Source organism: Martes martes (genome assembly GCF_963455335.1).
Source record: "Martes martes genome assembly, chromosome: 2".
NCBI classification, from domain to species: domain Eukaryota; kingdom Metazoa; phylum Chordata; class Mammalia; order Carnivora; family Mustelidae; genus Martes; species Martes martes.
The window spans coordinates 20133406-20710121 of NC_137889.1; the positions used below are offsets into that span (position 1 = coordinate 20133406).

General features: G+C 34.8%; 1 protein-coding gene and 1 pseudogene across 3 annotated transcripts; one reads left to right on the top strand and one right to left on the bottom strand.

Moving 5' to 3' along the window:
* Positions 1–18933: 18933 nt before the first annotated feature.
* Positions 18934–483501, bottom strand: SGCZ (sarcoglycan zeta; the record flags this gene model as incomplete). 2 transcript variants are annotated; one of them, XM_080797026.1, is made up of 7 exons in its annotated part: positions 18934–19128; positions 33196–33319; positions 44924–44996; positions 82590–82712; positions 141466–141553; positions 228449–228550; positions 483307–483501. In XM_080797026.1, the coding sequence occupies 7 exons, from the start codon at positions 483499–483501 to the stop codon at positions 18934–18936; spliced, it is 900 nt and encodes a 299-aa protein (XP_080653152.1). The 2 variants fall into 2 exon arrangements, with proteins under 2 accessions (XP_080653152.1, XP_080653153.1); XM_080797027.1 differs by lacking the exon at positions 82590–82712.
* On the top strand, positions 204474–205416 carry LOC308338661 (large ribosomal subunit protein uL10-like; annotated as a pseudogene). Its single transcript has one exon. The product of its transcript is annotated as a large ribosomal subunit protein uL10-like (transcript).
* Positions 483502–576716: the final 93215 nt, after the last annotated feature.

Consider the following 576716-nt stretch of genomic DNA (forward strand, 5'->3'; position numbering starts at 1 on the left):
TCTTGACACTTTCTCACACCTGACCAGAAGGATATCCCATGTGTACGTTTCACATAATGCAGGAAACGGGCCCTAATATTCTCATCAAGCCCATCTGAATGAGGTTTTGTCTCATAATTGGTCATAACCATGAGAAAGGCAACATTCTTTCACATAAACATAGAGACACTAAAACTGAAGACTTTTTACACTAGGACTTCAGGCAAATGTCATTCTGAATGTTAATGAATTGGAACTTGGGGAAAAAAGGCAAAACAAAACTCTAATTTTACATGAGACAAGAAAATTTGATCACTTAAGAAAATAAGTCTCCATTGTACTGGAAAACACAAAAACTTGTGTCTTAGTGGGGTAATGAACACACTGCAATGTGTGGCAAATATGAAGGGGGATTTCAGTTATGAAACATTCAAACTGTTTAAAAGCTCATATATTTGGAGTAGTTTGCAGTAATGTCTGTGTTTTATTTATTTTAACATTTCTTTCTCTTGCTGGAATTTCAACAATTCTTGGATACATTTATCACATCTTATTGACATCAACTTTTTTAAAAAAAAAGTCAGAAAAAAAAAATCTCAGTTGTGCCTCATGGGACAAGTCAAACTGCAAGCTCACATGTGTGTGAGCTGTCCGACTGACACCACATGTGTTGGTGAGAGAGTTCACTAACATTTGGATCCTGGAGGCAGTTAGGATGGAGTAAATGAAATATATTTTCAAGTTTCTTGCAGATATCCTTTGTTTTCCCCCAAATTAGGATTGCCTCTTTTTAAAAATTTTGCTCTTTTGTATTCTGAATTTTTCACTTATCTGTTGATTTCTTAGAACTGATTTAGTGCTTTTTAGAACAGATTTAGTGTAGTATTTCCCAAAACACTACAATAAAAGTGAGTTTCTTGGGATCCAACATTGCGCTCTATTTCCATCATGAAGCACCGTGTCTTTTTCATGAACCGGTGGTTTATAACTTACTGCAATTAGTTTTTATTAATGCTTCATTATTTAAATTGTATTATTTATGATGTATTTATTAATTATCTAATTGTCACTCATGAATTATAGTATTATGTTATATTTATATAATCAGCAGTAAAATTATTTAGGATTATCATCATTTTAAAATATTTTAGATTTTGGGTAGATCTCTTTCAGTGAATTCTAACGACCAAAATTTAAGTAAATGTAAGAGAAAAATTCACTATACAATTATTTTTCAGAATTCTTGGTCTCTTAAATATTACTAAAAATAGAGGATACTGATTGGGTTGAACCACTGAGGAACAGCTGTACACATGAGGTTAGGTTATTGATAAAGGGCTACATAGTATTAAGGTAAAAGAGAAGCAAACTGCTGGGTTGTCTTTGTGGGTGTTGGTGCTTGAACCCAGGGTTACAGCCAGAAATACGTGCTGGTTGAGAATTTGTAAACATGGAACAACGTGATCAGTGCAGGGACTCCTGGTTATCTGGGCATAGGTGAATACAAAGGACGAGTCCATTGGGGCAGAATGCAGAAAAGGAATGCAACAAATCACTTTGTTTGTTTGTTTGTTTTTAAAGATTTTGAGAGAGAGAGAGAGAGAGAGAGAGAGCACAAGCAGGCAGAGTGGCAGGCAGAGGCAGAGAGAGAAGCAGGCTCCCCGCTGAGCAAGGAGCCCGATGCGGGACTCGATCCCCGGACTCTGGGGTCATGGCCTGAGCCGAAAGCAGCGGCTTAACCCACTGAGCCACCCAGGCGTCCCACAAATCACTTTTAATAAATGGATTTTCTGCAGTCCAGTGATTATTGAGTCTGTCAGAATATTGTAGGTCGAGGTTTTCCAGGCATTCAGCTACCATTGAAACCATCACAAAACACTGAGAAGACACTTAGCAGAAAAGATTGGGGAGAGGATTGAGAGAGCTCTAGAAAAAAGAAAATATTAATATCTGTATAAAAAGGGCATTTTTTTGAAGTCTCCAATGGGACACTGTTGTATATCTGTAAGTTGAAGTAAGTTGTACTAGAAGATTCTCTATTACAGTTTTTTGTTTTTTTGTTTTTTGTTTTTTTTTACAGAGTGAAGTCACTTTTGCTTATTTTTGAACTCTATTGCAAACATTTTTAACAACAGATCCAATCTTTGGCGTTTGTCTATTAAATATTCCCTGCAGTAATAGATTATCCGGCCCTAACTGTTTTGAAGGACTTTGATGTCTCTAACTTTAAATCAGTCCATAATATATTTCTAATCTGGTACTATTTGTAATACAGATTTTTTTTTTTTTTAATTTATTTGACAGAGATCACAAGTGGGCAGAGAGACAGGCAGAGAGAGAGAGGAGGAAGCAGGCTCCCTGCTGAGGAGAGAGCCCGATGCGGGACTCGATCCCAGCACCCTGGCATCATGACCTGAGCGGAAGGCAGAGGTTTAACCCACTGAGCCACCCAGGCGCCCCACTGAGCCACCCAGGCGCCCTGTAATACAGATTTTTAAAATTCTTTCTCATATATTGTTTTTTCTGTTTTCCTACCAATATATATGCTAATATGTTCATATATATTGACAATATGTCTTAGCTCTATCTTGTATTGATTTTTCCTCCTTTTTAAATGTGATTTGAGGATGTATATATTTATAACAGTTTACAATTACAAAAATGAGGAATGATAAAGTTATTTAATATGTACACTTTATGACTATGCTGGGCTTTTCAAAGTTTTGTAAATCTTGCTTTTCTTTCTACATCTTTTGTTTGAAGCAACACTTCTTGGATGTTATAATAATACTGTAAGTTAATTCTTTTAAAAAAATATTAGAAAGCTTTTCTAAAATAAAACTGGTATCTTTTTGCAAGGGCAACAGGCATTCCAATTCATTAGGTATAATCTAGAGGTAATAAATTATGTTATTAACCCTTACAAACAATGAAAAAAGAAAACGCAGAGATTTGAATCCATGAAAAACAGATTATGTAACTACTGATTTTCCTTCTCTTCAAAGTTGGGTTCATTCTTCATTTACCTTTTAAGAAGAGAATGTTTTTATCAAAGACTCTGCATTTTTATTCTCATAAATTTTTAACAAAAGCATTTGAAAATCTAAATTTGAAACGAGTGAAATTCAAGGTACTTTGGGAAAAATTAGTTTTTAAAATAGACTATAAGAAAGCATTATGGGGGCGCCTGGGTGGCTCAGTGGGTTAAAGCCTCTGCCTTCGGCTCAGGTCGTGACCCCAGCGGCCTGGGATCAAGCCCCGCATCAGGCTCTCTGCTCCGTGGGGAGCCTGCTTCCTCCTCTCTCTCTGTCTGCCTCTCTGCCTACTTGTGATCTCTGTCTGTCAAATAAATAAATAAATAATCTTAAAAAAAAAAAAAGCATTATGAAATAACGGCTTTATAGCATTGCTAGTTACGTATGTTAATACTAAATATAAAAATGTCACACTTCTCCCCATTCTCCATTGCAATAGCCTCAGCCCACATGCGATCTGAACTCTTGTAAAAGGAAACATGATGATCCAGGCCTAAAACAATTTTTATGTAATACAATTTTATTTACTTGTCACCAAAACCATGTGTGTCAGATATTTATAGGCGGACTTAGAAGCATTAGCAGTTATCAATAAACAGTAAAGTGAGGGAATCAGAATTCATATTGATAGGGTAAATACAACAAATGGGAAATTCTTGGGGTAAATTAAAAAGGTTTTATTTAAAAATATTGTTATCTGAGTATGCTGTGGACAGGTGGCTGGAGAGCATTTCTTTATATAATAACTTGGGTAATTTATGTGGGTGAAATCTCAATTCACAGTTTAGCACACTGCTGAAAAACCTAGGGCAGCATTTCCAAAGATATGATAGGATATTCTTCACTAAAAATGTTTCTTGGGGCTCGGTGGGTTAGGCATCTGCCTTCAGCTCAGGTCAGGATCCCAGGGTCCCAGCCCCACATGGTCCTAGCCCCACGTTTTTGGGCTCCCTTCTCCCTCTCTCCTGTTCCTCCTGCTTGTGCCCTCTTTCTGTCAAATAAATAAATAAAATCTTGAAAAAAAAGTTTCTCCGCTTAAGTAACTGGGAGGCATTGCAAAATCTATCTCAATATTGAAGTTACTCAATTTGTAGTAAAGTCTTTAAAAAAGTAAAAAAAAATGGTATGACTTTACTTGACTATTCTTTCTTGTGGTTTTGATGTTCAGTTTTGTTTTGTCCATGTGACTTTGTTGTTTTACACTCTTGGTTAAATTTTGTGGAACTAGTGATTAATGAAACATAAATTTGAAAGCACTAACTCAGTGTTAGATGTCTGCATTAAGAGACCTATTTCCTATTTCCATAGGGTGGTTCTTTACAGAAAAATTAATTGAAGAAAGAGCATTATTTGTAGAACACCCTCACAAAAAATAAAAGGCATATTATCATAGAAGAAATAAAGAATCAGTTTGTCTTTTGAGTAACTATTTCAATCTAGCATTCACTTTGTTAGGTGTTTCAGTGTTTTATAATATCATTTATTTACCACTCTTTTCCAAAAGAATTTTCTTCTTCCTAAAATAAATGATGTTATTATGATGGCAAAGCCTTCCATCTAATAGGAGAGAAAAAGTTATCACATTTACTATCATTTGCATTAAATATTTTTATTTGTATCTACTTTTAAAAATTCAGTGTAACAGACATGTAAAGTTTATGATATATTGCATGTATATAATATATTTTAATCTCAATAAATTTATAAAAGGATATAACATACTATTTAGAAACTTTGTTAAAATATATATATTTTATTATAACAATAATTTGACTAAAGGGATACTTTAAAATTAAAATATCCAAGAGTGTATTTTGGGAAGATAGGTTTCTATATCTTAAAGTTATATAGGGATATTAGCTAAACCGGTCGAAATTATATTGTCTCAAAGTGAAGTTATGTGGTCAAAATTCATTTTTTCCTTCTTATCCAAAATATATGGCAATTATTTTTTCTTTAAGCATAACATTTTCAGTCTTTAAAAAAGTGTAAAATGTACTCCATATAAGTATATTAAAAATTCATCATGCCTAAAAAGTATGTAAGATTTTAAAACAGGAGGTAAAAAAATAAATAAAACCTAACCAAGAAATAAATGATGTGATTCCAGCACACTCTTTAGACACCGTATTTTTCTGCAAACTGGTAATCATGAAAAAATACGGACTTCCATTGATCTTTGTGAACAGTGACATACTGCTCCTAAATTGCCCAAAGGGTGTGTGTGTTAGATTACATAAGTTTGGGGTAAATGCAATTACATTCTGAAGAGTTTCCTATACATCTTGAATAATTACAAGGTCATTTCTGAGAAAAGCCTAATATTTGGGCTCATTCAAGTGGTCCAATTTTCAACTAAAATAGAGCATGTCCTTATTAGTGTAAGATGCTCCCAATGGACTTTTCTATAGTTAAACAATTACTAAAGGAATTCTACTTAAAATTCATCCCAGTAACCCTTTTTATGTTAGGAAAATCCAGTCTTTGTTTTGGAAAGCATCTCATTTTGTTGCAGGTGTTCCTCTCTGCAAACAGTAAATTTGGGTGTTTAGGTTAAGGCCATTTTGTTGAATTTCGTGGGTAAAGAAAAGTGTCCCAATTATACCTTAATCTATTTGATAAATGTATTTGCAGAAAAGTGCAGAGAATTAAATGAAAACTCATAGGTGCCGGATTATTATTAGCTTAAATACATCTTCAGATTCAGAAATGCCAACCTAGTCAAACAGTGAATAATTAATACCTTAAGCCATGTACTTTTCCTTCTGTTTATTGATTTTTGAGATGATTCTTCTTTTCTGAGGTCATGTAAAACCAGACTAATCCAGACACCATGGACTGAGAAGCTAAGCCTCCAGAAATTGCATCACTTGAAGGATATTATGTAACTTTTATTTTCTCACTACATTATTCAGTTTGTTGAAGTCATCATGGAAGGGATCATATTTGGAAATAATGGCTTTGAATGTAATACAAATGATGCATTTTTTCCCCAAATGATGCATTTTAATGTGAATTGCCTTTAATTTTTGATTACTTTTTGGTTATTAATTTCCCTTTAATTTTCAAGATATAACACAGTTCTTATCATTCACTCATCTTTTTGAACAGTGATTATATTTTATGGACAATGACTGATGACTTCTTAGGTAAGTAGACATTTGAATTCCCTTTGACTATCCATTTGCACACCATCACAGAACTTAGAGGCATGGTAGGACAGAAGCTAAAACCATTTCCTGATAGTTCATATCAAGTTGTTGCTGTTACACAGAATGGATTAAATATATTTCCCCACCAGAACAGAACAGTTTAACATGTTGTTGCAAATAAAATGAGGATTTTCTTTGACCTTTTCAGTGCATCTTAAATTTGAATATATGTGGCTAAACTAGATCAAAAGAACTATACATTTCAGACAAAGTAGCCATCATGTTTAAATAGTGCTCAAACTTATCTCATATGTAATCGTTTAAAGTTTATTCCAAAAACTTTTATGCAAGGAAAAATTTGAACAGTGTTTACATTTATCATGTTACCACATTAACTCAATTAGATCAATCTTACTTCAGCTCTTAGGACTATGGAAAGTAAGAGTACAATCATATATATTCATTTGCTAAATGTGGATTAAGATATTGATTTTAAATAACACAAAACAAAAACAGAAAGATAAAGTTGAGGCTGAATAAAGTCAATTAGATTTATTTCACTTCCTGATCTTCAGTAGGATAAATGATCTTCCAACCTTCATGATCATAATCTGAACGTGGACAGGTGATTATTCTGGGACTTTTTTTTTTTTTTTTTTTTAGATTTCATTTATTTATTTATTAGATAGAGGGAGAGAGAGATTGAGAGAGAGTGAGAGAGCATTCAGAAGTGGGGGAAGGAACAGAGGATGAGGGAGAGGGACAAGTAGGCTGGGCCCTGAGCACAGAGCCAAGGCAGGGCTGGATCCCACAACCCTCCCCTCCCCTGCCCCATCACAACCTGAGCAGAAACCAAGAGTCAGACACCCAGTGGACTGAGCCATGAGACACCCATCCACAACTATCCTGGGCCACTATTAACAAAAACATTTTACTTAAAACAGATTATGAAATAACACTTAAGTACTACTTTAAGAAATATGTAACTTTACAAGTCTATAAGATATTTGAATTTATTTGGTTATACCCATTTTGGGAGTGGTGAAAATATGGTAGGTCAATTTTTTTTTTTTTTTAAAGCAGTGTGGGGAAGCTGATGGATCAGTCAGAGTCTCCAAATCTATTTTTAGTATCACCACTGATAAGTTTAGTTCCAACCTGAACTGATTTATCTTTAAAAAAAAAAAGAAAGTTATTATAATGCAAATGATAGTGTTACCTCTAAGTTGCTAATATTAGATACTAGTCCTCCGATTCAATTGTTTTTAAGTGTTCTAATTAACAAGTATTTATCACCAGGAATTTTTTTTTGTTTTTTTTTTTAATATTTTGTTTTCATTCTAGATAGCTAAATAAAGTGTTTTCGCATTTTCTGGTGTACAATGTAGTAGCTCCATACATCACCCGGAGCTCATCAGAACAGGTGCACTGTTTAATTCCTATCCCCTATTTAAGCCTTCCCCAAACTCATCCTCCCTCAGGGAACCATCAGTTTCTTCTCTAGCCTTGAGTCCATTTCTTGATTTGTCTCTTTCCCTCTCTACATTGTTAATTCATGATTGATTAAATTCCTGGTGGAGAGGTGAATTATGATCATCCCAAAGGGTCTTCTCATTGCTGATATTTTTTTATTAACATATAGTGTATTATTTGTTTCAGGGGTACGGGTCTGTGATTCATCAGTCTTACACAATTCACACCATTTTCTTATGGTAACTATGCTTAGATAACTATGCAACATAACAAGCCATATTCAAGGAAATGACTTGGTCTCTATATCTTTAAAAAAATACTCTTTAAAAAATCATAAAATCTAAAGTTTCTGAATTGGAAAATTATCTGACTCAAACTTCCCTATATTATTTGTTAAAAATTTTGGAAGTTGAATATTAGAACTTCCAAATAGTATACTGTTTTTAGGTCAGTCATTATGGTTGCGATAAAGATATATGGAATTACAGTCTGGGGACACTCTAACAATAATAATCTTCAGATGCCCAAGTTAAAGGAATAATTTACCCAAACCTTTCTCACTATATGATTACTTTCCCTTGGGCAAATGACCAAGGTGTAGTTTTGTAATTTAGTGTTTTCCATAATAAATGTTTCTCAAATACTTTCAGGGCAATTCAAGACACTAAGATATAATCTATTACTCAATCATTAAAATTGGAAGGAGAGTAAGAATCTTTTCACCTGACTCAACAGATTCATCCCAGAGACAAAATTGCTATAGCTTGAGATACAGTTTGCGATAATACTCGTCAACTTTACAGCTTATTCTAACAGACACGTGAAGAGGAAACAACGAATAAGTCATTTGATGTAACATGAGCAACATTGAGGCTTCGAGCATTTTGTAAGGGTCAGAATCCAGAGTAAATATGTCCTCCCGGTAGAAGGTGATTACACTATGAATTAATAATCTTGTGGTTTTTTTTTTTTCAGGACCTTTATTTTTCATCATTAGAATAGCATTCTGAGATTTATTTTTTGAAAGGGGGGGTATTCCAAGTAAAAGAACTTTATGTTGATAAACTGGGTAACGTATCATACTCACACCCAAAGAAGCATAATTTTCCACATGCAGCCAGGACATGAAATCAACAGGAATCATGGTCTGTGTTAAAAGAGAGTGTGTCTGAGGCCAAAACATGGAATCTCACACACAATTATGACTGAAGCTGGGATATCAGCTAATGACCTTGAATTCAAGGATAGACTTAAAAATTGCAGTAAATGTTTATTCTTAATTTATACCCAGTTACAGCATTATTTATGTTATTGAAATCTGAATGCAAACTTCCTAGTTACTTCTGTTAGGACTATTTTCCTAATGGACACCAGGTATCCAGGTGGTTGGATCTACCACAGATCACCAGATACTGTGAATAAAGGAAAACTTTGTGACACGTAATGATCAGGTTCTTCTGTTTCTTCAAGTGCCAAATGAGATTATGCCGAATGAGATTCACTGTGCCACTACCTCTTTGCTTATTTTCTTCATAGAACCTTTCATATTATGATGTTATGGTGTTTATTTATTTTTACATTATCTGTGGTCTGCATTTCCTTGGCAATCCAGAAGCTCCGCGAGAGTTGGGACTTTTTTATTTTAATTTATTTATTTGAGAGAGTGAGAAAGAGAGCACACAATCAGGGAGAAGGGCAGAGAGAGGGGGCGCCTGATGTGGGGCTCTATCCCGGGACCCAGGGGTCATGACCTGAGTTGAAGGCAGACACCCAAATGACTGAGATACCCAGGGACCCCAGGACCTTTTCTCTCTCTGCTTGGTTGGCCACTGTTTGTTTACCAATGCCTAGACTAGTAAAATAGTGCCTGACATATCCAAGTACCTGTTACCATTTATTAAATAAATGAACAAATGAATGCATTAAAATCAAATAAACATAAAAAATGTAATAGTTGATTGACTTCTCTGGAATACAGCTTTCTTGTCTATAAAACTGGAATTTAATTTAATCCAAAAGAGTTGAGATCCTAATTAAAGTAACAGGAATTAAGTGTCTTAATTCAGTACAAATAACTATATATACTTAACCCATGTTAGTTAATTTACTTCTATCTTTGAGCCGTAGACTATGATGTAAAATTGTTTTCCAGAGCCCACATAATTTACAGATAACTCCTTTGTGGACTTTGGATTACCGAATGGACCATAACTCATCAAATGCTTGACAATTTACCACTTCTTTTCCTTAATCCTTTGATTCCGGCACACTGCTTTATATGTTATTACTTTCACATTAGGGTAAAAGTAAATCTGAATTAAACTTTTAAATTTTTAAAATTAAACCTTTAAAAATTATACAGTATATTAAGGTGACATTGTTGCATTTAAAAACTGTCTGTATTTAACATCTTTATTTTACAGTTTAGGCAACCGAAGTCTAGTGTTGAGTTGGTAGAACTTGAACATTGTTTTGCTGCTAAGATGCGCAGACATACTGCAATAAAACAGTCACTCCAGAACCCCTGACATAATAAATGATCATGCCACTCTTCCTGGAGAGCGTGAACCTTATTCTAGAATCTTTTTCAATACAATGCCCCATCTTGATAGCCCTTTTCAGCTGGGCAGAGTTGGCATGCAAGGTGAAATCCATGTGTAATCACAAATGAAGTTTAAACCTCTTACTTAGATTAGATTTAGGCAGATTACTGAATGACATTCAAAGCAACATAGGGATTAGAATCTGATTTTTTTGCTTCTACTTTAGCGATGCCCCTTTTTAAAAATCAAATCCATTTATTTATAAGGACTGTTTTGCTTCAAGATGGATAGTGGATCATAGCAAAAATAAGAAATTTGTAGATGTCAAAAGATGAAATGTAAAAGGAAACTTATAATTCTTTTAATATTTCTTTGAAATTTCATTTATTATTTAATGAATTTTAAATTTTTTATATTATAGTGTTCTGCTTTGAAGCTGTAACTTATTAAATTTATTTTTTCTGGGCTTTTAGACTACCTTTAAACAGTGACTTCATATAATGTGCTATACATTAAAAATATATTGCAATGCCTTGAAATCAGCTATAAATTCAAGATGATCTGTGAAGTCTAATTGGTAGTGAGATTGACCCAAGGACAGAAATTATTATATCTTTCTAGAATTTTGGGTATGTCCTTTTTTGGCTTTGTATTTCCTTAATTAATCTTGAGAACAATTGGTAACTTTCTTCATGATGTCTGAAAGCCCTTAGTTGTGGCGTCCAATGAATTCAGAATCTTCCAACAAGTTGTAAACATTAGGAAAATACTGAGTTCACCATATTTTTAAAATTTAAGTGGTAAGGGATTTTAACAAGACTTTTCATCTATAATACTTTCCAAACTGTTTCTTTCCTTCCTTATAAGCTAAACTCATTTATACACATTTATACATTTATACACTTATACATTTATACACACTGCTATATAAACACATAAATTGCATAAGAAAAAATGTATATATTCTCAAAAATATCTGGCAAGTTCTCACATGCTTTGGATCTATTCTATTTACATTTGACATCTTACACATTTGGGGTAATTTTTATACATTTGGGGTAATTTATGCATATTTTAATGAATAATGAATCAATTAAAATTCTCATGCTTTGCAACACTCCAAGGGATCCTACAACATCTTATCTTCTATAATTACTAATAGTTAATAGAGGACAATTTTTCATACGAAATTATTCTTTTAGGCATTGTGTTCTCTGTTTTGATCCATGAGTAAATACATAGACAATAACATTCTTCAGAGTTAACATAGGAAATGTTTATATATTATAAAGTGGTATACTTTTTTCTAATGACAGTCTAATGAGTTCCCTTTAAATCTTGACTTTTAGGAAACTTAAATATACACTTAATATTCAACATATTAACTGGTTTTGTTTAAGTGATTAACCTTTTGTTCCTCTTTTCTTCCTATGGTTTTCCTTCAATTTCATTCTTTTTCTGTTTTAAGGGTTTATTTGTAAGAAATCTGATATGCTTTATGATAACAAGTGATATTTAAAAATAAGTGATTACTACCTGGAAAACCTGATTAGATCAGCTACAATACAATATTTAATTGTAACATGACATTCTTTTTGTGCCAAACCGATGTATTTATCCTGTCCTTCGCAATTTATATACACCACCAGAAAAAAGAGTGGATTGGGCTAATTCTGAGAAAAACTTTAGTATATATTTGTAAGGTAAAATTAAATCTTTTATGATGTAGTCTTTCTCCTTTCCCAGTCTCAATGGTATTTCTTTCAGTGAAAAAAAAAAATCAGGGGTTGCAATTTATATTTTCAATAATTTCAAGTTATTCCCTTTTTGAGTTAGAATACTTTTTAATTGGCAGAACATAGTTAATTTTTAAAATCACTAGTGAATAGCATAATAGCAAGATTTGTTATTACCATATATCCCACTTTCATAGCAAGTAATATTTCTTATTGAAAGGGAAAGAAAAATGTAAAACTGTGCCTCCCTTCTAAAATTTGTCACATGACACAGAAAGTTACAGCAACTTTCAGTTTGGGCAGTGCTATTCTCTATAGCCGTTCCTTTAATGTTAACCCATTGGGAAATGCTAACATAATATTGTCCTGGATATCTCTGGTTTAATACCCATGCCCAACCTGCACTCTAGTACCCCCACTTAATAAGAAAAAAGAGTGCCCCAAACCAGGCAGTGCTATGGTTCGTAAATGTTCTGAGGATATGCTGGAAACAGGTATGGAAGGGTCTGGTTGCTTATTAGAACCATCCCAAATTTTGTTGAGATTCAGTGAAGTCGTAGAATATACAGGATTCCCCAAAGTAAAAGCATTCATTTATTGTCTATTGATAATTAACATTTAGAAAGCTTTTGTGAAGAGTGTAAATGATTGTGTGTATTTTCTTTTCCTTTTTCCTAATGCGTGGACCAGTCTGTAGAAATATGTGGGCAACAAAGAAAATGGCAATAATAACCAAAACAACAACAACAAACACAAAACTTCCAAATGATACTGTTGCTTTTTTGGAACCTATGAGAAATTAAGTCACTCTCAAAGCATGCAGGGAACTGGACTGGGAATTATTTCTCTAAAAGGTAATCAAATCCAGGTTACTCTTTTGAACTAGTTGGTTCTTGATGTTTTGAGTGTGACAAGGAAACGAAGAAATACATCAAATATGTAAATGTCAATTAGTGTGCAACTGCATGTGTATGTGTACTTATGTGTGATGATATATGTCTGCATAGGGATGTATATTTGAGCAAATAACAATTCATTTACTCTAACCCCCAGAATCAAATCATAGAGTTTGCAGAATGGGTAAACTCTCAGCTAAAAATCTGGCAAAATTGTAGTGACCAAGACTTTTAAGTCAATTCGATTTCTTTAGTTTCATTGGTCCTATGTTTAAGAAGAACAATATGCTCAATTTTTCATAAGGGAAGCATCTTTATCAAGTATAAATATACAGATTAAGCTAAAATTTGAAAAGCATAGATCATACTAGAATTGATATTTAAAACATACTCAAAAAAAGGTCTCTAAATCACTATAATACTCATATCCCTCCTCTTCAAACTATTTTCTCAATTAAACAAATGATAGCATATAAGTTTTGATCCTCTTTGTTTTGACTATCACGTTTAATCATGGTTACACAGTAGCACCAAAATTAGGACAAAATACAAGAATTACAGGAGAGATCTTAAATTATATGAGCTCATGGCATGCTTCAAAGGTCTCATTTTTTAAGGAAAACAAAGTTTCCAACTGCCAAACTGGTGCATTTTCTCCCAAAAGAAATTGAACGCAATCCACCCCAATCTAAACAAAAGATACAATAGACTGATTTTGAATAGATATGTTATCTACAGTTTATGGGACAGGTAGTCCATTTAAATAGAAAAAGATTGATTTTACATAAAGCAAGATAGAGTACAAAAGCACAGCTTTTGTATTTTGGTAATATTGCAATTTTACAAACATATTGCATAGTATATGTAAGAAAATAGTTCCATTTTTCCATATATCTATATATACAAGAAAACATTTACATGAAAATTACAAAAACAAAATAAATGAGTAGTGGACCTGGTTTAAAGAATTGTATAAATAACAAGACACTCAGACTTGAAATTACGTATCTCCATCGTTAGTGAATGTCCTTGCACATCTTCAACCCTGTTTGGCTTTTATTTATAACTATTCAGACAAATGAGGTATTAAGACCGCAAAAACAAAGGATCACAGTTCATTATACCTCATTTCATTTCATGTTGTTCATTGACTTTCTCCAAAAGCGGAACCGCTTCAATCAACACTTAAAAAATAGCCCTCTGGTTCTAAAAGTATTTCAAATTAATTATATTCTCCAAAGAATTTTTACCAAGCAACAAAAGTTTAAACTCAGCTGAGTCAATCCATCCTGGACCCATTTTAGGATACAGTCTTTATATACTGGTCTTATGAATATCAAGGAGTTTACTATGCATGTATAAAAAGTAAGTGGACAATGCTAACAAAATTTTCCTTCTAAAACCAAAACATTAGTTAATGATCTATAGCTCAGAATCCTGCCAGGAGGATGTTTACTACCTCATGTTATAACTATAAGCCCTCCTATTCATTTAAATTGATTAGTAGAAGCAATAGTGTTGTAGAGTTAAATACAATAGAAATTCCAGTCTTTGGTCTTTGACATTTAAATAACTAATGAACTGCAGTATAAAACAATATGAATAACAGTGTTCAATGAGGTCATTCATTAGTTTATAATTGTTTTAAATAAAAATATAACATTTTACTTTGTGATGATATTTTGTAATATTCACTGCTATAATATACACTACTACAGAGAGAAAATAATTTCTCCAAGTATCTTTAAATACGGTCACATGAGCAATGATAATTAGACCAAAGCTACTGGAAGAATAAGGTTATAAGGCCTTACCCATGTGAAACTCAAACATGAATTTGGCTTTGATGGTAGTATAGAAAATTTGGCCATTAAATATCTTCAACTATTTTAATAATTTAATATTATGATACTGACACTATCTGTTATAAAATATAGCACTTAAATGCATTAAACACTCTCCAGCCTTCTACCAATTGCTGCCTCATATGGAGATAGCATGTTTGCAATGACACAACGCATTTGGAGTTTTCTTGTATCAAATACCAGTTTAATAAAATGAGGCACTGTCCAACTGAGAAGTTCAGATGGTAGACGATGCAGGAAGTTTGAATGGCATAGCATCTTATAAAAAGTCAGCAACTGAACTTTGTGATCAAATTACCTTTTCTTCAGAAGACCAGAGCTTTTTAGTTTGATGGGGATAAGTAGTAACAGAATCATCAACAGAGTATTAATATTTGGTAAATATCTCTATTAATTTCCTAAATAGTTCTTTTCAATAAGACCCAGATATATCCTTTTCTTTTTAAAATGTCAACCGTATTCCTGAAGCCTGTCAATGACATATTATTTATGAAAGGGACATCAATGTTCACATAGTAAGAACAAGAAAGAATATAGAAAAACGGAGTAAGGAGCAGGATGCCAGAAAGATTTGCATTTCAACATTCCAACAAGAAACAGGTTAAGGTATAGAAGGAGATCAGTAATGCTAATTCAGACTAAGCTACTGAACTCGATCGAGTACTGAGTCTCTTCTTAAGTGAAATCAGTGAAATTTTAGAGATGAAAGTAACCAAAGGAAACTTCTAGTTTGCTGTACCCCTCTGGCAGGTAAGTAAACTGTGGTCAAGATAAGGAAGTACATTTCTTAAGGTCACATGAGTCGGTAGGCTCACAACTAGAAATGAAACTCCAGGATACATTTTCAGAGATTTGCGGTACTGAAATCTAAGATTTCCTGATTAATATCAAATCTGAAGTATAAAATTATCTTGAAAGCTTCAATAAATATTTAATTATGTAATAAATTCGAAAGCTTGTGGTTCCTAATACAATAAGAAAAAAAATAGGACCAAGAAATACAGGGTAGAAATTTTGGAGATGTTGAGTGAAAAACGACAGGAAATTTGGAAGTATTTTTTGGGGGAGTGTCTCACTTAAATATTCTAAAAGAATAAGGGATAATGTGTCTTCTTTACTTCTCTCCTTTAACCCCCCAGAAACAGAACTCAAATACTTTTTTTTTTTTTCCATCCCCAGCTAAAAATGTAAATGCTAGGAATATGGTCAATCCCTCTCCTTCCTTTTGTCCCTTCTGCCTGTGGGTTTGCTTGACTTTCTCCCTTCTTCCTTTCCTGTCTTCTCCAGCTGAACTCAATACAAAGTTTAAGGTCCATGTATTACACCCAAAAGGAATTTTTTTTTTTAAGTTCAATTAGGAAAGATGAAATTTGCATCTGCGTAAACTGCACACTATTTCTATAGGTTGTAACAGAAAAATACTATTGGAGGAACAGACGATGAATCTGTTTCACAGTCTACAGTTAAGGGACCTCTGTAGGAGGAGAGAAGGAAACCTTTGTTCATGAGGAAATGAAGAACTTTTAGGAGCAATCTTCCGTGCCTTCAACAGAAGCTCCAACTCTGAGGTTGAGTCTGTATCTAGATTCTAAGGAATTTAAAATAGCCAGCCTAGTCATTTCAACCAACTGCCCAGTGCTGGATAGCAGAGCCACCTGTATCACTATTTCTACTAAATCAAAGATATTTTTACATCATTTAGACATAGTCTAAATCTCTTAACATATATTTCTTTCAAATTGTGTCTGTAACATTTCAGAACATATTTGAACTTGAAATTGACAGCCCCTCACCAGAATTGGATTTCATGGCGTTTGTCTCCTCACTCTCTCTCTTGACTTTTCTCCTCTTACGACATAGGATTTAAAATTTAGTGGACCCTTCCACCACCTAGAATATTTGCTCTTGGAATTAGAACATGTTAGAGCTCTCAAGAGACCAATAGACTCGATACTTTTGTTGTATAGTGGAGTAAACTGGGAGTCTGGAGATATTCCCAGACTGCCTAGACCAGCTCACTGATTAGAAGACAGAGCTGAGATTAGAAAGGGTGCTAATTACTAATCAAAAGAATTGTTTCCATTTGACTAAAAAAAACCCTTTCTAATTGTTTTAATTTAGGGATGTTTAGAACTTGAATATGTCTCAAATTAATACACAGTGTTTTCCTAAAAGGTCCATAACAGTGATTAGCACCCATAATTTCTCAAAATTTCTTGTGTTATACTTTGTGTACTTTGCTAAACCAATGTGAGAATTTCTTATATTAAATTTATCTTATATTAAATTTCTTATATTTCTTATATTAAATTCTATTTAAGTTCCAACTTAAATAAATTGAACACTTGCATTATGATAGGAGGTTTTAAGCAACTGCATATCTCAATTCTTACTCCAATAGTTATTTAAGTTTTCTATGATAACCCGCAAACACAAGTCAAGTTCTATTTTAAAAGTGATAAAACTGCACTAGCTTTCAGACTTTTTGGTGGGTACAGAATGTGTTTTAGTAAAATGGAGCTTTTCCAAGCATTCAATATGTTAGGTTATCTAAACAAGATAATTCTGGCCAAATGGTACACTTTGTTCCTTGCATTATCTAATTTTCCTACTTTCGACAAGTTACTCCACCAAGTTCCCATCTCCCACTTTGCTCTATGCTACAGAGGCCTGAATTTCAAAGGTTCTATGTTCATGGGCCCCCAAAATGAAGCTTCCATATAACTGCAATAATGGGTATAGGGGAAAGTAAGTGACTGGCAGGCGAAAATTAAGGACTTACCTTAGAGGAATCAAGTCATCTTCCCATAATAGGAAATATTTAATTCAATTTTACATTCTTGGATTCTCTAAATTTCAAGAATTCAAGGTAAGGAGTGTTGTTGTGATAAACAAATCTACATTATTCTGGAGTTACTAGGGCTAATTTACAAAAAATAAGCAGTGGAGAATGGAAGGAGCTATGATTTCTGATGCCAGGGTAGCTGGGTAGCTTAACAGTCTAACCAAGGTAGCTAAGTATTAAGAGCTGAAAGGAAATAGGACCTAATTCCTGAAAATAGGAATCTAATGGAGCAAACACATAGTCAATATTTGTTAACATTTATATTTTTTACTGTGTAAGCAGGGATTTGTAATTTACTTTCTACCATCCTTAAATCTTGACCTCCGATTAAAAAATACATAGATATAATTCTGAAGATTATATTCCAATGGAAAGTGAATCCATTCTCGGCAAAATGCATCACATTAGTAATTTATTTATTTCGTGGATATGTTTGAATTTTAGCAGTCAGAGTCAAATATAAAGTGAATGGAGCCAACAGAAAGTTGTACTATGAGAACCTCATGGAAAGGATAGCATGTGAATTAAAAAAAACAAAACAAAACAAAAAAACAACTATGGATTCCACACCATCGGTATGCCTCTCTTAATCCTATCTTATATTGCAATAAATTAGATGTTTCGTTAAAAGCAAATACGTCACATGCAAAAGCCAAGTAAATACTATATAAGGCCATTCAGATCTGACAAATGACAGGATAATGGTGTTCTGTTAATTCTGTAAAGATTATATTGCTGAGTGCTTTCAAAATTACCTAATGTACAAAATTCTAGACTTAGTAGACAAAGAGTAACAACACACTGAATTCAAAGAAACAAACAAAACTCAGGGTGGAATTCTGTCTTGTTTTGTTTCGTTTTGTTAAAAATCATGTATTGAATTTAATTTTTAGCAAAGCAAGCATCATTTAATGCTTGAAAAATTTAAAATTCGGGGATAAAAGTTTACATCCAAAAAAAACGATTGGAAAATTGTGCTTTCAGGCTGTAGAATTAGTTTTCTGACAGGGTCAACTATCTCATCTTGCCATTGGATACTGGGAATTTCATCTATGTAATTAATGTATGTATATGCAGTTCATCTCCGGGTCCTGCAAAAATCTAAAACTGTGTGCTTCACTTCATGTAGCAAAGGCACCTATGTTTTTCTCCCTTTTGAGCAAAAGTTATGATCCAGTTTTCCCACTGAAGACGATTTTTCCACTGTCCGGTCCCCCACACTCTCTGCCTCGAGCAGTACAAGGAAATCACGAGAGAAGGTGGCAGCGAACCCCTGCTTGCATTGGAAGAAGTTGCTCTGTGGACCATTTGAAGAAGCTCTGGACTGATCACAAGGGAAACCGAGCGGAACTGTGAAGCAGACGGACAGGAACAAAAGGCTATTCTGGTGTGAGGAGAAATCAGTCACTTCAGCTCCACAAGCAGATGTTGCTACTGGACTGACAAGTAGAGCCTACTCCGGCTGGAGAAAGGTAAAGTTTGCCGTTGGGGCAGACGCACAGTTCGTACACGGTCTGCCGGGAATTTGAGGAGCTGGGCGAGGAGGAGGACGAAGAGCCCGTCGGTAGATTCCCCAGCCGGATTTTTTCTGCATTCAAAAATATCTAGGAGGGGAGAAGAAAGTGCACTTTAATTCATTTTAGCATTCGACATTCCTCGGAGCCTTACAACATGCTCTAATAAGAAAGACTAAACAACAAACAATTCTACTGGTTTAGCGGCCATGCTTTGTTGAACAAACAAAATTACATTCCTACGGTACAGCCCCAAGGCTTGGCAGCTATCCTCTCCTTTGAGACATGGTGCATTCGGACAGAAAGCCCTCGATCTGAAAAGCAATACTGCACGATCTGCTTAAGGGGCCAACACACTTTATTCCAACAGCACAGAAGATTAATGAGTTTGACGGAGTCTTTCCGTTTAACTTCTTAATCATGCCTCGTCTAAAGAAGATACAAAGAAATCAGGGTGCTCATGGACAGGCCATTACTGAAGGGATGGACAGCTTCTTAAAAAAAGTTACTCAGTGGTCTAATTTTTAAAAAGTCATAAAATCACCTTGACAGTTTAAAGGATAAGCCACGTAGATAATTTGCTTCATTAACAATTATTAGATATAATCAGGTTTGAAGTCTCCATGAAACGTATTACTTGTATGCTACACTTACTTTGCTAGATTTTTGAATGTGCAAAATGATTTCACTTATTCCATACATGGACTTAACACTTTTAGGGACGGTGTTCATAAGGTTTTGACACGCAAGAGAAAAGTTTCAAAGAAAACTGAAATCATGAATCTGAATGAACAAAGAAACAACTTTCTCTAGGTATTTCTTCATTCTATTGTTACGTAGCTAATTACTGCTTAACTCGACAGGAGAATCCGAGATTATTCCATTTTTTCTACGTATTTGCCCTCATCCCAGTCCTATTCCTTTCTCACTGGGACTCCTACCATAGCCCCCTGCCTGGTCTGCCAGCTGTCCGTTTTGTTCTCTTACAGCCGGTTTTGTATACTGCTTAGTGAACTTCTAAGAAACAGAAATCAGATCAGATCATCCCAGGGCTCAAAATTTCCTAACAGCCTCTCACTACACTTTGCATGAATCTGGACTCCCTCCCGTGGCCCACCAGCCCTCCATGATCTGGCCTCTGTAACATAATTTCCTGGGATTCTTCTCCTTGCTCTAGCTCTTGCATTTTCTCAAACATATCAAAGGAACTCTGGCTTCTGGGCTTCTTTACGCCCTATTTCTTTAGCCTGAAATAGCTTTTCTCCAGATATTTACAAGTGTAAATGTTTCTCCAAACATTTACAATGTTTTCTCCAGATATTTACAAGTTTTCTCCAGACATTTACAAGTTTTCTCTAGATACAGACACAGGTTATTCACTGAGTAGCTAGAAACCATGGGAGGGATGGAGATTTCTTCTTTTTGCCTTTTATATTTGTTATTTTTTAAAAGCAAACTTCTTTATTCTTTTGAAATTTTTGAAACACAGGAATCTTTTGAATGCTGCAAATAAGATAGAAATATAATGCATATGCCATAGACATGTATATTTTAGATTTAGATGTTTCAGATCCCTGCTAAAAGGTCACCTTCTAAAAAAAGTTTTTCTTAACCACTCTATGGGAAGAGCACTAATCCATTAATTGCTCTTTGACAGCTTTACTTTTCTCTATAGTACCAACCCCTTCCTAACATTGTATTAAGTATGTATTCCTTCATTTATTATTTGTTTCTCTCCCTTGCAAGTAAGATCTACAGCTGTCTGGTTCAGAGCAGTGCATAAAATTGTAGGAGTGCATGTTGCGTAAAACAATGTTCTTCCGACACGGACAGGTCTCTCCCCTGTCGGGCACAAAGGTCCCCCTCCAGGAGAGACTAGTTCATCCACTTCACCCTCCATGACTTTTCCCTGATGCTCCAAGATGGAGAGACTCTTATTGGTTTGCCCATAGAAACTTATGAATCCCTAATTTTGCTCATCATTTGATGTCATTTTAGTCCTATTTGTATCTTCCTTTCTCTAGTAAATTAGATCTTCCTCGAAGGTGGAATCATACCTGAAATTCTTTTCATAACTTTGCAGTGTTTAACCCTGCACATACACCTTCCTCATAATGTATATGGTTGTTGAATACATGATTATAAAGTAAACGGATGCTTGAATTTACCAACAATATTCAAAGTTAAGAAACTGTGATTAAAATTTTTGTTTGCAGGTGTCAGATGTTGAAATTTGTCACGCTGTAGTTCCTTCTGGGTTAAGTGATGGGAAAGCAAAGAGAAAGTGTTTCTCTTATTTTTTTTAAAGGAGATTTATTTTTTCTCGAATAGGGAAATTGAAAGTTCACAAAACTAAGCAAAAGGACAGGACATATTTTGGGGTACCGAGGCTGGGCATCATTTCTCCTGGCTCTGTCTCCTTGTTGAGGGACGTCAGGGAGGATAACACCAACCATTACACTCTGGGCTGTCACTTATTCATAGGAACAGGGGGATGAATAACTTCTCTACTGGTTGAGTTTAAGAGAGGCACTCTCGGGGCACCTGGGTGGCTCAGTCAGTTAAACATCTGCCTTTGGTTTTTGTTATGATCCCAGGGTCTTGGTATCCAGCCCTGCATCGGGGCAGGCTCCCAGCTGAGCAGGGAACCTGCTTCTCCGTCTCCCCCGCCCCTTCTCATATTCTCTCTTACTATCTCTCAAGTAAAAGGATAAAATCTTTAAAAAAAAGGAAAGAAAGAAAGAAAGAAAGAAAGAAAAAGAACTTTCACAGCTTACCCAGTGTCCCTTACTTTTGATTTGTTTTGTTTTTCTAGATTTTATTTAAGAGAGAGAGGCACAGAGAACACATGCAGGGGGGAGGGGCCGAAGCAGAGGGGCAAGCAGACCCCCTGCTAAGCAGGGTTCTCTGGGCTGGGTGTCACCCCAGGACAGGGAGAGGATGACGAGAACCAAAGTCAGAGGCTTTACCGACACCCAGGTGCCCCCCCACCTCCCAACACACACCTTTTTAGGAGCTAGCATGCTTGCAGAGAACAGGAACCCCAGACCTCATAAATGCCCAAAACACTACCGGGCAAGCTCTGGGACAGCGGGCGTTAGGTCTGCATGTTCGGAGATGCGATCACGCTGCAGAAATGTAGGAGCTGGTGTTTCGTCCAAGAAACCTCGAGACATACATGATAAAGAGTGCAAATGGAAAGTGGCGAGGAGGCTCACCGTGGGGTGAATCCAGTGAGTGTTGGCTACTGGGGATGGTTCTTACTAGTCCCCACAGCAAGAACTGTTACTGGTCAGCCCTGGTGCTTTGGTGCGGCTTGCTGACACAGTGCCACCACACTGGCTTTTACAGCGACACAACTGGTCCTCTCTCCCTGCCAGTCGCTCTCCTGAAGAGCGGTGGAGAGGGGCAGGTTTTCACAGGTCGGGCAAGCAGGTGGCCACTGGCCTCGTCAACAGAGTGATCCCTGAAGGACCTGGGCCTTACGTGAAGCAGGTGTGTGGCCGCAACAGTGCCTTCCAGCTCTGCTATCCATTGGGGGCTACTCCCCACAGCACGCACCTGTGCGACAGTAATTCCCTAAGCTTCCCGGATCCATGCCATACCCTCAGCCTTAGAAAAGAAGTATGTTTTATTAATAGATACCTTTAAATGTTTTTTTTTTAATATTTTCTTGGCTTGAGATAGAAAAAGAAATCATGAGGTAAGAAGAAGTGTTGCATTTTGATTCTTTCCAACCCGGCTTTGCCAGGTTTCTGCAGCCTAGACATGCGACAGTCAGGGACCCTGGGGACAAGCCCCTGTGCACTTGGAAAACTGCCTGCTGCCTGCTGGCCATCATGGCTTTCCTGGCGGAGCAAAGCACCAGCTAAGAAGCAAGCCCAGTCCAGGACAAACAAGCCTTCAACAAATCAGACCCCAGTACCGCACTTTCACCGCCTTTTTCCCCTCATGAGAATACTAAAAACCATGCCCAGGGGTGGAGAGTTAGCCAAGCAGCAGGGTCTGTGAGCACTCAGGTGCTAATGACCCCCCACCTCTCCCTGCCTACAGGGCACCCTTTTCCCACTGAAGTTCCTTTAAAAAATATTCCACCTGACCTCTCCTTGGGGAGCAGGCCTGAGCGTTCTTTCCTTTGTGCTGCCCCCCGCCCCCATGCTGGGGCATGAGTCCCAAGAAAGCTTTGCCTGTACTTTTCCTTTTGGGGTCTAATCTCATCTCTACCACTGCGGGGTTGAAGGACCGGAGTCTGGTAACATTTGCTGACCATGAACAGACAGGACCCAGCAGAACTGGGGCTGCCAGACTCAGACCTCTACCTGTCACTGAGGGGGTGGCCCAGACTGTTGTTCTAGAGTCACGGGGCCTGGGGGCTCCAGCCTTCCTTTTGTCCTTACTGACCATCCCGTTCCTCAAGCAACTGTCTTTTCCCATTCCTTCTCTTTCTCAGGATTTTCTTTTCTGTCTTATGTTAGTGCTCTTTGTTTGGTCCCCTTGTCTTCTTCCTTGAACCAAAGGGCGACATCTCAGTGTGCTGACTGCACCAGAGCTCCCCCCTCGGAGGGGGGCAGGGCCCGGCAGATCCTGCAGGTGGGGGCTGAAGCCACCCGTGGGATTTGGCAGAGTTTGAGTCTCCCACTGGAGCAGGCGCTGGTCTTTGCTTTGGGCACCTATGGCAAAAGGGACTCCAATTTAGGTCCCTTACAATGACTTTGGGAGGTTCTAGCCAGGACTGACCAACCTGGTAAGAGGCTAGAGTCCCTCTTTGGAGGGGTTAGAGTCTGTGTTTGGGCTTATTTTACTTTGTTCTCTCGCTTTTCTCACCACCTTTCTTCTCCGACTCCCGCCCAAAGTCCCTGTTCTGTAACCTTTTTTGGAAACCTCTTTACTTGTGTTTTCTGTGTACTCATCTGTGGGGAGAATTGTGGACTTCAATCTGCTTCACTTGAAATTAACTAAAAAGGAATATTCCAAACAAAGAGTAAAGCCTCCCCGAGAGCCCATGAGACCAAAGCCACGCAGGCTCACACATACTAGAAGCTCAAGTAAGGCCCACAACTGTCTGAAGTGTCCTTTGTCTCATGATCTGTAATTTTTTCTGTTAATCCTGCAACAAACATTCCTTCCCTGCAAGCACTCTCTTCTTTGTGAGGACACAGTATCCTGGATAGCTGTCCTCACTTGAGCTGGAATAAATGATTTTCCTTCCTTTTTTTTTTTAAAGAGTTTATCTATTTATTTGACAGAGAGAGAGAGAGAGAGAGAGAGAACACAAGCAGGAGAAGCAGCAGAGGGAGAGGGAGAGGGAGAAGCAGACTCCCCACTGAACAGGGCGTCCAACATGGAGCTCAATTCCAGGACCCTGGGATCATGACTTGAGCCCAAAGCAGATATTTAACTGACTGAGCCGCTGAAGTACCCCTTTCCTTTTTAAGTTTTTTTTTTTTTTTTCTTTTAAAAGAGTTCGTTGCATTTGCGTCAACCTTTCTTGGTCGATGGTTGGTTGACAGGATGTCGGAGCAGCAGGGCTGAGAACCTCTGGGGGTTCTCAAGAACTTGGAGCTCAGGACCAACACCCACCCTCTCCGACCCTCTGACATCCCAGAACCTCACGGATGTGTCGAAGAGAACTCCTGATCGGCAAACCCCCTCAATTTGAGTTGATGGCCCTGCTTTTAATGGGGCTGTTGGGGATTACTGTTAATGTTGTTTAGGTGGAAAACATTTAAGGATAACCTGAGTCTCAGCGGCCCAGATGGGGCTCTTTTGGCATGTCTAAATTAGTTTTCTTGCACAGAGAATTAGAAAAAGCTGGCTGTAACACACAACAGCCCGAAACTATGAAGCTGTTTGGTGCAATCAGTGAGGCCCCCAACTTTGGGGAGGAAGGAATGCTCACAGAGCTACTCTGGGCCTCCTCCGGTTTATTTGTTGCTGCCGCTTTGGCTGTCTTTGCATAAAACTAGCATATTCTAATTGGAAAATAATTAATTGACCCACAAATTATGAGGCTATCTTGCAATTAGATTTGTTTTCATGAAAGAGGGGGTCCTTAGAAATCGGATTTTTAATGCTTCCTCCACTAATGTTACTGAGACAAAGGCTAGATTTTGTTTGCATCTTGTTTGTGTGTCTATGTGTCCATATGTGTGATAAATGTGAGGTGTTTTCTCTACGCCCGGATGATAATTGCTAAAATTCATTTGTTAAGGAGCTCTACATAATTGGTTTAAAGGCAAGCACTTGTAAATCCTGGGCATTTTCAAACTCAGAAAAAGAAAAACTAACCCAACTGGTTTTCAAGTTCACGTGATGTAGGACGACGTTCCTTATATCCAGGCCTTTATCTTACTCCGTAACAAAGATGCTTCACCGGAAAGGGCCCAACTGATGGTCCAGAGAAATAAAGAGGAACAGAAATCTCAGACACCTGACTCCCTTCCAAATCATCAGAATAATGAGAAAAAGGAGAAGAAAGATAGGCTGCCACTGGAAAACCTAAATCCAGCTCCCCAGGAACAAACACCGGAACTGATGCCTGACCAACCCCCTGCTCCCCTACCTCCTTCAGGGGTTGAAGGGCAACTGGAGAAAAAAAAAAAAAAAAACAGTCTTGCAGGTGGGGAGAGACAAGAGACTGAGATGGAGGAATAATGGTCCAAACTTCAAAATCTGTCTCTGGTCTTGCTGGTGGATCCCCTGCCGGTGGATCCCCACCGGCTCCTGCTCCTAGCACCCTTGCTCTCTGGGAGCAAAGAGTGCCTCGCTGTTGGGTGACTTCTTCCTGGAAGGACCAGAGCACTCCCAAGTAGGCAGGAAGGAGCCCAAGACCTCCTGGACTAAACCACCCACTTCAGATTTCCTGGCAAGAGCACCAAGTGAGTGTGACAGCGGGGATCAAAGGGATTGATCATTTAGTGGACACAGGTGCAGCAGATTTGCTATTAAAGCTAATTCAAGGTTGCCTAACTACAACAGACTTGTCTTGTGGAGTTATCAACAGCTTTCATGCTACCTGAATTTATTAAATTCATATGGTATCTGTTGCAGTTTGTCAGCAAAAAAGGACTTAAAGTAATGTTTAAGTTTGTCTCATGAAGTTTTCATGGGTAATTGTTAAGAACAAGTAAATGAAAAGGTTGACAGCTTACAGAATCTTCGGTAATGTAAAACTTGAAAGCTTTGCTAGGTTAAATAATATATTGGGCTAAGTTCTTTGGATATCTGAGTCTTTTCCAAATAAGGCAAAATACTAAAACATCAATTATTTAAAGATAGATTTATCTGCTTTTGGCTTATTACAGAAAAACTAAAGATAAATTCGGTCTTTTAGTAAACAAGTTTTATGCGATATTGAAAGATTGTACTATAACAAAAAAGCACACGTTTTTTAAAAATTATGAAGGTATTCGTAAATTTCCAATTTAAAGAATTCTGGTGTAACAGTTCACAGTTGCTTACTACTTGGTTTTATTAGAAACTGAATTATTCTAATTTAAAGTTCTAATACATGTAATTGAGACTGCCAAAAATAGGAAAACCAGTCCGTATGTAAAAAACGTAGAAAATATGTTTGAAAAGGTGTAAGGAATGAAAATATATTTTTTTGAGGGAAGAAAGTAATTTTTTCCTAAGATGACATTAGTTATTTAGAGAGAGAAGGCCTAGGACAAAATCTGAATGAAAAAGAAAGTTGTAAAGGTTTATAGGGAATCTTTGGAAAAGAATTTTATATGTGGTCAGGACTAAGATTAGAATAGATGCGTTTTATAAGTACACTGGTATACAAATAAAACTTGTTTTTTTCTGTTAAAGAGACAAGATTTTTTTGCATTGTTGGTCTGCTCTTGATAAGAAATTACAAAGTTTTTTTTCCTTTATTTTCCCAGAAAAACAAGGTTTCTGAATGTGTTTTTATCAGATCTTTGATCACTTAAGAAAACAAAATCTCAGTATTAAAGGAGCTAAGTTTTGCTAACTACTGTATAATCCTATGTATTTGCCTCTGGAATCTTTTCCACCTTAGTTAAATAATTAAATATGAAGATCTATAATAATCTATGATTGTATTGAGGCACGTGCTTTAGAAGTTTCTGAGGTTTTTAACAAACTTCCCCCAAATTAAAATTCTAAGCAAAGTCTTTTGGACCCATTGGACTTATTTGGTACGTTAGGTGACAAGGTAAGGATTATCAAATAAATGATAATAAACTTTCTTAGGTTATACTGTGGGTCAATGCTGTAACTGTTCTATAAATTATATGAAATCCCTAAACTTTTAATATGTCCTGGTAAAAGGTCACCACTTGACATTCCAATTATTAAAGTGTGTGTCAGAAATAACTGGATTTCCTTGCCAACTACATGATAATGAATTCTGATCAGATCTTTAACCATGTCTGTTTTTGAGTCTTTTGTCATTTACAGTTATTGTTCTGATGCTCTTGCAAAATGCGTTTCAACCTCAAAGAGATTCATGATAAGAACTTCTGACAAGTACAGGTTTTTGATACCCTTAACATCATGAAACCAAACTGGGTAAGAATTTCTGGAACTGCTGGAAAAAAATTATTAATGTGGAACTAAATAAATTGAAAAAGATGATTATAGTTTATACGACTCTTTCTGAAACAATGTTGGTCCTCTAATGTTGCTCTTCCAGATTTAAGGAAATGTGTTACCTTATGATATCTGCGACTTATAGAAATTTGATAAAATATTACTTTCTGAACAATTTGAGGCATTTGTTTTCTCCCCTCCTGAAGCCTTCAGAATTCAGAAACTCTCAGTGAGCATTCTTTCATGGTAATTGTAATTATTTATATAAGTTCAGTAAGAATCTGTTCTCCTTGTAACAGGACACCATTGGAAATGTTGGTTATATTACCAAGGCTTAGACCAGAATGTCATATTTGAGAGAGACATGCATAGACTCAGGCATGACTAGATAACTTCAAGGAACTAAGTTTGACTTTATGGACCAAAAGAGCCCCTTTGAATTGTTGGCCTGGTACCTTGCTTATAGAGTTCCCAGTTGAGTAAAGGGGGTCACTTCTTGGGGTGTAGGAACCTAAGGATCTGTTGGAAAACTTAAGAAAAATTCACCCAAATCTACAGGTATTGCAGGCAAATCTAATGACAAGTATCTGGCTTGGCTTCTGGCCTCGAGAGGCTATTAAAAGTTCAATCTAAAATCCCTTACAAAAGTCACAGCAATGCAGATTTAAGAGAACTTATGTGGTCAATCGATATTCTTGTTGTACTTATGTAAATAATTAGGTGAAGTTTGTTAAAATTAGACTTATTTTACAAATAAATTTGTCTTCATCTGGCTATGTTTGATGAAAATGAGGGTAATTTTAGAGAGAAAATTGTGTTTCAATAACATGCCCTTTGTGCATTAGGTTCTAGTTCTGATTAATTATCTTTTAAGTCCTTGTCATTTGCCTATAAGACTAGGCTGGATCCTGAATTCTTCTGGTTTCCTCAAATATCTGGCTAAGTCTCTCCAAACTAGGGCTTTCATTTTTTTTTTTTTTTTAAAGATCACAAGTAGGCAGAGAGGTAGGCAGAGAGAGAGGAGGAAGCAGGCTCCCCGCTGAGCAGAGAACCCGATGCGGGGCTCGATCCCAGGACCCTGAGACCACGACCTGAGCCGAAGGCAGAGGCCTTAACCCAGTGAGCCACCCAGGCGCCCCCAAACTAGGGCTTTCAATCTTCTTGCATTTTCTTGTCTTGGGCTCATTAAGGAGTAAAACTGTCCTTTTTCCTGAAGCCCTGCAGAGAGGACCAGAGTTAGAAAACTTGAAGTAAATTCCAGAGGAATTGTCATGGTAGCTCATGCACAGACAATTCTCATGTCTGTTGCTCTAGGGGCTCCTCAGAAGATCACGGGAGATTTTGAACTACAAATCAGAGAAATCTGTCAGATCACTGCTGCCTGCCCCTGCTCTGAGAGTCCTCTGAGGCTTGACATCTAGAAATCTTCTCCCTGGCAGCAGTCAGGACTCGACACTGGGTTTATAATTTGCTCCAACCATCAACCTGTGTTTCCTTTTGTTTTCACAGAAATACCTCTTATTAACTACCTGACTCCTTGCTGAACACGGAAGAGCCTATGCTGTTATTAACAAAACCCATCCTGCCTATATAAATAACAAGAAACATTGAAGTAAATACAAAAAGGGCTTATGAGGGGCGCCTGGGTGGCTCAGTGGGTTAAAGCCTCTGCCTTCAGCTCAGGTCATGGTCCCAGGGTCCTGGGATTGAGCCCCGCATCAGGCTCTCTGCTCAGTGGGGAGCCTGCTTCCCCCTCTCTCTCTGCCTGCCTCTCTGCCTACTTGTGATCTCTGTCAAATGAATAAATAAAATCTTAAAAAAAAAAAAAAAAGGCTTATGAGCAGGCATCTTGGCTGCACCAGTACAACCAAGGGACAGATCCTAACTATATCTGGTCAGTAATCAAAAGTGCCCTCCCCAATCCCTCTTGTTTGTTTTGTTGTTGTTGTTTGTTTCTGTTTTTTCTTCTGTTTTTTTTTTTTTTCCCCCCTTTCCTGGAATGATTGGTGGCTATTATTTTTGGTCCCCATCTGTTAACCTGTTAGTAAAGTTTGTGTCTTCCAAGTTCCAACAATTCCAAGTCAAGCTAATGGTGGAACGAGGATTCCAACCTCTGTCACTACAGGAAGACCTGAGGCCCTCTGAGTTCATGGAACAGTCAGTGTGAGATTTTCCCACCTCCGGGGGAGGAGAGGGGCAGTGCCCCCACTCAGCAGGAAGCAGTTTCAGAAGAAGAGACCTGTAGCCCCTTCTGTTTAAGAATAAGGAGGATGAAACCTCTCAGGGGGGAAATGAGACAGGGACCTTGGAACAGGCCTCTGTGCACCTGGAAAACTCCTTGCTGCCTGCTGGCTCTCATTACTCCTCTCGCAGACCTCACAGTGACTGTGAGCACTTTCCTTGCACAGCAGAGCACCAGCTAAAGAGCAAGCCCAGTCTGCACCAGGACGGACCCTAGCACTGTACCTTCACGGACTTTTTCCCTCGTTAGAATACTGAAAACCATGCCCAGGGGTGGAGAGTTAGCCAAGCAGCAGGGCCTGTGAGCACTCAGGTGCTAATGAACCCCCCCACCTCTCCCTGCCTACAGGGCATCCTTTTCCCACTGAAATTCCTTTAAAAAATATTCCATCTGACCTCTCCCCAGAGAGCAGGCCTAAGGGTTCTTTTCTTCATGCTTCTCACCCACTCATCCCTGGTGCTGGGGCATGAGCCCCAAGAGAGCCTTGCCTGTGCTTCTACATTTGGGGTCTAGTCTTTACCACTGCTGGGTCTAAGGACCTGAGTCTGGTAACTGACAGGCTTGCTCATATCACTTTCTGTTCTGCTAAGACAGTTACTGTGATACTGTTCAAGTTCGTAATTCTAAAAGTGATATTTCTATTCTATATTGCCCTATAAACCATAGAATCCTTTTGTTCTGAAACTCTTCCTGGTACTCCAATTCCCACGCCTGAGCGTTTAAGTCACGGCCCACGGTCTTCTCTGCACCAAGAATTCATTTATCCCTTTCTCATCCTTTGAAATCAGGCCTTTCACTGTGAGAGCCAATCTCAGTTGATTTGCAAAATAAAAAATTGTTTTCCTCTTTCTCTGTGATCTTGTAACATATATGTTATTGCATTATTCCTCCTCGCATGCGCTATTGTAACACTTTTCTTTTTTCAAAGTGTTCCGCCTATATGATGACTTGGGTTATTTTCAGAGCCGAGTTTGAAATTCCTTGCTACACTATGTCTGAAATGACGAAGTGTGCAATTTCATTCTTTGGCATTTTGTTTGTTACTTTGTTACCTCAAAACCATGTTTGTTCTGATACTAACTACTTTAAAAACAGCCTAAGGGAGGGACTTTACATCTTTCTATTTTGTTTAGTAAACGATCAGTCTGGCTTTTCTGTGACATAGTCAGTGAAGCAGAGAGAAAGATTTCATATCATTTCACACTTTTTCCTAGGAAAATTACATGTTATTTTACTCTGATATAAAGTGCTGTGCTTTTCTGTGTCTTTATGTTATTAATATAAAAAAATGGCCACAGCTGAAAATCTCGGGCTATGATTTATTTATAGCATAATATTCAATTCACAATTAAATGCTAACCTGTAATTGAATCCAAGGATTCATTCTGCTGATACACTGAATAAAAGATCGTAAGTAAAGTGGTACATAAATAGGAACAGAACAGAGATTAATAACCACCAATATTTATTATGGGATGATTCATTATGAATAATTAGAATGAAATGATTAGCATGATAAAAGCAACTCCTTAAAAAGGATGCAAGATATTTAAGAAAGATTTCCATCTTGCTGTGGTAGAGAAAGTATTGTGTTCTGTAATTGCAGCAGAAAGAAAGCTTGAAAGGTAATACGGACATATTTTTAAAATATTATGAAGTGTATTTCTAGATCATTTAAGTTGTAATATCCATTAAGATGCTAATATGGTCCTGCCAGTAAGTTTGTTTATAAAAAAGGAAGTAAAATATACAATTAAAATTCATCTTGAATCAACAACTGAAATAATGGCATAAAGGTAAGAAAGAAATGTTCTCCTTCGATTCTATTGATTTCTGAAGACGTATAAAATGCTCATCTTTACATCTGAAGACGTATAAAATGCTCCAGAGCATATTTCTCAAGTTATTCTTCCATTCTTTTTCTTCTCAACTTGACCTTTATAAGCTCATAATAAAATAAGCATGAGAAGGAAGAAAATACTAAGGGACTTAATTGGTAGAAACAGCAATACAACAGAGTTAGACTTTCAAGGGCTTTGGGAACTGTAGCAAAAATATACACAATATATACTTTGAATAAAGATTTGAAATAATTAAAATAGAATTAAAAAGAAGCAAGCAAAAGAGCGACCACCAAGATGTCCAGGCAGATTTAAAAAATTACAAATGAGAATCCTAAAAATGAACAACATAACTATTAAAATTATTTTATTTTTTGGAGATTTTATGTATTTGAGAGGAGAGAAAGAGAGAGCATGAGTGAGGGTGGGGTGGTGGGCAGAGGGAGAGGGACAAGGAGACTCCTTGCTGAGCAAGGAGTCCAACATGGGGCTCGATCCCAGGACCCTGGGACCATGACCCGAGCCAAAGGCAGAGAGAGGCTTTAACTGACTCAGCGATTCAGGCACCCCTAATTATTAAAAGCTCAATAGAGGCATTTAAATAAATGATTAGATACTGAAAAGGAACCTGGGCATATAGATCTGAATAACAACAGAGTAAGGCACAGGGAGACAGAGAAATAGAAACTCGGAAGGAGAGGCTAAGATACCTGGAGGGTAAGGGAATGGAAGAAACGCTATGTGTTTCTTCAGAGTTTCAAAAAAGGGCCATAGAGGAAAGGGGGAGCGGTAATAGGAGAAGACCCAACGTGGAGAAATTTCCAGAACTGACAAAAAATGTCATTCTGCTGGCATAACAATCACAATGTATATAACAAGGTACATGAAATGAATGTGTGTCTATAGCATTCCAGTGCCAGACTGACAGACGGAAGACAAAGGGTTCTTTACAGCAGACAGTGAGGTAAAGGGAATGATCTTCAAGAGAATGACAACAGACTGACAGGAGATTCTTGGAGGAAATAAAGTAACATGGGAGAAAAATGTTAGCATGTATTTATCTCCTTATCTAGGGAATAACAATTGGGCTAAATAGTAAAATAGCTTTTGTTTCATTTTTCTTTCAGAAGAAATATAGGAACCATTTTTACAGAAATAAACACCCAAAGTACTTTTTGGAAGACCAAAAAAAAAGCATAGAAAAAAGAAAAACAAAGACTGCCTTCATTCTCAGTATTATCTTGATATTCATTATGTTTATCTACCAATTCTGAAACTACTGGAATTTAGATGCCCCACTTATAATTGACTCATGAATGGTTATCTTTCCATAGAAAATAAACGGTGCTTTGTTTTAAGAAAATAATACCAGATTTACCAAATTTTGTGTTCAGGAAGTATTACAGTTCCATCGTTGTTTAAGCTCTCAGCAATCAGTCACCTACAGTAATACGCATGTACTCTGAGAAGCACCGCTCAGCAGTAAAGGGCTGGTCTCTGCCCCTGGGAACTCACCTCCCCTTCTGTAGACTGCAAATGCAGCTCCTTCCTGCAGGTGGCCTTGAAGTCTCCTGCAGCAGCGCTCACCTGGACCCCTCGTGGGGCTTCCATTATCAAGGACCTGGTGGGTGATTCAAGCCTAAGAGCAAAACAAAAGACTCCTTCATAGTAAAAAGAAAAACAAATTATGATGGACTAAAAGATAATAACATTAGTAACCAAAACAAATGGACAGGTAGAACAGGTAGGCATCAATAAAAATCCTTGCCGTTTCAAAAGAAGCCAAAATGAGTTTTAGAATCATTTTTGATCGGCTTATCTATTTTTTGGCTCTTTATGAAACTCTTCATTTGCTAGCATCAATTATTTATTCTCATTTGTTTAATGATTTAATAAGAGTTTCTTATGCTGTTTCCTTTCACAATGCACAAGAAAAGTAGGTCGTGATAAGCTTACTTGTTTAAATGTTTTATAAATTTCCAAAATTAATGATGGAGTTTTAATAAATACAACTTAGCATGTAACTATCCCTCAATAAAGAGTCTTGCAAAGAAGAGAGAGGTTTAATGAAAATCATTAATATTGTGAACTTCCAAGGGTTTCAGTCAAAATTTCATAGACCTGAAAATTTTCAAACTACTCATTATACTTTGAAAAATTAATTAAAATGCAGAAATAAGCCATTTCCTACATCAACTGACTTCTACTGGCCCAGGAAAAGGTCCACAGAACGAATGGCATTAGCCTGAGAGAGAACAAGTAAATGAGGGGTGATACATCAGCTCAAGTATGATTAAAGATTGATTGCATAAATTACGAGGAGAAAAAAAACCCACCACAGCTGTTTTAGAGAGTTGTGCCTGCAAACAAGCTAGTTGGGAGGCAGTTTCAAAACTAGAGAAAAGGGCAAAAGAATACAGAATATGGAAGCTAGAACACGGCGGTAAAAAGCACAAGTGTGAGCAGAGGAACCAACCCCAGGTCGGTCTTTTTGGATAAACGCTCTGTTCTGAGGCACTGACTGTGCGTGGTTCCTTTGCCCACACAACTTTAGGACAAGAGTTCCCTCAGGCTCATATCCACCATCATCCAGAGCAACTGGTTTCCTCTGAGACAACAGGTCTAGAGTTATTTTGCAGGGAAAACCACATCAAATAGTTTGAACTCCGAAGATCAGCTCTCTCTCAGTAGGGAAGTTGAACTTAAAGACTTTAAAGCAATATTGAAGGAGTAGAGCTAGCATTTAGAAGAAGTAAATTCGACATTTTCAATGTTTTTTTCACTCACCAAAGCAACTTTGAAACTTTCACCTCTATGGGCCTTTTGGACATCTTTATAAAATCCCTGGAGGGGTCAGATTTTGAATATATATATATATATATATACATTTTTTTAAAGAAATGTTTGTATTTCTTTCAGAAAAAAATCATGTTTTCACACATTTAAAAACTTGAAAATAAGATAATTATATTTTTTCACTCATAATTCTCACACTTTGCACACAGAATCTACATTTCTGTTAAACTGTATATTTTATAATTGATTTCTCCTAATACATCTCCCAATAGAGACCATCTTGAGTAGTATATCTGTGACCACTACTATTGTCATTGGTTAATTATCTATAACATTAAATGTAATTATATAAGTTTGGATATGAGGAACCATTCAAACGTAAGTCAGATAGGTACTTAATTAAAATGAATTAATATTCTAAAACAGATTATGAATGTGACACTCAAGCAAACACAACTCAGTGAACTTACAAGTGGGAGAAAAAGCATGCTTACTTTATCAAATAATTGATATGGTTTAGTCTGTTTCCAAGGATAGGGGTTGAGGTTCTTACTCATATATTTGATAGTAAGATATCCATATTAAATGTGCTCATGTTTTTGAATCATACTTCTACTGTGTTTGATATTTGGTACTAGAGTGTTAAAATACGTTAAGTCTTTCTGGGCTTTTGAGTTTTTCCATTCTTGTCTTTATTAATTATTTAATCAGAAAATGCTTATTATATTCATCTTCATTTTAGACCTCAAGTCTCCATTGCCAGCATAGCCACAGAGGATAGTACTTTGCTAACACCGACTCAGAGGATCTCTATTCAAAGAGGCAGTAAAGACAGATATGAGAGATGGGTTCAACAATGTTAGCCAGCAGCAATGTAACTCAAGAGCAACAGCTCTAAATTGAAAATTATAATGTTTGCTTATGAGGTCATAAGATATGTCTTAGGAGAATTAAGAGAGAGAAATACGTGCTGGGGTAGTATTTTGAGATACTGATGGAATTTCCTTCCCTGTCCCATTTCCTTGAAGTTCTGCCATTCACTAAATAGTATCTTTTGCCCCCAAACAGCAGATGATGGAGTAAAGAAGTTGATAACTCTTCTCAGTTTCCTAATCTAATAGACATTTTGAGCTGAAAAAAACCTTGCCATTTAGTGTGTTGAAAATGATTCAGCACATGAAAAAAAATCGGAAGGAAACCAAATTCAGTGAGAGCTTATTGTGTACTTTGACCTGTTGGAGAACTGTTTTCTTGATTCAGAGGATATAGATTTGGATGGGAAATCAACAGAATTGGTTTCAAATTGTTCTCTGTGTTCTGCTACCTGAGGTCAAATCCTATGATGCAGGGCCTTTATTCTTTAGATGTTAGAAGTCTGAGAAGAGCACTGATATCTCAGGGTGACTGAGGGCAAGAGACCAAAGATGGTGGTGGTGACCTGCAGTGAAGAAGAATAAGGGGAGAGAAAAATGAGAACCTCTTGGCAAATTCCAGGTTGGGTCCTGAGGCTCTCAATGACCAAATGTCATCCCAAAATCTCTGGCACAGTGAAAACCCCTTGGTACAGTGACAGAACCCCAGGGACAAAAAAGAGAACTGAATAGACTGAGACTCAATTCCTGATATCAGTGCACTGGGGGCCAAATGTGTATATGTGTGTGTGTGTGTGTGTGTGTGTGTGTGTGTGTGTGTATGTATATACACACATACTTAATAATTTATATAATTTCTATGTATGTAAAACTGATGAAGGAATACATAAAAACATTCGAAAAGTTGTAGCAATTTTATAGTATTGCTAAATCCTTCAAGTTATGAAGCGATTAAGACTTTGAATTAAACAGGTTTCAACTGTATGCTTTGTTAATCTTGATAAAACTAGTGTGGTAATCATTAAGATATAATACAAACCTTATTTCCACAACTATATGGTCAATTAATTTTCAACAAAGCGGGAAAGACTATTCAATGGGGGAAAAGACAGTCTCTTCAATTCATTTGTATGGATTATTTCATAATCATCCCACCAATACTGAGAAATGCGTACTCCAACCGTATTTTACTTAGGAAGTAGCTGAATCTTAGTGTGGTTGGGTCCATAATTAGGATTAGGTAGCTGATGCAAAGATCTCAGAATATCCAAAACTGCCTTGAAAAAGAACAATAATGTTATACTATATGTTGGCTAACTGAACATAACATACATACATACACACATACATAGGCATTTCAGGCATTCAAAAAAAAAACAACTTTGAAGTATTTTAAGCGTTTCAAGAAAAGCTATAATAAGGAAGACAGTTGCTGGCCTGGCACAAGAACAATGAATAGATCAATGGAATAACATAGAGACTCTAGAAATAGACTTTAACAAGTACGGTCATCTGATTTTTGACAAAGGCAGTAAACTGATCCAATGAGAAAAAGCAAAGTATTTTCAACAGTGCTGGAATCTCTGTTTGGACAGAATGATGAACTTCAATCTATACCATCCACTGCTATTAAAAATAAAAGCTAAAACATAAGGCTTTTTTTTTTAAATCATTTTTTTAAGGGTTTACTTATTTTAGAGAGAGAGAAAAAGAGAGTGCACATGCAAGTGTAGGGAAGGGCAGAAGGAGAGAATCCTCAAGCAGGCTCCCTGCTGAGCTGGGCGTCCATCCCAGGCTCCATCCCAGGACGCTGAGATCAGGACCTGAGCCCAAACCCAGAGTCAGATGATTAGGCGGGCATCCTCTTAAGCCACCTGGGTGTCTCTAAAAGATAAAGCTTCTCAAGGAAAATATTTTGGTGACTTGGGAGCAGATAAAACTTTCTTAAGCCACAAAAAGGAATAACAAGTAAATATTTTAAAACATAAATAAAATGTCTTCAAGATGAAAAGCTACTTCTCAAAATCCGTCAATAAAACGAATATACCATAGACTGGGAGACCATATCCACAAAATACAGATGTTACAAAGGACTGGTGCCAGGGTATATAAATAATCCTCCAGTTCAAAGATAAAAATGCAAAAAACGGAATTAAAATATGGACAAAACATCTGAACAAGCACTTCACTAACCAACATGGATGGTTGTTCCATATACACATGAAAAAGTTACTAATGTCACTACTCGTCAAGTAATGGCAAATCAAAGACAACGAGTACCACTAAACACCCACCAGAATGGCTCGACCAAATAAGAATGCTAATGCTGAATATTGGGGAACACGTGCAGCTACTGAAATTCTCATTCATTTTTAGCAGAAAATGATGTAATTACTTTGAAAAGCTCTAACATTTTCATATAAAAATTAATATATGCCCGCTATGTCCCAAGTGTCTATCAATTATGAAAACACATAAGTAAAATATTGTGTGTTCATATAATGGAATAGTAAGCAGCAATAAAGCAGAAAGAACTACTGATACAGACAACACAGAGGGCTCTCAAAAACATGTGGAGTCAAAGAAATCTTGCAACGAAGAGTACATAGTGTAAATTAATTTGTATTTAGTCCTAAATCGATCTAATCTAATCCAGGGTGAAAAAGGTGAGAGAAAATATTGCTTCTGGTGGGTAGTGGTGGGCATTTCCTGGGAGGGGCATAAGGGAACTCTCTAAGTGATGATAATGAGGTTTTTTTTTTTTTTTTTTTAGGATTTTATTTACTTATTTATTTATTTGAGAGAGAGAGAGAGAGAGAGAGAGAGAGAGAAATGGGGAAGAGCAGAGGGAGAGGGACAAACAGACCCTACACTAAGCGCAGAGCCTGACACGGGCTGAAGTGAAATCAAGAATCAGATATTTGACCAACTGAGCCACCCAGGCGCCCGGTGATAATGTTTTATATTGTGATAGGAATTTGGGTTACACAGGTATACGCATTTGTCAAAACTTGGGAAATGCACACGTAATTTTTGTGACTGTCACTGCATAATTATTTTACAGTAAAAGAAAAGAAACTAAGTTTTCTTGAATAGTAGTTAATGATATGCATGCCAAAGTGAATAGGCAAAGTGTACAGATTTATACAATGTATGTGCAAATGCAAAAAATATAAGATATGCTGGCAGATGGCTAGTGGAATGTGTACATGTATGATTGAAGACATACAGAAGAATGATAATGGAGGACTCTAGCTGGGGGTACAAACGTGGTCACTATAAGATGCTTTCAACATTGAGTACACTTGAGAATTTTCATAATAAGATGATGGGAAAGAAGATGTGGTCTCAGATCTTAAAGGAACATCCCTTTAGTTCATTTTTGGTTAAAGTTTCTAAAACATTATACTACGGAGATCCAAATAGGAAAACTGTTAACTGATGCTAATGTTTGACTGTCATTGACTATTAAAATTCAATGAAGAAGTCTAATGACATGCAGGGATGCTTTTAAGATGTATTTAATTCCCGTTGCTAAATTGCCATATTAATATAAATGCTATATCACTCAATGTCTGCATTTTACAGTTATTTCAGGGAGAGGGATATCTAAAAAGAGCATCTGATATTATTTACTTTACTTAAAAATTCAAAAATTTGAGATAAGTTTACTTGGATAAAAGTAAACTCATATCTATTTCCAAATCATGAAAATTCCAATAAACATATGTAATAAAATCCCAACAAAAATCTCAATAGAGTCTCTTGAAGCTTAAAACATTATGTTTAACTATTTTGGAAAAAAGGTACAGGGGTGCCTGGGTGGCGCAGTGGGTTAACTGTCTGCCTTTGGCTCCAGTTGTGATCTGGTGGTGCTGGGATCAATTCTTGAATCAGGCTGCTTGCCTCCCTCTCTCTGTGCCTCTTTCTCTGTCTCTCATGAATAAATAAAATCTTAAAAAAAAGGACGTGTGACACTTAATAGATTTTTTTAAAGATTTTATTTATTTATTTGACAGAGAGAGAGAAATCACAAGTAGGCAGAGACAGGCAGAGAGAGGGAGAAGCAGGCTCCCCGCCGAGCAGAGAGCCCGATGTGGGGCTCGATCCTGGGACCCCAGGATCACGACCTGAGCCGAAGGCAGAGGCTTTAACCCACTGAGCCACTCAGGCGCCCCAACACTTAATAGATTTTTAAAATGAAGCTGAAGTGGGAGATTTTCCTTTTAAAATTAGAACTAAATATTGAAATTACTTTAATTAAAAATGAGATTGGAATTAAAATTATAAATTTGTCAATGGAACACAATATAATCTAAAACAGATCAAAAATATTTGTGAGAGATTAGTTTGTGAGAAATGTAGCAATCATTTTGGGTTGAAAATAGTAGGTTATTTAATCAATAATGCTTAATAAATTGAATCCCCACACTAAAGACACTAACATTAGATACTTAATATACTTTCAAGAATAATTTCCAGTTTTAACTATTCAAAATATAAAATCTAATAAATCACAGACTGTAATTTTCAATGGAAAATTAGAAGGAAATTCAGAACATATTTCCGATTTTACTTATACAAAACATAAAACTAAAGAAATAAATTACCTAGTGTACAAAATAAATGACAGAAAATTAGAAGAACATACAGGAAATATCCAAATACAAAAAAAAAGGAAAAAAAAAAAGAAAAAGAAAACCTTTGAAACAAGATGGAAAGCCCCAAAATCATAAAGAAAAAGAATTGATAAACTTTACTACCTAAGTCTTAGGTTGTATTGGTTTCCTCTAGATACTCTGGACTTGCCAAATAAGCCTAGAATCCCTACAGAAGTCCTGGACTTAGACATCCTGGAGCTTGAACATTCTTGAATACACTGGAACTCAAATTAGACTAAACCTGTATTCCCTTCTAGAAGTATGTAATAAGCAGACTCTTGGCAACATAGGATCAACACTTAAATGACACCCTGTTTCTCTCCTATATAGAAATTTTCAAGGCCCCCCCCGCCCTCCGCCCAGGAAGATTTATAACATAGTAGAGGTTTTTACTTAAATTCATTTTATTACAAAACATTCTCTAAAAGGGCCTGTTGAAAAATGAAACCCATGTTTATTTGCAAAGCTTGTGAATTCCTATGTGATTAGTCACTGGAATTAACAAAGTACAACTGTGTTCATTTCGAAAGCATTATAACCATCATAGCAACGGATTTCAGATTAATTCTTATAGTGGGTACCACGAGATTCTAGCAGAGAAAAGGAGTAATGTTGAATTCCAGTCACCCTATCACCTGTTTTTTTTCCCCAAGAAATTCAGTTTTCACTGTGTTTACACACCAAAGATGTAATAAGATTTTGGGTTTGTTTTTTTTTTTTTTCATTTTTCTGTTTTTTTTTTTTTTTTTTTTTTTTTGCAGAACGTGAACTTTTATTTATCGTTTAAACAAGATTTTATTTTTAAGGTGTTATGCGAACCTCAGTTTGAAAATGAGTGCCCTAAGTCTCTAGAAAAATTCTCAACATTCTGAGAAAGGAATTCAGGCTCCTTTTTTTTTTTTTTAATTTTTTAATATACATATAATGTGTTTTTATCCCCAGGGGTACAGGTCTGTGACTCGCCAGGTTTACATATTTCACAGCACTCATCATAGCACATACCCTCCCCAATGTCCATATCCCCACCATCCTCTCCCGTCCCCACTCCCCCCAGCAACCCTCAGTCTGTTTTTTGAGATTGAGTCTTTTATGGTTTGTCTCCCTCCCGATCCCATCTTCTTTCATTTTTTCTTCTTTTCCTACCCCCCAAACCCCCCATGATGCATCTCCACTTCCTCATATCAGGGAGATCATATGATAGTTGTCTTTCTCCGAGTGACTTACTTCGCTAAGCATAATACCCTCTAGTTCCAGACTCCTTTTAAAGTAATTTGTGAGACACAATGACTAACTACATAGAGACTTAACAGGAACTTAAGCACCATGTATCCCACTCTTTATAAAATACTTAACATGGTGTCAGGCATGTAGTGGGCACTCATGAATTATTTTTGATTTCAATTATGGAATGAATGAAAAATTGAAGAGAAAAATGTTTTAGGGGAAAAAAATGCAAGCTGTGTCCTGAATATACAAGCAATTTTAATGTCTTAGCACTTTGGGCTGAGGTGAGTTTTCTTCAGCTACAAATCACATTGTTTCTGTTGCTTCAATTTTTACCACTTTCGGCACACTTGCACTTTCCTTTATGGTCTCTTCCTTCAAATTATATCAAACAAATTTCTAGATCAGTTGTTGCTCTGTGTTGCTAAGATTACACACTAAGACAACCTTCCCATAATGATCGCTTGCTTTTAACTCTAAATAAATATATAAATACATACAGAGCATGAAAGAATAGAAGGGGAGAAAAGAGAGGCAGAGAAAAAGGGAAAAGGAGAGAGGGGTGGGGGGAGGGGAAGGGAGAGGAGCAGGATACTATTTCATTATCTTTTTTCCAGCAAATTTATCTTAGCCTATCATTGACCAAACATCTCAGCCCCAAATCCTTACTACCTTATACATGGCGGCTTTTCCTTTAACACAGCCATGATGTAAATAAGAGCTATGTGTTTTCAGAGATTAATTTGGAACCTGTAAAATTTAACATTTCAGTTTAAAATTATATTCATATAAGAATGAACATGATGAAGAGATGCCAGTTACATCATTAAATATTAATTCATTTTACTGAAATGAATCCGAGTCTGGATTCTTTTCTTTTCTTTCTTTCTTTCTTCTTTTTTTTTTCTTTTTTCCCCTCTTGGAACAGTTAATGAAACACAGATCCAAACACTTTGGGCAACATACAACAGGCTTCATCACTCCTCACCAGAGAGTGGAGAAACTCTTTTGAACTGTAATAATTTAGTTATACATTAATTTAAGAAATAAGAAAGGAAAACATCCATACTTGGGCTATTCTTGACACATACACTATTATGTCCTTACTATTCTACATATTTTTTTCACCTTTTTAACACATAGGGCCCTCCTAAAAGGCAATGTCATTCTATATAAGACAACATAGAAAACCTACGAGTATAATGCACATGGAAACTAGCAGAGAATCTGGCACACATGAATCACCCATCAAACATTGGTTGAATAAATAAACTGTAGAAATCAACTTCATGTCCACACCAAAATACTACCTATACCCTTTAATAAACCTTTTGAAATGTACCTGTCTAAAGTCTTTTATTCTGAACAAAAACAAAATTAAAAACAACACGGCTACTTACTGCCCAAATTACCATTTGATTTACCTGGCCAACCAATCTCACCTTGTTGATTAGAATTAGGTGTCGACTAAGAGTACTTCTTACTGCCTTGAAAGAAAATTGTCAGCAGGACTTGTAAAGATCTTCTCAGACACTCTGCTTTTAATCTTCATGTACACAAATGAATAATTGAACACCCCCATCATTACTGTGCTTTGCTTCTGTTTCAGTTTTCAAATTTAGATCAGTAACACTCATCTTGGGGGTTGCTAATTTGCTTTTAGCACTAGCAGATAAGCTTAGCTTAGTGCAATATTTAAATAATTGATGGATAATTAGAAAATAAAAACCAGAAACACTATATGCTAATTATAATTTAATTCACATTCACACTTATGAATTTGGAGACATGTCAGCAAGGTAATTAAAAGAGCAGTTCTTATTTCTCTTTTGGCATAGATTTTCATAATGAAAATCATACAATGAGTATATAGTCATTGAAACGTTAGAAGTAAAATGAGGTTTCTTTTAGAACGGCATAATTTAAATAATTTTTTATTGAATGAATCACTAAACTCTGGCACCTGTACTAAAACACAGTTCAAAAACAATTGGAGTTAATGTTGGCCACATGGGTCTTAAAATTAAGACACAGTAACTCGGACATTTCTTATATTACATGCACTCAACATCCTCGCTATTGAGTTTTGCTATTTCAGCAATTCAAATGAACAAATATTTATCAGACACAATTATAAGTGAGCTACATGTTGACTGCTATAGCACTAAAGACAGACAAGGAAGGATGCAGATCCTGGTCTAATGGAACATACAACCTTGCTAGATGGGGAGGGATAAGATAAATAATTACATAAAAATGTCGAATTCCTAACTGAAAAAAGATCCGTAAGTTAAAACTATAACACACCGTGAGAGGCTGTTTATACATACTCGTCTACCCTCCTAAATCCTTTGGGTTTTGGCATTGAGTAAAAAATTATTTTTGTCTAATAAAAAATGCCTTGATCACAGGAAGATGGCTACCTTTTTCTGTTATTATTAACCAGCCTGTTTGCATCTGGAATGCTGAGATACTGAGAAACTGAGTTCCTTAGGAAATTTTATCATAGAACTATAGAGGTCTGAAAAAGGTACTGTTGCGAAAGTATGGGATTTTTTTTCTTTGCATTTAAAATTTTTTACTTTATTTTTCTATTTTCATTTGAACATTTTTTTTGCACTTATCCAAATGGGAAGGGCTGAACCAGATCTTTATGAAATAATTTGTGTTTTTCTTAATATTTGTATTGTGTTTTCCAAGACAAAGAAGACTGTCTCCCAGGTTGATATTTTGATTCAGCTTTAAAAATGACTTTTAATATATGATTTTTAAAAAATTATCATTATTGTTGTCTTCTTTAATCCCATAGAAATGTATTATGGAATGTAATTTACCTACCAGAAAGTAATTAGATAAAACATCTTTTTTATTGACATATAAAGTTCTATTAGTTTTAGGTACACTACATAATAATTTGATGTACGGATACATTGTGAAATGATTACCACATTATAAAATATCTCTGATCCCAATAAATAACTTATTTATTGAGTTAAGAACATCCATTGAAAAAAGAGAACATCCATTGATCCGTTACTAGATTTTAGTATTTCAACTTTTATTAACAGTTGGCTGTGATGATCCTGGGAAGAATCCCTATAAAGTTGTCTTACACTTTTTTGGGTAGTGAGGGCTGTTACATACAACTGTGCCTCTTACAAACAGTACAGCATCAGGAAGCCCCCTATTCCATTGGCAACATTAGATTGAGGAGTCCATTATAGGATATTTAAGCTCTGCCTTTTTCTGATTACTATTTACATTGCTTTGTATTTCCCTCAACCCAACACCCCTTGACCATTTATTGGTTTTTCCCTACTCTCTGCCTCCTCATTCTTTCTGCTTATGTGTGTCATGTGTTTCATTGTCTATGTCAGACTTTCCAGAATCCTGATTTTTATCAAGCCTCCTCTAAACTTCCTCAACAACTGCCTTTTCCACACTCTTCCTGTCTGACATATTTATTTTGATATTTTTTGTATGTTTGTTAGGGGCAAAAATACATATAAATTTAGAATAATAACTCACATTTTCTTGTCCTCAATCAAATACTTGATATTTACCATGTAGCTAGGGAACATCAACTTTTTATGTAAGTATATAGTACATTTTCAATTTTACTTCTTTGTGTATCAAGGGCAAGTCAACAGTGATGGGAAGTCTGACAGAGCTGGAGGAGGCAGAACTTACCTGAGGTCTTGGGAAGGTTCTGCTCTGATGTGAGGTGTTTCAACAGAGTGCCCGAATACTGCTCCTTCAGTGCCTGGACAGAACAGGAATCCAGTAGTCAGTGGACAAAGCAAGTGGACAGACACATTAGTTTTCATTTCTATCTTTATACATCAAATACATCAAAATGGCACAGCTGTAAACAGGAGTACAGACAATGAAAGAGAAAAATTAGGAAAAATGTTCAAGGTGGTAAAAGACCAAGAAGGGTAAATCTCAACGTCCCTCTGAGACCACTTTTGAGATGACGCTATTTAGCAAAATTCAGATTCACTGAGGATTTTCACTCTCTGATCAAAGAGCAAAGACCATCTCCTCCTTTCTTGTTTCCCAGGTACAAGAATTGGAGGGAGGGATAGGTCATAATACTTGGTTCTATCTTTCTACAAATGGCAGAGCATGAGTGAAAATGTGGTGTGAGCTCTCTTGTAATGTATCATTAATTCTTTAAAGACATAGGGGGCATTTTGCAATTTCTTTACACGTAACACCCACCTTTGATTAGAGAGATTATCCATGGCACCTTACTTTGACCTCGCTGGAACTAAGGCTCTCTCTAAAGCCACGAACTGCTCAAAATAAATTCATTACAGTTGATTTCATGTGGCGGTCATACTTACCCAAAGAGGTCACGTACTCTAACACTCTCCAGGCAGTTGAATTATATTCTATCTACACTTTCATGTACTGACTCTATGTGATTTTCCAGATTCCCAGAGCCTTTCCATAATTTGACTGCGCTAAATAGAATGACTTTGCTTTTAAAAAATGCAAAAAAAATTTAAAGATGATGACAAAATCTTTCTTTTCTTTTGTAATTCCATATAAATGTTTTAGATCATTCCCTTTGGAATAACTTTATTTTCTTTGGGCTTAATCTTGATCAAACATTTTGGTTTAGGGATGTCATGTCAGCTCCATCAATGGACTCTACACCAGCTTATTAATACAAATTATATAAAATAATGCAAGTAATACAAACAATGCAAATAAAAATATAAATTTTAAACCTATAAGATAAAGTTGCTGATGCTTACTGTGAAGAATAATGGGAAATATATTGATTCAATAAGCAATAAAGACATTTTCACTAGAAAATCCGAGCTAACACTTAAATTCCTGAAAAATATGTTGTTTTTATAAGAAAATAAATACTAAAATCACAAGATGATTCCTCCACATCAAACAGCAATGCAGACCTTGATCTTGAATCAGAGAGGAAGAGATTTTTTTCAAGGACTGTAACATGGTTTCATCTATCTTCTGGTTCTAACGGTAAATTTATAAGGTTCTGCAGCAGTAAATTCCTAAGATTATAGACTTCAGTTTATAAGCTAAAAGCTATTGGGATTTGTTGACCTCTCACTGGGTTATAGTAGTTGTTGATGTTTTGTTTTGTTTTGTTTTGTTTTCTACAGAGACTCTGTAGGGCCTATAATATATAGACAGACTATCGGCACAATTAATTCTTTATGGAGTTTGCTCTTTTGATATTTTGTAAGATATTTTATTTCTGTGAGTGGAAAATTCTTAGAGATAGTTCTTTGAAAATAAAGGAACAGTTTTAGAAAAGCCCTCATTTTGTGATTGAGATGGGAGTGGCATTTGAGACAACATTGCAAGGTATAAATTTTCATCTCTCAAGGAGAGACTCCTTTAGCATTTTAAAAGAAGATACAACTTCTAGAAAGAAAAGTTATCCATGTGCAAAGTTTAAAATTTAATTTCCACTATTCTGTGACTTTGAAAACTTCCCAGACAAGAAGACAAAAATATAAAGAGTAGTCGCAGTATTTATTTTCAAACATGGAATGGCACACATAGTACCTCTGCACAGAATATATCAGTGATGCTCTCAAAGTTTTAATTTTCCAATAAGGATTAAAAACTGATAGAGGTCTTAAATCTAAGTATCAGTTTAGAGGATGTTTGATGACTTAAAAAAAACAAAAAACAATTCTTGAAATAATGTGTAATCATATCTCCTAAGGGGCTAACTTGAAAACTGAATAAAATAACATAAATAATTAACTAACTATAAACCTCCAGATAATTAGAAAATGACTCTCATTCTCTCCATTATTGTCCTAGAAGGAGCCAAAGGGGTAACAATTAATAAGCAATAATGATAATCTTAAAAGGAAATCAGTGAGGGAAAATAAAAGCCATTTGAAGCAGGCACATACTCTCAAAGTATAAAAAATCAAAATTAAAATATGTATTTCCTTTGAATTGGGAACTTTAATAAATGTCAGATGAGTTGCAAGATTTAGCAATTAAAAACACAGGACACCAAATTATCTTCGAATTTCAGGTAAACATGAAAAAATTTTTCAATGTAAGTATGCAATATTTTCAGAGGATATACTTATAATAAAAATGTATGGTGTTTATCTGAAATTCAAAAATGAATCACTATTTCACATCTTAAGCTATAAAACCACAGGAACTGAAAAGGAAGAGGGACAGAAAAAGGACATGAAGTTACACAACACAGTTACATACATACATACATATATATCTATATCTATATATATTTAAACCTGCTGATTAGATAAACATTTCTTATTTATTGTTGTTTTATGGGGTCATTCATAAGGATACAAAATTCAATTCTGTTTGTATAGGTGCTGAAGGGTATTTCAGATAATTTGAGGTGACATTCTTTTAAAGACTTTAGGAAAAGAGACTGTTGACTATTGCAATGATCAGGAAAGATGAGACAAGCAAACTTTAGGGTCAGAAAAGACTAGATGTCATTCATATGATAATATCTGGCAGCAAAACACAATAAGAAGGATGGCATATTCTGCTTTGCTAGAGAGGAGAAAGTATATATGGACTGTGATATTATGCACTTTGAAGTTAGCAAACATTAGGAGACAACCCTAGATATAAATAAAGATAGAAATGCCAACCTTACAGGTTGGGTCGGGGTTTTCTTTAATAGGATATAAATGTGCCTGGTTCAATGTAGGAATTCGGTGGTCCTTAATTCCCTCTTTCTGACACTTTTCCTTATGAAAATCACCACAGAAGAGGTACACATTGTGTTTGCAGAATTAAGGACCCAACACGGGTTCACTCATTAACACGTGAAATCTCTGTTCCCAAAATGTCAGCTTCAAGTAACATGGTCTCATGCTGAATTCTGAAATCTGAAATTTAGACACTGTTAAGGGATTCTTAAATGCTGGATAGCAAGTGCATTTTATTAATCAAGACTCTATTCAGTAATCAAGGAATTCCCTAATACAGGTGCACAGGAACCAAAGAAGATGAAATGATGCCCAAATAAGCTCTAAGAAGTTTCTTCCAAATAAAAAATAATGTCCAGCATGATCTTGCTTTTAATTGAACATTATCCTGGTTTTTTAAATTTTTTTTCAGTGTTCCAAGATTCATTGTTTATGCACCACACCGAGTGCTCCATGCAATACATGCCCTCCTTAGTACCCATCACCAGGCTCACCCAATGCCCCACCCTCCTCCCCTCCAAAACCCTCAGTTTGTTTCTCAGTGTTCACAGTCTCTCATGGTTTGTCTCCCCCTCCAATGTTTAAAAAATTGTAGAAACATTAAAATAAAAATGCATAGTAGACCCTGTACTAACTACAATGGATGGTTATGATTTTCTGTGTTTTATACTTATTAGCTCTCTACACAGGGTAACCTGGGAATTCATCATCATCATCCAATTGGAGTAGGTGAAACAGTCATTAACTCCAACAGGGTTTTAGATTCCTTTTAAAGTTGAAGGAAAAGTTAAGCAAAGAGTAGTATAGGACACCATTCCTTAGAATATTTCTCTTCTTTTTTTTTTTTTTTTTTAAAGACTTTATTTATTTTAGCGGTAGAGAGAAACAGAGAGAGCACAAGGAGGGGAAGTGGGGGAGAGGGAGAAGCAGACCCCCCACTGAGCATGGAGCCTGACCTGGGGCTCCATCCAGGGACTCTGAGATCATGACCTGAGCCGAAACCAAAGAGTCAGACACTTAACCAACTGAGGCACCCAGGTGCTCCAGAATATTTCTCTTCTTATTGAGAAGCCTCAGTCATTAAGTTTATAAGAATTCCAAACTAGCATTTAGTTCAAAGAACTCAGGTGGGAGGAATCAGAGTCATGATAGCAGCACTACCTCCAATATCCAGTCCGTGGGACTGTTAGGACACTTAAATCTTCAAATATTTAATAAACTTGAGACAGCACTTCAAATTCCTCCACTGGAATACGGCTGAAGTCCTGGGTGAATTCATCTAGGTCTCAGAGGCAAAAATATTCCTTTTTATTTATTATCTTCAAGTTTGATCCTGTGCTATCGGACGTATACAATTTGTTTACTTAATTACATTGAAAGACTCTTTACAAATTATAAAATCTTTTTTTTTTTTTAGTTGTATTTGAGATCAGGGCTTTTTTTCACTCTGTAGTGCCATTTTCTAGCCCTTTACGTAGTGTAAGATAGCCGTTCGTTAATATGTCTCTCTGCAGTTGTAGGAAGTGACATGAAGAACACAGCAGCACATGCAGGCCCAGGAGAGACTGGGCTTCCCCGGGGTCTCCGTATCAGCAGGTCCAAGGGGCTTCGGAGAGATGGCTAAGGCCTGGCATGCAATGTCTGCTGTTCTGGAGAGTCAGAAGAAGAAAGAGAAAAGCCAGACGGAAAGAGAACAAAGGAATCAGGAAAGGATGGGACCCTCACACCATGGGAAGGAGGCTAGAGAGAAACAGAAATATTTAAATTCCATTTTTTAGGTCATTTGTCCTGATGTTTGCCAAATGGAATCTCCTGCTGGCTTCAGTTTTTCTTTTTTTTTTTTTTTTTTTTTTTTTTTAAAGATTTTATTTATTTATTTGACAGACAGAGATCACAAGTAGACAGAGAGGCAGGCGGAGAGAGAGGGAAGCAGGCTCCCTGCCGAGCAGAGAGCCCGATGCGGGACTCGATCCCAGGACCCTGAGATCATGACCTGAGCCGAAGGCAGCGGCTTAACCCACTGAGCCACCCAGGCGCCCTGGCTTCAGTTTTTCAATGAAATCTACCATGATCGTTCATATGTTTTGAGGTTTTTATTTAGTAGTAGTATTACGTTGGAGGGGACCAAGAAGGGAATGAGTTTTACACGCAAATCTTTATAGGACAGAAGAGATAACGTGAAAGGAAATCAAGGCCATGAGACCAAGGAGCTTAAGAGAACATAACCCTCCTTGCCCTCTGCCCACAATTCATAGGAATCCCAAGCTGAATTTTAAATTTCTACACGGAAAAAGTCTAGGGCTAATTCATTTACTTCCTAAGCGCCAGAAAGTTCCAATGTATTCATTATTTTCAAATTTAAACCTATGCCATGATTACTTCAATCTTTGGAAGGCTTCACACCTTTTCTTGTTCCTTTATTTGCATCCCTTTCCCTCCCAATCTAAACTGGTAAAGGCAAAGATTAGACGGGGAACAGTTTCATTCTATTCCCAGATCTGCCTCTAATTCATTTTTTGATCTTTCATAAGTATTTAAAGCCCTCTGGTTGCCATTTGCAAAATGAGGCCCTCAGGGGCACCTGGGTGGCTCAGTCAGGTAAGTGCTGACTCTTGATTTCAGCTCAGGTCCTGAATTTGAAACTGTGGACTCCAGCCCTGTGTCAGGCTCCCTGCTCAGTGGAGTCTGCTCTTCCTCCCCATGTCCCGCTCTTTCTCCCCTTGTGCTCACTCTCACTCTCTCTCTAATCAACAAATCTTTTAAAAAAATTAGGCGCTAAATAACATGATCTCTAAGGTACCTTCAGTTTCTAACAGCCAAAGTGATAGGATTTTTTTCTCCAAACATGTCAAAATGTGTTTACTATACTTCTTCTCATTTCTCCTTAAATAGAAGTGGAAACGAGTTTGTCCCAGAAATCAAAAGAAAAAGATACTTTGGAGAAAGAATGGAGTAATCATATTGGCAAAAGTAAGATAGGAACTGTCATTTTTTCCACTCCATTAGAAAGAGTTCCTATGAATCCCGCAAGCGCATCATTACCCTTAAAAAAATGTCAACACATTTCAACATACATCCCCCACTTGTGTTATTTTAATAATCTAAATGGTGTTCCTGCTGCCAGCTAACTCCACAACACACAACCTATATATGTCTAGCTTAAACTTACCAAACCTCCTGATATCTCTCCTCTACAAGGAGCTATATAATTTTCTTAGATACTGCTTCTGCCCCTCAAGCAAGACTTCGTAACCTGGGCCCATCTACTGCCCCGACTTCTTTTCTTCTACTCATCTATGAAGTCTCATTTCTACTTTTCCCAGCTCTTAAGGTAAATGTAATCTGTTCATCCTCTGAATATATTTAGTGTTTATTACCTGTCATGCTCATTTAGAACCTATCATATCTATCTTAAAATTTTACATTTTAAATTACATGTATCAATCCACATTTAGAGTAAAAAAAAAAAAATCAAAGACATGCTGCTCATAACCCACTGGATTCTTATGCACAACATGGTGTCTTACATTATGTGAGATAATTAAAAATATTGATTCTTATCAACATTGATGAGGATCAATATTTCAAGGACCTTCCCTTGAAAGTTTTTTTCTCCTGTTTGTAATGCCAGTTTGATGAGTGGTACGGTCATGTCCTAAACACTTAAAAAAACAAAACAAAACCAGATTTTATTTATTTATTTGTCAGAGAGAGAGAGAGAGAGAGAGAGAGAGAGAGAGCATGAGTGGGGAGAGGGGCAGAGGGAGAAGCAGGTTCGGTGCTGAGCAAAGCACGCTACATGGAACTCAATTCCAGGATCCTGGGGTCACGACCTGAGCCAAAGGAGATGTTTAACCAACTAAGCTACCCAGGTGCCCCCTAAACACTTAATTCAGAAACTGGGAAGTATACTGAGGTGTCCTTTCTTGTTCAATTTCCTTATGAGCTTACTTCTTTTCACAACTTCAATATTACTTTTACTTTCTCTCAATTATTGCTCCATACCACTGCCAAAGAACTCTCTATTTTGAAACAAAGATGAGGGACATCTGGTGGCTCAGTAAGTTAAGTGTCTGTCTTTGGCTCAGATCATGTTCTTGGGGTCCTGGGACTGAGCCCCAAGTCAGGCTCCCTGCTTAGTGGGGAGTCTGCTTCTCCCCCTCCCTCTGCTGCACCCCCCAACTCATTATCTCTTTCTCCCTCTTTCTTTCTTGCTCTCTCAAATAAATAAATAAAAATCTTTAAAACAAACAAAAACAAAAATAAAGACAGTTGACTGTGTAATTCTCACTTAAAATGCTTCCAGAATCCAATCATTTAAAGTCAAGTCCAAATGCCTTAGTAGAATTTACCTCTTAGCAGTGCTATGCACTTTACACTTCAGGGACAATAAAACTCTTGACAATTTTGTAATGTTTATGAACTGTCATGAATACTACTTCTTCCCAACATACTCCCTGTCCTTCTCCCCTTTGATGGTAATATCTACAAATTCTTTAGGAGCTGATTCTAGATTATTTTCTCTGTGAAACAAACATTATCTGTGTTATTTCTGCCCTTCCTCTCTCTGCTCAGACTCTGGTATACTGATATATATATATATATATATATATATATATATATATAAAAATAAATATATATATATGTAAAAAAAATATATATATATACACACACACATACATACACACATATATTTACAAATATATATAATACAAATATATATATTATATATATACATATATTTACAAATATTTATATTTATTTACTGGTATAGTGTTTATAACATTGCTGAGCAATTTGCTTTGAACTCTTACCCAATAACTTATGAGTTCCTTGAACTCAAGGACTTTGTCTTAATTAATTTTGTACACTTAGCACTGATCTTAGATTCTGATATATAGTTGAGGTCAGTAAATGAAAGAAAGAATGGGAAGGAAAGAATGAAAGCATGAATACATTAAAAATTATCCTATTTATAATTTCTGTGTAAAACATGGGAACTTCCTGTTTCTTAACATATTTCTGTTTAATACTTCAATACAAATTGGCTTATAAATATCCTGAGGTGATGATCTGAAGTTATTGAAACTTACTACGAGCCTAGCCAATGTTAATTATTCTAGTGTAACAGGGAAACAATATTGTTAAATTGTCTTTCTGACGGAAACAAAAAAAAACACCATGTTATTCATTTGAGATGGGAGAATAAGCTGCCAAGATTTCTGAAGATATATTATTTCAAAATCTGTTTTTACTTGTCAGTCAGCATTTTTTATAATTTAAAAAATGTCTCAAGGCATTTACTCCCAGATGCCAAATCATGTTCTCTCTTCCATTTCTGAAGGTTTTCAAAAGATAAAAAGAGATAATGGAAAAAATACTTAATCAGACAGAAAAATCTATTAGAATAAAACTATTTTCTTCAAGATGAAGTATATTTCAAAAATATTTGATTTGTCACTAATAAAAAAAGACTTAGCTATGTCAGGACTAGAAATAATGCAGACAACCTTCTTGTTCATATTTTATAATGTTCAAATCGTTTGTATTTTACTAGCATTTATTTCTCTGATTATTTAGGGGAGAATACCTCTTTATTTGTTAATTCTTTCTATTGCTTTCAAGAAGCAAAAATAATTGAAATTTTAAAGCATGTGTGAAGAAAACAGAAGGGAGAAGAAAATAAATTATGTGCATATCCAATGAATAAGTAGTCTGATGAAAATTACATCTAGGAAAAAGATACAGAAATAAGACCTCTTTCAAATTCCCACCTCCAAAAAATTTTTTAGAATAGTTAAGGAGAGCTTCCCTCATTCACTCTGCGGATATACATATCCAGGAAATAATAAGTAATTCTAAGGTCTATAATTGCTGAGGTTGTCATTTTGCCCTTTATTTACATATGCTAAGGGAATGAGAAGCAACACATACTTAAGGCTTTTAGAAAATCCTAAATGAAAAGATGTCACCAAGAACATATCTTTAGTAAACATAACAGTCATAAGATTCTATTGTTATGGATTTACTAAAAGACGGGAAGGTCTGAATTGATTTGTCACTACATTATAAACATTCTAACAGAAATTAAAATGTAAAACTATGAAATAACTTGATAAGAAGTGTACTATCTATATTGCTTTTGTTATTTTTTTGGTAAAACAATTCATAAGAGATGAGTTCATAGAAAGATTTAGAAAATTAATAAAACCAGATCTCTAGGTGAATTATCTTTTTACCACATTTAAATATTTTGGGGAAGCTTTGAAATACTTCCTCTAGTAGTGTATTTTGTTTTGAGGTTTGGTCATTTTACCTAACATGCAGATGGTATATCTAATACCAGTTTTGCTTCTTTAAGGTCTTGTTCATTCTTACGCATGCGTTGTTTTCTGCGTAACCCTCTCCTTTAGAAACTCAATCGTCACTCAATCCATATGCAACTTAAGCTTTTGCGATCCTTGTGGAAATTCACTTATCTAAAAAATCTACTGTCAGTTGCAAGACAACCTCAGCCTGCTTTGGGGAAGGGAAGTGAATACGTTAATTCTGCTTTTTTGGTCATATTTTATTCCTCAGTTTCTTCACCCCTATTTGGATTCCTCTCTGAAGAGAAGATGAGCTTTCTGCTGCTGTGAGTCATAGGCAGGAAGACTGTGCTTCCTACTGGCACACTGTGCTGATCATTACCTAGGGGAATACACAAGGACAGGGCCTTTTATCATTTACTTTTTAAATTTTCTCCCCCTAAGGTTTCTGATACAATGACATCGAATGGATACATTTCCATTGCTTGTTAAGGAAAATAAAAATCGGTAGGGAAGTTGTCCAAAACAGATAGTACATGATTGCCTTCAGTGGCTTCAGATGTTACATTGTTTATGCATTTACTTGAACTTTCTACTCTCTTTTTTCATTTTGGAAAAACACCCACAACCTTGTATATTCAAAAGGTGACAATTCTGTAGATAGCTTTATGACTCAACGACATGGTTAATCTGTACAAACTGACATGGGAACAAAGAAGCTAGGACTTATAACATGATACCACGTTCAACACAAGTTAGACTTTCCTTCTAATCTCAAGATATCTAAATGACTGGGGTGCCTGGCTGGCTGAGCTGGTCAGGTCAGGATCTCAGGATCCTAGGATCTAGCCCTATCTCACTGCTGCTCCCGGATGGCAGGGAGTCTGCTTCTCCCTCTATCCCTCCCCAAGCTCATGCTCTCTCTTGCCCTCTCCCCAATAAATAAAATATTTTTTAAAAAAGATATCTAAGTGACTCTATAATGTCATAGTTTTACTTATGATTTTCGGAGCATCTCCACTGATGTGGACACAGTCAGAATTTGAAATGTTTGTTTAGGCAACTTGCCTTGATATTTATGTTTTCACTCAATGAGCAATAACTGCGTTTTCTAAAAATTCAGGTGAAAAATGCAAGTCTCAAAAGCCTATCCTGTAATAACAGGATACGTATGTAATAACATACACAGAGCCCAAATGGGAAACAGCTAGGTACACAGACATCAGAAAGCAGTGGTTAATGCCAAAATAAATTTCCTTCATCCTTTTATTTGTATGAGATTTTTTTTGTTTTGTTTTGTTTTCCAGATTGCTTCTGTGAACTTTATGTTGTCACTTGCCATGTAATTCATTGTGTGCCAATAGGGAAACAAAAAGAGCTCCTCTTATTTGGGTTTGTTTTTTACCCACAATGACGATTGGTAGCATTAGTTTTAATTAAGGTAAAGAAGAGCAGGTTTTTCCCAGAACCCCATTTTCCTCTACAACAGTATCTTCACCAGGAACACTCATCATATTCCCAGCTGGCATTGCCATGAATGCCTCTGAGTGATCTTTAGAGCAATTCCAAGCCAGAGTAAATCATTAGAGTTTTAGGCAAATCATAACCAGTCTGAGCATCTGAAGTTTGTAGGCAAGTCCAGGGATCTTTAAAATCCTTGAGCTATTATGCCATCTGAATTTTATGTGCATGGTTCGTGTGCCACACCAAGTAGCTTTAAAGATGGTCTTCCTCTGAGCTCCAAAATAACGCCAGAGGTTAGCACTAGATCTTTTTATATAAATGGGTCTGTGCTAGTAAACTGCAGGGGGCATTGTACAACAGGATCATCTAGATTCGTGATTTCATATATATAAATATTTATTTATACATAAAAATATACACTTATGTTTATAGTATATAACATAACAATATATACATATTTATATATATAAATATACACACATAAATATACACACACATATATATTAAAGATATGTTTATTTATTTTAGAGAAAGAATAGGTGTAAGAGTTGAGGGAGGGGCAGAAGGAGAGAGATTGGGAGAATTCTCAAGCAGACTCCTGACTGAGCTCAGAGCCAGACACTGGGCTTGATCTGAGGAACCTGAGATCATGACCTGAGCAGGAATCAGGGGTCTGCTGCTTTGCTGTCTGAATCACCCAGGTGCCCCCGTGATTTTACATTTCTGGAATCCTCTGATATGTTCACCAAATATCTCACCATAGACCTCTCAGGCAGAGATAAAATACTTTCCATATAAATTTTTTTTTAATTTTTTATTTATTTTCAGCGTAACAGTATTCATTGTTTTTTCACCACACCCAGTGCTCCATGCAATCTGTGCCCTCCCTAATACCCACCACCTGGTTCCCCACCCTCCCACCCCGCCCCTTCAAAACCCTCAGGTTGTTTTTCAGAGTCCATAGTCTCTCATGGTTCACCTCCCCTTCCAATTTCCCTCAACTCCCTTCTCCTCTCCATCTACCCTTGTCCTCTATATTATTTGTTATGCTCCACCAATAAGTGAAACCATATGATACTTGACTTTCTCTGTTTGACTTATTTCACTCAGCATAATCTCTTCCAGTCCTGTCCATGTTGCTACAAAAGTTGGGTATTCGTCCTTTCTGATGGAGGCATAATACTCCATAGTGTATATGGACCACATCTTCCTTATCCATTCATCCGTTGAAGGGCATCTTGGTTCTTTCCACAGTTTGGCGACCGTGGCCATTGCTGCTATAAACATTGGGGTACAGATGGCCCTTCTTTTCACTACATCTGTATCTTTGGGGTAAATACCCAGCAGTGCAATTGCAGGGTCATAGGGAAGATCTATTTTTAATTTCCTGAGGAATCTCCACACTGTTCTCCAAAGTGGCTGCACCAGTTTGCATTCCCACCAACAGTGTAAGAGGGTTCCCCTTTCTCCACATCCTCTCCAACACACGTTGTTTCCTGTCTTGCTAATTTTGGCCATTCTAACTGGTGTAAGGTGGTATCTCAATGTGGTTTTGATTTGAATCTCCCTGATGGCTAGTGATGATGAACATTTTTTCATGTGTCTGGTAGCCATTTGTATGTCTTCATTGGAGAAGTGTCTGTTCATATCTTCTGCCCATTTTTTAATATGATTATCTGTTTTGTGTGTGTTGAGTTTGAGGAGTTCTTTATAGATCCTGGATATCAACCTTTTATCTGTACTGTCATTTGCAAATATCTTCTCCCATTCCGTGGGTTGCCTCTTTGTTTTGATGACTGTTTCTTTTGCTGTGCAGAAGCTTTTTATCTTGATGAAGTCCCAGAAGTTCATCTTTGCCTTTATTTCCTTCGCCTTTGGAGACATATCTTGAAAGAAGTTGCTATGGCTGATATCAAAGAGGTTACTCCCTATGTTCTCCTCGAGGATTCTGATGGATTCCTGTCTCACGTTGAGGTCTTTTATCCATTTCGAGTTTATCTTTGTGTACGGTGTAAGAGAATGGTCAAGTTTCATTCTTCTACATATAGCTGTCCAGTTTTCCCAGCACCATTTATTGAAGAGACTGTCTTTTTTCCACTGGATATTTTTTCCTGTTTTGTCAAAGATTATTTGACCATAGAGTTGAGGGTCCATATCTGGGCTCTCTACTCTGTTCCACTGGTCCATGTGTCTGTTTTTATGCCAGTACCATGCTGTCTTGGTGATCACAGCTTTGTAGTAAAGCTTGAAATCAGGTAACGTGATGCCACCAGTTTTATTTTTGTTTTTCAACATTTCCTTAGCAATTCGGGATCTCTTCTGATTCCATACAAATTTTAGTATTATTTGCTCCAGCTCTTTGAAAAATACTGGTGGAATTTTGATTGGAATGGCATTAAAAGTATAGATTGCTCTGGGCAGTATAGACATTTTAACGATGTTTATTCTTCCAATCCAAGAGCATGGAATGGTCTTCCATCTTTTTGTGTCTTCTTCAATTTCTTTTAGGAGTGTTCTGTAGTTCCTCGAGTACAGATCTTTAACCTCTTTGGTTAGGTTTATTCCGAGGTATCTTATGGTTTTTGGTGCTATAGTAAATGGAATCGATTCTCTAATTTGCCTTTCTGTATTTTCATTGTTAGTGTATAAGAAAGCCACTGATTTCTGGACATTGACTTTGTATCCTGCTACATTACTGAATTGCTGTATGAGTTCTAGTAGTTTGAAGGTGGAGTCTTTCGGGTTTTCCATATAAAGAATCATGTCATCTGCGAAGAGAGAGAGTTTGACTTCTTCCTTGCCAATTTGGATACCTTTTATTTCTCTTTGTTGTCTGATTGCTGTTGCTAGGACTTCTAATACTATGTTGAACAAGAGTGGTGAGAGTGGGCATCCTTGTCGTGTTCCTGATCTCAATGGGAAGGCTGCAAGCTTTTTCCCATTGAGGATGATATTTGCTGTGGGTTTTTCATAGATAGATTTGATGAAGTTCAGGAATGTTCCCTCTATCCCTATACTTTGAAGCGTTTTAATCAGGAACGGATGCTGGATTTTGTCAAAAGCTTTTTCTGCATCAATGGAGAGGATCATGTGGTTCTTCTCTCTTCTCTTATTGATTTGTTCTATCACATTGATTGATTTGCGAATGTTGAACCATCCTTGTAACCCAGGGATGAATCCTACCTGGTCATGGTGGATAATCTTTTTAATGTGCTGTTGGATCCTGTTTGCTAGGATCTTGTTGAGAATCTTAGCATCCATATTCATCAGTGATATCGGTCTGAAATTCTCCTTTTTGGTAGGGTCTTTGCCTGGTTTGGGGATCAGGGTGATGGTGGCTTCATAAAAAGAGTCTGGAAGTTTTCCTTCTGCTTCAATTTTTTGAAACAGCTTCAGGAGAATAGGTATTATTTCTTCTTTGAAAGTTTGATAGAATTCCCCAGGGAATCCGTCAGGTCCTGGGCTCTTGTTTTTTGGGAGGTTTTTGATCACTGCTTCAATCTCGTTACTAGATATCGGTCTATTCAGGTTGTCAATTTCTTCCTGGTTCAATTTTGGGAGTTTATAGTTTTCCAGGAATGCATCCATTTCATCTAGGTTGCTTAGCTTATTGGCATATAACTGTTGATAATAGCTTCTGATGATTGTTTCTACTTCCTTGGTGTTAGTTGTGATCTCTCCCTTTTCATTCATAATTTTATTAATTTGGGCTTTCTCTCTTTTCTTTTGGATTAGTGTGGCCAATGGTTTATCGATCTTATTGATTCTTTCAAAAAACCAGCTTCTAGTTTCGTTGATACGTTCTACTGTATCTCTGGTTTCTACCTCGTTGATCTCTGCTCTAATCTTGATTATTTCCCTTCTTACGTGTGGAGTTGGTTTGATTTGTTGTTGATTCTCCAGTTCTTTAAGGTGTAGAGACAGCTGGTGTATTCTGGATTTTTCAATTTTTTTGAGGGAGGCTTGGATGGCTATGAATTTCCCCCTTAGGACCGCCTTTGCTGTATCCCATAGGTTTTGGAGTGAAGTGTCTTCGTTCTCATTGGTTTCCATAAATTGTTTAAGTTCTTCTTTGATCTCCTGGTTGATCCAAGCATTCTTAAGCAAGGTGGTCTTTAGCTTCCAGGTATTTGAGTTCCTTCTGAACTTTTCCTTGTGATTGAGCTCCAGTTTCAAAGCATTGTGATCTGAGAATATGCAGGGAATCATCTCAGTCTTTTGGTATCGGTTGAGCCCTGATCTGTGACCCAGTATGTGGTCTATTCTGGAGAAGGTTCCATGTGCACTTGAGAAGAATGAGTATTCTGTTGTTTTAGGGTGGAATGTTCTGTATATATCTATGAGGTCCATCTGGTCCAATGTGTCATTCAATGCTCTTATTTCTTTATTGATTTTCTGCTTCGATGATCTGTCTATTTCTGAGAGAGGCGTGTTAAGATCTCCTACTATTAATGTATTCATATCAATATGACTCTTTATCTTGATTAATAGTTTTCTTACGTAATTGGCTGCTCCCATATTGGGGGCATAGATATTTACAATTGTTAGATCATCTTGGTGGATAGTCCCTTTAATCCATATAAATTTTTCATTGTTTTCTGGAAAGCGTAAGCTGTGACACAAATGTGTTTGTGTGTGTATGTGTGTGTGAATGTAGAGTATAGTACTGAGGAGTACCAGACCCAAACATTTTAGTTTATGAGTGCTGACAATATTCTCCAAATAAAATTCCAACCTAATAGAAACTTTTTCAGGGAACTGGAAGAGAGAAAACATGATGCCTTAATATATGAAGGGTATTTTCAATACCAAACCCAGGCAAGAACTATACAAGACAGAAAATTTAAAGGTTCATATTTGTTCATGGGTATAGATACAAAGATCCTAAAGAAAATATGCTGAAACCAACAGTAAAGTATTTACTATAGGAATATAATTTTTAACAGCAGAAAATTAATAAAATTCTCCAAAGTAATTTATTGCTGGAGAACATTATATGATCATATCAAAAGATTGAGACCTACCACTCAAACAGTTCAACATTTTTCCATGATTCACAACCACAATAACAATTACCACCTTTTGGGAAAATAGGAATGGAGGTGAACTTTCTCCCACAGGTTCAAGTCATCTACAACAAAACTACAAAACTTACAGCAACCTCAAACTTACTGGTGACACATTAAAACATTTCACTTAAGAGCAGCTGCCATACGAAGGTGTGATGTGGTTTTACTTTTTGTCTAGAATCACCACTTGGATTCAACTCTCCACTATAGTTCTTGTACTACTGCTTGGAAGGAAGGGAAGGAAAATGCAGATACACGAGAAGCATATTGTTTGGGGAAAAAGTAACAAAATTCTCATGCTTCATATACAATATGGTTTCCACACAGAAAACCTAAAAGAACATATGGATGATTTAATAAAATTTATAAGAGGTTATTTTGACTTAAAGTTTAATAAAAGTTCTGGAAACCTTTTATAGAATGAATTATTAAATTTAATCAAAAGAGATAAAAGCAATTTTAAATACAAGAACATAACGTGATCATAAACAAGAAGATATAAACCTAAAGTTGTTAATTTCCCCCAAAACCTTGAATTGATTTAGTGCAATCTCAGATCATCAATGATATATCCATGGAATTTGACAAGCTGATTCTAAATCTATCTAGAATATTGGGCCAAGAATAATAAAGCAATTCTGAACCCCTCCCCAATTCAAGTAGGCAGATTTTCCCTACCAGATTATAAGATATATATAAAGTTCTAGTTACTAAGTCAGTGTGGCTGTGGTAGAGAGAGAGAGAGAAATAGTGGAATAAAGAAGGCCACAGAAATAGACCAGTGCACTGACATCTGTATGGAAAGTTGATTTATGACAGTCACTACTAAATGTGAGTGGGGAAACAAGTGCCTAGTCAATAAATGATGCTAGGATAATTGTTTATACATATGGGAAGATCAAATCATATTTATCACTATCTGCAAAAATAAATTTCAGCAGGATTAAAAATGGGATGGGTAAAGTTATAAAGTGTGTAGAAGACAATACGGGACAATATCTTTTTGACTTCAGATTAGAGAAGGATTTCTCTTATAGTAAAGGAAAAAATGATAAAACTGATACACTGAAATTAAGAATTTCTGCTGAACAAAGGGCACATAAGAAATTGAACCAAGGCAAACCTTGACCTTGGAGAAAATATCTGTAGCACATATAATTGACAAAGACCAATTTCCAAATATATAAAGAACTCTAAAAAGTAATTGAGAAAAGTGAAACTCCCAGAAAATGACTAAGAATTTGGAGAGATACTTCACAAAAAAAGGATCATTAAAATTCAATAACCATCTAAAAAATAGTTCAGCTCATTTGTAATCAAATGAAACATATTAAAACTGCATTGTGTTACCAAGTTAAACTCTCTAGTCTTGCAGAAACTTTAAAGTCAAAAATATATTTCTTATGGGAAGGTATGGATACATTCTTAAGACGGAAAAGATATAGGGGCACCTGGGTGGCTCAGTGGGTTAAAGCCTCTGCCTTGGACTCAGGTCATGATCCCAGGGTCCTGGGATCGAGGGCTCAGGTCATGATCCCAGGGTCCTGGGATGGAGCCCCACATCGGGCAGCAGGAAGCCTGCTTCCTCCTCTCTCTCTGCCTGCCTCTCTGCCTACTTGTGATGTCTCTCTGTCAAATAAATAAATAAAATCTTTAAAAAAAAAGAGAGAAAAGATATAAAGCTTTAAGAAAACAATAAATTTGACTATATTAATATAAAATTTTTCTTAACAATAAAAGGACCCTTAAGCAAAGTTAGATACAAAAATGCATCATCAACAGCAAATATAACTGATACACAATTACCATCCAAAAAATATAAGGAACTCCTACAGATCAATAAGAAAATGACAACTCATTCCAAAAGAAAAAAAAATACTAATGAGTAATTCACAAAAAGAGAAACCTGAGCATTCAGTACACTGGGGAAAAATGCTCCATGTCAGTACTAATCAGGACATTATAAATGAAAACAATAAAAGATGTAATTTTCTTTGAATCTTTTCTAGTGACCAGGATACTACAAAAGTCAGCCTGTCATGTTGGTTTCTATCATCTTCATGGCTGAAACAAAGCTTTACTTATTATTTTCCACTTTAGGGTCACAGCAAATGGATGCCATTATGTGGCTGGTTTGGAAAGTGACTGAAGTATTTGTGGAATTTATAGGAAGTGCATTTTTCACTGAAAATAAAACCTTTTCCGGAGGTTTTTTTTGTGGGGTATTTTTTTTTTTTTTTAGATAGCTGTTTTGAAATAATATCTTAACTAAATTTCTATGCTTGTTTCAAAGTAAAATTTTTTTTTTCTTAAAGTCCTTCATGAAATAAAATAGAAATCAGGCTCAAAGTTAGATGATTCAAAGTCTGCTATTTAAATGATTGTGTGCCTATATTTATTTTGTCAGTTCACTACAGGAAGTATCAGAAAATATATAGTTTTTCAGTAGGGTGACATTGGAGGGGACACGCAATACCACAGAAAATAGCTCATTGTGTTGTCTCAGTAGGTCTCCTGAGCAGTGTGGCATTTAGCTACTTAAAATCTTAATTTTCAAAAAAAAACTTAATTTTCTTATCCATAAAACAAAACAAAACAAAGTGGTCCATCCTCACCTCCTCAGAGGACTGGGTGAGAATATTTTTTTTAAAAGATTATTATGGGGCGCCTGTCTGGCTCAGTCTGTGGAGCCTGTGACTATTGATCTGGGGTTGTGAGTTCGAGCCCCATGCTGGGTATGGAGATTGTTTAAAAATAAAATTTTTTAAAAATTAAATAAAAAATAAAAAGATTATTATCTGTATTATATCTGTATCATTTATATCTGTTTCTATATCTATGTATACTACATCACTGCCTAGCATTATCAGTTATGTGTAAAGTCAGTTTAGAAGACTTAGTTATTGGAGCATCTGGGGGGCTCATTCAGTTAAGCATCTGACTCTTGATCTCGGGTCTTGATATCAGGGTTATGAGTTCAAGCCTGGCATTGGGCTTCATTCTGGGGCATGAAGCCTGCTTTTAAAGAAAAAAAAAAAAAGACGTAGTAATCTTTTTTTTTTTTTTTTTTTTAAGACGTAGTAATCTATGGTGGCTCAGGAATATCAGAATTTTCATTCACTGATGATGAGAGGGCAAATAATGAATACCTTCCAGAGTCCTTATACTTTGAACAAACAATTCAATTTCAAGGAATTTATCCTGAAGAGATATCTTTATATACAAAGATATAGCTATAAGGAATTGAATGATAGCCTTGTTTAGGTTCATTGGCTATAATCCAAATGTCTAAAAACAGGGAATTAATTAATACACTCTTGTGGTTCAATAAAATGGAATAGTTTTAGCCATTTAAAATATAGAATGCCATTGAATGGTGGTGGGTATTGTGGAGGGCACGTATTGCATGGACCACTGGGTGTGATGCATAAACGATGAATTTTGGAACACTGAAAAAAAATTAAATTAAATTAAATTTTAAAAAGAATGCCATTGAATGAAATGAATTAAAAATGAATATTAGGTTTCCATAAAGTATGAATAAATATCTATGTTTTTAAAGGACCTCAAAAAAATCTTCACTGGTCAACATTCATCATTTGGCAGCTTTTTTCATTTCCCTTCTCCTGGTATTTAGGTCCTTTTCTTCTCCTTCATCCAATTAGAAACTCAAACCTATTGCTTAATTTGCAGAGAAATCTGGGAAACATTATTTCCTCTTAAATCTTTCTACTTTAACACATAAAAACAGCTTTCAATTTTCCTTTTTATATATAATTCTTCTTAAAAGGTAGAAGTGTCTTAATTAGATGTCACCTTAAATAAAAGTATTTAAGTAAATGTCTAAAGATAAATCACTATCTTGAGAGGCTGTGAGATTTCTGTCAAGTGCTGAAAGAGAGAATGACCACATTACAAAGACATAACAGAGAAAATTTAAACTTAGTGGGAGATTTGGAATAATCAAAATTTTAGATAATTTTTAAGGCTGAGATTTCATATTTATTTCACCTATCATGCAATAAAGGATGGATAAGTAAAAAGACTGGCTGCTGAAAGCTTATTCTGATCTAAAGTCCAAATCAACCAGGGTAATTATCAATGATTACCAAAAAATCACTCATTTCATTTCTCAGTCAGAAACTTAAAAGAGGCCATGCAATGAAACAAATTCTTCACCAATTCTGTATGGGTTTTGTATCTGTATGGGGGGAGAAGGACTGAGACTGAGAAAATTGCAGATAAATAAGAAACTGATCCTATAAATGAATTATTATACTTGATTTAGAGAGATCTGCAACATTTATATTGTGATTAAGTTATCCTAAAACATCTTCCTTCCCAGTTTTGCAGGCATGTCATATGAGATTAAGAATTCATGTCTGGAACCATGATCAAAACCTATGTTTTTTATTTTCTGAATGAATTAGGCCAATTTCCTTGGCTCATATCTGATTTCAGCCAACAGATGTGGAGGACAGTTCGAGAGCACCTCAGACTCATATTCACTGCACATCACTTCAAGAACGTGCCGAGGATCTCCCTGCTTCTCGGAGCCACAGAGAGCAGGCTTAGCACAAGCAGCGCCCAGGGATCACCCCAAATGCCTTGCCAGGGAGTCAGTACCTCTAAGGCTACTTTCCGACCGATGGGGGAAAACATGAATAAAGGCACCAGCCGTGGCTTTCAGTTGGACAATTATGAGAGGCATTTTAGAAATTCTTTTTCAGTTTGGCCATATTTTAAAGAGGATAATACTTGGTCCTAATTTCAAATCATTTGTATAGTGTTCTCTCCTACATAATATTACTGATCCTTAGATTAACCTTGTGACAAGATCAGGAACTAACAAGATGAAGACACTGATTACACTACTTCTTCTCTTTCTTCTTCTTTCATATTCCTCCTCTTCCTCCTTCTCCTCCTCTACCACCACCGACTACTACTGTTGATGCTGCTACTAGTGACACTGACGATGGTGCAAAATATACAATGCATACTCAAACTACTTCAGTCATGTGCTAAGCTCAGAACAAATTCCAAGGCAAATAATGTAATTCTTACAGTAGAACTCTGAGAGAAATGTAAAAAAAAAAAAAAATCTCCATTTTATGGTTGAAGAATTGAAGCACAGAGAGTCTAAATAACTTGCATAAGTTAAGGCATAAGCATTTAGATGATCCAGGGTTAGGAAAAGCGCAAACCAATTATTACCTGAGCATGGAGAATTTCAGTCCTAGTTCGGTTTTTTTTGTCTTACCAATTCCGAATTTGAGAAAGAAGGGAAACTATACCTATTGCTTGCTTCTATCTTCCAGGAACTGTCAGTTTGGTGACTAAAAGTATAATTTGGTGAAATAGATCCATTATCAATTAGTGGGTTGCAGAATAATCCTTTCCCCTCACCAAAGATCCATGTCCCAATCCGGATATCTGTGAGTGAAAATGTTACCTTAAAAGCGAAGAGGAATTCATATGACAAATTGGAATTGTCATTGCTAATCCAGGAGTCAAGGAATGCCAAGGACCTCTAGCAACTGGAAACTGCCACCCCCCCCCACAAACAACTTTTTCTCCCAGAAAGTAGCGCAGCCCAGCAAACACCTTGATGTTAGTCCACTGATAACCATTTCAAACTTCCAACCTCCAAAACATTAGATAATAAATTTGTATTGTCTTAAACCACTCAGTTTTGGTAACTGACATTGTAGCAATGGGAAATTAACCCAATCAGTTAGTAATTGGCAAAAGTAGGCAACCCATTCAAGCTGATAATGTCTTTTTCCTTTCTCCTTCCCTCTTTCCCACTTTCTCTCCCTACCTTCATTGGGAAATGAAAGACTGTCCCAATGATCATTCATGTGAACATGAAAATTTTATCCACTTACACAAAACACACCTACACAAATCTCCAAAGGTGAAATTAAGAATAAAATTTACCTTGACACACTCCAGCAAGTACCTTTTAAAGACAAAGGTCAGCATGATTGATGAATATACAGTTGACTTAAAACTAAAATTAGTTCCTTTGCAAATTGCAATAGACTTTTAGAATTTCTGACCAAGATTACATCCGTGTTTTCCCACAGTGACTATAACATCAATCATTTACCTCAATCTTCCTTTGACATTGTTTGGCATATCTTAAACTTTCAATTTAGATAGCTACATGAAGATAGAGAGGTTAGTCCTAGAGCTCTCTAAAATTTAGTTGAGAAAGGCAGATATATAGTATCCAAATGTGCTCATTCCTCTTCACCTTTAACTTTTCCCAGCCTACTAAATAAATCTGCTTGAAATAATGACCTACCTACTAAATAAATCAGATCTGAGAAGCTCTCCTTCTTGTTACAGAAATTCTTATTCAGGATCTAAATGGATTATATATATACATGCACATATTGACACAGATAAAATGAAGTAGAAATGTGACTGGGCTAATAGTGAGGAGACAGATCTGCTTTCTGTTCTGCCATTGATAGCGTGTGTATTTTTTTTCTTTAAATTTTATTTATTGATTAGACAGACAGATATCACAAATGGGCAGAGAGGCAGGCAGAGAGAGAGGAAGGGAAGCAGGCTCCCTGCCGAGCAGAGAACCAGACGTGGGACTCGATCCCAGGACCCTGGAATCATGACCCGAGCCGAAGGCAGAGGCTTTAACCCACTGAGCCACCCAGGCGCCCCGATAGCGTGTGTATTTTGTGTAAATCACTTAACCTGAAGCTCAGTTTGTGGAATAAAGATAATGATAAACACCTCCTTAAATACTGAGGAGTAAATGAATTACTGCAAATGACTATATTTTGTCAATAACAAAAATTATGACAGAATGTTATTAATTTCATTATTTTGATTAGCTGCAGCTTATTGGTTCTAAAACTTACCATGTAATACATTTCTTATATTTATTTTTTGTTTTACTTTTATCTCATATTGTTTTCACTTAAATACCCTGAGGGCCCTATTAAATTACTTCTATTACATTGGATTGAATATTATCCAGTATGCCATGACGTACTCAACATTATCTTGTATATAATTATGTACATGAGAGAGACAAATGATAAACAACAGAATTTAGAAGGTCTTTACAATAAGTGCTACCAGAGGAAGAGTGTCATTTCATTAACACATAATATAAGGTAACACTTTTATGTCTTTTATAATAACAACAATAATTTCTTACATTTATTGACCACTTAGTATGTGTCAGACATCATGTTTTACAGGGATCAACTCATATTAATTCAGTGAAAATACAATGAGATGTTATTATTTATTATCTTCATATTTTATAGATGAGGAACTGGTCACTTCGAAACCTATTAACTAAATTGCCCATGATCACTCTTCTACAAAGCAGTAGAGTTATAACGCCAGAGGCAAAGTTCTTAATTGCAACACCTTGAGTCCCTCCAGTAATTTCTGCTCAGCGTATTCCTCTCTGAACTCTATTCCTCCTTTCCCATCTGACCTTTCAAAACAGCTACATTGTCCTGGAACTGAACATACTTGGATTCAGTGACAGGTTATCATTGTCCAGAACTTATTTTGTTGAGTAAATCCTTGAAGCTAGTTTTTCTAGTGGGCCAAAGTTAAAAATTTCTCTCAGAGTTTCTACTGTAATGGGAACTCAAAAATAATTGCCCATCAAATAATTGGTCATTATTTTTCAAATTGGGGATAGAATCTACAATAATGAAAGAGTCTTGGGATAGTATTTACTTTTTTGGCTTAGAACTCCATTTTGTACATTTCCCACTATTTTCTCTATTAGTTTAAAATAGTTTTGGCTAATGATATATATATATTTTTTAATTTAAAGAATGCCACTATTTATCATGACCTCTGGAAGGTACAACCATTCTGATCACTTTGGGGTAATGATTAGTGTTATTTCTCATTAGAATTTTTACTTGATTCATGAGCAATATAAGAACCACAGACTTCTTATGTTTATTGGAATGTTCATAACGTTTGGGGGTTTTCAATATGCTTATCCAATCAGAAGACACATGATCTGAGTAATGTTCAAATTATTTACAAGGAAATAATTTCTATGTCCTTTAATCTTTGAATAGACTGACCAGGCCTCATAAGATCTGAGCATGTTCTTATTTTTTCAGAGTATTTGTTTGAGAAACATCTCTTTTTTCCATTGCATTAGTTTTATTCAGATAATACAGGAATATGTAGCTCCTACAATGTCAAGAAAAATTAAAAAAGGCATACAGATTTAAAAGCAAGAAATAAGTAGAACTGTCTCTATTTGTGTGTAGCATGATTATCTATATAGAAAAGCCCCACAACAGCAAAAACTTCCTATAACTACGAAATGAGTTCAGTAAAATCACATAATGCAAATATATAAATACATGAAAAAATCAAATTTTATGTATTAATAATATACATATAAAAACAAAAATTAATACACTATGCCAATTATAATTACTTCAAAAAATTAAAAAGTTAACAAAACATGCATCAGATGTGTATACTGAAAATGACAAAATGTTCATGAAAGATATCAGTGAAAACCTATGTAAATGGGGAGACATAACATTTTCATCGGCTGGAAGACTTGACATAGTAGAGATTTTAATTCTCCTAAAATTTATGTGCAGCTTGAAAGCAATTCCTATCAAGATTTAACCAAGTACTTTTTTTAATAAATAGAAGTACATAATCTGAAATTTTTATATATATATGTATATATGCATATATACATGTATGCACACACATATACATATATGTATTTATACATATATGCACACATACATATATACATGCATATATGTACATATATGTATATATGTACATACATGTATATATGTGTATATATGTGTATATATGCATATATGTGTGTGTGTATATGTGTGTGTGTGTGTGTGTGTGTGTGTGTATATATGAAGGGACAGGCCATAAAATAACAAAAGCAATCTTGAAAATAAAGTTTGGAAAACTCTATCTGGTATTAAGGCTTATTTTATAGTTGTAGTAATCAAGATACTGTTATGTTGTCAGAAGGATAAACCCAATCTGTGTAATGAAACAGGGAATTTAGAAGTAGATCATGCCTAACTGATTTTTGACAAAGATGCAAAAGGAATTCAAAGGAGAAAGAAAATGCACTGGAGCAATTGAATGTTAATAGGTAAAACAATCAAAAAACAAAAACCCCAAACAAAAAACATTGACCTAAAATTCACATCATATCTAAAAATTAATTCAAAATGTATAACAGACTTAAATGTAAAACATAAAACTATAAAACTTTTTGGAAAAAAATCAAACCATATCTTTGGTATGTAGGATTAGGCAAACCATTCTTAGATTCAATACCAATAGTATGATCTATGAAAGGAAAGAAATTGATGGTACCTCATCAAAATTAAAATTTTGTTTCACTGAAGACCCAGTTAAAAGAATGAAAACAGAAGATACAGAGATGGAGAAAACAGTTGAAAATCATATGCTTAACAAGACTAGTAAATAGAATATGTAAAGACACTCAAAACAAAAGTAAAAATATACAGACAATCCAACTAGTAAATGGGCAGCAGATTATATACAGACATTTTACTGAAATGGATGTATGGATGGAAAATAAACACATAAAGAGATGTTCAACATCGTTGGGCCTAAGATAAATGCAAACTGAAATCACAGTGAAATATTACACAGTTATCACCACGTGGTTGCACACTTTTTAGATAAATTAATGACAACATTAAAGTTGGAGAAGATACAAAGAAACTCACACATTGCTGGAAATAATCTAAAATGTTATAGCCACTCTGTAAAACAATTGGGTAGTTTCTTATAAAACAACACACAGATCTACCATATCACTGAGTAATTACAGTCTTGGCCATTTATACCAGATAAATGAAACTTATGTTTACCAAAAATCCTAAATACACATGGTCATAGTGGCTTCATTGCTAGTAGCCAAAACCTAAACAATCCAGATGTTTTTCATTGAGTGAATAAATAAACTGTGGTACGGTCATACTATGGAATTACTACTCAGTCATGAAAAACTATTGCTATAGACAAGAATTCAAATGAAACTCCAGGGAATTACGCTGAGCATAAGATAAATAAATAATTCCAAATTGTCACTACCAAATGAAATATATATATATATATATATATATATATATATATATAATGTTTTTACATGAGAAAATCACAGAATCAGAGGACAGATAAGTGAAAATCAGGGGTTAAGGTAGGTGTGGTTTCAAAAGGGCAGCAAGGCACCCTGTAGAACTGTTTTGTGTCTTGACTGTATCAACATCAGTATCCTGGTTGTGATACTACACTATAGTTTTGTAAGCTGTTACCACTATGAGGAACTGTGTAAATGTCACATGGAATCTCTCTGTATCATTTCCTACAACAGCATGTGAATTATAATTATTTAAAATAGAAGTTTATAGTTAGCACTCTCCCCTAAAGTCAGAATTTGGGGCTTCAACCTGAGGACTTACTTGCATCCATAAGCCTATCTCAAACGTCTTCCTTAGGATAGTTCGACCTTGTCAAAAAGTGATCTGCAGCCTACCCCCAAGCATGAGTGGGATGGTAAAAGGAATTGGAGCTGCCTAATCTAATCAGAGAAATCAGAGCTGAGACTCTAGTTCATTGATGATATGATGTATCCCAGAGTAAGGGTGACCAGAGTTTTGACACTACTGTCAAGAAAGAACAAAAGGAGAAATGAAATGGATTCAAACTGCAGGATCCCTTTTCAATCAACAACACAGGCCTGTGTTTCATTTACTTAACAGGGACTGAAATCTTCATTATTTGCAACCCAGCTACTGTAACACCCTACCAAGACAACTGATATTCAAGAGGAACAGACTAAGGGACCACATAGACATTTTTATGTTAGATTCTCTGAGATCTACCATTGTATCAAAGCCAAATTATCAGAAAGCTACAAAACAATGCTATGTAATTATATTTCCCTACCTAAATATCTTCAAAGAATTGAAATTGAATATTTTAACTTGATTTTTTTTTAATTTAAGAAAATAATTAACCATGGTCCTATGGACTAAAATTTATCCCCTCAAGATTCATATGTGGAAGTCCTAACCTCTAATGTGATGGTATTTGGAGATAGGGACTTTCAGAGATAATTAGGTTTAGTAGATTTCTGAGGGTGGGGCCCTCAAGATGGTATTAGTGCCCTTAAAAAGAGAGTAAGGGACATGTGACAACACAGTGAGGAGGCAGCTGTCTGCAAGCCAGGAAGAATGCTCTCACTAGAACCCATCCATGCTGCCGTCTTGATCTTGGATTTCTAGCCTCCAGAACACTAAGAAAACACATTTCTATTGTTTAAGCCATCCAGTCTATGAAATTTTGTTATATCAGCCTGAGCTCACCAAGACACATGTAGAGAATATCTTCCTATACTCTGAAAAATGTTATCTGCGGTTGACTTTGTTGTTCTATTTTATTTTATTTTAATTTTATTATTTAATTTTATTTTTTGGTTAAAACAATTTTAAGACTAAAGAAAAGTCTTGAGTATAATTAAAAACATTTTTAAAAAAATATCCTTTGCCCAGGGCCCCCTTTCAAATTCTGCTAAATGTGATTGGCTTTAAAATACCACTGAAAATTCTTTAACACTCCTTTCATAAAACAGTGGAGGCTGTTTTAGAAAATTTCTAGATTTTCTCTGAAACTCTCATTCTGAGAGCTTACCCTTCAATCGCAGGCACTATGAAGTGAGGAAACAGAGGCACATGAAGGAACCCCATAGAGATGTTCTGGCAGGCAGCCCTTTCTAATGTCTCTGATGACAGCTATTACCAACTTCCAGGCATGTGGGGGGAGCAGACCCTCAGATGATACAGCCCCCAGAGTTTGAGTTGCTTCAACTGTAGCCAAGAGAAGAAGACACCAGCTGTCTCCACTGAGCCCTGCCAAAGTTGAAGGGTTTGAGTTAAGTAAGTGCTATCATTGTTTCAAAGCCATTGAGCTGAGGGGTAGTGTGTTACATGAAATTAGGCACCAGAACACCATTTGTCCCAATAAAGTTCCTTGTTGACAAAGGGATATGATCTAGAAACACATGGTACACCCAGTTGGCAAGTATCTCAGTTCCTGCAAGAGTTCCTCAATATTTTATGGCCTTAATATTTTGTAGAATGCCTCACAATTTGAGTTGGTAATACATATCCTTATGACTGTTCTCAGGTTATGCAATTTTGTTTGAGGTAATACAGGTGTGACCCTCGGTTCTTGCTGTGTCTCGCAGGTGTGGCATGGCATCGATTTGTACCATGACTGGGGATGCTTCTGAGTAACGTGGTGACAGCCAGAGCTTCACTGGAAAGTTGCTTTCTCACTTTTAAAATTAGTATTTTTGTTTTCAATATGTATTGAGGCTCTCTAAACCTCAAGCCTTATCTCACTTTCTCTCACTAATTTTACCATCCAGTGATATTTTCCTCTTAAATAATGATTACTTCGCTGATTGTCAAATGGGACCTTTCTAATCCCATAATTGCTTTACATTTTCAATTCACATCCCACTGTAAGGGAGAGATTATCTTTTTCTTATTTATTTACTTACATCAATATGGATTCATAGATTTCTATTCAAGAAGTCAAATTTCTTATTTTCATTATATGTATTGATGCTCAATGTGCCTTTAGGAACCTCTTCAAACTGGCTCCTGTGTTTTTGACATGTTTCCATCCTTAACTGAGTATTTCTTTACTTCCTCGTATAAGAAAGGCACTTTCTCGTTTTATTTTTTTCTTGCTCCAGCTTCAGTATCATGCATTTTTTTCCTCAAAAAGTCCTTAATTCTTTTTATTGGAGAATGATATTCTGAAATAAAATCTGAGAACTAGTTGTGTTCAGTGCTCCTAGAATCACTAATCCACAGCCATTCCTATACATAGGGTTAGGAAATGGATAGCTATATATTTAGCAAGCACATTTTTTAAAAGATTTTATTTATTTATTTGACAGAGATCACAAGTAGACAGAGAGAGGCAGGCAGAGAGAAAGAGGGGAAAGCAGGCTCCCTGCTGAGCAGAGAGCCTGACGTGGGACTCGATCCCAGGACCCTGGGATCATGACCTGAGCCGGAGGCAGAGGCTTTAACCCACTGAGCCACCCAGGCGCCCCTGCAGCAAGCACATATTGACACATGTTCGAATCTGTAGTTATTTCTCTATCTACTCTTAGGAACTGAAAAGCATGAGTTCACACCAGTACTTCCAGTCCAACAACACAGGATTAATTCTAGCTTTTCTCCTTTCCATATCTCTGCTACCCTTCTCAACGAGTGAGAAACTTATCTCCTCTAAATAAAAGGGTATCAGTATATTTAATGATTTGTCCAATCTCCTACCTGTATCCCATCTTAAAACCTGAAGGACCGCTATACCTCCCCGATGCCCTCCTCACGTGTGCTCTTGACCCTGCCATGCTTCCTTCCCAAGCTACACAGACACCATTCTTGGATTACCTCAAATGTCACTGACCTATTTTTCACCCTCCACATGCTGGCTCCTGCTGTACTGGTCTGTCTTTGCCCTTGGCCGCCCACCTTCTAGGAAGAAAGGAAGGAAGGAAGTTAGGAAAGAAAAAAGGAAGTTAGGAAGGAAGGAGGGTGGAAGGATGGCAGAAAAGAAGTATCTGTTCATCTGCTATCAGCCTCTCGGGTTACTTTTCTACAACGATAACTTTAGGCCTTTAACTGATTAAACAAATAGTTTAGACTCATTTCTACCCCTAATTCATGCAACACAAGTGTTTATTTTTTAACTTGGTTTCACCCCAGATTTTGTCCCCATCCAGCTCAGCAATATTGCCTCAGTCTCCAGATTCACCTCACCCATTAATGATCTGGACTTGATATTTGGGATTTCCTTGGTACTTCCAGTTGGAATTTCTCCATTGATTTTGACTTCACTCTTTTCACACAGCTCTATACATTCTGAGTTGCCTAAACAGAAAAATTTCCCACTATAATAACTCTGTGGAACTCAATCCTTGACTTCAAGCATTCTCAGTTGCAGACAGACGGAAAACTGAATGAGTTGACTGATCTAACTAGAGTGTGTATGTTGGAAAGAAATAAGAAAAATGTCATATTAAAATTTTTAAGAATCTTGATAATGGAAGTGAGGTTTCAGTTTAATAAAGTTGACAACAGGGAGTGAAGATATGGTCTTGATTTACTGAATGACATGATAGTAATGACTTTCAGAAAGTAGATATGTCAGAATTAAATGCCTGAAAGTCTTCTGCGATAGGTAAAATAGATAAAGGCAATTGCTGCATTGAAACAGGGCAAATTTAAGAGCCATTTTGAAGGGTGATACTGTCTAATGGATAATATATTAAAACTATGCATTTTTTTCTTTCTTTCCCTTTGAAGTTACATATTATAACTCTATATTACTACATCACTTCCTGTGGCAGAAATGGTTTTCTCGGTCAATCCATTCTTCCTTTATCAATAGAAATTTCCACCCAAAATTTTAAAAGAACATAGCCCAGTTAGAGCTTACATTTCTTTGCTACCCTTGCAGTCACATATAAGCATATGACTAAATTTTGGCTGATATAATATATAAGTGATGAGTGCTATTTCCAGGTTGGGATATTGTAAGAGGAGTCTTTTCATTCTGCTTCCTATTTTTCTCACTTCTGGAATGCAGAGATGATGGTATGTGACAGCCTCAGATTTATGGACAAGGGCAATATCATGCACTAGAGGCATACAGAGGTGTAGTTTCTAAGGAACATGTATCACTGGATGCCTCATAGAGCCTGTCTATGTCTGCATGGTTAAATGAGAGAGATGAACATTTTGAGAATACGACTAGTATTATCCATCCGTTATGAAAATACAACTAGTATTATCCATCTTCTTCTATCCTTTTTTCTATATTCTCTCGCAAAGTCTTCAAATATCTCCAAATATCCAGTGAAGTATACAGTTCTCCAGGTCTAATATTGAATAAGATTTTCACTTCACGTATTTTCACCTCTCTTGTTTTTTTTTTCATCCATTGTCTGATGTCTTTTATTTTTTTAAGTATTTAAAAAATATTAAGCAAATTAGAACAGTAATGATGTTTAAAAATTATTACATGGTGGCATTTATTAAATACCAGATTTGTACCAGGACTGGGCCTAAGTGATTTTCATATATATCTTTTACCTTCACCAAAAATCCTGGGTGGTAGGTGATTCTTATAATGCTCCTTTGAAGGAGAAGAAAAAAAGAAAAGTGGTTTCAACATTTATAATTCATATCTGTGTGTGGAGACTGTCATAACCCAATTCTTCTGCATTCAGACATCAAGACCAGTCATGGTTTGCAGCCTGTGCTTTTAAACTGTCTAGTTTCCTTTAATGTACAACTACCTGCTTGTTTACAAATAATATTTTTGTGTGTATTTTGTATAGTATTATTATTATTTTCGCCAAATGCACTTTTGCAATTTGGGTGGGTACAGTATACTTCAGGTTGCACTCAGGCTATCCGTTTGTTGTAAACCTCTCCAGTCAGCTGGTAGAAAATCTCCTGTGTTCTATGTGGTCAGTCTCCTGTGACTGTAAAATGTGCTCCTTGGTAGTACTCCCAGCTGTAGATCTACCAGCCTGAAAGCTTGCTCAAATCTGGGCAATAAAGCAATAAAATATCTGCAGTCTTATTTTCTCTAAGACATTCCCTCTGGATGTCATAATTGCTGTATATTGTACAAATATTTATACTTATGCAGCTGTATAACACTGAAATGAAAATTCAGCATAGAAAGAAAAAAAAAAAGGCTTAAAGAGATTCAGTCATTTGCATAGTATGGCAGGCAGAATAATGAGGCCCCCTACCAATATTGTTCTCATCCTAAACCCCGCAGACTGTGAATATGTTACATGACAAGAGGGATTTTACAGATGTAATTAGGGTTACTAATCAGTGACCTTAAAATAGGGAGATTATCCTGGATTATCCAGGTATCTGGGTAATGTAATAGGCAATGTAATCATATGAGCTATTAAAAGCAGATAATCTTTCTCCAGCTGTAGGCAGAAAAGGAAATTAGAGAGATACAACAGGAGGGAAAGTTAGAGGGATCTGAATCATGAGAGGAACTCACCCAGTGTTCTTGGAAGCAGGACACATGGAAAGCATGAGAAGGAATATGGGTCACCTTTAGGAGTAAATATCAGCTCCTGATTGACAGCCAGCAAAGAAACAATGAAACTGCAAGCAATTCCAGTAGACCATTTTCTATAAGTAACGTATTTTCAGCATGTCATCACAATATATAAGAAACCAGACTATTCGTTTACACAGTGGCGGGATAAATTATACTTTTAAGACATTCTGTGGATTTAAGGCCCGTAAGAAATTTAAACATCAGTGGAAAATTTTAAAACCAACACACACAGATGTTGATTCAAGCCCCCACTCCAACCTTTATAAAGGAGTTCTCTTCTTTTACAACTTCCTTTAGGTTTCTGTTACACAATTATAGGTTCAATAAGTTTTGCTTTAGTTAAAGTAGGAAACATTAAAACGAAAGCTTGGAAAAATACAGTTAAGTCATGGAGAGGACTGTCAGTAAGGTGCTCAGGGCAAATACCTTATTGTTTGAGAATGGCATGTTTCATTATTTATACACTTCAAAACCTGCAATCCTTTGTTACTTGGAGATTTGGCAGGGGAGATAGGTGGTACTAATCCTTAGCATCTCTAAAATCTGTATCATCAGTAATTCTAAAAGGCAACTAGAAAACAGAGTGATTTACCCAAGTCCACAGACTTGAAACGCCACACCTGAGACAATTAAGTGATTGCATATCACTTTTCTCAGCTCTCGGTTTAATCACATTTTTTCCGATGTTATTCAAACCAAGCGGCTCTGTCCTGTGGGCTGTGTGTTACCACATTCTTGGCATTGGACAGCTTGCAGGAACAATGGTCCTAGCTAATAGAAAGCTTGATTCCAAAGCTGACCTCCACACATTTAACAGACAAGAACAAGGACGTAGAAGACTAACTAATAAAAACAAACCAGGAAATATTGATTTCAACCCAGAAGCGTGGTGTTTAATTTAAAAGGCAGCTCTTCAGAAAATCCCTTCTTCCGTTGTCAAACAAGCACTGGAACTTGTCTATCTTTCCCATCATTCAGTTAGAACAGGGACGAGGCAGTGATATAGTCTTGGCTTTCAAGCAAACGTTAGGGCACAGGGTGGACGCAGGGTTGAGATTCACTATTTTTTTCAGATCGCCAGCTTTAATTTCTACTGCCTGAAAAAAAGGAGATATCCTTTCTCCTTATACATTTAGCTATTTTTCCTCTTTTCTCTCATAAACAAAACAGAGAGGTCTACGTCCAACCCATAGCATAAAATTTAACATCAAGGTAGCTTGCATGGCTGAAGTTTTTCACTTTATAAAGTCAAAGGACTTAGACTCCCTCTTTGTTTTCTAAGTTAATATACTACTTGGAATACAAATGAAAGTGCAGACTGCAGTTGATTGATTCTGCCTGAAAGCACTAAATTTAAGAGTCTTCTAAGTGTAAAGGTTTATATCTTTTATTTGTTTACCTGGTCTCAAAAGATAATTGCAGTAAGTGATATCTTAGACCAATATTAGGTCTCAAAAGATAACGGCAGTAAGGAGTATCTTTAACGAATTTTAATGAAAAGAAAGTTCTCAAGTATGCATATGCGAGCTAACGTGTAATGCTCTAATACATTTAGCCATGTACAGAGGATAGGTTAAATGTATTAGGTTAAATGTATAGGTTAAGGTCAAAGAAGTAGCTTCAAATTAAGATTTAAGCAAACAATTACTGAGCAACTCAAGTAATAACAAGAGTAAAAAATGACAAATTTTTGGCACGCGATTGCTTACCATGATGATGGGGTAATGAGGCGTGTTGTGGGTGTTCAGGTAGCCATTTGTGATTTTCCATCTATCCTCCTGCACCTTAGGAGTATGTGAACGTATTGGGTAAATCCCTGCTACTTTTTAAATAGAGTAAATGTAAATATCCTGAGCCTTGCTACAACTATGAATAATTTTAGTCATAAGTGATTTTGCCTCAGGTGTATAGACACATTGTCTAAATAAATTCATCCATTTCTGTCACCTTGGAAGAGAAGTCCATGTACAAAATGACACTGCTTATAAATTATAAAAAGCCAGAAAGAAATCAATTGTAATTCCAATGGCTATTGCTTAAATAGAAAATTTGTGCCACAAATTTAAAATTCTAGAATCAACCTCACACAGATCTCTTGTCACATGTAACTTTGAAGTCTTGTCAGCACAGCTACCTAATTTATATGAAGCACCCTGGAGTCCATGTCTCTTTGTAGTGTTATTTGTCAAATGATTCAAGCGCTGCCTCAAAGTGTATGTGAGTCTCTAATCAATCCCTGGGCCTTTAAATGGTATGCAATGCGACGCACAATTTTTTCCTGTAAGTATGTGAAATTCTAAATTATATTTGCCCTTGCTGTCTTTATTTTTCTTTATTTTGGAAGTATTGCAGGAAGGAAAAAAGCTACTGCACAGTAAATATTCAATATCCTGCTAAGGCAGAAAGGACCTAGCAGGAATTTGAGAGGGTGTGTGTATGCTTGTGTCTATGCGTGTCTGTGGGTAAACGGGCCCTTCTGTGAGAAACAAAATACAACTGGATCCTGGGGGAGTTTTAATCCAATTAAAATACTGCCAACTTAGCATTTCTTTGTTAATACCTGGAGCCTCTTGTACATACACACCAGGTTAGAAATTGGGGTTGCTTGTTACAGACACTCTCATTCCCTCATCTCAAGTGTTACACTTCAAACCCTTACAACAATTTTTGGCTGGATTCTGCCATCATTATATATCTGTGTTATTATTCAGGATCTTCTGAAATTATATTATAATTTATAATTATTTGATTATAATATAATCAAAATTATATTATTATTTTGGATCTTCTGGAAGCATATGGTACTGGCTCCTACTCTAAAATGGATTGATTTTCTGAGATAAAGGACAAAGATCAAAAGTAGTATGAAGAATAAATTCAAAGCTACGTGTATATGTTTGAGACAGAAAGAAATGGAAAAAGAGAACCAGAATGAAACATATGTATCTATCCACCTGCACATCCAGATAAACATACATGCATATACATACACCATGCATATGTCCAATGCACACATTCACATGTACACTGGGGGGAGGGGAGAGACTAAGTTAGCAGAGATGACTGCCTGAAGGCAGTTAACTGAAAAGAAGAACTCAGATTTTTCAGGGAACACTTTATAATTTAATAATTCCCATTAACAAACTAAGGATGGCAACCAGGCTACCAAGAAAAAGAGGAAAATAAAGATGAGTATCCATGTACCTCAAAGAAAAATTTAAAAACTAGTAACTGAATCTAATGTTGTAAAGACAGCATTTCACTGCAACTATTATGAGACAAGTCAACATAAGATCAGAGGAAGTTAAAATTCCATGAGTTCATAAAAACTGTCAAGAGCTCTATAACTTCCTGTCACTTACAAATGCAAAGTACTCAATGGGAATATCCAAATATGGATGAAATAATTTTTAGATAAGATATCTTAAAAGCTATCTTAGGATTAAAGCTGGTAATGAGTAGACACTACCAAGGTGAACGATTGTTAAATATTGAAATCACGTCTGCTTAATCACCCTGAGTGTATTTCTACCTGGGTTCCCTGCTTTCCCATCAACCAACAAATCAAATGTTAGCACCAAGGGCCCTAAAGTCAATGTCCTTTTCTATTTGTCTGTGCTCCGTGCCAACCAAAGCCCTCATGTGTTTTGTTTTGTCCCCTGCCCCCCCAGACTCAGGGCTTAGAAAGGTCAATTTTTGCCCCCCTGTGCGGCTTCCTTTCCTGACCTTTCCAAGGAAACTGAACAAACAAAAGGAGATGAGGCAGTTGGGCAGTCATGGGGGACACTTCAAACACCAACCCAATGGTGCAGGCTCCAGTTACTCCACAGAATATCCCATAAGAGAAAGGAAGCTGTGGGAGTCAGTAGGGATGATGCTAGTGGGTTGTTATCTGGGCCAAAGAGGCCCAGTGAGGATCCCCATTGAACTATGTTTGTTGAGGGGCATCTCCCTCTTGATTTCCACTCAGGTCATGATCTCAGAGTCGTGAGATCAAGCCCTGTGTTAGGCTCTGCCCTGGGTGTGAAGCTTGATAAGATGCTCTCTCTGCCCCTGTCCCCCATGCCTCCCACCCTCTCTCTCTCTATCTCTCTCTCTGAAAAAAAAATTATCTTTGTTGAATTTCAGTACCATTTAGTAGTACAACTTTCTTGAAATACACATAAGTCCTCAAGTCTGGAACATTAACAATATTAATATTATCTTTATTAATAAATATAAAGAGCTGACTATTACAATGTCTTCATTATGTGCTGGAAATATTCTAAACACACACATGTACACATAGGTGTGCACACATACACTGGTATAACTTGAATACTAAAGTTACCATCACCATCTCAATCATTTAGATGAAGGAAAATTGGAGGCATAGGGTTTACTTAAATATTGAATGGTAGAGGCAGGATTCAACTCTAACAGCCTGAGACTATAGGCCAATTTCTACATTACCTATTCTCACATGGCCCACAGGGTTCAGTAGGACTTAAATAGATAGGATAGATATCCCATGAGCCTCTCCTAAACTCAAATTTGGGAAACACTAGGTCAAGCTTATTTCACTTTTTTTTTTTTTTTTTAATGTAGGCCTCTTTGGGTATTTTAAAAATGTTATTGAAATTACATGTATTATGATTGCAAATCAAGTAATTCAAAGAGATTGTGCTTAAAATAGTCTTCATAAAATCTTTCCCCGCTCTCACCCTTGCTTTTAACTTTGATTTCTGCTTTTGTTTTTGCTTCTTAATTTCAGTTGGTGATTGACTTTTTAATAGCTCCAATATTAGAATAATGACTTTAACAACTCCTAAATAATATGTGGATGGCACTATTCCTTTTTAAATTTATTTATATTTTTATTTTTTTAAAGATTTTATTTATTTATTTGAGAGAGAGAGAAAGAGAGCGTGAGCACAAGCATGGGGGAGGAGCAGAGGGGAGGGAGAAGCATACTCCCTACTGAGCAGGGAGCCCGACGTAGGCCAATTCCAAGACCCCAGGATCATACCTGAGCCAAAGCAGATGCTTAACCGACTGAGCCACCCTGTCACCCCAGGATAGCACTCTTTCTTGATATATACACTTTTGAGAATAATTATAAGCCAAAGAAGATAATTGTGTTTACTTATAACTTTCCCCCTACTTCATTCTACAGTTGATACTTACATTTTAGTTCTTCTTTTGCATATCTTCTACTTCTAAATGATACTTCTAAATTTTAATTGTCTATCACCTTGATTTAGCTTTTCTCACGATCTGCACCCCACTTTTTCTTCTGCTCTGCGGACCCACTTTCCTCCTCCTATCCTCCTCCCCCCCCCCCCCCCCCCCCCCGCCTAGGACACACAGCTTTACTTTTATATCATGAAGACAGTGATTATATTGCTTCACAGTGTTTACATTGTCTTCGGCCACCACAACCAGTTGTCTTCTATTTGAAGACTCCTGGGAAATCCAATGGTGTGAGATCATGTTATTACGGGCACTCAACTTTCGGCATTGGGGATCGTACATCTTATAACGTAGTTCTTGTTCAGTTCCATATTCTTTCAAGAAGTAAACAATGTTCCAAGACCTCAAACCACAGTACCTGTAACTTTGAGTTTCTCAGCCCCAATGGTAATCTCATCTTCATCTGCAGAGAACAGCACCCTGCCATCTTCACTCGCTCTCACTTCAAATCTTTTACACTGAGCCTCCACAGCCTCAGCTCCTACGGTCAGAGGAAAGGTTTAAAAATGAAACTGGTAAGCAGGAAACTATCAACATATAGATAGATAGATAGATATAGAGATAGATAAATATATATATTAGAAAAAGGGAGAAACAGATATATTATTTAGTTATTTAATCTCTTCAGTATGTTTTACACCTGAGTTAATATTTTTAAATTGTTATCCTCTCCAGTAGGCTAAGTTGGTACCGTTTGCTGGGCTAGGACAGTCGGGCATACATCTGACCTCTAAATGCTTGACATCATCCTAATAAGGTTTTTATGTTTAGTTAATTTAAAAAAAAAAGCTTTTGCATATACGCAAGGAGAAATGATGTCTGCTTTGTACTTGGTTATTGCCTGAAAACTTAGCTTTATACCTAGTACATGCTAAATGCTCAATAAATACTTGTAGACAGAATGACTCCCATGTTCTTTCTGTAAGCAGACAACAGTCCCCATGCTTGCTACATCACAAGGTACTTGTGAAGCATTACACAGCTGTGAACCTTCAGCTACTCTACATTTCATATGTGCTAATATTGTAATTTGTTCACCCCTGATTATCACTGAATGCGAATGCATTTTACAGTTGATCTTGCAAAAAAATTGTTTTTAGTCCTCCCCAATGTATCTCCTCATCAATAACTTTCTTGATTTATTAAAATACAGTAATCAATAAATATAGTTATACCATGGAATTGGATATCTGTTTCTGATTTTATTGGACAATTTTGCATATTAATCCATCTACAAATCACAAAGGCAGTTCCATATTTGGAAAACATGATTAATTTGTGAGTTTGAAGGGCTTTGACAAGAAAATCAAACTGGTCAGAGGGCGAGGAATTGCTATTTCCATAATAGCAATTTATTTCACTTGGCACAACGCATTTGGCATATGCTACATCTTCCCCTCCTACTGAGATCCGGAGAATCTCTCTTCTGCTATCTACATCAAAAACTCTTATCAGATACAGTCCAGCCCAGCCGGGGACTAGACACATCCCACTTGTGCATACCTCTTTTCATTTACTTTACATATGCTATGAGCTGAATGTTTGTGTCTGCCAAAAACTCCTATGTTGATATCCATGCCCACGTGTGATGGTATTAGGAAAGCTGGTCTTTGGGAGGTGATTAGGTCCTGAGGGTGGAGGCTCACGAATGGAATTAGTGACCTTGTAAGTCTGTCTTTTCCCTCTCCGCAATCTGCCAAGTCAGGACCCAGTGAGAAACCAGGTATGCACAGATGGGGAAGCAGCCTCTCACCAGACGCTGGGTATGTTAGTGCCTTGCGGTTGGGATTTCCAGTATATAAAGCTGTGAGAAATCAATTTCTGCTGTTTAACCCCATCCCCCACTCCCCCAGTTTTTGGTATTTTGTTACAGCAGCCCAAACACACAGAGACAATGTACTATCATTATTCTTTAAATATATGACCGCTAGGAATTCAAAACATAAGATCATCTTTGTATCCCAAAATTTCCTCCAAATTTAAAATTGAGTCTTATTTCTAGGGGTACTTAGGGTAAGAAGTTAGATAGGTGAAGGAATACCAGCCATACGCTTCCTGTCCCTTTCCGTGGCTCTCAACCCCATCTCAGCACTGCTCCCAGTTCTAGCCTATGGGCTTATGTATCTTACATCCCCACACCATCATAGCTTCTGAGGGGCACTTAACAAGAGGAAAGTATTAATTCCAAACTCTGATAATATGTGGGATAATTTCTCTGAAAACAAGATGTATATTTTTCTTATAATATAAGAAACTACATGTTTTCAGGTTCACATAGAAAATTTTAAAACTATGACAATGTTAAGTCAGATAAAACTGATGTTAACCTTGCAGGCTGTCAAGCTCAAAATAGTATGAATAGTACTTTAACGTCTGTTATATTTTTTTAAGCAAAGCACTTTTCTTATGAAATCTAATGACAATATTGGAGAAACCATGGAAGACCTACTGTTCTTGGTGACAGTTATTGCCTTTGATCTGGCAAACATGATTTAAGCAGACTGTATTCACTTGAGTGTGTCATCTGCTAATCATGATCTTACCTTCCTGTATTATGCTTTTAATCTTTAAACCAGAGTAACCCACTGGGTGATGTTCAAAAAACTATGCTTGGGGCTGGTGTGTTGATAAATGTGACTTCTAAGTTTGGAGGCTTCTACGTCTCAATCTTCAAGGCGCTCAGACATACACTAAATCTGAACTCCCTAAAAGATATCCTAGATATTATTCATATAAAACCTTAACTTGTACAGCATGTGGTTATCTTCAAATATACTTACTTATTGGGTAAATTGATCCACAAAATATATCAGTGACTTTAATGACACTGAAGTGCATTAGATCACTATACGTATATAATATTTATAATATATACACACACATGCTATGTATGGTCACAAATTTATAAGACTTCTCGGCAAAACATTTAATCTCATTATATCGAAGATACTTTATTAACATAAACATGCTATACTGTGTGTCACATAAACAAGTAGAAATATAAGCAGAGTACCTGGATATGGCAAAGTCAGTTGAAATCTTAATTCATTAAATTTAAATAAACAAAAGCCAATAAACAAGTAAAATATATGCACACCTGGAATAAAAAAATGCATCTAGGGCATAAATAAATGCATGCAGAAACATTCAATTAAAAATAGATATATAAATTAATACTGCAGACTACACTTTATTCAATGTATTAATAAAATTTCAGAAGGCAAAACTGTAAGCAATTAACAATACGTTGGCCGTAAATATTTTAAATCAGAAAATAATTTTGAATATGTTGTGCTTCTGTACATTGCTTTTCTGCAAATAGCAAATAGTAAATGCACCTAATTAGACACATATTGCATTGTTGTGAATATTTATGTTTAAAGTTAATGCATTAGGCTATATGAAATTGAATTTATTATGTCATAACATATTTCATGTTGTCTTATTCTATTTTTCATGTTCCCAGCTTCACATATTTGCTAGGTGAGGTCAACTCAGGATTCAGTTGATCAGAGGGGCAATAACGCTCAGTTCCATTTTTTCTCAACCAGCAATGCTTACAGAGTTGCAGGAAAGCAATATGCCTGATGACTCTGCATAAGGAGTTCTGATTCCTTTGCAAATAGATCGTGGGAGATAGGGCTATCTGGGCTGTTCTGTATTTTACTAGTCATCTTAAATTTTTAAGATTTTTTTTAAAAGATTTTATTTATTTATTTGAGAGAGAGAGAAAGAGAGAGAGCACAAGCAGAGGGAGGGGTAGAATGAGAGGGAGAAATAGGCTCCCCCTTGACCAGGGACCCTGAAGACACAGAGCTCCTTTCCAGGACCCTGAGATCATGACCTGAGCCAAAGGCAGACGCTTAACTGACTGAGCCACCCAGGCACCCCTTTACAAGTCATCTTAAACACTAACTTGCTAAAATCGCAAGACTAAATGCTTCCTTAAGATCATCTGAGGAAGTTTATGTTAACAGCTTCAAAATCAAACAAAGAGCAGTCAGGGATAAAATAAGTAAAGAGAATTGGCAGGAAAAAGAGAGAAAACGTAAGCCAAAACACAGTTTCCACAAAAGGGTTGAAGTATTCAATATATATCTAAATATTTTCTCTAGTTTGCTTAATGTTCTGTATATATTTCTTAAAAGCAAACAAACAAAGCAACAACAAAGCTAATTTCTTTTCTCCTCCGAGATGGCTCCATTGCCTTTTTGGAACATGCACATTTCTTACAGTCATATTCAGTAGCCAAAGGCATATCTGCTGACAAACAGAGAGGCTCCAGTAATTTATCTGTCTTTGCATTTTCTACATTAAATCAGTCAAATACATGAATTGGAAAATTTTCTCCAATAAAAATCTCTACAGGGGCTCAAACAATATATTTCCATGGGGCCTCTTGGTACTATTTAGTCCTAATTTAAAGAAAACAAGGCAAAGATCAAAATGGATATGTCTAATTATCTCTGGTGTGTTTTCCTCAAGCATATCATGATGGATCTTTCTTCCCATATAACTCTGATTTTACACGTTGTCAATATTTTCAAGGTCTTGGAGAAGAGTATTATTAAAAGATTAGAAATTCCCACAAGAAAAACAAAAACAAGAGTCAATAGAGTCAACTAAATTCAGAGTTCTGAAATTCCTGTTTTAGAATTACCATGGGCCCCCAACAAACAAAAACAAAGAAGCTGAAACAAAACAAAAGAAGCTACTTACATGAAATATAAATATAAATAAGCATTGTACTTTATTTTACACCACTACGTATGTCATTAAAAACTCTCATGTTGAATGTTTTCCCTGAGTGTACTTAGGGAGAGAAGAAGAAGGAGCAGAATGAGGGAAAGGTTACAGGGGCCAGGCTGGGGGGCTTATCTTGGAACAAGAGCTCCTGAGCCTTTCGCAATTGCAATCTACACTGGATCCGGTCAGAGATTAGCAGCACACCCTGTCTCCACAACTTACCCCTCCAACCACAGGAACTGATTTGTGTTTTGGAAGTGGAGGAGTAGCCATTTTTTCTCCAGCAAATAAGGTAGCTCTAGGAACCCTGAGGTTACATTCCCTACCTGGGCCTTCCTACCGTCCTGTGTCTAGACCACTGCCTTGTACACAGTAATTCCTCAATAAAAGTTCATTTTTACAAAACAAATGAGTTAAAGGGGAAGGGAAAAAAAAAAAGAGGGAGGGAGGCAAACTAAGAAACAGACTTTTAACTCCAGAGAACAAACTGATGGTTTCCAGAGGGGATGGGGGATGGGTGAAACAGGTGATGGGGATGAAGGAGGGCACTGGTGATGAGCACCAGGTGTTGTGTGAGGTGTTGAATCAGTATATTGTACACCTGAAACTACTATTACACTGAATGTTAACGACCTGGAATTTCCACCATTTGTACTTTTATGCCTTCTTTATCACTCCCTTGCCCATCTATACCATAGCTATGATCATATACTACTGCTTTCCATCTTCTTTCTAAAAACGATATGAAAATCTTCTACACATACCAATTGTATACATGTTGTTACCCACCACCTGGCTGAAGAAATAGTTATTACCAACACAAGTCTTCAGCATAATCTCATCTTCAGCATAATCACATGCCCCTCATCCTTGGTGAGTTCTAGATGTCAACCTTATCGTGAAATGAATTTTTATCACTTCCATCTTGTAACTTTATTATTTATGGATATACACACACACACATATGTATACAAACACATAACTTTACAGTACTTGCATTTTTCAGTGACTAGGTTTTTTCACACAGTATTAGGTTTGTGAGATTTATCTGTTTTGATACATTGGCTTTCATTTACTCACCTTCATCACTATTGTCTATTACATGGATATACCAGTTAGTGATCCATTTTCTACTGGTAACCTTATAGGTTTCTAGACTGTCAGAGTCAGTAACGATGCTATGAAAGTTTTTCCTACAAGTCTCCTTCTACACTCGAGCAATCCTAGAGCTGATGCTTGGGTGTGAAATGGCTGGATCACAGAGAATGTACTTCAAATTTACTAGATAATAAAAAGCTGCTTTCCAAACTGGTTGTATCCTGCCAATAGAGTATGAGAGTTTTGCAGTTCTACATCCTTGTCAACACTCAGAGTTATTAGACTTTGCAATTTTTGCCAGTCTGAGTTCCTAGAAGGTATGCCACAGTGGTTTCAATTTAGAATTCCTTGACTACCGTTGGAGTAAATATCTTTTTTATGCCACTGCTCCTCAGTCTTCTTTACTGACAGTATATTCCCCACAGTCAGAACATGGGGACATGTAGGCTGACTCTCTGTCTAGAAGTGGTACAGTTCTCATAGGGATATTATTCTCTCCAACCAAAGCAATTAATTCAGACACAAATGTGTGACTCACTCTCCTGATTTTTGCTCTACATTTTGAAAAAGAGGCACGTTTTTCTTTTTGGATCACAGGTGCTCGGTATGATAAAAATTTAAGCTTTTAAGGCTAGCTATCAGCCCACCAGTGAAAAGGGGGGAGAAAAGTAGGAGAATGAGAAGAACATAGAGCCAAACCTGAAACTATTGTTTAAACGGCTCAGTCCATCCCTACGACCCAGCAATTGCACTACTGGATATTTACCCTAAAGATACAAATGTAGTGATCCGAAGGGGCATGTGCACCCAAATGTTTATAGCAGCAATGTCCACAATAGCCAAATGATGGAAAGAACGTAGATGTCCATCAACAGATGAATGGATAAAGAAGATGTGGTATATATACACAATGGAATACTATGCAGCCATCAAAAGAAACGAAATCTTGCCATTTGCGATGACGTGGATGGAACTAGAGGGTATTATGCTGAGCGAAATAAGTCAATCAGAGTAAGACAATTATCATATGATCTCCCTAATATGAGGAAGTTGGGAGGCAAAGTGGTGGGTTTGGAGGGTAGGGAAGGAAAAAATGAAACAAGATGGGATCGGGAGGGAGACAAACCATAACAGACTCTTAATCTTACAAAACAAACTGAGGCTTTCTGGGGGGTGGAGGGTAAGGAGAGGGTGGTTGGGTTATGGACATTGGGGAGGGTATGTGCTATGGTAAGTGCTGTGAAGTGTGTAAACCTGGCAATTCACAGACCTGTACCCCTGGGGCTAATAATACATTATATGTTAATTAAAAAAACAATTCTGGAAATTTTTTACAAAATGGCTCAATCCAGTCAGAGACAAAGTCATGTAGCCCTGGCCTTGCCTAATATATGAGTCAATAAATTACTCATCCACCCCACTGACAGTGAGGAGAACATAATTCTGAATCGAGTTTCTTTTTGCATTGTTTTCACTTTTTCTGTATTTTCTTCTTTGTTTCCATGTATCCTTCTCTCTCTCCCTCTCTATCATGCTTATATTTATTAAACAGAAGTTAGAAAATCTTCCACAAACACTGCACCACCACCACACACACACACATCATTAGAGTATAATTAAAAGGTAAAAAAAAAATATGCTCTAGGACTTTTTGGGGAGGGATGCCATAATATCCTGAGGCAAATTCTCTTATAGCCTTTGCATTGAGCAAACTAAATTTCTACTTAGACAATTTCAAAACTAGCCTTAATGGTATAAATGTTATCTTTTATACTTGTCTTTTTTGGTGATTTATAATCATATAATAATAATGTTAATTAATTAATCATGATCATTACCTGGTATGACTCCCTTGCCAGCCATTTCATAAATTATTACGGTATTTTCTCCTGGTCCTGGCCTCTGTGCATTTTGACAGGATGAGGTAAAATATGTCTTTATTCCACTTTTGTTGGCAATGTTGTCTAAGAGGAGTGAAAGCATACATCTTTGACTTGTTATTTTGTTTAAGGGGACCAGTTGAAGAGCATATGCATAAAATATTCTGTTTTTTGTATACTATGCAAACATAAAATTATGGCATTTCAAAACTGTGGATGGCACAAAGTTGGTGAGTGAGATATTATTCTCTAAAACTTTTTATGTATCAGAGTCATTTGTTCTTTTAATTTATAAAGGAAAAAATAGAAACAAAAAATGCATGTTGCATGCAGTGAAAAAAATACTATCTGATAGAATTACTTATGAGTAGAATCAGTGAATACTTAAGTAATGAGAAGAGACTGCTTACAACTACATTTGTGGTAAGTTGCTTTTATGAGAGAGAAGAAAACAAATTCTTAATGTTCTCTGGTAATCTCTCATTGCTCAATTTTTCAGCAGACATTAGTCATGTCCAAAATGATGCAACATAATTTATGGAAGAACATGAGAGTTGAAAAGCCATTTCTTAATAATATCGAACTAAAATTTTTCCCATTGCAGCCTATTACTTTTTAACATAAGTTTCATAAGAACAACAACTAACTTCTCAGAATTTTTCCCTCTTTCTTGTCAGCTTGTCCTGGACTTCTGCTACATTTTGACACATCTACCAGTATAATTTCATGGAACTCCTTAATCCTTTTAATTTTTTTCTTTCTAAAATGTATTCTCTTTCAAATAACAATTAACATGTGTATCCGTGTTACACATCAACACAAGCATAAAAAAGTGAGTTGGTGCAAACAGTTTTCTAATATATTTTTATGCAATTTCTCCCTAAATTATATGTAATATAACTTGTTTGTGGCAGTTTAATTCTGCAGATGTATTCAGCTAATAATGTAATCTCATGGTACCAATTAAGTATAAATTTCTTGCCAAATTTTGAGATTATTTTTTCTCTGTTTTTAAGAACATCCAACTTTAACAATTAATTTATCACCTAAATATCATAGTGAAAGTCACCATAACAGTATATGTATTTACTTTTCTAATGTAAGAGAATGTACACAGAAACCATTCCAGACAGAGAATTGTATTCTTGAAAATGTCATGAAAAGGTAACCACCTTCTCTACAGAGTAGCATTAGCATATTTATTTATACTACCTGCTAATACTTTAAAAAATATTTTATTTATTCATTTATGAGAGAGAGAGAAAAAAAGAGAACATGAGTGGGGAGAAGGAGCGGAGCCAGAGAGAGAAGCAGACTCTCCACTGAGCAGGAAGCCTAATGCAGGACTAGATCCCAGGACCCTGAGATCATGACCTGAACCAAAATCAGACACATAACCAACGAGCCACCCAGATGCCCCTACCTGCTAACATGTTTTAGTAAGAATATTTGAGGTGTGCTTATTGCTACTTAGTTTTTACATAAAAATTGTTTCATATTCCTCTTAATATTAGGTAGATTGACTCTGAATTTCCTTTAGTGGGAATTTGTTTTTAGTGTTATAAATCAATTACCTGAGCACCACACAAGAATAACTTCAAGATGAACAATTTAAAAAATCTATAAAATGGTTTTTATTATAATCTGATCATTTTTTAAAAATTCTTATTTATTTATTTGACAGATAGAGATCACAAGTAGGGACAGAGAGAGAGGAGGAAGGAGGCTCCCCGTTGAGCAGAGAGCCCGATGTGGGGCTCGATCCCGGGACCCTGAGATCATGACCTGAGCTGAAGGCAGAAGCTTTAACCCACTGAGCCACCCAGGTGCCCAATCTGATCATTTTAAATATTGTTAGGCAACTGTGCATTATTGTTGATTTGTTATAGCTAATGCACATTTTTATGATTACATGGAATTCTTAGAATTGCTTGCATTGAAAAGCATTATTTCTGATTCCCAAAGCAGCATCAGACTTGGGTTTCTGAAAATATGACCAAATGGGGCACTTGGGTTAAAGGTCTTCCATCAGAAAAATCTGGTCTATAATCCCATAAAACAATTCCTCAAATTAGAGTGCCTTAGCCCAGCAAATGCCTGTTTCTTGTTCATGCTTGTTTCCAGCAAGATTCAGCAGGATGCTATAATCACAATAGTCACTCAGGGACCAAGTGACAAAAGCTCCTTCTCAACACTTGCCTTCAAAGCTGTGGCAACAAGAGAAAAGGATCTGGCAAACTTAGAACTGCCATTTAACTTTCACTTAGAAGTAATACATCATTTTATTTTATTGGCCAATGAAGGTGATATCACCAAGTCTGTTCCCAAATAAGTAGGAATTTATAATATTTAATCTGATGTTCGCCTCTAAATACAAAACTGGCAACATCCAATCCCCAGCTTTGCCAAATGCCTGGCTACTAAGCAGGAGCGCCGCTCAGAAGGAAACTTACCATTGTCCCCTCTTCCAGTTGTAGTTCAGAGATTTTACCCAAGAAGAGAAATGGGCTATAGAACAGAGAACTGAAGCTCTTCCCAAGGAAGATTTTATTTGCATAACAGTTGGAGAAAGTTCAAACCTAAGGCTGCACTCAAAAACAATGCAGCTGTGGTGAAAGTAATTAAGAGAAGACCAAAGGCTTTATCAGAGACATAAGCTAAACCATAGTCCTTGAAACAATTTATGCTCCATGACAATATATAAAACAATATGGCAATCAACGAGAAATTAGTATAGCTTATTAGCAGGGTGTGATCAAGGAAAGAGGTCATTGCACTGCTAAGATGACTGTTATCCCTGGTGGCCATGTGCACGCTCAGGGGTACACTCTCTTGGGAACTTCACAAGCTTTAAACTGAGGGGTGGGGTATGGACAGAGAGTAAGAATAGACTTTGATAGAATAATCCAGTCAGTTACTAAAGAAATAAGCAAGCAAATAATGATAACAAGTCCTGAGGGTGATGGTGGAGGACCAATACCCAAACTTGCTACAATATATTACTTATATATAATATATATACTTATTAATACTTGAAAAGTATTACTTATATATAATACTTTCCAATTTTCCACAAAAAAATTATGACATGCAAAGAGAGAGGGAAGTCCGACCCACAGATGATAAATATTAGGCACTAGAAACTGCTCGTGAAAATGATCCCGTCACATTTAACAGACTAGGGTTTCAAATGGCTGCTTAAAGTAGCCAGTATACACACACTAAAAAAACTACAGGAAACTGAACTGTATTTAAAGAATTAAATGAAAGTGTAATAAAATATTTCATCAAATAAAGACTATCAATACAGATAGAGAAGTTGTAAAAGAAGCAAACGAAAATTCTGAAGCTTAGAAGTATAATAACTGAATGAAAAATTCACTCCACAGTAGATCTGAACTAGCAGAAGAAAGAATTAGTAATTTTTTAAAAGATTTTATTTATTCTCTTGACAGACAGAGATCACAAGTAGGCAGAGAGGCAGGCAGAGAGAGAGAGGAGGAAGCAGGCTCCCCGCTGAGCAGAGAGACCAATGCGGGGCTCCATCCCAGGATCCTGGGATCATGACCTGAGCCGAAGGCAGAGGCTTTAACCCACTGAGCCACCCAGGCGCCCAAAGAATTAGCAATTTTAAGGAGAAATAAAACCTATAAAATCTAATAGCAGAGGGGGAAAAGAATGAAGAAAAATGAACAGAGCCTCGAGAGCAACGTGAACATCACTAAACACAGGTACGTGTGTAATAGAAATGCTAGAAACAGATGAATAAGAGAAAAGAACAGAAAACACACCTTAAGAAAAAAATACCTGAAAACTTCCTAAAATGTTTTGAAAAACAATAACCTATACATCCAGGAAGCTTAATGAACTCCAGACAAGATACACAGAAAAAGATCCACATTCAGACACATTGCAGTAGACATGAGGAGAGCCGAAGACAATTAGAAACCTTGAAAACAGCAAGAGAAAAACGGCCCATGAGTTTCAAGGAAGCCCGAAAGGTTACCAACTGCCTTCTCTCAAACAATGGAGAAGCTTTCTTACACTTTTTTCTACTTTGGCTCTTGTTGTCCTGCCTCTCAGTGTCTCCTCCACGTGTAAATCAGAGTCACATCTTCAAAATGAAAATCAGACCATGTGACTCATCTACTCAAATCCCCTCAAGATATTCAGAATGCATCTTATCTTTTCCACTCTCAGGACTTCTAACTCCTGCTTTCTTCATAATGGTCCTTCTGCCATTTCTTAAACACCCTGATTTTGTTAAACACACAGGTTTTTACACTTTTCCTTTCTTCTACCTGCCCTGCTCTATTTGGCCAGACCATGCTGTGTTTTGCTCATAACTGTATTTGGTTTCCTAAGAGTTATTGCCTCAAATAGCTCATCCTTGACCATTCCCTGAAGTGGCACCATTCCTTCTCTTCCTCCTCTGTCTTATCTGCAGAAACTCACCACACCCTTCACATGATTGGAAGCCTTACCCCACCATTTTATCTCAAATAATCTTGTTCCTACCTTCATTTTCTTCCACTTGAACTTAATTTTTCTTCTTAACACTTTTGGTTGCTTGTTTATTTTCTGAAAACCTCACTATAATATAAGCTACCGTGGTTTAAGGATTTATACCTATCTGGTTCACGTCTGAAGCTTTAGTAATTAAGCAGTTTCTCACCTATTAGTGGTGTTCAAGTATTTCTGGCATAGAAATTTGATTATTGATTTAATAACCTTATTTAATTTTCACCTCAATAAACGTTTCAAGAACTAACATCTAGTGTCTTTATCATCTAAATAAATGCCTCATAGTCTGCTTAAATCTATTTTTTTCACGTTATCTCTAATAGTCTAAGATTGCACTTTTGGCTTTTGGCTTCTTTCATGGTCTATTTCAATTCTGTCTTTCCTCCCCTTCTATGTAAACATGGCTATGTGACCTGCCTCACCTAATAATATGAAACTCTTAATATAGATTTATGGTATACATATTGATAGGAGTATATTTCAAGTTCCTTACAAGTATGTGAACATTGATTATGCAGCTACTATATGCTCACATTTGTTTGGAAGCCATCTTGAGTGTGGTTTGATGAAAAACTGCGTACTCTGAAGAAAAAAAAACCTCACAAAAATTAAGCTATAGGCTTCTTCCACAAATAAAAAAGACAATTTCTTGAATTATGAGTTTTCTACTAACTTTAAGAGGCTATAAAAAGAATGCTCTTATTATACCTTTTAAATTGCTCTATTTTCAGAAGGAATGCTCTCATTTTGTTACCTAATGTTTTCAAGTGATTGAATAGTAGATGTGGGGGTTTTGGTACATTTACATAAAATGTAAAATTTTATCCATTAATATAATTACTTTTAACATCTACAAGAAAATGTGCAGTGAGGAGGGGTTTAAAACACAATGAAGAAACAATTCATAAAAGTGTAGACATGGCTCAGGGGCATTCTTAAATCCCCTTTTCACTATACCGTTTTGGTTTTTTTTTTCTTCCAGGTCTCTTTCTGATACAGAAACCCAAAGAAAAGGGTAAAGAAATTAAAAGGATTTCTTTCCATATAGGAATGACAAAAGCTAAGTTAATAAACAAAGATTGAGTCCTTAAATACATAACATTTCAATTAAATATTTCTCTCAGAAATAGCCCCTGTCGAAATACAAATCAAAACCACAATGAGATACCACCTCACACCAGTCAGAATGGCTAAAATGAACAAGTCAAGAAATGACAGATGCTGGCGAGGATGCGGAGAGAGGGGAACCCTCCTACACTGCTGGTGGGAATGCAAGCTGGTGCAACCACTCTGGAAAACAGTGTGGAGGTTCCTCAAAAAACTGAAAATAGAGCTACCCTACGACCCAGCAATTGCACTACTGGGTATATATCCTAAAGATACAAACGTGGTGCTCCGAAGGGGCACGTGCACCCGAATGTTTATAGCAGCAATGTCCACAATAGCCAAACTGTGGAAAGAGCCTAGATGTCCATCAACAGATGAATGGATAAAGAAGACGTGGTATATATACACAATGGAATACTATGCAGCCATCAAAAGACACGAAATCTTGCCATTTGCGACGACGTGGATGGAACTAGAGGGTATCATGCTTAGCGAAATAAGTCAATCGGAGAAAGACAACTATCATATGATCTCTTTGATATGAGGAAGTGGAGATGCAAGGCGGGGGGGTTGGGGGGAGGTAGGAAAAGAAAAAATGAAAAGATGGGATTGGGAGGGAGACAAACCATAAAAGACTCAATCTCAAGAAACAGACTGAGGGTTGCGGGGGGGAGGGGGGACGGGAGAGGGTGGTGGGGGGAAATGGACATTGGGGAGGGTATGGGCTATGATGAGTGCTGTGAAATGTGTAAACCTGACGATTCACAGACCTGTACCCCTGGGGATAAAAATACATTATATGTTTATTAAAATAAAAAAAATTAAAAAAAATCATCTGATCAAAACAAAATTAAATACAGAATATTTTTTAAACCACACACAAAAAAAAAAAGAAAAGAAAAAAAAAAAAAGAAATAGCCCCTGTCAAACCCACTGCTATTTTCTGGTTTATAAAATGCCTAATTAGTTGTTTCAAAAAGGTAACAGGACTTTTAGATAAATAAAATAAATATTTCTCTAAGACCTACTTTTTCCTTACATTCTTCTTCTTCTTCTTTTTTTTTTGTAAGATTTTATTTATTTGACAGAGAAAGAGAGAGGGAGAGGGAGAAGGAGAGGGAGCACAAGAAGGGGGAGCTGTAGAGGGAGAGGGAGAAACACGCTCCCCGCTGAGCAGAGAGCCCAATGTGGGGCTCGATCCCAGGACCCTGGAGATACCCTCCAGGCATCCCTACATTCATTTTTCTAACAACATCATTACTTTCTCTAGTCTCCTGAAGTTTTCCTGATACCCTTAAATTTTCCTGATAGCCTGAATTTTTAAAAGCTATTCAAGAAGAAATGTCAATAGCTAAAATGCCTCTCCCCCAAGCTAATGTTTGTATATATTAGTCATATTGGGGGTCAGGATATGATGAAGTCATTTATTTAATTAAATATTTGAGGAAACTTCTGACAATACTGTGATTCAGTAGACAGCACTTGAATTTGTTAAAGGTAATTTGCAGAATGGATTTCTAAGTTTCTGACTTCCTGATTATCTATTCCTTTTTTGGATGTAAGCATGGCTACGTTATCTTTTCATGGCCCATCTCACCCTTTCAGAATAGGTTTTTAAATCAGTGTGGTTTACAGAGTCATCTAAAGTAACTTCCTACATTGTTACCATCCAGTTGAAACTTCTAATTATTTTCCACACACTGTCCTTTATTATTAATATTTTTTTAAATCCTAAGATTTTTTCTGACTAAAAGCAATGCTTGTCATCAGATTATCCAGCTAAATATGAAAGAAAAAAGTATCATGGTGAAACATGCAGCACACTTCAAATACTAGTCTAATTTTCCCCTCGCCAATATATCTCCACCTGTCTTTCCCCTAGCTATTTGGTGCTCAGAGGCTATAAATAATTTGATGACGATATTAAGTGAAATATAATTATAATACTTGAAATATATCAGCTGGCAATTCTTTTATTATCTATCACTTATTCATTGCAGGTATTAAATGACAAGATCTAAGAGTTGAAAGTATATTTCCAAAAAGCTCCTCCTGGATATTCGTGTATATCAGAATACTAGTTAGGCTGAGTCTCGTTCCAAAATATGTTTGGTATGTGCTCAGTGGTTAGAATGGGCACATGATGGTGTCAGGGATCCAGGGGTCTTCTGCTCTGTGGCTCTGCCACTTTCAAACCACAGCTTCCATCTTGGAGACCAACTCAGGTGCCTGGGTTGCTTTAATGTGTCTCATTCCAGAGAGAGGAAAGACGAAATGGAGGGCAAGCCCATTTCTTTTTCTTTCTTTTCTTTTTTTTTTTTTTAAGATTTTATTTTTATCCCAGTTAGTTAACATACAGTGTTGTATTAGTTTCAGGTGTACACATTTCTTTTAAAAAGACATTATCTGAAAAACAATCTGAGGGTTTTGAAGGGGTGGGGGGTGGGAGGTTGGGGGAGCCAGGTGGTGGGTATTAAGGAGGGCACGTATTGCATGGAGCACTGGGTGTGGTGCAAAAATAATGAATTCTGTTATGCTGAAAAGAAACAAACAAACAAAAAAGACATTATCTGACATCCTACATGTCACCTCCACTTCATCTACTTGGCTAGAACTCAGGGACACCTGGCTGCAACAGACCCCTGTCGCCTTCAGCTGGGTAGTCACATGGGCCACTAACACTTGAGATTGTATTTCTAAAAGAGGAGGGGAAGAATGGTTACAGGGAGGGAGGCATTAATGGTATCTACAGCATCATACAAGTGCTTTTACCCCAGAAATTAAGCTTAATTTTAATTCTTCAGACTTCCAAAAGCCCTAGAATCAACATTTACATATATTTTTCTTATGGTTCTTCATTACTTAATTACAGTCCTGTTATTTTATCCAAAATGATACTTTGCCTATAGATTAAGTAAAGGAAGGCTATCAGAAGCAGAAATCCCTTAGGTTTGAGTCACCCTTTGTATAAACACCTTGTTTTGTTAACACAAAATTTCTATGACCCACAGAAAAATGCCATATAATCAATAAATTGCATACATAAATAAGAGAGTACTTGATAGAAGCATACTGATTTAAGGGGCGCCTGGGTGACTCAGTCGTTAAGCATCTGCCTTCATTAAGTTGTTAAGGGTCCTAGGATCAAGCCCTGCATGGAGCCCCACATAGATCTCAGCATCAGGCTCCCTGCTCGGCAGGAAGCCTGCTTCTCTCTCTCCCACTCCCCCTGCTTGTGTTCCCTCTCTTGCTGTGTCTCTCTGTCAAATAAATAAATAAAATCTTTTAAAAAAGCATACTGATTTAATAAAAATATCTCCTCCAAAAACTCCAGTTGTGTAATGCTTTATTGTAAAGACAGAAAATAAATAATTTTATTATGTTTTTATTTAACAAATTATTATGTTGTCATTTAGTAAATTTTGCATTTAAGGAAAAATAAATGATAATATGGAAAAAATACTATTCTATCTATTGCTTAATGGTCTGCTTGATCATTACCCTAAGTATTATTATCTATTCCCCATTTCGTTCTTAACAATACATAATTTGCATATTGTTTAATACTACCTTTTATAAGTAAATATCTACTATTTCTTTCCATAACATGCGTATTTTGGAAAAGGAATATTACATTGAGATATTAAAATGTTTTATGACCGCCAAGCATTCTTTAATAAAAATAATGAGTAAAATAATTATGAATAAATTGCATATCATGTCTGAGCTTTTATTCCTGAATTCTAGTTAAACCTATGTTTAATACTATTAGCCAAATACATTTCACCCAAATACAAATACATTTCACCCAAATCACTATTTCTTTTCTTCCAAGTGTTCATTTTCACTAATGAGATAAGCATGAAATTAATGTCAGTACATCAGTTTCTCAATATTATTTTCATGTCTTTCCAACATATATTTGGCTATTAAGATATGAACTACTGTAAAAAAGAGCAGTAGGTAGACTTCATGGAGTACACATTTGAATTTAGAATACAATTTTCATTTTTAAAATTAAATTATCAGAGAGAGGAATCTAGAAGTATTTAATAAAATATGAATGAATCAGTGTTGTATTCCATAAGAGACTATACTTCATACTTACTAAAAATTATGTATGATGGGTATGTATGTCTGCATATACTGCAAGGAGTGATAACATCATTTTAATATTGCTACAGTTACATACTTTTTTACATATGTTATTTGTGGTTATATTGGCAGAAGAAATACTGTCTTCAGAGATCTCTCAGTAGGAGACTATGTCTAATGGGCTGTCAGATTCTTTGCTCCTACATTATTGTTCATAAATCACCTTTTCTTTTGACAAGGTAATGCACTTACATAATATAAAAGATAAAAACATAAGTTTTACAGGATGAGTCTCACTTCTACCCCTGCCCTATAAATCCTTTTCTGACATTTCCCTTAACTGGAACAACTTTTGTTGTTACTTGTGAACTTTTTTAATTTTAGCAAATATAAGCACAGATAATTATATCTCCTTTTCTTAAACAAATTGCACACTTTTTATAATCTTTGTCCACTGTTTTTCACATAATAATTGTACTTCACTTCCAAATTACCTTTTGGTTCATGACAATCTAAATAAATGAGAGGATATAATAATGCAGGCACCCAAACTTCTCTAGCTTTTATTTGATTCAACATGTGTTTATTTTATACTTGCTTACAATTATTCTGGTAAGTTGTAACTGCTTGTAGTTTAGTAAGAAAACTCTTATCTGAACAAAATGTTTTATTAATCATTTTGAGGCATACAGGGATGCCATGTTAATTAAATTTTCACTTGACACTAAAACTGGAGGGATAGCTACTTAACAGAATGAGAATTCTAAAGGATCCTGACAGGTTGGCACAAGGGAACAGTAATTTTTAATAAATATGTGGAGAAAGGGGAACCCTCCTACACTGCTGGTGGGAATGCAAGCTGGTGCAGCCCCTCTGCAAACAGTATGGAGGTTCCTCAAAAAGTTGAAAATAGAGCTACCCTACGACCCAAATATTGCACTACTGGTTATTTACCCTAAAGATACAAATGTAGTAATCCGAAGGGGCACGTGCACCCGAATGTTTATAGCAGCAATGTCCACAATAGCCAAACTATGGAACGAACGTAGATGTCCATCAACAGATGAATGGATAAAGATGATGTGGTATATATACACAATGGAATACTATGCAGCCATCAAAAGAAATGAAATCTTACCATTTGTGATGACATGGATGGAACTAGAGGGTATTATGCTAAGTGAAGTAAGTCAATCAGAGAAAGACAATTATCATATGATCTCTCTGATATGAGGAATTTGAGAGGCAGGGTGGGGGGGTGGGTGACAGGGGAAAGGGAGGGAAAAATGAAACAAGATGTGACTGGGGTGAAAGACAAACCATAAGAGACTCTTAATCTCAGGAAACAAACTGAGGGTTGCTAGAAGAGAGGGGGGTAGGAGGAGGGAATGGGGTGGCTAGGTGATGGACATTGGGGAAGTATGTGCTATGGTGAGTGTTGTGAATTGTGTAAGACTGATGATTCACAGACCTGTACTTCTGTAACAAATAATACATTACATGTTAATAAAAATAAATAAATAAAAATAAAAATAATTTTAAAAATTAAAAAAATAGGTACATTTTACATGGGAATAAAGAGACATCCTTTGAAAAACAGAATGTGAAGAGGGAGAATTATCAACATTTGCTGGAGGGAAAAAGTGTTTTGTTTGTTAGACAACTTTGTCAGATGGGTTTAAGTAGTACATATTACCTTAGACTGTATAACTAGAGCTGCAATGCTGATGAGCGAGAAAAATGATCCTGTTAAAATTTAGGATGATTAAACCACATCTATCTGGATTATTGTATGTTATTACAGGCATTTTCTGATGGTCAATTGTTGATGTGAACTAAAAATATGTTGGTGAAGAGATATAAAACTTAGTCAACACAGTGAAATTGGTATCAGAAGTCTAGCGTAATCATAGAATGAAAAAGAGTGTCATATAAGTAGCAGACAGTGAGTGTGTCACATTATTTTGGTCACACTTTACTTGAGTGTTCAGCTAAGTTCTAAGCTCTAAGGTTTATGAAGGATGTTGTAATAGCTTACAATGATATGAAAATAAATAAAATGATAAAAATATATTTCTGCCTCTGACCAAGATGGAATATCTAAGATCAGATTGACTCTCTCATCTGAAATAACAACAAGAAAGACAACGTATATAAAACTATGGTTTTCAAGACACTCAGCATCAGGGAATGAAGAACAGTAATACCTAACAGACAAAAACAAATGAGATGGGATCATACATATTGCAAGCTAGTGCTTTAAGGGAGTTTCCAGTCTGTGATGCGGAGATGGGGAACCCAGGTGGAACCCACATCACTTCCTGAGTTAGGGAGAAGCATCAGAGACTCCGGAGAGAATGACAGGTAGAACCTTCCAGAAAGAGTACCATAGAGAACAGAGATGCATAGAGAAAAGAACTCCAGAGATCTTCAGAGGATCTCCCTCATATAATCAGTAGATTATATATCATTGCAGGTATGTGAGAAAATTATCCTAGGTCAGGTAATGACCTAGGATAGTATCTGGCATTTACACAGGGCTGAGAAGAGTACACAAATACATAACGGGGCTTTGGTAGAGGACTCGGGAAAATCTTGAATCACAATTCATAATACAGAATGATTAGCCACAGACCTAGCAAAGCCACAGATCTGACAAAGAAACTTCAAATACAGGACACTAAAGGGTGAATCCATTTTCAATTACTTGCATCCAATACAAAGTTTGAGATTATTTATAGAAATCAAAAAGTATGAAGCAACAAAAAAAAGTAGAATGTACCATGCCTCACATCAAACATTAAAAGATTATGAGCCATATAAAGGAGCAGAAAAACATGGCCCATGATGAGGATAAGAAGTAATCAGAAGTGACTCAAAATTGATTTAAAAAATGGCAAAATTAGCAGAAATGGGTGATAAAATGATTATTATAACTGTATGCTGTATGCTCAAAAGTTAGAGATATGGACAAAAGACCCAACTCAGACTTCCAGCAATGAAAACTACAATGAAACGAAAAATATATGAAATGGGATTAGCAGTAGGTTAGACACTACAAAAAATATGTATGCAAGTGAATGTGATCCATAATAAAATATAAAGAGAGAATGATTTTTTTTAAATGAAGAGAACATCACTGATGTTTTTTTTTTTTTTTTTTTTTTTTTTTTTTTTTTTAAAGATTTTATTTATTTATTTGACAGACAGATCACAAGTAGGCAGAGAGGCAGGCAGAGAGAGAAGGGAGGAAGCAGGCTCCCTGCTGAGCAGAGAGCCCGATGCGGGGCTCGATCCCAGGACGCTGGGATCATGACCTGAGCCGAAGGCAGCGGCTTTAACCCACTGAGCCACCCAGGCGCCCCGAGAACATCACTGATGTTTTAAACAACTTCACATGGGTTCACATACTTTTCTTGAAGGAGAAGAGAAGGGGACTGAGGATAGACAAAATATTTGAAGAAATAATGGATAAAAAAATCTCTAAATTTAACGAAAACTGAACACACACAACAAATCCTAAACAAAAATACTAAGAAAACTATACCAAATTAAAACATTCAAACTGCTCAAAACAAGTGGTAGAGTACAAATTACAAAAGTGATCACAGAAAAAGGACACTTTTATATACAGAATAATACAGCTAAGGGGAGCAGAAGATTCCTACTAGAAATAATGTAAGGGATAAAATGGGAGAGTGACACCTTTGCAATAACACCCTCCGACACACCAAAGAGGACAACCTAAAATTCTATATTTAGTAAAAATCATTCTTTAAAAGCTTTTATTTATTTCAGAGAGAGAGAGAGAGACAGACAGACAGACGGACAGAAAGCGCGAGAGAGCATGAGCAGTGGGAGGGGCAGAAGGAGAGAGACAAGCAGACACCCTGCTGAGCTGGGAGGCCCTGGCAGGGCTTGATCCAAGGACCCTGAGATCATGACCTGAGCCAAAGTCAGATGCTTAACCAACTGACTCACCCAGGTGCTCCCCTGGTGAAAGTATTTTTCAGAAAAACAGGGGAAAAAGATAATTAGAGTTGCAAAACCTTTAATAGTGTATGACCAGCAATCTGCATTATAGGAAATGTCAGGATGGAATTCTTAGAGAAAAAGGTAAATGGTATCAGATGGAAATATGAATCTATACAGAGGAGGAAATGGTAATGGCAACTATTTAGATAAATATGCTTTTCTTATTAAACTATTTAAAACATAATTAACAATTTGAACAAAAATAATAATGTATTGTGAAATGTGTAAATTGAGTACATAAAATGTATGACTATAGTCCTCTAAACCCTGGGAAGGAGAAATGAATTTATACTCTTCTAAGATCCTATTGAAGTGCTATGGTATCACTTGAAGGCAGACTGTGGTAAGTGAGAGATGTGTATTATAAGCACTAGAGCAACCAGCAAAACAAACAAACAAAAAAAGCCAATAGGGAGAGCAAAGGGCATCATACAAATCTCAAGGAATCCAAGACAAGACAGATTAAGAAACAGAAAGAAAACAAAGAGGACAAGTAGAAAGCAAATACCAAGATGACAAAACTAAAGGTAACCCTACCTAGTGAATGGAAATAATGCAAACATTCCAGTCAAAAGGTAAAGGCTGGCAGATTGGATAAAAAACAAGATCCAGCTCTATGCCACCTACAAGGGCTCTACTCTGAATCAAAAGGCAAAAGTTAAAAGAAATAGAACAGGATATGCTAACTCTAATCCAAAGAAAACAAAAGTGACTATTTTTTTTAAAGGTGTTACTTATTTGAGAGAGAGAGAGGACATGAGTGGGGTTGGGGGGTGGACAGAAGGAGGGGGAGAAGCAGGCTCTCTGCGGAGCAGGGAGCTGGACACGGGTTGGTTATTCCAGGAGCCCTGAACCATGCCTGAGCCAAAGACAGACACTTAACTGACTGAGCTGCCCAGGTGCTCCCAGAAGTGACTATTTCAACATTAGATAAAATCAATTTTAATACATAGCATATGACCAGAGATAAAAAGATCCTTTCATATTGATAAAGAGGTCATAGGTCAGAGGCAGAGGTTTTCTAGGGGACAAAAAACAATCCTAAATGTTTATATATTTAATGAAGAGCTATGGAGGAAATACACAAAGGAAACTTTATAGAACTGAAACAAACTCAAAATCACAGAGATTTTAAGCCCTATTTCGCAAAAATAAATATAACAAGTTAACTAAAAATCAGCAAGTATGTAATAGATTTGAGTAACACAATCAAACTGTACTTGCCATTTATAAAAAAAAGTTACCCAAACAAAACATAATACACTATTTTTTCAAGTGTACATGTAACATTTTCCAAAACAACAAATTTTAGCCCATAAAACAGTCTCAACAAACTAAAAAAAGTTCCAAGTCTTACACATCATATTATTTAAAAATGTTATTATGAAATAAAATTTATGAAGAGAGAGATCTGAAAAATCCCCAAATATTTAGAAACTCAATAATCCACTTCTAATAAATAAATCCACTTCTAATAAAATAATCCACAACAATATCAAAGAAGAAATTAAAATAGAAAGTAAAAAGTATTTTGAAATAAATTAAAATGTAAACAAAATATATATGAGTTGTTTGGATAATACCAATGTTGTGTAAGTTTAACTGTAAACTGATAGCACTAAGCATTCATATCAAAAATGTGGAGGGACGCCTAGGTGGCTCAGTCAGTTAAGCCTCCAGCTTGTGGTTCAGGTCATTATCTCAGGGTCGTGAGTTCAAGCCCCATGTTGGGCTCCACTCTGGACATGGAGCTTACTTAAAAAAAAGTATAAAAACCTAAAATTAATGACCTCAATTCTCACCTCAAAAAACCAGGAAAAGGAGAGCAAATTAAATCCCAGGTAGCAGTAGGGGAAAACAAAGATCAAAGCAGAAATCAGTACACTGGAAAAAGAACAATAGAGGATATTAATGCAACCAAATTCTATGGTTTGAGAAGATAATAAAACTGATACACATCTAGCCAAGAAAAAAGTGAGAAAACACAAATTACCAGTATCAGTATAGTAGTCCTCCTTTTCTGCAGTTTCATCTTTCTGCGGTTTCAACGGTAACCTGATCAACTGTGGTCTGAAAGCAGATGACCCTTCTCCTCTCATATCCTTAGAAGGTCAACAGGGGCCTAACTCAAGTGACAGTGGCCATTGTTATTCATTTCACTTGATCTCATCACGAAGGCATCCTATCATCTCACATCATCACAAGAAGATGGGTGAATGCAATACAGTAAGATATTTTGAGAGAGAGTACATCTACATAACTTTTATTAAAGTATAAATATTATAATTTTTTTATTTTATTATTGGTTGATGTTAATTGCTTACTGTGCCTAAAGTATACATTAAACTTCATTAGAGGTATGTAGGTATAGGAAAAAAAGCAATATATCTAGTATTCAGTACTACCTGCAGTTTCAGGCATCCACTGGGGGTCTTGGAACATAAGGGGGGGCTACTGTAATGAGTAAAGTGACATCACAACATATTCAAAATATATAAAAAATTAATAAATATATATTATAAATCACCTTATGCCTATAAATTTGTAGATGAAATGGCCATATTTCTTGAAAGACACAAATTACCAAAGTTCACTCAAGGAGAAATAGATAAATTGCATGTCCTTATATTTATTAAAGACATTAATTTATGTTTAAAAACTTTTCCTGTAGAATTCTAACAAGTCAATTAGAAGATAAATGACCCAATTTAAACACGGATGACATATATAAATAGACATTTCATACACACACACAAAGAAACAAAGAATGTCTTACAAGTCCATAAAAAAATGCTAAATATTAGTCAGTAAGAAAATGCAAGTTAAAGACACAGGAGATACCACTTCACACCCACTAGAACTACTGTCCCTAAAGAGAGACAATAACAAGTACTGGCAAATTTGTAGAGAGACTCGATATGTAAAATTTTTCAACCACTTTGAAAAACAACTTAGTAGTGTTTTAAAAAAAACATAAATTTGCCACGTGACTCAGCTCTTTCACTCCTAGATATCTACTCAAGAGAAACAAAAACCCAAGTACCCACAAAGATTTGTACACGGATGTTCATAAAGCATTATTCTTATTAGCTCCAAATTGAAAAATGATCCATATATCTATTAACCAGTCAATTAACAAACAAAATGTGGTAAAGTCATATGCAATGGAATATATTCAGAAATAAAAGCGGTAGACTATGGTGATTGCTATGAAGTGTGTAAACCTGGCGATTCACAGACCTGCACCCCTGGAGATATATGTTTATAAAAAATAATAATAATAAATAAAAAATTTTTTTAAAAAAGCAGTAGACTATACTGACATATACCACAATATGGGTGAATCTCAAAAACATTATGCTAAGTGAAAGGAGTCACCTGCTAAGATCAGTTATCTGATTCCTTTCTATTAAATATCCGGAAAAGGCAAATTTATATATAGAGAAAATAAACTACTGGTTATCTAGGGAGGCATATAATAAAGGGAAATGACTACAGATAGGTCACAGGTACATTTCGGAGGTAACAGAAATGATTTAAAATTGGATTATGGTAATGGTTGTACTACTCTGTAACTATACTAAAAAATCATCACAGTATGCATTTAAAATGAATGTATTTAATATTATGTAAATTAAATATAAATAAAGCTGTAAATAAAGTTTGCCTAAAGAAAACTTAAGGTCCAAATGACTTTACTTGCATAATAGTCAATTCTATTACATATTTAGGTAAGAAATAATACCATTTCTAGACTAATTGTTCCTGATAAAAGAAATGGAGGGAACATGGGGTGCCCGGGTGGCTCAGTGGGTTGAGCATCTGACTCTTGGTCAGGTCATGATCATGATCTTAAAGTCATGAGATTGAGCCCCAAGGGGGCTCTGTGCTCAGCAGGGAGTCTGCTTGCCATTCTCTCCCTCTTCTCTGCCCCTCCCTCTGCTCATACACTCTCTTTCTCTTCCTCTCTCTCTCTCAAATAAATAAATCTTAAAAAAAAAAAAAAGAAACAGAGGAAACACTTCTTAACTTAATATTAGTCTGGTATACTCTGATACTAAAGAAAAACTACAGGCTATTATCCCTCCTGAATAAAGAACGCTATAAATCTTCAATATATGATGTAATCATATGTATGAGCAAGTCAAATCAAGCAGTATTTATAGGAAGGATAGTACATCATAACTAATGTTGTTTATCTCAGGATAAATATTTTGAGATCAGTGTTCAGCATTTGAAAAATCAATCAGTGTATTTGACCATACTATGCCAGGACAAATAAGAAAAATCATATGGTCATGTAAGCTATAGAAAAAGCATTTGCAAAATTCAGATTCCATTTGTTATAAAAACTCTTAGTAAACTGTCAATGGAATGTAGCTTCTTTACTGGATGAAGGGTATAAAAATCTTAAAGCTAACAATATATTCAACACCTTAACAAAAGGATGTCCCTTTCCCTTTCACCACTCTTATTGGACATTGTACTGGTCCCTACCAGAACAATAAAAACAAATAAAAAAGAAACATGCAACATACACATTAGAAAGGAAGAAATGAAAGGATTTCTATTTGCATATGGCATGATTCTTTACATAGGAAATCTTAAAAACATTTAAATAAAGCTACTAAAACGAATGTGATTCTAGCAAGTTTGCAGGTCAGCATAAAAAGAACTTATCATACTACTTTACACTAACAATAAATTATCAGAAATTTAAATTAAATGTCTTATTTATAATAGCACCAAAATACATTACTTAATTTTTAAAGATTTCATTATTATTATTATTTATTTAATATACAAATATTTAAAATATTTATTATTATATAATTATAATTATTTCACTATTTTATTATTTAAGATTTCATTATTTTTTTAGATTTCATTTATTTATTTATTTATTTAGGGAGGCAGCATGAGTGGGAGGGGCAGAGAGAGAGAATCTTAGGCAGACTCTCTGAGCAGGGAGCCTGATGCAAGGCTTCATCTGAGAACGCCAGGATTATGACCTGAGCTGAAACCAAGAGTTGGGCGCTTAACTGACTAAGCCACCCAGATGCCCCTTTTACTTACCTTGGTATAAAACTAATTGAACATATGCAAGTTCTGCACCTGGAAAACTTTGAATCACCAAGGAAGTCAACCAAAGACCTAAATAAGCGGTAAGATACACTATATTCATGTTTCAAAAGATTCAATATTATTAACATATTAATTCTCCCAAAGAGAGAATTGGAAATTTTATTCCCAATAAAAATCTCAGAAAGAATATTTGCAGACATTGATAAGTGAATTCAAAATTTTTATGGAAAACCAAATACTCTAAAACAGTCAAAACTATTTTTATGAAGAACAATGTTGGACAACTCACTAATAGAACCAATACAGCTTACTCTGAAGAATCATGTAGATTACTGCAAGAATCATGATGGTGTGGTATTTATAAAAGGATAGAACCACAGATCAGTGGAACAAAATAGAGAGCCCAGGAGTAGATAGCATATATAATAAAATCAGTGATTTTTGGCACAAATTCCAATGCAATCAAAAGAAGGGGAGATACTCTTTTTAACAAATGGTGCTGGGACATTTGGACTTCCATTAAAAGAAAAAAAAACACCTTGGTCTTACCACAAAACATAGATCAAAATTTAGTCAAAACGGATTATAAATAAAGTATAAGCCTTTTGAGGAGAACATAGAAGAAAATCTTTGTGACTTTGACTAAATCAAGGATTTTTTTTTAGGTATGACATTCAAAGTACGGTCCATTTAAAAAAATGGATAAATTCAAGCTCATCAGAATTAAAAACATCTACTCTTTAAAACACACTGTTAAGGAATCAAAAGACAAGCTACAGACTCTAAGAAAATATTTATGAAACAAATATCTGACAAAGAACTTACGTTCAAAATGCATAAAGGACTCTCAAGATTTAATAATTAGAAAAAAACCCACCAATAAAATGTGTAAAACATTAAATAGACACTTCATCAAAGAAGATATGCAAATGGAAAATAAGTGCATGAAAAGAAACTCAATACCATTAGTCATTAGGGAATGCAAATTGAAATCATTCCTCACACATCAGAATGGCTAGAATTCAAAAACAAAACAAGTTCTGGCGGGGATCTGGAGCAAGTGGAAATGGTCATACAGACAGATGGAAATGCAAAATGGTTCTGCCACTTTGGAAAAGTTTGAAATGTTCTTATAAAGTTAATCCTGCACTCACCATATGACACTACAATCTCTCTCCTAGGTATTTACCCACGTCAAATGAAAACTTATGTTCGCATAAAAACCTGTATGTATATATGTGTAGTGGCTTCATATTCACAATCATTTAAAAACCGGAGAAGATCTAAATGACCTCTAACTGCTGCGTGAATAAACACACTGTGGGACATCCATATAATGGAATATTCCTTGACAATGAAAAGGAGTTGTGCACTTTTCAGTTTGATTCCTCTGCCCCAGCCCCAGTTCCTGCAAAAGTTTTAGCTCACAGACAAACTCCGTTAAGTTGTGATTTTCCGTAATTGCTTGTTGGTCTCTGATTTAGGGTGCAGGGATTTGCTCTGTGACTTCTCCTCTCCTACAGATGTAAGAAGAGTTGCTTTTTTCAGTTTGTTCAGCTTTTTGCTTGTCGTTAGAATGCATGGTGACGTCCTAGGCAACTTAAATGTTGACTTGGAAACTGGAAATCCAGGTTTGGTTTCTTTTTTTGTTTTTGCTTTTAAGAATTACAAAATACATTATGTAGCACACTGCCTATGCCAAGTAGATTCTCAATAAGTGGCTGCTATCAATACATATATATTTTTTCTTTTATTACTTTCTGAGATTTCTGTCACACATTTTTACGTTTCTAAATTTGCATAAACTAAGGGATGGTCAGTCCCTTAAAATTTACCAGCTTGCCACTCTAATTAAGAACATTTAAAAGCAATGTCACCCAGCAAATTTTCAGAGTGGAAATCAAGGTTAAGGACCATCTGTTCATAAGTGCATGAGCAGAGATGGGATTGAACAGAACTTTGATAACTAAGCCTATAATTTTTCATAACTACATCATCTCCTTATGCCAGCTAAAGGTTTCCTTTTCATAATTTTATTTAGATGGGTTTCTTATATGTTACTCTTTAAAGATTTTTACAGTGAATAAAACTAGTTTTATACTTAACACTTTCTCAATGCACCAGTTCAAAACTGATGTTTTTGTAATCATCGCAAAACTGATTGTTTTGTAATCATTGCAAATTTCTTAAGTTTTGTTCCAAGTACATTTGTTTTATTTCCTACAATTTACAAATTGTAAATTGTACATTCATTATTTTTTTCATTTATGAAAATTGAAAATACTTGAGAGATTTTTCTGACCAGCTCCTCTATTCAAGAAATGGGTTTATGGAAATAAGGATCTTAAAGCTAGCAGAAGTAGTACTAGTGAGATCTTGTTAAAAGAAATTCTTAGATCTGCTTTTTGAAAAAAAAAAGGGACAATACCTTTTCTAAAAATCAAACTTCGTGTAACACTTATATGGTAATGACCCCAACTGCTACAGAATACTACTACTCCAAAGATACCCTCATCCTAATCGTCAGAAATCAGGCATAATTCTGCTATATGGCAACAATAAATTAAGGTTCCTAATGGAATTAAAATTGCTAATTACCTGACCTTAACATGGGAAGAATATCCTGGATGATCCCAACGTAATCAAAAGGGTCCTTAGACTTTGAAGAGGAAGGCAGAAGACGAGTCAATGCTAAAGTGATATGATATGAGATTCAACAGGCCTTTGCTGGCTTTGAGAATGGAGGGAGTCATAAGTCAAGGTATAAGGGCAAATTTTAGAAAATAGAGAAGGCAGAAAAAGGACTCCCCCCCCAACCCATAGAACCAGCCAACACCTTGATTCCAGACAAACAAACCTCATTTTGGATTTCTCATCCCCAGAACTGATTAATAGTAACTTTGTGTTGATTGAAGACACAAAGTTTGTCATAATTAATTACAACAGCTGTAGATAATCATCAACTCTGGCCAGTATTTTATTCGGTTCCATAAAGGAAAAAAAGTTAACAAAAAAATCAATAGTAGGAGAAGCTCTTAATACCCTACATTGACGAAAGGCAGATCAATGTAATAAGGTTTATTCTAAAGCCATGTTGATGTGAAAATAAATGAAAATACTTGCTTAAGGATTTTTCTACTTCATCTCCTTCCAAGGTATTTTATGAAAGGTTTAAAGACCCCCTGGTAATTCTGTGGCATTAATCTGGCATACAAGTCATAATGAGTTTCTTCTTTGTGTATATATAAATTCATCTCCCTCTTTCCTAAAACTTGAAGTTGTTTAGTGCACTACCCAATGATTTAATGATCTACCCTGACACATTTAAAAAAAGAAGAAAAATGTATTAATCTAAAGTCTTAATATTGTAATGATATATTTATGTTTATCTGCCTTTAAGCTAAAGTTCAATCAGCAAAGATGTATTAAATAGATACTACTCAATCCAAAACTAATTGGTAGATGTTGTAACACCTGAATAGAGTTGAAGACCTTTTCTTACCTAGGTTTATAAATGTTAAAAGTGAACTAGCCACTTATTTTTGTTAACTTAGAAAATTTTTAATCTCTTTATACTTAATCAAATCTATTCCTCTTGATTTCCATACAAATAATTTGTAAGATTCACATGACCTTACACAACTCTCTCCCAGTCACATACATATAAATTCTTATTTTCCCGAGTCAATGTGGTATCATCCTAAATTTTTTTTTTTTGCGTACTTTTTTGGCAGCTATAGTGGGATAATGTGTTTTGATCAGAAAATTAGATACCTAACTTTACAATGTCAAAGCTTGAGTATTTTCGGTGATGGCAGTTGTTACTGTGGGAATGTTCAGATGAAGAGGTACAGAGGTCACTGGAGGTCACTGGATGGGAGCACCAGGAAAACAATGCCAAATGAAACAGTGTTCGTGCCCTTAAAGACCTTATAGCCTAATGAGAGTTATGATAAGGAATCTGGTAATTACAGCAGAATGTAATCAACACTATGAGAGAGTGAATGAGAGTGCATTATTATTGGTGCACACAGCAGGTGCAAGGCGGCAGGTACCACGTGGGAGTAAAATGTAAAGAGTTACCTAGGAAAAGGGTTTGAAGGGGAGTGTTCCAGAAGAAAGAATAAGAGTTGAGAATATATGAAGAACAGAGAAAGTCTGGTGCACTGTGAAAAACTGTAGTCATTCCCATTTTGATGGAGAACGTGATTTAATCTCTGGAACTGGAAATTTGCTTCTGTCCCTCTTTGCCAGACTTCTAGACCTTTGCCACCGCAAGTGCATGGTGTCGAAAGACATAGCATGGAGACAGAGGTAACTGGTTTTTCTTCTTCTTTCTGTCATTTCTGTTACTTGGAGATGATTCTTGCTTTTCAGACTCTTCTCATTTCATCCTGAACAGATAATTTTGGCTCACATCCATGTCTTCACTTTATACCAAATGCCAGTATTTCTCAGACCACAGAATTCTACATCCTATCTACTCCCTTATTTGAAAGCAGACTATTTAAGCCCAGGTCTACCTTGGGTGAATCTGAGCTCTTCCCAAGTCTTGCAAAATCAGTATTGAACTGCTGTGCAGCACTTAAGAATGTGATTTTTTTCCCTACTTGCCTATCAGGGCTCTAAATCAAATAAATCTATTTAAGACATCACATGTATCAGCCTTTAATCAACCATGTACAAAAGTAGTATCCCAGAAATTTTTTTTAAGAGAATCACTCTATTCACAGACTAAAAAATGACACTTGTCAAGGAGTCACTCAAGACATCAATTGAAATAGACACCCCCTCAATATGCTAACTAGTCATTAGATGATGTTCTCAAGGCTTTTTTTCCTTTTCTTTTATATTTTCAAAACTTCGTAAAGCAATGTACCTGGATCATATTTTCCTAGCAACTTGCTAAATGCTTTTTAGAGAGTTAAAATGTAACACTATTCTCTACATGTGGAGGTTATATAAGAAATGTTCGATTAATGTTTCAGTATGCCCCCCCCAAAAAAAATCATGGTTCAAAACATTGTTCCCTATATCATATAATGTTCCTTATGTAAGGATTAACAGTTCAGGGCCTGAGGACAACTTTCTCTCCCCATATGAGGAAATATGATTACTTTTAATCTGACTGAGAGAATTATATAGTTAAATATAAGCATTTTTGTTTGTAGTCTTGTTTTGTTTTTAATCTGAACTGTCAGGTAGCTCAGAACCAATTTTGAGGCTCAGTTGTAGCCATTAGCTTAATATAATTGAGTGGCATAATTATTTTATGTTATTTTAAATTGTGGTTTTTTGAAATCAATTATCCTGTTTAGATGCCTTGGGATAATACAAACTATATCAAATAGCATTTGAAATTAGCAAGATATTTCCACTAAACAGTAAATCAGGCAATCTTTCTCATAATGACTCAACCATAGTCTTCTTGATGTTATATAGCATTAATTTTAGGTTTAGATAGATTAAGAAAAATGACCAGATTCCTTTAACTAAACAAGCTGCACAGTTAAAACCCAGTTCTTCTACCACTAAGTTTATTGTTCTCTCCATTATAGTATTATCTGAATATATATTTCTTTATCATTTAACATAACAAAAATTATCTTTTTATGTACAAATAATCTGTTTATGGTTCTAATTACATAAGGTGACCTTACTAGTAGAAAATATTATACCTTTCTAATGTGGGCTAAGTAATAATGTCTTTATTCCAGTGGTGTACCTAAGCATTAGTTAATCTTTAAGGTTTATAATATGGTATAAGAAAGCTCAGAGATTGCAGTTTATAACCTCAAACCTCATGTTGTAAAGGTAACGATTGTTTCGAGTGATAATCTGTGTCACATAGCCAGCCCCTCATTTAATACCTTCACCTCTTGCTGAATAAAAAATACATAATTAATAATAAATAAGCATTTATATTAGAGTAAAAACACATAAAATCATTCACTTAAAAGTTAAATTAAAATATCAGGAAAACCTAACATGTATAGAAAAAGAATCTAAGGGGTGCCTAGATGGCTCAGTCATTAAGCTTTAAGTGTCTGCCTTTGGCTCAGGTCATGATCCCAGGGTCCTGGTATCGAGCCCCCATCAGTGTCCCTGCTTGTCAGGAAGCCTGCTTCCCCCTTCTTCCTTCCCACTCCCCCTGCTGGCATTCCCTCTCTTGCTGTGTCTCTCTCTGGCAAATAAACAAACAGACAAATAAATAAATAAAATGAAATAAAATAAGAAAGAAAAGAAAAAAAGAAAAAGAAAAAAATCTAAGCTGAAAGTGAAAAGATTTGTGATATGGTGGAAGTTGGCTTTGTTCTTGTTTTATTAGAGAGAGTTTCCTCCCAGGAGATCTGAAAACATGAACTTGAAGCTTATGCTATAACCCATAAGAAGTTGTATCTAAGTTTGTAGTACAACTTTTACCAGGATCCACTCTGCTTATTTTCATATGATATGTTTCACATAAAAAGCTGTTAATTCTGGCTTACTCCCTGTTGTGTTCTACTATAACTGATACAAATTTTATTCCAAATATCTGTTTTTAGGAATGGTAATGCTATTTAATTTCCGTAAACAAATAGTCTTTCTCTAGCCCCATCTCTATCATTTCAGGCAGTTTGGTTGGGTCTACCACCTCCCCCAGGGCTGTGTTGAGTCTGGGGATTCTTAGAGACCACTAGAATAACTGGGGAAAGACTCACTGGTCTTTAGTCCACACCAAAGCAAGCACATTGTCCAGGATGGCACGTGTCATGTAGCCATGTTGGCTGAAGTTCAGTCATTCACATGCCACTTTCTAACATTTCTATGGGGCACAATTTAAATTGAGCAGGCAGTTAAGCACAAGTTGCTTAACTGATTACTTTAATGCTATGTTTTCAAATATCAACAAAAAAACTTCCTGCAATGGACAGAATCACCTTCTAAGGGTGGAGGGTAATGGCAGCTGCTCTAAAAAAATAATTTATAACATATTCTATTTTTCTTTTATGCTTAAGCTGGTAGTCTGGTTTTTGTAAATATATGGCTAAATTAGCTCATTAGTGTTTAACTAGTTGTTTAATTTAAATATAATGATGTTAAATTTTGCTGAGCTAAATTAGAAACAAATCAGTGGTTCTTTAGTTTCTTTAAAATTATTTTGCTACTACAGATTGGCATTAGGATTCATTGCATTCATGTTAGCCTCAGCAATCTTACCGCAAATATAATGTAAGAATTCAGAAATAAATACTCACACACTACCTTTCTTCACTAGAATTTTTTTTGGCTTAAGTTTTTCTAACCCAGTCTAGTCAAGATTGAACTGATTTTCTGCATGGTTTTTATTTTTAATAGTGTTTCTTTTTTCAAATATTACATTAAAGTATCTTGGCTATATTTGAAATATTCGCTTTGATTCTTCTAATTATGTGGTGGCATTTTATTATTAAACAGAAGAGGTACGGTCAACAATATGGAATGCCATAGAAAGAATTAGTTGCTTATGATTAACTATTTCAAGAAGGAAAGTTTGAATTCATTCTTTTTTTTTATTATGTCATGTTAGTCACCATAGAGTACTTCATTAATTCATTCTATCTATGATAACCACCAGCTCCAGATTAAAAAATAAATAAATAAATAAATTCATGGAGGGCAGAGACTAGTTCTCTTTTGACCAAACCCCATACCTCTTGCATAAGAATAAGCACTTGATATGCAACTTCAGGTAGGTTTGATCCTATGGATACTTTGCACGTAAACTGGCTGATGGCTGGGATAAGCAAAGTAGTACATATCCTAGAAAATGTATTTCCCTTAATAAGACAGAAAATGCTGCAGTTCCCTTATACACAGTGGGATGTACTGTTGTTAATACTCCCTTCCTATGAAGAGAAAATGAAACTGATTAAATCCAGTCAACTTTCACTTACTACGGAGGCTTAAATGTCTTATCCCAAGTACTTCTGATAAACCATGTTTAGTTTAACAGAATATACAGAATATAACAGAATATAAGCCCGTTACTGAACTTCATTAAGATGGACATCAGCTATTCATTCAGTCGGCTCTATTGAAAGATTTAGATGATCAAGTACCACGCTGATTTCAATGGAGGACAGGTGATTTAAAGATAACATAATTGTCATGATTAAATAACACCTAAAAAGGTTATTTTAAAACATTAATTTTAAAACAATAATTGCACTGATATTAAGTAAAAATGAAGGACTGTAAGACATTTACAAGGTGGTAATTTAAGACTTTGAATCAAGGTGGAATTACTTTCAATATCCCCAATGGAAAGCTGTCTAAAGCAAGTATGGAGGGATGAATAAACGAAACACAAAACAAAACAAAAAACAAATAAAGCCTGGTGGTGGGTATTATAGAGGGCACGTATTGCATGGAGCACTGGATGTGGTGCATAAACAATGAATTCTGGAACACTGAAAAAAAATTAAATTAAATTAAAAAAACAAAAAGTTAAAGTCAAAATTTCTCTCAGCCACATTAGCAACTTAATAATGTAAATGAACAATAAGATACCATTTCTCTAAGATTGTCAAAATGATGCTTCTTTGTTTTTTGTTTTGTTTTGCTTTTTAAAGATTTTATTTATTTATTTGACAGAGAGACACAGCGAGAGAGGAACACAAGCAGGGGGAATAGGAGAAGAAACAGCAGCTCCCCGCCAAGCAGGGAGCCAGATGCGGGGCTTCATCCGGGGACCCTGGGATCATGACCTGAGCCAAATTCATCCGGGGACCCTGGGATCATGACCTGAGCCAAAGGCAGATGCTTAAGGACTGAGCTACCCAGGTGCCCCTGTTTCTTTGTTTTTAAGAATCAAATTCAGTATTAGCAAGCATACTGGAATCCAAAATTTTTACTCGTTGTTTGTTGGCATGAAGATTGTTATTAGATTTATAAAAGGCAATTAGCAACACTTAATTATATAATAATTTATATTACTAATTGTTTCCTCCATAAAAATATTTTTAAAAATTTGACTTAATAATTAACTGGGAATTTATCCCAAGGAAACGATCTTATATTCACATCAAGTATTATCCAAAGATGTTAATTGTAGCATTTGTTATAATAAGACAGATTAGGTGCAGTATATATCTCATAATATGGGAAGTAGTTAATAATTTCTGGAATAATCAAATAATGGAATATGATTTAAAGTGTTCCATTTTAAATGTTTCCTTTTAAATCATATTTTTGAAGAATATTTAATGACACAGGACATTTTCATAATATATTAAGTGAAAATCCTTGTTAGCAAATGTATGCTTAATACAAACCCATTTTGTTACATATACCTATTTTTATATTTATATAATATATATTTATAAAAAAAGCTAATATGGATATTTACTAATATGTTAGTGGGCAAATGAGAACTAGAATCAGTTATGCCACTATTATATGTTTTGAGTTTATATTTTCATTTAAATATAGCTACATAATTAAGGAAAATATAAATTATTTCATTTATCTTATGAATTATTTATGAGAGAAATAAAGTATTTTTTTCTGAAAAATATATTCATTTCTTTCCTTCTATTTGAGTAACTACGATATCCTCAAACTCACTGTAAAAACTTCACAATGCTCCTGATGTTTGAAATGATTTCTTACTATCAATATGAAGTTTTGAAAACATCATAACTGGTTTCCCAAGCTATCAAGTTCAAGTCTTGGAATAACCCTTATTTGTTTTCTTGTTTGGTTCATTTTTTAAAAAAATATGTAATTTATCCTTTCTTGTTTTTCTCATTTCAATCTATTTTTAAAATATTACTTTGTGGTTACTATGTGCTAGGTAACTGTATTGTAACTGTAAGCATGGGTTATTGAAATAATCATTAGCTGATTTTCCTCTATTCAGTGTTTTTCAATCCAGTTCAACACCATTCCTGATTGCATTTGGAAAGATACACTGGGTTTGAACTAAGAGAAACCCAGCTTAATTATACTATCAACGCAATGCGAAAACATATTTGGGACATTCTTGTTTCCCCAAAGGAGTATGCCAATTATCCACTTATTGTCTCTCAGCTCTAAATTCACTCTTTTTGCCTGTTCTGTGAAAATGGATCTGGACTCTTTGCTGAATTTTCCTTTGCCAGCTGGCATGATGTTATGTTTTGTCAGTAGAGGGTACTAGAGCAACATGGCTGGAGTATGAATTTTGCCTCAGAAGGCAATGTGCTAGCTCTTCATGCTTCTGTGATGTGCAGTCACTGCAGTGTCCAGCTCCTGCAGGAAGGGTGTCTTTTTCATACAAGATTCCCCATACATGCAGTTTCCCCAGCACTGGATTTCTATAGCCCCCAGTTGCCAGAAGCTTCTCTAACACCACCAAAACCCTCCCCAAATAATTTCATAGCAAAGGTCCTCAGATGAGACATCTCCCTGTGGACAGAATTCTCCAGCACCTATTCTAAAGGATACTTCTCCCACAAGATCAAGAGGGAAATGTCCAAAAGTACCACTGAAATGTCACCACAATGACTTCTCTGCCATCCGGTGAACCAAAGGTGTGCCCTCTCCATCAAGTTCTAGGTCTTAGTCCTGGGGTCCAGGAGTGGGAGGTTCTCTTTTGGGTGAGCTAACTCATAGTATAGTGGCGATTCCTTATATTCATTTCTGCATTGTTTAGAGTCTTCCTTACTTTGTAATAGTCAAGTCTCTCAGTCATCCATCTTGCAGCAGAAGGGACCCAAGCTCAGCATCCCCCAGCCCTTTACCCAACAACAAAAGGCAACCCAGAAATGGCATTTCCTGATCTTTCTCCAAGAAGCAGAAGATGGCTCTTCCTTTTCTTGGTAGGACCAGGAGAGACTGTAGGAAAACCCTGAGAAGGAATAGGCAGCTAGAAAACAGGCCAAAGGAACTACTATCTGTCCTGAGTGCCTTATGTGTGTATAATGAGTGACCTGGAAAAAAGTGTTTCTGCCCCCTCAGGTGATACCCGCAGGGATCAAGTAAGAGTTTCCGTGGACCCAAGAGGAAAAAACAAAAGAGCAGTCCAGAAAAACATAGCAAGGACTCAGCAAACCACATCCCTCAAAGTAGATCAGAATTTACACACTAAACCTCAATAGGGCAATTGCTTGTTAAAATAGAAGATTTAAATGGGAGCAAGGATCTCTTAAGATAACATACATAATGGGGCACCTGGGTGGCTCAGTGGGTTAAGCCTCTGCCTTCAGCTCAGGTCATGATCCCAAGGTCCTGGGATCGAGCCCCGCATTGGGCTCTCTGCTCAGCGGGGAGTCTGCTTCCTGCCCCTCACCCCTGCCTGCCTCTCTACCTACTTGCAATCTCTGTCTGTGAAATAAATAAATAAAATCTTAAAAAAAAAAAAAGATAACATACATAATGTCCAGGATGCAACTGCCATCATACCAAGAAGCAGGGAAATCACAACTCAAACAAGAAAAGATAATCAACTGAAGCCAGTAATGAGATGAATTGGATGTCCAAATTAATGGACAAGAATTTTGAAGCCGTCATAATGAAATTATTTCAACAAGGAATGACAAACTCTCTTGAAAAGAATAAAAATAGAAAATGGAAGCAAAGAAACAGAAGCTATCATAAAGAACCGAATGGAAATTATAAAACTAAGAAATATGATAATGAAAATTAAAAAAAAAATTTTGCTGGATGGACTGAGTAGAGTGGAGATGACAGAAGATCTAATCAGTGAACTTCAGGATGGATCAACAAATGCTTAATTAGAATAACAGAAAAGAAATACACCAAAAATGGTAAACAGATTATCAGGGACTGTGGGACAATAATAATAGATCTAACATTTGTATGATCAGAATCCTGGAAGGAAAGGAGAAACAATGAGGGACTAAAAAAGCACTTAAATAAATAATGGATGAAATGCTCCCAAATTTGGGGAAAGAGATAAGCTACAGATTCAAGAAGCTAAAATGGAATAAAAACCAAGAAATATATGTGGCATGTGATAATTAAGTTTTTGAAAACTAAAGATGAAAAAGGCTAGAAAGCAACCAGAGGGAAAGGATGTACTACCTTTAGGAGAACTAATTTTTATGACAGTGATTTCCCTTCCGAAACCATGGAGAACAGAAAGAAGAGGCATGACATTTTCCAAGGGCTGACACCAAGTAACTGTCAACCTCAAATTCTGTACCTGGTGAAGCTATACCTCAGGAGTGAAGGGGAAATAAACATACTCTCAGACAAAACACAAAAACAAGCAAACAAAAGTAACAAAACACAAGAGAATTTGCCACCAGAAGATTAAGCCCTAACAAAAAGTAAAGGAACCTTTTCAAGTATATAGGCTATAATATGGGAAAAAAGCTTGGAACTTCAGAAAAAAAAAAAGAAAAACAACAGAATCGAGTAAATATGTAATGTGAGTACCTGACATGAACCTTTTGATTGGCAAGGTGTCCATTTCACAGACGCATCTCAAATAAACATATGGCCAGCTGCACAACTAGATAAAGAGTCAGGCCATCCTACCCACGAAACCCCCCTTTTAAAAGCCCTGATGACTGACCACTTGAGTGACCCCGCTGCTCCCTTCCCATGACCTCACTGTGTGACCCCGGGTGTGCTATGTACCCTCCAACACTTGTGAGTAATAAACCTTGTGTTTTCAAAGTTTCTAATGGTTGTTGCTGAGGTGCGTTTTGCAATCATAGTAAGAACTGCAAGGGCCACTCCAGCCAAAATATTGGCTTTGATGTGGTGTGGAAATGTCTGTGGGGGCTGCCCTAAGTAGTATAGGCCCAGGTACCTGCCCCCGGGCATTCCTATCTGATAGCATCACTACCAATAGGCTGAGAGACCTAAAACAAAAACCAACGGATTTTCTTCTCTTCACAAGCTTCTTAAATCATATTTGATTGTTGAAATAATTTGATATAGTACTCATTATATGTGAATAAAATACTGAAGATAATTACACTTAAGAAGTAGAGAGGGTAACAAGACCTAAATTCATTAAAAAGTGATCAAGTAACCTGTAAGAGGATAAAAGAGGAGAAAAACAAAAGAAAAAAAAACAGAGGCAACAAGCAGAAAGAAAATAATGAAATGGCAGACTCAAGACCTAACACATCAATAAGTAATTAAATTTGAAATGGTCTAAATACACCAATCAAAAGCCAGAGACTGGTATATCCTTACAATGGCACATTATTCAGCGATAAAAAGAATTCTCAAGCAGTGAAAATACATGACTGAATCTTAAATACTTATTGGTAAGTGAAGAGACTAGTCTAAAAGGGCTATATAATTTGGGACTACCAATTACAATTTCTGGAAAGAAGCAAATCTGTAGACATGTTAAACAGATAAGTGGCTACCAAGAGTCTGATTATGTGTTTGTGGGGAGCATAAAATAGGAAAACTACCTGGGATTTCTTAGGGCTGTGGAAATATTTTGTATGATACTGTAATGGCAAACACAAGAAATTAAGTATTTGTCAAACCCCATGGGACTTTATGATATAAGGAGTAACCTCAACGTATGCAAATTTAAAAAAATTTAGGAGGGGCACCTGGGTGGCTCAGTGGGTTAAAGCCTCTGCCTTCAGCTCAGGTCATGATCTCAGGGTCATGGGATCGAGCCCCGCATCGGGCTCTCTGCTCAGCGGGGAGCTTGCTCTTCTTTCTCTCTCTGCCTGCCTCTCTGCTTACTTGTGATCTCTGTCAAATAAATAAATAAAATCTTAAAAAAAAAATTTAGGAGATCAGGGGATTCTAGGATTGAATACCTAACATGACAAAAGAATCTAAGTGTACTCAAATGTATGGAATAGCCTATGTAAAGGGGATCAGGGGAAAGGTTTGACCCATGTAACTGGAAATGAGTGGAGTCAGTAAGACAAAAGGAAATGGGATCTAACACTGTATATTACTGAAGTGGATAAATTATTTTCCTTTGGGAGCACAGGTTAATAATCTTGAAGCCGCTACACATTCATGTTGGAACTGAACAATTAACAAATGGATGGCAGGAAAAACCAGGTCTCTCATTGTTGGAGTAACAGGTTACAGATTAACAAAAAAAGGAGCCTAAAATAATCCATAAGGGTATAACTAGAGTAGGAGACATCAGAATAAACTCAGTTTTAATTTAATATAAATAAAGATGTTTACATGTAGACATATTTATAGGTGTATATGTATATGGCTTATCTCCAAATATCTCCCTGCTTTGTCAACTGAGAGGGCTTAGAGTCACAACACTCCTGTAGTAATGAGCACACTTAATGCCAAGATCTTGGTTTTTAATACCCTCTGGTATTAGAATAAAAGAACCAGGACTCCTTGGGAAAATGGCTGGTTCTAGGACTAGGGCAGGAAATTACACTAGATGGCCCTGGAGCATCTCATAGTGACCGAAAATATGAAAGTACTCAAACAACCAAACCAACCAAAACAAAACAAAAACACACATGCATACACAAAACAAAATCACAGCTATGGGAGTAGGTCAAAATATATAGGATACTAGAGGCATCTGGGTGGCTTAGCTGGTTGAGTATCAGACTCTTAATCTCAGCTCAGGTCTTGATCTCAGGGTTGTGAGTTCAAGGCCCTCACTGGACTCACACTGGGCATGAGCCTACTTAAAAAAAAAAAAATATATATAGGATATAGGAGCCAACTAAAAGGTATCTCAATGGCCAAAGCTGCAACCACCTGACAAAACAAAAAATAAAACTAAACAACACAAAAAATAATATTGGATCATAATCCAAAGTATAAAAATACACTATTTATCAATATAACTACAAATAAATGATTGAACAAAGGTAAAGGAAAAAGAGTAAATTTATAGTGAGAAAACCTGACGCTACACCAACCAGGTGAGTAAAATTATCATCACCGGTGTTCAGACATGGGGCTTGTACGTGCCTTTGATGTGGTGTGATGATAATGGCACTTCTTTCTCCCCCAAACACATCAGGCCACTATAATCATGAGAGAAACATCAGACAAATCCCAATTGAAGGGCAATCTACAAAATAGCAGAAGAATGCTCCTCAAAATTGTCAAGATCATCAAAAACAAAGTAATCTGAGAGACTGTCTCAACCAAGAGGAACCTACAGAGACATAACTACTAAATGTTATGTGGAACTTCTGATGGAATCCTGCAACAGGAAAAGAACATTATGGACAAAAATCCCTAATGAATTTGAATAAAATATGTTTCTTAGCTAGTAATAATGGTATCTATACTGGTTTATTATTTACAACAAATATACCATAGTATTGTAAAGTGTTAATAATAGGAGAAAGTGGATGTGTCATACACAGGAACTCTCTGTTACTTTTCCCACAATTCTGTAAAATAAAGGACTGTTTTAAAAAATTTAAAAGTGTATTTTAAAAATAGAGATTGGCTGTCTACAAAAAAATAACTTCAAGTGTAATCTCATATACAGATGGGAAATAAAAGTCTGGAAAATATGCATCATGCTAATAAAAATAAAAATAAAAACCAGTATGTCTATATGAGTATCAGATAAGACTTCAGAGTAAAGAATATTACTGGAACAATAAGAGATAAGTCATAGTCCAGAGTGCTAACCATTATACCATGGGGCAGGCACTACATTTCATAATGATAAAAGGAACCCTCCATTATGAAGACATTATGAAGACATTGAGATCAAGCCTGTTTGCACCAAACAACAGATCTTCAAAATACATGAAACAAAAACTGCTAGAGTTGAGGGAAGAAACAGTTAAGTCCACTAATTATAGTTCAGGACTACAACACCATGCTTTCTGCAACTGATAGAACTATAGGGCAGAAAATCTGCAAGATATTGAAAAACTGAAGAACACTATCAAATAGGATCTAATTGGCATATATAGAACACTTCGCCAAGCAAAATTTAAATACATATTATTTTCAAGTGCCCAAGGAACCTCTGCCAGAAGTTTGTGTTCCTTCATCATATCTTGGGTCCTGCAATAAATCTTAATGAATTTAAAGTATTTGTTTATGTATGGAATTTATTTTCAGTTTATAGTGGAATCAAACTAGAAGTCAATAATAGAAAGACAGTAGGAAAAATTTCAAATACTTAAAAATTAACACATTTATCAATTATTTCTGGGTCAAAGAAGTCTCAGAAAATTAAAAATATAGAGAACTGAATGAAAATGAACACAGAATATATTAAAAATAAAAAATAACATCAACACTAAAGCAGGCACGAGAGGAAGCTTATAGTACTATAAACTATGGGAAAATGGAAAGTACTGAAATCATAATCTAAGTTTGAAAAAATGGCCAAATAAATCCAAAACAAGAAGGATGAAATAATGAAGATCACAGAAATCAACACAACTGAAAGCAAGGAAGCAATAGGGGAAATCAGTAAATCCAAAAGCTGCTTCTTTGGAAAGAAAAAAAAAAAGGTAAAAAAGCTAAAAAAAGTAAGCTAAAAAAGGTAAAAAATCTCTCAAAGCTAAAAAAAAAATATATAAGAAAGAGAGAAAGCAAAAATCACCAATATCAGGAATTAAAGAGAAGATATCACTACAGATGTTATAGTCATTGAAATGTTAATAAGATAATACAATGAACAAATCTAAGCTCATAAATTTGAACACTTAGAAAAAAACAAAACAACTTCTCAAAATCCATACACTACCAAAAGTAAAGCAAGATTGAAAAGGCAACCTGGATAGTTCCATAATGCTAAATGAAATTAAAAAGCTCCCCCAAAAGAAATATTCTAGCCTGGATGATTTCTATACAATCTTCAAAAAAAATTTAAAAAGGAGAGAATACTTCCTACCTCATTCTGTTAAGTTAGTATTACCCAATACCAAATCCAGCCAAAGGTAGTGAGAAACAAACAAACAAAAACTCCTACACACAAGCAAACAACAGCAAAATCCCAGAGTGCAATATTTCTTAGGAACTTAGATGCAGATAAACCTCAACAAAATATACAAATAATTGTGCCCCATGACCAAGTGGAATTTCATTCCATTTGTGGAAGGCTATTTCAACTTTTAAAAAACAACGTATGTAATCCAATAACGTAAAGAGAGTAAGTCATAAGATCACGTCAGTAGATGCAGAAAATATATTTGTCAGGGCGCCTGGGTGGCTCAGTGGTTTAAAGCCTCTGCCTTCAGCTCAGTTCATGATCTCAGGGTCCTGGGATCGAGCCCCGCATAGAGCTCTCTGCTGGGCGGCAAGCCTGCTTCCTCCTCTCTCCCTCTCCGCCTGCCTCTCTGCCTACTTGTGATCTCTGTCTGTCAAATAAATAAATAAAATCTTAAAAAAAAAAAAGAAAATATATTTGTCAAAGTCCAACATCCATACATGATAAGAACTCTCAGCAAACCAGAAGTAGAGGGAACTTCTTGAACTTGAAATAAAGCCTATACCTAATATCAGAACAGTGGAAAACTGAATACTTTTGTCCTAAAATCGGTAACAAGGCAAGTATGTTGGCCCTCACCACTCATTCTCTGTAGTTTGAACCACTCTAGTCAGCAAAATATGACAATAGAACAGTAGGGGCTGTAAGAAGTAGCACAAGAGGATTTTGATACAGTGATAGTTATGCAAAATTATGGATGTGGTAAAATTGCATAGACATCTACACACACACACACACACACACACACACACAAATGAGTGCATATAAAACTGGTGAAATCTGAATAAACTCTATGTATTGTACCTATTCCATTTCCCTGGCTTTGATATTATACAATATAATTATATAAGATATATCATTAGGAGGTTAGCGTGAAAGGCATATATAGAACACTATATATACCTATATATGGGATCTCTTTGTACACTTCTATGCAATGTCCTGTGACTCTAATTATCTCAAAATAAGAGTTTAAAAAATCAATGTAATTCACTCACTGGTAGAATAAAGGCAGAATAAGTATCTTCTTTCAATAGATGAGTAAAAAGTATTTCAGAACATTTAAAATCCACTAATTATTCATTTAAAAAAGGTGCAAAGTAGGTAAAGAAGAAAGTTTCCTTAATCTGATTATAAAGAAACAAAGTGGCCATTTCTATCATCTCAAGTTGTGGGAAACAAAAAGGAAAACACATCTGTATAATTTATCTTATGTTGGTGTGGATGTTGTAATGGTTAAGATAATATATTCATTAGCATTTGGCCATGGGCAGGGAGGTCAAGAATCAAGTAGAAGTAAAGAATTCATTTGGTCTGCCTACTGTAGAACAGAAAATTGAATTTCAAGAAGAAGCCCAAGAAGAGGGAGCTCATAAAATAAAGAGGCTGGGACCTTTGAAGGGAAAAAAAGGCAAACAAATGAAAATGCAGTTTTCTTCCCATAAGGTAGTGTGTGTATAAGCAATGTCTTATGTGCATGTGTCATTGTGTGTGTATGGGGGGGGGAGGTGTAAAACCTGGTGTAGAGGATCTGGTCAACTGCTAGCAAAATGGTAGTTCTGAACTGGGATAGAATATGTTGATAGACCATCTATGTATTACTAAATGCTTTCTTTGCACTGATCACATTTAGATGTGATTTTATGATTGATTAACATCTGCAGTTCCTGCTAGGAACAACCATTGTTGTATCTGCTAACCATTGCTTCTCCATTCCTAGCACAGTCCCTGATATACGGTGGCACCCAATTAGTACTTGTTCAATAATAAAACTATTGAACTAATTCACTGGTATAAGAATAATGACAGCAATGGCTAGCACAGAGCGGTTTCTACTTAGTAGGTATCATGTACCATGCTTTACACTGATCGATTTAATGCTTTACATTGATCGATTAAATTCTTAACAACAACTATGTAGTCCCATAGTTAGTTGATCCAGTGTGGATTCCAACCAGGAAGGACTCAAAACCAGAAGAGATTGGAGAAAATGTATGCCAACAACAGGAATCTCAAAGACACTGAAATCCCTAGTGCCAGCTACTGGGAGCCTCCAGAAGTTCAACTGAGACGGTACTTAAGCTGATATATAGAGTACTTCAGTTTTGTTGATGAGAATATTGGCCCTCAGAAGAATTTTAACTTTCTCACATGCCAATCAATAAATCTTTTCTTCTGTAGCTTCTGATGTAGACTCTACTTTGGCAGACCTTCCCGAACACGGTCAGATAGCTCTTCTGATGTATTTTTCCACTGTTCGTTTCAAATTTAAAATAGAATATTTACACCATGATCAGTTCTTGTATAAAGACATAGAGGTTTAACTTTTGCCTCCAAACTGTTGAACAATTATGTTAACTTCATTTATTTAATAAGTAATACCCCTCTCATACCTTCATTGTTTGGAAAGGATTTCTTATACTGAACTACTGTAGATACGTGGTATCTTTCTTGGTTTCATATCCTGTTCTATTGTTGTTGATCTTTCTAATCCCAAACTACTAATTATTATGCTTATAATACTTGATATATTCATACTCAATTCTTTTGGCTTTTCATTTAAATATTTTTTGGAGATATTTCATCAGGTTGTAAAATATCTTTAGAATTTTCATTAGAATTGCCTTACATTTGTAAGTGAACTCTGGGGAGAACTGATAACTTCCATAAATAAAAATGAATATTATAGAGTTCAGATTTTCTTAATGTAGATATTAAATAAGTATCAATGCAAAATAATGCAATTAATAAAAGGCATTGTATTCACTATTTATCTTTATGTTTATATAAAGCATTCACATCAAGCATAGTATATTTTTACCAAAATTAATGAGCTGTTGGAATGTCAGAACACTAAAAGGGAACAAATACAAAACCTTAATGTCCTGTCAGTGACTGGTTAAAGGGCCAGATGCTACGGGTAATTTAATTGTGCTTATCGCCCAGCAGTAATCTCAGGAATGTCATGACACATGGAAGCCGCAGCCTATGGCGATAAATCAAGTGGTAACACTTAATAACCTTAAGATGCTACAATTAAATGTTACCTTGAGTGATCATCCACATTATCCAACGTAAATTAGGGTAATTCTGAATGAAGATTATCTTCTGCCTATTCTCCCATTAAGAAACTACTTCTAGTACCACTAAAAACAATAGAAAACTTCTATCATGTTTAAAACATGCCAGAAACTTGACTAACATAAATTCCATTACCAAAATAACTGTGCAAGGCAAAATATTATCATTATATTCATTTTACAGTCAGGAAACTCAGGCACAGAGAGGTTAACTAACTTGCCCAAATCACACGGCTGGTAAGTGGTAGCAAGCAATTTAAACTCATGTAGTCTGGATCCAGGGCTCATGGTCTTCACTCTGATTCTTTTCTGCTTTCCAGGACCCTTTGAACACATGCTGAGCTCTCAGAAGCAGTTGGGTTCCAGAGATCATCCTCTGAGGATCAGCTGAGGCCTTATTTATAGAACATTCAGAGTCTGCTGCTTCCCCTCCCCAGTTCTGTGTTCCCACCTTCCTCATTCTCTTTCAGGTGTTCTCTCAAAATCCCTCTCCTATATACTTTGCACTGGTCATCGTTGTTTCCAGGAAACCCAAACTAAGACATATGTTAAAAATACACTTTCATCCTCTAGACACACTGCACTTGTTTGTTCCCATTCATCCATTTGTTTCTAATTTATATCAGAAAGCATGCCTTTAATATTATTGTGCCACTCTGAGCTCAAACTTTTAAAGTGACTCTTCATCACAAATAATATCCCAAGATTTTGTATTGACATTGAAAAGGATACAATATGAACCTGGCAAACTTGTCAAGTTTAAACCTAGTTCTTCCATATGCAAATGATTTTTCCTGACAAAGTAGATTATTAATTGTTACTTTAATACATTCATAGATATACCAGGGGATGGAAATACCAAGGACAGAATAGAATCAATGGTAATAGTTTAGTAAGTTTTAGTATTCTTGTCAACAGATAAGACAGTACTAGGGACTGTGGTGGGTATATACCTTGTAGCACATGCAGAGGAAATATCTCCAGCTCCAAAGGCTAGAGATATAGAGGAAGAGTGATTTGGAAAAGTTTTTAAACTTCCTAATTGTGCCTTCCCTGGCTTTGTGCCAAAACTCAGGATCAGTCTGTACTATATGTTATGTAGCTTCATGTTTCTTGAAATATAATTATATGCCAAAGCTCGATTACACTAAAATGGCATTTATTTTGGTTCCTCTGATTATGTTTGCTACACAAAAAGAAAGAAAAAGTATAAATTTAGATCTACTGAGATTCTGACACAGAAAAGGTCTTATAATGTTACCATGAAAATTACAAAATTACCAGTGGAGGGAAGAGACTTGATATAGAGAGGATGGAAGGAGGCCAAAAAGCCCATTTAAGATCACAGTCATCATTAAGTTATTTCTAATGTCATATAATATTCTTTCATTGAAGCACTTATGAGATTCTCTTTCAAAATGATCTATTCTTGTTACTTATACTGTGACCTTACCAACATTTTCCTTAATCCATTAAATATTCTGCATGTAAGGAAAATTCTTTGGTTTATTTTGAAGAGGCACATTTGGTGTTCATTTTCTATGCTCAGCCAATGACCTCATGAACTTCTATTTGACACTAAATCAGCTTTGAAGCATCTCTTCCTTTTATATTCAAAACACATTTTTCCTTCGAAATTACTTACTCTTAAGCACCATAAACTTTATTTAGTGGAGTATGTTTAATTTTCAGAGGTCTCACATTGTTTGCACTCATCTTGTTCCCTTTGTTATCAACATGATTTCAACAAATACCATAGATAATTTCTATTTTCATTGAGCTTTAAGGAGGTTATTCAAAAGCAGAGGTGACCTATTTAGTGTTGCATTCAAAGAACAGTTATGGACTATTTCAAATGATCAGCTTACTATGGATGAGAAAACAGAAACAGGAGCCAATTTTTAAAGGTAAGTTGATCTGTTCCATTAAATTAAAAAAAAATAACTCTACAAATATGCAGGATAGGGTTGAAAGGAAACTTAACTACCACCATCTTTTAAAACTAAAAACTGAGCAGATATATATTATTTGTTAGCCTCTTGAGAGTACCCAGTGGTAAATTTATGTTGAGTTGGAGACCAGTATGGTCTGCAGGTAGATGGCCAAAAAAGTTGGTTAGTTTCTTGGGCTTGAAGAAGAAGACAGGAAATGTTAAAGGGGTAGATTTGGAAGTTAACCACATATGTTCGATATGTTAAAGAAGCATATCATACAACTTAGGTAAAGACTATAGATGACATAAAAACAGATGAAACTAATCTCATTATCATATATATCAATAAGAAGGATTCAGTTATTTCAATAAAATCAGTAAGTATCTTGGCAGCAAATGACCATTTATTATACATTTTCTGATACCTGAAAAAGATATGTAGCTAGACATTTACCAAAGACTTAGCAAAAGTTTCCTCGAGTAACTTAATATCTGTGTGAGCTTATTAACTTTACGGGCATACCGCATTTTGTTGGGTTTCATTTTATTGCATTTTGCAGGTATTGCCTTCTTTACAAATTGAATAACTGTGGCAACCCTGCTTCAGGTGCAAGCCTATCAGCACCATTTTTCAAACAGCATTTACTTACTGTGTGTCTCTGTCACATTTTGATAATTCTCACCATATTTCAAACTTCTCCATTATCATTATATTTGTTATGGTAATCTGTGATCAGGGATCTTTGATGTTACTACTGTAATTGTTTTGGGGTGCCACAAGCCATGCCCATTTCTATGAAGAACTTAATAAATGCATGTGTTCTAACTGGTCCACTGATGGGCCATTCTACCATCTTTCTCCTTCTTCTCAAGCCTCTCTATTCCCTGAGGTAGAACAATATTGAAATTCAGCCAGTTAATAACCTACTGTGGTCTCCAAGTGTTACAAAGAAAAAACCACATGTCTTTCACTTTAAATCAAAACCTTTAATGACGAAGCTTAGTGAGGAAGGCATGTTCAAAGTGGAGAAAGGCTGAAAGCTAGGCCTCTTGCACCAGTTAGCCAAGTTGTGAAGGCAAAGGAAAAGTTCTTGAAGGAAATTAAAAATGCTACTTCAGAGGCTCACAGGTGGCTCAGTTGGTTGAGTGACTGCCTTTGGCTCAGGTCATGATCCTGGAATCCCAGGATTGAGTCCCTCATTGGGCTCCCTGCTCTGCAGGGAGTCTGCTTCTCCCTCTGACACTCCCCACTCTCATGCTCTCTCTCTTACTCATTCTCTCTCCCTCAGATAAACAAATAAAATCTTAAAAAAAAAAAGTGCTACTCCAGTGAACACATGAATGATAAGAAAGCAAAACAGCCTTCTTTCTGATATGGAGAAAGTTTTAGTGGGGTCTGGACAGAAGATCAAATCAGTCACGATATTCCCTTAAGGCAAAAGCTAATCCAGAATGAGGCCCTAACTCTCTTCAGTTCTATGAAGGCCAAGAGATGTGAGGAAGCTGTAGAAGAAAAGTTGGAAGCTAGCAGAGGCTGGTTTATGGGGCTTAAAGAAAAAGGCCATCTCCATAACACAAAAGTACAAGGGAAGCAGCAAGTTAACTAGAAGATCTAACTAAGATAATTTATGAAGGCAGCTATATTCAACAACAGATTTTCGGTATAGAAGAAAGAGCCTTCTATTGGAAGAAGACACCATCTTGGACTTTCATATCTAGATATGAAAGGGAGAAGTCAATACCTGGCTTCAAAGCTTCAAAGGAAAGACTAAATCTATCTCTTGTTGGGGGCTGATGTAGCTGGTGGCTTTAAGTGGAAGCCAATGCTCATTTACCATTCTGAAAATCCTAGGGTTCCTAAGAATTATACTAAATCTATTCTGCCTGTGCTCTATAAAAAGAACAAAGCCTGGGTTTCAGCACATCCGTTTACCACATAGTTTACTGGATACTTTAAGCACACTGTTGAGACCTACCGCTTAGAAACAAAAGATTTCTTTCAAAATAATACTGCTCATTGACAATGCACATCATGACCCAAGACCTGTGACGGGAGATGTACAATGACATTAATGTTGTTTTCATGCCTGCTAACACTACATCCACTCTGCACCTGTGGATCAAGGAGTAATTTCAACTTTAAGTCTCATTATTTAAGAAAGATATTTTGTAAGGCTGTAGCGGCCATACATAGTGATGCTGATGGATCTGGGCCAAGTAAATTGAAAACCTTTCAGAAAGTTTTCACCTATCTAGATGCCATTAAGAGCCTTTGTGATTCATGGGAAGAAGTCCAAATACCAACATTAACAGGGGTTTGGAAATTGATTCCAACCCTTATGGATGACTTTGAGGGTTTCAAGACTTCAGTGGAAAGAAGTAACTGCAGATGTAGTAGAAACAGCAAGGAAACGAGGATTAGAAGTGAAGCCTGAAGATGGGATCAAACTTGAATGGATGAGGAGTTGCTTTTTATGGATGGTTTCTGGAGAGGGAAGGTACATCTGATGAAGAGGCTGTGAAAATTGCTGAAATGACAACAATGGATTTAGACTATTCCATAAACTTGGTTGATAAAACAGGAGCAGGGTTTGTGAAGATTGACTCCAGTTTTGAAAGAAGCTCTACTGTGGGTAAAATGCTATCAAACAGCATCACATGGTACAGAGAAATCCTTCACAAAAGGATGAAACTTCATTGTTGTCTTATTTTAAGAAATTGCCACCTTAACCTTTGGCAATCAGCACACATCATTCAGCAGTCATCAACATCAAGAAAAAACCTTCCATCAGCAAAAAGATTATGACTCACTGAAAGCTCATATGATTAGTATTAGTATTTTTTTATCAATAAAAGACTTTTTTTAAACTAAAGTACTTTTTAAATTAAGGTATGTACACTTTTTTTTAGACATGCTATTGCACACTTAATAAACTACAAAATAAACATAACTTTTATCTGTACTGGGAAACCAGGACACTTGTTTGACTTGCTTTATTGCCATATTCAACTTAACTATAGTAGTCTAGAAACAGACCTGCAATATTTCCAGGTTATGGCTAAATAGGAAATAAGTGAACTTTTTCAGAGTGGCCATATCGTTTTGCGTTCCCAGCAGCAGCAGTGTACGACAATTCTAGTACCTCTACATCCATTCTAGCACTTGGTATTGTCTATACCTTTTATTTTAGTAATTGTAATTATTATGGTTTATGACTTCTCAGAGCTTTTAATGTGAAAATATGTATGATTAATGTCTTAGTAAATAATATTGAAGGCTTTATTCTCCACATATATTTACCCACAATTCTCCAATGTGGCCCAGGTTGTTGATAAATTCACTGATTCATTTTAAAAAGGTTCAAAATGTGTAAGAAATGAGCTTTTGGGTGTGGAGAATAAGGAAATCCAATATTGAGAACTTAGGAAGACAAATTATTCTTTTAGAACCACCTGCCCTATTGACCCTCCCAAAAAACTGACATGACGGGTTATGAGTTACTTTCAGTAATCTTTATAAAATGATAAAGATTGGCAAAAGCAATGTAAGATTAGAAATGAGATTTTTTTCTGAATGTTATGACATGAGAGTACATAGTTTCCAAAAGTTATGAGTTATTAATATGCTCTAATTCTTTAAAGGGAAAGGTATAGAGGATGGAATATTAAAATGCATTAGACTGATGTGTTTGTGAGCATTTAGAAAACAAAGCAGCAGACATGTGATCTCAGAATGGAAGACTTAAAACAAACCATGGCAAAATTAGATCAATACATGAAGGGAATGTATAGAATGAGATATTCGTAATTTCAGGCAAATATATGACAAAATATCTAAAGATAATATCGTGGGAAAACGTTGCAAGTGGACCCAGAGCTGATTATACACTTTAACCAGAGAATGCTGATTAAGGGATTGATAGCAACTTCAAAGTAGTCTTAAGAGATTTTGGTAATACTGTTTCCTCATTATGAGGAGTATGTTGTCAGTAGTCCAATAAATACTTGGAAACAGAAGAACTGCTCTTCATTTCTCCTTCTTCCTCTACTCAATTTTCTATTCCCACCAGGTTTCTTTTTCTGATTATGCATTATCTGACTTGTAATTTCTCCAAAACTACACATAAGATTAGACACTTAATCCAAAGTGAGACAAAAGAAAAAAGCTAATGTAGTTAACAGACCTAGACCATCATAGGTAATGGCCCTCCCTGGTATATCTCCTCTATTCCATGACCAGGCAATTAGCATTGCTCTATAGTTATGGGCTTGACTGAGACCTCATCTAGGGCTCCTGATACTGAAGTAAATGATCTTCTGCATACATATGAACCCCTAAATTTTATTTAGTTTCCTACCACCAGATGTTTTTTGATAATTAGTCCCATAACCTTACATTTGTGAACAGTATGCCCCATTAACCAAATTTCCAAAGATAAGTTTCTTATTAAGACCAACAGAAAACTTCATGTTCAATAAGTCAATTATGTATAAAACTCAAACGCACCTAAAATTCTGAGGTTCCACAAAGGGAGCCTCTTTAAAAACAAAGGTCAGTCCAGTGTATAAATTAAAGAGTCATTGATTTCAGGTAAGTCATATAGCTATAATGCTAATTAAGTGTAAAAAATATGAAGTTAGGGGCGCCTGGGTGGCTCAGTGGGTTAAAGCCTCTGCCTTCAGCTCAGATCATGATCTCAGGGTTCTGGGATCGAGCCCCACATCGGGCTCTCTGCTCAGCAGGGAGCCTGCTTCCTCCTCTCTGTCTCTCTCTCTCTGCCTGCCTCTCTGCCTACTTGTGATCTGTATCTGTCAAATAAATAAATAAAATCTTTAAAAAAAATATGAAGTTAGAAACCACTCTATTCCTATTTTGTTTATCCTAATTTTATTCATCACAAACTCTGTAATATATAATTTTCATTTTATTAAAACCTTAATACTAAAATTTAAACAGTGAGCTAGTCATAGCATATTTTGAATAACTTTATATAATCACAGACTTAATAAAATGGTTATTCATGTTTTTACGGTTTTCCTCTGTGTTATACAGTTAGAAATACTTAATGAGTTCTTGCATTAAACTTACTGAAAAAATCTGTATTATCTCCTTTAATCATCATATAAAGAGATGGGCTGGCTTAGGTAGAGCTAAGATTGAGGAGTATGGCACTTTTAAAATGCCTCAATGGAACCACCATTTCTCACTTTATCCTATTTCCCTCATTCTTAAGTACTTAAGATCAGATGTATTTCTTTGACACCTATAGGCATTATTACCAAAGATCTTAGTTTGAAACATGTATGTTGCCTGGAAGGGGAGAAAGTTCAAGATGTTTTCATATCAATCAAAGCATTAGTATCCACTGATTACTTTAGTGGGTTAGCTACTCATGGTCTTGAGAAGTAGAGGCCAACACCCTGCAGGGATGGTCTTTAGAACCATAACACAGAGCACTCTTAAATGGAGCTGGCCTCATAGAAGTATAACGGTTGATCCCAGACTAGGGCATGGAGTACCTAGAAGAAGGAGGATGGGAGCTAGCAAGGGTTGGAAATGACTAGCTAAACCATCTATTTCAGAATTTGGTCTAGGCTCCAGGAAGCAAAATCCTTAGTATTCTTTGATTCTGCATGTCTTACACTACAAATAAGTTTAATTGAATATTTGAGACAATGCATTTTTCTGTTTTTAAGGCAATAACAAACAGTAACACCACAAAAGTGGTAAACTGATTCAGGATGTTCAGACAATGATATGAAATAATCCTTTGAGGAGTGCCTTTGTGGCTCAGTCCTTTGAGCATCCGATTTTTGATTTCAGCTCAGGTCATGATCTCGCAGTTACAAGACAGAGCCCCACGTTGGGCTCCCCGCTCAGTGGGGAGTCCGATCAAGATTCTCTCCCTCCACCTCTCCTTCTCGCCCCCTATTCTGTCCTAATGTGCTCTCTCTCTCAAATGAATAAATATTTTTAAAAAATGAAATACTCCTATGATGAAACTTTTCAAAACATGCGCACTAAAAGACAAAACATGTGTCTTTTCTTCAGACACTGTAATTCTTATTACACCTGAGTTATACAGATTAAGGGTCCTAATTTTTATGAATGCCAGCCTTCTCCCAATAGCACAGTCATCTACTTCGACGTACTATTTTCTCAAATTGATTAATTAGTATTAGCTTAGTTAATTTAACAATGAGCTCTGAAATATCAACAATGCATTTAATCATTTAAAATGCGTGTGCCATACTCAACCTAAGTGTTTCATTGATCTATTCTCCCAGATTTGCACAGCCTCTTTTACCTAAAATATTCATTCTTATTAAGTTGTCCCAGACTATTACAGCATTCTTTATGTTAAAAAAATTAGTCAATGACAAAAAACATAAATTTGGTACGTGAGAATAATCTGTAACCTTCTACTTTTTATATGTCCTACACCATCTGCAGTCAATTAAGTGATTCCCAGGTGTTCACAGTAATTGCTTTAACGCAAGATTACATGTCACTTTAGGGGTCATTAAATATTTATTACAAAACCCTCATCTACATTTTTCTCCATTTATTTAGGGACAAAACATGCTGATGTTTAGTTTTGACAAAAACAAACTTATTGGACTTGTTGAATTAATTTGTGGATTAAACGTCATAAAATATCTTTTTATAAGCCAAAATTTGGTGAAATAATAAGAATAATGATGCTGAGCTAGTTGTGCTTATTTATATTCCTCATTTTAAGTGAAAAATAATGTACTTATAATTTGTGGCTAAGATGTAAAAAAATCAAATCAGATGTCATTTTACAGGACTAGTGAATAGTGGGGAATTTAATGGGCCATCTCTAAAGGTAAAATAGATTTTACATTCAGGAAACAACTACAGAGATAACCTAGCATAATACTCATTTCATAGATAAGTAAATCCAAGAAGTGTGGCCAATTGTACAGAATTAGTTACATACAGATCTAATGAAAATTATAATAATTAGAGTATACTAAAGTGTTCCAATATATGTGAAGTTTTCCAAGTACTTCACATCTGTTCACTTACTCAAGTCTCACATCTACTGTATGAGAGGGACACTCATGTTATCTGCATGAAAGCCTGGAGTATGGAGAATGCCCTGAGTAACCCGGTCATAGTGCTGGGAAGTGCCAGGTTTGGGATTTAGCTGGTCCCAGAATCCATGCTCTTAACTATTAAAATATAATTCCTTTCTAAAACTACTTTCTTATTAAAGTATGATTTCTAGGTGAATATATTCTTCTAGAACATTTTGATATATAAATCACATGATTATCCTCATAATATCAGTGTTAGTGTAAAATCCACATATTTTGAAAATAATTTTCACTAAGCTTATGTTCTGATGTTGTTTGGTTATCTATAACATTTCTTAATAGTCATAATTCAAAGTGCCTTTCTAGCAAGAATGTTTTGTGACAGGCATTGTGAAATCTTTGGGTATATAGATTAACTTTAATTTGAGGAACATTAGAAAATTCTCATGGCTTAATCAATCTAATAAACACTATTGTAAAATAAATTCTTAATAGTAACATAGTTATTGTTAAAATTATGTGATTAAATTATGTGATTCACTTTAGAGATCATGCGATTTTATTCACTGCTTGCATTACTGAAGATTTATTTTACTGTGATAGGTGACAGCAAATATTTTTAGAAAAGCTTCTAGACTCTAATTACCTTGTAGCATATTGCATTGGATAAAATGCTGATGTCTCAGTCAATCCTTCAGCGTGTAGTCACTGACTCAAAATGTTTATTTAAGTCTTATGCCAGCTTTTTTTCCTAGTACTTTCCTTACACCAATTCTATGGGGTAGCCCATGTGCTCTGTGTGTGTGTGTGTGTGTGTGTGTGTGTGTGTGTGTGTGTGCCTGTCTGCCTGTTTTGGATACCAGAAATATATGGAGGTGGCCAGAGGAGCATCGACACAGTTAACAGTCTTAGGATCTTCAGTTTTTACTAAAGGTTACCAATTTTATCATCAGTTCACTTCACTTCTGAACTGAGGAGACCCAGTCACAAACACTAGCATTTTGGGTTCTCACTTCATCTGACCAATGACAAGCCCAGGTGAAAGTATACATCAGAAGGAATACTTAATAGGAATACCAGCCTAAATTTTTATCCCTGAATTAAACTGAACTGGCAAACATGTTCTGTTCCTTGCTTCACAATTACTTTATCCGTGCACTTTGTGGTCACGCTCTGAACTTTCCTTAAAGCACCAGACCATAGTGTTGGCAGGCTGGTGCTTCTTTGGGTGGAGAGTTGCTAAAAATAGTGTACACTATTTCATCCAGTTTCTATTAAACAACGTGTCCATTTTGTTCAGGGCATGTGAGAGGAAAACTCTGGTTTTCCATAAAAAGTTCAGATGTTTCTCCTTAAACATAGTAGGATCATGTCATTAGTCACATTTCTTTTTACACCTTTACCACCAGGAAGTTCAGTGTGGTTTAATTAATCATTATGTAGGATACAAATAGCTTTCGTATGGATATAGAATGTATTACTTTTTATGTAATTATATATATATGTACATTTTAATTTTTTATCTCTTTATAAACTTGCGGTATTTAAAAAAATGGTTGTTTCATCATATGGACTTTATTATTAGTGTATACTGACTCAAAATCCTGAGAAAACAAATCAAAGAAAAATATTCTCGTTAAAGAATCTTAATGCCAAATTGTTCTCGCCAAGCATATCTTTTCTTATCTTTAAAAAAAAAAACCAAATTTGAGTGTATATAGCTTATTGACAGCCACTACAAAAGGCAGAGAACCAGTAAAGAAGCACGTCTGCCATTCAGTACTCCCACTCCCTGACTGGCTGTCTGGTAAATCCCCTTGGGCAATGAAGGCAAGCCCCTCAGACCTCAGAAGGAGCCAAAAAAGTCAACTCTGTTGCAGAAGCTGCCTCTAATTGTTTTTATTTTATGTGGCGTTTAATCCTCAGAATGTGAATTATGAAAAGCAAACCAGCACTAAGTGATAATATCATTTTGTTGAATTTCTTGCAAATGACACTGTCTTATTACTATATAGTAAAACTTACTTAAGGCATCCATGACTCTCAGCTTTGAAGAAGTAATGAAGAAAGACAGAAAAATGAGAAATTACAGATTGTAATTAAGGTTTCTATGTAATTTGGATATGGATATGTCACTGATTCTTGATAAATGGAATGAATATATCCAAGATGAGTCAATGATTTTGACAATAAAAGTTAGCAGTTCCTGGGAGTGAATTTATTCTCCAAAATTTACTGAGTCATTAAACAAGGAGAATTATGATGATATAGGAGATCTTAGATGTAGCATATGATTGTGACTCTAAGCAGATTTTAAAATATTTAGAACAATGACATTCCAATTATTTAATATCCAATTGCTATTAATGTTTTACTGAGATAATGTTACAGACATGGAATTATAGACCTTCTTATCATGCTTATACTATAGGACCACACAGCAGCTATTTTGGGTTTCCCAAACATGATCACTTGTGACTGAGGGAGACTATCGAAAAAAATATATAAAACAAAACAAGCCCTACCCATTAATATTACTTCCTGTTCAACTTTTCAATTTATCCTCCTTTGATTTTTATCCTCCAGTGTTCAACTGATGATGACTAGTGACCAACTTCTATGATGTGAACATAATGTAAAATAAAACTGAATTATTATAAAGTGCAAACATATTTTTGGAAATACACATATGTTAAAATATAAATTGCATTTTTTGTTTCATTTAAGCAAATAACATATCAATAAGTATTTCATATGCCTACAAAGGAAGTAAACACAATCAAATTAATGTTTATAAATCCCACTTTTCAAATGCTATAGTCTTGTGTAACTTAAAAAGAACTACTAGAAATATACATTTATGTTAAGGTGCTCATTACATTTTTTGTTAAGATAAGGACAACTCATTCCTTGAAAATATAATTTACTACTTATACTTTTTTTTACACACATATATTATCAATATTGGGTAATTTCTCCACAAAAAAGTACAGCATTCTAAAGATATTTTGACAGTTATACACAAATCAAATCTTTTTATTATTTTACATAATTATGACTGACTTCTTATTTGCCTGTTTTCTTATAAAAATTGAGTCAAATAATAATGCCATGTAATACAAATCACTAATTTTTTGACGATATGAGAAAACAATAATATTTTATCATTAGGTTATGTTTATAACTTCTAAAGCCTATAAATCTTAAAATATAAATAATCTCAACACCAGATATAGAAGTAACTGATAAATGTTAAGATTTACTATATTCAACTAATATGCCACTTCTAATTTACATTAGCAGATAATATCTCTTAGGACATTATTTACCTAAAACAAAGGACATGGAGACCACATGCTGTTATATCTCATGTGTTGTATATACACCAGGAAGATATTTGTTAGAAAAATGGTACATTTCATAATTCAAGAGTAATTACAATAAAATATATGTAATTGTCTCATAGTGACACATTGACAAGAATAAGAACTGCCAAATAGAGGAAACTCTAATTAGTTTATGAAAAATCAAATCTTATGCAAGATAGATAGGCCGAAAAAAGATGTCTAATTTTATATTAGAGAAATAACAGACTTTTGCTTTTCCCAATTTAAACAATCACAAATCTTCAAATGGAGTAAGATGGTAAAAGCAATCTTTACACCCAAAGTACTCACCTACTGTCAGCTGTCCAGTTAACTGCCCCATGTGATTTCTTGCATTCACTGTTACATTCCTGTCAGACTGTAAGACCAGTGGACTATCCTGGGAAAGATGTATAAAACAAAGAAATCAAATAAAAATAGAAATAGAGTCAAACTTAATCTCTAAAACTATACTGCATTAGTTTGGGTATTACCAAAATTCTATTCCTTTGTTTTATACTAAGCATTTATTTTAACATCCCAAATATTGACTGGATAATATGAAAAAAATACAGGTATTTCATCATATCTACTTGACAGGATAGGAATGTTTCCACTTTGGTAAATGGACATTAACATTTGACAGAATAATTTCCAACTCTACCAATTGCTGTATGTCCAAGGTGTAGACACTTCCTCCCCTCTCCTTCTCCCAGTGGAATATGTCTACCTATGGAGATGTTTTAAACCCTACCCAAATGAGGAAGTTCCTTTTTAAGTTGAATTTGCAACTTTCAGATACCAGCTGAAGTGTTATCTCATCAAAACTGCCTCCCCTACAAATTCATTCTATCTCCAAACTCCCAGTCTCCATTTATTTTGTTCAAAGTACTCATCACAAGGCAAATTTATTTTGCATATGTATGCATTTACTTGGTTTCATTTGTTTCTGTCACAAAAGGAAATGTCCATGTGACAGGAACCACGACAGTCATGTGTATACAATTATACCCTCACTGTTTAGCATACTGCTTTAAAAAAAAATTTAGTAGGTATTTTTTGAGTGGGTAAATAAATTTTCTTATAAATGATATTAGTTTGTTTGTTTACCTCACATGGGAATGCCCTATAAATCTCAGAATGGTTTATGTAGGGAGGTATATAAAATATAAGAATATGTTTGCCTGGAAATTTTCATTTAGGATATCTAACCTTGGTTAGATGTTTATTTTTATCACTAATTTAGCACTTAACAGTGAAATAATTTATTGAAGGATATTACCTACTGCCTTAGGAAGCTGCATAGTGGGCTTCTGCCACCATGGATCAGACAAGTAATTTATACTGCCTACATTTTCATTTTCATGATCTAAAATATAAGCAGGGTGATCATTTACAAACTGTCCATCCATTCACTCATCAAGTATTTATTGAGAGCTCACTGCGCATGCTGTAACGTTCCAGAGGTTTGGGACATTTCAGTGATTGAAACGGAACAATGCCTGCCCTCATGGAGCTTTTAATCAAGGTAAAAAAATTCTACGAAAATCTCTCCCAATACCATCCTCACGATCCAGGTGATATGTCACTTCTATGTCAATGTAAATACACAAGTGCTTTTACATATAAGCTATAAAAAAAACTCTTTCAAGATTAGGATTTGAGATTTGTGATTTGGAGATACATAAGAAGGGCTTTATAAGCTTTTTCCTAAAGCTGATTTGTACCACTTCTGCCTAGATCCAAAGCACTGGGTAAAGAAGCACACACATACACGCACATACACACATACACTCACACTGTGTGCATGCATGCTTTCTTTTCAAAGTGGGTTTTGCTACTATGTGTAAACTAAGATGTGTTTTTTTAAATTAATTTTCCACATTTTGAAGAATACTTTTACTCTGTAAAGTGAGACTTGGTTGTACAAAGCCACTATAGTTAATTTCATTCTCTTTCTTACCACAACTCATTTCTTTGTGTCACAAATCGGAAGCATTACCTATACAATTTCAAAAAATATACCTAGTCCTCTTTCCATAGGTATTTCTATGCTGCAGTAACCCATCTTTGCAAATATCTAATGTATTTTAAATTTATTCTATCTTTCCTTTGGGGCAATGTGTTACAATTCTGTTTACAGTATAGGTCATGGACTAAGGGCTGCAGGCAATTAGATCCTGTAAAGATACTGCACAAAGAAGAGGGTTCTTAAAAGCAGACAAAGATTCTATTCTAGGATGGTAGAATTAATTACATGTAACTCATGCATTTAAACAGGGGGTTTTGAATCCAATAAAATTAATATGAATGTAAGAAACAGCAAAAGCCTCTAAAGTAACTTGCAGTTCCAAACACTGTAAAAATACACTGGTTGAATTTTAATTCAGACTGCTTTAATATTTTTATGAAATAACATACACAATTAATGTTTAGATTTTTAAAAGTCGATGATAATATTTGCTTTTATTTGCTCTGCTAAACCTAAATTTCTGGGAACTATAGCATAAAAAAGCATAACCATTAATATTGTGTCATTTCAGAACTAGGTAAGTATATTAAAATAATTATAGCCTTACTAAATATTTTAAGATGAGAGAATAGTCCATTATAAAAGGCAATATGAAATTCATCTGACTCAGTAGAGAGATACTTGAGTTAGAAGTGAAAATCTAATCATTATATGTCTTTGTTTACAACACTTCAATCCACTTTTCCCTTACTGTAACTACAGAAATGAGGTTCTCCCCCTGGCATTCGTCCATTTTTTCTCCCATGAGTCCACTAAATTTCCCCTCAGAATTAAATATTTGTATCTAGATTAAGACTTCACCATGATAAAAATAGCCATCTTTTTACTAAAACTCGAAGCACATAGCTTTCAGGGGTAATGAACAATTCTGTATGCTGCATTCACATGGACATTAATGTACTAATACGTTATACTAAATTGTTAAAAAAATAGACAGGTGAGCTGAATCAAAACAAGTAATTATTGGGGTGTCTGCCTGGCTCAGCGGGAAGAGCATGAAACTCTTGCTCTGGGGGCCATGAGTCTGAGCCCCACTTTGGGTGCATACGATTAAACAAATAAAGAAATCAGGACAGTGACATCTCTGGGGCTTAGAACCGTGGCTTATGCATGACATTTTATTTAACACCCACTCAGTACTAATTCAAATATACATATGTGATAAACACATACATGATAAAAATGATAGCAACATCCACAGAAGATAGAATCCTCAGCAATCTGTAAATCTAATACTAACCACTTTTTTTAGGGTAAAAATTAGCACTAAGAACCTACCTCTTTCCAAAAAAAGATTGACATTTAAGAACACTTATATCTCCTTTCTTGTGTTCATCTCTCCAAAGGTTTATGTGTAAGAAAATAATTTCCACTAGGAAATCATCGCTTTCCACTCTCTGCTCTACATTCCTTCCTTACAGTGCTTTGTCTTATATTCCTGTATTCCAAGACTTTGAAGGCTAGTGTCTAATATCAGATATTTAAAAAAAAAAAACCATAGCAGTACTCTCAGAGCTTATTCTTGCTGAAGGATATCAAGGGGAGAAACTTATTTGCTAGTCTTATCTCAAGGAGGAGACATAAGACATAAAAATTTTGTGTGAGAGTAAGTAAGTGGGTGGCATATTATTCTGCACAATATAGTAATATAAATATCTTTTCTTTTTGGAGAAAAAAAAAAACCTTTCATCTTTTGATTCAAATATCTGTTGTTGAAAACCAGGAAATCTCCTGGCAGGTAAATCAGAGTGTTCTGGAGTTGCCTTGCATCTTGGCTATAACTCCAGGAAACCTATCTGCCTTCTTAGCTACTCTTCAGACAAAGCAGGTGGGAGACCCAGTGATACCATTAAGTGGGCCTGAAAGTCCGTTTATGATTCTTCCATGCACACATTTTTAACACCAAGGGCCTGATTGAAACCTTACTAATGGTTTTAGAAAAATTATGCAATATGTCCTTCTTATTTCAATGTTTTTTTCAGAGGCAGTGCAAGTGAATAAGGTTAAAAACAGAAAGATTCCTTTCTTCTCATTTTTATTGTGTCTGCCTTCATTTATCTTGCATATTTACTGATTACCTCCAATGTGTCCACCTGTTTGCTAGTTACTGGATAAAAAACAGAAACAAGGGGGACAAACTTTCTTTTCTTATGGAGTTCATAACCTACCAGATAAAGCTAGACAATTCACCACATAAATAGAAAAATAACAACAACAAAAAGCTCAGAGAACGCTACTAGTAGTAAACTGCTGTCATAGAGACTTTTCTCATAAAGTGTAAGTTATATTGATGAGAAGAAACTGTTTTTGCATGCATTTAGGTGTTGTATGTAAGAGGCACTTCTTCTTTCTTTCACACCTATTAAGTTGTAGAAATAGCAGTCACAGGAGCAGCTAGTGCCTACTGGCACTTATTCATGCCAGACTCTGTTCTAAACACTCTACATGTATGAGCTCATCTTCTCAGTAGCTTAAAATAAAACCACCCATGAAAGAATCAAAAAATAAACTGGTTGCAAGACAGACAGTGCACCCCCTGTTTGAGTTCAAGTAGCGAGTCTGCCAAAAACTTTCTGCTTCACTTGGCAAGTCACTCAACATCTCTGAACCATGACTGCTTCATCTGCAAATGGGGTAATAATACATAATTTGTGGGCTTTTTATGGGGAATTAATGAGATGATATATACAAAATGCTTAGATTAGTAGCTAGCCTTTGCTAAAGGCACTGTTAGTGTTTTGCTTTTATTTATTCCTCACTGTAATTATAGTATTCTACTAATAACAGTGCTTAGCTACTGTCATTTCTATTTTACAAATGAATAAATTTCAGCAAAGAAAGTGTAAGCCACTTGCTTTAAATCACACAAGTAATAAATGACAGAGCAAGTATTGGAACCCAGCAATTTGGGTCTAGAATCTCCCTTGTCTACCACTGTGACATACTGCCTCTCTGGTGGTGATTCAGTTCTAGACTTTCTATGATGTCAGATCAAAATGTGAGAATAAATTTAAAAAATGAAGAAAGTATAATTTAAAATTAAAAGGACAATCTAGGGGCACCTGGATGGCTCAGTGGTTTAAGCCTATGCCACCAGCTCAGGTCATGATCTCAGGGTCTTGGGATCGAGCCCCACATCAGGCTCTCTGCTCAGCGGGGAGCCTGCTTCCCCCTCTCTCTCTGCCTGCTTCTCTGCCTACTTGTGATCTCTCTCTCTCTGTGTCAAATAAATAAATAAAAATCTAAAAAAAAAAAAAGGACAATCTCATATATACACGGTCTTAGAATATAAGACGAGATCCACACTGCCATCACCCACATTTCAGTAAGTCTGGTTCATTTTGTTTCATTTTGTTTTCTCAGGTTCTACAGCAGAAGTATATACTCTTGAACTGCCCTCTGCACCCATATTTTAGAATGTATCACTCAGCATACTTGCTATCCTGAAAGTGAACATAATTAATGATCTGTATTGTTTGGTGTACATGGCATGCATCTGGCATGTCATTTCTTGAATTTATACAAATTGACCTGATTTTTACCAGGTGCAGTTTCTTATCCTCACTGACCAATATTACACAGCCTTGCAATAAACCTACATCACCCCCAAATTCTCTATCTTCCTTCTCAAAATTCAATCGGCTATGTTAGAAGTGTCCCTTAAATATACTCTTTCCTGTGACCGCTCCTGTAACAGACTCGCAACTCACATCACAACAACCACTTTCTCCTTACACTGATTCTTCATATCCAGCGTTACCTAAAACATTTTTTAAAATATTGGCATGCTCGAATTAAAACAGAACAACAACAACAATTTATTGATTCCTCAATCCCAGCTTGGAAAAAAATTCACATTCATAACATGTAAGGTACTTTACAATATGATCCAATCCTGCTTGTGTAGCTCTGCTTCATACCACTTCGCCATACAAGAATGACCCAGATTTCCCTTGTTTCTGAAAATATGCCACTTCTGTGCCTTCTCATCTTCTGTTCCCCCTGCCTGAAATTCTTACCCGCTTCTCCGTAACTGGCAAAATCCTATTTTTCAAGGTTCAGCTCTAAGTTCCATCATTTCTGAAGCGTTTCTGCTCCTCCAGCATTAAAGTTCACCTCCCACTCTCCAGGGCCTCAATCAGTGTTGATGTCTATCACAGTTCTTGTCATGAGATTTTTGCTTTGTTTTGTTTTGATCATTCCTTTATTTATATTCTCCATTAGACTGGGGCTGGTGAAAGCATAGGTGTTGTCATTTTCCTTAGCTCACGCAGCCTTTTGAAAGCAGAGTTTGTGTCATGCTTGGCACCTAGTTCATGTTCAATAAATGTCTGCTGAGTGAATGAATTGAACTGAGCACATTTACAACATAATGCACTCAGGCTACCCTGGGTTTACCCGGACTTGTGTGCAGGCCACACTGAACTTACCAAGTTTTACAACATACATACATACATACATACATTGATTGATTGATTGATTGATTGCCCAGAGCAAGGTTTCTAAAAAGCCATGGAAGTGGAACAAATTGTATCATATTATGTGATTTACAGTCATCATCTCTGCACAAGGCAGACTTCATTCCTTTCACGAAGCATCTGATCCACTTAAGAAGCTGAAAACACTTTACAGACCTGTACTCCTGGGGCTTTTAATATATTATATGTTAATAAAAAATAAAAAAAATATATTTAAAAAAAGCCACACACACAGTAAACACAAAGGAAACTTAACTCAAGAAATATCCTAATTAAAAAAAGTGAAGAAGCTGAAAACACAGATAATATTTTAATTCTTTGGTTAAGAAAACAATTACTTGAAAATTTATTTCCTTCAGAGTGCAAAGCATTTAACTGTTGAAATTTGTATTTTAAAGGTAGAAGAAATACTGATCATGAAAAGGAATCTATCTACAGGTGTTAAAGTGACCTCCTCAAAATCGCAGTGGTCACATTTTAACCTGCACGGGAAGCAGTGAAGGGGAGAGAGCATACATTCACCAGTCAGCTTTTCTGTTTCTATTCGAACACTTTTATTGAGAATTTCTCACTTTCATTAATTTTTGGTTATAAATTATTGAATCACGAAGGTCACACTACCAGGAATATCTTGTGAGGATGATGGCTCTTCTGACTCCTTCCTGTCTCTTTAAAGCTATAAAGTAAACCTACTAGTCTAGACATACTCCTCGTGGGGGTCTCCTGATTCCAACTGCCATCGATGAATGTGTCTTCAGAATAATGCCATAGGGAGCAGTTTTGCACAGAGAGTTTCATTGACAGGGAAGCTTTGGTAATTGGCTGCTTTCTGTTATCATCCAAATTGCTCCTACCCAACCTTTAGCCATGGCGAGGCTTAGAAAATGAATGCTTCTTGAATCAGCATCCTAAAGGAGAAAAGTATTATATCTTCCTAAAGTAATAAAGATCCAGATCAATGAAAGGCCACTGTTGCTTTAACCAGATGACACGGAATTCCCAGAGATGCCTTCTTTCCTCTCAGAGGACACTTGCTGCCCCAGGAAAATAGTTTCCTCTTCCCATCTCTTTCTTCAGTTGCCCCTTTGCTCCTCTGGTTGCCCCTTCAGACTTTCTCCAGGCTGATCTTGCCCTCATGGTAGTTTTGAGGGTGCCAACCCATTCACTCTCTGCCTAACCAGGAGCCTGAATGACGGACACCCCTACTGATGGGGTAAGGGAGGCTGGGTGCCGCCTCCTAGAGTACATACATTGCGCTCACTTTGATGGGCAGAAAGAAACTTCAGAGTGTATGTGAATATCTTCAGTTTAACCAGTTCATATGCCCTAAAAAAATTTCATGGGATTAATTCTTTTAAATCATTCATTTATATGGAGCAAGGAACAATTTAATTCTTCTAGAAATGGAACTATCCAATGGCGAATGGGTAGGTATTTCAGAACAAGCACCGTATAAAGCCTCTCCTACTTCCTCTATAATAAAATGCTACAGGGTATGCCACATGTGTATTTGTATATGAAACAGACTTTATCTTCTATTAATGCAAGTGATGAGGAAAAATAGAGAGTTAAGCAAGGAGCTTAGTCTCAATTAAATTATTTTTCTTTTACCTTGCTTGAAATTGGCACTAGAGAGGGGAGCCTCGGTAGCTCAGTCAGTTAAGCTCCCACTCTTGATTTTGGCTCAGGTCATGATTTTGGGGTTGTGGGATTGAGTCCCATATTGGGCTTTGTGCTTGGCTTGGAGTCTCCTTGGGATCCTCTCTCTCTCTCCCTCTACTCATGCTCTGAAATAAGTAAATAAAATCTTAAAAATATATATATTGGCACTAGAGAAAGGAAAAGAAGTCTCTGGAATCTAAAATTTAAAAATTGCAGCACACTTAACAAAAAATTCACCTTTCTCAGATAAGAGGAATGTAACTTTCCAAGAAATGCCTTTGTTGAGGAAGGCAGTAGGGATTGAGAAGTTAAAAAAATCATTTATTGGATTATTTTCCTTAGAAATATCTTCACTCATATTAGTTATGTTTCTTCTAGTTAAAAACAGCAACAGCAGCAGCAGCAAATCTTTCTCTTAAAATCTAGTTGGCTGATGAAACACTTCAAGTAGCTGAAATATCAGACCAACTTTTTAATTGATGGTGTGTGTGTGTGTGTGCGCGTGTGTGCACATGCGTGCGCATCTATGCTGTTACTGATTTTATGCAGAATCAGAGGGAAATCAGAAATATAATGATTATGACAAACATTTTTCCATAGTGACAAAAGATAGTGGAATGACAAAATAGGTAATAAGAAAAACAAGTGGTTATAAAATCAAGTAAGTGTAGGGTCATAGTACCTGTGATGGTTACTTTCATGTATCAACTTAATGGGGCCCTGGGGCACCCAGATATTTATGTAAACATTGTTCTGGATGTGTCTGTCAGGGTGTTTTTGAATGAGCTTAAAATTAAAGTTGGTAGATTGAATAAAGTAGGTTGCCCTCCCCAGTGTAGGTTCATTTCATCCACCCATCAAAGACTTTAATAGAACCAAAGTGGTGGGTAAGAGAATTTGCTCTCTCTGCCTGAATGTCTGTGAAGTGGGATATCAGCCTTCTGCTTTCTGACTCAAACTCAGACTGGAATATATACCATCAACTATTCTCATTCTCAGATCTTTGGAACACGACTAGAAGTATACCATTGGTTCTCTTGGGTCTCCTGTTGGTTCTGACTGCAGATCCTGGGACTTCTCAGCATCCATAACTGTTTGGGCCAATTCCTTAAAATAAATACATAATTATATATGATATATAATTATGTCATTTTACTACTGTAAATATTTTAGAGGGAGAGATAGAATTTATATATAAGGTTATATTTTTTGTGTAATTTTTGTACTTGAGGCCAACCCACGAGAATCTAATATATTACCCATATTAATTACTAAAGGAACATGGTAAAAGTATGTATATGGATACTAAGCAACAAACTGACCCTATAGATAACATTTATTGTGCTTGTATAATTATCTATGACTTTCTATGCTTTGAAGCATTTTGCTAATTATGGTTATGCCTTTGTTATATTTGATAAGACAACTGCATATATTTATATATATTATCTTCCCTCAAATTGTATAATCATTACTTTGAAAAGCTATAATAATTTTCATCCTTTCTTTGTCAACTAAATAAAAGGGTGGAAAGTATCTCTGGGATTAATTTTTCAAAGGACTACAGCACTTTCAAATTTCTGACTTTTTTTTTTTAATGCTAAGATAATATAAAGAATAATCCTTGGTCTCTTAATAGGAAAATCTAATGATGACAGGTTTGGAGGCTAGAAGAAACATAAAATATTATATTTTTAGCTATATAAAATGGTAACTATAGCATCTGTGGTCAGTGAACATTTAGGAACATTTAGAATATGTCAGACCAATTAGCACATGACATGACTAGAGAAATTGCTCTAACCTGATGCTCAGAAATTTGAAATGCTCATACAAATCACTTGAGGATCTTTCAACATGCAGATCAGAGTGAAGCCTGAGATTCTTCATGCCTAACAAGCTCCCAAGTGATACTATGGTACTGGTCTGCAGATGACTGAACAATATGGGCTCTGTTTCGCTGAGATGTAGGAACAGACAGCTACTTGCTAGAAGCTTCTACATCTGCGGTGTGGCCTGAACCCACAGATCAAGCAGAAAATTACAACTGTCTCAAAAAACTATTTTTAAACTATTCCCCATAGTATGGCAAGCCTACGTTTAACTCATAGATTTATAAATTAAGATGTGTTTGCCCTCTACTTCCCAATGGAAAAGACTGCTCACCAACCCATGACACTTCTTCCTGTGCACATGGCGGTCAGGCTACATTTTCCAGTCTTTCTAGTAGGTGATATGACTGTACAATGAACAATGAAGGAGTTGTCAGAGAAATACAGGCAGAAGTGATGTAAGACATTTGCAGACCTGGACTACAAAAGCCTGCCAGTCACGTGCTAACTTCTCCATGTGACACCCCAGGTGTGGTAGATGACACATGGAGAAAACCTCGGTCCCTAAATGTCTGTGAGGATCTGAATCACAGGTCCTACCAACACCACCAGATTGTGAAGTGACAGATTTTGTACTTGACTTAACCCCTAAGTTACCAGACTTATTTGTTACAGAAATGTGCCTATTCTGATACAATATTCCCTTGGTTCTCTTCTAAAAGGAGGTGACCGTCCCAGTATGTCCACCTAAGTCCTCCTCATCACAGTGCCCTGTACAAGCTCTCCCTGTCTTACATTTTCTCCATATTCCTCCCCTTTAATAATCAGACTGACATTTCTCATGACATGGATATACTTTCAGAACATTATGATGCTACAGATTGACCTGTTAAATAATATTGTCACCGGTGATGATATTTAGCAATGTCTTTTTATTTTACGAGTAATTAATCAACTTAGCTTCATCCAGAGGAGAGATCAACAAACTTTTTCTTAAAGGGGCAGAGAGTAAATACTTTAGACTCTACAGCCCATGCAGTTGCTGTTGCAACTATTCAACTTTGCTTCTGTAGCTCAAAAGTAGCCACAAGCAAGACATGAATGGACATGTCTGTATTGCAGTAAAATCCTATTAAAAAAAAAAAGGGCAGACATTTGCAAGTACCCCTTACTGACTTCTGATCTAGAGAATGAATCTCTGATGAATTTCAGATCTCAAAGTTACAGCAACTATGCACCCAACATTTTTCAAAAATAATGCTAATATCTTAATGATTTTATTTTTGAATGATTTTCAAATAAATATAGTATTAACTTGATATCCATTTTTAAATATAAGAAATCATATAAAATAATTTAATTTTAAGAATACTTTAATTATGATAAATCTAGGTATAAATTTCACTTTATAAAACTCTACTTAGGACACTCCTTAATTCTAGAATCTGATGACTCCTGTCTTTTATCAGTTTTGCAGAAATGGCCACCCATTACTGTTAAATAGTACCTCCACTTCATTCTTTACATCCTTTCCATGCAGAATTTCCCTTAGATATGGAACATATGTTCTTTCATTCTATCTGTACGTCTTAACTCTGTCTCCTATTTCTCATCTCCCTGTCTCTGTGCTGCCTGCTGGCTTAGGGCTTCCTGCCTTGTGTATTTACTCATCCCTTCAGCGGCGTTAGTCATCTGTTAAGCTGAGTTATCAATTCATCGATATATCTTTTATTATGAGATTTGGTTACCTTTTCACATCTGACTGGTCAATTATATTTATGTTATTGTTTTTTATTTGCTCTCTCTCTTTTTTTTTAAAGATTTTATTTATTTGACAGACAGAGATCACAAGTAGGCAGAGAAGCAGGCAGAGAGAGGGAGGAAGGGAAGCAGGCTCCCTGCTGTGCAGAGAGCCTACCTGGAGCTGGATCCCAGGACCCTGGGATCATAACCTGAGCAGAAGCAGAGAGAAGCTTTAACCCACTTAGCACCCAGGTGCCCCTTTTATTCACTCTCTTATTAAAGTTTGTTTCTTAAGCATTATTATATATATCATTTTAATATTCTGTACTGAAAATTCTAATTGCTGAAGTAATTTAGAGGTCTAAGTTAGTGAATCATTGTGTTGAGTTTGTCTTGGTGTGGCCCATTCACGGGTTGTTTCTTTTTATTGTTAGTGGTTTAGCTCATGGTCAACATGTGAGAATTTCTAGGAGCCTGGATTAAGGAAGCATCCTTCTGGAGAAGATCTGTATTTGCTCCTGCTAGGCACTGGAAGACAGTAGTGATCTGGGAAGATATGAATTCAAAAGGCCAGGACACTATTTACAAATTCTCAAAGGACACGGTATTTGTAAACATAATGGCCTGATGTTCTTTATGCTATTTAGCTAGTTATTAATTCCCACAGTTTGAAGTTCTAGGTATTGTTATCATATGGGAAACTCTGATTTCAGTTTTCATATCTTATTTTTAATTAAGTAATTAATTTTTATTATGTTCAGTTAGCCAACATATAGTTCATCATTAGTTTTTGATATAGTATTCAACTATTCATTAGTTGTGTATAACACCCAGTGATGTCCTGCTCCTTTTTAACTCTCTCTCCCGCTCTGTCTTTTTTTTCTTTTTTTGGACTATAGTTTCTCTATTACCTTTTTCAAATGAAAAATTCAATTAATACATCTAGGTCGCCAAGTGGGACTTTATCTCAGAATAGAGAGTCTGCAAATTTACCAGAAGTCAAAGTTCTGATTATATGCCACTTTTACATAAAAAATAAACTTACTATTCAACAATATATAAAACAACTTAAGGTACAGAGATGAGGACTGAGAAAAAAAAGTAAAATAAACTATGTTTATTTTAAGGATAGAACAGTGAGTGACCTGAAGTTAGACAAGTGAGTACCTGGAAATATTAGATACTTCTAAGAAGTATGCATGTGTATATGTGCTCCTGTGTGACGGAAGGATGTTCGCAAATTCAGAGTTTATAAATCATCATATCACAAGGGAAGTCATAAGCAACTATGATACATTACTATATGATAACCAGACCATATACTTGTTCATTTCGGTTACTAGTTAGTCTAATCCTTACAAACAGACTTTAATAATATTTCCTAGAGGGACGCCTGGGTGGCTCAGTTGGTTAAGCAGCTGCCTTCGGCTCAGGTCATGATCCCAGCGTCCTGGGATCGAGTCCCACATCGGGCTCCTTGCTCCGCGGGGAGCCTGCTTCTCCCTCTGCCTCTGCCTACCACTCTGTCTGCCTGTGCTCGCTCGCTCTCTAACAAATAAGTAAATTTAAAAAAAAAATTAAATAATATTTCCTAGAAAGATTGGTGGAATCATATATGAAGAAATGAATCTTTATCTGTGTCTCAAAACTGATCCATTATGCAAGAAGTATTTTTTAAATCATGGAGAAAGAAAACGTTGTTTTGCAGAGTAAGCTATCTATATTAAGCCTGTAGAAACAGCTAAAAACTGTCAAATGTAATAAACTAATCAATTTAGTATTAGTGAATATTGGAATTAAAGGACTTTTTCTATTATAAAACAGAATTTGTGATATGAGAAATCAACGAACTCTCTGGATTTTTGGAAGTCATTTTAATATATAAAAAAGTATTACAGTTTTTCTGACTTGTTCTATTTTCCATAAAAAAATGAAAGACAGGTACCATCTGAAGAGACACACAAAGGAACAAAAAGTAAAATACTTATGTTTTCATTAAGATGCTACTTCTTCCAAATGTTATTAAGTGTGTTATAAACTTAAACCCAATGTTAAATTGGGCACTGAAATTTAAAACCAGAATTAAAGGGCTTTTAAAACCTGAGAAATAAATGCGTCCAGACACATATCTTGTTGCTTGTTTCAACAAGGTTGTTGCTAGAGTTGCCTAGTTGTTGCCTGAATTTTACTTTGACTTTTTTTCTAGCAGTTAAGGCAAAATAAAAATGTTATGTTATAAAACTGTCATTGCCTGATAAAAGCAAGCAGAGAAAGAGAGAGAAATATTTTCCCTTAATATTAGCACTTAATCTCTCTCTAAGAAATTTAAATATGCTCATTTAGAGCATTTGTTTCCAAATTCAGGCAAATCAAATAATGCACTTCGCTGTCTTCCCTGTGGCCTGCCTGACCTAATGCTGTTGGGAGCCAGATGTTGAACACTAAGGAAGAAGCCAGAATTTCTACCTATGTCAAACAATAAGTGAAGCAGTAGAAATGAATGAATGAAGAGTGTTTAAAAAAAAACACACAGATTTTAAAATTGAATCCAGCTGTTAAATTTTGTTTAATCTCCCACTATTGTTATGTCAAAAAATGTATTAATTTGGTACCCATTAAGGATTTATATTAGTAACACATAAGATTAAAAAGATTTTCTGTTTCATCCTCCCTGCCAAACATATTTACAAGTAGAATAAATGTGTATACTTATAATTTTAGAAAGTCAAAGATAAAATTTAATCTTTTTATCTGTAGGAGGAATTTGTAGTGCCTGAAATTCATTATTCTAGATATGAATGACCAACTTAATAAAGCTGTAGAGAGTGTAGGGGACTAATCTATATTAATATCTATTTACATTTTACACTGTAAAATTCTTCATAATTAAGTAACAATGAATTTGCAAGAAGTTAAAAATAACTTCTCATTTTTAAAGTAAAGTACTGAACTAGATTTACAAAACTCATACATTGAGTTCCTGTTATCTCTCCAACTATAGCTGGTTTTGCTCTCTCCTCCAATGGGAATGGAGATGGGGGAGGCATCTAATATGACATTAGAACTACTTCCAAGTAATTCTTGCCTCCTCTTTTTGCCTCCTTTTTGAATCCCACATCATCACACTACATAATCCACAACTCATGCCTTCATCCCTGGAAGTTTCCATTTCTTGGTTCACTCACTGTCATTCTCTCTCCCTTCATTTCAGTCATAATTCTTAGTGATTTCAGTTACTACAGAGATGATCTTCTGATACTCTGAACTATTGGATTCATGCTTTCTTCTCCCTGATCTTGTCATCCATCCTTCCTTAGCCTCTCTCGTGGTCATACTGACTGCCATTACTAACAGCATACTAAGACTAACATAACTAAGACTGTCAGTAATAACAGCAACTCTTCCATTAAGCTCCACTGCAAGTATACCACACCTGTCTTTATTACTTATTCTGTACCTGACACAAGGTTAAAAAAAAATTCTTCTCGATTTAGGTAAATTAAGATTACTACTCAACTGATTAAAAAATTGTATCACAAATTTGCTTTATCATCATCAAAAGAAAAAAAAAGGAATAAATTTATCAGAGATCCTCACCACAATTAAAAATTTTAAAAAGATAATGCAAAACTAAGAAGAATTTGTCAGAAACTTTTAGAAATGTTTTTCGTAATGATTTAGGTAATTTTTCCCCCCAGTGGATATACATCTTTGTGGATAAAGGTAACTTACTGATAGAATGAAAAAGGGTTCAGCATGAGATACACTCTACTTCTGCTGTGTAACGCATGGATTGAGAAACTTGTCCACATACATGGATAGGTAGAAATAAAGTGATTTGGTATACGGATGTTATGTATCTTTTGAAGTCTATCCAAAAATGTCCCATCACACTGATTTATCATCAATATTATAACTGAAAATACTCAGGAACACCTTCAATTTTGCAAAAAAGAACTAATCAAAAACCAACAGACTTGCAAAATATTGTTACCCAGCCATTAGAATTATTAGAGATCCTTCTTTTCAGGGATGGCTTTTAGAAGCTTAAAAGTCTCTACTAAAACTAATTAAATGGTCTTTTATATCATATTCTCCCTCCAAGAGTTCTTTGTGTAACCAGACATTCCTTGGAACATGTTGGTGAAGTTAATAGATGGTTGAGGCATGTGATAAAATAAAATTACCACATGCTACAGTTAAATTTTTACCATAACCCTGGAGTCAAATATTTGCTTTATTCTATTCGTGAAAATGTCTACCATATAACCTAAGAAAGATATGAGAGATACATACAGGAGACATGGATTTTGCCATACAATCATTGGCTATATTAAATAAGGTGCCATAAACGTCTCTTATTGTGACTCTGAGTTTGTATTATCAGGCTTCCCTTTATTTTATTTTTTTTAAAGATTTTATTTATTTATTTGATAGAGATCACAAGTAGGCAGAGAGGCAGGCAGAGAGAGGGTGGTGGGGGGGAAGCAGACTCCCTGCTGAGCAGAGAGCCTATGCAGGGCTCTTCCTCCCTCTTTTCTTCTTTGATTCCATTAAAGTTTTTTAATCCAAAACAATGACCCTTAGAGAAAGATAAAACCCATATTTTCATGCAAGGAAGACCTAGTTTTGCTTTCACTGGATGGCTCTCATCCATCAGATGAGAATCCCTAAGTTTTCACACTGCCATGTTAACCTTACTTTACAGTCTGTTTGTCTTATTTCTCAGTCACAGGAATCCAGCAACAGAGGGCAAATGTGAATTGTCCTTCCAGGCTTACATCAGAAGCTGTGCCATCAAACTGTCTGATATTTACTTCTACTACAATCTTTTTTTTTTTTTCCCAGACTGGTTCCAACTTAGGTTGAATCTAACTTTTTTTTTTTTTTTGAAGATTTTATTTATTTATTTGACACAGAGAGAGATCACAAGTGGGCAGAGAGGCAGGCAGAGAGAGGGGGGAAGCAGGCTCCCCACCGAGTAGAGAGCATGATGCGGGGCTCAATGTGGGGCTTGATCCCAGGAACCTGAGCTCATGACCTGGGGTGAAGGCAGAGGTTTAATCCCTGAGCCACCCAGGCGCCCCCTACTACAATCTTACTGAAAGAAATATTTAGAGAAGATTGTTTGAAAGCTATGATCTGACTACTCTTTTTTATGTGAGGATTTACTTGGACATATATAGAAGATTATTCCTGTGTCAATTCCCTCTCAAACATCAATTGAATGTAACTCCATTTACAAATAGTTCTCACAATTTTTATCAGGGACACAAAATCAAACCATATTAACATATTTCTGTTTTTCCTCAAACTATTTTCACAGCATTTATTTTGCTCCATCATCTTCTTATGAAATTCTACATAACAAATGTATTTGGCCATTTATGCTAAGAACTTTGTTTTCTTTAAATAATAAGCTATGTACTTTTACTTTGGAAATTAGAATCATGTAATCGTGTGGTTTTTTTCCCCTTTTTATTCTTGAAGTCAAAATGGAAGCTGTAAGATAAAAACTGTACAAGGATGGACTTTATCTTTTTCTGCTCTTGCCCTACTTTTAGTCTTAATTTTTCCAGTCCTGCTTTTTTTGGCATTATTGTTTATATGTTGCTACAGTTTTTAATGCACATTTTGTCATTTTCACTACACTTTCTGGAATGAATAAGGCATAAATAGAAAAGTGAAGTAATGCATCATAGTATAAACCATGTTAATATGCATATGCACATATCTAACATGATACAATAAATGCTGAGACCATTTAAATTGATACCAAGCGATGCTGGAAATCTAGATTTAAATAGAGATAGACATAGATAAGGATAAATAGATATATTTACACATTCAAGATCAATAAAAAGATAACTTGATTCAATATCTTTTAAACAATGAAATGGCAGAGGCTTTTGGTGCTGTTTGAAATAAGAACCTTGTAGACATTTTGGTTGAACCTAGGCTTTTATTTTTTTTTATTTCTTTCAAGATTTATTCATTTATTTGAGAGAAAAAGAGAGGGAATGAGAGAGAGAGAGAGAGTGAGCAGGAGTAGGGGAGGGACAGAGAGACAAGGAGAGGGAAAGAAGCAGACTCCCTGCTGAGAGCAGAGCCCCATATGGGGCTTGATTCCATGACCCTAAAATCATGACTTCAGCTGAAACCAAGAGACAGCTACTTGACCTACTGAACCAGCCAGGTGCCCTGAAGCTAGGCTTTTACACTATAAAACATGCAAAGTAGTGAGGTTGTGTTATTCAAAAAAAGTATCATTAGGGCACCCAGGTGGCTTGGTGGTTTAAGCTTCTGCCTTCTGGTCACATCATGATCCCCAGGTCTTGGAATGAAGCCCCACCTCAGGCTCCCTGCTCAGTGGGGAGCCTGTTTCTCCTTCTCCGTTGCCTGCCACTCCCCCTGCTTGTGCTCTCTCTCTTTGCCAAATAAATAAATAAAATCTAAAAAAAAAAAAAAGTACAATTAATTACTAGATCACATTATATTTTTGAAAGGATTACCTTATATCCTGGCAGTGAATATGGATATTAAGCTCTCCTTTCCATATCTTTTTTTTTTTTTTTTAAGATTTTATTTATTTATTTGACAGAGATCACAAGTAGGCAGAGAGACAGGCGGGGGGAGCAGGCTCCCCGCTGAGCAGAGAGCCCGATGCGGGGCTCGATCCCAGGACCCTGCAATCATGACCTGAGCTGAAGGCAGAGGCTTTAACCCACTGAGCCACCCAGGCGCCCTCCTTTCCATATCTTACGATAACTTGAGCAAAATCCCATTTTGTCCACATATGAAGATTATAATGGAAATAATTAAAAAGTAGGCATGTTCTTGTGAAGAAGAAAAGGACATCTTTTCTTTCAATTCAGAGTTTCTCTGGACACCAAAGTTACACGGTTAATAACTAGGCTGGCATATTTCACTACAAATATGGAGCAGTGCATTAGTTCTCTGTAAAGCTGAAATCTTCCACACATCCTGTCTACACCCTAATCTCCTGGGAATCTTCTAATTATGCATTAAAACAAAATCAAAATCATACTGAAAAGATAGTTCAGAACCTCAGACTAACTCTAGAGATCCACTTGACATTCTCAATGAGCCAAGGTTAGTTAACACTAACTTTGTCGATTAACACTAGGTTCACAGGTTAAACAGGTCCAGTAAATTAACAGACAGGATAGAAAGAAATATAAAGCAAGGCTTACTACTTCTGCAAATAAACTAAGTGCTGAGATTATATCAACTAATAAACAGCATTCAAATCATCTGAATACTGTGATAGTGAGTTCTTACAGAGTGCATTCAATATAACATAAAATAATATAAATGTTTCACTGGATCAATGTGATATGCTTGTGATTAGTTTCCCTGCAGGGAAAATAGGCATTAAACTAGTTTCCACATGTTCAGGTAGTTTAGACAAACTTTTGTGATCTTCAAGTGTGAGAATTACGTGCAGCATGCTAGAAATAAATGAGAAATAGGTCAGTTTATAGAAACTATTGCAATGACACGTCTTTGCCTTCTTCATGCTGGCAACCTAATGTCTAAAAATGATTCGACATTCTAAATAATGCAGCATAATGCAAAACCAGAGAGCAGGTTTTTAACCTTACAAAATGTTCAATAAGCAGCCCAACCATCATCATGACATATACTTGGCTGCATCTTTGTGTCTGATTCCAGAGTGTGCTAAAACCCTACCTTCTATACTTTAGTCATTTATGTTATGAAGAGACATTTTGCCTTACACAACCTCCAGTATATGAATTTGAAATACTACATTTTACAAAGCAACTGCAATTTTCAGTTTGTCATGGGTACTTCAATTATACTATATATAATCATATACTGAGTTTATTAAAAATATACATAATAGAAGTAGCCCCACAGAAATGTTTAAGCAAAAGGCAAGCTATATTCCTTTAGAAAACAAAGACACGTTTTTACAAGATGAAATTTCACTAAATTCTTAAGCCACCAGATATCCTGCTCATGTAGAATTGTATTCCCTTGCCTCTAACACATAGCCAACTGAGCTTGTACCTAAAATGAGTAGAATGATACTGAGTAAAATATTTAAAGAAGGTCCTTCTCTAAATAAATAGATTTAATAAATTTTTAAGGCAAATAAATATTTTGATAGTTTATGTTCTTCTTATTAAATAGTGACTTAATATAAGTATTTCTTTGGAAGTTAAGGTCATATAGGTCATGGATAGATAGATTGATAGATATTGATATTAACTGAAGGTCTATAATGAGTTTACTTCCTTAAAAAGTTTTACTGAACATCGGGGTACCTGGGTGGCTCAGGTCATGATCCCAGCGTCCTGGGATCAAGCCCTGCATGGAGCCGCGCATTGGGCTCTCTGCTCAGCGGGGAGCCTGCTTTCCTTCCTCTCTCTCTACCTGCCTCTCTGCCTACGTGTGATCTCTGTCTGTCAAATAAATAAATAAAATCTTTAAAAAAAAAAGTTTTACTGAGCATAAAATTTTATCACCCTCTGTAGAACAATGCAAAGCCAAACTACTCCCTTGGATCAGTGCCAAGTATAAACTGCCTATTTGGACTAACTAGATGGTTTTATAGTTTTTCTTAAATTTACTTGTCAATATATTAACCAAAGTGTAATGCTGATACCAAACCAGCAAAAAGAATGATCAAACCCTTCTCAAGTTGAGTATTCACCCTTGGATAGAGTAACAGTCTCCACAAATTGGTGAATAAATTATTCTGTTCCATGGGGGAGGGGGCAGGGAGATACAGAATATGATAAAAGTCAACAAGAAATACTAAGACTGTCAGAGGGTCAGTTAACCCCCAGAAGGAGAAAGCAAACGTATTATGAAAAAAAAAAATCACTGAATTTTAAGGTAAAAAGATTCCTGAAAGATATGTTATTGTTGAACACATTGAAATTTTTAAAAAGTACATTATTTGTAACCTAGTCCTGCCCTAATCAATGAAAGAAGCACTTAGAGAAAGGGTAGAATACAGTTTTTGAGAGAATTTGATCTGTGACAGCACTAGCCCTTGGATGATCACATGGTTATCAAGTAGAAGTCTAAACTAAATTCCATTATCTCAACTGTGAATTGAATGAAGCTCCATTTTCTTGATAAAATCATTGGTAATTTTTAAATACACGATAACAGGCTAAAAAATGAAAACCTTTTCCTCTTAAATATTAAAGGAGCATTTCCTGAAGAAAAAGAAGATAGACTGATTTGGGAAATGCTCCACATGAAAACATGAATATTTTTTCCTTAAGTTTTGTTTTCATTATTGTGCTTTGTGTCTAATGGAAGTGGTGGTCAATTCCTAAATACTACATAGCAATAATAATAATTATAACAACAACAACAATAATAGCATTTTGGAAATTTCATTAAACCAACTGTAGAATGCAAATGAAAGTGTATAGCTTAGAAGAGAACAATGCAGAAGGGCATGGTACTATGTTTTACACCTTTGAAAAGATTTAAAAATCATTAAGACTACTTCTGTGAAGATTTGTAATTTGAAATGTCTATGGCCTATCTCTGACAATGTTCATCCATAAGAGAAGAAAAGGATTTTTTTATGTCATTGTCCAAGTACTAGGAAGTTAAGATAAGCCTTTCTTCCTTATCTCAAATCATCAAAACTAACCTACTCTTAAAAACTTTAGCCTTGGGGCACCTGGGTGGTGTACTCATTTGAGCTTCCAACTCTTGGTTTCGGCTCACGCCAGGATCTCAGGGTGGTGAGAGCTCCCTCTTCTTCTGCCCCTCCCACTTGTGCTCAATCTCTCTCTAAAAAATAAATAAATAAATCTTTTAAAAACTAAAATAAAAATAAATAAAAACTTTAGTCTTAAATTTAAAGTTTTTTTATATTTAGCATTAAGGAGTCTGATTCCAGTAGCACTTTTATGACGGCTCTCAAAATACCCCAGAAGGGATACACAGCCAATAAGAGTATATCTATCTAAACCCCTGTCTCAGGCTATTTCATCTGACTCCTTTGGGGTACCAACCTTGAATACCTACTATGACTCTGAAAACCAAAGCCAACCACAGTTCTTGGTATCCTCAGTTCTGACATGCCGTTAAATCATTTTGGGTTTATATCACATTTATAGAACACATCAGGTCAACATTTAGTTGATAGAATTTACGGGCCTGTTTCATTTCCTTTCCTTTTTTTTCCCTTAATTTTATTTATTTATTTATTTGTCAGAGAGAGAGAGAGAGAGGGAGTGAGAGTGCACAAGCAGGCAGAGTGGCAGGCAGAGGCAGAGAGAGAAGCAGGCTCCCGGCCGAGGAAGGAACCTGATACAGGACTTGATCTCAGGACCCTGGGATCATGACCTGAGCTGAAGGCAGCAGCTTAACTGACTGAGCCACCCAGGCATCCCTCTCATTTCCTTTCTTAAAGAGGATTAAACAATTATATCTTTCCTAGAGGTGGCTGAAATTCAAGTACCAAAGAGTCCTATTTATTTTTTGGCTAGTCCTAATACTATTTAGTCCTTCTTGGTCTTAAAATTCTTGAAAAGAGCTAAAGAAAATGCCAAAGTCTGAAATACTACCAGTTTTTATAAATTGAACCAAAATATAATGATTGGTTACCAGGAGACAGAGACTATTGCCTTATAATTATAAAAGGCATGGTCCTAGTCTATAAGGGTCTTATATTTTGGTGAGTAGGACATTAATGCAATAGAGTGGAAAAAATACAATGAGTGGAAATGAGTACAATACAATAATGAGTACACTAAAGCGGAAAAAATACAATGTTTTACTAAGTTCAAGGGAAGCAGTAAAGTGACTCACCTAATAATACACAGGGCATGGTTAAAGAAGGTTTTCTTCAAGACACAATGTTTGCACTGAATCCTAAATAATGTGTAGGAGGGAGTCAGGAGAATGTATGGACCCAAGAAGAAATGAAGGACATTTGCAGTAGTGGAAAGAGAACAAGCAAAGCCAGAAGAAGAACAAAATGGAGAACTGAAATACATTAGGTCCACACAATGTATTCCAGAAAAGACTGTGAGATAAAACTAGTGAAGAGTGGGGAAATCATGGGGGAAATGATAGGCCATTCTACTGAGCTTGGATCTTATCCTAAGCAAATATGAGTCACTTAAGGCCCTTCTAGTTATCTATGGTCAAAGCAACTAACAGCAAAATTCATGATGTCAGGAGGAGATGAGTTAAAAATGAAATGAATTATGAGTAAGCCTCAGAAACACAGTTGTGGCATAGACCAGAGATCATGAAAAGAATACTAGGATATCATAGTCACTGAAAGTGGTGTAGGGAAGATAGTGAATGACAGAATATAAAGACCTAGGTTGAGCTTCTTCAGTGACTAACTAAATGACTTTTGTGGAGGGGACTTAGAAAAAAAAATGAAATTGAAGTGAGTTCTGGAAGCTTAAAGGCTTATGGAACATATCATTTTATGTTTTGTTTTAAAATATTTTTGTTTTCTTACTTACTCTGAATTTTATATGGGTGTGTTAGACAATGCCCCCTTAACCTTTCCCATTTTCCAGGTAATTTTGATAATTTTTAGTACATTACAGATCTAAGCAATATCATTCACAGTATGCATACTGGAGTACATGTATCCATCAAGTGACAGTTCCGATTCTAAGTAGTTCTGAGAAGGTATTACATTTCATAAGATGATAAAAGACCTCAAAATGAATATAAGATCAATGAGTAAAAACATGGGAAAAGAACAGTGAACATGAGCACTGTCATATTTTATTCATTCAGTCTGTCTAACAGTGCTACTGCTTGGTATTATAGGAGTTTTGCTGATATTTTGATAGGAAAAGTGATACTGAACTGGAAAAAGATGACTTGATATAGAGAGTTTAAACTCATAAATCATTTCCATTGTGTACTGCTTAGAGTCTGTCCATCATTGAAATCATATAGTGTTATGATGTTGTTATGCATTATATAGTTAATTATTTCCTCAGTGTTTGCTGCTATGACAGATTTTTTTGTTGTCACTGTTTTACTCCTGCTGCTTCAAAGGGGGCCCTGGTGATTAATGAGGAGTGATGGGACTGTAAAGACGGGACATTTGTAAAAGCTCTTCATGGCCTCAGTTTACTCCACTGCAGAGTGAAGAGGTTGGGTTCACTGATCTAAAATATTTCCTTTAATTGTTGCATATATTTAAGAGTTTTCCATGGGTTTTATTATATTATATTATATTTTGTATTTATATTATATTCTCACCTAAAGTGTAGTTTTTCTCTTCTTCATTTTTGTTATACCTGAGGCTAGGAAAATTAAATTTAGTCTATTCAAAAATTGATCAACTCTGCATTTAAAAACATATAACTTTATACATATATGAAATAAAGTTATAGCCTAATTTCCTCTAACTTTTAAGTTTTGAGAAATTACATTTATTGTTCATATTTCAGCAGATTTACTAAAATTACAGTGGTTAATATTTACTATGATACTTTAAAGATTTTTAGGAATAAAATATAATGACAAAAATAAAAATAATAAAAGCACAATATTGGGACTGGTGTAGATAATACATAGAGAAATTGCATATATATATTTCTCTACCGCCTTCCACTCTGTTAGGTACTTTTCTTGCACCTGACTTTCCAGATTTCAAGTTAAAAACATGGCTTTCTTACATGTATTTGCTATAATCCAGCACAAAGTTATTGCATTCACTAAAAATTTGCAGATAGCCTCTCATAATGCATTTTTGACCTAATAATTAAGATTAGGAATAGTATTGGGGTGCCTGGGTGGCTCAGTGGGTTAAAGCTTCTGCCTTCGGCTTGGGTCATGATCCCAGGGTCCTGGGATCGAGCCCCACATGGGGCTCTCTGCTCAGCAGGGAGCCTGCTTCCTCTCCCCACCCCGCCTGTCTCTCTGCCTACTTGTGATCTGTCTGTCAGATAAATAAATAAAATCTTAAAAAAAAAAAAAAAAGATTAGGAATAGTATTTTAACAAGCAGCAGTTATACATCATACTTGCAAAAACTGTAAATTTTATCACTGGCTTCTCAATTACCATAAGATAAATAAAAACGTTTTTCTTTATGGTTCTATATGTGTGTGTGTTTTTTGAAGTGAGGAAGTTGTAGAACAAAGATTATTAAATTAAGACTGTGCACACATTTGCATTTGTTACTCTTGTTCATTTTTTTTTTTTTTTTTAAGATTTATTTCAGAAACACAGAAAGAGAGAATACACTCAAGTGGGGGAAGGGGCGGAGGGAAAGACTCTCACACCCACTCCCGGCTGAGCACGGAGCCCAGCTCAGGCTAGATCTCACTCCTGAGATCACCATCCAAGCTGAAACCAAGAGTCGATGCTTAACTTAGCCACCCAGGTGCCCCTCTTGTTCATTCTTTAATCAGTAGTGACGTAATTAAAAATTCTTACAATAAACATCCTTATTTGAATGCTCGAAGTATATTAAATAATACAATGCAGCATTTAACTATAATCTAATGAGCAGAAGTTAATTATGCACATTATAATATGTCTGTTTATTTCAAATTATTGAGTATATATGTTAAGTATATTTACAGGTTTGCAACTTATACAATGTAAATAGGAAATGAAAAATAAAAGGGTAAAAAAGGTATTAAAACAATAACTGCACATAATTCAACTCTATATCATTAACACAATCCTGAATATTTTGTGTTTGTATATTTTCTATGAATATACAGTCACAGATTATGTGATTTATTTTCATAACGATGGGGTTAATTAATCTACAGTGGAAATCAGTTTAAGATTTTACCATAGCATTATGCTATAAAGACTGTCAAAATTCAATTATTATTTGAGAATACGATTTTAACAGTTCAAAAATATTGCATCGTAATATATTAATTTAATCAATAATTCTACTGTTGTTGGATATTAAAAGGTTTCCACTCTTTGCTATCCAAAGTAATTCTGGTATAAATACTCTTATACTGTAATTATTTTGTAAATCTGTAATTCTTCAAGATAAAGTTCCAGAAATAGAATCATCTTGGCTTCCTTGTCTTCATACTATTTTTGATTATTTCTAAACTAGGTATTCCATTAGAAATATATGCAGACCCCAGAAGATTATCCCGAGCTACTGTGTATTTACAGAGTTCACAAGGTGATTCTGATGTGCCCTCTTTAACATAACTAAACATTCAGTTTCAACTTTCAGATGATCTCCACAACACAGATCGCCTTTGGGTCATTGATCTCTCTGACAGAGAAATTTTTGATGATACTGTAGCAAGTTCTTTAAGTCAAACATCCTGGAGGACAAGGTGTGATGACATTATTCTGTGCACTTCACCATCCCCAGTGCACATACAGATAAGGTCTAATGAGTAGAAGCTTATCTGACTGGAGACACAACACCCCTGCAGCCAGCCAAGGTTTGACGAGGTCAGCAATCTTCAAACATTTTTGCTTAGGTATCCCTTAAGGAAGGATGTCCTTTCTCATACACATTTAGTTGAGATTTAAATATTTAGCTATACCTTAATCAGTCTTCTTTGCTAACAGGAAAATAAAAGTAATAAACATTTTATAAGGTAAAATAAAATGCAGATTGGCTGTAAGTGGAATATTTGATGAGTTTTCATAAAAGTTTTTCATATTTTCAAATAAAGACTAAATCTGGAAAAGATCATGTAAAATTTTGTATGGTTGGTTTTCCCCCCCACCGCCCAAAGTGTTTTGGGAAATGAGATTGTCCTGAGAAATATTCCAGTGACATTTTAGAACCTATATTGCTTCCATTTAAAACCTATATTGCTTCCATTTTTCTGAATCTGGAACTTCCTGATAGGGGCCAAGCTTCAGGCTACACAGAAATAATTATAACAAAAGAAAAGACAGGAATCCAAATAGGTATAAGGTGTCTTGATTAGTTAATTAAAAATGTGTCTCTAAAACAGTATGTCAAGTTATCCCTTTGCTTACTGTCTCAGGAGGGGTTTTTATAACTTCTGGGCATTATGTCAGCTAAGACTGGGTTGTATGAGGTCTGTGCTTTCTTCTGTAAAGTGAAGAAATGGGCTATTGTGAATGAAGGCTTTATAATTTATAAGGTGGTTTCATGAGAAATCATAAGTGGGAGTTAACTATCTAATAACTGAAAATAATTGAATAATTTAATAATTTGGAACTAGATTCCTTAGAAATTTTTCATGTAGCACCAGGATTATCTATACTTTGAAAACTTTCAGGTGAGATGAATTTCATTTGTTACTGACAGATTAATATGAAGTGGTCAACATAAACATTAATACATGATAATGTTCTCTCCATGAAGACATGTAGATAATTCCATTTTCAGCAAGGTCAGAAAAAATACTCTGAGTAGATGCCTCATTTAACCAACATTAAAGATTTAGAAATACGGCTCTATCAGAAGGGTAGTTTGGATCATAATTTTATGTCGGTATCAGAGCAAACCTGAGAGTCACGTCCCTTTTACACCACAGCTTTTTCTCTAACTTCCTACATGATTGTCCAATTTATAAACTGACTCTGCCCAGTTTTCCGCTAAGGATGGAAAAGACAGAGAACCTGCTTATCTGGGTCTGGATCCTCTGACTTGCTCTTTCAAGCCCTAAGTCTCCTTTTTCCCTCCTAGAACCTCAGCTCTCTAAGGGATGATCCTCAGCCACATGTGCTTTAAAGGATTTTTTTTTTTTTTTTTTTTTTTTTACTGCTTAGAAACAAGTGAACAACTGTTGCTACCAGTAGTCTCCCAGTTTTGCATCTCTTTTTGTAAATCTCACACTGAGAAGCCAGTTAAACTTTTCCATTTTCTATTTTTTCAAGTATGGTCTTGACGTAATTCCCATGGGCCAATGGAGGATTTTTCATGTATTGCATACTTCAATTCATGTACCAATGCCTTCAGTGAAACTTTGACAGCTGAATTATGTAAATTCCATTTTAAGTAGAGCAGCCAAATGTCACAGTTTGCCTGAAACAGTCCCAACTTGCACTATTGTTCTGCATAATCACCAGTGTTCTGGTAAAAGTTTAGTAACTGGCTTTCCAAAATTGAAGGCCTTGATTTGGAGCATTTGGTGATTTCTGTGGTGTAAATGATCCTATGTTGGCTGATCTCAAATTAGCAACATGACAGCACTGAACCTGGCATTGTAGTGAATGTACACAACTATTTCCTTTTTTTTTTAAAAGATTTTATTTATTTATTTAACAGAGAGATCACAAGTAGGCAGAGAGGCAGGCAGAGAAGGGGTTGGGGTAGGCTCCCCGCCGAGCAGAGAGCCCGATGCGGGGCTTGATCCCAGGACCCTGGGATCATGACCTGAGCCGAAGGCAGAGGCTTTAACCCACTGAGCCACCCAGGTGCCCCTATTTCCTTTTTTCTTCTAGGTTTAATTGACAAATAAAATTTAATATATTTAAGGCCTACAATGTGATGACTCGATATGCATATACAGAGTGAAATGATTTCCACAATGAAGTTCATTAGCAAATCCATTATCTCACATAGTTACCTTTTTTGTTGATGTTATTGAGAATGCTTAAGATTTACTCCCTTATTGAATTTCAATTATACAACAAAGCATTATCAACTATAGTCACCATGCTCTACACCCTCAGAATTGATTCACCTTGTAATTGAAAGTTTGTAGCCTTTTATTCAACCTTTCCCCATCTACTGGATCCTCCCCCATGCACTGGCAAGCCTCTTCTGTTATGGATTTGACTCTTTCCTTGTTGTTACATCTCTTGTATAAGAGATACCAGGCACTACTTGTCTTTCTCTGTCTGGTTTCTTTTATTGAGCTTAATGACTTCCAGGTTCATCCATATTGCTACAAATGTCAGGAATCCCCTTCTAATTTTTAAGGCTGGATAACATCCAGTATATGCGTCTCTGTGTGTGTGTGTGTACATTTATATACAAACAGGTATATATATATATATATATATATATACGTGTATATATATATACACACACACACACACACACGTTTTTATTCATTCATCTGTTAATGGAGACTCAGGCTGTTTCCTTATCTTGGCTATCAGAATAATGTTGCAGTGAACATGGAGGTGCAAATACCTCTTTGAGCTAGTGATTTCATTTTCTTTCGATACATGTGCAGAAATGGGATTGCTGGATCATATGACCATTCTGTTTTTAATTTTTGAAAAACATCTATACTGTTTTCTATAGTGTCTGTACCAATTTACATTTCTACCAACAGTATATAAGGATTCTCTTTTCTCCACTTCCTCACCACTACTTGTTATCTCTTGTCTTTTTGATGACAGCTATTAAAACATGTGAGGTGACATCTCATTGCAGTTTTGATTTGGATTTTCTTGACCATTAGTAATGTTGGGCATATTTTCAGGTATTTGTTGGTCATTTGTAGGTCTTTAGGAAAATGTCTATTTAGCTCTTTTGCTCATGTTTTAATTGGGCTGGGTATCCTTTTTTTTTTTTTTTTTTCTATTTAGTTGTATGTATTCCTTGTATATTTTGGATATTAATCCCTTATCAGATACGTACTTTGGAAATATTTCCTCCTATTATATAGGTTGCCTTTCCATTTTGTTCATTTTGTTGGTGGTTTTCCTGGCTGTGCAGAAGCTTTACAGTTGGATGAAATTCACTGTTTATTTTTGCTTTTGTTGTCTCTGCTTTTGATGTCAAATCTAAAAATCTTCGCCATGACCCATGTCAAAGAGCTTATTCTCTATATTTTCTTCTTACATTCAAGTCTTTAATCCATTTGGAGTTTATTTTTGCATATAGTATAAAATGGGGTCTAATGTTATTCTTTTGGATGTGGGTAATTAGTTTAATCAATACCATTTATTGAGGAGATTGTCCTTCCTCCATTGCATATTACAGGCTCCTTGTCAAATATTAGTTGATCATATATGCAGGGGTTTATTTCTGGGCTCTCTGTTCTGTTCCATTCATCTGTACGTCTGTTTTTATTCCAATACCATACTATTTTTATTACTAGTGCTTTGCAATATAGTTTGAAATCAGGAAATGTGTTTCCTCCATTTTTGCTCTTCTTGTTCAAGACTGCTTTGGCAATTCAGGGTCTTCTCTGCTTCCGTCTGAATTTTAGGATTGCTTTTTCTGTTTGTGAAAAATTCATGATCATCTCTTGCAAGTCCTTAGGAGTCAGCTCTTGCACACCACTGTAGTAGTGAAACACCCTTTCAAACTTTAAGATGTCCTGGTTTGGAGAATAAATTGTATTTATCCTAATTTTAAGCTGCTGGCTGTTTCTGAGGTTCTAGGAAAGGGCCCTAAATTTATTTCAAAATATTAACTCTGCATCCATATTGGTAAGCAGCTCACTTTAACTTCAGCTTTAGCCTATGTGGGGTAGAAGAAACTGTGGTAAAAATGAAATTTTATATTTGAATAGTTATATCTTGGCTTGTAATAAGATCATAATGTGGAAACTTCTGTTTCAGAAATCACGTGAATTAATTCCTAAATGGAGAGGAAGATGACAATCTATCTTCTTTCTATATCAAATGTATCAGTGTGAATGTCATAAAAATAAGTGAAAGTACTATAAAACTTTCTAATTTTATTTGTGTAATTCATTTAAGTCTTGTAACAAACAGCTTTTTATCGATGGCAATAATTCATGAAAGTCTTTATTTTAAATAGGTACAAAACTATTGATAAATTAGTAATAATTAAAAACAACAGAAAATGTCTCCTCTTTCCTGATACTCTTCTCAGTAGCTTAGTCGGAGGCTCAATGCTTATATTTTATTAAAATGATTATATTGCACCTTGAAAATGACTTAATGTTTCCTTTCTTTATATTCTAGTAAAATGTTTCTAGTTTTACCTCAAGAAGTCTTCTCTCTTACTCTTCCTGAAATCAGGCTCATATGCTATATGTCTTTTCTTTTCTTTTTTTTTTTTTTTAAATTAAATTTTTTATTTATTTTCAGCGTAACAGTATTCATTGTTTTTTCACCACACCCAGTGCTCCATGCAATCTGTGCCCTCCCTAATACCCACCACCTGGTTCCCCCACCCTCCCACCCCACCCCTTCAAAACCCTCAGGTTGTTTTTCTGAGTCCATAGTCTCTCATGGTTCACCTCCCCTTCCAATTTCCCTCAACTCCCTTCTCCTCTCCATCTACCCTTGTCCTCTATATTATTTGTTATGCTCCACCAATAAGTGAAACCATATGATACTTGACTTTCTCTGTCTTTTCTACACAAAGCGCCCTGGCAAGGTCATTCAATGTATAAACTCTCCCAGGGCATTCCAACAAATCAGTGCTCATCAAATCTCCTGGTGAGCTTTCCCAATCCTTGTAAAGACACTTAAATGCAGATTTTATATATATATATATATATATATATATATATATATATATATATATATAAAATCTGCATTTGTGTCTTTTATTTATTTATTTATTTATTTTAGATTTTATTTATTTATTCGAAAGACAGAGATCACAAGTAGGCAGAGGAGGCAGGGAGGGAGCAGAGAGCCAGATATGGGGCTTGATCCCAGGACCCTGAGATCATGACCTGAGCTGAAGGCAGAGGCTTTAACCCAGTGAGCCACCCAGGCGCCCCTCAATATTTTCAATAAAAAGTCTAATTACACTACTATACTAATCCCAATTCTAATGTTTAAAGATTTTGAATATTTAGATATTCTATCTTGCTACAACCAAGAAAATCCAAAGATATGGGATAACATAAAATATAACCTAGCATGGTGTGTTGGGTAAATTATTTCAGTACTTGTCCTTAACAAAGAAAAGAAACACAGGCAATATCAAATGCAACCTGAATACTAAGTCTAAAAACTAATGAGCATTATAATAGCCTCTCAAGGGATGCATAACAAAATATTTTGTTTAAGTATTTTATCTCAGCTCAAAAATGTAGCAACTTTATCACCCTACATCTTAGGAATTTGAGAGTTGTTAAATTCTTCTTGTTGTTTTACAAAATGGGATTATTTCTAGTAAACATACCTGAAATTTCTAACAAGAAAACAGACAGATGGCCTGCTTCTCTCCGGAGGCTCTTTGTTAGAAATGGGCTTCGGGGGATATTTCGTCAGGGTGCCTTTCTTTTATTAAATACCCTCTTAAATATATTCTAATATTTTAATATTAGCTTGTTTTCTTGAGATTTTATTTGCAATAGTTAATATATAATTTTAAGCACACAATTTCTTACACTCCTGCTGTTGTTTTATATTTCAGTAAAGTAAATCTTATTCTAAACATTTGACAGGAAAAAAATATTGAAAATAATAGAAGGAGGCATTCACTATAAATTTCAAGTGAATTCAACACCTGACTGTGTTTCAGCATCCTTGAAGTTGATGATTAATTATGCACAAAAAGGTAACAGTTGGTTTATATAAATATTTCATATTACAAAGTTATGTATGAGCCATTTGTTTGAACTTCTGATGGTCTCTAATGTTTTTTAGAAACACTGATGAGACCAAATACAACTTGGTTTTAGAGTACAGATTTAAGTTATAAAAAATTAGAACTTTTATAACTGTTACTTGTTTTTTCTAGTGTTACCAAGGTTTAATATAGGCTTCTCTTATATTCCAAACATGTTATTATATATGACAACCACCTTCAAAATGCATTCCAAAAACAATTTTAAGTGATGTTCATTTAGAGACACGCTAGACATTTATTTCAACGACCTCAAATATGTCCTTTCTCTATCCTTTAAAAAGCAAGGTCTATGTTCAACATTGGGCTCGAACTTGTGACCCCAAGATTAAAAGTCACATGTTTCACTGACTCAACCAGCCAGGCACTCCTTCTTATCTATTTTTTTTTCCCCACAAAAGTTTATTGTTCATACTTTTGAATTCATACTTCTCAGGCAATCAAATAAGACAGACATTACTATATACACTGCAATGCAGATATAATAATGATAACATTACTCAGAGCATGTGTAAAGTGAGAAAAAAATGTGGCCCCAAATTCATTTGCTCCCCAGACTTTGGTAGACCTCTATCTTTATTTCAGATTTGCCTGTTAGTCAGCATCTTTTAAATAAGTGAAGTGTATCAGAGCAATATTATTCATCTCCTGTGAGAATTTTAGAATTGAATATGAGACATCATAGAAATGGGCTAGTTGGAGTCCTTGATGTATATATGAGAACACAGAGAATATGGGCCAATGTGGCCATATGCCCACAGTTTCATAGGTCAGAGCTAACCCCTAGGGATCCTGACATACGGTCAAATTTCAGTTAGGTAACCAAGGTCAAATTAATTTAAACACCTTTAAACTGTGGGCTTTCTGATCATGATGGACACCAAATGTAAACCCATAGGGTGAAATTAGATGCCAACTTTTTTTCTCCATTGCCTATTCTTTCCACTCTGTATGACAACTTCTCCCCTGTCTTTTGGATGAAATCTAGTTAAAGCCCAGTGAGTTTTCTGTATAGTCTCCGAAAATTAAAAGTCATCCTTGTAATAAAAATGCATTTAGGAGCACCCGGGTGGCTCAGTCGGTTAAGCGTCTGCCTTCAGCTCAGGTCATGATCCCAGGGTCCTGGGATCGAGCCCCACCTCGGGCTCCCTGCTCAGCGGGAAGCCTGCTTCTCCCTCTCCCTCTGCTCTTCCACCTGCTAGTGCTCACTCTTGTTCTCTCTCTCTCTCTCAAATAAATAAATAATATTTTTTAAAAATGCATTTAATCACTATACATTATTCAAAAGCTTCAAACTTCCTTTCTTCTCTCTTATCTGGGGCTTGCTGACTCTAGGTGCCTCCACTCTTAAAGGGGAGATATATTTCCTCTCTCTCTTTGACCGCTCAGCTCTTCTACTCTTCCTTTTCCTCCTCCTCAGTGTCAGAACATGTGCGGAGGTCGGGGGAGAAGAAATAAAAGGAAAGAGAATATTCTTACTTCACTAATACTGCTCTGGGCTGAAGTTAGCACTTTATGCCCATGGCAGGTGCTTAGAGGGAACTCTCTTTTATCTTTTCGAAGCACTTGTTTCCTTGATCCATTGGAGACTTGTCCCAAACGCTGGGATCCCTCTCCCGCAGAACCTTCTATGCAATGGAATGCTTTTCTTCCAGCTAGTAGTTTAAGACTGTTGCCTTAAACCTGGGAATCCTGGAGCCCTCCTCCATACAGGTCACTTTATCCCTACTGATAGTCCACTTAGATGTAAGACAGCCTCAAGCCAGCTGTCACTCACTTAGAACCAACACTGGTTTAGGGGAACATTCAGTATTGTTAGTCTGCCAAATTCTAAGGAGTGAAAGTCATCTCAGTGGGCCAACCTTTCACCTCTTAAATCTGGCCTGAATCAAACATGGTCCACTATGTCTTCCAAGTCCTGGAGAACATGTATCATATCCTCCAGTGGGAACCACTCCCTGTGGTAGAGCTAGACATGCTTCTCCCTTGGGGTACAGCAGAGCACACATACATATAAAGCTCTCTTTTCTTCAACTATGCAAAATTCTGTACCTGTGAATCCTCAGTTTGGTGGGCATTACAAGTAGCATAAATTAATTTCCAAAGCTTCTTTTGCAAGTCCTTCATGGTAGTCTCATACCTTACTTTGTAATGTAGTATGTATTTTCTTGTGTTCACAACTGAAACTGTGATGAAAAATTCCATTTGATCATCTCGTCACAGATTTTTTTTTTTTTTAAGATTTTATTTATTTGTTTGAGAGAGAGACAGTGAGAGAGAGCATGAGCGAGGAGAAGGTGAGAGGGAGAAACAGACTCCCCGTGGAGTTGGGAGCCCGATGCGGGACTCGATCCCAGGACTCTGGGATCATGACCTGAGCCGAAAGCAGTCGCTTAACCACTGAGCCACCCAGGCGCCCTCGTCACAGATTCTTAGAAAGGCATAGCATTCATTTTTAGATTCCTAGTGCTTATCACAGTGATCGAAACATAGCAGGCATTCAATAATTGTGCTTTAATGACTGAAGCAATTGTTAATTTATTTTTTTTTGTTTTTTGTTTTTTGTTAATTGTTAATTTAGATCTCACGCCATGTAGAAACACAAAAAGAAACAGGTGATTCTTGATTTATTTCTCTCCCATGAGTCCAACAACAAATTTCTTACCAAGTCTTAATAATTGTATATCTTTTCTGTCACTTGAATCTTTGCCCCCTCTATACCTATCTATATTCATTGATGTAATTTAGGTGCTCCCCCTCAGGTGGACTGTTCTAAAACACCCACAACTATTTCTCTATACTTTTTTCTCCTTCCATTCAGTATTTCATACTATCTTCAAGGTTATCACTCTAAAACTTTGACTTTGATCATTTCATACAATCCCACCACTCTGCCCTCCATTTTAATCCATTTCTGGTTTCCTCTCATACACTGAATAGAGTCCATATTCACCAGAATGACATGACACAATGATCTTTTGTACTGTGATATCTGCCTAACTCCCCATTACTATATGCATCGTTTTCCAATTTACCTTCTTGAAGTTCAACAGTACTCAACTGCAAAGGGATTGCAGACTGGGCCATGTTCTTCATATTTTTCAACTTCTGCAAACCTGTTTCCTTTTCTTGGAAAACCTTCCACTCTTATATATCTGATGCTCTTCAAGTGCCAGTGCAAATGACATTTTGTAATTCTACTCAGAAACAGTCACCTTCCCATTTCTGCTAATTCCAGACCATATTCTCTTAATGCATATATCACTCTATATCATGTGTTTACATACCTGTTTTTTCAATTTGACTGAAGGGCGATCTACTTATAATCCATCAAAGAATGAATGGTTGCAAAAATCAATGAATTAAAACTTCTTACATTGCTAGTATATTGGTGAGAGGAAAAACACATCATGAGCATAGAATGTGGTGCACAAGTGGGGAGAGCGGGATAGAAGGATTATCTGTGTAAATTATGTAACACTTACTAGCTCCATTTATTTTCAAACAGTTTAATAGTCACTAGAACAGTACAACATTAAGTGGTCTGCTTCCCCCTACTCAGACCTCTGGATATTTTAGTCAAGCTAAGACTACAGTGAGCAAAGTGACCCCAGTAGTAAAAGCACACATAGAAACACTATCTTGAGACAGTGAGTGCATTAAGGATTTCCTGATCAGCTGTTTACAATTATTGGGCAACTCATATCAAGTTGAAAAGATCTTAAGGGAGATTAAAAGATGTGAAATTGTGATAACAGCCTCTCGAAGGATTCTATATTCTCTAGACTGCTATTTTCTAAGCAGCATGCATTTTGCAAGTGAGCTAGATATCTAGAGATATAATCTTTCAGCTATAAAGCTGATTCTCCTAAATAGCAGACCACATCTTTGGGTTACTAACAGTAACAATGCTCCATTAAGGTATCATAATAAAGAAGCCAGTGTTTTCCTATGATTTCACTCTATGTGGGACTTTGTGATGTACTCAAAGTACACAAAAAGCCCCTGAGAAATTTCCTTAGTAATCCACAAGGTAGTTTTAAATTCTCAGCCACAAAAATATGGCAATTGCTATCACAATCTCCTAGAATGCCATTTCTCTCCCCTGATACATTGATGTTTTAAGGAAATGTCCCTAATTCTTAGTCTAGACATTTAATGAGGACATGCCTCTTTATAATGCTCCACTTTTGTTCCTGCTATATAACTTAGTTTTAATTACCTATCTTAGGTTGAATTCCCTAGAAATCAGAGCCTGAAGAAAACCCTTATGTGTTAGCATTTTATATGAAAAAAGTACAATTGGTCCCTGGGGAGTATGAGAAGGGGGATAAAAGCAGTGAGGCAGGAAAGAAGGAAGAGCATACATAATGAGAAGAGTTACCCAGATGGCCATCCGTTGTCAGAGAAGCCTTATGAATGATGACATTTGAGGACAATCATCTGTCAGGGACAATAATTATCTGCTTCCCTACCCTCTATTGATCAAATGATGTACCACAATGTTTCAACTCCCGCACACTCCTGGGTTGTGATGCCAGTTCTCTTTAGGCAGCTATTAAGAAAGCCAGAGCTCCTGTGGAACCTAACTGGTCAAGCTCACAACAATCTTTGGCCAGTCAATGTCAAGTGTGGGGTTTCATGATCTCTTTGCAGCAGCAGCAGCAGCAGCAGCAGCAGCAGCAGCAGCAGCAGCAGAGGCTGAGCTTCATAACTGGAGACCAGTACAAGCAGTTGCTAAAGATCTGTCTAGTCAGAAAGCAAGGCAAAAGCATGGAGCCCAGGTGAAGAATAAACAGAAACCATTAATCTACCTGTATCTCATGCTTTTTCATGACACCAACCTATAAAAGCCAGTCTTGCCTGAGATCAATTTACTACTACTTTAGATGGCTAGTTAAGCTACTATTTCTTTGTTCCTCTTGTTTGTTTGCTTACATCACTTGAGTTGACCAGTCAAGAGTAAGCAGGTGATTAGCTTCCAGTTTTATGAAAAACTCGAGAATGGCTTCAAACAAAGAAATTAACAAAATGAGTCACTGGAGTTGGAGATCATATGCATGGGTGTCATTTCCACATTAGGGCATTGGCCTCCAATTTCCTCTCTGACTCTAGTCAGGGATGGTTGTAAACCATAGACAACTGGGCGGCAGCAATGGAAAAACCGGAGTGGTAGAAGTAGACTATGCTAACCTCGAGAACGACTTCAAAAGGAGACCATGTCTCCAAATGTTCGTTTCATTCATTTGTTACAAGTATCTTTTCAGTCAAAATAACAAGCTGTCTTCCTTTAATGAGAAATAGTTGTGATTAGTCATCATTTGCTTTTGAGAACAGAAGCAGTACTAGTACTGGTAATGAATAACATTGCATTCTAGCAATGTCCAGTGAGGAAGGGCGGTGATGTTGAAGAGATCACATCAGGGATCACTGATGGAAATGAATCTACCTGTTTAGAAATTTGCAGTATTCTGAGGTTTTAATCTGAAGAGGTGCTTGTCTAGCCCACTCACTAAGCAGTAACATAACATGCTCTTCTTTTAGCTTCGGTGTGTCAAACCACAGCTACCCAATTCATGTTTGAAAATGCAAATTCAAGGGCCCGTTTGTAGAGTATACTTTAGAGATAAAAGAAAACAGATGTGGGTATGTTTTAGCTTTTAAAAATGTATCATAGATGAATATTATATTATCCAAACAATTCCGACTATGGCTAATTTTGAGATACATTAGTCTAAAACTTTATGATCCACATCCTCTTTAAATTCTGTCATAAAAATTATGACTACTTAATACACAATGGGAAAAATGGAAAAAATATATATTAAATAATTTGGAGTTCAGGTTTTTTTCTTCATAAAATTTTTAATTTTCCACAGTAAAAATATAATATCTTCATTATGGGAATTTTCAAAAAACAGAGAAAAAGAAATAAATAAATTAGAAGCACCCAAAATCTCTATCTCTGGAAATAATTACTGAATTTTGGATATATAGTTAAATAGGTAGCCAGATAATATAATTTTTTACCCCATATCTCAAATTTTTCTAATTCTTCTATCTTCTTCAATCATTCCTAATAACTTTTAGACTTCCAGGTCTTTTTTCCTTTTGGCTTAGGGGTCAACCAGTTATAGTCCACTTGACAAATCCTGCTTGCTGCTTGTTTTTCAGTCCAAAAATTAAGAATAGTTTTTATTTTTCTATTTTTTAAAGATTTTATTTATTTATTCATGAGAAAGAGAGAGAGAGAGAGAGAGAAAGAGGGAGAGGCAGAAGGAAAAGCAGGCTCCCTGCTGAGCAGGGAGCCCGATGTGGGACTCGATTCCAGTACCCCAGACCATGACCTGGGCTGAAGGAAGACGTTCAACTGACTGAGCCACCCAGATACCCAGGAATAGTTTTTATTTTAAATAGTTGTTGTTGTTGTTTAAATCAAGTAAAAAGTAGTATTTTTTTATAATTGGAAATATATGGAATTCAACCTTATGTCCACAGATGAAGTTTTCTTGGAATACGATTACATTTATTTGATAACTGTGTTAATCACAGTTAGGTTACAAGATTCATAAACCTCTCTTCCTTGTTTCTGGAACCTCTTTCAGGTTGAATTTGAGGAAGAGAATCAGTAGTCCATATTAGTTCACCATTTAATTCAGAACTATACCTCTATTTCTATTTTTTTATTCTTATTTGTTTATGTTGTAAAGAAACTAAAAGTATTCACAAGAGACAAAAACAGTGGGTACTTAAGTTTGTGGAAATGGTATTGAAATAGGTAATATGGATATATACATCCATTATATATACCTCATTGGAATGTATTAGCCATTTTTTTATTTTACTTTATTTTAATTATTTCTTATTATTATGTACCTCTATTTCTAAGTTAAAGAAACTTGGGCAATTATCGGCATTGAAAAATTCCCTGTTTAATTTTTATTATAGAAATTTTAAAACATCACAGCTGCAATAGTGACATTGATGATTATTGTCAAAATATCTTTGGAGTAAAGGTTAAAATAGTAGAGCCACATTGCAAAGGATTTATAGTATTTTAATTGTATGGCTATTAATACTAGACTTTATTTATCTATTTAGAGAGGAAGGGAGAGGAAGAGAGAGAATCTCAGGCAGACTCCATGCAGAGCACAGAGCCTGAACTCAGGCTTTATCTAAAGACCCTGATGAGCTCATGACCTGAGCCAAAAGGAAGAGTCAGACATTTAACTGACTGAGCCACCCAGGCACCCCTAAACTTTACAAAATATTATACAACTTAGGATTCATCTGTATATTGCCTTTTTTCTTACCCACAACTGTAACTATTCAGGTACTCAAAAACTACACTTTACCACAACAATGTACATGCAAATTTTGAATTCTGTATAGGAAATTCTGTACTTTTTTTATTAAATTTTATTTTTTAACCCATGTGTAATAAAGAAAACAACTCTATTGTGGCAGGAGACTGGGTTAGATGACTCATGAATATTGCAGATTTTTCAAAATAAAATTTGAATCTTAATTTTACTTACAACAAAAAAGCAGACATACATGAAGAATCCTTAACTATAGCATATTATAGCACAAGAGTACATACAGCAAAGGTAGCTGTATGTACATATAAATTTATACAGCATATTTATATGCTGTATAAATTTTGGCAAGTCAAGTTACATATATTATTCCACATAGATGATAGATGAAGTTCAATTTTAGCATCTGGAAAGGAAATTCACTCCCTCACTGACATTCACTGTGATATTTAATAACTCTGAAATTCCAGAAAACTCTCTCTTATTTCTAATCTGACTCATGTTGTCATAATCCATTTTTTCTAATTAGGTCCGTAGAGAAACATAAATATCAACTGACTCCCTGCAAAAACTCATTCTTTAACTCAATTTGTTAAAAACATCTTGATCTTGGTCTAAGTGAACTAGGTCTAAATAAAAGGTAATCAGCTTTGGGGCTTTGCTCAATTCCTTTCTATTTTGTCAATGCCTTTTTAAACTGTGGAAGTCAAATGTGGACTTCTGCCTGAATCGTATGACTTGGGATTTTGTTCAAATGGGATTAAATTGGAGTTAAGAACAAATTAATTTAATCTACTAGGCAGAAGACTACACACACAACCTTCCATCATTGTCAATTATAGTAACAAAAAGCTATGGATGATGACGAGGATTGTTCTGTTTTGAATCTGTAAAAATAAATGGTCTGTGTGTTCTGAAACAAAAAAAAGATGGACAATATTGTATTAACAATTATGCTTTCAAAAAAAGGTAAGACTATAAATCCAGCTAATGTAACATATTATAGCAGAGTAGGAGTAGGCCATGGACCGGGAGATCACAGCGAACCCCCAGTTCATACAAAAGAGCATGGGAACACAAGAAGATGATTCTGGAAACAAACCATCTAGTTACTCTTGAAACTAACATCCATCCTGAGTTAGATGAAAGAAATCTATCACCTTGGCCAGTGGCAAGTGTTACGAGAGCAGCAGGGAGGACCAAGCCTGTTTGACCTCAAAGTAAGGTCAAGCCTGTGTAACCTCAAAGTAAGATTTTATTCCTTTAACTGATACTGCTAAATTCTTCTCTTTAAAAGGGAGGAATAGGGGCGCCTGGGTGGCTCAGTGGGTTAAGCCGCTGCCTTCGGCTCAGGTCATGATCTCAGGGTCCTGGGATCGAGCCCTGCATCGGACTCCTTGCTCAGTGGGGAGCCTGCTTCTCTCTCTGCCTCTGCCTGCTTCTCTGCCTGCTTGTGCTCTCTCTCTCTCTGTCAAATAAATAAATAAAAAATCTTAAAAAAAAATTTAAAAAAAATAAAAAAATAAAAAGGAGGAATACTGCTATCACTGAATTTTTAAGAGATGGGATTAAATGCAATTTCATCATTGATATTACACCCATATAAAATATGACTTTAAGAAGAGTATTGCTTTGCAGTCACCTGGGTGGCTCAGTGGGTTAAGCTTCTGCCTTCAGTTCAGGTCATGATCTCAGGGTCCTGGGATCAAGCCCCGCATCGGGCTCTCTGCTCAGTGGGGAGCCTGCTTCCTCCTCTCTTTCTGCCTGCGTCTCTGCCTACTAGTGATCTCTCTCTGCCAAATAAATAAGTAAATAAAATCTTAAAAAAAAAATAAAGAAGTTTTGCTTTGCTTTGACTTCTTATAATACTGTTATTCCTGAGCCCTTAGATCTCAATTCTTTGATGGTATTTTAATGGTACTTAGATTTTCTATATTTTCTTCCTAATTAGAAAAAAACACCATTAATGATAATTATTACTGTTGATTCCTTTGTGGTTAGAAAGAAAGTTCGTGTGAAATTGATTCTGAATATCTTTCCAACCAGGAAATTGTATCTTAAGATTTTGTTGCTATTAATTTGACCTTTCTTCAGTGTTTTTAATTCATGTGTTAGGGCTTTTTTACTAAGCTTTATTAAAGATGATTTACTTGGCCAGTTATCATATATATGGAGACAGGACTGGGAAGATAAGAGACAGAGAAAGTATATAAGAAAAGAGAATGACATCGATTAACATATCAAATAAAACTGGTTCTTATATTTGATAATTGCATCCTTTCTTAAACGAGGTGAATGGTATTCTAGATCAGACAAAGCTTTCTTGTACTACTATGTATATTTTACCACAACTATAAATTTTGAGACTTTACATGATTTTAATTAGTATAATAGGACAAAAGATTTTCCAGTCACATTCTTGGGATGGAGTCCTAGCTCTTTCGAAATGGATGCATTCAAGATAGTAATTTAAGAAAAAAAATAAGTTAGTAATTTAAGATAGAGAAGCCATGAAACTTAGTTTTCTTTTTAGTATAACTGGCATAAGCATATGTATCTTATTAGTTATTACAATTAAATGAGATAGTAAGTTTGTATAATAAGAAAGTATTTCATGAGTTCTTATATCTCAGGCAATATGTCAAAATGCTTTATGCACATTATTTAGAACATCTAATGTGCAATCTATCATTACTAGATCCATTCTCCCCCTCTTTTGAGTTTTCATTTAGCTTTTAATTTTATGCAATATTTTTATCCCCTAAGGTAGATTTTTTTTCTAACTATGGTAGATTCCTAACTTTTTTATATCACAAATCTTTGGGATTAAGATAGAAAGTATTCCTTCATTATCCAAAAAAAATTCAATTAACTTTTTAAAAGTGGGGACACAAATTTATAGAGTATTTAGAGATAATGAAATCTAAACATTAGGTAAATAGAAATAAGAAGAACAGAGTCAACTCTTTAAAATATGCATTTAAAAAAGCATTCTTCTTGAACTAAAAATAATCTGAGAGAGCAACAAGGAATATTTGAGTCAGTCCAGAACACATAGAGGGGATTATGACAGGATACTTTATTATAGCAAAAATACTTTCAAGCAACATATGTATTTATGTTTGGGAATCTTTATACATTAAAAAATTGTCCCTGAATCATAAAATTATTATTTTTTAAAGATTTCACTTATTTATTTGACAGAGAGAGACAGAAAGACAGCAAGAGAGGGAACTCAAGCAGGGGGAGTGGGAGAGGGAGAAGCAGGCTTCCTGCTGAGCAGGGGACCCAGTGCGGGGCTCAATCCCAGGACCCTCGGAATATGACCTGAGCCGAAGGCAGATGCTTATCAACTGAGCCACCCAGGCATCCCCAATAAAATCATGTTTGTATATACTATTCAATGTGCCCTAAAACATACTTATTTCCCTTGTGCTTTGTTCTGTACTTCTGAATGTTATCCATCTCCTCATACAAACATTGATATTGCTAGATGTATTTAGGTTCATCTGTATCAAACCAGTTTTCAAGCTATATTGACTCTGGTTAAAAGGAATAACCTTAGTCTTCTTTGTATTCCTTCCAAACTATCAAAACAAGGAATTCAATAAATGTTGATTGCATAGTGACTATATGAAGGGGCAAGAAAAACTTCCAGATGCCCTGAACATTATTCAGAATATTTGTCTCCCTCTGTACTTTAACTGAATTCTGATTAACCCCTAAGGATACTGATCCCCCTGCATCCCTTTCTAAAAGTGACTAATTCTTAGATACCATTATAGCTCAGTGTCAGAGGTAAGTTATGTACCCTCATTCCAGATTCACAATATTGTTTCTCTTTCTCCTAAAAATCCATATAGTTTTGAAGATCCTGCCTATTTATTACATCCCTTCTTATCATCATTTATGCCATTAACCATCTCTTAGTCCCACTGTGACTTCTAAACACACACACACACACACTCATTACTATTTTGTAAGCCAATCCATTCTTCCTCTGTACTCCTATCTATGATCATTCCTGGTGTTTGCAACACCTAGGGTTTCATTTATTTTATGTCCCCACTTAAAATGATACCTTTCATTAGCTACCATCATCAGGGCTGCACACTAAAATCAGAAAATAGACCACTGTGAGATCATAAATGAAGCCCCCCTATACTCTTTTCCCAGCCACCTATCCTTCTGTCTCATTTACTATAGTGCAATATTCGGTTTTGATTTATCAAGACCTTCCGTCCTCGGAATGACTCATTTCTCCCTATCATTAGTCCTTTCTGACTATGCTTCCTTGCTTTTCAAATCCCACTTCCCTAGTTCATCAATATAGTCACTCTCTTTCAAATACTTTCAACATGCTTCTTCCTCCATGTTTATTGTTGTAGACTGAGAAATGCTAACCTTGAATAAATATCTAGATCATATCTCTCCATGTCTTTTTCATAAAACTGAGAATTGCCGGAAACAATCACACAAACAAGGAGGCGGATCTCACTGTGGGTTCATGATTACGAAACTCAAGTAGAACCTCAGTATTTCCCAGTAATCCTACCAAGTATCCTCAAAAAGCCCTATTTCTCATTCGGTTCAATTAATTTTTAACATTTTTTACTTTTCAGAAACCCCCCCACCCTCTTTCTACCATCTAATTATCTCAGTATATTACAAGTTCTCTTTAAGAGAGTTCAAGAGAAGAGAGTACCTAACTTTTTCTTGTTCTGCAGATAAAGTTTCCCTACTTAGAAAAGTTGCAAGTCACCCTCATGTGCTCTGGGTATTTGCCTTCCAATCTTCTCACTAATCTTTCCATATATAAATAAAAATTACTTTTCCTGAATCACGTGAGAGTAACTTAACATCATATTCCTGAACCTGAAATACTTAAGTGTATATTAAAACAACAACAACATTCTCTTATATAATCATGGTACAATTCTCCAAGTCAGGGTTTTTAACAGTGCTGAGATACAATTATTTAACGCAAGAATCAGCAAACTTTTTTTTTGCAGAGGACCAGATAATTATTTAAGGATTTGTCCTCCACTCTACTGTAGTAGCACACAAGCAGCCATAGGCAATACATAAACCAGTGAGTATGGCTGTGCTCTCCTACAGCTTCATTGATTAAAAAAAAAAAAAAAAAAAAAAAAGGTGCCAGGCCCTGAGTTGAAACACATTTTATATTCCCAAATTTTCAAATAAAAATTTTAACAGAATTCATTCTTGTTTAGGACCTATTTTGTTGCTAGCTTGATTTTTCCTTGTATTTCCCTCAACTTTCATTTTAAATATTTTGAAGTGTTATTAGAGATGTGTAAATTAAGGACTGTTATATTTTCCTCCTTAATTAACCATTTTATCATTATGACATGTCCCTCTTTTTTTCTAGTGATATTCTTATCCTAAAATAGGTTTTAATATAGTTATACTGATCTGCTTTTAATTATTATGTGTATGGCACAGGTTTTTTCCTTGTTTTATTTTCAAATTACCCATGTCACTAGATTTAGAGTGTTTCTCCTGTAAACAGTTGGGTTTCTTTTCATTCTGACAATCTTTGTCTTCCACTGGGAGTTTATTCCATTTAAAATAATAGCAGTATTGACATCTGGATTTAAAGTTATCTCCTTATCATGTGATTTCAATTTATCCCAACTGTAGATTGATCTGGTCAATTTTTGCATGAATTTTATTATTTAAGCCAAACAATGCTTTTTCATAATTTTGAATATCAACATTTTTTCACTCTGGAATGCTTGTTTTATGCCAATTCTCTGTTGAAATTTTTGCATGCATCTTCCCCACTCTTTTTTCATTGATATAAAGCTCATGTATATGTGAATGGCTGTTTACTCCACTGCTGAGAGCATGTGTATGTTTTATCTTACTGTCTGCTTTTCTCTTGATTTTTTGTTACTCCTGCCTCTTTGTTTGTCCAGTAATATTTAATTCTATGCTGTGCATTGTATAAAAGATATGTGAACAGTACCTTCAGCTGGTATCTTTGACCAGGGAAGATTTTCCCTTTTTTATTAGGCAGATAGTTGAGAGACTTAATACACCAATCCTTTAGGAGGTTGACTTGGGTCAAGGCAAGGCTTCAGGCTTATTAAATCTCTATTTTTCCTGATTTATGTTAGTTTCTTAGTAATAATCTTCTTTTTTTTTTTTTTCTGAGAGACTGATTAATCTCTTGTTCTCCCATATAAAATAAGACATTTCATTCTCCCCTTTGCCCTTTGGAGGCTTCTGAGCTTGGCTTTAGTCTTGTACCTTCCAAAATGGAAAATCTGCCAAATGTTTTAAGGAAGGAACAACCTATGTGCTTGATATTGGCTTCCTCCTTCTATAAGGAGGAATTTTGAGAAATTATTGGAGAGTTGCACTCACCCTAATATCTGAGCCTTTACAATCTAATTTTCTAGCTCCAGAAATCTGCAGATGGCCTGTGAGGAGATACAGTCTTGTATCTGGAATATATGTCCAACCAATAGCATCAGACCTGTGAGAATAAAAAACTATCAATGGCTTCTTGTTTTCCAGGTAAAGTCCATCCACGTGGGTAAGCCAAACCCGTAGTTTATACTCAGAAGTTTTCAATACCTCCAAGGAAGAAAAAGGCCTGGGACCATCAGTCTACCTTATAAAGCACCCTTTGCTATATAGTGTTAGTTCATTTGGTCCTTGGTGCTTATAAAGCTCCCCCATGTTTTTAAAGTTTGTTTGGAGCATTTTAAAAAATTGTCCACCTTGTCCTATTTGTAGCAGTAAGAATTTTAGCTGGCTGAGATTTCCTATGCCCTCTTTAAAAGCAGATGTTAAACCTCACCACTTTTTATTATTCAATTACTAAAACAAAGGGATGTTATAAATATATGCTAGAATCTGCCATACAGTTGACTGAGTAACATACAAACTTTGTAGGAGGTAATGAGATCTGAGTTGATAGTAAAGCATGTTCACTGTATTTTAAATAATCATATTCAGTTCTCATACTGTAAAGTTAATGTCAAATTTAAGGGCTGTTTCTCAAGATATTCTAGAGGGCACCTGTTCAAATATATAAATATATAAATATACACATACATATATATGCATATATATATATATGACCATAAGATATATAAAATTCTGTTCATACCACAGACTATATAATATATTGCATGAGTAAAAGAGTTACATTTATAAAACAAAATAAAAAAATACACTTATATATAAAGAGATGCATCCCAATGACAAAATATATGAATAGCAAATGGATAAGACCTGGCTTACCAGTTCATGTGAAAAGATCTAACCATGTAAATTCTTGTGTCCTATTCACCAACAAGTAAATAGGACACAAGGATGTTAACAGCCTTGAAACTAAACTAAAAAAAAATTTTAAAAAACTAAAAAAGAAACGAAAAAAATTATAGCCAGCCATATCAGCAAAAACATATTGTTCAGAGTAAGATACAATGTTCTACCTTGTAGTGGTACTGAAAAATCTGAATTATTGAGTTTAGCTGGGGATTCAATTAGGTTTCTCCCACAGAATGAAGTTAGCCCAGAGGAAAGCAAGCCCAGATAAGTTAAAAACAAACAACTTGACAAAAGGAGAATAAGTTAATGAACTGAGTAAATGTAGCCTAAAATCATCACTAGCAGAATGTTGATGTGATGTGAAATATAAATTAGATCTATTTTGTTCAACTCTTGAGAGAAAAACTCAGTCAAGTAAGTTATATAAAACAGCTACAAATATGGCAAAATTACCCATTTCGAGCTATGGAAGGGGCTGCCTTACAGTAAAGGCAGTGCCATGACAATAGAAACTTAGTGCCCCACCACCTCTCAGAAAGCTTGGACAGGTGATTAAAAGTTATTTAGGTCATATTTCATATATCTACAATATTTATGGAAAACACATGGGCCCACATACAGTGCTTGATATTGGCATTTTTAGAAGAAAAAAAATGATTCTTGCCATTGGGGGAAAAAGCAAAACTAGAGAAATTAATATTTAAGAAAAAAAAGTATAAGAAGCCTTACCATCCCACAGCACAGGAAAGTGGTTTCTATGTCTCTACATTTAACGATTCTAGATCGGTGATTTGTTCATGTAGGAGAAACAAACAGTGCACAGGTTCTCTATCAATACAGATCTATGGGTAAAGATTGGAGAGAGGTTCATGTTGCAACCTTCAGTGGTTTATATAAGGCACAAATAAGAACTCCTACAACTGTTGACAATTTTCTATAAAAAAAAAAAAAAAAAGAGACTGTCTTCTCACAACTGCAGAAGGTCCCTGGACTTATGACTTTTTGGCTTTACAATGGTGGGAAAGAGATAAATATTCAGGAGAAATCACACTTCAAAGTTTGAATTTATATCTTTTCCTGTGCTAATAAAACGTGGTATGATCCTCTCTCATGATGCTGGGAAGTGGCAGTGAGCCACACATCTTGTCAGCTACACTGATATAAGAACAAACAACCTATACGCTTACCAATCGTTATGTACCCATTCAACCATTCTGGTTTTTACTTTTAGTAAAGTACTCAAAACACTACATGAGGTATTCGACGCTTCATTATAAAATAGCCTTCGTTAGATCATTTTACCCAACTGTAGGCTAATTAAGTATACTGAGGATATTTGAAGTAGGCTAGGTTAAGGTATGATGTTCAACAGGTTAGGTGTGTTCAATGCATTTTTGACTCAGGATATTTTCAGTGTACAATGGGTTTATCAGGATATAACTCCATTATAAATTAAAGAACATCTGTAGATTAAAATATTCACTGCAGAAAACAAGTATGATTTTGCTGTTATTTTGGCCAAAATAATTTATTACTATTGCATTTAAAAGGAATATTATCAGGATCAATTATTAGTACAGAAATGATTTATTTATTAGCATTTGAATTTTGGCTTCATGCTAATGAAGTAAATGTATTTTGCTTTTTTCTAAGGAGTCTGTAAATTGGTTTTCTGTGTTAAATCTTACATGTAAGTCTTTAGTTTCCTATAATGAATCCTTCACTTCCCTGCATGGTATTCTCTCTGAAGGATACCAAAGTGCCCTACTAATTCTAAGAAGTTGCCTTATCCCTAGCATATTGTTCTAATCCTATTTCTTCCTACTACCATTTTGCTCATCTGGGAAGAACCTAATTCAAAAACTGCCTCTTTCATAAAGCTTGATCCAACCAGGTTAGTTATATAGGAATTCATCATTCTCTTACCTCCATTTACACTTATATTTAGCAAACCTGTGCAGAATATATTTAAAATGGGATGGAAAACTCAGCTGTGGCAAAAGGGTTTCCTTCTCACAAACCAAGCTCCAAATGATGGACAGACCTTATCTAAAGAATTTGAAGAGAATTATGAAACTTGATTGGATTGATATGTTAGGAATGCTGTATATCTAACATCACAGAAGGTATTACAGAATATTTTTACTTGACACATCATGATCTGTTACTCATACTATTAAAAATTATTTGATCACTTCATTTTTAATGAAAACACTAACATTATGTTATATTTACATTTTTTTGAAGTTTTTATTTAAATTCCAGTTTGTTAACATATCGTGTAATAATAGTTTTAGGTGTACAATATAGAAATTGAACACTTCCATATAATACCCAGTGCTGCTCATAACAAGTGCACTCCTTAATCCCCAACACCTATTTAATCCATCCCCCCACCGCCCTCTCTTCTGGAAACTATCAATTTAGTCTCTATAGTCAAGAGTCTGTTTCTTGGTTTGCTTCTCTCTCCCTTTTTTTTCCCCTTTAATCTGTTGTTTTGTTTCTTAAATTCCACATATAAGTGAAATCATACGGTACTTGTCTTTCTTTGAGTGACTTATTCTGTTTAGAGTAATAGTCTCTTGTAAATGCCAAGATTTCATCTTTTTATGGCTACGTGCGTATATCACTTTTTTTTACATATATATACATACACACACACACACACACACACACACAAACACATATATACATACATATGTGTATATCACTTCTTTTTTATCCATTCATCCATTCATGGGAACTTGGGCAGTTGCCATGATTTTCTCAAGAATGCTTTGGCTGTTCAGGGTTTTTCGTGGTTCCACACAAATTTTAGGATTTGTTGTTCCAGCTTTGTAAAAAATGCTGACGGTATTTTGATAAGATTGGTTGCATTAAATGTGTTGATTACTTTGGGTAGCAGAGACATTTTAACAATATTTATCGTTCCAATCCCTGAGCATGGAATGTTTTTCCATTTCTTCATATCATCTTCATTTTCTCATCAGCATTTTATAGTTTTCAGAGAACAGGTCTTTCACCTCTTTAGTTAGTTTTTTTTTTTTTTTAAGGTATCTTATTGGTTTTGGTGTAATAGTAAATGGGATAAATTTCTTAATTTCTCTTTCTGCTGCTTTCTTCTTCCTCCTCCTCTTCTTCTTCTTCTTCTTGCAAAAGATTTCTTTATGTTGATTTTGTATCTTGCGACTTTACTTAATTTATCAGTTTCATCAGTTTTTTTGGTGAAGTCTTTCAGGTTTTTCTTTCTTCTTCTTCTTCTTTTTTTTTTTTAAGATTTTTTTTTTTTTTTTTTTTTTTTTTACTTATTTGAGAGTCAGAGAAAGAGAAAGTGAGTGCAAGCAGGGGCAGAGGCAGAGGGAGAAGCAGACTCCCCTCTAAGCAGGGAGCCCAGCATGGGTCTTAATCCCAAGACCCTGGGATGGTGATCTGAGCTAAACACAGACTTAACTGACTGAGCCACCCAGGTGCCCCTTTTAGGTTTTCTACACATAGCATCATTCATCTGCAAATAATGAAAGTTTGACTTCTTCCTTGCTGATTTGGATGCCTTTTATTTCTTTTTGTTGTCTGACTGCTGAAGCTAGTATTTCCAATGTTAAATAACAGCAGTGAGAGTAGAGATCCCTGTCTTGTTCCTGACCATAGACGAAAAGCTCTTGGTTTTTCCACATCAAGGATGATATGAGCTGTGGGTGTTTCATAAATGAGCTTCATTATGTTGAGGAATGTTCTCTCTAAACCTACTTTGTAAAGGTTTTTATCACAAACGGATGTTGAACTTTGTCAGATGCTTTTTTGCATCTATTGAAATTATCATATGTTTCTTACCCTTTCTTTTATTAACGTGTTGTACCACACTGATTGATTTGCAAATATCGAACCACCCTTGCAGCCCAGGAATAAATCCCATGTGATCATGGTGAATAATTCTTTTAATATATTGTTGGATTCAGTTTGCTAGTATTTTATTGAGAATTATTGCATCCATGTTCATCAGGGATGCTGGCCTGTATCTTTATTTTAGTGGTGTCTTTGTCTGGTTCTGGAATCAGAGTAATGCTGGCATCATAGAATGACTTTGGAAGTTTTTCTTCCTTTTCTATTTTTTGGAACAGTTTGAGAAGAATGTATTAACTCTTCTTTTTAAAAAAAAGTTTTTATTTATTTATTTGAGAGAGGGGGAGAGAGAGAGAGAAAGAGAGAGCGAGTGCACAAGCAGGGGGAGGGACAGAAGAAGGAGGAGAGGGGCACCTGGGTGGCTCAGTGGGTTGGGCCGCTGCCTTCGGCTCAGGTCATGATCTCGGGGTCCTGGGATCGAGTCCTGCATCGGGCTCTCTGCTCAGCGGGGAGCCTGCTTCCCTCTCTCCCTCTCTCTCTGCCTGCCTCTCTGTCTACTGTGTTAAATAAGTCCTGGGATCGAGTCCTGCATCGGGCTCTCTGCTCAGCGGGGAGCCTGCTTCCCTCTCTCCCTCTCTCTCTGCCTGCCTCTCTGTCTACTGTGTTAAATAAGTCAAAGTCTTTGAAAAAAAAAAAAAAAAGAAGGAGGAGAAGCAGGATTCCCACTGAGCAGGGAGCCCAGTGTGAAGCTCAGTCCCAGGACCCGGGGATCATGACCTGAGCCAAAGGCAGCCACTTAACTGACTGAGCCACTGAGGCTCCCCGGTATTAACTCTTCTTTAAATGTTTGGTAGAATTCACCTGTGAAGCCATCTGGTTCTGGACTTCTGTTTGTTGGGAGTTTTTTGATTATTGATTCAATTCCTTTGCTGGTTATTGGTCTGTTTAAGTTTTCTAATTTTCCTGTTTCAGTTTTGGTAGTTTATATGTTTCCAGGAATTTAACTATTTCTTCCAGATTGCCCGATTTGTTGGTATATAGCTTTTTATAATACTCTCTTACAATTGCTTGTACTTCTGGGGTGTTGGTTGTTATTTCTCCTCTCTCATTTGTAATTTTATTTATTTGGGTCCTGTGTCTTTTCTTTTTGATAAGTCTGGCTAGAGGTTTGTCAATTATTAATTTTTTTAAAGAACTAGCCCCTGGGTTCATTGATCTTTTCTTTCCCCCCTTCCTCTCCTTCAGCTTGCTTTAGGCTTCATTTGCTGGTCTTTTTCTAGCCCCTTTAGGTGTAAGGTTAGGTTGATTTTGATATTTTTCTTGCTTCTTAAGGAAACCCTGTATTGCTATATACTTTCCTCTTAGGATGGCTTTTGCTGCATCCCAAAGATGTTAGACTGTTCTGTTTTCATTTTTATTTGTTTCCATGTATTTTTTTTAAAATTTCTTCTTTTAGTTCCTGGTTGAGCAATTTGTTGTAGCATGTTCTTTAACCTCCACATATTTGTGGTCTTTCCAAATATTCCAATCTTTTAGTGCATGGCATGATTTCAATCTTTTTGTATTTTTTGAGGCCTGATTTGTGAGCTAATATGGGATCTATTCTGGAGAACATCCTTTGTACACTTGAAAAGAATGTGTATTCTGCTGTTTTTGGATGGAATGTTCTGAATATATGTTAAGTCCATCTGGTCCAGTGTGAGATTTAGAGGGAAGATGGCAGCAAAGTTGGAGTACCCTAGACTCATCTCCTCCCACGAAAACAACGATATAACTATTAAATCACCCTAAATACCCCAGAAGTCAACCTGGAAAAGGATGGAATGAACTACACAACTACAGGAAGAAAAGAAGCCACACTGAAAAGGGTAGGAAGTGTGGAGACATGGTTTAGGGGAGAAACAGATCATAAGTGCTGTGGAAGGGAGATGCTGTGGCTACAGAAATGGGTGAGATAATAAAAGGAGTACACAGGGGAACACACAAAGAGAACATCTCCATAAAGCCACTGGCTTGAAAATCGAGAGGAGCTGAATTTCATGAGTTCTTGGAAACAGTGGGGTTTAAAACCTGGAGTTTTAAAGAGAATGGGCTTGGCTGGGGTAGAGCCTAGACACTGCCCTGCTCCTGAAGAGAAGGCAGGCAAACAATCTGGGGACAGATGGTGTAGACATAGTGATATGAAGAATGCCTAGGCACATAGAGAGAAGATTATTCCACTCTTCTTGGAGAGCTTCCCTGAGAGGCAGCATTCATAGAGATGCCTCTCTGGGAACAACAGTGCTAGTTGGTGCCATTTCCTTCCCCATAAACACACGGCAAGAAGCATCAGAGCACAGACACTGGCTGCCTAACTTGCTTATACCAAGCTCGATCCCCTGTGATCTGGCAGGACTTCCCTTTCTAGTCAAGTTTGCCTTGGTCCCAGCAGGGTAGGCCCCTCCCTGCAGAACTCCACTCTCCAACCCCCCAAATCACACCACGTCTCCTGACCAGAAAGTTCTGCAGGGCCTCAGTTCTCCTCAAGTAATATCGGGTCTCATTTCACACGCAGATCAGAGCATACCTATTTAAAACTCTACATTCAGGCCAAGGACCAAACACTGCCCACAGCAGGCCAGGAGTGCCACTGCAGACAACTGGCTTAAAGGACAGAGCAGCCAAAATGCAACAGCAGAGCACACACACTGCACACACCAGAGACACTCCCTGAAGTGTCAGGTCGTGGACACTACATGACCTCTTCTTCAGAAGACTATTACTTTCAGGAACAGGAAACATAACTGGCTTTTCCAATGCACAAAAGAAGACAGAGACTTAGACAAAATGCCAAGACGGAGGAATTTATCCCAAATGAAAGAATAAGATAAGCCACAGTCAGGGATCTAAGTGAAACAGATATAAGTAACATGTCTGATGGAGAATTGAAAGTAACATTCATAAGGATACTCACCAGGCTTGAGAAAAGAACAGAAGATATCAGGGAGACCCTTACCACAGAGATAAACAAGTTAAAAAATATTCAATCAGAGATAAGAATGCAATAAATGAGATTGGGAACAGGCTTGAAGTGAGCAGGCTGGAAGAAGTAGAGGAATGAATCAGTGATACCATAGACAAATAATGGAAAATAGTGAAGCTGAACAAAAGAGAGAAAGAATTAGGGAACAAGAGAATACACTTAGGGAATCAGTGACTCCCTCAAACGTAATAACATTCATACTATGGGCTTCCCAAAAGAGGAGAGAGAAAAGGGGACTGAAAACTTATTAAAAAAAATAATAATAACAGCAGAAAACATCCCTAATCGGGAAAGGAAACAGATATCCAGATCCAAAAGGCACAGAGAACTTCCCACCAAAATCAATAAAAGCAGGCTAACACCAAGACATATTTTAATTAACTTTGCAAAATATACTGATGAAGAAATGATAAAGAAAAAAAATCTTAAAATCAGCAAGCCTAAAGAAATCTTTAACTTATAAAAGAAGACCTATAAGGCTAGCTAGAGATTTCTCAACAGAAACATGGCAAGCCAGAAGAGAGTGGCATGATATACTCAAAGTACTGAATAGGAAAAATCTGCAACCAAGAATACTCTACCCAACAAGGCTATCATTCAGAATAGGAGAGGTAAGACAAACAAAAACTAAAGGAGTTCATGACTAGTAAACCAACCCTGCAAGAAATATTAAAGAGAAAAAAAAAAAGAGAAATATTAAAGGGAACTCTTTGAGTGGAAAGGAAAAATCAGAAGGGACAAAGACAAAAAAAGATGAGAGAACATCTCCAGAAATAATGACAAAAGGAGTACAAAATGGCAGTAAGCACATATCTATTCATAACTACTTTGAATGTAAGTGAACCAAACATTCAAAAGACTCCAATCAGACACACAGGGTATCAGAATGGATTTAAAAAAAAAAAAAAAGCAAGACCCAGCTAGATCTGCCTAAAAAAGACTCATTTTAGACTGAAAGATACCTGCAAACTGAAAGTGGCGGGGTAAGGGGGGGATGGTAGTGGAAAAACCTTTATCACGCAAATCAGCTTTAAAAGAGAGATAGAGTAGCAGTACTTCTATGAGACAAACGACTTTATTCTTTTTTTTTTAAGATTTTATTTATTAATTTGACAGACAGAGATCACAAGTAGGCAGAGAAGCAGGTAGAGAGAGAGGAGGAAGCAGGCTCCCTGCTGAGCAGAGAGCCCAATGCAGGGCTCGATCCCAGGACCCTGGGATCATGGCCTGAGCCGAAGGCAGAGGCTTTACCCCACTGAGCCACCCAGGCACCCCGAGACAAACAACTTTAAAACAAAGACTGTAACAAGGGAAGAAGAAGGGCATGATATCATAATAAAGGGTATAAGGCAACAAGAAGATCTAACCAATTATAAATATTTATGCACCCTACACGGGAGCACCCAAATCTATAAAACAATAACAAACATAAAGGACCTCATTGATAATGATTCAATAATAGTAAGGGACTTAAACATCCCACTTACATCAATGGACAAATCATCTAAACAAAATATAAGCAAGGAAACAATAGCTTTGTATATTTACCTTATTGTATGTTATTTTCAAAATTTGCCTTTAGAATATTATTATTATTCATTCATTGTATTCTTAAGATATATTTCCAGAAATAAATCTGTTACTTATCAGTCTTTGACAATTTTTAAGGATTTTATTTATTTATTTGATAGAGAGCACAAGCAGGAGGGAGAGGGAGAAGCAGACTCCCTTGCTGAGCAGGTAGCCCGATGCAGGGTTCCATCCCAGGACTCTGGGATCATGACCTGAGCCGAAGGCAGATGCTTAATCAACTGAGCCACCCAGGTGCCTCTAAGTCTTTGACAATTTTTAAAATCTATTAAAACATACATAAATTGACCCTAGAAAGACTGAAGCCATTTATATCCCTATTAGCATTCTGTACCTGAATCATAATGACAAAACTCTCAGAAATTTTATTTGAAAAGTTAACAAATTAATGTCATGATCATTAACATGCATATCTTGATTACTAGTGAGTTTAGTTTATTCCTTGTGTGTGCTGGCCCTGTTTTTTATGCATTAATTGTGATCTCCTTGTCAATTTTTTTATTGCACTAATAGAATATTTATGCTTTCTCATAAGTGTAAAAGTATTGTTACATAAGAAGTACATAAACTTTTTTAGTATATAAACTTCTTTAGACAAAAATCATGTAAGCTTTTTCAAAAGTATATAAGAATTTTTAATTGTTGGAAATTATTTTCCGTGTTTGCTAATTGTCTATTTCTTGAATATCATTTAATTTTTTTCAATGTGTATATATCCATATTATATTAAAAAATACTTAAACTGAGAGATAAGGCAAAAATGTAGGCACCAGATCCTTTCAATGTCATATTAGAGTATTAAGTGATAGGCCTAACCCACCATTACTTAATTATCTAGGGGAATGTACTCGGTTTGACTTTACTATTTACTAGTAATTAAGGGCTTAGGCTCTGTGGAGAGACACATTAAATTATAGATCTCTGCCCAGTAGAGTAAAATAGACCAGAAGGTTAGTTTTATTGCTATGTAAGATATTAATGAGTTTGGTCTCTAATGCAGCAAATTTATTTCAATATATCTTTCTTTGCACACTATAAAAATCCTTGTTTTACAAAATACTCTTTGAACTAGCAACGGCATTTAAATGGTCATAGTACTAATGGGATAATATATCTTTGATATGTTTATTTTTATATATTCATGATAGTCATGTTTTTCAGTTTTTGATATTTTGAAAATTTTTTGCAGGTTCTACCAATATTCTCAATTAGACACAGTTGTCAGAGCCCATTAAGCTACATAGACTGAGAGGTATACCTGTCAGGCTATTTAAATTCAAACAGGTCTTCTCTTGGTTTCTGAAGTGATTCCCAAGTAGCCCTACAGCTTTATTTTTGCAGACCCCTCATTTGTAGTGATTAGAATATGGTTTTATAGCTTGAGAATTTGGTGATATTTTTTAAAGGGATAATGGGATTTATTCTCTTTGGAGAGCAATGATGAAAAGTATGGTTTGATATTTTTTGTTTGTTTCCTCCTATTTGTGAGAAAAAAAATTTATATGCCCCTTAGAAAGCAGAGCAACTTTTTGAGATAAGTATTATGGATTTCTGTATATCTATTTACTTTTGACTGATAAATGAGGTTGTCAAAATGAAGCTGCAGGATCTCTCCATGATATATGTGTGAAAATCCTTTTCCTCTCATTATATGAGTGTGAAGTGCTTTCTTACTTCTGCAGTGTATTATTAAATTTTATTATAATCTCAAATTAAAGTAGCTCTGAATTAGTTGCTTTTTTATTGTGGTAAAATACATATAAAATTTACCATTTTAAACACTTTAAATGAACATTTAAGTTCATTTAGCTTATCAACAATGCTGTGAAAACAGCACCCCTATGTAGTTCTGTAACTTCTTCATTAATCCTTCCCACCCAACCCTCCAAAATGATCCTGTATCCTTTAATCAGTCACTCCCCATTTCTTCCTTCCCTAGCCCCTGGTTACCTCTAACCTGCTTTCAAGCCCTATGGATTTGCCTATTTGGAAAATGCCACACAAATGGAGTCATACAATATATGACATTTTGTAGTTTAGCTTCCTTCATTTAGCACACTTTCAAGGTTTATCCATGTTGCAGCATGCAAAGCTATTTCATTCCTTTTTTTAACTGAGTAACATTCCATTGTATGGGTTTACCATATTTTATCCATTCATCCTGTAATGGAGATTGGGTTGTTTCCAACTTTGGTAATTGTCAATAGTGCTAATATTAATCATTCATGTACAAGTTTTTGCTTGAATACCTGTTTTCAATACTTTAGGTATATACCTAGGAATGGAATTATTGGACCATATTCTAATTCTTTTTAACTTCGAGGAACTGCTGCACTGTTTTCCACAGTGATTGTACCATGTTACATTCCTATCAGCAATGTGCTGATTTCTCCACATTTCCACCAACATTTGTCTCTTTGATTATAACCATTCTAGGGCATGTGGAATGGTATCTGACTGTGTATGTATGTGTGAGAGTTTGTTTGTATTTACCTGATGGCTAATGATGTTGAGCATCTTTTCATGTGCTTGCTATTAATTTGTATATCTTCTTTGATATATAGAAAAATGTACATTCAAATTATTTGCTCATTTGGTGGGGTACTGGGGTGGTGCAATTAGGTGTCTGACTCTTGGTTTTGGCTCAGGTCATGATCTCAGGTTGTGAGATGAAATCCCATGTCGGGCTCCATGCTCAGCATAGAGTCTGTTTAAGTTTTTCTCTCCCTCTCCCTCTGTGCCTTCCCTTGTACTCTCTAAAATAAATAAATAAATCTTTCAAATTCTTTGCTCATTTTTTTAATTTGGTTGTTAAATTTTTGTTGTTAAATTGTAGGTATTCTTTATATATTCTGGACACTAAAGACTAAAGCCCTATCAGTTATATGACTTGAAAACATTTTGTCCCGCAATGTAAACTTGGTTTTTGTTTTGTTTTATTTTGCTCTTCCTTTCTTGGTAGTGTCCTTCGATGCACAAACTTTTCAGTATATGTGCTGCCAAAGCAAGCATGATGCACAAACTTTTGAAATTTTGAAGTCTAATTTATCTATTTTTTGTTTTTGTTTTACTTATGGTTTTGATGTCATATCTAAGAAACCCTTACCAAATCCAAGGACATTAAGATTTACCTCTATATTTTCTTCTAATAATTTTATATATTTAGCCCTTATGTCTAGGTTTCTGACTCTTTATGAATTACTTTTGTATATGGTATAGGTAAGGGCCCAACTTCATTTGTTAGCATGTGGATATCTAGTTATCCCAGAACTTTTTGTCAAAAGGCTATTCTTTTTCCATTAAATGGTCTTGGCACTCATGTCAGAAATTAATACATCTCAGATTCATGGGTTTATTTATGGACTTTCAATTCTGTTCCATTGCTCTATATGTCAATTTTTACCTCAGTATCACACTCTTGGTTATATAGCTTCATAGTAAGTCTTGAAATCATAAATTTTAATCATGAACCTTTTTTTCCCCTTTTTCAAGATAGTTTTCACTCTTCTAAGCATTAGTTGGTTTACTAATAAATTAGATTAAAATATCTCTTGGGCACTTGGTGGTTTAGTTGGTTGAGTGTCAGACTTTTCTTTTTTTTTTTTTTTTGAAAAGTGTTATTTATTTATCTGAGAGAGAGACAGAGTGGGAAGGAGAGACAATGAGCTCAGAGTCAGACATGGGGCTTGCTACCATGACCATGAGATCATGAACTGAGCAGTAACCAAAAGTTGGACGCTTAACCAACTGAGCCACCCAGGTGCTCCAAGTGCCCCAAGTGTCAGAGTCTTGGTCTCAGCTCAGGTCGTGATCTCAGGGTTGTGGAATTGAGCCCTGTGGAAGGTTCTGCATTCAGTGAGGACTCTGCTTGAGATTCTCCTTCCCTTTCCCTTACCCCTCCCCTGCTTGGTGCACACAGGCATGCTCTCTCTACTTCTCTCAAAAATAAATAAATAATCTTTAAAAATAATCTCTTAAATTGTAGGATATGAAAAAAATAAACAAAAACCAGTTTTCATCCTGCTTTCAGGACAGCAGTTTTCTATATTCAACATGCCACTAATATATATTTTAACTTTGCCATATGTCCCTTTTTGTGGAGTTACATAATGACTCTTTCTGTGAAAGATTTTCCAATTCTCTCTATATATGAGTTAAGAAAACTCCTCTACATGAGAATTATTTATCACAGATACATTCATGAGAAAGAAAATGAGTCAGTTCTATCTTTCTTGGGCTTTTCCCACATACCAAGAATAGAAACTTTACTGTGTAATCTAGGTCCCCATTTTCTGTGTACAAGCCCCAACTGCTTTAATAACACACTCAGGCAGAAGAAAAGCTTTCCCAGTACTCTGTCCATTATCTTAAGAGAGAATGTATTATTTTTCTGGGCAATTCAAGAGGAAGAAGAGGATTTTTAAGTGGCAGGGCTCAAGGCTTAAAGATAAATTTCTAAATTCCATGTTTTACTTTAAGGAACATCATTAACTAATACATCAATTTGATAAAATTTGTCAAAGATAAAAAAATAAATGGAGAAGATTATGTATTTTTCTTTAATATTTCCACTCAGGAAATGGAAAAATGAACAATTACATATACACAAGTGCCATGGAGATTTGCAGAAACTTACATGGGAGAGACATGATGACACCCACCCAAGTACAGATGAAGAAAGCAGCTAAGGAAGGTCTGCTGAAGGATATACCTCTTAAGCTAATTACTGATATAACAAATAATGATGAATGAGGTGAAATTTAAGAAAGAATTAAAGGGAAGATGAAGTAACACATGCAAACATATTGATTCAAGAGACCATACTAAACCAGGCATCAAGAAACTCAGCATATCCCGAAGACAAGAAACAAGAGCGAGTAAGAAGACATGTTGTTGTTGATGAAAGAGAAGATGGCTTTACAGTGTACTAGCTCCTAAATTATTTTATGCTCATTTTGTTTCTATAGCAATGTGGCATGGTAATTTAGAGTATGTCACTGAAAACTACTAGACCTTTGCTTACCTGGATCAAATTCTAACTCTATTACTTACGTGGTATGTGACTTTAGACAAGTTACTTAATGTTGAGTCTCAATTTGCAAATTACATAAATAGCTTAAAAACACATGTAACATTATGTTATACATAGCATTTCTCAATAAATATTAAGCATAATTATTAGGATATTACTATTGCTATCCAGAATTAGTACACAAAACACACATTTATTAGAGTGTATTAACGTATAATAGAACTTTAAAAGCCTTTTCACGATTCCTTAGGTTTTAGTATATAAAAGAATGATCACCTTCATATGCCTGTATAAAAGTAAACATAATGATTCATCACAGATATATTGACCTATCGAAATTTTCAGGAGTAATCTCAAAAGTATAGACAAAAAAAATATCCTTTTAAGCTTCAATAGATTCTAAAGAAGGACCTTTTTTCATTTTAAGAAAATCAAAAGAATATGGAACAAACCGTGATTTAACTACACATATCTAATGCAAATGAAGGAAATTCCCTGTAGACAATGAATGTGATATATGTAAAATTAATGCATTCGAATTTTAACCCAGATTCTATACTTGCCTCATAAGTTCTATTTTTTCTTATTTTTTGTCTTTTCATCTGTGTCGAAAAATAAAATAGGATTCTATAAAACAGAGTTATTCAGTCTTCACAAAGACAAATCTTTGAAAATAATGAAATGCCTAGTGTCAGAATTAAATATCTCGTGTCTGCTTATGGACAACCAATGATTTCACATTAACATTTTACATTACATAGAAATTTCATCAGTAATTTGCACTTTTAACCCCAAAAGAAGAGTGTCAGTTTGGGCACAAGTATACCAATTATTTCTAAGTAGTAAAGAATGGTTCAATTTTATAAATATAAAATAATATCTTTCAGTAAGTCTCCAATCTATATAAAATATTCAAACTAGGTAATGCAAATTGACTAAGGTCAAGGAACTAATGAAGTTCATAAACCACTGAAAGTATGTTAAAATTATAGAGAATTTATTGATCTGGGATGTAGAAATTTTTCTAAAAGAATTATAATTAAGCATTTTTACTTTCCATGTAACTCTATCACTTGAAATGATTGGAAATAGATACTGAACATTTAATTAAGCCATATTATTAATTAAAATGCTGCACTACCTCATTACTGGCTCACACTGGTACCAGAACACCACAACAAACAAATCTTAGGTGCCTCCTATCAATTTTATAATCACCCTTGGACTTGGTTTACGAGGAGGTCCAAACCTCTCAAGACCTTGGTATATCAGCTTAAAGCTTACGGTATGACATGGAAATTTTTCTCAAGCTTAAGAACAGGAGAAATCACTTAAAATATTTCATTTTAATTTATGTTCTAAATGTTCCTTACAATATTTTACCACATTCATTCTAATAAAAACTCACTAGCATTCACACTAAAATCACTGGGGAAAACACCTTAAATACCTTCTCTGTCCCTCTTTCTGTGCTGTGATTCCCACTGCTCACTGGGAAGCCTGAACCACATCTACTACAGTCACACAAGGTAAGGTCTCAGTTAAGTGTGAAGCGAAGATGTTCATATATGAGACACTACAGCAGTAGCTACTCTTGAATGTCTCTTTACTCTTCTTCTGAGGCTCTAACCCTGAGGCAAGGTTTGTACAGGGTGGGTATCTGACCTTTCTGGACAAAACAAAGCAAAACAAAATATAACTTGAAGACAAGGTTTGATGGACAGCATGTCAAGTTCTAAGTAAGAGAGTTCTCTTCAAGAAAACAAAGAGGACTGAAGAAGTCACAGGTTCTTGACCCATGATAGATAGAGGAGGGAGAGCCTGGAAAGAGGTGTAAAAGCAAAGCCATCTAACTTGTGTGATTTGACAGTCTATCCCCGGGAATGCTCATAGTATGTTTATTCACAAGCAAATTTTGATATATTCTTTCAATGAAATACTACTCGGCAATCAAAGGGACTGAAGTGCTGAGTGATGAAACAATGTGGATAAGTCTTAATACCATTAGGTTGAGAGATGAAAGACAAAACAGTACATACTATGATTCCATTTATATAAAGATGAAGAATAGGCGAAACTAATCTATGGTTTTATATAATGGTAAAACAGTTATTGCTCTGGGTGATGGGGAGGCTTGACTGGAAATGGGCATTGAGGAACTTTCTGGAGAAATAGAAATGCTTCTATCTTGACAGTGGTATGGGTCATAAGAGTGTATGTATTTGAACTACATTTCAGAGCAATGCATTTCACTATACACGTATTATACAAGTATTTGGTTTTTTAAACAGAGAGCAGAGGGAGAGTGGGGGAGGGAATATTAAACAGGCCCTATATTCAGCACAGAGCCCAACAGGGGGCTCCATCTCAGGACCCATCTCAGGACATGATCTGAACTGAAATCAAGAATTAGACTCTTAACTGACTGAACCACCCAGGCACCCAACGTGCATTTTATTTTAGTTTTTAAAAAGTTCTACAGCCAAATACAAAAAAAGAAGGAAGGCAGGGAGGGAACGAAGGAAGGATGGTGCAAGCTTGGACTCTTGGGTTAATATAGTATAATCCATATTCCTAGGTCACTACTTACTGTATGACCTTGGCCAGATTGCTAGAACGAATTTTTTTTATTTTGTTACCTAAATAAAGAGTTTTTCATGGTAATGTAAGATTGTTATGAAGATTAAATAACATGACAAATGTATGCAAAGTCTTTAGCACTGGGCTGCCTCACAGTTAATAACTGCTGGATGGCAGTTATAATGGTGATGGATAGTGAGTACAGTGTAGGAATTATCTGGGGAATATGGCTGAATTTCAACAACTAAAGGGAAAAACTTGAGAAATTATAAACATCTTCTTAAGGTAGATGTGGGATAGTGCATACTACTAAGAGAGGAGTCTACTACCAGGAGTCCTTGTGAGAGTGACATCATGTTTAAACCCTGCATGGCCATCCCTGACATACCACCGTGATGCCCAGGGAAGCCAGGTGACCCAGAAGTCCAACTGCTTCCTTAAGATCATCCACCTCTTGGGTGGTTACCCAAAACTCTTCAGTGTGGGAACAGACAATGTGGGTTCCAAGAAGGTGCAGCAGAGCCACATGTCCCTCTGCAGGAGGCCTGTGGTACTGGTGGGCAAGAACACCATGAAGCATAAGGCCATCCAAGGGCACTGGAGAACATTCTAGCCCTGAAGAAATGGTCCCCTCATATTCAGGGGAGTGTGGGTTTTGTGTTCACCCAGGATGACCTCGCTGAAATCAGGGACATGCTGTTGGCCAGTAAGTATCAGGGGCCACCTGTGCTCGTGCCATGGCCCCATGTGAAGTCCCGGTGCCTGCCCAGAACACTGGTTTGGGTCTGAGAAGACCTCTGTCTTTCAGGCTGCAGGCATCACAATAAAAATCTCCAGGGGCATCACTGAAATCCTGAGTGATGTGCAGCTGATGAAGACAGGAGGTCTTCATTTGCTGGCTAGCAAAGCCATACTGCTGAACGTGCTGATTACTCTTCCCCTTCTCCATCCAGCAGGTGTTTGACAATGGCAGCATCTACAACCCCAAAGTGCTTTGTATCACAGAGGAAACTGCATTCTAGCTTCCTGGACGGTGTCCCCAATGTCGTTAGTGTTATGTCTACAGACTTGTTACCTGACTGTTGTACCAGTACCCCCTTCTATCAGCAATTGATACATGTGGATCTGGTTTTGTCACTAGAGACTGATTATGCCTTCCCACTTGCTGAGAAGATTGAGGCCTTCTCAGCTGGTCCATCTGCCTTTGTGGCTGCTGCCCCTGTGGCCGCCACCATCACTGTCACTCCTGCTGCGGGCGCTGCAGTCCCAGCCAAGTGTGAAGCAAAGGAAGAGTCAGAGCAGTCAGCGGAAGATGTGGGATTTAGTCTCTTTGACTAATCACCGAAAAGCAAGTAACAAAGCTAACTTTATTTGTAAAACAAGTAAATAACGGCTTACTTCTCAAAAAATAAATAAATAAAAGTTCTAAGAAGGAAGGATTCCACTAAAAGAATGTCAGTATGTATTAGTCACTGAGATATTTACTTCTTCAGTACTGTTGCAGAGCCAATTGCCTCAAAAGAAAAAGATTAAGTTAGAAAAAAAGTGAGAGATCCTTTGTGCCTACTATAATTCTAACTACAGAGTAAAGTGAAAAGTGGGGTACTGGACCCCAAAGAAGCATGATCTGCCATAAATGGCAATAGTCTTATCACATCTTTTTAAAAAGATTTTATTTATTTATTTGAGAGAGAGAATCAGTGGGGGGAGGAAGGAGAGAGGGAAAGCGTGAAAGGGACAAGTAGACTCTGCGTTGAGCTCAGAGCCTGATGTGGGCTCAATCTCGTGACGCTGAGATCATGACCTGAGATGAAATCAAGCTGGACACTTAACTGACTGAGCCACCCAGGTGCCCCTCACCACATAAATTTTAAAGGCGGCCAGAACAATGTGGACCTGAGAGACAAAATTCAGGAGTGGAGGTATGTGAAGAAGTGGCCAGTGCCTGACCAGGAAAGATAACAGCCAGCAGGTTCTCTGCCCCATTGCTGAGGAGTGAATAAGTGAATCAACTTAGGATAGTCAAGGAAATCATCATCATCACCACTGATGAGAGGACAAACAGCACCTGAAGGCAAAAGAAGAGCCCCACAAACCCTCTCCCCTCAAGGTGGGGTATGTATGACATTTCTCCAGCACTTGTGACTGCCTTAAGAACAAAGGCAGGGAGAAATAAATGGTCAACTGATAAAGATTACAGTCATGCAGGATATGAGACTCTACTATAGTTTGTAACTGTCTTAATGATTTATAAGAGAAACACAATCGTACTAATAGCCAGGCTTCCAGGAACCTATAGACACAATTTCCTGGAGCCTCAATGTCACTTTCACCTCCACAGGATAGAAAAACCTCTGTCATCAGTGACTCCTTATAATCACAGTGCACCTCTGTCTGCCCATGGGTCTGTGCTATAGTACAAGCACCACTCTGCATTCTAAAACGTCTCAAGAACTCTTTCTTGACCAAGGCGCTCCACATCCCGGCACCATCATCATCATCCATTTATTGATCACTTACTATATGCTCAGATCTTGTGTATAGCTTCTCTAGTCTTACCGCCTTCAAACTATCTTCTTGAGATCTAGCTATAAAATCCTTCGATGTACAATTATTGAAACTGAAAGACTCTGCACATGTATTTCTTTAGAGCTTCTTCCCTTCTGCATGGACCTGACTCCTGATTTCTGAGAGAAGAAAGAAAGAATTGTGGAATTTCGTATTACAATTTCTACCTGCATAAGGATTCAGATCTCACAAAGGTAACTTTTGAAAAGTCTGATAACTCCTTTTCTTGATTTAACTATAAAATATTGCCTATTTACACTCAGATTCACCTTTGTCCTATTTTTATTTTTATATCTTATAGAATACACTACAACAAACTTCATAGGGGCCTTTAACCAAAAGAATAAAATTTAGACTTTTTAAATAGGTTCAGTATGGAATCTAGAGAGAAAGAGATTTCTTAGTGTTTCAACTTTAGTTCCCCTAAAATGAGAATAATTTTATTTAACATAAGTTATTTTTTCACATGCCTCTATCCATTCATTGTAATATCTTTAACCCCAAATGCATTTGACTGAATGTTAGAAAAGTAGTGTACTTTGGGGTGAATAACTTAAAAGTTGTTGGAAAACTCTTGAAACTGATTTTTATATTTATTTAATGATCATGTGATCCTTCACACAAAGTTTTTAAGTTATAACTTTATTTTGTTGTTCATCTTCTCCTTTAGAAAACAGATTTTTAAACTCAAAGCACCAAGTATTTTCAGATGAAAATTATAATTATGTAGCTGTTTGAATGTTTTCAGAATACTCTTTCCAAAGGCTGCCTTTCATTTACAGCTCATTGATGTTTTCTGCCAATTGTTCAGAAATATACGTCAACTTCTTCATAAGCACTAATTAAAAGAAGTCACTAATTTACAAAGGGTGATTTTTCAAACACATGTATACACACACACAAAGCATCAAGAGAGTACAGAAAGTGACATTATGGCTATAAAATGTCTTCTCTTTCTTTAAGAGTACAATTTAAAGGCATACACATCACTATAATTGGACCAAAATGTGAGAAAGAATCTATTACACTATCTTAACAATTATTTTTTAACTTCATAAGTTAAATCCAGCTCTGAAACTTAGAAAGCATTGTATATAATTTCTCCAAAATGAAAAACAAATAACTTATCTTCTAACATGAAATTTAAACACTTCTGTGAATACACTGAGCTGGGTATTTGGAATTTTTCTTGAATTGATTGAATATATAATTTTACAGATCCAGATTAGATTATACTTATAATAGGTACTTAACATTTCTGTTTATCAAACCAGGTATATTTTACCTGCCTGGTACTTTTTTTTCAGAGAAGCTTCTACTATGTACTTTGAAAATTTTTATACTTTATTTGCTTCATAGTTTAATCTTCCTACTTCTTTAACTACTGTTCCATAAGGATGTCTTTCTCCTCTGACAAAAACATCATTCTCAAAGTTCCAACCTATATCAGGTATTTCTGTCTCTCTTCAATTTCATTCAGTTGCCATTCACTTAAAGAGCTTGACCATTTCACTGTGTGCTGGCTTCCTCATCTGTTCTTCCAGCTTTATGTTTGACTGAGTTTCTATCTGCCAAAAGCCTGCTGAATATTTCTGTCAAAATGTCTCTCTGGAAACTCAAGCTATTGCAAACTAATGCTATTTTTGTAACAAGTATTTTCCCCTAATATCCTCCTGCATAAAACCCTACATCACTTAAGTGCTCAAAAAGCATTTAATGGCTCTCTATTTTTCAGTCAGTAAAATCTCAATTTGTGATTCAAGTTCAGAGAGACAATTAACATGACCCCAAACTTTCCAGTTTCAGCCATGTTTGTACTTCTTTCCCTGACCACGTGCTCCAGCTATCCTCTGTCTAGTATGCTCCTTTTGTCTATCACCTTACAACACCTTCATCAGAGGTCATTAGCTGCCCAAGATATAAGGTGGGCATTTTTGTCAGACATGATTTGGGAAATAAAAAGATCTTAAATATAAAATAAATCAAACCTACTTAAAATCTCTAAACATATTGTGGAACCAGTTTCTACAAGGAATAATTTACTGCAATGTATTCTCAAATTATCTGAAAAGCAAAATCATAATAAGAAACATTATATAATGGAAGCTAACACTAGCTAAAACATATGAGACAAATACATAAATACAGAAGATAGAGTTACTTTAAAAACAAAATATAACTTTTCATTTGTCCTATAAAAGTAAATATCAAGATTAGAAATTCTAAATGTAAAGGACATGGATTTATTCAAAAACCAATACTGCGTGCACGCGCGCACGCACACGTGCACACACACACACACACACACAAAACATGAGATGGATGTTCATAGGTTAGAAGTCCTCTTATTTAAATACTTGTACAGAAAACCAAACACTGCTCCAATGAACAATGAGCCAGTTGATTCATAGAAGTGACAAACTAAAATTATGTACTCCAAATGTGTATTTTTGTTACAACTGAATGATTCTAAAAAACTTCTAATGAAGCATAACACATCAACAGTGACATCCTGAAATATCTAAGTCTTCTGGATTGTCAGTGGAAATAATGGATAACCAATTACATTAAGTAGCAAAATATCAATCACTATATTTTGCATTCTAAAAATAAAAAATAAGAATTGGTTTATGTTCATTTCATTATTGACTCAATCTTTTTTTGGAATTACAATAATGCCAGAGACTTTTATTTTTTATTACTAGAATAATAAATGGAGTTACATTATAACTACATAGGTGAGAGGGAAATTATTCCCTTAGCTGACCAAACAGGGAGTTTTTCTAAAATAAATAAAGACATTTTTGTAAGACATCAAAAACCTAATTTCCTAATTTATTCTTAGTATTTCTCTGAAATGCTATAATGAAAATGGTGATGCATACAGTCTTTATAGTTTTTTTTTTTTTTAGTCTACTATATTTTTAATTTGGCTTTGTGTTTGTGAAAAAAATAATAATAAAATCATAAAGTCCCCTATAAATGATATCACAATATCATCTTCCCAAATGAAAATATGAGGGTATTTTTTATCAGAGTAAATCTAAAATGCATATATCTCATAATTATATGGCTCTATGTCCCATTGCTATTGTAAAGCAGTATCCATTTGGGGGATTTATTTAACTTCCAAAAATGTGGCCAAAATGAAACTTGTAAGTTCTATTTCTGTGAAAACTGTCATTGGAATCTTGATAGGAATTACATTGAATCTGTATATTGCTTTGGGTAATATGGAATTTTAACAATATTAATTCTTCCCATCTATGAGCATGAAATATCTTTCTACTTATTTGTGCCTTCTTCAATTTATTTCATCAATGTCTTATAGTTTTCAGTGTATAGGTCTTTCACCTCCTTGGTTAAATTCACTCCTACATATTTTATTCTTTTGGATTTAATTGCAAAGGGGATTTTCTTAATTTCTCTGAAAGTTCATTGTTGCTATATAAAAATGCAACATATTTTGGCATATTGATTTTGTACCCTACAACTTTACTGAATTCATTTATTAGTTCTAACAACTTTTTGGTTGGAGCCTTTAAGGTTTTCTATACAGAAAAACATGTCATTTGCAAGTAGTGATAGTTTTACTTCTTACCAATTTATGAATGTCTTTTATTTCTTTCCCCTGCCTAACTGCTCTGACTGGGACTTTCAATACTATGGTGAAGAAAAGTGGTGAGAATGGGTATCCTTGTCTTGTTCTTCCTATCTGTGTCCATCAGTGATACTGGCCTGCAGTTCTGTGTGTGTGTGTGTGTGTGTGTGTGTGTGTGTGTGTGTGTGTGTTGTCCTTGTCTAGTTTTACTATCAGGGCAATGTTGGCCCATTCCCTCTTCTTCAGTTTTTTGGAAGAGTTTGAGGATGACAGGTATTCAGTCTTCTTCGAATGTTTGGTAGAATTCACCACTGAAGCCGGCTGATCCTGTACTTAGTGTTTGTTGGGAATTTTTTGACTACTGACTTAATCTTCTTACTAGTAATTAGTCTATTCAGATTTTTATTTTCTCATGATTCAGTCTTGGAAGATCATATATTTCTAGGAACTTTTCCACTTCTTCTAGGTTGTCCAATTTGTTGGCATATATTTGTTTAAAGTAGTCCATTATAACCTTTTGTATTTTTTTTTTTGGTTATCAATTGTAACTTCTCTTTAATTTCTAATTTTATTTATATGAGCTTTTTCTCTTTCATTCTTAGTGAGTTTAGTTACAAATTGGTTATTTTCATTAATCTTTTCAAAGAAGCAACTCTTAGTTTCACTGATCTCTTCTATATCTTTTTAGTTTGTTTCATTTATTTTCACCCTGATTTTTATAATTTCCTTCCTTCTATTAATAATTTCAATTATATCTGGAATCTAAAAAAATAAAACAAATGAATAAACAAAACAAAGCAAAACTCACAGATACAGAGAACGGAATTGTGATTGCTAGAGGGCAGGAGGTTTGGAAGGTTGGGCAAAATGGATGAAGGAGATCAGGAGGGACAAACTTCCAGTTATAAAATAAATAAATCCTGGGGATATGTATCATGGGGACTCTTGTCAATAATATTGTATTGCAAATTTGGAAGTGTTAATGAAGTGAAACTTTTTAAAAAATTTTTAGTTTTTTTAGTAACATATAATGTATTATTAGCCCCAGGGGTACAGGTCTGTGAATCGCCAGGTTTACATTTCACAGTTCTCACCATAGTACATACCTTCCCAATGTCCATAATCCAACTACCCTCTCCCTAGTGAAGTGAATCTTAAAAGTCATCATATGAACAAAAATTGTGACTTTGTATGGTGAACAGATGGTGAGTAGACTTAATGTAGTAATCATTTCACAATGTACACAAATGTCAAATCATTATGTTGTAAACCTAAAACTAATATAACATATCTCAATTATACTTCAATAAGAAAGTAAATTGTAGCCATTCAATTATAAGTCTGGAAATAGCACATCTATTTTCACACTAATTATAAATACAATTTGGTTATATTATAGCAGTAAAACATTGCCTGATATAGAAAATAAAAGAGAACCAAGTTTAGAGATTTTTAGCCTTAGTGAAATTATCAATTAATAACAATTAGGAAATATAGACTCTGGTAATTACATCAAAATCTATAATATTCATTTAATCAAATTTGAGGCAAGCAGCACATACAAAGTATTATAGTTAGCTTACATTGCTTTATTATGTAAAGATTCTAGATCAAATAGATTGACATGTATCTTATGTTTGTTAGTGTTTATTTTAATATGATATAAAGATAAGCTATAAACCTTCATAGGACAACCAATATCAACAACTAATCTATTATTACTATCCTAAGAAAAACATAATCACATAAATTCCAACAGAGGGGTACTGGTTAGCATGATAGATGCCATATAAACCATAGTAATGCCACATAAATTATACTTACTGATATGATCACAATATCCAACATTTCTAATATTTATATCTTATTTAAAAACTGCAGGAAAGATTCAATGTTGCCAAACCAAGACTTCTAAAACAGTTTGATGAGCAGGGTTTCCATATCTTCAATGTCATAAATATAAAATAGCAAAAATCAAGGAGTCTTATCTGATTTTAAGTGAAAATATTCATGTTAAGTTTAATTTAAAATGTTACTTTAAAAACAAATGTGTAAGTGTATAACTCAATCTTTCATTGAAATTCTTACTGGCAAACTACAAGATAAAAGAAAGTATTATAAAATTATTAAGACCAGAAATAATGATAGCCTCAGTAGTAGCTTACAGAATGACCACAAATTCTTCCCATGGGTGTATATCTTTTATAAACTGACTTTACTGTTCTACCATCAGGAGACAGAGGCAAATTCTCCACTGAATTTGAGCTCAATCTTGTGACTTGTATAGGCTAATGGGTCATGAACAAACTGACCACAAGCAGAGCCTTGCGATGCACCTGCACAAGGGGCTGACTTCTTTTGCTGCTGCGAACCATTGCATTATCATGTGATCAAGCCAGGACTAATATACAGGATGAAAGACCATATGTAATGTCATCTCAGCCATTATAACCAACTGACAAATACCTGCGAGGACATACTAGATTTTCCATTCCCAGGCCAGTCAGTACAAACCAGAAAAACTGCCTGGATATGCAACAATTTGAGAGGAATAATAAATGCTTATTATTTTAAGGTATTAAGTTTCATGTTAAAGCTTTTTTTTTTTTTAGCAAAGGTTATCTTAATCAGCATTCGTATATTGCTTTTAAGCAATTAAACTATTTTCCTAACTATTATAACAACAAAAAAGTCTATAAAACAACATGATTAAAGCAAACAATTAAGTTAAATGTGACATTATAGTATGACATAAAATTCCTAATTAACCAAAATTAATAGTTTATATACTTCCTTATTAAAACCATATACCTGTCCACAAATTTCATGAATTTTGAGATAACATACAAGGTTAGATGTCTGAATGACTACTGAGCTAATTAAACATTATGTCAAATGTATTGTAAAGCACTTGGAAGTATTAGAATTACTTTCTCTGCAAAGCCTTTTGCTATATTGGATGATTTCCCAAGTTTTCTCTGATAAACTGTGTTATCTGGTATGGCCAGGAGCACTTTGACTCTATTTCCCTCCTTTAGATTTTCATGATCGGAAGAAGAAGCCAAGATGGTGAAACTAGTACGCTGAGTGAAATGCAACATGAAATGCTGATTGCAAATCATAGACAGATGAAGAGGGCAAGAAGGACATCGTGTTACCTCAGGACTGATTTTAAAAAGATCAAAAAGCAATACATGCAGGCATTTGTATAAATTATGTTAAATTTCTCTTTTCCTACTTCAGAATACAGCACGAATAACAGAAATATAATTCACCTCACAAACACTTCCTAGGAAGAAATGCAATGGCAGACAATTACTAATTACACCTAAAATTTGCTGAAGACCACTATTTGCAATAATTTACATCTCAAGAAATAAGAAAGCGAGAATAAAATGAACTTAACTTAAATATTTTATCAGGGGAAAATACTGCTACAATAAATTTTACTTAGCTAATAACTACTGCATAGGTAGGCAATGATGCAGTGACTATAGGGCATACAAGAGCTATGACATTTAATTAACCATGCCTCTTATTGCTTCCTTCCTTATTTCTGAGACATTTAAGTTTCTAAAATAATACTTTTGTGACCTGGTTAAAGACTAGAACCATGTAATTCAGCCTTAGAGTGGTGTCAGGGTCAAAGAAACAGTTCACAGCACAAAGTAAATTTTAACAGTTCAAAACCTTACTTTGCATATCTCAATATCTATGAAAAGAATCTGAATACATAATTATTTTTCTGCCCCATCCATGTTTATAGAATCTGACAAATGCCTCCAGTACTTTCTAGCTTTTCTCTCCCTCTCTCCATTCTTTTTCTCCTTTCCCGAATTATGTAGGTTGACTTAGCCCTTTTTTTTTTTTTTAAGAAAGAAAGACTTTTTTCTCTAGGTTTTTAAGTAAAGAGAAAAGAGAGGAAAATTACAATAACCTCCAGGATCTTGAGGAATAGTGTGAAAACTAGGGCCCTGAAATGAGTACAAGTTTTTGGCCTGTGACATCTGCTTGTTGTAATAATTAAAAAAAAAACTGAAGTGTCTAAACGAAATTTGTATTCTGTTCTCATGTTTCATTTCATTATCTAATATAAATTCTACTAATTGGTGGGCATTTTTCCATCTTTTTTCCTTTTTTAAAAAAATACACAAACATATATTCACATAGAAGAATTTTTCAGTGGTTGTTCTTGAAAGGGAGGGAAAGAAAAATGAGACAGAAATGCAAGAATGACTCAGCAGTATAATGAAATGCTTTTATATCATAGGATGTCTAATACCTATATATAAACAATTTTAAATGAAATTTTAGATATCCTGTAAAATAAAAGCATTTTATCATATTGCATATCAAAATGTAAATACTCCATATCCTTAAAACTTCTGTGAAGTCTTCACAGAATTAAAAAAAAAATCATGTGTGAATATATCTGTTCATTTTAGAGGATTAAGAAAATACGGAAATCCAGGAAATGAAAGAAATCCGTATTTGGGTAAATGTCATAGCAGAAGTAAAATCTTTTATATGATACAGGGGGGAAAACAAACCAAAACGTTCAATAGTGACAGAAAATTGGAGCAAGAGGACCTAAGTTCCCTGGAAATCCATACAACTGTTATAGACATAACTGGATCATTCATAGGCTATAGAATAAGATTTGAAGCTATATATAAAAAATCTTAAAGATTGAACCAAAAACACTGTTGTTACTAACCAAATTTGTAAAGTTGCAGGACCTAACTTTAAGTTTCTAAAACGCAGGATGACCAAGGGCAACGTATAGATTCTTTGTAATAGTAATGTTACATTTAGCATTAATAAATTAATAAAACCAAAATTACACCAAATTAACTTGTTCTTTCTTTCTTAGGATCTTGATAAGTCTTAGTAAGTGTGTGATAAAGATTACTTATTTTGTCACACATGTGCTATTTAAAACAGGTTCTGATTTATAGGAGGCTGCTTTTACTTCAAAAGAGATATCAACTGCTATGGAGATAGAAAATTAACAAGTAGATATTATACTTTAAATCTTTCAATTATTTTATTAATGCAAATCAAAGGAAAATCAGAGAAGGGGGAAGTATCTGAAAAAGCAAAATCGTGACTATAATGAAGTATGAGCTTTTACAGTGATGAGGAAGCATACTATGATGAAACGTGGACAGAAAGGTAGTTACAGTATTTGTAATCGGATTTTATTGTGATAGCTCTCCTGAGTGTACAATGAAAAAGGTATAGGATGACACTAAAAACATTAGTCAAAACCAGTGTTTTTCCAGGTATAATGCAGGAGAATCAGAGATCCAACAGATTCTTCTCATGGATGGGCCAGATCTCCATTTCCATTCACATTATATTGCTTTTACTTTTTGCAAGATCTCACTTGAAAGAACAATCTCATATCTAAAAATCATTTACAAACCATCAATTGAGGAAATATGAATATTTTAATTTGTAATAATTAAGAGTAATGGATTTTAGTAATAAGATACTGAGTATTTCTGTTTAAAAAACATATTTCATCTGTGGTTCAGTGTAATACCTTTTAATAAAATTTTTAACATTCTATGTCTCAGAAATATTAAAAAGAATGATTGTCTACCATATTAAAATACAGCAACCCTAAATAATGGGTAAAAATGAAAAGCTTTTCCAGTTAATGAAAAATCTGCTTATTACTTTCAAAGAAATGTGTTTCATTAACTTGAAATATAGTATACTAAGCAAAAGTAAGATAATATTGCAGTTTAGAGTATCAGTGCCTTAGGGATAAATTCCAAATTTCTTAGCATTCAAAACCTGCATGTATAAAGCCATAAGCTGCATTCCAAATCAGTGTTCCCCTGTTCCTTTATATATTTGTTCTTCAAATGCTTTTTTGCTCACACAACTACTTAAAATATTTTTAAAAACTATATCCCCTCAAATATTTTTAAGCTGATATTTGAAATATTTTTGGCATCTAAAGTTTAATGTTTACAAGGGATAAACTATCTTATACTCTCCATTGTATATGCATTTTTTTTAAGATTTTATTTATTTATTTGACAGAGAGAGAGGTCACAAGTAGGCAGATAGAGACAGAGAGGGGAAGCAGGCTCGCTGCTGAGCAGAGAGCCCGTTGTGGGCCTCGATCCCAGGACCTTGAGATCATGACCTGAGCCGAAGGTAGAGGCTTAGCCCACTGAGCCACCCAGGCACCCTATTGTATATGTATTTTAAATGTATTTTGTGGAATGTTCCAATTTTGTGGAGCTCTACACTGAGCTTATCCAAATGCTAGATCACATCTGCCATCTAACCTAAATCCTCAGTAAAACCAGTCTTACTTTCTATAAAAAAAAAACCATTTGAATGTTTCATTTCAAATATGTATATTAAAATTACCCCAAGATAACTAACTTATTTTTGATTTATAATTCTAAAAGAGAGAGATTTCTGCCATGAGTTTATGGTCTGGAGGAATGGTTAAGCTGCCCTTTCAACAGTCTTAGCCACTGATACTTTCTAATCTCTATTGCTTTTACATTTATTTATTGACTTATCAATTTATTTATCAACTTTTTACTTTTACTTTCTGGGCAGTGTACCCTTAAACTTTTTTTGTTGTTTAACCAACCACTTCTCTCCCACTCTGAACTTCTTATATTCTCAACAATAGTTTTAAAACTGTAAAAAAAAAAAAATGACCAATGACAGCCTTTTACTTCTGTAAAACAAGGAAGAATGGTAGTGGTAGAGAAGCAGGAAAAAGAGAAGGAGCAGCTACAGGGTCCTTCACAGGCAGATCAAATTTAGGAAAGAGTACATTTCAAACTTGAGAGTCTAGAAAGGATAACTCCATGCCTTGTTACCCCCTGGAAAATCTTGGGACACACTTCAGGTGTGCCAGCCTAGATTGGATATGATTCCTCATATCAGACCAAACTGTTCTCTTTAATGTTTCCTAGACATTGTCTTTTATAAATTATTTTCTTGCTCATAAAAATTCTGTATTTTCAAATTCAAACCCCAATCATTGTTTAAAGCCCAGCTGAAATTCTTTCCTATGGAGGTATACCAGCTTGACCTTAGATACTAATCTAGTGTGGAACACCCAATTCAAGTGAAAATGCTGTCATTAGCAATATTTCCAAACTCAGTTCCCAGAGCTGACCTCCAGGACAAAGAACTAGAGAAAAAAAAATTAACGTGTAATCTAATAGAAACAACTTCATCAAGCAACCACATAGTTACAGGAAATATAAGGCAGATAGATCATTTTGTGGCTCAAGTACAGACAGGATCCTAATAAACCCATAAAGCTCTGAAAATGCCAAATTGGTCTGTTCTCTTCAAGTCTTTTTAGAGAATGCAAGCAAGGACTATTTTGCTTCTTTAGAAGTATGAAGTTAATATGGCTACTATTTCTTATGCTATACACGGCAATTCTAGGATCTAAGTCACCACATGTTTCTACTGGTTAAAAACTATGGAAACAAACACAGAATATTAGGGCCAGTAGGGCTGCCTATTCCATTGTCTAACATGACAGAGAAACATCATTCTGCATGGTTTTAATGTATATTTTTAAAATATACTAACCTTCATTCTCTCAGTAAAATAAGCGTTCACTAAGATGTATATATTTTTCTGCATGCGCACATACTAATAAGTTTAAAAATTTCACTGGGCTACTAATCTACCAGACACAGTTGGAGGAGTGGTCAAAACACAGGATTGGTGCTTTCATGGTATTTATACCTTTTGTATTTATTCCTTTGAAATTCAAATAAAGTGTTACATATTCCCCACTGTAGAATCCATTACATCTGTGACACTTGAAAGAAAAGAGAAAATACCTTGCCAAATTGAACATAATATTTGAAGAGCTAATAGCTAGGGCAGCTTTTCAAATCACACACATTAAAAGGCCATTAAATCAATTTGGTGGATTGCAACAAATACGCACACACACACACACACACACACACATATATATATATACACATACGTATATATAGAATATTAATTATTTAATTCAATCAAAGTTAAAATAGAACGACTTCACTAGAATATAGTAGATTAGAAAAAAAGTCAGAGTGTATACCATCCTACAGTGTAAAATTTGTTTCTCACTGTGGCTCATATTAAAAAAAGTTTGAAAAACTCTGAGCTAGAGTACGTGTTGCTAATATTTTCTCTGTGGTCTGCTCCTAGAACTTTGGACATTTTCAGTAAATCCCTTTCCTCATCATGACTAAGATGATCCTATATACCAATTGTGTGCCCACACACTCATGTAGATACAACTTTGGTGGTAGTAAAGAAATCTAGTTGAAGTACAATTTCTTTTAGCTTGTTTATAAGAAATGACACTGATACCTCATCAAAATCCCAGTTGCTAGAAAGTGGCGTTCAATATAACAAGTGTCTATTTTTTTATCTCATGCAAGAAAAATTATTAAAGGGCCTAAGTACCTATTTTAAAACAAATGCTATAGCAAGGATTTTAGAAAACATACTTTATAGGAAGTATGGAATGTTTCACAGATTCAATAATAATAGAATTCTGGAGAAATTCCCTTCACCTTCTTCCCGACAAGACTTGGCTTATTCCACTCATGGATGTAGAGATTTCCCAGTAGTTAAGAGTATGGGTTATAAAAGTCTGACAAACCTGGATTTAATCTTTGTCCCACAACTTTTTGTAATTCTCAGGTAAATTATATAACTGCTTTAAGCCACATGCTTTTTCTCATCTGTAAAATGAATGTAATAATGTCTACTTCATGTGGGTTGCTGTGAGAATTAAATAAGCACGCATACCAGGGCCTTCACATAGCAGTTAGCATTTGGGACGTATTTAACAATTGGTAGCAGGAGCTATTGGAGATGAATGAGTGAGTATTTGATGCTTAATTTTTGGTGTTCCTTCAGGCAGGTAATTCCTAACACTGAACTATGTTGTTATATCAGATTATTGTAAAGCATTAAAAGATGTGTAATATTTACTAGCATATCAATTTTACTCTACGTTTACTATATCCCTGTTCCAGGTTCTTTGCAACAGATTGCCCCCCCCCCACTCCCCACCAAAGAAAATTCTGATTCTGTACATAACAGCAACGTGAGCTAATGGGTGCTTCTCTTTTGTTCTTGGTTTGCTGTGTCATTTTCTCACATATTTTCTTGAAAAGTAGTAAGTGAAGGGCTCTGTGTGTGTGTGTATGTATGTGTCTTGGTAGAGAAGAGAACCATGTAACTTGTTTAATGTTTGTTTATAAAGGTAGCTGGTTAAGTATGAGGTGATGAGAAAATCTTGATTTCTCCACAAGGCTTCAGTGGAGTCTGGGAGACCACACTAGGGAGAGGACAACAATCACCATTCTAGAAAAAAATACACAGTATTTTTTGGAGTCTCTCTGTAGTTTTTGTTGCTGCCATTATTTTTGTTGTTGTTATTTTTGTTGTTTCTAAGTCCAAGGAATATTTCCCTTGATAAGTAATTTCACTTACATTTACATATTCTGCAACTTCAAACTGTCTCCCAGTTTAATGAAAATTTCCTATGGTATTATTTTTTTTCTTGTTCCTAAATACATATGTATATTTCCTTGTTCCTAAAATATATACATATTTTTTCCTATGGTATTATTTTTTCTCTTATTCCTAAATAAGGTCTACTACCTACTATGCTCAAACTGTCTCCATGCCTTCTTCTATGCATCCAGCACAGCATTCTACACACATAAATAGAAATGTGGGTTTCCTGGAGAATGTGTAAAAAAGGATTAATTTGGAGAGTATAATGAATTGTTATAAGCAGTGAATCAACACAGGAAGACTGAGATTCTAGTTACAGTATTAAGATTTATGTTGGATGAATTAAGGCAGCTGGATTGCCATATGCAAATGAAGACAATATCTCCTCATGGATAGCAGTATAGATTAAGTAAGGAAATATGTATAAAAATGGTCTGTAAAGTCCAAAGTTTATTGTTCAGGATTGTTTAATAAAAATTTGCTACCTAAAAAAAAAAATTGCTACCTCATGAACAACAAAAAAAGATCATCCCAGTAATAAAAGGATGCTTAGATGTTTGAATATCTTTTCATGAAATTTCATCAATACATTAAAAAATAAAAGTCATATTAATAGATTAATTAAAATGTGATAAAAAAACCTATTTTTGTGATAAAATAACTATTTTGTTTCTGGGCCAACTGGGTGGTGCAGTCAATTAAGTGTCCAACTCTTGGATTCGGTTCAGGTCATGATCTCAGGGTTGTGAGATCGAGCCCTGCATTGGGCCCTGCATCCAGTGGGCGTCTGCTTGAGATTCTCTCTCACCCCCGCTCTGTCCCTCTGTTAGTGCTTTCTCTCTCTCTAAAGTAATTGAGTAGTTTAAAAAAAATAACTATTTCTGACTAAGGTATAATCAAGCTAATAGTGGAAGGATAAATTTTCAGTTTTCATGTTACTTGCCTATCAGGAATAGTTCTTCACTATATCAACCTAGAAACCCTTTCCTCTTTTTGCTTCCAAGATACCACATTCTTTTGGTTTTCCTCCTACTTCAATATCCTTTCCTTTTTCTGTGTTTGGTTCTTCCACTTCTTCCTAAACTATTCAGTTTTGGATACCCTGGATTCATTCAATAAATTTCCTTAAATTTTCTCTTTACACTCACTTACTGGATATTCTTGTCTAATCTTGTCTGAAATCAGATAGATAAGACAGATACACAGAGAGACAGATAATATCTCTAATTTATATCCCTAGCTTGTACCTCCAACATGAAATGCAGACTTAATGGATCCACTTGTCTAACCTGAAATCCATGTTCTCCTATTGGGCAAATTAACAGTTCCAAAAATGTGCTCACAATCTTTCCCCACTCCCTACTTTCCCCCAACTGGTTAATAGTAAATATACAGAACAAAAAATTATGATATAATATTAGATTATCTCTTATTATGTATTATTTACAGTGTGTCAGCAAATCCTTAAACTCTTTCAAAATATGCTGTCTTTCATAATAATACATATCACATAGTAAGGATGAATGAGCTAAAATATGCAAAGCATTTAATGTAACGTTTGACTTTCCTTAGAAGTTATATTTCTCTTAGTAGGGCAAGACACTATTACTTTAATAATAAAAACATTCAGGTCCACTGTGAACTTTATTTTACATATGATAAAAGTAAGGCACAGAGTGGTTAAATAAGGTAATTAACCACAACTGCTTATTCACAGAGTCAGGATTTGAAACCAGGAATTTGACTCAAGAGCTCTTGTGTAAGCTGAATCTTAGCTGTTATTTATTTTTTTAAAAGATTTTATTTATTTATTTGAGAGACAGAGATCACAAGTAGGCAGAGAGGCAGGCAGAGAGAGAGAGGGGAGGACCCTGCTAAGCAGAGAGCCCGATGCATGGCTCGATCCCACAACCCCGGGATCATGACCTGAGCTGAAGGCAGAGGCTTTAAACCACTGAGCCACCCAGGTGCCCCCTTAGCTGTTATTATTAAAAATCATTATTGGCCACTGAATGATTTTAAATATAATAGAAATAATAGAGATAGTAAAATTTCAGGAAAATGGCCAGAATATACCCACAGCCAAAAAGAACAGCTTTTTTATGTAAGCACAAAGATCAATGAGAAAAGTGCATGGAAAAGCCATTCCTATATGCAATAAGAACCATAACATGATTGACAACAAATCTGTAATGCTTATGTGAAAAAGATTTAAGAAATGTTCCTAAGAAATGCAAAGTAAGTTCTAAAAAAAAAAAAAAATCAAAAGAGAAGCCATGTTCCTAGATAGGATAACTCAAAACTATAAAGATGTCAATTTCTCACAAATTAAATTAACCATAATTAAGTTCTCAAGAGGAATTTTTATGAAACTTGACAGCTGATTATTAAGTTCATTTGGAAGAGAAAATGCACAATAGGCAAAAACTTTTGAAAAAGAGTAATAAAAAAGAACTTGCTCTAACAGTAATAAAAAAAAAAATCCTAAAGTTTGGTTTTAGTCTAAGTATGTCAATAGAACAGAACAGAGACCAGAAATAAGTCCATGTACATTTAAAAATGTGTATGAGAGGGGCACCTGAGTGGCTCGGTTGGTGAAGCGTCTGCCTTCGGCTCAGGTCATGATCCCAGCATCCTGGGATCGAGTCCCACGTCAGGCTCCCTGCTGGGAGTCTGCTTCTCCCTCTGCCTGCCTCTCTCCCCGCTTGTGCTCTCCCTCTCTCTCTCTGTAGTAAATGAATAAATAAAATATATTTTTTTAAAATGTGTATGAGAAAGCCATATTTCAAATCAGTGATAGGACAAATGGACTATTCACATTATAGTATTAGGGACTATTGGCCGAGAAAGAGAAAGAAAGAAAAAAAGAAAGAAAGAAAAGGAAAGAAAAGAAAGGAATGAGGGAAGGAAGGAAGCATTTCACCTAATACTATACATTCAAATAGAAAAGTTTTCAGAAACTTCTTTACTACTTAAAAAATTAAACCACAATTCTTTCTCTTTTTTAAATATTTTATTTATCCATTTGAGAGAGACAGAGCAAGAGAGAGAGCATGAGTAGGAGGGAAGGGCGAAGGGAGACAGAGAAGCAGACTCCCCATTGAGCATGGAGCCTAATATGCGGCTCCATCCCAGAACCCCAAGATCATGACCTGAGCTGAAGGCAGATGCTTAATTGATCTTAACTGCATCCCACAAATATTTCTTTTAAAAAGTATTTGTTTCTTGGAATAGCCAACAATTTCTTGATTTAAGCTTACCCTATAAACTTGAAAAAGTGGGAGCCAAGAAAAGAAAGCGATTACTTCATAGTACCTTTGAACATGTATCCCTACCCTACTTTCATCCATATCGCCAGAAGAAAAGAAGGAGTGTTAATATATTTCAGAGAAGTCTAACCTAAATAAACTTATGTGATAGAGGAAAAGAAGGTGGTAAAGTAGGTGGTACTAAAAAAAAGTCTACCAAGTATAAGTACACCACTGGAAGAATTCTTTAGAGGCAGAAAGGGACACTAAGACCTACAGAATTTAAACAGTCTGCATCTAGTTGGCATGTCATTTAGTAGTATCTCAGAAGGGAAAGCAATCCCCATCTATCCTCCCTTCCCAACAACCATCTCACTGGTGAAACAAAGTAACTAGACAGTAGTTCCCCTACCTCAAATTGTGACTCACTGGAGATCATTCAAACTAGGTTAGGCAAGTGCTTTAAGTTTTAGAATGATTAATTTTTAATTTTAATAAAACCATAGCTCAAAGACAATAAAATACCCTAATACCATTGACAAGGAGACTATGGATGTATGGAAAATTCCAAGAATCAGAACACCCTTATACATAAAATAAAAGCATTAGAGCAAGGGCAAAATTCGTGTGAAGAAAAATAAAGACAGGGAAGAAAAATTGCAGATAATTACTTGCATTCAGAGGAAAAATAAAGAGTTTAAAAATAATTAAAGAAATTATAACTGTGCACAACAAAGATGATCCAACACAAGAATTATTGCTTTCTCTGAAGTGAAGCCCCAAACATATGGAAATGAAAGATATTGAGTGATACACTTGACAACACTTCCTTAAAATAAAATGGCAACAATGTATCTGGCATCAAGGCAGAAAGTTTGTGTCATCAGCAGGAGAAACATATCAGACTGCTTGAAGACTTTTTATGGCAATATTCAGTGGTGGAATTTAAGAGAGCAATTAGTTAATGGGAAAAGAAGGGATGAACCATTAGTAATATTCCCAGAAAAGAATAAAGACAATAGTGAGACACCTTCAGCATGAAATATTTCAAGGATTAACAAACAAAACTAATTAACAATGAAATACAAGTAAGGAGGAAATGATTGGAATAATGAACTCAGTCATGAAGAAGCCACAATAAAAGGAGCTGATGGTTAGTACCACAGTCATCTATCTGTAGAATTAAGACCAAAGTGCCAACACAATTAAAGTTGCAGAACAGAATGTAAATATTATGAACTCTGACAAAGTTAAAATAATATAATTACAAAAAAAAAAAAACTGAAAATGAAGAGGGGTAAGGAGAAATTGGAGAGGAGCTAATCACCTCAGACTGCACTGCAGGGAGTTAATGAACACTGTCTGAAATTAAAACACAGAGCTAATGCATCCAGCTTCTTAATGATATTCATAGTCTTTTATTCTTAACCATAAAGACAAGTTTTTTAAAAAACATTCTTATGATAAAGAAATACTTAAGTTCAGCAGTGTTTTCCCATTTATTTCAGATTTTTCATTTATTAAAGCGTGTGTAGTGTATTAATTAAAAATATCCTGTACATGTCTCTCCATACTTACCCTTTCATTTGTGCAGATGTGTAATTATCTAATTGGAATGATGTTGATCATATGTTAATAGCTTCTTTTCTGAATGTAATAATTTGGGGCATGATTTGTGTTTTTAACTTAAATAAAGACATTATAGTAAAATAATACTTAATTAAACACTTAAAATTTAAACACTTAAACACTGAAATGATAATGATAATAATGATGATAATAAAATGATTACACAAGCTTGCAGATATCTTTGTATGTACTGGTTTGCATGGAGGATATTTGCCAAAGTACATGAGTTGGGTATGTTGTGTATACAGGGAAGAAGTTTGCTATGTTTGTCCGGCCCCATGGCTTTGTGTCTGAACTCTATAAAAAATAATTGAAGACACAAGGCCAAAAACTGGTTGTGCCCAGAACTGAGCATCCCAGCTTTGAAGCCAGGTGAAATGACTGTAACATGAAAGGGAGAACATGGCCCTACTCCCAGCTGTGCTAACACAGGAGTCCCAAGAGCTCAAATTTCACTTTGCTTTGTTGAGGAGGTACAGGAATTGGAACTATCTGGTAGCAGTTCCCTTGCATAATTATCAGATCCTGATGAAGGATGCTGGGATAGGGGTCAACAGTGAGGTGCCACCTTAATTAAGGACATTAGAGCAGAAAAAAATTAACAAGAGAGCTGTTCAGTTAATACCAGATGAGGCTAGGTAAAACAAAAAGTTCTAGAGAACTGCACAATGCAAATTTTGGGGGCAAGAATCAGTGAAATGTAGCTAATTTAACCACCTTAGTTCTCTGGACTCATGAAACCCTGGGGGAAAAAAAAGCCTGATGATTACATGTCCTAATTTCCTGACAGTTCAAAGATTCTGACTTCATGTTAGATCATGTGCATTGAAGACTGATGCAAAATCTTATTATCATTGTTATCATTTATGTAAGGTAGCCCTAAATCCCATATCCTTTGTACTTTTCCTATCTAAAGAAAACTACATATTTAACTTCACTAATATTCAGTAAGTACTTACTCCTTGAAAATAATGTTGCTAATTCTGAACGATACATTGAATTCTTCAGATATTTCAAACATAGAATATAACATTCTCCTGTGTACTGATAATAATGGACCATTTTGAAAAGGTTGATTTTTTTAAAAGCATGGAGAAGAGAATAAACTGTGATGTATAATAATAAACTTCAAATATCTATCTATCTATATATATATATTCAAATATCTGCTGGTTGGGGCAGGGGGACCAGTTAGCTCAGAGTAGAAACAGCACATGGTTTACTAGGTTAGGAAATTAGATGTATGTGTCTGTGGGCAACTGCATTTTTTGATTAATAGAGATTGCTCTGTCTAGTTGTATGAGATTAAATTCCTACATAACCAGGAAGTTACTTTAAATAGTGAAATACTAACAAAATATAAAGAAAGCTACCCACTGGCATTAATTTAGGAAAACACACACACACACACACACACACAAATCAAAATTGCGGGGAAAAAATTCACACAAATTAAAATTATTGTACATAGTAGTAGTATTTTTCTCATCTTAAGTGAATCTTTCTAAGTATCTTTTGAATTGAGTAGATTTCCTTAAGTTAGACCTACTGGAACTTTAATATTTTATCATAAAAATATTTGAATACATGAAAATGGATGTAAATATTGAAATGTATAATGGGTTTTTTAAAAATCTCATTTCTACTACTATTACTGAAATCTTGGTATTCTTCCTTAATCTAAGGATTCAGTGTTTTGATAAGTTTCTTTGAAACTCCCTTTATTCCTAAGAAAACTCAGACTCAGGGAAACTGTGCCTGGCTTTTTGAAACAGTGACTAGGCTTTACGGCAGAGAATGAACAATTGCATACATTCATGGACAAAAGAATCCTAACCCAGGAATTGCTTATAAAAGACACATTTTTCTCTTTGTGTTCATAGTGTGTGTGTAGAGAAATGCCCAAAGTGGAAACGAATCTCTGGTTTTTTCTGTCATACCCAGCCTCCTGTCTGTTGAGGACACAGGGTCCCACCTGCTCTCACTGTGCCAGGCTTTGCTGTCACTGAGAGGCAAAAGATAAGAGAGGAGATGGGAGGCCAAGCAACAGGTCTGGGATGTGAAAGGAGCATAAAGGTTTCAATCAACACAGTGGGTTTTGGAAATGCTTATGAACTTGAGGTTCTGAACTTCCCCAGGGATGAAGGTTAGGGAGCCTGACTGCCACCAGCTCATACTCTTAAGCTAACACATTAGTGGACTCCTTCTTATTTGGTCCACGGGTGGTGTAAACATATATCTCCATTTCCCAGGACAATCCTGGTTTACCACTGTTGTTACACTCTCAAAAATGTCTGGCTGAGAAGATTAAACTCTTCTCTAAGCTGGATTCCCAGGCAGCCACTCCAAATTGATCTAAATGGCTGTGAAGATAAACCCTTGTTGTCCCTGGACTTGTCAGTGGAATGCATTTTCAAAGAAGTTCCTGCCTATGATTATTCTCACCTTCCTGTGTTAAGTAATGTCTTGATTTCCATGCATAAGTTTTCGCTTCCTCAAGTACTCAACAGTTTAATAGTGTCAACCACAAGAAGAAATCAGTAAATATGTGAATGGTGGTGACGTCCAGTCAGGGGGAAGGCACTAGCGTGGGTATGCATGTTAGTCTTTCAGTTTTCATAAAAAGAAAATAAAACAAAAATACAACTTTTTAATTCTAAATTTAATCAGTTTTTATAGTAAGGTCAGGTTTCCATACATGTGTCTATCGTATTATTCATCTCCCCAAAATCCAGCAAGTAATCTTTCAATGTAAAATTCTAGTACCTAGAGTGGTAATCAATATAATGTATTTGTGAAGCTCTGCAGGTTCATATAGAACAAAATCAAATTTAAAGTTAAGGTAATTAACCTAATAAGTTTTATAAAAATAATCCAATCTTTTGTTTTCACTTTGATGTTTAAGGGAAAATGGCTTTGAAACAAATTATTAAACTATGGCTTACTATGAAACCCATTTGCTAATATATTGGTAATATTTAAAAATTAGTCTAGCCTAAAATAGACTTTCATATTTATGAAGTAAGGCTAATAAGCTTTCCACATTTTATATGATAACAAGTTTTCCACTTTTTCTGACTTACTAAATTTCCATGCATACACATATTTGCACAATAGATTTGAAAGATTCTAGTTTTATTTTCATGGACCCAAGAATACTTGCTACTTTTTGAAAAGTAACACCCTGAAGCCAAAATACACAATGGCTAAGCTATAATCTTTTGATTTTTAGCATGCTGCTAAGTGATAAAATACCCACAAGGCACACACGCGCGCGCGCACACACACACACAGACATTTGAAAGGATAGTCTTACTTGTTTTAAATAATGTTCATCCAGAAATAAATGGAATTTCTATACTAAGACTCTTCCTCATCTTTTTTAGAAAATGCATGTTGATTTGAGCTAAAAAGATTTATAATATATTAAAATAAAATAATTTATCCAAGTCAATGTTTCCTGCAAAAATTACTCATGATGTATCAAATGCCCCTTTGGAAATTACTACAACTGTGTATTTTTTACTTCTATTGATAAATAGAGGGGCGAATTTATAGACTAACCAAAGCAACACTGCAATTTAATTCAAAATGGTTCTCTAATTTTGTCAGTTTAAAACTAACCTCCACTGATTTTTCAATTGTTTCACTGTTTTGATTTCTTCAAATCAATCTTTAGCTTAAGGAAACTAAATGCATACTGAAGAGATAAGGGGGTTTTAGCCTCCTATTTCAAGCTAAAACATAACCTCTAAATTATCTTTTACAGTAAGCCAAAGCCAGTATCACATACCTTTCGGGAATGAATTTCTTTCACATACAATGGAAGTAGAAACTCAGATATACCTTCAAGTCGGATTCCCTTCTTGGTGACTCTCAGATTTCCCATACCATCCTACAAGCAATGAAATATAGTTCACTTTTAGGTTAATTAGAGAATGAATAACTGGCCATAATTTTCTTAGGGCTAAACTGAGAAAACAGTAAGCTCAAATCAGTGATGATTTAAGGAAAATGAAAGACTGAATCTACTTCATGAATGACTGCAGCAGTTTGCATGCATATAGAGGGCTCTGTTTAAAGTGAACAGGAAAAAAGGTATATTAAGGACCGGATATCTATTCTTAGCTCTATCAGAGATTAGGATTTATCTATGAAAAAAAATCCTGTACTTTTTTCATGCATCAGTTTAACTATTTTGGGGGTAAAATTATTCTTTCTATCTATTAGAAACAATTTTGCTTGCAGAGAGTATTAACAATATTTTTACATTACAGTTATCACATATTTCTACAGTAGTCAAATAGTCACATTTGCACAATTTCAACAAGTACTTAATAATTGGCTAGTATAAGTAAGCGTGGTGTTCCTGTATTCAAACCATGAGTAATGCTTATATCTTCTCCTTTAGAAAACAACACCCTATAGGGAGGATAAAACAAGTACTTAAATAACATTTATGAGATTGAATAAAATAAATTTTAAAAGAACAGAGTACTAATAGGAATTAAAGAAAGATTTCAAATTTGATAAAAGAGTGAACAATTTCTCATGGAAGAGATTAACTATGAGAATATGGTGTTTCAACAGGAGCTGTCCATAGGAGAAACAGAATGAATGTTCTGTAACAATCAGAAATAGCATGCCATACAATCTTACTAATATATGGACTACTGTGAGAAAAAACAACTGGGAGTATGTTTTGAAGCCAGTGAAAGGAAAGCCATGAATGCAAAGGTAAGGAGTCTGTACTTATACCGAAAGAAGAAGAAACATAAAAATTTCTTGAATAGCCTAATGGCTTGAAATGATCAGAGTTAAGCTTTAAGATTAATCTGGTAGGAGCACTATGTGGGGCTAACTGACATAATATCAGTAAGAAGGCACAACCTGGTAATAACTGTAAGGAGTGTGGTGGTGTAGGGCACCTGGGTGGCTCAGTGGGTTAAGCCTCTGCGTTTGGCTCAGGGCATGATCTCAGGGTCCTGGGATCAAGTCCCACATCCTGCTCTCTGCTCAGCAGGGAGCCTGCTTCCCCACCTCCTCTCTCTCTGCCTGCCTCCCTGACTACTTGTGATCTCTCTCTGTCAAATAAATAAAAATCTTAAAAAAAAAAAAATAAGTGTGGTGGGAGAATAGCCTACAAGACCAGGTGACTAATTTGATCTGGAGATGCTGAAAACAGGGACATTTATGATTAATCCCAGGTTTTGTTACTATGACCCAATTAGGAAATGCAGTGATTTTTTAAAAATTGGAATAATGAAGTTTGTACACTCAATGACAAAATGAGTTTAGCTCTGGACTTCCTAACTTTGAGATATTTCTCCATCAACTAGCACTTACGCAAGAAAGAAGATTGGAGAGGGACAATTGCTTAAGGCATGCTTATATCTACTATAATGGAGGAGCAAGTCCTTCACAGAAAGATATCTATAAAACCACAGAGAAACACGTAGATAATGACCAGAAGCATTTCATACATCCCAGGAGGCTATGATGAGTGCAAGAAGAAAACCAAGAAATTATGATGGCCCCAGACTCTACCACCTGGCTCCACCTTCCTCCCCAAAAGAAAGCCATTGAAGTAATATAACAATGAATAGAACTTTGAGTAAGAATTAAAGGACTTTTAAAAAAAAAAATCACACAAGGAAAATGACTACTCAGAGATATTTTGACATGTAAGGTCTCAATCCTCTAATGGAAGGAAAGAATAATTACTTCTGGTTGAATTAAACTTGGGATGGATAAAGGGATTCATTTCTTGAGACTCAAACTTAGAGTTAACACTGGAAATGTCTGATAGGGAACTGAATAAATTAAAAAAAAATAAAAAGAATTTCAGGCATCACTGAAGACTTACTCTGATGAGAAAATAGGTCTACTTTCACTGGAAGGACACACCCCAGTTTCTCTGAGACAGAGCTGGTTTATACCACTTTTATAATATTCTCTTTCATTTTCAAAGTGAAAAGTGTTTCTGATTTAGACATCAATGACATAGTCACCCATTTGTTGGTCCTAATTAGTATCATATGGCAACATCATACCCATCTAGGAACAGAAGCTGGCAGAATTAACAGGGAGAGACTCAATATTGAGGATTTGCTAAGCAGAAATGGCCGAAGGTGATAAGAATGTGGCATGCCCAAGTAGCAAAAAATGATGCTCCTCAAATGGCTGACCATCATTTTTCTCATTGGGTAGAGACAAGTAAAGCCAGAACACCAATGTTAGACAGCAAAAATAGCGCAGGGTTAGGGAATGACAACTGATCATTGATTAATGATTGAATTCAATATGAGAAATGTTAATAATAGGTTTATCATCAGAAAGTAGAATTTCAGATTTTGAGATGTTAAAGGTAAAAGAAAAATTCCAGACATCATGAAGCCTGAAGAACACCGGAGCAGAAACAGAGTGGAGACCAAACTCCCTGTAATTCAGAAAGAATGTACAAAGTGACACAGGACATTAAAATATTATTTCGTCCCTGAGTGATTTTCTTGACTAAATTTCACACAGTGACTGCCCATATATATTCTCAAATGCCTGCTGGAAGGAAGTGTTCTGAAATGTTCCCCATGAAGTTGCTATGGAAACACCCAAAGCAACTGTTGGTCTAACTGAGAACAATAGAAATAAATTCTATCATAAACATAATTCCCAGTTCAACATTAATCTTAAAAAATGTCTTCATAAGATGGTTAGAAATAAAAGAACTGGATATCCAAAGTTAACTGTGATATTACTTCTGCCATATGCATATCTAATGTTGGAAACTTTTGAATCTTAAACTCAAAGTTTTCCTTTTATATTTTCTATAAAATATATGACTTGGGGCATATAAATCTATTCCATTTAAATTAGAGGAATAGATTTCCCCTGTATAAATACAGGAGGGTTAGGGAAGTATTGTGTTTAGAATCTAACCTCACTGTACCATGACCATTTGTCCCTCCTTTTATTTCTCCTATTTTGAATTAAGAAATGAATATTCAAGTTCTAACATGTTATCTACATGTAGTTATAAAATACACAGAGGTGCATAATATAGTCAATATAATCAATCTGATCCTCATATGCATGTACCAAAACCATTAATAATTTATGAGATAGTAAAATAATCTGGTTTCTCTTCTGCAGGAGCATTTGAAAGTGGTTTTATTCTTACTGTCACTATACTTTCCTGATTCACTATATTCCTGGTCCCTTCAACACCTAAAAAGGAGAAAATAACTTCTGGATTTGCACCTAAGGATGACATTGCCAAAACACCAGAAAGTAAGGAATTTAATATACCTATGGCTCAGGCCTCAACCTTGGCTCTGTCATCTCCATCTTCTGTAGGCTTGAACTTGACTAATTTCTTTGTTTTTATTATTTAATTTAAATATTTTTATCACCTTAAATTTATTCCCAGTAAAAACAGGAAAAAACACAACTTAATGTATTTATTGCAAGGATTGCTCGAGAAGATAATGAGCTCACAATAATACCTTACTTTTGTTGAAGTACTCAATAGCTTTAACCATTATTAATATTTTACTAAAAATAACTTAAATTTTTGTCTCACATTATTATTAAATTCATATTGTTTGTTTTCAGAGAGATTATCTTTGAACTTCAGTAGACCCTACATCAAGCTTTACCATCATTAGAGTTATGATGCAGTTATTCAACACCTAGCAATCTCACAAATCACTTACCTACTCTTGACGATGTAGTGTCATTTTAGAAGGGAATGTGCAGACAGACAGCTTGGATTTGAAGCTTTCTACTCTGTATATCCTAACTGCTATCTTTGTGTTTTTTTCATAAAGTGTATCATATTCTGATTATAATATTAGTTAACTGTGTGGACATTTTTTTCTCTTCTTAAAAAGTAAATGATCTTATTCATGTATGTACTTACTCCTTCTTCTAGCATAGTCTTTCCAAAAGTGGTTTTGTGATATGTAGATACTGAATGCTTGAGTATTCGATTGATCAGTAGAATTTAGATCTTTACATGATAAAAATAAAAGAAAAATCCTTATAAAAATCATATAATCACCAAAATCCATGGAATTTATCTGTAGAAACTGCAAACAGTCTTTATTATAATTGTCATGTACTTGATTTTTTGGACAAGGTGGAAGATGCTTTGTTGAGAAATATTGTTTTTGGAACATATTATGAGAAATAGACATTAAAATAAATAATAGATACAAATGTAAACAAAGAATATTGATAGCCATGTCATTTTAATTTAAAATCCACACCCATAACGTTGCAGTGATCTTACCCTAGTGCACTCTGTCCTTATACAAAGTTCTTTAGGACGCTTAGCTGTCTGGTATTGGGAGAGCTGTTTAGATGGTGGCTACCCTCAGAATTTGAATTAGGCCTTAACAGTCAAATGTAACTTTCAAAGTAATGAACATGTTGACATAGAATTGAGAAAATTTTTAAAAATTGAGGCGACTGTTAAACAATTATAAAATCTGGTGCTTCATTAATTTTTTTGAGAGGGCAGAGGGGCAGAGGAAGAGAGAAAATTTGGTGGGGGGGACAGACGGAAAGGGAGAGATAGAATCTTCAGCAGGCTCCAGGCCCAGGGCATGAGCCTGATGCAGACCCATCCCATAACCCCGAGATCATGACCTGAGCTGAAATCAAGAGTTAGATGTTCAACCAACTGAGCCACCCAGGCACCCCAAGTGCTTGATTAAATATTTTAAAAAGTCTTCAAAAGTTGAAAGGAGCTAGTAGCCAGAAGATAATTAAATATAGATCTTAAATAATTTTTCTGGTTAAAATCAAAGATAAATTTCTTCCAAATTATTAGCATTTATTTTCTTTTTTTCAAAAGAAACTGATTAGAAAGGGAGATAAAAACATCTATTTTTATGGCTTTGATTATCTAATGATATTCATTCTATACTTCAATTTGCATGAGAAAATGACCTTAAAGAGGCTATTTAGAGACAAACTGAAGCCTAGTATGATAAATTATTTGTGAGACCTTGGGGATTAAATATTTTTAATAAGGTAAAGAACCATACAAGGAGATGGTAGTATTAGGTTGTTCAAAAACAATTACAAACCACTTTTAAGTGTCTTTTTGTTATTTATTCTCTTCTATATGCTAAATGAATTTTAAAAATTGTTTAATTCCCAACTCCTAATTAAAGAAGAAATTCTCTTTAAAATATCTAAACAATTTTCTATTTTTTTCTTTTTCATACCTGCTTTAAGCTGATGTTATTTATAATTTATAATGAGCTGTTTTTCCCTAAGCACGAGAAAAAGAACAAACAAAATGTAAGTTGACAGCCTGTTTTATATGTATGTTTTTACTGTGTTGTTTGCTATAAGCCTGTATTTTATTTTCATTTAATTGGCCTGCCTTAGTACTTAGTACTGTCTATTATTAGAAAATAAACTCTAGAGTGATAAGAATTGACAGACCTAGGAATGTGACCTCTAATTCAGCTTATATGGGAATATCTTTAGAAATTGTTGTTAATAACATATCTTTTATCATCTGGAACATTTATTACTTTTGTTTATAGCCAATAGTTTTTCAAAGTTTCATAATTTATATATAACTGTCAGCATTGTGAAAAGGGTTTAATGTATTCATATTTAAATACAACAATAAACATTGCACTTTGTATCTCTTATTTGCATTGGTGTTCTTTTAAATATGTGAATTAATTTTTAAAAACAAAGTAAAATGAAATTCAATTTCTTTTCCAAATTTTACTCTACTGATAACAGAATTCTTTGACAAGCATTTCCTTCTTTTTCTAACAATCTGCATATCAATAACCTCATATAACATATGTAATCCCTTACTAACAAAATTATCAGAATGAAAATAGGCTGAAACAAAACAAAACTAAAACCAAAAATATGTTAATCTGACATGGCAGATATGATCACAACCACCCTGTAAATGGAGAAAAAAATTGGATGAGTTCAATAAATCCAGTAAGACTATATATAAAAGACCAGAAATATTTATATTTATATATATATATGTATTTACATAAAATAATGGGAAATAGATTATAGCTATATTTATATGGAGAACAGATCATAGTAGGAACACTTAGAACACATAGGCATTTTATTTCTAATATCTCTTGAAAAAAATGTTTTCCAATAGAATATCTCTTGGGATCACTATCAAGAAAAGTTACTGATGTGGCTCAATCTAATAATGTTATGTTAATTGTATAAAGCAACTTTAAAAGTGCGTGGAAGCACCAGCATTGCACCACCTTAACTTGAAATTAAGGTTAAGCCCAGAGAATGTGATAAGCAGTTGTGGCAGAAGACAGACACTTGCTAATGAAGAGCGATGTTGGAAAACCCAGCCTGCTACTACAAACAAATCGTTTGTCTCAGTGCTAAATGGAAACAACTAGAAAGAACCTCAGGCATTTGACTTAAGGAAAATAATAAATAATGAATTAGTAATAATGTTATGTTCCCTAAGGATTGTCATCTGTAAATGGGTGACAGAGGAACACCCATATTTTAATCATGGCAACAAGGGCATAAAGCCTACAGTTTCACTGTTAACGTGTCTGTCTTCCCCAAAATATAAATAGAATACTAGGATTGTAATAAACCCAGTGAAAGAGAAAGTTCTGTTTTCAGCTAAATTTAGGAAACCACTAAATGATATATTCCCACTCAGATTCACAATGCATATTAGCATACTAAACACTGAGAAGTCTGAGTTAAAAATAACATATTTTCTATGTTCAGTAGAGAGTTCACTAAATATTGTGTCCAATGGGTCCCCCACTCACTTGCTCAAATGTTGGGATAGGTGGAATAATGTCTCTTTGAACACATTGTGCAAATACTGGTCTATTTTTTTATATTTTATAAACCCTGAAGGAAGTCCTATTAACGAAGTGGTGCATTGGTAAGCATAGAAGTGATTAAAGAGTTAAAAGCTATCACATCTCTGCAAATATTTATTGAGAGCCCATGTAAAGCACCACTAAACTCTGTTTGTAATTTGGCTTCCCAGCTCTTTTCAAACACTAGACAAAATATGCTGAACACTGCTAGGAATCTGGTCTGCTTCACAGATGTAATTTCTTATTGTCTTGTAAGAAATGTGAAAGGGAGGTAATGCTCAGCACAGCTCTTTTTGCAAATATTTTCCAGTTACCATAAGCATAATTTATTTCTTTAAAGAAAGATCACTTTTCACTTTGAACAAAATTACATATTTGGACCTATAAATTGAGAATAAGACCTTAGGGTATGGTAACCCTACCTAGGTAGTCCTCATGGTAAGGTCTTATCTATGAATTCCTTCCAAACTCCCAAGACAATATCTTTAATATCTGCCTTCACTATGGAATTAACTATAATAGCATAGGTCATAGAGCACTTCAGCAAACACTGAGCCAATGGCACATCACAACAACCATGTTCCCATTTCACTGAAAACACCAATGAGAGAGAGAGAGAGATGTTAAGTGCATCTTAAGTTAGCCCAAAGTCTAGTCCTCTTACTTACTTACTTAATTAATTTATTTTAGAGAGACAGTGCGAGAGAGAGAGGGAGAAGGGCCGAGGAAGAGAATTCCAAGCGGACTCTCTATTGAGCGCAGAGTCCTTGCAGGGCTCAATCTCACCACCCATGAGACCATGACCTGAGCAGAAACCAGGAGTCAGGCACTTAATTGACTGAGCCACCCAGGCACCCCTAGTCATCTTACTTTTAATCAATCTAGGCAATAATAGAAATAGAAAATATAAGTTTGTTTGTTTGTTTATTTTAAAGATTTTATTTATTTATTTATTTGACAGAGAGCAAGCGATCACAAGCAGGCAGAGGCAGGCAGAGAGAGGAGGAAGCAGGCTCCCTGCTGAGCTGAGAGCCTGATGCAGGGCTGGATCCCAGGACCCTGAGATCATGACCTGAGCCAAAGGCAGAGGCTTAACCCGCTGAGCCACCCACGCACCCCAGAAAATATAAGTTTAATTTATTTTATTATAAACTCCAATAAGGATGTCCTAATATTTTTCATTATTATTTGAGCTAATTGGCATCTCTCCTTCTTTCTTAAATTGTATATCTTTTTAATTTTTAAAAATTTCCATCTCTGACTTCACTTACTAGCCTGTGTTTCTCTTTTGGCTCAGCCCTGAATCATGGTATTCTGAAAAAAGTTCTGGTACCATGAAAAATTCTGTTTCCAAATAATTATAAAATTTATCTTGAAAATGAAGTATTAGCAACAAATTACTGATATTTGTTCAAGCATGATGAAGACATCTCAAAACAATATTTTTGGTAAATAGAACATCCACCATTTCATATTCCTCCCATGACTTCCTCTGTGATTACTCTCATCCTATAAAACTAAGTTATGTGTGCATGCATGCAGTTACGTGGGCATGTGTGTGTGCATTTAGGAGAGGTTAGTTCACAGGAGGAGTATGAAAAATTAATTTATTAAACTTCAAATTGTATCTATCCTATTATCCTGGAACTGAGGGGATATCAGGTGATCCTCATTAGAGACAGGAAAGAAATCCCATGAAGACACTGATGAGCAAGCTGATATTCTCTGTGGGACCAGAAAGTGGGACCGCTGGTAAGAGTTGTCTGACTTTGGATTGCTTAGCAATAACCCATAGCAGTTGGCAAGCACAACACTGAATTTATAGAGCTATACCATTTGGCCTCTTAAACTAAAGATGTCACTTAGGTTTTTATATCTGAAGATTCTTCTTACCATCAATGAGAAACGCATTTCTCACCCAAGCAGAAATGCAATGGGTCATCTCTCAGCCAAATCTTAAAAGATCCTTTAAGCTTCCTTAAAGGATACTATCTAGGTTTCCACCTATTTTAGTCTCAAGTTTTGAGGATGGATTATTTTTGTTTACAACATGTAGTCCAGCATCACATCTTTTATGTATGTTCTGTTACGAATACTATTAACTATCCATCTGGGAAATATTTACTAAGCTTTTACTCTTCTACATTATATTATACTTTATTATGGTTCCAAGTGGCATCCTTTCCAAGTTTTGTTTGCTATCTGTCACATCACAGACAGACATCATCCTGTAAAGGAATCCTTCCTGTGAGAACTGTGAGAACTGCTTGCTGCAGATAATTCAAGCTAGAGTCGATAACTAAACCCAAACTGTGTCAATCAGATACTTCTGACTAGCATATTTTGAACTCAAAATTAAGAACCACCACCAATTAAACAAAATCTCCGAATGTACAAGTGGGAGTTTACTGTGACCGTACTTTCAGTACACAGAGAAAGGCGGAATATCCCTAAGCTAAGAGAGGCCAAAGAGAATAGAAGTAAATTCTACTTGGCATACATACTTGTTTCTTTTTTCTTTTTCTTTTTTTTTTTTTTTTTTAATTTATTTGACAGACAGAAAGCACAAGTAGGCAGAGAGGCAGGCACTGACAGAGAGGGGGAAGCAGGTTCTCCGCTGAAGCAGAGAGCCTGATGCGGGACTCGATCCCAGGACCCTAGGATCATGACCTGAGCCAAAGGCAGGGGCTTTAACCCACTGAGCCACCCAGGCGCCCCTATATACTTGTTTCTTGTTCCTGAGGCCCACATGTATTAACCATCCTTCTCAGATTGTGTTTTTTTTTTTCCCAATACTTCCTTAAGTGTCATGACCTCACAAATTCTCTCTCCCTCTCCTTCTCTCCTTCCTTCTCCATCTCCCTCTTCCTCTCTCTCTTCCCACTTCTTAAACCAATACTAGTTTTCCAAAAGAACAATTAAATACATTCCAGTAGATTTTCTGCCCTGTATATTCATACTTATTCTTGGTGACCACGTCCACTTCCATGACTAAAATTCTTTTACTTAAGTCAAGCTTCTGTCACTGGAACTTTGTATATTTTTTTTTTCTTCTCTCCATCCCTCTTCCCTCTTCAAATGGTTATCTCTGTCTAAACCTTTGTATAGCAGTTCAGACATACCTTATAGAAGGCATCTTCCCACACAAGCTTGGAACTGTTTCCTTTGTGAATTGTAGCACCAGACATAGTTTCTTCAAGGGCCTTATCAGAGTTTGCAGAAGTTCACATTCTTTCTGTGTTAATATTTAATTACACCTGCCATCAGATTGTAGCCTTATTATAGGCAGGTCCCACATCTTTTTGCTCATCACTGATTCCATGATTTATATTTACAGACAGATATTTATAACTCAAATTTGTCTTTTGAATTCTACACAGAGGTATTTGTCTACTTACTGCCTACTGTTTCCTGGAATATCACAAGTCTCTCAAACAAGCATATCCCAAACAAAAGTGATAATCCCCCAACATGCACTGTTTCTTATGATGTGTTCCTTATCTCAAAGAATTATCATCATCCCTATTTAATAGTAATCTGCATCTCATCCTGGACTCTCTCGTCCTCCTCATAATGGATCAGTGACCAAGCCCTACACACTTGCCTTCACTATAGCATTGCTCTGGCACAAAGTGGGATATATAGGACTACATAAGGACTATACAGATAGTCTTTATAGGAAAGACTGACTGCCCCAATTGCTAGAAGTGAGGAGAGTTAGGTAATCTTTAACTGTAAGATATTTTAGAATTGTGCTAAGCCCCTGAAACCTGTGAGCCTCTTGTAGTAGGCCATTATTCCTGATTTAGGGCTAGAACTTCCCATCTGATTGGCTGGACACATGGAGAAGCTCTTCTCAAATCCACATATGCCCCTCTCAGGATTTTCTTTCACCCACTCTCCTGGCCCCTATCTGTATCCTAGTGTTTACCTGAAACATAAACCAGGTGGGATTTAAAAAGAGGGGTACTGATAAGGAGAAAGAGACTATATTTCAAAAGAGTGACAAGATCCAACCAGCCAGCATGTATCAGCTAGAGGAAGACAATTAGTTTCTAAGTATGTTTTATCATGTGGTCGGAACACAAAGTTCAATTTGGGATACAGAATATTACATCTGGAAAGGCTCCTCAGAGATTATGCAAACTCATTACTAGGATGGCTCCTAGAAGTATGGAAAACGTAATGACCCATGCCAAGTAACCTGCAACCTGGATTTTCAGGGCAGTGAAAGCAGGGACTAAACATCTCAGGGAACTGAATGCTCTGGACTGCATAAATCACATAAGTTCAGAAGACCCATCAAATACCATATATGGGAAAGCCCACAAGATACACCATTTACCAAGGTATAGGGAATCACTGTTGAGAAGGATACAAGATTCACTAAGTTCAGTGCTAGCTCTCCTCTGTAAGTAAGGGCTGATGATAGAAAATACCATTATACAATCACATTCACTGACAGCAATGGAGGTCACAGGGCTCTGAGATAATCAAGGTGAAATGGTAGCCTGAAGCCAGGTTAACACGGTTTTGGTAATGAGGGACTAGGTTGGAGGAGCAACCAGGGTGCAACTCCAGAATGTTATGCGCATGGCCAATAAATTGGGTAGCCAAAGAAGTAAAAATGATGTTCAAGCAGCAAGGGCACTATTCAGTGTGTAGCACCAACACAAATCAAGGATGAATGACTAGCAGGCTGAAGGCAGTTGTCCCAATAAACAGGTCACGATTTCTTACCCAGTTTTGGTCATGAGCCAATTTTTTAACCCAGAATCCACAGACCTCTCTTGCCAAATTTTGATAAATGAACAAATGCAATCACCCTAGTGTAAGACCTCTGAGAAATGAAGACTTCAGTCATTCTACCAGGTAAGCCACCAAGTCCCGCAAAAGTCAGGTCCTAATTCAGGGAAGGGCTTTCCCCACTTCTATGACCATCAACGGCAGAAAACCTTTAGCTGTCAGTCCTGTCATCATGTCTATGATCGACCGATCAGTGTGAAGACTTAAGGGCCCAGCTATCATATCCCCACTCTAGAAAATTCTCAGGATTATTCTAGCTTCAGAGCTCCCTGTGGGGTTACTCAAGGCTGCTATTCTTCTACATCACACTTTGACTTCTCTCGCTGCTCAATCCTGCTCCCTTGATGTAATGTTAACATTTGATTATTGAGAAATCATTTTATCAAAATGCAATAAGTCCATGATACTTTTTAAATTAAAATTAAATTAAAAACTAAGTCTTAGGGCAAGGGCAAGACTGATGCTAAAAATAAAAATGAACTTTAATCTATATTGCAGAAATCAGAACATTAATATTGCTGTCTGTGAAAGACAGTAGGAAAGATATTCATATTGACAACTCAAACATATAATTTTTTTCCTTTAGAGAGTGCTTTATCAATGTACTTTCATCACCAGAAAAGTCTTCTCATCTTTAATGCTTTCACTTCAAGCCTTTCTCTATGGTAATTCAATAATCACAGACTTTCTTAAAATATTTGATTACAAACAATGGAATTTTTGTATAATTACACAGGTCCAGACAAATAATACAAATCTAAGTTAGCTTCTATGTACCTGGAAGCCTGAGAAGGAACATCTCTTCTCTATATGCACATTAATCAAAATTTAGAACTTGTTTTCCAAATTTTAAACATATATACATTTATAAAACTCTTAAGAGTTAAAATATGATGTTGGGTGGAATACTAGTTAAGAAGTTATGGTATGTAGCGATTCTACTAGCAATCTTCTTTCTAGCTTTTAGTATAAAATTCAGAGTTATGGTCAAAGATTTTTGTTTTTCCACACAATGAATCAGTTCCCATATCCTATGAATATGCTGGAGGACAAACTTAGGTAGAGCCTTCGTGTATAAATATGGTCTTTTTTTTTTGGCGGGGGGGAGGGGAATGGTACTTGGATAAAATCTAAGCATCCATCCCTGGAATAGTGGATAAGTAAAATGTACTGCAGGCACACCATGGAGTGTCACGTAATGTGCAGCAAATGACTAGATGTACACTTAGCAACAGTAAAGAATTAAGAAATAGAATAATATTTATATTAATTAAACATGTATGTATAACACAGATGAAATCCATTTGTCAGAACCATAGGAATAAAATGGTCACCATAAAGAACAGAATAATTGACTACAAAAAGAGGGCAAGTGCTTAATGGAAATGGAAATGGAGATATAAATTTAAAAAGTGAGAGAATAAATAAATCAATAAATGATAAATGATAAACAGTTAGCAAGAGAATTTGCATGGACCAATGATGGTAATGTTCCGTAAGCTGATGGGCATGACTATCTCAATCTTCTGCACCTGAATATGAAAACAAAGTAAAACCTGCTACAGAATGGCTAATTCTATCTAACCTCTTTGTTTATCCTCACTGGTATTGTTTTGACTCAATTTTTTTTTCCACTTTTGGCCTATGCTATGATATCAGTTTCCTAAATGTGCCCATTATCATTAAAGTAGCCAGTTAAAATCCTCTTTCAAATTGTTGATGCTCTTATCCTCTTATAAAGTGAAGCTTGTTTTATCAGTGTCCAAGGATAAACTCAACCTGAAAATGCCTTTCATATTCTGAACTATATTCTGGTAAGTTATGATCCAATAACAACAGTTGTATTTTGCAAACATTCCCACAATGTATCTTATTCCTTTTTCTTTGTTTCCATAACAACTGTTCTTTTATTCAAGTATTTATTGCAATGCATTATAATTCATTGTTTACTGGCTCTCTCTCCTGTGGTCTGAGTTTACTGAAAGAACGTATTATGTCTTCTGAGTAGGAAAAAATACTCCTGTGCTTTTCCCTTTACTCTATACTCATAACACTTCTGACACTAGGTGTGTGGATTTTTCAGGCACCAAATGATTCTCTAAGACAGTATATAATTTAAGTCAATGTTGACACTATTTACCTGGACATAAATTCCAGTGAGTCTAGACCCATGGGATTGCCTCCTCCCCAATTTCAGACAACAATTGTGAGTCCGGTTGTTACCTGTGTTTCTCACCAAACTGCTAAATGAAAGGTTACCGTGACCTCCTCAGGTTAGATAATTTGCCAGAGTGGCTCACAGAACTCACAGGAACATTTTGCTTATTAGATTACTGGCTTATTATAAAAAGGATCTAACTCAGGACAGCCAAATGGAAGAGATGCATACAGCCAGGTATGTAGGAAGGGGCACACATCCTCCATACCCTCTGCAGGCACCACTCTTCCAGCACCTCCAAATGTCCATCAATCCAGAGCTCTCTGAATTCTATACTTTGGGGATTTTCATAGAGGCTTTATCATATAAGCATAATCAATTATTAACTCAGAACGATCCTCTCTCCTATTCTCTGGAGAGATGGATGGGGCTGAAAGTTACAAGCTTCTAATCATGGCTTGGTCTTTTTGACAACAAGCCCCCATCCTGAAGCCTCCAGGAGCCCAAGAGTCCCCGCATTAGGACAAAAGACACTTCTATCACTTAGTAAATTCCATGGGGTTAGGAACTTTGTGTCAGGAGCCAGAGTCAAAGACCAAATAGAGCAAAAAATGTTTCTAAAGCTATTTTTTTCAACTTTTTATTTAAATTCCTGTTAGTTAACATATAGTGTAATATTGGTTTCAGGAACAGAATTTAGTGATTCATCACTTACATTTAAAACCCAGTGCTCATCACAAAAAGTAGTCTCTTCAATACTCACCACCCATTTAGCCCATTACCCACCTACCTCCCCTCAAGCAACAGTTTGTTCTCCATACTTAATAGTCTCTTATAGTTTGCCCTTCTCTTTCTATTTATTTCCTCCTTCCCCTATGTTCATCTGTCTTGTTTCCTTTTATTCACTTATTTTTTTAGATGTATTTATTTTAGAGAGAGAGAGAGAGAGAGCATGCGTGAGTGGGGAGTGGTTCAGGGAGAGAAAGATTCTCAAGCAGACTCTCCATTGAGCGCGGAGTCAGACATGGGGCTTAATCTCACAATCTCAGTATCATGACACAAGCTGGAATCGAGTCAGATGTTTAACTGGTAAATAAACTGAGCCACCCAGGCACCCCTGTTTTGTTTCTTAAATTCCACATGAGTGACATCATATTTGTGTTTCTCTGACTGATGTATTTCACATAGCATAATATAATCTAGCTCCATCCACCTCATTGCAAATGGGAAGATTTCATTCTTTTTAATGGCTGAGTAATAGTCCATTGTATATATACCCAACTTCTTTATCCTTTCACCAGTTAATAGATATTTGAGCTCCTTCCATAATTTAGTTTTGCTTATAATGCTGCTATAAACATCGGGGTGCATGTGCCCATTCAAATTAGTATTTTTGTATCTTTTAGGTAAATACCTAGTAGTGCATTTGTTCAGTTATAGGGTAGTTCAATTTTTAACTTATTGAGGAAATTCCATACTGTTTTCCAGAGTGGTTGCACCAGTTTGCATTCCCACCAACAGCGTAAGAGGATTCCCCTTTCTGTTGTTTCCCGTGTTGTTTATTTTAGCCATTCTGAAGGGGTATCTCATTGTAGTTTTGATTTGTACTTCCCTGACAATGAGTGATGTTGAGCATCTTATCATGTTTCTGTTAGCGATCTGGATGTCTTCTGTGGAAAAATGTCTATTCATGTCTTCTGCCCATTTTCTAACTGGATTATTTGTTTTTTGAGCAGTGACTTTCATAAGTTCTTTATATATTTGGGCTACCAACCCTTTGAGATATGTCATTTGCAAATATCTTCTCCCATTCTGTAGGTTTCCTTTTAGTTTTGTTCATTGTTTCCTTTGCTATGCAGAAGCTTTTTATCTTGGTGAAGTTCCAATAGTTCATTTTTGCTTTTGTTTTTCTTGTCTTCAGCAACATATCTAGTAAGTTGCTCCAGGTAAGGTCAAGGAGATTGCTGCCTGTGTTCACCTCTAGGATTTTATGGATTCCTGTCTCACATTTAGGTCTTTCATCCATTTTGAATTTATTTTTGTGAATGGTTTAATGGCCCAGTTTCATTCTTCTATATGTTGCTTTCCAGTTTTCCTAACACCATTTGTTGAAGAGATTGGCTTTTGCATTGGATATTCTTTCCTGGTTTGTCAAAGATAAGTTGACCATATAGTTGTAGGTCCATTTTGGGTTTTCTATTCTGTTCCATTGATCTATGTGTCTGTTTTTGTGCCATATACTGTCTTGATGATTACAGCTTTGTAATATAGCTTGAAGTCCGGAATTGTGATGCTTCCAGCTTTGCTTTTCTTCTTCAAGATATAGCTTTAGCTATTCAGAGTCTTTTCTGGTTCCATACAAATTTTAGGATTGTCTGTTCTAGCTCTGTGAAAAATGCCGGAGGTATTTTGAAAAGGATTGCATTAAATGTATTGATTGCTTTGGATAGCATAACATTTTAACAGTATTTGTTCTTCCAATCCAGGAACATGAAATGTTTCTCCATTTCTTTGTGTCATCTTCAATTTCTCTCATAGTGTTCTATGGCTTTCAGACTACAGACCTTTCATGTCTCTGGTTAGGTTTATTCTAGGCCTCCTATGTTTTGGTGCAGTTGTAAATGGAATTGATTCCTTGATTTCTCTTTCTGTTGCTTCATTATTGGTATATAGAAATGTTGCAGATTTCTGTACATTGATTTTATATCCTACAACATTGCTAAATTTGTCTATCAGTTCTAGCAATTTTTTGGTGGAATCATTTGGGCTTTCTACATAGAGTATCATATTGTCTGCAAATAGTGAAAGTTTGACTTCTTCCTTGCTGATTTGGATGCTTCATATTTCTTCTTGTTTTCTGATTGGTGAGGTTAGGATTTCCAATGTTAAATAACAGCAGTGAGAGTGGATATCCCTGTCTTATTCCTCACCACAGAAGAAAAGCTCTTGTTTTTCCCCATTGAGAATGATATGAGCTATGGTTGTTTTATAAATGGCCTTTATGATATTGTGGTATGTTCCCCCACCCCTACTTTGTTGAGGGTTTTTATCAAGAATGGATGCTGTATTTTGCCAAATGCTTTTCTGAATCTATTGGGAGGATCATATGTCTCTTATCCTTTCTTTTATTAATGTGTTGTATCACATTGATTATTTGTGAATATTGAACCACACCTGCAAGTCAGGAATAAATCCCACTTGATTGTGGTAAATAATTCTTTTAAGGTATGGTTGGATTTGATTTGCTGGTATCCTGTTGAGAATTTTTGCATCCAATGATGGGGTCATTGCCTGGTTTTGGAATCAAGATAATGCTGGCTTCATAGAATGAGTTTGGAAGTTTTCCTTCCATTTCAATTTTTTTGGTACATTTGGGGAAGAATAAGTATTAACTCTTTATTCCTCTGGGAAGCCATCTGGCCTTTTGTTTTTTGGGAGTTTTTAGATTACTGATTCAATTTCTTTGCTAATTATGGATCTGTTTAAATTTTCTATTTCTTCCTGTTTCAGTTTTAGTAATTTATGTTTCCAGGAATTTAAGCATTTCTTCCAGATTATCCAATTTGTTGATATATAATTTTTCATAATATTCTCATAATTTTCCTATGGTATTGGTTCTGATCTTTCTTTTTCCACTTGTGATTTTATTTGTCTGAGTCCTCTCTTTTCTTCTTCATAATCTGCGTAGGGTTTTATCAGTTTTATTTATTTTTTCAAAGAACCAACTCCTAGTTTCATTCATCTATTCTACTGGGGTTTTTTGTATTGTTGTTTCTATATCATTTATTTCTTTTTTAAAAATTTTATTATTAGTATTATGTTCAGTTAATCAACATATAGTACATCATTTATTTCTGCTCCCATATTTATTGTTTCCCTCTTCTGCTGGTTTTAGGCTTTATTTGCTGTTCCTTTTCTGGCTCCTTTGGGTGTAAATTTGGTTGTGTATTTGAGACTTTTCTTACCTCTTGAAATTGGCCTATACTGCTATATACTTCCCTCTTATGCCCACTTTTGCTACATCCCAAAGGTTTTGGACCATCGTATTTTCATTTTCATTTGCTTCCATGTATTTCTTTATTTTTTCCTCAATTTCCTGGTTGACCCATTCATTCTTTAGTAGGATATTTTTAACCTCCATGTACTTGTGGTCTTTCCATTTTTTTTTTCTTATGGTTGACTTCAAGTTTCATAGTGTTGTGGTCAGAAAATATGCATGGTATGCCCTCAATCTTTCTGTATTTGTTGAGGCGTGATTTGTGACCCATTATTTGAGCAATTCTGGAAAATCTTCCATGTGCACTTAAAATATGTGTCCTGTGTTGCTCTCAGATGAAATGCTCTGAATATGTCTGTTAAGTCCATCTGGTCCAGCGTGTCATTCAAACCCATTATTTCCTTGTTGATTTTCTGCTTAGATGATCAGATGTAAATTGCTGTAAGTAGGGTGTTAAAGTCCCCTACTATTATTGTATTATTTTCAGTGAGTTTCTTTATGTTCATTATTGATTCATATATTTGGGTGCTCCTAAGCTGGAAGCATAAATATTCACAATTTTTAGATATTTTTATGAGTGACAGACCCCTTTATTATGATACAGTGCCCTTCTTCATTTCTTGTTACAGTCTTTGGTTTAAAATGTAGTTTGTCCGATGTAAATACAGCTCCTCTGGCTTTCTTTTCTCTTTTCATTTTCTTTTCTTTTCTCTGTCCATTAGCATGATAGATGGTTCTCCATCCCCTCATTTTCTGTCTGTAGGTGGCTTTAGGTATAAAGTTAGTCTCTTGTAGGCAGCATATCAATGTATCTTGGGTTTTATTATTGTTGTTTTGTTTTGTTTGTTTTTATCCATTCTGATATTCTATGTCTTTTGACTGGAGCACTTAATCCACTTACATTCAGAATGATTATTAATAATTCAATGCCCTTGTATTACCCACTAAGTTGTTGTTTCTGGAGATTTTCTCTGTTCCTTTCTAGTGTTTTTCACTGTTGGTCCTTCTTTTCCACTCAAAAAAATCCCCTTTAATATTTTTTGCAGGGCTGCTTTAGTGGTCATGAATTCCTTTAGTTTTTGTCTGGGAAATTCTTTATCTATCCTTCTATTCTGAGTGACAGCCTTGCTGGATAAAGTATTTTTGGCTTCATATTTTTCCCACTCAGCACATTGAATATATCATGCCACCTTCTCCTAGCCTGCTAAATTTCTGTGGATAAGTCTGCTGCTAACCTTATTTGTCTTCCCTTGTAAATTAGAGATTTCTTTTCCCTTGCCACTCTTGGGATTTTTTCCTTATCTTTGTATTGTGCAAATTTCACTGTGATGTGTCTTGGTGTTGATATGCTTTTCTTGATTTTGATGAAAGTTCTCCATGCCTCCTGGATTTGGATGCCTGTTTTCCTCTCCAGATTAGGGAAGTTTTCAGCTATAATTTTCTCAAATAAACCTTCTGCCTCCTTTTCCCTCTCTTCTGCAATTCCTATGATACAGATGTTACTAGACTTTATGGAGTTGCTGAGTTCCCTAAGTCTATACTCATGATCCAATATTTTTCTTTCCTCTTTTTTGCTTCATTATTTTCCATAATTTATCTTCTATATTAGTTATTAATTCCTCTGCATCTCCTATCCTTGTGATCATTACATCTATTCAGTTCCACATCTCAGTTCCACATTTTCTATTTCAGCCTGACTGGTTTTTACATCTTTAACTCTGTGGTAAGGGACTCCCTGGTGTTTTCTATGCTTTTCTCATGTTCAACTTGTATTCCTGATGATTGTTCTTTTAAATTATGAATCAAACATATCACTTATATCTGTTTTGATTGGATCCTTGGTTGTGACTTTTGCTTGTTCTTTTTTTAGGATAAATTCCTCCATCTCGGCATTTTGTCTAGGTCTTTGTCTTCTTCTGTGTTTTAGGAAAGCCTGCTATGTTTCCTGCTCCTCAAAGTAATAGCTACTACTATCATATACTATCCAGGGCCTGGTACTTCAGGAAGTGTTTCTGGTGTGTTCTATGTGTACTCTACTGTTGTCTTTTGGCTGCTCTTAATCTCACATCAGTCCTCTGCAGAATGCCTCCTTGTCTGCAATGGGGAGTGTTTGGACTTTTTCCGAGTGTGGCAAGTTTTAATTAGGTTCACTGTGGTCTGCTTGTTAAAATAAGCCTGATCCTATTTCCATTAGAGCTGAAGCTTTTTAATACTCCATGTGAGCAGACTTGATGTATGTGAGGATGGAGTAGGGGTGGGGGATATGTTCCTGGGAATGGGTCCACTGCTGCTCTGACTTTCAGGCACACTTTCCCTAGTTCAGAAGCATCTGCAGGGTTCAGGGGGTGGGGACTGGTGTAAGCAGCTCAAACCTCCACTATGGGCACTGTACTGCTCACTGAAACCCATCTATGCTGATAGGCAGGCATAAAAATCATGCCAGTCCAGTCTCTCATCCCTGGAGAGGGAAGTCTGGGCCCACTGATGAAGAGGAAGGACTCACAGAAGAGCAAACAATTTCCTCTTGTGTGTTCCAGGTATCCTCCAGATCGCTACCTTCACCTTGTCTGTGTATGAACTATCTGTCCACCTGGCAGCACAGTGCACCTGAGTTTTATCTCAGGAACACCTGCTGAGCTTCAAAACTCTGAACTTTGGGGAACTGGTGCTGTGGGGACCCACCCTTGTCCTCTGGGGGAGGGTCTTCCCACACTGGGGCTGGTGCTGGTTTGTCCCAGAAAGGCATTCACAAAAACAAAGAGGTGCTTGATGTTTAGAATAAAGTGCAGGAAAAAGCTGGGGTCCAGGTGAGCTGTTCTCAGCAGGTGTCTTTGCCCCTATGCTACTGAACAGGGCAGCACAATGGCACCTGCCAGCTCTTTTGTCCCTTGGAAGGCAGTGCCACCTCTCCCAAACACACCCCAAGAATGGTAACTGTCTCTCCCAGTGCAACCCACAGGATCCTCAGACCATGCTGTCTGCTCCCCAGGACCTCTGCCCTCCTGCTTAGGAGTACCACTATGCCCTCCAGGCTCCACCCAACACTGCAAAAATGTCTAAATCCAGTCTTTGAGCTCTGCTGATTGTAAAAAACTCACTATAATCAGCCCCTCTCGTTTTACCAATTAAAGGTTTTGGAGAAGTGTTTTTGTTTTGTTTTGTTTTGTTTTTCTTGTGCAATCCCCTGTGTGCTGCTCTCTGTCTTACTTTCTCTCTCCACCTCTCTCTCCATGGTCAGGATTCCCTTCCTTCCATAGCACCTGTGATACTTTTCTCCCTAAATCACACCTTTGTACCTCCTACATTCCATGATGTGGCCTCTTTCCTCCCTCTAGTTTGTGAAGTATGTTCTCTCAGTCCTCAGATTGATTAGTTGGGTGTTCAGTATGATTTGATATTTATCTATCTGTGTCTGAGGGATAAGACAAACACAGGGCCTCCCTACAAGTCTGCCAACTTAACTGAAAAAATTTTAATGCTCTTGTTACTTAGACAATTATAAGGGTTTTAGGAGCTTTATGCCAGGAACTGAGAACAGAGACCACTATAAACATTTTCTATTATTTCACTTCATTTTTTATCTTAAGAATTTACCACAATGACTTGTATAGACAAACACAAATACTTACAAGTACTTGATAAACATCAACTGAAATTAAAAATGCATTTTTAGAATATCTATGAGTAATTAGAATGCTTATGTCAGAGTAGCTCATAACAGGCTAATGCACTGCCTGAAAATATCTACAAAATGTGTCATAAAATTATGAAGTGCAAAACCACTTGTCTTTGAAAGTAATATATGTTTTATGTTTTTGTTGTGGTGACATATACATAACATAAAATTTACTACTTTAAACATTTTTAAGTATATAGTTCAGTAGTATTAATTTTTATGAAATCATCAATACTATGTCATCAGACATTTTTGTCATTCTGAACTGTACCCATTAAATAATGTCACTAAATAATGACTGCCTAATACCCTATCCCCAAGACACTGGTACCCACTATTCTATTTCTGTCTTTAAATCTGACAACACTAGGTGCCTCAGATAAATGTAATCATACAATATTTCTCTTATGCCTGGCTTGTTTTTGTTTTGTCTTCAAAGTTCATCCAAATCTTAGCATGTGTCAAAATTTCCTTCCTTTTTCAGGCTGAGTAATATTATATTGTATGCATATACCACATTTTATTTATCCACTCATTTGTTGATGGGCACTTGGCATACTTCTACCTTTTGGCAATTATGAATAATGCTGCTATAAACATGGGTGTACAAATATCTTTGGGGGGGCACCTGGGTGGCTCAGTGGGTTAAGCCTCTGCCTTCAGCTCAGGTCATGATCTCAGGGTCCTGGGATCGAGCCCTGCATCGGGCTCTCTGCTCAGCAGGGAGCCTGGTTCCTCCTCTCTCTCTCTCTCTGCCTGCCTCTCTACTTGTGATCTCTGTCTGTCAAATAAATAAATAAAATCTTTAAAAAAAAACAAAAAACAAAAACCAAATATCTTTGGGATATTCCTTTCAATTTTTTGGAGTATATACCCAGAAGTGGAATAGTTAGATCATATAATAATTCCATATTTAATTTTCTGAGTAACCCTATACTATTTTCCATAATGTCTATACCATTTTATATTCCTATTAGCAATGCACAAAGGTTCCAACTTGTCCACATTCTCACCAACACACTTTTCTCCTTATTTTGTTTTGTGTTCTAATATAGCAACTATCCTAAAGGGTGTGAAGAGGAGTAACATATGTTGGAAATAGTTAGACCTTAAGGGCAAGATACTGAAATAATAGATACTCATGGCTCAGTATCCTGTTCAGTTATTTTCCTTCCAAAGCACTTGCCAACCTAAACAGCTCACGACATTCGGCTGAGGTTAACAAGCTAGTAGAGAATAGATAAGTGGTAGAGAAGCAGAGATGCTCTCTGTAATCTCATGGTCCTGGGGAGACAAAAATTAAAATCCAGTCTTGTCAAAGTAGCGAGCACTTGAGGAACTAATATACCACAGAAAAGATAGGTGAAGAAAGGCAGGATTCTATATGGGATTTTCCTCAAGTTATTTACTGGCTATTAAGCTGCTTAGGGCAGGTTAAGAAGCTGAACTAAAAACATTTGAGGATTTCATAAAAACTTTCAATAGTTGTATAATGCTGGAAACAAAAATCAGACTCTAGTACCCACTAAAAAAGTGGGGGTGGGGCCCTGGCAAACACTGGAAGGTTCATTTGGGAACCACTGAGGACCGTACTAGAGAGGGCATAAACCACCCACAGAGGAGACTCAAAACATCTAAATCTTGGCATTGAATCATCTCCTAGTTTGGTTTTATTCAGTAGGGACTTAGGGTAAATCCTCTGTAGACAAAGACAGCATCACCTAAAGTCTCTATAATTTTTCAGACACCAAGTCTAAAATTGACTAAAAATTGCCAATCACACTAAGAATAAGTACCAAAGGGAAACACAAACTAATGCAAACAGACAACAGATGATCCAGCTGCTTGAAAATGCAGATGGATACTCAAAAAATTTTAACCCATATATTCAAGAAAACATACAATTAAACAAAAATAATATCAAGGAACTGAAAACCAAAAAACAAAACAGGATGGAAATTCTAGAACTGAAAAATTCTATAATGGATATTAAGAACTTGATAGATGGGTATGATAGGATATTGGGAACAGCTGCTGAGAAAACTGATGAAGGGAGTAAGAGGTCATTGGTAAAGATGCAGATTGATGCAAAAGTAGTAACAATAATCATAATAGGTTCAGAAAAGAACAAAACAAACAAGTAGACCATCAAGAAAATATCTAAGATAATTTAACTGGAGAATATGGATGATAAATTAGCAAACCAAGATCCAGTAACAGATTAAAGAAAGTCTATGAAACTAAATCAGAGAAAAATACACAGAAAACTATACTAGAGACAGTGTAGTTAAAACTTCTGGAAAATAAAAAGAAAGAGAAATCTTCTAATCAGTGACAGGAAAAGAAGATATTAACTACAAAGTAACAACAGCCAGACTGGTAGCTAGCTTTTAAAAATAAATTATAATCATTAAAACATACAAAAATAACATCTCAGAGATACAAAGCAAAAACAAAAAACAAATGTCCAACTTATAGTTTCTAACAAATCGAAGTAGAACCCTAGCCAATGCAAGAATGAAAGGAAAAAAAGGAGGGTTAGTTTGGAAATGAAATACAGTTTCTAACATGAAGATGACTTAATTGTATAGGTAGATAATCCAAGTAAAGTACAGATAAATTTTTGGAAATAGTGATGTTAGCTAAATTGCTGGCTGAAATAGTCAATTGTGTTCTTATAGATGAGAACAACTAGAAATGTTAATTAAGATCACAATAAAATATCAGTATGAACACATCAGAATGACTAAGACTATAAAAAAATTGATAATGTTAAGTTTAATAAAGAATGTAGCAACTGGAATTCATATACATTTCAGGTCAGAGAATAAAATATGTTGCAACAAATCTGGGCAAATTTTTATTGTAATTTCACTTGTAAGCAATAATAAAAACATCAGTATAATAAAAGTAACAGTACAAGTATACACACACACACACACACGCATGCACGCACACACTGTACTCAGAATCTATAAAGAATGCCTACAAAACAGTAAAACAGAAATGCAATAGAAAAATGGGCAAACTGAAAAGCAACTTCGCAGAAGAGGATATCCAAATGTTCATAAAGTTATGAAAAAGTGCTGAATTTCAGTAGTTATCAGGCATATGACAACTAAAACCAGACTGTATCCCTGCACACTCATTAGAGTGGAAAATAAAATTAAGTGGCAGTACCAAGTGTTGGCAAGATTGTGAAGCACCTAGAACTCTTATATGGCTGCTGGGAGAGTACATTTGTATAATCACTTTGGGAAAACTGTCCGTAGATCTACTCATGTTGAAAATACATACAACCCCTGATCAGAATTATACTCTTAGGAATACACTGAGAAAAGTGTATGTTTCCCACAAATGGCAAAGAAAAATATAATACAAAAAACACATAATCTCTGCAGGTACCCGCTTTTTCTGTATGAGAACAGGTCATACTGATCTTTCTTGGTTCTAGAAACTCTGTTTAATGATGCATGTTAAACCTATTGCTATTCAAAATTGCTACTTTCCCAGATTTCCCAGAAGTCTCAATTCCATCACTTGGTTCTTAACAGCTTCTTAGAAAAGAGAAAACCATGGGCACTTGGGTGACTGTCAGTTAAGCATCTGCCTTCGGCTCAGGTCATGTTCCCTTGGCCCTGGAATGGACTCGGGCATCGGGCTCCCTGTTCAGCGGGGAGTCCGCGTCTCTCTCCACCCTTCCGCTTGCTCATGATCTCTCTCTCTCTCTCTCTCTCTCTCTGTTAAATAAATAAAATCTTTTGAAAAGAGAGCAAAAACGTTCAGAACTAGCCTAAGCTACCAGATACTGTGAAGTTTAGTATCACTGGTTTGAGTGGAAAGAAGATGTTTATTGCAACCTCAGAAACCTGGATTCTAGACCAAGCTCCACTCCTTCCTCATGCATGAATAATGAAATCTTTCTGAATCCCAAGTTCTATGACTTATTAACTAGGAAACAGGAGTAAACAGCCTCCTGGGTCATTTCCTACTCTAACCTCCTATAGCTCCATGATCTGTTTTTCAGGGTTAGGCAGAATTGTACCACTATTCTTAAAATGATAATTCCATCCTTCCTCCTGCTCTTTATTTCTCTTTTTTAAATTAACATATAATGTATTATTTGTTTGAGGAGTACAGGTCTGTGAATCATCAGTCTTACATAATTCACAGCACTCATCATGGCACATACCCTCCCCAATATCCATCACCCAGCCACTCCATCTCTCGCACCCCCCTCCCCTCTAGCAACACTCTGTTTGTTTCCTGAGATTAAGAGTCTCCCTCCCTGGTCCCACTTTCTTTCATTTTTCCCTCACTTCCCCCCAAGAACCCCCGCCCTGCCTCTCAAATTCCTCATATTAGAGAGATTTTGTTAACCATCCATCGCCACCTCATCTAACCATGGCTTCATTTGACTTAAATTTGGTTTTACCTGTATTAGCTAGAGAGCTTACTTCCTTAATAAAAACACTTCAAAAATATGTTCGACTTTTTAAAATATAAACATCTTTATGATTATACATTTAAGGCATATTTTTTCTCAGGTATACTAAGGAATCTGGGAAACCTGATTTATTCTAAATGTTGTTGAATAATGACATAAAAATTCTACTATAGGAAGAACTCAAATTGAAAGGATTACATACTATATGATTCCAGCTCCCTAACATTATGGGAAAGATGAAACCACAGAGACAACAAAAAAGATCAGTGGTTTCTGGGAATTCAGGGAAGGGGGAAAAGGATGAATAGAGCACTAAGATTTTTTTTAAGGCAGTAAAATGATTCTATATGATATTGTAAATGGTGGATACATATTACACATTTGTCAATATTCACAGAATACACAACACTAAGAGGGGACCCTAATGTAAACTATGTACTTTAGTTAATAATAATGTATCAATATTGGCTCAACTGTAAAAAATATACCACATCAATTGTAACAAATTAACACACAAAGATGTTGATAATAGGGAAAGCTGGGGTGGGTAGACAGAGGGTATATGGAAACCTTCTGTACTTTATGCTTACTTTTCTGTAAGCTTAAAACTATGCAAAAATTAAATCTATTACTTAGAAAAAAATCCATTCTAATATTTTAATATTTTTGACAGTTAAATCAGATTAGGAAATAAGGGTCATACATTTTTAAAAAATCACTGATTCTGCATTCTTTTATTTTAACTTGGGTGATTAGAAAGAATTCTGACATTAAAAAATACAGTGAAAAAGAACTATATTTTGAAAGAAAGATTTGATAAGCTGAACTTCACAAAAATTAAAACTATATACTGTGTGAAAGAGACTGTCAAAAGCATGAGAAGACAGACTAGAAGAAAACATTTGTGAAAGAAAATATTTGCAAAATATCTGATAAAGAACTGTATACAAGTTCAAGGTATACAAAGAACTTGAAAAACAACAATAATTTAAAAAAATAAAAAATACATTGACAAACACTTCACTGAAGAAGTGGGCCAAAGACATTGGCAGACACTTCACCAAAGAAATACACACACACACAGCAACACACACATATACAGATGGTTATGTGTGTATATGATGCTCCACATCATAGGGTTATCAGGGAAATGCAAACTGAAAGCAGCTTTATTTGAAATTGCCAAAATTTAGAAGCAATCATGATCTCCTTCGGTGCCTGAATGTATATTTTGAAAAAAATCTGTTACATTCAGACAATGGAATATTATTTAGCAATAAAAAGAAAAGAGCTATCAAAAGATTTGGAGAAAACTTAAATAAATATTCCAAAGTGAAAGAAGCAAACTGGGAAAGGTACATACTGCATAATTCCTACTATATGATATTCTAGAAAGTTAAAACTATTGAGACAAATTATCCGTGGTTACCAAGGATTAGGTTGGAAAAGAAAATGAATAGGCAGAGCACAGGGTACTTTTAGGGGTGTGAATCTACTTTGCATGACAGTATAACAATGAATACACAACATCACAAATTTTTCCAAGTACATAGAATGTTCAGAGTTCAGAGTGAACCCTAATGTAAATTACGGGCTTTGGGGATAAGGATGTGCTAAAATAGATTCATCGAATATAACCAATGCACCACTCTGGTGAAGTGAAGGTATTTGTAAGGGGGAGGCTATGCATGTGTGGGGACAGGGACGATAGAAAGCTCTGTACTTTCTGCTCAATTTTGCTGTGCACATAAAAGTACTCTAAAGAATAGTCTATTAAAACAAAAATGTATAGAAATGAAAAGTGACATTAGGATATTAAAGAGACTGTCAGGTGAATATATTGACTATTTCAAACCATGGAGTTATATCATTTATTTTGCATGAAATATTTTGAATATAGGCATATGTCAAATGTGCTAATAAATCTGTCATTTATCTCATTATATCACATGGGAAGTTTTACAATTAAGATAAAAGAAAACAATCTAGGTTATAAAGTAAGATTAGAGTTTATAGAAAAGATAACTGAGCACACTTTAACATGGTTAAGTAATTTTTGTGAGTAATGGTTTCGAGGAAAAAAATATTTTATCCTCCTCTATGGTACATAGTATGTGCATGTGTATGCAAGTGAATAATTTTTTTTTAACTAAGAATACAGTTTATTTTCTTTGTTTATCTTCTATTCTGTAAATAACCCAATCAAAAGATACTATTTAAGATGGAAGCTTTTTATATCTTTGTAAGACTTCCATTAGGTATATTTCCTTAATTTTCATAAAAACATGCTAAGCCCAACACCTGTTCAAGAAAACTAATCTGTCTATAATCTGCCACAGAGAATATTAACCCTGGTTACTTGCCAGAGGCTGTAATTTCTTGTCAAAATTCTAGCTGAGAGATATTATATTATTTTAAAGAACACAGTATTCAAAAAAACTACTCATTTTTCTTAGAAGACTACATTCTATCATTTGATAGAGTCTGGCAGCAGAAAGATTCCATATTGAGATAATATGAGTGTAGCCACTGGCAGAATTCCTGCACTGAAATGAACATCAGTGCAATGTCTTGAATTTTTATTGAGGATTCCTAAAATAACCTTCCACATGAATTTCACTTCTGAAACTGCCATAAAACTTTTATTGAGATATTTTCCATTGTGTCCTTCATTGTTCTTCCTATGTAAAAAATTTCCTTAGGAATTTAGTAATAAAAAAAAACTGTGTTCCTTAGGAAATGGTGTGCTTCTGTTTTCATATTTGAATTATGACATTTTCCTCATTTTTCAGCTTATCACTTCTAGGCTTAATGTTTACTCACAAAAACAAAATATCACGGTCTTCATATTTTTTCCCTACGCATTTTATTTCTACTTTTCTAATCCAAGTACAGATACTTTATAAAATAAGCCATTTTAAATTCTTTTTTAAAAGAGAAAAATATACATACATACATACATGTGTAACTTCCAGGATTAGATAAAATAATTTTCATCAAATTAGTTGAGTGTATTTTTAGATCGAAAGTAAGTTCTATGTGTCATATGTGAAATTCACTTTGGGGAGTCATGGGAGAGAATGATAATGAGTTAGGTCATTGTCCTCTAAAACGCCTGACCCTTAGGCCAAATTTTCACCAGATTTGTCTGGAAAATAATTTGTTCTGGGTGGATCCTGGAAGGCAATCCAAAAATGCAAATAAATCTAGACTTATAAAAATATATGGAGGGTATTTAAAGTTTCTTTAACTTTAAAATTCTTTGATTCTGCATCAATAATACTGTGTCATCTTGAACTACTATAAATTATTTTTTTATTCTGAAGCACAATAGTGAACTTTAAGAAACATACTTGATTACAAAGTGACTGAGATATCAGAATAATAAAACGTGAAGTAATTACAAGAATATTTTAGAGCTAATAACAATATTTCTGACTACAACAATTCCTAGGAGAATTACTGAATGTAGGTATTCTCTTGTTTGTTGAGAGGTGAACAAAAATTCTAAGGAATTAACTTTCTTTTGGAAAAAAATTTTAAATACTTATTTTCACAGGCTAATGCCTTGCATTATTATTTTTTTTTTAAAGATTTTATTTATTTATTTGACAGACAGATCACAAGTAGGCAGAGAGGCAGGCAGAGAGAGAAGGGAGGAAGCAGGCTCCCCACTGAGCAGAGAGCCCGATGTGGGGCTCGATCCCAGGACGCCGGGATCATGACCTGAGCCGAAGGCAGTGGCTTTAACCCACTGAGCCACCCAGGCGCCCCTAATGCCTTGCATTATTAACCTACTTCTACCATTGCATAAGGACTCTCAGCTCTACCTTGTCTAGTAAGTTAGATGTTTCTTCAAGGTGCTGACTTTTAATCACCATCGGCAGCCCCACTAGTCAGACATTTTGATTAACAAAGACACAAGAATGTAAATAAATCTTGCTTCTTTGTACCTATCACATCAAGTATTATCAGAATTTCACTGAGAACTAAAAATTAAATATAATTAATTACTAGTTTAGAGGCAACTTTATCAATCCTGGTTTTCATATACATTAAAAACAAATGCAAAGCATTTCCATTTAATAAAGAACGATATACTTTAAAGAGTAAAATAAAAACTAGCCTAAATCATTTGAAAGAAGATATTTTCTTTTACCAAATTAAACTACCCTCGTTGTATTTTAATGTTATTTTATAAACACACACAAGAATCCCATAAAGTTGATAAAGGCATACTCTAATAATTTATTTTAATGGGGGAATATCTGTATAATCTCTACCTAGGTCTATAAACAGATCACTATAACACTCCAGAAGTCCTTTCTAGATCCTTTCAACTTTAAAACCTCTCCATCTTCACTAAAGATTACCACAAATGTGATTCTTATGGGGACCATTTCTTTGTTTTATATTATGACTTTACTAGCTAAAATTCCATTTGAAAACATAATATTCACCTATCTGAACATCATGTAAATGAATAAGTTTAAGTATCATTCTTTAAGTATATAATATGATTTAAGTGTAAGTCTATAATATGATTCTTTTGAGTTTGTCTTTTTTTACTCAGCATTATACTTTTAATTCAATCATATGAAAATTCATTCCGTTATATAAAAAGTCCATAGTTTTATGTATTCATTTTACTTCTGATGGATCTTTGAATTGTCTCCAAATTTGAGCTATTAAGAATAATTATTTCCATGAGTCATCAGAGTATTTCTGCTGGTACAGTAAAGTCATTTTAGGCGGCATATAACTATATGCTTACGAATGGACAGTTTCTAACAATAATCAAGAAGCCATATCACATTAATTTGTAGTTGACTCCCAGGCATCTACCATCTTTTTTTCCCAATCCTTTCTCAGCCAGGTCAGGAAACTGATCTCTGCTAGAACGCTAGATACCACCTACCCATCTCTTTATAAACAGCTTCCTCTTTTCTACTTCTGACCAAAGAGAACCACAATCTTATTTTTTGGTGTTTTTTGATATTCATAACCCTCTATATCCATCTGATCATTTCATTCAATAGATTGAACCTCTATATCTATGAAGACAATCCTTTTCTGTGGATTCACATTGGCGTAGCCATAGTTAAAAACTTCTGTTGTGTTTTGCAGTATTTTTCTGAAAATGCCTTTCTGACTTCATTCAGGTTTATCTCTTATTCATCTGCCATACTGCATCCAGAATTTATTTTTCAGCACTTATCAGAATTTTGTCATGGTACTCAATGCTTAAAATTGTTCAGTGGCTCTTTATAAGACAAAGTATAAAAGTAAAGCTCTTTAACAAAGATCTTAACACCATGTTTTATCTTAGGAGTAATATTCTTTCCTCCATTCCTCACCTTCTTACCACTCCAGATGAGCGAAATGCCTTCCTTGAAAGCTCACAACCCACTTACCTGCATAATCCTCTTTATACTGTGTTTATTTTAAATCTAAATAATATACTACTATTAATAACAGTAAATATTAATACACAAAAGTACATAAAATACAATGTACCTAGATTAATGTTTCTCTAAAGTAAGTAGATATGTGTACCTATCCTTAATCATACTGTATTTAGTAACACATTTTTGTTTCTGTCTATTGTGATAGATTGAAGGTTTCTGAGATAGAGACAATATATTTTTCATCAATCAATTCCCACTGTTAGCACAATACTTGGCACATGCTGAAGCTAAGCCTGTATTTGCTGAATGAATAAATGGATAATAAATAAAAGGCATGACATAGTCTCACAAGGACCTTATGATATATTTAGGGAGATATATCTAAGATCAATTAAAATTCAAAAACTGATTTGGTAGGAAAAAAGTGTAACCTTCTGTATTTCAAAACACTGAAATGACTTAGAATATGTAACCTATATGAGAAGTTAAAGTACTGATTTTTCTCAACCAAGTACATGAAATACAAACATCATTTTCTAAACTTTCATAGACTCTTAATTGGATTCCTCTTTTTAATTTTAAATAACGAGCTTTCAGGAGTCTATGAAGCTATAGAAAGATAGGCACTCACAGCATTTTACTAAATTTATTTAATGGGTTTAATTTTACCATGTTGGCAAAATCAATAAAATTTAGTACTGAGTAATGTTCCAAATTTATAGTGATCATCAAAAGTTCCTTTTAATTTTAAAAAGAATGCAAAGTACATTTTCTATAGAAAAATACTATAAATTTTGTGTAGATTGCAGAGTATGTGGTAAGATAAGAAACTCTTTTAGGTCAGTGCAACAGAAATGGATAGTTTTCCCAAAATATATCATGCTTCCTTTTCATTACATACAGTGTGGCTTGGAAACAGTTACCCAGATAAATATGAGATCCTCCTCATGCTCTCTCTTGCATCAAAGTGTGATTTGGGGACTACTCTCACCAAGGAATGTAAGTAGAAAAGGGATTTGTTGATCTTAGGAGTTTTGAGAAGCAGATGTGTCTTTGAATAACTGAAAGGAAAGGACTCTGAGATCCTAGTAAATGACATAGTAACATGGTGGAAAGAGCCTGTGGTGCTGACTTATCACATGGAGGAAAGCTACCCAAACAAGAACACATCCACGGGATCCCTAAATGACTGAAAAGTAAACTTTGTTGTGTTAAATCTCTGAAATTATAAGCTGTGAGCTAAGAATAGCTAATATGACTCTAATACATCTGATTTTCTTAAATCGTATCTTCTGGAATAGTAGTCTAATTACATATGTCATAAAAAGTCCCAAGATCAAATATATTTGAAATTTTATGTCCCTTTTAGAGATATGTAACAGATATATGATTATTACTTTAAAGCTCTGCAAATTTCTGTGGCTTTAAAAAATGTTTACCTCTGCTTAATGTAGCAACTCCCAAACTTACTGATAACCTTAAGTAATATTATTGTCCTACGTAAGTAGTGTAAGTCAGGAAAAGAGCAAACAAACAAAAAAACTTTGGAAACTTCATCACCAAATCATTGCTAATTTCACCTATGATCTGGCAATGAATTTTAAAATACTTCACATATTTGTTGAAGAAAGTCCTCAGAGTTAGAGGTGAATAGTTGGAGGTGTGAATCTATTTACTAAGGAACTAGGGTTTGTGATAGGGATAGGGGATGGATAGATAGTTTTTTCTGAGAAACTGATGTGGAGAGGCAAGTCTGAGTAATCCCAAAGCAGAAAGAAGACTGACTAGCCATCAAATGAGTAGGTTGGAGGATAGAAGCAGTTTTACCAACATACAGTTACATATACGAAGCATTAAAGGGCCAAGGGAGACCTTTTTCCATCACATCTCCCATATCCAAGGAGCACACTCATTTTGCCTTGGCTAACGCATATTGTTTTGCTGGCTCTACTTAGTTCCTTGGAAAGAACACTTGTTTTGTTTTGTTTTGTCATAATCCTAGAAGGGACATTTCTACATAGGGCATGATAAAATTTTATCTTCTCTTTAATCAGCATGTCCAGTTGCTGAGACGGGGCACGAGGACAGCCAAGCCTCTGTCTGACCAGGAGCTTTTCAGACACTCATTTAAGTTAGTTACTGATATTTGAAGTATAAAGTGTGATAGAGAGGAACTGGGGTGGCGGGGGGAGGAGGAGAATGGTACTGCTGGGGAGGGGCAGGCACTGTAAGGCATGGGGGAGGATAGTCATTTTGGATTATTTATAAGATGAAGAAATAAGTCAAGAAAGACCAATAGATGAGCGAGATCAGGTAGTCCCAAGTATGGCTTAGTTGCTTAAATAAAGAGCTTTTGAATAAGGCCTACTTTATCAATCAATGAATCAGTATTTGGGCTATAAGTAAAGGATGGAAATGTTTTCAATAATACACTTAAAACTGAAATTTTGTTTTTAATAAAATATTAACAAGTAATGAGGTTTCACTGAATTTAGAAGCATTTAAATTATCATAGGGGTATAGTATTGTTACAAAGAACTAACTAGTCATGGTGAGATTTGACCACTGCTTATGTACAAATGGATTGTTTATTTTCAAAAATGTGTTAACAGTAAACCCTAAAAGCTTAATGTAAGCCCCTTACACTAAGGTCACTCCCTTGTCCTCAAGTGAATCCACCTAATTGGGGCATTTTGTTTTATCACCATGAGGTATCAAGATATTAAGGCACCTACCTCTAAGGATGCAGAAACCTGAATACAATTATAAAAGAATCTAAAGCAGTATATTCAAAATTTTTAGCTAAGTAGTTTATAAAGGAATCAGTGGAACATAAGATGGAGTTAAACAAATTAACTCACTGCCCATAAGAGACCAAATGATATAAATATTTTTTCTTTCAACTGTTTTAATGTACATTTTGTAAATTTTATAAATTTGTTTTATTTTTAGCTCATATTATCATTATACATTTATTTTATAAGTATGTTAGAATTGTTATAATTTTTATAAATTTATTGTTTGTTTTTAGAAATGCTTTATACCTTGGAAAATTTTTTATCTGGGAATTTTTTTTTTAATTACAGCATCCTAAGATTTCTTAGAATTTTTAGAATAAACTTTACCTTTTCCCATTAAACCTTATAAGACTAAGAAAAAAATCATCTCAACCCAATTATGACCAACATCATAAGCACCAGATAAAGTAAGTAGACTGACTTTGTTTAAAGTTTTACATTCCTGAACCAACGTAAAGAAAGGAAATAGGTGAAAAAAAAGAATAAATAATATTGGCATGGCATGAAAAGTTGAATTTCACAATGAAATCAATTTTCCAAATACTAATTATAAATTTAAGCTATCAAACTTTTCTGGTTTGCCATTGTTTAAATTCAGTTGACTTCAAAGAAATGACAAGAACTTGAAACTAGCTAGAGAGCACTATTATCACTGTATTTCAAAAATACAACATCCTCAGAAGGACTAGAATGGATGAGAATATTCATCACATTTAAGCAAGATAATTTCTAACTTTTTGTAACTTTGAGCTGGACCTGAAAATACATAAACGTAGAAGTGCCAATAACAACAAAGACCGCTTTAAAAACAATTCTCCTGAAGGAAAAGCACTAGGGATAATGCCATCTCAACTGAGCACAAATAGGCAGAGTTAACTGGAAAACCCAAACCCCCCAAACAGCAGAACTCCTGGAGGGTAGAAAAGAAAGCATTGGACAAAAAGCCTTTAAAGGTCCCTGTATTCTAAGGCCTCTCACTTAGGTTTCCTCTGTTGTTTGTTGTTTGTGAACAAGGAAGATAGCAGTGATACAAATAAGCCGAAGGGGGTTAATTTTAAAAAATCACTTAGGAGTGTCCTTGGTAACATCTGAAATGAGATCAGCTGACTCTGATCTTCTGATTCTGGCTACACAGTGGGCTGAGCTGACATCCATCTCCCACCACCACAGTTAAGTACATAGAGGTGCTGGGTAAATATGTAAGGGTAAAATTAATACATTGCTTACCTTTAAAGTGTGTGTTAAAAATAGAAGCTAACACAGTGTAGTTAGGCTGAACTGATCTTGGGAGATGAGGAGATGAATAGCAGAGCCAGTTCATTAATTCCCTGTAGCTAATACTGCAGTGGAATTCTAACCCTGGCACCAGGAGATACGGCTTCCGCCTGGTGTGAAACAGGGATATGGAATTGAGGACTCTAAATTCAGCTGGAATCCTGGAAATCAGAGTCTCTGTGAAGCCAGGACAAACGGATGAAATTACAATTGGCCCAGAGAAGCTACGTGGAGATTTGTCTCTGCCGGAGTCTCTTGGGTGTGTTCGCACACGTGCGCACGCGCGCGTGACTTCCTGTGTGTGTAGAGTGCTTTCAGACAGAAGCTCAAAATCCCGTGTAGGTCCTGGGCTTTGATATTATTAGCTTATCCTTTTCTTTATCCTTTGTTAGGCAGATATGCAGCAAGCTTTCGTGCCATTTTGAACTGGTTGTTAGATCTCTTTTTCCTAGTTCAGTTCTCCCCCCCCCACCAGCCACGTACAAATGTATCCTTCCAAGGACTTAGATTTGTTGCGGTGGTATCAGCTGCACACTCCGTCATGGAAGCCCACGGGCTCTTCTCCAGTTATGTGCGTGAGTGTTAAAATGTCACGGAGGCAGCTCAAGGGCTTTCTGCTCTTTCTCTTTATTGAGGAATTCCTTTCTTCACTTAAGACTTAATGAAGGGTTTAATGCTTTTGTTTGTTTTTCACTTATCACCCAACATTTCTAGATGTTAGAGCCAGTGTATTTTTCATCTTCTTTGATCTTATCCTGCCAGAACTGAAATCACACCCAGAATTTCTTTCATATCTTTTTTACTGATGAAATGACTTTTATGGACAAGAATAGGTACTTTTCTCTGTTTGCCAATAGGGATTAAATATAAAATTGATCATTTTGTTATAGGATAGCAATATAATGACCGTAAACTATGGATAACTTTATAAAATCTCCATCTCAGATTATGAACGGCAACCAAAAGAAGGCACGCCCAGGACTATTTTTAACCAGAATCACTTCTGTAAACATTTAACCAGCTTCCATGTAAAAATCTTAAATAGAAAGAAAAAAAGAAAGAAAGAAAGAAAGAGAAGAAAAACCCAAAAAACACAAAAAAACCAAAAAACCCTTTTTTCCCAGACCTGTTTCTCAACTATCTTCGTTTTGAGCTGCAGTAAATGCAGCGGAACAGCAAGCACCCTGGTCATTTCTTTAGGATGGAAGCATTCCTTTTCCTTGCTGTGAAGAGTGCTAGTGACTGGAGACTCTCAGCTGAGTGCTCTAGGAATTATTCAAGCTGAAGATGTGGTATAACATCCCATTGTGGGGGTTATGTACCCAATGACTGGCACATGCTGAAGTCGAGAGTCCTGGCCTTGTCACCTCAGGGAGGGCGTACTCTGGAATCATCCAGCTTCAGAGCTTCCTGTAGAAGAGCTGAGGCCTTTATGACAATTGCAAGGAGGGGGGGCAACTTATCCCTCTGTCCTTGCTAATTTTTTCTCTCTCCCACAGTTACTGATGCTGAATATACTTTCCAATAATCCTCCTGTTCAAAAAAAATCCATCTCAGAATCTGTTTTCCAGGGATCATGACTTAAGGGTAAGAATATACCCAGAAATTTACATTATTAATTGTCACACAGTTTAAAGGTCTTTGTTAAAATTATTTAATGACTAAATAAGGTCATTTGGTCACAGGTGCTTTAAAAATATTCACTGCTGATATTTTGATGAACTTTTCTATGTTAAATAAAACCAGAGGTTTTCATTGTTCATTTCCATGTGCATATGACCCATGTAGGGCCAGCTCTCTCAATTACCATCTGCCACGAATTTGACTATGGACACTGTCACAACACTTCTGTCGTGGTCTTTTATTGAGGTTTATGTCACATTCCTCTTCCTGAGTTTCACTAATGGCTATTGCGCTGCAACCCAGCAAGTTGGTCTATCAAGTACAAGTTTTGCTCTTAATCAGCACTCTAAAACAGCTATACTCTTAGCACAGGTATTGGAAATCAGGCCTTGATGTTATTTTGTAGTTACATTTATTCCAAGCAACTGGTTGATTTTATCTCATGGACAGGTTGTGCATGTAAATGATCATATTTCCTTCTTTGCATTGGCTGTCAGAAATCGAATGACAAATTTTTAGCTTGGTTTAGCATGCACAGAAAATTTCTAATTAACAGTTTCAGTATAAAGTTCAATCTTCATCTTCTCTTTCCTACGCTCATTTTTCTGTCATAATTGCTATACTATCAACTTAAAAGGTTTATCTTGCTATATCATTTAAAGGGTGTTTGAACACCTTTCTGAAAAAATATGGCTTATGAAATACACGTATGATTATGTGGAAAATGATAAACAAACTCAGATTTAAAAATTTTTGTTATTATTTTATGCTTTTTTTTTCATCATGATAAATGTACTCTTTTAATCCAATCACCTATTTCACCAACCCTCCCTTCCCACCTGCCCCCTGGCAACCAATCATTAGTTTGTTCTCCACAGCTGAGAGATTGTTTCTCACTTTGTCTCTCTTGCTCTTTTTCCCTTCACTCATTTGTGTTGTTTCTTAAATTCCACATAGGAATGAGATCATATGGTATTTGTGTTTCTCTGACTTATTTCTCTTAGCATTATATACTCTAGCTCTATCCATATTGTTGCAAATGGCATGATTTAATTCTTTTTATGGCTGAGTAACATCCCATTATATATACATAGTATATCTTCTTTATCCATTCATCAGTTAATGGACACTTGGGCTGTTTCCATAGTCTGGCTATTGTAAATAATGCTGCAATAACATAAGGATGCCTGTATCCCTATAAATTAGTGTTTTTGTGTTTTGTTTTGTTTTTGTTAATACCCAGTAGTGTGATTACTGGATCATAGGGTAGTTCTCTTTTTAAATTTTTTTTGGGGGGGACCCTCCATACTGTTTTCCAGAGTGGCTGCACCTGCTTGCTTTCCCACCAACAGAGCAAGAGGGTTCCCCTTTCTCCACATCCTCATGAACACCTGTTGTTTCTTGTGTTGTTGATTTTAGCTTTTCTGACAGGTGTGAGGTGATATCTCATTGTAGTGCTGATTTGCATTTCCCTGACAATGACTGATGTTGAACATCTTTTCATGTGTCTGGTGGCCATCTGTATGTCTTCTTTGGAGAAATGTATGTTCATGTCTTCTGCCCATTTTTTAATTGGATTATTTTGGGGGGTGTTGAGTTTTGTAAGTTGTTTACATGTTTTGAATACTTTCTATGTTTAGATACTCTCTATCGGATATGCCATTTGGAAATATCTTCTCCCATTCAGTAGGTTGGCTTTTAATTTTTCTTATTATTTCCTTCGCTGTGCTGAAACTTTTTATTTTGATTCAATCCTAACAGTTTATTTTTGCTTTTATTTCTCTTCCGTCGGAGACATATCTAGAAAAATACTGGTATGGCCTATGTCAGAGAGATTACTATTCATGCTATCTCCAAGGATTTTCATGGTTTTAGGTCTCACTTCGAGGTCCTTAATCCATTTTATTTTTGTGCATGGTGAAAGAAAGTGGTCCGATTTCATTCTTTTGCATGTAGCTGTCCAGTTTTCCCAATACCATTTGTCAAAGAGACTTTTTTCCATTGTATATCCATTACTCCTTTGTCAAAGATTAATCGATCATATAATCATGAATTTATTTCTGGGCTCTGTCTTCTGTTCCATTGATCTGTGTGTCTATTTTTGTGTCTATACCATAATTCTTTGATTACTGCAGCTTTGTAATGTAACTTAAAGTCTGGAATTGGGATACCTCCAATTTTGTTCTTCTTTTTTCTTTTTCAAGGTTGCTTTGGGTATTTGAGGTCTTCTGTGGTCCCATACAAATTTTAGAATTACTTGTTCTAGCTCTGTGAAAAATGCTTTGGTATTCTGATAGGGATTGCACAAACTGTTTAGATTGCTTTGGGTCTTATAAACATTTTAACAATATTTATTCTTTCAATCTATGAGCATGGAATGTCTTCCATTTCTTTGTGTCTTCTTCAATTTATTTAATCAGTGTTTTAGTTTCCAGAGTACTGTTTTTTTTATCTCCTTGGTTAAGTTTATTCCTTGATATTATGTTGGAATTGTTTTCTTAATTTCACTTTCTGTGACTTCATTATTAGTGTATAGGAATGTAACATACTGCCGTACATTGATTTTGTATCCTGCAACTTTACTGAATTTATTTGTCAGTCCTGGTAGTTTTTTGGTGGAGTCTTTAGGGTTTTCTGTATACAGTATCATGTCACCTGCAAATGGTGAGACCCTTACTTCATCCTTACCAACTTAGATGTCTTTCATTTCTTTATGTCGTCTGATTTCTGTGGCTAGGACTTCCAGTTTTATGTTGAAAAAAAAAAAAAGTGACTAGGGTAGACATCCCTCTTGTTCCTGACCATAAAAGAAAAGCACTCAGGTTTTCACTATTGAGTATGATGTTGGCTGTGGATTTTTCCATACATGGCCTTTTATTATGTTGAGGTATGTTCCCTCTAGACCTACCTTACAGACGGTTTTTCTTATGAATGGGTGTTGTACTTTGTCAAATGCTTTTCTGTATCTGTTGAAATGATCATATGGTCTTTGTCCTTTCTCTTACTGATGTGATGTCTCATGTTGATTGTTTTGCAAATACTGAACAACCCTTGTATCCCAGGAATAAATCCCACCTGATCATGGTGAATGATTCTTTAAATGTCTTGTTGGGGGCGCCTGGGTGGCTCTGTGGGTTAAAGTCTCTGCCTTTGGCTCAAGTCATGATCACAGGGTCCTGGGATCTAGCCCCGCATTGGGCTCTCTGCTCAGCAGGGAGCCTACTTCCCCCTCTCTCTCTGCCTGCCTTTCTGCCTACTTGTGATCTCTGTCAAATAAATAAATAAAATCTTAAAAAAAAATAAATAAGTCTTGTTGGATTCAGTTTGCTATATTTTGTTAAGGATTTTTGCATCTATATTCATGAAAGATATTGGCCTGTAGTTCTCTTCTTTGTGGTGTCTTTATCTAGCTTTGGTATCAGGGTGATACCCTGGCCTCATAGATACTGGCCTCATAGAATAACTTTGGAAGTTTTATTTCCTCTTGTATTTTTTGGAATAGTAGAAAAGAATAGGTGTTAACTCTTCTTTAATTGTTTAGTAGAATTTGCCTGTGAAGCCATCTGGTCCTGGACTTTTTGTTTGTTGGGAGTTTTTTGATTACTAATTTAATTTCATTGCTCGTAACTGGTCTGTTCAAATTTTCTATTTCTTTCTCCTTTAGTTTTGGTATGCTATATGTTTCTAAGAATTGATCTATTTCTTCTATGTTGTCCAATTTGTTGGCATATAAGATTTTTTAAGTAAAGTATAATTGATGTGCAATATCCTATAGTTTCAAGCACATATCATAGTTTTTTGGTATTTTTATACATGACAAGATGATCTCCAATATGAGTCTAGCTATCCCCTGTCGTCATACAAAGTTATAATATTATTGACAATATTCCTTATGCTGCACATTATATCCTCATGGCTTATTTACTTTATAACTGGAAGTTTATACTTCCTAATTCCCTTTACTTATTTCACCTGCTCCCCTGGCCCTAATAACTAAGGCTATTTTCTTTATCTATGAATCTGTTTCTCTTTATTCATTTGCTTTGGGATTTTTTGGATTCTACATATAAGTGAAATCATATGGTGTTTCTCTTTGTCTGACTTATATCACTCAACATAATACCCTCTAGGTCCACCTAGACGTAAGATCTCATCCTTTTTTATGGCTAATGATCCATTGTATATTCTACCACATCTTCTTTATCCATTAATCAATGAATGGACATTAGGGTTGCCGCCATATCTTGTCTAATGTAAGTAATGCTACAATGAACATAGGGGTGCATGTATCTCTTCAAGTTGGTGTTTTTTTCTTCTAATAAATCCCAGATGTGGTATTGCTCGATCATATGGTAGTACTGTTTTTAACATTAAGGCACCTCCATACTCTTCTCCATGGTAGCTGCACTAATTTATATACCCACCAACATTGCAAAAGGGTTCCTTTTTCTCCATAGCCTCATCAACATTTTTTTGTTTGTTTTGTTTTGTTTTGTCTTTTTGATAGTAGACAGTCTGACAGGTGGGAGGTGATATCTCACTGTGGTTTTGATTTGTGTTTCATTTTAGTGACTACCAAGCAAATACAAAGATAGAAAGAGGATAATACAAAGGATTTTAGATTGCTTTTATATTAAGAAAGTCAATAATCCCATGAGATAATATTGACATTAATTTCTCTAGATAATTTCTTTAAGTTCAATTGGCTGGTTTATTTCAATATCTTCTTCATTATGGGCAAATAAGTCTCCCCTTAGTTCTTGTTTTATCTTGGGGATATGTTTAAAAGCTAAGGATTTGAACTTCTAAGTAAACAGAGCTGGAATAAAATTCCAAGTCACTCATTACTTTTTTTTTTTTTTTCTCACCGTAGCACATGCCACTCCTTGCTTTTTATTTAAACATGAACTAGTTGTCCAGTTTCATTTTTTCACATAATGTCTTCAATGTAGGTTTTTTGTTACAATTATTTGAATGATATGTGTTAAGTGCATTGCATCTTGCCTGATTTCTGATAAGACAGCTAGAAATGGTATTGTTATTTACATTGTATATTCCTTAATGAGAGTTAGTCTTTTTTAATAAAAATTCATTTAACTTACATTAACAATGAATCCATCTGTCAGGACTATACTCTTAATTTTTATTTTTTTTTTTTAGCAATGATGATTTCTGTACATATCTGGAATATATTCTACTAGAAAACAAACAGAACCTTGTCCCTCCTTTTCTATTAGTAAGAAAAATACCTTTCTGGGAGAACTCAGTGGCTCTCATGCCATGTAAGAACACGATGATTTTTAGGAGAATACTGGTTTTTACTAGAATTTAAAAAGTATCACCATTAAATTGTTTCTTCTATCTAATGAAATACCTATACGACTGCACATTCTGGAAAATCGGTTATAGTGCAAGATGAGAGTTTCTTCATCTACATATTCATAATAAAGAACCTATTACTTGAAAAAAAGCTTCTGGGAGGAAACATCTAATACATGCTACTGTACAAAGTGCTTCAATTAATTAACCTCTCTTAAAAATCCCTCCACCTATCTATCAATACATATATCCATATGTACATAAATTTTGAATTCTTCAGGTTTCTCCCTGCCAACAGGCAGCTGAGTTTGGAGTTCTGAAGAGTGCCTTTGGGAAAGTAGGTAAATAATGAATCTCCAGTACATAAGGTTTTGACATGCAAATCTAGTTAGTCATCTGCTTAATTAGAGGTAAGTGTCAAGTTAACTGTATTCAGCTTCTCATTCTATTGTGTCCTGGAATAAAATATTTTCAATCGCTTTATTGATACTGAAATTTACTTACACATGTATAATTACCTGTCATGTAGCATGATAGGAATGATATTAAGATCCTAACTTAAAAATATACTAATTTATACTAAATAACTAAATTACCTAATTTATACTAGTATATCTAAAATATACTAAAAATATACTAATTTCTGAAAATACACAGAAATGACTTAAAATTGAATTTGCTAATTTTAACTGAAATTTACTGTGACTTAATGACTTTGAGATGTAACATTTGTAACTTTTTGTGAAACTTGATTTAAAAAGGCTCTATATGTGGTATCTATTCAGTTAAACTTGCAGAATTTTAAGTATAGAGAGGAGAGGGGAGGGGTAATTTCAGAACTTGTTTGTAAAATTTATTTCCGATAGGCATATTTATTTAATCAATAAATTTCCATTAAATTGTCCTTCTAAAACTCTCATTTTTAAATCAAAATTAAGCAAATAATTATGATGCTTCCTAATAAATCTTTTCAGTGTACTTGGAAAGTCATTCATGATTTACTGTATATCTATGGAATAAATGAGAAATATGAAATACATCTGAATAATTGTTATAAAAGAACCAGGTTCTGGATTTTATCTTTTGACTAGATTACAATGTAAGCCAGTAGTAATAAACATAAGTCCACTGTGGTTGACTTATTATTTTATAAATACTTTTTGAATTTTCTCAAAATATTTACTCTGTGGTGTTCACTGATTTTGTCACATATTTACATATCTCTTATTGATTCTCTCTGGACTTGAGCTACAGGAACATAGAAAAAATATACTCATAAATTTTGCAAAATATGAGTTCAAGAGTTGTATTTCCTTCTCTACTTCAGTAAACTGTGAAGAACAGAGACAAGTGGAAGTGGGTGAAAATAATAATAATAAAATCAAATAAGAAGCACATGAACAGATAATTCATAGAAACAGAAATACAAGTAGCAGGTAAACTTAAAGATATACCATCCCCTTATTATTGAGGAAATGGACATTTTGAAGTAATGTACCTAAAAGCTTTTCACCTACCAAACTGATCAACAGATTAAAATTTTTAGCATGAAGTGTGCTAGACATCTTGTTGGGATAGTTCTCTCATGTGCTTCTGATAAAGTATATCTGGAACAACCAGTCTGGAAAGCAAGTAAGTGTCATCTATCACTTCAACAGTGAAAATGAGCTCACTCTATTTCAGAAAAAATCTAAAAAGAATATTTGGAAAAATTATCACACAGTTTTACAAGTAGATAGGCTCAAGAATGTGTTTGAAAGATGGTTTATAATTGGAAAAAGTTGTAAGGAACCCAATGTACAGCAATAAGGGAATGATAAATCAGATGTAGTATATTTGAAAATGGAAATTTTAAATTCATAAAATTGATCTTTTTTATCACCATAGTTAAAAGATATTATTACATGAATAAAGTAGGTTGTAAAATGGTAGACAGATATAATTCATACATAATTTAATTCATATATAATTCAAGACTCTACTCTAAGTTTAATATATTTTTTTAAAAGAGTCTGGAAGGATACCCACCACACTCATTACAACAATTCACTTTTGATTAGAAGAAGTAGTAAAAAGTGAAGGTTCACCAAGACCAAGACATAAGCTGCTAAAATAAGTTAGTCATGAATAAATGAGAAACTACATTTGAGTTGATGTAGCAAAGCTGGAAAAGAGACAGACTTGAGATCAGCAGATGTTGCTATAGAGCTTGGATAACTGGAAAATCAAAAAGGGAACTTGTACATCTGCCAGACATATGATAGCTGCCACAATATTGAAGGGAGGTGTGGACTCTACCTTCTCAAAGTTTACATGTAGGAGGAGGACAGAATGGAGCATAGGAGGAAGGAGTATAAATAAAATTAATATTATGCACACAATGTTTAATATAGGGATTAACATATAAGGAGAAAGAAAGAAAATAGTCAAGAGAACTCAAGTTTGGTTAGAAATAAAATTCATTAAAAATATAATTTTAAGAATTTTCTGCCTGAACCTAATTGTTTGATCTAGGAATCAGCTACTAGGTAAGGGAAGTTCAGTAAAAGAATAGAAAAATGATGCATAAGGGAAGTAAAGCATAAAATGATAAGTGAATTTGAGGGAAAATCTTGCTTTGGAAAGTCTGGAAAATAAGGGACAAGAAGGGCAACACTGAAAAAAAAATTATAAAGGAAGGAAGGAAGAAACTAAGCTTCTGTGGTTGTATTGAAGTCAAGAAAATTTGAAATAAGCAGAAATATCAAAGAGATGGGCCCAGGGTTCAGGTAATCTCTTTTCTTCTGACTGCTATCAGACTGAATATTAACAGGTGCGAGACATATTGAGATTTTCTAGTGCTTCTCTCGCCAATGGCACCAATAAGCAAAAGGAGAAATATTAAGCTTAAGTGTCTTCTGGCCTTGGTGACAAGTGGATCAAACTTTACAAACTGTAAAGTTTCCTTATTTCATTTAGAGCTAATTCTAAAAAAACTCACCAGAAAACTCTCTCCTTGCCCACATAAGAATATCTCTAATATTTGTCCATAACCTTTTCCCACTGGCCCTCCAATCCTATCTGGCTTCCCCGTTCTCAAATACACATGCTGTCAATTTTAATTTTAATCCACTGGATAACTTTGCTTCCTACCCCAGTTAATTTCTGCATGTAATTGAACATTTGATCTGTACCACTGTTTGAAATACTTGACTTCTATGCCAGAACATTCTCTTGGTTTCCAAATAACTTTCCTGGGCCATTCTCTGGGCATTCCGAACTCTTTGGACCCTCCAAGGTTAGTAGAGAATAGTGTTTCAGACCATGCTCTCTGAAGCCATATTGCCTGAGTTTGAAATCTCCTTCTTACACATACTATTTCTATGACCTGGAGCAAGTTACTCAATTTCTTATATTTTTCTGTTTACAAAATTAGTGAGAGGATTTCATTATGAGCAAAAAATTTAGAAAATTTATGGACAGTGAGAAACCAATAAATAAATATTACCTATTTTTATTCTATTTTATGACCACCCTTCAAAGACATTTCCCTGTGATTCTGTCTTTGGCCATCTTCTCTTTGAATTTCATACATGCACTTAGTGATGCAACCCTGGTTCGTGACTTTACTTAAGAAAATTGTCTCTTTCTCTCTAGATCTTTCTTTAGAACGCAGGCTTCTATGTTCACCTGTCTGCAAGATAGTTCCACTGAAATATTCCACAGGTATTACCAATTCAGCATGTCTAAAGGGAAATAATAAATATTTTCTGAATAACTACACAGTGCTGACTTTAAGAAAATAATCTGAACTTAATGTTATTAGAAAATAACCTTTTACTTTTTGTTATGAAAGTAATGTTTTATTGTGCAAAATATGGAAAACATAAGAAATCATTAAAAAGAAAAGAATTTCCATAATGCCACCATTCATATATGAACACAAGATTTTTTCTATTGGAAGTTGGGTAAAATATAATAAAAATTAGTGGGTCTTATAAATTAAGAATAATAGATCTTACTTTTAAAAAAGAGATAATATTCTGACACTAGTATTCTAATATTTATAGTATGCTAATATTGTAACACACTAAGAAGACAAACAAGAATCAATCAGCAAGGACAAAACAAAATGGATATGTAAAACATAATATATAGTGTGTATGTAGTATCAAATTTCTAAGCATATAAGCATCCTTGTTAAACAAATGTGTAAATATTTGTATATATTTATGTATCCCAAAACATGTGTCTATATAATATGAAATAGTATATTGACAGATTGCTTTTTTAATTTCTAAAAAATATTTTGTCATGAACTTCTGAAACTAAAGAACATTACTTTAAGTTTAAGTTCTATTTATTGGATACCTGGGTGGCTCAGTTGGTTAAGCACCTGCCTTCTGCTCAAGTCATGTTCCCAGAGTCCCGTGAAGGAGTCCCACACCGGGCTTCCTGCTTGTTGGGGAGCTTGCTTCTCTCTCTGCCCCTCCCCTCTCACACGCATGATCTCTCTCTCAAATCAATAAATAAAATCTTTAAAAAAATAAATTCTAATTATTGACCAATTCTTAGCACTTGTATGTTTAAATATTTTGTTAGTAAAACAACATACATATTATACAAAATTATATCCAAATAATAAAACTGTATTTTACCAAAAGTTGACATAATTAAGCTGTATCTGAATTTATTCCCAAGCACTTTTCTATAGTATAACATTGATAATGAAAATGTTTGCCGAATGTTTTAAAAAATTATAGGTATATTTCAATTTCAGTTTGGCAAGCTAGCATTCCATTACAACAAATAAGACATTTGTCCTAACATTGTTCTTGAATCCAAATATGTTATTATATCTAACTTATGATGTCAATCTCTTCAATCTTTATTGAACATTTTATTTGTTCCCCAAGTATTTGTGTACTTTGTTGATTTATAAGCTACAAGCAGATGTTTTGTTATAACCATGTCAAGAATGCAAGATAATTTATACATTCAATCAGGAGAAAAACAGGCATACAATTTTATTTGTACTAAAAACTCAAAGTCTATATTCTCTATTTTCTTGATTCCAAATAAATTCATAATTTAATTGCTAATCATGCCAAGAGTAGTGGCAAGACTGATTTCTCTTATTCATGATGATTAAGATAATAAGCCTAAGAAAACTGAGACTTTCATTTATTTTTCAACAAAAATTGGCATATTTGACTTACGTGAAGATTTTCTGCATCTCTAGATACAGCATTTTAAATCTTGGTAAAGACATATTATCTGAGATTAATTGATCAATTTATAAAATTTAATAATCATCCCATCCTAGTTGACAGATTTGATAAAAATTGGACAGTAAATTGTGCTATTTGGATAGTAAAATTGGATAGTAAATCAGGATAGTAAATCAGGATCTTTAGAAACTACTGAACACTATAAAGACTTGTGAAAATGAATAAAATCATAACAGAAGCTACTAATTAAAATGGTCTCTTTAGAAGTTTTGGGCCAGTAGGCCAATGTCTTGCATAATCAGGCGAATCAATTGAGGGAGTGTTCAGAGGAAGATATGTATTGTACCTGAAAGTAAAAAACAGTAAATTGGCTGATTTCAGCATCAAATCTTCTCCATTTTGACACATATGAAGGTCTGAGAAGTGTCATTAGCTGTATATATTCAGTTACCCCAAATCCTTAACAAGCTACTAGTATTTGTTAATAGAGTAACATATTTAAAAATATGAATAAGCTCCCCAAATTCCTAGATCCCAAAGGAAAACAAAGGGACTAAAGAGAAAGATCAAGACGAATAAATGGAAATACCATATGTTAAGAAACAAGAAATAATATAAGGAAGAGATAATAAAATTAGAGGGCTAACTTCAGTGTTTTCTAGAAGAAAACAGCCTTAACATAATGTGTGATATAAAAAATCTGGATGTTGCTGCTGATGAGATATAATCAAATGTTTGTAGTCTTTTTTTTTTTTTTTTTTGCTTACAGTTGTAAAGATAATCTGGAAAAATGAAAACTCTGTGTGTGTGTGTGTGTGTGTGTATGAGGCACACTAACTCAAGGCATGATATTGAGCACTTAATAGAGTTTATAAAGGTAATACTTCTTTGACTATAATGTTTTGAATGTTGTCTTTTCAATAACACAATATTAATAAAATAGCATTGAAAATACTTCTCTCGTGGCACCTGGATGGCTCAGTGGATTAGGCCTCTGCCCTCAGCTCAGATCATGATCTCAGGGTCCTGGGAACAAGCCTCACATCAGGCTCTCTGTTCAGTGGGAAGCCTGCTTCCCCCTCTCTCTCTGCCTGCCTCTCTGCCTACTTGTGATCTCTCTCTGTCAAATAAATAAGTAAAATCTTAAAAAAAAAAAAAAAAGATAATACTTCTCTGTAGGCCCAGTAACAACTTAGTTTTGAATAAGAATTAACGTGTAAATACAATGTATTGTCATCTATATTGAAATTTAATTTTTAGATTTGATCTGTACGTAACTTTAAGAAACTGTGTGTAAATATCATAAACCCTGAGTATATATATATGACGTAATTCTCAGCAGAAGTTGGGAGATGGAGGATAAGTAAGGAAATAAATGAAAGTAAAATTTTAGTGGTTTCTTCATACTGCTTGATAAGGAATAAAAAAGTGCTATCTAAAGGAATTGAGAAGATGGCAGAAAAGTAGGAGGACGTTAGGCTTACCTCCTCTCATGAATGCAACTAGATTAACTATAAAATCATCCTAAATACCCCAGAAATCGACCTGAAGATTTGACAGAGCAAACTCCACAACTAAAGGGAGAGAGGAGTTCCCACCGAAGAAGACAGAAGGTGTGGCGACTCCCTTTAGGAGGGAAGTAGACTGAGGCTGCTGTGGGGGGGAGGGAGCTCCCGTTGCAGAGAAGGGGGAGATACAGGGGCCCACAGGGGAATGCACAAGGAGAAGGTTTCCCCAAACACACCAGCCTAGAAAACAAGAGGGGCTGAGTTCATGAGTTCTTGCAACTGGTGGGGCTTAAAATAGGAGTTTTTAGAAGTCAGCAGGTTTGAGAAAAACAAAACAAAACAAAAGTCAGTGGACTTGGCTGGGATAGAATCCAGAGGGCACCGCGCTGCTCCTGGAGAGAAGGCAGGCAAACTGGGGAGAAACAGCAACCTGAAGCCTGCAGGGGGCACACACTGGGGCCACTGTTTGCTCTTTACAGAGTGAGTCCCTGAGAGGCAGTGTTCTTGGAGATGCCTCTCCAGGAACAATGAAGCTGACAGATCCCTGCCGTAATCCCTCCTTTGTCCCTGAGGATAAACACAGAGCCACCTGCAGGAAACAGCACTGGGCTGACACTGGCTCTCAGTAACTTGCTTACACAAGACCCCACCCACTGTGTTCCGGTGGCACTGCCCTTCGGAGTCACCCTTCTCTCAGTCCCAGTGCAGCCGGCCCCTGCCTCAACCACAAGATAAAATCTGGGAAGACCACAAATACAGGGAGGTTAAACAAAATGCTACTGATCAGTGAGTGGGTGAAGAAAGAAATCAAAGAAGTAATTAAAAAAAAAAAATACATGGAAGCAAATGACAAGGAAAACACCAAGGTCCAAAATCTTTGGGATGCAGCAAGTGGTCCTTAGAGCGAAGTGTATAGCAACAGAGGCCACCTTAAGAAGCAATAAAAATCTCAAATAAACACCCTAAACTTACACCTAAAGGAACTAGAAAAAGACTAACAAACGAAGCCTAAAGCCTGCTGAAGGAAGGAAATAATAAAGATTCTAGCAGAAATAAATGACATAGAAACTAAAAACAAACAAAAAACAAAAACAAAAACAAAAACCAATATAATAATCAATGATACCAGGAGCGGGTTCTTTAGCAAAAAATTAATAAAATTGATAAGACTAGAGCCAGACTTACCAATAAGAAAAAAAGGATCCTAATAAATAAAATTACAACTGAGAAAGAAATACCACCACCACAGAAATAAAAATAATTATATGAGAATATTATGAAAAACTGTATGGCAACAAATTGGAGAACCTGGAAGAAACAGATAAATGCCTAGAAACATATAAAGTACCAAAACTGAGATAGGAAGAAATAGAAAACCTGAATAGACCAATAACCAGCAAAGAAACTGAATATATGTACATATATATACACATACACGTATATAAAGGAATAATACTCAGCCATAAAAAAGAATGAAATCTTGCAATTTGCGACAATATGGATGAAGCTAGAATTATACTAAGTGAAATAAGTCAGTCAGAGAATGACAGGTACCATATGATTTCACTCATATGTGGAAGGTAAGAAACAAAACAGATGAGTAAAGGGAAAAAGAGAGAGGAATGGAGAAACGGATTCTTAACTATAGAGAACAAACTGATGGTTGGGGTGACAGGTGAAATAGGTAATGGGGATTAAGGAATGCATTTGTGATGAGCACTGGGTGTTGTATGGAAGTGCTGAGTCACTAAATTGTACACCTGAAACTAATATTACACTGTATGTTAACTAAATGGAATGTAAATAAAACTTTAAAAAGATGCTATCGAGAATTGATGAATCGAGAAATAAGTATACAATTTAAAGTTCTGAGGGCAAGTACTGGAATATTAAAAATAACTGTCTGAAGTAGAAATCAAGGAAGTAAAAGAGACAGAAAGCAGTCTAGATCAATTAAATCCCTCATCCTTTACAGTGAGAAGTCTATATATTCAATATATGTTTAACAACAGAGGATATACCTATTTGTAAAAATTGTGATGATGATTATTTTAAAAACTATGAATAAAAAAAGCCATTAATAGTAGTTACCTCTGGTAACTAGAACTGGGGCATTGGTGGGGAAAAAATGGGCCAATTTTATGTCATTGATACCTTAAAATTGTAATTTTGGAGCTCCAGCACATTGATAGGATGGTTTATGGTTTTGGCTTAAATTTTTTTCATAAATTATACTTTAAGATGTCTTAACAACCACTTTTACTGTCTATATTTCAAATGACAGAAATATTTTGAACATTTTCACAATATTATGTTTTGGTTCTTGAACTTTATTAAGATATAGTACACACTTTGGAGGAAACCATTATAATTCCAATATTTACCACAATTAGAAATGATTTCAAGATGCTCTTTCAGTATAGTTCATTTTAAATCCCAAGTACACATCCTTTGTAAGTAACAACTGTTTTTGAAATTAAATAATTATGTTTGTTACTACTGATGCAATAGAGTAAGGACAAAATAAAGGAGTTGGTGGTACCTCCACTGCATTTAGCATCAGTTTGAAAATACAATCCTAAAGATGGCCATGTAAATAACTCATCTGTTTTATATTTCCTGAGGTCAGGAATAAAACATTTATGCTATTAATATCTCCCTTTAAAAATCACATAATTATAGTCTGAATATATTATAAATGTGATTTTTTTAATTGAACATATGATATTTACTTTAGTAAAGGATACAGGGCAAATTTCCAAACAAGGGCCATACTCTACATTTATATTCATTTTTCCCAGGTTGAAAAGTCTCAAAAGAGCCTTTCCAGATTCTAATGATGATTCCAGATTCTAACCTAATCCCTGTCTTGCTTTAGCCATGATAAGTCACTGCTTTTGTGCCTGTACAGATACATATGTTTTTTAATTCTTCAGTTCATGTATTCGATGAGATTATTACATTCAAGGAGAAAGGTATCAATTATGGTTATTTAACATTTAACCTTCTTAAAATGACGTAGGTTTGTGATATATGTAACAAAGGAGAAAATATATGTTACTTAAAGCCAAACAAATTAATTGCTTTCCTCAAGATATCAGTTTAAAAGACAATGAAAGTACAATAGGTTTACAAAGTCCTTGACTGTTCTTACTTTATTCATGGAGATAACATAACTCAGTTTTCTCAGGTCACTGAGGACTTTGCATTTCTCCCACAAGCCTAGATTATTTTCAAAGTAGCTATTATTTAAAATTTAGTAAGTTTGGTAAGTGGCTTTTGTTGCAAGCGTCACAGCACTAGAGTGCATAAATATATCACTTCCCATGCAACACTGATTACTCCGAAATTAATCTTGGTAGCTTTATTTGATGGCTAAACTGAGTGACTATAATAGCAATCTCCCTTAATATATTTAATCAAATAATCTCTGTACTTTAAAAAATGAGACATTCCCAATTAAAATTAACATAATTTTAACAGCATAACTCTTGATATCAAGGCATGTGGACGATAGCTTGATTACCACTTTATTTTTTCTCTTTAGTCTCATTAAGAGAGAGTCTAACAAAAGGTGATAATACAGATGCTTAATTTGATTCATACAAACCTGGACCGTATTATAAACTGTATGCATATGCACTATATGCATTTAATACTTGAAAGAATCCTGAAAGTTGAATTAAGGTTCAGAATATGTAAATGAGATCACCTAAATAAGAAAGATAAAAATTGGTACAGATGTTTGAATCCAAATCTGATCTGAATCCAAAGTCTGTGCTATTAACCATTATACCACCTAATAATAACAACAACAACTTAAATTCACAAGAAGAGAAATTTTTTTAATTTAAGTTAATCTGGATTTCATTATTTCTTATATGTATTGAGTTAGTTTGTCCATATTAAGCATTTGAGAAACAAAGGATTTTACATGCACACACCCACACATCTACTCATATACACACATACATACATACATAAATCAGTATTATTATTTATTTAAGATAAAAGCTAACATGAATAAAAGAGAAGTGGAAGACATGATGGTTTTTGTATCTGTATTGGACATAATACTTTGAGAAAACTTCACACCCATCGGCCCCTTTCTAAGTTGCCGAAGTAGTTCCTTAAAATGATTATCATAATAGAATCCATGCTATTTTGCCAAACTAGTTTAGCCAGCATAAGCTGGAAATCTTTTGTAGCTCAATGACAGAAATGTATGGTTTTGCAGAGCCTTGTAGGATACACTGCCATGAGAATCCTACTCTCTAGGGGTTATCGGTTCTGAATTACATCTTAATTCAGTAAAATACTTTCTAATAGGGAGTTTAAAGTAATGTACATAAAAAGAGTTAACAGAAAGTAAGATCGTAAAAAGTAGAAAAATGTGGAGACAGATAACAGGAAGCATAAGCTTCTAGGAAATGGAAACAATGAGCCAGCAGAAATGATGAAGAGAGAAATGAGAGGGAAAAAAGAAAGTGAACAACAGTCAAAAAGGAGTGACAGAGACAGACTAGCCAGATAACTACACCGGGAGAGCACTGAAGTAGGAAGCAAAAGAATTCTCCCCCACCCCAACCTCACCCCAGAGATGAGAACAAGTTAGTCAAGCTACTAGAACAAAGATGAATTCTGCGAAATGGTTTTGCACCCTATGAGGCTTGACTGGGCAACCAGAGAAACCATGTTTGCAAGACTGCACCTACAACTACAACTACAGAGTTAAACACCAGCTCTCAATCCTTACCTCTACCGCTTATTAAATGGGAGAAATAGAGATTGATGAAATGTTCATATAACCCATACAAATTCAAAAAAAAAAATAAAACTCATGAGCTAGGAATTGATATAATATGTTGAAGGAAAGCATTAAAAGCCCAAAGAAATCGAAAAACAAGAAATAACAAAGATAGGAATAAATAACTGACAACAAGATACAGAAACTTTAAAGAGAAAAAAAATATTTAAATGTTATGGAAATTGGGGTCCCTGAGTGGCTCAGTCAGTTAAGTATCCTAGTCTTGGTTTCTGCTCAGGTCATGATTTCAGGTTGTCAGATAGAGCCCTGCATTGGGCTTCCCACGCTCAGTGAAGAGTCTGCTTGAGACTCTCTCTCTTCCTCCCCCTTTGCCCCACCCCCACTGCTCATGTTCTCTCTCTCAAATAAATAAATAAATAAATAAATCTTTCAAAAAATCTTATTGAACAAGAAACTGATAAAGAGCTTCTTCTGGCCACAATAAGGGGACGGCCATAAACAATGATAAAACTGTTTGATATTTAAAAATATCAAACAGTTGACAACAGGGGGATCCCCAAATCAACATGGATATCCTCTTTGAGTTTTCAACTAAATACTAATCTGCTCATTTGCAGGATAAGACTCCTTGAGGCTAGTCTAAGTGCAATTTACGAAGAGCGGAAAACTACCACGAACTATACATTGGACAACTACTGGAAATCACATAGAACTAAGATACATTAGAGTTTCAATTGATCAGAATGGGGACACATTGTTGATAACCATGACAATCAGTACAGACTCCAAGAAAATCATGGGTTAGGGTAGGGATAGGAGAGGCCTACAGTAAATGAATTTTCTGGACACATTCAAAATGAACAAAAAAAATTTTTTTTAAGATTTCATTTATTTATTTGAGAGAAAGAGAGCATGCATGCCAGACAGCATGAGTTGGGGGAAGGGCCAAAGGGAGAGGGAGATGCAAGGCTCCCTGCTGAGCAGAGAGCCCAGTGTGGGGCTAGATCCCAAGACTCTGGGATCATGACCTGAGATGAAAGCAGATGCTTAACTGGCTGAACCACCCAGGAGTCCCATAAACAAAATTTTTTTAAAATCCTAAAAACAAGCATTGAAATAATCAAGATGATCTAATGTAAATTAACTGTCATCTAAAGGAAACTTAGCATTTTAACAAGAAAAATGATTAAGACCCAGATGACTCACAATATAGTACTCATAGTTTCTCACAGTATCAATGTGAAAAAACAAACAAATATCCAGAATCACATAGATGATGGGTTAAGAATCACAGACTTTCAAATAGCACTTCTAAATGCTTTAAAGGATTGAAAGCGAAATACATACATTGGGAGAAAACAAACAGGAAACAATATAGAAATAGATAAAATGCAAAAAGCACAAAACGTAAATTCTAGAAGTAAGCAAAACAAACAAATAAAAAATCTTCAAGAAAAGAATTACTAGATGGGAAGAAGATAGTGATAGAAACTGAAGAAAACTAAAGAGTCTCCAGTTCACATAGTACTGCTGTGTGATTCAGTATGTGAGTAGAATACCAGGAAAAGAAGAGTTTGGGAAGAAACAAATATTTGAAAACAAAATGTTAAAATTTTTAAAAAGTTGAAATATATAAATCTGGAATTCCTAGAAGCTTAACAAACCTCAAGCAGGATAAACACAAAGAAAAGCACACCAAGATATATAGTAGGTAGAAGAGAAGTTAAGTAAGCACATTTCAGAATGCATTAAATTACTGTTATTTGCTAAATAAAATTTGTATTTCTACTCATAAATTGAAAGTTTACATGTTTGTAAGATATCACATCCTACTAATTTATTTAACTTTTCTCTTTGTGTCATATTTTTCCCAAGCAGAAAATTCTCAGAGTCAGTCCCAACCCATGATAAAAGAAAATACGAGGTTGATTTTTTAAAAAAATTGTAGCACTTTCTAATACTTAACAGTTATCAAAATAATAGAAAAATATATAAATATTTTATGAATATCATAATTTTGATATAAACAGTGAATTCTTTAAAATATGGCATACTGCATTTGAGAAAAACAATCAGAAACATCACAGTAAAATATTATGCCAACAGAAGTTATGAGTTAGAAGAAAAAAATTACTTATAACTGGAAAAATGATTTATATAAGTCAATTAAATAGGAAGTTGTAAACAAAAGGTACATTTAAAATGAACAAAATAATAGTGATGCTATATACACCTTGATATGTTAACACTTAAAAAATGAATTAAAGCTATAAAATCACAGATGTTCTTAAATATAAAATCATATGACATATCACACCAATGTTTGAGCAAACATGCTAGTACACCACTAAGAAGACATATGTTCTAGTCACAGCTTCACCCCTTAGAAGCAAAACATATTTGGTAAGTATCTAAATGTGCTAAAAGTCTCATTTTTATCCTGAAAATAGTATAACAGTGCCTAAGTGCTTTATAGTTGTGCAAATATGAAATTCCATATCAGTAACAGTAATTATAATATTGCCAGTAATCAGTATTGTGTCAACTTTTTCGTTTATTTTGTCACTTAAATAGAATGCTATTGCAGTCTGCAAAACTATATACTCTGGACTGAGTAAAGTAGTCCAGAAAGTGTCAAAAGCAGATAAGGTGTAAAACAAGAGAAACTTGCTACATATCTACATAATATACATTCAATACAAAATAGTTACCATGGAACCTTGTTATTATAGTAACTGCTTATCATTTTTCCCAGGGAGGTGTAAGAATAGAAGGATAAAATGTCACATGCACTGAGTATTACTAATGGGCCAAACACTTTATATGTATTATCTATTCAACTCTCACAACTCTACAAACAGGTACTTCATTATACCCAACTTGCAGTTCACAAAACTGAAGCTAATGGAAGATGAGGAACATGTACCAAGTCATAAGTTACAAAGTGGAGAAGCTAGCATCTACTTGCTATTACCTGGAAACGTGATCATTTAGCCACCACACCCTGGAAATAGTGACTAACAATCAGCTAAATGCTCATTTATTTTTCCCCAATGATCACAAAAAGTGTTTTCTGGGTCACAGAAGAAAATAACCACAAAGTCAATGCCCTGCAAACCCTTAATGCGAATACATTAACAGCCCATAAACTGAAACTCGCTCATGTATATATTCATTTGTTCACCTATTCACCTAGTTCTGTGTTCCCCCATTGGGTTACACATCCCATATAGTATGTCTTAGCATCTGGGTATATGTCTCTATCTCCATATCATTAGCCATAGAACATTCATTAATTGTGCCAAAGGAATGGATTTATGAGCATCTCATATATTATCAAATTTTATTACCAACATTTTCAACATTTTTAGATTAATTCTATTTTTGTTCTGAAATGGGATACCCACTGCAGAAAGATTTAATGAGTTTGTTCATGTCACATAACTAGTAAGTAAGAAAACTGGGCATCAAATCTATGACATCAATATTCAAATCTCATGTTTTTTCAGTGCATTGAAATTTATCATCTTTCTAAAGCTTGCCTTTATATTCTAGTTGTATAAATAGAATATTATATATTGTGGCTCTTTCAAAAATGCAAGTAAAACAGCAATAAATTTAAACCAATCTGTTCTGCCGGTGTGAGTTAGTCCATGAATGGATGCTTGGAGCTCTACTGCTGATGATTATATAAGAAGTCTTATTGTCACCAGATGGCACTGCAATGTACAGTTAAATGTTAGTTACTAATGGAATATGGTATCTGTCCAATGTAGTTGGCTATTTTAGATTGAAAAGTAAATTTTTATAAACACAAATATTTACTTGGAAAAATTTGAGTTAGAAAAACATAATGTAAGGTTAAAGTATTTAAGAGAAATTAAAAATAGTATTTCTATATGATGAATTTTGTCTTTTTGTTTTTGAAAACTAATTTAATCTAAAATGTATGCCTTTCTTTTAATTAGGATTTTCTTACTTAACATTTTCTTTATTTATTATATTAAATATATACCTACCTAAATGATACCTACTTGTAATTACAATATTGACATTTGTATTTGTATATGACTGAATCTATTTGTACCTGATATATTTCATTACTGAAAAAAACTCAAGCAATCATTTAATTTTAAACATAACAACATGAGATGCCAAATGAAGTCATAGATTCTAAACATTCTTCCAGGAAAAACACAATATTAAAATTCTGTGTTTCTAAATTTGGCAAGTAATACATGTGCCTCATGAATACTAAAACAGTAACACAAATTAGTTGTAATCTACCTTGTGTTATGCTATATAGCCCAATTCTATTTTGAATGCTCACCTAACTCAAACAACAGAGTAGAATACCATAAGAGGCATGCCTCATGCCTATGGATATATCTTCAAGGATCTATTCCTTCTTTTATCTTTTATGAAAGCATGCATTGAGTTCACACCACACTAAATGATTTCATGAGGTCCAGTATCTCGTCAAATCTTCCACAGAATCCATTCTATGCAGTACAGCTAAAATGCGATTTGAAGTATTTGAAAATCAAGGCACATGCCTAGGTAACTACATATAATTCATGATTTAGAGTGATCGCTCCTTATAAAAAGTTTGCCATAAATGGAAGTATAATTTCTTAATATGGTAGAAGCAAAGAAATGAATACTAAGAAAATTTCTTTCCAGTTAAAAATATTTACCTTTAGATAATAAGCTTTATTTCACAGCTAAGAATAAATCAAATTGCAATATATCTGGATATGTGTAAAAGAAAAGAAATATTCCACATAAGTGTTTTATAGAATAATAAGCAAACTGTTTAATATTCAGTAGGAATTCTTTTTAACAATTAGATCTTATTCTATTATGGCTACCAGAAAATAAGAAACATTTGAATTATCACTCATTTTCAAAAACAAGTTTCTAAAAAGGTTGTTGATAAGAAAGACATTTTTACAAATTCTCTGATACTTTTGTATGGATTCAGTGAGATCAAAAATAAAATCCTACTAGCAGAGGACGATATGGCATATTGCCCTGTTGAGCATGGCACAATACAAGTCTCACCAAGAGCCCATAGACTTATAAGACTTCAGTATGAAATGTACGTATAGGAATACAGCATTTTGTTAATTCTTTAAAGCAACATATACTGAAATGAAAACATCAAAATGGATTTTGGAGCATATGCTTTACAGAACCCCAAAATGATAACTTTCATATTAAGACTATTTTCTTTCTGGGATAGAACGCATTTTAATTAAGTTATGAATAATTGGGCCTTAATCTTCTCATTAATTAGGAAATTGTATGCTTTGTAGAATCACACAAATACTTTGTCTCCTGCAATGTTAATATAGTTTGTGTAAAATGGCTTGTGATCTAATTAATTTACTTAAATGCAGAATAGTAATTGCTTACTGTTGTCAAAATAAGCCAGTAAATGAAGGTAAGGAGTATGTATATATATCATATGTATACTGAATATCTTATTCTTATATATAATTTTATTATACATAACATATATATATATATATATATAATCTTATTACTGTATATAATTGGAGATAGTAAGGAAGAGTAATTACCAAAAAGCAAATGAAAATCCTACAAATGCTTTCAATCTATGTTTTCCTCTGGAAGAAATTTAGAACTGAACTACATTTTCATTTTTATTTAACACATTTTCAGAAAGCAAATTTTAAGTATGTGATTATGTTAGATAGAATAAAGTACATAAGGCCTATTATGTTTGATGATCATTTGTTTCCCAAATTCTGACACTACTTGGTGAAGTGGAGATGATTTTAAACCCTAATGCAATTTCAATCACCTATGGGTGTTGAGGAGAGGGAGAGGCAGAGAGAGAGAGAGGGAGAAAGAAAAAAAAAAGGAGAAAAAGAAGAGAGAGAAGCGGGAAATGTAGAAGAGGAGAAGAAGAAGAGAAAGGGAAGAGAAAGAAACAATTACTGATAAGCCAAAATGTATCTTCCACCAAATCTACTTTATTTTTTTTTAAGATTTAATTTATTAATTTATTTAGAGAGAGAGAGAGAGCATGTGAGCAGAGGGTTGGGGAGAGGGAGGAAGAATCTCAAAGCAGACTCCAGGGGCTTATCTCAAGACCTTGAGATCATGACCTAAACCAAAATCAAGAGTCGGAAACTTAACTGACTGAGCCTTCCAGGCGCCCCTCCCTATAAATTTTTAGAATAAGCTTATCTGTATTTACAAAGAATCTTTTTTTTTTTAATTTTTTTTAATTTTTTTAATTTTCAGCATAACAGTATTCATTGTTTTTTCACCACACCCAGTTCTCCATGCAATCTGTGCCTCCCTAATACCCACCACCTGGTTCCCCCAACCTCCCACCCCCCGCCCCTTCAAAACCCCCAGGTTGTTTTTCAGAGTCTGTAGTCTCTCATGGTTCACCTCCGCCTCCAATTTCCCTCAACTCCCTTTACAAAGAATCTTGCTGGAGTTTTTACAGGGATTGCATTAAACCTATAGATCAATATAGAAGGCTCATGAGACACATGAAAACTTAACACTGCAATGCAATTCTTTTGTACAAACAAAACAACAAAACTTTTGTTTACATGTTTCGTCTCATACCTTAGCTAGGATTTTACCTAGGCTGCAGCCTGATGTTCAGGGAGCATCTCCAGGTCTCCAACAGAGCCCTTGCATTGAGCTGGTTCAAGGCCCAAATCAAGTATCTCCCATCTACCTCCTCTAATTACTGCAACTAAAGAAACAGCTTTTGGGGGCACCTGTGTGGCTATGTCACTTGAGCATCTGACTCTTGGTTTGGCTCAAGTCATGATCTCAGGGTCATGAGATCTATCCTCATGTCCAGTAGCATGGACATGAGCGTGAGTCATGAGCATGGACATGAGTCAGCTTGAGATTCTCTCCCTCTGCTCCTTGCCCTGCTTGTGCTCACACTCCCTCTCTTTCACTTTCTAGAACAATAAATAAATAAAACTTTAAAGAAAAAAAAAACACTATACGAGTATATACTTTTTTTCATGAAATCATTATTTCTCAGGGACAATGAACTCAGTTTCTTAGTGTGCTAAGTTTATTTCCTAGCCTTATATTTTACATACTCTTGCTCTGAACCTGCCCTCCATTTAGCTGAATAGCTCTTTATTTTGCCAAATTTATGTTTACTTTTGTAGCTTATAGTACTTTTGTAATCCTTTCATAGAAAACCTTTTAGACACCAGACCTCTTCTTCTATTGACTATTTACATTTTCTTACTTTAAAAAATAGCTTAAGAGATACACACAGTTCCTCAAACATGCAAGATTCCATCCAAAAATGTATACAAATATAGGAATATTGGGGTGCCTGGGTGGCTTAGTCAATTAAGCATCTGCCTTCTGCTCAGGTCATGATTCCAGGGTCCTGGGATCAAGCTCCACATTGGGCTCTCTGTTCCGGGGGGAGCCTGCTTCTCCCTCTTCTGCTCCCCCTCCCCCTGCTTGTGCCCTCTCTTTCTCTGTCAAATAAAGAAATAAAATATTTTAAAAAACAGGAATATTAAGAAAATAGATTTAAGAAAATATTTTGGTATAACACTGTATGTAGTACAAGATGGCAAAATGTGAGCCTCTGAAATGATTTTATAGGTTCTTCTTCAACAGATTTTTTATATAGCTCAATAGGTGCATGCCAATTTTGCATATTATCTTCAAGGCTACTTGCAAGGTGACAGTCGGGGAAGAAGAGACTGTGTTAAAATGTTCCTAATCTGGAGTCTAAAGGCAAAAGCATACTTTATTACTTCTCTATCTCCACAGGACCAAAGACATAGGAAAACAGCAATGTGACTGACAGTTGACATACTGCACCTTTGATGTAGACAGGTTCTATAATGGCAACATGAAATAGAAGAGACCTTTCATACTATGCCATTTTTCTCTCATTCTCTATTCATTGGCAGTCATATATACATTGTGAATATCCAGAGCCAGGTAATAAGGGAAAACTACTGACTTTCCGGCTGAGAATAAACTCCTATGGCTACAATCGAAAGATGACATCTTTCACATCCAGAAGCTATAGTACGGCACTATTTAATTTTGGATCAGTTGTAAGCAGCACTTTGGCATGACATGCAGTCAGAACAGAGGATATCTGTGGCCAGATGGCATCATTCTTTTTCTTTCTTCCCCTCAAGCAACTCTTAACTTTTAATCATAGAAGATCTGATATTTTGGCACTTTCACCAAATTTCGCCCAACCAACTGGCTAACAAAATTCAGGCAGTATTCAGTCATTTATCCATTTTTATTCAGCTAACAGTTATTGCATGACTGTTTTGTGGCAGCTGCTGGACCAGTTATTGTCTCGTTTGCAAATGGCACCACTGGAGCCATTCTCCTTTGTGCAGTATTTCCTGTTGGGGGACATTTAGATTTATCTGGTATTCTAATTTCATGAACTGCATTTCTCCAATATCATTCATATTTGACAGATATGTGTCCTCTTTAATTATTGTTTATTTAGGAAATTCTTACCCATTTTATATATCACTGTGTCCTTGTTTGCCTTTTTATTTTCCTTCTTTGGAATTCAGTGCAGAATTGAGATAATCCTACACTTAAATTCATGGCACGCAATCATCAGCAAATATTATTTCTCCTTTTAATATAATTTCCAATTATTTTCTCTCTATGCCACAGACAATATAATTTATTTTTTACATGTCCTTTCAAAATATATAGTGTAGGCTTTTGTGTTAATGTGTCTTATTATACATCCTATTTTTTATACTTGTTTTGGAGATGACTCCATATTGCTTTGTGCACAAATAATTTAGTGCTTTTAATATTATATAGATAACTTCAAAAAATACCTATCTCATTTTATTTACATATTCCCTATTGATGGACTCTGGGGCTTCTCACTGCCTATTAACACAAAGAAAGCTGAGCATTTTGGTACATTCCCTTCTGCAATTTTTTTTCTGGCATATATATATATATATATATATATATTTGTAATAGTTATTAATGAATCATTGGAATATATACATGTTCTTTGTCATTGAATATTGACTCATCATTCTGTAGGACAGCTCTGCAGGTTTTAATTTTTAAGACAAATGCTTGAGGATTTTTAGGTATCATCAACCATCAGTGACATCTGATGTATTTTTTTCTTTCTATTCCTTGAGAAACTGAGTGATGCAAATTGTCTTCCAATTGCTTTTATTTAGCATTCTGTGACCACTCAGAGGTTATAAAACTCATTACTTTTTTATTAGACATTTAGGCTTTCTTGTGTAAATTTCTTTTGTGTCATTTTCCTATTATTTTATTAGATACATCTCATTTTATTGATTTGTGGGAGTTATTTACATAAATCAGATTTGTACACCTTGTCTATTTTGATATGACACTTTCCCTGTCTGCCAACCATATTAACTTTGTCCATGGTGTTCTTCACTGAAGAAGAGTTTAATATTCATGCAATCAAACCTAACATATAAAATAAAATACATGGTTCTTTCAAATCTTGTTTAAGAATTTCTTCCCCAGCCTACTTTCACAAAATAATATCACAAAATATTCTACATTTTCCTTCATTCATCCTGATTTTTTTTAAAAAAGAGTTCAGACCAATATCCCTGATGAATATGGATGCCAAGATTCTCAACAAATAGCATCCAACAATACACTAAAAAGATTATCCACCATGATCAGGTGGGATTTGTCCAAGGGATGCAAGGGTGGTTCAACATTCACAAATCAATCAGTGTGACAGAACAAAACAGTAAGGGAAGAGAGAAGAACCAGAGGGTTCTCTCAGTTGATGCAGAAAAAGCATTCGACAAGATACAGCATCTGTTCCTGATTAAAACCCTTCAAAGTATAGGGACAGAGGGAACATTCCTCAACTTCATAAAATCTACCTATGAAAAACCCACAGCGAATATCATCCTCGATGGGGAAAAGCTGACACCTTCCCTTTGAGATCACGACAAGGACGTCCACTCTTGCCACTGTTGTTCAACACAGTACTAGAAGTCCTAGCAACAGCAATCAGACAAGAAAAATAAATAAAAGGTATTCAAATTGGCAAAGAAGAAGTAAAACTCTCTCTCTTCACAGATGACATGATACTTTATATGGGAAACCCAAAAGACTCCACCCCCAACTACAAGAACTCATACAGAAATTCAGTAATGTTGCAGGATACAAAATCAATGTACAGAAATAAGTTGCTTTCTTATACACTAACAATGAAAATATAGAAAGGGAAATTAGAGTATCGGTTCCATTTACTATATAGCACCAAGAACCATAAGATAGATACCTAGGAATAAACCTAACCAAAGAGGTAAAGGATCTGTACTTGAGGAACTATAAAACACTCATGAAAGAAATTGAAGAAGACACAAAAAGATGGAAGAGCATTCCATGCTCAAGGATCGGAAGAATATTGTTAAAATGTCTATACTGCCTAGAGCAATCTATATTTTCAATGCCATCCCAATCAAAATACCATGGGCATTTTTCAAAGAGCTGGGACAAACAATCCTAAAATTTGTCTGGAACCAGAAGAGACCCCAAATTGCTAATGAAATGTTGAAAAAGAAAAACAAAACTGGCGGCATCACATTCCCTGATTTCAAGCTGTACTACAAAGCTGTGATCGCCAAGACAGCATGGTACTGGCACAAAAACAGACACATAGACCAGTGGAACAGAGTAGAGAGGCCAGATATGGATCCTCAACTCTATAGTTAAATAATCCTCGACAAAGCAGGAAAAAAATATACAGTGAAAAAAAGATAGTCTCTTCAATAAATGGTGCTGGGAAAACTGGACAGCAGTGTGTTGAAGAATGAAACTCAACCAATCTCTTAGACCATACACAAAGATAAACTAGAAATGGATAAAAGACCTCAACTTGAGGCAGGAATCTATCAGAATTCTAGAGGAGTAAATAGGCATTAAAACAGTGTGGAGATCCCTTAAGAAATTAAAAATAGAGCTACCCTATGACCCTGCAATTGCACAACTGGGTATTTACCCCAAAGATACAGATGTAGTGAGAAGAAGGGCCATCCGTATCCCACTGTTCATAGCAGCAATGGCCAGTTGCCAAACTGTGGAAAGAACCAAGATGTCTTTCAATGCACGAATGGATAAAGAAGATATGGTCCATATATACAATGGAGTATTATACTTCCATCAGAAAGGATGGATATCCAACTTTTGTATCAACATGGATGGGACTGGAAGAGATTATGCTGACTGAAATAAGTCAAGCAGAGAGAGTCAATTATCATATGGTTTCACTTACTTATGGAGTATAAGGAATAAACACAGAGGATATTGGGAGATGAAGAGGAGAAGTGAGTTAGGGAAAATTGGAGGGGGAGACAAACCATGAGAGACTATGGACTCTGAGAAACAAACTGAGGGTTTTGGAGGGGAGTGGGATGGGGGGGTTGAGTGAGCCTGGTGGTGGGTATTATGGAGGGCACATATTGCATGGAGCACTAGGTGTGGTGCATAAACAATGAATTTTGGAACACTGAAAAGAAATAAAGTTAAATTAAAAAAAAATCTTTAAAAAAAGATTTTATCCATTTATTTGACAGAGAGATAGAGTACAAGCAAGAGGAGCAGCAGGCAGAGGGAGAGAGTGAAGCAAACTCCCTGCTGAGCAGAGAGCCTAACATGGGGCTTGACACCAGGACCCCGGGATCACGACCTGAACCTAAGGCAGATGCTTAACTGACTGTGCCACCCAGGTCCCCAGTCCTTAATTTTCATCTCTCAAATGTATTCTAATATCTATTTGACCTTCACCATTTTATATGGTAAACAGTAGGGATATAACATTATTTTTTTGTATAGCATGCCATTTTCTTGTCTCTTTCATCTTAATAATATACATGGAAAAGTGGAAAGGCCCACTTTTCTTCTTAATGTATGTCATTATAATGTTGTATACTCTAACAGATTGGATAAATACCATCTTGATTTTTTTCAATCCAAATGGTCTTGCCAACACACAGATTTTATACTTTAATATACATTTTAAAATTGCATTGAATATCATGGATGAAGGAGAGTGGGAGAGACAGGCTTCAAGTTATGCAATGAACAAATCCCAAGGATAAAAGGTAGAACATAGGGAATATAGTCAAAGGTATTATAATAGCAGTGTATGGTGACAGATTGTTGCTATACTTGTAGTGAACATAGCATAATGTATAGATATGTGAAAACACTATACTGTACAAATGAGATTAATGTAACAGTGTATGTCAACTATACTTCAATAAACACATAAATACATAAAGTTGCATTGAGTTTCTCAAAAACATGCATTTTGTTAGGCCCTTCTGTTTCATTTTAGGCCATTTCCTAACAAATAATTATTTTTGTCAAATTATCTTTGAATCATATATATAAGATTTCTTGCATTTTTAAAAAAAATGTTTTTAAAGATTTTTTATTAATTTATTTGACAGAGAGAGAGAGATCACAAGTAGGCAGACAGGGAGGGGGAAGCAGGCTCCCTGCTGAGCAGAGAGCCAGATGCAGGCCTTGATCCCAGGACCTTGAGATCACGACCTGAGCTGAAGGCAGAGAATTAACCCACTGAGCCACCCAGGCACCCAATTTCTTGCATTTTACTCATTCATTGAACACTGACTTCAATCCTTCTATAGCCTCCTGCTTTCCTATTTTTGATAGATCATAATTTTTACATGTTTATTGATCTGATAGTATATTGTACTGAATTTTTGCCTTTATGTTCATAATGCAAAATTGCTATAATTTATATTTGTCATAGATTTTTGAGAGCAAGGCCATAACTCATCTCATAAAATACATCAGGAATTGTTCTTACAATTGCTATTCTCTGGAAGAGTTTATTTAAGATTAGTATTATTTAGGACTTAAATATTTGGAGAAATTCATTAAGAAATCAATAAGTTAAAAATAACAAATGCATTTTTAAAATATGTAATATATTTTTTCTTTCAATAGCATTTAATTTGTACTTCTTTTTAAATTTTTGTTAAACATTTTTTTAAGGAGTGTTTTTATTTCACCTAAACTGTCAATCTTACTGGCATAAGATAATAAAATCTTCGTATTATCATCTTTTCTTTGTATGGTCATATTGATTTCCTTACTTTGATACTTGATACTGCATTTTTCTCTGTTATTTCTTGGTTAATACTGAAAACATGGTATTAGTAATCTTTCCAAAGAACTCATCTCTGGTTTTGTTGATTTTCTCCATTATCTATGTCTTTTTTTTTTTTTTTTGTATTTATATGTCTATCTCTCCCTCTTTACAAACACACAGTATGCGTTCATGTGCATGTTCATGTGCAAACATCTATTTCCCAGTCTTGTCCAGTGTAAGGGCTACTTGTAATGAACACACCCAGCACACTGATTTTGTTGTCTTAATACCATTTTCAATGGAAAGAAACAATAAAAAACTGTTGTTTTCATAGACGAAGTAGGGAAAGTAAAAGATGGGAGTATAAAATATCTTCTTGTACTAAAGAACAGGCAAACACCCTCAAAATGATTGGGGTCTGTTCAAGAGGCACAGAACTGAGCTACCTTGGGACAATCTGAGCATCAAAATAAATAATGATATGAAAGTTATAACCTATTAACTAAAGTGAGAATGTAGGAGTCTGCACTGACACAAATAAGTACATGCAAGGGAAGGAAAAACTCTTTCACACAGTAGAATGCTAACTAATGAATACAGATAAAAACAATTAAGTTCACAATTTGGCAATTAAGCAAAAATCATCAAAAGGCGTAAAAACTAGTGAAAGTTGGAGAAGTAAAAGAAAATTTTTACAGTCTCGAAATGTTTCCCTGCAAGGCACTGATTAATTGCAGTGACTAAAATGCCAACTACACAGTGACAAAACCTAATGATCAAAATTAGCATTTCCAGTAAAGGGACTGATCAATAGCATGTACCTCCCGTAAAAATTCATTTGGATAATTCCATTTCACATTTGGTGGAATTGTGGTATTCCTGCCAAAAGCATATAACCTATCTTTAATCATAAAGGAAGGCAGACAAACCCAAATTGAGGGATAGATTACAAAATAACTACATTGTACTCTTCAAAAATATTGGTTTCGTGAAATATAAAGAGAGACTGAAATTATTCCAGTTGAAATATATTAAAGATAAATGATAACTAACTATAACTGATTATTTTGAGATTTTGGACTTTGCTGAAATAAAATTGAAGAACTATAATCCATCTACCTTCCCTCATTCCCCACTTTCTCTCCGAGATTTTTTCTTTACTTGTATACTTTTAAGTGAATGAACTGAGACAGTGCCTCAACATCCCCTTTCCCTTTAGTGACTATGTGACTGGAATCTTATCATAGCAAGCTTACCCTAGATCCTTTGGGAAAAAAAGAATGTTCGGGTAGGAAAATATTTGGCTGTTTATAAAGACTTCATTAGTCATATTTTTATTTTTTAATTCTTTTAAGATTTATTTATTTGGGAGAGATAGAGCATGAGCTGTGAGGGCCTAAGGGAAAGGGAGAGAGAACCTCAAGGATCCAATGCAGGGCTCAACTCCATGACCCTAAGATCACAACCTGAGTTGAAACCAAGAGTCAGATGCTTAACTGACTGCACCACCCAGGCAGCCCAGTCACACTTTTTATTTTGACTTTCAAGGACATAATAGAAAATGGGATTGTATTTGATGTGATTCAATGTGTTCATTAAGGCTATTATTATAAAAATGTCTGTTCATCTATTCACTGAATGCGTGTTTACTGAACACCTATCATGAATGAGGTGGTGGGTGAGGCCTAGAAGACATAGTAGGAAACATGGACTATGTCTCTGTTTTCATAGTGCATGCATCCCACTGAGGAGCACAGGGTAAGTAATATGATTTCATTAACCCTACAAAAGACCTAAATTGTTATTTGCTATTTGCCTGTTACGCACTGTTGAAGACCAAACTTCTGTGACAAAATCACTGCATTGTGAATCCTTGAGTTAAATAATTTGAAATCTAGGGATCTTCCTTTTTAAATTTGTAATTGAACAGTAATATTTAATATTTTCTCAATTTTGATGATATTCTTGGAATTTGTCTAGAATAAAGTAAGTGGTGTATTTATTTGAAACAACTCAACCTTAAAGCCTATTTTAGATGTTAACCCAAGATATAAATAGTACACAAAAATTGTCTTTATAAACAAATACTTCTTTGAAAGATATAGAAATTCATTAGTATCTTTTTTTTTTTTTAAGATTTTACCCATTTATTGGACAGATAGAGATCACAAGTAGGCAGAGAGGCAGGCAGAGAGAGAGGGGGAAGCAGGGTCCCTACCAAGCAGAGAGCCCAATGCGGGACTCAATTCCAAGACCTGGGATCATGACCTGAGCCGAAGGCAGAGGCTTTAACCCACTGAGCCACCCAGGCGCCCCTAAATTCGTTAGTATCTTTATAGATAGTTAACATTTTTTTAAGTGAAGCTAAAATAATATTCAAGATCTTTGGACTTTACTGATCACTAATTAAGTTTTTTTTTATCAGTAGGGCCAAAGCCATTCTTGTTGAAATAAGTTCTAGGATTTATCCCTTTATTTTCACTCTCTCAGCACATTGTTCATATTTCCATATACTTTCTATTTCTATTTTCTTTGACTTTTATTATAATAAGTTGTTGATTTATTTCCTCACTAAACTGACTGCTTAATTATACTGTGGAGAAGGGAACAATATTCTAATTCTCATTATATTTTCCAAGACATAACAGACCTATATATATTTGGTATTGAATCAATGTTGGTTGAGTTAAATTAAGTGATACCTGAGCTTTCACTTCACCTAAAGTTTTTTTTTTAACTGTTTTATGTCTACTGACAAATAATTATTACTTTTCATAAACCTTTACTTGAGAGTATTTTTAGACTCAAAGAAAAGTTGCGATAATATCAAGAGCTCCTACCTAAGCCCTCCATACAGATATCTCAGTTGTGAACACTTCAGAGCATTTTCTTCATCATATCATTTGCTGTATCCTCACATGCAGCGATTTTTTTTTGAACCATTAATAATAAGTTGCAGACTACCCTAAATAATTTGGTGTGCATCTCCTGACAATAAGAGCATTTTGTTACTGAATACAGCACAATTAGGAAATGTAAACTTTATTAATATTTCAATTATATCAATAATAACAAAAACAAAGTAGAGTCCAGGATCCAATCCAATGCAGTCTAGGATGCATATTGAATTTAATTGCTATGTCGCTCTTTAAAACTTTGAATCTGGAATAGTCGCTCGGTTTGTTTTAACTTCATGACCTTGACATTTTTTGAAGAGTAGAGATGAATTAAATTGTACAGCATTCTTTTTTCTCTGATATTTTTTCATGAATAGAGGTTCTATGCTTTTGTCAGGAATACCATGAGCTCTTAGAATCTTCCCAGAGCATTACAGGCAGAGGCAAATCATTAAGGTTTATCTCATTACCGATGTTGTTAACTTTTTTACTTGGATTAAGTGGTGTCTGCCAGGTTACTCTACTGTAAAGTTATATTTTTTAAATCTAATTTATAAGTATTTTATAAAGAAATATTTAGAATATGTAAATGTTCTATTTCTTAATGTTTACTATTAACAAACTTGGATGATTCTTCCCTTAAGAATTACTATGATATTTGATAAGTAATGACTTTTCTAACACCATCATTTTTTCTGCACTTATTAGTTGGTGTGCTATTATTAATATAATCATTATCTTTTATTGCCTAATTGCAAATCATTTAATTATCATATAATTAAATGAGTGCTTAGAATATAAAGGGCTTAGCATATAACTGGGCAAATAATTTAGTGAGAGGATAAATTGGGTAAATAAATTATCATTCATTAATTTTTAATTAATATGGATTAATTGAATGCTGTTTTATTAAATTGCTTAAAACCCATTACTATTAATATTTATTTTGATGATAAAATTGTGCCACATCTGGTGCCTGTGTCTTTTTTTTTTTTTTAAGATTTTTATTTATTTATTTGACAGATAGAGATCACAAGTAGGCAGAGAGGCAGGCAGAGAGAGAGAGGAGGAAGCAGGCTCCCTGCTGAGCAGAGAGCCCGATGTGGGGCTCGATCCCAGGACCCTGGGATCATGACCTGAGCCGAAGGCAGAGGCTTTAACCCACTGAGCCACCCAGGTGCCCCTGGTGCCTGTGTCTTTTTAACGTGTACCCATTTACTCTCTGAAGATATACTTACTTTTCTACCATTATACTAGAATTCTCTTGATGATGTGGCAAGATGTAGGGACGGGAATATGGACTATAACCCTATGACTGAACCCCAGTCCTTGATAGTCCTAGACCACAGTCCCAGGCTATGAACTTCAGGAGTGGTATCAGGGAGATACAAATCTGGTAAAGTCTTTTTCCCTGGAGAATAGGACTTTCTTATGGAGAACACGCTGGGTCTATTTCAAAATGGTTATTCCTCCTTGCTAGAAACACAAGGGGATTTTTCTTGGATCTTCAAGTGAGAACCTAGTGGTATCCTTAGAGGTAAATCCAGGAAAGTGTGAAGGCTTCCCTAAGACTGGGCTTCTAGGCATTCTTACCTATGAGCTAGTCTACACTCAGCTTCCATCAATATATGAAAATTATCATTGAAGTGTTCCTACCAAATTATGGCTCCAGCACCTTCAGCTCCAGGTAAACTGATCTTGGTGTGAGTGTCCATGTTTGCGTGTTTCCAGATTCCACAGTGGTGATTTGCCTTGTGACTTCAATCCTCTTCAAGTCCAAGAATATTTGTTAATTTTTCAGTTTTTTGTTCACTTTTTTCTTCTTATTGTATGGATGGGGGTAATAACTTCTAAACTCTTTACATGTCATAACTAACAGAATATCTTCTCCAGCTTTTTAAGTTGTTTTTAAAATATATATTTTATACATAAATATAAATGTTTGAGTTATTAGCCCTTTTATCAGTGATGTTTATTGCAAATATTTTTATCATGTGTCTCATAAATGATTTGTCTGCTATCATCTAGTGCTAGTTTGTCCATGTAATTTTTGAAAGTTAATCAGATTTATCAATCTTTACTTTTATTCCACCTGTCATTGTCAGAATATATTCCTCTATATTAAGACTACAAAAACTCATCCATTTCTTAATACTTACATGTTTATACATTTTTACAATTAGATCTCTTTTTCCTCTGTCCATTTGAATTTTATTCTTGTGAAAAGCTTCAGGTATGGATCTAAATTTACCATTTTCAAAACTGCTATTCCTATAATACCAGCACCATTTATTATAAAAAGCATAATTCTCTCCAGAGATTTGATATACCACTATGTCATATACTGAATTGTCACATATACTTTTGTCTCTTTCTCAACTCTCTATTATTCTATTTGCTATATTTTTCTATTTGTCTATTCATGCATATTTGTCTAATGTGGTATATTTGTTCATGCACCACTACCACATTAAAAAAAAAAGTATATATACATATATACATACATACAGTACATTTTAATATCTGGTAAGGAAATTCTCCCTGTATACTTAGTGTTTCAGTAATTCTTAAACTATTCTTTTTTTATATTTTTTTTATTTTTATACATATATTTTTAAGAGGTTTTTTTGTGTGTGTTTTTGTTTTGTTTTGTTTTGTTTTGTTTTGACAGAGAGAAAGAGACACACACACACAGTGAGAAAGGGAACACAAGCAGGGGAAGTGGGAGAGGGAGAAGCAGGCTTCCCGCTGAGCAGAGAGCCCGATGCAGAGCTGGATCCCAGGGTCCTGGGATCATGACCTGAACCAAAGGCAGAAGCTTAATGACTGAGCCACCCAGGTGCTCCTAAACTATTCTTTTTTTTTTTCTCCCCCCTTTAAGATTTATTTATTTATTTAAGAAAGAGAGAGAGAGAGGGAAAGAGAATGTGTGGGGGAAGGGCAGAGAGAAGAGGAGAGTCTAAAGCATTCTTTGCTCTGAGCGTGGAGCCCAATGTAGGGCTTGTTCTCCCCACCCTCAGATCATGACCTGAGCTGAGACCGAGTCTGATACTTAACTGACTGTGTCACCCGGGCACCACTAAACTATTCTTACATGTTTATTTTTACAAATTAACATTAGCATCAGTTTGTTCAGCTCTATAAAAATGCCTGCTGAAGAATTTTTGTTAGGATTCCATTAAATTTATAAATTAAATCAAGGATGTTATGTTGTTCTATTCAAGAACAATGTTTGTTTTCCCATAAGTTCAAAGTTACTTTTGTATCTTTAAGAAGCATGGAAAGTGTTCCTCATGTGAATTTTGCATCTTTGTTATGTATTCCTAAGTATTATACCTTCTTTATTAATGTTATACATGACATATGTACTCCTATTAATTCCTCTACCTGTTTAGGACAGATTTTATTTTCCAAAGAAGGCCACACTCAGGGCGCATGAGTGGCTCAGTCATTAAGCCTCTGCCTTTAGCTCAGGCCATGATCCCAGGGTCCTAGGATTAAGTCCAGCATCAGGTTCCCTGCTTGGCGGGGGGCCTGCTTCTCCCTCTCCCACTCCCCCTGCTTGTGTTCCCTCTCTCGCTATCTCTCTCTGTCAAATAAATAAATAAAATCTTTTCAAAATAAATAAATAAAAATAAAGGTGCCCACACCAATACATTCTACCCCACATACTCTTCCTACGATATGAGTTTTACAATCCTCCATTGAAAGGTGAGGTTTGTGTTTCTTCCTTTTGAATGCAGAGGTACCTACAACTATGTCAGAAGTTCTCTGTGTCTTTATAGGTAGAGCTTCTGGCTGAGATCCTCTCAGAAAACAACTTTAGAGGGGTGCAACATCACAACAAAAGTCCAGTGTTTCTGATTTTGTTATGCTGTAGAGACTATATGAAGGAGACACTGAGAAATAGATATGGGGCTGGTATTAGCAGAAATGCCTCTATTATTTCCCTACTAACTACTATGTTGGCTTTGTGATAAGGTATGTAGATAAAGATTGAGAATTTGAGATAGAAAAAGATTTGGATCTATTGATGATAACCACTATATGCATTAATAGCTATCTGAAAATCTTTTTTTCTGAAATAGGTGTTTAATATTACCAAAAGTTTCCAGCATCTTTCCTCCTTTTCTCCTCATGTTTATTTTTGTGCTGTAGTAACAGCTTTGCTAACATTCAAACAATCTTGTATTCTTAGAATAAGCTCTACTTGGTCACAGTGTGTTTCTTCTGTAAATGCTTTAGGATTTTGTTTACTATTACATTAGTATTTTTTTGTATTGCTATTTATAACAATATTCATCAGTACTTTTAAAAATGATTTTGTTGGGACGCCTGGGTGGCTCAGTTGGTTAAGTGGCTGCCTTCGGCTCAGGTCATGATCCCAGTGTCCTGGGATCGAGTCCCACATCCCGCTCCTTGCTCGGCGGGGAGCCTGCTTCTCCCTCTGCCTCTGCCTGCCACTCGGTCTGCCTGTGCTCGCTCACTCTCTCTCTCTAACAAATAAATAAATTTAAAAAAAATGATTTTGTTACTCTTAAGTATAGTAAGTATAAAATATCACGTTGTATCTATTATAGCTTCATTGTTTTTAAATATTAAAACACATAGTTATTAAATCCAGAATATAAGATTCAGTATTACTAAATATGTCTTTTATCTATCTATCTATCTATATATATATTAATTTTAGTTGACTACAAAGCAGTATAATTCACCTTTTTAAATCTTTTTTTCTTAATCAAGTTTTTAATCCTTAGCTTTCTATGAGATCTCACTAGATGTCAACAACCAAAGCAAAAGTGACTACCCATAATTTAAGAATACTCAAATTATAGAGTATAGATTTGATCACCCACTCAATTACTTAAATTGGGGAGGATACTTGAGTCTACACAGCTATTTTGGCTTTATTTTCATTAAAACTGAACATCTGATTACCTTTTAAGAGGCATCACAGTCTAGTACTTCAAAATACAGATTTTCAAGTCACATAACACTAGATTTGCATCATACTTCTATCATTATCTGGTTATGAACCTCACACAATTTAACTAATTTATCTAAACTTTTTAATCCCATGGTAGATAGGGCTATTTTTACTTTAAATTAGATAATACATAGAAAGAACCTCATGATGTCACACATATGGTGAACACTCAAAACAAAGCTAGAGACCCCCCAAAAAAGCAAAATGATAATCTTTAAAATTTATTGCGTGACTGAATTAATTTGAGGTTTTTTTTAAGCACACAAGTATTTTTTAAAACTTAGATCTATATGGGTTTAGATCATATTTATAAAAATATTTATTTATATATTTGAGAGAGAGAGAGAGCACAGAAGGAGAGTGAGAGAGAAGCAGTATGCCCACTGAGTAGGGAGCCCAATGTGGGGTTCTATCCCAGGACCCTAAGATCACAACCCTGAGCCAAAGGCAGATGCCTAACTGATTGAGCCACCCAGGACCCCCATAGGTCATATTTATAATAGGAATAGTACACTGAACTACATATGTTTAAATATTTTATAACTTCTAAATTATGTGTAAGAACAAAATTATGTTAGGACTCTTAGGGATTTCAATTTATAATGACTTTGAGTTAGTTCCGATCTGTTCAAAATATAAAGCTTGAAATTGTTTTTTAAAATTTCCACAGAGGGGCGCCTGGGTGGCTCAGGGGGTTAAAGCCTCTGCCTTCGGCTCAGGTCATGATCCTGGGGTCCTGGGATCGAGCCCCACATTGGGCTCTCTGCTCCGTGGGGAGCCTGCTTCCCCCCCCCGCCCTCTCTCTGCCTGCCTCTCTGCCTACTTGTGATCTCTGTCTGTCAAATAAATAAAACTTTTAAAATCTTAAAAAAAAAAGTTCCACAGAATGAGCAACTTCAAAATGCATGTCTAAGCATTTTTGCTACTCACAATCATGAATGTATCATTCCACAGAAGTTATAAAAAGGAACAAAGAAATTAATATCTTGGCATTGAAAAGGAGTAATATAACTTTTACACTGCAGAAGTCAAAATTACTCTTCTTGTTCTTTTGTTTCATATGAAAAAGTTTAAAATATTCAAAGAATTAATAAGATTCCTCCCAGATGGTAGTACCTTCAGGAAATCTCTGGTATTTATCAAATTTGGAATTTAAAGTAAACTCTGCCTTCAAAGAATCCAGATGTTCACAAAAGAATATAATTTGCTATAACATATTCATGAAATAATTAATGACTAAGTCTCCTGAATAAGAGATCAGAAATAAGTGTCATTAGAATCATTAAAAAGTCTTTTGGTAAGAACGTTAGTTCAGTTCGGTGATAGCATTTTCTGGTTTTAGAAAGAAATCTTTGCTATGACAACTATTTAAAACCTGTTTTTATGAATATATTCACTAATACCAGACACTTTAAATTTCCACATTGATTTTATCCTGGATATATATATTGGGATACATATATATATATTTAAAGTATTTCTCATATTTTGAAGCCTTCAAGGACTACCTCTCTCTTAATTATTCTTTCAGTCTTTCTTCCTTAAGTGTGAATAAAGAATTCCTTACACAGTCACATGTTCCGCCCTTGGCCGTATCAATCAGTTAATCAGTCAATCAATTAGTCAGCAGTCAGGGAATCAGTAACCTCCAAGTTAAGCACTGCCAGCTATATACCCATCATAACGATAGTTTTAAGGAGATACATAAAAATTAAGAAATGTTGTCGTTACCCTTACATTATTTGTTGTGCATTTGTATAAATTAGGCTTATATAAGAAGATAAAAACAAAATTTATAATATAACCTTTACATGCTATGAGAATTTAAAGGGAATGCAACCCAATATGAACTTGAATATGGCAAAAATTAGTGGAAGAGAAACTCAAGGGCCTTGAAGGGATTTTAAGATACATAACCCAAAAAGATCATGAAACTCTAATGATCTATCTAGAGTATAGATCCTGAAGATAGTACTTGTGGAATCTCCCAAAGTAAATAGTTTCAGGATGAGTATAAAAATTCTCTGAAGAATGTCAACACAGGGGAAAAAAATTCTGTCAATAGTAACCTGTGCCTTAGGTTGAAGATTTTACGGCAAAGAAAGGTAGATAGGTAGATAGGCAGGCAGACATATATATAAAATCTCCTATCTATGGATATTTTAAGGAAATTCAGAAAATTAATTTCAAGCAAATAGTTACTATCTATTCTGTACCAGATAATTTTCTATGGCCTAGGAATAAAACAGTGTACAAAAGAAAAAACCTGTATCTTCATAGAGCTTAAATTTTAGACAGGAAAGACAGGAAATTCATAAAACAGGTGAGTACCTTATATAATACATTGGCTGGTGAAAAGTGCTATAGTATAACATAAAGAATGAAAAGATGATACAGAGTCCAAAGTTGGGTTCGGTGCACTTTTAAGCAGGTTGTCAGAAATAGCCTTACTGAATAGGTAGCATTTCAAACAAATACCTGATGGAGACAAAGGAGTGAATCTTACAGAATTTTGGAGATAACTGGAGTTAAAAAAAAGACAAAAAGCAAAACAAACAAAAAACATTAAGACAGAATAACAGGAGAGGAAAAGGCCTGATGCAGGAAACTGTTCAGAGTTATCAGAGGAACAGCAAGAAGATCTCTGGGGATTAAGTCCAAAAAATGTTAGAAAATGAGGCCAGTGAGAGAATGAAGTGAGCTACAGAGGCAGTTCATGAGGGACCTAATAGTACATTGTAAAGGTTGTTTCTTTTATTCTAATGAGGCAGGGAGCCATAATAAGATTTTGAGCACAGGAGTGACATTATGATGTTATTTTACTTGTAACTGAGAACACCACTAACATGTTGAGAAAAGCTTTGGCTGGCCAAGAATAAGAGCAGAGACATCAGTGATGAGGCTTTAGCAATAATCTAGGAGAGAGAAAATGATGGCTTGTAAAAGAATGGAAAAAGTATATTTGATAAGAAATCATGTCTAGTATGTAGTACTTGCTGATCTACTTGCATGAGATCTACTTGCATGATCTTGCTTGCATGCAAGCAAGCAAGAGATGGCTCCCAGATTTTCAGCCTACGCAACTGCAAAGACGGAGCTGACATTTAGTGAAACGGGAAGGGTTTATTGGGACATGGAAGAAAAGATCATGAGTTCCATTTGGACATGTTAAATTTGAAATTTATGTACGAATATTAAGTGCTTATTTTGAGTTCAAGTTGGATATACAATTCTAGAATTCACGAGAGTGGTCTGGGCTAGAGATACTAATTTATGAGCACTCAGCATAAACGGCAGTTCAAGCAATGAAACCCAAGATATTTAGAGAAGACAGTGAAACAGTAAAGCCTCAGGACCTTGCCCAGGGGATCACAGCATCATTATCCCCAATGAGTAGAACCAGGTATGGAAGATAAGACATAGAAATAAGGCAAAGAAGTGTGATATTTTGTCAATCGGAGTAAAATAAAAGAAAACAAAACAAAAAACAAAAGGCAAACACTTTTTAAGGAAGGAATAGTAATTGAGGACTAAAACTGACTGCCGGATTTTGCATTATCACTAAATGATTTTAAAAAAAAAAACAATTTTAGGGGCGCCTGGGTGGTTCAGAGGATTAAAGCCTCTGCCTTCGGCTCAGGTCATGATCCCAGGGTCTTGGGATTGAGCCCCGCATCGGGCTCTCTGCTCTGCAGCAAGTCTGCTTCCCTTCCTCTCTCTCTGTCTGCCTCTCTGCCTACTTGTGATCTCTGTCAAAGAAATAAATAAAATCTTTTAAAAAAGTAAAAAAATAAAAAAAAACCAATTTTAGTGAAACGATGGGGCAAAAGATGGAATGAAAGGCATCAAGAGAAAATGAAATGAGAAAAACTATAAAAATGGGTTTACATGAAATTTTCAAGAATTTTTCATGTAAATGATAGCAGAGAACTGTAATGGAAGCTGTATAGGGTGTTTTCAGACGGGAAAACTAACAGATGCCAGAGCAGTTCTAGGTTGAAGTTTTTAGGTAAGATGGGGACATGGGACTTAATGTGTAAAGGGATATTCTTTAGCAAGAGCAGGGAGGGTACATATGCACCTGTGTTCATTAATCTGGTAGGAAGAATTTGGTAAAATTCTTAACTAACTGAATTTATTTTTTTCCAGTAAAATAAGAATGGACATCTGCTGTGGGTAAGAATAAGAATGGGTATAAGATAAATGAGTAAAGACAGAAAACTATAAAAAAATCATTGAATTGAAAGGAAACTAGACTCATTGGGCTGTCAGACACTAATGGTAGATTTAGAATTAATGACCATAAATTGATAAAGAAAATGGATCAGATAGTGCTCTGTTTTCCTTCAGACAAAGTCATCTGTTTGGGAGTAGAGGTGCAGTAGCCAGAAAATTGGAGTTTTTCCACAGGAGCATAAGAAAGCAAGAGAAGGATAAGGGCATTGAGGGTGTATGAATGGACCATGGAATTTAAACTAGGAAAGTACTAGGGGAAAACACTATGATGGGCGAATAGAGAAAAGTGAGTTGGGGGAAATTGAAGGGGGAGATGAATCATGAGAGACTGTGGACTCTGAGAAACAAAACTCTGAGGGTTTGGGAGGGGAGGGGGTTGGGTGAAGTTGGTGGTGGGTATTATGGAGGACACTTATTGCATGGAGCACTGGGTATGCTGAATAAACAATGAATTTGAACACTGAAAAGAAATTTTAAAAAAACACTACAGAGTCATAAAAGCTGAAAGAATCATATTAGACTGTAAAGCCTGGTGAAGTCAAAATATTAGTGCAGTTTTGGAACAAGAGAGAATTAACTACACCAATAGGAGTTGAAATTTTTTTAAAAAAAGTTTGGAGTAGAAATTATACAAGGTTCAGTTTTCAGCAATGACAAGTTCTAAGGATGATCATGAGAGTAAATCATTGTTTGGGCTGAAGAGAAAAATCACTAGAGAAGAAGAAATCAAGGAATTGAGAAGCCAAAATATGGGGGCAACCATCTATATGGATATTTGGTGATTATGACAAAAAGTGTAGTGAAATAGAGGGATGATATTTAGGGCTAAAAGCTACAATAGGGCACGTGGGTGGCTCAGCTGGTTAAGTATCTGACTCTTGATTTCGGCTCAGGTCATGAGCTCAGGGTCATAAGATCGAGCCCCACGTTTGGCTCCATGCTCACCAAAGAGTCTGCTTGAGATTCTCTCTCCCTCTCCCTCTGTGCCCTCCCTCCACTAATGCTCTCCCTCTATCTAAGAAAAAATAAATAAATAAAAGAAATAAAGAAAGAAAATAAAAGCTACAAATCACAATGTAAATATAACAGCCATACAGTGAAAAATACAGCACACCCTTTGTAAAGCAGGAAACTCTGGGATATACAAAAGCAGAAACACACTAATAATTAAATATTTTATTTTAACACATTTCTCTAAGCGTAATAAAGGTCAAGTGGTCAAAACTATAGGTGAGGCTAAAGAACATTTAACCCTCATAAATAATAAATAGTCATTAAAGAGATTGGCTATCTATCTATCATCTATCTCCTGGTCATCTTTCAAAAGATTACATCACTAGAAAGCTTAAGTGCCAAAAGCAGAATTATTAAAATCAAATTCTATGATTACAGTATAATAAAATAAAAACTGACAATAGCAATTTAAAAGACCATCAACATGGAAATTTTAAAAATTTGCCTATTAAATAACATCTGGGAGTCTGACTAAAAGAGGATATACATATGAAATCTATTTAACTGTGTAAAATAATAAAAATAAAACAATTCATACCCAAATATATGGGAAATATTTAAAGCAGTGATCAGAGGAATGTAGTCTTAAATATGTTTACAAATTAAAAAGAAAGAATGAAAGTGAATAAATTAAATTCCTGACTGAAAATCAGAAACAGAGAATATAAACAAGCCAAAGGTAATTAGAAAAAAGGAAACAATAGAGATAAAAACAAAAATGAATATGAGGTAGAGAACAGAAAAGTGAGAGCTTCAATTTCAAAATGCTGGTCCTTGGTAAAGCTGACACTATATTCAAACCACTAACACTATATTCAAACTAATGCAATCTGTAAGGAGAAAAAAGCATAAACAATCACAAAAATACAATATAAGAAGCAAGAAGGGGAAAATTGTTACTAAAACAACAAATGTATAAAAAGAAGCTTATTGTGGAGGCTTTTGTGAAAATAAATATGGAAAGTTAGATGAAATGTATAATTTCCTAGGAAACCAGTTTATGAAAATTAACTCCATTAAGGATAGAAAACAGATCAATTTCCTTGGAAGAAATAAAAAAAGGTAAAATTCACCAGAGCTAGATTATTTCACAAGGAAATCTACCCAGTTTTCAAAAACAGTCCCTAATACTACATACCTTGTTCCAAAGCATGAGAACCAAAAAACATAAAACTTCCAAATTCTTTTTAGCAAAAAATATAATAGGGATATTGAACTCAGATAAAGATGTCACACATACAAAAAGAGAAAGAAAAATATAAATTAATATTGTTTGTGAATATCAATATAAATATGTTAAATAAAATTTTAGTAAGATTTCAGCATCACATTGTAAGATTAATAACACATAAACAATTATGGCTTATTTAAGGAATGAAATCTTGGTAAAACCCATTGACATAACATATATGAATAAATCTAAGAAATATGATTATTTTTATAGACTTTAAAAGCCTTTGACAAATCCATTTGTTCCTTTCAAAAACATTTAACCTATGGAATGGGAGAAGATATTTGCAAATAACATATCTGACAAAAGGTCAGATCCAAAATATATAAACAACTTATAAAACTCAACACCCAAAATACAAATAATTCAGTTAAAAAATAGGCAGAAGACTTGAATAAACGTTTTTCTAAAGATGATCTACAGATAACCAACAGATAGATAAAAAGATCCTCAACATCACTGATCATCAGGGAAATACAAATTTAAACTATGATGAACTATCACCTTACACCTGTCAGAATGGCTAAAATCAACAACACAAGAAACAACAGGTGCTGCTGAGGATGTGGACAAAGGAAAACCCTTTATCCACTTTGCACTATCCACTATTGCCACTATCAGTGGGAATGCAAAATGGTACAGCACTGTAGAAAACAGTATGGAGGTTCCTCAAAATTTAAAAATAGAACTACCTATGATCCATCAAGTGCACTATTAGGTATTTACCCAAAGAATACAAAAATATTAATCTAAAGGGATACATGCATCCTGATGTTTATATCAGCATTATGTACACTAGCCAAATTATGGAAATAGTATAAGTGTCTCTCAACTGCTGAATAGATAAAGAAGTAGTGGTATATATATACTTAGTCATAACATAAAGAATAAAGAATATTATTAATCCATAAAGAAGAATGAAATCTTGCCATTTTTAACAACATAGATGGAACTAGAGTATAATGCTAAACTAAATAAGTCAGTCAGAGAAAGAAACATAACATGATTTTACTCATATGTAGAATTTAAGAAACAAAACAAATGAACAAAGGTAAAAAAGAGAGAGAGAGAGACAAACCAAGAAACAGACTCTTAACTATAGAGAACAAACTGATAGTTCTAGGGGGAGGTGGGGGGGGTGCATTAAATAGGTGATGGGGATTAAGGAGGGCACTTCCTGTGAGGAGCACCAGGTGTTGCATGGAAGGATTAAATCACTATATTGTACACCTGAAACTAGTATTACACTGTATGTTAATGAACTGGAATTTAAATACGAACTTAAAAAATTTTTTAAAAATGCTTGGTAAATACTTTCTTTTTTTTTTTTTGGAATGCTTTCTCAAATGATACATTTACCTTGCTTCTTAAACCAGCATCTTTAAATAACTAAAGACTTTCTGCTAATATAAGAAAAAAGGCAAATATACACACTATTTCCACTACTACTTGTAATTTTTCTGAAAAAAAAAATCAGAAAAAAATCAATTAGAACCTTAAGAGCTGGAAAAGAAATATTAAACCTATTTCTATTTACCAAAAATATGATTATATACCCAGAAACCCCCAAAAAATCAATGAAAAAACTCACCATTTTAAATTAACAACAAAATAATTTGGTAAGGTGGCAAAAAGATAAATTTGACCTACTAGTGTTCACAGATTACACAAACAATAACTAGAAAAAGGATACATGGCAGAGAAACCCTCATTTGCAATAGGAGCACACAAGATCAATTATTCCGGAATAAACTTACAAACTGTGAAAAACTTATACAATAAAAAGTTTCAAGTACTCTTCTGTCACAAGCACAATCTTGAGCAAATGGAAAGACAATCTCTGTTCTCAGGATAACAAATATGATAAAGATGCCAATTTGTCTTAAGATAATTTATAAAATTCATAATAAACTCCCAATAAAATATTAATATACTATTTTGGACCTAATCAATTTGATGCTAAGTTTATATGAACCAATAAGCATATAACAATAGGTAAACACTATAAAAGAAAAACTATAAGGGGAGGTGTGTCTTGCCCTACCAGATATTGAAATATTAGAATTAAATATTTTATTTTTTTAAAGATTTGTATTTATTTATTTATTTGACAGAAAGAGAGAGAGAGAGGGCACACACAAGCAGGGAGAGCGGCAGTCAGAGGGAGAGGGAGAAGCAGGCTCCCCGCAGAGCAGGGGGAGCCTGATGTGGGACTCGATCCCAGGACCCCAGGATCATGACCGGAGCCGAGAGCAGTCTCTTGAAAGCAGTCACTTAACCAACTGAGCTTCCCAGCTACCCAAAATTAAATGTTTTAATCTTCACTTCTAAAAATGTTGAATATTTCCAATCTTATCAGCCACTTGGATTTTCTCTCTGTAAGTCTGTCACGTCCTTTAATTGGGGCACGGTAATTTTTCCTTACTGTTATATGCAAGCTTTATATGTTACATTAACATCCAATGTGTTAATGTATTGTGACTATTCTTCCCAACCTGTGGTTTGCAGTTATTATGTCACCTACATTGTCAAATGCATTAACTTTTACTTTCTTCCATTGTTTTGATGTTTGGTTAAAAGGCTTTCTTCAATCAATATTAGATCATCGCTTATATTTTTCTAAGATATGTGCATGTCTCAGCTTTAGCTTTAACTTTAATATATCTGGAATTTATTTTAGATTATAATATGATGAACTGTCGTCAAAATATTTTTCCAAGTAGCTGGTGAATTTTTTAAATTTAATGTATTAAATAATTTATAAATAATTTATTGGTTTTGTTTGCACTTTAACTGAAAAAAAATGGCTATCAAAATTCAAACAGTAAAGAATACTGTAATATAAATGTAAGACTACCCTTCATGCTCTCAGTTCCAATCCCCAGATTAACATGTAAAAATTAAAAAAATTTAGTGTGGGGGCGCCTGGGTGGCTCACTTGGTTAAGCATCTGCCTGCGGCTCAGGTCATGATCAGGCTCCTTGCTCTGCAGGGAGCCTGCTTCTTCCTCTGCCTGCCATTCCCCTTGCTTGTGCTCTCTCTCTCTGACAAATAAAGAAAGAAATCTTAAAAAAAAAAAAAATCAGTGTATATTCCCCACAATTTTTGACACATTTTTGCATTAAATACCTTCTTTCTCAAAACTGCAGTTCCTTACCCGCATTACTTTTTATCTGACATGGTGCTAAGCAAAAGAGGTGAAAACAGTATATATGCTTTGTATTATTTAATAAAAATGTTAACCAGCTTGAAGATTCATGGGATTTAGATATATGGATGCCTGTGTTAATTATTAATGGACAAGTCTGAACTCCAACATCTTTGGCCAGAGGCCATTACAAAGTTTCTTAGATAAAGACGTATATAATTTGATATTCAGACAAAGCTATTAAAAGTTCACAGAGAATGGAGTTAGAAACAGGTTCTGAATATAAAAACACACAATCTTCTACAGTCAAGTTGTTTAGGCCTAGCCACCCTGCTAGCATAAATGGGGTCACATTATGAATAATAATCCATATTTTATCATATCTTGTTCCATTGTTCCCACATGACTCCCTGTCCTCTGAGAGTACCCTCAAAACATATCGAACATCAGAGTTTGCCCACACAAACGTTATGGTTTCACCAATCATTCTCTGAAAGATTTTTCCACCTTACCAGTAAGCATTCTGGCTGCTGCTGACACCACTAGCCTTCTCAGAGCCTGGGAAGAATTCCTTCTCAGAATTCCTTCTTGGTCATACCTGCTTACTTTACCGTGTTAACCATTTCCTGAGCCTTACCACGGTAACACCCAGAGAAATGTACCAAGAAGAGTATTCCATAAAAATGACAGGAAAAATGAATACTCTCTCCAGCCTTTCTTACTACACACTGATGAAAGGGATATCTTGTTTGTGCAACAGGGTCTTCCTGCTAAACTAGAGCTAAGCATCTGCTAAACTGACAATTAAATTAGGTACCACTATCCCCTTGAGGTCTTCTACATAGTCAGAGTAGAACAGTATCTTAACTTAAGACTATTTATAGAACTTCTTTATACCCCAGAGGTTTCTGTCTGTACAAATATAAATTATTTTGCAGCAGGACCAAGACCTGTAGAAAAGAACTCAAATCCAAGACACAGGGCTCAAAAAAAAAAAAAAAAAATCCTTGTCTAACAGTCACCGATTAAAGATAAATACCATGGTACCACAGCAAAAAGACCCATGCCTGGCATACAGCAGGTACGAGCTGAATGTGTGATGATTATATATGAGTCAGTTGGTCCTTCCCCTAAGACTCCCAATGCACATATCAGCTCCCATAGGACCATTAAAGTGATGAGAAAGTGTAACACAAATAGTCATTATCAATAAAGTTTAAGAATATTGGAGGGGAAAAAAAAAGAATATTGGAGGAGACGGTTCCAAGAGAAAAAAAAATCTAAGTAAACTTTTTGCTTGGTAAAAAGGTAAGTGTTCAAAGCATGAAGATTTATAAATGTGACACATTAGTATTCACCAGTGGGCAATATGTTGAATACTTAAGTGAGTTTAATGACCAGTTTTGTAACGTTTACTTATGGCTGTCTCATTCTGTGGAACACAGGAGGGTCCAGTTGCCAGAGACCAAATTCAAATCAAAGAGCTAAAAATCCTATACTAAGATGAATTACTGTCCTCTGGTGACTAATGTTTTGACACTGGGTATAACTCATCATGCCTGGCTTCTTCTTATCTTAGGATCACTTCTCTCCCAGAAAGTTCTGTGCCCTGAGAGGAAAACTTAAATGGAATCATCTCACCATTGTATATACTGGGATACAGCCCAGCAAAAATGGAGCTTATGTTTACCTTCCAGAATTTCCCCCAAACTTATGAAAAAACAGGGCAATATCTGTTGGGTCTTGCCCAAGAGATCCTTCAATATAAACCTTCAAATATAAACCCTTCAAATATAAACCCACAGTAGACATCAGAAGACTGTAAATCAAGCTGAAATCTCTGTTATGTGTGAGCCATTTCAAATTAGTTTTATAAACAAATTAATGTGAAGAATTAACTAGAATGTCAAAATTCAAAAACTTTAATTTTGAAGAAAACTATGAACTATGAGGCATTCTGCTAAATTATCATTCAGTAAATATGTACTGAATCTCTATTTTTTTAATTCATCCCTACTTTTTTTTTTTTTAATAAGACAATGTTACTAATTCTAGTAGGTCACGGTTGCTCCCCGCCCTGTTTTGTTTTGTTTTGTTTTTAAGATTTTATTTATTTATTTGACAGACAGAGATCACAAGTAGGCAGAGAGGCAGGCAGAGAGAGAGGAGAAAGCAGGCTCTCCACGGAGCAGAGAGCCCGATGCGGGGCTCAATCCCAGAACCCTGGGATCATGACCTGAGCTGAAGGCAGAGGCCTTAACCCACTGAGCCACCCAGGCGCCCCAAAATCGATCTGCCCAGATATACTGAAAGTAATCATGAGCCAATGTCAAGGGCATAAGAACAAATAAGGCATCAAGCAAATGACAAGTTGATACGCATGTTAGTATTGACAGGCTGAAAGACTAATGATTTTTATAGTTGAGGTGATTTCAATTCTTTTTTTTCAACAACATTGAAGGAAGATCAAATTAAAATGTCAGTTTGTGGAACATCAAAATGACTTTGATGATAGATCATATGAATGTTATTACCATTCAATAAAAATTCAATTCCCATCTATTTATTTAGTATTTAGGTTGCACATACAGCCATAAAAAATATAATGAAAGGGGTGCCTAGGTGGGTCAGTGAGTTTAGTGTACAACTCTTGATTTCAGCTCTAAATCATGATCTCAGGGCCCTGAATCGAGCCCCACCTCAGGCTCCAGGCTGGGTGTGCAGCTTGCTTTAGACTCTCTCCCTCTTACTATGCCCCTCTCCCACCACTCATGGGTGTGCTGTTTTTCTTTCCTTCTCTAAAAAAAAAATTAAAATAAAAAAATGAAATTCATTTGAAATTCATTTTATCCTTGGATACATGATACTTCAGAGGGTCAATAATATAATCTCACTATAATCTGTTTCTAATAAAATATTTTGTTTAATAATTAAAAGATATATATCTACTATATTTATATATCTTTAATAAATTACTTTAATAATTTTAATATAAATCAAGCAAATAATGTTACAGCCTTTCATTGATAAAATATTGAAATTTTTATAGTAAATTTATATATTTTTGTGGAGATATGTGAGAATTTTTAGTATGATTATTATATGTTAGGATAAAATCTATAAGGGAAAATAATATAAAATAATAAAAATACTGAAAATTTTTTGAAAAAAATCTGACTGTTAAAATCTTTATGTTGTAAATAGATCATGGTAACCACTGAATAGTATGGTATGTAGATTCTATTATAGCCATTTAAATAAGTTTTTAATTTCAAAATGGATTAAAACCTACATGTGAGACCTAAAAACCATAAAAATCCTAGACAACAACAAAGGCAGTAATTTCTGCAGGGGGAGCAAGAGAAAAAATAAATTTGGACTACATCAAAATAAAAGCTTCTGCACAGCAAAGGAAACCATCAACAAAATGAAAAAAAAATCTAGTAAATGGGAGCAGACATTTACAAATAATATAGCTGATATGGAATTAATATCCAAAACATATACAGAACTTATACATCAAAAAGCATCAACTCAACATCAAAAAGCAAATAATCCAATTAAAAATGAGCAGAGAACCCGAATAGACATTTTTCAAAGACGACAAACACATGGTCAACAGACACATGAAAAGATGTTCAACATCATTAATCATCAGGGAAATACAAATCAAAACCATAATGAGATATTACCTTACAACTGTCAGAATGGCTAAAATAAAAAAGACAAGAAATAATAAGTGTTGGTAAGGATGTGGGGAAAAAGGAGCTCTCATGCACTGTTGGTAAGAATGTATACTGGTATAGCCTCTATGGAACAGTATTAAGGTTACTCAAAAAAATTAAAAATAGAAATGCCATATTATCCAATAATTTCAGTACTGGTATTTACCCAAAGAAAATAAAAACACCGATCTGAAAAGATATATGCACCCCTATGTTTACTACAGCATTATTTACAATAGCCAAGATATAGAAGCAACCTAAGTGTCCATCGATAGATGAATGGATAAGAAAGCCAGGCACACACACACACACACACACACACACACACACAGAGGAATATTAGCCATAAAAGAGGATGAGATGGTGCCATTTGCAACAACATGGGTACGTGTTAAGTGAAGCAAGTCAGACTAGGAAAGACAAACATTATACGATTTCACTCATATGTAGACTCCAAAAAGCAAAATAAATAAATAAATAAATAAATAATAAACAAATAAACAAAAAGCATAATTAGACCTATAAATACAGAAAACAAATTGATGGCTGCCAGAGAGGAGGGGCTGGAGGGATAGGTAAAATGGGCAAAGGCGAGTGGGAGACACACCCTTCCAGTTATGGAATGAATATGTCACATGAATAAAAGGTACACTATAGAGAATATAGTCAATGGTATTGTAAAAGCATTGCATGGTGACAGATGGTAGTGACACCTGCAGTAAGCATCACATACGGAGATGCCAAATCCCTGCGTAGTACACCTGAAACAAATGTAGCAATTGTGTGTCAACTAAACAACAAATAAACAAGATTTGTACTTAGTGTATATTTACATATAGTATAAGATGCTATTTAAAATGTGAAAATATTTAGATGCTGACCATAGGGTACAAATGAATTTTTAATAATTCTCTTAGTAGTGCTTTAGCAAAAGAATTATTAAACATTATTCTAAAGAGTCCATATCTATAAGAAGATAGAGATACTCACTAACTTCGAACTTGTTAATAATAGCTATTAAAATAGCAATATACAGGGGTGCCTGGGTGGCTCAGTGGTTTAAGCTTCTGCCTTCGGCTCGGGTCGTGATCTCAGGGTCCTGGGATCAAGCCCCACATCGGGCTCTCTGCTCAGCAGGGAGCCTGCTTCCCCCTCTCTGCCTGCCTCTCCGCCTACCTGTGATCTCTCTCTCTCAAATTAAAAAAAAAAAAAATCTTAAAAAAAATAAATAAAAATAAAATAAAATAGCAATATACAATCTAACTTTCAAGCCACCAGTGAGAAATCAGAAAAATAAAGTGAACACATTTAATCCGGAAGGAAGAAAAGGTGGAGGAAATATGCAATGAAAATGTATGCAAATAAAATAAACTTCTGACCTACCTCCAGATGCACAAAACTAAATAAATCCTAAGTGTCCTTTACCTCAGACATTACCCAATAACAAGTCTCTAGGGCCAAAGAAACTCCAGGTTATATGCCTTTAATTGAGGCTCTACTGGTGATCATGGATTGATATAATGCCTGGTTTGAGACTGGAAATGTTAAGACTGACCAAGCAAAATTATCTTCTATTATCATTGTTGAAAACACATGTCCGTAATATGATCAGTCTCCTGATAGAAGATTTTTTTAAGTATTTTTAAAAATTTAATCTTCTTATAAAAAGTAGCATATAACTATTGTAGCTATAAATAAATAACTAGAAAAAAAGAAAAAAAATCATGCATAACCCTACAGTGTTGTTAAGACTTTTATATATATATATATATAGACTTTTTTATATATATATATAATATATATATAAATATATATATTTTATCTATATCTATCTATCTATATATATATATATTTATATATATAGATAGATAGATATAGATAAAATATATATATATCTATAAAATATATATATATATATACACACTAAGAGATTCCATATATATACACAGGATTAATGTATGTGAGATTTGTATTATAGCTCAAGGAGAGCTACTGACAAATTTTAAGCAGAGAGTACTAAGCCCAGTGGAAGGGTGGATAGAAAAGAAGCCAGTGTCCTGGATGGGGACTACTTAGGAGACCATGCCACTATTGCAGAGAAATGTGTAGGAATTAGTTCAGTAGAGGCAGAGTGAACAACATTTTGTGATTCATTGCACTGAGGGCTGTAGTGAGAAATAAGGGAAAGAGAAAGTTTGAATGATTCTCAGAGTTCTGGCATTATTGACCTCCTAAATTTAATATTTTAGATAAATAACAAAAAGACAAATATCAGCTATTTTAATAAACAAACAGCTATACTTTAACACCTTTTTTTCTTTACTGACATTTCATTCTTTTCTCATCTTAGAGCCAATTTTCTACCTAAAGTTGACTTGAGTATCATTTTCTCTTATTCTAGCTAAACTAAAGTAGCGACTTCTAGCTTTCAGAATCTAGTAAGATTCTCTGGATAGCAGACCAAGGTGAGGAAGTAAATGGTAATCAAAATGTTGTGGATGAGTTTAAGATCTGTTATTGTCACAATGGAATAAGAGTAGGAAAGATGTTTACTAATTTAGAAAATTAGAATGCCCAGAGTTCCCAAAGCAAATTATACTGTATTTTAGAACTAAAGAGTTCATGGGGAACCAAACCTTAGATTAATCCTGGTTTTCACACTGATATCTACTTGCAATCTACTTTTATTAACCTAATAATATAAGTAAATAGAATATGATTACTTAAATTACATAAAAAACAAGTACTGTAAGCATATATAAGTACAATTATTGTAAATTTAGGAAATTACAATAAAAGTATATGTTACTTAATATCATGCCTACTAATCATGAATTTTTCTTTAATAATGCATACATATTTAATGTCTTCAAGACTTAAAAAAATCAAACTTTACCATACAAAAGTGTTGGAGATTTATATATGGGTTCTGCCTCTGTAAATTATTTTCAAGCTTTAATTAAAAAAAAATGTTACAGTTAGCATTGGGGCCCTTTAGGAAATTTCTGTTATATTAATTTACTTCCTACTATACTATATACACTGTGTTTTATTAGGAGATTTACCTTTAAGAACAAAACTTAAACTCTATTGCTAACAATCTCATAATTATTCTAGGTAGTGATTTTTGTGGGGGCCCAGTGTAGGGAAGATGTAAAGAAATGTCTCTGCATTATCTTGACTTGGTTCCCTTTTTAAATTTCAATATCTTGTTTTCTATAATCCAACATAATTATCTCCTATAAAGAGATAAGGTAATGCTATACTTGTAAACAAGGAGGGCAAATATCTCTTGTGCTTTTAGATGCTCCCAGAAATTACTCCAATAAGTATACTGATTTACAGATCCTAATGAACTCTGAACATGCTACAAAGCACAAGATCTTAGGAGAGAATTTTCTATTGCCACCTCTGTTTAAATTAATTTTCACCTCTGTATAATTAATTTTTTATATGCATTAATTTCCTGGCCTTGTGCTTTAATTAATGTGGGGGCTTTAACTTTAAAATACATATTAATGATTTCATTATTTCTGAATGTTATTTTAAAATATTTTACATTCAGTATGAAAACAGAAGTAAAATATAAATGAAAAAAATAAAATATAAATGTACACTGTTCTATCCTGAACTACTTTATGCACTTCTCTCTACCTCCAATGTCTTCAAGACACATATTGATATTAAAAAAAACCCAAAAAATACTTCTTAAGATGACACATATAATACTTGAGTCAAAATATTTGAGGTCATACCTGGATTATGTGTCGGGTCTAAGATTCTCATCCATTCATTCATATGAATTTCTGATGCTCTCAAAGATAGTTTTCTGTGGGCAAAATGACAAAGGCCTAGAGGAGCACCACAGTAGTGCCGAGTAAATGGATATATTCAGAAACAATGAAGAGGGCAGGATTTTAATTTTGGTAATCGGATGCAGATAATAATTTAAACAGAATAAAGAACACAGGGAAGCTAAGTAATGAACATATGTTGAATAAGGTACTTGTTGGTCATGCCAGGTCCATTCATGTTTCCAGGTGTTCTATCAGTGTTCAGACGTTACTGTCCAGCTACCCAGAACACTCTCACACTGCTCGGGTTTTTATCCTGGCTCCACCATTTACCAGGCGGTAACACGGACAGGTTGGTTGGTTAATTACTTGGGACCTTCATTTTCTAAGTTGTAAAAATGGCAAACTAATAATGTTTACCTCAGAGAATTCTAAGGATTAAAGCAAATTAAATTGGAAAAGTACTTAGAAAATGCAAGGGACATAGAATGTGCTCAGTGAACACCAGCTATAATTATTCTATCCTTAGCCTTTCTGTCACAGTCTGTGTAAACTCTCTAGGTCCTTTTACCTACTGCCATGGTCTCCAATATCACCGGATAATTAAAAAAATCTCCACATCACACACAGACATTGCCCTGGAAGTTCACACTCACACTCACCCTTTCAATTAGAAGTTACTGTCATGGGATGACAAAGAAAAGAAAGCAAAACAGGAGGTGAGTAGGATTCTGAAAGAGGATGCCCTGTGTCTCAGTCCAGTTAACAGAAGAAAACAGGTGACACACTCAGAGGAAAAATGAAAATGGAGACTATTGCATAGAGGATATTTTATAGAGGGCTGTTTCCCATGTGACAAGGAAGACTGCAATGCACTAGCGCTTTTAACAGCAGAGGCCTCAGGTCACAGGAACAAGGGATTAGGTTACCCTAGGGGTTAGGGTAACCTAATCCAGAAAGCGTAATATTGAGAGGATCATTAATCTTCTGCACAGGACACAGCCAATCAGTGGCGACCAGGAGGATGCCAACAGAACAAATATTCCAAATATCCTGACCTCCTTTTCCTCACTTCTTTTGCTACCCCAAAAGGGTTACCCACTGGATGACCAACCCCAGAAATCAGAGGGCAAGGAGTGCAAAGCCAGTATTAGGAGAAAGGTGGAGAGTAGATCTGTAGAGTCAAATAGATGATATCCAGCACATAGTGTCCAAATGAAGGGCTATCAAAATAGGTAGAAATATCAAATAAGATAACTGCAAAAAATAGTCCATAGCTTCTTAATAATTTCTTATTAATTATTAATTATTTCTTAATAATTTCTGATGCTTTTGTATTAAACCAAACTTCCCACTTTCAAAGGATCAAAATATAAGTCAAAGTAGGCTTAGCATTCACATTCAACATCTTTTCATTTTTTACATATTTAAAATAAGGGAGAGGATTAAGTGCAAAAGAAAAAAGATTTTTTAACCAACTGAGCTACCAAGGTGCCCCGAAAAAATATTTTTCAAAGTTAAGACCAGGCTATAGGCAGTATTTGCTTCCTTTTCCTGGCAATTCTTATCTCTGCCATTGTAGCTGCCTCTAACTTGCCAATATTTTCTCCATTACACATGATGTCTAGCTGGAAAGATTACTTAAGTCAACCATGAGTAGCTTTACTCTTTGCTTTTTCTTTCAGTTTCCAGGCAATATGCTTTCACTTTAAGATGAGGACTTCAAATGAATATGTTTTCTGAATAAGAGAAGTGGATATTCTTACAATGTTTCCCTTTATTGCCTTAACTTCCTATTGTTGTTTGTAACCTTTGACACCTGAAGTAATGGGGATGAATACTGGGCAACTGGTATACATGAAATCCCTATCTGATAGCAAATCTTGATGAACAACTAGAATTTCAAGGGTTTGGGGACTTGGAAATATTATCCAACTTATTCCCTCTACCTTCAAATATGGTCACATTTATTCATTCATCCAATATTCAATACATGCCTATTGAGAACCTCCTCTTTACTGCGCCCTCTTCTTGGGGCTAGGGATATGGAAGTGGATTAGATAGACAAAGCTCCCATTCTCCCTAGATACTGCAGTGGATAGCTCTCTGATCAGCTAGTGCTGATAGCTAATATAATGACTGACAGATACTTCTTGCTTTCAAATTCCTTAGGGTTTTTCTTAGCATGATTTTCATGGTCAGTCTGCTCAGTGGCTTATTTTGAGATCCAGTGAGTGGAGTCATAAGATGGTGGGCTTTAAAGGTTGACTCTGGTCATCTGTCTCTTCCCCTATGCTCAAGATAAATCATCCCTAAGGAACATCTGGAAGAAATTAAATGGCAATACTGTGCCATTTGAAGGAAGCTGGAGGAACAGCCTGGTATACTGCACAGCTCATGTTTTACCCAAGGGGAATTTGCTTAATCACTTGTAGAAGCAGTTCCCTCATCTGTAACATGGTCTCATGCACCCTCCTTCATAAAGTTGCTAGAATTAATGACAGAATGTGGAAGGGCCTCAACAATTGGTTCTTTTGAAGAATCATTTTTCTCATCTTAAAAATGAGAATCCTGTTACTGATACCTATTCAGATGAAATCCCTGGGCTATAGAGTATTCTACTAATGGGACGCACAAAATTTTGACTGATTTCTCATTTCTCTTTGAGAGATGCTGTTCCTCACTCTCTATTAAGATGCGTTAGAAATATGGGAGACTATGAGTTTTTTATGTTGATAACAGAAGTTAGTACTACTAGAATACAATAACATTTCTGGTACAGAGAAGAAACATGAGCACTAAAAAGGCAATTTACAACTAGGTGAAATTGCATAAAACACTTTCCATTTTTTGTGTTTCTATTCCCAATTAAAATAACTATTACTGCTTCTAACAGGCATTCAACACTGTAAATGGGGGAAGCAATTACTTCAGAGGGATTTTTTTCCTTCTTTTTTTCTTTTGCATCAACATACAATGCTTCTAAGCAGGTTGTGACAGTACCTACCTTAAATTGTATGTAAAGAATGGAAATAACTACCTGTTTCATGATATCGAGAAGCTTGCAATATGGTTGTGCATAATAAATATGTAGCACCCATTTTTTAAGTTCTAACATATAAACTATAACATTAATCTCTCCAATTCAGGCAGGCAGTATAATTTCATCTTTACTAAAAATGATCACAATTTCTCCTTGTGATTATATAAGGAGGACATACTGGGGTGCTTGGGTAGCTCAGTCTGTTAAGCATCTGCCTTCAGCTCAGGTCAGGATCTTAGGGTCCTGGGATGGAGTCCCATATCCCCATGTCAGGCTCCCTGCTCAGTGGGGAGCCTGCTTCTTCTGCCTCTGCCTCTACCTGATGCTTGTGTTCTCTGTCTCTCTTTGTCAAATAAATAAATTTTTTTTAAAATCTAAAAAAAGATATGGAGGACATCCAAAATTATTTGGTATCCCAAGAAATTCTATTTTTTTTTTTTTTTAATTTTGAGTGTGGCAGGAGGAGGGAACCTCAGAGGAAGAGGGAGAGAGAGAATCCCAGCGGACTCCACATACAATGCGAGACTAACACAGGGTTCAATCTCATGACCCTGAGATCATAACAAGCCGAAATCAAGAGTTGGACACAACAAACTAAGCCACAAGGCACCATCCAAAGAAATTATTCAGTCACCCCCTCCACCATCTGTCACTAATATCTTCATCTGAAGTTCTGGCACAACAAAGGCCTTTCACCTGGGTACTTTATTTAAAGTTGTCAATCCTGAACAAAACCTTAAATCCTTGGATTTCTTCTTCTTTTCACCAAAACATACTCTACGTTTCATTCCCTTGAGCCCTACTCTCTAGTGGCAGAGAATCTGATATATTCCTTTGATCTATGAAATTGTCTCCCTCTAAGAATACCTACTGAAGTTAATCGTTCAGATCTTCAACTCAAGTGGGGGCTTTCTGTGACCCTCAATTAGTATCAATCTCCCTGACTGGAAAAGAGACAGAGTAAGGTGAGAGAACAAGTCTATTGTGTTAGACAGACGTGCTTCTTTCAGCTGTGTGAAGATGTACCAGTTGTTTGAATGTCTTAAGACTTGAATTTCTCATCTTTCGAATAAGAATAACATTACCAGGCTCCTGGGTGGTTCAGTGGGTTAAAGCCTCTGCCTTCAGCTTGGGACATGATCCTGCGGTCCTGGGATCGAGCGCCGCATCAGGCTCTCTACTCAGCAGGGAGCCTGCTTCCCCCTCTCTCTCTGTCTGCCTCTCTGCCTACTTGTGATCCCTGTCTGTCAAATAAATAAATAAAATCTTAAAAAAAAAAAAAAAAAGAATAACATTACCTATCCAAACAAGTAAGCAAATAGGATTGCTTTTTGGATTATATTAAATTGAACCCCAAAGCGCCCTGACTACTGATAGTTCTCTCAAGCACGTATCCTTTCCTCCAAAAGTGAACTTGGTCCTGTTTTTTTCACCTTTACCACCAAAGATCTAGTTGGGACCATTTCATATGCTAGCCTTTGCCTACCAATTATAGAACTTCATTTCAACAATTTATTGAAATAAATAAGATTTAAATAGTTTATTTGATTATTTACCATCAAGAAACTTAAGTGTTTACTTGTGATTATTAACTACTTCTTCTAAAAGTAACATTTCCTTTTCTGAGCTCCAAATATCCCAAACTTGGGTTTAGAAACTTAATTTGATCATTACTGTTCGGAGATATGAGAAGAATGTGACACACTCATTGCTTTTGGTATTTCAGAACTAAAAATCTTGTTGACTGTAAATGTCTCATAATATTATTTTCTGGTTATGCATCAGACTTCTTTGGATGTCTTCTTTGTTGAGATTTTAATATTATTTTTATATTATTACAAAATAATCTGTATACAATTGCTTAGATGATTGATAAATGAGAATTCACTTACCAATTTTTTTTACTTTACTGGTAGAATCCTATAGGTTGGGCATCTTACAGTTTTAACAGGCATTCAACACTGCAATGGGGCCTACAGTGGGGGCGCCTGAGTGGCTCAGTCGTTAAGTATCTGCCTTCAGCTCAGGTCATGATCCCAGGGACCTGGGATTGAGCCCCTGCATTGGGCTCCCTGCGCAGCAGGAAGCCTGCTTCTCCCTCTCCTACTTCTCCTGCTTGTGTTCCCTCTCTCTCTGTGTCTCTCTGTCAAATAAATAAATAAAATCATTTTTTAAAAAAATAGTGCCTACAATGTACTTGTCCAATGACTCTCAATCATACTTGACAGTCTGGATCTTTTTTTTTTTTTTTTAAAGATTTTATTTATTTGACAGACAGAGATCACAAGTAGGCAGAGAGGCAGGCAGAGAGAGAGGAGAAAGGGCTCTCCACAGAGCAGAGAGCCCGATGCGGGGCTCGATTCCAGGACCCTGGGATCATGACCCGAGCCGAAGGCAGAGGCTTTAACCCACTGAGCTACCCAGGTGCCCCTTGACAGTCTGGATCATTTTTAAAGGGCTTTATCATGAGTTGGTTCATTTATGCTTTGGATATGTAGGTTCTTTCCCACTTAACAGATGATTTACTAATAGGAAACAAATTCTTAGTCTTTCTAGCTGGAATCAGAATTACCTTCTTTTACAGAGGCGTTTTGCAGTAAGTTTTTAGCACTTTGTAAATTCAAAATTATATGTCCTTCTTTCAAATATATAATGAATTACATGAATATAAGAGAAGTCATACTGATTGTTTTTAGCCTGTTCGGAATGCATTAATATGCTTTGAGCTTAATATTTTTCAAAAACAGTTGACCCTTGAATAACACAGGTTGAAACTGCATGGGCCCATTTATACATGGATTTTTTTTTTTTTTTACAGTATAGCACTGTAAATGTATTTTCTATTCCTTGTGCTTTTCTTAATAACATTTTATATATCTTACCTTATTACAAGAATATAATATATAATACGTATAACATACAAAATTATGTTGATTATGTCATCAGTAAGGCTTCCTTCTGGTCATTAGTAGGCTATTTAGTAGTCATTAAATTCTGGGGGAGTTAAAAATTATATGCATATTTTCAACTACACATGGGGTCAGTGCCTTAACCCCAAATTGTTTGAGGGTCAATTGTAACTGGTAATATGTATTACTTTTTTTTTTAAAGATTTTATGTATGTATTTGACAGACAGAGATCACAATTAGGCAGAGAGGCAGGCAGAGAGAGAGGAGGAAGCAGGCTTCCTGCCGAGCAGAGAGCCCAATGCGGGGCTCGATCCCAGGACCCTGGGATCATGACCTGAGCCGAAGGCAGAGGCTTAACCCACTGAGCCACCCGGGTGCCCCTATGTGTTACATTTCTTAATCAGTCTCCTTCAAGCACCAACAACTAAGAGCTGATAATATTCATCTATAATTTAATTTTAACAGCTTTATTGAGCTACAATACTTCTACCATAAAATTCATCTCTTTAAGGTATGCAATTCAACATTCTTTAGTATACTCACAGAGTTATAAAACCATCAACAAAACCTAATTGTAAAACATTTCCATTATCCCATACAGAGACTCTGTGCCCATTAGCTCTCAGTTCCCATTTCCTCTCTCTGCTCTTCCCACACCTTGTCCATCAATCAGCTCTTGACAATTACTAATCTACTTTATGTCTCTATATTTGCATATTCTGGACATTTCCTGTGCTAACTAGTATCACATAATAGTTCATCTTTAGTGACTAGCTTCTTTCACTTAGCATAATATTTTAAAGATATTACAACCAATGTAATGATATGTATCAGCACGACATTCTTTTCATTGTCAAATAACATCCCATTGTATGGATATATCACATTTTGTTTATCTACTAATTATTTGATGAAAATTTCAATTGTTCACATACTTTGCCTATTATAAATAATGCTGTTATGAGCACACATGTACAAGTTTCTATGTGGATATATGTTTGCATTTATCTTTGGTAGATACCTTCAAGTGGAATTGCTAGATCGTATTGGGTCTTCTATTCCAAGAAAAATTATCTGTAACATGATAGAAACATTATTATTATGTCAACTATCATAGTCAATAGTTTTATACCACGGCTATACTACCATACAACTAGACCTCGTACTAGATACATGAACCTTGCACTCTTAAACATGTCATGCTTACATTACACTGTACATTTTTATAGGGGTGAACATTCTCACATCTGTGTTTTTAAAAATGCAAAGCTACAGCTTCCTAATCAATAACTTATTTACAGAAAAGTAAAATGTATATACAGAGATGAAAAAAGGACTGAATCAGTGGAATACTCAACAATGAGCTAGGCTGGTAGCCCAAGTTAATTTGTTTGTTGATCTTCAAAGAGTTCAAACCAATTTATGTAATTGAATATGTGTGGCAACTATATTTGTTTTGTTATGCTAAATATGTTCCTAACAATGAAAATCTAACCATACATCTGTATAATATCTGAAGTCCTAACAGTCAGTGGAACATGATTTGAAAACCAATGATTTACCACAAGGAGTCTATCCCATCCTCTCCACTGATTTCTTTTCATTGTTAATGGCCCTGACATAGGCTTCCTTCTACTCCACCAATCCAAGTCACTTAAGACACAGCTCATTTCACACCCACAAGTAACTTTCCCAGATTCATTTTGTCCATAATAATATAATATCTAATGTAACAAATAATGTAATGTATTACTTCCTCACTTTCTTTGCATTATCCATCAAATCAGTAAAACTCCTAGCTCATAGTAGGTAATAACTCTTAGGAAAAGCACATTGGTTTTTCTTGCCCATATTGTTGTCTTATTATTTCAACAGATTGGAAACAACATAGGTTAAATAAAGAATTTCAGAACTTGTTCTTAAGTACAGAGTATATTCTTATGTTAATGAGGGAAAGTGACAGAGAGTCAGTGTTGGGTGACTGCAGAAACTTGTTTTTGGGGATCTGAGAATTTTTATCAAAAAAACTTCGTTTTGTTTTTGAATTCTGCTAAACTGTCAGTAATTACTAAAAAAAAGATAACTGGTTCATATATTCAATGGAATATTACTCAGCCATCAGAAAAGATGAGTATCTACCATTTACTTTGACATGGATAGAACTAGAGGGTGTTATGCTAAGTGAAAAAAGTCAGTCAGAGAAAGACAGTTATCATACGGTTTCACTCATATGTGGGACATAAGGAATAGTACAGAGGACAATACAGAAAAGGAGGGAAAACTGAAGGGGACGAAATAAGAGAGGGAGACAAACCGTATGAGACTCTTGACTCTGGGAAACAAACTGACAGTTTTGGAAAGGTAGGTGGGTGGGGGGATGGGGTAACTTGATGATGGGCAGTAAGGAGGGCACATGATGTGATGAGCACTGGGTATTATATGCAACTAATGAATCACTGAACAGTATAATAAAAACTAATGATGTACCATATGTTGGCTAACTGAATTGAAATTTAAAAAAAAAAAGAAAAGAAAAGGAATTTTTAAAGAATAAACACTTTTAACTGAAAAAAAGATCCATACAATTCCAGTTATAAAATAAAGCTATCTCTACTAGAGAAAAACACAATTTCAGGATGTCTGGGTGGCTCGGTCTATTAAGCATCTGCCTTCAGCTCAGGTCATGACCCCAGGCTCCGGGGATCAGTCCTGCATCAGACTCCTTGCTCAGCAGGGAGCCTGCTTCTCCCTCTCCATGCCACTCCCCCTGCTTATGAGCCAACACACTCTCGCTGACAAATAAATAAAGAAATAAAAAGAAAAACACAATTTCATAAGTTAATATTTCTCAAACTGGCAGGCTTTTCTCCCCAAAAGAGGTCTGTGCATTATTCAAGCTTAAGAAAAAATACACATACAATATTCCTATATACTGTATGTTTACAGACTTGTAACGGTAGCTAAAAACATGTTAAACTTGTTGGTGATACACTTTTTAATGTTTAGGACTTTAAAAATCATCAGACTTAATAGGAAAAATCTAGGTATCATTTGGGAGAAGTATTTGATAGGAATTTGAAAGAAGAGAAATGAGTATTCTGGCAACTAGAGGGGTGCCATGCATAAATCTCAAAGAGGAAGACACAAGGGCGCCTGGGTGGCTCAGTGCGTTAAAGCCTCTGCTTCTGCTCAGGTCGTGATCCCAGGGTCTTGGGATCGAGCCCCACATCGGGCTCTCTGCTCAGCAGGGAGCCTGCTTCCCTTCCTCTCTCTCTCTGCCTGCCTCTCTGCCTACTTGTGATCTCTGTCTGTCAAATAAACAAAATCTTTGAAAAAAAAAAAAAAAAGAGGAAAGCACATAAGGAGACAGAGAAGATGGATGGGGAGACTAACAAATGAGGTAACTGCATATTAGGAAGGACTGAGAATAGACAATATGAGATTAGAGGAGGGATGGTTCCAGAGGTAGAAATGCATTATCTTTAACTCAACTTTAAATTACGCTCGCATGTTATAACAATCCCAGACTTAGACCTGGCTGTAAACACCCCATCTATTTAGGTTTATCTAGTGCAATTTTCTTTTTTTAATCACATAAAGCTTCAACAGTGCTCAGTGTGTGTAAAACTGTACTAGAAAATCCTAAGCATTATAGTATACCAAATAAATTTACCTAGTAAATGCTAATATCCATTTTTATGAAACATAGGCACTGATGTAACAGCAACACGTCCTCTTAAAAGGAGACTGTGATTTAGAGTCTGCGAGCATTTATGAGCCTTGGAAAAGGTGGAGGGAAAAGGTTAGAAGGAGATTCAGAGAATCTTAAAAGTTCTTTTCAGACTCAGAAATAATGATAAATGATTAAAATGACATTTATATTTTCAAATTAGGTGAAGAAATTCAGACCTCAGGTTGTCATTTCAGATTAAATGTTGTACAATTTTCCTTTAATCCTTAGAAAAGATCTTTCCAATTTGGCACCACTGAGAACTCGTGTGGATATTTGACTTTGATTATGAAAGGAAGTACAGATATTTTTTTCCAGCTAGCTCTTTCTCCAATCCTCCATTTAAGTTGTTATAATTGACCTATGCACCTGTCATTTTCCTGTTTGCACTCAGATCCATGCCTTCCTTTTACCTTGCTTGGCTCAAATCTCGAGGAGCTGAAATCTAAAAATGACTTTGTCTGGGTTTCTCTTCCCACAGTGTTTTGAGTTCGTTCTGGCCAATGGAAGACACTGCCATGAGACGGGAGGGCAGGAGGAAAGGGGACTGGGTTTGCTTCCTCCTCCACAGCGCCATATTGGAGTTCTAGCAGTGGCTGTAAATCCTCTGGAGGGCAGCTCTGTCCCAGCAGCCTCTTCTCCGAGCTTCAGAGCCCAGCCTTGGGGTCCCACCTGCCTAAACCCTCCAAAATCACCTCCCCTTCTCTATCTGGATGGCACTGGCTCCTGAACTCTGGCACTACCCTCTCCTTTCCTTCTCCCAGCCCTAATAAGTGTTGCCTGCAAGTGTCAGCCTGAGTTGCCTCATTTCCCCTTACTTCTCTGTAATTAGTTCTCCATGCTAAACTCCCTCCTTTGAAATATATGACACAGATTCCATTTTTCTGACTGGAGGCTGACAGATAAAATGTAGTTTGGCTGAATATTTAAGCTTTGTAAGTCACTTCACTATTTTAAGGTTATGATGTGAGTTATTATTGCTTCGCATAGCTTCCCATGAAACGATTATTTTTTCTCACTCATATTCCATTAAGATTTAAACTAAAATGCACTCATAAAAGTCAATATCATCAGATAATTTTTTTTATCTGATTTGTGAACTGTTTTTATCCACCTCAGTATTCACATCGCTGGTTATTTAACTGATACATCCTCTTCCACAGAATAGCAAACACATTAGGCAAATCAATTTGCTTTTAATATGCCCTTCTGTTGAGGATCACACTTGCCTACATCATGGCTGATTTGTAGATTTAAAAAACAGATGAAATATAAAATTAAATGTGATGGAAATGTTAAATAATTCTGCTTTAAGAATCTATGTATATGACCATAGCAGAGCCTTAAAATTATTGATTTTCAAGACTGATTTCCAACTGTATTATATCTACAGCTGTCATGTGTGAAGGTAATTTACTATTTATAATGATTAAGTATTAAATTTGGTAAATAATACAGTTTTAAATAGATTAGAATATTTGCAGTATTATTTTTAGAACAATGTCTCAATCACTAGCATTTTAGTAAGACTTTTCTTTTCAGTGGGAGTTAAGCAGGTAACTCTGAATGGGAGCACAAGCAAGTATGCATTAAGAGCAGTCTAGTTAGCTCAGCTTTGTGCTAGCTGTATTCATGTGAATGCCTGTTTGTTCAGGTGTTGTTACACATTGCTCATGTGTTGTTACAGGTTTCTTAATCATTTGCCATAGCTACTTAAATACGGAAGTTTTAGCCTATTGTCTGTCATATTTTACAGACAGGAACACTCAGATTCAGAAGATTTAAGATAGTTGCCAAACATTGCACAACTATTATAGTAGTGAGGCCAGGAATACGAAAAAGCTCTCCATACAACTATTTCCACATTTCCTCCTACTATATAACATCTCTCTTGAGTATCATACAATGTTAGTTAACATTAGATCATCATTAAATCATCATTAAATCAAAGAGGCAATATGTATTATAACATAGGCACAGGATATATGAAAATATAATTCACATATATGTTATTGTTACTGAATACTGATAAAATATGATATTGTTTCAATGTCAAGAATTGAGAAAGGATCTTATCAAAAATGAAAAAAATGCCCACTTGCCACTGAAGAATCATTCTGAAAAGTTTTAGCTCGTGTATTTTCCCCCCCTTGAATATATTTCTGTGTATCAAACAGAGACTTTCAAAATGGTAACTTTGTCCATTCTTTCAAAAGTATTTTCCAAAGCACCTAAATACGCTTATAGGCAATCTTTGAATTCTAATTGTTGGGAAAGATGGGGCCTCTTGAAATCTTTTCTTCTCATTTTCTTCTTATTTGTTTAGTCTTAAGTGAAGATATCAACTAGTTATTTAAGGGTTATTATTTATAGGTAGAGGGCTAGTTATTTAAGGGCAGAATAGGATACATGTAAATGAGGGGGGAAGAAAAGGAGGTTGTATTTTAGAGAATTTTAATTATTGTGAATTTACCTCCTTTTCACATTCTTTACCTTTTCTATTTCAGTATCATTTGTGGAATGTAGGTACAATATTAAAAAAAAAAGAAGGGGGAAATCAAGAAAATCAATTTAGGGGAGTTAGGGAAACTGAAAGATAAAACATCACACTGCAGAGGTCCAAAGAGAAGAACTGAATTTACTTTTTTGGTACTTGGAGCATCAGCTGGATGGACTATTTTTCAATGAATTTCATGACCACAGGATCTACTCAAACAAGAACTGCTATTTACAGATGTGTCCTAATGTTATGAGCCACACTTCTGAGGCCCTGGGAGTTGTTTATTCACCTTTCCTCCACTCTTCCCATTTGTAATGTCCAATCAGTCATTTGGCAGGTCTTCAGGTCTAATATTCTCCATCCTGACAGACACTCTGTCTCTACTGCCAGCCAGTCCTGGGAATCTCTGCTCAGCCGGGAGCCTGCTTTCCCTTGCCCCTGCCTCTCTGCCTATTTGTGATCTCTGTCTGTCAAATAAATAAATAAAATCTTTTAAAAATTTTAAAAAGAAAATTAAAATAAAATAGTTACTCTCAAATTATACTTCCTCCTTAGAGATTCTAATGGATGGCTTTAGGAGGGAACTTCTTAAAATGAAAACTTTTAAAAACATATGGTTTGGAAATGAACATGGATCATACCATCAAATAAGTAAATATTTCTATGTCCTCAATTTTGATCAGTTTAGACATCCAGCCTTCAGTAACCAACAATGACATCTGGCTCAGAACTTCAGATAAAGAGAAGTGGATTAACTTTCATAAAAATGTCCTACATGTGACCTCATTGAATTTGTCAGAATGAGAAACAAGAAATATTGTCTTTGACTCTGTACAGACATGCCAGATCCAAAAATTTGCATGAATATTAAAAATAATATATTTGTGTTTTACAACACTCCTGCTATTATAGGTAAGTTAAAATAGTTAAAGGTAACCAACAAATTTCTCAAAATACTAATAATCACTTGTTGAGAATTTTGATTCAATACAAACTTTTAGTCTTACATAAATGAAATATACTGATGAATATATATTGTAAGATATATTGGATATAAACTGAATGCAAATAGATTACCAATATACAAATATTGCTACAACATTTCCAATTATGAACACTTATTTACAGCTATAATGAATATGACTTAGTATATGGGAGTGAGTTTATAGCTCTCACCAGAGATAGAGTAAAATTAATGAATTAATTAGAAGATATTTGTTTGGATATCTTGGCTATGAGTATATTGGTTTGATGACCCTGAAAGGCAAAACTGACTTTTATTTTGTTAACAATACAAGGTAAGATAAGAAAGGATTGATTTTTAATAACCCAAATGGATCTCCAAGTATAACTGTCTTCTAAAAATTTGTGAAAGGACAAAACTATATTTAGGGGTTGTAAAATGGGTATACTGTGTAATTCTAAGTTAATATAAAAAATAGGGGCACCTGGGTGGCTCAGTGGGTTAAAGCCTCTGCCTTCGGCTCAGGTCATGATCCCAGGGTCCTGGGATCAAGTCCTGCATTGGGCTCTCTGCTCAGCAGGGAGCCTGCTTCCCTCTCTCTCTCAGCCTACCTCTCTGCCTACTTGTGATCTCTGTCTGTCAAATAAATAAATAAAATCTTTAAAAAAATAAAAATAAATAAACAGAAATTTCAATTAAGCTTCCATTTCAAGCCCAGTTCTTCACAAACTGAACGTGGCTTGTCTCTAAGGAAAAAGCTAAAAGAAATAGAGACGTTTAGTTTATCAGTTTAAACCAAATGATGGTGCTGACATTTTCTTCGATATTCGCCTCTCTCTCTTTTTAAAAGCAAGTTTATTTTTTTTAATATTTTATTTATTTATTTGACAGAGAGAGAGAGATCACAGGTAGGCAGAGAGGCAGGCAGAGAGAGGGGGAAGCAGGCTCCCTGCTGAGCAGAGAGCCCGATGCGGGGCTTGATCCCAGGACCCTGGGATCACGACCTGAGCCGAAGGCAGAGGCTTTAACCCACTGAGCCACCCAGGCACCCCTAAAAGCAAGTTTAAAAAAGAGTCAGGAAGTTCCTGTGTTCTTCAAAACAATTATGAATTTTGATGAAAATGTTTTAAAAAGCTAAAGGATATTTAGACTATAAACCATTTATTGTGCAATTAAAATAATGTGATTACTGAGTCAACTGACAGGTCTTGTTTTTTGCTATTCTTCAGATTTATTTCTTAAATTAGAAATACTTTATTTAATAATATTATAAGAACATAACATTTCCCTTAGAAAAATCTCTGCAATTCTTAAATAACATGAAGAACTCTTTCTTAAAATATTATTTGTGCCCTTAAAAAAATAAATCTTAAAAATTTTTGCAAAATATTGTCATAAAAAACATTGTTTTTAGCCAAAAGACATAAAAAATACATGAACATTCAGGGAAATTTTTAAGTTCATGGCCACTTCAATATAGAAAACTTTTGGCTCATTACACATAATGCCTAATTATGCTGAAACCAAGATCAAGTCTATAATGACATAATGAAGGGAAGATGGAAAGTTTAATAGTTTACTCTGCTGCCTACAGTATATATAGTCCAAGTTAACACAAGAGGAATTATGTATTTCTTAAATTACTTCCCTCAAACTCTAAACTTTCTGAGGGTATGAACCATATCTCATAATAGGTATGAGGCATTGTATACCCATCATCTAATAAAATGTCTAGTGCATTGTTAATATTCATTCATTAAATAGTTATGTCATAAATAAATGCTATTTCAATAGTAGCATTCCACAATTACATGATTATATATAAATACATTCAATGTTAGTCATCAGTGAAACACAATAACTTAACCAAGTCTTAGAATTGTGGTCTCTTTCCAGTACAGACACTCCACACATTCCCATGTGATCTAAGTGGAAGAGAGCCAGCAAGTACTATTTCAATCACATAATTCCACTGAAGAAAAACTGAAAGAGGCTGACAGGAGGGAGGTGCATGCATGGAAAGAAAATAATGAGTAAGAATATATTGTTTTCTCTGCAAATTCAGGGGCATGCGTCTCCTGTTTATAACCCCATGTACATCCTTCCACCAAAGCCAGTGTTGGGCTTAGTGCTGACATTTAAAAAATCCATTTGCAGAAAATAATGACATGTACTGTATAGTATTATGAAATTCTAACTGACACTGAAGGGCAGTAATGAAAAGAATACCATGGGGTATCGTCTCATAGACCTGGACTCAAATTCAGACTCTTAGGACTGAGAAACCAAGCCTCAGCTTCCTCTTCTATAAAATTCAATAGCTCAGATCCCCATATATTTTTTTTCCTTTAGGGTTAAAGACAATGTATGTAGAGCACCTAGTAGAGAGTCTGGCCCATAGTTTGTATCTAATAAACAGCATTTATTATAATTATATCTGTTTCCCTTTGGATCCCTGACTATGTGTACATATGAATGTCTAATTCATATGGATGCAAAAATGTGGTGAAATATTCAAATGAATTGCATTTCCAATTTAAATAGATAATCTCAGCATAAATGCTGCCAGGCCTTGCCTTTTGCAGCTGTTCTGTTTAAATAATTCACCTAGTCATCAGGTAAAAAACACATACTCTGCATTAACTTTAAAGAAGTGCACAACAGTAAGCATCTTAATGAGTAACCTAACCTTTTACTCAGCCTCATTTTCTTGAGCTATTCATTTTAATCATATATTACAGCCAACCATGGTGGGAATCTCTCACTGGGGTAATGTATTCAATGTGCACCTAGGCTGCATATTAAAAAGCTCACTAAGGACGCACACCTTGACAAGGTAGCAAAATACCAGCCACAGCTACAAGGATGACGCAATTTTAATTAAAATAGTTGAATTTGAAAGTAGTGACAATTGGAAAGTTGATGGATGTGGGCAACAAATAAGAAAAATTGCTTTTTATCATGTGAATTATTATTAAATAGTGGCATTTAATCAGGTGCACTACGTGACAAAAGTAAAACCCTGACAAATAGCATTTACAACTTATGTGTTAGGTTCTTACTATGAACTGTAGGGGTATCTGGGTGCCTCACTTGGTTGAGCCATGACTCTTGGTTTCGGTTCAGGTCATGATCTCAGAGTCCTGAGATTGAGCTCCCCGCTCCATGGGGCTCCACGCTCAGCAGGAAGTCTGCTTGAGGTTCTCTCTCTTCCTCGCCTTTTGCCCCTCCCCCCACTGCTTGCACTCTCTCCTTCTCTCTCTCTCTAAAATAAATAAATAAATCTTAAATTGCAAAAGTCAAACTTCCCCTCAGAATTTAAGATTTTAGAATTATTACGCTTTGTATAAAATCAAGACATTAAGAAAATTGACCAAATTCCTACTATTAATAATAAATTCTTACTTTTGATTAGTTGTTATTTTAAATATTTATTTATTTATTCATTTATTTATTTAGAGTCAGTGGAGGAACAAAGCGGGAGAGAGAGAGGTGAATCCCAAGCAGGCTCCATGGTCAGTGCAGAGCCCAACATGGGGTTCTATCTCAGGACCCTGAGGTCATTACCTAAGCCAAAATCAAAAGTCTGGTGCTCAACTGACTGAGCCACACAGGAGCCCTGATTACTCGCTTTTTAACCTCAGCATCCTAATCAACAATTTTCCTTGTTGATATGGTCACATGATATAGTATCATTGACCAGAGAAACACAGTAATATGGAAATATTCTCTTATGATATTGCTCTGACAACCTCTTAAGTATTATTACTTTATACCAATCCACAAAGGGTACAGATAATTCAAAGTCTAGAATACATTTTGTATAGTCATGATTAGCTCTCCTCCCATATCTTAATGTTAGCCTTTCTTTTTAAGCATAACAGAATATATACTTAATTCTCTATTCACTAAGTTTGAAAATTCTGTTACTTTTATCTCTTTCTGCTTTCTTTGTTACAAGAAAAGAGTTCATTCCTATTTTTTTAGGATTCCCCTCACAAGTGAATTGGATGGGTCCTATTGGACACAATAATCTTGTTTAAGGTAGATGGGTATTTCAGGAGTACATAGTAAAATCTGTTAGATCTCTGGATGTTATTATAGTATGATGCTAAGTTAAGTATTTTTCTATTTCATGCTGGTCATGTTGATTTCTTAGATTCCAGTCAGTCTTTAAATTGTAAAATGTTCTAAAGATGGTGCCTGTGTTACCTCCCCCTCCCCATCTCTTTTTATCTTAGAGCACCAAAATCATATTTCCTCACTCTCCACCTGCTTAATTGTCCTCTGCAACCCTATAAGAATACACCTGCATAGGGGCACCTGGGTGGCTCAATGGGTTAAAGCCTCTGCCTTTGGTTCAGGTCATGATCCCAGGGTCCTGGGTTCAAGCCCCGCATCGGGCTCTCTGCTCCTTGGGGAGCCTGCTTCTTGCTCTCTCTGCCTGCCTCTCTGCCTACTTGTGATCTTTGTCTGTCAAATAAATAAATAAAATCTTTAAAAAAAAAAAAAGAATACACCTGCATACTAAACACAGAAACTGTCTCATGAATCCACTCATACACATTACTTTTAGACAGATGATAAACCCCCCAAAAGGGAATTTTTTCTTCAGTCTATTTTGTTCTCTGATATATCTAGAGTCCTAGAACTTTGAAAATTTACAATAAAATGTGCTAAATGAGTGAACACATTATTTACTCTTTTCCAGTTAGGCTGCTCTCTACCCCTATTGTACTATAGATATTTAATCTAGTGTTTTTTTCTCAATTCATAATCCATGAAAATAAATTGGCATGATTTATATTTATATGTTTCACAATAGTTGGGTCCCTAAGACTGTTATTTTTAATATCAGTTGAATGTTTGCAATCTTATATATTTAGTAGGCGTTACATGTGAAATTTGAGTTTAGAAAGGAGTGAAGAGAAAACCAAAAGCAACTCCATGACATACACACACAGACACATGAATCTTTTAAACCAAAACTGATTTTTATATTTCTAGCCTACTGTCAGTTTATTTTTTGCTGTTGTTTAACTTACAAATGTCATATATTTGTGACACTGGACCTCATGTTCTTAAATCAGTGCTACTCACATCTGAGTGTCCATGAGAATTCCCTAAAGAGTTTAAGTTAGATTCTTGGGTGCCATCCTGAGATTCTGATTGTGTAAGTCCAGAGTAGGGCCTGAGGGTTTTTAATTGTTAGGCTTTGAAACATACCTGAGATAATTAGGCAAATAAAAAGGCCATCAGTACTTCATAGATTATATGATAAATTTACAAACCATCTCAAGTGTAATAATGAGTCATGGGATTCAAAAAGGATTTAGTTTAAGGATAGGAGAAAAATATGTGATATGCTACCTCAAATCAATGTTATAGGCACAAGCATAAATCATGATTAATCTACTACAATAGCATAACAGTTAAGTTTGGCCAATCATCCTCAAAAGTGTTCTACCTTAAGGCACATTTTAAGAAATGGAGAGAGCGTCTTCTGGCCAGTATGTAAAGAAGTTGGTAAATTATTTTTTTAAAAAGATTTTATTTATTTATTTGACAGAGATCACAAGTAGGCAGAGAAGCAGGCAGAGAGAGAGGGGAGGAAGCAGGCTTCCTGCTGAGCAGAGAGCCCGACGTGGGGCTCGATTCCAGGACCCTGGGATCATGACCTGAGCCGAAGGCAGAGGCTTTAACCCACTGAGCCACCTAGGTGCTCCCCATATGTTAATTATTTGACACAGTTCAGAACAACTGTTAAAATAAAGCACTTATGAAATTGTGCTCATAAAATTAAAACTGGAAGATTTAATATCACTGACAATCTACTTTGAAAGAACTGTTTTTGAAAAATGCTGATTAAAAGAGACACTTAAAATTAGGAAAGTACTTCAAGAAAATCACTATTATTCATTTCTTAGTTCATTTAATAATATTTTGGAAAATTATACTTAATGCGGTACTTGCAGATTCTATAAAATTTCCTACTACTTATGTTACTTTTTTATTAACAGAAGAGTATTTTTACAATGGCCATAGTAGAAATTTTCTGTAATTTCAGTGCATTTCAAAGAAGTAATATTCTATTCATTGGGTCCTTTAATATCAATGAAAAGGGGAACTAGTAATAGTACTTCACAAGTGCTTGATTCATTTAAATATAAATATAAGTTTTCAACCATATAAGTGTCAAAATTACATTATAATTGATACATCTTTAAATTAATTGAGAAAATCAGTTTATTACAACAGAATATGAATGTTTCCAGAAATACTAGAAGTACTTTATTCTTTCTAATTGTAAGAATATATACAGGAAAATTACTGAGAAACAGGACTGAGCTAATGAGGTAACTACTTTAAAATGTACTATTTTTGTTATCTGATTATAAATTAAACTCTCGCTGCTTCTGAAAATAGCAAAATCAAGCACTGAGTTAAGAAAATGTGCATGTTGTCACAGAAATCATACCACCCTACTTAACAAGAAAATTAGTGTAAATAAATTAATTGACATCTTCCATTGAGTTTTTCTTCATTTGTTTCAGGTCTAGGCTTAGCACTTTTGAAGAGCTCCTTAAGAAGAAAGTGGATTTATTAAAGATATATTTTGTTTGTTTAGATTTTTTTCCTGAGGAAATGGGTGAGAACATATATTGCAATTTTTAAAAAGGTTTCAGATAAACCACATCCAATCTTTGACAGACATGGGTGTGCATGAATTTGCTCACACTGCATTTCACAATGAATCCACAGACTGTGTATATAACTGGCTGGTGTGCCTCCCAGGATTTGGAAGTGCACTGGTTGCCAAAAACTATATTCTTTCCTGACTTGATTCAATATAAGAAAACCTAATCATTATAATCATTTTTTTTGAATAACGGAAACATGCTTACTTATTTTATAATTTACAAAGAACTTTTCAATATGCTATTTAATTTTATCACCAGAAAAGCCTGTGAGTTAGGACAGGCAATTTCTTTTTTTTTTTTTTTTTAAGATTTTATTTATTTATTTGACAGAGAGAGATCACAAGTAGGCAGAGAGGCAGGCAGAGAGAGAGGAGGAAACAGGCTCCCTGCTGAGCAGAGAGCCCAATGTGGGGCTCGATCCCAGGACCCTGGGATCATGACCCGAGCTGAAGGCAGAGGCTTTAACCCACTGAGCCACCCAGGCGCCCCAGGAAAGGCAATTTCTCTTAACATTCTAATACTTTTTAGGGAGATTACCCAACCTATCCATAGTGCATAGGACCTGATCTTCCAATCAAAGTATACTTTTATATCTACATGAGGATATATTATTTCCAGAAGGCTTCTTTTAAGATGAATATTGCCTGAGAATTAACATATCTAGAAATTGGATTAGATATGTATACTTTTAAAAGATTAAGCAACTTACAGTTGTTCAATATAGAAAAACTATATTTAGCTTCTACTTAGTGTTTCATGTCAACATAGACTTTCAACACTGTGAAAAAAAAAAAAAAACCACCTTGTTACAATTAGAAGAATGAACAAGAACATAGTATAGACATGTTCTGGAGAAAAGGAGAATGCCTGAATTACGTCAAGCCCACAGGGGCACTCATGAAGAGTTTCCATAGTAAGTGTGAATAGCCAAGAAGCAGGGTAAAGGCTCCAGATGACTGAGACAGAGATAAGTTGAGACAGGAAGTAAAACTGTTCCTTTTTTACAATGTTGCCCGTAGGTATTGGTCAAAAATGAGAAAAGATTAAATGGGTATTAATGACACCTTTACTTGAATTCAAAAGTCAAATCCCATGATTTTTTGTATTGAAATCATGGTTAATAATTTTGTTACATTCTTGTAATAGGCATTTTTCATCACTATTGCAAGAGGCACACTGGTGTTATAAAACAAACATTTTATAGTAGGCAAAATTTGGCAGCGCATCTGGCCAATTTATTAGCTTCGTGGAATTATGTCTATCATTTAGTCTATCTCAGTCGTAATTTCCTTTTTTTGTAATTTGGGGAGAACAATAACCACCTTATAGCTTATTGAAAATTAAACAGAACAATGAATGTAAAAGTGCTTACATACAATGCATAAAATATTATTGTGAGGGGAAAAAAGTACATTTGGATAACACTATTTTCATGTCACCAATGAGATCCAAAACAGGTGAAGGTTATGGAAGGAGTATGAAAAAGGCTCAGTTGTGGGCTTGGGGGTTTTGGTTTGTTTCTATGTTTTCCTCCATCAGGATCAAGCTGGTCGCTTGAATTTCCTCAAGAAGAAAAGGCATCTAAGGAAGACACAGGGAGAGATCCCTCCATGCTCCAGCTGTTTTTGAGCTCATAGTATGAGAGCCCATCTTTGAGTTTTCTGAGAGACGAAAATGAGGGTAGCTGGAAAAGTAATTCTAATATGTCAGATGTTTAAATATTGACCTAAAGAATCTTTGACTCAATTTTTTGTGCAATTGGCAAGTATGGCCTAAAATGGAACACAATCAATTTCTTCCTTCAGTAACTCTAGGCAGTGAGGCATATGTTCTTTTCTTTATATAAATTTTAAATAGTTCAAGTTTGAACTCTTCTAGCAGTTATGTTAATAGGTATATAACTTAATGTTTATATTCATCAAGTGCAGATATATCACTCTTATCACCACTCTTCCTCTCCTCAATTACTTCTGGAATGATCATTACTGTTGTTGATGTAGTGATTTTTTTTTTCGGCTTTGAAAAGAAATGCATATATACCTGGATTTTGTTCCATCAAATGTAATCCAAATGTAATCATTACTTTTTTTTTTTGTCCTTCTCTCAATATTACCTCCTATATTCTGCCAGCTACATTTTTATTTCATTATGAAAATTATTAACATTTATATTCCTTCCACAACCATAATACTACTATAGTTCTTTGTCCACATGTTGACAAAAATAAGTTGAAAAACAACGAGGATAAGTTATATTATTAAATACACATATAAAATCTGATAATGTTAAGTCAGGTGTACTTCTTTATTATTTCAATGTCAATTCACCTGGTCCACTAATAGGAAAATGTTCCTAGCATTAGAGGCCAATGACGGTTTTCTTTTCTTTTTTTTTTAAAGTTTTTTTTTTTTTTGTTTTGTTTTGTTTTGTTTTGTTTTGTTTTACAGAGAAAGCAGGAGAGCACAGGCAGGGGGAGCAGCAGAAGGAAAGGGAGAGGCAGACCCCCCACTGAGCAGGGAGCCAATGCGGGGCTCTATCCCAGGACCCTGGGATCCTGACCTGACCTGAAGGCAGTCGTTTAACCAACTGAGCCACCCAGGCACCCCCGGTTTTCTTTTTATATAGTCAAATAATGATTTAAAATTATGTCCCACTTTTGATTATTCAGACCTCAACTACAAATTTTGGTTTTTCTTTTAATTTTAAACTGACATTTTAATTTTTTTGTAATTTTATCATAGATTTAATTGTTTCATCATATGTTTAATATTATTTGTTGAAGAAACATAAATTTTCCTTCTTAATCTTGTTAGTATCCTCCCTGAATCTGATCCTTTAGTACCAGTTGTTTTATAGATTATACCTGCCATGTGGTAGGTGCTTTCCTAGGTGATGTGGATTCCAGGGTGAGTAATGATGGGCACATGCCTGATTTCATCGAGATTTTATTCTAGGGAAGGAAAAAACTTAATATATTGAGAAAAACAGCTTAAGTGCATATACACCATGAAGGCATTTACCATCACACAAAAGTATTCAATCATCAACATCACTCGGCATCAGGGAAATACAAATTAAAACCACAATGAGACACCACCTCCACCAGTCAGAATGGCTAAAATGAACAATGCAGGAAACAAAAGATGTTAGTGAGGATACAGAGAAAGGGGAGCCCTCCTACACTGTTGGTGGAAATGCAAACTGGTATAGCCACTCTGGAAACAGTATGGAGTTTCCTCAAAAAGTTGAAAATAGAGCTACATTATGACCCAGCAACTGCACTACAAGGTATTTAACCAAAGGATATAAATATAGTGATTTCAAGGGGCACATGCACCCCAATGTTTATAGTAGCAATGCCTAAAATAGCCAGACTATAGAAGGAGCACAGATGTTACTATTTTAAATATTTATTTATTTATTTATTTATTTAGAGTCAGTGGAGGAAAAAAGGGAGAGAGAGAGGTGAATCCCAGTAGGCTCCATAGTCAGCACAGAGCTAACCCACTATGGGACACCTGGGTGGCTCAGTTAGTTAAGTGTCTGCCTTTGGCTCAGGTCATGATCCCAGAGTCCTAGGACTGAATCCCCTACTGGGCTCCTCGCTCAGCAAAGAGTCTGCTTCTCCCTCTGCCTGTTGCTCCCCTGGTTGTGCTTTATCTCTCTTACATAAATAAACAAGTAAATAAATTTATCTTAAAACAAATATCCTAGGGGCACCTGGGTGGCTCAGTGGGTTAAAGCCTCCGCCTTTGGCTCAGGTCATGATCCCAGGATCCTGGGATCGAGTCCTGCATCGGGCTCTCTGCTCGGCAGGGAGCCTGCTTCCTTCTCTCTCTCTCTCCGTCTGCCTCTCTGCCTACTTGTGATCTCTGTCTGGTCAAATAAATAAAAATTTTTTAAAAATCTTTAAAAAAGTATCCTACTAGCTGGGCAAAGTGAATTATATAATTCATCTTATTCCACTCATTGCTTTGACTGCTAAGAAGTAAGAAATAATGTTTGGTGAGTGCTTTCTTATTTACAGTTGTTGATATAATTTTCTCCTCATGTATTTATTTTTTTTCAATTTTGTCTATATGAGGTTTTTATCTCATTATACTCTTTTTTACTAGTCTAAGCTATTTCACCTCCTTTAGAACCTAAACAGCATAAAAAATAACATTTCAATTATTTAGTCCCTTCCTTGCTTAAGTGATAAAGAAATTGCATATTTTAATTATTTCTTAATATAATGGCAGCTGTAGGGCTTGATGAACACAAAATCTCAACTACCCATTTCTATATTGTCCCAGTTGACAAGAAATAGGATAAACCTGAATTTGAGTAATGTGAGCTTGATTTTCATTTGTTAAACTTCCAATTTAGAATTAAGAATAGTGAATATTGAATTTACTGAATTCAAAGTCCAACTGTTATGCTGAAATGACTAGCAGTTGTTTCCATAGTGATATAGAGCATTTACCTTTCTCAACCACAATATGATTACAGAATAACGGTTTATTTTCTGCTTCACAATTCATAGGACTGAGCACCAAATGTAATTTGTCAGAAGTATATTTTCTTCATTTGCTATTAACAATTCCTTCCAGCATTGCTATTGTACAGATCATATTAATCTTGTTTTATTTATTGCATTCACATTCTACATTATAATCCAGCCTGTTAAGCTGTATTAAATAGCTTACAATTTTGAACTTGTAACAATTCTGCCTTTCTTATACCCTGTATTATGCACTAATTTGACTCCCTAAAATTTTTCAATCTTTTTATTTTTTGTTGTTGTTATCAAAATTTTGGCTGAAACAATATAAAAGAAAAGAAAAGTAAAACTTCATAGTCAGATAGTATACCTTAACACAAAACAGACTAGTCACCACTATTAATTATTGCTATTCACAATTGCCACATTGCTATTTACAAGAAAACCTTTGATTATATCTCAACTCTTATCTCGGTTTTGTGTGTTATTCAATTATTTTCCTTTATTTTGTTTTTTGTGTGTGTGTGTATTTCAGTTTTGCATACTGTGTTTACTATTCTTAAGAAGCCCTAATATTTTCTTCACCATTTTTCTTATCTTCTTAAATGTGTTTCTTTTTATTTCTTCAATTGTCTGACAGATACCAAATTGATTGACAGACTTGAAGTTCTGAACCTAGAAACCTGTTTGCCCAACACAGACAGGTCAGGCCCCACTTAGCAGAAGAGCCATAGAAAACACGTGTGATTGGCACATTGAACAATAACAAGTTCACACTTGCTCCCAGGGCCTTGGTGGAGGGGCAGAGGGAGAAGCAGACTCCCGGCTGAGCAGGGAGTCCCATGCAGGGCTTGATCCTGGGAAGTCCGGGATCATGACCTGAGCTGAGGGCGGACACTCAACTGACTGACCCACCCAGGTGCCCCAGAAGGAGCTTTTTCACACAACTGGAGCCCTGGCTTTTGCAGTAGCCTCCCAGGGGCACACTTCTTGATCTAGTGGACAGTAAGACTTGCATTTGTGGATGCCACAGAACTTTAGCAAATAAAGAAAGAATTTTTAATTAGCTATGCTGCTGGGGTTCAGCGCAGAGGGAACAGAAAGAAACACTCATTTCCCAGTCTTTCCCTGAAAGAGACTTATTTGCATGCTTTAAAAACTGCTGTCTGAGGGTCCAGCTTCCAATTAGCCTGTATCTAGGTGCTGACTGAGATTCTACCTTTTGGGACAATGACAGGTTGTGGCACACCATCAACTACCAAGAGCCACTAAAAACATAGAAGGCAGCTTGGACAATCCAAAAGTTTGAAAGACAACAAAAAACTTGGGTTGGACTGATTCATAAGTTTATATGTGATCACTCCATCAAGATTGGGAGAGAGGGCTGTTTCATCTAAGTGCAGAAACCAACACAGAGAATGAAAAAATAAATACAGAGAACTATGTACCAAACAAAGCAACAAGATAAAACTCCAGAAACAGACTTTAATGAAATTCATATGTTATTTATTTCATATGTGAAGATTAAACAACATGCTACTGAATAAACAATGGGTCAAAGAAGAAATCAAAAAGAAATAAAATACATATATATCTTGAGATATATGATTTGAAAGACAACACCTCTAAAACTTTGGTGATATAGCAAAAACAATTCTAAGAAGGAATTTCACTGCAATAAATGCCTACATTAAGAAAAAAGAATGATCTCAAATAAACAACCTAACATTACACCTGAAGGAACTAGGAAAAGAACAACAAAGTCCAAAGTTAGCAGAAGCAAAGGAATTACAAAGATCAGGTGGAAATAAATGAAATAGAGACTAAAAAGGCAATAGAAAAGAACAATGAAACTAAGAGCTCATTTTAGAAAAAAATAAACTTGTAACTAGAAACTACAGAGAAAAAAAGAGAGAGGGCTAAAAAAAAAAAACTAGAAATAAAAGAGGTGACATTACAACTGATACCACACAAATACAAAGGATCATAAGAAACTTCTATGTACAATTATATACCAACAAATTGTATAACCTAGGATAAATGGATAAATTCCTAAAAACATACAACCTACTGAATAATGAAAAACTAAAAAATCTTAACAGAACAATTCCTAGTAAGGAGACTGAGTCAGTAATCAAAAATATTCTGACAAATAAAAGTCTTGGAAAAGATGATTTCACTGGTGAATTTTTCCTAAATCTTTAAAGAAAATTTAATGCCAAGCCTTCACAAACTCTTCCAAGAAATGAAGAGGCAGGAATTACTTCCAATCCCATTTTATGAGGCCAGGATTGCCCTGATACCAAAATCAGACAAGGATACCAAAAGAATAGAAAGTTATAGGCCAATATTCCTAATGAACAGAGATGCAAAAATCTGCAACAAAGTATCAGCAAATGAAATTCAATAATACATTAACAAGATTATGCACAATGATAAAGTGGATGCAAGAATGGTACAGTATAGACAAATCAATTAAGGTAATATATCACATTAACAAAAAAGAGAGTTACAATTCATGTGATCATGTCAATAGATGCAGAAAAAGCATTTGACAAAATTCAACTTTCTCAACAAACTTGGAATAGAAAGAACATGTCTCAACATAGTAAAGACCGTATGTAACAAGCTCAGAACTAATAAAATACTCAACACTAAAAAGCTGAAAGTTTTACCTCTAAGTTGAGGAACAAAATAAGGATGACCACTCTCACCAGTTTTATTCAACATAGTACTAGAAGTCCTAGACAGAAATTAGGCAAGATAAAGAAGTACAAGTCATCCAAATTGGAAAGGAAAAAGTAAAACTGTCTTCATTTGCAGATGAGTTGATATTAGATATGGAAACCCTGAAAGATTACACACACACACACACACACACACACACACACGTGTGCGCAAGCGCGCGCGCACACAAACACACACACACACAAACTGCTGGAAGTAATAAATGCATTCAGTAAAGTTACAGCATACAAATTCAATGCGAAATAATCAGTTCTATTTCTATATACTACTAATGACCTATAAGAAGAGAAATTTTTAAAAATTCAATTTATAATTGCATCAAAAAGAATAAAATACCTAGGAATAAATTTAACCAAAGATATAAAAGATAAGGACACTGGAAACTATAGGACACTGATGAAAGACACTGAATAAGGCACAAATAATGGAAAGGTATTCTATGCTCATGGACTAGAAGAATCAACATTGTTTAGATGCCCATACTATTAAAAAAAATGTCTATACTACTTAAAGTGATCTACAGATTCAGTGACATCCCTAGGAAAATTCCAATGACAATTTTCACAAAAGTAAAACAATCCATCTACAGTAGCCAAAGCAATCTTGACAAAGAACAAAGCTAGGGGCATCACATATCTTGACTTCAAATTGTGCTATGAATCTATAGTAATCAAACTGTATGATATTGGCATTAAAAATAGTCACATAGATCAGCAGAACAGAACTGAAACCTCAGAAATATATACATGCATATATAATTAATTAATTTAAAACAAAGGAACCATGGATATACAATGGAGAAGACAGACTATTGAATAAGTGGTGTTAGGAATGGGCTGCCACATTCAAAAGGGTGAAACTGGACCCTTGTCTTACATCACAAACAGAAACCAACCCAAATTGACTAAAGACTTGAGTATAAGACCTGAAACCATTAAAGTCCTAGAAGAAAAAATATAGACTATAAGCTTCTTGACATTGGTCTTGATAATGATTTTTTTTTTTTTTTTGATTTGACACCAAGAGCAAAGGCAACAAAAGCAAAAATAAAGAAATAGGACTGCACCCAGGTAAAAAGCATTTGAGAACAACCAACAAAATGAAAAGGCAACCTGCAGAATGGGACAGAATATTTGCATGGCATATATATGATAAGGTTTTGGCATGCAAAATACATAAAGGATTCATACAACTCAACAGCAAAAAAACAAAAACCAAAACAAAACAAAAAACAACACACACAAATACACATACAAACAAAAAGCCAATCAACTGAAAAATGGGCAGATGATCTGAAGAGAGATTTTTTTTTCCAAAGAAGGCACATAAATGGCCAACAGGTATGTGAGAATGTACTCAACATTACTAATCATGAGGGAAACGCAAATCAAAGCTATGAGACATCACCCCACATCTACTAGAATGACTATCATCAGAAAGACAAGGGATAACACATGTTGACTTGGATGTGGAGAAAAAGGAATCATTTGCACTACTGGTGGGAGTTCAAATCAGTGTAGCAACTGTGGGAAACATTATGAAGATTCCTCAAGAAACTTTTAAAATCTATTAAATGATCCAGCAATCCAATTTATGGGTACATATCCAAAAGAAATAAAGACAGGATATTAAAAAGATGCCAGTGCTGGAACACCTGGGTGGCTCAGTAGGTGGTTAAGCCTCTGCCTTCGGCTCAGGTCATGATCTCAGGTCTTGGGATCGAGTCCCGCATTGGGCTCTCTGCTCAGTGGGGAGCGTTTCCCCCTCTTTCTCTGCCTGCCTCTCTGCCTACTTGTGATCTCTCTCTCTCTCTCTGTCAAATAAATAAATAAAATCTTAAAAAAAAAAAAAGATACCAGTGCTCCCATGTTTATTGCAGCATTATTTACAATAGCCAAGATGTGAAAGCAACCTAAATGTTTGTCAATGGATGAACTGATACAGAAGATGTTGTATAAACATAATCCATATACATTTGTGTGTTGTGTATAACTATGACAAAATACATACACATATATAAAATGGAATATTATTCAGCCATGAGAAAGAAGGAAAGTCTGCCATTTACAACAACATGCATGGACCCTGACCTTAATGCTACGTGAAATAAGTTGGACAGAGAAAGACAAATACCAAATGGTGTCACTTCCATGTAGGAACTGAAAGAAAAAAAGTCAAGGTCATAAAAAAAGAGTAGATAAGTGGTTGTTAGGGGCTCTGGGGCGGGGGAAATAGGGAGAGTTTGGTAAAAGGATATAAATTTGTAGCTATAATAAAAAGGTCTGAGGATCTAACATAAAATGTGGTCACTATAAGATGATAACACTGCATTGTGTAATTGAAATTTGCTAAATGGCAGAACTTAAATATTTAAACAAAAAAAAAGGTATATTTGGTATGGATATGTTAATTAACTAGATGGGGGAATGCTATCACAATGTATACATATATCAAATCACCACAATGTACATTTTAAATATCTCAGAATTTTATATGTAAATTATACCTCATTAAAAGCGCAGTTGAAGAATAAATTAAATATAAAGGCTACTAGATCAGACTGTAAGAATAAACCATGATGATAGGGGTTATTGTCTATCTTGTGTTCCTCATATACCCAAGAGCCCAGAATAGAGCTTGACACAAAGTAAGCAGCCTATAAAATATCTCTTAAATTAAAAAATCTAAAGAAAAAGTAGGTCACGTGAAAGTTTATTTAGCACTCAGATTTTTACAATGAAATATTTAAATAATTTTGGAAGGGAAATGTATGGGCCAGTGTTTTTTTAACCAAGATGATGTTAATCTGTTTTACTAGACTAAAACAAAATGTTGATATTTGCAAAATTATGCAAACCATATATAGGTATTTTAATTACTCAAACTTCCTTGATATACATACAACTGCAAAGAGCTAAAGACCACATGGTTTTAGTATTAACTCAAAATTTTAAAAATGAGAAAACCCAAATCTGTTTGAAATGTATTATTAGGACATAATCCAAAATATGGGAAAGTTACATGAGATTTATGTTTCATCTAGAATTATCAGATCAAATAAAATAAATGTTTATGGGAGAAGTATTTAAACTCCAGCAATAAGAACAATTTGTTTGTTTGATAATTGGAATCTGTGAGACTATTTATGCAGAACATATGTACTAAATAATATATAAATAATAACTATAATTATATATATATATATAGTTATTGGTAATGATGATGATGACTTAATAGATAAGACTTAGTGAGGCTATGTTACTTCCCTTGATGAAAACTGTTTTGAAGGCAATTTCAGACTACTTAATTCCAACATTGAAAATCTCATTTTGAATTTCAGCTTCAAGGATGTCATGGATGCCTCAGGCACTCAGTGGTGCAAAGCAAAGTGAAATACTGTAATTGAAAACTATAAAGAAAACTCGCATTTATGTTGAGTTATTTTTCTGCATAATGTAAAAAATTTACTTGTATAAAAAAGAATGGTTTAAGACAAAGAGAACAGACTTACTGGATTTGCTGAATAAAAAAGGCCTGTGGGGAGATGTAGATGAGATAGTATAGTTTCAACACTTGCCTAGACAAATTCAAAAATACATAAGAACTGCTTATGTTACCCCAGATCTTTCCTAGTCTTTTCCACTACTAAATTTCACCATTTGTTTTAGAGACCATCAGTGCCTTTATTTAAATCCTCTCCTTCTTGGTAGTATCATGTGTTTCAGAATTTTTCTGACTACAAATGCTGTCCCCCTAAATTTAAAAAACAAAAACAAAGCACTGTTAACTGCAAAATAGTATTTTCAATAAATACACTGCTACAATTCATATCCCATTTGCTTCTCTTACTCTCCTTTCTGTCCTTCCTTCCTTTCTCGGCCTTCTCTCTCCTTTCCTGTCTCCTTTGTCTTTTCCCCTCCCATTCCGCTAAATATCAGACATATTCATATTCAGGTAATTCATGAATCATTAAAGTATAACAAATGCAAAACAGAATGCCTATAGGGTATAATATAAATTAGTAAATAGTATGAATTAGTGTTGGTTTAGCTAACTAATGAAAGGTTTCAAGGGGACAGAGATATGAAACAATGCAACTCATTACAAATTCCACAGAAAACTTGGTGTTCTCAGTGTAAGGAGAGAGGAGGGTAAAAGTAAAAAGAATCAAAGACACTATAATTGTAAGGACCTATTTAGCAAGAGGCTTTCATTAAAGTTAAACTGTCCCTGCTCCCCTTCCCCCAGGGGGTTTACTTGGAGACAAGTCCCAGGAACCAGCTCCAGGTAACAAAACCCAGATACAAGGGTGGGTCAGGCCAGGTGGAGACATCAGATCAGTGAGGGTTGCATACTGTCTCCCTAGTTACCAAGGAGTATGGGCCCCCATCCTTTGGGAGCCTTTTTGGCACCAATCCTAACCAAGCTGTAATAGGCTGGTTCAAATATCTACTAGGGTAAATTGTAATTCAGTTGGTCACCTCGCATCACTGTGGAGTTTCCCGTGTGTGTTACAATCTCATTGGCCACCTGTGTGTGGCCAGGCCCGACCACATGGCCTTTGCCCTTAAAAGCTAGTCTGTGAAACAGAGAAGGGTTGCCCTCTCTTGTAAGAGGTGTGTCCCCGAACGTTCGGTTAGATTCTTGATGCTTGGCACGAAATAAACCTTTGCTTGACCTTTGCTTTATATCAGTCTCACTCCTTTAATCACGGACCCATTACTGGGGCATAACAATAATCAGATCATGAGCAGGCTTCTATACTATGTTGGGTATTAAAGCTTGTTTTTCTCATTTTAATGAAGAAAATACTTGTAGAATATTCAAACATTCTGGATTAAGAGAGATAATATATACAAAGCTTCTCTATATACTAATGAGAAAATGAAAATTCTATCTGAAAAAACCCATCCTTCCAATCCCATTATAAAAACAATTTGCCTTAGGACCTGGGTGGCTCAGTCAGTTAAGCGGCTGCCTCAGGCTCAGGTCATGATCCCAGGGTCCTGGGATCCAGCCCCAAAACATCAGGCTCCTTATACTTGCTCTCTCCCTCTCTCTTTCTCTGTGTCAAATAAATAAAATTAAATTAAAAAAGAAAATAAAACAATTTGGCTCATATTTCTGTATGAATACACTGAAATACACACACACATACATCTGTATTTGTTTCTCACATAGCATCATAGTATCCATTCTATATACAGAACTACTATATCATTTCTTAATTTATTCTTTTACTTAACAGAATATTGGCATATTGTAAGGCATATTTACATGTATGTCAATATTTTCATGTATCATTTAACCAATCACTTATTGATAAATATCTGAATTATTTCCAATTTCTTATTATTTTAATCAATATCACAACTGATTTTTCTCATACTGTAAAAGACAATAACCTTTTTAAAAAGTTCCTAACTCCTTATGTGCTTATTATTAAATAGTTAGATGATGTGCAGATGATTTTCCTGGCAGTTGAATGACTGCTATAAATAAATTAGCAATATTAATATAAACACATATTATCAATGTAACCATTCATAGTGAGTAACACTGATATATTTTCAAAAGATTTCTCACTGATTTTATCATTTTCTATTATGTTGTTACTTTTTCTAATTATTTCCATTTGCATAATTATTTATTTCTAATTCATTTGTAAACACTCTTCATACACCAAAAACATTAGCCAGAGCTTTCTAAGTAGTGAAGTGAAGGCCAAGATACTGATTCCTTTAGCCTTTTGATGGCTGGCTGAAGACTGGGTCAGCTGCAGCGCAAGTGCCTCACGTCTGGCTGAGTGTGGGATCTTCTCTTTATCCCAGTTTGGCACATAAATATTCTTATTCTTTAAGTGTGCTATGATGTGAAAAATACTGGGAGATTCATCTTGCAACTCTATTTGCAAATGGGGCTTCTATTTTCCAGTTTTTCATTTATTTAGTTTAATGTGTGTATGTATATATGTGTATGATTTACTAGATTCCTTTTAATTTCTGTAGTTACATTTATCATTTTTCCTTTATAATTTAAAAAGTAGTAGAAGTAAGAGAAACTGGAGATCTAAGCCAAAAATGTGTCAGTGTGAATTAAATGAAGAGTAAGGAATAATTATAAAATAAAGAAGATATTGCTAGCAATGACCATGTATTAAAGAAAGATCAGCAACTCTAGAAGAACAAAAAGAGAGAATAATGCTATGAAACTAAAAGAAGAACATGGATTCAGATATTTTAAAGTAAATACATACCTAAATATTATTATTCCTAATTGCAAATGAATATATAAATAAATTCATTTTTTTCCTCATAAAAAAAGGCCAAGGTTCATCATCTATTTATTCAATACTTATTGAATGTCTACTATGTTTCAGGTACTATTTGACATTCAAGGGTTTTAGCCATAAACAGAAAGGAATCAAATCTTTCATGAAGGTTAAGTTCTAGATGCTAAAAGCATATTATAAAAGGATAATAAATAAAATTTGAGGTATATCAGATAGCGGGGGGAAAAAAAAACAAGGAGTGGGGATAGAGATAATTGTCAGAGTGTGGGAGGCAAGTGGGAATGTCATTTTTAAAGTGTGGTAAGGAGACATCTGTACCCACACATTTAACAGGAGTAATCAGTAATCTTCCTAAAAGAAATGTATTATTATTATGGTAGTGCAAGCCAAATGGCAGTGGGTTGAGCAAGTACAGATAGAGAAACAGAGCAAGGAGAAAACATGCTTACAAGTTTTAGTTACAGAAAGGAAAGAGATAGGGCCACCTGGGTGGCTCAGTGGGTTGAGCCTCTGCCTTCGTCTCAGGTCATGATCTCAGGGTCCTGGGATCAAGCCAGTGTCCTGCTCTCTGCTCAGCGGGGGGCCTGCTTCTCCCTCTCTCTCTGCCTACTTCTGCCTACTTGTGATTTCTCTGTCAAATAAATAAATAAATCTTTAAAAAAAAAAGTAAAGAGATAGCAAAAGAGATGAAACATCTCAAGGCTGAGGAGATGTCTTATTTATCTCTGATTAAGCTTTATTTGGGAAAACTTCAGCATGTTTCTGAGCTGAGGAAAATCCAGAGGATGAATAATTAATGGAAACTGGACTCTGGATGCAATGCAAGAACACAGGGTAAAGAACATTACCTGCTAAGAGAAGGAAATAAAAAATGAAATGTGCATGCATGCAAAAGTGTGCAAGGTGGTTGCTAAAATAAATAACTTAAAGAGAGTAGCCAAGATTGAAAATATAACTTGAAGGGAATGAATGGATTTTGAGGAGAATGAAAAAATTGTCTAAGATCAAATAAGATTCTAGTTATCTCTAAAAGTGCATTTCATAATTATTATTATCTTATTGAAGTAGATACTTTGTTATTTATTTTGGAAACCCTGACTTAGTACTGTATATCAACAACCCAGTAATGTTAAAATGAATGAGTAGGATCAATGAAATAATGAATGAATTACAGTGTAATGTGCCCATTCAAGTAGTAACAATGTGTACATGAAAGTCTCCTTGCCAAAGGCATTTTCCTAATGTAGGAACTACGAGGCTTCACATCAAAAAGAGTAAAGACATTTTGGACAAGATTCGTTATCTGAATACTTCAGATCACACCATAGAGATTTTTCTCTTTCTCCTGGAATATGGAGTTTCCTGACCCCCACTTATGTCTCCCTTGTGTTTCCATGAGGAAGTGCTTCTTCCCTCCCCAGGAAATCAGAATATTTATATGAGAATCTCTGCCTCTCTTCCACCTCTTAAGACCTCTCTTCCTCTATCATCACTTAGGGTTTTATAGGCACCTGGCAATAATTTCTTCTTGGAGCTAGCCAGATTGCTAACTGCTTTAAAATACTTTCATTAGGAGGAAGATACAATGAGAACTAGACTAAAGGGTAAATACAAAGAAGACTGAATGTGGCCATAGGAAAAGCCAGATTGTTCACTTCACTTTTAATAGTAATTAACCTGATATTTATACATAAAACTACTTATCTAATATATAATATATTAATAGTATATAAAGCAAATCTATTGATATAATAAAAATATACCTGTATCTATAGGTATGTGACTTTTTATTCATCATTCTAACTTTAGTCCATATTTTTCAATTAGTTCTCAAGTCAGAGCAGATGCAAGGGGTTTGATTGACCTACAATGTTACTTTTCCAATCACATTTTTTCCTCATTAGTCATTTCTTTTTATGACTAAATTCTTTGTATGACTAAATATGCTACAAAATTTGTAGTGTTTATATCTTCGTACATCATTGTGGTAGTAGATTATTTTTACATGTAGAAGGAATTAACCATAGCATGTTTTTGTGTATTGTACCAGCATTTCATGAATTTTATTTATGAAACATAATTTTACTAAGAATTGGTTATAACCATTAGATTGTTAGAGATTTTGTATAACATTTGTTTCTCCTAATCTGTGAAAATTTTGTTTGAACTATAGAAAATAGATTTAAAAAAATCATGTGTATAGTTTTGAAATTCAGCAAAAATGGAATAAGTTATTTACATCAGATTGTTTTATAAAGATGCATGGATGATCATGTGCTATACATGGTCCTAGTAATTCATTCATAAGGGAATAGAACTATAAAGTAAGAAGCAATGTTTTCACTTGTTGATTTCCTAAACTTGGACATCAATTCATATCAAAACTTAAAGATTCTGAGTGTTGATTACAAGTAATTTAGATAAGTTTACAATGTTCCTTCACAATTTCAATAAATTATTAATGAATTGGCATAGAAAACATTTGTTTTAGTTTTGGTGGGGGAAATCAGGTTAAGGAGGAGGTATTTTATTTCCAAAATAGACAGCCATATTTATTTCATTACCAGTAACAACAACAACAATAACAAAAAATTCTTAAACCTGTTATCTTATAATGAACCAATTATTAGACCATTATTAAATACTTAACTACATATAAGTCTAATTATTCAAGGTGCTACAAAGGACCAAGTATATTATACAAACTTTGCTTTGGAGAAATTTGCATCAGTGAAAATGACAAAGATCTCTGTCCCTTTGCAACCTGCGTTCTAATGGGCTGATACACAAAATAAATATTTTTTTTAGTATTTTAGAAAGCAGTAAGTGTTATAAAAGATAAAAATATAGAGTAGGTTTTGATAAAAGAAACTGGGAATGCCTGAGTTGATGGTGGGGTTTGAAGACAGTTGTAATTTGAAAAATGTTTATCAGGGTAGGAGGTGAGGTTTGAGTAAAGTCTTGAAGGAAATGAAAGAATGAGACACTTGGCTATAAGGGGACTTTTTCAGTAGAGGCAATAGCCAGAGCAAAGTCCTGAAGGCAAATACTCCATGATTCTTTCCAGAAACAGAAAGATGCCTACAATGAAGAATGGGAGGGGATGAGGGAAGAGTGGGCCAGGTCACACAGGGCCTTTTAAGCCATGTAGTAAATCAAATAGTGGCCCCTAAAAGACCTTTCCACCCATAACTGTGAATGTGACCTTATTTGTAAATAAGGTTTTTGCAGATGTTATTACGCTAAAGATTTTGAAATGAAATCATATTGGATCTGGCATGGGCTTGAAATCCAATGACTAGCATCCTTTTAAGAAAAGAAGACTTGGTTCTACCATATGATAATTAGACGATCTTGGCCAAAGTATTTAACTTTTATGAACCTAGTTTTCCTCAGGTATACAAAAAGTTAATTCCACAAAAGATATAATACATGTAAATATAAAGTGTAGTCCTCTGATAACAGTGAATATGCCACAAATTATAGGTATTAATATCTTATTTTGAAATGCTGCTTTGGACTGAACACCTACAAAAATATGCAGCTATCTCTAGGTTATCTGGAATCTATATAAGAAGAGCATTTAAACCACTGAGCTGTTTTATCATTTGTCCAATTAACACCTGAAATGACTGAGTATCTACTCTGTGCTACATATGCACTAGTGATGCAAAGGAAAATAAGAGGCTCTGTCTTCCATCAAGGACAACCACAGTATACCATGTATTGCAATGGTGATGACAAGTGCTAAAACTAGCTCATGTGAAAGGCATATTGGTGACACAAAGGACAAATCCACACTTTTCTATGCTGAAATATTGAGAAAACTCTACCTCAAAGATAAATAGAAGTATGACCCCCAATATAAGTCAACAAAAGCCCCAATCAAGATTTCTATTGTGATCTTCCATCACCAAATCCAATTTCTTGAAAAATAATTTGCTGAAATTTAATATTTCTTGTTATTAGTATATGCTAATACTCATGTGTTCCCTTTACCTAGAATGCCTCTACTTAGAATGCCTGAACACTGCTTTATCCACCTATTAAAATCCCAGTCAATCACGAGGGTCCAGTTTAATCATCCTGTATTTCTAGCAGAATTCATTGTGCCAGCCTTTACTCTCCAAAGCATTGGTATAACTGAAACAATAATAACATCATATTAGTTTTCACTGTTTACACATCTGATTCCCCTATGCTGATTTTTTTCTTATACTCCTGTTTGTTGTTGCAGCACTTTTATCTTAAGCATGTAAAAACAATACGTTTCTGTTGAAGTGAGAACATCGAAATTTTTTTGTTCAATAGAAAAACTTCCAAACCATGATAGTAAGTCAGCACAAATATAACAGGACCTATATGCAGAATAATATAAAAAAAATTCTTCAATTGTATTCCTTAGGATATTGAATATTCATTCATAAAATTGACCTCAGATAGGGGCAGCTGGGTGACTCAGTCGGTTAAGCATCTACCTTCAGCTCAGGTCACGATCTCAGGGTCCTAGGATCCAGCCCGATGTCAGACTCCTTATTCAGTAGGGAGTCTGCTTCTTCTCCCCTCCCTCTGCTCCTCCCCCCACACTCATGATTTCATGATTTCTCTCTCTCAAATAAATAAATAAAATCGTAAAAAAAGATTGACCTCAGATACTGGAATTTGCTAAAGTGCTTTATAAATTTTGAAATAAAAATTTAAATGTGAATTCTGAAATTTGGTAACTTTATATATATTGCTATTTAGCAAACATTTGAAAATGTTAACTCATTGGTTTGGATGTAAGGTACATATTAATACCCAGTTAGTCATCATATTTATTTAACTGAGATACCTTATTCTCTAGCTAATCTAAAAAATAATGTTTTAGTGCATTACTAAAACACATTTCCTAGAGAAAATATTTGGTATACTCCAAAGTGCAACTAAAGAGAGTCCAATAAAGATAAAATTATCAAAAGTGTTTCCTAGTTACTAGAATCAGCAAGATATGGTGAAATAGCAAAGAAGCAGTGATAATGAGATAGGATTATTTCTCCTAATCCTGAGTTATAACCACATTGGGGGGTGTGGCCTTGGATAGAGAACTGTGGTGAATATCAAACTCTTGCCTGGAAGAAAGAGAGTGGGAAAATAAATACTCTGATATTTTTATCCTCTTCACTTTGGTCTCTTGCCAGTGTTTCTGTTGGCCAAACCCAATCAGAAGCCAAGGAACAAAGTAACTTTGGTGATGCTGTCCACGAACAGCCCCTTAAGGCACAGAGCAGAAGAAAAAGAAAAAGCAGCTCTGTCAGGGTAAAGAAAACCACCCAGCAGATATTTAAACTATAAATCTTATTAAGTCATTAAATCCAAAGAGTGTATTCTCTCTTCTTACTATTCACTTTTGTTTTGAATTAGCAATCTTCTAAAAATAACCGTACATTTAAGATAATCTACCCAGTGTACTCAGAGTATTGTCATGGACTCCTACTATTTAACATACATTCAGGGGATCTGTGAGGTCAAAACCATTTTTATAATTATACTAAGGCCTTATTTGTCTTTTAATTGTTTTGATAGTAGCACTGATGATACAAAAGCAATTGTGGTAATACCTTCACATGAATCAAGGCAGAGGCAACAAATTGTACTAATAGCCACTGTATTCTTCACTATTAATTATTATTTTTAGGAGGGCTTTCACTAAGAAATAAAAGTTATTAATTTCATTAATCTCAACTTCTGGTTACATACGTTTTTTAGTGACATAGAAAGTAGGCATACAAAACTTCTGCTTCATATTAAAGTATATTTTCTCTCTGAGGCAAAAGCATTTTGATTGAGCTATGAACTCAACTAGCCATTCTTCTGTGAAAAATACTTTTTACTTCAAAGAAAAACTGACAAACTATCTGGAATTTATCAGATATTTTCTCAAGACATAAAGTTATCTCTTCTTTCAGGGGAAAAAAAACTGACAGCATTGACTGAGGAACATAAAATTCAAACCTTAAAGTAAAAATGAGAATTTTAAAAAACATTTATCCAATACCAGGAACTTAGTAGACTCCTAATATTTAAAGATTATTTATTTATTTATTTATTTATTTTTAAAGATGTTATTTTAGAGAGAAAGAGAGAGAGTGCGAGTGGGAATGGTGGGATGGAACAGAGGGAGAGGAAAAGAGACAATCTTAAGTAGGCTCCATACCCAGGATGGAGCCTGACATTGGGCTCAAACTCATGGCCTGGAGATCATGTTCTGAGCCAAGAGTCAGATGCCCAACCTACTGAGCCATGTAGGTGCCCCTAAAAACTTTTTAAATGAAATTTTGGAGGTGATATTAGCATGTGATTTTTTTATATCATATAATGAAATCTGCCAAGATTGGGAAGTTCTATATAACTTGGTAAACTAATATTTTCAAAATGAACAATGCATGAAGGTATACAAATGATCTAAATGAAGAACAACACAGACCAATGGATTTAAATGAAACTGATCAGAAAATTTTGGTGATCTGATTTCTTAAGCCACACTCAGAACAACTTTTAATAAATTACCATTTGTCAAGTTTCACCGTACTCTCAAAGAATATCCATAATTATCTGAAAACTACTCCTTCAGAGTTTCTCCATACATCTCAACCAAAGCAATATATTCAACAGAAACAGATGCGTCATCTATTAAACCAGATATTAAGAGATCTGTAAACTGAAAACCAATGATATTCTTCTCAGTATATATTTTTGAAAAATACAGTTGTTTTTCATAAAATATATTATTTAAGTCACTGGGTACAGGTTTTATTATGTTATTTTTAAATGTACTAATACCTGAATAAATTTGCCTCAGTTTTATTTTCTAATTCTAATTTTCTAATTTTCTAAGTATACAACCAACCTTCCATAAACTAAAGCCCTTCAGTATTTTCAGTAACATTTAAGATTATGAAAGGGACCTCAGACCATACTGTTTAGAAATGCTAAACAAATATTACAGCTTTATGTAACATCATACTAAAACTTTTACTGTCATTTCTCAAAAACAACTCTCATTAAAATTCTACATTTCATACATTTTACTAAAATAAAAATACAATCCTAAAATAAGAATTTGTGATTTTTGCACAACATTACATGAGGTTAAATCTCAAAAATCACTGACCTATTTCACAGAAGTGCAGCCAGTTGAAATTATTGACATGTGTTGTAAAGAGTCTGGCATACAAAATCTAAAATTTATTAAGATAAATTGCCTACTATAAAGCTTGTGAAGATTATAATTAAGAAGTTATTAAATCAGATTTTTTCTCAAATAGTTACACCTGATAAATAAACCCTTTTTATTACATAATTTATAAGTATTTTAAGAGCTAATGTAATATTTCCCCCTAAGAGTCCAAAGGAAAATGAACTTCAAACTATAGCATGCTTTATAAAAGCAAGATGGCAGAGGAGTAGCAGACTGGTGACATCAGGTCCCAGGAGTTCAGCTACATAGTTGTCAAACCATTCCAAACAGCTACAAGCTCAACAGAAGATAGAAGAGAAGAAGAGCAGCAATTCTAGGAACAGAACATTGACCACTTTCTGAAAGGTAGGATATGTGGAGAAGTGAATCCAAAATGACTGGAAGATAGACCACAGGGGGAAAGGTCGGCTCCTGGCAAGCAGTGGAGTGCAAAATCAGAACTTGTAGAAGTCTGCTCCACTGAGAGACATCACTCCAGAGGCTCCATGGGGGTGGAGCCCTCACAGGGACAGTGTGGTTCCAGGTCCCGCGGGGTGACAGAAAGATCAGGGGTGTCTGAGTGTGGCAGAGCTCCCAGGTATCAGAACAGGAAAGCTGACTAGAGAGAGCCGAGGAGTGAGATCTCAGCTCGGGGTAACCATAAACCATGATCCAAGGCACAGCTGGGCCACTGCTCTTCAAGCAGGGACCCCACAAGTGGCAGATCCAGGAGACTCACCTTCCTCTTCCAGGAGGAGTGGTGTGGGAGCACACTGCAGGAATCTGCTGGGTCTGGAGACTCCAAACGGGGCTGTGCGCCAGAGATAGAAATGCTCAGTCACAGGCTGAGTGAGCACAGAATATGGCTGGAAACCAGGGAGATGGGAGGGATTGACAGCTTTTCTCTGAGGGTGAACTGAGGAGTGGGGCCCCAAGCTCTCCAACCCAGAGATTGGGAGGCCACTATTTTCATTCCTGTCCTCCAAAGCTCTAGGGAAAGTGTTGAGGGAACAAAAGCTCCCGAGAGCGAACCTGCTCAGATTATTTAGCCTGGCCCCTGGCAAGGGCAGTGCAATTCCGCCTCTGGCAAAGACATTTGAGAATCACAGCAACAAGCCCCTTCCACGGAAGATCCTCAAGAACATCCAGCCAAGACCAAGCTCACTGATCAAAAAGAACAGTGGAACTCCAGAGCTAGGGGAAAGCAATGCATAGAATTCATGGCTTTTTCCCCATCATCATTGTCTTGCAAAGTTAAACTTTTTTAAATTTTATTCTTTTTCTTATTCTGTATTTTTTAAACTTCTCCTCTTTCCTCTTTTAATGTGTTTTTAACTAGTTTATCTTAACAATACTTTTCTTAAAATAAATCTTTTTAAACCTTCATTGTTATAGTCATATTTTATACTTTCATTGTATTAAACTTACTTCTTGTATACACATAGGTTTTATGTCTTTAAAATTCTGGGATACAATTTCTTCTAATAGATCAAAATATACCCTAAATCCAGCACATGGCTTTGTTCTAGTCTTTAGCTTGAGCACATTCTCTCCTTTTTTATTTTTTCCTTTTCCAATTAACTTATCTTATCAATTCCTTTTTTATAATTTTTTAAAAATTTTCATCTTTATAGTCATATTCCATCCCTTCATCATACTTACCCTTATTTTGTATATATATAAGTTTTTCTTTCTTTAAAATTTTGGGAGGTAGTTTCTTCTAAGAGACCAGAATAAACACAAAATCAAGTGGGTGGCTCTGTTCTATTCATCAGTCTAATATACCATATATATATATATATATATATATATATATATATATATAAAATTTTAATTTCTTTCTTCCCCCTTTCTTCTCCCCCAGGTTTTGGATCTCTTCTGATTTGGTTAGTGTACATTTTTCTGGGGTTTTTGCACCCTTTTAGTATTTTATTCTCTCATTCATATATTCTTATCTGGATAAAATGACAAGGCAGAAAAACTCACCACAAAAAAAGGACAAGAGGCAGTACCGACAGCTAGGACTTAGTCAATATGGACACTGGTAATAGGTTAGAACTAGAGCTGAGAATGAAAATTAAGGTGCTAACTGGGCTTGAAAAAGTTATGTAAGATATAAAAGAAACCCTTTCTGAAGAAATAAAATCTCTTTCTGGAGAAATAAAAGAACTAAAATCTAACCAAGCTGAAATCAAAAAAGCTATTAATGAGGTGCAATAAAAAATGGAGACTCTTATTGCTAGGATAAATGAGGCAGAAGAGAGAATTAGTGATATAGAAGACCAATGGAGACTAAAGAAACGGAGCAAAAGAGAGACAAACAACTACTGGACCACGAGGGGAGAATTCAAGAGATAACTGATACCATAAGATGAAACAATATTAGAATAATTGGGATCCCAGAAGAAGAAGAAAGAGAGAGGGGCAGAAGGTATATTGGAGTGAATAATAGTAGAGAATTTCTCTAATATGGCAAAGGGAACAAGCATCAAAATCCAGAAGGCACAGAGAACCCCCCTCAAAATCCATAAAAACAGGTCCACACCCTGTCAGCTAATAGGAAAACTTACAAGTTTAATGACAAAGAGAAAATCCTGAAAGCAGCTTGGGACAAGAAGTCTGCAACATACAATGGTAGAAATGGTAGAAATTGGCAACAGACCTATCAACAGAGACCTGGCAGCCCAGAAAGAACTAGCGTGATATATTTAGAGCACTAAATGAGGAAAATATGCAGCCAAGAATATTATATCCAGCTAGGCTATCATTGAAAATAGAGGATAGATAAAAAGCTTCCACGACAAACAAAAACTAAAAGAATTTGCAAACACCAAATCAGCCCTACAGGAAATATTGAAAGGGGTTCTCTAAACAAAGAGAGAGCCTAAAAGTAGTAGACCAAAAAGGAACAGAGACAATATACAGTAACAGTCACCTTACAGGCAATACAATGGCACTAAATTCGTATCTCTCAATAGTTACCCTGAATGTAAATGGGTTAAATGCCCAATCAAAAGACACAGGGTATCAGAATGGATAAAAAAACAAGACCCATCAATATATTGTCTACAAGAAACCCATTTTAGACCCAAAGACACCTCCAGATTTAAAGTGAGAGGGTGGAAAACAATTTACCATGCTAATGGACATCAAAAGAAAGTGGGGTGGCAATCCTTATATCAGATAAATTAGATTTTAAGACAAAGACTATAATAAGAGATGAGGAAGTTCACTATATCATACTCAAAGGGTCTGTACAACAAGAAGATCTAACAATTTTAAATATCTATGCCCCTAACATGGGGGCAGCCAACTATATAAACCAATTAATAACAAAACCAAAGAAATACATCGACAGTAATACAATAATAGCAGGGGACTTTAACACTCCCCTCACTGAAATGGACAGATCATCTAAGCAAAAGATCAACAAGGAAATAAAGGCCTTAAATGACACACTGGACCAGATGGACATCACAGATATATTCAGAACATTCCATCCCAAAGTAACAGAATACACATTCTTCTCTAGTGCACATGGAATATTCTCCACAATAGATCACATCCTAAGTCACAAATCAGGTCTCAACCAGAACCAAAAGACTGGGATCATTCACAGCATATTTTTAGATCACAATGCTCTGAAACTAGAACTCAATCACAAGAGGAAAGTTGGAAAGAACTGAAATACCTGGAGGCTAAAGAGCATCCTATTAAAGAATGAATGGGTCAACCAAGAAGTTAAAGAAGAAATGACATAAGTCATGGAAACAACTGAAAATGAAAACACATCTGTTCAAAATCCATGGGACTCAGCAAAGGCAGTCTTGATAGGAAAGTATAAAGCAATACAAGTCTTTCTCAAGAAACAAGAAAGGTGTCACATATACAACCTAACCCTACACCTAAAGGAGCTAGAGAAAGAAGAGCAAAGAAAGCCTAAACCCAGTAGGAGAAGAGAAATAATAAAAATCAGAGCAGCAATCAATGAAATAGAAACCAAAAGAACTGTAGAACAAATCAACGAAAGTAGGAGCTGGTTCTTTGAGAGAGTTAATAAGATTGATAAATCCCTGGCCTAAATTATCAAAAAGAAAAGAGAAAGGATCCAAATAATAAAATCATGAATGAAAGAGGAGAGATCACAACCAACACCAAAGAAGTATGAACAATTATAAGAACATATTACGAGCAACTACACACCAGCAAATTTGACAATCTGGAATGGATGCATTCATAGAGACATATATACCACCAAACTGAACCAGGAAGAAACAGAAAACCTGAACAGACCCATAACCAGTAAGGAGATTGAAGCAGTCATAAAACATCTCCCAACAAACAAGAGCCCAGGGCCAGATGTCTTCTCAGGGGAATTCTACCAAACATTTAAAGATGAATTAATGCCTAGTCTCCTGAAACTGATCCAGAATAGAAATGGAAGGAAAACTTCCAAACTCATTTTATGAGGCCAGCATTACCTTGATCTGAAAACCAAACAAAGACCCGATCTAAAAGGAGAATTATAGACCAATATCCTTGAGAACACAGATGTGAAAATTCTCACCAAAATACTAGCCAAAAGGATCCAACAGTTCATTAAAAGGATTATTCACCACGACCAAGTGGGATTTATTCCTGGGCTGCAAGTTTGGTTCAACATTTGGAAATCAATCAATGTGATACAATACATTAATAAAAGAAAGAACAAGAACCATATGATACTCTCAATAGATGCTGAAAAAGCATTAGACAAAATACAGCGTCCTTTCTTGATCAAAACTCTTCAATGTGTAGGGATAGAGGGTACATACCTCAATATCACTAAAGCCATCTATGAAAAACCCACAGTGATTATCATTCTCAATGGGGAAAAACTGAGAGGTTTTCTGCTAAGGTGAGAAACATGGCAGGGATGTCCCACTATCACCATTGCTATTCAGCATAGTACTAGAAGTCCTAGCCTCAGCTATCAGACAACAAAAAGAAATAAAAGGCATCTGAATAGGCAAAGGAGAAGTCATACTCTCTCTCTTTGCAGGTGATTTGATACTTTCTGTGGAAAACCCAAAAGACTCCACTCCAAAACTGCTAGAATGCATAAAGGAATTCAGTAAACTGTCAGGATATAAAATCAATGCACAGAAATCAGTTGCATTTCTATATACCAACAGCAAAACAGAAGAAAGAGAAATTAAGGAGTCAACCCCATTTACAATTGCACCCCAAACCATAAAATACCTAGGAATAAACCTAACCAAAGAGGCAAAGAATCTATACTCAGAAAACTATAAAGTACTCATGAAGGAAATTGAGGAAGACACAAAGAAATGGAAAAACGTTCCATGCTCATGGATTGGAAGAACAAATATTGTAAAAATGTCTATGTTACCTAAAGCAACCTACACATTTAATGCAATCCCTATCAAAATATCATCATTATTTTTTCAAAGAAATGGAACAAATAATCCTAAAATTTAAATGGAACCAGAAAAGACCCCAAATAGCCAGAGGAATGTTGAAAGGGAAAAAAAAAAAAAAAGCCAAAGTTGGTGGCATCATAATTCCAGACTTAAAGCTCTATTACAAAGCTGTCATCATCAAGACAGTATGGTACTGGCACAAAAACAGACACATATACCAATGGAACAGAATAGAGAGCTCAGAAATAGACCCTCAACTCTATGGTCAACTAATCTTTGACAAAGCAGGAAAGAATGTCCAGTGGAAAAAAGACAGTCTCTTCAACAAATGGTGTTGGCAAAATTGGACAGCCACATGCAGAAGAATGAAACTGGATTATTTCCTTATACCACACACAAAAATAGACTCAAAATGGATGAAAGACCTCAGTGTGAGACAGGAATCCACCAAAATCCTTGAGGAGAACACATGCAGCAACCTCTTCAGCCTCAGCCACAGCAACTTCTTTCTAGAAACATCACCAAAGGCAAGGGAAGCAAGGGCAAAAATTAACTATTGGGATTTCATCAAGATCAAAAGCTTTTGCACAGTAAAGGAAATAGTCAACAAACCAAGAGACAACTGACACAATGCAAGAAGATATTCACAAATGACATATCAGATAAAGGGTTAGTATCCAAAATCTATAAAGAACTTATCAAACTCAACACCCAAAGAACAAATAATCCAATCAAGAAATGGGCAGAGGACATGAACACATTTCTCCAAAGGAGACATCCAGATGGCCAACGGACACATGAAAAAGTGCTCCACATCACTCGGCATCAGGGAAATACAAATCAAAATCACAATGAGATACCACCTTACACCAGTCAGAATGGCTAAAATTAACAAGTCAGGAAATGACAGGTGTTGGTGAGGATGCAGTGAAAGGGGAACTCTCCTACCCTGTTGATGGGAATGCATGCTGGTGCAGCCACTCTGGAAAACAGTATGGAGGTTCCTTGAAAAGTTGAAAATAGAGCCACCCTATGACCCAGGAATTGCACTACTGGTATTTACCTATTTATTTGTAAAGATACAAATGTAGTGATCTGAAGGTGCACATGCACCTGAATGTTTATAGCAGCAATGTCCACAATAGCCAAACTATGGAAAGAACGAAGATGTCCATCAACAGACGAATGGCTAAAGAAAAGTGGTATATATATACATATATATACACACACACATACATACAATGGAATACTATGCAGTCATCAAAAGAAATGAAATTCTGCCATTTGCAATGACGTAGATGGAACTAGAGGGTATTATGCTAAGTGAAATAAGTTAATCAGAGAAAGAAAATTATCATATGATCTCTCTGATATGAGGAATTTGGAGGCAGGCCATGGGGTTTGGGGGGTAGGGAAGGAAAAAATAAAACACGATGGCATCGGGAAATAGACAAGCCATAATAGACTCTTAATCTCACAAAACAAACTGAGGGTTCCTGGGGGAGGGGGGTAAGGAGAGGGTAGTTGGGTTATGGACATTGGGGAGTGTATGAGACATGGTGAGTGCTGTGAAATGTGTAAGCCTGACGATTCACAGACCTGTGCCCTGGGGGCAAATAATACATTACACATTAATAAAAATAATAAAAAAAAGAACAAACACTATAGCATGCTTTAAGTATAAGATGTATGGAAAGTATGCAAGATAATTTTAATCTCTAAAAAAACCAATTCTAGATGATTAAATTTTAGAAGGAATCTTTTGATTCTGTTATTTTATGTGTGCATAATTTTAGAAAATAAGGTGAATAGCATATATATCATAAATCATATTTATTACAGATATTTTTATCAAATTATCTTCACACAACTTGATTTTGAACTTCATACTTCTGTGTTTGTTTTCACACTTAAATTATGACATTTATCTCTAATTTTCTAAAGAGAAAAAAACTTAATATTATGCCTTACATTATTTAGGAAGAGCTCAAATGTTTGGGGCTTTCCCGTTCAATTTTACTCTAGACTTGTACATGCCTGGGAGCCTATGGAATCAAATATCATGAAAAAGGATATTTTCCTGAGAGATTATGGAAGAAAAGATAGATTTATAATTCAAGTCAGTAATAAGATGTTTATATTAGTTTTGTATTTACATGTAAGAAATATTGAAGAAAGCTCTTCAAACTGAAATAAAGGGATATTAATTAGCAACATGGAATCATATGAATGTGTAAACTCACCAGTAAAGGGAAATTTACAGCCAGAGTCAGATGCTCTGATATTGTAATGGTGGGGTATATAAGTCCAAATCAATTGTAGTTTAAAAAAATGTTAAACACATGTATCAAAAATAACTATAACCAAAATAATTTGTTATTGGATATACAATACAAAAGATGTATATTATAACACTAATAACCTAAAATATGTGTCATTTTTTAGGAGGTAAAACTACAAAGTTTACATATGCTATTTAAGTCATATTGCTATCAGCTTGAAATGGATGTTAAAACTGTAAGATATTTTAAGTAAGACTTGTAGTAACCATAAAGGAAAAACCTATGATATAGATACAAAAGATTAAGAGAAAAGAATCAAAACACACCATCACAAAAAAATCATCAAATCACCGAGAAAGAGAAAGAGAAGAAAGGAACAGAGGAACCATTAAACAGAAAATATTTAATAAAGTCTAAGTCTTTACCTATCAATAATTATTTTAAATGTAAATTGATTTAATCCCAAACAAATAACATAGAGTGACTGAACAGATAGCAGAAAATCAAATGATATACTACTGTCTAAAAGAAAATCATTTTTGCTTTAGGGACACACATAGGCAGAAAGTAAAGAGACAGAAAAAGATATTCCAAGCTAATGGTAAACAAAAGACAGCAGAGGTGGCTATACTTATATGAGACAAATTAGACTTTAAGTCATAAATTATCACAAGAGTGCCAATATATAATTATAAAGGGATTAACTTGTCTAAAAGATATAACAAACATAACCATTATAAATATTTATGCACCTAACATCAAAGCACCAAAATATATAATGCAAACATTAATAGAACTAAAAGGAGACACAAACAGCAATATAATAATAGCAGAGGACTTTAATAATCCACTTTCAACAATGGATAGATCATATAGATAGAAAGTCAAAAAGCAAACAGATTTGAACAACACTGTAGACCAAATGGACCTAACAGACATATACAGAACATTTCATCCAGCAGCAGCAAAATACAAATTCTTCTCAGGTGCACATAGAACATTCTCCAGGGTGAATCATATGATAGGCTCCAAAATAAGGCTTAAGAAATGTAAGAAGATTAAAATTATACCAAGTATCTTTTCTGAATACAGTGATATGAAACTAGAGATCAATTACAGAAAGAAAATTGGAAAATTCACAAATATGAGGAAATTAATATGTTCCTGAATATCTGATAGGTCAAAGAAGACATCAAATAGAAACAAGAAAAATACATTGAGACAAATAAAAGTGGAAAGACAACAAACTAAAACTTCTGGGATGCAGCAAAAGAAGTTCTAAAAGGACTATTATAGCTATAAACTCGTGTATGATGAAAACAATCTTAAACAATCTAACTTTACACTTCAAGAAATTAGAAAAAGAAGAACAAAAGAAAAATTATTAGCAAAAGAATGGGAATAAACATTAGACTTCAAATAAATGAAATAGAGAATAGACAGAAATAAAAAAAAATCAATGAAACCAAAAGCTGTTTTTTGAAAAGATAAACATGACAAACCTTTGGCTAAACTCATCAATAAAAAAAGGAGAGGACTCAAAATTATAAATGAAAAAGCAGACATTATAACTGATACAGCAGAAGCACAAAGGATGATGAAAGACTGTTATAAAAAATTTATAGGCCAATGACTTGGACAACCTAAAAGAAATGGATAAATTCCTACAGTCATAAACCCACTAAGACCAAATCATGAAGTAATAGAAAATTTGAAGAAATCAATAATGACTAAGGACATCAAATCAGTAAACAAAAACCTCTCAAGAAAGAAAAGCCCATGACCAGATAGCTTCACTAGTGAATTCTACCAAATTTATTTTAAATAAGAAGTAATACTAATACTTCTCAAACTCTTCCAAAAAATGGACAAGAAAAGAACACTTCTAAACTCATTTTATGAAGCCAGCATTACACTGATAATAAAGCCAGATAAGGACAGTATAAGAAAAGAAAATTAGAGGCTAATACCCCTTATGACAATAGATTATATTCAACACAATTCTACCAAAATAATTTTAAAATTATATTAAAAAGGATCATAACCCATGATCAAGTAGGATCAATTCCTGGGATGTAAGAATGATTCAACATGGGAGAAACAGTAAATGTGATGCACCATATTAATAAAATGGAGGAATAAAATCATATGGTCAACTCAGTCGATGCAGAAAAAAAGAGCATTTGACAAAATTCAAGATCTTTTCATGATAGAATCTCAACAAATTAGCTATAGAAGGAATGTGCCTCAACACAATAAAGACCTTATAGGACAAGCCCACAACTAACATCATATGCAACATCATAATTCATCACCTAACATCAAAAGTATTCAGTTTTTCTTCTACGATCAGAAATAAGACAAAGATGTCCATTCCTATACCTGCTATTCAACATAATATTGGAGTCCTAGACAGAACAATTAGGCAACAACAACAACAAAAAAGTAACAAAAAGCATCCAAAATTGGAAAGGAAGCAGTAAAACTGTCTCTATTTGCAGGTGACATGACAGGATACACAGAAAACCCTAAACTCTTCACCAAAACACTGTTAGAATAAACAAGTTCAGTAAAATTTCAGGAAACAAAGCAAACATACAAAAATCAGCTACATTTCTATAAATTAAGGATGAACTATCTCAAAAAGAATAAGTAAAAAGGGGTGCCTGGGTGGCTCAGTTAAGCGTCTTGTCTTCCACTCAGGTCATGACCCCTGCGTTGTGGGACTGAGCCATGTGTTGGGTTTCCCGCTCAGTGGGTAGCCTGCTTCTCTCTCTCCCTCCGTCTCTCTCTCTTGCTCCTCTCAAATAAATAAAGATAAATAAAAAAAATAAATTCCATTTACAATATCATGAAAGATAATAAATATATAGGAATAAATTTAAATAATAGATAATCTATTACCATTGAAATTAAAACTTTAGATAAAGTTAAAGATTTTAAATAAATTTAACCAAGAAGATGAACTATCTGTACGCTTTCCAGTGTAGTTTTTACAATAAGACATTGATAAAATAAATGATACAAATAAATTAAAAAGTTTCACATGTCCATGGATCAGAAGAATAATTATTGTGAAAATGTCCACACTACTCAAAGCCATCTATAGCATCAATATAATCCTTATCAAAACTCCAATGGCATTTTTACAGATACAGAAAAAAAATCCTAAAATTCATATTATCCACAAAAGAGCTGAAACAGCCAAAGCAATCTTGAGAAAGAATAAAGCTGGAGGTATCATACCTCCTGATTTCAAATTATGTTTACAAAACTATCATAATCAAAACAGTTTGGTTCTGAAAAAAAAACAGACACATACACCAGTGGAACAGAATTCAGGTCCAAAAGCAGACACATGCACATACAGTCAACTAATAATCTGACAAAGGAGCCAAAAACACTGAATGGGAGAAAGATAGTCTCTTCAGTGTTACGGTGCTAAGAAAATTAAGTCTCTATATGCAAAAAAATGAAGTCGGTCCCCCATCTAACACCTCCCACAAAAGAATAACTCAAAATGGATTAAAGACTTGAATATTAGACCTGACACCATCAAACTCCTATAAGAAAATATATGGAAAAAAATCCTTTACATTGATCTTGGTAATAATTTTTAGGATATGACACCAAAGCATGAGCAAATAAAAGGAAAAAAAATAAGTGAGTGGGGGCTATGACAAACTAAAAACCTTCTGTATATGAAAGGAAACAAAATGAAAAAGCAATGTATGGAACAGGAGAAAATAGTTATAAGCTATATATCTGATAAACAGTTAGATTAGATATCACCTCACTCCTGTTAGAATGGCTATTATCAGGGGCACCTGGGTGGCTCAGTCGGTTAAGCCTCTACCTTTGGCTCAGGTCATGATCTCAGGGTCCTGGGATCGAGCCCCGCATTGGGCTCCCTGCTCAGTGGAGAGCATGCTTCTCCTTCTCCCTCTGCCTGCAGCTCTGCCCACTTGTGCTACCTCTCTGTCAAATAAATAAATAAAATATTAAAAAAAAAAAAGGATGGCTATTATCAAAAGGATAAGAGATAACAAGTATTGTCAAGGATGTAGAGGAAGAGAACATATAACATTGTTGAGGAGAAAACAAACTTGTACAATATTGGAAGCCAGTATGGATTTTTCTCAAAAATATTAAAAACAGAACTTCCATATAAGGCAGCAATCCCATTCCTCAGGATATATCTAAAGGAAATGAAAACACTATCTCAAAGAGATATCTGCATATCGTAGTTATTGCAGCATTATTTATAATCCAAGATATGGAAACAACCTAAGTGTTGAAAAGCAAATGGATGGACATATATACATATATATATATACATACATACACATATGAGATATATATATATATAGATAGATAGATATAGATAGATATATATATATGGTTATTTGGCCATAAAAATAAGAAAATTTTGCCATTTGTGACAACACAGATGAACTTATGAGCATTACAATAAGTGAAATAAGTCAGAGAAAGACAAGTACTACAGAATCTCACTTGTATGTGATATCTAGAAATGTTAAACTCACAAACAGAGTAAAATGGTGGTTGTCAGGCACTGGGAAGTTGGGAAAAAGAAGAGATGTTGGTCAAAGTGTACAAACCTTCAGTTGTAAGATGAATAGGGTTTGGGATCTAATGTATAACTTGATGACTATAGTTAACAATAATGTATTAGATACTTGAAATTTGCCAAGAGAATTGAGCTTAAATGTTCTCACCACACATACACACAGAAAGTAACTAATATGAGATGATAGCTACATTAATTGACTTTATTTTGATAATCAATTAACAGTATATAAGTATATCAAATCATCACATCTTACACCTTACATTTTTATCCATTAATTGTACTCCAGTAAAGCTTAAACAATATAAACCACTCTATTCCATCAGGTATTTGAAGAGATTGAAACAAAATTTTTCATCAATACTTAATAGTTTAAAAATTAAATAAATTTCTCTAAGAAAGAGCCAGAATATCACTGCAATACTAAATTAATTAATAATTAGAAAACCATGAATTCTCCAGCACAAACTATTTGCCTATTGTTATAAAATAAATATATTTTAATGACACACATGGTATTATAATGGACTTCCAAAAGAGGCATCCTCTTTTTCTTTTAATAATAACTTTATAATCCAAAAAGAATTTTTGTAAATCTCAGAAGACAAGAGATAATTAAGACAGGGGACCTTTTACAAAGCATCCTCTGCAGAGGTTTATAGATGTCAAGGATTAATCCTGCCTAGTGCCATGATGAGTAGCTTGGTGACATCAGGATGAAGAGATTTGCATCTCCCCCACTGTGGGCTTTCCCTCTAACCATTATACATTTGTTAAAGGGAACAATTCTTCTTAATTAGAAAATGTGTTTGAAAAATACAGGTTTAAGGTTTTTTTATAAGTTTTTGAAAATTTTCCATCTGATAATTCCTTGATTTAGGAATTTATATTATAATTAGGAATATGTGTATGTATAATTAGGAATGTACATATATAATCAAGAATATATATTACATTACATTACATTATCAGTTAGTAGACCAATTGATTTGCTATGCTTAAGGGATAAGGTTTAGGAGTATTCTCTTTCATTGGTGTGTTGACAACTGCAATGTAAATCAGGATGTATCTCTAATTTAAAAATATAAAAAAGGAAAAAGCCTCTAAATATGGATAATTGAATAGGCACTGAAAAGCAATTATGCAACACGTGGAGAAATGTCTAGGGCTACTTGTGCTGTTCATGATTATTTAAAGCAAAACTGTCAAAAGCTGGCTTGCAGGAGAAATTGCTGAAAATTGCAAATGCCTAAAATCCTGTAATAATATTTTGTAAAAGCATGACTCAAAGAGATGAAGAAAACCTTTAGCATTGTAGGTTGGCCATGCTACTCTCACTGACCTTGTCATTTCAAAGCTCTTCATTTTAAAATCCAAGACAATGCTTTAATACAAAATACAATACTTTCAAATATCACTGGTACAAACACTATTTTGCCTCAGATATTCCTTTATTTTCCAGATATTTTTAGTGCTTTAAAAATCATTTCAGTATTACTTGCCATTTCACATCTAAATGATTTATATAAGAAGACAGCTGTGGTCAAAAACAATATTCCCAAAATATTCCTCTCTATACCCAAAGAATTAGCAAAAGGACAGCCTAGCAAGAAAGAAAAAAAAATTAGATAATACTATCTCTATTCCAGTCAAAATCACACACACAAACATAAACATTGTGGTGACACTCACCCATGGCAGCAAAGGGCAAATGGGGAGCCCAGAGTTTCCACCTATACCAGACTACAAAAAGACAAATATTACCTTCTCTCCTCCCTTCTGGGTGGTGTTAGAAAAGAAAAGGCCAAGTAGAGAGCCATGGCTCACCACAAGCAGGAACAAGTCCCTCCCTCTTCATTTCCTCTCCCCAGAAACATAATCTGGAGAGACTCTGTGAAAAGCCTAGACTTCTATGCTTACATGACAATGGTGAAGAGTCCCTGCCCTTCCCCAGTGAGGCTGTGTCAGAGGAGACATAAGAAGAGTCAGGACTTAGAGCATCACCCAGTGGTAAAAATATCACCCCTAAGGTGTAAACTGATGCTGGGTGAGGAATCAGGACATCCATCCCCACCTGGCAGTAACAAAGAACTCCATCCCATCCTTTTCCTGACAGGATAGTGTCAAAGGAAGCTAGCTAAAAGAGGAAGTTTAAACAAGATCCACAGTTCCATAACATAATACCCGGAATGTCCAGGATTCAATAGAAAATACTCAAAACAACAAGAACCAATAAGTTGTTCAATGGAATGGAAAACAACCATGTCAACACTGAGAAGACAGTGATGTCAGAATTATTTGATAAAGATTTATTTTTATTATTTATTTTTTTAGAGGGGAGAGAGGGAAAGGGGGAGAGAAGGAAGAGGGAAGGGGAGAGGGAGAGGGAAGGGGAGAGGGAGAGGGAGATAGAGAGAATCTTAAGCAGGCTCCACATCCAGCACGGAGCCTGACATGGGGCTTGATCTCACAACACTCAGATCATGAACTGAGACAAAATCAAGAGTTGGATGCTTAACTGACTAAGCCACTGAAGTGCCCCAATCTGAAAAAGATTTTAAATTAGCAACCATAAAAAATGCTCAAATGAACATACATATATACTCAAAATGAATGAAAATCTCTGAAAGAAATAGAAGACATAAAGAAGGATCTGATGGAAATTTTATAACTAAAAAAATATAATTAAGTGAAATAAAAATTCACTGTAAGGGCTTAGTGGCAAAATTAAGAGATCAAATAAAAGAACCAGTAAACTATAGTATAGAACAACAGCAATTACTAAATTTGAATGAGAGAGAGAGAATATATTAAGAGGGGAAAAACAACAACAACAACAAAAAAACTAACAGAGCCCAGGGACCTCTGGAATGATAGTAAAATACAAACCACTGTGTTATTGGGAGTCCTTGAAGGAGAGGAGAAAAATGGGGCTTAAAAAGTACACAGTGATGATGCCTAAAAATTCTCAAATGTGTTCAAAAATAAATATATAGATTCAAGAAGCTAAATCTTGAAACTGGATACTGCCCAAAATCCATACCGAGACACAGATTAGCGAAACTCCTGAACACTAAAGACAAAAGAAAGTAAAGCAGTGAGAGAGAAATGCCACCTTACCTATAGAGGGAATATAATTTGCATGACAACAGATTTCTTATCAGAAACTACAGTGGGCCAAAAGAAGTGACACAAACATGTTAACATGCTAAGAGAAAAAGAAAAACATAAAACCATCAATTCAGAAGCCTGTTTCTAGTGCAACTATCCTTCTGCAAATAAGGGGAAAGAAACAGATTCAGAAGGGGGAATCAGGGAATTTGTCATCATCAGAAATTCTCTAAAAGAATGGCTAAAGAAAGTTCTCTTAAAAGATAAAATAATGAATAAAAAGTTACATAACCAAGAGAGGAAACTTTAGGCAATAATCCCAGGAACACCAAGAAGGAAGAAAACAAAAATAACAATCAAAAATATGAGTAAATACAATAGATTTTCCTCTCCTTTTTAGGCTTCCAAATCATGCTTGATTGCTAAAGCAAAAATTATAATCCATCTAATATGATTCTAAACTATTTAGGGGCACCTAGGTGGCTCAGTCAGTTTAGCCTTTGGCTCAGGTCCTGGGATAGAGTCCCATGTTGGGCTCCCTGCTCAGCAGGGAGTCTGCTCTTCCCTCCCCCTCTTTCCCTGCCACTCCTTGTGAATGCACACCCTCTCTCTCACATTCACTCTCTTTCTCTCAAAGAAATAAAAATAATCTTGAAAAAAATAAATCATTTAATATGGTTCTAGAGAAAAATATTTAAGATGATTACAATAAAAATGATGGAAACTAAGAGAAAGCAAAGAGAGGTAAGGTTTCTATAGTTCACTCTAATTGGTAAAATAATAGCACAGATACATTGTGAACACTTACACTTATATAATTTATTACTGACTGCAACCAATAAAAAGTTCTATGCGAAGATAATCAGACATTGATAAATCAAAATGAAATTCTAAAATAAAATTAAGTAGCTTACAAGAATTAAGGAAGAAGTTAACAAGGAAAAAACAAAGAGAACAAACTAAGTAAGTGAACAGATGTAAGTACTAACATAGTGAATATTGCATTAAAGGTAAATTATTTAAATATACCTATTAAAAGACACAGATTAGCAGAGTGAATTAAAAAAAAAAAAAACACCATTATTTCCTTGCAAGAAATGCAAAGAAATTATAACACAGCCAGTTTGAAAAGAAAAGGATGGAAAAGATACATCATACAAACATTACTCAGAAAAGCCAGAGTGGCTAAATTCATATCAGTTAAAGTGATTTCAAGGAGAATCACCAGAGATGAAAAGGGGAATTATATAATGATAAATGGGTCAGTGCACCCCCAAAACACTGCAATCTGAAATATGTATGCATAAAATAGCAGATATTTAAAATATCTGAAGTTAAAACTGTGAGAATTAAAAGAAGAAACAGACAAATCCACAGTTATTTTTGGAGATTTTAATACCTTTTTCTCAACAACTGAAAGAGCAATCAGAGTATCAACCAATATATGAAGAAACTCAATAACATCATCAACCAAAGGGATTTATTTAACATTCATATGATACCAATATCATCATCAACCAAAGGGATTTATTTAACATTCATATGATACAAGACTCAACATATATGTTCTTTTCTGGTGTCCATAGAACAGATACCCAATTAAGCCATATCTTGGATCATAACACAAACTTTACTAAATTTAAAGGCATTGTGATCTTACAGATAATTTTTTTCTGAGAACAATGGAATCTAAGAGAAATCAATAGGAGAAAGAGAACAGAAAAATCTTCAAAACATTTGGAAGTAAAATAGCACAGTTTAATAACCCATGGGTCAAAGATGAATTTTCAAAGGAAACCCAAAAATGCATTGAGCTAAATGAAAAGGAAAATACAACATTTCAAAATTTGTGAGACAGCTAAAACACTGTTGAAAGAGAAATTTTGTAGCACTAAATCCATTCGGTAGAAAAGAGAACAATTATCAATTATCTGAGTTCCCAACCAAAGAACTTATAAAAAGAAGAACAGAATAAACTCCATGAGGCAAAACATAAATAATAAGAAAAGAAGACATGAATGAAAATGAAAATAGAAAAATGATTGGAAGCAAAGAGCTGACTCTGAAAATATTAATAAAATTGATAAACTTCTAAAAAACTGATAAAAAAAAAAGAGAGTAAAGAATAGATACAAATTACCATGATCAGGAATGAAAGACAGTTTGTCACTACTGTCCCTACAGATATCAAAGGATAAGAAGAGAATATTGTGAGTAATTTAACCATATTATAATATGATATGCTATCACATACACATATGAAAACCTAGTTAAAATAGAAAATCACTATATATTTAATATGACATGGATAACTATAATATCTATAGGAATTATAAACTATTCAGTGTTATAATTAAAAGGACCCTGAATCCATCATTTTAAAAATTGGAAAAAATATGTATATACACATACATACATCCAGACCCTCTGGATTCAGTGGGAAATTTTACTAAGCACATAAGAAAGAATTAACATAAAATTTACACCATATCTATCAGAAAATGGAAGAGCAAATAATTCTCAATTTATTTTATTTTTCTAACATTACCCTGATAGCAAAATCAGGCAAGAAGAACAAAAAATGAAAATGAAAAACAACTGTTCAATATTTCTCTAAATATAAATAAATATAATATTTAACAAAATATTAGTAAGTAGATGTAGTAACATATAAAAAGACATATACACCAGGACCAAGCAAAGTTTTATTCTAAACTTGGAAGGTTTGTTTCATATTTGAAAATCAATGTAACCTACAATATTAGCTACAGAAGAATTACATGATTATATTAATTGAGGCAGAAAAAATAAAGGATTTGGCAAAATTTAACCCACATTCATGATTATATCTCTCAGAAAAATAAGAACAGATGAGTGGCTACCTTAACTTGATAAACAGTATTTACAGAAAACTTGTACTTAATGGTGAAAGATTGCTTTCCTCCTAAAATATGGAATGCAGTAAGAAGGTTCACTCCACATTCTTATTCAAGATAGTGTTGGACACTCTAACCAGTGCAACACAAAAGACAAGTAAATAAAGTCCTACAGATGCAAAAAGAAGAAATATAACTGTTTATTTGCAGATTACATGACTGCCTATATAGAAAAGCTTAAGAAATTTAAAAAAAATCATAGCACCAATATAGTATATCTTGCAGTCTTTAGCAAAGTTTTAGGAAATAAGATTCAAAAATCCTATTTCTATGTATTAGCAATGAATATGTAGATGTTAAAAATAAAATATAGCATGACTTAATAATCACTAAACAAAAATTGAAATACTTAGTTGTAAATCTAACAAAACACGTACTGAAATTCTATGCTGATAAATACAAAACTGCTGATAAGGTAAAGTAAGACAGATCTACATTAATGGGGAGATATATCATGTCTATGAATAAAGATGTAAATTCTTCACAAATTAACACAATTCCTACCACATCCTGGCAAGATTTGAATACTATTCTAAAATACATAAATAACACAAAATTTTGGAATAGCTAAAACAGTTTTGGCATAGAAGAATAAACTGGGAGGAATCAGTCTGATTTCAAGAGTTAGTATATAGCTACAATAACAAAGACTGAGTGGTATCAGTGGAGGGAAAGAACAATAAAGCAATGAAACAAGACAGAGAACCCACCAGAAACAGAGTTACACAAACATGCCCAACTGATTTTTTGTCAAAGGTGAAAAGCAATTAAATGAAGAAAAGATAGCCTTTTCAATAAATGGTGCTGTGGCAACTGGACATCCATAGGCTACAGAAATAAGTGAATTAACTTTTAAAAACTAGCCTAAGTCTCACACCTTATTAAAAAAACTAATACAAAATGGATCATGGACTTAAATGTAAAATGTAGAACAAGAGAAGTTTAGATAAAGTCATAGGAATCTTCACATTATGAGATTAGAAAATGAGTTTTCAAATTTGACAACAAACGTAACCCATATAGGAAAACTGATAAATTGGACTTCACCAAAATTAAAAACTTTCATTCTGTGAAAGATTCTGTTAAGAGGATAAAAATACACCCAGAGAAATATTTGTAGAAATATTCATGAACCACATACCCAACAAAGTACTAAGTATATAGCACATATAAAGAACTCTTAAACTCACCAGCATAGAAACAATCTAATTAGAAAATATGCAAAATACATGAAGAGACATTTCTCTGGAGAAGATACACAAATAGTGAATGAACACATGAGAGGTGATCAACATCATTAGCCATGATGCAAATTAAAACCACAATGAGATACCATTTCATACCTATTTAGAAAAGCTACAGACAAAATAACGAACACCAAATCCTGGTGAGAATGAGGGAAGAAGTAATCACTCACACATTATAAGTGGGAATGTAAAATGGTCAAGCCACGCTGGAAAAAAGTTTGGTATTTCAACATGCAATTATCATAAAACTCAACAATTGCACTCTTGGATGTTTATCCCAGAGAAATAAAAGCTTACCTTCACATACAAATCTGTATATAAATGTTTATAACAGCTTTATTCAGAACAGCAAAAAGTAGAAACAACTCAGATCTCTTTCAATGTAGGTAACTGGTTAAAGAAACCATGATATATCCATACCACTTAATACTACTCATCAATAAAAAAAAAAAGAGCCCGCTATTGATACATACGGTAACTTGGATAATCACCAGAAAATTATGATGAGAAAAAAAAAAAAGCACCAATCCCAAAGGTTACTTACCATATGATTCCATTTATATGTTTGAAATGGCAAAATTGTTGAAATGAAAAAAAGATCAAGGGTTAAGAGGGTTGTAGAAATGGGCACAGGTATAAAAGTAGAACACAGTGACCCTCATCTTGATGGAAATTTTCTGCAACATGATTGTATCAATGTCAATATCCTAGTGAGAAGTTTATAAATTTGAAAGATGCTACAATTGGAGGGTAGTGGGTAGAGGACACAGGAATTATTTCTTTTAAGTGCCTGAGAATCTACAGTTATCGCAAAATAAAAAAGTCTACAAAACATCAGCAATTATTTTGTCTTATTGAGGCTCCATGATTCTAATTTTACAATATGTTTACCTCAACAAAATTCCAATCTAATTCACAATTTGTCATAGAATTTTCAGTTTTTAAACTTATATATGCATATTAAAGTTTGATTTACTTAAGATGCATAGAACTTAATTGCACATATTACTGAATTTTTACAAGAGTGTGTTCTCATATAACTACCACTCTAATCAAGATATTTCTCATTCTCAAAATTTCTTTATGTTACTTAGTATATCTATAACACAAAATATGAATTTTCCTTTTTTGGTGTACCTTAGATTTAGTGCACTTAACTCCTAAATTTAGATATGACTGAGACTGATCAATTCATCTTAAGTGTCAACTAGGTCCTATGATGGATGCATGAAACTCTAAAAGCCTTAAGTAATCCAGTAAGTGAAGGATAGTGTCAGGAACCAGTCCACAGATTTATCTTAATCTCGTTCATATTTCTTAGCACGTCTACTACTTGTTTTGATGTTTGGATTCGGATTTATTTTTCTAATGCAATTTATACAATAACAAATTACATGTTTATCTTTTTGTGAGATTTCTATGCAGTCAATAAAGACAGGAATGTTTCCTTTCTTTTTAACCATTTTTTTATGAATTTAAGTTATTCTGGGATGTAAACTTTGATATAAATATATAAATAATAATGTTACACCACTGGAAATGATTAACGTATCTATTCTTATATGGTGAGCACTAACATTTATTCTTCAGCATGTGGTAAATAAATACTCTTCCCAGTTATAACAGTCATGGTATTGCCTAGTTAAGCTAGAAACTACTTATATTCCTTATACAGTTCAAGTAAATCAGGTAAAACAAACATAATACATAGTTTAGAAATATTTCAATCTCAACTCAGATAGTAAATTATAAAATAGGAATTATTCTAACAATAGTATATAGCTTTTGTTATCCAGACACATATTATCTCTAAAAATCATTTCTGAACCAATAGAGTACAATTAATACAGTTTCCACATATTTTGTTTTATTAATTATATAAGCATTCTAAATTATTAGTGGTGGTGATAAACTTTGATACAATATTAAAGAAGTATGTTTTCCATAACAATGCTAAATTAACTTAGAAATACATTTCGGGGCGCCTGGGTGGCTCAGTGGGTTAAAGCCTCTGCCTTCGGCTCGGGTCATGATCCCAGGGCCCTGGGATCGAGCCCCGCATCGGGCTCTCTGCTCTGCGGGGAGCCTGCTTCCCCCTCTCTCTCTGCCTGCCTCTCTGCCTGCTTGTGATCTCTGTCTGTCAAATAAATAAAATATTAATAAAAAAAAATACATTTCACTATGCTATAAAATGCTTTATTTTTCTTCTCTGCTCCCTTTACATATGAATCTGTTATTAATGTATAAGAATTTAAGGAATCCTTTACTTTATATAAGATTTCCATTAGATATAATATGAGGTAAAGGAAAGCTCCATTTTTTCATTTGCATTGTGCTGACATAGGCAGCATTCTTTTTTCCTAAAGATTTTATTTACTTAACAAAGAGAGAGAGAGAGAGAGCACGCAGGAGCACAGGAACAGCAGAGGGAGAAGGAGGTTCTCTGAGATGTGGGGCTCTATCCCAGGACCGTGGATCATGACCTGAGCCAAAGGAAGACACTTAGCCAACTGAGCCACCCAGGCACCCCTGATTCAGGCAGCATTTGAATTGGCCTACACCCTATTATAAATTAAGGGATTGGACCATATTTTTTTTTTTTTTTTTGGAAACCAATACAAATTTGAACCATTACACTATACTTTCCCCTAAAGCATAAGGGGAACAATACGTTAAAATTAACAAGAAGATCAGAGCAATTCAGTCTTTATATGCATTACCCCAACTGAACTATAATTTAATGTTAGTTTCAAAGTAGTTTGTATCAGAAAGATTTAAAATTTTTTATGCAAAATCTTTGGATCTTTGAAAGTAATGGAATTAAAGATAAAAATAGAAAAGATACATAATACACTGCAGCAATATTTCAGGAACATTTCACATTTTCTGGGAAATATAAGAAGCTTATAAACAGTGAACTCTCTTTAGGATATTAGAATATTAATCCTGCACAATAGGCCAAGTAGGTCATGAAAGGCTCTAGACCCATGCTCACTCAGCAAGGATCTGGAAGCAACAACTGAGACTAAGATACTTAAGTAACTTATTTCAGTTCAACAGCTAACAGTTGCAGAATCCACTTGTCAAATCAAGATCCCACGTTTCTAAAATAATTAGGCTTTCCATGAAACTTCGTGAATATTTGTTTGGAGCTTATATGATCAAAAATACATAAAATGAGTCATTTTGATATACTACCTGGGTAAAAAGGAAATTTAATTATTTTCAAACATCTAATTAAATCCCAATATAATAATTTATTAAAATTTAAAGTTTACTATTTGAGAGAAAATTAACCTAATAATAAGGAAATAAGTTGATTTTTCTAACTGCCCCATGTAAAAGCAATCAACATTACAACTCCTGGGATGTGCTTTTAAACTTCCCATAACCTAAACATATTCACTCATTCATTTTCTCACACACATGACCCACAATGAAAGATAAGTTACAACATCCAATGGGATTAATTAAAGAAGGGCAATCTTTGGTACTATAGCAGTGAGAAAAGAAAAAAAAAAAAAAAACTAGTTGCTGGAGTTTAAAACTCCACCAGGCTTTATCTTGACAGTGTTTTGAAGCGTATGTAATGAAAGACTTCGCACTATTTCATAATCATTGACAGCCATCTCTTTGGAAATCATAATTGACAAGGTCCATCATGCAAGGCCATGTTAGCTAAATTAATCATTTTACATAAATAGAAAATGCACTTGTACATACTCACATTATTTCAAGATCCAAAACACATGTTCATAGGAGTCAATTTTCTTTTCAATGTTAGAATAGTTGCAAATGGGTGTAAAAATTGTAAAAAGGGGGGAACCTACAAATACCAACATTTTGGACTCCAAATGAAAGTTAAAATCTCTTTGGAAATAGTCGCAGTTACAACAGTAGTCAAGAGATAGACTATAGATGCTAAGATGTCAATAAGGAAAGCATAAGACTCCAGATGCTCTTGTTACTAAAAAACAGATTAAGGGTCCACCATCTGCAGTATTCTGCTGCCAAGTACCTCTTGTATATGGCCACTGGTACTGGTTAAAATGAGGAACCACAATAAGAAAGCATCAAAAAGGACCACACAGCAGACAATTTTTTGATACCAAGAGACCAGTTTAACTACAATTACCTACAAGGCGCCAATTTCCTCTGGAGTAAAACTGTCACACTGGATCTCATGCATCAGTTAGTAAATTCAAGCCACATTTTAGTTACTGTATAATCTATCTAAAAAAGACTAAACCGTGAGTTTTGTAAACCATGGCTTTGTAAAACAGAGTTAAAATGTAATAAATGGGATAATGATATTATCTTTGTCCATGGGAATTTTTGGGTCTAATGAAAGTAAAAAAGATCAAAAAGAATTTGGGAAAATCTAACTCCATGATTATATCCAGGCACAGACGCTATTTATATGAATGAGGAAGTAATGACAACAACAGTAATTCAACTTTTCATAGCACATAGGTGTTATTAGAATGTTTTCTTAGTACCTTAGATGGTGAGAGACATGGTGTCACATATGCTTATCAATTTTCTTACAATCTTTCTGGATGCTGCCTTGTTCACCCATCCACTGCCACTCTTAGCCACCACTTTTCCACCAGGCCCTGAGTTGGCCTGTTAGGATTTGGCCTCCCCCAACCTTGGATATGAATTCATGATCTTACTTGATGAGGTGGCAGATACCACAGTATCTTCTAGTGTTATATCACCACCCTATCAGTCTGTTCGTCCTCCACCTCTTCCCTATACTACTATACATGCAGTTGAGATGTAAAGTGACAGAACTGAGCCCTATACTTATTGATGAGAATATCTCTTTCCACTTAGCGTACACCAGAACAAAAGGGGTAATCTGAGTGTAAACATTAATGACGATGACCACTTATATTTTATTTAAGGTTGATTTTATTTGCCATGCAAATACACATGAATTATATCCCAGGCTAACGGATAGAAGTGAGTGGACATATTCCCTGATGATGTGTCCTCAACTTATCAGAGAGTGCAAAATAAGTCCTGTTAGCAGCTCCATGCTGCCCACCCAGAGTAGGAGACTTCTAGGGAAGAAGAGTGCTGTATAAAGACCTTACTGACTATTCTATCAAGCAACATTCAACATTCTATCAAGCAACATCAAAACCATTTAAGCGGGGACGCCTGGGTGGCTCAGTCGGTTAGGCTGCTGCCTTTGGCTCGGGTCATGATCGCAGGACCCTGGGATCGAGCCCCACATCGGGCTCCTTGCTCGGCAGGGAGCCTGCTTCTCTCTCCGCCTCTGCCTGCCACTCTGCCTGCTTGTGCCTGCGCTTGCTCTCGCTCTATCTCTCTGACAAATAAATAAAATCTTAAAAAAAAAAACAAAAAAACAAAAAAAAACCATTTAAGCAAGTCCACATTAGGCTACAGTAAGGAGCGTCTATGTTCTATTGCTACTACTTGTTGAGTACTTCTTTGTTCCTACCACTTTCACTTTCACTGCTCTTTCTACATCTACTTCTACTTCTGATAATCTAATACTTCTATCATATGACATGAAGAACATATTTTCATATTAGAAAGTTTTATCATTCCTTTGATGTCATTTCCAGATAAGGATAAAATAACTTATAGGTCCTTTTATCCAAATATCAGCTTCTAATGAGGGGAGAGAAATACACTCATATTAACTCATGGGGTTTATGGAGGTAGGACAATATCATGCTCAGATTACAGACATTTGGTTATGGGTTAAATTGTATCCTTCAAAAAAGATGTTGAGGTTCTAACTCCAATACCTTATTTGGATCTTAGGGGCTTTACAGATGATCAAGTCAAGATAAGGTCATTAGAGCTGGCCCAAATCAATATGACTGGTATCTTTATAAAAGGAGAAATTTGGAACAAAGACAGGTGTGTATAGAGGGAAGAGAGAATATCATTACAAGGAACTCTAGAAACTAGGAAGAGCATGGAACGACTCTATCCTACAGCCCTCAGAAGGAAACAATCCTTAAGAAAAAGGAGGACAGAGAGGGGGGAGAGGGAGGGAAAGAAAACAATCCTGCTGATACCATTATTTCAGACGGGTAGCCTTCAGAATTGTGAGACAACGCATTTCTCTTGGTTAACCTACCTTCACGATGGTACATTATTACAACAGTCCCAGTAAACTCATATTCTCTCTGCTTGCTACATTCCATCCTTCCATAAATAGCAACAGATGAGAATGCTTCTCTGAAAGTATTCTTCCGAAGAAGCCTTTGTTAAATATGTCTTTATTAAAATATGTTAGAATTTGCAATATCAATTAGTTAATACCTAAAATACAAACTAGTAAGCTTTACTATCTCTCATAATTTAGTGTTACAATCACAGAATGTTCTGGCATTTGTGAAATCTGTACAACAAAATTACGCCAGATATTTCTTCGTACTGTCCCCAGGAATGGGGGTTTCATTCAAGATAATATTTCTAGAATATGTTATTTATACAGATATATTCCTAGAATAGACAATAAACCCTTAAGTAGCCAACATCTAAGATTCCCTTTATTTTAGAACATCAAAAGACTTTTTAAGTTGCTATTTCATTGACAGCTAAACATATATCCATAAAAATATCATATGACATGTAGAAAAAATGATTTCAGGAATAATCTCTTTTGCACCAGAAAGACTCCCAAATATTAAATTAAAAGCTGATATTATTCTTAATGTATCAGCCTCTTTTGAGTTTGGGCAGTTAAGGTAAACTCCCCAGGACTCAGTTCTTCCTGCAGAGACTGAGAAAATAATTTTGATGTGTATTTAACAGTAAGGATCAGAATCTGTCCCTGCAATGAAATACTACTGAATTCAACCTGAAATCCCTGCCCTCATCAGAGTAAACAGAGCAAAAGTTTATAATATTATATATGAAAGTGAACAATGTATATGGACAACACAATGTGGGTAATATCACATATTACATAATGGTGTATATATAACTAATACAATGTAACATAATGTAATGTAATATAATTCTCCAGGACTCTTTTGGAGTAAATAGAAAAAAAAAACTGAAAATGTGAAAATGAAACTACATATTTAACATGCTTCATTGTTAGGAAGCAGAAAGGACACAATAATCCGGCAATCACTGTGGACAAAGTTCCATTGCAAGTGCACTGTAAGGTCATGGTTATATGATGAAGCCAATGTACACAGAGCCTGAATCCCCAGTAAGTATATTTACTGACAACCAAATGCTCTGTCAATGAGAGTGGTTCAGTTCACAAGCAATCATCGTGATCCTCTCTACAAAGGCACTCGCAAAGATTCCTTAGCATGCAAGTAGGTAGGCTATGCTTAATTTCAATCTCCACAAGGGAATTAAAAAAAAAAAAAAAAAAAGAAAAAGAAATGTAGAAATAGGCTTTATAGTTAGCACAACCTAACATCAAGAGTCAGAAGGGTAACGAGCAGTATTGAATTAACCGCAAGTATAGTAGAAAATGTCTGTGTTGAAATACAGTCATCTGCCTTATCAAGAGTGTCCCAGGATCACTAGTGGTAATTTGAAAGCAGCTAGAATTTTAGTTAAATGGATCATCAGGAAATCGCAACCTCCAGTAACCACTGCTACTTTATAGAATCAGAACAGTTCTTTCACATGTGAGGAAGTGTGCCAGTCAGTACAACCGTACCACAGTGACCACTTAGATTTTAATTTAACCTATTTTAAGATTCTCAGAAAGTTTAAACCTCTCATTTCTGTCATTACAATGGATTTCTGTGCCATTGCTACAGGGCAAAATCATTTGGAGGAGAGCTCTGAAGTGCACACTAAGGACAGAATTACCTGGGCTCCAGCTCTATTTTTCCTGATATGTGTATTCCTTTCAAGGATACTACAAAAGCGATATTTCAAATCCCTCTAGCAGCGTCCACTGGAATCATCTGGGGCAGGCAGAATATGGTAGCTTTATGAATATTCATAGCAGCACATGGCCCATTATGATTCAGTGTGCTGTGCAAAATACAGCTGCTTTGCTCTAAGCCCACCAGGAGAGCAGAGGGTACTTGTTTTAAGTGGTCCCCAAGGTCAAAAACTAGTTAGCAATTTCATAGTTAGAAAATTACCCATCTCGCTGTACATGTTAAAAGCAGAGTATCTTTTAAAGCATTCAGGGATCTATAAACCTGCTTCTCTCTTTGCTACTAAAAGTGAACTCTTTGAAGTCTGATGAACAGAAAAATAGAATCCACAGGAAATTTAGCTCCCTTCATGTCTTTATTTTTTTTTGTCCTATGTTTATTTTTGATGAATATGTATATGATGACAGGTTCAGTGATTTTAAACTAGAAAAGATACAATCTGTTAGGAATCTATTGTTAACGGTGAAATTCAATCATGTGTCAGGGTACAATGTGACCTAGTGGAAATATCATTAAACTAAGAAAGAGACAGTTTTCTTTATAGTGTATGTTTTTGCTTATATTTGAGAAAATTATTCCTTTACTTTTATCATGAGATTAAGAAAAATATGCATAGCTAAATTTTTAAAAGGCAAAGGATCAACAGAATGAAAAGCCACAGAATTGGAGGAAATGTTTGTAAAAGATATATCTGATAAAGTACTGTTATAAAAAATATATAAAGATTCTTAAAAAACAACCTAATTTTAAAAATGGGGAAAGACCTGAGCAGACAATTCACCAAAGGAAATATACAAATAAGCATATAAAAAGATATCAAATCATATGTCATTAGGGAATTACAAAAATTTAAACAACAATGAGATACCACTACATGCCTACTTATTAGAATGACCAAAATCCCAAACACTGACAACATGAAATGCTGGGGAGGATATAGTACAACAAGAACTACCGTTCCTTGCTGGTAGAAATACAAAATGGTATAGCTGCTTTGGAAAACAGTTTGGCAGTGTCTTATAAAACTAAGCATATTCTTACCATACTATCCAGCAATTGTACTCCTTGATATTTGCCCAAATGAAATGAAATGAAAACTTACATCCACACGAAAACCTGTGTTTATAAAAGCTTTATTCATAATTGCCAAAACTTGGAGGCAACCAGGATGTCCTTCAGTAGGTGAATGTAAAAATACATGGTAGTACATCCAGATAAGGAACATATTCAGATTTTTTTTTTTTAAAAAGGAGCTATAAAGCCATGAAAAGATACAGAGGAAACTTTTATTAAGTGAAATAAGCCAATCTGAAAAGGCTATAAACTATTTAATTCCAGCTGTATGACATTCAGGAAAAGGCAAAACTATGGTGACAGTTAAAAAAAAAAAAAAAGGTTGCCATGCAATGAGGGCAGAGAGAATGAACAGGTGATTCACAGAGGATTTTTAGGGTAGTGAAACTATTCTGTATGATACTACAATGGTAGCTAGATGTCATTATGTATTTGTCAAACTCACAGAATGTACAGCACCAAGAGTAAACCCTAATGTGCACTATAGACTTCGGGTGATAATAGTTGAGTCAACGTAGTTTCATTTACCGTAACAGATGTGTAATCTTAGTATGCGATATCAGTAGTGGGGTGTGAGAACAGGGGGCAGATGCCCAATTTTTCCATAAACATAAAATTGCTCTAAAATATTAAATGCATTAGAAAAGAAAATGAAACAGGAAGCATGAAACTACCTCTATACGTGAATATTTATATATGCACTTTCTAAGTGGTTTTCCCTTTAGAAAGGGTTTGTAAAAATGAAATCATATAAATGCTAGGAGGAAAAAAATGAGTGAATTCTTCACTGAATTTGTAAGAAAAATCTTCCTAAGAACAATTCAAATAAAGATGCTATAAAAGATTGATACATCTGACAACATAATTTTTGAAATGCATGCCTGAAAATACTATAAGCAAAATCAAAAAGCAACTGAAAAACAAGGGGAAAATCTGTGTGACATAAACCATGGCTGAAGGACTAAAATCCCATTATATATGGAATTCCTAAAAATTAAAGAACAAAGTAATAAATACTAGATAGAAAAATAGGGCAAAATATATTAACAGATAATTCATAAATAATATTTTATCCTCAAATATATAAAAAGTTTTAATTTAATCAGAATTAGGAAATATAATTTAAAACAACAGTAAAATACCATTTCTCTTCTATCAGGCAAAAATGAAAAGTGTGGGGGCATCCGGGTGGCTCAGTGGGTTAAAGCCTCTGCTTTCGGCTCAGGTCATGATCCCAGGGACCTGGGATTGAGCCCCGCATTGGGCTGTCTGGTCAGCGGGGAGCCTGCTTCCTCTTCTCTCTCTGCCTGCTTCTCTGCCTACTTGTGATCTCTGTCTGTCAAATGAATAAATAAAATCTTAAAAAAAATGAAAAGTGTGGTGTTGGTGAGTCTAAGGAAATAGAATGTCTTATATATTGTTGGTGGAAATAATCATTAGCCTAAAAGTTTTGGAAGGAAATTTGTCAATATCTATTGAAATGTATATACATGATCTTGTGTTCTGACCAAGAATTCCACTTCTAGGAATCAACCTTAAAGGTATGCCTCCAACAACATGAAAATTATACATGGAAGATTATATGTGTAGTGTTCGTAACTGAGTAATTTTGGAAACAACCTAAATGTCCACATTTAAGAGGGTGGTTGAATAAATTATGGCACATCCACACAATGGAGTGTTCAGTACTGTAAACAAGAATGATGAATTCTGTGTATTAATCTGGAGTGATTTATAGGACATAGTATAAAGTGAAAAAATCAAAATGCAAAAGTATTTATAGTATGCCACCTTTCATGTAAGGAAGATAAGAATCACACATTTTCTGATTCCATTTTTATGAAGTGTCCAAATTAGTCAATTTATAAAGACACAGGTAGATTACTAATTGTCTACAACTAGGGTGGAAAGGGTGAGGTGTGACAGCTAATGGGTACAAGAGGATATTTTAGAGTGATGAAAATGTTCTAATGTTAGATAATAAGGATGACTGCACATCTCTGTAAATGCACTAAAATCCACTGAATTGTACAATTTGTAGAGGTAAACTACATGACGTATAAATGGTATGCCTACAAAGCCATTCAACTTTCTAAAAAGAAAGAAAAGAATCTAAGAGAATATATGTATGATTCATCATTTGTGCCAAAGAAATACAGGGAGGATAATAATTAGCTATGGGTGAAGTGTACACGAGAAAGGTCTAGAAAATGGGAATAGGAACAGGAGTAAAGGGAAAGCAATCATACTTCTCTGGACCTATGTTTGTATAATTTTGATTTTTAGAACTTGGTTGGTTCATATACCTAAAAAGTGAATAAATAATTAAGGTCAACCACGATGTGTGGGCAACACAAAATTAAATAAAAACGATAACAAATTAACTGTATTACAGAAGAAAAACATAACCACACTGAAAAACTTGGGGGACAAAGGAACTAGCTTAACTAACTCCAGAAAGCACCATTTTGACTGGATATTTTTGCTAAAAACAAAATATAGCTTTACATAAATATTATAACTTATAATAAATTTGTTTCTCACAAGATTATGACTGGGCAATTCTGAAACCACTTTATTTGTATATGTGTCATTTTTATACACCAATAATGAAACAGCAGAAAGAGAAATGAAGGAATCAATCTCATTTATAATTGCACCCAAAACCATAATATACTAAGGAATAAACCTAACCACAGAGGTAAAAGATCTGTACTCTGAAAACTATAGAACACGCATGAAAGAAATTAAAGAAGACACAAAGAAATGGAAAAACATTCCATGCTCATGGATTGGAAGAACAAATACGGTTAAAATGTCTCTAATACTCAAAACAATCTACACGTTAAATGCAATCCCTATCAAAATATCACCAGCATTTTTCATAGAGCTAGAACAAACGATCCTAAAATTTGTGTGGAAAAGCAAACAAACAAACAAACAAACAAAACCCAAATAGTCAAAGTAATCTCGAAAAATAAAAGCAAAGCTAGAGGCCTCACAATTCCAGATTTCAAGCTACATTACAAAGCTGTAGTCATCAAGACAGTACTGACACAAAAACAGACACACAGATCAATGGAACAGAACAGAAAACCCAGAAATGGACCCAAAAGTATTGGTCAACTAATCTTTGACAAAGCAGGAAAGACTATCCAATGGAAGAAAGTCTCCTCAACAAATGGTTCTGGGGAAATTGGACAGCTACAACCAAAAGAATGAAACTAATATTACACTATATGTTAACTGGAATTTAAATAAAACTTTAAAGAAGAAAACAAACGAGACACAAGTAAATGTTAAGTGGGATGCTGATTTATATCCCAGAACATAAAAAGATCCTAGTGAAAAATGTGGTAAAGTTTAAATAGTAGTATTTAGTAGGTTTAGTTAATAACATTATATAAATATTAATTTCTTAATCTGGATAAATATAGCAATGCTTATGTAAATGGTTAACATTAGGAGGAGCTGGGCAAAGCATACATATGGACTCCTTTTACTAATTATGCAACTTTTCTGTAACTCTAAAATTGTCTCCATATTATATATTAAAAATCATATGAGATACTTTCTAATCCACATTTAAAATTTGGAAACTGTACAAGAAAAGGTAATGTAAATTGCCTAAGGCCACACAGTGTTACATGCATAATTCAAAACCTAGATGCATGAACTATGAACTGTGAAAGTATGTACTAAAACATTTATACAATGTTTGGAATATTATAGGCTGTTAATCAACATAAGAGAATTCATAAATTTTAAAAATTTGAACTAAATAGACATTTTGTATTAACTACAGAATGGTTGTCAGTGGGTGTTAGTACTCACTCAGAGTGGGTGGAATCAGGATGAGGGGCAGCAGTGGGGTTGCTCCCAAATTACTTGGATCACTGACATTTAGTGGGAGGGGACCAGGGGTGTTAATAGTTCTGCAGCTTGTAGGAAGGTTTTGTACAGTAACAACTGACATTTCTAAAAACCAACAGTACACTCACTGAAAAACACTGAGAGGAATAGAAGGCCTTCTAAGTCTGAAGGAGTAGATTTTCTCACTATTTGGTCCTGTTAATTAGGTTTGGAAAGATAGAATTATGCAATGTTTCAAAAGGTACAACAAGCAGAGTGCTGACATCTTGCCTAACTTCACAGCTAGAGGTCAGAAGCTCAAGTTCAGAATGCATGGTTCTTATTCAATGTAGAAACATGTTTCAAAACAGCACCATTAATTATTTTAATTATTATATAATACATAAGTAAAGTGATAGCAACATTTTTATTTGGTCCATATCCTCTCTTCAAAATCAGAAGCTTTTTATAAGTCAATGTAAAGTTTGATTAATCTCAATATATTTCCCAGTAGAGGAATGTTACCTTCGTTCTCCATTATTTAGCATATTGAAAAATCAACACATTACACTAATAACAGAGGAGACAAGGGACTTACAGGGGATAGTGGATTGCAATGCTATCTTTATGCAATACGGTCTCCTTAGCAGGCATGCTGGCTGTGGGAAGGACCGTCAGCTCTCATTAACGGTAGCTCACGTATTCCTTGTAGATGATTCTCTAAATGGTGAGAACTTGTCTTGGCAGCTGTACTCAACAGCGAGTCCCATAGGGTATATCTCCTCCAATTCTAATGGCTTTCATTCAGAGCAACTCCAAGTTGTAACATTTTGTCCTTTCTAGAAGGAAGACGGCCTGTTCCAGCTACTGCTCATGGCAGCATTTGTTAATATCCCCAGTGACTCTCACCAGTTTACATGCATCTAATTCTTTTCAAAGCTAGCTCTTGCTATTAACAATGTAGACCACAGAGCCTGTTAGAAATGCAGAATCTGGGACGCCTGGGTGGCTCAGTTGGTTGGGCGGCTGCCTTCGGCTCAGGTCGTGATCCCAGCCTCCTGGGATCGAGTCCCACATCGGGCTCCTTGCTCGGCAGGGAGCCTGCTTCTCCGTCTGCCTCTGCCTACCACTCTGTCTGCCTGTGCTCGCTCGCTCTCTCTCTCTCTAACAAATAAATAAATTTAAAAAAATTTTTTAAAAAAATTAAAAAAAAAAAAGAAATGCAGAATCTCAGGCCTTGCCCAGACCTACTAATTCAAAAACTGCATTTGAACAAGATCCTCAGATGATTCATTTACCATTAAAGTCTAAGACGCACTGACCTAGATGAGTCAGTGTGGCAGTTTCAGCACCATATTTAAAGGCCGGTTGACACCAGGGTCCCTGAGGAATTTTCCAGTAAGAACTTGCTTCCAAACTCTTCCATAAACCATATATGAAGGATTTAGAGTTGCAAGATTCAATGTAATATTCTAATAAACATAGCTTATATGTGTCTTCATAAAATTTGCTTGAGGTTTTCAAAAAATATTTATGATTTTACTTCTTGTGAAAATTTCCACTAGACAATATTGGGTCTTTTAAGGTCCATACGTTGGAATTATTGATATAGATGACATAGCATATGCCTCTGCAATGAGAACCTTATATATGTCTCCTTCTTGGAAATATTTTGACACTGAAAGAGCATATGGAAAAGATTTTTATAATATTTACACCATGGAACTATCAATCATTTCATTTATACAATAAATTTATTTCCAGTTAGCTGTGATTTTATTAATTTTTTAAAAATATTATTTTCATATTATCCAGAACAATTCCCTTTCTCAAAGACATAGTTTAAAGCTTTAACACTGACATTCATTTGAATTCTATCTGATTAGAATAATGCTTAGCGTTTGACCTCAAGAAATTTACAAATCTGTGAAGAAGACATAAATGTAAATAAGTAGTTAAACCAACTGGAAAGAAAATAGAGAGAGGTGCAAGCAGAGGGGATCACATAGGCAACTGTATATTTATAAAATTTCCATGTGCTTTTAGTAAGTAAAGAGCATGTTACATAATATTCTAAAAATATTTAAATATACTTTAATAAAAATGACATCCCCTTAAGTCAGACTCAGAGGCAGGTACTCTTGGTGTGAAAACTGAGCACATCCTGAAGGGATATAATTCCTTTTTCTGAAAAATCGGAAATATACTTAATTATTAGTTTGAAATAACTAAAATACTAGGTCAAAAATAATCTAATATTGGCCATTTTATCTGGGTCAAATTAATTTATTAATGATAATTTAAAACCTATGGAAAGAAAAAAACAGCTGGACTTAATTACATTTCATTCACAATGAATATCCACTTTACTTTTTTTCCAAGAGGTGGCACAGCACACAAAAGTTTTGGCTTCAGGCTAAAATAATTATCTTGACTTTATCACTTTCTATCATGTTACATTGCATAAATTTTATATTTCTTTACTTCAGTTTATCATACAATAAAGATAGTATGCTATATATTTTACAGGATTACAGAAATCAAATGAAGCATTTTATGTCAAGTTCTTAGCCTAGAACTCGAGCATAGTAGATGCTAAGTACATGGTAGATGAAGCTGCCATGCTATTCTTGTTACTGGAGGTCATCTATACTAGGTGGTAAGCATCAGTAGTAATCCTTATCACTTACCCGATCATTCAGATAATTCAAACAAAACCACACTAACATCACCATCCTTGTCTTTAAAATATAAAGCATACAGAAGTCAACTTTCATGATGTACTTAATTTTAGGTTACTTTATAATATCTTGCCTCAATAATAAGTAGATGTTACCTTTCAGAAATTTTGTGTACTTTTAAATTTTTTTTATGCAATGTAACTTACTAAAATGGCTGATATTATTTTCACACATTCTGCCCTCACCTCCTAAATTGTGAACAAAGGCCGTGCCTCATCTAACTCTGTGCTAGCAAATGTGCAACCGATGTTTAACATCACTGAAATATAAACTGAACGAGGATTTAAATAAATATCTATTTCATTTTTTGAATTCCATGAATAAATAAACTGTAGGCTACAAGAGTTTAAGTGATCTTTTTAATTTCATGCAAATCTTTAGATAAAAATAAAGAAATTAAGTCTTTCTAGATTTCAGTAACTTTTATAAAATTGGTCTGTTTTTCAAAATAAATTGTATAACAAAAATATCAGCTCAAATTACCCTTAATAAAATCTAACATTTCATCACCTGACAATGCATGAAAATGTATTGATAATTAACATACTTAATATATTTATTTAGACCATGTGCATGCACTGCCTTTATACGCAATCCATTGTTACCCTTATTCAATCCACCATTATCCTCTGTTGTTTCCACTGCAATAACCTATTCACTGGTCTTCTCACTTATCTGTAGCCTACTTCTTCCCATTCAGCTCTCTACTCCAAAACCCAAGATCATTTCCAAATGGTAATGTGACCAAGTCAGCAACACCACTTTTCCTTAAACCATTTCAAGGGTGCCTTGGTGGCTCAGTTGGTTAAGCATCTGACTCTTGGTTTCTGCTCAGGTCATGATCTCAGGATTGTGAGATCAAGCCCTGCACCAGGCTCCATACTCAGCAGGGCATCTGCTAAAAATTCTGTCCCTCTGTCCCTCCCCCAACTTGCTCTTTCTCTCAAATAAATAAATCTTAAAAACAACAACAACAATAACAACAAAACACCTTTCAATGACTGTCATTCCCAGGGCAAGACAAACTTCCTTGTCGTGGCTCCTTACTACTTACTTACAAGCAGGGTTTCTCAACCTCAGCATTGGTCATATGTTAGACTGAATAATTCTTTGTTGTGGAGGTTTGTTGACATGGTACCACATTTAGCAATATCTTTGACACCTATCCACTAGATGCCAAAAGCAACCAACTATGACAACCAAAAACATCTCCAGACATTACCAAACATCTCATAGCAAGCAAAACTGTTCCTGGTGGAGAACCAGTGGCCTAGAGAATATTATAGCGAGATTACATGCAAGGGCCTTGGAGTTTAAATACTAAGGTTCAAGTTTGTACTCTGTTCATTCCTTCTAATATTTTTTACTCTGCAATACTGTTCTGGTTTCAGACGGAGATCTGGTGGATGTGTTCTGTCTTCTTGCATTTTCCTATTTCACTTTTACTCATTTTTCAGATCTAAGCTTAAGTACCACTTATATCACTTACTCAGGGGATCTTTTATTTGACCTATTTATTCTCTCAAAGCCCTCTCCCATCTTCATGGAAAATAGCAGGAATCCTTCCTTCATAGCATTTGCCACAGTTGAAAGTCTACATTTGTTTGTGTGACTATTTGATGAAGGAATGTCTTCCTAAAGGCCAGGTCTTTGCTTTTGTTTTCCTCTAGATGTTTTATAATTGCCAGCATCTAGCAAAGTTGCTGGTACAAAGTAGGTGCTCAATGAATATATGTTGGAGGAATTACAGAATATAATTAAATTTTCTCTATGAGAAAGGTACTGTTATTAATTTAATTTTTAAAGGGAAGGAACAAGGAGCGCCTGGGTGGTACAATCAGTTAAGCATCTACTCTTGATTTCAGCTCAAGTGATAATCTCAGGGCTGTGGGATCAAGCCCTGTGTCCAGCTCTGTGTTCAGTGCAGAGTCTGCCTGGGAATCTTCTCTCCCTCTTCCTCTGCCCCTTCTGCCCTCTCTCTCACGTTGTCTCTCTCTCTCTCTCTCTCTCAAATAAATAAATAAACCTTTAAAAAATAAAAAATAAAAAAATAATAAAAGTGAAAGAACAAACAAATAGAATTTAAGAAAAAATGTCCAAAGTCACATCTAAAATGTGTCAGAGCAAGAATCAAAACCAATCAATTCTAGATCCAATGCTCTTAGCCCCTATAATCTTGGATAATCACTTGGAAAATCACTTTTAGAAAAGTTCTGATATATTTATTCTCTTTATTTTCTGCCTGAGGGCATTTCTCAGCACATAATGAGGAGTAAGCATGTGATGATGGGGGATCATCACTGATTAAACTGAGAACCATTCTGATACAGAAGAGAACTGAGCATACAAAGGTGTGAATAAAAAATGCCAGGGATAAAATCAACCTCTTTACAAGAGCTCAAAAGAAAGACATTTGGACAGAGTGTTGAGAAAAGATGGGTTGCTATAGCAGTTCAGTGATACCAAATAGTCCTCCAGGGTCTTTAGATAGTTGTACTAATGAATAATAAGTGGTCTTAACAATTGCATCCACTTACTTGATCTTTAATGATCTAGGTCCCGGGTGCAATGATCATTTCACCAGCACCAGTAAGAGAAAGGACCCCAGGTTGACTGATGGAGTGACTTCAAAACAAAACAAAACAAAACAAAACAAAACTTGCTTTCATTTCTTTGAATCCTTTGGAAAAATATCCTCAGGAAGACAGATGTGTGTACATTCTAACTAAATTTTTTATCTGAACCTTCTTTAAACAAAACATATACATCCTGTTTTAAGGGAATACTAATTACTTTAAAATCTGTTATAAGCCTTTTGTAACTTGTGTTTTCTTAAAAATGTAACAGACTAAAGCATGGCAAATTAATATTTGCCAAAATTATTAGATGATCCAAAACGGAGACTACTTGTGACATGTAGAATGTTATTATACTCAACTCATTTATTCTACTTGGTATCACAGAATAGTGAATGATTTGTAGTGCTGATAAATACAGTGATTAGCATACGTTCTCTTACATTTAGTGATGGGACTATACTATCAGAGATGCTAATTAAAACCTATAAGATATATTCTATTTTTCTGGTAGCAGCCACACATATCGGTCCAATCTAATACTAAATGTATGATAAAATCTTCAATTATTTTAATGGCACATACAAAGAGGACCTAATCTTTGGGTTGGATATCGCAATACAAGATTGAGAGAGATTGTGGAGATTTATGGGAGATTATGCTTACCATAAAAATTCCCTTAAATGAAGATCCCTTGTGCTAATAAATTATTCAACACATCCTATCATTACCAACTCACCTGAAAAGTTATTTGCCACAAATGTCACATCAGCTACAAAATTCAAAAGCCAATTTAATATTTACTAAATATTGTGAATAAGCTATGAAATGGATAAAAATAACCATCTCAAAAAAAAATAACCATCTCAGTGCCATTTAACAGTGCTGAATTCAATACATTGTTCCACATATTAAAATGCCAATAATTGCTGGTAATTCTACATAAATGAGTAATTGTACTTTGTAGATAAGTAAATTTACAAAGGGTTCAAATGAATATCATATCCATGCCAAACTAATTATTCTGAATAAACATATAAGTGTCTAAAATAATTTGAAATGCCCATAAACTCTCCCAAATAAGAGCTGTCTCCAGATGTGATTTATTTATCCATCTATGATGCAGTTAAGAGAAGCACACAGACAATGAATCATGGAACACTGAAAAAATAAAATTAAAGAAAAAAAAGGGAGAAAAGCACACAGATATTCTGACTTGTTCTAAAATACCAGGAATTTATTTGTATTAAGAATGCATAAATCAATGAAAATAAAATGTGGATAACATTATGCACAGTTGTATGGTAAACCTGAAATACAGTCAATTCTCATAAATTACACGAATGATCTAAAAAGTCAGTGTGAACATGAATTTCTGAATTCGGAACCATTGCTCCTAAGAGAAATTCAGGGGTAAATTCCTGAAAGCTTCTACTCATAATATTTTCATCAGTCTTTCAGTATATAACCTTGTTTAATATGTTTCTCTTTTTAACACACAATATCTAATATGTATTTTTGATTCATTAACATTGACTTATGACCAACATAACTTATTCCTGAACGAAACTTACCTAACACAGACATATTTTATCCATAAGGCACGTGGATGCCTTCTTTTGTTTAGAACACTGGACCACACCTTAGCACTAGGTCATTTTAAATAGTTTCAGTACCAACAAAAAGCACACATACACACACAAGCTGGCACTAAATAGATCACAAAAAGGACACATATTTGTACTATGACAGCTGCAGTACCGGTCAAGAGTCTCCTTGTTCCACCACAACCGGGAACATGAACACAGAGACTTAAATTCTCTATCATTTTGCACCTGTGTATGAATGACTGCAAAAGCACTCTGAATATTGATTTGGAAGTTACAAATAATTTTTATAAATAGACACATTCACAAATATGGAATCCACCAATAATGTGAATTGACAATTCATTACTTAAGATGCACAAAAATATTTGACTTACTTTTATTTTAATGACCCTGTGCTTTCTTGTAGGGTTTACAATGATTCAGGATGAACTAAGGGAAGTAATCTTTTACAATCTAGTACATCTATAATTAAATCTATAATAAAAGTCCCACCTGCTTCCCTGCATATTAAAATATATTACAATGGCTTATAAAGTACTCTCTTTATGTCTTATTACAGAAATAAAGCTCTATTTCACTAAGATAATAGCTAAAAATTGTAACTATTTTCAAATTACATTTTTATGTATAAGATAATTAGGAATAAGAAAACTTTCCCCTAATCTACTATTGCCCTCATGTTAAATCAAAGTTCTTTACTTTTATTATCACATTATACATATGAGATAATTTCATTAAAAACATTGCCAATTTCCTAACCTCAATCCTGAAATAAATATTAGGCAAGGAAGTAAATACAACATGAAAATAATGAATCCATTATATGAATCCATTATATGAACAAATATCTCTTCCAAAAAATAATATTAATCTTCCACCAGTATTTTTAACTACATAGGTATTAGTGAAAAGATTTGATGAAAATTCATGAATGAATAGAACTGACTTTTACTAACTGTAAAAGCAAAAATGCCTTCTATGAAAAATAAAATCTTTAAATAATTTCCTTATCTGTTGTAGTATTCATTGCCAAATTTTGAGTCTTTGTGTGGGGGAAAAATTATAGATGAAATAAGAAATCTTTACTGAAATGATATAGGACATATGTTACTAGGAAGAGGGACCTCTAACAACGTATTTTAATGTTACCTAAATAAACTTATTTTGCACACAAAACTTAAGTATTAGAGATTCTCTGTAAAACACATGAATTAGATAATCAAATTATTTTCAATTCAGATCATTATAATACCTAATCTACCTCCTGCACATGTGACTATCTGAACTTCTGAATCATTTCTCAAGTCTTTCAAATGCAGTGTAGATGCTTAACATGTGTTTAAAATATATACTCCTAAAATCTACAGGCATACACATGCATGAACACAATATAAACTCAAGTTTCACAAAGAGATGTTAGAAATTAGTTTTTAAATCTATTTGATTGGTATCAGAAGTATATTTTGCAGTAATAGTTATAATTCTCTTTTAATATTTAGTCATATTTTAACTTTATAGAGAGCTCTGTGGATTAACGTCAAGAATGGAAAAGATGAATCATACTATGTAGGCCTTCACACATACAAAATTAAAATATATCTGTCCATTAGAGACAAAAGAATAATTTTATAAATTATATATTGCAGATATTCTCCTCCAAAGAACTTTCAAACTATATTCGGAGGCTAACATACTTAAATTTACTGTTAGAATTTGATTCACATTGATAAATCAATTATCTGTTCTTGACAAAGCCTTTTATTATATCTAAATGATTTTAGCCGTCGAAGAGACATTGAAATTTTTTTAAGTCACAGTTTTAATCTTAACAAATTCATCACTCCAAAATATGTGAGATAAATTTGAAAAGGCCAAATCTGCTAATTTAAAGCCTTTCTTTGGACCTCTTTATAGTTGAAACTGCCAAATATCTAGATCTAGGCTGAATGCCACCAGAGTTAAGTGTTCAGATACATATTCTTTCTTCACCGATCTGACATCATAATGCAGAGTTATTCAATGAGTTATTATGCCATTGTCTTAGAAAGTGGAATATTTCAAATCATACAAGAAAATGGTGGTAAAGCTCTACATTTTAAATTACATAAGCAGATTTAAACCCAATTTTGTGGTATTAACAAAAGAATCATATTTTAATATCATCAATGAAAATACATAATTTTATTTTCTTTTTATTCCATGTACATATCAGTGTCTAAGTATTTTCCACATACATAAATGCAATGTTTTCCAATAAAAAAGGTAAAATAGCTATGGGATAAGTGCCAGAATAGAACTGAAACAACTGATACATAATTGCAAAAGTAATTAAACTAAAATATAAAATAAAAAGAGTAGCAACAATGATTAAGAATTCTTTATGTAGAAATTTCCTTTTGTTGTCATTTAAAAAACTGCCATCTCCATGAATGATTCATTTTAATAGGTAGTTGTTATTAAAACAGAAGGAAATATAACTGATTAAAAATGTATTAAATTTTCATTGATAGCTAACAATAAAGCTAACATTTGAACTTATTTCACATAGACATTGTTTGGTCTTTATGTACAAAAAAAGCTTTCTGCTAGAAATTGTTGAAATTACAAGAAAACCCAAATTCCTATCCCAATCTTCCGGGATATTATAATCAGGGCCCTAAAGCCAGAGGACGAAATAATCAGAAATACTTCTAATTTAAGGAAGTAAATGACAACTTCCATATGTGTACTGCATGCAAAACAAATATATTTGTTTAAATCATGCAATATTGGATATTCACGTATACATATGTGTGTATATAATTTATAAAATAAAAAATAATAAAATAGCATATTTTTAAAATGAATTAATAACTACAGCAAAGCCCATATGATACCAAATCTATCTCTTGAGTTAGGACTTACACTTCCTTATGGCTAATGGTCAATCAGAGTTTAATAAGAATAATATGCTTCCATTTACTGAGTATTTCCTATATTCTGAACATTGCACAAATCTCATCATGAAGCTAACACACTGATTCCTACACTTGATGTAGTCATTACTAATAGCCCCTTTCAGATGACATTATAAAGTTGTAACAAGTTAAATTACGTGCCAGTCCTGTAGCCAGAACTAAAATCCGGTCCGTTTGATGACTACATTCATACTTCGTGTTTTGTGCCTTACTGTTTTGGACACTCCGTCTCCAAACCTCTCCATTTCAAAAGGAGGCAAAAACTCATTTATTCTGCTTCTGTTTTTGTTTTTTAAGACTTATTTATTTTAGAGGGGGAGACAGCAAGAGAACAAGAACACAAGCGGGAGGGGCAGAAGGAAAGGGTGAGAGACTCTCAAGCAGACTCCATATTCAGCAGAGAGCCTGACATGGGGCTTGATCTCAGGATGCTAAGATCACCACTTGAGTAGAAACCAAGAGTCAGATGATGCTTAACCAACTGTGCCACCACTTTGTAGGCACCACAAAACTCATCTATTCTTTAACAAACTATTATATTCTCCTCATTGTGCTTTCTGAAATATATAATAATAGAATGTGATTGTACATGGATTTTATTCCCTTTGGAAAATCTCTGATGAACTGCTGCTGCTGGCAAATGTTCCTTCTCTAATTTATGACTTGGGTCTATTCAGTTCATTCACTTTACATAATATTTCCTTCTTTTCAAGTTCGCCCTTTGTTTCTTTTCACTTCTGTAAATAACTTACAGTAATAAATTAGAAACCTATTATTAATATTTAACTCCATAAAACATCTCTCTATAAAATTACCTGTATGGATTTCTACTAACATGCTACTTTTGCATTTCATTAATAAGAAAAAGCCCAAACCTGCTGGCAAAACCCTTTAAAACAAACTTTGAGATACTGAAGTACTTTGGTTTTAAGCATTTGATTTTATGAGCTCATTAATGAATGTTAATATTCTTCATTGAAATTTACTACCTATATTTTTGTGCTTCTTACCACTGTGAGTTGTTTTACATACTAGTGATTTTTATTACCCTATTAGTATTCTAAATTGAGTTTGGGTAGTAGAAATGACACAATTATCTTATTTTTATTAGATACCTCCTCATACTAGTTTTACACTATATTATTCTCCTTCAGTAGTTTATCATCTACTAAACCCATCTAAAACAATATGTACAACTAATAAATGGTTCTGTTTAGCAAAATCTACTCTGATTTAATAGCCATGAAAATGTTAGGCCTAAATTTCCTAAATTTTTAAACACTATAACAGTTTTTGAAGTGCTCTGATTTTCATCACAGCATATAATATTCCAGACTATCTTACATTTAAAAATGTAAAGGGAAGAAAAATGTAGATTTCTAGCTAATGAGATTTCATTGTCATCACAAATTTACTATAATTCCTCATTCTGCAATCTTTAGCTCTTCATATATGGTTAACTTTTATCCCTTTTTGTCTTTTCTCCTTGGAGGTTTTTGTTTTTTGTATGTGTTTTTGTTTTGTTTTGTTTTATTTTTTGGATTTCAAGGAACTCACTCAAGGTTTTTCGTAAAAGGTTAGTGGAGGGGTGAAGACATTCATTTTAAGAATACGTACAGAAAAAATAATTGAGGAAGAACCTGATGAAAATGACAGGCAGGCAATATCCAATACTGGCAAGGACGTGGAACAACAGAAACTCTCATACACTGCTGGTAGAAGTGCAAAATGGTACAACCATCTTGGAAAACAGTTTAGTAGTGTCTTATAAAACTAAACATACTTTTACCATATACTCTATCAGTCATGCACCTTGATATTTGCCCAAACTGAAAAGTACGTCTACACAAAAACCTGCACAGTTATTTACAGAAACTTTATTCATAATTGCCAAAACTTAGAAGTAACCAGGATGTCCTTTGGTAGGTAAATGGATAAATAAATTGTAGTACATCCAGACAATGAAAAATTATTCAACACTAAAAAGAGACGAGCATCAAGCCATGAAAAGACATACAGAGGAACCCCAAATATATAATACTAAGTAAAAGAACTCAATCTGAAAAGTCTACATACTGAATGATTCCAACTATATGATATCTAGAAGGCAAAATTATGGAGGCACTAAAAAGATTCATGCTTGCCAATAATGAGGGAAGATAATGGGATGAATAGATGGTACAAAGAATTTTTGGGTCAGCTAAACTCATTTCTATAATACCATAATGATGGATAAAAGTCATTGTACGTTTTTCTAAGCCAATATAGTATATAACACCAAGTGTGAACCTTATTGCAAGCTATGGACTCTAGGTGATAATAATGAGTCAACATAGGTTCATAGATTATAACCAATGTGGGAAGGCTAGGCATGTGTGGAGGTAGGGGGTATGTATATGGGAACTCTTTATCTCCACTCAATTTTGCTGTGAACCTAAAGCTATTCTAAAATATAAGGTCTATTAAAAAAAAAAAAAAAAGCAGCAGCAGCAGCAACAGCAGCAGCAGCGCAACAGGGCAAGAACTATAGCCTTATATCTCCATGCCTCCAAGATTGGAGATGAAGGTCTCTTCTAAAATTTAAGAAAGAAGGAAAGAGTTGTTAGGAATGTCCCTCAGGATCCCAGCTAGAAATATATTCAGCTATTCTCTTGGTCTCTGCCTCTTTAAACTTCTGGCTTCTTTTGCTACTGAAAGCCACCTTTCTGACCATTCTATATTTTGTCTAATTATGGGCTTCTGCTTAAAGCAGGCCTGGGCATAATTATAAATTCAGATTATTCATAAATTTCCATATAATAACTGCTTTGGCCTCTTATATCTCACTACCTTTCAGCTTTCGGCCTCATTGACAGATGCTCACATTGTTTTTGTTGTTACTGCCAAATAAAATTCTGGAGAGTAGGAATATTATTATCCAGATGATTGGATTCTCCATTTGAGTAGAATTTTTTTGCTCTTGATTTTTGTTTGCTGTTGGTCATGCCACCTCAAGTGATAATGCAAACTGAAGATCGCTAAATCATTCAGGATTAAGACATGTATGAATGCTAAGGAAATATAGTTGATGAAAGAAGAAGAGGAGGAAAGAGGAGTAAAAGAAAACACACCTGCATGGGCAAGACACATCCAATGTAACAAAACAATTTGTTCACAAATACCTTAGATGTGGGATTTATCAGATACAAATTAATAAACTATGTTCAGATTTTTAAAAATAAAACATTTAAAATAGAAGAACTAAGAGGGAATCAAGTTGATCTGTTTCACCTTAAATTTATGATCACAAAACCTAAGCATCTCTTTTTCCTAAAAAACATTTTCCCATATAAAATTCCCCAGGGTGAAAAAAATTGTAATTCTCTACCCCATTCACCCTTACATTCGCCCAGAGCAAAATCTCATAAATTATTTTCTCCCCATTTTCACTCTTACTTGATGACCTTATTTTCTATTTCACTTACAAAACAGAAGCAATCAAAAGGACTTCTAAAATTGCTTGTCACTACAACTGTCTACCTCCAACACATACCCACATTCACTGTTATCTCACCTTTTAACAGGACAAACTGTCTTTGCCTATAACTAAAATCAGACCCTCTACTTGTAAGTAGGTCTTGCCTCTTCTCATCTAATTAAGACTCTTATTCTGCAAATTTTTGGCTTCTCTTCTTGCATGAGCAATTTTTCTTCCTCTGCTAGATCATTCTCACCCAGAAAAAAACATGATGTTATTTCACTTGATGTGAAAAAAAATTCTTTATCCCACTTGGTATCCACTTATCACTCCATTTCTCCTTTTCCCTCATAGAAAAGCTTCTTGACATATTTATTTTTCTCATTTGTCTCTAATTTCTCTCTTCCCATTCTCTCTTGAGAACTTCATTACGGTTTGTTTTCTTCCACTTCTGCAACCAAACTGCTATTTTCAAAGTGACTAATATTCTTTTATCTCTCTATGTAATGGCCAATCCTCTCATCCTATTATACTTGACTTACTGATAGAATTTGACATCTATGATCACTATTCCTTGAAGTATTTTTCTTTTCTCTTCAGAACACCGTACTCTCTTAGTTTCTCCTCTGCCTTTTGGATAATCCTTATTCTTTTTTTGTCATACTCCAAATTTCTTCAGCGCGTGGATCTCTATCCTTTGCAAAGAATATGTGTGTACTCCTTAAATCAGTATCATGGCTTTATTACATTTAGGACTACCACATTATTTTTTTAGTCTCCAATTTGGCTCTTCTTTCTCATTTTTTCTGTTGATTACTTCTAGCCACGCAGACTTCTTAAGTTACTGAGGTAAGATCTGAAATTCTTGACTTAAAAAAAAAAATCTATACTTATTCAATACCATGCACAGAACCAAAAGTTTCTTTAAAATTAAAGGCTTATTTAGAATCTCTTTAACTTCATTGTAAAGAATATTTTTCTTTTAAAAAAAAAGACTCAAAAGGTTAATGATAAAGAATCTTAAAAATTTGACTGGTTTAAGATTAACAGCTTCTTTTTAATCAAGAGATGCTTTCAGAAAAAAATGAACAGACTGCCCATAAACTAAAAGAAAATATAAAATATAACCAACATATAAACACAAAGGGTTAGCAATTCAGAATATATGCAGAATAATAAAACAACCCAATAGAGTAATTGGAAAAAAAATATTATCCAGAATATTAAAACATGTGTAGACAATGAATATATGATGCTTAATCTCAGTAACCATAAACCTGTAACCAGGGGTATGTTAAACACAGGATGAAATGTCATTTTACATTAATCAGGTTGGCAAAATTAAAATATCTAATTGTGAGTTTCTGTGAGGATTTGAAACAAGGAGACCCATACAGAGTTGTAAGTAATGAAGTGAGGAGGGGGAATTTAGAAGTCATTGCCTCATGATCAGTGGGGACTTACTCAATTCATTGTTTGCTCAGTAATATACATTATGTATTTCATAATAATTACTTTCATGCTGCCTGTTAGTACTAACAGAAAAATATTTTTATTGATAGTACAATAAATGTGACCCAAGACTTTCTGCTATTGACTTTATTAGACCCTACAATCATATTATGGATGGATTTATTACATTTTTATTTTGTAAATACATATCATAACTCTAGAATACGACACAAGGATCTTATGATACTGGTTGCCTCTGGAGGTGAAAGTGGGAGAAAAATTTTTTCATTATATATTTAATTTTTGAATTTTATACTGGGGAAAGTTACTACTATTCAGAAAACATAAAAATATCAAAAATATCAAATATAAAATACAAAAAGCTCAAAAAATATTCTTACTTCCACTTCTGATCAAGAGGCAAAACTGGTTTTATTTATTTATTTGACAGAGAGAGAGAGAGAGACAGCGAGAGAGGGAATACAAGCAGGGGGAGTGGGAGAGGGAGAAGCAGGCTTCCCAAGATCATGACCTGAGCTGAAGGCAGATGCTTAACAACTAAGCCACCCAGGCGACCCCTAAACTATCTTTTTAAATATTTTATTATTTATGAGGAAGAGAAAGAGAAAGAGAGAGAATGAGTGATGGGCGGGGCAGAGGGAGAAACAAACTCCCCACAGAGCAGGGAGCCAGATGCAGGGCTCTATCCCAGGACCTTGAGATCATGACCTAAACGGAAGGCAGACGCTTAACCCACTGAGCCACCCAGGCACCCTAAAAATGAACTATTTTTAAAAGTACTTTATATTTAGAATAGAACTATTTTTTACAACTACCAGCATAATAAAACTGATTTTTCAGCTAATAAATACTTTTCAAAAATATGAAATTATTTTAGCACCCCTTTTATTCTCAAAATTTCCCTCATTGGGACAATAAGTTATTCACTCACACTACTTTAAGTCATCATTTTAGAGAACATACTTACCCTACATTTCCTCTCCCCCTTGCTGTTCTCTAAAACACTGCACTGTTGTAGACCCTTGAAACCTGAGATGGAGCATGATACTAAGAACCAGCCAATTGGAATGTCTGGTAGAACACATGCAGGAGAGCCTCGCCTGGCCCTGTATCTTTCACTTCTGAACTGGTAACCCAGAGAGAAATAAATGCCATCTTATTAAGACATTATCTTTTGAGGTCTTGCTCCCAAAGCAACTTAGTCTGTATTCTATGTAATATGTATATTAAATAACAAAGATAAAGTATAACTTTAAAGTATTATATTAGAAGTTGCTCATAAACAGCTATGGATTTAACTGTATTTCTTATAAAGTTATTAGATTTTAAAGTTCATTATTAAGGCGAAAAGTATGTAGAACCAGAACTATCTCTCTCACTGAACCCACTAGAGCCAGTTTTTCCCTTCTATTGGAATCGACTGTCATTTCATAGAGCACATTATGAAGCAGTTTCTGTTAGTTAGAGGTCATGTTGTATAAAATATTATATGTCACTGAAACATCACAATTAGGGCAATCACATTTTCACACTAAGAGTGACCCTGAGGCACTGAACCTAAATTAGAGAAGACCAAACCATGTTTCTCATCTTTGATTCCCCAAGATAACTGGTTACACAATGGAATCATTTGCCCTTATTCTTATTCTCTCTTAGTTTAGTGGTATTACCATGGAATACAAGAGGAAATCTGAAAATCCCATTAAGAAATCGCTTCTCTAATGGTAGTTATATTCTACCTCATAATTTCATAATGTAATTGTAAAAGTTTTCTTCCTATGTTTACTCTAAATAAGAATATAAAACCACTCTGAATGTTGACTTTTATTTTTTTTCTTTTTTCTTGCTTTTCAAAATATTCTTTATTTCAAGATTTGCTGATACAGAAGTGATATTTTTTGATGTTCTGTACAATCTATCACTTGATGCACTATCTCCATGAGATAGATCTTAATTAACGTTTTATTGATAAGCAATACAAACACAGAAAATTAAATGGTTTGTTTTAGAATTTCACAAAATACGAAACAATCAGAATGGGATCTTAGGGTTTTAGGATCTCCTGCCTGATTAATTATTATTTTTCTGCATTCACAGCAATAGTACACTAGGATTTCTTTTTCTTCACATTCTTGCCAGCACCTATTGTTTCTTGTGTTGTTGATGTTAGCCATTCTGACAGGTGTGAGGTGATACCTCATTGTAGTTTTGATTTTCACTTCCCTGATGATTAGTGATGTTGAACATCTTTTCATTTCTCTGTCGGCCATCTGTATGTCTGCCTTGTGGAAACATCTGTTCGTGTCTTCTATCTATTTTTAATTGGATTATTTGTTTTTAGGGTGTTGGGTTGCATAAAGTCTTTCTATATTTTGGATACTCTTTATCAGACATGTCATTTGCAAATACCTTCTCCCATCTGGTAGGCTGCCTTTTAGTTTTGTTGACTGTTTCCTTCGCTGTGCAGAACCTTTTATTTTGATGTAGTCCCAATAGTTTATTTTTGTTTTTGTTTCTCTTGCCTGAAGAGACATACCTGGAAAAAATGTTGCTATGGCCGAGGTCAAAGAAGTTAATGCCTATAGTGTCTAGGATTTTTATGCTTTCATATATCACATTTAGGTCTTTCATCTTGAATTTATTTTTGTGTATGGTGTAAGAGAGTGGTCCAGTTTTTTTCTTTTCTATGTTGCTGTCCAGTTTTCCTAACACTGTTTGTTGAGGGACTTCCTTCCATTGGATATTCTTTCCTGCTTTGTTGAAGATTACTTGACCATATAGTTGTGGGTTCATTTCTTGGTTCTCTATTCTGCTACACTGATAGATATGTCTATTTCTATGCCAGTACTATTTTGATTACTACAACTTTGTAATATAACTTGAAGTCTTGAATTTTGATGCCTCCAGTATTGCTTTTCTTTTTCAAGGTGTTTGGCTATTCATCATCTTTTGTGGTTCCATACAAACTTTAGGATCATTTGATCTAGCTCGATGAAAAATGCTGGTGGTATTTAGATAGGGGTTGCATTAAATATGTAGAATGCTTTGGGAGTATAGACATTAAATAATATTTGTTCTTCTAATCCATGAGCATGGAAAGTCTTTTCTAATCATGAGCATGAAATGTCATTTCTTTGTGTCATCTTCAATTTCTTTCATTAGTGTTTTATAGTTTTCAGTGAACAGGACTTTCACCTTTTGGTTAGGTTTATTCCTAGGTTATCTTATTTTTGGTGCGATTGTAAATGAGATTTTTTCTTTTTTTTAAATTTCTCTTTCTGCTGCTTCATGATTGGCATATAGAAATGCAACAGATTTCTGTAAGTTGATTTTATAACCTGCAACTTTTCTGAATTCATTTGTCTGTTCTAATGGTTTTTGTTGGTAGAATCTTTAGGGTTTTCTACAGAGTTTCATGTCATCTGCAAATAGTGAAAATTTTACTTCTTCCTCGCTGATTTGGATGCCTTATATTTCTTTTTGTTGTCTGATTGGTGTGGCTAAAACTTCTAGTACTACGTTGAATATAATTGGTAAGAGTGAACATCTCTCTCTTACTCTTGACCTTAGGGCAAAAATTCTGTTTTTCGCCATTGTGTTCACTGTGGGTTTTTCATAGATGGCCTTCATTATGTTGAGGTATGTTCAATATAAGGAACCCTCATAGTGACCCTCATAGGCATCAAATCTACTCTGTTGAGGGTTTCTTTTTCTTTTATTTTTTTTTATCACAAATTAATGTTGTACTTTGTCAAATGTTTTTTCTGCATCTATTAAAATAATCTGGTAGTTCTTATCCTTTTTCTTACTGATGTGATGTATCTCATTGATTGGTTTGCAACTCAGTAATAAAGCCCACTTGACTGTGGTGAATGATTTTTTTTTAATGTGTTGTTGGATTTGGTTTGATAGTATTTTGTTGAGAATTTTTGCTCTATGTTCATCAGGAATCTTGGCCCATAGTTATCTTTTTTAGTGGTGTATTTATGTGGTTTTGGTATTGGGATAATGCTGGCTTCATAGAATGAATTTGGAAATTTCCCTTCCTTTTCTATTATTTGGAATAGTTTGAGAAGAACAAGTGTTAACTCCTCTTTTAAAGTTTGGTAGAATTCGCCTGTGAAGCCATCTGGTCTTGGATTTTGTTTGTTGAGAAGTTTTTGATTACTGATTCCATTTCTTTGCAGTTATTGGTCTGTTCAAACTTTCCATTTCTTCCTATTTCTGTTTTGGTAGGTTATATATTTCTAGGAATTTATCCGTTTCTTCCAGGTAGTCCAATTTGTTGGCATATAGTTTTTCATAATATTCTCTTACAATTGTTTATATTTCTGCGGTGTTGGTTGTTATTTCTCCTCTCATTTCTGCTTTTATGTATTTGAGCCCTTTCTCTTTTTTTCTTGGTAAGTCTGGCTAGAGTTTTTCTGCCTTCTAGTTTTTATTTGTTTATTTGTTTTTATTTTAAAGAACCAGGTCCTAGTTTCACTGATCTGTTGTATTGGTTGGTTGGTTTGTTTTTAGTTTTTATACCATTCATTGCTGCTCTAATCTATGTTATTTCCTTCCTTCTGCTTGTTTTATGTTAGCTATTCTTTCTCTGACTCCTATAGGTGTAAGGTTAGGTTGGTTGAGACTTTTCTTGCAGACAGAAAAAACTAAAGCACATTCCCATAAGCAGATTCAGTAATACTGTTAAAAACCTATTCCAGCACTTTGTTAAAATGTTTATACTGTTGATGGGAAGGCAAACTTGTGCAGCCACTCTCAAAAACAGTATGGAGGTTTCTCAGTAAGTTAAAAATAAAATTACCTTAGGATCTCTTAGGTGGGGAGATGTGCTATTTGCAGGAGTTTGGGCTGGTCTTCTGGGGGAGGGGGGCCTGCCAAGCTGGGACTGAGGCAAACTTGACTGGGAAAGTTGGTTCCACCAGAGCACTGAGGGGGATGGGATGGGCTTGGTGTAAGCAATTAAGTAGTTCGGGCTGCATAGGTCCTGCAGATGACTCTGTGTATGCTGAGGGGTGGGGAGGGAAATGATGCCTCCCAGTTCTTTTGTTCCTGAAGGGGTTTCTCTGTGAATGCTGATCTCTGAGACAAGCTCTAAGATGAGCAAATAACCTACCTGTTGTGTGCCCCAGGCGGTCATCAGATTCTCATTTCCTGGCTGCCTGTTCGCCTTTTCTCCAGGAGCAGGGCAATGCCCTCCTAGCTCTCCCAGAGCCAAGCACACTGACATTTAAAACTCCAGGCTTTAAGCATCTTTGGTTTCAAGAACTCAGGAAAATTCAGCCCCTCTTCCTTTTCAAGCCGACTGCTTGGGCATTCATTTTCCCTGTACACTCCCCTGTGTGCTAGTCTGTCTCCTGCCATTCTCCAGGACAGCAGCTCCCTCCCCACAGCAGAGTCCACATTCCATTTCTCTCTCAAATAGTGTCTCTGTACTTCCTACCTTCTTTGATGCAGTCTCTTCTCTACCTTCAGTTGTAGAGTTTGTTCTGCTAGCCTTCAGGTCAATTTCTGGGGTATTTAGCATGATTTGATAATTATCTAGTGGGATTTCTCAGGCAAGGCGAGCCTAAGGTTCTCCTTCTCCTCCACTTTCTTCCCCACTCTACACATATGTTAGCCTTTAAAAATTCATAATATCTAGTGATGAGGGATATGTCTTATAGGACAAATTAAATACAGCAAAGTATAACACTTTATGCAATATGGATATCAGAATACCAGCTTCTTTTCTGTTTGTTTTGATGTCACAAAACTGTGATTAGCATTGTATCTGTTTCTTCCAGATTCTAAAAGACTGAGTTTCAAATGTTCATTTTTTCAAACTGTTACTCTTTTGTTTATTGAAAATTTATTTCAATTATATTTTCCATTAGAAAAACTCATCAGTTGGAGAAGGTTTAAAATTTAGAATCTTTTTGAGACCTCAGCTGATGTTGTCTTAGCCTGGAGAGATTTTTCTTTGCCAAGTATTAGGAGATATAGTAGTCTCAAACCCACTTTAGTTACATATATATTTTAATATGGAATGCATCACAAATTTTTATGTCATCAGGAATCATGGTAACACTTTGTATAGTATTTCAATTTTAATATATATGTCGTCCAAGCCAGAACCTTAACACTATTTTTAGGATTAAAGTTTCCACACAATATTAAGTTGTAGTGATGGGCTTAATTCTAATTTATTCTTTCTTCTAGGACACAGTCCTTTGTGTTCAAAGGACCACCCAGGTGGTTAACCAGATTCCCCACTCTTGACATCCATAAAAAAATACCTTTCTCCACTTAAGCCCATGAAACTCCTGAATGTGCAGCTTAGCATAAAGCTGTTTCCTCCACAGAGGCAAATACCCCAAAATGGAAAGATAACTGAATGCTAGGTCCACCTTTCTGGCTTCTTCTGGTCCTTTCTTAGATCACAGCCTGGTTAATCCCTACCACCTCATTAGTTCCTTGCCATTATGAATAAGACATTTTTATCCTCCTAGTAGAATCTGAAGATTGATGGATAGGTGACCTATATTGGGGTTTTTTGTCTGTTTTTGTTTAAATTCCAGTTAGTTAACATACAGTGTAATATTAGTTTCAGGTGTATAATATGGGGATTCAACACTTCCATATGTCACCCAGCGCTCATCACTAGTGCCATCCTTCATCCCCATCACCTGTTTCACCCCCACCACACACACACTCTGGGAATCATCACTTTGTTCTCTATAGTTTTAAAGCATCTGTTTCTTGGTTTGCTTCTCTCTCTCTCTCTTTTTCCCTTTGCTCATTTGTTTTATTCCTTAAATTCCAGCTGAGTGAAGTCATATGATATCTGTCTTTCTTTGACTTATTTCACTTAGCATAATACTCTCTAGCTTTGCCCATGTCATTGCAAATAGCAGGATTTCATTCTTTTTTGTGGTTAAATAATATACTTTTGAATATAATACTATATCTTCTTTGTTCCATATTGTATTTTGAATAAAAGTTTAAAATAATATTCTATATACCATCATCATCTTTATAATAAACTGTTTCTGGTTCATTGCTTTTGACAAAAACAGCATTAAAGTTCTCCCTCAGCTTAACTAAACTTTAGACAGGTTTCCCCCTGACTCCAAGTCCCTGCCTTCCTTTTCTTATTAGATCATTTACTTTAGATAACTTAGAATTGTTAATTCTTTCTCTGCACCTTTGAGATGCCAATCTTCTCTAAGACTCTTGCCACTTGTACAACCCAGGAATGTCCTTCTCAAGGATCTGGGAGCCTCTCTGAAATGTAATCATTAAGAAAGACAGCATATCCCTATCTCCCAGTCACTGTGGGAAGGCAGGAGCCCAACTTTCATAAGTACCAATTAGCAAACACATTTGGACTAACCACATTGACCAACCTCTCAACATCTTCCATTAGATTCCACTAACTCATCCAAATGCCTAAAAATACTTCACCCTGTGTTTCAAAAGAGTTAAGTTCATTCTCTCTCCTCTTTTGCAATAATCTTGACCTCCATCACAACAGTCTTTTGAAAGAGTTACTGTTTTATTTTAGAGAGACAGAGCATGAGCCCATGGAGGGGCAGAAGGAGAAAGAGAATCCTCAAGCAGACTCCATGCTGAGTGCAGAATCTGAAGTGGGGAAGATCCCAGGAATCTGAGCTCATGACCTGAGCTGAAATCAAGAGTCAGACGCTTAAGTGACTGAGCCACCCAGGACACCCCTATTCACAGTAGTCTTGAATAAAACCTTAACCTCTTTATCTGTCAGATGCAATTTTTCTTTGACACTTAACTAAAGATTAATTTTAATTAGTTTCTGAGGATTTATACTTTTTTATTCATAAATGTAGGGGTATCTTCTAGATGAAAAACTTTTACCAACTAATCATTTATATATTTCTTTCTTTCGTTCGTTCGTTCTTTTTTTTTTTTTTTTTTAACTTGACAGACAGAGATCACAAGTAGGCAGAGAGGCAGGCAGAGAGAGAGGGAGAAGCAGGCTTCCCCCTGAGCAGAGAGCCCTGTGTGGGGCTTGATCCCAGGACCCTGAGATCATGACCTGAGCCAAAGGCAGAGGCTTTAACCCACTGAGCCACCCACGTGCCCCATTTATATATTTCTAATGTAAAGATAAAATACCACAAAGCAATGGTACTGAATAGGAAGTAATTCATTTTTACAGAACACATTGGTTCTTTCAGGTTCTTAATTTTATTAAATATAAAAGAGTAATTTAATTTTTTGCAGAATTCCTATTTTATTTAAAAATTCGTTATCATGAAACTAGATTAACAAGGCTATTTTTTAAGAGGCTATGGTTGCATTAAAAAACTAGAATGAGGGGCGCCTGGGTGGCTCAGTGGGTTAAAGCCTCTGCCTTTGGCTCAGGTCATGCTCCCAGGGTTCTGGGATCAAGCCCCACATCGGGCTCTCTGCTCAGCAGGAAGCCTGCTTCCCTCTCTCTCTCTCTGCCTGCCTCTCTGCCTACTTGTGATTTCTGTCAAATAAATAAATAAAATCTTAAAAAAAAAAAAAAAAACTAGAATGACAACAATGACTTGTAGAACTTATTTTTAACTATTACCCATTATGTTCACTGCACCTATAGGTGGACAACTTGTTTTAGTAGCCAAAAAAATTAAGAAATGGATACAAAGAGGTGCCTGGGTGGCTCAGTTAAGCATCCAACTATTGATTTTGGCTCAGGTCACAATCTCAGGGTTATGAGATGGAGACCTGCATTAGGTTCTGTGCTGGGTATGGAGCCTGCTTAAGATTTATCTCCCTCCCTCTCTGCTCCTCTTCCCCCGTCTCAAAAGGAAGGAAGGAAGGAAAAAGGGACAGAGAGAGGAAAGGAGGGAGGAAGGGAGGGAGGAAGAAAAAATACAAAATAATCTCTTCAAAAAACTAAGTAAGATCTTCCTTATTACAATTATTTAAATATAATTCAAACTGGTAAGGCACTTTACTAATTTAAGTTAACTGTTTGTCCTAAAGATCCCTATTGTCCATATGAATTCATTTTGCTCAGTGTTATGTGTGTAAATGGTAGTTGGGATGGAAATGGAAGGTAGAAAGCAGGAGAGTGAGTTAACTTAGTTGCATTTTTATTATAGACAAACCATATGTACTAAGAAATAATGGTGTGGTGAGAACAAAGTATTACAAATTAGAAAATAACACCTTAAGTTGGTGTTTTATGAGCCTTTAATGTGAAACAAATACATTTGATTGGATCTCAGAAATGAGTATGAGGGTGAACTGGCTGTGACATCTGTCACCCCACTGATCACCAGTTGTTTGGATCGAGCCACACCCAGCTCGATCACTGTTCTTTGCCTCACATCTTGCTTACAGAACTTTATTACATTTTACATAAATGGAATGAGTAACATGCTTAAATGTATTCTGTACATGATTACTCATTGTAGTATGAAGATGTAGAATATCTTCTTCTATATTCTGTCTAGGAAATACCAATATTCCTTGAATATGATGCAAAGTACTTCAAAGCATAGATGTTACTTGATTCAGAAATGGACCTCCATGACAGAGGAGGAAATGCATTGTAAACTGAGGCCTGCTGATTCTTATCCTTATTCTCAACCTCTCTTCTCCCGCCCTCCCCCAGTCTGTCCTACCTCGCTCTGATGAGCACAAAATCTCAGTAGTTTTCACAATAAATGAAAATTTATGGAATCAGTGTGTAGATTTGAGCAAACAACCGTTTACCAAGTCACCATTATAAGCCATGAGGTGGATAGAGACCCTGGGGCCCGAGCCCCTTCCTGTCTGCTGCTCTTCATTGCTCCTGCTGAGGCGAGGAAAAGACCAAAAGGTCGTCCTGTTTGGTTAAGAAAAGAAAAAAAAACAGGTCCCCAGGATGATTTAGCACTCTCCTGAGATGCCTACATATAGATTATACTTCCACATAAAGGGGGCCAATCGGCCCTGAGAGATTGCGGAAACATCCCTTTACCATTCCCCATCACCTGTAATCATAAAAACTCACCCCTAACCCTGTCAGGTGCTCAGCCTTTGGGAAATGATCCCGCTGAGCCCACCGGCAAAAAAAAAAATAAAGCTGTGTCTCCCAGATTTCCGTGTGCCATTTGAGTTTCCTTGGTCGCTTCAGATTTTCCGCAACAAGACTATGTTCTAGATATGGCTTGGGAAATCAATGGATTTTTTTTTATATCTAGCTACAGAACAGAAATACATACCTATCATTTTTTTTTAAATCAGACATCTTATTTTAATGTTCTGGATTCTCATATAAGCTCTGTTAACAATCTTTCAAGGCCAGAATCAGAAAAAAATACTCCTTCTAAGAAGTCATCTCTGAGAGGTGCCTGGGTGGCTCAGTTGGTTAAGCATCTGATTTCTGCTCAGGTCATGATCTCAGGCTCCTAGGATCGAGTCTCACATCTGGCTCTCTGCTCAGTGTGGAGTCTGCTCCCCCCACCGCCTCTCCCCTGTGCTCCTGCTCTCTCTTTCTCTGTCTGTCTCTCTCTCCAAAAAATAAATAAAATCTTAAAAAAAAAAAAAAAAGAAAAGAAGTCATTCCTGAGACAGAATATGGAATGAGGAGATTATGGAAGCCGATTCTACTAGCTCAAATTTGTAGTTTTTTGTTTTTTTTTTTTCTAAAGATTTTATTCACCTGACAGAGATCACAAGTAGGCAGAGAGGCAGGCAGAGAGAGAGGAAGGGAAGCAGGCTCCCCGCTGAGCAGAGAGCCCGATGCGGGGCTCGATCCCAGGACCCTGAGATCACGACCTGAGCCAAAGGCAGAGGCTTAACCCACTGAGCCACCCAAGCGCCCCGTAGTTGTTTTTAATCAATTAAAATCATTCTTAGTGTTATATACTCACATTCATCATAGACATTAAAAACTTAAAAAAATATTCCTGGTTCATTCTACTCATCAATGATTAAATCCATCTCATTTCTTTGTTTATATTTCTTCATTTGACCTGACCTGCCCAGCATTAAAATTAATTAATCCCCATTTTGCTTATTTGGTTTAACTACATTTGATTCGTTTTAATACATGTTTTAAAATGGGTGTGTAGGAAAGTCCACAACTTCATGATCCCCTCTCCACTAAATCCCTCATGGCCCTCCATAACAGACATAGACACATATCACACTCTGTAACACCCCCACATGCACGGGACACACACACGTACATACACTCTCTAATGGATCAAAAGGTAAGTACTGTTAAGGGAAAAGATAGTACACAGCAGGGATCTCTCAGTGCACTACATGCTCCTATAATTTACTAGGGGTATTCAACTGAAGTGAGTATACAGAGATTTCTAAGGTTATTTGAGAGCTAAGCTGTCCAACTAGTGGCAGGACACTACTTTGGTAGTAGACTAAATAGTCCTTTTGGGTTTTTAAAGTAATTTATGTACTTTCCAATGAAAAAGAAGTTGTAAGATCCTGAAAAATGCAAGTTTGTTATATACTGTAATAAGTAAAGCAAAGCTGATATTAGTATGAATATATTTTAACTTTATATCTATTTTTGTTCATTTCCCTTTGAGATATATCTTTTCTTTAGGTTACTGGACAAAGAAAAAATCTTAGGGAAATGAAGTTAAGAAATAAATACTATGGTCTAGTAACCTGGTGCTGCATATAAAGATTATAAATTAATGTCTGGGGAACCTCTTTGGTATTTCATTTTAATAGCTCATCTTGGAGAATATATTTGATGGGATCATGTATCACTGACATTTAATTCTGACCCGCATAGAAATGAATTTTCAAAAACATGTCAGAAGCCTGATACTGTAAAAGCTTTATTATTGCAGAATAATAGAACTCTACCTATCAGGTACTTATAAATTGTTCAACACATCTAAGACAATTTGACATAAATAGTTATGGGTGAGTATGGGTCATCATTAATGTTTATAAAAATTAGTACAATAATTCCTAGTCAAGAATGAAAAACTAGAAATGAACTCATTTTGACAAAAATGGAGATAGCCAAATTTTTCATAGATCAAGTGAGTTATAAGAGATTTATAAAAATGTTTGTTCACATAGATTTACTATGGAGTTGTGCAAGAAAATCTGAATTGTGTGTTTTATGCTACATTAGCAGTTGCATCATTAGAGCTTTTTATTTATATATATCTATTTTGTAAACACTTCTATTTTTTTCCTTCAAGTTTTTTTTTTTTTTTTTTTTTTTTAAATTCCAGTTAGCTAACATACAGTGTAAAATCAGTTTTAGGTGTAGAATTTAACTATTCCTCACTTACATACAACACCCAGTGCTCATCACAAGTGCCCTCCTCAATACCCATCACCCATTTAACCCATCACATACTCACTTCCCTCCAAAAACCCTCAGTCTGTTCACTATAGTTAAGAGTCTGTGTTCTGGTTTGCCATTCTTCCTCCACTCCATGTTCATCTGTTTTTTTCTTAAATTCCACCCATGAGTGAAATAATATGGCATTTGTCTTTCTCTGAACTTAAAAAAAAAGGAGTGTTTGGGTGCCTCAGTGAGTTAAGCATCAGCCTTCAGCTCAGATCATGGTCTCGGAGTCATGGGATTGAGCGCCATGATGGAGTCCCAGCCTCATGTCTGGCTTCCCACTTAGCGGGGAGTTTGCTCCTCCCTCTCCCTCTGCCCCATGCCCTCATGCTCTCTCTCTCTCAAATAAATAAACAAAATCTTTAAAAAAAAGAACTTAGAAAATCATCAGTGACTAAAAACATTAAACACTGTCTTTTTAAGAGAAATAATTTTAAAAGCAGAGAACGAATAACCACCCACCAAAACTATGGCTCCAGAGATAGAACCCATAAGGCCCTCAGGATGCTAATAGTTTTCAATTTACTACTTGAGCAGTGCATATTCATTCTTACAAGAGCTATGAATTAATTTCTCCAAATCTTTGGGGAAAATTAAAATTCTAGGGATATGCCACAATGGGTTTATAGTTTTTCCCCTGAGTGGCATGCTATCAAATATCATTCTGAGAAGCATGGCACTGAACAAAGTACCTTTCTGGTTAAAACTGGTTACAGTGGAATGCTGGCCAAATTGATTATCATTAAATTGGTTTTAATAGATTTCATCTTATCACAAGTATTTATCTGAAGAATAGTCTTCAATTAATTTAAGAATAAAATGAAAATGAGTTCACTGTACTATCTGAATGAATACATTTTTGTATGCTTAAACATAATTAGGATTAACAAAACAAATTTAGAGACAATAAGGTATTTTAATTTGCCTTTTTTTTCACAAACTTTAATGAAAATGTGTAGTATCAATTGGAAACAAAACCACATTTAAATCCAAATGTACGTTTTCTTGGTGTTAATACAGCATGTTCAAAACCTCTCTGCACTATGACTAGGTCCCAGGATTAACACCATTGACAAAATATAAGGATAAATTTATAGTAAATAAAAGCTAAAAAATAAATATAGTATAATTAAATGTTATTTTAGATTTTTTTGAGTGTGTTACCTTAAAGCTTCTCCATTTCATTGAATGATATGGAATTTATTGTTTCCAGGATTTCTTTTTAGAAAACAGTTGCTATTTTAAATAGTTATTGTTTGTAATTTGACTTTTGCTTCTTTGTTTAGTCAATGAAAAATAGAAAATGTTATTATAGGATCAAGTTTCTCTCTGATCCTGTCTGAAACTTAAATGAAAAAGTGAGCTAAAGTGGCAAAAAAAAGTCATATAAATACCCTTAAACCCTTGTAATTGCTTAGGAGATTGCTTTTCCTTTTGCTTCCAGAGGAATATGATGTATCCAAATTTATGTGAGCTGATTTACCTGCTGCGAATCATTAATAATAGATACCTAGTAGAGATAGACTAATAGACTTGAAATTTTTAAGTGAAAGCCATTTCTCACCAGAGAAACATCAACAGCCATCTCTAACGTGAGCTAGCTCTAGAGGGCTTTTGAGTCTCCCAGAACTATCATCTGACTAAATAGATGTAACACATTTCGAAATGTATAATCAGACTAAACTACTTGATAGAATAAACATTGAACTCAGAACATAGGGAATTATAGGTACACATCTTACTAAATTTAAAATATCAACATGTGAAATAAAGAAACACAAATCATTTTTTTCTTTCTGCTGACAATCAAAATTAAATACAGAGTGAGATAAGCCCTAAAGTGATAGCCATTTAGGTTTCAAAGCTTTATTATCAATAGTGTTTAAATGCTCTACTGATGGTGAATTCATTAAATTATTTTTGAAGTAAATGAAATGTTGTCAGATTCAGAAGATGATGAATGGGGAAATTTTAATCCAGTGGAGAGATATTATAAAATGGAGTGATACAGGATTAGAATTTTATATGTATTATGTCACAAATGTAAAATACAGCAACAGTGGAGAGCTAAAGTAATGTCGGTGGCAAGAAAGGTTCCATCTGTCCTAAGGAGGCTTGTCAATGTTATCTAATACCCCAAACTGGAGCTTTTCTTATCTTACCAAAATTTAGGCAATGCAAAAGAAATCAGATAAACAACTACAGAAAGAAAACTATACTATAATTATGGCCAAAAACTTCAAACTTAGAACTTGGTATTCACTTGTACACTAGCTACAGGAAAGATATTTTACTTGAAGCAATGTGTATTTCTGAGGCCTCCTACTGCAATACTACAAATTCTTCTAAATAATCAGGAAACACTGTAACTTTTCAAGGCATCAGATAACAATTTCACAGTTGTGACTGTAAGGGCCTATTTAGCCAGTCATGCCATCCAGTTAAACAGTGATTTTGTTGTTTATGCAGTAAAACTTAATCTGACCCTGCCCCCACTCAGGGAACTTACTTAAAAGCAAGTCCTGGAAACCAGTCCCAGGTAATAAAGCCCAAATACAAGGGTGGGTCAGGCCAGGTGGAGACATCCAATCAGTGGGGGTGCATACTGTCTCCCTAGCTACCAAGGAGTATGGGCCCTGCCTTTTTGGGCGCCTTTTGGGCACCAATTCTGACCAAAGTGATAGGCTAGTTCAAATATCTACTACAGAGTAAACTGTAATTCAATTGGTCACTTACGTGTGACCTGTCATGACTGTGCAGCTTTCCCTGTGTGTTACAATCTCACTGGCCACCTGTGCATGGCCAGGCCCAACCACATGGCCTTTGCCCTTAAAAGCTAGTCTGTAAGGCAGGGAGAGTTCGCCTCTTTATAAGAGACGGCCCTGGCCGATCAGTTTGATTCTCGATGCTTGGCGTGAAATAAAGCTTTGCTTGACCTTCGCTTTGTATCAGTATCGCTCCTTTGATCATGGACCCATTATTGGGGGACCTTTCAGTGACTAATGTATTATTTCTAATTTATTTGCCCAATAAAATAACTTCCCATGAAGTTAGGAATGTAGGCTAAACAGTTTAAGAAAGAGAAATTCCCTTTGGAACACTTAGAAACTATTATTTATATTTAATATGCCTAAGAAGGGTTGGTTTTATCACCATAAATATCCTACTTTATATGAAACTATACTCATATACAAATAAAATAAGAGGCAAAAAGGTGTAGTGGAAAGTGGACTGATTATTAAAAGGCTCTAGTGTCAGTTCAAGTTTGGTCACTATTAGATGTGTTAATTTACCTTATACCAGAAAAATAAAAGCTATTGACTTTGCTGATCTGTAAAGGTTTCCCAGTTTTAAAACCTATTACTGTAAAGCCTATCTCTGTATTTTGGAAAATACACTAAAAAACTTATTTGTGACAAAAGATGCTGTACTGGTAATCTATTAACAGAAAAGAAATGGAATTTAAACTACAACTACAATTGTCTCTAGGCACCTTTGTCTCCTATGATTATGCCATAATACAGCTTTTGTTCAGTAAAATACATTTATAGACCATTTTGAGTGGTGAGTCCTGTAAGGACAAATCCAAATTAAAAATATTTAATTCTCCCTTGTTCAAAAAGGGAAAGAAATTCTCCTCCTCTTTTTTTGAAGCACTTATTTTAGAAAACATGCAGTTGTGAATTCTTTTCTGCTCCTTTGAGATGTATATATGTAAATCTTTGCATACGCCAAATAAACTCCCTGGCAGCTTTACAACCTAACAATGTTTTTCTTAAGGACCTAGGAGCCATCTTTTTGAAATGTAAACATTAAGGAAGACAGCACCCTTTGTCCCTGTTTCTGTGGAGAGGTAGTAGCATAATGTCAGATGGTTCCTGGCTCCAAGTTGCAAATCTACTGCATTACAAACATAGGAGAAATTTATTTTTGCTTGGGATAAGGCAGTTAGCAAATATAGATGGTTGCCCAAATTACCAGGTTAATTTAGGGTGAACTCTGTGTGACAAATGATGCTGCTTTATTCCTTGAGGACTAGTTACTGTTTATCTTGAGAAAACATATGTAATGTATCCTATCCGCTTGGCTATAGAAGAGGGTGAGATTTCTTTTGTCTTTGCTATTCCTTTAGTGGATTGCCTGGAATGCACATTGCATTCTAATGTACTGTGTATTTTATAATAAAACGTATTTTGCTCTTCTTTGTGGAAAAGTTTTTGTTGTTTGTTTATTTGTTTTAAATTAGGAGGATATTTTGTTTTTACTTCTGTTTCCCCAAAAGGCCCAAAGTCATGCCATAAAGAGACTGTACAACAAAGAGATAATAGTCTAAGTTCTGCATAATTGCCTACGAAAAACTGAGAGCAAGTTTGAAGAAAAGATCAAGTATGAGAGGACCAGCAAACATGGCAGGATACCAGAACCTGCTTAGAAATGTTGGCCACCAGGGTGCCAGGGTGGCTGAGTTGGTTAAGCACTACCTTTGGCTCTGGTCATGATCCCAGGGTCCTGGTCTCCCTGCTCAGTGGAGAGCCTGCTTTTCCTCTCTCTCTGCCTGCTGCTCTGCCTACTTGTGCTCTCTCTCCATCTCTCTGTCAAATAAGTAAATAAAGTCTTGAAAAGGAAAGAAAAGAAAAGAAAAGAAAAGAAAAAAGGAAAAGAAGTGAAGAGAAAAGAAAAGAAAAGAAATGTTGGCCACCAAGAAACTACCAGGGGGAGGATAACCTAAACCAGGGACATTCTAATTAAATTTTAAGTTGCTCATGACCTCAAAATATTCATATTTTGTATTATTGCAATAAAAACAGCCCTGCAGTGATTCTATTTTAGAAGTGAAAAAACTGAGCTAAAATGCAATATGAAAGAACCTGGGGGAAGAAAAGGACATTACATATACAACCATTAGCAGGCGCCTGGGTGGCTCAGTGGGTTAGCCTCTGCCTTCGGCTCAGGTCATGATCCCAGGGTCCTGGGATCGAGTCCCACATCGGGCTCTCTGCTCAGCGGGGAGCCTGCTTCCTCCTCTCTCTCTGCCTGGCTCTCTGCCTAGTTGTGATCTCTGTCAAATGGATAAATAAAATCTTAAAAAAAAAAAAATACAACCATTAGCTTAATCCAAGTTCTTAAACAAGGTGTTGGATCTAAAAGATAATATAATTCCCCACCAACAGTCCTAGGATTTCAGGAAGGATACTTGAAGAGGTCCACTTCTTTTGACTCCCGAAGGACAGAGTATCCCTGGATTACATCTAGGCAAGTCAGCATAGTCTAGAGATGCTCATTGGTAATTTTAAAAAATTTGAAAGACCTATAATCTTGTGTAAACAAGTTGGGATAATTGCTAAACTTCTGGGGATAAGCTAAAGCATCTGTAAAACTTATTTCTTATCACAGGGCAACACTCGAATAATGTGAAACTGTAGGCTATAAACCAAGCACCCATCAACCTGGTAGTAAGACTTAGCCTTGTTGGCAAGATCTCTAGATATTTCACATGCTGTTTGGAAAAAGGACTGACCCCTAACTATTTCAGTAAGATGGGTGCTTGGGAAGTGGAAAGCAGGCTTTGAAAGAGAAATCTTGGAGAACCTATTAATATAAACAAGTGGAAGCTGGATGATTAATTATGCAAATGTAGAAAGATGTATTAATACATCAGGTAGGTCACATTAGTCAGGTAGGTGAAGATCTCCAACTAATCATAAATCCCTATTGCCTCCCAATGTATCTTATTTTGTTTCCTGTTGGTATGTTTCCTGCTCACTCATAATTCCCTGTGTAATATGTAGATCATGGCTGACAATCAAATTTAACATTTAGATTTAGATTACCCAAAACTTAAGCTAATACTTCTTGTTAAAAATGTTTGTCTTTTTCAATTAAATAAGTACTATGCTAAGATTTCCTTTGAAAATGATTTTGAATATATTTTAATATGTTATTAGATTACTTGTTAGTTTTAAATCTATTTCTACCACCCAGTAACCCAATAAGGGATACTTCTTTTTATGTAAGAATAATATGCCCAATTCTCTATCTTATGGATTATGTAAGAATAATATGCCCAATTCTCTATCTTATGGATTATTGCTTAAAACAATGTGAATGGATTATAAATGGCACCTGCAGGATGCTCATGATGGAGCTTCTTTTCCTATTTTCTCACAGTATAGCACCAATTAAAATGGATTTAAAAAAATACAGATTGGGGGGTGCCTGGATGGCTCAGGTGGTTAGGTGTCTGCCTTCAGCTCAATTCATGATCCTGGAGTCCTGGGATCAATCCCCTCATCAAGATCCTTGTGCAGCAAAGAGCCTGCCTCTCCCTCTGCCCCTCACCCTGCTCATGTTCTCTCTCTCTCCTCCTCTCAAATAAATAAATAAATAAAATCTTTTTTAAAAATACAGATTGATTTTTCTGGGTTTTCCTTATCCACATAGCTCATTTTGCTCCATAGAAACACAGGATGACTGCAAAGATGTTAAGGAACTTAGCATTAGCTATCAGAGAAATTAGTTTGGTCCTAGTACTAAAAGAAACACCATAAAGTAAATGTTTTTATCTGTTTTCTACATGAATGAAGTTCTTGTTTACCAATGACTTACCTTCTCTATCATTAATTAGTATGGGGACGGTGCCAATACATATGCATAAAATGACCAATGGACCACATCCAGGGACCATTTGAATGGCTGACTGGGAATACCTTCTGAATCTATACCACTCAAAGGTAATAATTTTGAGAACTTTTTTTTCACTGTCAAGCCATTATAAATTGAGGAAGGTTTTTTTGGGTACTGTAACTATCTGATGTAAAAACTAAAATCTAAGATTCAGGATATGGAAATACTGCTGTCTTTGAAATAGCTATAGGGTTTGTTCATTGTTATTAAAGTCTCATGAAAGAGGAAATAAGTAGAGGGAGGGTAAATCCAGGAACCAGGAGATTGTAGTACACTGTACACTCCTATTCCTATGACCACTAAATTTCACGAACTGTTGATATATTACAACATGCTGTATGGGAGTACTTTTTTTTGGGGGGGGGGAGGTTACAAACCAATGAAAGGACTTGGCTCTGACCCCAGGGCATCACATGAGACATAAAGAATAAAGGTGACATATGAGTGCAGTCATTTGGAAGCTAACAAAAGAAAAATTCGAGGAAGTCAGTCACAGGAATTTATCTTAAGAAGGCTTTTACCGGCATCAGTTTAAAACTGAGTTTAGGCAAGATCTTTAAATGCCTCAACTGACATTAGGGTGACATAATCTGTTTTGTTTGAAATGCAGCAAATACTACAGCACCTAACAAGTCAGATTTGAACACCCTTTAAAACATAAACATATATTTAATAATATGTTATTATAAACACATTATATATTATAACTATATATTATAGTTTTTTATATCATATTATATATATAATATATATATTATATATAATGTTATATAATATTATATATTAGAGGCTTTTTAGAGACATTTTTAGAGACATTCACTCAGGTCCACATGAATAATCTTTGTAAACCTAGAATAGTCCCTCCTTGGTCATAACGTAGAACCACTTTTTAAATTTTAATATTTTTTAAAATAACAAAATAATAAATTTTAAAAATTTGTTTTGTTTTTAAATTTTACTGTTTTTACATTCAATTAATTAACATGTGATTTATTAGTTTCAGAGGTAAAGTTAAGTGATTCATCAGTTATATATAATACCCAGAGCTTATTACATCACATGCCCTCCTTAATGTCCATCACCCAGTTACCCCAGGCCCTCCCCTCCAGGAACCCTCAGTTTGTTTCCCAGAGTTAATAGTCTTTCATGGTTTTTCTCCCTCTCTGATTTCATCTTATTTAATTTTTCTCTCCCTTTCCCTATGATCCTGTTTGTTTCTTAAATTTCACATGAGTGAAATCATATGATAATTGTTTTTCTCTGACCTTCACTTTTATAATACCCATGCCACTACAAATGGCAAGATTTCATTCTTTTTGATGACTCAGTAATATTTCATTGTGTATATATACCACATCTTCTTCAGCCATTCATCTGTTGATAGACATCTGAGTTCATCCCATAGTTTGGCCATTGTGGACATTGTTGCTATAAACATAAAGGTGCAGGTGTCCTTTGGATCATTGCATTTCTATCTTTGGAGTAAATACCTAGTAGTGCAATTGCTGGGTTGTAAGGTAGCTCTATTTTTAACTTTTTGAGGAGCCTCCATGCTGTTTTCCAAAGTGGCTGTATCAGTTTGCATTCCCATCAGCTGGGTAAGAGGGTTCCCCTTTTTCTGCTTTCTCACCAACATTTGTTGTTTCCTGGCTTGTTTATTTTAGCCATTCCGACTGGTATGAGGTGGTATCTCACTGTGGTTTTGATTTGTATTTCCCTGATGCTGAGTGATGTTGAACATTTTTTCACGTGTCTGTTGGCCATTTGTATGTCTTCATTGGAGAAATGTCTGTTCATGTCTCCTGCCTATTTTTTGACTGGATTATTTGTTCTTTGGGTGTTGAGTTTGATATATTCTTCACAGATTTTGGATACTTATTTTTTTTTAATTTTTTTACCCACTTTTTTTTTCATTTTTTCCAAGTCTTCATTTAAATTCCACTTAGTTAACATATAGTATAACATTAGTATCATGTGTATAGTCTAGTGATTCATCACTTACATACAATACCCGGTACTCATCACAAGTGCCCTCCTCAATCCCCATCACCCATTTAACCTCTTCTCTGCCCACCTCTCCTTAAGCAATCCTCAATTTGTTCTCTGTGATTAAGAGTCTGGTTTATGGTTTGCCTCTCTTTCCTTCCACTTCAAGTTCACCTGTTTTGTTTCTTAAATTTTACAGATGAGTGAAATCATATGGTATTTGTCTTTCTATGACTGACTGATTTCACTTAGCATAACACTCTAACCCCATCCACATCCCGGAAAATGGCAAGATTTCATTATTTTTTTTAATGACTGAGCAATATTCCACTGTATGTACATAACACATTTATCCATTCATCAGTGGAGGGACACTTGGATTTTCCATAATTTGGCTATTGTTGATAATGCTGCTATAAACTTCTGGGTGCATGCATCCCTTTGAATTGGTAATTTTTTTTAATATTTTATTTATTTATTTGACAGAGAGAGAGATCACAAGTAGGCAGAGAGGCAGGCAGAGAGAGAGGGAGAAGCAGGTTCCCCACTGAGCAGAGAGCCCGATGCAGGGCTCGATCCCAGGACTCTGAGATCATGACCTGAACCAAAGGCAGAGGCTTTAACCCACTGAGCCACCCAGGTGCCCCTGAACTGGTAATTTTTTTTAACTTTTGTGTAAATACTTAGTCATGCAACTGGTGGATCATAGGGTATTGCTAGTTTTAACTTCTTAAGGAAACTCCATACTGTTTTGCAGAGTGGCGGAACCAGTTTGCATTCCCAGCAACAGCATAACCATTTTAACAAAGTGCTGGAATAGGTTTTTGATGGAATTTATTTGTGAGAATGTGCTTTGGTTTTTTCTATCTGCAAGAATGGTTTAAGAAGCTTTGAATATTTTTATAGACCCCAGAAAATATTACAAAACATGGCAATTAACTGTTCCTTGAAAATTATGGTAAAACTGAAAAGTTTAGGGGTGTCTGGGTAGCTCAAGTCATGATCTCAGAGTCCTGGGATCAAGCCCCACAGCAGGCTCCTTGTTCAGCAGGAAGCCTGCTTCTCCCTCTCCCACTCCCTCTGCTTGTGTTCCTGCTCTTGCTGTCTCTCTCTCTCTGTCAAATAAATTAATAAAATCTTAAAAAAATAAAAACTGAAATGTCTATAAAAATTTTCTCATATATGCCTTTTGTGTTTGCTTGTATTTTCGTTTTGAGCCTAAATAATAGCATAATTATGTTTTTTAACTATTACATACCTATGGCATAGTTATTACATAGTTATGATACAGTTATGTCATCTGTATTTTCCTACAGAAAGTGTTTTCCACTTAGACCTAAAATTAATTGTCCAAATTATATGTAATATTCCTAAAAATAACAATTTTTTCTCATAATTACATACCTTATTTTTCATAATTGTTTTTGTTTTTTTCTCTAATTTCTCTAATTAATCTAATTTTCTAATTTTAGAAAACATATTTTCTAAGATTTATTTATCATTTTAGCTTTATTGTTCAAGTCTACTGGTTGTATATGTTTTCTTTTAATATATTCTATATGTTATGTTATGTAGTAAGAACGTCTATACCCAAGAAAACAGCCAGGTAGAATTTTAGGTACCAGAATTAATTTTACTGAAAATGCATAGTCTAAAGACTGTAATAACAATTACTAATAGAATTTTTTTCTCTCTCTCTCGAAAAATGTATTTTACCCTGGAAACATTTAACTTTTATAGAAAAAGACTTCACAAAAGCAAACAGATTTTTAATAGATCAATTACCTAATAATACAAAGTTTGCTCTTGATATTTCCCACACATTACTATTGAGTTTAAAAAACAAGAATCACAAATATGTTTATCTACAAGGAAAACATCATACGTTAACATTTACATGTTACTGCTGGGCTTGGGGTGTGTGTGTGTGTGTGTGTGTGTGTGTGTGAGAGAGAGAGAGAGAGAGAGAGAGAGATTACACACATAGTACTCCTACAATGTAACTGCTACACACTGAAAAATATTGGCCCATGGATGAAAATGCTTATTAATTAACATTTTGTTTCAATAAAACTAATCTTAGAATAAGATATGGTAGCAGATTATGGAATTTGGAAAATTCAGTTAATATCTTAGAAAAGTTATTGTGGAATATAACACAATTATTTCTAAAATTTCTCATTGTGTTGACCCTGAGAGCTTCCAACTAAGTCCACAAAGTTTATTATTAATTTATTTACTTAGCATTGATTTACCTTTTGAAACTCTTTCCTTAATAAGATGGCCCATGTAAGAAAGGGAGTTATAGGGTTAGGTACAATTCAGTTGCAGTGCAGCAAAAGAAATGCTAACTCACTCCCTTTAATTCTATTTGCTTATCTCTCAGCAAGTTTATATAGTAATGTGTCTGCTTTTTCCACATCTTTTTAATTTGGGTAAAATAGCTACATCAATTAATCCCCAAAGTAAAAAAAAAAAATCAAAATTAATATAGTATTCATAGAATGCTCTTTGATTCGCTATTCAGGAAGGTTTGTTTTTTTTTTCCCTGAAACATGACAAACCTTATCTACAAATGGCTAGAGTTATTGCTATACTGTAGCAAAATGAATCACTTTCTTGGATTCATGTTCAACACAGCAGAAAACATAAAAGAGATAGTATATAAGAACCAAAATAAAACTTCATAATGAAAATAATATGGAAAAGTTTTTGATGTAAAATAATGTGTTGTTATAATACTTCTAATTAATCTACTTGTAATAAACTATAATACTACATATTAAAAAAGTCAAGAGAGTACATAGTTTAATTCCCGTTTTAGGAAACACTATATGTTACATTTTCTTTTTTTTTTTTTTAATTAACATATAATGTATTATTAGCCCCAGGGGTACAGGTCTGTGAATCATCAGGCTTACACACTTCACAGCACTCATCATAGCACATACCCTCCCCAATGTCCATAACCCGACCACCCTCTCCCTACACCCCTCCCCCAGCAACCCTCAGTTTGTTTTTGAGATTAAGAGTCTCTTATGGTTTGTCTTCCTTCTGATCCCATCTTGTTTCATTTTTTCCTTCCCTACCCCCAAGCCCCCCATATTGCCTCTCAAATTCCTCCTATCAGGGAGATCTATATGTTACATTTTTAAATATATTAATTTTCTGTTAAGAATCATCTATAGTGTTAGAAAATGTTAGATAACCACTAGGCTAAGACTTGATGGGGGGCTAAAGAATATGTTATGGCTTCCTCTACTTTTTTCCATGCATTTTCATATCTTGGAAATTCATTCTTTCTGTCTCTACATCAACAATAATCTCCCTCTTATATTTCTCTACTTATTTTTCAAGCCTTGCCATAGAATATATTGGTTTTGTTTTTGGCTCTCTGTAAGTATAATCAGCTATTTCATTAGCTATACTTACAAACGTTTGCAAAGAAACTCTGGCATAGTATGGATTGTTTTGCACTTACATACAACACATAAGAAAAAAAATATGTATGTATATATATGCATATGTAGGTATATATGTATTTTATGTGTCTTGCATGTTCCATAATTAGCTTCTTGTGCACTGGTCATGCCCTACTTCAGACCACCAACACATGTCACACTGTTTAAAATACTGCATTCACTCAAGACATGTCAGTTGTGAATACAACACTGAATTCATTCTCCTTTAAGAAACTTTACCCCAAAGATACAGATGTAGTGAAAAGAAGGGCCATATGTACCCCAATGTTTATAGCAGCAATGGCCACGGTCGCCAAACTGTGGAAAGAACCAAGATGCCCTTCAATGGGTGAATGGATAAGGAAGATGTGGTCCATATACACTATGGAGTATTATGCCTCCATCAGAAAGGACGAATACCCAACTTTTGTAGCAACATGGACAGGACTGGAAGAGATTATGCTAAGTGAAATAAGTTAAGCAGAGAGAGTCAAGTATCATATGGTTTCACTTATTTGTGGAGCATAACAAATAATATAGAGGACAAGGGTAGATGGAGAGGAGAAGGGAGTTGAGGGAAATTGGAAGGGGAAGTGAACCATGAGAGACTATGGACTCTGAAAAACAACCTGAGGGTTTTGAAGGGGCGGGGGGTGGGAGGTTGGGGGAACCAGGTGGTGGGTATTAGGGAGGGCACAGATTGCATGGAGCACTGGGTGTGGTGAAAAAACAATGAATACTGTTATGCTGAAAATAAATAAAAAATTAAAAAAAAACTTTAAAACAAAGGAATGGTGATAAATTTATCATAAGAAAGAAGTTGTCACGACAAGTATTCGAACAACAATCATTCCACACTGACAAGTTATACCCATAGCAGTTTATAGTGCAACCTGAAACATCCCTTATAGGATATTAGCAAGTGGTAATTTGGTTCACATTATTTAACAATGTGTTGGAACTACGAAAACAAAGTATGATTTTGTCTTGATGATTATGGAACATTGGAGAATTGACATACTAAAGTGCTCTCTGGAAGTCATATGGTTTCTAATGACAGCCTCCCCACAGGGATCTTCTGCTCATGAAAACAGCTATTACTATTCACAGTTGTTGTACCTCATGCCAGACCGGTGAAACTTGAGAATGTTGTAATCAATGGTAATTGAAACTGTTAATAACATTGAAATTTAATTTGGACAAAGGTGCGAGACACCAATGCTTTAGACACCAAAGCTTAGCACATTGTTGGGACGTGCTAAACATCCAAGTATGTTAACAAATGAATGCTGAATCAAGTAAAAAACAGTTCGGCAAGGAAAATAATATAAAACATATCAATTTCCTCCCCAGATGCAATAGCACTGAAACAAAAATTGTCATATTATAGTCATTTAATGGAATGAATGAATCAGGAAGGAGGGCACAATATGTTTCTATGTGAACATAAAATAGACATGATGAAATAGGATTGGGATCATGAAAAATATATATTGGAATGAACTATTTTCAATCTTATATCCAAAAGGAATCTTCTGCTAATTTTAACCAGGACCTTATCATTTATTGTATTCAGAAATGTTATTTTGGTACATTCTCATTCTCTTGCCCTCATTATCTCTGCCTCTGTCTCTCTCCTCAAAATAATAGCATACGTTTTTAAGTTCTACTTTCAAAAATCAATATTCTATAATAAGCATGTTTGCACTTGCTGAAAACATAGTTAAATTTAGCAATAGTAAAACAAAATCAAGAAGACATTTTCTCTAGGATATAGTTGATTTAATTAAAATTTTACTTTGAGGTAATTGTATATTCACATGCAGGTTTGGAAAACATAATACAGAGAATTCCTGTATACCCTATACTCAACCTTCCACAATGATAAGATCTTCATTTAATAAATATATATAATAAAATATCATAACTAGGATCACTGAACAGTAAAGATGCAGAATATTTCCATCAGAAGAAGAATTCCTAATGTTGCCCTTTATAGCCACATATGTTTTTTTCCTGACTCTGCCCCCTCCATAATACCCAGCAACCTTGGGTTTTCTATAATTTTATCTTTTCGGGAATGATATATAGATGGAATTCAACTTAAGGTGTTTTTTTTTTTTTTTCCATTCAGCATAACTACCTGGAAATTAATCCTGGTTTTCTATCAATAATTTATTCATTTTGATTTCTGAACAGTATTCCACAGTATGGTGGTACTCTGGTTTAACTATCAACAGATTGAAAGATATCTGACCTGCATCTAAATTTTGGCCATTATGAATAAAGCCACTATAAACCTTTACGTACAGGTTTTGTTTGAATATAAGTCTTCATTTCTCTAGAACATATACCAGGAGTGCAATTACTAGGTTATCTGGTAGTCAGATACTTAGTTTTATTTTTAAAACTGCCAAATTAATTTCCAGAGTGCCTGTCCCATTGTATGTTTCCACCAGCAATGTATGACTAATTCAACTTCTTTATATTCTTGCCATATTTGGTAGTGGCACTTTTTTTTACATGAACCATTCTGATAGCTATGTAGTGATATCTAATTGTGGCTTTAACTTGGATTTCCTTGAGAGCTAGTAACATTGAACATCTTTCCATGTGTTTGTTTTCCCTCCACATATTTCCTCTAATGAAGTGTTTTTTTTCTTCTTCTTGTATTTGTGTGTGTGTGTGTGTGTGTGTGTGTGTGTGTTGTGAGTTTTGACAATGCTTTATTTATATATTTCAGATACTTTGTTGTTTGTTATTTGTCACATTATGGGAACATTTTCTTCCAGTCAGTAGATTCGCTTCTGCTTTGCTTTATACTCTTTTGCAGAGCAAAAATTTTAAATTTTGATTAAGTTCAGCTGATGAATTTTTTCTTTTAGAGATCATGCTTTTGGTGACAAGCCTAAAGACCAGCCCCAAGCCCTAAACATCTTTTTTCCTAAAAGTTTTATAGTTTTACATCTTCTATTTAAGTCTGTGATGAGTTTATTGTAATAGGCTTGAAATGTAACTCTAGATTCTTTTTGTTGTACTACGAACGTCTAGTAACTCTAACACTATCGGTTGGAAAACTTATCTATCTTCTATAAATTTCCCTTTGCATCCTTGTCAAAAATCACTTGGGCTTATTCATGTAGGCCTATTTCTGGGTTCTCTTTCTCACTGCATTAATGCATCCATCTACCTGTATGTAAATATACACAGCCCTGACTGTAATAGTTATACAAGTCTCAAAAATGAGTAGACTGATTCCTCTCACTTTTTATTCTTTGACAAAATTGTTGTAGCTATTATATTTCCTTTACTTTTTATACACATTTTAGAAGACTCTTAATGATATATCTAAGAATTTTTTTGAAATTTTGACAAAATTTTGTTAAAATACCTATCAGCGTGGAAAAAATTGACATATTTACTATGTTTATTCCAATCCATTAACAAGATGTCTCTCCTTTAGATTTTTTTTTATTATCATTGTATTTTTCAGCATAAAATACTGTATATTTCTTAAATGAGTTCTGCACCCAACATGGGCTTGAGCTCATGAACTCAGGCTTAAGAGTCCCACGCTCTACTGACTGAGCCAGCCAGGTACCCCAAGTGCTATACATTTAAAAAAATATTTACAGAGCTCCTGGGTGGCTCAGTCTGTTAAGCATCTGCCTACAGCTCAGGTTATGATCTCAGGGTCTCAGGATAGAGCCCCATGTCAGAGCTCCCTGCTCAGTGGGAGTCTACTTCTCTCTCTCTCTCTCATGCCCACTCTTTATCACTCACCCTCTCTCTCAAATATATAAAATCTTTAAAAAAGTTATACCTAAGTGTTTCATTTTTAAGCCATTGTAATTAATATACATTCAAATTTCGAGTAAACATGTGCATTGCCGGTATAGAAATACTTAGATTTTATAACATTTATTTTATATCCTATAACCTTTCTGGACTCATTTATTATTTCTAGGAGTTTTCTTTTTAAGATTCCTTGGGATTTTCTTTGTAGACATTCATATCATTTAAAAATGGGACAATTTTATTTCTTGCAATATGCATGTCTTTTATTTCCTTTTCTTGCCTTACTGCACTGGCTAGACCTTCCAACATACATAGGAGTGGTGACAGTGAACATTATTGCCTTGTTCCCAATCTGAGGGAGAAAGCATTAAGTCTTTCATATTTAAGTATAACATTAGCTATAGGTCAATTATAGATGCTCTCTATCAGGTTGAAGAAGTTCTCATTATTCCTGTTTTTCTGATAGGCTTAATCCTATATTGAATTTTGTCAAATGCTTGTTTTGTATTGAAAGCATCATGATATTTCATCTTTAGTCTGTTAGTTTAGTGAATTATATCAATTAATTTTCAAATATTGAAACAGGCTGGGAATCCTTCGTATAAACCCTACTTGGTCATGATGTATAGTTCTTTTTAAATATTACTATATTTGCTAATATAGCAATTAAGGTCTATATTCATGGAGGAGTACTGGTCTGTAGTTTTATTTTTTGGTATTGTCTTCGGTTTGGGTATCAGATCAATGATAGGGTCATAAAATAAATTTACATGTATTCCCTCTTCTATTTCCTAGAAGTGACCATGTAGATTTAATGCTAACTCTTCTTTAAATCTTTGGTATAATTCTCCAGTGAAAATATCTTGGACAAGACAGATGGTTCTGCATATTCAAATTAAAATTTTCATTTCCTTAATAGTTATAGTGCTATTTAAGTATATAACTTTAAATTGGGTGAACTGTGGTAGCTTGAGTTTTTTTTTTATTTTTTTTTGTTGTTTTTTTAAAATAATTGATCCATTTCAACCTAAGCTGCGTGGAGAGCTGTCCATATTATTTCTCTTCATGTACTTATGGTGTCTGCAAAATCTAGATGTTCTCTGTTATTTCATTCCTTATACTGAAAATCTGTGTCTTTTCTCTTTTTTTTTCCCCTGTATTAGTCTTGTTAGAAGTTTTCAATTTTATCAATATTTTCAGGGGTGCCTGGGTGGCTCAGTCATTAAGCAGCTGCCTTTGGCTTGGGTCGTGATCCTGGAGTCCCAGGATCAAGCCCCACTTCGGGCTCCCTGCTCAGTGGGAAGCTTGCTTCTCCCTCTCCCACTACCCCTGCTTGTGTTCCTCTCTTGCTTTGTCTCTCTCTATCAAATGAATAATTTTTTTTTAAAAATCTTTAACAAATAAAATAAAATAAAATATTCTCAAAGAACCAACTTCTTATTTTGTTTTTAAAGATTTTATTTACTTATTTTTCAGAGACAGAGCACACGCAAGAGCACAAGCAAGGGGAGAGGGAGAAGCAGACACTCTGCCTCAGTAGGGAGCCTGATGCGGGGCTTGATCCCAGGACCCTGGGACCGTGACCTGAGCAGAAGGCAGATGCTTAATCAACTGAGCCACTCAGGCATCACCCAACTCCTTATTTTTTTTCTAGTATCTCTCCATTTTTAATTTCATTGGTTTCTACTATCTCCATTAGTCCTTCTCTTCTGCTTCTTTGTGTTTATTTTGCTCTTCTATTTCTAGGTTCTTGAGGTGGGAGGTGTGATTATTGATGTCACTGATACTTTTCTAATGTAGTCACTTAGTGCTGTAAATTTTCATTTCAATACTCTTTTACCTGAGTCCCAGAAAATGTGATGTTGTCTTTTCATTCTTATAACTCTATTTTGATTTGATCATCTCTATTGAATTTGAGTCTCTGTATAATGTTTTCAGTGGTTGTTCAATATATTATATTATATACATAATTATCATATTCGAGTACTGTAATTTTTGTTTCACCCACTAAACAGAATTTAAAACTCAAGAAGAGAGGAAAGTTTATTACATTAACCCACATTATTGTCTACCATATTCCTTCTTGATGTTCCAAGTTTCCTTCTTTTGTTGTTGCCTCTGTTTAGAGAATTTCCTTAGGAGAGACAGAGAGACAGGCCTTTGTAGAAAGATCTTTCTTTTTCTCCATCTGAGAATGTCTTATTTACCTTTCATTCCTGAATGGTATTTTCACACAAAATAGGATTCTGGGCTGACAGGTTTTTGTTTGTTTCCTTCTCATGCCTCAGAATTTTAAAAATATTATAGCACTTCATTCTTGCCTCCATGGTTTCTGGCAAAGAAAAAAAATCTGTCATTCAAGTCATTCTTTTTTCTACACGTAAGGTGTCATTTTTCCCCCATAGCTTTCATGTGACTTTGTCTTTAGTTTTTAGAAGTTTGACTATAATGTGTCTGGGTTTCTTTGGCTATCTCCAGTTTTTATTCACTCAGCTTCTTCAATCTGTAAGTTTATTTATACATTTGTTTATTTTATAAAGGTTAAGAAGTTTTCAGTCATTTCTTCAACTTACTTTTCAGGACTATTCACTCTCTCCTCTTCTTCCAGAAATGGTGATGAAACAAGTGGCAAATCATTGTTTTAACTGAACCTGAGCCTCTGCTACTTTTTAGCCAGTCTTTCTCTCCCTCTCTCTCTTGCTTCTATTGGGTAGTTTCTGTCACTAAGTTTAATGATTCTTTCCTATTTCTCTTTCATTCTTCTATCTTTGAGCTTATTGATTCTTTCTTATGTTCTGTCCGTTCTGCTATTCATTGTTGTTATCTCTCAGTTTATTTTTTAATTCTAAAATTTCCATTTGATTCTTCTTTATGTCTTCTAATTTTTTGCTGAGACTTTTTTCTCTCTCTGTTGGGACTTTCTATTTTATGTTTGGTTTTTGTTCATCTTTATTCATTTAATCATTTTTTAAAAGATTTATTTATTTATTTCAGAGACAGAGAGTATGAGAGGGAGAGGGAGAGAAAACCTCAAGCATACTCCATGCTGAGCACAGAACCTGACACTAGGCTTGGTCTCATGACCCTGAAATCACGACCTGAGCCAAAACCAAGAGCCAGACCAAGAATTTAATGATTATTGGTACGTTGAGTGATCTCTGATTGAAACCTGATCACTTTAGGTATTGTGTTATGAGATTTTGGCTTCTGTTTAAACCAGTTTTAGTTAGCTTCCTCTCACACCACATCAGTAAGAGAAAAGGCATGCTCTGCCTCATTAATTTCAGGGAGGCATGAAAGCCCAGATTTTACTCCACTGACACCTAAGGCAGGGCCCCATTACTCCTGAGCAGGGATAGGGGTTCTATCTTTCCACTAGGTCTCCACCGATAACTTCCTCTGTCTTAGAAGGCTCAGAGTGCCTTCTTTACTGTTCTTCATACACCTTCCCTGACACTACAGCAGAGGTCTCTTTCCCATCTAACTAGTATGAAAGTCTCAGTGCCCACTTAATCTATAACATCACTCTTCAAGATTTTTAGACATACTTCATTACAGGAAGAGGTAAAAGGTAAAATCTTCCTAGAAGTAGAAGTCTACATAATTAACTTTAATAATCATTATATATCTACTTATTTTGTAAAGGATTACTTTGAAAGTAATATGATTCTGACCTGTTTTGTCAAGATTTTTTTCTGGTTCCAATTGTGGGTCCATTATCAAGCTTTCTCCTCAGATAGTTTAAGAAATCAAGTATTATTCTAAGTGTACATTTGACTCATCATCATTCTTTTTTTTTTTTTTAAAGATTTTATTTATTTATTTGTCAGATAGAGAGAGAGCGAGAGCGAGCACAGGCAGAGAGAGTGGCAGGCAGAGACAGAGAGAGAAGCAGGCTCCCTGCCGAGCAAGGAGCCCGATGTGGGACTCGATCCCAGGACGCTGGGATCATGACCTGAGCTGAAGGCAGCCGCTTAACCAACTGAGCCACCCAGGCGTCCCCAACTCATCATCATTCTGCCTAGAGTTTTTGCCTTGTTAGTCCCTCTAGATAGACTGACAGACAGTTGTAACTTTCCATTACTCATACTTGACCATCGCTCCTTCTTGAGATAGAAATTCCTGCCATTTTGAGATAGTGAAATACATGGACTAAAATTAATGTCGTCTTCTGGAAAATAAAGTAGTCTTTCTCCATCTTATTAGAAACTGATTCTAAGATTTGTGAAGCAGCTCAGAACATTTTCTTTAAAAAAGTGTACCCCTATTTTGTACTTTACTTTCATCTTTCTAGCACATTACTAATATGTAACTATTAATTGAGCAAGATAAAGTACTGTTTACATGTTAAGGTAATTATAAATCTTATGAGAAAGCTTACATATTTCTTTAATTTATTTCAGATCTACTTCCTATAATTGTATTTGCATTTACTTCATTTATATATGTTTATTTATATGGTTCCCTGGTCATAACACAGAAGAAAAAACATTGACCAAAACATTAAAAAGCAAATATAGGGTCACCTGGGTGGCTCAGTCAGTTAAGCATCTTCCTTTGGCTCAGGTCCTGATCCCAGGACCTGATCAAACCCAGCATCAGGCTCCCTGCTCCGTAGGGATCCTGCTTCTCTCCCTCCCACTCCTCCTGCTTGTGTACTCCCTCTCTCTCTCTCTCTCTCTGTCAAATACATAAATCAAATCTTGAAAAAAAAATAAATAAAAGCAAACATACCCCAAATTAGTGGAACTTTTCAAGGAAAAAAATAATGTCCTCTAGCTAATTACAAACATTGAGTTCAATGAGAAGTCAGATAGGCATAAGATATAAAACAACATAAGGTGCTCCAGAAACCCTAAATAGTCTTGGGGCATTATTGTGCACCAAAACAAAAAAACAAAAAAACAACAACATGGGATGCAGAGAATTACTAAGTGTCAGAGTTAGAGGAGTCCAAGGTAAAGTATCCAGTCAATGACAACAAAAAAATCATGAAGCATTATTATTTGGTTTTTGTAATGCTTAATTAAAAAACTTTTGTAAGATATTTTTTCTGACCATATTCCAAAATAGTATTTTGATACTTGGCAGAAATTTTGATGAGAGTATAAATGAGACAACATTCCTATGTTCTCAAACTTACATGCAGGAGTAGTTTTTGTCTCCTGTAAAACTGGCCAAATTTGATTTCTCATACCTGGAACTAATATTACATAGTGCATAATATTTAGCAGTTATTCAATCAGAAATCTTAAAATTTTCACAGAATCTTGATATGTTCTGTCTCTTCCCTATTTCTAGATCTATTAGTATACAGCAAAATTTTAGTAACTGAGGTTATAATAGCTGTAACTATTTTGTCTTTGAGGAAATGTATCCCAAAATTCAGATTAAAGAAATTAATAAAACTTACTGTTGCACAAAGAGCTCAAGTATATGGAAATGTTATGACCCTAAATTTAGAAATATCATTTCACCAATGTTACCTTTGAATTACAGTATTCGCAGACTTGAAATACACTTTGTGTCTTCTTTCTCTGAATTTATTTCCACAAAACTAATAAAAAATTATTTTCCGGGGTGCCTGGGTGGCTCAGTGGGTTAAAGCCTCTGCCTTCGGCTCAGGTCATGATCCCAGGCTCCTGCGATCAAGCCCCACATCGAGCTCTCTGCTCAGTGGGGAGCCTGCTTCCTCCTCTCTCTCTCTCTGCCTGCCTCTCTGCCTACTTGTGATCTCTGTCTGTCAAATAAATAAATAAAATCTTAAAAAAAATTATTTTCCTTTGAGCAAAAGATACATTATCTGTTTTCAAGTTAGTTAATGTATTTCTTGATTTCATATAACCTTTTTTGTTACCCAGGGAATATTACAGTAAAGCTTTTGACTGTCTCTAGTAATGATGATGATGTGAAATATATATCACTCAAATTCCTAGTGTGTGAACTCCTTGTTCTCAAGAGGTTTATGTCCTTTCTCCTTCCATTGAAACTGGAAAATATCTCTATGACAGATTCATACCACCTATGCAAAACTGAGCTTCTACAAAATTCTACCATGTGATCACCTTTAGCAAAACTAGTTAAAATAAGAGAAAGGTACCATTCAGAAACACAATGTGAGTAGCAATATTTGCAAGGTTACTGACTGAAGTGTAAACTTACGTATTTCAAAAATAACTCAAAGTATATAAGTGAGGTGACTCCTCCCTCATCACATAAATTTATCCAATTTCTTAGTATCACAAAATACATTCAAATCTACACTTTATGCTACTGCTATACAGGACATTTCTGGTCAAAGTCCTCTCTGTTGTACGTTTTCATATAGAACAGAAACATAGGTAACACACTGATACCAAATTAACCAGTATGTATGAAAGAAGATACTGTAAACCAAAACTTCCTCAAGTTTAGGAAAGAAGGCAGTATCAATTTTGGACAATGATTTTGTTAATGAGTTACACCATCTGCACTTTTTGCCTTCATTCTGACAGGCTGCTCTTTCAGGATAGGAGAAAGCAGAAAGTGGATGAAAAGGCAGGACAGGCTTTAATAGTATTAAGACTGTAGGCTTTAATAATACTAAGACTGTAGCTGGTGTGTGTGTGTGTGTGTGTGTGTGTGTGTGTGTGTGTGTGTGACTCCACTCCAAACCACTTCTCTCTCTCAGTTTAGAATCTCAAAAGATTCAAAGAGCCAGTGTGGTATAAAGCACTTACCAAATTAATGTTATACAAACTCTAAATGCATTGCCATCTAGCCTTATGACAATCATCCAGGGCCTTAGTTTCCTCTTATTTTAAATAAACTCTCTTAGTGGTTATCAGTTTTATCTCCCTAACCCCCTGCTCCAACACAACCAAACTACAGAACAGACTTCCATTAACAACCTACTTGAGAAAAATGATATTTATAGTGGAAAGAGGCTGAGAATTTACCCTCCTTCTCGGGTCCCAATTTTTTTTCTGTGCTGTCTCCTTCCTCCATGTTGATAATAGCTGGATTAGCTGCACCCTTGTCTTACATAACAAAACAACAACCAACCAAACAAATAAACAAACAACAACAACAACAAAACCAACTCTGAAGTCTTGAGATTTATAAAAACACGCATGGTTTTTTCATATGTGGAAGGGATCTTAGAATCTAAGATACCACCTATTCCAATATCCTAATTTATAGGTTAATAAATTGAGACCATAAACACCAGAACTATTTGAACAAAAAATGGCTTATAACTAACACTGAGTTCCTGGTCATCAACATATTTTCTTATTTTATATTGATGTATTTTTATGAATAATCAAAGAAAAAGAAGTATTAAAATTAATGTCAGCATATGTTTAGTTGAACATGCATGTATATTTCATATTCAACATGTATAAAGTCCTAACTGGTTGCATTATTTGGATTAAATTATTTGAGCATTAACTTTTCCCCTACGATCCTACAGCCATATGCTGAAGGGCAAGTAAGACACACCTGGGGAAAGCCCACATCGAACTCATTTTAGCACACCTGCTTGGCTCTTTCTACTTATATGCCCTGTATTCCTGCTGACTGCAATTTTACTAATCCTCTGACCTCATAAAGACTGCCAGGGGCTGGCATGCGTGAGCAGCATGAAATCAAATGTGCCATATTGTTTAGCATCTGTTCCTAACTCCCCACGAAGTTTTCCTTGCAAACAGCACAGGCTGTCAGCTTCAATCAGCTTGGTAGAGAACTCCACTAAGATACATTAGCCTTCATCTAGGATTGCTCTTCACATGATCACACCTAGACATGAGGCATCAAGATATACAATGCAGAGATTTAATGTTAATATACCAATATTACCAAATGAAAAATCCCCTAGCTTTTACCATAAAATTTATATGTGTTTCATGAGGTCTGAGTGTTAAATATATCTCCTGGAATCAATAGCACAATTTAAGCAACTATTGTGTGTCTATCTTTCTTCTTGAAAACCTTTGCTTGAGGCTCTAAAAAACTCTTTTGACTTTAGTTCCTCAAGCATCCCCTTAATCTCATCTTCATTGTAGACAATAATAAAATTTAAATATATTGATGTTTCTTTGTAGAAACATTTTCAAAATTTGTAATGCACATTGAAATTGGACCTTTTCGGTTTCCTATCAGGAATGGTAATTAAAGAAAAATTATTTCATAAATTAGGAATGCGTAAGTGCTGCATAATAGGCAATGTCTGATTTTAGGCTTTCTAACCATAAACACATTTAAATATTTAAACATCCTTAATCTGCGAAATGCTTAATCTGAAAGGTTCTAAATAAGTATCTCCACCTTTCTCACTATACAAAAACATTCATTTGCATATTATGTATTATAGATAATCATTTGAACTCCACAAAAATGACATGCTGGTTCTTAAGCTATCCAAGGAAAAAATTATTGTGAAGATTAAAGAAACTATTTTATTAACCTAAAACACAATACTGCCTTTTCTTCTTCTGATCAGTCTCAAAATATCAATACTCTAACACATATTATTTGTTTATAACTTATTACTTCTCACAAAGCATTCAACAAATAAATAACACTATTATTTCTAAGTTAAAGTTCTACATGTTCTCTTTTTTGTCAAAAAAATCATTTGACTCTGTTTGACCATGTTTCTATATACTAGCAGTTTAAGTTAAACTGACCAAATATTTTTGAGCATTTGGCCCTTCACACTCACATTTCAGAGCACCCTTGAATGTCCAGTATTTAGCAGATAACATTTAATCATTTTAATCATACCATTTGAATGTATCAAATACAGAAGTGCTCTTGTGAATTCTTTGAAGGGCAATGAGATTGACATACAACTGTAAAACTGTATGATGCACTAGTGAATATTTAATAATGAAAATGAATCATCAAAAATAGTTAAACTACTTTGAAACTGTATATTAAAACATGTTCATCAAGAATATTTTTAGTAGGGGCACCTGGGTGGCTCAGTGGGTTAAAGCCTCTGCCTTCGGCTTGGGTCATAGTCCCAGGGTCCTGGGATGGAGCCCCACATCAGGCTCTCTGCTCAGCAGGGAGCCTGCTTCCCCCTCTCTCTCTGCCTGCCTCTCTGCCTACTTGTGATCTCTGTCAGTCAAATCAATAAATAAAATCTTAAAAAAAAAAGAATATTTTTAGTAGTACTTGAATGATACCAACATTTTAAGAATATGCACTTCTGTGGAAAAATTAATTTCTTTGACCGTAAAGGATAAGTGAAGCTCTACTATATGTATATAGATGTGTCGTATACACACCTAAATTCCACAGTAGTTGGGAGTCTACAGGTTCCCAAGAATTTAAGAATCCTGAAACAACTCTGACAATGAAGTAGAGTATGCAAAGAATGGGCATAATGATAATGAGTAGGAATCTAATGTATGTCAATTAATAGATTATCCTCTGTTTTTCTTTTACTTCCCAATCCCAAATATTTCTCTTCTTACTGGCTTTCTTTTCCTTCCTATTTACACTCTAAATCACATCCCAATCCTCTAACCACTATAATTTATAGCTACTAGATGAGTCTAGCTACTAGACTATTAACAATCTAGTATTATTAATAATGCCATTAATACTCTTGTAAGTGAGGAAGCAAAAGCTTAAATATCTTAGAAGGTAGAAGATACTGGGATCTTCAAGGAAGAACTTACTAGGCCCTATGAAACTAGTACTAAATTAATATCACAATGAAAACTCTAGTATACCACTTCATTTAAAAACACAGTGAATTTTATCACACAAATAAATACAGAAGCAATTACTTTGTTTCAATAAAAAATCTTTTCCTCTAGAAAACAGTATATGTAAGTAATCTTGCCAGGTAAGTGTTAAATAAAACTTAAGGGACACATTGAAAATATTGTGGAAATATCTTAATGGCATTATATAAGGACCCTACAGACCCAGATATGCCTAAGTGTCCAACGTACAGCACTAAAAATCACAGAGGTGTCCAGATCATGTAGAAGGAAATTATTTCTGCCCCAGAATCTGAAGAAAAAACTGACACTACAAGAGTATATTTACTTTTAAGCAGCAGAAGGCTGCGAGAATAAACCTTCGAGTAAAGCTAACTGGATTACTAGCAATTTTCAGTAGTTAGTTCATAGAAAATGAACACCAACGGAGTAATCTCCTCTTACTTCAATAACTACACTGATTCAGTGGGTAAATGAGACACACCTTGAATTCGCTCAGGATTTTAAAATTGTGGAGTTTTGAAAGAAGAATCTGAGATGAAAGAAAAGCTAATGGTTGTTAAACTTTATGAAAGCAAGTGGAGGGCATTCCCTCCATAGAGAAACGGTAATGTAGAAAAATACAAGGGGAAACCAGTCATAAAGTGACTTACAATGCAAATTTGTAGTGTGTGTATGTGGACTGGAGTCTTTGCATAGAGTACAACAGAAGAGGAAACTAAAGTATTCCCCTTAGATTGATTTCAAAAGCATGGAGTAAATCTTGATTCATTAACAATAACCTGAAAAATATAATCCTCTCTTAGTTTACCTCAAATGTCAGATGCTGTCATTTCACAAATAGTCCAATTTATAACTTTGGAGGATTGTTTGTCCCCATAATAAGCAGTGCAAATAAATTCTTCTCTGTATGATAAAATGCATTACTTTCTCTTCAAAATAGTATTTATGTATATCTATTTCACCATAGTAAAGTTTGAAAGCAAGCCAAATGATTATTACATCTAAACTAACCCACACTAAAAAGTAAACCATAACTTCTTTGGATTAATTACAATATTAGGGAGGATCTTATTTTTTTAATTTTCAAAGAGTTTATTTAACACAAGTTTACTGTTTATTATTGATTCAGTCAATCAATTTAGGTTTTTGTTTTTTTTTTAATTTCTATGCTACTAAGTAATGAGGAGGAGAAATATATTTAAAATATGCTCGGGTAAGAAATAGTTAACTTAGAAAAACAAAATGAGTTTAGTTACCGGTTCAAAGGAACTCACGATGACATAATTTTTTATCTCCCCATGCCAAAATTGAAGGAATATAGTATGTAGAGAGTATTCCAATCCAGGATCAGCTATACTCATTAAGGTATCCAAATGTACTGCTTTATTGATCAATACATATTTTTCTCCCTTTATATTACAGTTTTCATAGTTCACAAAAGATGATTAGTTTTAAACACATCAAAAATATAACTCTGTATGAATAATAATTATTATTGAATTAACTTGAATGTCTCTCAAAAATTTTCCATAACAATTTCTGTGTAATGTATGGCTACATGGCTTTTTTTTTTTTTTTTTTTTAAGTTATCTCAGTGACTATGCTATCAAAAGGACAGTCTATTAACAAAGCTCATGAAACCAAAAACGAGAGCCGGTACAAAGGAGAAAAGGCAGCTGAGAAGTAAGAGTACCTGGGTCATAGAAGCAAGGCTGGTGAGACAGTTTTTTCTGTCCAAGGTGGGTGTTCACACAGTCAACCCATGAGCACTGCAGCAGCAGAATGAATAATGCAGTAAGACTCATGTGAGTGGGGCAGAACAGATCCTAAACCCAGGCTGAGGGAATCAGGCCACTAGGGTCAGAAATCATAGTTGAGATGTGGTGACCAGAGAAGTCTTGCAATGCCAGGGGAAATCTGCAGTTTAGGGACAGCAAAAACTACCAAGAAATAGAGACACCTGTTGGTGGAGGTGAATAAAGTACGGGCATAGAGAGGCAGGGATAATTAGAGGCCTGTAAAAAAGATGGAAGAGAAGCTGTTTTCTAGAGCTGTTTTATTCCCGACTGTCCAATGCTCTTGAATTTTTAATATTTGAGATGAGATGAATGACTCTTTCCTTGTACTTTAAAGTCCTTAAGTAGAACAACCATGCATTCAGCTTTAGAACTGCCATCTTCCTTCCTTCGTTTTCCCTTTTTCCATCTAATCTAAAAGTAAATATTTATTGATCATTTAACATATGAGGGCTACTTTGCAGTAATAGGTAAGTAAACATGAGTTCTATTTCTGAGGTACTCACTCTTTCAGTAAAGAAGATCGGTAAGCAAAGAGCTAATTATTATCCACATGAGGGAGTAGAAGCCTAAATCTAAAATTGACCATTTTTATGTCTTTTCCAATATCCAGTGAATATCATAGAACACTGAATATTTTAGGCTGATATTACTGACAGCCATTTAATTCTGAAATGTTTTCTCTGTCCATCTACTACTCTACGCTGTTATGAATAAACTCAGGAAAATTTAGCTTCTAAGACCAACTAAATTATTCTTATTTTATATTTAAACCAATAAAGTGCAAATAACATCATCTTTCTTAAGTGAAGGTGTTTTTTTTTTTTTTTTTTTTTTTTTTTAAAGATTGATTGATTTGAGAGAGAGAGCCTTCAGTAAAGCTTTGTAACCTCTAGGTTTGCTCAGTAATACTCTATGATTTGTGTTTGAGTTTGGGATCTAAACTTTGACCTATAATTTGTACCCAGTCCTAGGCATCTGCCTATGTACTAATTGTGCTGTTGGTGACTATATATAAATTGAAACAATGGATTCATTTATGGCGATAGAAATCAGTTTGTTTAGGGCTCAATGACATCATTCAAATAAATGATTTAAATTTGATTATTTAAATTTCATTAAGATACATTTCAAGTATTCTGCCTGAACAAAAAGAAAAATAATGCATTTTAATTATTTTTTAATTTTAAGCAATCTACGTGGATTGAAAGAAAGTTTAATACATTTCAATGAATGGGAACAAAAATCTGTTTTCTTTTTCCTAAAAAACTACTATGTAGTTAGTTAGCAGGCATCTAATAATAATTTTAAGAAAGTAAATGCAGTGAGTCATAATAGGAAAAATAATCCGCCGGCAGAAAAGTGGATCATAGTTATCACTTCAGTAGCAACAGACATTCTACACTGTATTCCCTATCCACATGAGTGGCAATTAAAATTATTCCATCTACCAAAAAATAGTACTTAAACATGAAGGAAAGAAATCCAACTATAACTAACTTTGAAGTGTCAAGTACTAATAATTTTTCTGAAAAGGGAAATACAATCTATTAGGATTATAAAACTCACTTATTTTTCCTTTAAAAAAAGAAACAATAGAGCTAACACAATGTTACATTAGTTTTAGATGTATAACATAATAATTCAACAAGTTTATATGTAATGCTATGCTTACCACAAATGTTAGCTACTATCTGTCACCATACAGCCCTATTACAATACCATTGACTATATTCCCTATGCCGTATCTTTATTCCTATGACTTATTTATTCCATGATAAGAAGACTTTACCTCCCACTCCCCTTCATCCATCCCCCAGCCCCACTCCCCTCTGGCAACTATCAGATTGTTCTCTGTATTTATAGGTCTAATTCTGCTCTTTGTTTATTGATTTGTTTTGTGCTTTAGATTTCACGTATAGGTGAAATCATAAGGTATTTGTCTTCTTCTGTCTGACTTATAATTTTTTCATTAATGACCATCAGATTGCTGAATGCTTTCAGGATTACTCCACATTTGTTTAAGAAGATGGGAGGGGTGCCTGGTGGCTCAGTTGGTTAAGTATCTGACTTCATCAGGTCATGATCTCAGGGTCCTAGATCAGAGCCCCACTTCTTCAGGCTCCCTGTTCAGTGGGGAGTCTGCTTCACCCTCTCCATCTACCCCCACTCGTGCTCTCACTCTCCCTCAAATAAATAAATAAAATCTTTAAAAAAATAAAAAAATGAGGGTCTGCAATGATAATGAAATTTCAAGATGCTTCTGGGGAACTTTTAAGGGATGATCTAGAGAGAGATAAAGAAATGCATGTGTTGGATTAGATTACATTACAGTAATCTAGGTGAAAGGAAAATTCGTGACGATTTTCTAAGAGTAAGCTGTAAAATGGTTATGAAAATATTATAATTGGGGGAAGCTGGGTGGGTGGTATATGAGGATTCTAAATTTTTTTAATTTATTCTTATGAGTTTTAATTTCAAAATAAAAAGTTTAAATAAAAATGATAAGACAATAGAAAATAATTTTGACATGTATCAGTTAAAAATTAACAGAACTGGAAAAATGCAGTTAAACCCCAGTATTGATTCTTTTTATCTTAAAAACAAAGTCTGTCAAAATATCCTACCACTTCTGTAATTTATTCATAGTACATTAATGAAAAGTATGATATATATGAGTAGATCCTATTTTTCTTGTTGAAATTATATCCTAATCAAAAGGTCCATTTCCATACAAGGATCCAGTATCAAATAAATTATAGTCAAGAATACCAATTCATCACATATGTCAATAAGAAAATATGCCCATGTAGTAAGTATAAAAAATCATTAAATTATGCTCAAATTAGCTATGAAGTCAGAAAAAATGACTAGAAAATAATTGTATGAAGAGTCCTTCAGTGTTATAACATAAACATATAATATGCATTGGTATCAAGTATGTCTAACTAAATATGATCTAAATGTAAGATTTGCTTTTTGAAGACAAGATCTACATCTGTTTCCTGATGGTCCCCAATGAATACAGCCTGCTCCTTGAAATATAGTGGTCACTTTATTTCAAGTTTCTGAATGAAAGAACGAATGAAATTTTGAAGACATGTTTTTTTTATAATCCAAGCCAATTGAAAATTTCTAAAAGGTCTGAGCTGATGATTTTTGTTTTGGGTAAAATATTATTAGGGGAAACAGAAGCATTTAAACAACATTCCTCTAACCTTACCATATGCTCAAAGCACTGTGTGTGTGTGTGTGTGTGTGTGTGTGTGTAGATCATAATGACCATTTTAACAAGCAAGAACTTTCAATATTTTTTTCATTTAATCTTAGTTTCCTCATGGGTTAATATAAAGACACAAATGCCACAGGAAAAGAGGACCATTCCTTTTATTGCTCCTCAGTCTTCACTGCTGAGGAGAGAAGTGACTCATAAAGCATTTCAGTTATTGGGAAGCTAAAGAAAATTACGCTGTAGTTCATAAGTCAAAATCCTATAAAAGTAGATTCAAAATACCTCTTTAGAACTATAAATGTAGACAGTGACCTTCCTAAAGAGGAGGATCATTGATTGGGCAATGATTGACAGCTGTCAAGTACGCCTGTTCATCAGGCATCAATAACTAAAGCTTAATAAAACTTACCGGATATATGCTTTTTGTCAAGCACTAGGAGAGAAATCCTCCAAAGCAGTATTTGATTTAGTATTTATTGAGATTTCAAAGCAGTTCTATTTGGTAGTTATTATTATTTACATTTAACAAAAGAGATAACCGAGACTCACAGAGGCTAACTAACCTGCTTATGGTTACATTTGTAATTTGTCAAAGCAAAATGTGGACTCACCTCTGTTTCTTACAGGCCCAGATTCTAATGCAGCTACCTGACAAAGCATTTGGAAGCAGAGAATGCCTTAGAGAAGGTATCCTGTCCAAACTACTATATCAGAGAAACCAAGTGTTCATATTCACCATTTAAATAGCATGACAATATATATGGTAAAGACTGGATAATTTCAGCTCATAGGTTGTAGGGAAGACCTAAGCCTCCTCCTTCTTTGGGCTTTGGTTACTTACTAGCTTTCTTTTTGAATCTCCCATTTTGTAACAAAATGCTGTACCATGAGGCTTTGCTCATTGCTTACCTGTTCACCAGAAATGGAAAACACACACACACACACACACACACACACACACACACACATATTTAGAGAAAAAGAAATGAATAGAGAAGCTAAGAAGTGTATGAGCAGAAGACTCATTCATTTAACACACATTTATTCAAGCCTCTACTATAATCAGTCTAAATTAAATATTTTTAGGCATTTTGAACCCACTGATCATAAAAAAATATTATTTGTTTTATATACTCGATCAAAACCAGAATATTTATTTATATTAAAAAAAGACAAAGCTTATGTAATTATGGAGTTAAAAACATATACAAATACTTAGAAAATGGACAGTTTACCATGTGAATTAAACACAAAATATTTTTAAATGATTTCTATATAATACAAAAGTTGAAAACTGTGAGTCATTTGTTACTTATTTTAAATTACTGTATTATATTAAAAATGACATTTTCTTTCTCTGTTTTAAATGACTTTTAAGTTTACTTTTATCACAGTAATGTTGATTATTAATTTGCCATCAATTCTGCTCTCCATGGGCTACCGTTTGGATAATCCAATCTAATTATAAGTTAGGAAGTATAAAAAACAATTGGAAACACAGGGATATATATTGTATTAAAGCCTTCATTCCAAAATACCTAATAATTATCGCATGATACCTTAAAACCGATCATAATATGGCTTTTATTTAATTTGTGAATTGTTAAGCATCTGATTTAATCAGTAGTCATTCTAAAACTGGAATGCACTGATATGGGTTAAACTAAAAACATAATAGCTATAAACTGATTCCAGATCTCCTAAGGAGTCTAAACTGGACAACAGTACACCAGTAAAAATAATTTTATTATATTCCTATTATCTAAAAATTAAAAAAAATTGTAAGGATGGAATGAAATCTAATAGGTGTAGCTGGGAAAATAGGATTTGGGGCAGTTATTACCACAGGGCAGTGTGGTTGAGAATAGTTTCTTAACATATATAAGCATAAAAATATCTGTAATCCCAAATGCACAGCTGAACTGTTGTAGTTAGAGAAACCAAGCCCTAGTACAATTCCATAATAAATCATAAGACACAGGCTCTACACATTTGCCCAATGTCAGAATACTAGGAAAAGTTTTAATAGCCAAGAAATAGCCAAATTTCAAAAACTCCCCTTAATTTAGTAGAAAAAATAAACACATTTTTTAATGGACATTAAACAGTCTTTCAGTGTTCCACAATACACTCAGACTTTGTGAAAGCAGCACCTTAACAACAGCAACAAAAAAACTTTTAAGTATCTGCCAATACTGTTACTGTGTGACCAAATGATAAATTTCTGGAATGTTCATTTCAAAACAATCTGAAACAAAATTTATATAAGAATCAGAAAATGTTAACACAGTACTAAACCAGTATTTGTTGAATCTGAACCCATACCCTGCATTAATAATTTTTTTTCTTTCAACTGACCAATGTCAGGCACTGTCTGGCACTGACATTATACTGTACTATGTCTTATAGATTGCGATTAACCCAGGGGTAAGAACAGGGAACACTCGAACATTAGAAACCAAATTGAAGTTAAGTCAATACCAGAAAAACTAGAAAAAAAAGACAGAAAATATCACAAAAATCCTCAGCACTCTAGGAGGGCTTTTGTTTTTGGTCTTACCGCATTGTACTGACACTACTTCTGACCATGGGACCTGCTCTCTTAACCTCCTCAAGGGTGGAACTGATCTTATTCATTCTGATATTCTTTTGACCTAACCTTGTATCTAACACAGAGTGGACCTGCAATAAATATTTATGAAGAAGCGAATAATTTTATAACAGAACACTTGCGATCTGGCCACATCGCTCAGAGAAGGATTACATGTATTTCAAAAGTTATTGCTGCTGTTCTTGTACCCCAGATTTGACTCTTTTTAATTAAATCTATTGGGATTTTTTGAGATTTGGTGCACGTATGTGTATGCATGTGTGTGCACACTTTATTACAGCTTAATGTACAAAAGCAATGATTAAAAATACTAGGTAAAGCTATTTTAAAACTTAGTTTACCTCAAATGTAAAAATTTCTAAGGTTTTATGTATTTTTAAAATAACAATAATTTAATATTTTATTACATATCAATACTTTATCAATCTGTATGGATGTTCTCCTCTGTGATGATGTATATGAGGAAATCACATTCATAAATTATGGTTTCTAAACCATAATTCATAAATTATGGTTTAAAATATCTCTATCCTAGAATTATGAAAGTCTTAATTGAAAATATGCCAATATTTAAAGATTATGGTAATAAATAAACATACTGACCTTCCCTACAATACATAATGGTAGCTATTCATTTTATACATTCATACATGTAAATAATTGTTTATGTCCATTCTTGAGAAGTATAAAAAAAAACCCTTAGAAAATTCTTTGCCACTTTATTTCTGGCTAAGGAGGCACCAATATAATCTACATCAATAAGAAAAATGGCGAAGTCTATAAACCTTAAATAATTAGTTTGCAAGCAAGACAACTATTTTTTATGCCCTCCTTCAAGATACTGTAGTTACATATGTACACAACTATACACTCAGATTTCTTAAAGGCAGAATATTTGAGTTTACCATCTAAGAGATCTATATTCTAAACATGTTCTATTACTAAAAATATAGAGTAAGTGGCTGTAGAAAAAAGTAATGGTTTTTCAGAAAAGGTTAATAATGTAAGAACCAAGTTATATTTTACTTACGGACTTTCCCCCCCACCAAATCATATAATATCAGAGGCACTTTCTTTTATTTAGGTGAAAGAATGGACTTTTCCACAATTTACTGACCCCCAATTTTTTCACTGCAGTGCAGACCTTCTAATTCCTATTCCTTTATGCATTTGCCTCTAGCCACTTAATATCAATGGTACTTTTTGTCATTCCAATTTACATGAGAGGAAACTAATTCAGAAAGGTTTAGTATCATACCAAATATCTTAGAAATTTCAAGGCTAGTTAATGAACTGAGGGCATGTGATTTCAAAGCTGGTGCTTTTAACCAGTTGGCAGTTCTGCCCACAGAAATTTCTTAGCTTCCAAGATTCACAAGTTAGCAGATTGAACATATTAATTTATCTGATGGGAGACTGGGTCAATCAGAAATTACTATGCCCTATTATGGAAATGCAGAGAAAAGAAAGCCCAGAGGTAAACTTTGGCAGCATGAATCCATATGGGGGAGCATTAGTCTGGTCAGCAAATGTTTCAGGTAATTTCATTCTGATGATTTAAACTGAATTAATTTAACTCTCCTAGTTCTGATCCTATGGTCATTATATAACATTTTGAGTATTATCTGTATACTTGCCTACTGAGAGAAACAGCAGTAAACACCGAATCTTCTGGTACTTCTGAAGACAGTTGTATCTGTCATCTGTTAATAAGTCTGCATTTTGAGTTTAAGCATCAAGGTCGTAAGATAGTAAATGTGAATTTAATATTGAGTAAGGGATTGATAGGAGTGATAATAAAGTCAGTTTTCTGAGCTTGCAAGGCTGAAGCCCATACATTAGACTAAGGTAAGTTCATGAAATCCAAATAGTATTTTGTGAGAAAACTAGAGAGGCTTCCAATCATTTTTTACCCTAGGCAGGTGCAACATACACAGATATGCACTGTAACATCAAACATAGAAAGGATATAAGGAGGTTTGGGGATTTTCTATTGTAGTAATTCACAAAGCCTAGTGCCTCAATATCTGGGTTTATAATCAATCTTAGTAATTAAATATATGTTTGCAGACAAGATCCAAATAACAAAAGATATACTGTTGCTATTAATGATTTAAATATTTTTCAAAGACTCTAAATTATCTTAACATCAAAACATATAATAATCTGTTATTTTTTGCCGGAAAAATCACATTTCTTACGAAAAGTGATTTAAATGTAATGTTATTGTGTATGATAAGTCTATATAATTTGCCAAGAAGGCATACATACATGAAAGCAATTTTAATTTCTTGTTACTGTTATCAATAAGCAGCTGACTGTGCTCCTCATTATCACCCTCAGTTCAGTCTTGGGATAGAAGTTTTTTTTTTTTTTTTTTTTTTAGAATTTTTTTTTAAAGATTTTATTTATTTATTTGTCAGAGAGAGAGAGAGAGTGAGCACAGGCAGACAGAGTGGCAGAGGGAGAAGCAGGCTCCCTGCAGAGCAAGGAGCCCGATGCGGGACTCGATCCCAGGACGCTGGGATCATGACCTGAGCCGAAGGCAGCCGCCCAACCAACTGAGCCACCCAGGCGTCCCGGGATAGAAGTTTTTAATCACCAAGCATTATATTTAAGATCAGAAGAGCTTACTTTCTTTCTTTTTTTTTTTTTTTATAAGATTTTATCTATTTATTTAACAGACAGAGACCACAAGTAGGCAGAGAGGCAGGCAGGGGGAGGCAGGGGGGGCGGGGGGGGCGGGGGGGGGGAAGAAGCAGGCTTCCTGCTGAGCAGAGAGCCTAGGCCAGTGATCACCACCGGAGCCAAAGGCCGAGGCTTTAACCCACTGAGCCACCCAGGTGCCCCAGAAGAAGAGTTTACTTTCTTAACCAAAACAAGAAAAAAAAAAGGAGTCTGAATTCAAGTTGAACAGGATCCATTTAGATTACCTTAAGAAGTAGAAGTATTTAGCAAAGTTGCCTTCATAATTTAAGGGCATTTTGTAAATCTATTTCTAATTCCATTTATTCCTAGGCACCAAAATATTAAAGTATATTATAGTTAGAAAAGTTACACCATTACATTGCCTTTCTAGTTAAATATAATCATTACTAATTACCTCCCTACTCTTGTACTCTTATTATTTATTTTATTTCATTTATTTATTTATTTATTTTTGGCCCTTCAGCTCATGTTTTCCACATTATTGGGCTATGCATCAAATATGGACTACTTGCATATTTGAAGTTTATTTGTTTGCATAAACTCTGTGGCTTATTAGATCTATAAAACCTATAAACCTGATAAAATTTATTTAAGTTCAGAGAAGATACTGAAATTTCAGCTTTTTAAAGTGACTATGTCTAAAGAATTATTCTAAAAGCTGCAAAGTTAAACAACAAAAAAAAATTCCCACTTATCTTATTTGAAACCTCATGTGTTTTCCACCAACAATTTTTTAAGATTTTATTTATTTATTTATTTATTTATTTGAGAGACATCACATGCCCACGGGGTGAGGGGTATGAGGAGGGAGGTGGGGAGGGAGAGAGAGACTCTAAAGCAGACTCTGTGCTACATGCTGAGCCCAGCATAGATGGGGCCAGGACAAGGACCAGGAGATCATGGCCTGAGCCAAAATCAAGACTCAGACTCTTAACCTACTAATCCACCCAGGTGATACTCCACCAACAATTTGAAAGAAGTATGTTTTCCCTCACACCTAGAAGTAGTCTATTGGTATATAATGTCAGACCCCTTAGACACTGAGCAGCTCTGAGTCAACAATGTCTAAGCAGCACTAATCCATAGCTACTGACCTTTTCTATAGAAATGTAATTGTAGGCATGGTGATACTCTTCCTATGCATCCAAAGAATCTGGTTTTTGTGGGTTTTTTATTGTTGTTATTTTAATAATGACTCAGAAAAATGTGCTGGTACCTTTCTTTCCTCACAGAAAGTAATCATATATAACTCAAATTAATAACCTTACCAACTCATTTGATCCATTAGGCAGTCAGAACTCATATGTCAATTCATAAACTGATACTTTACTGTTTGATTAAATATAAATGTCATTATTGCTTTATGTAAAGAACTATCACAAAACTCTAGACTCTTTGCTTTTTTTTAATTTTGGTTTATGAATTTCAGAGACAGCCATTTCTCTAATTTACATTCACATAAAATATGTGTTATGGGCATAAAATGTGATAAGCTGGAAAAAAATGAAAAGATGAAAAGGAACAAAACAGTCTGGGGAATGGCCCATCCTTTTGTTTTCTAAAACAAATCCCTTTAAAACAAATAGCTTTGTGAAGCTGTAGACACAGGCTAGCCTATATAAATATATTTTTAAGATCGCAAATTTAAAACATCTAGTTAAATATGCATTAAGATGATTGAAAGGAATAAAAACAATGGATAAATGGTAAATGGACAACATAAGTTTTATTATGTGTGTGCATGTGTGTGTGTGTGTGTGTGTGTGTGTAATAGAAAAACACAGAGAAAAAGAAACTGAAAGGAAGGAGATTTTTTTATGAAAGAACAGATTATTACAGATAAAACTAGCAGAATATTATAGAATAAATGAAGAGAAAGAATATGAAAGTTGGTAGAATGTATCCTTGTCTAGGGTATATTGTTCAAATATTCTGGATATGGAATAGAGAAAGCAACTAACTCATATTTCACATTTTCAACTTTTGCTTGCATCTCATTCCAGGAAATGGAGAGTATTATAGGATATGAGCACTGGGTGTTAAACGCATCTGATGAATCCCTGAACACTAACATCAAAAACTAATGATAAAACTAATAAAAAATAATAAAAAATTAAAAAAATAAAGTCTTATAGGATAAAAGTGTAGACATTAAGATGTAGATATGAAAAAACATGTTTTTCTGTATTTCCATTACTGATTTAAACTTATTCGTAAGGGCCAGCTTCTACTAATGAGGTTGAGATAGAAGAAAATGAGGAAGGGTGGACTTATATGATAGGAATATTCAGCCCATTCATAATTCAATTTTATTTCAGAGCTATTTCTTGTGATGGTATGTGAGCTCCTTCAAGGGGGCCTTAAGTGGTCACAGGAAGTTTGGGATAGAGTGCCTGCCATGTACATGTTGACCTTTTTCGTATCCTTTTGCTCCTTTCTGGCCCACCATGATCATGCCATTGCTCGGCTTTGTTTCTGCCATGTCCTATTGGCATCAAATACCATACTTCACTCCTGGTGAATTGTAAGTCGTAGTTTCAGCACAAACCCGGCAGTGCAATTGCTCCTGCTATTGACACACCCCCACATGGCTCTCACAGATCTTTTGAGTCCCAGGCAATATTCCTGATCCACCTAAGGATGTGTATATTGCAAGCTCTGTGAAAGGGTTACCTCATCTGGGGCATGAGAACTCCAGTGGAAGCCATGTACACTCTCATCATACTAATTTCCATTCTTTTGGAAGCCTACGAGAACTCCTGGATTTCTTCAAGATCACACAGTTGTTTAGGAGGATTAAAACAGAATCTTTATACATTCCTGTCTAACCATGTCAATAACATTTCCACTATGTTTTAGCAACCCATACCAATCTGGGGGCTCTCTGCATTTGCCTACTAAAAATACAAAAAAGAGGTAAGAAAACTATCACTGGTTTTCAATTGTTTCATTAATATTGATGGTTTTCAATAGTCTGTCCTCCTATTCCAGTTTTGACCCTAATATGAGGATCAGGAAATAGAACACTTTTTTAATGGGTTCAAGTTCTAAATCTTATTTACCTATCACTGAAAAAATAGTTTAGGTATAAACAAAATAAAATGCTTGGTTTGGGCTGGGCTTGTAAGAGATGGTGCATATAGTCATGCAGTACTAAAGAGGAAGTCGTTAAATAATATGGATCTGTGGGCATTTTAAAATGCAAGCCATCTGGTCTTTTTTTTTTAATGGGTTAAAAATAGCACTGTAAGAAAATTAAAAGTTTTTATCTATTAATTTCCAAATGAATATAGATAAAAAGTAAGATATCTATTAGACCAAATGAGACACTTTTGGTCATTTTATATGTGCATAGTCTTTGACAGTAACTTCTTAGTAATGTCTAGGATGTGTGAGGTCTACTCTTTGGTAATGGTCACTGACCAGTTTTCGCAAGGCAGATGGAATCACTAATACAAAATGTGTTAAAATCTGATGAAATAAAGCTTCAAGTTTGAGAAATAAAGATATATTTTTGATTAAAAAATTTTTAAGATACATATATAATATATATAAGGTATATATATATATATATATAAATATATATATTTTAAATGTCTAAGAACCCTAGCATCTGACTTTCTCTTGCTAACTTTTCTCTCACTTTTTTTTTTTTTATGATAGATAAAGAGATAGAGATATAGAGAGAGAGCACAAGCAGGCAGAGCGGCAAGGAGAGGGAGAGGAAGAAGCAGGCTCCCCGCTGAGCAAGAAGCCTGACGTGGGGCTTGATCCCAGGACCCTGGGATCATGACCGGAGCCAGAGGCAGCCACTTAACCAACTGAGCCACCCAGGCACCCCAACTCCCAGAACTGGTAGAACTCTCTTTGCCTTTTTCCTGTCCCCCAGAAATTTGTTACCCTTCTTTTTCACCATAATTATTAGGACAATACATATCAATTATTTCAAATGAGAAATCATCAAAATAAATAAATAATCTTTTAAAAAAAAAAAGCTTATAGGGGTGCCTGGGTGGCTCAGTGGGTTAAAGCCTCTGTCTTCAGCTTAGGTCATGATCCCAGGGTTCCGGGATCGAGCCCCGCATTGGGCTCTCTGCTCAGCGGGGAGCCTGCTTCCTCCTCTCTCTCTGCCTGCCTCTCTGCCTACTTGTGATCTCTGTCAAATAAATAAATAAAATCTTTTAAAAAAAAAGCTTATAAAATGAGAAATCAAATACTGATTAGAATTTGAACACATTCAACTGTGTCCCTAAATAGTTCCATCATACAGGTTTTGTACAGAGAGATTAGTTATGTAAAAAAAAAAAATTATGAATTCTAGATAGCTGTTATATTTACTATGGAAGAGAGTATACCATAGGAAACCCAGCAATATTTCCTTGTCAGGAAGAAAGAACTTGTAGTAATAAGCAAGTAAAAATACAGAAAGAAAATACTTACAACTGTTTTGTTTTTTTCTATCATATGCATTATGAGGTGAGTAATAAATCTGCCCCCTGCATTCCTCTCCATTCTAAACAGTTCATGAGGATACCACTAAAAGTAATTAGGCTAACTACATGTCTTTCATTGTAAGAGAACAATTTTTAAAATGTTCCATCTTGCATATATCTTCAAATATGAATTCTCTTTTCTTATAAGTTGTAACCATTAAAACATATCAGCTTGTCTCCTATCCCATGTTTGCATTTAGTATTTTTATTTATTTATAACCATTTCTATCTGATTTTAATGTATAGTTGAAGTAAAAATGATTTACTGTACACAATTTTAGGTGAAATTATGTTTAAATTACTGAGAATATGAATATAAATATAAGCAGGCTTTGCCTCAGGAATTCCATAGTCTAGTGGGAGAAAACAACTAGTAACAGGTACATTCTACACAATAATATAAATGGAGTAAGAGTGGAACACTCTCAATTCTGTAGGAGCATCAAGAAAGACATTTAACCCAACCCGTGGAAGTAGAAAATGTAGCCCAAGTAGCTGGTGTCAGAGCAGAGGTTAGAAGGATGATTAACATTTTCCCATTAGATATAACCCAGAAAGACCCTCCGGGAGGAGGGAATAATAAAAGTAAAAGCATTTACCAGCAGCAGTCCATTACTAGAGCATAATATTTTGGATACTCAGTGGTGTGTGTGAGGCAGCAAAGTTATGCATGATCAGGTTATAAAAGATTTTGTATGCCACATTAAAGAGCCACTTGGACTTCCTCTATTAGGCAATGAAGAGTCTTTGAAATATTTTAAGACCTACCAAGTATGCATTTTAGATGTTTATCTCCGGTTATAGGAAAAAGGGCAGATTCGAAGTGGGTCAATCAGAGAGATATGTGAAGTACACAATTACTAATTTCATATGTCAACTTGCTAGGTCACAATATCTAGATACTTGGTCAAACATTGTTCTAAATGTTGCTTTGAAGATATTTTTAGATGAGACTGATATTTAAATTGCTAGACTTTAAGTAAAGCAGATTACTTTCCACAGTATGGATGGGCCTCATCCAGCCGTTTAAAGGCCTTACAAGAAAAATAGACCAACTTTTTCTAAGGAAGAGGGCATTCTGCCAGAATTGCCTTTGGACTTGGGCTACAACACCAACTCCTCCCTAAGTGTCTAGACTGATGGCTACCCTGAAGATTTTGTACCTGCCGGCCTCCACACTCAGGGGGGCCAGTTCCTCTCTTTCTCTATACATATACATCATATTGGTTCTCTTCCTCTGGAGACTCTAATAAAAAGTAGTATAGGCGAGACCACTGTAAATGTGCTCCATAAAATTAGGGAACTCTGAGAATGACAGGACTCTGTAAGCAATCAGTGAGTCTATCCCACAGCTGTCATTTTGTATCAGTCTGGAACTCAGAGGGGTCAGGTAGAGGTCCTTTGTTGTTGCTGTTGTTTTGATTTCAAAACAGAGGTGAACTCATTGATAAGATTACCCAGGAAGAACCTGAGTGAGAGGGGGGGAAAGGTGAACATAAAAACCTGAGACAGAACTCAAGAAGCCTGACAGGAAGGGAACCTATGAAGTAAACTATAAAGAACACAGAATGCGATGAAAGAAAACCAGGAGGAAATGTTACCAGTGTAATGCACAATGCTTTTCCTTTCTTTTCTTTTTTCTTTCCTCTTTTCTTTCCCTTTTCAAAGATTTATTTATTTGAGAGAGAGAGAGCACAAGCAAGGGAGAGGGCAGAGAGAGAGGAACAAGCAGACTCCCTGCTGAGAGAGGAGTCCAATGTGGGGCTTGACGTGAGACTCCATCCCAAGACCCTGAAATCACAATCTAAGCCTAAGTCAGGCGACTGAGACACCCTGGTGTCTCCCATACAATGCTTTTCATTCAAAGCCTGGTGACCAGGACTGTGACATACTTTAACACAGGAAAATGTGATGTGACTAATATTTTTTATTTCTGGTAAAATAACCACTTTCTTTTTTCTCTGTTGAAACTCTCACAATTTTCTTTTTCCTTCAATTTGTAAATTGTTATAAGACTGTCTTAATATTGATTCCTTTTCATTAGACCACCATGCACATTAATGTCTACTATGAAAAATCTTCATGGCTAAATATTATTATCATCCTACTATAAACTTTTATCTACCTCTGATCTCGGTACCCTGATTCTTATTTGAAAAATGTATTATTGGTAGGCTGGATATCAGTTTCATTATGCTTATAAAACTTTCCTCTTTACCATCTTTATATATAGCTTCCATTAGCTCCCAGATATTTGGGGTTCTTTCCTTGTTTTTTTCTCTGTCTCAATGATTTCATTTTTCTACCAATACTTTTATATTATTTTGATGTTTCCAATGTGCCTATATGTTCAGTTTCTATTTAATTATTTTGTTTAATTTCACAATATACTTATCTTGGTGATTGTTCATTTTACTTATTAGAAAATTCCTTTTGATTTTTTTGAGAATAGTAACAGTTTGTAAGGTATTCTTCTGTTTTATAATATACTTACATTACCTCATTAACAGTTCTTTTAACCTAACAGGTACAAAAATACTCTTCCTTAAAAATAAGATTTTGTCTGCCACATGGTGAGTTCTTGGGTTTTTCTCATCCAAGAACAAAGAGATGTGTACAGATGTCTAGACTGCTTTTGGTTGCCTTTTGTGCTTGTTTAGATACCATTAACTCCACCTACCTATGGTGGTACCAAAGCACTATATAATGTCAATGACCTCTGCTAGATACTGAAGAGATGCTTGCTCTCCTTTCTAGTGCAATAGCCCTCTTATGTATGCCCCCCTTGTAATGCAGAGATCATTTTTGCCTCTTTCATTTGGTCCTCTCCATGGGGACAGAGCATTACTAGAAAAACTCAGTAGTCTATAATGAGGAAAAAAGATAAAACTCCTTTTATTTATTCATATCTTTTTAGAATGTAATAGCACAAAACAAATTAAAATTTTGTAGAAATACTTTAACCCCAATATTTTATCCTGCATCCATATTTAGCCTTAAAAGTATAAAGGTGAGGGGTGTGTGGGTGGCTCAGTTGGTTAAGCATCTTCCTTCAGCTCAGGTCGTAGGATCAAGCCCCATGTCTGGCTCCCTGCTCAGCAGGGAGTCTGCTTCTCTCCCTCCCTCTGCCCTTCCCCATGCTTATGCTCTTGTTCTCTCTGTCAAATAAATAAATGAAATATATAAAAGAAATCTGGGTAAGAATCATTGTCATATCTTTATGCTAAGGTTGTTTTTCTCCTTTAATCATCAAAATATCCAATGAGTTATACTTATTTTACAAATGAAGAAAATGAGACTGACACAGAGGTTAAAATAACTTGTTCAAACTCATTCAACTAGAAAAGGAAAGAACCAGTGATATAAAACAAAACTTAAGTCCAAGAATTGAGTTCTTAGACATTATGCTGACTAGCTCTACTTTAACATGTCTATTCTTCTTGTACATTTTATCTTAAAACATTTGATATATGCATCATAATTTTCCTAGATATGATTAAAATTATATTATAATTTAAGAAAGCTTGCATTTCTTGCTACCAGTCCTATATTCACTTTGATTAGGCACTGATTTCAGACTTGCTATATTCAAACTCCTTGAAATTTATTCAAATATTCCTTCTCATCTTTTATTTGACTATCAAAATTGCTATACCTATAATTGCAGTCTGGACATTCTTAGTACTCTCTGTGTCTCTGCTGAATTCTTTAAACATACTATACCCTTCACTAAAGCAATTGCTTAACGATGGAGTAAAAATAAAGTCTAGATCATTGTCCTGGGAATATAATTAAAAATAGATAGCTAACATACAAGCTACACTAGCGTGAAATTATTGTGTAATGAGACCAAATCTACATTTCTAGTTATCTTTGATGTCACTTAACATGAATTTTTCAAGGACATATTTAGTTTTGATCATGGGACAAACTCATTGGAAAAACGTGAGAAATCACAGAAAATACTCAGCCACTTTAGATTAAGAAAATACTTAGTTAAGATGCAAAGCCAAAGTGATTTATAAAAATATGCAAATATGGTACATATTTCTCTAAAAAGTTAGTTCTTTAATTTATATTAGAAATCAATGCTTAAAAATTATATCAGTCTCCAATTCTTTCCCATGATTATCCCTTATTTATATACTTCCATTTTTTTCTACAAAATTCGGTGACCCCCAATATTTCCCAACATACCTTTTTTTTAATACTTTATTTATTTATTTTGAGAGATAGAGTGGGAGCAGGGGAAGGGGCAGAAGGAAAGAGAGAAAGAGAATCTCAAGCAAACTCCACATTGAGCACACGACCCAAAAAGGGGCTCAATCTCCTGACTCTGAGATCATGACCTGAACTGAAATCAAGAGTCAGATGCTTAACCGACTAAGCCACCCAGGCATCCCCCAATACACCATTTTGAGTAATCTATTATCAATCCTCTCTAAACTCTCTGGTCACAAAGTATGCCCTGTTTTCATGTCATGTACATTTCTTATTCCCTACTTTTCAGCCAACCTGAGAGGTAGCTTCACCTGTTCCCAACAGATGTATTTAGTTGGCAAATAAGAATTCTGTTTATGTCTAATGGAAACTGTCCTTTTATATTCAGTATTCAAGTATTATGTTAGCCATAAATAGGTAAATATACTCGAATTCAACTAAGTAAATATTTTATTTTCAATTTACTATTTCTTTTTTTTCTTTATTTTTTTATTTTTTATAAACATATAATGTATCATTAGCCCCAGGGGTACAGGTCTGTGAATCTCCAAGTTTACATATTTCACAGCACTCACCATAGCACATACCCTCCCCAATGTCCATAACCCCACCACCCTCTCCCTAACCCCCTCCCCCCACCACCCTCAGTTTGTTTTGTGAATTAAGAGTCTCTTATGGTTTGTCTCCCTCCCGATCCCATCTTGTTTCATTTATTCTTTTCCTACCCCCCAAACTCCCCACGTTGCATCTCCACTTCCTCATATCAGGGAGATCATATGATAGTTGTCTTTCTCCGACTGTAAGTAAATATTTTTACACTAATTATTTTCTACCTGTATACCATAATGACAACTTTAATATATTCATCACTAATCATTAGCTATTAAAAATCTGAACAAGACAAATTCTCTATTATGTTTCTAGAGAAATATATACCTCAGCAAATTCTTTAGGATTTTAAAAATATGATTCTTTATAAGTAGTGAATGTTGCATTCCTGTAAGCAAGGTTAAACTATTGTTGAAGCATACCATCGTAAGGAGAAACATGCTATAAATAGAAATAAATCCTTAGCTTAATCACTGAGATGAAAATAATAAATTCTAAGTCAAGTTATCTCAGAGAATTTTCCAGAATATTTTTGTGGGAAATAAGAATGGTCTTACATCAAAAATAATGTGTAGTGCCAATTAATAAATGAAGCTATAAATTCATTGAAGAAAAAGAGACATTTCATGTATGATTTTCAGAATGTCTTATATTGTAAAAAAACAAAATGTCATATTTCAAATTTAACTCTAGGAAATATGTCAGTGTCATAATCATAAATGCATTTTTCCATCAGTTTTAAAGATTTTAGAAAACAGGTTATAAATAATGTTGTTTTTCCAAAGAAAAATTTGAAAATTATTAACAAATGACTATTTTAGATTCGTGAAATCACCAGTTAAGATAGTTGACTGTTAAATATTTAATACCAAAAGTTCCCTTTGTATAGTATTGTTTCAACTTATTTCAAGTGAATTTTCCAGGCTACTGTCCAATTGATTTATTTTTGTTATACTTTATGTACTTATTGAATTAATGAATCCATGGCTAGGTATGTAATAAAATGAAGGTGAATTTTAAAAATATAATTAGAACTGTATGAAGCCAGAAGGCTACAGAAAGTAAACACCTTTAAAATATTAACCATATCGAAAATAACAATGCGTACTTACCATTCCCAATTTTGCTAATTTAATGAGATGTTTTACATTCAAAATTTATCTGACTCAATTTTAATAACACTCAGTTTTATCTGAGGACTAAATTCTATTCAGGTTCTAATTTGCATAAAATAAGCATAAAAAGCAATGGGAATTCAAAAAAGATTTAAGGCACCTAGAATTTAGAGTATACATGTTATATACTGCTTTTCCCTTTCTTCCTCCCAAGCACAAATACTGGCCAATTAGTCTCTGTGTTTTATTTGAGAGACCAAGTAGGAACAAAAGGTCAGGAGAGGTCCTGTTTGGTGACAGTGTAAAATTCTGCTTGGAGTTTCAGAATTTAGACTTAGGTCAACGTTAGAATGCAGTAGGAATGCTTAAAATACCTGATTTTGTAATAAATTAAAAATGAGGTTTTTTTGTCCCCTATTGTTTATGTGTTTGTTTACATATGTGAGTGTGATTGTGAGCACACACTGTTTGTATACAACCAATTGCGCCGGAATTCAAGGCTAGATGATTTGCAATTACAAATTTTCTACCCAAATACAAAAAGAATCAGTGTTCTGGTGAGCATTCTGAAAACTAATATCTAATATATCATCTCTAATACCTCGAAGAAGCAATGCAAAGAGTCATGGATATAAATTTTAGATTGAAAATTTCTGTATCTGCTTATAATTTCTTATAAAACAAAGGTTTTATAAAACAAAGTTTATCAACAAATATTTATAAAATAAATTAAGGTGACATGACTTGGATGAAACTTCCAGTTGGATATCCAACTGAATAATGTAACTTCTTAGAGAATCTAGAGCTATATAAATAATCAGAAACCTCAAAGCCTTGGGCAGGTAAGGTATACAGCTGACTCTTTTTTTTTTTTTTTTTTTGGTTCAAATTTGTTTCTTTTTTTTTTTTAATTAAATTTTTTATTTATTTTCAGCGTAACAGTATTCATTGTTTTTTCACCACACCCAGTGCTCCATGCAATCTGTGCCCTCCCTAATACCCACCACCTGGTTCCCCCACCCTCCCACCCCGCCCCTTCAAAACCCTCAGGTTGTTTTTCAGAGTCCATAGTCTCTCATGGTTCACCTCCCCTTCCAATTTCCCTCAACTCCCTTCTCCTCTCCATCTACCCTTGTCCTCTATATTATTTGTTATGCTCCACCAATAAGTGAAACCATATGATACTTGACTTTCTCTGTTTGACTTATTTCACTCAGCATAATCTCTTCCAGTCCTGTCCATGTTGCTACAAAAGTTGGGTATTCATCCTTTCTGATGGAGGCATAATACTCCATACTCTTAATAAAAGTATCAGTTGCAGAGAGGGAGGAAGAAAGAAAATCTTAAGCAGGTTCCATACCCAACATGGAGCCCAGTGTGAGGCTTGATCTCACAACCCTGAAATCATGACCTGAGCCAAAACCAAGAGTCAGATGCTTAACCAACTGGGCCACTCAGGCGTCCTAGCTATATTGTCATTACTTTTAACAAAATTTTAAATAACTATCTTCAAGTGGTAGGCTATCAGTGATCATAAAAGTAAGTATGTTTTATATTTTTTTCTAAATATACACATTCACATTATACTTATAGATATAAGATATATTTAAGATATATATATATATATAAGATATATTTAAGATATTCTTATCTAAGATATATTTAAGATATGTTTCGAAGTATCATTATGTACTTAAAGCTAGTATTACAGGAAAAACAAGAAAAAGTATGCTAATTTGGTAAGTTTGAAAATAGTATTTGGGGCACCTGGGTGCCTCAGTTGGTTAAGCAACTGCCTTTGGCTTAGGTCATGTTTCCAGGATCCTGGGATCGAGCCCCATCTACCTCCTTGCTCAGGAGGGAACCTGCTTCTCCACCTTCTTCTACATGCTTCTCTGCCCGCTTGTGCTCTCTTAAAAAAAATTGCTATACCTTCTTTTAAAAAAAGGAAATGGTATTTAAAACACTAACAACATCAAAACCTTGCAAAGATGTGGAACAAGAAGAATGTTCATTCATTGCTATTGGGAATGCAAAATGGTACAGCCATTTTGGTAAATGATTTAGTTTCTCACAAATTTAAACATACTCTCACTAATCGATCTAATAATCACTCTCCTTGGTGTTTACCCAAAGGTATTAAAAACCCATATTCACACAAAAATCTGCACACACATGTTTACAGCAGCTTTTTTCATGATTACCAAAACCTGGAAGCAATCAAGAGCCCTTCAGTAGGTGAATATATAAGTGAATTGTGGTAGTACATCCAGACAATTTCTTGGCACTAAAAAGAAACAGGCTATCAAATCATGAAAAGACATGGAGAAAGCGTGAATGTACATTACTAAATAAAAGAAGCCAATCTAAAAAGGTAACAGACTGTGTAATTCCAACTCTATGACATTCTAGAAAGGGCCAGACTATGCAAACAGTACAAGTATCAGGGGTGGCTAGGTGTTAAGGGGTAAGGAAGAATATGTAAGTGGAGCACAGAGAATTTTTATGGCAGTGAAACTGCTCTGAATGATACTATAATGATGGATACATATCATTATACATTTGTCCAAACCCACAGAATGTACGATACCAAGAGTCAACCCTAATGTAAATTATGGACTTGAGTGATAAGGATGTGTCAATGTTGGCTCATCAATAATAACAAATGAGTGACTAAAATGAGGGATCTTCTTTGTGAGGGAGGTTGTGTATGGGGGTGGGGGGAAGAGTATACGGGAACTCAGTATTTTGTGTGAACTAAAACTGCTCTAAAAAATAAAGCATGTTTAAAATCCTGAATTTAAAAAAAAAGGGGGGATTTAACTGTTGTTTTAATTGCATTTCTTAGGATACTTTTTTGCCACATACACTAATCACATTTATTCATCCTTTATATTGAAAATCTGGAAATTTTAAAATCAGGGTAATGCCTGAATAGTTGCCCATTAACGACAACAAAACATTATTTTTTTAGCATTGCACAAAAATTGTATGATTTGTTAACCTTTTTTCATGTCTTAAGATCCTACTGAAATGGAATCTATTCATCCTATGAATCTTGACTGCCTTGTGACTTTCTTTAGCTAATGAAATGTGCAGATAGGAACAACCAGTTTTGCACGTCAGATGTCTAGAAGTCTTGCACATATCCACACTCTTCCTTGGAACTGCTAACCTGTTTTAAAATGGCTAACCATTACGTTAGGCATTTTAATAACCAATACATTAGCCATTTTAAAAAATACTGTCTTTTCACTTGAAAGACAATTGATCTGATTGCCCAGCCAATAGTGAAATGACTCTCAAATACGGAAATGAGGCATCCTAACCCAGCCAGCTACAAGATGGACAGACAGCCTGCTACATTACATACCTATGCGGAAGCCTGGGCAAAACACCATTTGATGAAACTGTCCATTCAATCCACAGATTTTTGTGTTAAACAAATGTTTATTATTTTATTCTACTGGGATTTGTGTCTGTTACATGATATTCTTGTGGCAATAGAGCACTGATAATGTTGTACCTCTAAGATGCCTATAAATATATAAAAAATTGAGCGTGCCAATAATTTCTTGGAAGAAAACAGTGCTCAGGTATGGGACCACTTAGGACTTGTACAGAGGACAGAAAAAGTTATAGAAAGTACCATTATTCTATAGTTTTGTTATAATTAATATATTATGAATATAATGAATAAAAAATATAGCAACAGAAGGTAAATTAACAGATGTTAAACTAATAACTTTATCGCATTCCAAAATTAAGGAGAAAATATTTAATTTCATGGCCCTAAAAAATGTATGAGGACTTACAAATTTACTAAATTATTATCAAATAGTAGAATATTGCCCACATAGAAAAATTTTCTTTTGGCTAGAATGGCTTATAAATAATATCAACAGTAGAATGATTCCTGAGTGGGCGGAACACATTTGAACTGGTGCATTAGAAAAACAAATACTCAAATATCAACTCAGTCACTTTTTAGTTACCTGAAATTGGGCAACATTTTCTCTTTAAAAATAGAGATAATAATATGTATCTCATAGGAATGTCATATTATGTAAGACCAAACATATAAAACACCTTATTGTTGCATGAATATTTTTTCCCTTTTCCTTCTTTACTAATACCAATTTCTATTTTATTTGAGCACCTAGGTATGCACATATTTTAAATAAATTATAAGAGCTTTTCTAGAAATCCGAGTGTTTATTTTATTTTCAGCTCACTAACTAGAGCTTCTGGAGAGCTACAACGTTAATATTGCTTTTAAGTCATCAATCAGAAATGAAGCATATTAGGAAAAAAGTAAACTAGGTTAACTGAAAAATAGAATTCAATTTACAAAATTGTAATTTACCATGAGTTAGAGTAAATGCATATTATAGTGGAGATATACACTATATAGTGGAGATATAGTGGAGACATTTTAAACAGTTTAAGCAATTTGTATTGCTTTTTAATATCATATTTGAGAGACTAATGGACACCGAACATAAATACTTCTTTTGGTAATGCACACACACATACATGTTGTGGGTCAAATTTGTATTTAAGTTTTCTATTTTCTATTTTCTATTTGTATTTAAGTTTTCTACAAGTACTTAAGTTTTCTTTTCCCACAAGTATTTAAGTTTTCCACAAGTACTTAAATTTTCTATTTTCTATTTTCTATTTGTATTTAAGTTTTCCACAAGTACTTAAAACTAAATATTAAACTATTTATTTAGCAAACTAGATGTACTATATTAGTACTATTAATCTATTATGTAGTATTAATATATATTTGTTCTGGGGATAAGTTTATGAACTAGCAAATAGAAGATCTACGGTAATATTATTTAAATTAATAAATACATGGGAATTCCTACCTAATAAGATGACTTTTATGAAAATAATATTTTCTTTACTTGGAAAGAAGAAATATGACATTTCAAGTATGCTTTTGAAAAGCAAATGCTTACTTTTTTTTTTACAAAGTAGCAAAAGAGCAAAACATCACCCCTTAAGATAATTACTCTTACTTCATTTTTTCTTAAAACCATCCCCAAATTTCCCCACTAAAATAGTCATATTATGTAAGACAAACTATATGTTATTATATGTGAGAATAAGTATACATATGAAACATATTACTTGAAGTTAAATTTAATCCAACATATTTTATGTTCTGACTGTTCAGTTATCCACATGGGGGAGTGATATTATCTTTCCGGACTTCCATTTTCTCTAAGTACAATTAGGACACTGACCTAAAGTCCTTTCCAGCTCTCTATAATATACAATTTATTAAACATATAAACCAATGAGTCTATACTTCCCTAATTTTTCATTCAATTACTAATATTTTTAATTCTTTATTTTCCCTTACAAAATACCTAGTAGTCTAGTGTACTTCACTTTATGATTTATGTTATGTCACTGTTTTTGTAGTTTGTTTCAGTAAAAGGAACTATTACTTGGTACTTGTTTGAACTTGGATAAAAATGACAGAATTTTTTCTTTATAAAGTCAAGGAAAGAAAATGTACTGCTGGGCTAAGACTAAGCATGAAAGATTCCATCTGAGAGGGACAATTTGTCAGAAAATTATGAGGAGGTACAAACAGAGGGTTATAATGGAAACAGTCTTGCAACATTAACTGTATCATTCACTCTCATCAATTCTATAATAAATCCACACACCACACTGAGGGGCGGTGTAGGCCGGATTGTTCTCCAGCAAGCAGGCTCTCGCTGCTGGCATTCCTCCTCAGAGTGACCATGGTGCCACAGAAGGTAGAGCCTCATCTTGGCTTGGGGTGGGCACCATGATTCATGCACAAAGGAATTAATTGCAAAAATGGCAATGGCAGCCCAGAAAGGTGGACAAAAGCTATGATCCTAAACCACCTTCATGGTGGTCTTTCCATGACCAATTACCTATCTCGTCAGCAAAATATGGTTTAACCAGAGCAAAGACTGGAACACAGGCATAAAACTGCCTTTATGAAAACCATGGTCTCTTTTTAAAAGATACCATTAGTAAGCACCATTACTGTACCCAGAAATTAAACATAATGCTCACTAGGCCAAAATCAAAAGTACGGTCACGTTCAGAACTTACAGAGGAGTTTTCACTGTTCTAATTACTGACTATGAGAAATTAGGTATGTTTCCCCATTAAACTAATAATAGTTGAAAGAATTGAGGAATCTTTTGTCCAACAAATTCAAAATGTAATTAAAATCAGTGATGTCATAGTTATATATTTAATAGTGTTGTATGAATGCACTGAGGTAGACAGGGAAGTAAATCATTTAATGAAGAATATTGAACTAATTTAATTTAATTTTGATAACAGTAATGCAATGAAAGGTAGTGAAAAGAACGTGGACTTTAAAATTGTATAGCCCACGCTTCTAAACTTGTTCATCAATGTGACCTTGGGAAGTTTATTTAATTTCCCAAAGCCTCTGTGTCTTTCACTGCCAAAGGAGATAATATTTGCAGTGTTGTGAAATTCATTAAGAACTGGTCTATAATCTTGCTGAATACAAACTGCATATTAAATAAATACAGGATCCCTGGCATCTTAAACTTCACTCTCACATGTAAAGATTATACCCTAAGATTATAATTCGGGATGCTATAAAAATAATTCAGAATACAATATCTCAATCAGATAATAATTTAAAACCGAACATTAAAGAAACTCAGGACATTTAGGATTAAGAACAGACATCTCTCTCTATCATCCAGTAATGTTAATTATAATTTTTCCAAATTGTTCAAAAAGGAGATCAGTTCACTCTGGTAAATGAGCTCTCTCTTTCGGACAGGCTAGTAGGGTCACTTTCAGGTAATGCAGGTTAAAAAAAAAAAGAACAGTTTAAGGTCATCAAAATAATTACGCTGTTTGACAGCTGAATGGTTCCTCTTAGAAGTTTTAAATATAATTTTCTATATCTCAGCATTAAATTATAATTTCAAAAGAAATTTTTATTATCCTTTAATCATCCTAAGGAAAGAGACATTTTCTCTGATAAAATGTATCAAGTAAAACAACTTTAATTATTCACACCTAATAATGCAGGGAAATAATGTTTGTCATTATACAGCTGACACCACTTGAGTGCTTATATTTTAACTCCTTTTATAAGAGTTCACTCACTTAATACTTTTAACATCTCCATGGGTCAACACCATTGACCATTTTACAGATGGAAATAATGGAGTCAGAAGCCTAAGGAACTCGCACAAGGTCATCTTGTTCAGCGGCAGTGATGGAGCCAGAATGTGAACCAGTGTGGCTCAAAAGCTCATGCTCTTAGCCTTTATGCGTATCATTAGCATGAATAAGATTATAAATACCATCTTTTTTTTTTTTTTTACTATTTATTTACTAATACAAATGGATTCAAGATCCTTCTATCTATTTTATTTATTTAAGAGAGAGAGTATGACCAGGAGTGAGGGGAGGAGAGCAACAGGGACAAGGAGACTTAGTGCTAAGTGCAGAGCATGACGTGGGGCTCCTCTCATGACCCTGGGATCACCAACTGAGCCGAAGTCAAGAGGCGGACCTTTAACCGACTGAGCCACCCAGGCACCCCTGACAGCTTTAGACTCTAATAGAATCAAGTTAATTCTCACGATGTGTGGAATAACTGTGAAGTTGGAGCTGCAGAAAGTGAGTAAGGGTAATGATAGCAAACTCTGGGAGAGCTGTTAGGATATAGAGGGCATTTCTGAAGAACGGTCATTATTTTGATTGTTTTGATGTCTACAATAATGTAATTGGAAAAAAAATAATGTTTTATCCATTTGACAGAGTAAGAAACGAAGGCATAGTTTAAATAACTTGCCAAAGGTAACATAGCCAATAAGTGCCAAAAGCCAGATCTGGACCCAAGTTCATTCTTTTAACCACTGCTTGATGGATGATGAGAGCTATCTTAGCAGTACTAGCAGTCAAAGGAGATCCTGCTACTGAAACCAATTTTTTATGTGAAAATACTTTACTAACAGAAAGTAGAGACTCAAGTTTTTTTCCCCCTAGTAATATAACATTTATAAATAAAAATTCATTTTATGGTCTTACATTGTTGTATATATAAAATTTTATGTGGGATTTAAGAAAGAATGTTTACTAGAGGGAGCATAAGGTTCAGTTTTTTAAATTAACTTTTTAAACATTTGATTTTGAACTCATGTTTTATGACAATTCTGTGAGAAATGCAAATGACAAAACTCACAACGCTACTTTTGCCCTTGTGGGCCACTTGAAGAAAAGTATTCCCTTTTTCTCCTTTCTGGTGTTACTGATTCCTTTCCTTTTTCTTTTAGTAACTGGAGTTTAGATTTAAATTAGTGGATATTTATTTTGTTTGTTGGGCTTATGACCTTCTTTTTAATCAAAGCCAATTCAGAAAATCACAAATACCCCCTAGACATGACATGAAATTGAATCAACAGATGTCCCTAGAAAATCTTAACATTCCACTGACTTCAACTGTTAAATGAAGAGGCCTTTGGGGAAGTTATGTGTGACTATGGTGAGCAGGCCAAGGCTTCTCAGCAGCAGGTGCCCTCCCAAAAGAGGCTGGAAGTCAGGAAACACACAATGATTGTGTCTCATGCCTGAAGGTCTGATTATTTTTTCTAGAGGGATTGTAAGCAAGTGATGATACAAAAGTTTTGGGATTTGGTTGTCATTTACAAGCAACTGCCAGCTATGGTACCTCTTAATTACCAATAGATCTTGTCTCAAAAGATGAAGTAGGATAGTACAGAAAAAGAGTATTTTTACATAAAATCTAAGTGGGTTTTTGGGTTTTTTTTCCCCCATGGAAAAGACAAAACTGGGATTTTACTGTAGTCATTACTGAGGGAGTCAATCAGACCTAGTAATTGGAGCTTCAAAGGACTCTACTTTCACTGAAAAACCGTCTTATTTAAGAGCTTTGGGATTCTGGGAGAAAGTGTGCTCCGCTTGTCTTCCTGTCAGGGGAAGCTAGTCACCAAAAGGACTTGATATGAAAGGACTTGAGGAATGCCACTCTCTTAATGGGGGAGGATAAAATGTCAGCTAAAAACTAAAGCCTGCAACATAAAAACAGAAACCAACTGGTATCTGAAGCAGTTTTCCAGAGAGAACAAGTGGAAATGTTAAGACATTAAATTTGAGGCTTCCTCTACTCAAACTGAATCTAGACTTTTTAAAATTACAAAAAGTCAACCAAAAATAATGTGTCACCACCTGTTATGTTCCTGGCCATGCCACCACGAGAGATAAGACAATAAAACCAGCTCTGCTGCTTGAGGAATTCCCACATTAATGGACTGAAGTAGGGAAGCTGAAGGGACTCCATTTTGGAAAGGTTCCATCTCTGCTGTTCTTCTGCTACATCCCATTTACTCATGTTCCAGATTTTACCTTTGAATAAACCAAAGAAGCTGCGTTCCCACATGAAGGGGGGAATCAAAAAAATTAATCATTCTCTGAGTTTTGTCCTAGGCCCCAAACACCTCATAACATCTAAGAGCCAGATCCCAAACCTGTTCCAGGACCTTAGCTTGAACCAACCTTGGCTGATGCTGGCATCAATACCCTTACCTTTGGTAATTTATGGAATAACACCTATTCACCTGACACTTGTGTTTTATTGGAACCTACTGTGCATTTGTAGAGGAACCAGTACCCTAGATAGACCCTTTCCTAATATAAATCCCCAAACCCAAGCAGTAACGAAACTTACTCTTCTCTCCTTCCAGTCTTCCATATACTCCATCTGCTTTTCTCTACATATCACTCGTGCTATTTAATAAACTGTTTTCACATTCTCCAGCTCACATTTAACTTCTATTCTGCGTGAAGCCAAGGACCCTCTTGGCTGAGCCTGTGGGACTCTCCCCTAGGTTCTTGGACCCAGCCTGTCAGCACCAGGACTGGGGAAAAATTGGTGGAAGAGAAGAATCTACGTCTAGATGAACCATAATTATAATCCGACATAGTAAGTACAACTGCAGAGATAAGATATATGAATAAAAACAGATACAGGAATAAATCTGTCAGAAAGAGACACCTAAATAAACTGATAAGTAAGAAGGATCTTCATTAGATAGCTGGGTGTCAGATTTGTGGCTTATGAAGTAGCAATTTAATTTAGCTGGAAATTCTCTGTTAAGAGGTAAGGTGAACAAAAGAAACCTTTACAGATTGCTAGAGGTAATATATATTGAGTCAATCACTTTGGGGAAAAATTATATTAAAAGTCAATATTCACAGACATACACTCTGGATTCTAGAACCTAAAGAAACTCTTGTATAGGAGCAACTATAATTATTGTTATACAAGAATGTTCATAGGATCATTGTTTGTGAGAGCAAATTAAACAACAACCAAAAACATTGAAAACAACTCGAAAGGAGGATTTACAAATTAAATAAATAAGGTATATTCATTCAATGAAATTTACAGCAGTAAATACACTGCAGTTATACACATTAACAGAGATAAATCTCACAAACATATTGTTGAGCTAAAACATTATACGTTTTGAGATTTATACACACATATATACACATGACACTAAATAAAAGCAAGAAACATATTTAGGATTATAATTCTTTCTAGATACAGTTAGGCATTTATTTTTCCAGCTGGGTGATGATGAAACAGGTGCTCATTTTATTGTTTATTATTGTTATTATTATTACTGATTCAAACATATATTTATGCATATCCTTTTATAGGATAAAATATTTCATAATAAACTAAAGTGTTAATAATGGCCATTCTCTGTACTACTGATATGGGTAATCAAGATTGGGCATTCCTCCCTAAAAATGTGTTGGGACTTAAATACAGGGGCTGCTGAGAATTATTAAACTTGGTGTGCAGAACACAAAACTACTTTTTCAATGTAGAAAAAGTACGTAAACTGCACAGTTTATGGAAACCTATCATGTGCTTATGAGACCTTAAATACCAACAGAGAGACAGAATAATGGGTATTCTTTTTATCAATTCTTCCCAGCTTAAGGCCAGCCTTTGGAAAGGCACAAATCCTAGTGAAATGAAGAGTTTAACTAGATTTCAATGCAGATATATTAAAGATTGGATATTTATTTCAAAAATACATATTAAGAGCTAATTATCTGTCAGGAACTGTCCTCTGCCTTGGGATATAGCAATGGAAAAGAGTAAAAAGCTCTGAGCCCTGTAGAGTTTATATTCTATCTGTGGGGAAGAAAACCAAACAATAAATAAAATCATATAAATAGAAACAATCTGTGATGAACACGCTAAGAAGAGAAGAAAAAAGTAATGAGACATGAATAAAACATGTTTATCTCATATTTAAGCTTCCCATATATCCTCTATATGTCCATATATGGGAATGGTATGGGAACACAACTTTGATGATATAAGAACTGGCTAAATATATAGAGATGGAAAAGTTTATTCTGACCTAATGGTCCCATTAAAGAGTGAAATGAAGAAAACTGGAGTAACAAGTTTGGTGATGGGCACACTGACAAGTAACAGCATACCGCAAATGCACTTCAGCCATCTTAGGTAAACTGATAATGGCTATGGATAATATGCCACTGGGTTAATGATGAAAATAAAGAAAAAAAATAATCACACGAGTGAGAAGGGAATATGTGATACTTCATTTACCAAGGTATTAGAGCACAAGAATGAGGACTTAGCAAATGTATATTATTTCATATTCCCCCAAAATTATCTTTTAAAATTTGTAGCATTAAAAACATTAGAAAACAGAAAACTGAACACTGTGATACATGTACTTCTCTTAGCTTTAGAAAGGTACACTAAAATAATAGAAAATATGATAAAAGATATTAATGGCTCTCTGGCCAACAGTAATAAATGGAAAGATATTTTTAAAAGGTTGATAGTCTTGTAAACATATAATGATAATAATGTAATATAGATAGTATCTGAAACGAAGAAAGGCAAATGGCAGCTAAAGAAGCAAAGTAGCTGCATAAGAGTAATGGGGATATAGACTACTTATCTATACAGAATATATTTATTTGATGTGAAAATGTGTGTAAGGGTATGTATGTGTACATAATATGTACATTTGTATACGTATATATGCACACACATATTTGTGTATGTATGTTTATATATATGTGTGTATGTGTGTATTAGAACAAACTGCAGTCTTGATAAAATAATAAATTCATGTCAGTTTGAAAGAATGCATCCCATGATTGGGGTTATATACAGAGAGACTGCAACAAAATAGCAAGATGTTAAAGAGAAATACAATTGATTTAGTGGGATGGTTTGCTTATCTAAAGGAGGATTTCAGCAAATGCTAAGTGACCAAATGGAGAGAATGTCATAGAGTGACTTCTAATAGTATGTGGACGGCTAAACTAAAAATTTCCCATTTTCTTTTTATTCCTAAAACACTATCATGATCCACTTCCTGTGAGATCTCCTTTCAGCCAACATTCATCCCATCGATCATACAAGTCTCTAAGAATTTTGTTTTCCAATTTGTTCAATTGATTGATTGTTTCAATTAATATCCATATCTGGATATTTATGACTTCTCAGTCTCAACATTCATGACTTTCCTCTTCCTCTTTGCTTAATAAATGGTGTTTATTTTTCATCATTCTTTTGCTGGCTAGTTAACATAGCTAAGCAAATGAACTTGCAGTCAATGCTACCAACATTTACTTGGTACTCTTCTGATTAAAACGAATACTTTATTATTATAGTAATTTTCAACTTTCAAATATAGAACTAACTTCCTTAGGATGAGCACTTGACCCAAGAAAGAAATATCACCATAGCAGAATGCCTAGATTCGACAGATCTGCTAGACTAGCCATTTATACTGAACCACACAGCTATTATGCCAAACAACAACCATCACCACCACCAACAGAAACACGTAACTGGGTTATACTGATCCTAAGAGAATGAAGTTTCACAATCTCTTTCTTCAGCTCATTCCTACATTTATCAACTCCCATAAACAGGAAATTGTGGTGTATATCTGTTCTAAGCCTTTCACCCTGTAGTATAAACTAATTTCCTTTTTCTTGATTCTCTGCACCTGTGTATCTCAATAGCTGTGTGATTTTTATTTTCACAAAATAAAAAGCAGAATAAGGTCATATCAACCACACAGATCATGTATAATACTAGTCATAATGATGGACTTCAAGTAGCATCATAAAACAGGTTGGCAGTTACCCTTGCTGTGCTAAAAAGCACAACATTTTGATAACAATAACGTTCCCAGTTTACTGAAATAAAAGATGTTAACAGCCACATATTTCCAAGGACTGGATGGAAACCATTATAATGAAAGAGAAATACATTTTATGTAAATAAGTAATACTCCCCAAACAATTTATACATCATTTACAACTTCTTATGATAGTATGGCGAAGCTTTCTGGTGCTCGCTCTAGAGACAGATGCAATCATAATGCACCAGTGAAAACATAAAATTGATCTTGCTACTGCTCTCATGTAAGAGGATTACAAATTATTTTACACTTTTCAAATTCATACAACTTAATCTGGTGTGTAGTATTCATAGCTGCTAAACTCAGTAACTATTTAAGCAATTCAGAATTTCTCTGAATAATTATGAATTACTGCATTGAAACAGAGAGTTCATGACGTTTCAAAGATAATCCTGACACAATAATTACTTTCTCTTTCCATTTATTTCACTTACATACAAATAGCTTAGACGGCTGAAGAATAACCTTCTATTTTTTGATTATTAAAAAGTAACAATGTGATTTACAGAAAGAAAGGTATGTTCAAAATTAAAGAAATAAAAAACACCAAAAACTCCCATGGAAATAAACTCCTTTTCATTATCCCCAGGAATATGTTGACATTTACATTTTGGCCAGCTGAGGTTCAAATTAGATAGCTCCATAGGTGACAGAAACCCTGAGGCCTGTGTGGATCCTGAGGACAAAGGTGATTGTTTCAATTATTTCCCTTGAATGGCTTATCCAGCCTTGACCTCAGCATGAAGCAAGGTACTGGGAGCCTGACGCATGCAGCCATGTAATTATGCATTTAAGTTTATCTTCTTAATTAATTTAAATATGCTTGAGAAACTTACAGGGCTTGAATCTGAACATTTCCATGGCCTGGTCACTGGATAGAATCAAGGCTCCTGAAGTGAGACAGCTGATCACAACTTCCATGAGCTTTAGAAAGAAGCTCTTTGGTAGAGGTAATCAAATGCTTGAAATTTCAAATCTTGGAGATTTGGAGTGATTTTTGTTTGTTTTGTTAAGAAAAATGAGGTTGAAAAAGTTGCTGTCAGCAACTGCTAATATGGCTGATAGTCAAAACCATATAAAAGAATCTTCAGCCCCTAATATATGGTAAATGAAGCCCATCATTAATGAAGCCCAGACATCAGTAAGAGAAGGTAGGAGCAGAGCTTAGAACTAAAAGACTAGGAGTAGAATTAGTGTCATCCGTGTCAAAATAGTCTCAGGGTGGGGGGGAAGCACTGAGCCAACTCAGGATAAAGAATGGTTCAGATGCATTACCAGAGCATGGCTTAAAGCCATAATTTGCCTAGTAGCACCCAACTCCACCTCCAGGCACCCCCACACAGGCTCACAGACCTTGATCACTGACCCTGAACACATATTCATCACTAGGATACAGCTATTTTCTCTAATCCTGGAACATACTGAGTTTTGCTCAACTTTTCTTTGCCTTTCATTTCTTTTTTGATGAATACCCTCCAAAATTTGCACTGTATCAGAGAAATGGAGCCCTTGCTCAGCTCATTTTTCTCCATGAGCATATGCTCTTCTATCATGATTTGCACAGTTATAGTTTTTCCTCTCAGGAAGGTTAGGCCACCTGCTCTCCCAGGGTCCTTCTGCACACAACCACAGTGCCCTAAACAATGGACAGATGCTGGGCTCATTTTCCTTTCTGAGATTATGTTTCAAGTTAGAATTACATGTTGGTGAACTCAGAAAGAAACTACCCTTGCTAAATCAATACACAGCAGAGTTTTAAAAAAAAAAAAAAAGCAGCCCAATATACAAAGATCAGTGAAGTTAAACAGCCAGCTTTACACTTGCCCCTAAGGATGCAGAGTTCTAAAGAATAACAGCACTCTGGTAAGCAAGTGTAAGACACCTGCTTGAATGTGAAGATATCTGAGGCTATACACAAAAGCTTTAAAGGCGGAGGAGAGAAATTTAAGAATTTAGCCAAAAAATACAAAGTGAGCTAAACCAAACTTTGCTGAAGAAGCTAATTTTTCCCAGATAAGTCAGACTCATAGATTTATTGTACGCATTCAATAAATTAAAGCAGTATTCATCAATGAGCTATATATAATTATTTTGTTATTAATTATTATTTTTCATGAAAGAGTGATTTATTTTCTGGTGTATCATATATTTACCATGTCTGCTCCAAAAGAATGAAATCACCATCTGGTGACAATTATAGACATTGGTCCATGTGGCCCATGAAAAATTTCAGGGTTTAGATTTGATCATGCAGTATGTTAGATAGAAAGCATATAGAGAGAAGTAAATACTCTATGTAAAGTATTTTAAAGATACTTGTGATATATAATATTAATTTTAACATAAAATATCATCTCTAAAAATACAGACTCATTTCTAGACCACCAGGCTTAGCAAGCAACAGTTCTTACTTATAGATTAAACGTCTTCTAATTTGCTAATGAATCAGTATCCTGTACTATCTCATGACCTCAATTTCCCACACCTAAAGGACAGGTAGTAATATCATATGTGTGTCATGAACACATATTGAATACAGTCTTAAAATAATATATGACATTCTTTGGAATTTCAAGACACATCCTTGTAAAGCTTAAGGTAAGTAACTTTCAATTAAAAAATAAAAATAACAGCGCTGTATCATCTTTGAACCAAAAGCAGTAGATATGAAGTCATGGTGGTACTTACCACAGTGAAATTCATCACTTTCAATATCCATATTGTCATGGCTAAGTTAACTATCATGGTAACCAACAGCAGAAGGACAAAGAAGTATAAGCACCTCTTTCGCCATCCATAAATCCCCACTGGGTAAAGTTGTGTATTCTCAGCCCTTGGCAGGTTGTTCTGCTGTGTGGCTAGTATATATTGTTCTCGTGTCATCTGGGAAAAAAAAAAAAAAGAAAGAAAGAAAGAAAAGAAAGAAAAAAAGCATTCAAAACTAAAACCAATGATTTTTTTAAAATCAAAAGATACAACACATTTATGAATAATGGGTAGTGAGTGTTCAAAGAATTATTGCTATGTAATTAAAATTATATTAAACTTGATTAAAATCTTACAAAGCCCCTCACATAACATTATCAGTGCTGTTTTTTAGTGCTGTTTAACTCTGATATTTCTAAGATATATGTTATTTTCAGTAACATTTACCCAATTCTAACAGTAGTTGTTTTTTTTCTGTTTTGTTTTTGTTTTTGTTTTTTTTTCCAAGGAGACTCTGAAGACGCTCATCTCTACTCCCAGTTATCTATAACTTAAAATTCTATGCACATCCCAGCTACTCTTGGAATACATGTCACCTGTTCTTTAGGGTAGACAGGGACCAAATGTATCACAAGGCATTTCTGTACCTTTATCTAAAGATATAGGATATCAGTGCTCCGGGTATATGTTTTAATAAATTGTAAATGCATTTGAAAGAACCTATGGGAAGAAAATATACTTTTATTGACAATTATATAGATATAGCTATTTAATTAATATTTTTACTTAGAACTTTGCTGGTTATTTATTTTAGTTGTATTTCAATGTGTTCTCAAAATAAATTTGATCTCTAAAAAAAGAAGACACTATACTGTACTATTTTGTTATATAATATTATATAACATATTGATATACATAGAAGTCAGTTTTGGAAAAGAGGCGGTGGTATTCCTTGGTAATATATAAATTTAGTTTTTAAGTTAATTCTTTCAAAAAGCAAATACATGATTTTCTGCTAGATTCTACCAAGAAGTACGGTTAAGAAAAGTAAAGGATATGTACTAGGCATACAATTTTTAGAGTAACTTATTTATTATCTGAAGAATAAAAACTTTAATTTTATAACTACAAGGCTGTAAGTTTTTTTAGTTTAGTTTAGTTTTTTCTCTTTAGATTTCATCAGATTTCTTTTATTGTTCATGTCAATTAAACAATACAAGAACAGAAATCATGCTGAATAAATATACCAAAATAAAAGCAACATCATGAAGAATTAAAAATTATCTGTCAAGTAATATAAAACACAGGCATATCTCATTGTATTGTGTTTTACAGGTACTGCATTATTGACAAATTGAAGATTTGTGGCAACCCTGAGTCAAGCAAGTCTATCAGTGCCATTTTTCCAATGGCATTTGTTCATTTTTTATCTCTGTGTCACATTTTAGTAATTTTCACAACATTTAAAGATTTTTTCATTATATTTTTCATGGTGATCTGTGATCAGTGATCTTTGATGTTACTAATAATTTTGGCGAGGGGGGCACCATGAACCACACTTATGTAAGGTGATGGCTTTACTGTCATTTGTGTGCATTTTGACTGTTTCACACCGTGGCCCTTCGCCCTCTCTCTCCTTTTCAGTCCCGTCTTTTACCTGAGACACAACAATATTGAAATTAGGCCAATCAAAAATCCTTCAGTGACTTGCGGGGATGAGCATCAGGTACTGTACAGAATTGTTAAATTACTATATTTATTGTACACCTGAAACTAGTATTACACTCTATGTTAACAGGAACTTAAAAAAACTTAACCGACAAAGGAAAAACCCTGCAATAGCCACTAAATATTCAAATAAAAGGAAGAGTTGCCTGTTTCACTTTAAAAGTTGCATGTTTTCACTTTAAAAGCTAGAAATGACTAAGCTTGGTAAGGAAGGCCTATCTTCTTGTGCCAAACAGTTAGCCAAGATGTGAATGCAAAAAAACAGTTCTTGAAGGAAATTAAAAGTGCTATTCCAGTAAAGAGACGAAGGTTAAGAGAGCAAAACAGCCTTATTGTTGATATGGAGAAAGTCTTAGTGGTCCGGATAAAAAAGTCAGAGCAGCCACAACATCCCCTTAAGCCAAAGCCTAATCCAGAGGAAGGCCCTAACTTTCTTCAATTCTCTGGAGGCCAATAGAGGTGAGGAAGCTGCAGAAGAAAAGCCTGAAGCTAGCAAGGGTGGGTCATGAGGTTTAAATAAAAAGCCATTTCCAAAACATAAAAGTGCAAGGCAAAGCAGCAAGTGCTTATGTAGAAGCTGTAGCAAGTTATCTGGAAGACCTAACTATGATAACTCATGAAGGTGGCTACACTCAGCAACAGATTTTCAATGTAGATGAAATAGCCTTCTGTTGGAAAAAGACACTATTTGGGATTTTCATATCTAGAGGGAAGTCAAAGTCTGGCTTCAAAGCTTCAAGGGAGATTGACTCTCTTGTTAGGGGCTAATGCAGCTGGTGACTTTAAATTGAAGCCAATGCTCATTTATCAATTCCAAAAATCCTAGCGCCCTAAAGAATTATGTTAAATCTATTCTGCATATACTCTGTAAATAGAGCAACAAAGCCTGGAGATGGCATATATATTTACAACATGATTTAGTGGCTATTTTAAGTCCATTGTTGAGAACCACTGCTCACAAAAAGATTATTTTCAAAATATTACTGCTCATTGCCAATGCACTTGGTCATTCAAATGCTCTGATGGAGATGTACAACCAGATTAAAGTTGTTTTCATGCCTGTTAACACAACATCCATTCTTCAGCCCATGAATAAATGAGTAATTTGACTTCTAAGTCATATTATTTAAGAAATACATTTCATAAGGCTAGGTATTATAGACAGTGATTCTTCTGATGGATCTGGGCAAAATAAATTGAAAACCCAGAAAGGATTCACCATTCTAAATGCCATAAAGATTTAACCCCTCATTTGAGGGGTTCATGAGTTCAATGGAGGGAGTAGCTGCAGTTGTGGAAATAGCAAGGGAACTAGAATGAGAAGTGGAGCCTAAAGATGGGATGAATTGCTACAATCTCACGATCAAACGTGAATGGATGAGGGGTTGTTTCTTATGGATGAGAAAAGAAAGTGGTTTCTCGAGATGAAATCTGTTCCTGGTGAAGAGACTGTGAAGATTGTTACAATGACAACAAGGGATTTAGAGTATTATATAATTTAGTTGATAAAGCAGCAGCAGGCTTTGTGAGGACTGACTTCAATTTTGAAAGAAGTTTTACTGTGGGTAAAATGCTAAAAAATTGTCCTCCACACTACAGAGAAATCACTTGTAAAAGGAAGAGTCAATGGATGCAAAAAACTTCTTTGTTGTCTTATTTTAAGAAAGTGCCAACCCAGCCTTCAGTAACCACCATCATGACCAGTCAGCAGCCATTGACTTTGAGGCATGACCCTTCACTAGCAAAAAGATTACTTTTCATGGTAAGCTCAGATGATGTTTAGCATATTAGAGCAATAAAGTATTTTTAATTAAGGTATGCACATTATTCTGTTAGACATGTTAATGCACAATTAATAGACTACAGTATAGGGACGCCTGGGTGGCTCAGTTGGTTAAGCGGCTGCCTTCGGCTCAGGTCATGATCCCAGTGTCCTGGGATCGAGTCCCACATCGGGCTCCTTGCTCAGCAGGGAGCCTGCTTCTCCCTCTGCCTCTGCCTGCCTCTCTGTCTGCCTGTGCTCACTCTCTCTGACAAATAAATAAATAAAATCTTTAAAAAAAAAAATAGACTACAGTATAATATAAAATAACTTTTATATGCACTGGTAAACTGAAAAATTTATTTAACTCACTTTATCAAAATATTTGCTTTATTGTGGCAGTCTGGAATGGAAACTGCCATATCTCTGAGGGAAGCCCATATATGTTATGTAAAATATGTAACTTAAGAGTATAGGTTATAGTCTTTATTGAGCCAATCCTCTTCTAAATAAAATGTGGAACTGCATATTGATAAATGCAAATATCCAAAATTTTTTTGGCTTTTTTCCAATTTGTTTTAATTTTAGAGCTCTAGCTTTAAATTACCTTAATACAAGCTGAGGGTTTTGGAGGGGGTTGGTGAGGGGTTGGATGAGCCTGGTGGTGGGTATTATGGAGGGCACGTATTGCATGGAGTACTGGGAGTGGTGCATAAACAATGAATTTTGGAACACTGAAAAAAAAAATAAAATAAAAGGAAATCAAACAAACAAAAAATTATCTTAATGCACTATTAAACTTTCAAATTTTTTATGAAGAGCATTATGCTCCATATAATAAAAATCCTTGCATATTTTAAATCAGAATTCTAAATGAATTAGAAGTGCTAATAATACTAGATGATAAAGAGCACATTCTTTCATGATATAAAGAATTACCTGTTTGTTAAATGTCATAAGGTAAATATTTCATGTTTCCTTGATACTAGCCTCAATCCTTAGTCTTGAATGAGATTCCTACTTCAAGGGGTGATACACAACATATTAACTACTGTGTAATATGTTACAACAGATGACCGTACGCCATGGGAATTTACTTTGCCTGAGGATTTGGTGGAGATCTTATAGTCCTAACAGCAGTTATGATTACAAAGCAGAAAATATATTAGAAGAAGATAAAAGGAATCTAAGGACAACCACCATTGAAAGGAAGAATAAGGAAGGCACAAGAAAAGGAAGCACATGGTTGTAGAAGAAGAGCATGAGAGAGCAGAAGCCTGGCTATGCCTGATTGGCAGGTAGAAGACTTTGCCTTGTGTAGCTCCTCAGTGAAAAGGCACAAAAGCTGGGACTATTTAGATCATGCATTGCCTTTCATCTCACATTAAAGCAAAATTCTTTCTCAAATATTCTATTTCTACTAATTCTACTTAGACATGAAGGTGAAATTAATGTGTTTTAGAAAAGAAATGAGAACTTAGTTAAATCTTTAAAATAAAATGAATACAAATTACAAAGAAAATGGTCTTTCGAGCAATAAGATTTTTTGGTAAAGCAGTAGAAATTCTCTACATATATCAAATGCCACTAACAACTTTGTAAAGCAAATAGGATAACAAAAGGGTCAGAGAAAAGGCTGTCTAGAACACACACACAAAAAATTGTTATTTAATTGCACTATTTTTTTTTTAAGATTTTATTTATTTGGCAGACAGAGATCACAAGTAGGCAGAGAGGCAGGCAGAGAGAGAGGAAGTGAAGCAGTCTCCCTGCTGAGCAGAGAGCCTGATGCGGGACTCGATTTCAGGACTCTGGGATCATGACCTGACTCGAAGGCAGAGGCTTTAACCCACTGAGCCACCCAGGGGCCCCTAATTGCACTATTTTTATCACTTCAAGAAATTCAATGGCGTTGTGTTGTTTTTTTTTTTTTAAGATTTTATTTATTTATTCATGAGAGACAAAGAAGAGAGAGGCAGAGGCAGGGGCAGAGGGAGAAGCAGGTTCCCCACAGAGCAGGGAGCCTAATGCAGGACTCCCAGGACTTTGGGATCATGACCCGAGCCAAAGGCAGACACTTAACCGACTGAGCCACCCAGGTGTCTACAATGTTGTTTTCTTAAAGATGAGCTTAATTTATATACCTTCCTCATCACAAAATAGAGTATCCAAAGTGCAAAAAGACAAGGGTAGGGTTTTCTTTTAAAAAACTTCATTTTTTCTTAAATCCCACAGACTGTTTTTCTTTTTCATTTTTTAAAAAAAATTATATTTAAATTCCATTTAATTAATGTATAGTGTAATACTAGTTTCAAAGGTAGAACTTAGTAATTCACCAGTTGTATCCACTGCTCATTCCATCAAGTGCCGCCCTTAATGACCATCACCCAGTTACTCCATCCCCCCTACTGCCCCTCCGGCAACCCTCAGTTTACTATGATCAAGAGTCTCTTATGGTTTATCTCCATGTAAGTGTCCATCTTATTTTATTTTTCCTTCCTCTCCCCTATGTTCTTCAGTTTTGTTTTTGTTTTTTAAATTCCACATACGAGCGAAACAATATATTTGTCTTTTTCTGACTGACTTACTTCACTTAGCATAACACCCTCTAGTTCCCTCCATGTCATTGCAAATGGCAAGATTTCATTATTTTTGATGGCTGAGTAATATTGCAACACACACACACACACAGATCTTTAGCCATTCATCTGTCAGTGGACATCTGGGCGGACATATGGGCTTTTCCCATATTTTGCCTATTGTGGACATTGCTGCTATAAACACTGAGGTGCAGGTGCCCCTTCAGATCACTACATTTGTATCCTTTAGGTAAATACCTAGTAGTGCAATTGCTGGGTCATAGGGTATCTTTATTTTTAACTTTTTGAGGAACCTCCACACTGTTTTCCAGAGTGGCTACACCAGCTTGCATTCCCACCAGCAGTGTAAGAGGGTTCCCCCCTTCTCCACATCTTTGCCAGCATCTAGTGTTTCCTGAGTTGTTTGCTGTAGCCATTTTTACTGGTGTGAGGTGCTATCTCTTTGTGGTTTTGTGAGGTGCTTTTGTGAGGTGCTATCTCATGTGGTTTTCTCATTTGTATTTCTCTGATGTCAAGTTATGTTGAGCATTTCTTCATGTGTCTGTTGGCCATTTATATATCTTCTTTACAGAAATGTCTGTTCATGTCTTCTGCACGTTTCTTGACTGGATTTTATGGTTTTTGGTTATTGGTGTTTTTTTAAAATCACAAAACCTTTCAGTAGCTGTTTCAAGACAGTAGTAGTACTAGCAAAGAAGAGTAACAATGTACTCTTAGATATTAAGCAAACTATCATAGATTTGTACCTTTTACAACCTTTGCCTAAAATGTTAAATGTTGATCCATTTTCAATTATTAAAAATATTCTGAAATATCTTGGTTCCCTAGGCATTCTGAAAATTCTGTAAGTAAAATAGAAAATTGGTTCACTAAATGATACTGTGATTCTAAAGGAATCTATCAAACAAATGTACACTTGCAGAGATACTTATTTTCTGAGGTCAGCAAAGTAGATTTCCTGAGAGAGAGAGAGAAGATCATGATTTCCTGAGAGAAAACATCACCACACTGAAATGTCATTCTGGCTTAGTCCTCTCTACTTCTGCAATATAAATTCAACATCCTACTTCACAATACGTTCTTTGCAATTCTTTTGGTTTTCAAGGTTGTGCAGACTCACTCCTCCTGGCCACTTAATAAAATAAAATAAAATAAATTAAGACCTTATTCATCTTAGTTTTGTCATTCAATTTCATGTTATATTTCTTTTTTTTTTAAATTTTTACTTATTTATTTGAGACAGCGCGCACGCGCGTGAGAGAGAGAGAGAGAGAGCGCGCACGAGTGTGCGAGCACACAGGGGGAGCAGCGGAGGGAGAGGGAGAAGCAGACTTCCCTGCTGAGCAGGCAGTCGGATGCAGCCTCGATCCAGGGACCCTGGGTTTATGACCTGAGCCAAAGGTAGACGCTTCACCGACTGAGCCACCTGCCCCTTCATGCTATATTTCTTGTCTACAAAGCATTTTTAGGACCAAACAATTTATAACAGCTAGTCTTTTTTAGTTAATACCAAAGAACACCTCAGCCTTCCTGGATCAAGACAGCTATCAGCATTCACATTAAGGTAAATGCATTTACCTGTATTTGCATGTAATTCAGGAAAGGGCTTATTTAAATGTGGACTTTGCACTTTCTTTATAAAGAAACATACTTACAAAAATCCTGATAATGTGAATAAAATATGCAGCATGATTTTAGGAGGTTAAATGAAAGATACATGGGCAAATAGAACTAGACCTTGGGAATTTTTCAATATTTTTTATTTTTTTAACTGAAAGCAGCTGTGCTGTGGTTCAAGTCTGCAGGCAGCTGGCACAGGGACATGTAGCACCAAGGTTCACTTCCTTCCTTCACAGAACACTTTTTCAGAAGCTCCATGACCACAAACTTGCTCCACTTGGATTTCAGTGTGTGGAACCTAGAATATATGTGTGTGTGTGTAGAAGAACCATCCTCTCCTTGCCAACCCCAATAGTCTTTGCCCTCTTTAAGTGAGGTTTTAGCATTTATTTTCTAAAATTGTCAGTGGAAATAGGAGGGAGTCTATAAGTAGATTTAGACATGGTATCTTTCTGTATAGACAGGGAAGGCTAAAGAAAATTTGACCTCTGCTAATACTTGAGAACAGAGGAAGAAAAGAAGATGCTAAGTGAGAGTACAATGCATAAGGTAATTGTTTTCCATTGTTGGTGGTTAAATTAAGGGTAAAAATAAAAGCTACCAATGGAATGCCCCATTTTATGTCTTGTAAAGGAAAAATATTGTCAGAAAGGATGACTGAATGACCCTACCATGTTTGTATCCTCATGACCATTAAAGGGAGAGAGTTGGAACAACTTAAAAATTGGAGTAAGAACTGAGAAACGTGGAGGTGAGTTGTGGGACATAGCTCTTTAAAATCTGAGTTTTACCAAATATAGAAAAAGGACCATCAAACATTGCACAAGTGCTTGAGGACATTAGAAAGTTAGTTCAAGACTGAGCACTTCTTATCTCCAGTTTAGATTTTGCCACTAAATTGTCAATCTGATGATACAGCCATAAAGAGAACCCAATTTTATATTGGAAGTGATATATCTGATATGACTGTTTTTTTTTAAATAACACATGTAATGATTTTATAATACTATTCACATAAACACTGGATATAATGCAGAGATGTAAGCACAAAGACTGGAAGGAAATAGCAAATTATTTATTGATTTCCCTCACTAATTTGATTCCTTAAAATCAGAATATAAATTGAGCATCCAATTTCTGCTCAGACCTGTCTCCCGTGTCCCCTGTTATGGGAAATATGAACATAAAACATACATCTCTGAGAAAGTAAGCTAGATAATTTGAAAAATTGCTTTTGATTTCTGATTCTAGAGCTAGTATTCAGTATACTCAAGTACCAATATGCAATAGCCTTGTAACCATAAAAATTGAATCTTGGTTCCAAAACCTCTTAACCTGCTCAATGGGAGTAGCTTATTTCTAGGAGAAGTGGTAAATCATGTTGGTGTCACTTTTCTTTAAGTGTTGATCATGTTAGATTTAACACTACAATTGTCTCTTATTTGTTCAGACAAGGAATGGAGCACAGTCAACTAACTGCAGTCTCAGATTTATGTGCCAAGTTGCAATCCCAGCCCAGCCATTCCATTCTGTGCATCCTAGGGCAAGTCACTTAGACTTTCTCTGCCCCAGATTCCTGAGCTCTCAAATGAATATTACATTGACTTATATAAGAGCAATATGGGACCATCAAAGTAGGATGTTGAAGTGTCCTTTTCATTTTAAATGGTAAAAATACTCATTTTAAAACTTTGTTTTCTACCTCTTAGCTAGTGGTCACCTACTCAAGAGCTATATGAGTATTTATATTAGAATTAATTTCAAAAGACATGATTGGAATCTCATTTTAAAAACAAAATGTTTGAAGTGTTCAGATTATATGGTGCGAACTTGACAAAGCAGAAAGGCATTTTATTTCCTGTTCCCAGAAAATGAGTCTCTAAACAGCTACTAATGTTGAGAGAGATTGAAAACAATACAGTAAAGTCCACTTACCACGGCAATTTAAACTTCTCCCTACCTATGACACTTAATTCTCAAAGGCATATTCCAATATGATGGTAGTTAAAATTTGCTACTTGAGAAAAAAATGTCCCTTTGGAAAGGATTTTTTTTTTTTTTCCAGTTGGTTTATGGAAAACGTGGTAGTCCGTTTTTACAACCTGGAAAAGAAGCAGCCTAGCAACTGAATTTCAAGAATGATGAAAGCTATCTGAGTCAAATGGGCTGCCTCTTGAGATAGGAAAGAGAAGAGGATTCTAGCCAACCCTGACAGAAAAAAAGGAACCTGAACAGGCATTAAAAGAGAAACACATCCCCGATGAATAAAAGTTCTATAAAAACGTAGACATTGACAGGGATATTTTTCAGTGACCCAATGGTCTTTCTTAGCTTATTTTACATCCTTTATGCATCCTCAAATCATGTGCTTTTATATAGGAAATACATCATCAGTATTTAACTGGATGCAAACTCAATCACAGTTTTGGGCATTTATTTAGGCATAGATTTAGATTGAGGTTCCTAACATCAAAGTAACTCAATTCTCAGATCCCCTCATGTGATATTAATAATAATAAAATAATAATAATAAAAATAAAATCTATCCATTAGAGCAACTGCAAAGGAAGCTGAGAAGCCTTTCGCCTACTCAGGTATATCAACATAGAGATAAAACAACATAGACAGTCAAGAGCACCATTTACCCTAAGATTGTAAGCATGAGAGGCCTGCTGGCAAGCACTGCTACACATACGCAGCAGGAGCAAAAGGAAAATCTTTAAGGACAAACCAATTTGCCAGAAACACAGCTGGGGAGTTTAACTGGGCAGGTGGAGAGCCCACACTATTTAAATAAATAAGGATCAATAGGAAAACAGGTTTAAAGAATAGGAAGAAAGAGAATCAGAGAAAGACTAAGGGTTATTGGCTTCTATTTTAATAGCAAGTAAAAAAACTTAATGAGAACAAGGAGGATAAAGTATGGCTTCCATGACCCTGATGATGGATTGGAAAGCACCATTGTTTATGAAAAACCTTGCAAACAAATTTCAAAATACTCTTTTGAAAGTCTTTTTTATTCCACTTTGACAACTTTAGTTACTTTTAATCAGATTAAAATATATATATAGTATAGTCAAATCTGTTTTGATGTAAAATTTTCTAATTTGTAATAAACTAGGAAATGTGTTCTGCTCAGGGTTTTCTCACTTTCGGAGATAAGGTAAAGAACAGAGTCATTAAAAATATGTTTTGTTTTAGAATGTTCTGCTTTAAATGAATCAAACACAGATGACATTTTAAAGATCAGTATAATCTAACCAAGTTTTTTTTTTTTTTAATTTCCAGCATAACTAAATGTTGACTACCTGAATAAAGATAAAACAGCTGAGCCAATAATTGGGCTTCAACTCTCTGAATTTTGGGGGTTTTAAAAAGTAAAACAAAAGGTAAGGCCCACTTTTGTAATAAGTTGGAGTGAGAAAGGAAATGTAGACCAATTCAGTATATGATGACATGAAGAAGGGACATAAAAAGAAGCCTGAAAAGTCATCATTAAGTGGTGCCAGTATAGAAGATGTTGGAGAGTTGGCCCGCTGAGGCCTGCCCCTGATCGTACACCTCTCTCCCTGTTGAATCTCAGGAGGGGCCATATAGGAGAACATAGGCCAGGAGAAGAGATGAATGCTTCCTCCATCGTTACTCATACTAACCTCGGATGGGCACACATACATCATGAGTATTAACCTGTCTTGCCACCATAGATGGAAATTGAAAATAGAGAACTGGTAACAGTATCTCCTTTTGCTTTACATACAACAAATCAGCCTTTTTCAGTACTAGTGTTAAGAAACTAAGCAAGAACACTGGCTAGCTGTTGTCCCCTGAGAAGCCTTGTGGAGGATACATATATATATATTCTCCAAGATATGTATGTATGTATGTGTATGTATGTGTGTGTGTGTGTGTGTATGGATATCTATCGATCTATCTATATATCCCTCTCTTCTCTGTTGTTTTATGGTTGCTTCTCATCTTAGCTTATGAAGAAGTAGTGGACCATGCCACCCCAAAGTGGGCTACTTTAACATATTGACTATTTTTAGGTGTAGGCACTTAGAAATAGCAAATGCAGGAGGATTTCTCTGAATAAGCTTTATCTATCAAAAGCGAGACCCTCCAAAAGAAACTCTTTTGTCATTAGTGCCATCCCCAGGAATTTCATTAACCAGGTAGGGCTGACTCTTGTTACAGGAGAGAATAGAACTCAACACCGCACCCAGATATACTCTATCACAAACAATCACACCTCCCATTTATTTTTCTAAGGGCTCATTCATCTTTCCTAAAAAGGATTTCCTCACCTCTGAGAGACCTACATTCCACTCCACATTCCTTACTAAGCTGGTATTTAAGTCAGAATTCTAAGACACCTCTTTGGGTTACTCATTTTTCCCTATTTCCCACGTATGAACGAGGTATACATGTCAATAATATTCTGTTTTTTTTTCCTATTAATCTGTTTTAATGACATGATCCTTAGCCAAGAACTCCTAGGTAAGAGGGAAAATTATTTTTTCTCCTTTACACTCATAACAAGACTATAAACTCCTTTGCTTAAAAAAATTTTTATAGTCACCTTAGCATCAAACACAGTTAGGTATGTTATAAATGATACAAAAAGATTAATGGCACTTTTGTTGAATACCTACCCCATGCTAGGCATTTTGCTGGTGATTCTATTGTTGATTTAGCTAAAACCAAATTGATTTTTACTTTAATTGAGGAAAGGGGGCACTTTGGGAATCATGATGGTACCATTTAGTATATTACTGCTATATCCATGAGCTTCATTAAATAATTCAATAAATATTTGTTGACTCTAAGAATGGATGAACATACGTAAAAAGCATATAATTCATACAATTAGAAACATATTTAGGGAGTGCAGTGAGAGTATGGACTTATATTTAATTCAAAATAATATTATACAATCCAAGATATGTCTTTTTTTCCATTTGTGAACTGGAAAAGCTGTAGCTATTTTATGTCCTTTATTGGACTAGATGATATTTTGGGGTTGGTGGTTGGGGCTTTTTGAGACAACAGTCCTTGAAAACATATTTCTAATTCTAATGCCATCATTGTGTCCCTTATTCTATTGACAGTGACACAATATTTTAAGTTATTATAGCTAAAAAAAAACTAAACAATTTAATGATGCTTATATATTATGTCTCTTTTTGGGGGGCATGTAGTTCCACCTTTATATCATATTTTTTTCAAATATGTCTGTTTGTATCAGTTCTCGTTGTCAGCATTTACATGTCATAATAAGACTACTTTAAAGATTTCCAGCTTCTGCCTTAATTCTTGCCTCTACTGCTTAGTTTCAAGGAACATGTTCTGATATCATAATTATTGTATTAATTTATATATTAAATGAATTTAGCTTAACACCTTCTATACACAAGGGATTTTTCTAGAAGCTATCCATGCAGAAGGGAAGACAAAAATTCCTGACTTCATGGGCTTTATATTCGCAAGCTGGTCACAAACAAAGAGCAAGCAAAAATAACTAAAACAGACAGTAAGTGAGGGAGTAGTAAAAAGCCAAATAATGGAAGGATGGAGAATAATGAAAATGTGTGCTGCCATTTAGACAGGGTAGCCTGTTAAAGCCTCACTGGAAACCCAAGTTTTGAGTAATGTCCACAAGGTCATGAAGGGGGGAGCTATGCATCCACCAGGATAATAGCTTTCCAGACAGAGAGGAAAGAACTTGACTGCCATGTTCTGGGTCTAGCAGGGAGGCAGGAGTAGAGAGATCAAACTAAGTGAAGTCAGAGACATAGGAGAGGCAGGGTTCCACAGAGCACTGGGGAGTTTTTTTTCCTACTCAAATATACATTTTTCCATCTAGGCATTCTGTAACTGTGTCATATAAAATAACATAGTGCCCCTCCATCTTACTTCCTTCTCCCTGATTCTTTATCTTCATGAACTTATGTTTACTTAGCAGTAAATTAAATATCCATCTGTTTATTTTGTGTCACTTCCACTAGAACAGAAGCCATATGAGGACAGGGACTTTGAGCTGCTTATTGCTACAACTCCCTAAAGTAGAAAAATAGGCGCATAAAACATTTTTTGAATAAATAAATATTCTGTAGCTGCCATTTGTCCAATGATACTGTCATGCAGGCAGCAGGTTTTCAAAAAGATCTGATTGAATGAATTTGTTCTTCTTTCTTTGTTTCTGCGCTGTGTGTTCTTCAACAAGATCAGAGGATTACATTCATGAAGTTTTAAATTTCGGTAGTATTCTCACCATATACTATTTATGTCACTCTAAACATGTATTTGAGTCATTTCCTTATCTAAAAATTGACAGTAAACTAACCTACCTTTGAAACATATTTAAACAATGCAATGTATAACTTACCTAAAATATAAGTATGTATTGATTCTTACAGCTTTTCCTTCTTTACCCTACCGTATGACAATAAATATATTTTCTATGAAAAAAATTACATTTTATGAAGAAAGTTGGTATTTTTGCTTTTACTGATTTTCAAAAATTATTAAATCAGTAAAATGCTAAAAAATGGATATCTACAGAATTTGGAACTATAACTAAATGCCCAATTGTTTGTTGATAACAAATGAAATAATAGTAAATTGAACGACCTGAGAGGCTATCTTCTAGAACCTACTTTCAGCCCCGACCTGTGTCTTAGCTGTTTTCATGAGCTTTTAGAAGTTGGGATTTTTCTTCATTTGTACTTAGTGATTTGGAACTGAAAAAAAAAAAAATCCCAATTGGTTAATATATTGAAATGAACAGAAGTGAAACAGAAGTCATGGAAAAGTGGTTACCTATGCAAAAACAAAATAATTTTACAAAGACTAAAGGAAAGAAAAGAAATGCTTCCTTCACATAGGGAGGCTGTCTCTTATATTCATGGGTATAAAAGAAAGTGATTTAAAATATTATTTATTGTATTAACTCTGCTGTATCCAAACCAAGAAAACACTGTTTTCAATGAAAGATTGCAAAATATGCCACATTAAAAGATGCCACTTTGGTATCTTGATACATTGAGCTTAGGCAGTCGAAAACCAGCAAATGAAAGGGGAGGCTTTCTCTGAACTCCTCTTATTTGCCTAAAGACATTCTCAGAAAGAAACTCCCTTCTCATAAATCCTCTGCCTGGGAGTATCATCAGTCAGGAAGGGCTGACTCCTATAATACCTAAGGAGGATAGAAGTTGACACCACACCCAGACACATGTTGCCACAAACTATTATACCTCCCATCTATTCTTCTAAGGGCCCATTCATTTTTGCTAAAAGTAATTTTCTCTCTCCTAAGAGGCCTACATTCCAGTCCCCTTAATTCCTATTAAGATGGCATTTAAGTCTGAATTCTAAGCCATCTGTTTGGGTTACTCACTTTTCCCTAGTTATCTCTTACGTATAAATGAGGAAAACATGTTAATAAACTTCTGCCTATTGGGTTTTGTTGTTGTTAATCTGTCCTTTATTACAGTAGCCTCAGCCAAGAACTCAAAAAGGTAGATGGAAAATTATTTTTCTTCTCCTACACTTATGATTACCTGTACATAGGACAGGAAATGAGCTGGCTCCACAGAGCTCTCCGTTGTGTTCCCATCCCTGTGTCTCCTCTGTTGTGACAACCAAAGTAATTTCTCTAGAGTTTGCCCAGAGACTTGATTCCAGATTCTCCCAGTGTGTAAGTTGTTTTCTGATTGCATTTTATAAATTTTTTTTTAAACTGCATTTTCTCCAGAAATCTGGAGAGCTGTATTCTAGGCCACGATATATAATTTAGACCTCAACACGGTGATCTGAAAAGGCCTTGGCCATATTATGAATTGGTGACCTTTAAAATTGCATTCAAATGGTTTAAAAACACCCATTTTACAATCAAGAAACAGTACAGATGGGGAGTTTAACTAGATGAATATAAAACAAAATTGTTTAAAATCATGTCAATTGCTAGTTCTAATAACTGAATATATATATATATATTTTTTTTTTTTTTTTAAAGATTTTATTTATTTATTTGACAGACAGAGATCACAAGTAGGCAGAGAGGCAGGCAGAGAGAGAGGAGGAAGCAGGCTCCCTGCCGAGCAGAGAGCCCGATGCGGGGCTCGATCCCAGGACCCTGGGATCATGACCTGAGCCGAAGGCAGAGGCTTTAACCCACTGAGCCACCCAGGCGCCCCTAATAACTGAATATATTAATAGCCAATGTGATCCTTGATCTTTTGCTTATTTGTTTATTCACTTATTTAATTATTGTACACACTACATTAGGATGAATAAGAAAAGAAGCAATAATAAAAATCATCTAAGTATTTAAAACACTTTAAAATTTTTATTTGAACAAGTGAAGATCTGCATATCAAAATCCACTTGAAACATTATACAGATTTAATGATAAACTACAAAGTGCTTATTCTAGATTACTTCCATGATACAGTACTTAGGTGAAATTAGTGCTTGTTCTAGTGCCATCTGCAGACTTTTGCATTTTAACGGTACTTTAGTGCTCCCTACCAGATATATTTATGCCCAGTTTATGTTTGGTTATAGTCCTAAACTAAAAGGCTAAGTGCTCCTATTTAATCTGAAAATGAAGCAAAATGATGTAATTGATTTTTATTCACACTTACCCAAATTACTTTCTATAACAATGAAAACGATCCCTTTTCTGTTTAAAAAGCACTGTACATTTTAACACTATAAGATTCTTCATTCGAGGGGAGGAAAGGAAATTAAGAATAATACTAACAGCAAGGACAGCACAGAGATTATCTTGTGCCAGACACAAGTGCCCAGTTAACTCATTTAATCCTAACTTCAACCCAGAAAAGAACGCTATGCTTATTATCCTTTTTTTTTTAATATGATAAGGAAGATGACGCCCACAATGTTAGGAAATTTCTCCAAGAGCTAGAAGGTGCAAGAGTTGATAAGGACAAGAAATGTAAGACGCTTTTCTGATCCGGAATTCATTTTCTCAGCCAGACACCATACTGCCTATGGGACAAGCACGGAGTCAGACCTTCGCATAGGTTACTCTGTTTATTCAGAACACAACTAACTCTATAAAAGTGAATCTTACAGCTCCCACTTTAGTAATTAATAATCTGAAGTACCAAAAAGCCAACATACTCAAAGTTCCTCAAATAAGTAAAACACTGATTTTTGGATCAAGGTTTTATGGATTGATATGGAAGATTTTGTTGATGTTTTTATCTCCTTAACTCTATCAGATTACTTCCCCAACAAATATTTACTTGAATACCTATTACATGCAAAATATTTTATTTTTATTTATTTTTAAAGATTTATTTCTGTATTTTATTTTATTTATTATTGTATTTATTTATCTGAGTGATAGAGAGCAGGATGGGGGGAGGGTCAGAGGGAGAATGTCCCCACTGAGCAGGGAGCCGGATGTGGGGATCCATCCTGAGACTCCCAGAATATGACCCGAGCCAAAGGCAGAGGCTTAACTGACTGAACCACCCAGGTGTCCCTCGTTTCTGTATTTTAGAGAGAAAGAGTGCACACATGAGCAGCGGGCAGGAGCAGAGGGAGAGGAAGAGAAACAGACTCTCTGTTGAGTGCAGAGCCAAACTAGGGGCTCAATCTCAGGACCCTGAGATCATAACCTGAGCAGAGATCAAGAGTAGGACATTTAATCAACAGAGCATCCCAAGCACCTCACAAAACATTTTAAATACCTTTAAATATACATTATGCTCTCTTTCATATCCATAAACTAAGTAAATGAATATAATCCAGGCTTCTCCTAATGTGAGATTTACACTGGTGGTAGGAAAATTGTCTTAAGTGGTAAGTAGTCATTTCAAATAGTAAAGAAACATGACATTAAACATCTTTGACTCACTTACAGAGAAATCTATTCTTGTGTGTACGTGCTTCCAAGTCTTCTTAGCAGTTACAAGGAAAGTCTTTTTTATGCTAGTAGGCACATTACTAATTTCTAGCCACCCTTCTGGAAAAAAAAAAAATTAGAAAAGTTTTCATCTAAACAGTATCTCTCTAGTTGGGATGTAATAACTGTTTTTCATTGTTGTTGTTATTATATTCACCTTTCCTGTTTACCTTATGGCAGGTGAAAAATGGCCAGATCTCTCCTGTTATCTTTTGGTAGGTGAGACTGGTTTCCAATTTACTGTATTCAATTTAAAATTTTCTTTAAAAATAAGGTTAAGTAGAGATAGTGAGTCAATTTAAAACATAATATTCAACACACAGCATATCTGGTGTATGAATATGGGAAAAATTCATGAAGTTTGTAGGTAGTGACGAATATCTGAAAAACACTTTAAGTAAGAAAAAGAAGTTTACTCACTAGGTTCTCCATAAATTAAATGGGCTAGCTCCGTAAAGCTGCATTTCCTTGAACTATAAGAAATGAGCAGACAGTGGATGATTGTAAGGAAATTTACATGGAATCACTTCTCAGCCTTTTGGCTAAGATAAAGTGTAGGAAATTTACATGGAGGATCTATGCATACACTGTAGGGAAGAGGAGGGAGGTGCTTACTTCTTGAAGCTCAGGGGAACTATGGGTCTTAAAGCAGCAGCCCAAGAACATTTGGGTAAGTTCCATGTGAGTGACACATGCTCCAGGAACTTGATAGAGGGAATGTCACTCTCTAACAGGATAACAGGTAGCTTTGCAGAAGCATTTGATGCTTCTTTATATAACCTTTACTTTATATAACCTTTAAGATTTTAAGAAATGAAAAACGTGCCAGAATGGTGGCATTTTAGGCAAGGAAAAGCAAAAGAACAAGAAAGCAAAACATAAAGTGTCTCTGAAGGAACTTAAGCAGCAGAGAAAAATTTGAAAATAATTTAAGAAAGAATGAACATATCAAAACACAAGAAATGAAATAGAGAAGATTATTTTAATATAAAAGAGGATAGTTTGCAGGTATATTTATAAAAAATAACTTTGTTCTCAGAATATGATTGCATCCTTATCAGGTGAAACATTTTTCTAGTTTTGATTATGATAAGCTTGTTTTATGTTTCAAATGGAAATAAATACATATTAATGAGTGAAGGGGAGAAAATAAAATGTTGGTTTTTTTTTTTTAAAGATTTTATTTATTTATTTGACAGACAGAGATCACAAGTAGGCAGAGAGGCAGGCAGAGAGAGAGGAGGAAGCAGGCTCCCCGCTGAGCAGAGAGCCCAACGCGGGACTCAATCCCAGGACTCTGGGATCATGACCTGACCCGAAAGCAGAGGCTCTTTCCACTGAGCCACCCAGGTTCCGGAAAATAAAATGTTTTGAAAGGGAAAGAGTGGCATTTACCATACCAGATATCAAAATTTATTATAAAGCTATATTCAACTTGGGTGGTGTAGATTCAAGAGTAGAAAACCAGACCATTGCAATATTGACAGAAATTCCAGAAATAGACCCATATGTGCAGTTCACTTAAAGTTATTAGGAATATCAAGTTTGTAGAAAATATGGCTTCCTATATCTCTCAAAAATAGGTATTCTCAAAAACTACTAGTGGGAGTATGAATTGGTATCTCACTTTGGAAAACAATTATGAAAATACCTGTTAAACATAAGATGTGCATGCTTTTTATCCCCAGAAATTTCCCTTATATATCCTACAGAAACCCCAGAAATGATAAAGAATAAAACATTCTCACAGGATCCTCTTGTAATACTAAAATATTTTTAAAAGCTCATTAATGTTAATAGAGAAATGTATATATAAAACCAGTATATTGAAAGACAGAATAACGGAGCAATTAAAATGAATTGAACTAGGGGTGCATGGGTGGATGGATGGGTTAAGCCTCTGCCTTTAGCTCAGGGCACTATCCCAGTGTCTGAGGATCAAGTTACATGTCCGGCTCCCTGCTCAGCAGGGAGTCTGCTTCTCCCATTCCCTCTGCAGCTCCCCCTGTTTGTGCTCTCTCACTCTCTCTCAAATGAATAAATACAATCTAAAAAAAAAAAATGTAACTGAACTAAATCTACATGTATTAACGTTCCTAGAGCACAAAAAAACAATGCTAAGTGACAAACAATACTCCACCAATTTATACATGCACAGGTTTTCATACACACAAGTTCTGTTTTATTTTATTTTATTTTATTTTATTTATTTATTTGTCAGAGAGAGAGATCACAAGTAGGCAGAGAGTCAGGCTGAGAGAGAGGAAGGGGAGCAGGCTCCCTGCTGAGCAGAGAGCCTGAGGCGGGGCTCGATCCCAGGACCCTGAGATCATGACCTGAGCCAAAGGTGGCGGCTTAATCCACTGAGCCACCCAGGCGCCCCTGTTTTATTCTTTATGTTTGTATTTATACTAGTATTATTCAACTATAGCTCCACAAATACTGAACAAAATATCTGAATCAATAAAAATTTAAGATATCTAACTTTTTTTTTACTTTTGAAGTTCTGAAAATGAGTTAATTCCTAGTCTCCTTGGTATTTTCTTCATATTTTTATTATAGCACTACTGTACTACTTTAATATATTAGGACTCCTGTATTATGTAGATTATAACCCCCTAAAGGTTGCAATATTCATAATTGTTAAGAGTTGACATAGAAGCAAGGAAAAACAAAAACCAACAAACAAAAAAATCTTTTAAAATATTCCAGTAGTCTGTAAGGTTTTATTCTCACCCTGAAGATGCTTTTATGAAAAACATATAAGGTGCCTTCTCTGAACTTGCAAATATAATTGTATTGAAATTAATGAAAGAAGATTAGTTCAATAGTTAACAAAAAAGTGCATATTTTTTCTTGGTATTTTATAGGTAGAGATTAATTAAAATGTTTACTGCCAGAAAATAGAAAAGAGGATTCAATGCAAAAGACCCCCCCCCAAAAAAACAAAAACAAAACAAAACAAAAAACCCAAAGGAATCAAATGATTTTCCATTCCATATACTAGGAAACCACAAATATTCCCCCAAAGAGAACTTAAATCATACTCAGCCAACCAAGCAATAGTGAAGCAACCACAGGGTTGCTTTCATTTAATTTTTTTCAGATGAAGAACAAAATCCAGTAAGCCCTCATAAATACAAAGTGATATGTTTGTTGTTAAGCAAAAGCAAAGCTATCAATGAAGTACCTCTGAAAGTCGAAAGGCTATGATCAATATGGCATAGCCAGGTGGAAGACTACAGTTGTACCAGAAAAATACTGTTCATTACTATAGTTTTAAATATTTATATTTGAAACATTATTTATAATACTATGTCTAAATAATTTATATATTTTTTTCATATTTCCTTAGAGATCCAATTCCATCAAACATTATCAAGATAGGAGATAATGAAAAAGAGAAAATTTTGTCAAGGCAAATAAAGTTATTTGATAATGGTAATTACCTGCTTAAATTGCAGATTATACAAGGTCTTATTTTTATACCGTGTAGAACAAATTTACTAAAATACACAGTTTAGAACACCAGATTTCCTATAAATTTTCTTTACCTAATTCTTACATGAATAAAACAAAACAAACTTTGATTTTTATTACTCATTTTGTTATAATTGAGAAAGCAATTCTTAAAAATAGGCATTAGCATTAATCTATGTAATCTGTTAAATATATCATTTATGTGTCATAGAAAATGCCCTCATTTCATATGAGACTTACAAGATTGCTAAATGATAATGGAGTTCAAATGAAACTTTAACAGAGGATATAGTAAGATTTTCTTTGAAATGTCATGATCTTTAATAAACAATATTTCAGAATAAAAAAGAGAATAGGAAACATTACAGAATACATGCAATGAATATGATAAAATGAAGCCATCTACATTTGCATATGGAGTTAAAAAAAACAACAAAAAAAGCAACAACAAACAGTAAGAAGGGAGTCAAACGCAATCTGTTCTCAGTTTATAAATGCAGAAGACTTTCAAAATATCAAACAGGCTGCTCATCAGTTACACTTCAACAGTCACAAGAGTAGGCTTTTAGCTACTTAGCACTGTAAACAATCCATTTTAAGATATGCCTACAATTTGTTTATATTTTTTATTAATTTCCTGTCGGTATCATTTTAATTAGCCACAAAATGACAATATTCTACCAGTGTATCTTAGGTCTTGGAGCTATCCATAGAAAGATGTAAGATGCACCCAATCAGTTTAGTAGGAAAATCTTATACTTCATCTCGGTTTCTCAATTTAGTAGTATCTTAGTCACTGATTTTTAGACAATGTTGAATCCTAAGTATAGTCCCTAAGTCAATGAAACTGAACTGGAAAAAAAAAAAAAAAAAAAGTCGTCTTTTTTACCTGCCCAAAACACTAATAAAATAATCCAGGAAGTAGTTTTGAAATTTAGGTTTGCCAAAGTTACTGTGTTATGAATAGATTTACTCATCAAGCTTGTAGAGACTCAAAATGATATCCACTGCTCCCCTGTCAATTTTATAGACAACTTCATGAGTCAAATCTTTCTTGGTGCCTCTTCGATTTAAACAAAGATGTTTAGAAAATTAGGTGGTAATACCGTGACTTTATATACATATAGTATATACTTTATATACATGTAGTGTGTCTGTGCATGTATAAATATTTAAATAATAAATAGACAAAAGATAAAACTTGATAATAACATTGGTATCAGACAAAACTGAGTTTCACCAAGACTGGCATGGCCAATCATTCACAAGGAAATGTTGAGCAAGTCACTTGATCTCTTTAAACTTCAAATTTTTTTCTTCAAAATTTTATTGTAAAACTGAAGAATTATAACTAATACCAAAACCTTAATAAATACTATTATTATGCATAGTACCATTATTTGATTTAAAGTTGAAGAGGCAGAAGTAGTTCTAACAAAGCATAATTATAAATGTTCCTAAGAAGAGACTAGAGTTAAAAAATATACACTGTAGTCTATTCTGTGCAATGGAATATGCAAAAGGAAGATATATATTTATAAATTTTGAAATTAATTATCCAACTCCCACATTTTGTAAGTGTGGAAATTGAGGCAAGGAAGAAATCTTCCACAATTTTCCCAACTGAATTTGGATCTGATGTAATTTAAAACCAACTTAAAACCGGTCTAGTATTCTTTCTTGACATCTGTGATTCCTTTCACCCAGATGCAAGAGCTGTCTGATGGTTACCGTGGCCATCTCATTGGTCACTGGAGTTGATATAACTTCATGCATAACACTGTAGGAAAAACAGACTTCCCAAACACATGAGGAGTATTGTTTGGGAAAAATGTACTACCACACAATAAGAATTGAGTATTTGCATATTTCTATTCCATTCAATGAGTACCTTGTGTTACGCATTCCTGGAATCCAAGAAGGATGGATATTAAGTCAATTAATATCTTCTAGGACAAAGAAGATTAATAAATAAGCAAGAATAATATAGGATGAGAAGTAATCATTTCCTTCATCTACAAACAAGAGATCAAGAAAAAATGATACAGGAGTTAAAGAGAGAACAACTTCTACTGTTTAGGAAAAACAGAAAGGATTTCTTACAAGATACAAAGGATAAATTTTAATTGGTCAAGAAATATGGTTTTCTGTGTCCCATTATGTGCACAGCACTGTAATGTACATTATAAAGAATTACTAAAATAAAAAACTATCCATTTACTCAGCTATATCACCACATCCATTCTCTAAGATTTTTTTATCCATTCTATTTTTATTATTTTCCTATTATTTTCATAATTTAGATAGTGGGCCACAGTTTGTTTTAAAGCATATTTTTGTGAAAATGGAACACATGGCAAAACCATGAAAATCTCCTATTGAGTCATCTGTTCTCTTTGTAGAGATAATTGCATTCACACAACACACAACACACGGTGCTTTATGCAACAGTTTCACTTTCCACAGATATTGTGATATCATTATTTCTAGATCAAGTAAGAGTCCAAGACTCTTAAGTCCAATTTGTTTAAAATTGTGTGGCAGAAAATGAGAAATAGAAAGTACAGGCCAAAGTCATCAGATAAATTTCGTGTACTACTGAAAGCATCTTATTTTCTTTCATGAATAATGACTAATAATTAAAAGAAATATAATTATTTTAATAATATCAAATAAATTCCCTATCAAAATGGAGCTCTATATTACCATAGAGCCATAACCGGTGTCCCATTTCCACTTTTTTTTCAAGCTTTAGCTGTTTCTCTAATTCCTCTTAAGGATTGCAAACCAGGTCTGTTTTCAAAGGAAACATGTTTTACAGAAATCCCTAACTTTAATAATCCAGGCCCCCTTTAGGTAAACCACTTGATATTTCATTCTTTTATTTCATATCCTAAAGCTGATATCCGGAGCTTTTATATAGTCCAGTCTAGCTATTAATTGAAGTATATAACCTTAATTTTAGAAGTACAAGAAATAGAAAGAAATGGAATATACATTGAAAATAAAAAAGATTTGGGGCTCCTGGGTGGCTCAGTGGGTTAAGCTGCTGCCTTTGGCTCAGGTCATGATCTCAGGGTCCTGAGATCAAGTCCCACGTCAGGCTCTCTGCTCAGCAGGGAGTCTGCTTCCCTCTCTCTCTGTGTCTGCCCCTCTGCCTACTTGTGATCTCTGTCTGTCAAATAAATAAATAAAATCTTTAAAAAAATAAAATAAAATAAAAAAAGATTTATTGCCTCCTAAAGGGAAATAATACACAAAATAGAATCAGAGTCTGTGATGCAAACATTTCAATAATTATTTTTTATCCTTGAATTCATATTTTATGGATCTTGTAAGATGTTAGCATAAATGGATATTGATAAAGTCCATCAACATTTTTCTAAAGCAATTCAGTATGGAAGTACAGGAGCGAGGAATAAAATTTAAAGTTTTAACTCAAAACTGTTTCCCGCAAAATTTTAATGTTCGAAAGCTAAATAATTTAGAGAAAACAAACTTTAGCCATTAAAAAAGTACTTTTGACATTCATGTCAACGGGGCTTAAGTCAGCATGTCTCTTCTGATACTGCAATTTGCTTGGCTTTATATTGTCAATTATAATTCCACTTTCTTGCTAAGTCGATACAATTAGATTACTACCGGGACTTCATTACAGCCACAGGGAGGACAGCAGCTGAGGTATACAATTTTCCTCCTATGATGCCAGCACTACTAAACAGTTATTGGAACAATGGTCTGCAAAGGGGCAATAAAGCTGCTGTCTAAATATTGCTATGCAATTATATCATTTGACAAAAGATAGCTAAAATTTTTTAAAAATGTTAATGCAATAGAAGTGTTGATTGCGCCATTAATCTGATTGGGAAGGTTACTACAAATCATTTTTTTTTCTCACTTATTCATTTAAACATCGTTCAGATTACATATTATATGTAGGCCTTAGATTCCTAGTGGGAAATCTGATGGGAGTTAGAATTTATGGATATCTAATATGCTTCCAAATAAATGTGTAACAGTGAAGAATAATGAAAAATTCTTCTCGATTAAATTGTTGTTTGCTTATAATAATACCAATTTCAGAACTGATGTTTACATCTTATGTTGATATAATCTAGTATTATTTCTTAACACCACCATTTTAAACTATATATGTTAGAATTCATATTCAGAATTTTATTTTCAATTGGCATATTAATTGATTCATTTCTTTCTTAATTATACAAGGTTTATCTCTTCTGAGTTTTATGGTCTATTTTCTGTCATCTGCCTTGATATATCTTATGCATATCATTGAGTCTTAAAAACATGGAATATTTCACTACTTTCCTTATTCTAAAAAGCAACAAAGTCTATTAAAAAACCTTTCAAACAAATAAAATATTAATAGTCACTCAACTTCTCTTAACAAAACTTTCATGATTCTTTTACTAGAAAAATTTCATTTTATGTTACAGTGATATTCAACTAAAGTTTACTGAGTGCTTACTATGTGTCAGCGTTGTAATAGGTTCAGAGATTCCAAAATCATTGAGGGGAATGGAATTGTCCCTTAAAAGTCTTCAGAGTTTGGCAAGATAGACAGTCTAGTAGAAAACCAATGACAGTACAGGGTAGTAAGTGTCCTCTGCTCCCCAGTCCAATGGTGTCAACCTATTTGTTATTATGTATTTCAATGGTCAGTTCAACCTAAGTGTGAGGTCTATAATGCATAAATCTAGAGTATTTTTTGTTTGTTTCTGTTGCCTCTGGCATAGTACATTCAGATAAATACTGAATGATCTTTGTCAAGTAAATAATGTCAGCTACATCTGCCCCGGTGTGATAAGCTGAATAATGCCCTCTCTTTCCCAGTATGTTCACGTCCCAATCTCTAGAACCTGTGAATATTTTACATTACATGGTAGACAGCCTTTGCAGAGGGGATGAAACTGAGGGTCTTGAGATGGAGAGATTATTCTGGATTGTCAAAGATCTCCTTATAAAGGGGAAACAGGAGGATAGGAGTTATTAATAGGAGGTATGAGATACGACGAAACATGTGACTGAGTGATCTGGGGATAAGGTAGCCGAGGGATGCAGACACAGTTTAGAAGCTGTAAGAGACGAGGAAATGGATTGTCCCTTTACCCCTCCAACAGAAACACAGAAATGCTGGAATCTTGATTTTAGACTTCAAACTTCCAGGATGTTACGTAAGGGAAGAAATCTGTGTTGTTTAAGGTACCTTTTAAGGTTTTGATAATACCTTACAGCAGCCACAGGAAACTAATATACCTACTTTCCAAGAAACTGCCAAATTAAAGTGTTTTTCTTTTGTCCTCATATTGTATGCACTGATTGGTAATTTGGAAAGAATGGTTATAGTGGTGAGAGTGCAACTGTTTTCAAAATATCATGAGGTCTTTCACACAAAAGTAAGAAAAGCTGCAGATGACAAGAGATGAAAAATAAAAGTCATACTGTTTCTGAGAAATGATCCTATACTGGAACCTATTACATGTTTGAACCTACTGCATTTTGGAACATCGCACATGGGACTGGATTTCATCCTCAGAGTCACAACCTGTTCCTTAAGAGAATAGGCTGAATTTGGATACAGGGTTCATTATTTAATAAGACAGCAGTTTCTAATGACTTGAGATCATTAGAATCAACTGGAATCTTTTCAAAATACAGATGGCTAAACCCCATCCTCGGACTTTAATGTAAGAGTCCAAGAATTTTCACTTTTTAAAAGATTTTATTTATTCATTTGAGAGAGAACACAAGCAGGGGAGAGGCAGAGAGAGAGAGAAAGAGAGAGAGAGAGAGAGAGAGAGAGAAGCAGACTCCCCACTGAACAGGGAGCCCAAGGCAGGGCTAGATCCCAGGACCCAGGCTATGCCAGGACCCAGAGATCATGACCTGAGTTGAAGTCAGATACTTAACCATCTGAGCCACATAGGTACCCCAAGAATTTTCATTTTTAACAAGTTTTTGGAGGATGCTGATTCTGCTGGTCCAAAAAGCAGACCTTAAGAAACACTAATGTAATGGAAAGAATATGAAACCTAGAAGATCTGCGTTCATATATTGGTCAATCTCTAGCTATATAATCCCTTAACTCCAGGTTAATCCCTTAACTAACTCATAGGTTGGTTGGGATGATCAAACAATATGACATTTATAAAATTCTAAGTAGGCTGTAAAGTCAAATAAATACACATTGACTGTATTAATAAAAGCCAACAGTTTATGCTTAAAATTATAGAATTTTATTTAATACTCTGGATAGTTTACTTTGACTATAGTACTCACTTGCCATTTTTCAAGTTCTCTATATGTATACTGGTTACTTTGCCAATTATAAAGAAGAGATGCATGAATGTGCGTGTGGGTGTGCATGTATATATGTGTGTAGATACTGTAATGATTATGTGGACTTCAGTGTTTACTGATTTGAGAAACAGAGCCTTAACATTCAAATTAAATCATTTTCTTCTTTTTAAAAAATTGTTGTGGGCCTACTATATCAGTTACATTGTTACACTGCATTGTTGAAAACTCAAGGGATACTCAGCCTGGGCAAAATAAGAGATTTATTAATCTTAATTAGCAAGCTATTTATTTCCTTATTTTAGACTTTTTTTGTAATAAGTTATTGTATGATACTTCATCTAACGTTAACTTTTTACATCGTATAAACAGCTTTATTTGGGCCTGCTTTCCTTCCTAATTTATTATCACCTGAAAAATTTTATTAACATTAATAATGATGATGAATGAAACTGGGCTTAGTTCCACTCTTTCATGTGTCTCACTAGGCTATTTTTTCCTGCAGACCACTGTCATTCATTACCCTTTATTCCAAGCCCTTCAAGAAAGATTAAATGTGAGTCATTTCAAAATAGTAGCAATTTTTTTTAAGAAAATATACGAGATATTTCCTCAAAGTCAAGGTACATCTGCGTCTTGCAAAGTATCAAAACAACAATATACATATTTGTGTCTATCTGTGTAGTGTATATGTGTGTAATCACACATATGTAAATATGCATGCACACACATGCGCACACACACACCCAACCATATACTGACAGGCACAAAGGAATTGATCCACAGATAGAACTACGATGATACAGTATGTTTGACATACAAAACAGTGGAATAAAAGCCCAGTGGCTGCTCTCAGATACCACAGAGCTCCATCAATGAGGAGCTGGCTGGCCCTGAGCAAACCCTGTCCATTTGCAGCCTGATCTCTCTTCTATGACAGTAAGGCTATCCAAATGCTCAACTTCTAAAACCCCTTCCAACTTGAATATTCTATGATCTGGCCTTAGTAGAGTGCCTTCAGAAGAAATTAAAAAGACAAGAAATTTCTTTTATAATAGCTTATGGAGAACGAGTGGAGCCTCAATGAGCAGAAAATTAAAACGTTCTGATAATTTTCCCACTTTGAAAAATGCAGCTCTGCTATGCTACCATAGCAGATGCCTGTACTCTATATCAATCTGAAGAAAAAATTTTAGTTGTCTAGTACATAAGAAAAATTACAGACCTACTCAAAATAAATGGAAAATTCATGTTCAAGAAGACACCACAGAAATGGGCAGCCCTTGGCCCTCTAGTTCATCAGTTTGCAGCATTAAATAATGAGAGGAATAAAACCTGCCACCTTCAGACAGATGGACTTTGAATTCTTGAGACAGGTTGTGGTCTTTATCTCATTTAGTATCTGTCATAATGATGGGTGAAAATATACTCTGCAGTATTTGTAAGCCTTTCATTTTAATGGATTGATAGCCCCAGATGTGGCTCTTTCATGACTGGCTTCCAGCAAAATATTTTAGAGCCTCCCCAATTAGACCATGAACTCTTGGCAGAAGTGAAAAGCTTTGCATTAACCTCCTTCTGCCCAGCACATGGGACAGTACTACCATAGAAAGTACCCCACAGAAAATATGAATGAAGGGATAAATTCATTTGTATATGAGCATATTGGTAAAAGATAATGTTATGATTTAATAATTTTAAAAACCCTCAAATGTCTAACTAAGATGATTAACATTTTGATGTACCAAATATACATTTTACTTTCATTTTTCATAAGCAGATATTTCCATATGGCTTAAATGATAATAAAAGGTCATGGAAATTTTTGGTAATAAAATGCCTATTGTTCTTTTTTTTTTTCTTTTCTGCAAATTCTATGTTTCCTTGTACTGCATTAACCGTAGCAACTTCAGAAACATCAAGTGATCGGTGCAGAATATCCTTGATGTTCTTCAGTTAAAAATAAATGGCCTAAAAAAAACCCAAAACCAAACAAACAAAAATGGCATCCACCTTTTAGAAACCCTAAAATCTAAGTCAAATAACAGATTAGAGATTAGATAACAGATTCAGAACAATTAGCAAATGCCTGAGGAGTGCAGTGGTTTCTAAAATTACAACATTTTCAAAAGTTAAACTTTAAGTTGCCAGCTTATAGACATTCTTCGTTTCAACTATTTGTAGAATATATTGAAAGATTTTAAATTGAACACCTTGCAAGTTCACTCTCCTAATAAACCTGGCTTTATGCCAGAGCTACTGGTTTATTTCTTAAACCAAAGGCATTCAGTAAGCATTTCTTAAAGAATCTTTGGGGCATGGCACTTACTACCCCAGATGAAGTATATTAAAGAAGTCCAAGATTTTTAAATTAAAGTAGGAAAGTAAAAGTACTAAGATAATTTTCAGTGCTTCCTTGTAATAGCAGGTATGAATAATTCCATCAATAAATTATACAGATGCAAGACTCTTCCCAGGAAAATGGGCTAGTGAAATGAGATTTACATTTCTCTTTATACACTTTCTTGCCCATGGTTGACTCAACTAGGAATACTGGAATGTCTAACAGTAGACTATTAGGTTTTGTTTTCTCTAATTTTAGTGGCCTCAAGAGCAAATTCATAAAACAAGGACTCCTTCTGGCATGACCATCTCTGAGATTTATATTATTTCCAATTATTCCCCATTGTACATAATTCTTTTATCTGAACCACCGATTTTTTTAGGAGATATTACTGGAGAGAGGACAAAAGTCATGAACATATTTAAGGTCTTTGCTATATATTACTAAATTGATTTACAAAAATGTTATACAATGGTCAACCTCTCATAATAGTGTCCATTTCACTGGGCTTGGAAAAATGTTGAAAATTATCATTTTAAATGTTTATGTAATTTTATAGGTAACAATGCTTATTTTATCTGATTTCAAGTGAGGCATTTTTCTCTTATATTGCTTCTTTGAATCACTTAAATCTGCTTATTTTACTAATTAGATTTAATGTTTTCTTGCTGGTTTGTACATGGCCGTTATTATTAATTTTACCAAGACTTCATGATATCTGTTACAAATATTTTCCTAATTACTAGTATCCTTCTAATTTTGTATCCTTTTATTTATGTTTCTGGAAAGACATTTTTAAGACTATGAACTTTGATCCCCTTGATACAATCACTTAGGGAACTCTAGGCCACCCACTCCTCCCTGCCCAATGACTTAAAAACTTTAGCATTAAGCTTGCTTTCTTTCAGTCTCTCTTTTGCATTATATTAATTCTTGATGATTTCAATACCCACATAAATAACCTTTATAATACTCTTGCATCTCAGACTCCAGCTCTCCTCTGCTCCAATAATTTTGTTCTTTACCCTAACTTACCTGTCCAATAACACAATCATACACAGAACCTTGTCATGGAGAAAATCTTCATCCTCTCCATAATTCAAGCTCAAACATCCTTCCCTTTGACCACTTCCTCTTACCTTTTAAGGTAACAACTTCTCAATGGTTCTTCTCTTTGGGGCTCCAATCCAACGATTAAACCATCACCCTACTCCATCCTCATATCCATTTTCACCTATTTTAGATGCAATGCCTATTGTTATAGTCACTCTCATATATATCCCTTGTTCCACTCTTGATTTTGTACTCACTTGTCAAAACTACCTCTACATTTAAATCCAATTCTCTGCCTATTTAGCAAATGCATTCCCACATGTAAATGTGGTGAGAGAAGGACATTCAACCATCCAGACAGGTCTCACTCGCTTTAATTTCATGATTGCAAATATCATGTTGGTGCTTTCCAGTCCATTACCTTCCTCCTGTCAGTCAATTCACTCTTCTAACCAGGCCAAATGAGCTTTCACAACAGTTTCCTCATTCCCCTCATCTCTATCTCTTTCTTGTCTTCATTCTCAGGAGAAAAAGGGAAACAAGGTAGAAGATAGCTTCTCAATTCTCAGTCCACTAAATCTAGAGTCATGCTTTCATTTACTCCATAAACTCCATAAAATCCATCCCTCTTCCTTTAACTCCATAAACTCCATCCTTCTTCCTTTAATGGATGAGCCATTTATGCCCCTCTCTAAGACAAATCTCTATTCTTCTCACTAAAGCTCTAACAGCATTCCCCTAACTGATCAGTTCCCTCTCTACAGAATCTCTGCTATAGTCTTATAAACATGCTATATTTTTTCTTATTATGTAACAAGGGCCCTTCACTCTACACTGTTCACATTCTCTTCTAGCTATATTGCCTCATCTCTCAGCTTCACTTTATAGGGAAAAAATACTCAAAACAAATATACAAAAGCTTAAACAATAAAAACAACAACAAAAAACCTCAAGAGAATTGTTTATTTTGTAGTCCTCATATTTTCTTCTAAGCCCCATTCCTATCAGATTTTATCTTCACCAAGGAAACCAAAATATTCAAAAGTAACCAGTGATTAATTCCATGATCTCTCCTTAAAACGAACAAAAAAACTCCATATAGTAGAAGCATTTAACCCTGCTGATTATTTATTCCTTCTCCAACAGTTTCTTTCTTTGGTCCACTGAACACCACTCTCTCTTGATTCTCACTCTACTTCACTATGTCATCTTCTTAGTATTTGTACTGGATTTTCTACATTCATCTGGCCTCCAATCCTTTTGACTGCCCTTCAGCTCAGTCTTATTTGTTTCCCCATTTATTTGCTTTATTCAAATGACTCACTAATGTAAATCTGCATATTATTATTCTGAAATCTGAGATCCATCATCTTTTCTTCAATGAAGTGGCTACTTAACATGCCTGCTAGAATCTACCACCCCAGAGGTTCCACATAGAAATGAGAAGGCTGGAATTTCATACTAAGTCACTAGTTACAGGTCTTCCCAATGTGGGTGATCAAGTTTGTAAGCATTCCCTGATAAGGAAGAGTCTTATCAGCCCGGTGAAAGTCTCCAGTGGGGAAAACAGGGGTAATCTATTGGCAGTCACCATCTACAACATCTGGGGGATTAACGAACCAGCTGGTGAAGAGTATCATCGCAAGACAACAATAGCATATCTGCACTCTGGAATAAGTATCTGATGGCTGTGTTATGAACCTCACTAAAAATTATATCTACATTTATTTTATATTAAAAGTGGCCTTATACTGCATTATTTTTTAAGTATGAAGTTTATTTTATTTTTGCTTAAAATAAGCATTTTATTTTTAAAATTTCTAATTTTTAAAATTTTTAATTGAAGTATAATTGACATATTAGTTTCAAGTGTACAACACTTAAAATAAGCATTATATTTTTAAAATTTCTAATTTTTAAAATTTTTAATTGAAGTATAATTGACATATTAGTTTCAACAATTATGTACATTACAAAATGCTTGCCACAGTAAGTATAGTTACTGCCACTAATGAAAGTTATTACATTATTATTGGTTATATTCCCTATGCTGTACTTAGAATCCTTGTGACTTACTTTCTAACTTGAGGTCTGTACCTCTGAATCCTTCAACTATTCACTGTTATGAATTTAACTAAAAATATATGTAGGCATCTTTTTACATTAAGGGTGGACTTGTACTATATAATTTTTAAGTATAAGCTTAAAAAAGATTCAGGTCAATTCAATTATTGTATTTAAGTATAAATTCTATCAAGGATATATAAAATTAAATCACCATATAATGCACCACTCTGTTCAGAAAATAAAATCCTTAAAATAGGGTTTAAGCATTCCAATGACATTTTTCTAATCACTTTAACCTCAAAGTAATTATAATTATGAATTGAACTTCTCCATGAATTTCTTTATGCTTTTACTACATATGTCCCTATGATCATTAAAATATATACTTTCATACTTATTTAAAATGGATCACCCTACATATATCCCTCTTCAACATTATTTTTCTGTTAACATTATTGGCGAGATTCAGTCATGTTTTACGGGGAACACTAATGTACTCAGTTCACTACTAATCTCATTTATGACCATACCACAATTTATAAATATAATATCCTTTTGATGGACATGGAGATTGTTTTTATTTCCTTTATACAAAAAAAGACTGATTAAACATTCTAGTCTATATTTCCTTCTGCACATGTTAAAGGTTTTCCCTAAGATTAAAATGTTCTTAAAATTAAGTAAGTGGAACTGTATACTTAGTTCGTTGCAGTAGTTCCTATGTGTCAAGAACAATGAAAATAATTAAAGGAATGCCTGTAAAGTTGACTTTTTGGACAATTTACATGGCTTTTATACATGAAGGCAGAAGCAGTTGTTCTCGAATGAATCCATTCCAACATGTGCAGCATACGAGATGGTGCCTACTATTTGATTGTTCTGAAAAGCTGTTCCTGAGTCTCACTGGGATTATCTTTTTTACTGGGTAGGTTTTTTTTTTTTTTTTAATGTGACACATCTGAGGAAATCTATAATGATATACTGAAGTACTGCATTAGAGAGGAACGTGGAGAAAATGGCAATTTTTTATGTTCCAGGTCCTATGCTAGAAGGTTTATGTATACCCTTTAATTAATCCTTAAAACCCTACGGTGTCAATATGCAGCAATTTTTCTGCTTTGGAGAAATTATCCCAAGTCCCATAGCTAATAAGTAAAAGAGCCAGGATCCTAACTCAAATTTATCTCATGACGTGGTATAACGTTGATTTGTATGGATGAATAATGCTTAGGTAACCTTGGCTTTATTAATAATGCATATGATAATCTTAATAATGACAATCATAAATAATATAGATTTTATATATTAAAACCCCAAATATATTTCAATATCCAACAAATTCTAATTCTTCTTGGAAGCCAGTCTCCATATGTAGACTGAGATTTTCCTTTTGTGCTTCTACAGCACCATTTTTAAAAAATCTTATCGTACTATTCTGCAGTTGTGTATTAAAACTGTGAATATAATACCCCTCATTAGAATTTAAATTTCTTGAAAGCTGTTATCTAAATCATGTATCTGTGGTATCTTCTAGTCCCCACTTCTTAGCAAAAGTCCAGTCCCTAAGAGATAGACATAGGAAGCCACAGTATAAAGGGCAATGAGTCCATTACTTAAGGAAAGTGCAAGCAAATAAGCAAGGCATGATCATCACAGGATATTGGGGAATAACATGCTAGGCATGCAGAAATAAAATCAGTAAGGAAAGGAAACAATGCATAAGGCAAGAAAAATTTCAAGCACAAGCAAGATTTTAGGAAGGGACCTAATATGTCACAGGGAAGTACAAGGGCCAGGCTCTTATGGAGCATCAAGTCAAGGCTATTTGCACAGGTGACCTTCAAGTATATACTCAGGCCATGAGATATCTCTACCTTTGGGCCAACACAAGCCTTGATTCCTGTATACATTAGCTTTGGAGAAAAACTGTGGACTTTTTTGGTCCAGAAAAATGCCTTGAAAACAATAAACACTCAGCAAACACAGCCATGGAAATTCAGAAACAACACAAGGCAAACCCTTCGTTTTATATCAGTAACACTGAGATCCTTCCTGAAAAGTTAAATCACTTGAGCACGGCCATGCATAGCAAACTAAAATGTCAAGGAATGCTTGTCATCTACGTAAATATTTTAATTCTGTTCATTCAAAAACAACAATTAATGTTATTAAAAATACTGCCAAAGAAGGTTAAGCATACAAAGATAAAAAAGAAATGACTTCTGACTTCAAGTAGCTTGAAATTAACAGTATTTTAACAGTAATTTCATCTTAAGATAATTATAAAATTTTCAGGTTTTTAAGGTAAAAGTTTTAATCTTCATTTATATTTATATAAATATCTTGAAATGTAAAATTGAGACAGAAAGGTCCACAAATGCAGTTTAGATATGATTAATTTTTCTTATAACTGATATGAACTTGAGTTTTATTCACTATGAGGTACAATTTACCTCTCCTCTGTGATAGCTGGTTTTTATTTATAACTGGCCTTTAAATATAATGAAGTTACTACTTTCCCCGGAGAAATTTTTTTATTTAGTGATTAAGTTCCTTAAAGTCAGGACCCCAGTCCTATCTCTGTTTTCTGTTCCTCAGAATACCATGCAATTTTTCACTATAAGTATTCAGACTATATGATGAAATGATTTAGTTCTACATGACCTGCTGATCTTATTGTCAAAGTAAGATTGCAGAGCAATGCATTTCACTTTTTCAGATTGCTACAATAATAAAAACAGAACAAAACAAAAACAAAAATAAAAATAACAACTATCCTAAAAATAATTCAATTTCCTTAACTATACAGCCTAATCAAAGCTGAAAAATTGTCATGCTTATTTACTAAGAAACTATTATTAATGTTTCCTTAAAATACACTAGTCTCATTTTTTCATTCTTTTTTTCCCTGGATGAAAGATGTATCAAAAATGTTAATATAATGTTAGCATGTCATTTTCTGTATCAAGGAAGGCACAAATTTACATTTAAAGAAGAGAAATGACAAATCACCTTCATTCCATTGCCAACATCAATTGATTGCCAGTGGCTGCCTGGAGTGTTCTTTTTTGAGAGGTATTATAAGGCCTAGTGTAGCCTCAGCAGGAAAGCATGCCAAGACCAATTATTGACATCTGCCATGGGCATACAGGAGAGTAGGTGACAAAAATGTAAGTCATGAATCTTCTTATCCGTGCATTAGAGTTTGAAATATACAGTCATTTTAATTATTAAGAGATAGGCATCTTCTTACAAGTTGAGGACAATGACAGGTACGATAAACTCTAAAAACGTTATGTGGACTTATGGGAGCCTTGTTTACAATATGTTCTAATGAATTAATAATAGACCTCTAAAAGTATTATCATTTTTCCAGGATACCATTATCAAAGTAATAGAATGTCATGGTTCATACTGTTGCATTCAGTATTAAGCCATTGTAAGGGTCAACTGTTTCAAGTCTTCCAGAAAATTAAAAAAAAAAAAAAAAAAAAAAAAGCCAAGAGAGAATTGTTACTTTTACTTAAACATATTCTGTGTCTCTTTTTATGAAAAAAACAAATCTCCCTTTTACAGAGGAGAAATGGAAATTCAGAGAGGCCATTGTTTAACTACAGACTTCTATTATCCCCTTATTTTAGAATAAGAAGACCTGGGTTTGATCCCCAAATGGACTACTCAGTAGCAGTGACTATGGAGATCAAATTAACCAATAATAAAGTCAAAGTTCTTTGTTCTACCAAAGGGATATTAATTAATTCTAACATTACTATTTATTGTCTGTTTTTATCTCTAATCTTACTCTCTGATTTTGGACCTAATCTTAGTTATCTGAGTTCAATTCCTGTTTCTAACTTTCCTGAAGCTTTTTTTTCAATCTCTGGATTTTAGACTATATTCTGTCTCCGATTAACTTGCCAAAAATATTCAGCAGAATGTTCTCCCCGCTTACATGGAAAAATGTTTTCTTCAAATCCATAACAATCCATAAGTAACAAGCAAATGTTATCTTCATTAAAAACAAAAATATTTGGTAAATTCTAGAATTTCGCTCATTCATGTTTGGTATCAAAGAGAACTTGAGATAATTGACTTAATTTCTTACTTGCTAATAGAAGCAGCATTCCCTTAGGAATTACATAATGTGGACATTTTGAGGAATAGGAGTGAAGACTAGCTTTCTCAAATTACAAAACCTACTCGAATTTTATGCAGCACTTTAGAATGAATAAAATGGACTGTTGTGCTGAAAATGGAAAGATGAAGTAAGTGTTGCCTCCAAATTTTGTATTATTTTATTCACTGTGTATGTAATTAAATAGTTACAGTGTTTATGAATCTTAGAATATGTCAGAAAACTGAGAATCGATCTTTATACCCCCTCTATATCAGCAGCACATCTAATTTATTGAATAGTACTGCCAACTACACCCTTAAAATATATCATTAATGCAACTATTTTTCTCCAACTTATTTACTACCACCTAGATGCAAGACAAAAAGATGTAAGACTTACTAATATTATTAAAATAACCCCTTTATGGGTGGCTGGATGGTTCAGTGGGTTAAAGCCTCTGCCTTCGGCTCAGGTCATGATCCCAGGGTCCTGGGATCGAGCCCCACATTGGGCTCTCTGCTCAGCAGGGAGCCCTCTCTCTCTGCCTGCCTTTCTGCCTACTTGTGATCTCTGTATGTCAAATGAATAAATAAAATCTTTAAAATAAAATAAGCCCTTTATTAGTCACCTCTTTTATACATTATTCCATCACTTCCAATCTATTCCTTATGTAGCAGAAAATCTGACTTGCTTTCAACATATATCTGATTATGCCATTTTTATTTTTACCTCAGAATCACTAATGTTTTCCTATTGCACTCCTTATTTGCTTTATAAATCTCTCAACTTATACCACCTCCTATCTCTGTCAGTTCTAGCTCCAACGTCTTGTTCCTCAACACTACAAAGAGTTTTACGTCCTTGAGGACTTAATCCATGCTGTTCCCAATACCTATTATGTCCCTGTCTCAATCTCCCAGCATGCTGGTTCCTTCTTATCTTCCAAGTCTTCAAGTATAAATTTACCTGCTATGTATTATGCGACATTACCTAAATTACCTCCAAACTCACTCAGAGTCTATTTAATCTGTTATGATTTTTCTAGCAACTGCAATTAAAATTTGTTTACTATTTTCCCCCACTAAACTAAAATTGTAAAGGAAAAGGTATAGAGATATATTTTTTTTCAACATGGTACATGCTGTATCTAGCAAAATGTCTGACATATTTATTTGTGGAAAGAGTGACTAAGAATCTTATGATGTGGTTTCTTTGTAGTCACTGGTTTTGTTGGAGGTCATTTGTAGGATCATCGTCATTCACAATGGTGATGAACAGTTTAGCTGTGGCAAGGTTTTTTGTTTTGTTTTGTTTTGTTTTTGTACAACTGAGACTACTAAATATTAGAGATAATAGGTAAATTAACCAGTAAGTGGTGAAGCCAAAATATAATTCAGTGTCTGATGCCAATCCTGTTGCTTCTAGTAGTATATGATACTATTTACATACTTATTATATACTTACAGAGCATAATGAGGTGGGAGTACTATTGGTCTATAGTCCAACAGCCCTGGATTTATACTCTGGCTTTTCTATTCGCTGACTGTGTCTTAGCCTCAGCTTTCTTTTCTGTAAATTGGGTCTAATAACTTCTACCTGTTGGCCCTCTTTTGCATGTTGACCAAAATTATAAATGAAATTATAAATATAGCAATGGGCATATAACAATAACTAAATGAAATGAAATAACTAAACTAAAAGAATTGTCTCTTCTCCTCCGCAATGATCATTAGCATACATTTAGTCTCCTTTGGTTGCCATAGTTCTAACTGTCCTTCAGATTGCAAATTTCTAATGCTGTGTTTTGTTTTGTTTTGTTTTTTACCTCTGCACCAAGATAACCATTGCTTAAATACCACTTTCATGGAATCTCTTTCTCCTTCAAAGTCTATGATGGACTTCATACCCTACATACTATTAATTCATTCAACTTCATAATTCAATAATACTTTATGTCTTGATTTAAAATAATGCATTTTCAAATAGACATCATTTCCTTCCCAATATGGTACATTGATTCTTCATAACATTTATGCAAGACAATTTGGCAGCAGTTATAAACCACATGCACTCTTGAATGCCACCCAAATTGACAACAATTTCAATTAACTATCCAAACTGTGAGTCCCAGCAAAATGCATAGGTTAGAGAAATAAAGTGCCAATTATCAAATAGCTAGAAAGTATTATTGATCTCAACTTGTGGAAACCACATGATCAAAAAAAAAAGGAATGGAAAATGAAAAATTTCCAAATGAACAAGCATTTCAGGTTTACCTCGATTATGTTACCACTGACACATGGAAGCCCATATACAAATATACACATGTGCCTTATATAATCTCATAAATATATTTTCACAATATTAGCAAAAAGATTTCAGGATATTATTCTAAAACACTTTTTAAAATTGTAGTTAAAAATCTAATTGTGACACTTGTAAAAGAGTAATTGTTCCTGCTATGAGGGACAAAACCAGCTTTCTGAAAGTTTCCAATGAATGATAAGAAAGTTTATATGATCCAAAGAATGAGGACTAAGATTACAGTGTCACTGATTATTGTCAGCAGGAAAAGCATATATTTAGTCCTTTGTCACTTGATTACTGTGAGTATAACAAAAAGATAATTACATTACAAACACTCTAAAGGACTGCTTTTTAAAAATGAAGTGCCAAAACTCCACAAGGTGTAATGAAAATAGCCTATAAATACAGCTTTCTACAAATTCATTTCAACCTATAGTGCTTTATAGAAGACTTCTTTTTAAAAGTCTGGTAAGCATCATCATCATAATAAAAAGAAGTCTGGTAAGCATATCATTTTAAAGTTCTGGACTTGAAAAATGACAAAAAGAAGATCCATCCTCCCCCTCCCCCAGATCATTAATAAAGCAAGGCAATAATGGAATTCTTGGAACAGTTTAGGCAGAATTAGACTCAGGTTACCGACAAGCATGAATAAAACTCAGAACACATTATTCCAGTTTTAAAATTCATTATGGATAATGAAGGGATTCTTTACTTACTGTTGTTCCATTTGTTTTATATATTGAAGTGATCAAATATTTGTTTCTATTGTGAATGATTTTTGAACCTTTTCATTAATTATGTATTATTTTTAGAAAAGACAATTTGAAGATCTCAATGGTTGCCTTTAGCTAAATATAGGTTGTATTTCAGATTGTAATAATATGGAAATGAGCTCATTCATATTTAAGAGAGTATCTTATGGTGATATTTAATTCATTTTTTAACTTATTTATTCTCTTATTTGAATATTATGTAATGTCAGTGCTGGGATTTTAATAAAATGAATTAGTTTCCTGGTTGAAAATTACCTTGAAACAGTACCAAATTATGTGAAGAGAAGATTTCAAGTGATAATATCTGCCACCAAATATGTATAAGTCACTTTGAGATCCTGGAAGTTGTTAGTTAAGTAATAGTAAAATTTTCTTGGAAAAAAAAGTTTTATATATAAAGCTATATCGCTATATCTTTAGCTTTATATATAAAAAGGCCTACTGGCATAAAAAATAATAATATATGAAAATGAGAAATATTGTATGAAAAAGTAAAATTTAATTGAAGATATTGAGGTAAATGTCATCCATTAATCAAGACTATGTGAGGTTTAAAGATGTAAGACTGGAGTCTTTCTGTTTATCACTTTAAAAATTGGGATTTCTGATACATCATTCTCAAACCTGTTATCCAGAAGTGAAACCAGAGCTAAATTTGTTTCCTAAGGTGTGACAAAGGGTGCTTTGTCAAACAGTAGTGGTTCATACGTATTTTGCATTTCTCTCTTTATTTTTTAAGATTTTATTTATTTATTTGACAGAGATCACAAGGAGGCAGAGAGGCAGGCAGAGAGAGAGGGGGGGAAGCAGGCTCCCCGCCGAGCAGAGAGCCCAATGTGGGGCTCAATCCCAGGACCCTGGGATCATGACCTGAGCGGAAGGCAGAGGCTTTAACCCACTGAGCCACCCAGGCGCCCCTGCATTTCTCTTTAAGTAGTACTATAAAGGAAGTAATCAGAAGGAGGAAAGAAGACAGCAGGAATATGGTAAGCAGAGTTATCAATTACCTTTTTATTCCTTTATACATAATGAGTATGACAACTTTGAGCACTCTGAATAGTTTAACGTCAGTGAATAAACTCAAATATTCAAAATGTTTTTTGAAATATTAAATTCAGGAGTTTTTTGATTTTTATGTTATAGGTCTGCCCATCATGGGGACTTCATCTGTAACAATTTTATTTAATTCAACTGATATTTTTTAGGATATACTAGATGTAAATCACTGATCCAGGTCCTGCTGCAAATCCACGAGCAAGACAAGTTTCTGGCAAGGTGGAGATTGGCTTTTTTAATGGGAATAGAGGGTGCATACAAATGACCATAATATAAGGCAGAAATTGTGTTTCTTTTCAAAAGATAAGAGACACTGGGGCGCCTGGGTGGCTCAGTGGGTTAAAGCCTCTGACTTCTGCTCAAGTCACTATCCCAGGGTCCTGGGATTGAGCTCTCTGCTCAGTGGGGAGCCTGCTTCCTCCTCTCTGTCTCTCTGCCTGCCTCTCCACCCACTTGAGATCTCTGTCAAATAAATAAATAAAATCTTAAAAAAAAAAAGATAAGAGACATCTGTTATAAGACCTTTTAATATAGACATTGCCCTGAGGAAGGGCAGATTCAAATGTGAAGAAATCAAGAGGAGAGCTAAGTAAGTGCTTGCAGTTCTATAAACATGAACACACAGAGTATCTTTAGAAATTGAACTGTGAAGTTAAAAAAGTGAATACAAGGTAGTCATAATCACATATTCATATAACATTAATGGGATTGCAAACCAACACCATATACTTATAAATCTCAAATTAGTTATTTCTTTTAAAAATTAAATTTGTTGATTTGATACTCTTAGCCACAAAAGACTTAACTGTAGTTTTAATAATTTAAAAATAAGCACAAATCAGGGAGGAGATCTTTTTGTTTCAAAACAGCCAAATAATAACCATCAACTTGACAGAGACCCAGGGATTAGAATCACCTATTATGTCTATTTATTTTCTTTACCTTAATAATTCATTTCTCCTTTTAAAATCTCAGACTTAAAAATAATACTTAAGAATATCTAAAAACGAATTCTTCTCTCATTAACTGGTCTATCATTTTCTTTTCCTTTGGGAAATAATCTTCACTACCTCAGGAAGATAAGTTAAGGGAGTGTGTATGTGTGACTATGTGTGAAGGTATGAGATGGTGCAGGGCACTCTCTGAAAAAAAGTCACTTAAAGGAATTACTGCTTTTCAAAAATTCCTTCTGGGAATAAAGATATTTCAGAGTTGTCTGAAATTCCATTTTATTGGTCTCTATGCTAAAATTTATACAAATTAATAATGGCTCATAAATTAATGGAATTAACACAAATTAACAAAGAGTCATACACTGACTCATGGTGATTTATTTTGTTCTTTGCGGAAAAGATTTCCGGCATACAATTCATTCAAATGTTAATGAGAAAATTATTTTCTTGGCAAACCTCTGTTCCAGAAAAATTGCAGTGAAATTCATTGGGGCAATATCTTTCATAAAGAAATACTTCAATATATAGTTAAAGTTCTAATACTACCTATGCAACCAAAAGATCAGAAATAATCCAGCTCAATGTTAGGAGAATAGTTTAACAAAATATTATATATGAATACAATGGATTACTAAGTAGCCATTAAATAATTAAAAAAATGGTTTTGAGGGTATGTCAGTCATGAGAAAATGTACTAAATACAGATGGTATGTGTATTATGTAAAATATATGCAAATATTATATACAAATGTGTGTAAGTCAAGTCATTAGAGAAACTTTTTTTTTAAATTCTTGGTAATTCTTCCTGCTGTAGGCTAAAAGGATCTATTTCTTCAAGAGAGGAAAGAAATAAGCCATTAAAAATAATAAGACCCAAAACAACAATGAACAAAACAGTAATTCAGCTTTTGGCTTCCAAATTAGGATTTCAGGAAACAGTAGTTATGAAAATTTGTCTTTTATATAAAAAAGGAAAGTTTTTTTTTTTTTTTTTTTTTTACCTATTATAGGAGAAGAAGATTGAGGATTTATAGTCACAAAACTTGAATTAGTCAGAACCTAGTGTGTTTTTTTTTTTCCCCCCCACAGGATAATGAACTGGTAGAGTTCAGATTTTTTATGAGGCTAGCTTCATGATAGCAGGGAGAAGATTTAAAAAAAAAATAATAAAGGCTCCCTGATCTGGGGAAAGGAGTCCATTCAGAAGGTCAGGTATATACAAGCAAGAGAGCACCTGCGCCTGCAACTGCCTGCTACCCAGGAGGGATACTGCTGGAAGCGCACACACTGAATGGGTGTTTTCCACAGAGCCCTGGAGGATTTAGCAAGAGGTCACAATGAATGAAGTTTTTTAATAATAGAATCTAAATTTAGAAAATTGTAAGTCACCTCTGGGTTGAACGGACTGAGACTAGTAAGTCTGTAAGTTTGTAACTGTAATCATACTTCGATGGATCATTAACAGAAGAGATGGTAAAATAGCATGTCATATAGAGTCTCTTAAGATAAATTTATAAAGTCTGTTCCTTTGGGACCATGAAATTCTTATAAGTGAAATGTATTGAATAACAACTTTAAGATGATATATTCTTGCAAATAGTATTTTGTCATTTATATAACAGGAGCTAGTGAGTTTTTTCTTACTAGCGCCCCCACCCCAATCACTAAATACAAATCCTCCTAAATCACAGTACATACAGAATTTGCAATGGCATATTCTGTTAGGTTGCATAAATACTACACAAGCCACACTTCCAATAATTACACTTCAAGACAAAGTTTGAATGTACGACTGTAATTAACAAAAAAGAATGCAACAGCTTTAATAAACTTCTAAATTACCCATTTAAAACCCAATTTTAATTATGAAACTTGACTTAGAGGAAAACAAAAGTAGCCCTTACCCACTAACACAAAAAAATCAAAGTACTAATATTAAACTATTTACTAAATATGTACAGAAAGCCAGCATTCCACAAATGGTCAAGTATAGAGAGAGATTAGGGAGATCAAAGTAAAGTCATTTACTGTGCAATTGGCTGTCGGAAAGAAAAGCTGTCAGATACTAGTGATAAAATCTGAACCATATCTTACTGAATCATTTTGCAATTTATAAAGATTTGAAGGCATATATTTGGAACGGGTTTGGGTAAGATGAGACATACCCTCTTCAGATTGAGTAGGAGTCTATGAAATTGGTCATCTATAGTTTGGAAAAAAATCTAAATCAAAATGGTGACCAATTCAATTTTATATGGTATGAATTGATGCTATCAATAGAACCAAAAGTAAAAAAAAAAAAATCAGAATCAGACATATGTACTTTTGCCACTAAACAACTAACTGAATGATTTGTTAGCAACATTGACCTATGATATTTTTAAACTAAAATCAATCATAGTTTAAACTATGTCAGTTCAGATGCTGCCTTCGGTGAGTACGGGTCTCTGACTGAACCTCATCTGACAATGTACAATAAGTTATGTGACTAGTAGGTTTGATCACCAAAATTAAATTACACAAAATTATGTCATCTACTACAACTTGTTTCACACTTTCTAGATTAAATGTCCTGTCAAGAAATTGATAAAATGACCTGTTTCTTCCAGCTGGAGGAATGACTCAAGAAGAATGTTCAGTGATAGACTAAGGCAAAAAGCCTGACTCACACGATGTCAGGACTAGACCACAGAGGCTAAGTCCCTGCTTTTAAGGAGCTCATAGTGGTGAGAAGAAACAGACAAATAATTAAAAACAAAATGTTCAATACTAGACACAAGTAAAAAGAACACAGAGAAGAGCACAGGACACTACCTTTTGCTTGGGTGAAGACTTCCCAAATGGAGATACATGTAAGGTGAGTCTTGAAGGAGTTCAAGAGCACAAAAGAACATTCAGAATGAAGTAAATGCATAAAGGTGTGAAAGAGTTTGATCCATCTGAAGACCGGTAGATGGATTGGTATCATCTGGAGAATTGAGTGTTTCTATGGTAGAGTTTCTTTCTCTGTCTTTAGCGAAGTTTCTTAACAGGTTCTAGCAAATCATGATGTTAAATAAAAAAGTCTCTGAAACAGACCAAATATCCCATGGTCAAAGGACTAATAAACTAACTGAAAAGAGAGCAATGTGTCAAAAATACAATGCAAGGTAGATGACCGAGTGACATACTCAGGGTCTTTAAATGGAGATTAAATATCTATGCTTTATTTCCATAAAGTTCTTTCAACTTAGTTATTAAATAGTTTACATAATTAGATTACAAGCATTTTGAGGGCGTGGTAAATATATTATTTCTCTTTGGATATTTCCCTATTCTTCCAGTATTCCTCACACCTCTCCCCAAAGCCCCATAAAAGATTTCACATAAACTTGGTGTATAGTGAATACATGTACAAATAAAGAATGAATGGGTAATGAATTAATCTATAGTCACAGACTATGCGTATTTTCTAGAACAAAAAAAAATGAATATAGACAGATAAGAATTTAAGAAAAATGCCTTAATCATTTAACAAACATCAAAGTAAAAGGCAAAATTATAGTTACCATTCAAATTGAAAATGAATTAAATCTCCCAAAATAACCTTGAAGAATGAATCCATTTTTAAAACCATACAGCATCATATAAAAAAACAGAAAGTCAAGCACATATTTTTCTGTATAATAGAATACTGAATATAATATACTCCTTGTACCCACCGTATGTAAATTCATTCTTACCCCTCTCACCCAACACACACAAAAAATCACGTAAAGCAAAATTTCTAACATGAACAAAGTTCTGTATATAAATTAAAATAGGAAACAAGATTGTATTTTTCAATTTGTGCAGAAAGATATTTGGGGCTTTTTGTTTTCCAATATGTATTACTGGAGAATATTTGAATTGCCCTTTTCTGGGAATGGCAGCTTGACCCAGAAAAATTCAACCTCCAAACTTTTGCTAAACATCTTTGATTCTACTTCATTTTCAGTTGGTACTATAGCTGGCTTGTAATTATAAAATGCTTGAAGAAAAGTATATCAGTGAAAAGCAAGTAAATCAGTATGTAGGTATAAAAGGAAAAAAAAAAAACCTAGTGTATATTTGATAAAAGAAGAGAGTTAAGAAAATAGGGGGTGAAGACCCATTTGAAACCTAGGGCATCTAATACCTGAACAGTGAAATGTATGGAGATATAAGTAATAGCCATACTTGTATCTACTATTGTTCAATATTATAATAGTAAATGAACCAATCATTAAAGTTATTATTTCATATGTATATATGAAGCTTATCATAAATATTTTAATACAACATAATTATATTGGCCATAATGAAAATTATATTTAACATAATATAAAAGTCATTTAAAATAGATATCACTGTGATAATAAAGGAGAAGAAGTATGCTCATATTCATACCTGGGCACTTTCTCACAATAGGAGCATGAAGAGTATAGAAAAGAAAATACATTGAAAACCTCATTTTTTTTCTTTCATAAATGATTAATTCTATCATGATTTCAACCATCATCTCTTAAGAAACCAATAAAGCTGTGCTACCTGGGTCTTTCTCGATCAGCTTCTGGGAAAATGTTTTTAAATAAGGCAACAATTATCTCAACCTAAAATTTCAAATATTTTTTTTCACAACTTGGAGTTGTGTATAGAAAAATCCATTTTATATCATGACTCAGTGAGCATTTAGATATGTGTATATTCATTTAAAACTAGGATGTCTAGGGGCGCCTGGGTGGCTCAGTGGGTTAAAGCCTCTGCCTTCGGCTCAGGTCATGATCCCAGGGTCCTGGGATCGAGCCCCGCATCGGGCTCTCTGCTCAGCAGGGAGCCTGCTTCCTCCTCTCTCTCTGCCTGCCTCTCTGCCTACTTGTGATCTCTGTCTGTCAAATAAATAAATAAAATCTTTAAAAAAAACAAAAAAAAACAAAAAAAAAAACTAGGATGTCTATTCTATTCCACTGAGTTCTGTTCCATCCCATTCTTTCTTAGTCTATCCTCTCCTAATTCATCCTACTTCATTCTATTTTAATTGAAATAACTTCAGATTACAACCATCCAAATGATTATATGATTCACCAATACATAGGAGTGTAATGTAAAAAACACTGTGCTAGAATGCAGCAAAGTAACAGGATGGTATTTTCTCAAAAATTAATCTTACTATATTAATACATCATCAATTTTTGCATTTTAACAAGTAGGTTTAGATGGTAAATATTCATTTTTTAATTTGAAAAATCATACGAAATGAGCGTTATCCAAGATATCAAATCATCTAATGCAAAACTTAAATAATCTATCCAAATTCTTTAAAACACACTAGCCAAAAGTGCTGTCCGAACTTTCTTTTTAAACAAACTCAGTATAGGGAAATTGACTACTATATAAGGCAATTGATTGTTTTGTAGGACATCTTTAATTTATGCCTGATATAACCATATTTTCCTTTAGACCTTGGAAACAACCAATAAATGGCAGTGTCAAACCCAAGAAATATTAAAACTCAAATTGTGTTCTTTGCAGTTTAAAAACTGCATAAACTTTACCTTTGTAGATTTTAGTATGTGTCTGTATAGAATAATTTTCAGTAAGAAGGGAGATAATTTTGGGCACCTGGGTGTCTCAGTGGGTGAAAGCCTCTGCCTTCAGCTCAGGTCATGATCCCAGGGTTCTGGGATCGAGCCCCGCATCGGGCTCTCTGCTCAGCAGGGAGCCTGCTTCCCTTCTTCTCTCTCTGCCTGCCTCTCTGCCTACTTGTGATCTCTGTCTGTCAAATAAATAAATAAAATCTTTTTTAAAAAAAGGGAGATAGTTTTATTAATTGCCACATCTACCCTTCTACTCTATAATCCCCTTTATTTACACAATGTCCTTCACAGACATTTATGAAAACATTTCAACCCTTTCTCTTAGCACTGTAAGAGCAAGGAGTTCTTGGAGTATCACGGTTCTTAGCTGAGCTCAATCTTTTTTCTATAATGAATGAGACCTGAGCAGATCCTATTATTCTACATGTGACAAAACGGGAGACTGCTTTGCTTCCAAGATAAGAATTGTAAAGTCTTTTGGTAGTTATTTGGTGAAAGCATGGTTTCATCACTGTCTTTGTTATTCCATACACATGTTTCATTCCCTCAGCTTGGTAGTCTTTAACCTTTGTTCCCACCATGTCACTGAAGACCTCTTACCATCTTCTCTCTCGCCTTACACAGGCCTCTGTCCTGCTTCCACTCACAGCCCCACCCCAGATGTTTCTGACATGGTTCTTGACAACGGCCAGCCCACAACAATAGCAGCCCTATAGTGGGTTCTGCCTCTCAAAGCTTTGGACATTAATATTGAGTATCTATCTATCTATCTATTGAGAGAGCAGGGTGGGCGGAGGTAGAAAGGGAAAGAGAGAGAATCTTAGCAGGCTCCACATCCAGTGTGGAGCCAGATGCAGCCTTGATCTCACAACAAAGATCATGACCTGAGCCCAAATCAAGAGTCAGAGGCCCCACTGACTGAGCCACCCAGGTGTCCCTTGAGTAGATACTTAAATTCTGCATATACTTGTAAGTATTAGGAGGCTGCAATTCAAAGTGTTATTTTAAAAATAATTTCTCTTATTGTTAAGTAGTAAGCATTAAAATATTAATTATATTAATAATGGAAACTATATAATCATCCAATAAGTAATTAATATATGCCACATTCTATATGAGACACGGGGCACTGGTAAGTGGGTGGAGGGAATATAATTTTTTTTTTAAAGATTTTATTTATTTATTTGACAGAGACCACAAGTGGGTAGAGAGGCAGGCAGAGAGAGAGGGGGGAAGCAGGCTCCCCGCTGAGCAGAGAGCCCGATGCGGGGCTCGATCCCAGGACCTTGGGATCATGACCTGAGCCGAAGGCAGAGGCTTTATTTAATGCACTGAGCCACCCAGGCACCCTGGGAATATAAATTAAATACAAGAAATTATCTCAGTTCTGTCCTCCAGAAAATTAAAAATTTCACTGGAGAGGCACAACACAATTATATTTAGTTTGGTCTTCCCTGTCTCCCAAGTACCTTAAATAGTCATTTATTTTTCTTTTTACCCCCTTTTCACATTCCTTCAATACAATTTCATATAATATCATGATTTCTAGTAACAAAGAAAGGGCAATCCGATCTTTCTGAAAATAAATAATTCTAAGATGGAACATAGCTCTGAGATAGAATAGTTTTGCTTAAAAGAAAACCATGAGAGGGATGCCTGGGTGGCTCAGTCAGTTAAGCTGCTGCCTTTGGCTGAGGTCCTGATACCAGGGTCCTGGGATCAAGTCCCGCATCGGACTCCTTGCTCAGTGGGGAGCCTGCTTCTCTCTCTGCCTCTGCCTGCCACTCTGCCTGCTTGTGTTCTCTCTTTCTCTGATAAATAAATAAATAAAATCTTAAAAAAAAAAAAGAAAGAAAGAAAAGAAAGCCATGAAGGGGAAAAAAAGGTATCAAAGCATTTCTTGCCAGCTTTTTTTTTTTTTTTTTTGATTACCCAAAGCCTTTCTGAATACTAACAAAGTAAAAAGATGTATTAGTTATATGTTTAACAGATGCATTCATAGTTATCATACCTGTTTTATATTAAATTATGATGAAAGAAAACTGTATATGTGTACCTGTAACTATAAAAAAAAAAAGAAATTAGGGACTTTTGAAAGTACTCCTAAATAAGTACCATTTTATACAATTTTATAGTATTTGGAGCATCATTTTACCGTTCCAAATTATGTCTCTTTTTTTCTGGACTTTTGTGATGTCTCATTAGTCACAGTTATGATTTATTTAAGTTATGGCCTTGGTCAGAAAACTCTATCTTTAGATTTTAGCTTTAAAATGATGAGCTTTATGATGCAGTTTCCAGAAATGTATTTTGGCAAAAAGCCAGGGCTGCTTGTTTCTAAGCTTTGCAGTCCTAACCATAAATGCACTTAAAGTTCAGAGAACAGAAAAATAAACATTAAGTGGATTTTTCAAGGAAGACCTCCAATTAGAAAAATGGCTTTGGCTGAGTTTTTAAGAAAAAGTAGTATTTAGCTAGGCTGAGAAGCAAAGGGTCATGGGGCAAAAAAGATGAAATGGTTATGAAAATAACAGAGGAGAAAAAGAAATACTGTAAACTCCTTTCTTATTAGAAAGAGAGTTTATATTGAATAATGTGGGAAAGCAAGTTTGTGTAAATCTTTTTTGTGTGTGGGGGTTTCTAGAACTTTAGAATGTAAAAAGTTATTTCTACGAATACGGGCATGTTTCACCAAACTAAGCTTTAAGGAGTAGATAAAATAGATATCATCTCCCTTTTACAAATTAAAAAAAATGTACAGCCCAAAGATATCCTTGAGCTTCTACTTTTCTCAGCCTCTATTTTCTCATACTCATGAAAATGGGAATAACCTATTAAATGAGAATAACCTGTTAAATGAGAGATCAAAACCTAACTTCATGTTATTTGACATACTCAGCAAATACTCATAGAGCAGCTACTATATGCCAGGCATATAGTAGCTTTTAGATACTTTAGATACTTACAATAAAGTAAGATACTTTAGATACTTACAATAATTGGGCAATAAAACAGATAAAAAGATCTACCCTGGCAAGCATTGTATTTTACAATGAAGGCCAATAATAAACACACTAAAAAAATAAATTATCTGGTATATCTGTAAGTGCTTCAGAGGAAAGAAAGAGCTAGGAAGGGGACACCAATTTGAGACAGGTTGAAGAGGCCCTATTACACTTTAAAGTAAGTTCCTCAAGGTAAGCTTTACTGAGAGGAATCCCTACGGATAAATAAAGAAAGGTAATTCCAGCAGAGAGAAGGGCCAGTGGAGAGGCCCTAAATCACAAATTCTCCTGGAATATTCAAAGTATGACAGAAGACCAGGGTGGCTGTGGTAGAAGCAGGAGCAGGGAATACCAGGGGGAGGGAGAAGGTAAAAGGGCAGGGATGAGGTTCATGCGGTGACTTATGGTCATTAAAAAGACTACCTTTATTCAGTAAAAAGTATAATCAATGGAGGACTTTTTAATGTAACGATAATGTGATCTGACTTAAGGAGACTTACTAAGTAATCGGACAGAGATGTCTAAGGTTTGTCTCATGCCATAGAGGTCATGAGAATTGGACAGGTTATGATATACTATATTTTAAAGATACGCTCCAAGTTTTCTTTTAACCAATAAAGGGGGGGGGTGAGTACAAGAGAAGTCAAATATAATACTAGTATTTGGCCCAGATAAATATAATAATGAGGTAAGGACAAACTGAGATGGAGAACTGGGACAGAACATGTTCTGTGGAAATAATAGAAGTTCAGTTTTGTCTTTTCCATGTCCAAGTGGATATATGAATCAAGTTCAGTAGAGCAGTATGGTTGGCAGATATAATTTGGAGCTATAAATCATCATATTGGTGGCATTTAGAAATCTAAGGATGGAAGAAGTCATCAGAGTTTGCATAGAAAGAGAAGAAAAGAGGCCCAAGGACTCAGGCATGGAGCCCTCCAAAGAGAAGAGGTTTGAGAGGATGAAATTAGCAAAGGTGAGTAAGAAGGTGACTAAACAGCACAGGAGGACAAAAACTAACAAAAAGATTAACTGGTAAATTTGGAAGAACACTCAGAGTATGTGTTGTCCTGACAACAAAATAAAGAAAGGTATCAAGAAGGAGAGTGCACAGCCATCAAATGCAGCTGATGCCTAGTGAGAATTGACCACCGGATTAAACAACATGAGGCTTTTGTGAGTTTCTTGAGGGCAGGATTTATGTTCTTATATTTCTGTCCTATAATCCAGCACAGAATTTTAAAAAGTCTAAGTGCAGTGTTGCTTCCATCACAAACACTGACTCTCTAGTTGAAGTACTATCAGAATACAGAGCTCAATTAATTAGTCCATCCCAATTTTGAATAATAGAAAACAGCAATCAGGTGTTGCATGAAAGTGGGTTGCTGTTTATGGTTCTTTTTCTTGGCTTTGCTTTGTTTTGCTTGAAGTAAGTATTTTGTTATTCAAGATAGATTAGAAGCTAGTGAAAAAAATAGTGAGAAAATAACTTAGGTTGACTATTCAAAGTTAGCAAGTGTCTGAGGTGACACTTTAAGGAAGAAACAATGATGTTATGTGAGAACAGTATGTAAGATGTACATCAGGAAACTGAAAGTCTAATGGTACCAATAATTAATAAAAAGTGCCAAAAAAATTAAAAAATGCAAGATACACACACACACACGCACATGCACGCGCGCGCGCGCGCACACACACACACACACACATCAGTTATATTGATGTTGTTAATGACCTCAAGTTATTTTTAAAATTCTAAATAAAGATAGATAAAAGAAGACATTTCATTTTTTATATTAGTTGCCTATGTGGAGAACTGAAATAAAGGCAGGCAATGTTCAAAACTTCTACTGTATTCAGGCAGAACCTCATGAATCTACTTGATCTCCTCTGTAGCAGACACAAAAGAACACATATGCACTATAAAGATTCTGGCTTTTCTGATACTTCAGAGGAAAGAATTCTCTCCAGGAACAAAAAACAAAAAACAAAAAAACACCCTCTCGGACCTTATCAGAACTCTAATTTTGAGCTTAGCAATGTCTTACCATAAAGCATTATTGAAAATTAAAAAGTATAGACATAAGAAGGCAAAATAACACTAATAACCAACCAGAAGAATATAACATTGATGCAAAGAAAAATCAGAAACTGAAATCAAGCTTGAGAAACAAATTGGTTGGAAAGCAACTTTCATAGCACATTAGCCTGCACCAAAATAAAATTAATAAAGAGTAAGTACAAAAATAGTACTCAAATATTTTTGTAATGAAAAGAAGCACCTCTTTGAATAAAGTAAAACATCCCTGAGAAGCATGCAACCATCCAGCTGCTGAGCACCTAACAAGCAAAGAAGGCAGATTCTAGGACAATAGGAATAATTAATATACTTCATGAGGATCACAGGAGGGGAAAAGTCACCTCGTGTTTTTTTAGACAGAGATTTCAAATTTTTACCTAAGATATATGTTTCTCTTTCCTTTTAATAGAATCTCAGCTAAAGATTACATTTACCAGGTTTCTCTGCACATTTATGTGGCCAATGGGTTATGAATAGAAATGATGTTTATAATTTTTAACCCTTTTCCATGAAGAAGCTCATGACCTTTCACTCTTTTTCTCCTCCTCTAAGGTTGGGATGTAGTCACATTGTTGGTAGTCAGCTTAAACATGCTTAAAATGTCAATACTTTAAAGGATGATAGTGCAAGACAAGAACCTGACTTCCTAATAGTTCTGGGGAACAAAACTGCCTCCCCAACCCTGGATGGAACACAACACCCAGTTCTGGACTTTTCTGTGAGGGAGAAATAAATTGTTACAGTTGGCCACTGCATTTTTTAAAGAGTTTATTTATTTATTTGAGAGAGAGAAAGCAAGTGAGCACAAGCGGGGGGGGGGGGGGGGCAGAGGGACAGCGCAAGGCAGGCTCCCTGCTTAGCAGCGAGCCAGATGCAGTACTGGATCCCAGGAGCCTGGAATCATGACCTGAGCTGAAGGCAGACACTTAGCAGACTAAGCCACCCAGGTGCCCCAATGCCACTGGGTTTTTGAATATCTTTGCTACTATATACTTATCATATACCCTAACTAATTCACATATAAGACTCTAGCATAGTTTTTATTTTTAGCATATAAAGTATATAGCTCTTTTCCATTTTATTCTTTATATACTCAATAAATATTTACTATGTACCAGATTACTAGGTGCTTCTATTGGTCCTCATGTTTTTGGACCACTTTTATATATGCATATTTAATTTCTATAAGGGCCAATCTGAATAACAATATTTTCTTAAATAGTCTGCACTACCACATTTCACAAAGGAAGTAAATAAATCTCAAATAAATATTCATCTCTAATGAAAGCCTCGAGAATTCCCAATGACAAATATTTTTAATGGCAGGAGAGTGACTCTTCTAGGGTTCTGTTGGGGTTTTTTGTGCCAAGTTAGTTGCAAACAAATCAAACTGCTTGGCAATGTGACAGTAAAATTAGTGGATTTGCAAATAATGTTAATAATAGAGGAGTTGACTAAAGATAGTGTTCACTGCAAACATGTATCAATGAGGCCAGCAGTTTTTCCTATGCAGACCCATGATAACAACAACAACAACAACAAAAAGTAATTGTAAGGAAACATTAATGCCATCATCATGATCAAATTCCTGACATCAATTCTTCTAAGAATGAGTTCCCACAAAGGGCATACATCTCAAATTCTTTTATATCTCAAATTCTTTCTCAGGCATTGCCATTGTTATATATGTATCTTCTACCTACTAGCCAACTATTTAAATACTTAAAACTATTTGCTTTTTACTATGGTTTAGTAAACATACAAATTGTCCCTTCTGTCACCTCATTTGACAGTTAAACTGATAATGCTGTTGTTGCAATATAATGCATTGCTATTTAAATTTGTTCACTTTGTTAAGTGCTCTATAATTTATGGATGATTCATTGCTCTTTCAGTAGAATTGAAATGTCTTTTAACATGCTACAATATGTCTTGATTAAATTACATATTTTGAAATCTCTGTAATTGATTACTGTTTTCTTTTCATGGATCATCCAGTGACATTTTGCAGGAGCAGCTTCTCCTGATGCATGGCCGCTGGTGCAAAGGACAGGCTTTTCAGAAGGAAAACAATCTCTGCTCTGCTGCAATTTATGATTAATCCTGAAGAATATTTTTGTTTTACTTCATAACATCTTATTCATCCTATGAGAATGGGCAGACTTCATGTGGGAGCAAATCTAGCGGGGGCCTCATACCCAGAAGATCCTTTAACTATCAATACTTGAGCATTACTCGAAGGTAAATAGTTTCAGAATAGTTCCTCAAGTTTCAGTCCTAGGGGTTATAATATATAGCCTCCACATTAATGTCATAGATGGATAGCAGGTTGATTCATTAAAATCCTTTTAATGAAAAGCAGCACAATTATCATCACCTTGAAAGGTCAAACGAGAAATTCCAGCATTCTGAACTACTTAGAAAAATATGGTGAGGTCCATGAGTTTAGGCAGCAAAGTTTCACTAAAGCTAAAGTTCATTTACAAAGAGAGAGGGTCAGTAACATACTACGGCTATGAGAAATAGTGACTTATATTCTAAAAGGCTAAAAATCTGCGAACTGTCAAATGATTAACATAACTCAGGAGTATAACTTTTTTCTATCTTTCTTCCTTCCCTACACCCCCTAAAAATCACAAAAGTCCTCATAATATACTCTTCTCTTCCTCCCAGCTTTAGGGATACTGGACTTAGATTTATTATCTTTTTCTGACTGTTATGGGTTGAACTGTGTTCCTCTCCCCCAAATTCATATGTTGAAATATTAACCTCTAGAGACCCTGAATATGAAGTTATTTGAAAATCGGGTCATTGAGAAGTAATTAGTTAAGATGAGGTCATATTGGAGTAGGGTGGGCCCCTAATCCAGTAAGACACTTATCCTTACCACAAAAGAAAAATTTGGACACACAAATACAGACAGTGCAAATGCCACGTGAAGACTGGAGTTTATGCTACCACGGGCCATGGAATACCAAAACTGTTAGCAAACCGCTAGCAGAGAGGCACAGAACAGATTCTCCGTCATAGCTCTCAAAAGGAACTAACTTTGCTGATACCTTAATATTTGAACTTCTGGTGTCCAGAACTGTGAGGCAATAAAATTCCGTTGTTAAATCCACCCAGTTTATAGTCCTTTGTTATAGCTAATAAACAAACTAATACACTGGTTCCAATTATTTACCTCTAAATTGGGGATAACAGGGTTCAATGTTCCAGGTTCTAGTAAAGATTAAATGAGATAATGTTTATATAGATTGTAGCATGGTATGAGACACAAAATAGTTGCTCTCTAAACTATATGTCTCATTCTCTTAGCTACTTCCTTAATCTTGAACCTAACATTTGGAAAATAATCCAATAATATTTGAAGATAATTAATTCATATTAAAACAAATTATTAATAAACCTGATTAGCAAAATCTGACTTGAGAACTATGACTTATTTAGAAATATGCAAAATGAGCATAAACTCTGCAGTTTTACACTGAAAACCTCTCTGAATCTTCATTTACCACATCTTCTAGGAGATGTGCACACAAACACAAATACATCTGCCTTCAATTCAGAGAGTATCAGCCTCCCAAACCCATTTATAGACTCCAAATTAAGAACCTCTAATACATAAGTTTCAATTCCTGATCTATTCTGTGCTTTCTTCCAATGTTATGGTGCATTTTGTCAGATTCCCTCTTGTGTTAGTGTAAGTAAAAACTTGATTTGCTTTCAAATATACTTGACTATTTTTTATGTGCTTGGAAGTAAAAATAAATGGGATATTCTGTAGAGTAAAGGAAAGAAAAGTTATACAGCACTCTACATAAAGAAAACAGAAATATGATGAATGAATAAAGATAATTAAAATATATCAAAAAGTCTTGAAATTATATAAAAATGTCCAATATGTAAGCAAATAGTAATTTAAAGTAAGCAAATATGAAAACAATTTTTTGCACTTGTTTTAAACTGTCAATAAGTGCATTATATATAATATTATTTAAAAAGAAATTTTAAGAATCCAGTTCCAAAAAAGGCTTAGTAGTCAAATAGCATGAATCTCCTCATTATACTTGTCTTATAACTTTCCTAACAATGACATTTGCAAAATGTCTGCAACTACAAAGTTTGTTGAATTGAATTGTATTAATATTTCATGAATGAATGTACCCTTTAACATTTATTATCTGCTTATTCATCTGGCATTATCTTACTTTTCTTGCTCTCCTGTTTCTGATAGAGAAAGAGTATTATTTATTGGATAAGAAAAAAAATTTGGAAATTTGGGCATAATGAGGTTTGAATCCTAGCATTCTGTATATTATCTTTGTGATCTTGGGCAAATTACTTGCTGCCTTTTCAGATTTTACAGTTTCCTCCCATCTAAAACAGATAAAGTAACTCATAACATTGTTTTGCAAGGTACCTGGGTGACTCAGTCAGCTAAGGATCCAAATCTTGATTCTGGCCTGGGTCAGGATCTCAGGATCCTGGGATCCAGCCCCATACTCATCAGGGAATCTGTTTGAGGAGTCTCCCCTCCTCTTCCTCTGCCCTTCCCCTTGCTTGCACATGCTCTCTCTAAAATAAATAAATAAATCTTTTTTTTTTTAATATTGTTTGATTAAATGAAATATTTCTTAAAACATAACAAGCATGGAATAAAAGTTATTACATAATGTAAATACCTTTTTAAGCAAAACATTTATTATTTATTATCATTCTTATTTTCCTAACTAAAAAGAAAAGTTGGCCAACAATTATAGTAACTGTGTCATATACATCTGTATGAGTGCAGGAAAATGCACTGTCCTACACTATGCAACTGTGTTTATCTACTTAGAACAGTCATTCCACATCTTATGACTTATACATATATCTAATTTCTGGTTAACTCTATTTTATTTTGTTCTTTGGATTCAGAAAATAAGTTTAGCTCCAAGGGAAGTAGCACTTGCAGAAATAGACAATTTTTTATTTTTTAAAAAATGTCTTGATGCTATAAATTAAATCTAAAATCTGAATTCATGAGTCCAGTTCTATGAACATTCATTTAACTTCGCAAAAATGCTTTTCTTTTTGATTGCTTAAACAGTAAACAACAAAAAAAAGTTCTTAGTTTTTAATTTAAAAGGGTCAATTTGACATTCCAGAAATGAATACTGGCATTCTTCTAGCTATTTGTTGAGATCCAAAACTATGAACATAAATAATTTTAATGCATTTTTCAGATACTTTGATAAAAAGACCATAATTTAAGTAATTCAAGATGAGATGTACTATGACATGGTTTAAAGATTTGTTCATTTCAGAGAGAGAGAAAGAGAGGGAGGGAGAATGTGTGCACATGTGCAAGCAGAAGGAAGGGGCAGTGGGATAAGGAAGCATAGCAGACTCCCTGCTGAGTGCAGACCTCCAATGTGGGGCTTGATCCCTGGACCCTGCAATCATGACCTGAGCTGAAATCAAGAGCTGGACATTTAACTGACTGAGCCACCCAAGGTGCCCTGTACTTTGACATTTTATTTATTTTTTCCATAAAGAAAAACAGCTATTCTACTGGAATTTTCCATTTCAGGAAGTTTTTTTGAAAGTCTTTAATAAATATTATTTCTTGCATCCAGTTTTTATCAAGTTGACACAGCAATACTTTTTAAATTATAACTAATATATTTGTGTCTACAGCATCAAACTAAATTATGAGTTGGGGCACCCGGATGGCTTAGTGGGTTAAATATCTGACTTGGTCTTATCTCAGGTGATGATCTCAGAATCCTGAGATCCAGGCCCATGATGGGCTCTGAGCTCAATGTGTTGTCTGCTTGACATTCTCTCTGTCCCTCTGCCCCTCCCACTTGTACCTGCATGCAAAGTCTTTTCAAATAAATAAATAAATAAAATCTTTTTAAAAATTATGAGCTAAAGGAGAGATAGTATTTTGCTGTCTATTTAAGAAAACAAAAAACGACAGTCAATTTTAAAGGGATATTAGTTTCATTTTTCTTTTTTTACTTTTTAAACCACACAGACTCAATGCTATACATTAAGAATATTAGGCTATTTACAAATAAAATTTAAAATTTCCTAAATCCATAGTATAGCAAGTATTGCAGAAAAACACAAGAAAATAACTTTCCTTTTATGATACTAGTGGAAGCCTTTTAAATAAATCAGACTGAGCCCTTACTTAGTTGAGCAGAACCAGGTAATTTATATAAGAAATGACTGTGAAAGAAAGATGCCTTGAAGGAGTAGAACCACTGAGTCTTCAATTTCACTTCAACACCCCCTGGATAGTAAGAGGAACCTGACAAGAATAAATGACTCAGACACATGTGGAAAAAATCAAATCCCATAAACTTTTCCTGGCATCACTAAGACCAAGAAATTAATACTCATGCTTAAATCAAGAAAGAATTGCTAAACCTGATAATTCATTAAGAAATGAAATGCTGATAAATGACATCAGTATTATATTTCTTTTATGGTTATGAATGGAGATTACCTTAGTAAGACAAAATTCATTTAATTAAAAAATGTTTACATAAGGAAATACTGATAAAATTGTTTATGAATTTAATTAAAGCATCATGATATTTAAATGACTCACTGGAGGGTAGGTTAGCCTTCATATCTGGGTTTTTATTAGCATTTTTTTTTTAAGGATTTTTTTAATTTGACAGAGAGAGCACAAGTAGGCAGAGCGGTAGGCAGAGGGAGAGGAAGAAGCAGGCTCTCCACCAAGCAGGGAGCCCCATGCAGGGCTCGATCATGACCTGAGCTGATGGCAGCTGCCTAACTGACTGAGCCACCCAGGCGCCCCTTTTATTAGCATTACTATACTAAACATTATTTTGAATTAATTAAAGTATTATCATAACAAAAATTTATATAGAAGTTTTACCCTTAAGGCTCAAGCTCTATGTATATTTTCACATTAAGCTTCTCATATATTATGTGATCCTATCATAGCTGTCAGGAAATCCTTTAATGTAAAAAAGATATTCATCATAAACCAACTCAAATCAGTCTGTTTCAACCTCAGAAATGAAATATTATACTCAGTTTCCTTTTGCTTGCTCACACTTTACTCCTCCCTTATGGAAAGGGTCATTTTCTAGCCACTAGAAATATTTTCAGTTATATGTGGACTTAAAGCCATCTCATTTTATCCATGATCTTTCTTGATCTATTATTCTTCATTTCATATAATAAAATCTTCCTCATTTGTTTAGTACACTAATAAAATACACAGAAAGCAAGTATTATTTGGTAACTATTGTAATGGATTCTGGGGATAAAATGGAAGAAAAATGGACATATTTTCTGCCTTATAAAAATTATATTTGGGGCACCTGGGTGGCTCAGTGGGTTAAAGCCTCTGCCTTTGGCTCAGGTCATGATCCCAGGGTCCTGAGATCGAGCCCCGCATCGGGCTCTCTGCTCAGCAGGGAGCCTGCTTCCCCCTCTCTTTCTGCCTGCCTCTCTGCCTACTTGTGATCTCTGTCAAATAAATAAATAAAATCTTTAAAAAAAAAGAAATTATATTTTACATGACACAAGATGTATGTTATAAAAAACAGGAATTATAACACTGGTGATGTGCACTGAGAGTTGACATCATGGATGCTATGATGGCACCATTAAATAGGCACCCAACAAAGTCTTGGTTAGCCAGAGAAGGCTTTCAGGAAAGATGCCCATGCTAGGCCTGAAGACTGAGAAGGAATTAATCAAATGAAAGGACTGGGATATTCAGTAATTGAAAAAGTATGCACAAGGATCTAGAGGTGAGTAAAAGCTGAGATGTCTGAGGACCTAAAGAAGTTCAGTGGGATTGGACAGGGAAGGTAAAAGGAAGCATATTGACAGGTAAACCTGGGGACATAAGCAGAATCTGATTATAGAGAATCTTGCAGTAATTTTAAGAAGAAGGAATTATTTCACAAGAACAATTAGGAGATAGTGAAGGGTTTTAAAGAGGAAGGTAATAGGATTCCATTTTCTTTAGAAACATCAACTACAATATAAAAAATGGAGTCAACAGATTCAAAACAAGAAAAACCAGTTAATGGTTTACTGTACTAGAAAGGCAAGAGATGTTGGTGATCCACTGAGCAGAGATAGTGAAGATGAAGATAAATGAGCCAATGCAACATAGTGTTATGAGATGGTTAAGAGTGAAAGAAGAAAAGAAAGATCTATATTGATGTTGGATTTCTTGTTTTGGCCAATGGTCTATCATCATGAAGAGCTGGTGGGATTAAGGGGAGTGGATGACAGGTCAGTTTAGGTCATTCTGACTCACAGGTGCTACTGAGACACCCAAATACAAATGTCAGGTCAGAAGCTCAGTAGAGTAATCATACCTGAAAATAAATCTGGATGTCACTAGAATATGGAAAGTAACTAAACCCTTAAGACTGGATGAGACTGAATGAATGGATGACTATCAATGCCAAGGATAGTTCCAGCTGAGAATAGGCTAAATAGTTTCACCTATCAAAGGACAAAAATCACAACCTTAAAACAAAAACAAAAAACAAGAATGTCATCATGAAAACTCAGATTGAAAGACATATGGAAATGATTACTAAATCCAATAGACATTTAAATCCTTATATTTCTCAATTATGGCCAAATTTAACATTTTCTGGCTTCTAAAACAATACTCTTACTTTAGTTTTCTTTCTACTTCTTGGCTTCATTGGAAGCCCCTATTTATTTCTCTATACATCCTCAGGGTTTTGTCTTTGACAATCTCTACCTATCATTTTATGTTCCCTTTCTTGAAGCATTTCTTAGAACTCTGAATTTATCTCCTCCCTGTATGTGGACAACTCCAAATTTTTCATCTCTACCCCAGATCTCTCTATTAAGTTAGACCTATTTGGTCTAATTACCTACTGACTCCCTTGACTAAACACTAGTACTTTAACTCATTGTATCCTATAAACCTGCCCTCTCCTTTTCTATTTCCTATTTTCATTAATACAGTCTAATTACCGGGTCAAGTTAAACGAGTCATAAATCTGAGGCATAGCTTAAACTCCTCACTTTCTTCCCTCTTGCTCTTATCCAGTTGGCCAAGAAATCCTGCTGTTATACAATCACAATTGATTGACTGATTGATTGATTGATTTGAAGTACAGTTGGCACACAATGTTAAATTAATTTCTGGCATATAATATAGTGATTCCACAACTCTATGCATTATGCTATGTACACCACAAGTGTAGCTACCATCTATCACCATACAATGTTACCACAATACCATTGCTATGTCATATTTCTTGAAGTTGACTACATTGCCTCATCAATTATCACAGTGCTAGATCAGTAGTAAGCATTTAATAAATGTTTTTTGAATGAATGAATAAATTCCTCTTCCCTCTGCCCTAACTTGAGTTTGTATTCCTCACTACTCTTTGCTTATATATTAGAACGTATTCTCAAAAAGTTACCTAGTATAAATCGCTTTTCTTCCTCCAACTTATCCTTTAAATTGACACCAAAGTAACTTTTATAAGTTTACATTTAATTGGCTCACTCTCTCAAAATTAATATTTCCCTTCCTCCTACAACACAAATTTCTGCTCTAATACATGCTCTTAAATGTTTCCTAAAGTTAGAATCTCCTCTTCTCAGACTGGTGATCTCATCAGAGTCAGCTTAGTTGTCTTCTCCCCTGAGAGATATCCCATTTACCCTTCCACTCACCCAAGAGAGGTGAGCACTCCTTCTTTTGTGATTCTAGAGATCTTTACGGTTAGGTAACTTGTGATTATCTCTCAGTGACATTATGAGATTTATGCAGATTTTTAAAAATATTTATTTTCTCATCTTCCAAATTTGTAATAGTTTATATAAACCATGTTTGGTACTAAACACATGTTGATATAGTGAAAGAATAAGTATATTACATATTAACATCTTATAATCCAGTTTTACCAATAATAATACACCAAAAATAAGATAATGATGTTAGAATACAGAAAAAAAGTATCTTGAAGAATACTACTTCAAAATAGTGGGACCAATTTTAATGAAAGCTTGAAATGAACTAATCAGAAGAAGTCTGTTGAAAGTTACAATAGCAATCCACTTGTGTTATGGCTTACCACTAATAAATTCTACCTAAGAGCCATCTGAGAACCGCCATTAAGAATGACTTTTCTTCAAGCTCCCTCCATTAGTAATAAGCTCATAAAGTCAAAGAGCAAAAGCTTTTAAGGTTCATATTCTTTTACAAGGAAATGGAGTACTTTAGAAGATATTAGGAATTACCAAGAGGATAAATCACTCCTACTGTACCTTTTTTTCTTTCCTTTCTTTCAGGAAAATCAGATTTCCTAATATAACACAGAAAACTGAGTCCATAGAATAAGCAGTTAATATAGTGTTGAATAATTTTGAAGGCCTATTTATTATGAATATATTCATTATATCAAATTTTTACATATTTTGTAAAACTACTTATTGGCCAACATTTAATTTAAAGGTATGAAAACACTCCTGAGTACTATTTTTTAAACATAAATATTCAAAACTGTATCACATTAAAACCAATAAGAATTTTATCTTGAGACAAAATTATTTTCATGTAAATTATATAATTATCTTTCTTGAGATAGGGGAAATTCCAAGGAAAATAAGTTCATGTGATTCATGTGATTCTAGTAGGCCTGAATGGGTACAGCTATTCTCTTTAGAGATCTTGCACTAGAAATTCAGATATTGCCAAAAGAGGACAGTGGATACGTAGAGCAGAAAAGCGATTGCCAAAGGGTGCCTGGGTGGCTCAGTCAGTTAAGCATTTACTTCGGCTCAGGTCATGATCCTGGAGTCCAGGGACTGAGCCTCGTGTTGGGCTCCCCACTGAGCTGGTAGTACACTTGCCCCTTACCATCTGACCTTCACCCTTGTTGGTGTTCTCTCTTTTTCTCTCAAATAAAGAAATAAAAGCTTAAAAAAAAAAGAAAAATGAATGCCATAGCACTATTCAAGTTTTTATTCACATTGAGACTAAATCATATATACTCATGTATAACAGAAATTTTCTTAATAAAATCCTCTATTAAAATATTAATATAAATTTTAAACAGGTATTATCAGTATTTTTACTACCTAACTTTAAAGAAAGATTAAATTTAAATCAAGGCATTAAGGAACAGGAAATTGGGCAGACTAGTAAAGCAAATTAAAACTGTTTTACACTTGAGTTTTAACTTTTACTTAGAGAATTTCCTGGAGTTCAAAGTCAGCCTGTCTCCCCCAACCTGAGAAGCCCTCACTGAGCTCATCCTCTGTCCAGTGGGGTAAGGCACATCTCATCTCTACTGACCCTTAGAGCCCTGCAACTTCTGCATCCTTTGGGTGTGCTTGACTACAGATATCCAGTCCCTGGGCCATATGTCATATCTGGATAATACCTGGAAACATGCACCTAAGAATCATTATAATATACTTTTCATCACTGCAAGCCATATGAGTAATACTGGTATGAAATCTTGCTCTATGCAATGCAGACAAAATAAATTTGAGAATTCCTTTAGGAAATTATAAACAGGCAAGCATACTCTGTTCCTGTCTTCCCCAATAGTTCAAACTGAACCAAAACTTCCAAAAAGATAGGAGTACAAGGACACTTCCCCAGTCTCTTTCCTCAACCAGTATCAAACTTGTTTTGGTTGCTATGGCAACCATGCTGTCAATTATGTTATGGCTCCCTGCTTACACTATTACAGCATTGCTTCAAATCAGTTAAAAACAAAACACACAGGTACACACACACACATGCACGTCCACATAGTACACACATATAGCACACGCATGATATCTTAAGATTCCAAAATGGCTCCATCATTCAAGCTGCTTCTCATGTAGATTACATTTTTTAAAAAGTATTTTAACATTGTTCTTGTACAAAAAAATGAATGTTTGATATCAGAGAATATAGCACTTAGTTTGAAATAAAGAGATAATTTCCTCAGCGGCAATTCTAGGACACTACATGTCTAAATGTCAATCCCATGTTTAAAGCACTATTAGTGGTTCCAAGTCAGCAGTCCCACATTCTGCTTTGTCCTTTGTTAAGAGACAGACAGAAATAATGTTTTGTGTGTGAGGTAATGCCCAAGCATTACCCAGAAATCATCTAATCACAGTCTTCAAAACAACGTATCTCATTTAAAAATACTTAATTTCTTATTCATCCCTGAAGGGTATAAGAATTACTTCTAAGACAACCTGCTCTATGGAATTTAAATTATATACATTTGAAGAAATTGTAAACCAACTTTCTATAAGCTAGTAAAAATCAGAAGCACTTTTCCCATTCTATACTTCTGTGGGAATAAAAAGAATAAGAGTCAGTTTTACTGTTATTCTACTGTCTGTGATTGTTAGTAATGAATAAGCAAAGTACACAGGCTAAGATGATAATGATGCAGAGTTATTTTGAAACTAAAGTTCCTTACTTCCTGAAGATGTATCTCCCCAGGGATGCAGGACCTTGGAAAATGACCTAGACAATCTCCTATTTTACTACTAGAAAATACATCCATTTCCAATGGTTAATTACTATTTACAGAATGAAAGAAAGAATCATCATACTTTGTACAACCTACCTGGGAATATTTGAATAATTGGAAAGCACTGGGAGTCTCAGAGCACGGCCTTTCAGCCCACTTAAATACCTAAGTCATGGGCAATGAAAAAGCTTAAATGTGAATATTTCTTGTTCTCTGTTAGTATGGGAGTGTACTGAAAAAAAATTACATGGAATAAAATCATTAAAAAAATGGAAAAAATAATTGCAACAACACCACTTTTATTTCCATTAGTTGTGCTTACATTAACTGTTATGAAATTATAGAGAAAGCATGCTATATACTTGAGAAATCAAAATGAGTTGTTACTTCCTCACACCTATTAAGAGATGTGAAATCTAAAAGAAAGTTACATCCATTTTCACAGTCTGTAGACACAGCCCTTTCTTTATTGATGATTAGTTAGATTGTGTTCCAAAAAAAGTGTCACAGAGTTACTAGTTATGTCACTTTTCTGCTTCTTTCACCTTAGTTCATCTCTCAGCTAGATGAAAATGCTGTTGGTTATTTATAACTTTCCAAGACAAATACTTTTCTTCCAAATGTCATGCTAATTTTCCTAAATGGCTTCCTTTTTCTTTTCAATGCTATTGCCATTTAAAATCAATGTAGACATTAGAGAATTGGTCTTTTAAAATTTTTATTTATTTTTATTTTTTATGTAGACAGTTAATTTCATGCCCAGATTTAGAAATGTATCAGCTATAAGGAAATTAACTTAGCATATATAAGACACAGCATGATTTTCTAAAAAAACAAAGGAAGATTTATATTATCTTGTAAAGTATAGAGCAATAAATTGCTTAAAATTATATTATTTAGTATACATTATAAAAGGATAGAGCAAACCTAAAAGGGTAGAGGTTTCTGTCTAATTCACTGATAAATTCCAAGCCTTGGAAAAAAGGCTAAGTGAACTGCACATGGGAAATTCTCAATAATACTTGTTAAATGAATGTATTTTGATTTTGGTTTTCTTTTCCATGAAGCAAAGATCTTGTACTAATGCTTCCAATGGAATCCATTCTTATCCTTTTCCCCGTATGCTTCTTCCAAAGAAACAAATTTAAAAAGAAAACGAGCAGCAAAACAGACCAAGGAAAAACATAGTGGAAAAGTTTAAAAAGCTATTCTCAATTAGCATTAACTGAAGATAGAGAGTTGATTCCACCATTAGGCTGTTTGGCTTCAAGCGTGACAATTCTTTTTTTTTTTTTTTAATGAGCATTTTTTTTTTTTTTAAAGATTTTATTTATTTATTTGTCAGAGAGAGAGAGAGCAAGCGAGCACAGGCAGACAGAGTGGCAGAGGGAGAAGCAGGCTCCCTGCGGGGCAAGGAGCCCGATGTGGGACTCGATCCCAGGACGCTGGGATCATGACCTGAGCCGAAGGCAGCGGCTTAACCAACTGAGCCACCCAGGTGTCCCGCAAGCGTGACAATTCTTGAGCAAGTTTAATGCTGCTAATATTATTTATTTCACTTAAATTTGTCGTCCTACCAGAAATGTTGTATAATAGAGATTTACTTAGATCCATGAATATCATAAATGCAGAACACTCAAGAAGGTTAAGGGGTAATTAACAAAGTAGATTAATCAGATTACTTGGCACCCAAAATTCATTTGCAATTACTTTATTAGACCAGAAAAAAATTTTTTTTCTTACAAAAGAAATAGCAGTGATTGTGGAATTCTGGTTAGGAAGCCAATCAGGAAAATACATGGTAATCTGGTATAGCTGGATTTTGAGATTGTGGAGAATGCTCTAGGAAATAGAACAGAGGTACACCTAAAAATTGTGGTAGGTGGGTGGGGCACTTTGTATGTTTTCTCCAGAGCACAACTAGCTCTCTGCTTTCAAAGGAGCATCAAGAGTGGCAGAGCCTTGTTAGAACCAAGATATCGGAAACTGTATGATCTGAGGATGTGCTAAAGGCTTTACCACATGATTGTCTGAGAAAGTATATATTTGCAATGGAAGGGCCCTTTACAGTATGTCTGTGCTAGGTCATCTCACATGCACACACAAAGAAAACCAGAGTACAGACATCAGTGACTTCCTGAGTCACAAAGCTAGTTCATAGTCTCTCTTCAGAATTTTCTGTCAAGAGTTAACTTCCCATGATATCTGTTTCAATAAGAAAATGCTCTCTCAAGCCTCAGTGAATTATGCAGTGTTCCTTTGCAAACATCAAAATTCAAGATACTAGATGTCAGTATTTCAATATACTCGAGTATTTCAATACTCGAGTAAACAAATGCAATATAATATAAAGTATTACAACTTTATATAAAGCTTTACAAAAGTATTACAACTATTTTATAGTATAAATATTAAATGAAGCATATCTCAAATAATCAAAATGCAGTAAATAATTCCAAATTTAAGACTAAGTAAAAGGGATTTTAGTGACTAAAACAATTAGAAGAAGCAGAGCTTTAGAAACATAAATTGTAAGCAATGAGCAGATGGGAAAAAAGAAAGGAGAGAGAGAAATGAAAATATTATTCAAAAAAAGAGATGCTTAATACACTGCAAGACAAGAATTGTGTGATAATGACGCTGCCTCCAAAATTCCCCCCCCCAAAATACTGACAGATAAATTATATTTAATAGGAATATTACTAATATGTGTTGACAACTAAATTATTCCAAGACACTAAAAAATTAAAGCATGTAAGTAACTAAAAGACCAACTGGAGCTGTCTTGCATAATATACTTTCATTTTCTTCTCCTTCAAACAAGTCACATCCTGAAATTGAAATTTGCCTCTATGATGAGCCACAGAAACCTGCTGTTAACACCACAACTTGAAGAATAAATTATGACAGAATTTTAAGTTAACCAAGAGCTAACCAACAAAACTGCAGTTTACAAATTTTAAAAATTAAAAACAAAATTAGTATTTAAACAAACAAACAAAAAAGAAGTTAATCTGAATGAAGAAAAATCTTTTAAAATCTTTAAAAATAGATTTAATACCTGGTAGTATTTCTACATGTAAGGTCTAGTGAAGATAACTTGAAATAAAAATGAAAATCTCTTTTTCAGTTACTACTCATCAATATCATCTTAGTTATTATGATGGTTAATGTTATATGTCAGCCTGGCTAGGCCATAGCCTATTATTATTTGGTCAAACAGCGGTCTAGATATTGCTGTGAAGGTGCTTTTCTTTTCTTTTTTCTTGCTTTCTTTCTTTCTTTTCTTTCTTTCTTTTTTTTTTTTTGGGTGCTTTTCTTTTAGATAAGATTTAACATTTATTTATTTTTATTTTTTATTAACATACAATGTATTATTTGTTTCAGGGGTATAGGTCTTAATTCATCAGTCTTACACAATTCACAGTGCTCACCATAGCCTATACTCTCCCCATTGTCCATCATCCAGCCACCCTATCCCTCCCATCCTCCTCCTCTCCAGCAACTCTTAGTTTGTTTCTTGAGAAGATTTAACATTTAAATCAGTTGACTTTGAACAAAGCAGATCACCATTCACAAAATGGTTGGGCCTTATCCAATCAGTTGAAGGCCTTAAGAGCAAAGACTTGAGGTTTCCAAGGAAAAATAAATTTTGCAACAAGACTGCAACAGAGAAATCCTGCTGCCCTGCAGAATTCAGACTGAAGACCACAAAATCAATTTTTACCTAATTTCCCAATCTGCCAAGTTACCTCACAGATTTTACACATCCCAGCCCCCAAAATCAAAATCATGGCATCCAATTCCTTAAAAATCACTCTCCTCTGTTTGTGTATATTGATCTCCTATTATTATATGTTATTATGCATTATATATTCTATGCATATGCATATGTAATACATATGAGCATATTTAAGTATATATTTGCCCTATATTATTTATACAGTAAGATATATAACAAATAAGATATATAGAGAATATACAGTAAGATATATAATGGTCTTAAATAATAAGTATGCATATACATATATATATACACACAATATATATACAATAAATATGACATAGAATAATACATATCATTAGTTCTGTATCTCTGGAGAACTCAAACTATAGTTTAAAATCAAGGAATATTATTTCAAGGGATGTACTCTTTTTGGTCACTGGCTCTATTCCTATATACTTCATACATCCTAGCAGACCAGCCAAAAATCAAGGCAAAATTGCAGGTACTAACAGAATAAATTAGAAATTCAAAATTTACTTCTTAGGTAGCTAATAAAACTAGTTCTCCCTGTTGAATGAACTTGTAAGTTCATTCCAATTGGCTGATTTATGTTATGGAGAAATTAGTCAAATAACTTGATGAACAAGAATAGCAATCATCTCTTTCCCACTTACTTAGATGCCAACATATTGATACACATGTAAATATAAAATCAATGTATAGGTTACATCAGTGATTAAAAAAAAAATCCTGATTCACAGACTTGTACCCTTGGGGATAAAAATACATTATATGTTTATAAAAAAATAAAAAATTAAAAAAAAATCACAAACAGTATTTCTTAGACTATAGCCAACAGTCCATATATATTTCCATATCAAAATCACCTGAAGTATCTATTAAAAGATAGCTAGACCAAGGTCCCATCTAAGCCTTACCAAATCAAATATTTTGGAAGGAACTTAGGAATTTATTTGACAAACATCACAGGACACTCTTAGGTACTCTAAAATTTGAAAACTAGGCGCCTGGGTGGCTCAGCTGGTTAAGCGACTACCTTCAGCTCAAGTCATGATCCCAGGATCCTGGAATCAAGTCCCACACTGGGGTGCCCTGCTCTATGGGGAGCCTGCTTTTCCCTCTCCCTCTGCCTGCTAATCCCCCTGCTGTGCTCTCTCTATTAAATAAATACATAAACTCTTTAAAAAATAAATAAATAAATAAAATATTTGAAAACCACTGATCTTTAAATAGTTCTTAAATGTAGTTGAAATTGCAATTTAAACTACAAAATGAGAAAATACATAACTAGAAGATTTTTGAATTGATTATACAATTTGTAAAAAAATTTTTTTAATAGTGAATACAGGTTGTTGAAATTTTCAGTGTGATAAGATATCTTTCTAATTGTGAGTTAGACTTACACTTTAGAAATTATCATGAAATTTTTTGGTAACTTAAAATACAGTTGGAGACAAATTTATCTTTCTAATATATGCTGTCAATCCCCAAAGTTTGATTAAAATTTTGATTAAAATATTTGCATATTTCTGTATGACTACTTACAAAATTATCATTGATTTTATATATATATATATATACACACATACATATACATATATATAAATCGATTATGAATAAACAGATAAAATAAATTTCTGACATCTCTTAGGCTTTGCTAAGTTGCATTGGCTCCAAACTGATACCTGCCTCTCTCACAATTCTTATATCATCTTTGTATTTGCTCTTTCTAGGTGTTCAATCTTTCTTATATCCTACACACACACACACACACACACACTCTCTCTCTCTCTCTCTCTCCCTTAATCTTCTTTAATTTCAGTATTGTAAACTTCTATGTGGTAGGTCCACAAATACTAACTGTTGATTAACTGATATACTGATTGAAAATGCAGGCAAATATAGACATTTAGAGCAAATTTCATTTTCTCTGCGTTAAGGAAGCATTGTCTTAATCAATTAAACTAAATTGAGATGTTCCATAAAGTACTTCATGTAATTATCTTGCTTTCTTCAAACTTCAAATCTTAGTACACACAATTTTATTCCACAAAAATGAGCAAAACTGGAAATTCAGAATCTCAGATCCTGAACAAATTAAAATGTCACACATTTTTATAAAATAAAAATATTTGGAGGTGCCTGGGTGGCTCAATTGGTTAAACATATGACTCTTGGTTTCAACTCAGGTAGTAATCTCCTGGTTGTGGGATCAAGCCCCATATGGGGCTCATGCTCAGTACAGAGTCTGCTTTGGATTTCTTCTCCCTGCCCCTCTGCCCCTCCCTGCTCATGGACCCCCCTTCTCAAATAAATAAATAAAATCTTTTAAAAAATTGTCAAAATTGGTCTTTGGAAACAGTAGTATTAATATGGAAAAAACAATATTTGCTAAAAATATTGTTTTTATTCACTCACGTATTCAATATTCATTTATTCACCCATTTACCCATTCAAAGCATATATTTTGGTCACCAGCTGTACACCCGGAACAAAAAATACTAAAGCAAGTAAGACATAGCCCCTTTTCTAAAGGAGTCTTCATTCATAATGAGAGTAATGAGAATAATACTTAGTGAATAAAAAATATTTATATATCTTCAAGACTACAGTTCCAGCTACCTCCAGGGTCACATTTCTGAAATTAGGCCCAGGGAATTCAGATCAGAAGACTTCCCTGAGGCCCACATACAACTTTGGTGGACTATGGCGAAGTCCAGTTTATGTCATGACTTCCAGTCCCACATACTCTAATTTTTCTAACATTCCCTTTTAATAGTAGTATTCAGAGTATGTTTTCATGGAGTGTTTACAGAGATATGACTAATGATAATAATCACTTTTTGTGCTAATACCAAAGAAACAGTAGAATTAAAATCCTTTAGCATTTACCTTCTGTTATAGGACATGTACAACAATTCTCCATCATTAAAACTGATATTATTTTGCTGATATCAAAAGGTTGAGAAGATTATAGGCTTTAATACACAGCATAAAAGTATATACATTTAATATAAAAAATATGAATGGGAGAAAAGACGAAGTTAATTATTTTTATTTATTTTGAGACCAGAATTAATTTTACCTATACTTACAGCTGCTTATCAATCTCTTTTGCATATATAAAATGTAACCCCATATATGTTTATATATAGACTACAAAGAATATATGTTTATATATAGACTACAAAGAGATATATATATAGACTATATATGTGTATAGGCTATATGTATTTTATATAAGCATATACAAAAAGAGACACACACAATACATATATATAGACAAAATTCCGATAATTTTATCAGATGTATAGTCAGCAAATATATTCTTCCTCTCTGTAGACTGGTTTTCATTTTGTTGAGTGTTCTCTTTGCTATACATATTTTTAAGTTTTATGTAGTTCCACTTAATTTATTTTTGCTTTTGTTGCCTGTGATTTCAGTAGCAAATCCAATAAACATCATTGCCAAGACCAATGTCAAGTAGCCTTTCCCTATACTTTTTTCTAGTTTTTTTGTTTCAGGTCTTGTATTTAAGTATTTAAGCTATTTAGAGCTGATTTGGGAGGATGGTGTAAAATAAGGTTCCAGTTTCATTCTTTTGCATGTATCTAGTTTTCCCAACACAATGTATCAATTATTATTTCTTCCTGTCTGGAAGGCAGCCTTAATGCCTAGATCTGCAACAGTCCTTATGTGATTCTGAAGCCAAAAGATACATGCTAAAGATGAAAGAACAGAAGAGGGGCACCTGGGTGGCTCAGTGGGTTAAAGCCTCCGCCTTTGGCTCAGGTCATGATCCCAGGGTCCTGGGATTAAGCCCCACATTGGGTTCTCTGCTCAGCAGGGAGCCTGCCTCCCCCTCTCTCTCTGCTTGCCTCTCTGCCTACTTGTGATCTCTGTCAAATAAATAAATAAAATTAAAAAAAAAAAAGAAAGAACAGAAGAAAGATTTATATCTAAGGTATCATCCTTGAGCAACAGTAAGCAACTTTAGACTGCCTACCTCCAGATTTACTGAATATGAAAAATATTAACTTTTAAACTGTTTGAATTTCAAGTCTTTAGAATTTCTGTTAATTCTAAAGGAACACAAATCTAATTGCTAAAAATAAAAAAAATTTAATTCTATCAACAAATAGTATTATCTATTCCAATAGAAAATTGAATTTAAAGCAATCATTTCAATTGTCAGTTCTTGAAAAAGAGAATAACCATCATTTTAAATCCTAGAAATAGAAAAAAAATGAACATAATGTTTTTACTTCATTTATTTTAGATTATGTAAAATATAATTAAAATATAGCTATTTTTTAGTGCGTCACAGCACATCAATCTATTTTAAAATCCAGCTAAATATATTGTTTGAATAACGTCTTCTAGTTGAAATACATACTGTTTTTAGAATAATTCTGAGAAACTTGTCTTGTAAAAGTTACACTTTTTGAAACAATGCAATGAAAATCATTCAAACAAAAGACGAACAAAAAAAACAGTGAGAAATAGAAGGAAAGACCAGAAATCTAAAAAAGAAAGCACAGAATATTAATTTTACTTCAAGTGTATTTTGTGTCTAAAGCACAAAGACATTTTAGATGAGTTCTTCTTCAATCTTCTACCACTAAGAAGGAAAAGTGATTATCTATAATGTATCTATACTCGGGCCCTTTAACTATATAATATGGTATACTTTTAAAATTAAAAACATTAGACTATCATAGTAATATCACATATGAAAACACATGACATCTTTCTCCTTTGACCAAGAAGAATTTTAAATTATGGCAGTGGAAATTTTGTCTAAAATATGAGAAATATTGCTTCTGTGCAACTTCAAAAGTTGAAAAATTGAAAAAAAATTGAAAAAATTGAAAAGTTGAAAATCTGAAAAATTGCCATATAAAGGCGCATGATAAACCAAAAGTGAGTTTAATAACTATAAATTATGTTTAAGAGTAGTCCTGCATTTCAATAGCAGTTAAAGAAGAATTAAATGTAAATGCTCCACACAGTAGTGTAAATTAAGTTTCAGAATGTACTTGTACAAAATTTCGTTGATCCTTTTACATTAGAAATCAAGGAAAACAGTATAATAACTCTCATTAAAGTCAATCACATTAGTTTACGAGGATATTAAAACAGGGCATTTCACATTTTCTCTGTTCTACCTGAGGCCACAACTTAGTGAGGGAAAAGATTTGACTGTCCACATTTTCTTAAAAGATGTGCTTATCTGTCCATCAATATAGTACTTACTAAGGATTGACTCCCCAAATGCTCCAGCCACTCCTAGCTCATCACCACCTACCTTGCCTCAAGATTTTGGAAGAGTAAGCTTTGAAATTGATGAGTTGAATTTGAATGGGATGGTTTACTTGAAGATAGTTGTCATAGTTCTATGGCATTTCTATTCTGCTATGTGCTTCCTCCTCATCTGCACTTGTGTGTAGGGTGGGAAGCAAGGACTGACACTTCAGAGGAGCCATTCTAGAAACTTGTCTATATTTTGTAGGATCTGCTATAATGCAGGCTCTAGAGCCTGAGTCCCATCTGAAACAACTCATAATACGAGGCTGTCCAGTACTCTTGACGATAAGAGATAAAAGATAACCCAAAGCAGATCAAAGTCACATGTCTCCAGTGAGATGGATTTCTGTCCACCTGCAAGAGAAGCCACCTAGACAGAGCTTGACTAAAGGATTGTGGGTTAACTCAGAGAAAGTTTGTATGGTATATGTCTATTAGAAAGACTGGGTTAAGAGGGATTTATATATGATCAGAGAGTGACATCCTTGCCAGGAAACTGTACTTAGAAACTCCTGGGTGGCGGGAAACCTCTTCAGGAAAGCCCCAAATGTGCCTCACACAAGATTTGGCTTGGCATCCAAGACACAGAAGTACAGTTTACAATTGTACCAGCCCATGTGATTATGTATTATTTTTGTTTTATCTTGTTTTTTTCCTCATATCCCTCAAAACCACTAGAATTGACACTGATTAGATACTGCAACTAGAAGGGAGGTCAGGAGATAGAAAGATCAAGTGAGAAGCAGCCGACTTGTCTCTCTTCATCATTACAGACTTCCTGCACAAAGACAGGCTTGACCTAGGACTAGAGAGTAGTTTTAAATGGGATGAGAGTAGCTTTAATAATAGATAGGACTGGAGATTTCATTCCCTAAAAAAGGAGCTTTTGTTATTACCTGAGAGTGATTAGCAAAGCTCTGGGATCTGCCTGAAATATCGTCAGATAAAAGATTTATTATAACAACAAGAAAGAGCAATGCAATGAATGAGGTTTACTGGCTGTACCCTATAGAGTCTTGCTCACTAATTATTTCATTTATTATTAGAATTAAAATAAATATCTATATTGTAAAAAATAAAAGAAGATTTTATATGTATTTAAATGATTAAATCTTACTTTACAATGTATACATGCTAAAGATGAAAAACATTCATACAGGAGAGAACCTAGAATACATGACTAAACATGAAAAATTTCGTATTTTTCTTGAAGTATAAATTATGAAACCAAATACATTTGATAAATACTGACTTCTATACTTGGCATGACCACGTTAACCCATAGAAAATTTGAAGAATTTAAATAAGTAGCAGCCATTCTCCAGTTCTTCCTAGCCAGCAGTAATCATACATATGTTAAAGAATGTTATAATTATTAATAGCTTGCTATTGTTTACATCTGAATATAAGCTATGTATGAGATGAATAAAATGTCAATCAGAAAAAAAATAGGTTTCTCTGAAAAATGTAATTCCCTTTATGCAAGAACAGGCGGAATTTATGAAACATTACGAGGACATTTTTAGGCAATGTTTTTAACATGTTATTTCCTCTTATTCCCAAACCTATTTCTCTGTTGGCAGAGTAGGAACTTAATATGAGCACCCATAAAATCACAGTAGATTAAAGGAAATTTTAATTCATGTTATTTTTTTTTAATGTTTTAGGTATTTTCAGGGAAAGAAGGATTTTTTTTTAAAGATTTTTTATTTATTTATTTGTTAGAGAGAGAGAGAGAGAGCGCGAGCACAGGCAGACAGAGTGGCAGGCAGAAGCAGAGGGAGAAGTAGGCTCCCCGCCGAGCAAGGAGCTGGATGTGGGACTCAATCCCAGGACGCTGGGATCATGACCTGAGCGGAAGGCGGCCGCTTAACCAACTGAGCCACCCAGGCGTCCCTAATTCATGTTATTTTTAAATTATTTTCTGATCAATACTTCCCAAAACAATACAGAGTGGTATAAAGGTAAGGCCTTTAAGCCTTGATGAGTTAGTTGATTATCATCCCTCTTTTACCTTTCTTTTTTCTAAGCCATTTTTTGTTCCCACATACACCCATACATACCCAGAATCTAGCTCATTATAAATTAACACAATTCTAAAACCACACATAAGCAATTTTTATGTACAGATGCTGTATATATTTTTTTCCTGGATAATTATTCTCCTTTTTTTGAACCCTAAATTAGATAGATGTTGTTAGCCTTTTATTTTAGCCATCTTTGTTCTAAAACTTTAAAACCTGTATTTTTACCATATAACTGATGCCTGTTTTTCCACCCTGTTAGAGATGCCTACTCATTGTTCTTCAGATCATCTTTGAATATTTCTCTGAAGTATATTTTCAGAAAATTGAGTCAGTAATGTCCAGGGGGGGAAAAAGCTTATTTGTCTTAAAGATGGAAAGCCTCTATATAACCTCTATACAAGCCCTAGCTCTCCCCATTACCAGGTGTGTCTCCTGTAACCACAGGAAAGTCACTGAATTCTCTGTGATTTAGTTCTTCTGTAATGAAAACAGTGTAACACGAAATGCTCTTGTGATCTCACAGATGAGAGAAATAGATGAGTTACAGTATGGGGTGTTAAGTAGTGAACAAAAGATGAGTTAGTGTACGAGAAAACATTCTGAAATAACACATACGCATACATAATAATGATATTTAAAATAATAAATGTGAAGACAATAATGCTCTTATAAGTTATTAGGCTTTTTCTATTCAATTATATATTTTTTGTAATAACTGGAGCTGTGGGAATAATGAGTTAATTATATGCATGAAGAACCACAACTTGTTCAGTGAATTCTGAATTAAGAATTTTGCCCCATAAGCATATGGAAACTCTGCTAAAATATGTTTACCTTTTAGGAAACAACCATTTTGACCTATTAAAAGTCCAAAATTTGACGTCATTTTCTGTCACAAATTAATTGGGCATAATAATAATTAATGATGGGCACCTGGAAGCCTCAGTGGGTTAAACCTCTGCCTTCAGCTCAGGTCATGCATGGTCTCAGGGTCCTGGAATTGAACCCCATCGGGCTCTCTGCTCGGCAGGGAGCCTGCTTCCCCCCCCCGCCTCTCTGCCTGCCTCTCTGCCTACTTGTGATCTCTCTCTCTGTCAAATAAATAAATAAAATCTTAAAAAAAAAAAAAAAAGAAAATACCTACAATACCTATCACAGAGGAAAATTTTTGAATATGGGTCATGTATATGAAGAGACTATCAAGTGGTTTCAAATACAATCAATTATTATTGTAAATTTCAAAAGAACAATAGTTTATTGGGAGCAAATACATAAACAGAAAACAAAAACTGCTGTCTCTTTAATCTAAAATTAACATTTTAAAATATTCTTTTAACCCACATGGTAGGGACAGTAATTGCTCACTCTCTGCTCCTTTTCTCACTCTATTTTTACAGTTAGTTTGAGGTCATTTTATTAGTCTGGCCAAAGAAATGTGAAGGAAAGTGAGATGTGTCAGTTCTCGTTTGAGGCAATTATATGCCAATCTGTCTCAACACCAGTCTGTCTTCCCTCCAGTGACAAACATGGAAGCCATGTGTTTCAGATAATATAGTTACAAAATGCATGAGAGAAATGTCTGAACTGCACAGACTTTATTGAGTATAAATTAAACCTTTTGTTGTGTTTAACCCTGATATTTTTTATTTATGACTACAACACAGCTTAGTCTATCTTTATCAATACACATAAGCTCTCAAAATTATTCAATGGCACTTTATACCTATTAATAATTTTAGAAAACCAAATCCCTTTTATCTCTAAGTATCTAGCCAATATATACCTTTCTTGGCATTATTCTCACACATAAACGTCACTGAGATTCTATTCTACTGTTTCCATCTGTAGACACTATGTTGGCTCTGAGCAACATCACTTTGCCATTGCCTCTCTGGAGTAACAAGACCCAAAGTAAACCAGCTTTTGTATACAGTATGATTTGCAATGCATGGTAAAAAATTTCTATTGCAAGTAATAAAATAAAAATTTCAGTTTATCTGAAAAATCTCCATCAAGTAAAAAAAAAAAGTTGGATTTTTCAGAGAATCTGATTCCTAATACTGCTTTTAAAATTCTATTACCTGTGAAAACTGAGTAAATATTTCACTCATTCAAGCCTAGATTTTTGTTTTGTACACAGGACATAGGATTAAAAGCTTCCATTTCTATGCTCAATTGAATTCTGACAGTGTGACCATTTAGGCTAATTCATAATAAAGGGTATTATATTTGCAAATTTTCCAATAATGCAATAATGGCAGCCATTTTAGTTTAATCTCAACTTCTGCATATAGGATAAAAATCTACTAAAATCAAAGTAGCCCATTATATTGATTCTAAAGTAAGTAAATCACTAAAAAGTACTAAAAGGGCAGCATGTACTGATTTATACATGGGGGAAAAAAAGGATATCCACTACATGGAATGTTCAGGAGTGAGATATGGGTGAGAATTCTAGTACTACCATTTATTACTGATGTTACCTTGGGCAACCTCATCCAGGCTGGTCCCTGTGCCTCATTTCATCTATCTATCAAGTGAGGAAGATGAGGAAAATGATGATAATACCAACAGTAATACCTATTTATAGGGTTTGCTGTGAGAAGTATTAAAATATTTAAATCTCTTGGGGTGCCTGGGTGGCTCAGTGGGTTAAGCCTCTGCCTTCAGCTCAGGTCATGATCTCAGGGTCCTGGGATCGAGCCCCTCATCAGGCTCTCTGCTCAGCAGGAAGCCTGCTTCCCTCTCTCTCTGCCTGCCTCTCTGCCTACTTGTGATCTGTCCAATTAAAAAAAAATTTTAAATATTTAAATCTCTTAGAAAAGTGCCAGTATGTAGTGAGCATCCAATAAATATTGGTTATTACTACTTTTGCTATCATTTCTTCTGCTACCACCACTATTACTGCTACAATCATATCAAGCATTAAGTTTATATCCCAGGAAATCTTTTTTTAAAGCTATTTTTAAAAAAAATCCTATTTATTTGAAAGAGAGCAAGTGAAAGAAAAAGAGAGTGAGAGCGAGAGCGAGCACACAAGTGGGGAGAGGGCAGAAGCAGAGGGAGAAGCAGACTCCCTGCTGAGCAGAGAACCTGATTTGGGGCTTGATCCCAGAACCCTAGGATCATGACCTGAGCCAAAGGCAGACGCTTAACAGAATGAACCACCCAGGTGCCCCATATATCCCAGGAAATATTACATAATGACTTCTTTTTTCACCCTGATCAATTCTAGTTTCTATCCAGAAGTACAACTGATGTGTTATATAATATTTACATGTTCATTTTTTTAAAGAAACAACTAACCTGTTTTCCAGAGTGGGTGGACCATTATATACCCTCACCAATAATGTATGGTGACACAGTGTCCTTATATACTCACCAGCATTATATATGGCAATTACGTGAGTCATTCTGATAGGTGTATAATAATATCTCACTGTGCTTTCAATTTACATTTCCCTGATGGCTTATAATGTTGAACATCTCTTCATATCCTTATTTGCCAATTGTGTACCTTTTCTGGTAAAATGTGTCTTCATGTCTTTTGTCCATATCCTAATTGAATTGTGTAGTTTTTTACTGTTGAGTTTGAGAGTTCTTTTAAATCTCAAAATATTCTGGGACACGTGGGTTGCTCAGCAGGTTAGGCAGCTGCCTTTGGCTCAGGTCATGATCCCACAGCCCTGGGATTGAGCCCCACATCAAGCTCCCTGTTCAGCAGGGAGTCTGCTTCTCCCTTTCCCTACTGCTCCCCCTGCTTGTGCTCTCTTGCTCCCTGTCAAATAAATAAAAATCCTAAAAAAAAAAAAAAATCTCAAAATATTCTAAATACAATTCCTTTGTCAGATATGCAGTTTGCAAATATTTTCTACAGACTGATTTTCTTTTCAATAAAAGGACCATATTTTACTCATCAGTCTTCCTTGTGCTGAGAAGAGTAGTCTTAAAAATGAAAGAAATTCCAATATTTGTTAATTAAATTGCACTGATCTAACTGCTGTTTAGCAGGGTAGATAGGAATAGAAATAAAAATATGGGGGTTTGGGTGTCTGGCTGGCTCAGTCAGGACTGCATGCGACTCTTGATCTCAGGGGTGAGTTCAGTAGAAAAAGGTAGGTAGGGTAGAGAAAGTAGTTAAATAAAAAAAACTTTCCAATTTTTTAAAAAATTGAAATACAGGGATTCAACTAGGGAATCAAGATTTGAACAGAGAAACAAACATAACATCCATATTTTCAGCATCTCTTTAAAGAGGGTAACGCATCAACTCAGATCATTCTCATTAAAGCAAGATAAGATCCAATAAGCAGTATTAAATTATTTAAATGATTTATTTTGATACATCCCATTCTTTCACATATCTCAAATAGTATACAGTTTACCTTGGTGTCATTATATTGATAATTTTAAAAATCCTTTATCAGCCATTGATAGCACTTGCCTTAACACTTTGGATTCTATGAACATAAAATACAATGAATGATATTCTCTGAGAAGCATGTTCAAAGAAAAGTAAATAGTATCTGCTGCCAAATATCTTATGTTTTTCCAAAACCCTATGCATGGATTGTGGTTAGGGGAGTTGGCTCTACAAGTAGGTGACCTAGTTTTGCATCCCAATTCTGTCATTGTATGATGCTGGTCAAGTTATCTGTAAAAAGCCATTTACATTTTTAGGAAGGAAATAAAGGAGATATGGCAGGTAAAGCTCTCAGCACGTTCTCTGCCATAGAATAAATGTTCTATAAATATTAAAGTTATCTGTATAGCTATTTTTGAAGAAACATTTTCCTTGTAGTTAAATTCAAACTATTTTTAGCTGAAATTTCTATATCCTCTTAATCATCTATATAGTATTTAATACAACCAAGGAAAATAGAAGCTGTGTGTTTACTTCCTCTTCCATTGTTTCAATGTCTATGTACAAATCTTTACCAGTTAACCCCAAAAGATGGCAGAAATCTTATGTTCATTCTGAAACTAAATTAAAATTTCAAAAATTAATATTGTGTAAATAGTATTTGCAATGAAAGAGATAAGTTTTCTACTTAGTTTTTAGAGAATCTAAGCCTCACAAATGCAAATAATTCAATAGAAAGGGCTTTTGAGAGAAAGACATACACAACAGTCCCACCTCCTGGGGCAGCATGCGACATTTGCAACATTAGGCCCTGGGACATATGCATGAATAATAAATTGATCCTGCATGTTCCTTCTCAACTTTTAAACATTACCCTGCATGTCTGAAATAATCATGTGGCTTCCACATTTTGGCTAACATAAATAACACTGCAATAAGCATAGATGTACATATATCTTTTTGAAATAGCGTTTTTGATAGATGAATGGATAAGGAAGATGTGGCATATATACACAATGGGATATTACTCAGCTATTAAAAATAATAAAATCTTGCCATTTGCAACAACATGAATGGATCTAGAGGATATTATTCTAAGTGAAATAAGCCAAAGACAAATAGCATATAATTTCACTTACATTTGTAATCTAACAAAACAAAACAAATGCACAAATAAACTACAACATCAAAGAGAGAAACAGAGTCAAATATAGAAAACAAACTGGTGATTTCCAAAGGGGAAGGGGATAGAAGATGGGCAAAATAGGTGAAGAAGATTAAGAGGTACAAACTTACAATTAGAAAATAAATAAACCATGGGGATGAAAATACAGCACAGAAAATACAGTCAATAATATTATAATACACTCACCATGGTAAGCATGCCATATATAACTGATAAATCACTAAGTTGTACTCCTGAAATGAATTTAATATTATATGTCAACTACACTTCAATTAAAAATAAAATTTTTAGGGGTGCCTGGGTGGCTCAGTCAGTTAAACATGTGACTCTTGGTTTTGGCTCAGGTCACGATTTCAAGGGTGGTAAGACTGGGCCCCATGTTGGGCTCCATGCTCAACAGGGAGTCTGCTTAAAGATTCTCTCCCTGTGGCCCTCCCCCTGCTCTCATTCTCAGTCTCTCTCAAAAAATAAATAAATAAAATAAAATAAAATAAAATAAATTTTTAAAAATTTTAAAAGATCTTAAAAAATAAAAAAAATTTTAAAATAAATTTTTTTAAAAATAGAATTCTTAAAGTAATTAATAATCACATGGCTTCTAATATTTCTGCCAAGCATCTACCTGCCTTTCAAATGTCCTAACAAATACTTCCATTGTATCCAAATTCCATGAAGTATCCCATTACTGAAGTGTTTGTAAGGCATATAAGAAATAACAGCAATATGGGAAATAATAATTACCCTCCCCCTTGTTAGTAATTTCCATACTTCTGTTTTTAATCAGTTACAATCAGGGGACTATTGTATAGCAGGACTCAAATATAAGATCCTTAAAAAGCTGTCTTTCAAATAAACTTTGTGTATATATATATAGATAGATAGATAGATAATGATAATTGGTGACCAGCTGCAGTGAAGAAGAAAAATGTTAGTGTCCTTTCAACCTAACAATCTTTTGACTGCTTAACAAACATGCTGCAGGCTATAAAAGCGAATAAGAAATACTATGTCAATTATACACTATGAGCACACAGATAAATATACAACTATTTTTGCTTGGCTTTTTCTGTACATAAGAAAAATATATTTATCAGAGTTTGGAATTGGGAAAGAGAGTGGAAGTTATTTTCTTAATACCTTGATAGAGAGATCAGGTCATATTTTTTGCTTCTAAAATTTGTAGAAAAGAATTGAAATATAAGTTTCTAAGAAAAAAGACAACAAAACTAGGGTACATTTAATCATTCTTTTATTCTGGTGAGAGAAATAATATCTGGCATCATTTTGCTTATATCTGAAGATTTTGGGGGCTGGGTTATTAGTCCTTCAACTTTATTGAAAAACAGAGCTATTTGATTCCATCTAAGTAAGTACAAATATACTGTACAGAAGGATAAACTCTACTAAGAGAGACAGACAGACAGGTAGAGATGTTACAATATTAACTTTAATACTCAATTTGCCTGAAAGCAGGCAAACTTTCAAGTGAAAACTTGAAAGGCTCTAAGAATTCAAACTGTTTTTCTGGATGGAAGAAGAGCTAAGAGTAATCCAAAATGTTTGAAGAGTTCACCAGTTCCTTAGCTAACCTTACAGAATCCATCCACCATGTATAATTCATGAATAAGTCTATTACACAAAATCAGAAAAATCATTTGGACACTAGAGGTGTAAATTAACAAACTGCACTAGTAAGGTATTTTTGTAGCATAGTTTTCAAAGTATCATGTTGTGATTCATCACATGGCACGTTAGGAACCAAATATATACAATATCACAGCCACCATAGTACCTGACTTTATATTATCATGAAAACTCTTTTTTTACCAGATCCCATAAACTTTCAGTGAAATGTATCTGAACTGCTATTTTTAAAAAGAGATATTAACAAAATAGTCTTATTCTATATTTGAAGTGCTGAACACTAGCAAAAATATATAATTCTCCTTTTCTGACACTACATTGAATACTGTGTACTTACATGCAGTTTAGACCACAAAAATACAAAAAGTCTAAAATTTTTCTAGAATAGTAAAATTACAGTATTTTGAATTATCATAACTATTGAACATTTGTTGATTTTCATTATGCTTAGAGCATTCTATTGTTATTTTAGAATAAAACATGGAATCAAAGGGCTGGTGATTGAGACAATCATAACAATTAAAAAAGAGAGATGATAATAAAAAGTAATGAAAGTATAATTGTTAAAATAAATAATTTTTCCTACATATGAGAAGCTCAGCTCTCTTAAGGATACTAAAAGGAGAGTTCACATATACTTCTTCAACGACAATGAGAACTATGATCCACTAAACAGCCTGGATTCGTTTTCAAATAAATTTAATTCATGCTCATAGGCAAAAATTTTTGTTATGATCATACCCAATACTTGAATATATAATGTTTTCTGCCTAATCACACTTGACTTTAGACTCTTGGTTTGCTTGCTTAAAAAAAAAAAAAAAAAAGACCTCAGGTTGTTTCAATCTCTGAGGTATTAAAAAAAAAGTCATGATAAATTGGGCTGCTGCTTTTGTAGATAAATTTAAAACCTGAAACTCTACCTAGATTTATAAGCAGGAATTCACACTTAGCTCTGTTTTAAACTTCATAACTTATTTTAAAATCTAAGTTTTGACTACACTTTCATCTATATATCTTATAAAAAATAGCCTTTGTCCAAAAGCAATAAATTCTGGTATGACCCTAGGCTGAAGCTGTGAGGAAATATGGACACACTGTTCTGTCATAGAACAGCAAAAAGGCTAACCAGGAAGGATTTATATGAGGGGTGTGAATGAAAATGCCAACATCATGCAGTCTCATTATCACTGCATTCTTTCTTAATCCCACATAGAAAGCCAAAAAGAACAGAAGATGCAGGTATGGGAGAGATTCTTCCCCTTGTTACTCATTAAACAACACACACAAGTTCACTATGATATTCTAGAAGCAATAACAAAGTTTATGTCTTTGTTAGTTAAAACAGTTTGTCAAAACAAGTCAAATTCATCCTGAGGTTCATCCACTCCAGTAAGAATTTAAAAAGCTGTTTTGTCTTTGGCAGTTTTGTTAAAGTAATCACTGTGTTCACGGATCTCTAAGAATTGCTACAGCCTATATTTCAGGTTTTAGAATTAGGGCAATGAGAGGCTATGTTTCCAAACATGCTGAAAATGTGAAGTTTTTCTGCTGTAGCTGTAATGTATCCATCGTGTTTGGTAATTTAAATACACTGATTTTTACAGTAAGTAATTATTTACAATTCTCCCCCAAATTGGAACAAAACAGTCTGCACTTCAATTTGTATCTTCATTGTACTGCAGACTATTACCATCAGTTCATCATTAGTCCCTCAAAGCTGTATCTTTCTATTTACCTGGAAGAGTAAATAATTATTTGTAATGAGAGAGTTAAAGTATTTTCATGTGTCTTTTAGTCTTTAAATGTGCTAACAACCTCTAATGAGAATAGCAATGATTAGTTAGATTGAGATTAACAAATTACCAACAGATGTAAACTACTAAAAGTGCTTATACCTGAGGGAAATGATCTAACTAATATAATTGAATTGGGACACATTCTGTAATAAGAGCAATAACACAACAAAAATCAGTGCTCTGAATCTTCCAAACCCTGTTCTAAGTTCCTTGCATATTTTGACATGTTTACTGGTTAAATATGTCCCTCATTTTAAAAAGGAAACTGAGGTTCAAGGAGTTTAATAACTTAGCGAATTTACACAACTAACAAATGTCAAAGCTGACTTTCAAGCCCAGACAACCTGGCTGCACAGTACACACTCTTAATTGACTACACTTAATTTTAAGAGCTAGGTTGGAACCAATAACGAGAATGGCTGAAGAGCAAGATCTCATTGGTGAGTGTGTGTGTGAAGAAGCAACATTCCTAGAGCTCAGCCTTCTGTGCCTGGCCAGGGCCGAGGAAAGCAGTAGCCAGAGAGCACTCCTCTACCTCTTCATTAATTTGCCTGAATTTATACAAGTCATAAGTTCTCCGCCCGTGAGATTCAGAGACATGAAGGACTGGATCATTCATCTTTAGAACTAATTTCTTCAGTGACCTCTCAAACTATTTGAAAATGTGCAAGTGAAGGTGTATGATGCGACCCACAATGGTATAATGTGACTGGGATCCGCATGACCTCTTCTGCTTGTCCCTGCTCTGGTATTGCATAATTGGGCTTCAACTCTGAGGAGCTCATCTACTTAGTAAGAGTTCTTTCTCAGGTGTTAGAGTAAAACTTTTTTATTAATAGGTGGGATGACATCATTTAATTTAAATTTTTATCCAGGAAAAGAAAAAGCCAAGTTTGAAAAATTTTACACATTCAGCACTGCCTATTTTAACTGATGGTCATGCAATTCTTTGGAAAGGCGTAATTATAGGTTAGCACAAACACAATTAAATTTCCTCAAGAAGGACTTATTGTGTAACTTTCTATTACAAACTTCACTTCAAAGTGTCCAGCTGAGATAAGGGCGAGGATTACAAAGACTATGATTAAGAAATTAAAAAAAGAAAACTCATAAATTAAGCATGAGTACTTTATATCCTTAATACTCAGTGAAAATACCCATTTTTCACTTCTAAGCCATATTACTGCTGATAAATACTTGTATGTAACAGTAGGGATAATAACACGAATAATTTCAAAGAGAAATCAGAAACAAAAGAAAAAAAAAACTCCCCCAAGTGAATGTTTTAACTCTACTAATTATTAATATATATTGGAGACCTCTCCTCCAGCCTAGTTGTTGAATACATCTTTTCCAAATATAAATATACTAATTAATTATTAATTATGCTAACATTTTTGCCAGTCTTTTCTTAACCTCGTAAGACAGCATTTCTAAAACCTGAACATAGTTATATTGGAAACAGAAACTACTATTTTTGGAATAACTATTACAAATTCTAACTGCAGGCCCAGAAGTTATTTTAACTCCTTTCCTTTTGGAAATAGAATATCAGTGAGAACAGAAAATACAGTAGGAATTTTAAAAGGCACTAGAAGTTCTCTGTATCTTCTTAAATCCCTTGAAAAGGTTTATTTAGCAGTTATTTATAAATTCATTTTGAAAGTTACTTCACTAAACTATTTAAAATACGAAACTATTAAACTTTTAAGTAGATGATTTCCTTGAAGTGTGTGATTTCAAATCATCTAACACTCTATGTGTATGTTCTATACTTGATAGACTAACTGTAAACATTTGTTGATTGGTCAGATGTGTTATCTGAAGAACATTCTTGCATGAAACTTCATGATACATTTGAATTATAAGGTGGCTGTTAATTTTTCTTTTTTTACTCCATCTACATATGTAATCAACAATCATCACCAAAGAGTTACTGTATGTTATTACTATGGTATTAAAAAATGCTTCCTGGGTCACAAAACTTATCTTAACAAACTTAACAGAAAAGATCACATGGAGTGAAATCAGCAAAATGGCAGTACAGGAATTTTTAAGACCCATCCCCTCCCAGAAACCTTAATTTGAACTATCCATGCACAGAAATACACTTATAAGAGTGAAAGATTACAGGTGAGGAATTAAAAGCACCAAAGTGAAGCACAGAAAAAAAGAAAAAAATGAACTGAGAAGAGTAGGAAATATAGACTCACATTACTGCCATCATCTGTCCCTCAAGCCTAGGCATCTCAGCATTGAGAGAAATACTCTCCACACTAGAGAAGAAGAATGAAATGAGTGCTCAACTTCACTACAGACCCCAGTGTTGGCCTGCTCCATAACCAGGCCAACTTCTGCAGTATTAATCACAAATCTAGTATAAAGGTTAAATGACAAAAGTATTAAAAACAACTACAGTTACAATAATTTGTTAATGGATACACAATATAAAAACAGATAAATTGTAACATCAAAAGCATAACATATGAGAGGAGAGTATAAAGGTAGAATATTTGTATGTGATCCAAGAAAGTTGTTTATCAGCTTGAAATAGACTGTTATATATCTAAGACATTTTATGTAAGCTTCATGATAACCACAAAGCAAAAACTTAAATTCACAAAAGATAAAGGAATCAAAGCATATAACGACAAGAATAATTAATTCACAAAGAAAGATAGCAAAAGAGGAAGAAAGGAAAAAAGGAACAAAAGAGCAAGAAAACAAGTAATAAGATGGTATTAGTTAGTACTTCCCTATCAACAGCTGCTTTAAATATAAGTGGATTAAATTCTCCTATCAAAAGGCACAGAGTGGATGAATGGATTGAAAATCAAGACCCAATTATATGCTAACTACAAAAGACTTACTTCAGCTTTAAGGACACATAGAGGCTCAAAGTGAAAGGATGGAGACAGTTACTCTGTGCAAAGAAATGGGTGTACCAAATAGATGTACCAAACAAAATAAAGCAGAATAGCAATACTCATATCCACAGAAGATGTTCAACTGGTATATATTACATGGAGTGAGTGAATATGGTAATATGCTGAGAAAGTGCTACTATCCCCCAACACAATTTGGAATTGTTTAACTTTAAGGTAACCATATATGAATGTCATGGCCATGAGTTAAAGATATATGAGTGACTTCACTCTCAGCAATATACCTCGACAACTAGTTGTTTTGTTACTAAGCAATATTTTATTATAATATATAAACATTGTTTAGATGTTATTTTCTTAAAAAATACTTCTAAAGATATTTCTAAATTTTCCCACAAATGATGATGAAATTTGGTTTTGATACTACATCCTCAATGCATTATTACTTTCAATTATAAAATGTTTCCATTTTTCATATAATTTAAATAGAAACCTAAAAATTCTTAAATGATACCAACTAAACTCATTAGTCATATAAATATTAGAAATATATTATTATCAGCACACCAATTTCCTTATTTGTGAATACCTTATAATAATTTTTAAGTTATTTAAATTTGCAATTGCATATTTTATTTTAATGACTCAGTAGTTCATTTACTGAATTATATTTTGTACTTAGAAAGCAAACTTTTTCTGGATCAAAAACTATCTATAAAACATCACAACAAATAAATGGGTAAATAAAGAAAATTTCTTAAGTTTAATGTAAACAATGTAATTATCAGGTTGAAATTTTTTCAACTACCCTTTTTTTTTTCCCTTGAAACCGTTTAACAGAAACCACATCATATATGAAGGCACTGTCAAGAAATATTCTTTTCAAAAAGAAAAATTTCCGTAATGTTTTATACCCTTTTGGCAGCTGATCCTTGTCATTTCAATAGATAGCTTAACATTTCAATGAAACACGTGTGTGGAGGAAGGTGTTCTATTATCTGTGTGAGATGTAATGCCTGGTCATCTGTTCGAATACGCAGTGGCATTTCTAATGTAATTAAATTTTTAACTGTACATCCAAACTTCATTTATGTATTGGCATGTATAATAAATTATGATTTATAATTGTTAAGAGCCATTAAATTAAAATCTGTAGGGCAAGTTTTCAGCATCTTGACTGTACTATAAGACTCATTTCTTTTAGAAATTACTTGAAAACATATTAATATTATAAAATCGATAGTGTTGGAGGAGAAAATCTTGAATCTTGAATCTTGAAGTTATATTTATGCTGGGCTATTTTTACATTCTCTGTAAAAGCAGTTATTTTTACCAAGAATAATTAAAATAATAAATGCACATGTATAAATGAAAGTTTCTAATTATGTGGTGTTTCAGGAAGACAATTTCCAATTAAGAGTAAGAAGGATAAAAAACATTTTAAATTACTGTTGAGAATTGGATAGTTAAAAGTTTAGCTTGAACTATTAAGGCATGTTTAAAGTATATCTAAAACTGAAAAGACATTTATTGTCCTAAATTAACAACTTTTAACATTTTTAGTCCCATAATTTATGGTACTGGCAGAACCCTATTACATGAACATTTTAACTTAGAGCATACTTAAAACCGTATCTATAGTGAATAGCACTGCTATTCACTATTGTCCAGTAAGACCATACACATTTTTAAGGCTGACACTGACTGATGGGCTATGGCATTATTCTAATTAATCACTTCCAATATAGTATGAGCTATTAAATATTTCAGATATCGCTCATATCTATATATGTCAATATGGATGTCTACTGCAGGTATGGGTAGAATATACAATTAAAATGAGTAATTTATAATTTATAGAAATTTTATTTTAAATATTACATATTATCAGACAGATATTTTCTTCAAAAATGATGTAGATAACAAAGCAATACTTCCAATAAATATTCATTAATCAATTAGCAGAGCATTCATTAATGTAAAAGGCATTCACCTAGTCTACCACCCAAAATCCATGTATTTGAATTCATAGCAGCAAACCTTGGGGATCACCATTACACTTACTAAACTTGTATTTACTGAGCCTCAATGCAGTGGCCTAAAACTGAAATTATAGAAGCCCATATTTCTCTTAACTAATTTCTTATAAACTGTGTTTTTCTTCTCAACCAAGACTTTAATGTCAACCAGAGGAGATAACTGATATAAATTGTTATAAATTTTCTGAAGAGCAATTTTGAAATGGATACAATAGAAAAACTGAGCACATAACTCATCTATTAATTCTATTAGCGGTTCTATTTTATTAAAAATATCTACAAAGATGTTTCTAGGGGCGCCTGGGTGGCTCAGTGGGTTAAGCCTCTGCCTTCAGCTCAGGTCATGATCTCAGAGTCCTGGGATCAAGCCCCGCATCATCGGGCTCTTTGCTCAGCGGGGAGCCTGCTTCCCCCTCTCTCTCTGCCTGCCTCTGCCTACTTGTGACCTCTCTCTGTGTCAAATAAAATAAATAAAATCTTAAAAAAAAAAAAAAGATGTTTCTGGAACAATGAAAACCTTTTAAAAATTAAATCTGTACCAGTAGTAAAAAGGACACAGGATATAAACAAAACAACTTGGAGAGGGAAAAACAAAATTAAGTCCTATATTTTCTTCCATACTTTGTAGCTTTAACCCACTGAGCCACCCAGGTGTCCCATACTTTGTAGCTTTAAAAAGAAATTGTGAATCTGCAGAATTAATAAAGTGAAATATTTTGCTTAATCACAAATTTATTTTCAATCTACAATAAAAACAAATCTGGAATATCTTTTTAAAAAATCTAACATATTCTATAACTCCTAATAGGTATAAAAGATCTTAAATGTGATACGTCTTGAAAATTTACAAATGTTTTACTTCATTTAGAGGTTTTAGTATTTATTATCAATAGGATAGAAAAAAGACAAATTATATGCTAAGATTGAAACAATTATTTTTATTTCCCATTTTGCTAATACTAACCAATACACATGACCCCAGAAATAGGACTATGATAGATAATTTACAATTTCATTCCATAAGGAACATTTCTAATAATAATTCATTTGTTTTGCAGTAGTTATTTTGATAGAAAGGCTAATATAGTTGGAATTTTTTTACACACTAAGGGCTTTGTTATTGCTAGCATAATCAAATTCCAGATTTAGTGAATTGTATTATATACAAAAGTACACCTCCTTACCAGTGGGAGTAATTTGCCCTAAAGAAATCTGTTATAATATTTAAATGAAATTGTTAATCAGGGACTATTTACAGCTGCACCTGCTCTTATTTGTAGCATGAAACTGTATAATCACTGTCAGTTCATCCAGATCCAGGCAGAAGATAACCATTACTACGACAGAAGTATAATTAAAGAGAATCCCCATCTGCTGTATTATCCTGGCTTTGTTAAAGAGTGAGCAACATGGGTGCAGAAAGCACCGAGGAGAAACAAAGGGAGGAGAGAAGGTGTTTATAAGAATGCTACCTATTTCCTACCCAGAAAACCAAAGGAATTGCCCCAGAAAGTTCAGTGATGAAATGATAAATAAAGTTAGAAAAAAGTTTAATAACAGACTATGGTTGGAACTTCTTATTTTAAAAGGAATATTTTAGAATAGAAAAGAAGTTTGAGAATGAAACAAAAGCCCACAAATATTTCAAAGTCAATCATGTGGTTTTTGTCCTTGTTTTTTTTTTTAAGTTTGTGAGTTTGACAAAGGTTATTTTTTAGCACCTAATGCATGTATGTACTACAACAAGTGCATTAAATGCTTTCAAAGGAAGAGTTATATTATGGTCTGAAAGTTATTCATATAACTTACCCTGAAGTAAGTGATTTTTCACCCTTGTTTGAATAGTTCCACAATTTTAAGGGTTAATCCAAATGGTTATTGTACCCAAGGAATATGGGTCTGTTTATTCAAGATCAAGTATATACAAGTATATGTAAGTCACTGTGTTAAGTGTCACAAGGTTTAAAGTTAGGGATATAATATAAGGACTGCACTTAAAGGATTTCAGATTATAAAGGCATTAGGAACAACATGCCTTGGCAAACATAAGCTTAGAATTCGACTTATATTCTGTAAGAGAAATATGTGAAAGAATCAAGAAGTTAATATGAGTCTTACTGTATCACTTTTTAAAATCTTATGAATTTACCTATTTATTATTTTTATTATTGGTCTCTGCACTAAAACTGAAGCTCCTAAAATGTCACTTTCTTCAGTTGTAGAGGAACAATACTTGGGTGAGCCACTCAGTATCTGTTGAGTGAGTGAATGGTCTACATCTGAAAAATAGAAAATAAATAAATACTTGAGCAATTGCGTGCATTTTATTTTTTTTTAAGATTTTATTTATTTGTTTAACAGACAGAGAGCACAAGTAGGCAGAGAGGCAGGCAGAGAGAAAGAGGAAAGCAGGCTCCCTGCTGAGCAGAGAGCCTGATGCAGGACTTGATCCCAGGACTCTGAGATCATGATCTGAGCCCAAGGCAGAGGCTTTAACCCACCGAGCCACGCAGGCACCCCAAATGCTTGCATTTTGAATGGAATGTTACAGTAGTTATCTTAGATACTTAAAAAAAATCTAAATATCTCCATAAATACATTTAGGTGGCAGAGAATGTAAAATATATGTCAACTAATGAATGACCAAATGAGTTGTGAAATCAAACACACACACACACACACACACACACACACACACACAAAGAGACACAAAACGGAGATCAAATTTGGACAATCTGAAGGACTGCTTAATTCCTACGTTTAGTAATCCAATTTACATGATTGCAGAAGATAGGGAATTCCAAATAGAACCAAAATATTTATACATTGATAAGCACAAGTGCCTCTCAGAAAGGATGAACTAATCCTAAATATCACAGGTATGAATAACATCACCTGAAAAGAGAATATTTGATTCCTATAATGAAAACAGTCCTCTAAATAAAAAGCAGCACCAATATAAGCATATGATTTATACTGGATAAATTTATCTACCATTCTTGAAAATTACATCCATATATATGAAAGACAAAATAGCCAATAGTGGACAAGTCAAAATGTGGCTGTG